The sequence below is a fragment of the Podarcis vaucheri genome, assembly GCF_965113315.1.
Source record: "Podarcis vaucheri genome assembly, chromosome: 4".
NCBI classification, from domain to species: domain Eukaryota; kingdom Metazoa; phylum Chordata; class Lepidosauria; order Squamata; family Lacertidae; genus Podarcis; species Podarcis vaucheri.
Genome location: NC_138762.1, coordinates 7,023,420 through 7,567,491, shown reverse-complemented (window position 1 = coordinate 7,567,491; position 544,072 = coordinate 7,023,420). Strand labels below are relative to the sequence as shown.

At 45.1% G+C, this 544,072-nt stretch overlaps 12 protein-coding genes and 7 long non-coding RNA genes across 21 annotated transcripts; 15 read left to right on the top strand and 4 right to left on the bottom strand.

Annotated features, from left to right (window-relative positions):
- Nucleotides 1-48,515: 48,515 nt before the first annotated feature.
- On the top strand, nucleotides 48,516-127,736 carry LOC309530569 (zinc finger and SCAN domain-containing protein 31-like). The gene is made up of 3 exons (XM_082219622.1): nucleotides 48,516-48,585; nucleotides 79,077-79,569; nucleotides 127,377-127,736. The coding sequence occupies exons 2-3, from the start codon at nucleotides 79,168-79,170 to the stop codon at nucleotides 127,599-127,601; spliced, it is 627 nt and encodes a 208-aa protein (XP_082075748.1). The 5' UTR covers nucleotides 48,516-48,585; nucleotides 79,077-79,167; the 3' UTR covers nucleotides 127,602-127,736.
- Nucleotides 64,776-66,313, top strand: LOC309531071. Its single transcript, XR_014219052.1, has 2 exons — nucleotides 64,776-64,830; nucleotides 64,884-66,313. It is a non-coding gene; the product is annotated as an uncharacterized lncRNA (long non-coding RNA).
- LOC309530694 lies at nucleotides 112,149-113,700 on the top strand. The gene is made up of 2 exons (XR_014218855.1): nucleotides 112,149-112,218; nucleotides 112,272-113,700. It is a non-coding gene; the product is annotated as an uncharacterized lncRNA (long non-coding RNA).
- Nucleotides 127,737-139,236: 11,500 nt separating the features above from the next.
- Nucleotides 139,237-144,109, top strand: LOC309530644. Its single transcript, XR_014218806.1, has 2 exons — nucleotides 139,237-141,461; nucleotides 141,839-144,109. It is a non-coding gene; the product is annotated as an uncharacterized lncRNA (long non-coding RNA).
- On the bottom strand, nucleotides 143,824-147,549 carry LOC309530666. The gene is made up of 2 exons (XR_014218827.1): nucleotides 147,031-147,549; nucleotides 143,824-145,421 (listed from the first exon to the last, which is right to left on the bottom strand). It is a non-coding gene; the product is annotated as an uncharacterized lncRNA (long non-coding RNA).
- Nucleotides 147,550-150,284: 2,735 nt separating this feature from the next.
- LOC309530310 (uncharacterized protein) lies at nucleotides 150,285-276,037 on the top strand. Its single transcript, XM_082219121.1, has 7 exons — nucleotides 150,285-150,343; nucleotides 167,320-167,539; nucleotides 189,736-190,008; nucleotides 212,195-212,276; nucleotides 263,722-263,804; nucleotides 265,361-265,487; nucleotides 270,048-276,037. Exons 2-7 carry the CDS (start codon nucleotides 167,411-167,413, stop codon nucleotides 272,120-272,122), a joined length of 2,769 nt encoding a protein of 922 aa, XP_082075247.1. The 5' UTR covers nucleotides 150,285-150,343; nucleotides 167,320-167,410; the 3' UTR covers nucleotides 272,123-276,037.
- LOC309530576 (uncharacterized protein) lies at nucleotides 153,872-154,962 on the top strand. The gene is made up of 2 exons (XM_082219642.1): nucleotides 153,872-154,442; nucleotides 154,611-154,962. Exons 1-2 carry the CDS (start codon nucleotides 154,043-154,045, stop codon nucleotides 154,808-154,810), a joined length of 600 nt encoding a protein of 199 aa, XP_082075768.1. The 5' UTR covers nucleotides 153,872-154,042; the 3' UTR covers nucleotides 154,811-154,962.
- Nucleotides 159,583-334,282, bottom strand: LOC309530663. Its single transcript, XR_014218824.1, has 2 exons — nucleotides 334,206-334,282; nucleotides 159,583-161,681 (listed from the first exon to the last, which is right to left on the bottom strand). It is a non-coding gene; the product is annotated as an uncharacterized lncRNA (long non-coding RNA).
- LOC309530456 (uncharacterized protein) lies at nucleotides 168,985-180,657 on the top strand. The gene is made up of 2 exons (XM_082219441.1): nucleotides 168,985-169,513; nucleotides 177,437-180,657. The coding sequence occupies exons 1-2, from the start codon at nucleotides 169,480-169,482 to the stop codon at nucleotides 178,693-178,695; spliced, it is 1,293 nt and encodes a 430-aa protein (XP_082075567.1). The 5' UTR covers nucleotides 168,985-169,479; the 3' UTR covers nucleotides 178,696-180,657.
- LOC309530376 (uncharacterized protein) lies at nucleotides 190,288-206,012 on the top strand. The gene is made up of 3 exons (XM_082219298.1): nucleotides 190,288-190,629; nucleotides 195,435-195,561; nucleotides 203,571-206,012. The coding sequence occupies exons 1-3, from the start codon at nucleotides 190,480-190,482 to the stop codon at nucleotides 205,331-205,333; spliced, it is 2,040 nt and encodes a 679-aa protein (XP_082075424.1). The 5' UTR covers nucleotides 190,288-190,479; the 3' UTR covers nucleotides 205,334-206,012.
- LOC309530359 (uncharacterized protein) lies at nucleotides 288,512-294,606 on the top strand. The gene is made up of 5 exons (XM_082219268.1): nucleotides 288,512-288,983; nucleotides 289,180-289,261; nucleotides 289,545-289,627; nucleotides 290,570-290,696; nucleotides 292,942-294,606. Exons 1-5 carry the CDS (start codon nucleotides 288,582-288,584, stop codon nucleotides 294,450-294,452), a joined length of 2,205 nt encoding a protein of 734 aa, XP_082075394.1. The 5' UTR covers nucleotides 288,512-288,581; the 3' UTR covers nucleotides 294,453-294,606.
- LOC309530331 (uncharacterized protein) lies at nucleotides 327,395-384,626 on the top strand. The gene is made up of 6 exons (XM_082219189.1): nucleotides 327,395-329,498; nucleotides 339,434-339,926; nucleotides 340,124-340,205; nucleotides 340,481-340,563; nucleotides 377,801-377,927; nucleotides 380,447-384,626. The coding sequence occupies exons 2-6, from the start codon at nucleotides 339,525-339,527 to the stop codon at nucleotides 382,207-382,209; spliced, it is 2,457 nt and encodes an 818-aa protein (XP_082075315.1). The 5' UTR covers nucleotides 327,395-329,498; nucleotides 339,434-339,524; the 3' UTR covers nucleotides 382,210-384,626.
- Nucleotides 370,436-372,851, top strand: LOC309531565 (zinc finger and SCAN domain-containing protein 31-like; the record flags this gene model as incomplete). The annotated part of the gene is made up of 4 exons (XM_082221156.1): nucleotides 370,436-370,654; nucleotides 371,877-372,369; nucleotides 372,565-372,640; nucleotides 372,823-372,851. The coding sequence occupies exons 2-4, from the start codon at nucleotides 371,968-371,970 to the stop codon at nucleotides 372,849-372,851; spliced, it is 507 nt and encodes a 168-aa protein (XP_082077282.1). The 5' UTR covers nucleotides 370,436-370,654; nucleotides 371,877-371,967.
- Nucleotides 384,627-399,574: 14,948 nt separating the features above from the next.
- On the top strand, nucleotides 399,575-440,591 carry LOC309530332 (uncharacterized protein). The gene is made up of 6 exons (XM_082219190.1): nucleotides 399,575-399,644; nucleotides 429,893-430,385; nucleotides 430,925-431,006; nucleotides 431,290-431,372; nucleotides 432,310-432,436; nucleotides 436,310-440,591. The coding sequence occupies exons 2-6, from the start codon at nucleotides 429,984-429,986 to the stop codon at nucleotides 438,070-438,072; spliced, it is 2,457 nt and encodes an 818-aa protein (XP_082075316.1). The 5' UTR covers nucleotides 399,575-399,644; nucleotides 429,893-429,983; the 3' UTR covers nucleotides 438,073-440,591.
- LOC309530620 lies at nucleotides 405,452-411,935 on the bottom strand. Its single transcript, XR_014218777.1, has 2 exons — nucleotides 411,314-411,935; nucleotides 405,452-405,863 (listed from the first exon to the last, which is right to left on the bottom strand). It is a non-coding gene; the product is annotated as an uncharacterized lncRNA (long non-coding RNA).
- A 2,183-nt stretch (nucleotides 440,592-442,774) lies between the features above and the next one.
- Nucleotides 442,775-469,175, top strand: LOC309530391 (uncharacterized protein). Its single transcript, XM_082219330.1, has 6 exons — nucleotides 442,775-442,847; nucleotides 462,194-462,686; nucleotides 462,883-462,964; nucleotides 463,253-463,335; nucleotides 464,903-465,029; nucleotides 467,862-469,175. The coding sequence occupies exons 2-6, from the start codon at nucleotides 462,285-462,287 to the stop codon at nucleotides 469,097-469,099; spliced, it is 1,932 nt and encodes a 643-aa protein (XP_082075456.1). The 5' UTR covers nucleotides 442,775-442,847; nucleotides 462,194-462,284; the 3' UTR covers nucleotides 469,100-469,175.
- Nucleotides 457,239-532,259, bottom strand: LOC309530615. 2 transcript variants are annotated; one of them, XR_014218772.1, is made up of 4 exons: nucleotides 530,015-532,259; nucleotides 528,092-528,534; nucleotides 527,553-527,670; nucleotides 457,239-457,279 (listed from the first exon to the last, which is right to left on the bottom strand). It is a non-coding gene; the product is annotated as an uncharacterized lncRNA (long non-coding RNA). The 2 variants fall into 2 exon arrangements; XR_014218773.1 differs by lacking the exon at nucleotides 457,239-457,279 and having other exon boundaries at nucleotides 527,351-527,670; nucleotides 530,015-532,257.
- Nucleotides 486,944-520,164, top strand: LOC309531564 (uncharacterized protein; the record flags this gene model as incomplete). The annotated part of the gene is made up of 6 exons (XM_082221155.1): nucleotides 486,944-487,018; nucleotides 488,223-488,715; nucleotides 488,912-488,993; nucleotides 489,278-489,360; nucleotides 494,090-494,216; nucleotides 518,483-520,164. The coding sequence occupies exons 2-6, from the start codon at nucleotides 488,314-488,316 to the stop codon at nucleotides 520,162-520,164; spliced, it is 2,376 nt and encodes a 791-aa protein (XP_082077281.1). The 5' UTR covers nucleotides 486,944-487,018; nucleotides 488,223-488,313.
- Nucleotides 506,431-541,207, top strand: LOC309530370 (uncharacterized protein). Of its 2 annotated transcripts, none has more exons than XM_082219289.1 (6): nucleotides 506,431-506,582; nucleotides 534,093-534,585; nucleotides 534,782-534,863; nucleotides 535,148-535,230; nucleotides 536,170-536,296; nucleotides 539,351-541,207. In XM_082219289.1, the coding sequence occupies exons 2-6, from the start codon at nucleotides 534,184-534,186 to the stop codon at nucleotides 540,775-540,777; spliced, it is 2,121 nt and encodes a 706-aa protein (XP_082075415.1). In that variant the 5' UTR covers nucleotides 506,431-506,582; nucleotides 534,093-534,183; the 3' UTR covers nucleotides 540,778-541,207. The 2 variants fall into 2 exon arrangements, with proteins under 2 accessions (XP_082075415.1, XP_082075414.1); XM_082219288.1 differs by lacking the exon at nucleotides 506,431-506,582 and adding an exon at nucleotides 532,829-532,920.
- Nucleotides 541,208-544,072: the final 2,865 nt, after the last annotated feature.

Genomic DNA, 544,072 nt, shown 5'->3' with positions numbered 1-544,072 from the left:
TTTGACCTCCTCACACCTCCCCTTTTTGTATTCCCATTTACATAATCAGGTCAGCAAATCCTTACCCTCTTTCATTTACCTTAACTCTATATCTTAACATTTTATAACTCTATGTTTTCATCCATTATCGATTCATTTTTGCATATTCTTATTAACTTTGTTGCTAATATGTTGGTATTAAAGGGTTAAGAAGCTCTAATTGAGACGCTCTAATCACTGAGCAGCTGGAGGTCGTTAGGCTTCCAGGAATGTGAGTTTGTATAAATAGTCAACTCACTCGTGTGTTTGCCCCCTTCCCCCTTCCCTTTTCTTTTGGGGCATGTTTGCTGAAATGTGTGATTCTTCACCAGGGTTTTTTGTTTTGTGTAAATAAACCTTTTATTTTGAGTTCCAAACCGCTTGCTCCAAGATTCCTTTATTGAAAAGATGCTGACTCTACAGCCCTTCTTGAGCCGCTATGCGAAAAGCTCTGCTGTAATGGGACATTGTCGCATCGGAAGCGCACTGGACATTTGATAAGCATTAAACTAATTAAAGTTTAATGGGACAAGTTATGGTTGTTTGTACGCCAAGAAGGAGATAAGGAGTGCAGTTAAGAGTGATTTATGCAAGGACTGGAGCGGAGACAGAAGCGGTTGCCGACAACGAAAGCCTTCAAAGCAGCTTGAGTCCTGCAACGTGCCTAGGAAAAGTTTTAAAGAGGCACTGCGCAGTTTGTACTCGCTGGAAGACGTCTTATTCCTCGAGGAGCCACCTCAGCAGCTGGGAGACTGTCTACAGGTCTGTGTGTATCGTTCCTAAGCCCCAGGGAGGATGGCAGAGTCCCAGGAAAGTTTTACTGTCCCCTTTACGCGACTCAATGGGAAAAATTGGCAAGATTGGAAGGCTAGAGTAAGGGTTTGGTTGCAAGCAAAAGAGTTGTGGAGTTGTACTGAAGCACCGCCTTTACAGGCAGCTGCAGACGCGTCTGAAGAAGACAAAGCAGCAGCGACAGCTTCTCAGAAACGCGACAGGAAAGCCCAAGGTCTACTAGTTTTGGCAGTGGGACCAGAGCAAATGCCTTATGTTTCTGAGTTAAAGAACACGCATGAGGTCTGGACGGTTCTGCAGCGGCTAAATTCCAGAAACACTGCGGGGGCCAAGATCCATGTTACAAGATGTTTGTTTGATTTACGTCTCCAACCGGGAGCGTGTGTGAAAGAACATATTGCCAAAATGGTGTCTGCCTTTAATCAACTAAGACAGCTGGGCATTCCTTTCTCTATGGAGCAGCAGTCATACATTTTGTTGTCTTCTCTTGATAAAAGCTATGAGACTCTAGCTTTAACTTTGGAAGCTATGCCTTCATCTGAATTAACCCTTGAATACATTTCTTCTCGACTTGCTGATGAACAGGATAAAAGGCAAAGAGAAAGAGATTTGTCTTCAAAGGGGAGTTATGCTGTGCCTAAGAGTGGGGATGCTGAGTTTGAGAACACAGTAAATGCTTTTGCAGCTAGACGCTGTTTTCGCTGTGGTTCCTCTTCCCATTTAATCAGGAATTGTACACGTGAACCTGGTCAAGACAGCACCAAGGCCGTTGCCCCTAGTTATCAGACAAGGAGTTCCAGGGGACGTCGAAGAAGAGGAGGAGGTCGTGGCTACTCCCACAGCACACAGCACATGGCTTCAGCAATGGCGTTGATGCAAGGGCGTGGCCAAGGCAGCAATCTACGCTGGTTGATCGACAGTGGTGCATCTCATCACCTGGTGGCACCATCTAGTGTCCGTTTGCAGAATTGCAGACATTTGCAAACCCTTAAAGTTGTGACAATGGCAGATTCAACTAAACGTTCCTTAGAGACTGTAGGCACAGTGTTTTTGAAGTGTTTGCAAACAGAAATTGATGCCTATGTGCTAAAGGGAATGAAGGGGTGTATTTTGTCTGTGTCAGAACTTGATAGAAATGGGTTTAAAACTGTGTTTGAAAATGGGGTTTGCACTATTTCAAAGAATAACGTATCTCTTTTGCAGGTGGAATGCAGAAATGGGTTATACTATTTTGAGACAAGTCCAGATGAAGTTGAACAGGTTCATGCTGGTTGTGTGAACGCACCTACCCATAATTCTTGTGTTCATTTATGGCATCGCCGTTTGGGACATATTAATTTTCAGTATGTTAAAAGACAACCTGAATTATCAGAAGGGTGCAAATTGAACAAATGTACTAAGTATTTGGATTGTACTGCATGCAAAAGGGCGAAGGTTCATAGATGCAGCTATCCCAGTTCAAATAGGAAATCTGACAAAGTATTCCAACTTGTGCATATGGACCTATGTGGCCCAATGCCTGTTGCTAGCATGGGAGGTTCGAGGTATGCACTGTGTCTTTCAGATGACAAAACAAAGGTTACATGGTTTTTTCCTCTCAAAACAAAAGCAGATACTGCAGAAACAGTTAAAAATTGGGTTCATGCAGTAGAACTTGAATTCGGTACTAGAGTACTTGCTTTTCAAACAGACAGAGGGTCAGAATTTACCGGGTCTGTGTTGCAGAATTTCCTTAAGAAAAAGGGAATTAAGCATCGTCTGTCTACACCTTATTCCCCCCAAGAAGGAGGCGTGGCCGAACGTAAAAACAGGGTTCTGCAAGAGTTGGCAAACTCTATGTTGTTTGATGCTAAACTTCCTCAAAGTTACTGGGCGGAAGCCTGGCAGACGGCTACTCATGTTCTGAACCAAGTATATAATTCGGTAATTGATACTATGCCATATTTTGCTTTATATGGGAAGAAGCCCAAAGTTAATTACTTTCGGGTGTTTGGATCTCAAGCCTATGTACTTATCCCAAAGGCGTTAAGGAAAAAGGGAAGTCCAAGGGCTAGGAAACTCATCTTTTGTGGGTACGAGCCACATGCCAAATCTTGGAGGTTCGTGAACCCAGATGGGGATACTACAAGAGTGGTCCTCAGTAGGAGCGCTGAATTTTGTGAGCAATCCGGATGGACTCACTTACATGCTAACCCTGACATTTTGAGAGATGATTGAGGCATTTATGCTGAGAAAGAAAGTCCAGAGGGTGATGAGCCAGAAGGGGATGGTGCACATGGTCCAGATGCAGATTCTGACCAGGCACAAGGTTCTTCTCCTAAGGTAGAAAAGCCAGAATCTAGGAGTGTTCCAACATCGCCAGTCGTTAGGCCTAGCAGACAGCAAAAGCGAAGCAGGTCGCCTGCAACACCAAGCCCAAGGGAGGTATCTAAACGGAGGTCTTTATCCCTAGAGGCACATCCAGACATAAAGTCTGAGACAGATTCTGACAGCCAACGGTTAGAGGGGGCACAAGAGGAGCAATTGCGCAGGTCAAAACGTGCCACAAAGGGCAAGCCGCCAGAGCGGTTTAAGGTGACAAGTGTATACGTAAATATGGCACAGTGTGAGCCAGATAGCTATGTAGAGGTACAACAGCTTCCGAGCTCAGAAGCCGCAAAGTGGCAGGAAGCAATGGAAAAAGAGATGGCTTCAATGAAGTCTCTCGGTGTGTTTACAAGTACAGAGCTTCCAAAAGGCCAACAAGCTGTAGGTTGTCGATGGGTATATCGTTTAAAGCCCACAACTACTGAGGAGTTGCAATATAAAGCCCGACTAGTTGCAAAAGGGTTTTCGCAGCGCAAAGGAGTTCACTATTCTCAAATTTATGCCCCTACTTCAAGATCGGAGTCATTAAGAATGCTTTTAGCCTCTTCAGCTAAGAAGGGAAATAAGCTGTTTCATTTTGATGTCAATGTGGCTTATTTAAATGCAGACTTACAGGAGGAAGTCTATATGACGCCACCACCAGGTTTTGAAGGAGACAAGCCAAACCAGGTCTGGCACCTACACAAATCCATTTATGGGTTGAAACAGTCTGCCCGTAATTGGAATTCCTGCTTAAACGATGCTCTAGAGAGCATGGGGTTCAGAAAGAGCGCAGCAGATGCGTGTCTTTATCTAAAAGGCTCGGGATGTGAACAAGAAGCAGTTTTGATATTTGTTGACGATTTATTATACAGTGGAAAGGACGATAAACTTGCACAACAATTTGCCACAAAGCTTGGAGAAAAGTTTCAGATAAAATCACTAGGCAATGTATCTGTTTATCTAGGAGTTAAAATCCAGCAAGATGAAGATGGGAACTATTGGCTCAGCCAAGAAGCTAAGATCCAGCAGTTGCTGGAAAGGTTTAAAATGGACAACTGTGCTGGTGTTAAAACCCCAATGGAGTTAAGTTACACAAAGGATGCTCAAACTGAGCAACAGGCAGAGTTCTGTAATCCCGGGGTTTACCAGTCAGCGATAGGCAGTCTACTCCACATTGCACAGTGGACTCGGCCCGATATAACATATGCTGTCAACATGCTGTGTAGACAAGCTGAAAAACCATCAATGCATGCTTGGCAAGGAGTAAAAAGAGTTTTAAGGTATCTCCAAACTACCAAAAGGTTTCGCTTAAAACTATCAGCAGAGGGCAGCACACAACTTGAATGTTGGGCTGACAGCAGTTGGGCAGATGCTGGACCAGATAGAAAATCAGTGTCAGGAATGGCGATAAAATTTGGAAATGCACTAATTGGTTGGAGATCAAGAAAACAATCACTTATAGCTTTAAGTTCAACTGAATCTGAGTTCAATGCATTATCAGATGTATGTAGAGAACTGGAATTTTATAAGCAACTGGTACAAGAATTGTTTGGAGAATGTTCCCTACCTATCAGAGTGTGGGAAGACAATCAACCTTGTATTAAACTAGCTAAATCAGGTCAATTCAAGGCACACACAAAACATTTGGATATCCATTATCAAAATGTATGCCAAAGTGTAAAACAAGGTTTAATTGAACTAAAGTATTGTCCAAGCCAAGAAAATCTCGCAGACGGTTTTACAAAAGCTTTGAGTCTGCAATCTCATAAATGTTTCTGTTCAGGTTTAAATTTGAATTAAGGTTGGTACAGCTCAGTGTTACGAGCGAGAGGGGGTGTTGGTATTAAAGGGTTAAGAAGCTCTAATCGAGACGCTCTAATCACTGAGCAGCTGGAGGTTGTTAGGCTTCCAGGAATGTGAATTTGTATAAATAGTCAACTCACTCGTGTGTTTGCCCCCTTCCCCCTTCCCTTTTCTTTTGGGGCGTGTTTGCTGAAATGTGTGATTCTTCACCAGGGTTTTTTGTTTTGTGTAAATAAACCTTTTATTTTGAGTTCCAAACCGCTTGCTCCAAGATTCCTTTATTGAAAAGATGCTGACTCTCCAGCCCTTCTTGAGCCGCTATGCAAAAAGCTCTGCTGTAATGGGACATTGTCGCATCGGAAGCGCACTGGACATTTGATAAGCATTAAACTAATTAAAGTTTAATGGGACATAATACCACTTATTTTCAATCCAACATCATTTTAACATTCATTAATTTTACAGTGTTTCTGCAGATAGTCTTTAAATTTCTTCCAATCTTCTTCCACCAACTCTTCTCCCAGGTCTCGGATTCTGCCAGTCATTTCTGCCAATTCCATGTAGTCCATCACCTTCATCTGCCATTCTTCCAGGGTGGGTAGATCTTGTGTCTTCCAGTAATAATAATAATAATAATAATAATAATAATAATAATAATAATTTATTATTTGTACCCCGCCCATCTGGCTGGGTTTCCCCAGCCACTCTGGGCGGCTTCCACAAAAACCAAAAAACACTAAAATATCATACATTAAAAGCTTCCCTGAATAGGGCCGCCTTAAGATGTCTTCTGAATGTCAGGTAGTTGTCCATCACCTTGACATCCGATGGGAGGGCATTCCACAGGGCGGGCGCCACCACCGAAAAGGCCCTCTGCCTGGTTCCCTGTAGCTTCGCTTCTCGCAATGAGGGAACCGCCAGAAGGCCCTCGGTGCTGGACCTCAGTGTCCGGGCAGAACGATGGGGGTGGAGGCGCTCCTTCAGGTATACTGGGCCGAAGCCGTTTAGGGCTTTAAAGGTCAACACCAGCACTTTGAATTGTGCTCGGAAACGTACTGGGAGCCAATGTAGGTCTTTCAAGACCGGTGTTATGTGGTCTCGGCGGCCGCCCCCAGTCACCAGTCTAGCTGCCGCATTCTGGATTAGCTGTAGTTTCCGAGTCACCTTCAAAGGTAGCCCCATGTAGAGCGCATTGCAGTAGTCCAAGCGGGAGATAACTAGAGCATGCACCACTCTGGCCAGACAGTCCGCGGGCTTTGCAATAAGTATTCTTGCTGCTGTTGTTGCGTACATAAAGTTCTGTCCTTCTTTGGCACCAATTGGCCGACTATGCCCAGGAGAAAGGCCTCTGGTTTCTTCAGGAAGGTATATTTAAAAACCTTTTTCATTTCATTATATATCTTCTCCCAGAAAGCCTTAATCTTTGGGCACGTCCACCAAAGGTGAAAGAATGTACCTTCATTTTCTTTACATTTCCAACATTTGTTATCGGGCAAATGATATATTTTTGCAAGCTTGACTGGTGTCATGTACCATCTATATATCATTTTCATAATATTCTCTCTTAAGGCATTACATGCCGTAAATTTCATACCGGTGGTCCACAACTGTTCCCAGTCAGCAAACATAATGTTATGTCCAATGTCCTGTGCCCATTTAATCACAGCAGATTTAACTGTTTCATCCTGCATATTCCATTTTAACAGCAAGTTATGCATTCTTGAAAGTATCTTAGTTTTGGGATCTAACAGTTCTGTTTCCAATTTTGGTTTTTCCACCTGGAAGCCAATTTTTTTATCCAAATTGTAGGCCTCTCTTATTTGATAATAATGTAGCCAGTCTCGCAGTTTATCTTTTAATTTCTCAAAACTCTGCAATTTCAATTTATCTCCATCTTGTTCCAAAATTTCCCAATATTTCGGCCAATTGGCCTCCATATTGAGCTTTTTCTGAGCCTTTGCTTCCATTGGTGACAACCACCTTGGGGTTTTAATTTCCAATAGGTCTTTATATCTTATCCAGACATTAAACAATGCTTTCCTGACAATATGGTTTTTAAATGCTTTATGTGCTTTAACCTTGTCGTACCACAAATATGCATGCCACCCAAAAACATTGTTGAAACCTTCTAAGTCCAAAATGTCTGTGTTCTCAAGAAGCAGCCAATCTTTCAACCAGCAGAATGCTGCTGATTCATAGTAAAGTTTAAGGTCTGGACTTCCGGTTTGACCCGCAGAAAGTGAGGAAGCACGGAAAACCTCGTCAGGGGTTTTCCTGCAGCACGGGCTTGGGGGAGCCGCCAGGCACAGCGCACCCCCAGAAATCTCAAGGGGGGGAACCCTTGAGGGATCAGCAACCCGGCAGCGGAGGTGCGGTTTCGTGGTTTTCTCGGGTTTCTTTCTTGGAAGAGCTTGAGGATGGCGAGACTGCAAACACAAGCGGAAGAGCACCGACCCTGTGTTGCAATGCCTGCAGCTTCCCCTAAGAAGCGTGACGGATCTCCAGAAAGATAAGAATAGAACCCTTGGTGAAGAGGAAGATTTATCCTTTAATACCTGGAAGTTTGGACCAAGTGGTTCTTGGATGCTTTAAGATTGAAAATAGGGACTTCATCCCGGTTGATGGGAAAATGGCGCAGGAAACAAAGTTGCAAGAAAGAGAAAGGAAGTAACTTAGCACCTATTTGAGTGAGTACAAAACAATTAAAGCCCACAGCTTTTCTTTTCTCGCTGTGGCAGATTAAAATGCAAAGTACAAAGTAACCTACAAAGAACTGAGTAGAGACTTTGAATACCCTGGGGCTAGAAAGTTAAAAGTTAAAGAGTAACTGCACTCAGTCATTTATGGTGATTAGCAGCCAGAAGGCTGTAAAAAGAGCTGTAAAAAGACTTGATAAGGCTTTAAGGGGACTGAAAAGGACGATTGTATGAAAACCTCACCCCCTTTCTTTTCGGTTGATTGCAAGAGTGTATTTTTAGAAGGGGCTGGTACAAGATACGTGGAGGAGCGGCAAGGGAGTAAGGAAGGAGATATCCAAGAAACATTCAAACTAAAACCAGCATTACTCCTCTACTTCCACCTCGGCATATTAAGCGAAGAAGTGACCATTCTTTCGTCTTCTCACGTATCAGCTGCTTTGTATTTGGAAACCTCATTTAACCCTCTCTAACTGAATAGAGCAACCGAGTAGATTAAAGGACATGGGGACTATTTAAATCATACTCGCTCTTTGTTCATGCTATTTTGCTATAGTTTGCTATATATTTTGCTATAGCTTGTTCCTCGGAGGATCTCTTCATAATTGCTGAAATGATAGAGACTGGTTCTGCAAGGGATATCCTGACGTAGATTGAGTCTGGAAGGAGAGAGAAGATTCTAGATTCTGTCCCCAGTGGAGAAGAGTGAATACTACATTAGCCTTTTGCTTTAAGCTTTAACACTTTGAATTCACCTTTCTTACCACAACTTAATAATTTCCCTCTTCTAAGTGTTTTTTGTTGTTGTTTGTTGTTGTTTTTTGAAGTTGGCAAAGGGGCATGGACTTTGGAGCCAAAGAAGGCCTTTGAACTTAACTAAGGAACTTTAATTGGGATGACTTTTAAATAATTTGATTTTTCTTATAAACTAAATTACGACTTTACCTCTTGGGGGCATAATCATTGTGGAAGCATTTAGTGGAATTGAGCTAGCAAGTAGCAGAAAACACCAGAACTGCTTAGAACTGTTTTGGATCGTACAGAACTACTTAACACTTATTCTTCTTCCACAGGAGCATTTGATAACCATGTCCTCTAGTTAAGAACATTACCCCCCCGTCCTCTGTTTCTCTTTCCTTCTTTCTCCTTTCATTTATGTATATTTGGAAATTCCAGTGACAGCAACCACTTTGTGGACCCATAGAAGAAATTTAGATACAGTTTATAGATATATGATGTTTACTAGTTAGAATTGATAAGTCTGGACCCAATTCTTGGGGACAAAGACCCTTTCTCAGGTTGAAATACTGGGGGACTGCATTGGAAGGTTGAAACACTGGGGAACTACATTGAAAGGTACAGGACCTAAAAGGAGTAGGAGGAAAAGACTGTGCGCCCTTTAAGGGAGAGAGTAGGGAACAAAATTGAGAATTTTGAGAAAATAACTTAAAATGTTGGGGGGAAATGGGAAAAAGGTAGCAGGGACCCTTGGGGAAAGGAAAGTATCCAGGCAGGAGGAAATCAAAGATTTAGATATCTTGTGGTTAAAGATAAAAGAGGAATTTAAACAAAGGGAAGAACACATGGAAAATAAGTTAGGAGAGGTACAGGAGAGGATAGATAAGAAAATAGAAGGGGCTGTAGGAGAGCTCTCAAGTAAAATTCAAGATTTGACAATGAGGTCAAAATCAATGGAAGAAACAAATAGGAAAACTCAAAAGGAACTGAGGGAACAAAAGAAAGAGACAGAAAAAAATAGAGGAAATAAGAGAATGGAACAATAGACAAGACCAACTGTCAGATAGTCTAGCCATGGTAGAATTGCGGCAGAAACAGCTTAATTTAAAATTTAAAGGAGTTCCCGAAGAGGCAAATGAAAATGTGAGAGGAAAAATGATTAGAGAACTCTCGAAATGGTTAGAAGTAGAAGAAGAGGAAGTGGCCGATAGGATAGATAAGGCATTCAGAATTAGAGGGAAAATGCAGCAAGCAAAATAAAAAAAACTGGCTGGTGACTGTTTAGTGGTCTTCAATTCAATTGAGATGAAAAATATGATTCTAAAATTGAGCTATAAAAAAAACTAATAATTGAAGGAAGACCTATTGTTATTTATAAAGAAATTCCAATCAGGCTTCTACGCAAAAGGGATGGATACAGACAAATAGCAAGTGTCTTGAGAAGGAATGCCATATCTTATAGATGGGAATTCCCAGAGGGGGTCACCTTCTATTACAAGGATAAGAGATTCAAACTGATGAGCACCCAAGAAGCTGATAAATTCCTGAGAAGATATGAGAAAGAACTTTGGAGGATAGAAGAAAGGGCAGAAGAGGGAGAGAGACTTACAGAGGAAAGGGAAAGGAAGAGAAGGAAAGAGAGGGGGAAGGAGGGGAGAGAGAGGGAAAGAAGAGGAGGAGGAAGTGGAAGAAGAAGAGGAGGAGGTAGCTTTGGGAGGAGAAGGAGAGGAAGAAAATGAGGAAGAAACTACAAAGAACAGGAAAATTAGATCATAAGTTGACTCATAAGTGCAACACGAAGAAAAAATAAACATATATGGTCATGATTCTTAAAGTCTTATCTTGCTATGTTAACGGTCTAAATGATAAATCTAAAAGGAATAAAATCTTCAAGGTCCTGACGAAAAAGAATGTTAATGTGATATGCTGTCAGGAAACACATGTGGCTAAAAAACACAAACATATCCTGATAAATAAGAAGTTGGGGGTGGAATTTATTAATTCAGATGTAGACAAAAAAAGAGGAGTGGTGATATTTGCAAAAGAAAAAGGGGAGCCCAAATTAATATGCAAAGTTGAGGAAGAGAGAATTGTGGGAATACAGATCAATCATCAGGGAGAAAAACTAAATGTGGTAAATGTTTATGCCCCAAATACGAATAAGGCAGAATTTTTTTAAAAACTAGAACAAATTTTATTGGATTTAGAGCCTCATAAACTGATCCTATTAGGTGATTTAAATGGTGTGCCAATACCAGAGTTAGACAGAAGTGCAAAAAAGAAAAAATTGAACCAAGGAAAATTACCAAAAACATTCAAAAATATTGAAGAAAATTTAGATTTGACAGACATCTGGAGACATAAAAACCCACTGACAAAACAATTTACATACTTTTCAGAGCCGCATCAGAGTTGGGGTAGAATAGATCAGATTTGGTTATCAAGGGAATTAGTAGCAAGAGTTGAAAAATGTGACATACACCCCAGAACTCTTTCTGATCACAACTCAATTTTCCTGGAAATTAATTCTGGAGTCCAGAGCGTGTATAGATGGAGAATGAACGAATATCTATTTGGAAATGAGGAAGTAATTGAGAAAGCAAAAAAAAACTTTAAAAGATTTTTTTGACTTAAACCTTAATAAAGAAACAAATATCGACATAGTATGGGACGCTAGTAAGGCGGTGCTAAGAGGTTTTCTAATCTCAACAAAATAGTTATAGAAAAAAGATAAGAGAACAAAAGAAAGATGAAATTCTGATCAAACTAAGAGAATGTGAGAAAAAATTAATAAACCCTAATGATGAGCAGATAATTCAAACATCCAAATTTCTACAATCACAATACTCAGTGCTAATTAATCAAGAAGTTGAATGGAGAATTAAATTAATGAGGCAAAAACTCTTTGAATCAGCAAATAAAACGGGGAAATTCCTGGCCTGGCAACTACGAAAAAGGAAAAAACAAAGTGTGATTAACAAGATAAAAGTTGAAGAAAGGTTTGTAGAAGATCCAAATGAAATAAAGAAAAATTTTCTAGCTTTTTTCGAAAAACTTTATCAGAAAGAAGAGGAAGACACAATAGAAATAGGAAAATATTTAGAAAATAGCAGAATAACAACTATAACGGAGGAAGAGAAAACACAATTGAATAATTGCATAACAGTAGAGGAAGTTCAGGAAGCAATAAAGAAAATGAAATTAGGGAAGGCCCAGATGGTCTATCGGCCAAATATTACAAAGTCCTCGAGGAAGACTTAGCCCCAGTACTATGCAAGGTAATGAATAATATTCTACAAGGAGGGAAGATCCCAGACTCCTGGAAGGATGCTCACATAACACTGATACCTAAAGCGGACTCAGACAAATTAAATGTAAAAAATTACAGACCGATATCACTTCTTAACAACGACTATAAAATTTTTGCTGAGATAACGGCGAATAGATTTAAAAGTTATCTAAAAAGGGCAATAAACACGGATCAAGCTGGATTCCTTCCCAATAGATATCTAAAAGACAATGTTAGGCATATAATAAACATCATTGAATATCTGGAAAAGAATGAAATCCCGGCAGCATTAATTTTCACCGATGCAGAAAAAGCATTTGATAACGTATCTTGGAGTTTCTTATTAAAGTGTATGGAGACTGCAGGAATTGAAGGTGCTTTTTTGGAAGGAATCAAAGCAATTTATTCAAAGCAAAGAGCTAAACTGATTATTAATAACAACCTATCTGACACATTCGAAATTTCCAAGGGCACGAGACAAGGCTGCCCTTTGTCACCACTCCTATTTATAATGATATTAGAAGTAATTGCAAACAAGATAAGAGATACATCAGAGATAAGAGGAATAAGAATTGGGGTAAAAGAATTTAAACTGAAAGCATACGCAGACGACCCGGTAATTTCAGTTGAGGATCCCATACAGAGCATGGACAAAGTTCTGACAATTCTAGAGGAATTTGGGAAAGTGGCGGGCTTTAAGTTAAATAGAAACAAAACTAAAATGATGGTTAAGAACATGGGAGAAGATCTAAGGAGACAGTTAGAACATCAATCGGGAATTAAAGAAGTAAAAAAGATAAAATATCTAGGAGTATGGCTGACGATGAAAAGTATAAACTTAATGGCTGATAACTACACTAATACCAGGAAGGTAATACAAAAGGAACTAGACATTTGGAACAGGATTAAACTCTCCTGGTCAGGCAGAATGGCTGCGATTAAGATGTGCATACTACCGAAACTCTTATTTTTATTCCAAAATGTCCCAGTGATTAGAGGAAGTGAAATATTTAAAAATTGGCAAAAAATCTTATCCAAATTTATATGGCAAGGTAAAAGACCAAGAATTAGATTTAAATTATTAACGGATAGAAAAGATAAAGGAGGTTTCTCGGTCCCAAATCTAAGACTGTATTATGAAGCCTCGTGCCTTTGTTGGCTCAAAGAATGGGTCACCTTAAAAATCACAGATCTGTTAGACCTAGAGGGCTTCGGTTTAAGATTTGGATGGCATGCTTATCTTTGGCAGAATAAGGAAAAGGTGCATAAAGGCTTCTCAAGCCACATCATCAGAGGAGCACTTTTAGAGGTGTGGGAAAAGAACAAAAGACTACTGGAAAAAAACACCCCCTGGTGGCTATCGCCTATCGATATATTAACTGTTAAAAAAATAAATATAGAAGGTAAGAGACTGACCTATGAAGATTTACTGGAAAGATCAGAAAGAGGATGGAAAATTAGACCCTATGAAGAGTTGAAGAGTAGACTGACAGGTTGGTTGCAGTACCACCAAATTAATGCACTATGGAAGGAAGACAGAAAGATTGGAATGAATGAGAAAAAATCTAAATTCCAGGTAGAAATAATAGAAAGTAAAACTAAACTGCTATCTAAAATGTATACTCAACTGTTAGATTGGGACACCAAGGATGAAGAGGTCAAAGAAGTTATGGTAAAGTGGGCCATAGATATTGGATATAATTTGGATTTTGAAAAATGGACGAAGTTGTGGACTAAAGGAATGAAATTTACAGCCTGTAAACCCTTAGAGAAAATATGGAAAAGATGATGTATCGTTGGTACATTACTCCCGTGAAACTACAAAAAATGTACAAGAACGGGGACAGTAGGTGTTGGAAATGTAAATCTAAAGAGGGAAGCTTCTATCACATGTGGTGGAAATGTGAAGAAGTTAAGAAATTTTGGGATTCCATTTATAATGAATTAAAGAAAATATTTAAATACACCTTTGTCAAAAAGCCCGAAGCTTTCCTTTTGGGAATGATAGGAGAGGAGATTAAAAAGGAGGACTATGTAATATTTCAATATGCAACTGTAGCTGCCAGGATTTTATTAGCACAAAACTGGAAAACCCCAAATATCCCGACCGTGAAGGATTGGCAAATCAAATTATTTGAGTATATGGAGTTGGCAAAAATGACGCAGAACATTAGACAGCAAAAAGGGAGAAAGTTTATTGATGAATGGTCTAGATTTATAACATATATAGAAACAAATTCTAGAGATATAAAAATCACAGTAGGTGTAATATAACTCTTGCGACGCGTAGATATTTTATAATGAAAAACTGCAGATTGAATTTAATATACATATAACCCAAAACCGAGATGGAGGGAAGTCAATTGTTAATTGTTTGTAATGTTTGTGTGTTGGTTGGTTTGGGGGTTGTGATTTGGTTGATGGTCTTGTTTGTTTTTGATGTGTGACTGTTACCTCATTCTTTCTTTTTATGTTGTTGTTTGTTTGTTTGTTTGTTTTTCCCCTGTCATCGTCTGGCAATGAAAAATGAATAATTTTTTTTTAAAAAAAGTAAAGTTTAAGGTCTGGCAGGGCAAATCCACCTCTTTCCTTTGCGTCAGTTAGTATTTTAAATTTTATTCTGGGCTTCTTGCCCTGCCAGACAAATCTAGAAATATCTTTCTGCCACTTCTTGAAACAGTCCATCCTGTCCAAGATTTGCAATGACTGAAACAAAAATAACATTTTTGGCAATACATTCATCTTTATAGCTGCAATTCGACCCAACAAGGAAAGCTTCAAATTTGACCATATTTCCAAATCTTTTTTCACTTCTGCCCAACATTTCTCATAGTTGTCTTTAAATAAATTTAAATCCATAGCAGTCATATTAACCCCCAGATATTTTACTTTCTTAACTAATGTTAAACCTGTCTCCTTCTGAAACCTCTCTTTCTCAATTGGTGTAAAATTTTTCTCAAGTACTTTAGTTTTTGACTTGTTCAACTTAAATCCTGCCACATGACCAAATTCTTGAATCAATTCTAATACTCTTTTCGTACTAGATTCTGGCTCCTGTAACGTCAAAACTAGTTCATCTGCAAAAGCTTTCAGTTTGTATTGTTTGGCTCCGACCTAAATACCTTTAATCAGACGGTCCCTTCTAATCATATTCAACAAAACCTCCAGGACCGAAATAAAAAGCAATGGGGAAATCGGGTAGCCTTGTCGTGTCCCTTTCTCTATCTTAAATTGCTCTGTCATCACATTGTTAACTATTAACTTAGCCTTTTGTTCTGAGTAAATTGCACTTATACCATTTTCAAACCCTTGGCCTACCCCCATTCCCTGAAGATTTTTCTTCATATAATTCCAAGAAATATTATCAAAGGCTTTTTCCGCATCTATAAAAATTAGAACTGCTTTGGTATTGATGTTCACTTGCAGCTTCTCCAAAATGTTAATTATATTCCTCGTATTGTCAGACAAATGTCTACCTGGGAGAAAGCCAGCTTGGTCTTTTTGTATCTCTTCAACTAATACCTTTTTTAATCTGTTAGCCAAAATATCAGCAAAAAATTTGTAATCCACATTAAGCAGGGATATGGGGCGCTAGTTCTTGAGTTGTGTCTTTTCAGACTCAGTTTTCGGTATAAGTGTGGTGTAAGCTTCCTTCCACGACTCTGGTGCCTTTTTCCCCTCCAAAATTTCATTACAGACCTCCTTTAGTGGCTGAATTAACCAATCGTTCAAAGATCTATAGTATTTGGAGGTTAAACCATCCGGCCCTGGAGATTTACCGAACTGCATATTCTGAATGGCACCTTCAACCTCCTGTTCTGTAATTTTGTGGTTCAACATTATCTTATTTTCTTGAGAGATTTTTTGTAATCCATTTATTCTTAAAAATTGGTCTAATTCAGTCTCTTTCTGTGGCCCTTGTGTATATAGTTGTTTAAAATATCTCTGGAAGCACTTTCTGATCTCCAGTGGATTCTGTGTGTTCTTTCCTTCCACATCCAAATTTGTGATAGTGTTTAGTTTTTGTCTTTTTTTCATCTGCCAAGCTAGCAGTTTCCCGCATTTATTAGCCGATTCAAATGTCTTTTGTCTCATCTGCTTAATTTTCCATTCTACTTCCTGATTTATCATTTTCATATATTGTACTTGATATAACTTTATTTCTCTCAGAATCTCTTGCGACTTTGGTTTCGCTCTTAATTTCTTCTCTCCTTTTTTTTTTCCAGGATTTTATCTTTTTTCTCATTTTGACTTCTCTTCTTTATTGCGTTCTGTTGAATCAGAAACCCTCTCATGACCGCTTGCTTGCATCCCAGATTACTCTTTTTTCAACTGTAGTATTTAAATTTATCTCAAAATAGTCTCTCAAGATTTTTTGGGCCTTCTTAGTAACCTCTTTATCTCTAAATAAGGTGCCATTCATCCTCCATCTGAAGGAACCGATTGGTGTTAGTTTCAACTCCATCTTCACCGCATTATGTTCGGAGCAAGTTTTTGGGCAAATTTCCACTTTTCGAGTCTTAGGTGCCAATCCTCTAGTTATCCATATTTGGTCAATTCTTGTCCATGTCATTTTGGCTTCAGAACATTCAGAAGAATGTTCCCTCTCTTCCAAGGGGGTTCTTAGTTCTCCAGATGTCAATCAAGTCCATATTGTCAGTCAATTCAAAAAACGTTTTTGGTAGTCTGCCATCTTTAGTTACAACCTGTCTCTGCGACTTGTCCATATTTGTAGATACCACTCCATTCATATCTCCCATCATAATAATGTTGTAGTCCATATAGTCTAACAGTGTCTCATGCAATTTCTTGAAGAATTCAGATTTCCCCTCATTTGGTGCATAAACTCCTACAATCAAAAATTTTCCTCCTTGTGATTGAATCTCAATGGCCACAAATCTTCCTTGTTCATCTTTAAAAACAAATTTCGGTGATAGGCTGTACTTTGGCATAAATAACAACTCTCTTTTTAACCTTGTCTGATGAGATAAACTCTTGGCCCAATCTTTTATTAATCAATACTTTCCTGTGTAGCCTTATCACATGTGTTTTCTGTAAACAAATTAAGTTCAATTGTTCCTTTTTCAATAAATGAAATATTTTCTTCCTCTTCTCCGGGGAATTAAATCCATGAATGTTCCAACTTAATAATTGCAGAGACATGGTGTGGTTATTCTATTCTCCTCCAACTGCTCCCAAAAGTTCTTCTTTTTCTGACGGTGGTATCACTTTTTTTTGTTTGTCCAATCCCAAAAATGGTGGTACTATGTCTAATGCTCCTGATCTTAAGGCTCTTAACTCTTCTAGAACTTCTTTTTGCAGGTCTTCTTCGTGGTCTCTCAAAAATCTTCCCTTGTCTTCCACTGATCTTATTTTGAACTTTTTCCCTTTAAAGGTAAAAGATAGTCCCTGGGGGAATTCCCACTTAAAAACAATTCCGTTTCTTCTCAGTAGGGCCACCAGATCTCCATAGTTGGTTCTAAGATCCAATAGATGTTTCGGAATATCCTTAAAAATCTCCACTCTCGATTCGTTAATTTCCAAATTCTTCTGGAAGTGCGCACTCAGTATTTTGTCTCTCTCTTCTTTCGTTTGAAGGGTAACCAAACAGTCTCTCACCCTGTTTTTTCTCCCTCCTCTTCCAAGTCTGAACGCACTTACTATCTTAAAGTCTTGCTCCACCTCCAAATTTCAAAATTTTCCAAATTCCTGCGTAAGGTAGTCACTTAAGTTATCTTTTTCAAGTTCCGGTACTGCCCTGATCCTCAGATTGGTCTGTTTCTCCCTCAGTTCAATCATAGACAGAAGTCACTGGTGATCCCCAATCTGTCTGCGCATCGGTTTTATTTCTTCCTCTACAGCCACTCCTTTTTCTTTTGCTTCCTCAGCTATTTTTCGATTAGACGCAGATTCTTCCAGCATTTTTTCAATAGATTCTGTATTGGAATTCACTTTCTGTCCCAGATTATTAATGCTGGCAGTATTCCGGTCTATTTTAGTTGATTGTTCAGTAACTTGTTTGCTTAGGCCTTCCAATTTTTCATAAATTTTATTTAACACAGAAGTAAAATCCCCTTCTGAAGCCATTCCTTTTGACCCAGCTTGTGCAAAGTCTCCCCCCTGTGTCAGGAGGGCCGGGAACAGATGATCTACGTTGCTGGGAAACTGCGCTGGGCTGCTGCAATCTAGCCTTGCCCGATCTTGTTGTCCTATCAGTCATCACACTTTTGTCTATGAGTCAAGGTTGATCCCATGGTCAATTCTTAACGTGGAAAATCCCCAGAGTCAAGAATGGAAAAATCCCCCAGCTGGGTCTATGTGGGTCAATAGTGGTCTATGCTTTACACTTAGCGAGAAGGTCAAATAATGAGTGAAACATGCAGTTTGTTTTGTTTCTGCCTTTTTTTGTGTGTTCCCAGGTGTCAAAGCTAGCTCTCGTCTGGTTTCACACCTCCATCATATTACAGCAGCAACAATCCCTGGTGAATCCCTGTAGGGCTTTCATATTGACCATGTCACCTTGTAGTGGCACAGGTTTGGACATTTCTTGAGAGAGATGTCTTTGCCTTGGCCTTTCTATGGGATTTTTATTATAATAGGCTCTGGTCTTCCACTCTACGGAAGTTGCTCAGTTGTTCCTATGGGACCAAAAAGCTAATTGCAGCCTGGATACACTTGCCCAATTCCAACGGAGTCCAATTAAAATTTATATAGCCCCATGGCTCGCCGATGTGGAGTTCCGGTCCCATTTGGTGGCGGCGGTCGGCCTGGGCCTTGTACACATCCTTGGCCTGGTGCAGTTGCTCCGTCAATAGTTGGTGCTGAGACTGGAGCTCCTGGAGCCAATCTGTCACCCTCGGGACTGCAGATGCTGGCAGCACGTCCGGGAACAAATGCGGATGGTAACCGTACATGGCCTGAAACAGGGTCTGCTCGGTGGAGGCGTTCACCGCGTTGTTGTAAGCGAATTCCTCCAATGCCAAGAGGTCGACCCAGTCTGGAGGTACTTCAGGTTCCGGTGGTCAGTTCTCACATCCACCAGGTGTCTTGCCCCCTCAAGATGATGGCCCCAGACCTCAAAGGCCACCTTGATGGCCAGTAGTTCCCGCTCCCACACGGTATAGTTACACTCTGCCAGAAGAAGCTGGCAGGAATAGTAGGCGCAGAGTAAAAGCAGTGCATCAGGACCGTGCTGCTGGGACAAGACGGCACCAAGAGCCGTACTGGAGGTGTCGGTCTCCACCACGAAGGGACGAGAGGGATTAGGATGCTGTAAAAGCGGCGCCCTCTGGAGACAGGCTTTCAACCCCTGAAACGCCACCTCTGCCTCCTTGTCCCAGGAGAATGGTGTCTTGGGGCACAGCAGTTGGGTCAGTGGGGTGGCGCGGTGAGCATAGTCCACAATGAAGGTTCAGTAATAGTTGGCGAACCCCAGGAACCGCTGTAGGTCCTTGCGCTTCCGGGGTGCCGCCCACTCCTGAACTGCTGCCACCTTCCCGGGATCCATCTGCACCCCATCAGGGGAGAGTTGGTGACCGAGGAAGTCCACCGACCCCTGGTGGAACTTTCACTTGCTGAGCTTAGCATATAGGCATTGCTCTCGCAAGCGCTGCAACATGGACCGGACATGACCCTCGTGGCAAGTTGGGTCGTGGGAGTAAATCAGAATGTCATCTATTTTTTTTTAAATGATATTTATTAAAAATTTTAAGATTAGAAAGAAACAAAGAAAACAAGAAGGAAAAGACAAGTAACATTTAAACAATACAAATGCATAAAAAATCAAAGTCAAAAACAAAACAAAACAAAACACATAATACATCAAAATAAAAAATAAAAAATAAACAAAAAATTAAAAAACAGATCCAATATTCACAAATCATTAACTGTCATTACCTTATTTCATCGACCTTCTCATACCTCCCTTTTTTGTATTCTAGTTATTAATCATCTCAGCAAATCCTTTCCATCTTTCATAATATTCTGTCATTAAATTACCGTATTTTTCGCTCTATAACACGCAGTTTTTTTCTCCTGAAAAGGAAGGGGAAATGTCTGTGCGTGTTATGGAGCGAATGTGTGGTCCCTGGAGCCGAAAAATCAGACAAAAATCAAATCGGGCTTCACGATTGCTGAAACGGAACAAAGAGCAGGGAAAGCCCCTCCCCTCCAGGCAAGCAGAGGAAGTGGTTGCTTTCCTGCCTTCTGCCTCAGGGTCTTACTGCCCACCCTCCTCTGTTTCCTTGCTGTGTTTGCTGAAAGGGAACAAAGAGCAGGGAAAGCCCCTCCCCTCCAGGCAAGCAGAGGAAGTGGTTGCTTTCCTGCCTTCTGCCTCAGGGTCTTACTGCCCACCCTCCTCTGTTTCCTTGCTGTGTTTGCTGAAAGGGAACAAAGAGCAGGGAAAGCCCCTCCCCTCCAGGCAAGCAGAGTGTCTGCTTTCCTCTCTGTGCTCCGGAGGGAACAATGTTTGTGAAGGGAGAGAGATGACAGGTTCAGCTTAAAATTCTGATTTGACTTCCTGCTTTTTGTTTCTGGGGACACACAGCATTCAAATATGCTTTCTTCAATTTAAAAGGATGAAATCCTTAAACAGTGTTTTGCCTGTAAATTCATGCGATCTGGAAGATTACAGTGTTGTGTACCTCTTAAGGGATGGCAAAGCTTAGGTTTCGCTGCTAAAGAGTTCTTAATGCAGTTAAAATGCTTTCTTCTGTCAAGGCAATTAAAATATATATATATCAGGCAGCCGGAAAACATGCAGATGGGAGGGAGAGGGAGAGAGAGAGAGAGCGCTGGCTGGCTTGTGTGGGTGGGTGGGTGGGGGAACTTTTGCCTTCCTTTCCTCACGTTATAGCCCTCTCCTGCATTCTTAGCCTTCTGTGTTTTTCCTTCCCTCCCCACTTAAAATGTGGTTACAAAGCATGGATCCACATGGATCCTCAGGATCTTTGCATTGGGTCACCCCAAATTCACCATCAGATCACATGTCTGTGGCCACAGCATGAAGCACAAAAATGATACGTCCACTGTTTCATTCAGAATATTTTTTCCCTTGTTTTCCTCCTCTAAAAACGATGTGCGTGTTATGGTCAGGTGCGTGTTATAGAGCGAAAAATACGGTACCTTAATCTATTTTAACCTTATCTTACCATAAAAAGCCCTAAAACATAAAACTTAAATCTTGTTTATACGAAATTCTCTTAACCATGACATATTCTTACATAATTCTTTTTAACATTTCTGCTAAAGCCAAATAATTTCATTCCAACATTTTTCTAATACTCTTTACTTTTACAAGATTTTCCTAAATAAATTGTTTAAAACTTTCTTCCAATCTTCATCCAACGTCTCTTCCTCCTGGTCTCGGGTTTTGTCAGTCCTTTCTATCCCGTCCATCTAGTCCATCAACCTGGTAACCTTATGTCCGAGGCCCTTAGATCTCTTCCATGTCCCATCCGCAGATCTTCTTCATATTTATACCTGTACTTTACTTTGTCTTCTGCTCCTTTCACTCGGGGAGACTCCAGCTTGACAATATTTTTGTCCCTTCTCGACAGATCAGCCCCTTTTCCATAGTCAACACTGAACTCCATGTGGTATTTAAAAGCATATTTCAAGGTCCCTTCAAAGTTAAGTGCCCTCACAACTCCGATCTCCTCCCAGCCCAAAGCCAGACTTGAAAGGTCAAAACATCCCTGCATAGGGGGATCTATCCAACCCCCCATCTCCAAGCCAAACAAAACTCTGTCTCTCCAAATCTGACTTTTTCCAGGTTCATTTGTCAAGTCCAACAACTCATGTTTCTGCTGGGCCACAGTTCCCTCCATCTCTGCCTCACGAGGTCCAGCAACAACCTCCTCCCTCATCTGATCTGTCAGAGCACACTCCTGGATTAATTCCTGAGTGGGTTCTATATAGGTACCCACTACCTGTCCAAAATTTCTGATCCCAACAGTCATCAAATCCATCTTCTTATGTAACTGTTCCAATAAAGCACTTGTCTTGCAAAAGGCAAGCACCAGAGCCTCCAAGTACATTCTTGTTCAAGGTCAGAGTCTGATTCCACGATCTTAATCTATTGCAGCTGCAAAGCTCCCCAGTTCGGATTTAATAACAGTTTCACAAGCTCGCTCTAGGGGAAAAAGCTTCTATTTGTATCCATCTCTCTCTTTCTTTTTTAAAAAAAGCAGATCTAACAACAAAGTTTCCTTTTTCAGATATTTTGTCAATATTTTGTTCCTTTTAGATGCGAAGGGGAACAGTGGAATCAATATGTTTCTCTTCCACTCATCCCCGGCTCAGATCCTAATCAAATTGTAGGCCCCCCGAAGGTGCAGCTTGGTGAACATCTGCGCCCCTTGCACCTGCTCCAGCAACTCTGCAATAAGGGGCAAGTCTGGGATGGTAATCTTATCTAGGGCCCGGTAATCATGGCAGGGACGAAGCTCCCCACACTTCTTAACGAAGAGTACTGGAGCGGCGGTGGGCGTGGTAGAGGGCCGAATGAACCCGCACTCCAGGTTCTTGCGACGGAAGTCCTGCAAGGCTTAGCGCTCTGGCTCCATAAGACAGTACAGGCGGCTCACAGGCAGGGTCACTCCGGGCTGGAGGTCTATGCCACAGTCAAAAACCAATGAGGCGGCAGCTGGTCTGCCCCCTGTTCCTCAAACACTTCTTGGTAGTCCAGGTAAACAGCGGGGAGTGTTGATGCAGCTTTCCCCATGGGGGCAGCCACTAGCATCTCAGACCGAGCATGGGGACACGGGTCTGGGAAGCGCACAGTCTGATTGACCCAGTCGATCTGAAGATTGTGAGACTCCAGCCAGTCCATCCCGAGCACCAGGGGAAACCGGGGCATGGTGGCAATGTCCAAGGTGCGCACCTCCCGGTGCTGCTGGTGACACAGGACCAAGGGCTGAGTCTCCTGAGTAACGGCCCCTGAGCACAGGAGCTGTCCGTCAATTGCCTCCACCTGTACCAGTTGTGGCTTGTCCTGGAGTGGCACCTGATGATGGGCGGCGAAGGCAGAGTCCATATAGGAGCAGGTTGCCCCTGAATCTACCAGAGCGTGGGTGAGAATCCAGGGCCCACCAGGGGGATATAGACACACCAGAACTATGAGGCGTTGTAATTCCAATGGTGAGGGCCCATCATGCGATGTTTGGGACCCCAGGTAGCCTGGGCCATCGGCTACTGGGGTTGGCCATTTTCCTGTGGCTGGCGTTTTCTCAGGACAAGATTGGGCATAGTGTCCACTCCCGCCACAGTAGAGACACAGGTTCCCCTCCAGACTCCGAGTCTTCTCCAAGGGAGAGAGGCGAGGCCGCGCTGCCCCAAGCTGCATTGGCTCCTCCAGTGACTTGGCTGTGGCCGTGGAACTGCTGGGAAGGACGGGAGCCGGGAGTGCTGGAGGCCCTGAGCCTGGCAACGGTCCTCCAACTGATCGTCTATCTGCAGGCTCCGTTGAATGAGGGTGTCCAGCGTGGCAGGGCGATCCATCATGGCCAGCTGGTCCAGTATCTCATCTGAAAGCCCCTCGAGATACTGGTCCTGAAGGGCGGAGTCATTCCAGGACAAGTCCTGTGCCAACAGCCAAAATTCTGTGGCGTGGGCGGCTTCACTCATAGCTCCAAACTCACTTCCCATCAGAGAATTCATATGGGGGAAAAACCCTATCAGTGCATGGAATGTGGAAAGAGCTTCAGTCAGAGCTCCTCTCTCACTTCCCATCAAAAAAATCATACAGGTGAGAAACCAGATCAGTGCTTTGAATGTGGAAAGAGCTTTAGTAAGAGCTCCTATCTCACTTACCATAAGAGAATTCACAAAGGGGAGAAACCCTATCAGTGTGTGGAATGTGGAAAGAGCTTCAGTCGCAGCCAGAGTCTCACTTCCCATCAAAGAATTCACAAAGGGGAGAAACCCTTTCAGTGTGCGGAATATGGAAAGAGCTTCACTGACAATTCCATCTTCCTTTACTTAACTTTCATTTGCTTATTTCCCGGACTTCCTCACCCCTCCCTTTCCTGTATACCAATTCAGTTTGTTATTTCAGCAAATCCTTCCCCACTTTATTCTAATCTTTCATTACATTACCTTACTCTATTTTCCTCATTATCTTATAAAAAACATTAACCTATATCTTATTTTTAGTAACTTCTCTTCACCATTATATTCTTTCCCAATCCCTTAAACTTTTATACCAAAGCCAAGCAATTTCATTTCAAACATCCTTCTAATATTCATCATTTATGTAAAACAGTCCTGGTAACAAAATGAAAAAGAAAAAATCATCATCCAGCATCCCTTCCTCCTGGTCCCGGGTTTGTCAGTCCATTTATCCCATTAAACTGGCACATTAACCTGGTAATCTTATATCCAAGGCTCTTAAATCTCTTCCATGTCCCTTCCATGATTTTTCTTCATATTTTCTTTTCACTCGTGTGATCTCCAATTTAATAGTGCTTTTGCCTCTTTTCAACCAATCAGTCCCTTTTCCACAGTCCAGACTGAGCTCCATGTAGTACTTAAAAGCATATTTCAAAATCCCTCCAAACTTTGCAAGCCCCATATCTCCAAACCTCTCACGGCCCATTACCAGACTCGGAAAGTCTATATATCCCTGCTCAGGGGGGTCAATCCAACCCCCCATTTCCAATCCAGTCCAAACTTCATCTTTCCGAGTCTGATTTTTTCGAGAATCAGTTGCCAAATCCAAAGACTCATATTCCTGCAGGGCCGTAACCTCCATCTCTGGCTCCATTTCTGACTCCCAAAGTTCAGCAGAATCCTCTTTTTTCATCTGTTCTGTCAAGACACACTCCTGGTTTGATTCCTGGGTAAGCTCCATACTTTTTTCTACTGCCTGTCCAAAATTTCCCACTGTCTGCTTAAGATTCCCAACCAAGTCAGTCATCAAATTCATTCCCTCGTGTAATTCTTCCAATAGAGCATTTGTTTTGTAAAAAGCGCATAACAACATTTCTGAATGCATTGTCCTCCAAGGTCACCAGTCAATTCCCATGGGTTGAACTATAGTGGTTGGAAAATCCCTAGAGTTAGTTACAGTTTCACCATCTCCCCCTGGGGGAAAACTTCTGTTGCAAATCCAACCCCAAATTTTTTCCTTTTAGATACTTTGTCAATCGTTATTTTTAAACTGCAAAAGGAAGCAGTGGAATCACAATGTTTCTCTTCTTTTAACTATCTGTCAAACAGCTTCTGTCCTGGTCAATGAGCTTCAAACGTCAGTCCTGACAACCCGCTCCCTGGGTCAGGACGGTGGAAAATTACTTTGTTTTAAACTTACTTCTGCAGGTTAAAACAGTCCCCCCCAAAAAGCTCCCCCTTCTCCTCCTGCTGCCGAAGGGGGGGTACTATTTTAGATGATGAAATCCACTCCTTTAATAGTGATTTTCAAGGCTCTAGTTTACTTTGTCTTTGCTTTGTTCAATCTACAAGGAAACGGAAGGCTGACTTCCTGTTTAGACCTTTCCGTTTCAGTACCAAATTGTAATAATTTTTTGAGTCCAATTCCTTTCTTTTCCCAGTTCCTTAAATTATAGTCCAATTTTCCAAGTTTAGGTACTCACGGTGGTTATTTTTAGAATCCAAATTGTCCCAAGAAGAAGGTAGCACTCTCCGGCAACGGCTATGCGGCTTCGCTCCACGGAAAGAGCGGTTGACTCTAAGCACCGCGCCACTTCCCCCTCTTCGCTTCGGAGCCTGTTAGTGGGTTCCTTTGTGGGTTGGGGGGGTCTAAGGGTGCCCGCCGAGTCCCATGGTCACAGGCTTCATCCGCCTGTGATTTTTAAGGGGTCCCCGCTTTGCCGTAGCAGAAAGGACCCATTTCGCGCGGAGCTAGTCCCTCCGATTCAGAGGGAGTCCGCCATTGCCGATGGCGCCACCCCGGAAGTCCCAGAAATACAGTCTCACTTCTCATAAAAGAATCCATACAAAGGTCAGAAAAACCATTATACAGCTTTTGGATCCTGGCAAATCCGCATCTTTATAACCAGGCCTTTAGCTGAATGACATCTACTGCCCTTTTAATATGTGGTTTTTTTGTGTTTTTATGTTTTGTTTTTATGTTGTAACATTCCTGAGACCTGTGGCTGTAGGGAATAGGTGCCAATTATTAAAGGCCTGGGGGTCTTTGCCCCCCCCACTAAAATATTTGAGGAGAACCTCCGGTTGGCCGCCTGATTTATGGCGGACGGGAGCTCTTTGGCCTGAAAGAGCCCCGGCGCTTTGAAGATTGGGGTGAATGTGAGAGTGTCGCGGAACCCCGAAAAATACCTCAGATTGAGCATTCTGAGAACCTGGTGTTCCGGCGGGTACCCTTAGCAACTCCCCTGCTCCACAGTAAGCGCTAGTAAGAGCTCTGAGAGCGAGCGGGATAAGCAGTTACCGCTGACCGAAGCCGTAACTTTAAAAAACTTGCTAAAAACTTTCAAGGAAATTTTCCAAGCCCCTCTTTCTGCAGGGTGGAGGGCGGAGAATTTTACTGAATTGGGACCCTGCATGAGATAGATTTGACAGAGAATAGACTCTTGCTTTCTGGAAGCGGACCTCCCAGTGAGGAAAGGCTAGACTCCATTATTATGTCACAAAGGGAGAGGATACTTTCAACTTTTGTTTTCCTCTTTGGGGATTACAAAGTAACTGCAGTTGTCTGAACTCACTGAAACATTGTACAGTGTATCTTTTACACTCCTGGAATTGGTTACAAGAGTTCAAATCAATTTTGGATGGTTTTCAAGAAGAGTAAAAAGAATAAGACTTTGAAAGGGGGGAGCTGCTAAGCTGCCTGTTGCTGTCTGTGTACTAAAAACCTGTGGACTGAGTCTAGGTGAGCGGACCTTGAAACTGTGGAATAGTTTTGGCTAATGGTGTAGGTAAGCCTGAGAAAAGCGAGCCTAAAGACAGAAGAGGCTCTAAAGCACTAACTTTTGAAGAGTCGGTGATGCAAATGTTGACTGAAATAAAACAGATGGAAGAGGAACCCAACAGAGCATACAGGAGCTTAAACAAGAATTTGTAGATTTGAAAAAAGAAATTCAAGAAGTCAAGGCAGAAGTTACAGGTCACAAGACAAGATTGTCGGAATTGGAAAGTCCCTGAGAGTTCCTGATATGGAGAGGACCCAACAGGAAGCACTTAATGCAATTGCTTTTTTGCCTGGAAGAATCTGGGACCAGAAAGAGGAGGAGACACAAGAAGGTTGGAAGAAATTTAAAGAATATTTAGCTAAATATTGTTATATATGGTAATGAGAAGTCACTTGGAAGTAACAAATAGGCTTAGGACTAAGATATGAACGTGTTGTAAAATATGAAGTTTTAGAATACTAATAAAAGAGACGAGGGTAGTAAATGTTGATATAGCAGAGTCCTTTTGCACAACGGAATGACGAACAGTACGTGCCACATGCTTTATGTTGCTTTATTTTCAGTTCATTGTAGAGAAATTACAAACATGCATCTTGCCTCTGCGGGAGCAGAGAAGCAACCGTCCTTCTCCTCGAACACCGAGAGAACAGAGAAAAACAGGAAACCAGTGTACGTCACATCCAGCTTCCCATTCCCGTGGGAAAACCCAACAGTGCTCTGACTGTGGAATGTAAACATTGTCTTGTGACAAGCACTTCGCTGCACAGTGAAGAGAGCAGAAACCAACATCCTCCCCCTTTCTGTGAACATCACTGGGCAGTGTGTTCGTACAATATCAGTACAAACCCAACTTCTGTACATAGGTACAGTGTTGATCCCTTGATACAATCTTGGACAATACATCAGCAGGAATTTCATTACCTGGCATATAGGACACCGTTACGAGTCCCTTCTGAATATGTTCCCTAGCATGTTGCACCTTCAATTGCAAGTGCTTCGTGCTTTGCTTACAACCTTCCGAATTCAGCAAAGCCAAACATGCTTTGTTGTCCTGGTAAACCTGGATTGGACATTTGACAGGAATTTTCATGTCTTTGCACAATTGTAACAACCATTCACAATCCTTAAGTGAATAAGACAGTGCATTCAGTTCAGCTTCACAAGTACTTAAGCTAATTGTTGTTTGCTTCTTGCATGACCAATCAAACAGACCCTGATTGTACATGTAGCAAACTCCAGACGTACTTTTCCTGTCTGTAGTGTCACTTCCAAAACTTGCATCTGCAAAAATCTCAAGACCACCAGACTTCTGATTGTTAAATCTCAGTCTGTAATGCATAGTGCCTTTCAAATAGCGTGCTATGCGTTTCAGAGCTTTCCAATCCTTAACAGTAGGATTGTTAACTTGTCTGCTTAGCAAATTACAGCTAACAGCAATGTCAGGTCTTGAACATCTGGCAATGAAGTTTAGCTTGCCTAGCACACTTCTGTACAGTGTAGTGTCAGAAAATGCTTCTTCAGTGTCTTCTACCTGATAACCTGTTGTCATCGGTGTGTCTACAGGGTTAGCATCCATCAGGTTCAGTTTGCTTAACACATCAGCAATTTTCCGTGACTGGTGTACTAGAATGTTACCACTTTGATCTCTCTCTATTTCCAGAGATAGGTAGTTGTTTACCTCACCAAGATCTTTCATGTCAAAGTGCTCTTTCAGTTGAGCTAGGGCATTATTGTACATTGTGACATCTTTCCAAAAGAATAAAATATCATCAACATAAAACAAACAATACAGCTTCTTTTGCCCCTCCTCTTTGACAAATATACATGGATCAGCTTTCCCTTGTTGAAAACCTCGAGAAAACAATGCTTCAGTGAGTTTTGTGTGCCAACACCGTGCACTTTGTTTGAGACCATAAAGGGACTTCTTCAGAGCACAAACAAATCCCTGTTTTACCTGTACGCCATCAGGTGGAAGCATATAAAGTGATTCACCTAGAGATCCGTACAAAAACGCTGTATTTACATCGTGGTGACTAATGTGTAGATTCTCCTCTGCAGCTAGCTTGAGCATAAGCCTTATGCTCTCATATCTCACAGTGGGTGAGTAGGTCTCGTGATAGTCTTCACCTGGTACCTGTGCAAAACCTCTGGCTACCAATCTGGCTTTGTGTCTGACTATCTTGCCATTTTGATCTGTCTTCGCTTTGAAGACCCATTTGCTTCCAAGCAGTTTCATTCCTGGAACTACTGGAACTAGTTCCCAAGTTTTGTTCCTTTCTAAGGAATCAAGCTCAGCCTTCATAGCATTTAACCATGGCTCAGCTTCCTTAGAATCCAAATCCTGGATTTCTTGGAAACTTGAAGGTTCAAATACCTTCTTGGAGCTTTTAACAGCTGCTACTGCTGTCTTAGCATATTCATCAGCAAATCTCTTTGGAGGTCTGCCTTTTGTGGCTCTTTGTGACCTGCGAATCAGCCTTTGGTCTTCAACACTTTCCTCTTCCTTCTTAGGAGAAAAGTGGCCTATTGTGAACAATGGTTCTTCCAATTCCTGATCAGAGCTTTCAGAGGGTCGCATAGAGGCTTTCGCACTCTTGAAATCCTCTGAAGTATCCGATTCAGTTTCAGCCTCAGAATCAGAACCTTCATCAGTGGGTGTGGGTTGTTGTTGCTTATCCTCAGTCTCATCACTGTCATCAGGATAACATTGGAAAATTCCCACGTTCTCCCCCCACTTGGCATTGTACTCAACACTTCTTGTGAGCCTAATTGTCTTAGAGTCAGTCATCATTATTCTGTAAGAACCTTTCTGATAACCTAGAAAGATACCATGCAATCCACGTTTGCCTAATTTGGAGCTTTGTGGTGAGTGAATCCACATGTCAGAACCAAAAATTCTCATGTGTTTGATGTATGGTTTCTTGCCAAACATCTTCTCATAGGGGGTACAACCAATCGCTGAAGATAACCTGCGATTGTAACTGTAAAGAAAACATGAGAGAGCTTCGGCCCAATAACTCTCTGGAAGATTTGCATCATGCAGCAAGGTTTTTAACCCTTGAAGCAATGTTTGATTTGCCCTTTCGCAAAGCCCATTCTGCCATGGCGAGCGAGGACTGGACAAATCGTGTTGAATTCCTTTCTCAGTCAGAAAAGCTTCAAACTGCTGAGAAGTGAATTCTCCCCCGTGATCTGTGAAAAGAGTTTTTATCTTCTTACCATGCACATTTTCTAACCAAGCACAGAATTCCTTGAACCTTGGAAAAGCCTCTGATTTCTGCTTGAGATTGTACACGTAAATATACCTGGAAAATGCATCAATGAGAACCATGAAGAACCTATTGCCACCTAAAGAGGGCGATAGTGGACCAACTAAATCAGCATGAACAACCTGGTATGGTTCTGTAGCTTGCCTACTAGACACCTTACCTTTCGCAGCCATTTTCACCTTGTTTGCTGCGCATGCCTTGCACTTCATGTGGTACCTGCAGGGTTTAATAGACATACCTTCAACCAAGGTAGGCATTTTTGATACTGCCTCAAAATGCAAATGACCAAATTTTCGGTGAAAATCGTGAATACATTCTGCATGCAAACTTTTGTTAGAACCTGCAATGCAACAAGTATCATTCTGCACAACATCATCATAATACAAAACAAACAAACGATCAACACACTCAGCATGCAATACATAATCGTCTTTCTTTGTGATGGTGCATTTCTTGTTCTTGAAGGAAACGTCAATGTTCCGTTCATTCAGCTGCATCACACTTAGAAGATTGTGTGTGGCATCTGGAACATACAGTACATCATGTATCTCTAAGTCCAAACTTTGAAGAACAACAGTTCCGTAGCCTTGACTGGGGATCGTGTGGTCATCCGCCTGGTGAATCGCACCTTCCTGCGGTGTAAAAGACACGAACAGTCGCTTATCGTTGCACATGTGGTGGGTAGTTGCTGAATCAACAACGAAGAAAGATCTAGACGTCTTCTGGACCTTTGCGACCTTTGGAGTGAAGCGTGAGACCATTGCCTTGTGCTGCGTTGTCCTGGAGACCGGACCTTTGCCTTTGCTTTGGCCTTTTCCACGCGATGAACTTCCGCTGCGCTGCTCTGTCTTGGCCCTGGGATATCTGCATTCCCTCTTCATATGGCCTAGACGTCCACACGAGTAGCATTTCTCTGCCTTCAAAGCTTTGGCGCCCTCTGGTGGTTCCACTGCACTCTGGGATGACGTCTGTGAAGACTCCCCCTTACCCATGCAGCTAGCACCCCGGCGATCTGCTTCATTCTGGATCACGGCAGTAACAAAGGCTACTGTGAGCTGAGCAGTTGGTTGAACAGCAATCTGAGTGGCAACGGACTCCCAACTTGGACCCAAAGAATGTAGTATCATGAAGGAATACACAGCCTCTGGAAAGTTGAGTCCTCTCTGTTGCAACTCATGTCTCAGATTTTGCATCTCCATCAGGTGTTTACGCACATCTCCACCTTCAGCAAGAGCCATATCATGCAGCTTGGCATAATAGTACATTGAGGAACCAGCTTCTGTCCTCAAGTGAGCCTCTCTTAAAGAGTGCCATTTTTCTCTGGCTGTGGTCTTTCCACGCAACAGACAGAGCTCTTCTGGGGATACTATCAACGTAAGAGTTCCCCGTGCTTTGGAATCCTTAGCATTCCAATCAGCTGTAATTGGAGCTGGGGGGTTGTCTGTAATAACATTAAACAGACCTTCTTTCCGCAGAACTGCCTCTGCATATAGCACCCACTCTGTGTAGTTATTCTTATTGAGCTTAGGAATCCCAAAAGCATCAACCAGCTTTGCGTTAGCCATTTCTGCTGCGTCACAGTCCTGCAGCTTCAGCCAAAAGCACTTGTAAAAGTACTTTCGTTTTCCCAGCCATCCAAGCCTGTGAGCTTGTGCCTTTAGAGCCTTTGCCTGTATCGCGGCAAAACGGCTTTAAAAGTTCAAAGTCCAGCCATAAAACCATAAACTAGGAGCTGGCAGGCTGCCCGGAGCATGAGCACATACCTTCATCAATCAAACTTGACGCGCAGAGGAGATAACGCGATCCGTTCCTCTGTACCTCTGCCGGCATTCCAACTCAGCTGCTGGAGTTTTCATTCTTTCAGTTTGATTGCGTCTTTCTGGGCCCGGAACCAAAATGTTGATATAGCAGAGTCCTTTTGCACAACGGAATGACGAACAGTACGTGCCACATGCTTTATGTTGCTTTATTTTCAGTTCATTGTAGAGAAATTACAAACATGCATCTTGCCTCTGCGGGAGCAGAGAAGCAACCGTCCTTCTCCTCGAACACCGAGAGAACAGAGAAAAACAGGAAACCAGTGTACGTCACATCCAGCTTCCCATTCCCGTGGGAAAACCCAACAGTGCTCTGACTGTGGAATGTAAACATTGTCTTGTGACAAGCACTTCGCTGCACAGTGAAGAGAGCAGAAACCAACAGTAAATAGGAGATAATTTTATCAGAAATATGATTTTGGAGAACTGTTACAAGGTGATACAATGAAATTCAGTTAGGGGGGACTCGATGAAGTCAGTTAACAATGTAAGGTAAATTGGGTTTTGAAAGTAATAATTGTTTCTATGTTTTTCTTTTGTATTCTAATGTGTTCTCTTTTGTTGTGTGTTGTGTTGTGTAATGTCATTTCTTCTTAGAAATTTGGAAAATCAATTAAAAAAATTTGGGGGGAAAAATTGAGGAGGCCACCCCCCAGGTTTTGTGTTTTGTTTTTTTTAAATGCAACCTTTTATTCTTCCACAACTTGCCATACAATTTCTCTTTCAATTTGCCCTCTTAAAAAATTAAAAAATAAACGCACAAAGGTCATTAGAAGAACAAAATACAAGAAAATACAAACGTGGACAGGTCCCATCTTTGCAGGACAAACACAAAAGTTGCTTTAAAGCAAGTTTCCCAAACTTGGGTCCCCAACAGCTCCCGGACTACAGTTCCCATCATCCCTCCTCATTTGTCCTGCTAGCTAGAGATGATGGGAGTTGTAGCCAAAAAACAGCTGGAGACCCAAGTTTGCTTTAAAGGAAAAGTAGGCTGGCCCTGTGACACCCTCAGTTGGCTAACTGGAATTTGTAGATTGCAAAACTGAAATTTGATCGGCACTTCACCCTCTAGGGAGCTTCTAGGTGCTTTCTGCACCACCTAGAGTACCCACAGAATTGTGGCTTCTACTGGGAACACACATAGGAGAACAAATGAAAGACAAACACAAGAGGCAGGAAAAAACCTGGAAAGGGCCATACCAAATGGACCTCCGGTGTGAAGAGGTCACTTTCCCCACTGCTGAACAATGCCACAGGTAGAGGAGATGGAATGCTAGAAGTGTCTCCGGGGCAAGGGGAGCTGCTGGGAAAGTGAACTACGGACTCAAAATATTACTTTTTTAAAAAAACGCTGCCATTATAGGCATTGCCATTCAAATGGCATGCATGCATCATGTGATTGATAGTGCAAGGCGGGCCTTACCTGGCCCCCCACCAATATTTTATTCGAGTCGGCACCACTGGGTCGAGTGGTTTCCCAATTAAAAAAATACATAAATCTCCTTCCTTTGCACATGTTCCAGCTTGTCAATATCCTCATTAATTCTTTTTAAAATTTATTTGCACTTCTTCTGAAAATTTTACAAAAGAAACATGCAGGATGAAAGCATGGCTTTCTCACAAACAAATCAAGCTAGAGAAATCTCTCCATTTTTATTCTTTTCTTTTTTTGGATGGAGTTACAAACTTTGTTGAACAAGGAACTGCTTTGGAGGTAGTGCATCTCAATTTCAGTAAGACTTTTGACAAAGTCCTCTGTGATATTTATGTGAGGAAGCTGGTAAAATGTGGGCTGAATGGGGTACCTGTTAGGTGGATTTGACTGACCGAACCCAAAGAGGACTCCTTCATGGTTCCTCCTCATCCTGGGGAAAAGTGACCAGAGGAGTGCTGCAGGGTTCTGTCCTGGGTCTGTTGTTGTTCAATGTCTTGATAAATGACATGGATGAAGGAACTGAGGGGATGCTCCTCACATTTGCAGACAACACCAAACGGATCATAATGGCATCCTCTCTCTTCTTCAGCAACAGACAGGGAGACAAAGAACAGTGCAAAAGCACAGCAGAGCAGAAGAGATAAGACTGACTTCCGTTCTTACACTTTCCAAGCCCAGGAAAGTAAACAGGGGCATGTGACATACTAGCCACATATCCAGCAATGGGAGGAGTGAATTGCTAACACACCACACATGATTTTAGGTGATAGAAGTAAAAAAGCCCTTTTTGCTTATGAGGTACCCAAGAGCCCATACAGAGTCCTTTTGTAGGTTCTCTATCGGTAGAAGAAAATAGCAGAGACCAACCAGAGAATATTGAGAAGCAAAGCAGCTAGTAAGCCTGATCTTTATTAACTGTTGTAAGAGGGTGCTCCCCCACACGCAGGAGAGAGGAGGAGGACCCCGAGCCGTGCGTGCAAGCCCTTATATAGACACTTTAAATTGCCCGCTCTGGAGTCCAAGACCTCCCCTAGAAACATCATACATACATCATAGAAGGGGTGTAGCCCAAGGACACCCCCCAGATACATCATTCCTACATCACAGAAAAGGCTGTCTACAACAGAAATCAGAGTGTGTTGTTTTTACCTTGTGTGCCAGGTCACTTGACTGGATTACCTGGGGAGCCTGGCCATTCTTTTGTAATGATAGTACTTAATTCCTGAGCCAGGTCACAGGCTCACCCTATTCACACCTTAAATGTGCTCTTATGGCAGGATTTGCAAGGACAGAGACAATGGGGTGGTTTCTGCATTTCCTTTGACCTTGTAGAGAAATATTGGAGGTGACTGAAAGAGTCAACATGACTTTAGGACTTTTCCTCTGCGTTTTGGACATGTGGTTTATATATTTCTATATGTGTTTGCTTGGTACAATGGGGTCACAAAGAGGTGGACACGACTAAACGACTAAACAACAACATATATATATATATATATATATATATATATATATATATATGCTTTCGTAGATTTTCACGGGTACAGGAATGCAGGTTTTGGTGTCTGAAGATGACGAGTGAGACCTCGTCGAAACGTCGCACAGACACCCCGACTCTTACACGGGAAGACACCCGAAGACACCAAAACCTGCATATATATATATATATATATATATGCTTTCGTAGATTTTCACGGGTACAGGAATGCAGGTTTTGGTGTCTTCGGGTGTCTTCCCGTGTAAGAGTCGGGGTGTCTGGGCGACGTTTCGACGAGGTCTCACTCGTCATCTTCAGGCTGGTGCTTTCGGCTTCTTGTTACTGGAACTCTTGTTACTGGTTCCAGTAACAAGAAGCCGAAAGCACCAGCCTGAAGATGACGAGTGAGACCTCGTCGAAACGTCGCCCAGACACCCCGACTCTTACACGGGAAGACACCCGAAGACACCAAAACCTGCATATATATATATATATATATATGCAGGTTTTGGTGTCTTCGGGTGTCTTCCCGTGTAAGAGTCGGGGTGTCTGTGCGACGTTTCGACGAGGTCTCACTCGTCATCTTCAGGCTGGTGCTTTCGGCTTCTTGTTACTGGAACAGAGCAGAGTCTGGTGTTTGAGTTCCTATAAATACTGTTGAGGGGTGTGGTGTATAGCCTCCAACGTTCTGTTTTCGGATTTCTAGTTTCTCGTAGGTTCTTGTCAGCTGGAAGGTTTCCTCCCCGTAGAGGTGAGATATTTGCTTTCGTAGATTTTCACGGGTATAGGAATGCAGGTTTTGGTGTCTTCGGGTGTCTTCCCGTGTAAGAGTCGGGGTGTCTGTGCGACGTTTCGACGAGGTCTCACTCGTCATCTTCAGGCTGGTGCTTTCGGCTTCTTGTTACTGGAACAGAGCAGAGTCTGGTGTTTGAGTTCCTATAAATACTGTTGAGGGGTGTGGTGTATATATATATGAATGAGACCTAAAAATTATTATAACAATTCCCCCCTTTTTAATGTTTAATGTACTGTTGTAAATAAAAATATGCCCTTTTCCCTTATGGGGTATCCAAGAGCCCATATAGAGTCCTTACATAGGTTCCCTATTGGTAGGAGAAAATAACAGAGGCCAACCAGAGAATATTGAGAAGCAAAGCAGCTAGTAAGCTTGATCTTTATTGATCTGTTGCAACAGGGTACTCCCCTCACACGCAGGAGAGGAAGAGGACCCAGAACGATGGCGTGCAAGGCCTTATAAAGACTTTTGAAATTCCCATTCCCTAGATCAAGACCACCCCCAGAAACATTATGCATACATCACAGAAGGGGTGTAACCTAAGACCACCCCTCAGACACATCACACCTACATCACAGAAATTTAAATGTTGTTTTTCTCTTCTCCTTGTTTATCTCCTGTCTAGCATGTTACTTGATTGGATTGCCTGGGGAGCCTGGCCATTCTTCTGTAGTGGTAAAATACTTATTTCCTGGGCCAGGTCACAGGCTCACACCTTATTCAAACAGAGATTAAGAAAGGATTTGTGAAGGAAGAGACAATGGGGAGGCTTTTCCATTTTTAACCTTGCAGAGAAAGGATTTGGTCAGTTTAGGAATCAAAATGGTTCCAGGTTGGTCTTCCTGTGTTGATCTATGTATGTACATGTCAGGGGTTCAGAAGCAGAGACGCAGAGAAGGGTGGAAACAGAGAGCGAGGGGGAGGAAGCCGAAGGGAGAATGAGTGATGATGACGACCCGAGATCTCCAAGCCTAAGCAGTGAGTCAGAGGACTCCCAAAAGGGAGCCCCAGTGAGCAGAGCAAGGGGGGGATCCGGGGGGACACCCCAGGAGGAAGGGAACAGAGGAGATTCAGAGAGCAGCAGCTGGAAGTCGGGACCCACGCTCAAGACTGAGAGCAGCAGGGAGGAAGGCAGCCAGGCATCGGGTTCCGGAGGCCGTCAGCAGGAGGGAGGGCACGAGTCAGGGGTGGTCACGCCCTCCTCAGAGAGCGAGGCAACGGTCAAGAGGAAAGTAGAGAGTTGGGCGCGCGCGCCAAGTTCAAATGCAGCGGAAGCTGGAGCAGTAAGCAGCCCGGAGAGTGAGCCAGGTCCCAAAGCCCGCCGAAAGGAAGCGGAAGGATCAGGGGGGTCAGCGTCAGAGGAGAGTAGAAGGGAGGAGTCCCAGGGGGGCAGAAGGACCCAGAGACGTAGGGAGAGGCGAAGGAGGTGGAGCAAGGCTAGGGTATTAAGCTGGTGTGCAAGAGGCGGGGACTCAGATGGGTCTTCGCCGACCTAGGGCAGAAGGTGTAGAGCTGCACGCTGCAGTTCGGAAATGAAACCTGTAACTCAATAAAGACTCTTTTAAAGTGGACGCTGTGTGGCGTGGTCCTATGTGAGCTGGGACCTGGTAGCAGCTCTGACAGTAAGACCCATCTCTTCAAAGCTTCAGAAACCTGAAACCTCGCAGCGGGAGCAGAAGCCGCTAGGGGAGGAAGAGGGGTGTCTGTAAGCAAGCTCACAAAGGTTAGCAAGATGACGGAAGAACAGAGGATCTCCGCGCTGCAAGAGGCAGTGACCCAGTTGTCCTCAGAGGTATTGGCTTCCAAGAAACGGGAGGAGGAGACTACAGCCGCCTACAGAGACCTACACGCCAGGTTTGAAATGCTTGTTAAGCAAGGGCAACCGGGACCCAGACCGGAGGGCGTGGGATTGGCACGGAGAGCAGGAGGGCTTGTGGCTCACTTCGATGGGACTTTGCAACAGTACCCTAATTTTAGAGCAGACGTAATGTGCGCACTGCAACTGCTGGCAAAAGACTTTAGAGATGAGGAAGAGAAGGTGGGGTTCATATTGTCCCATTTGCATGGGGATGCCAAAGCCTGGCTGCGCAATTTGTGGAGGGATAAAGATCCGGCGCTTCAGAATGCAGATGCCTTTATCAAAGCGATGGATGCGTGTTTTTTGTCTACTATTGATGTGGATCTTGCCAGACGGGAGATTCATGGACTAAAACAAGGGAGGGCGAGCGTCCGGCAGTATCACGCCCGATTTTTTGCGCTGGTCAGTGCTTTAGAATGGGATCGGGATTCGCCCCCTGTCAGAGACCTCTTCTGGGAGGGTCTAAGTTCTGCGGTTAAGGATGAAATTGCAAGGGGGGAGAGGCCCCGAAGCACGCAGGAGGTGGTCCAAAGGGCGCTGACTGTGGGGGTGAGGCTGGAAGAACGTCCATGGTGCAGAGATGAAGGACGTGGAGGGCGCGAAGCAGCGAGAAGTTTCTCTTTCGTTCCGAGGGAAGCAGCGCGTGCGCAATCCACACCTCCGCCAGGAGGGGGAGGGGAACCGATGGAGGTTGGGAGTGCAAGGGCTCAGTCAGCAGCCAGAGCCCTAGCACCGGCAGCAGTGAAAGCGAAGCCTCCTAGAGGGAACAGGAAGTGTTACATCTGCGAGGATCCAGGCCATTTGGCGAAGGAGTGTCCCCGGAGGCTCCACAAGCACACTGCAGCCTCAGCAATGGTGACTGCAGCAACGCAGCAAGGAGAACCACAGCAGGGAAACGACGATGTCTGGCTGGAGACGGAGGCACTGGGGCCCAGCCAGACGCATCTGTGAAGCAGTCCCCAGCGATATTGCAACCCACGGATCCCCTCCCACCCAAACCAGTAGTGCAGCTCACAGCATCTCTCCAGCTACCCGACGGCGTCACTATCGAAGTGCCGCTTTCTGTGGATTCTGGAAGCAACGCAGACTTTATAGCGCAGAGCTTTGTGGAGCAGCACGCTATACAGCTATTGCCTGCCACTCTGCCCCTGCAAGTCGTCACAGTGGATGGCAGAGAGTTGCTAGGGGGGCAGGTGGTGAAGCAGACGCCACCGATGGTGATGCGCCTTGGCAACCACAGGGAAGTCATCAGTTTTAATGTCACCCAACTGTCGGACACGCCCATTGTGTTGGGCATGAGTTGGCTGGACAGGCACAGTCCGACACTGGCTTGGTACCAGAGACAACTGATCTTCGGCTCCTCTTATTGCGCAGAACACTGCATCCTGCCCCGACGGGAGGGAGAGGAGGAGGAATCACAACTGCAGTTGGGAACGTTGCAAGCGGTCCCCCACAAATACGCGAGCTTTTTGGAGGTCTTCTGCGAGAAGGAGGCGGACAAGCTACCCCCTCACCGGCCATATGACTGCAAGATTGACCTCCTACCGGGGGCGACGCTGCCGAAGGGGCGGCTATACTCCATGTCTGAAGATGAAATGCAGGAACTCAAACAGTTCATCGAGCATAATCTGGAGCGTGGCTTCATCAGAGAGTCCAAGGCAGTGGGGGGCAGTCCCGTTTTCTTCGTGAAAAAGAAAGACACGCCCCAAAAAAGACTCGTTGTGGACTACCGCCTTTTGAACCAGATGACCAAACCGTCTGATTACCCCATGCCCAGGATTGACGACCTCCTCGCGACGGTGCGCAAGGGACGCGTGTTCACCAAGTTGGACCTGCGAGGGGCGTACAATCTCATCCGCATGCGGGAGGGCGATGAGTGGAAGACGGCCATGTTCACACCGCTGGGCACCTACGAATACAGAGTTATGCCCTTTGGATTACAAAATGGCTCTCACTGTTTTCAAGCTTTTATGCATCACGTGTTGGAGGGACTCCTCTACAAGACATGCGTCTGCTTCCTGGATGACATCCTGATTTTCTCTGACTCGCAGCAAGCTCACGACCGAGACGTGAGGGAGGTGCTCAGCAGGTTGCAACAACATAGACTGTACGCCAAGCTGGAGAAGTGCCAGTTCGACACGACGGAGGTGGATTTCCTGGGATACAAGTTGTCGGACAAGGGGATAGCCATGGACAGCACCAAGGTTCGTGCGGTATTGGATTGGAAGAGCCCGCGCAACCGGAAGGAGGTCCAGCGGTTTGTCGGCTTCGCCAACTTCTATCGCAAGTTTATCAAGGGGTTCGCGATGCAGACGGCAGCAATTACGGACACGCTCAGCTCCAAAAAAAAGAAATTCATCTGGACGGAGCAGGCGGAACAGTCCTTTCAAGCGCTCAAGCATCTCTTCGCATCGGAGAAGCAACTGCTGCATATCGACCCCAGTAAACCGTTGAGGGTAGAGACAGACGCGTCAGACAGAGCCGTGGGAGCTGTCCTGCTGCAGCGAGACCCGCAGGGGGTGTGGCGGCCGGGAGCGTTCTACTCCAGAAAGCTCAGCAAGTCGGAGCAGAACTACACCATCTGGGACAGGGAGTTGCTGGCCATTCATGCAGCTTTCAAGGCGTGGAGGCACTTCCTAATCGGCGCCAAGCACACGGTGCAGGTCTGCACGGACCACAAGAATCTGGAGCACTGGCGCACGGCTCAGTTCCTGAACCAGAGGCAGATACGTTGGGCGGAGTTCTTTGCTGACTTCAATTTCCGAATAGAGTACGTCCCAGGCGACACCAACATCATGGCGGATGCACTGTCCCGAAAACCGCAATACCTAGAAGAGGTGACGCCAGCGGCGGCCATGCACATCTTCGCACCGACGGCGTGGGCGTGTGCCTCAGCTACAGTAGACCTGGATGCGGTGCGACGTGCATTGCGGGACGACTCATTCGCGCAAGACAAGATGGCGGAACTGCTCAGAGGCACGGCTACCACGGACGAGTTCCAGGTGCGGGACGGCTTGCTCCTACGCAAAGGGGCTGTCTATGTACCAGGAGACGACCTTCGCGCCAAGGTACTGCAACAGTTGCACGACGCACCCACGGCCGGTCACTTTGGCACAGAGAAAACGATGGAATTAGTCGCGAGAGACTTCTGGTGGCCCAGGCTGAGAGGAGAGGTCGCGGACTACGTCGCGAGGTGCGACACCTGCCAGAGGGCCAAGCCGGTACACAGACCACCGGCGGGACTGTTAGAACCGCTGCAAACACCGTTTGAACCGTGGGAGAGGGTGGCCCTGGACTTTGTGACGGATTTACCCAGCTCGAGAGGCAAGACAGCTGTGCTAGTGGTGGTGGACTTGTTCACCAAGATGGCACATTTCATTCCGTGTGCGAAGGTGGCCACGGCGGAACAAACCGCCAAACTGTTCATAGATCACGTGTTCAAAGTGCATGGCCTGCCACGGTCTATCCTGTCCGACCGCGGACGCCAGTTCATCTCGTCTTTCTGGCAGAAGCTGATGGGTTTTCTAAATGTCAAGGTCAATCTGGCATCAGCAAGACACCCGCAGACCAACGGGCAAGCAGAGAGGGTCAATGCCATCATGCAGCAGTACCTGAGATGCTATGCCAATCAACAGCCTGCGACGTGGGTGGATTACCTGCCGCTAGCCGAATTCGCTTACAACAACACGAAGCACGTGTCCACAGGAGTGACGCCGTTCTTTGCCAACAATGGGAGGAATCCCAGAACCTTCCCGGGACTGGAGAGAGTGGGGGAAGGAGAACCACAGACGGCAGACGCGTTCGCGTCAGAGCTGCAGGCGGTCCACGATCAACTCAGACGGCAGCTGGAGCTAGCTAAGCACGCCTACAAGGTGCAAGCTGACAAGCACAGGCGGGTTGGCGAAGTGATCCAAGTGGGAGACTGGGTCTGGTTGGCAGCCCACGCAGTGCCGACCAGGTCACTTGCCAAGAAGAAGTTGGGGCACAAGCAGATCGGTCCGTACCAAGTCGAAGCGCAGATCAACCCGGTAGCCTTCCGACTGGCGCTGCCGGAGGGTTCCAGAATGCATCCGGTGTTCCACAGGTCGGTGCTCACTCCCTACAAGGCACCTCACAGGTTCCAGGAGCCAGGGACGGCGCCAAGTCCGCTCCGGGAACGGACGGAGACGCGGGAGGTGAAGCACCAGGACCACATCAACGAGGTCACGGAGATTTTGGACTCCAGATGGGGGGAAGAGGGAGTCGAATACCTCTTAGCCAGAGAGGGCACCCGGGCCAGCGCCAATAGCTGGGTACCAGACTACGCTTTGGAGGAACCCCTGCTCAAGGACGAGTTTCATGCCCTCTTCCCACACAAACCCATGCCAGCGAGCTTCTTCGACGACTGGTTGTTCACACCCACACTTTCTTCCAGCACGTTCCATGGATTCGACTCAGAAGGGGAACCCGCACGGAGCACCCGTTCCCCAGAAGGTTCACCGGCAGGTTCGGCATCAGGCAACTCGTATTGGTGGGACGATCGACCAGAGGAGCAATGGCGCAGGAAGTGGCTGGAGATGCCAGGTCGAGCGACCGACGCAGAGACTGACATGGACGTGTTCGGGGAGGACCTCGGGTTCGAGCACGGCGGTACAGAGATGGAAGAGCAACAAGTCAACGTCGACGACCGCGAGGGGGAAGACTCGGAGGTCTTCAGTTGGCGGCCACCCACGGGGAGCGACCTGTATCCAGCATTCCCTCCCATGATGATGGAGCACCCAGCACCCACACCTGACAGCGGGGAGGGGGGAAGGGGGGGCTTCGAGGGGGGGATGGATGTCAGGGGTTCAGAAGCAGAGACGCAGAGAAGGGTGGAAACAGAGAGCGAGGGGGAGGAAGCCGAAGGGAGAATGAGTGATGATGACGACCCGAGATCTCCAAGCCTAAGCAGTGAGTCAGAGGACTCCCAAAAGGGAGCCCCAGTGAGCAGAGCAAGGGGGGGATCCGGGGGGACACCCCAGGAGGAAGGGAACAGAGGAGATTCAGAGAGCAGCAGCTGGAAGTCGGGACCCACGCTCAAGACTGAGAGCAGCAGGGAGGAAGGCAGCCAGGCATCGGGTTCCGGAGGCCGTCAGCAGGAGGGAGGGCACGAGTCAGGGGTGGTCACGCCCTCCTCAGAGAGCGAGGCAACGGTCAAGAGGAAAGTAGAGAGTTGGGCGCGCGCGCCAAGTTCAAATGCAGCGGAAGCTGGAGCAGTAAGCAGCCCGGAGAGTGAGCCAGGTCCCAAAGCCCGCCGAAAGGAAGCGGAAGGATCAGGGGGGTCAGCGTCAGAGGAGAGTAGAAGGGAGGAGTCCCAGGGGGGCAGAAGGACCCAGAGACGTAGGGAGAGGCGAAGGAGGTGGAGCAAGGCTAGGGTATTAAGCTGGTGTGCAAGAGGCGGGGACTCAGATGGGTCTTCGCCGACCTAGGGCAGAAGGTGTAGAGCTGCACGCTGCAGTTCGGAAATGAAACCTGTAACTCAATAAAGACTCTTTTAAAGTGGACGCTGTGTGGCGTGGTCCTATGTGAGCTGGGACCTGGTAGCAGCTCTGACAGTACAGTTATGAACATTACTATATATCTAAGACCATAAAATTCCTATCACAGTACCCTGAAGCTTTTTCTTGGTGAAGTGAATTTCAAACCATTTAAAAATGGATAGAGAAGCTTGGCACAATGCAGAGTGCCAGGCAGAACAAGGAAATGTGGTCATAAATTGATCTAAATACTGGACAGTGCAATAGCCTGATCTATTAGAAAGCTTAAAATGCATGAGAATCCTCCATTGGGGTTTAGGCAATAATACACTATATATTGAACATAAAAACTATTATACACAAAAAATGGGTCCCCCCTTTGTGGAAATAACATACTGTCAGACACATGTTAGCATTCCTACATAATATCACACAACACCCAACATACTAATTACCATAAATATCAGTTGCCTATCTTGAGGCAATCGTGATCTTTTACATATCTTCTCAATCCTGGGGCACAGAGTCTTGAGGTTTAAAAGGTAAGAGCATGTGCTTGCAATTCAACTTTTTCCCCTTTGTCAGCCCCCTCCCTGTCAGTCTATATCCTTTGGAAAGAGATAGCTGTGGTCACTCTGGTGTCTTTTGTTGTTGCTGCAGGTAATAAATAGTCTTGTGGTCACGAGGAATTGGGCTGAGGGCTTTCCATCGTTGGGTCTGCGTTGACATCTGTAGAAGGGATATCCTGTAAGCGGGGGTGGGGGGTGGCAGGACTTTTGGGACTTAAAGAGACAGTTATAAAGGTAAGAGATAAAAGCCAAAAAGGAGAGAATCTCCTTCAGTTTTCTTGGGAAGCTGCAAACAATAAAAATCTTGGCGAGTTAAGCATTTTATTCATTATCAATATTATTATCCCATTTCTATATAATTACTACTGTTGTTATATGCTAAAATTGCAAAAAAATAAAAATAAAAGGAAAACAAAAGTAAAGAAGAAAGATTACCAGTTAAACAATTTTTTCCAGATAAAAAATAAATGGACTTGACAGAAGAACAGCATGTTTTTTTTATTAAAAAAATATTATTAAATAATACAAAGATATTATCAAAACCACACAGATTGTTACTGGACTGGAACCTTAAGGACTAGGAGGTGAAGGAGGTGGTGGTGAAATGGGCACACGATTGTGGCTATCCAATGAAGATGAAAAATGGGGGAAATTATGAAAAAAGACTTAAAATTCACCACATGCTATCTGATTTTTAGATGGTACCTGACCCCATCCAAATCAGTCAAAATAAATAAATATCAGCAATAAGTGTTGGAGATGCAGACAAAATGAGGGAACCTTATTCCACATGTGGTGGACATGTCCCCAAAGGGAAAATAAAATAAAATAAAATAAAATAAATGCTATTTATTTTAAAGAAAACCAAAGCTTTCCTATTTTATATTCTTACAATAAGCATACCAAATGAAAATAAAAGAGTGTTTCTTTTGATACGGACGGGGGGGGTGCCCCCCCTTTTTACAGTACAACGTCCGAGGCGATGACCTCGAGGGTGCCCACCATACACTCACCCTCAGCCCCCTCACCGTTACATAAGCACCACACTTTACCCAGACCTCTCTCTCTCTCTCCCTTCCACGAGCGAAATAAGCTCAAATATTCCCCTATCTTTTCCTATGCCTATCTGCGCTCCATACTTAAAACGAGTAGACCGGGTGTTCCTGCTTCTCCGCTGATTCCTATGGCCGCGCTTTGGCCAATCACAGCCATGCATTCGTCCTGCAGGAGCCAGCTCAGGGAGCTACTGCACGCCTCATTTCACCCCTGACAAGCTGTTGACGGCCCCCCACAGCGAGAACAATGGATCCGAAACCAGAGACCTCATAAAACTGTCAAAATCCTGTTACAATGTATCCATTCTTGCTAAAATGTATCCATTCTGTTTCCGCTTTTGACCTGAGTACGAAATAGGCTGGAAAGCATTGAAATCTTTGAAAATTAATATAAAATCAACCGTAACTCCGATTTCTTCACTTTTGGTGTCATTCGACTCAGCTCCCCCTGGACTCCATGATGCTACCCCTACTTCCATAATCCCCGAAGCGGCAGGTCACGTACACAGGAACTTCTTAATCCTGTCAGATAGTTTCCCAAACCCTTCCTCCGGGAAATACTAAGTGACAGACGATGCACATCTCTGGCCCATTGTCTTGCCACCACCGGTACTCAATAAATGTTTATCGATGTATATTTCTTGCTCTGCATATTCCCCCTCCCTCATCCGAAATGTTAATGAATGTAATCCCACCCCTCCTTAATCTATTCATGACGTGTGAAATATATTCATGATGTAATTCGCGAAACATGACCTTCCCATAATGTATTCATGACGTTTCCCGCACTGTATTCTGGGTTATGGAGGGAACTTTTAAAAGCTTATGTCGCCCCATTCTCGGGGTTCAATGCCATTTGAACCTGTTGCGCAATAAACTCGGATCTTCGTAGTTTGCTCCTGCATCCGGCTGAGCTCCCTTTTCCTCCGCAAGGACCCGCGGACTTTGTCCGACGAGCTGGGTGGCAGTGCATTCACGCATCCAGATTTTCCGTAACACTTTACACGACAACAGTGGCTAGGATGTTAATAGCAAAATTCTGGAAAATGAGTTAATATCAACCATAGATGAGTGGCAATTAAAGTTGTGCTAGTACCTTGAAATGGCCACAATGCCAGAACTTCCAAGAGACAGAGATCTACTCCCAGTAATAAAAATCCTGCCAGTGTTCTACCCATTGTCTTTGCCCAGAGTTCTTGAGCTTTTATCAGGGAGCAGTGACCAGAGTTGTGGATCGACCACTAGATCATTTAACAAATTAAAATTATAAAAACAATTGTGCTATAAAAGTACATACCATATATGAAGTGTGCAGATAATGGAACTTATAACACAGTGGTTTCTGCAGTGAACAACAAGTCTTACAATGTATATAGACAGGCGCAGCATTGATTTTAGTTACAGGTGACAGCAATCTGCAGCTGCAAGGTTTTCTTCTTTAAGTGACCCCTTTAAAACAACAAATGTAAAGCAAACTTGATCCATACACAGGTTTGTTAATTTGTTAAAATATGTTGAATTGTGACATTATGGTCATTTATATTACTTAGAATATGTACAAATGATGAAGCCCATGAGAGTGAAACAAGGCATTATTCCGAAAAATCTTGTCAAGACTGTGGAACTGTAATAGGCTCCAATTTGGACTTTATGAACGTATGTGGAACAGAAACTAGCAGACATTTGGTCTTTCGAATGAACTGATTTACTGGGGACTTCCGTCTATATTATTGCAATTTATGTGTTGTTTATGTGCAAGATAAACATTTGATATTGTGATGAGAATATATAGAAGAGTATTGTTCATGTGAATCCACAGACTGTTATGTTTTGTGTGTTTCTACATTCCAGGAACAGCATTCCTGACCCAGATTTCCACAGGAAGTCCCTAAGATTATTCCCCTTTCAAGCAGGATATGTGAACCTAGACCAACATGGTCCTCCTCCTCTGGCAGACGGACAACCCCCTCCCCAAAGCCCCTCCCTCCCCACTTCCCCATGGGGGTCTCCCACACCACCCATCACTCACCAGGATGGCTTTGGCCGTCTCCTGCGTGGAGCATTTCAGGGTTCGGAGCCCCCTGAGCTGAGCTGCCTGGCAGTTCTGAATCACCTCCGGCAGGTACAGCTGATCTTCCTCCAGCAGCTGAAAGGCAAAAGTCAGTTCCTCACGAAGGGAGGGCTTCTCCACCTCCGAGAGTGCAGAGTGGGGGGCAAGGAGGGCAGGTCTGAGTCCCTGCTCTGGTTCTCTCCAATACTCACCTCTGAGCAACAGAAGTGCAACCGCAGCACATCTGCAAAGAGAAGGACATGGGGACAGGTGAGTCCGTCCCTGAGCACCTGACAAGGCTATTCCAAGGGTTTTCTCCTGGATTCAAAGTCCTACTGCAGGGGAGGAGGGACACCCCAGGCCTTGGGGGCCAATCCTGGCCTCCTTCAACCAGAATGTGGCTCCCCAGGCCAGGGGTAAGCAAACTAAGGCCAGGGGGCCGAATGCGGCCCAATCGTCTTCTCAATCTCGCCTGCAGACAATTTGGGAATCAGCGTGTTTTTACATGAGTAGAATGTGTCCTTTTATTTAAAATGCCTCTCTGGCATTTGTGGGGCATAGGAATTTATTCATCCCCCCCCCCCATATAGTCTGGCCCCCTACATGGTCTGAGGGACGGTGGATCGGCCCATGGCTAAAAAGGTTGCTGACCCCTGCCCCAGGCTAACAAGGTGGTCAATATCCAGTTCCACTCCACCCTTTTAAAAATTAAATATCAAAACAGATCCCAGCTTTCAGAGCATGTAAACCACATGAGTGGAAAGACCGCTGCTCCACGCACAGAAATAGGACTATACTTCCTTCTTCCACATTTACAGTAAAAGTCTACGTAACGAAACAGAATAGATCCAAGTCTGCCTTCCTCCGGGAACCTCAACTTCGCTCTTCAAGCCAAAAGACAGCACTTCCCCATCCCCGGGCGAAACCCCTGGGCTTTCATTGGTAGAGCTGCCACCACGCCAGTGGCATTTACCTCAGTGCAGTGCAGGGACTGACTGAGTGGGCGGCGAGATGCTTTCAGCCTCGGACACTTGGCGGGTTCTGAAATGGCCGTGCAGGACACAGTTTGAGGACCCCTGGTCAACACTGACTGTGACATTCTGCATGCCAAACAGATGCTCTAGGGCTCCCCATATTTCACTAGCCTTTCAACGTTATGCTATTAGCAACCATGGAGATTCCACCTGCCTCTTTTGAAAGGAGAAAACTCACCTGATCAATTTAATTAACAACAACAACAACAACAACAACAACAACAACAACAACAACAACAACAACATATTTATACCACTCCGATCTGGCTGGGTTTCCCCAGCCACTCTGTGCAGCTTCCAACAAAATATTAAAATACAATAGTCCATCAAATATTAAAAGCTTCCCTAAACATAATAACAACCACCATCCATTTTCAGTCCATTGAATTAGCAATTAAGCATTTCTGGAAAGGGAAATAGCATACTTTTGTATATTAGCATAAAAAGCATGCATGAGAAAGCATTACTCATTTATGATGAGACTAGGATTTATTTCTTTTGAACCTCGCTCGATTCCTCCTTGGCAGCCAGTGCGATTGTTTCAGCAGGGCTAGAACTCAGGACCCGCTGCCTTGAGGGACATCTAAGAGCAGTTGGGCAGGGGAAAGGTCTCCCTTGGGGGGTGGTGGACTCTCCTTCCTTGGAGGTTTCTAAGCAGAGATCGGACGGCCATCTGCCATGGATGCTTTAGCGGAGATTCCTGCATTGCTGGGGGTTGGACTAGATGACCCTGGGATCCCCTCCTATCTCTCCACTCCTGAATTCTAGGAGGAGCTTCCTTGCCTCCTGCAAAGCCCTTTTCCCTGCAAGCTCTTCCTCTGGTTTCTGGCCAAGGGAGGGAGATGCTCAGAGTCCAGCCAAGAGCCTCACCCCCAAAAGGATATCTGGGCATTGGCATAGCCAGGGGGGGGAGCAGATGCCCCCCTAAACCCATAAAAAATAATAAGAACCTGAGGTTCTGCCAAGCGAGAGAGGGCTGAGCTGGAGGGAATTGGCTTGGCAAGGGTTAAAGGGAAGTGAGCTGCCTTCCTAGAGAGGCCAGGAAGCAAGGGGGGGCCAGGTCCTCCAGAGCCAAGGCCCCTCCCTCCCCAGTCCTTCCCTTGCTTTGGGGTCTCTCCTGCAAGGGCTGCCTCGCTGTCCCCTCCCGGGATCTGGTGAGTCTCCTCTCTCTCCCCCCAGAGGGTGCAGTGGGGAGACGGGGGGGGAGGGGTCCCAGGGCTGCAGCCGGGGAGGGTGCCTGGGGGGCCTGATCCGGGAGGGGCCAGGTCTGCCACGCTCTCCTTCCTGGAGATCAAAGGATCCCAAACTCACTTGGCCCTCCGCCCCCCCCCTTCAGAAAATATCTCCCTTTTTTAAACAAAGGAGTCCCTGGGACTTTAACTCTGTGTGACATCGCTCAGCCTCATTGCGCAACAGAGGAAACATGTGCAAATGGTTTTCCAAAGCTGGACGAGGAGGTGGACTAGCCCCCTCCCTCCCAAAAAAGAACACGTGGAGGAAGGGAGGAAAGGTGGGAGAGAAAGGGCAGGAACAAAGAGAGGGATCCCAGCCCCTAGTCTGGCTGCTGCATTGCGGACAAGTTTCCCAGTCGTCTCCCAGGGCAGCTCCCCACGGAGGCCACTGCAGCAATCCCCTCGCACCCAGAGCAGGGCATCCCAGGACCACATCCTATCTTGAAGGGAGAGGGAAGGGTTAATCCCAATAATATCTGGACCCAAGCTAACTGCTGCAGTTGTGGTTAAAACCGCAATTGCTTCAGCTATGTAGGCCAGAAGCTGCTTCCTGTTTCATGCTTCCTGCTTCAGTAATGCAAGAGAAGAACACACATAGAAGGGAGGGAGGGGAGCTTAGTTAGCCATATGCCATATAAGGTAATAAGTTGTAACCTTGCCAGCTGATTGGGGAGACGAATGTATGCTCTCAGGTATAAGAATGCTTGCTGAACACAGTATAGGGGCCGCCAGTCTTTGGAAGATATTCCACTGCGCAGATCTCAATAAAACACTTTTCTCCGAAGAAGTTGCTTCCCTGGTGCTTTTGTTCTCTCCTCGGTCCTGGGCAAGCGGCCAAATGGATCCCATGTAATTAAGGCTTCAATCTGTCCCAAAGGGATTGTTGATGGCAAAGCAGCCGGAAATGGGCGCTGCTACTCACCGAACCTGCAGGGACCTTGGCATCAATGGCTGTGTGTTTGTTAAGCTATCTATCAGAATAATAATAATAAAGTAATAATAAATTACCCGCCTAAATTTCAAGGGAGATGTTTTTGGCCCTGCCCACTTGGCCCTGAGGGGGTTGGTCAGATACATACCTGTCCCTCAGAGCAAATAAAAAGGGTCCCCACCCCAGGAGTCTGTTTGGAGAGCGGCAAAGAGTCCAAGTGCAAGAAAAGGAGACAGAAACAGGGGAGTGGGGGGGGGAGCAACTCCTGAGGACCCCTGGGTGAGGACCCCCACTAGAGCCAAGCACCCATTTTTCACAAGATACAAACGATTCCCTGGTCTGTTGGTTCTGACTTCATGCATTCATAGAATCATAGAATCATAGAGTTGGAAGAGACCACAAGGGCCATCGAGTCCAACCCCCTGCCAAGCAGGAAACACCATCAGATCACTCCTGACATATGGTTGTCAAGCCTCTGCTTAAAGACCTCCAAAGGAGACTCCACCACACTCCTTGGCAGCAAATTCCACTGTCGAACAGCTCTTACTGTCAGGAAGTTCTTCCTAATTTTTAGGTGGAATCTTCTTTCTTGTAGTTTGGATCCATTGCTCCGTGTCCGCTTCTCTGGAGCAGCAGAAAACAACCTTTCTCCCTCTATGTGACATCCTTTTATATATTTGAACATAGCTATCATATCACCCCTTAACCTCCTCTTCTCCAGGCTAAACATGTCCAGCTCCCTTAGCCATTCCTCATAAGGCATTGTTTCCAGGCCTTTGACCATTTTGGTTGCCCTCCTCTGGACACATTCCAGTTTGTCAGTGTCCTTCTTGAACTGTGGTGCCCAGAACTGGACACAGTACTCCAGGTGAGGTCTGACCAGAGCAGAATACAGTGGCACTATTACTTCCCTTGATCTAGATGCTATACTCCTATTGATGCAGCCCAGAATTGCATTGGCTTTTTTAGCTGCCGCGTCACACTGTTGGCTCATGTCAAGTTTGTGGTCAACCAAGACTCCTAGATCCTTTTCACATCTACTGCTCTCAAGCCAGGTGTCACCCATCTTGTATTTGTGCCTCTCATTTTTTTTTGCCCAAGTGCAATACTTTACATTTCTCCCTGTTAAAATTCATCTTGTTTGTTTTGGCCCGGTTCCCAGGGCAAGAAAATGAGACAGAAGCAGGGGAGTGGGGGTGGGGAGCAATTACTGAGGACCCCCGGGTGACGACCCCCACTAGAGCCAAGCATCCATTTTTCACAAGATACAAATGACTCCCTTGCCATTCGGTTCTGACTTCATGCATTGACTGGAAGGCAGCAGAAACCAGGTTGATTAATCTCCCAGAAATCCCTTCAGTTGCCTCCACATTTTGCATTGCTAGAAGGCTAGAGACGTATTTCTTCTCCTCTTCCTCTTTCTTTTCAAAAGATAGTTCATGGTCTGGGATGCAGTGCAGTCCAGCCCTGGTTCCCAGCAAGACTCATCTATGCTTGCTCAGGGAACCATATCCCCCCCTGTTCTACGAATTCTGTAACAGAACAATGTATTTGGTTCATAGGATTTCCTAGAGCTTCTCATTAAGACGGGCATAACTTGTCAGAAGACCAAAGGGTTCCTTCCGATCTCTCAGAGGCTTCCTGAGAGCACAAATGGATGAGCGAGGAAGAGGCCATGCCAGCCAAACTGGGAGCAGTGGGAGATTCTGGGAAAACCCAGTGCAGAAGATCCATGGTGAGGAGGACACCCTCCGCTCAGAGGTGCAGAGCCAGCAGTGGAGGCAGTTCTGCTGCCAGGAGGCCAAAGGACCCCAAGAGGTTTGCAGCCGACTCTACCACTTTTGCCACCAGTGGCTGAAGCCGGAAAGGCACACGAAAGCTGAGATGCTGGACCTGGTGATCTTGAAGCAGTTCCTGGCTGTCCTTCCCCCGGAGATGGAGAGCTGGGTGAGGGAGTGTGGAGCAGAGACCAGTTCCCAGGCGGTGGCCCTGGTCGAAGGTTTCCTCCTGAGTCAGGCAGAGGAGAGGAAGCAGGTGAGAGAGACTTTCCTCTGGATACTCCCAAGGGGCTCCAAACAGGACAAAGAACATCCCATAATGGTCTGCTGATGGCCCATCTGTTTTCTTGGAAAGCATCTATGGAATGAGATCTCACACCCTTCAAGTCTTTGTCATTCTCTTTCTAGTATTTCTCCCCATTCTCTGGTTTGAATCATTGTGTGTTTTTTCAGGGAAAGGATCTCTTTGCGGAAATGGACCTGGATTCCTGTGTGACAGAGAGGCCTCTGTTGGACACCAGAGAGAGGCCACTGGGTAAGGAGGAAGGTGGTTTTTCTCTCATTCCGTTGTTTTTCCAACTCATCTGGGGGTTCTTTTCATCTTGTTTTGGGGGGAGACAGTTGGGAACAAGGGTCCAGAGGAGGGGAGATGTATTTCTGCACAACAAACATATGAAATGGACACAAACGTCCAAATGCTCTCAGTAGGTAAGGCTTTCTCAAAGGCCCACCTGTAGTAAGAGATGCCCTGTTTCACCTGTGAGAGAAGCCGGCACTCCTGGCTTCCTGTTTACCTTTTATCTTTTGCAGGTGACAGAATGATGCCGGCAAGACCTCCTGATCCGTCTTTTCATGGGGACAGAAGGGAAGCAGCGGCTGTGGAACCAGATCAGGTCAGGGGAAGCTGCCTTGTGGGGACAGAGGCCGAGGGATGGAGCAATGTCATGGACTGGTTGGGCACATAAGAATGGTGGGAGGAAGAAGCTGGGGAACCAGGAAGGGAAGACGGCTCAGAGCCCAAGAAGTGGAGGTGGAGGAAGGATGGGCGGTCAGAGGGACAAGAGGGAGAAGCCTGGGAAGAGGAGGTGTCAGAAGCTGAAGGGGTTACAGGGCTTAGTGAGCTGGGAGACTCTGTGGAAGAATGCAGTGCAGAATCAGAGGCAGAAGAGGAAGGAGGCGAGTGGGAGAGGAAGGTCAAGAGGCAGAGGTGAGTCAGGAGAAGGAGGAGCCACAGGTGACTCCCTCTCCTTTTCCCAGAAGCCCCCCTCCCTGCTTGTCTCTCAGAGCCAGGAGACCCCGTGCATTGCAGGAATCTCTGCTAGATCATCCAAGACAGATGGCCATCCAACAGAGGCTTATTTTATTTCTAGATTGATCACTGAATGCTCAGATTGATTGGACAAATGAGGACAAATAGTGGCCTGGATTCACCTAACCAGCCCCATTGGCTGCAAAATGGGGCCTGCCCCCCATTCCTCCCGCTCTATGCCCCTATGAACCCCTTGAATTTGGCTCTAGGGCATTGGGAGGGAACTCCCCAGAACAGATGAGGAGGAGAGGAGAAAGTGGACCCTTCCATCAGGCAAACTGGAATTCTAGGCAGAATGACTTGGAAAACACAAGGTGGAGAACCACGTATTTGCACAAAGATGAATGCCCATAATTAAAACTTAGAATAAAATAAGCATCCATAAATAAAATCCGCAGCAAAGCAATCCTACTGAAACAACTCCCCTGTGTGAGTGTCTGAGGGCCCTGCTCCTGCCACTCACCGTCTGGCCCAGAGCGGGGCCTGACAGGCCTCATAAGGACGGTTGCTGCTGCTGCTCCTGCTGGCCAGGAGGACTTGGAGCGGCGCAATGTTCTTTTTAAAATGTTTTTAAAAAATTTTAAAATCTTTTTAAAAAATTTCTTTCCCCCCCTTTTGATTACTATTTTTGTGGGGGGTGGGATGGATGTTAAGACCAGAGCATGTCATTACAGAGGAGGCAGGTTTAGTCGTTGTTGGAGGACTATCCCTGCCTCTGGGTCTGGTCCTGACTGGACGGATACTAGAATCAGCAAGGGATACCCACATGACCTGAAGGTGCTGCTGTGCAATGCCAGGTCAATGATTCATAAAACCACTGCCATCCATGACTTGATCATGGATGGAGGACTTGACCTGGCATGTGTAACAGAGACTTAGTTGGATGAAGCAGATGGGCCTGTCCTTGCCGCTGCATGTCCACCAGGTTTCTCTTACGCACAGCAACCCAGGCCTTGTGGGCGGGGAGGGGGGGTTGCAGTGCCATGATCAGATCACTTCCTGGTGCAACTGGACTTCTCTGCGACCCTTCCCCTCTGCAGGGAGGTGGGACTGATTCGGATGGTCCGCCCCCGCCACTTAATGGATCCAAATGGTTTCCAGAGAGTGGTAGGGGATGCTTTATCCCATGTTGATGGCCTTTCAGCTGATTCCCTGGTGGCCCGCTGGAATGTGGAGTTAACCAGGGCTATTGACTGTTTGGCTCCGAAGCGCCCTCTCCGATTGCATGGAGCCCAGACAGCCCCGTGGTTTTCCACGGATCTGAGGGCAATGAAACAATCGCTGAGATGGCTAGAGCGCCGGTGGCGGATAGCTCATTCTGAAGCTGACCGGACACGGGTTAGAGCTCAATGCCGAGCCTACCAAGTGGCAGTAGCAACGACGAAGAAGACTTTCTTGGCCGCCTCTATTGCATCTGCAGAAACCACCAGCAGGAGACTTTTTCAGGTGGTTTGCAATTTAGCGGAACCACCTGCTACAACGGGGCCCAGTATGGGCCACATGATCTCCTGCAATGATTTTGCAAAGTTTTTTGCAGATAAAGTCGCTCAGATTCAGGAAGAGGTAGACTCCACCATGGGAGCAGGGCCGGGGCAGGAGAGTGCTAGTGTCTTGTCTAGTCAAGTTGCGTGGGATCAATTCCAATCTGTTACCTCTGAGGATGTGGACAGGCTGCTTGGACGAGTGAAACCAACCACCTGTCTCCTTGATCCTTGCCCATCGTGGCTTATAAAAGCTAGCCGGGAAGGGCTGGGAGATGGGCTTCGCGGGGTCGTGAATGCTTCTCTCTGTGAGGGAGCCTTCCCAGACCCGCTGAAAGAGGCGGTCATTAAACCGCTTATTAAAAAACCATCTTTAGATGCTGCCAATATGGCTAACTATCGCCCAGTCTCAAATCTTCCATTCTTGGGCAAGGTGATTGAGCGAGTGGTTTCTGAACAACCATAACATCCTTCTGGACCGTCTTGAGGGGCTGGGAGCTGGGGGCACTGTCATACAGTGGTTCCGCTCCTTCCTCCTGGGCCGTGTTCAGAAAGTGGTGGTGGGGGATGAGTGTTCAGACCCCTGGGCTCTCACTTGTGGGGTGCCTCAGGGTTCTGTCTTCTCCCCCATGCTTTTCAACATCTACATGCAGCCGCTGGGAGAGATCATCAGGGGGTTTGGCCTGGGTACTTATCAGTATGTGGATGATACCCAACTCTACCTCTCTTTCAAATCGGAACCAGTGAAGGCATTGACGGTCCTCTGTGAGTGTCTGGAGGCAGTTGGAGGATGGATGGCGGCTAACAGATTGAGGTTGAATCCTGACAAGACAGAAGTACTGTTTTGGGGGGACAAGGGGCGGGCAGGTGTGGGGGACTCCCTGGTCCTGAATGGGGTAACTGTGCCCCTGAAGGACCAGGTGCGCAGCCTGGGAGTCATTCTGGATTCGCAACTGTTCATGGAGGCACAGGTCAATTGTGTGTCCAGGGCAGCTGTCTACCAGCTCCACCTGGTACGCAGGCTAAGACCCTACCTGCCCGCGGACTGTCCTGCTAGAGTGGTGCATGCTCTGGTTATCTCTCGCTTGGACTACTGCAATGCACTCTATGTGGGCCTATCTTTGAAGGTGACCCGGAAACTACAACTAATCCAAAATGCGGCAGCTAGACTGGTGACTGGGAGCGACCATCGAGATGATATAACACCGGTCTTGAACAACCTACACTGGCTCCCAGTACGTTTCCGAGCACAATTCAAAGCGTTGGTGCTGACCTTTAAAGCCCTAAACGGCCTTGGTCCAATATACCTGAAGGAGCGTCTTCACCTCCATCATTCTGCCCAGACGCTGAGGTCCATCCAGCTCCGAGGGCCTTCTGGCGGTTCCCTCACTGCGAGAAGTGAGGTTACAGGAAACCAGGCAGAGGGCCTTCTTGGTAGTGGCACCCGCCCTGTGGAACGCCCTCCCACCAGATGTCAAAGAGAAAAATAACTACCAAACTTTTAGAAGACATCTAAAGGCAGCCCAGTTTAGGGAAGCTTTTAATGTTTAATAGATTATTGTATTCTGGTGTTTTGTTGGAAGCCGCCCAGAGTTCTGGCTGGGGAAACCCAGCCAAATGGGCGGGGTATAAATTATTATTATTATTATTATTATTATTATTATTATTATTATTATTAACAGGAAGGATACAACAGAGCATTGTCTCAGAGGAGGACATTTCCCTTTCTCTTTTAGGGTCTATTGTGCTTTGAAGATGTTGCTGTTCGTTTCACGGACAAGGAGTGGGCGTTGCTGGATCCTGACCAGAGAGCTCTGCATAAGGACGTCATGAAGGAGAATCGTGGGATCGTGGCCTCTCTTGGTAAGGCTCCCTGTGGGATCGTCATATCTGCCTGGAAATTCAAAAAATACCTCAATGTGACCAACCTCTTATATTTTCAAAGAGCTCAACAGCGCCCCCTATAACACCTGGGGACCTAACACCCTCACAATAAAGAGTAAATTACAGTTTTTTCTTTGAACAACCTTCCTCAAATTATTCCTTTTTCTACCAGGATTAGGCTTGACCAAAGAGACGACTGGCAGCGAAGCTCAGGTGCTGCCAGCCAGAGAAGAAGCAGGCCTAGGGAGAGGAGACTTAGCAGCGGAAGGCAGAGAGGAGGGGGAGATCAATTGTAATCTGAGCTCTGAACAAAGGGGAGAAGAAAAAGGGAGACAGAGTGACAGACAGTTGTGTGAGAGCTACAGGAGTGAGTCAGACGCTGGAATGCAGGAAGCATTCTCTGCCAAATTTAAAGATACTGGAAGAGAAGGTGGGGGCTTCCGTGCTGGGGAAGTGGGAGGAGCTCAGTCTGGGCAACTCCATCTTGTGGGGAGGACGATGAGTAGAGGAGCTCCGTCCAAGTTTGTTGTTTCAGCAATAAATCTGAAATTATTAACAGCCAGAGTCGTCTCACGTTTGTGGGAGACCAAGCCATAACAAGGACTGACATTGGAGATGGAGGGGATGCCATGACTGGGCCAAAGAAAATCCACCCCAGAGAAGAGCTAGGCTTATGGAATCTCAGGTAGTAGTAGCAGTGATGAGGATGAGGATGATACAGTGGTACCTTGGTTTACAAACTTAATTTTTTCCAGAACAGGTACCACTGTAGTAATAATAATATTTTTTTGTAATGGCTTGGCTCTCCCACAGAAGTGAGACACCGGCAGTAATTATCTCAAGTTTATTGCTCAAACACATAAATCACTCCGGAGCTCTTTCACTCCATGTCTGACTTCCAAGTTTGCAGTTGCCAAGTCTAAACTCCGCCCCTTCCTCTTCTTCCAGCAGGGGGAAAAACCCTTTCGCTTCCGCTCTTTCCCCTCCTCTCACTGACCTTTTCGCGCCTTCGAGTTCTTGGGCTAGCTATTCCTGGCCTCTCCCCTTCTGAGCTAAGATTGGTATTTTGTGGATCTTTGCTATCTGCTGCCTTCTCTCTGTTCTCTGAAGCTCTGCCACTCGGCTGTCCCTCCTCCCTCTCACATTCCGGCTCACATTCCAGTGTCCTTATCTCTCTTTGCCTGCTTTCATACATTCCAGCTTCTGTCAGCTCCGGAACAAAGCTGACATTTTTATTTCTACCCTGCCCATCTGACTGGGTTGCCCCAGCCACTCTGGGCGGCTTCCAACACATATATAATCATGAAACATCAATAATAATATTCTGATGCCATATAAAAAGAACATTAACTTAAAATGAGCAACTTATACTGGTGGCCAAAATTGTGGAAACCTTTTGTGGAAAGTGTGTTTCTGAGGTTTGATGGCTCATAACACCACTTTTTTTGTGGAGTAATGTCGTTGTTGTTTTTTAATCGCTTAGTTGTGTCCGACTCTTCGTGACCCCAGGGACCAGAGCACGCCAGGCACTCCTGTCTTCCACTGCCTCCCGCAGTTTAGTCAAACTCATGCTGGTAGCTTCGAGAACACTGTCCAACCATCTCGTCCTCTGTCATCCCCTTCTCCTTGTGCCCTCAATCTTTCCCAACATCAGGATCTTTTCCAGGGAGTCTTCTCTTCTCATGAGGTGGCCAAAGTATTGGAGCCTCATCTTCAGGATCTGTCCTTCCAGTGAGCACTCAGGGCTGATTTCCTTAAGATTGGATAGGTTTGATCTTCTTGCAGTCCATGGGACTCTCAAGAGTCTCCTCCAGCACCATAATTCAAAAGCATCAATTCTTCGGCGATCAACCTTCTTTATGGTCCAGCTTTCACTTCCATACATCACTACTGGGAAAACCATAGCTTTAACTATATGGACCTTTGTTGTCAAGGTGATGTCTCTACTTTTTAAGATGCTGTCTAGGTTTGTCATTGCTTTTGTCCCAAGAAGCAGGCATCTTTAAATTTCGTGACTGCTATCACCATCTGCAGTGATCATGGAGCCCAAGGAAGTAAAATCTCCCACTGCCTCCATTTCTTCCCCTTCTATTTGCCAGGAGGTGATGGGCCCAGTGGCCATGATCTTCATTTTTTTGATGTTGAGCTTCAGACCATATTTTGCGCTCTCCTCTTTCACCCTCATTAAAGGTTCTTTAATTCCTCCTCACTTTCTGCCATCAAGGTTGTGTCATCTGCATATCTGATATTTCTTCCGGCAATCTTAATTTTGGCTTGGGATTCATCCAGCCCAGCCTTTTGCATGATTAATTCTGCATATAAGTTAAATATGCAGGGAGACAATATACAGCCTTGCCGTACTCCTTTCCCAATTTTGAACCAGTCAGTTGTTCCATATCCAGTTCTAACTGTAGCTTCTTGTCCCACGTAGAGATTTCTCAGGAGACAGGTGAGGTGATCAGGCACTCCCATTTCTTTAAGAACTTGCCATAGTTTGCTGTGGTCGACACCGTCAAAGGCTTTTGCATAGTCAATGAAGCAGAAGTAGATGTCTTTCTGGAACTCTCTAGCTTTCTCCATAATCCAGCGCATGTTTGCAATTTGGTCTCTGGTTCCTCTGCCCCTTCTAAATCCAGCTTTGGGAGTTCTCGGTCCACATACTGCTTAAGCCTGCCTTGTAGGATTTTAAGCATAACCTTGCTAGCGTGTGAAATGAGTGCAATTGTGCGGTAGTTCTTTCTTTGGCACTGCCCTTCTTTGGGATTGGGATGTAGACTGATCTTCTCCAATCCTCTGGCCACTGCTGAGTTTTCCAAATTTGCTGGCATATTGAGTGTAGCACCTTAACAGCATCATCTTTTAAAATGTTAAATAGTTCAGCTGGAATACCATCACTTCCCATGGCCTTGTTATTAGCAGTGCTTTCTAAGGTTCATTTGACTTCACTCTCCAGGTCAGCAACCACACTACTTGGGGTATACGAGGCATCCATTTCTTTCTGGTATAGTTCCTCTGTGTATTCTTGCCACCTCTTCTTGATATCTTCTGCTTCTGATAGGTCCTTTCCACTTTTGTCTTTTATTACAGTAATCTTTGTACGAAATGTTCCTTTCATATCTCCAATTTTCTTGAACAGATCTCTGGTTTTTCCCATTCTATTGTTTTCCTCCATTTCTTTGCATTGCTCGTTTAAGAAGGCCTTCTTGTCTGTCCTTGCTATTGTTTGGAAATCTGCATTCAATTTCCTGTATCTTTCACTATCTCCCTCACATTTTGCTTGCCTTCTCTCCCCCGCTATTTGTAAGGCCTCATTGGACAGCCACTTTGCTTTCTTGCATTTCCTTTTCATTGGGATGGTTTTCGTTGCTGCCTCCTGTATAATGTTACGAGCCTCCATCCACAGTTCTTCAGGCACTCTGTCCACCAAATCTAAATCCTTAAACCTGTTCCTCACTTCCACTGTGTATTCATAAGGGATTTGACTTAGATTGTATCTTACCGGCCCAGTGGTTTTTCCTACTTTCTTCAGTTTAAGCTTGAATTTTGCTATAAGAAGCTGATGATCTGAGCCACAGTCAGCTCCAGGTCTTGTTTTTGCTGACTGTATAGAGCTTCTCCATCTTTGGCTGCAGAGAATATAATCAATCTGATTTCAATGCTGCCCATCTGGTGATGTCCATGTGTAGAGTCGTCTCTTGTGTTGTTGGAAAAGAGTGTTTGTGATGACCAGCTTGTTCTCTTGGCAGAACTCTATTAGCCTTTGCCCTGCGTTTTGAACTCCAAGGCCAAACTTCCCAGTTGTTCCTTTTATCTCTTGACTCCCTACTTTAGCATTCCAATCCCCTATAATGAGAAGAACATCCTTCTTTGGTGTCACTTCTATAAGGTGTTGTAAGTCTTCATAGAATTGGTCAATTTCAGTTTCTTCAGCACCAGTGGTTGGTGCATAAACTTGGATTACTGTGATGTTAAAAGGTCTGCCTTGGATTCGTATCGAGATCATTCTATCATTTTTGAGATTGCATCCCAGTACAGCTTTCACCACTCTTTTGTTGACTATGAGGGCCACTCCATTTCTTTTATGGGTTTCTTGCCCACAGTAGTAGATATGATGGTCATCCGAACTGAATTTGCCCATTCCCTTCCATTTTAGTTCACTGATGCCCAGGATGTCAATATTCTTGCCATCTCATTTTTGACCACATCCAAGTTCATGGTTCTTACATTCCAGGTTCCTATGCAATATTTTTCTTTACAGCATTGGACTTTCCTTTCGCTTCCAGGCATATCCGCAACTCAGCGTCCTTTCTGCTTTGGCCCAGCCGCTTCATCAGCTCTGAATCTACTTGTACTTGTCCTCCGCTCTTCCTCAGTAGCATGTTGGACACCTTCCGACCTGAGGGGCTCATCTTCCAGCGTCATAACTTTTATATGCCTGTTGTCTTTGTCCATGGAGTTTTCTTGGCAGGGATACTGGAGTGGCTTGCCGGTTCCTGCTCCAGGTGGATCATGTTTGGTCAAAACTCTCCACTATGACCTGTCTATCTTGGGTGGCCCTGCATGGCATAGCTCATAGCTTCTCTGAGTTATTTAAGCCCCTTCGCCACGGCAAGGCAGTGATCCATGAAGGGGTTTTAATTAATTAATTAATTAATTAAAATTAATTAATTAACATAATTAATTAATTAGCTTTAATTACGGCCTTACAATGCTTCCCATGAAGTTTTTAGTTCTGCAGCTGTGAGAATGTGAAACCAAGACTGAATTATTGCCTCTATTAATTGGGCTTCCGATAGGGTTAAAATCTGAGCTATTCCCAGGACATTCTGGCAGTGGAATAGAATTATCTTGAAAGCACCGCTTGCACAAAGCAGCAACATGACATGGAGCTGAATCTTGTTGAAATAGAAAAATAAATTTTATATATATATATATATATATATATATGCAGGTTTTGGTGTCTTCGGGTGTCTTCCCGTGTAAGAGTCGGGGTGTCTGGGCGACGTTTCGACGAGGTCTCACTCGTCATCTTCAGGCTGGAGCTTTCGGCTTCTTGTTACTGGAACAGAGCAGAATCTGGTGTTTGAGTTCCTATAAATACTGTTGAGGGGTGTGGTGTATAGCCTCCAACGTTCTGGGCAGAGAGGAAGTTCCTAGATTAGTGTGCCTTTTCTTCTTTTGTTCCTTAATTACTTGAGGGATATCTTGAGTGATTTCATGAGTGATATTATGAATACCACTGGGTGGGTCATTAAGTGTAGATTAGTGGTAAAGCTTTCGTGTCTTGACCTCTTGAGCTTGTGAAGAGTTTTTCTGAGAAGATGGCTGTGCTGCATTTAGTTGTGCTCTGGCTTGGCTTCGTGTATAGGGGCGAGCTGTAATTTTGTGCCTTGTGCCAGCCAGATCTGTGTAGGGATTGCAGGGGGGTGCAGCATCAGGAGGTGCCACTATAGTTTGGCTACTGGATGGAGTCTGTAATATGTCTGTGGAGAGCTTCAGTATCAGGGAAAATATCACCTGTGGAACGCTTCAGTTGGGGCTAAGGTATTTCCTTTATGTATTTGGGGGCATTTCCATTTCCATTAATGACGCAAATTCTGCCCACACCTTTTGCTGCCATACAACCCCAGATCATCACACTATCTGGGTGTTTCACTGTCGGTGTAATGCAAGTAGGATGTAAATGTTCTCTGATTCTTCTCCTCGCGTATTTCATGTCATCACTACCAAGCAAGGAGATTTGGGTCTCTTCCCTCCAAATAACACTGTCCCATTCTTCCACTGTCCACTTAACAAGGGTTTAGTCTTTCAAGCTTTGCTTGAGAGATAACAATGGCTTTTTCCTTAGAATTCTAACATTTCGACCAGTCCTTGCACTCAACTTCACATTACATTGCACCATGTCATCTTGTATACACCCAGATGATATTCTTCTGTCATGTAGAGACAGTCTCTCCATTCTTCGATCGTCACTTGCCTTTGTGCACCTTTTCCTGCCTTAACCAGTCTGATTTTTTAGTGACTGAGTCTCCTTATACCTCTTCAAAAATATAGAAAGGCCAGCTTTGGTTATGTTTTCCACAATCTTTCTTCTAATTTCTTCATAACTGTAGCCCTGTTCACTTAATAGTACTATTTTACCTCGCTTTCTGGGTGACCAATCAACTCTTTGTGCCATTTCTTTAATTTTATTATGTTGTTCAACCTGACTAAATGAAAGAAGACAGAAAACCAACCAACGTGTTAGCAATCACGTAACACACTGACAAAAGTCAACCTAAGCAAGTTGTGCTTCCTTTTTCTGGTTTTTTCGCTATAATTTTTGATAGAATACGGGTAATTAAACAAACTTTGTTGAATTGCATTCTTGATTAAATTAAATTATCTTTCCATTGATATATAATTTTATAATATTACTCCAAAAGAAGCAGAGTTTTGAGCCATCAAGCCTCTGAAATTTTTCTCCAAAGGCTTCTGCAATTTTGACCACTACTGTATATCAAACAAAGCAACATTCAACAACACATCAGAATATCATAATAAATATGTTGGTTAATGACAAACAACACAGGTAATGATCACACACCCAACTCCCTTTAGTTCTTCTCTGAGGCTCTAACCCTTTTTGTCTGCATTGCAGATTGTGATGAATCGGAAATCGAGAACAAAGGTGACCACGATAAAATCCCCAGAGAGGAGAAGCCACGTAAAAATTTAGAGTGTGGAGAAAGCTGCAGTCAGCGCTCCCATTCCACTTCCCATCAACAAAATCTCATTGGAAAGAAACCATATCAGTGTGTGGAATGTGGAAAGAGTTTCAGGAAGAGCTGCGATCTGACTTGCCATCAAAGAATTCATACAGGAGAGAAACCCTATCAGTGTGTGGAATGTGGAAAGAGCTTCAGTGACAGCCACAGTCTCACCTCCCATCAGAGAATTCATACAGGGGAGAAACCCTATCAGTGTGTGGAATGTGGGAAATGGTTCAGTCAGAGCTCCCATCTCATTGCCCATCAAAGAATTCATACAGGGGAGAAACCCTATCAGTGTGTGGAATGTGGAAAGAGCTTCAGGAAGAGCTGCGATCTCACTTGCCATCAAAGAATTCATACAGGGGAGAAACCCTATCAGTGTGTGGAATGTGGAAAGAGCTTCATGAAGAGCTCCCATCTCACTTCCCATCAAAAAATTCATACAGGTGAGAAACCTTATCAGTGTGTAGAATGTGGAAAGAGCTTCAGGATGAACTACCATCTCACTTCCCATCAAAGAATTCATACAGGGGAGAAACCCTATCAGTGTGTGGAATGTGGAAAGAGCTTCAGGAGGAAGTACATTCTCACTTCCCATCAAAGAATTCATACAGGGGAGAAACCCTATGAATGTGTGGAATGTGGAAAGAGCTTCAGGAAGAAGTACATTCTCACTTCCCATCAAAGAATTCATACAGGGGAGAAACCCTATCAGTGCATGGAATGTGGAAAGAGCTTTAGTCAGAGTTCCTCTCTCACTTCTCATCACATAATTCATACAGGGGAGAAACCCTATCAGTGTGTAGAATGTGGAAAGAGCTTCAGTCACAGCTCCAGTCTCACTTCCCATCAAAGAATTCATACAGGGGAGAAACCCTATCAGTGTGTGGAATGTGGAAAGAGCTTCAGTCAAAGCTCCAAACTCACTTCCCATAAAAGAATCCATTCAAAGGTCGGAAAAACCATTTTACAGCTTTAGGAGCTAAGAAATCCGCACCTTTATTACCTTGTGTTTGGCTGATTGACATCTAATGCCTTTTGAACATGTGGTGTTTTGTGTTTTTATGTTGTAACCATCCTGAGACCTGTGGGTGTAGGAATATGCGCCAATATTTAAAGACCTAGGCGTCTCCCCCCCATTAAATTTTTAATTTGGCCTGTGGCGTTTGCCCTCCTAGGTGTATGGCATCATACTGGGTCATAAGGAAAGGGTTAACTAAGTGTAAAATGATTAACCAATAGGAACCCAAGGGGAGGAGTTAGAGTTGTTAAGAAGTGAGTCTGGAGTTAGAGAAGGGAGAGGGAGGATAAGTCTGTGGGTTGGGCTAGTCTGATATGAGAAAGGGAGAGAATCCTATTGGGAGATGATCTATAATGAAATAAAAAAATGTTTTAAGATAACCTTTGTTAAAAGATCAGAAGCATTTTTATTAGGTACTTTAGGGAAGAATTTACCAAAAGATAAGGAAATTCCCTTCATGTATGTGACAACAGAATTTTACTAACTCAAAATGAAAAGGCAATGAAAAAGCAGCGAAAGAACACTGGCAAGAAAAGTTGATGGAATACACTGAAATGGTGAAGCTAACTCAGAGACTTAAAGAGAAGGACAATAATGACTTTAAAAAAGATTGTGAACCTTTTAAGATGTATATACAGAAACAATGCATAGAAATGAACTCACTGGCAGGATTTGAGTGATACACTTACAATGGACAAATACAGACAGAAAATGCAATTATGAAGTCTGTGGGTTGGGCTGGTTTGATGCGAGAGAGTGAGAGAATCTGTTAAGAGGGGTCAGTTAAACAGCTGGGATAATCAGTTAGAAGGTATTAGGAAGGTATAGGCCGGTAATGAAACTAAGGTTAAGAAACTGACAAGAAAAATTATCTGAAACCGGGACTTCCGGGTTGGACCCATCGTTTAATGGCGGATTCCCTCCGAGCTCCTGAGGGAATCGGCTCTGCAGAGACCGGGTCTTACCACTGCGGCGACGCGGGGACCCTTAAAATCACAGGTGTAGAAGCCTGTGAGCGTAGTGACTCGGCGGGCACCATTTGCGCCCCCCAATCCGCGAAGGAGCCTTTTTAAAGGCTTCGGAACGGGGACGGGCTGCGGCGCGGTGCTGAGAGTACTCCTTCATCTGCGGAGTGAAGCCGTGAGCCATTATCGGAGAGCGCTGACATTTTCCTTGGAACATTCGGACTTTAAAACAGCAACCCGTGAGTAATACGGAAATTGGAATCTTAAAGAAAAATTTTGCAGGTCAGGAACGAGCGGGGAAGGGTTAAAAAGGAAGTCCACCCCCCCTTTGTAAACAATTTAAAGCAAAGGACCTGCTAGCTAAGGTCGAGAGAATCTTTTTTCTTTTTTCTTTTAGTAAAAGACTTTAATTTCACGGTTTTGACATTATAAGAAATTTTGCTGGAGGATTAAAAGATTAATTTTGGGAGCTGAAGTTTCACCCCCCCCCCCTGACCTGGGAATATCCCACGAGAGAGCCTGTTGATGAAAGACTGGAAAGTTTGACAGCTGTCAAGTTGGCTGTCGAGACGGTAAATGAGAACCTAGTTTCTGTTGCTTCTGTTGGTTAATTTGTAATAATTTGTTGAATAAGGAAGGGCTGATACAAAATAACCTGACTTTTGGACTTGAGCTGAAAGGAATACTAAGGAACTAAAATCCCCCTAGAGGGGTTTAGTGACATTATAGGAATGGCTGGAGGAAGGAAAATTCAGGCTGAATTGGACAGAGCATTTGTTCTCTTGGGAAAGTTACGAGGCCAATCTGATGTTTTGGCTATGAAATGTTACAGCTCTGGATTCAGCAGTAAAGAACATTGTTGAACCTGATAAGGACTTGAAACAAGGAGCCTATCCAATTGAACAAATAGAGAAAACGGAGAGCTTTGACAATATGGAGCAGGTAACAGATGTTGTCCCTGAAGAAAAGGAAGGAGGAGCTGAAACTGTGCAGAAGTTAAAGGAGAGCAACATTTTGAAGCCTGACATGATGACAAAAAAGGAAAATAAAAATCTGATGTGGAGAGCCTGGCCTGAATTGGAGGTGGAAGTTGGAGCCTGGGGGACATTTGGACCTGAAAGGAGTATAAAACAAGATTTGAAGTACCCCATAAGCTTTATCACTAAAAATGGAGGTCTGGATGGTAGAAATATGGATCCTGTTGGGCCGGAGTTTCTTAGAGATTTGGATCCTGTTGGACTGGAGCTTCTTCGAGACTTGGAGTTTAACATAAAAGACTATCAAAAAGACCGGCAGAGAGGAACTGAGAGAGAACTGAGAGCCTCGGACGTGAGATCTCCAGGCTAAACAGTATATTGAGACTGATGGATTTTTGTTGAGGACTGAAACCGGGAAAAGGGTGGGTGGAGTCTGGGAATCCAAAGGGTATATAAATATAGTTTGTTTTGTTTTTATTTTGCTTTGTTATTGGTATGGAAATTGGGAAAGACGTGGAAGGGAAATTTTGGTCGACTTTAGGAAATACGTTTTGTTTAAGAAAAAATAATGAGGTATAAATATTGTAGGTGTAAATTTGGTTAAGTTAAAATTGATCTTTTTTTAAATGGCTAAAATTAAAGGAAAATAAGGTTTGTAAATATAAATTGAGGAAATGGAAGAAAGAAGAAAAATAAAATAACAATATGTTAGAATAAATTAAATTAAGTTAAAATGGAGAAGTAAATTAAGGATTTGCTGAGGCAATAATTTAAATTGGAATACTAGAAGGGGAGGTGTGAGGAGGTCTGAGAAACAAGTTAAAAGAAAATAAGTATTTGAACTTTCAGGTGTTTTTGTTTTTATTTTTAAGTTTTGTATTTTTGTATTTTTTCTTTTTGTTTGTTTATCTTTGTCTTTGTTGTTATATGTGTTGTTCTTTTTTGAAAATGCTAATAAATATTCATTAAAAAAAAGAAAAATTATCTGAAACCATAAACTTGTTAATGCTTATAAAATAAACTTGTTTATTTGGTTTAATGTTAACAACTGTCTAGATGCAGTGTGTACCTGGGAGAAACGGGTTGGTGGCAGCGGGGAAGCGATCCAGTGGTGGCACAGGGATCAATAGACTGTCAAACGTCCGGGGACCCTGTGTGAACGCCACAAAAGTGTTGGCAGTGGTGGGATAACATCACTACGCCTGTGAGATCCATTCAATACCCTGTGGTGGGATATTTAGATTGTTGCGCCTAGTCACCAAAAAAGCGACAGCAGCAGTGGGATCCAAATCAATATGTTTGAGGCGGGATCAGATAGATACGCCTGTGTTGGGGAAAACAATACACTTGGAGGGGGAAGGGTAAATCTGTGAAGTGATTACCTAGCCTGAGTGTGTAGTTGTAAAATACCCAAGGTAAGCCACAAAGCCAAAATAACAAGGAAAAAGAGAGCTCAAAATCTGTTCTGGCAGAGGGTTTAGGCTCGTGGTCAGAGGAAGTAAGCTTGAAGGGTTAGAGAGAAAACCCATAGCAGAACTTTGGGACCAGAGTCTTGAGAGAAGCCTAGCCAGAGGGAACGGTACTGAGAGGAAATTTCTCTTATTTTGTTAATTTACTGACAATTCTCACTCACACATTATGCTGCCCAAAAAGATAAGAAACCCTGTGAGGGAAACAACCTATGAAAGTTCTGAAGGAGAGGAGAATGGAAATCCTCAGAGGGGAGAGCAGTGTTTAGAAAATGTAACTAACATTCAACCTGAGGCAGGAGGTCCAAAATTCTCTGAAGACTTTGTAAAGTGGAAGTTAGAACAAGAATATAAATTGGAATTAGAAAAGATTAGATCTGTACCAGAAATAGAAAGAATTAAAGCTGAAAGTGAGAGCTAAAGAATTAGGGCTTAGCAGGAGAGCGAAAGAATGAGAGCTGAGCAGGAGAGGGAAAGTGAGAGTGAAAGAATGCAATTTCAGCTGGAGATGAGGAAACTGGAATTAGCAGCTATGGAAAATCAAAATAATAGTAATAACACCATTAGTCAAACTCAAGTGAAGGTAAATTTAAAGCGTTTTCCTGTGTTTAAGGAAAAAGATAGCCCTGAGGCTTTTATTATATCATTTGAAAGAGTTTGTCAAGATTTTCAAGTGAAAGATGAAGATAAGATGAAGATACTTAGAGCCAAAATAAGTGATGCATTAGCTGAAATCTATGCCCAAATGACTGAGGACCAATCCAAAAATGTTGATATGTTTAAGCAACTAATATATACCAGGTTTGGGATTACCCTAGAACAACTGAGAAATAAATTTAGAAGTGTGACTAAAGTGAGGGAGGAGACATACACTCAGTTTGGGGCTAAAATCTCAAACTACCTCACAAAATGCTTAGAACAGGAGAGGGCAGACTCCGTTCCAAAAATCAGAGAAGTGTTTGCTCTGGAACAATTTTATGAAATGATAAACGGCCAATTAAAATATCTTATAAAGGAAAGACACCCTCAATCACTTCAAGAAGCCGCTAACTTAGCTGACCGAATAAATGAAATAAGGGACCATAGGTTTGATGAACCAAGTTTTGGCGGGAAAGAAGAAGAAGAAGAAGAGTTTGGATTTGATATCCCGCCTTTCACTCCCTTTAAGGAGTCTCAAAGCGGCTAACGTTCTCCTTTCCCTTCCTCCCCCACAACAAACACTCTGGGAGGTGAGTGGGGCTGAGAGACTTCAGAGAAGTGTGACTGGCCCAAGGTCACCCAGCAGCTGCATGTGGAGGAGCGGAGACGCGAACCCGGTTCACCAGATTACGAGTCCACCGCTCTTAACCACTACACTACACTGGTGTGGGGGACTACCAGAAATAGATTCCAACAGGCAAAGGGAAACCCATCTTCAGAGACAGACAAGGGAAATAGGCCATTGTCAAAAGGGCGAAATGACAAGGCCCAAGCAAACACCCGTCTCACTGAGGAGAAAGAGTGGAAAACAAATTATACAAATCCCAAAGAACCGAAATGCTGGGGATGTGGAAAATTTGGCCACAAAAATTTTAATTGTAGAGCTGGAGGGGGAACGTCTGTCAATATTAGCCCTCCAAAAAAAAAACATATTGTATCAAAGCAGCTGAGGAGAGCCAAGCTAGTCAGGATAGGCCGAAGCCTGCTGAAGTGGTGGAGGCTAAAGTGGTACATTGCTATGCCATTAAACAAGACAACCTTTTTTTGAAAAACGCTGGGGAAATTATTTGGATTGAAGGGAGGAGATTTCTAGGGTTAAAAGATACAGGCTCGCAAGTCACTATTGTCCACTGAGAGATAATCTGTCCCATCAAAATAATTCCAGGGAAAGTTATGCGATTAAAAGGAATTTCAAATCAGCCTGAGGTATTACCCGTTGCAGAGATCCATGTTAAGTTCCAAGATTGGTCAGGACAGTGGCAGGTTGCTATTTCTGAGGAGATTCCCACTGCTGTGCTGATCGGATGAGATCTCTTAGAGCATGAACAGAGTTCTTTTGTAGTTACTCACTCCAAGGGGGGTCAACAGTCACCTGATGCTGAGGGGAATGCTACTGTTGTCAAAGGAGACAGAGCTGAGGAACAGATCTCTGAGGGGAGAAATGAAGCCCTGCTGGTTCCTTTTACAAAAAACAAAAAACCTAGGTTTGCCCAAGAACAGAAAGAGGATGCTGATTTAATTAATTGTTTTGAGGCAGCCCAAACAAAACAGAAAACCTGGTACGACAAAAAGGCCAGAGTAAGAACTTTTGAACCCAAGAGTGAAGTGTTGCTACTGAGACCAACCATAGGAAATAAAATGCAACTAGCATGGAAGGAACCATACAAAATTGTGTCCAAAATGAGTGATGTAAATTCCATAATCCAACAAGGGGAAGAAGGGCGTCAGGTGGTTCGTGTGAACATGTTAAAGCCTTATCTTAGACCAGAAGGCTGGACAGTGTATGCAATACGTGAAGTTCCAGACGAAGCCGATAGAACATGCTGGGAAGGGAGAGGGGAGCAATTGTGCAATCTACAGGAAATTAAGATAGCTCCTACATTAACCCTTAATCAGCAGGTGGAGGTTAAACAGATCCTGCAAGATTATAAGGAAATTTTCAGTAATACTCCAGGTAGAGCTAAGGGAGTTGTACATCATATCAACACCGGGGATGCCGAGCCCATTGCTGTAACCTCCTATAGGATAACAGGAGAATATAGATATAGGACATAACATTATGTTTGCTGACTGGGAACGGTTGTGGACCACTGGTATGAAATTTACGGCATGTAATGCCTTAAGAGAGAATATTATGAAAATGATATACAGGTGGTACATGACTCCAGTCAAGCTTGCAAAAATCTATCATTTGCCCGATAACAAGTGTTGGAAATGTAAGGAAAACGAAGGTACATTCTTTCACCTTTGGTGGACGTGCCCAAGGATTAAGGCTTTCTGGGACATGATATATAATGAAATGAAAAAGGTATTTAAATATACCTTTCTGAAGAAACCAGAGGCCTTTCTCCTGGGCATAGTCGGCCAATTGGTGCCAAAGAGGGATAGAATTTTTTTTATGTATGCGACAACAGCAGCAAGAATACTTATTGTGAAGTATTGGAAGACACAAGATTTACCCACCCTGGAAGCGTGGCAGATGAAGGTGGTGGACTATATGGAATTGGCAGAAATGACTGGCAGAATCCGAGACCTGGGAGAAGAGTTGGTGGAAGAATATTGGAAGAAATTTAAAGACTACCTGCAGAAATACTGTAAAATTAATGAATGTTAAATTGATGTTGGATTGAAAATAAGTGGTATTAGCAACAAAGTTAAAACGAATATGCAAAAAACTGGAGTGATAATGGATGAAAATATTTAGTTATAATGTGTTAAGATATAGGGTTAAGATAAACGAAAGAGGCTAAGGATTTGCTGAACTGATTATGTAAACGGGAATACAAAAAGGGGAGGCGAGAGGAGGTCAAGGAAAGTGGCAAATGACCCAAAAGATATAAAAAGTGGATTTGTTTTTTAACTTTTTTTCCCTTTCACTTATGTGTTTTTATTTTTTTTTGCTCTATGTATTATTGTATTTTTCTTTTTTGTATTTTTTTCTTTGTTCTTATATGTTCTCCTTTTTTATTCTGTAAACTTTTGTTTATTTTTTGTAAAACCTTAATAAATATCTTAAAAAAAACAAAAACAAAGTGTTGTTAGACAAACCTGAGGGATCTATCAGATTTTGCCTGGATTATAGGAAGCTGAACCATGTCACTAAAGCAGATGCATATCCAATGCCACATTTAGATGACCTGATCGAAGCTATAGGCCAGTGTCATTACATCACCTGCCTATACTTAACAAAGGGATACTATCAAGTAAAAATGGACCCTAGGAACCAGGAGAAAACTGTGTTTAGAAGTCGCTTAGGGCAGTTTGAGTTTAAAGAATGTGCCAGCCACTTTTCAGCGACTGGTGGACAAAATCCTGAACGGATTACGAGGGTTCACAGTTGCTTATTTAGACGATATTGCTGTGTACAGTCCAACTTGGGATAAACACAAAGAGCACTTGGGGATAGTGCTAGAGCGAATTAAAGAGGCGTACTTAACCATCAAAGCTAGCAAATGCCAGATAGGGGGCTCGATTATTTAATACCTGGTACACATGTTGGGAGGAGGAGTGATGAAATCTTTAGAGACAAAGGTAGAAGCCATTTCAAAATGGCCTACCCCTACCTCCAAGAAGAAAGTCAGAGCTTTCCTAGGACTAGCCGGTTATGATCGAAAATTTATTCCAAAATTTAGTGAGTTAGCAGCGCCTTTATCTGACCTAACTCAGAAGAAGGAGCCAGATAAGGTTAAATGGACAGCAGCGTGTCAGCAGGCCTTTGATGTCTTAAAAAGCGCCTTGACGTCAGGACCAGTCCTTGTTGCTCCTAATTATGATCGTGAGTTCACCGTCTTCACTGATGCGTCCAATGCCAGGATCGGGGCCGCTTTTTTGTTTTATATATAGATTTTTATTGGTTTTACAAAATTTTTAACACCATACAAACATATAAAAAGACATACAAACACGTATAATTTCATAGCCTTACTTTCATAAACCTTTAGAGATTTAGCAAAGATTTATCATTTGCCTGACAACAAGTGTTGGAAATGTAAAGAATCTGAAGGTACCTTTTATCACCTTTGGTGGACGTGCCCGAAGATTAAGGCCTTCTGGGAAATGATATATAATGAAATGAAAAAGGTACTTAAATGTACTTTCCCTAAGAAACCAGAGGCCTTTCTCTTGGGCATTGTCGGCCAATTGGTGTTAAAGAGAGATAGAAATTTTTTTATGTATGCTACTACAGCAGCAAGAATTCTCATCGCAAAGTATTGGAAGACACAAGAGCTACCCACTCTGGAAGAATGGCAGATGAAAGTGATGGACTATATGACACTGGCTGAGATGACTGGCAGAATACACGACCAGGGGAAGGAGACGACGGAAGAAGACTGGAAGAAATTTAAAATCTATCTTAAGGACCATTATAAATTTGATGAATGTTAAAATGTCAAGGCTTTGAGAATGAAAGGGTTACAGCAATATAAGAATAGATTGAAGGAAAGATTAATAAGACATACTTTCGACAGAATCATTAGAAGTTGCTGAAAAATTTTGGACATTGGGATGCAGAAAGGGGAGGTATGGGGGAGTCCTACCGCTTTTTTGTACTCCATTCTATTGCTGCTGGTTGCTGCTTATCCGAACCTGATACCAGTAGCCATGTGTACAAACAAAGTAGAAGGCTGCAAGTAGGAGCGCTTTCACACAGCTAATGGCGAATCCCCTGCAATCCAAGTCCTCCTCACTTGCTCAAATCTATTCTGCCTCAAAACAAGGAGCGGAAGGAAAAGGCGGCAAACTGTTAAATGGAAAAAAACCCAGGCACAGGGCAAATACCTTAAGTATACCTTTAAAGCAACAGTGCTCTTTCCCTCCCTCCTCCCCACTCAGCTCGCCGAAAAGATCCTTCCCCACCCACCCCACGCGTGTTCCTTGTCCCTTGAGTGCTTTTCCTTCCCTCCCCACTTAAAACGTGGTTACAAAGCACGGATCCACATGGATCCTCAGGATTTTTGCACTGGGTCACCCCAAATTCACCATCAGATCACATGTCTGTGGCCACAGCATGAACCACAAAAATCATACATCCACTGTTTCGTTTAGAATATTTTCTTCTTCTTTTCCTCCTCTAAAAACTACGTGCGTTGTTGTTGTTGTTTTTATTTCAAACTCTTCCAGTTATTAAAGGTTTAAAACAATGTAAAGAATGGCAGAGAACCCTGATGAAATTCATCTGGCAGGGGAAAAGACCAAGGATTAAAATGAAAATATTAACGGATAAAAAGGAAAGAGGAGGTTTTGCTCTCCCAGATTTGAGCCTATATTACGAAGCAGCGTGCCTACTTTGGCTAAAAGATTGGATAAAATTGGAGAACAGAGATCTATTGGATTTAGAAGGTTTCAATAATTGGTACGGGTGGCACGCATATCTCTGGTATGAGAAGGTGAAAGTCAACAGGGCTTTCTTAAATCATATTTTCAGGGGACCAATATATCAGGTCTGTTGTTAGCCGCCCTGAGCCCGCCTTCGGCTGGGGAGGGCGGGATATAAATAAAATTTATTATTATTATTATTATTATTATTATTATTATTATTATTATTATTATAAGAACCTTCTTGAAAGAAAAACACCATGGTGGATTTCACCGGTAGAGGTCTTAACAATAAAAAAAACCAACATGGAAGGGAAGACAGCCACTTATGAAGACTTGGTAAGAAAATCAGAACAAGGGCTTAAACTTAAACCTTACGAGGAAATAAAGGATCAATTCACCAGTTGGCTACAATATCACCAGGTGAATGATATGTTAAAACAAGATAAAAGAAAAATGGGCTTTGAGGACAAGAAATCAAGATTTAATATAGAAATAATAGAAGGTAAAACCAAAACATTGTCTAAATTATATGACATATTACTGGAATGGCACACAAAAGACGAGGAAGTCAAAGAGGCAATGATTAAATGGGCAATTGACTTCGGCTATAACATTGAGTTTGAAAAGTGGCTGGAATTGTGGAATAGAGATATTAAATTTACGGCCTGTACGAGTTTGAGAGAAAATGTTTGGAAAATGCTCTATAGATGGTATCTTACACCGGCAAAATTGGCTAAAATCTATAGATTAGAAAATAAGACATGCTGGAAATGTGGTGAAGTGGAGGGAGACCTCTATCATATGTGGTGGCTATGCAACAAGGTGAAGGTTTTTTGGGAAGCAATTTATAATGAACTTAAAAAAGTTTTTAAATATACTTTTCCCAAAAGACCTGAGGCCTTTTTGCTGGGAATTATGGGTAAGGAAATAAAAAATGAAGATAAAAAAATATTTCTCTATGCCACCACAGCTGCAAGAATTATGCTGGCACAAAACTGGAAAACAGAAACTTTACCTAACGTAAGTGACTGGCAGGTCAAAATGATTAACTATGCCGAGCTAGATAGATTAACAGGCAGAATACGAGACCAAGATGACCAGAAATTTCAGAAAAATTGGAGTAAATTTTGGAAATATATTGGAACGGATATATAGGAGGAACTGGCGGTATTAGAATAACTTTATCAGCGAATAATTATAAACTTTAAAAACTAACTAAGCAATCAGGGATTTATTTGATACTTACCAAAAGGGTGAAGGGAAGTCAAAGGCTAAGTAGAGCTTAATGTTTATATTATTTTTCTGTATGATTATACGCTTACTTTTTGTATAGCATGAAAATAGGATCAATAATTTATGTTAAAATGTTTATTTTTGTATTTGTTTTTTCTTTTTCTTTTACAAATTCTGAATAAAAATTTACTTGCACAAAAACTACGTGCATCTTATGGTCAGGCGCGTGTTATAGAGCGAAAAATACGGTAGGTTAAGTTATCCCTCCTGAGTCAATCTTCTTAAGGGGGGAGGTATGTGGCGTTAGCCCTCCTAGAAAGAGGCCTTGTTCTGGCTCCAGCAAACGTCAGACTGTCAGTTCTTCTCAACTTCTCAAAATTAAGGGGAAATGTGTGTGCGTCCTATGGAGCGAATGCAGGCTCCTTGGCTTCAGCGATAGCAACCCGAAGCCTCTGAAGCCTGCGCTCCAGAGGCTTGGAGTTGCTTTCGCTGAAGCCACGAGAGTCTGGTCTTTGAGGCTGGCGGTGGGGAAAAGCAGCGCCAACACTGGTAGCGTAATAATAATAATAATAATAATAATAATAATAATAATAATAATAATTTATTTGTACCCCGTCCATCTGGCTGGGTTCCCCCAGCCACTCTGGGCGGCTTCCACGACCAAAAATACACTAAAAATACACTAAAATGACACACATTAAAAACTTCGCTGAACAAGGCTGCCTTAAGATGTCTGAATCTCAGGTAGTTGTTTATCGCTTTGACATCTGATGGGAGGGCGTTCCGCAGGGCGGGCACCATTACCGAGAAGGCCCTCTGCCTGGTTCCCTATAGCTTTGCTTCTCGCAATGGGGGAACCGCCAGAAGGCCCTCAGCACTGGACCTCCATGTCCAGACAGAACGATGGGGGTGGAGACGTTCCTTCAGGTATACAGGACCGAGGCCGTTTAGTGCTTTCAAGGTCAGCACCAACACCAACACCAACACTTTGAATTGTGCTCGGAAACGTACTGGGAGCCAATGTAGGTCTTTCAAGACTGGTGTTATACCTGAGTGCAGCGCAGGGACTGACTGAGCGGGTGGCGAGATGCTTTCAGCCTCGGACACTTGGCGGGTACTGAAATGGCCGTGCAGGCCAGATTCACGACCCTGGAGGGCTGGATTTGGCCCACGGGACATAGTTTGAGGACCCCTGGCCTACACTGACTGACGGAAGCTCCCCAGAGTTTCAGGCAGGGATTTCGTCCAGCCCTTGCAGGAGATGTCAGGGGTTGACCCTGGGACATTCTGCATGCCAAGCAGATGCTCTAGGGCTCCCCATATTTCCCTAGCCTTTCAATGTTATGCTATTAGCAACAGTGGAGATTCCACCTGCCTCTTTCGAAAGGAGAAAACTCACCTGATCAATTAATAACAATAACAATAACAATAATATATTTATACCCACCCACCTGGCTGGCTTCCCCAGCCACTCTGGGCGGCTTCCAACAAAATATTAAAATACAATAATCCATCAAATATTAAAAGCTTCCCTAAACATAAAAATAACAACAATCCATTTTCAATCCATTGAATTAGCAATTAAGCATATCTGGAAAGGGAAATGGCATACTTTTGTATATTAGCATAAAAAGCATGCATAAGAAAATATTACTCATTTATGATGAGAATAGGATTAATTTATTTTGAAATTCACTGGGTTCCTCCTTGGCAGCCAGTGCGATTGTTTCAGCAGGGCTAGAACTCAAGACCCGCTGCCTTGAAGGACATCTAAGTCAAGTTTTATTGCGGCCAAAGCCAGTGACACTAAACACCACAAGATCAGACAACAAGAAATCAGCAACAACCTCAGAAAAGAAAAAAGGTTACACAAGGGAACTTTGCAGTGTGCCATTCAACAGAAGAGATTTACGCTTCCTAATTACTAAAGTGCAAAATTTAGCCACCTCATATGATATTGAGCTTGAGGAATCTTCCAGGAGGTATTTTCAAAGAATTTCAGGGGAGGATTCCAAATAATATTGAAGGGGTATAAATTTTGATAGAAGCGGTAAAATAAGTTGAACTCGTTCTTCACTATAAAATTCGCAAGATAGAAGAATGCGTGTGACAGATTCTACCTTATTAGACATACAAGGGCAGAGACGCGCATGCATTGGAACCCGCGTGAATTTGCCGTACAGCACTGCTGAGGGCATTGTCTCAAAGCGGGCTCTAGAGAAAGCCCATCTATAGGCTTCGTTAGTGATGTTAGTTAAGTAAGGGGCAGCTGCAAAATTAGGCCAAGCTTTTAAACATCTATACGTCTCTGGGAGTAGGGCGCCTTCTTGTTGTAATTCGATATCATAAAGTCTCCGAGTGATAATAGCTTTTGCCTTGTTCAGAGTTCCAATAAAAAAGATTTTCAGGGTTTAGACCAATTTGTTTGATCTTGTTAGTTATTTCCATAAGCCAAGGAGGATAGGGAACTGCGGCCAGGAAGCAAGGTAATAGTCCCTTAGGATTGTAATGGATTTTCAGCGATCTGGCTGCGACATCTGCCACCCCATTGATCGCCAGGGTTGATTCGGCTGATCTGGCTGGCTAGGCGGGTGTCCCCTTCCTCCCTCACCGCTCCATGTGCGTCCCTCCCGAAGCTGCGCGCTCGGTGGAAGAGGATGACCATCCCAGATAGAAGGAGTGTACCGTTCTTCGGTCAAGGGTATACGATAGCTGCGCTCCCCTGCTAGAACCTCCAAACAAGCTCAAGGTCCATTTGTAGGAGAACGTAGGGTAGTCAAGCTTGAGGGACATCTAAGAGCAGTTGGGCAGGGGAAAGGTCTCCCTTGGGAGGTGGTGGACTCTCCTTCCTTGGAGGTTTCTAAGCACAGATCGGACGGCCATCTGCCATGGATGCTTTAGCGGAGATTCCTGCATTGCTGGGGGTTGGACTAGATGACCCTGGGATCCCCTCCTCTCTCTCCACTCCTGAATTCTAGGAGGAGCTTCCTTGCCTCCTGCAAAGCCCTTTTCCCTGCAAGCTCTTCCTCTGGCTTCCGCCCAAGGGAGGGAGATGCTCAGAGTCCAGCCAAGAGCCTCACCCCCAAAAGGATATCTGGGCATGGGCGGAGCCAGGGGGGGGCAGATGCCCCCCTAAACCCATAAAAAATAATAGAAATCTGAGGTTCTGCCAAGCAAGAGAGGGCTGAGCTGGAGGGACTCGGCTTGGCAAGGGTTAAAGGGAAGTGAGCTGCCTTCCTAGAGAGGACAGGAAGCAAGAGGGGGGCCAGGTCCTCCAGAGCCAAGGCCCCTCCCTCCCCAGTCCTTCCCTTGCTTTGGGGTCTCTCCTGCAAGGGCTGCCTCGCTCTCCCCTCCCGGGATCTGGTGAGTCTCCTCTCTCTCCCCCCAGAGGGTGCAGTGGGGAGACGGGGGGGGGGTCCCAGGGCTGGGGCAGGGGAGGGTGCCTGGGGGGGGGGCCTGATCCGGGAGGGGCCAGGTCTGCCACGCTCTCCTTCCTGGAGATCAGAGGATCCCAAACTCACTTGGCCCTCCGCCCCCCCCCCCCCCGTCTGAAAATATCTCCCTTCTTTAAACAAAGGAGTCCCTGGGACTTTTAACTCTGTGTGACGTCGCTCAGCCTCGTTGCACGACAGAGGAAACATGTGCTAATGGTTTTCCAAAGCTGGACGAGGAGGTGGACAAGCCCCTCCCCCCCCCAAAAGGAAAACCCCACGTGGAGGAAGGAAGGAAGGGAAGGTGGGAGAGAAAGGCCAGGAACAAAAAGAGGGATCCCAGCCCCTAGTCTGGCTGCTGCATTGCGGACCAGTTTCCCAGTCGTCTCCCAGGGCAGCTCCCCAGGGAGGCCACTGCAGCAATCCCCTCGCACCCAGAGCAGGGCATCCCAGGACCACATCCTCTCTGTCCCAAAGGGATTGTTGCTGGCAAAGCAGCCGGAAATGGGCGCTGCTATTCACCGAGCCTCAAGGGACCTTGGCATCAATGGCTGTGTGTGTGTTAAGCTATCTAACAGAATAATAATAGGAAGAGGAATAATAATATTAAAATTAAAAATTACCCACCTAAATTTCAAAGGAGATGTCTTTGGCTTTGCCCACTTGGCTCTCAGGGGGTTGGTCGGATACATACCTGGCCCTCAGAGCAAAGAAAAAGGGACCCCACCCCAGGAGTCTGTCTGGAGAGTGGCAGAGAGTCCAAGTGCAAGAAAAGGAGACAGAAGCAGGAGAGGGGGGGGGAGCAACTCCTGAGGACCCCCGGGTGTGGACCCCCGCTAGAGCCAAGCATCCGTTTTCACAAAATACAAATGACTCCCTTGTCAGTCGGTTCTGACTTCATGCATTGACTGGAAGGCTGCAGAAACCAGGTTGATTAATCTCCCAGAAATCCCTTTAGTTGCCTCCACATTTTGCGTGGCTAGAAGGCTAGAGATTTATTTCTCCTCCTCTTCCTCCTCTTTCTTTTCAAAAAGATAGCTCATGGTCTGGGATGCGGTGCAGTCCAGCCCTGGTTCCCAGCAAGACTCATCCATGCTTGCTCAGGGAACCATTTCCCCTCCCCACACACAAATTCTGTAACAGAACAATGTATTTGCTTCGTAGGATTTGCTACGGCTTCTCATTTAGAAGGGCAGAACTTGGCAGAAGACCAAAGGGTTCCTTCCGATCTTTCAGAGGCTTCCTGAGAGCACAGATGGATGAGCAAGATTCAGCTGGCCCTGAAGCAGGAAGAGGCCATGCCAGTCAAACTGGGAGCAGTGGGGGATTCTGGGAAAACCCAGTGCAGAAGATCCTGGGTGAGGAGGACACCCTCCGCTCAGAGGTGCAGAGCCAGCAGTTGAGGCAGTTCTGCTTCCAGGAGGCCAAAGGACCCCGAGAGGTTTGCAGTCGACTCTACAACTTTTGCCACCAGTGGCTGAAGCCAGAAAGGCACACCAAAGCTGAGATGCTGGACCTGGTGATCTTGGAGCAGTTCCTGGCTATCCTTCCTCTGGAGATGGAGAGCTGGGTGAGGGAATGCGGAGCGGAGACCAGTTCCCAGGCGGTGGCCCTGGCCGAAGGTTTCCTCCTGAGTCAGGCAGAGGAGAGAAAGCAGGTGAGAGAGACTTTCCTCTGGATACTCCCAAGGGGCTCCAAACAGGACAGAGAACATCCCATAATGGTCTGCTGCTGTCCCATCTGTTTTCTAGGAAAGCATCTATGGAATGAGACCTCACACCCTTCAACTTTTTGCCATTCTCTTTCTAATATTTCTCACCTTTCTGTGTTTTTAATCCGTGTTTCTTTTTCAGGGAAAGGATCTCTTTGCAGAAATGGACCTGGATTCATGTGAGGCAGAGAGGCCTCCGTTGGACACCAGAGAGAGGCCACTGGGTAAGAAGGAAGGTGGTTTTCTCCATTTGGTCTCATTCTGTTGGTTTTCCAACTCATCTGAGGGTTCTTTTCATCTTGTTTTGGGGGGAGACAGTTGGGAACAAGGGTCCAGAGGAGGGGAGATGTATTTCTGCACAACAAACATATGAAATGGGCACAAACGTCCAAATGCTCTCAGCAGGTAAGGATTTTTCAAAGCCCCATCTGCAGTTAGAGATGCCCTGTTTCACCTGTGAGAGAAGCAGACACTCCTGGCGTCCTGTTTACCTTTTGTCTCTTGCAGGTGACAGAATGATGCCGGCAAGACCTCCTGATCTTTCTTTTCATGGGGACAGAAGGGAAGCAGCAACTGTGGAACCAGATCAGGTCAGGGGAAGCTGCCTTGTGGGGACAGAGGCTGAGGGATGGAGCAATGTCATGTACTGGTTGGGGACAGATGAATGGTGGGAGGAAGCAGCCGGGGAACCAGGAGGGGAAGATGGCTGAGAGCCCAAGAAGTGGAGGTAGAAGAAGGATGGATGGTTAGAGGGGGGAAAGGGAGAAGGCTGGGGAGAGGAGGTGTCAGAAGCTGAAAGGCTATCAGGGCTTAGTGAGCTGGAAAACTCTGTGGCAGAATGCAGTGCAGAATCAGAGGCAGAAGAGGAAGGAGGCACGTGGGAGAGGAAGGTTGGGAGGCAGAGGTGAGTGAGGAGGAGGAGGAGCCACATGTGGCTCCCTCTCCTTTTGCCAGAAGCCACCCTCCCTGCTTGTCTCTCAGAGCCAGGAGACCCCGTTTATTGCAGAAATCTCTGCTAGATCATCCAAGACAGATGGCCATCCTAAACAGGCTTATTATATTTCTAGATTGATCATTGAATGCTAAAATCGGTTTCTACGTAGTGAACAAATCAGAACGAATAGTGGCCTGGATTCACCTAACCAGCCCCATCGGCTGCAAAATGGGACCTGCCCCCCATTTCTCCCCCTCTCCATGCCTCCATGAATCCCTTGAATTTGGCTCTAGGGCATTGGGAGGGAACTCCCCAGAACAGCTCAGGAGGAGAGGGAAAAGTCAATCCTTCCATTGGGGAAACTGGAATGCTTGCGTAGGCAGAGTGACTTGAAAAACAGAATGTGGAGTACCACCTATTGCTGAAAGACAAATACCCATTATTAAAACTTAAAATAAGCATCCATATTTAAAATGTGCAGCAAAGCAATCCTATTGAAACAACATCGCAATGTACAGGAAGGAAACAACAGAGAATTGTGTAGCAGATCATATTTCTGCTGTCTCAGAGGGGGACATATCCCTTTTTTATTTAGGGTCCAGTGTGCTTTGAAGATGTTGCTGTTCGTTTCACGGACGAGGAGTGGGCGTTGCTGGATCCTGACCAGAGAGCTCTGCATAAGGACGTCATGGAGGAGAATCGTGGGATCGTGGCCTCTCTTGGTAAGGCTCCCTGTGGGATCGTCATATCTGCCTGGAAATTCAAAAAATACCTCTATGGGACCAATCTCATCTATTTTTACAGAGCCCAACAGCTCCCCCTATAACACCTGGGAACCTAACACCCCCACCTCCAGTTTTTCCTTTGAACAACCTTCCTGAAATTATTCCTTTTTCTACCAGGATTGGGCTGGTCTGAACTTCCCAGGCCATCTTCAATGTCAGCTTCAGAATTGTTAGGAAAGCTAAGTAGCTTCAAGTTTTTGCTTTTGCTCCTTTTAGTCTTGGGTTGACCAAAGAGACGACTGGCAGCGAAGCTCAGGTTGTGCCAGCCAGAGAAGAAGCAGGCCTAGGGAGAGGAGAGTTAGCAGCGGAAGGCAGAGAGGAGGGGGAGAGGAACTGTCATCTGAGCTCTGAACAAAGGGGAGAAGAAAAACAGAGACAGTGACAGACAGCTGTGTGAGAGCTACAGGAGTGAGTCAGACGCTGGAATGCAGGAAGCATTCTCTGCCAAATTTAAAGATACTGGAAGAGAAGGTGGGGGCTTCCGTGCTGGGGAAGGGGGAGGAGCTCAGTCTGGGCAACTCCATCTTGTGGGGAGGACGATGAGTAGAGGAGCTCCGTCCAAGTTTGTTGTTTTAGCAATAAATCTGAAATAATTAACAGCCAGAGTCGTCTCACGTTTGTGGGAGAGACCAAGCCATAACAAGGACTGACATTGGAGATGGAGGGGATGTCATGACTGGGCCAAACAAAATTCATTCCAGAGAAGAGCTAAGCTTATTGAATCTCAGGTAGCAGTAGCAGTGATGAGGATGAGGATGATACAGTGGTACCTCGGTTTACAAACTTATTTTTTTCCAGAATAGGTACCACTGTAGTAGTAATAATAATTTTTTGTAATGGCTTGGCTTTCCCACAGAAGCGAGACACCGGCAGTAATTATCTCGGGTTTATTGTTCAAACACATAAATCACTCCGGAGCTCTTTCACTCCATGTCTGACTTCCAAGTTTGCAGTTGCCAAGTCTAAACTCTGCCCCTTCCTCTTCTTCCAAGAGGGGGAAAAACCCTTTCGCTTCCCCTCTTTCCCCCTCCTCTCACTGAACTTTTTGCGCCTTCGAGTTTTTGGGCTAGCTATTCCTGGCCTCTCCCCTTCTGTCTCTGAGCTAAGATTGGTATTTTGTGGATCTTTGCTATCTGCTGCCTGCTCTCTGTTCTCTGAAGCTCTGCCACTCGGCTGCCCCTCCTCCCTCTCACATTCCAGCTCACATTCCAGTGTCCTTATCTCTCTTTGCCTGCTTTCATACATTCCAGCCTCTGTCAGCTCCGGAACAAAGCTGACATTTTTATTTCTACCCTGCCCATTTGACTGGATTGCCCCAGCCACTCTGGGCGGCTTCCAACACATACCGTATTTTTCTTTTTTTATATATAATTTTTTTATATAATTTTTTTTATTGGTTTTGCAAGAATTTTTTATAGACAAAAACAAACAAACATGTATAATTTCATATCCTTTTTTTCATAAACCTTACTTCGTCGACTCCCCCAAACCTCCCCTTTCTACATCCCAATTCCCAAAATTATTTCAGCAAATCCTAACACTTAATTTTATCAGATTTACCCTTATTCTTTTCTTTTACTTAATCTTTTACAATTGTAAACCCCCTTTCCCCCCCTAAAACCTCAACATTGTAGCTTTCATTCATTTTACAATGTTTCTTAAGATAAATTTTAAATTTCTTCCAGTCTTCTTCCGCCATCTCTTTCCCCTGATCACGGATTCTGCCAGTCATTTCGGCCAGTCCCATATAGTCTATCACCTTCATTCGCCATTCTTCCAGAGTGGGTAGATCTTGAGTCTTCCATGCTTTGCAATGAGTACTCTTGCTGCTGTTGTTGCATACATAAAAAAGTTCTGTCCTTCTTCGGCACCAATTGGCCAACGATGCCCAGGAGAAAGGCCTCTGGTTTCTTAGAGAAAGTACATTTAAGCACCTTTTTCATTTCATTATATATCATCTCCCAGAAAGCCTTAATCTTCCGGCACGTCCACCAAAGGTGATAAAAGGTACCTTCAGTTTCTTTGCATTTCCAACACTTATTATCAGGCAAATGGTATATTTTTGCTAGCTTGACTAGGGTCATGTACCACCTGTAAATCATTTTCATAATATTCTCTCTTAAGGCATTACATGCCGTAAATTTTATACCGGTGGTCCACAACTGTTCCCAGTCTGCAAACATAATGTTATGACCAATGTCCTGTGCCCACTTAATCATAGCTGACTTGACTGTTTCATCTTGTGTATTCCATTTCAGCAGCAAGTTGTACATTCTAGACAAATTCTTAGCATTGGGCTCTAGCAATTCTGTTTCTAATTTTGATTTCCCCACCTGGAAGCCAATTTTCCTGTCTTGTTTATAAACCTCCATTATTTGGTAATAATGGAGCCAATCTCGTACTTTGGTCTTCAATTTCTCATGACTCTGTAGTTTCAATTTATCACCCTCTTGTTCCACACATACCGTATTTTTCGCCCTATAGGACGCAATTTTCCCCCTCCAAAAATGAAGGGGAAATGTGTGTGCGTCCTATGGGGCAAATGCAGGCTTTCCCGGGCTTCCTGCAGCTCTGCGCCACCTTCCCGATCCCGGCGCGAAGCCACGCAGGGCTCCAGAGGGTGGCACGGAGCTGCCTGCGCTCCAGGGCTTCTTGCAGCTCCGCGCCACCCTCCGGATCCCAGCGCGAAGCCACGCAGGGCTCTGGAGGGTGGCGTGGAGCTGCCTGCGCTCCAGGGCTTCCTGCAGCTCCGCGCCACCACCCGGATCCTGGCGCGAAGCCGTGCGGGGCTCCGGAGGGTGGCGCGGAGCTGCCTGCGCTCCAGGGCTTCTTGCAGCTCCACGCCACCCTCTGGATCCCAGCGCGAAGCCACGCGGGGCTCCGGAGGGTAGCGCAGAGCTGCCTGCATTCCGAAGCCTGGTGCGCGCTGAAGAGCGCACCTGGGCTTCGCGCACCTCTCCGCAAGCCTGGGGAGACCGGTGCGGCTCCCCAGGCTTGCAGATAGCAGGCTGTTCTGGGGGCTGGGATCGGGGAAGCTCGGGTTTCCCCCGCGCCTGCCCCGTGCCTGGGGAGGGGAATTTTTTTTTTCTTTATTCCCCCCCCCCAAAATTAGGTGCGTCCTATGGGGCGGTGCGTCCTATGGGGCGAAAAATACGGTATATAAACATGAAACATGAATAATGATATTCTGATGCCATATAAAAAGAACATTAACTTTAAAATGAACAACTTATACTGGTGGCCAAAATTGTGGAAACCTTTTGTGAAAAGTGTATTTCTGAGGTTTGATGGCTCATAACACCACTTTTGTGTGGACTAATACCATAAAATTATATATCAATGGAAAGATAATTTAATGAAGAATGCAATGTAATGACTTTTATGAAGGAGTATTTATTGGAACAGTAGCCACAAAGAAAAAATGTGAAAATTTTGGTAACCATTGGTAACCTTTAGCTTTAATTACAGCCTTACAACGCTTTCCCATGAAGTGAACCAAATTTTTAGTTCTGTACCTGTAAGAATGTGAAACCAAGATTGAATTATTGCCTCTGTTAATTGGGCTTTATTGCTGGATTGCTTCTAACAAAGAATTTTCTTTAGTTGGCTCCATAGATTTCTGATTGGGTTAATGTTTGGGCTATTCCCAAGCCATTCCGGCAGTGGAATAGGATTATCTTGAAAGCACCTTTTTCACACAGCAGCAACAGGACATGGATCTGAGTCCTGTTGAAATAGAAAATAAATATATAAGTAGGAGGGGGCCGCTAGGGGTGCCTTGGAAGATGGCGGATATTAACATCTATCCAGCTCGCACGAGGTAATTAGAGGCTGATTATGGGGAGTAAATCAGTCTCCCTCATCTCTCCAGGGGGGAGAGATGCAGTTTTCACCCGCTGTTGCCATAAATCACCCCCGAGTTCGGAAGAAGGAGGGGGTGAGGCACTGGGTGCACAACCCTCGGCGGGCCTCGGAACTCCTCCGAAGCTACTTTCAGGAGCGAAACTAGTTGCGTTACTTAAAAGGAAAAAAATTGGTGAAAGATAATGCACAGGCTTCAAGAGAGGCAGGAGGTTTTTATTTGCTAACAATTTTACCACTGAAATGAAGAAGACTGAGACGGAAGATTACGTCAAAGAACTACAGACATGCTGGTATGTGGATTGGAGTGCAACGGAACTAAAGGGGGGTTGAAATGACTTTTTATCTTTTTTTGCTCTATGTGATTAACTAATAACCCTCCCTCTTAAAATATCCATCACAGCAACTAATTGGCAAATGGGACTAAAAAGGAACTGTGTGGGAATAATATGAATTTAAAGGTTTTACTCTGTAAAGGATTTGGAAAGAAGGGCTCTCTTTGTGACGCAGTTAGAATGGAGATTTGATATGAGACCTGTGTTGCAGGAGGTTTGGTCTTGGGGAGGGCGAGCCGAAGATTTATTACTTTCGATGAGATTGTGAACTGGAAGGGGCAGCCCTCCTGGAAAAAGACTAATTTACGATGCAACAGGTCAGAAAAGTTAAAGAGCGAGCTTTTGGACTGTATTTCATCAGAACAAGAAGATGGCGATTGCTTGCTCCAGCGGAAATGCCTGGATTATTGGGATTTATGAAAGAGCAGTACAAAGCCCACACAGAAAAACAAACAAGACTGTTTCTTTCAACCCACTTGCGGAGCAATTCGGAGGTGAATGAAAAGGAAAATGAGTAACGACAAGGATTGAGAAGAAGGGACTGGAAATATCATTCTTAATATGAAAGCAGCAGAAAATATTCGAGGATTGGACTCCTGCCGATCAAGAAGCATGGGTACGCCTCACAATAATAATAATAATAATAATAAATTTTATTTATATCCCGCCCTCCCCAGCCGAAGCCGGGCTCAGGGCGGCTAACAACACTAAAAAAGTGCAACATTATAAAAACATCATAAGAATTAATTAAAATCAAAATTAATGGCAACCATAAACTAAAATATTGTAAAGATTGCTGAAGGAGGGAGTCAGGCTGTGCCCCAACCAAAGGCCTGGTGGAACAGCTCTGTCTTGCAGGCCCTGCGGAAAGATGTCAAGTCCTGCAGGGCCCTTGTCTCTTGTGACAGAGCGTTCCACCAGTTTGGAGCCGCAGCCGAAAAAGCCCTGGCTCTAGTTGAGGCCAGCCTAACCTCTCTGTGGCCTGGGACCTTCAAGATGTTTTTATTTGAGGACCGTAAGTTCCTCTGTGGGGCATACCAGGAGAGGCGGTCCCGTAGATACGAGGGTCCTAGGCCGTATAGGGCTTTAAAGGTTAAAACCAGCACCTTAAACCTGATCCTGTACTCCACCGGGAGCCAGTGCAGCTGGTATAGCACCGGATGAATGTGATCCCGCAGCGAAGACCCCGTAAGGAGTCTCGCTGCGGCATTCTGCACCCGCTGGAGTTTCTGGGTCAGTCTCAAGGGCAGCCCCACGTAGAGCGAGTTACAATAATCCAGTCTGGATGTGACCGTCGCGTGGATCACAGTGGCTAGGTCAGGGCGAGAGAGGTAAGGGGCCAACTGCTTAGCTTGGCGGAGATGAAAAAATGCCGCCTTTGTTATAGCTGCAATCTGCGCCTCCATGGAGAGGGAGGTATCGAAGATTACACCCAAACTCTTAACGGACGGTGCTGGCACTAATTGCACCCCCGCAAGAGATGGGAGTTGCCCCCTCAATCCCGTATCGTCCCGTCCCAGCCAGAGGACCTCTGTCTTCAAAGGATTTAACTTCAACCGGCTCCCACGTAACCATCCAGCCACAGCTTCCAAGCATCTGATCAGTGTGTCTGGGGCCGAGTCAGGATGGCCATCCATCAACAGATAGAGTTGGGTGTCATCAGCATACTGATGGCAGCCCAGCCCAAAACTCCGGACAAGCTGGGCGAGGGGGCGCATAAAGATGTTAAAAAGCATCGGGGAGAGAATCGCACCCTGAGGCACTCCACACACACAAAGAAGGGCTCTCTTTGTGACGCAGTTAGAATGGAGATTTGATATGAGACCTGTGTTGCAGGAGGTTTGGTCTTGGGGAGGGCGAGCCGAAGATTTATTACTTTCGATGAGATTGTGAACTGGAAGGGGCAGACCTCCTGGAAAAAGACTAATTTACGATGCAACAGGTCGAGAAAGTTAAAGAGCGAGCTTTTGGACTGTATTTCATCAGAACAAGAAGATGTGATTGCTTGCTCGAGCGGAAATGCCTGGATTATTGGGATTTACGAAAGAGCAGTACAAAGCTCACACAGAAAAAAAAACAAGACTGTTTCTTTCAACCCACTTGCGGAGCAATTCGGAGGTGAATGAAAAGGAAAATGAGTAACGACAAAGATTGAGAAGAAGGGACTGGAAATATCATTCTTAATATGAAAGCAGCAGAAAATATTCGAGGATTGGACTCCTGCCGATCAAGAAGCATGGGTACGCCTCACAAAAATTTATAATTTGGAAAATAATTGGATTACATGATATGTATTGTTATAATTTGGACTAATTGGTTTGATGTGTTTAATTCGGTAATATGAAACTTAATAAAAATTATTTTTTTAAAAAAAGAAAGTAAATATATATAAATGCTTCAGTATCTGAGTAAAGATCACCTGCGGAAGGCTTCAGTTTGGGCTAAAGTATTTCATTTTTTATTTGGGGGCATTTCCATTCCCATTAATAACGAAAATTCTGCCCACACCTTTTGCTGCCATACAACCCCAGATCATCACACCTATCTGGGTGTTTCACGGTCGGTGTAATGCAAGTAGGATGTAAATCATCTCTGATTCTTCCCCTTGTGTATTTCATGCCATCACTACCAAGCAAGGAGATTTGGGTCACATCCCTCCAAAAACATTGTCCCATTGTTCCGCTGTCCAGTTAACATGGGTTTAATCTTTTCAACCTTTGCTTGAGATATTTTATTTAGTCGTTTAGTCATGTACGACTCTTCGGGACCCCGTGGACCAGAGCACGCCAGGTCCTACTGTCTTCCACTGCCTCCCGCAGTTTGGTCAAACTCATGCTTGAGAGATAACAATGGCTTTTTCCTTAGAATTCTAACATTTCGAGCAGTCCTTGCACTCAACTTCACATTACATCTCGCCATGTCATCTTGTATACACCAAAATGATTTTCTTCTGTCATGTAGGGACAGTCTCTCTATTCTTTGATGGTCACTTGCCTTTGTGCACCTTTTCCTGCCTTTACCAGTCTGATTTTATAGTTGCTGAGACTCCTTATACCTCTTCAATAATATCGAAATGCCAGCTTTGGTTAGGTTTTCCCCAATCTTCCATCTAATTTCTTCATAACTGTAGCCCTGTTCACTTAATACTATAATTTTACATCACTTCTGGGTGACCAGTCAACTCTTTGTGCCATTTCTATAATTTTATTATGTTTTACAACCTCACTAAATGAAAGAACAAAAAAAAAAAAAAAACCCAACCAACTTGACAGCAATCACATAACACACTGACAAAAGTCAACCTAAGCAAGTTTTGCTTTTTCTGGTTATTTGGCTGTAACGTTTGATAGAATATGGCTAATTGAACAACCTTTGTTGAATTGCAGTCTTCATTAAATTATCTTTCCATTGATATTTTATGAAATTACTCCAAACGAAATGGTGTTATAAGCCATCAAAACTCTGAAATACACTTTTTTCCAAAAGTCTTCCCCAATTTTGACCACTGCTGTATATTAAACAAACCAATATTCAACAACTCAGAACATAATAATAAATATGATGGTTAATGACAAACAACACGGGGTAATGAACACAAGCCCAACTTCTTTCAGTTCTTCTCCATTTGTTCCTGAGGCTCTAATCCCTTTTTGTCTCCATTGCAGATTGTAATGAATCGAAAATTGAGAACAAAGGTGACCAAGATAAAATCCCGAGAGAGGAGAAGCCACGTAAATATTTAGAGTGTGGAGAAAGCTGCAATCAGAGCTCCCATTCCACTTCCCATCATCAAAATCTCATTGGAAAGAAACTCTATCAGTGCATGGAATGTGGAAAAAGCTTCAGTCAGAGCTCCGATCTCACTAAGCATCAGAGAATTCATACAGGAGAGAAACCCTATCAGTGGTTTTGGGTGGAAGCGTGGAAATCTACATCGTTCACTCTGAACCGTTCTTACAGTTCTGTAGTAGGGGACATGCCCTATTTTCTGCTGCACAGCAAGAAGCCCAAGGTGCATTTCTTCTTTATGTTTGGATGTGAGGCTTGGGTCCTTGTGCCAAACACAGAAAGGGTGGCCCTAGGTCCCAGAGAATGATCCTTTGTGGGTATGAGCCAGGGCCCAAGTGGTGGAGATTTGCCTATCCAGAAGGCAATCAGTCTAGAGCATAAGCCAAGAGCATAAGGTCAAGCCAAGAGCATAAGGTCAAACAGATTCCTCACTGGCCTTGCAGACAACTTCATTGTCCAGAAAGTGGGAGAAGCAACAAGAGGAACAGCCATTTTAGATCTGGTCCTAACCAATGTTGATGACCTGGTTAGTGGGGTAGAAATGGAAGGATCATTAGGCGCGAGTGAACATGCTCTTCTGAAGTTTACTATGGAACTGCTCCAAGATCACCAGGTCCAGCATCTCAGCTTTGGTGTGCCTTTCTGGCTTCAGCCACTGGTGGCAAAAGTGGTAGAGTCGGCTGCAAACCTCTCGGGGTCCTTACTATGCAGCGGAAAGGAGCAGTCAAGCATACTAGGACTCAGTTTCTTGACTTTAAGAAAGCCGACTTCATAAAACTTAGGGAAGTGCTGGGTGAGATCCCATGGACAGTAATACTAAAAGGAAAGGGAGTTCATGATGGCTGGGAGTTTGTTAAGAGGGAGATAGTAAAAGCACAATGTCAGGCAATACCAATGAGACGGAAACATGGAAGGTGCTTAAAGAAGCCAGGGTGGCTATCTAAAGAACTTTTAACTGAGTTAAGATTAAAAAAGAATATGTACAAAAAATGGAAAAGGGGGGAAACCACCAAAGAGGAATTCAAACAAATAGCCAGCACATGTAGACACAAAGTCAGAAAAGCTAAAGCACAGAATGAACTCAGGCTGGCTAGAGAGGTTAAAAGCAACAAAAAAGGCTTTTATGGGTATGTTCGTAGCAAAAGGAAGAACAAAGAAACAGTGGGGTCAGTCAGAGGAGAAGACGGTGAAACGCAAACAGGGGACACAGAAAGGGCTGAACTCCTCAATGCCTTCTTTGCCTCAGTCTTCTCCGATAAAGAAAACAATGCCCGACCTGAAGAATTTGGAGCAAATGATTCAGCAAAGGAAACACAGCCCAGAATAACTAAGGAGATAGTACAAGAATACTTGGCAAGTTTAAATGTATTCAAGTCTCCAGGGCCAGACGAACTGCATCCAAGAGTATTAAAAGAACTGGCAGATGTGATCTCAGAACCACTGGCAGTCATCTTTGAGAATTCCTGGAGAACAGGCGAAGTCCCGGCAGACTGGAGGAGGGCAAATGTTGTCCCTATTTTCAAAAAGGGGAAAAGAGAGGACCCAAATAATTATCGCCCAGTCAGTCTGACATCAATACCAGGGAAGATTCTGGAGCAGATCATTAAGCAAACAGTCTGTGAGCACCTAGAAAGGAATGCTGTGATCACCAATAGTCAGCATGGGTTTCTGAAAAATAAGTCATGTCAGACTAACCTGATCTCGTTTTTTGACAGAATTACAAGCCTGGTAGATGAAGGGAACGCAGTGGATGTAGCCTACCTTGATTTCAGCAAGGCATTTGACAAGGTGCCCCATGATATTCTTGTAAAGAAGCTGGTCAAATGCGGTCTTGACTATGCTACCACTCAGTGGATTTGTGACTGGCTGACTGACCGAACCCAAAGGGAGCTCATCAATGGTTCCTCTTCATCCTGGAGAAGAGTGACTAGTGGGGTGCCACAGGGTTCTGTCTTGGGCCCGGTCTTATTCAACATCTTTATCAACGACTTGGATGATGGACTCAAGGGCATCCTGATCAAATTTGCAGATGACACCAAACTGGGAGGGGTGGCTAACACCCCAGAGGACAGGAACACACTTCAAAACGACCTTGACAGATTAGAGAACTGGGCCAAAACAAACAAGATGAATTTTAACAGGGAGAAATGTAAAGTATTGCACTTGGGCAAAAAAAATGAGAGGCACAAAAACAAGATGGGGGACACCTGGCTTGAGAGCAGTACATGTGAAAAGGATCTAGGAGTCTTGGTTGACCATAAACTTGACATGAGCCAACAGTGTGACGCGGCAGCTAAAAAAGCCAATGCAATTCTGGGCTGCATCAATAGGAGTATAGCATCTAGATCAAGGGAAGTAATAGTGCCACTGTATTCTGCTCTGGTCAGACCTCACCTAGAGTACTGTGTCCAGTTCTGGGCACCACAATTCAAGAAGGACACTGACAAACTGGAACGTGTCCAGAGGAGGGCAACCAAAATGGTCAAAGGCCTGGAAACGATGCCTTATGAGGAACGGCTAAGGGAGCTGGACATGTTTAGCCTGGAGAAGAGGAGGTTAAGGGGTGATATGATAGCCATGTTCAAATATATAAAAGGATGTCACATAGAGGAGGGAGAAAGGTTGTTTTCTGCTGCTCCAGAGAAGCGGACACGGAGCAATGGATCCAAACTACAAGAAAGAAGATTCCACCTAAACATTAGGAAGAACTTCCTGACAGTAAGAGCTGTTCGACAGTGGAATTTGCTGCCAAGGAGTGTGGTGGAGTCTCCTACTTTGGAGGTCTTTAAGCAGAGGCTTGACAACCATATGTCAGGAGTGCTCTGATGGTGTTTCCAGCTTGGCAGGGGGTTGAACTCGATGGCCCTTGTGGTCTCTTCCAACTCTATGATTCTAGGATTCTAGTCAGCAGGAGTTCTGAGTTCTGTGAGCAGAGTGGGTGGCAATGCATACTTGGGAATCCAGACATTCTTTCAGGGAGTCTGGTCTGCTTGTCTGCTGATGAAGGAAAGGTAGAAACTGATCCTGCTGCTGAGGCTCAGAGTCCCAACCCAGAGCAGGAACAGGAAAGGGTATCTCCTAAAGCTGTTAAGCTAGAGCCAAAGAGTGCTCCTCCTCACCCACAAGTCCAGTTGAGAAATCCAGAAGGCGCAGTAAGTCAGAGGGGGAGTTATCTGAGAGCAAGGACACACTAGTTGGCCCTAGTGGGTCAGAGGGGGTACCTGAGGTTGTGCTGAGGTGTTCAGCTCACACTACTAAAGGAATACCACCTGAAAGGTTTGAGGTCACTAGCGTGTGGATTGGTGTGGCTCAGTGTGAACCAGAGAGTTTTGAGGAAGTTCAGAAGTTGCCTGAAGAGGAAGCCAGGAAGTGGCAAGAGGCAATGCAGAAGGAAATGAACTCAGTGGAGTCTCTAGGTATGCTCTCCATCACGACGCTGCCAGCAGGCAAGCAGGCCGTGAGCAGCCGCCGGGTTTACCGTCTTAAACCCACAGCAACTGGAGAACCGCAGTACAAGGCTAGGCTGGTAGCCAGAGGGTTTACACAGTGGAACAGCTGCTTTACACTGAGGTGTATGCTCCTACTCCCAGAAGTGAAAGTCTGTGCATGCTCTTAGCCATTGCTGCACAGAGAGGTCATCAGGTGCATCACTTTGATGTGGATGTAGCCTATTATACACAAAAATTGGGTCCCCCCTTTGTGGAAATAACATACTGTCAGACACAGCATTCCTACATAATAACACACAACATACTAATTAAATAATCAGTTGCATATCTTGAGGGAATCATGATCTTTTACATATCTTTTCAATCCTGGGGCACAGAGTCTTGAGGTTTAAAAGGTGAGAGAATGTGCTTGCAATTCAACTTTCCCCCCTTTGTCAGCCCCCTCCCTGTCAGTCTATATCCTTTGGAAAGAGATAGCTGTGGCCACTCTGGTATCTTTTGTTGTTGCTGCTGCAGGTAATAAATAGTCTTGTGGTCACGAGGAATTGGGCTGAGGGTTTTCCATCGTTGGGTCTGGGTTGACATCTGTAGAAGGGATATCCTGTAAGAGGGAGGGTGGGGCAGGACTTTTGGGACTTAAAGACACAGTTATAAAGGGAAGAGGTAAAAGCCAAAAAGGGGAGAATCTCCTTGAGTTTTCTTGGGAAGCAGAAAACAATAAAAATATTGGCGAGTTAAGCATTTTATTCATTTCAATATTATTATCACATTTCCATATAATTACGACTGTTATTATATGATAAAAAAATAAAAAAATAAAAGGAAAACAAAAGTAAAAAAGATAACCAGCTAAACAATTTTTTCCAGATAAAAAATAAATGGACTTGACAGAACAACAGCAGATTTTTTTAAAAAAAATATGATTAAATAATACAAAGATATTATCAAAACCACACAGATTGTTACTGGACTGGAACCTTAAGGACTAGGAGGTGAAGGCGGTGATGGTGAAATGGGCACACGATTGTGGCTATCCAATGAAGATGAAAAATGAGGGAAATTATGGGAAAAGACTTAAAATTCACCACATGCTATCTGATTTTTAGATGGTACCTGACCCCATCCTAATCAGTCAAAATAAATAAATATCAGCAATAAGTGTTGGAGATGCAGACAAAATGAGGGAACCTTATTCCACAAGTGGTGGACATGTCCCCAAAGGGAAAATAAAATAAAGCAAAATAAAATAAAATAAATGCTATTTATTTTAAAGAAAACCAAAGCTTTCCTATTTGATATTCTAACAATAAGCATACCAAATGAAAATAAAAGAGTGTTTCTTTACACAACAACAGCGGCTAGGATGTTAATAGCAAAATACTGGAAAATGAGTTAATATCAACAAAAGATGAGTGGCAATTAAAGTTGTGCCTGTACCTTGAAATGGTCACAATGCCAGAACTTCCAAGAGACTGAGATCTACTCCCAGTAATAAAATCCTGCCAGTGTTCTACCCATTGTCTTTGCCCAGAGTTCTTGAGCTTTTATCAGGCAGCAGTGACCAGAGTTGTGGATCGACCACTAGATCCTTTAACAAATTAAAATTAAATAAACAATCATGCTTTAAAAGTACATACCATATATGAAGTATCAAGATAATAGAACTTTTAACACAGTGGTTTCTTCAGAGAACAACAAGTCTTGCAATGTATATAGACAGGCGCAGCATTGATTTTAGCTACAGGTGACAGCAATGAGCAGCTGTAAGGTTTTCTTCTTTAAGTGACCCCTTTAAAACAACAAATGTAAAACAAACTTTATCCATACACAGGTTTGTTCATTTGTTAAAATATGTTGAATTACGACATTATATTCATTTATATTACTTAGAATATGTACAACGGATGAAGCCCATAAGAGCGAAACAAAGGCATTATTCCGGAAGTCCTGGTCAACACTGTGGAACTGCAATAGGCTCCAATTTGGACTTTATGAACGTATGTGGAACAGAAACTAGCAGACATTTGGTCTTTTGAATGAACTGATTTATTGGGACTTCCGTCTATATTATTGCAATTTATGTGTTGTTTATGTGCAAGATAAACATTTGATATTGTGATGAGAATATATAGAAGAGTATTGTTTATGTGAATCCACAGCCGGTTACGTCTTGTGTGTTTGTCAATTCCGGGAACAGCATTCCTGACCCAGATTTCCACAGGAAGTCCCTCAGATGATTCCCCTTTCAAACAGGATACGTAAACCTAGGCCAGTAGGGTCCTCCTCTCTGTCAGACGGAGAACCCCTCCCCAAAGCCCCTTCCTCCCCCACTTCCCCATGGGGGTCCCCCACACCTCCCACCACTAACCAGCATGGCTTTGGCCGCCTCCTGCTTGGAGCACATCAAGGTTCGGAGCCCCCTGAGCTGAGCTGCCTGGCAGTTGTGAATCACCTCCGGCAGGTACAGCTGATCTTCCTCCAGCAGCTGAAAGACAAAAGTCAGTTCCTCACAAAGGGAGGGCTTCTCCACCTCCGAGAGTGCAGAGTGGGGGGCAAGGAGGGCAGGTCTGAGTCCCTGCTCTGGTTCTCTCCAATACTCACCTCTGAGCAACAGATGTGCAACCGCAGCACATCTGCAAAGAGAAGGACATGGGGACAGGTGAATCCGTCCCTGAGCACCTGACAAGGCTATTCCAAGAGTTTCCTCCTGGATTCCAAGCCCTACTGCAGGGGAGGAGGGACTCCCCAAGCCTTGGGGGTTAAATCCTGACCTCCTTCAACCAGAATGTGGCTCCCCAGGCCAGGGGTAGGCAAACTAAGGCCTGGGGGCTGGATGCGACCCAATCGTCTTCTCAATCCGGCCCGCGGACTATTTGGGAATCAGCGTGTTTTTGCATGAGTAGAATGTGCCCTTTTATTTAAAATGCCTCTCTGGGTTATTTGTGGGGCATAGGAAATCGTTCAGCCCCCCAAAAAATATAGTCTGGCCCCCTACATGTTCTGAGGGACAGTGGACCGGCCCATGGCTGAAACAGGTTGCTGACCCCTGCCCCAGGCTAACAAGATGGTCAATATCCAGTTCCACTCCACCCTTTAAAAATTTAAATCTCAAAACAGATCCCAACTTTCAGAGCATGTAAACCGCATGAGTGGAAAGACCGCTGCTCCACGCACAGAAATAGGACTATACTGTACTTCCTTCTCCCACCTTTAAAATAAACATCTAGGTAATGAAACCGACCCATGTCTGCCTTCCTCCACCAACCTGCACTTCACTCTTCGAGCCAAAAGACAACACTTCCCCGTTCCCAGGTGAAAACACCTGGCCTTTCATTGGTAGAGCCGCCACCCCACCTGTGGTGTTAACCTCAGTGTGACGCAAGGACTGAGTGGATGGTGAGATGCTTTCAGCCTCGGACACTTGGTGGGTTCTGAAATGACCGTGCAGGCCAGATTCACGACCCTGACGGGCTGGATTCAGGCCACAGGACATAGTTTGAGGACCCCTGGCCTACACTGACTGGCAGCTCCCCAGAGTTTCAGGCAGGGATTTTGTCCAGCCCTTGCAGGAGATGTCAGGGGTTGACCCTGGGACATTCTGCATGCCAAGCAGATGCTCTAGGGCTCCCCATATTTCCCTGCACTTTCAACGTTATGCTATTAGCAACCGTGGAGATTCCACCTGCCTCTTTTGAAAGGAGAACACTCACCTGGTCAATAGTAGTAGTAGTAGTAATAATAATAATAATAATAATAATAATAATTTATACCCAACCCATCTGCCTGGGTTTCCCAGCCACTCTGGGAAGCTTCCAAAAAAATATTAAAATACAATAGTCCATCAAATATTAAAAGCTTCCTAAACATAATAACAACAACCATCCATTTTCAGTTCATTGAATTAGCAATTAAGCATTTATGGAAAGGGAAATAGCATCTTTTTGATGCGTGCACAAGCATGCATAAGAAAGTATTACTCATTTCTGATGAGAATAGGATTTATTTCTTTTGAACCTCGCTGGGTTCCTCCTTGGCAGCCAGTGTGATTGTTTCAGCAGGGCTAGAACTCAGGACCCGCTGCCTTGAGGGACACCTAAGAGCAGTTGGGCAGGGAAAGGTCTCCCTTGGGAGGTGGTGGACTCTCCTTCCTTGGAGGTTTCTAAGCAGAGATCGGACGGCCATCTGCCATGGATGCTTTAGCGGAGATTCCTGCATTGCTGGGGGTTGGACTAGATGACCCTGGGATCCCCTCCTATCTCTCCACTCCTGAATTCTAGGAGGAGCTTCCTTGCCTCCTGCAAAGCCCTTTTCCCTGCAAGCTCTTCCTCTGGTTTTTGCCCAAGGTAGGGAGATGCTCAGAGTCCAGCCAAGAGCCTCACCCCCAAAAGGATATCTGGGCATGGGCGTAGCCAGGGGGGGGCAGCTGCCCCCTAAATCCATAAAAAATAATAGAAATCTGAGGTTCTGCCAAGCGAGAGAGGGCTGAGCTGGAGGGACTCGGCTTGGCAAGGGTTAAAGGGAAGTGAGCTGCCTTCCTAGAGAGGCCAGGAAGCAAGAGGGGGGGCCAGGTCCTCCAGAGCCAAGGCCCCTCCCTCCCCAGTCCTTCCCTTGCTTTGGGGTCTCTCCTGCAAGGGCTGCCTCGCTGTCCCCTCCCGGGATCTGGTGAGTCTCCTCTCTCTCCCCCCCCCCAGGGGGTGCAGTGGGGAGACGGGGGGGGGTCCCAGGGCTGGGGCAGGGGAGGGGGCCTGGGGGGGGCCTGATCCGGGAGGGGCCAGGTCTGCCACGCTCTCCTTCCTGGAGATCAGAGGATCCCAAACTCACTTGGCCCTCCGCCCCCCCCCCCGTCTGAAAATACCTCCCTTCTTTAAAGAAAGGAGTCCCTGGGACTTTGTGTGACGTCGCTCAGCCTCGTTGCACGACAGAGGAAACAGGTGCAAGTGGTTTTCCAAAGCTGGACGAGGAGGTGGACTAAACCCCCCCCCCCAAAAAAAAAAAAGAAAACCCCACGTGGAGGAAGGAAGGAAGGAAAGGTGGGAGAGAAAGGCCAGGAACAAAGAGAGGGATCCCAGCCCCTAGTCTGGCTGCTGCATTGCAGACCAGTTTCCCCAGTCGTCTCCCAGGGCAGCTCCCCAGGGAGGCCACTGCAGCAATCCCCTCGCACCCAGAGCAGGGCATCCCAGGACCACATCCTCTCTGTCCCAAAGAGATTGTTGATGGCAAAGGAGCCGGAAATGGGCGTCGCTACTCACGGAGCCCCCAAGGACCCTGGCATCAATGGCTGTGTGTGTGTTAAGCTATCTAACATAATAATAATAATAATAATAATAATAATAATAATAATAATAATAATAATAATAGCAACCCACCTAAATATCAAGGGGGTAACCCCTCACGGGTTGATCAGATACATACCTGGCCCTCAGAGCAAAGAAAAAGGGACCCCACCCCAGGAGTCTGTCTGGAGAGCGGCAGAGAGTCCAAGTGCAAGAAAAGGAGACAGAATCAGGGAGTGGGGGTGGGGGTGGGGAGCAACTCCTGAGGACCCCCAGGTGAGAACCCCCGCTAGAGCCAAGCATCCATTTTTCACAAGATACAAACGATTCTCTTGTCTGTTGGTTCTGACTTCATGCATTGACAGGAAGGCTGCAGAAACCAGGTTGATTAATCTCCCAGAAATCCCTTCAGTTACCTCCACATTTTGCATTGCTAGAAGGCGAAAGACTTATTTCTTCTCCTCTTCCTCCTCTTTCTTTTCAAAAAGATAGCTCACGGTCTGGGGTGCGGTGCAATCCTGCCCTGGTTCCCAGCAAGACTCATCATGCTTGCTCAGGGAACCATTCCCCCCCCCCCCCGTTCTACGAATTCTGTAACAGAACAATGTATTTGGTTCATAGGATTTCCTAGAGCTTTTAATTACGACAGGCAGAACTTGGCAGAAGACCAAAGGGTTCCTTCCGATCTCTCCGAGGCTTCCTGAGAGCACAGATGGATGAGCGAGACTCAGCTGGCCCTGGAACAGGAAGAGGCCATGCCAACCAAACTGGGAGCAGTGGGGGATTCTGGGAAAACCCAGTGCAGAAGATCCTGGGTGAGGAGGACACTCTATGCTCAGAGGTGCAGAGCCAGCAGTTGAGGCAGTTCTGCTGCCAGGAGGCCAAAGGACCCCGAGAGGTTTGCAGCCGACTCTACCACTTTTGCCACCAGTGGCTGAAGCCAGAAAGGCACACCAAAGCTGAGATGCTGGACCTGGTGATCTTGGAGCAGTTCCTGGCTGTCCTTCCCCCGGAGATGGAGAGCTGGGTGAGGGAATGCGGAGCGGAGACCAGTTCCCAGGCGGTGGCCCTGGCTGAAGGTTTCCTCCTGAGTCAGGCAGAGGAGAGAAAGCAGGTGAGAGAGACTTTCCTCTGGATACTCCCAAGGGGCTCCAAACAGGACAGGGAACATCCCATAATGGTCTGCTGCTGTCTCATCTGTTTTCTTGGAAAGCATCTATGGAATAAGACCTCACACCCTTCAAGTCTTTGTCATTCTCTTTCTAATATTTCTCACCATTCTCTGTTTTGAATCCTTGTTTATTTTCAGGGAAAGGATCTCTTTGCAGAAATGGACTTGGATTCCTGTGAGGCAGAGAGGCCTCCGTCGGACACCAGAGAGAGGCCACTGGGTAAGGAGGAAGGTGGTTTTTCTCTGTCTGGTCTCATTCTGTTGGTTTTCCAACTCATCTGGGGGTTCTTTTCATCTTGTTTTGGGGGGAGACACTTGGGAAGAAGGGTCCAGAAGAAGGGAGATGTATTTCTGCACAACTAACATATGAAATGTGCACAAACGTCCAAATGCTCTCAGCAGTTAAGGCTTTCTCAAAAGCCTATCTGTAGTTAAGAGATGCCCTGTTTCACCTGTGAGAGAAGCCGGCACTCCTGGCGTCCTGTTTACCTTTTATCTCTTGCAGGTGACAGAATGATCCCAGGAAGACTTCCTGATCCATCTTTTCATGGGGGCAGAAGGGAAGCAGCGGCTGTGGAACCAGATAAGGTCAGGGGAAGTCAAAGTCAAAGGGGGAAGAGAGATGAGCCTGGGAAGAGGAGGTGTCAGAAGCTGAAGGGGTTACAGGGCTTAGTGAGCCGGGAGACTCTGTGGCAGAATGCAGTGCAGAATCAGAGGCAGAAGAGGAAGGAGGCGAGTGGGAGAGGAAGGTCGAGAGGCAGAGGTGAGTCAGGAGAAGGAGGAGCCACCGGTGGCTCCCTCTCCTTTTGCCAGAAGCCCCCCTCCCTGCTTGTCTCTCAGAGCCAGGAGACCCCCTGCAATGCAGAAATCTTTGCTAGGTCATCCAAGACAGATGGCCATCCAAAAGAGGCTTATTTGATTTCTAAATAGATCACTGAATGCTCAGATTGGTTTCTAAGCAGTGGACAAATGAGAACAAATAGTGGCCTGGATTCACCTAACCAGCCCCATCGGCTGCAAAATGGGACTTGCCCCCCATTCCTCCCCCTCTCCATGCCCCCATGAACCCCTAGAATTTGGCTCTAGGGCATTAGGAGGGAACTCCCCAGAACAGCTCACAAGGAGAGGAGAAAGTGGACCCTTCCATCAGGCAAACTGGAATGCTTGTGTAGGCAGAATGACCTGGAAAACACAAAGTGGAGTACAACCTATTTGCACAAAGACGAATTCCCATAATTAAAACTTAGAATAAAATAAGCATCCATAAATAAAATGTGCAGCAAAGCAATCCTATTGAAACAACTCCCCTGCGTGAGTGCCTGAGGGCCCTGCTCCTGCCACTCACCACCTGGCCCAGGGCGGGACCTGAAGCCTCATAAGGACGGTTGCTGCTGCTGCTGCTGCTGGCCAGGAGGACTCGGAGCAGTGCAATGTTCTTTTTAAAATGTTTTTTAAAATTTTCTTTTTTACTTTTTGATTGCTTTTTTGTGGGGGGGGGGGTGGATGTTAAGACCAGAGCATGTCATTACAGAGGAGGCAGGTTTAGTCGTTGTTGGAGGTCTGGTCCTGACTGGACGGATACTAGAATCAGCAAGGGATACCCACATGACCTGAAGGTGCTGCTGTGCAATGCCAGGTCAATGATTCATAAAACCACTGCCATCCATGACTTGATCATGGATGGAGGACTTGACCTGGCATGTGTAACAGAGACTTAGTTGGATGAAGCAGATGGGCCTGTCCTTGCCGCTGCATGTCCACCAGGTTTCACTTACGCTCAGCAACCCAGGCCTTGTGGGCGGGGAGGGGGGGTTGCAGTGCCATGGTCACATCACTTCCTGGTGCAACTGGACTTCTCCGCGACCCTTCCCCTCTGCAGGGAGGTGGGACTGATTCGGATGGTCCGCCCCCGCCACTTAATGGATCCAAATGGTTTCCAGAGAGTGGTAGGGGATGCTTTATCCCATGTTGATGGCCTTTCAGCTGATTCCCTGGTGGCCCGCTGGAATGTGGAGTTAACCAGGGCTATTGACTGTTTGGCTCCGAAGCGCCCTCTCCGATTGCATGGAGCCCAGACAGCCCCGTGGTTTTCCACGGATCTGAGGGCAATGAAACAATCGCTGAGATGGCTAGAGCGCCGGTGGCGGATAGCTCATTCTGAAGCTGACCGGACACGGGTTAGAGCTCAATGCCGAGCCTACCAAGTGGCAGTAGCAACGACGAAGAAGACTTTCTTGGCCGCCTCTATTGCATCTGCAGAAACCACCAGCAGGAGACTTTTTCAGGTGGTTTGCAATTTAGCGGAACCACCTGCTACAACGGGGCCCAGTATGGGCCACATGATCTCCTGCAATGATTTTGCAAAGTTTTTTGCAGATAAAGTCGCTCAGATTCAGGAAGAGGTAGACTCCACCATGGGAGCAGGGCCGGGGCAGGAGAGTGCTAGTGTCTTGTCTAGTCAAGTTGCGTGGGATCAATTCCAATCTGTTACCTCTGAGGATGTGGACAGGCTGCTTGGACGAGTGAAACCAACCACCTGTCTCCTTGATCCTTGCCCATCGTGGCTTATAAAAGCTAGCCGGGAAGGGCTGGGAGATGGGCTTCGCGGGGTCGTGAATGCTTCTCTCTGTGAGGGAGCCTTCCCAGACCCGCTGAAAGAGGCGGTCATTAAACCGCTTATTAAAAAACCATCTTTAGATGCTGCCAATATGGCTAACTATCGCCCAGTCTCAAATCTTCCATTCTTGGGCAAGGTGATTGAGCGAGTGGTTTCTGAACAACCATAACATCCTTCTGGACCGTCTTGAGGGGCTGGGAGCTGGGGGCACTGTCATACAGTGGTTCCGCTCCTTCCTCCTGGGCCGTGTTCAGAAAGTGGTGGTGGGGGATGAGTGTTCAGACCCCTGGGCTCTCACTTGTGGGGTGCCTCAGGGTTCTGTCTTCTCCCCCATGCTTTTCAACATCTACATGCAGCCGCTGGGAGAGATCATCAGGGGGTTTGGCCTGGGTACTTATCAGTATGTGGATGATACCCAACTCTACCTCTCTTTCAAATCGGAACCAGTGAAGGCATTGACGGTCCTCTGTGAGTGTCTGGAGGCAGTTGGAGGATGGATGGCGGCTAACAGATTGAGGTTGAATCCTGACAAGACAGAAGTACTGTTTTGGGGGGACAAGGGGCGGGCAGGTGTGGGGGACTCCCTGGTCCTGAATGGGGTAACTGTGCCCCTGAAGGACCAGGTGCGCAGCCTGGGAGTCATTCTGGATTCGCAACTGTTCATGGAGGCACAGGTCAATTGTGTGTCCAGGGCAGCTGTCTACCAGCTCCACCTGGTACGCAGGCTAAGACCCTACCTGCCCGCGGACTGTCCTGCTAGAGTGGTGCATGCTCTGGTTATCTCTCGCTTGGACTACTGCAATGCACTCTATGTGGGCCTATCTTTGAAGGTGACCCGGAAACTACAACTAATCCAAAATGCGGCAGCTAGACTGGTGACTGGGAGCGACCATCGAGATGATATAACACCGGTCTTGAACAACCTACACTGGCTCCCAGTACGTTTCCGAGCACAATTCAAAGCGTTGGTGCTGACCTTTAAAGCCCTAAACGGCCTTGGTCCAATATACCTGAAGGAGCGTCTTCACCTCCATCATTCTGCCCAGACGCTGAGGTCCATCCAGCTCCGAGGGCCTTCTGGCGGTTCCCTCACTGCGAGAAGTGAGGTTACAGGAAACCAGGCAGAGGGCCTTCTTGGTAGTGGCACCCGCCCTGTGGAACGCCCTCCCACCAGATGTCAAAGAGAAAAATAACTACCAAACTTTTAGAAGACATCTAAAGGCAGCCCAGTTTAGGGAAGCTTTTAATGTTTAATAGATTATTGTATTCTGGTGTTTTGTTGGAAGCCGCCCAGAGTTCTGGCTGGGGAAACCCAGCCAAATGGGCGGGGTATAAATTATTATTATTATTATTATTATTATTATTATTATTATTATTATTATTATTAACAGGAAGGATACAACAGAGCATTGTCTCAGAGGAGGACATTTCCCTTTCTCTTTTAGGGTCTATTGTGCTTTGAAGATGTTGCTGTTCGTTTCACGGACAAGGAGTGGGCGTTGCTGGATCCTGACCAGAGAGCTCTGCATAAGGACGTCATGAAGGAGAATCGTGGGATCGTGGCCTCTCTTGGTAAGGCTCCCTGTGGGATCGTCATATCTGCCTGGAAATTCAAAAAATACCTCAATGTGACCAACCTCTTATATTTTCAAAGAGCTCAACAGCGCCCCCTATAACACCTGGGGACCTAACACCCTCACAATAAAGAGTAAATTACAGTTTTTTCTTTGAACAACCTTCCTCAAATTATTCCTTTTTCTACCAGGATTAGGCTTGACCAAAGAGACGACTGGCAGCGAAGCTCAGGTGCTGCCAGCCAGAGAAGAAGCAGGCCTAGGGAGAGGAGACTTAGCAGCGGAAGGCAGAGAGGAGGGGGAGATCAATTGTAATCTGAGCTCTGAACAAAGGGGAGAAGAAAAAGGGAGACAGAGTGACAGACAGTTGTGTGAGAGCTACAGGAGTGAGTCAGACGCTGGAATGCAGGAAGCATTCTCTGCCAAATTTAAAGATACTGGAAGAGAAGGTGGGGGCTTCCGTGCTGGGGAAGTGGGAGGAGCTCAGTCTGGGCAACTCCATCTTGTGGGGAGGACGATGAGTAGAGGAGCTCCGTCCAAGTTTGTTGTTTCAGCAATAAATCTGAAATTATTAACAGCCAGAGTCGTCTCACGTTTGTGGGAGACCAAGCCATAACAAGGACTGACATTGGAGATGGAGGGGATGCCATGACTGGGCCAAAGAAAATCCACCCCAGAGAAGAGCTAGGCTTATGGAATCTCAGGTAGTAGTAGCAGTGATGAGGATGAGGATGATACAGTGGTACCTTGGTTTACAAACTTAATTTTTTCCAGAACAGGTACCACTGTAGTAATAATAATATTTTTTTGTAATGGCTTGGCTCTCCCACAGAAGTGAGACACCGGCAGTAATTATCTCAAGTTTATTGCTCAAACACATAAATCACTCCGGAGCTCTTTCACTCCATGTCTGACTTCCAAGTTTGCAGTTGCCAAGTCTAAACTCCGCCCCTTCCTCTTCTTCCAGCAGGGGGAAAAACCCTTTCGCTTCCGCTCTTTCCCCTCCTCTCACTGACCTTTTCGCGCCTTCGAGTTCTTGGGCTAGCTATTCCTGGCCTCTCCCCTTCTGAGCTAAGATTGGTATTTTGTGGATCTTTGCTATCTGCTGCCTTCTCTCTGTTCTCTGAAGCTCTGCCACTCGGCTGTCCCTCCTCCCTCTCACATTCCGGCTCACATTCCAGTGTCCTTATCTCTCTTTGCCTGCTTTCATACATTCCAGCTTCTGTCAGCTCCGGAACAAAGCTGACATTTTTATTTCTACCCTGCCCATCTGACTGGGTTGCCCCAGCCACTCTGGGCGGCTTCCAACACATATATAATCATGAAACATCAATAATAATATTCTGATGCCATATAAAAAGAACATTAACTTAAAATGAGCAACTTATACTGGTGGCCAAAATTGTGGAAACCTTTTGTGGAAAGTGTGTTTCTGAGGTTTGATGGCTCATAACACCACTTTTTTTGTGGAGTAATGTCGTTGTTGTTTTTTAATCGCTTAGTTGTGTCCGACTCTTCGTGACCCCAGGGACCAGAGCACGCCAGGCACTCCTGTCTTCCACTGCCTCCCGCAGTTTAGTCAAACTCATGCTGGTAGCTTCGAGAACACTGTCCAACCATCTCGTCCTCTGTCATCCCCTTCTCCTTGTGCCCTCAATCTTTCCCAACATCAGGATCTTTTCCAGGGAGTCTTCTCTTCTCATGAGGTGGCCAAAGTATTGGAGCCTCATCTTCAGGATCTGTCCTTCCAGTGAGCACTCAGGGCTGATTTCCTTAAGATTGGATAGGTTTGATCTTCTTGCAGTCCATGGGACTCTCAAGAGTCTCCTCCAGCACCATAATTCAAAAGCATCAATTCTTCGGCGATCAACCTTCTTTATGGTCCAGCTTTCACTTCCATACATCACTACTGGGAAAACCATAGCTTTAACTATATGGACCTTTGTTGTCAAGGTGATGTCTCTACTTTTTAAGATGCTGTCTAGGTTTGTCATTGCTTTTGTCCCAAGAAGCAGGCATCTTTAAATTTCGTGACTGCTATCACCATCTGCAGTGATCATGGAGCCCAAGGAAGTAAAATCTCCCACTGCCTCCATTTCTTCCCCTTCTATTTGCCAGGAGGTGATGGGCCCAGTGGCCATGATCTTCATTTTTTTGATGTTGAGCTTCAGACCATATTTTGCGCTCTCCTCTTTCACCCTCATTAAAGGTTCTTTAATTCCTCCTCACTTTCTGCCATCAAGGTTGTGTCATCTGCATATCTGATATTTCTTCCGGCAATCTTAATTTTGGCTTGGGATTCATCCAGCCCAGCCTTTTGCATGATTAATTCTGCATATAAGTTAAATATGCAGGGAGACAATATACAGCCTTGCCGTACTCCTTTCCCAATTTTGAACCAGTCAGTTGTTCCATATCCAGTTCTAACTGTAGCTTCTTGTCCCACGTAGAGATTTCTCAGGAGACAGGTGAGGTGATCAGGCACTCCCATTTCTTTAAGAACTTGCCATAGTTTGCTGTGGTCGACACCGTCAAAGGCTTTTGCATAGTCAATGAAGCAGAAGTAGATGTCTTTCTGGAACTCTCTAGCTTTCTCCATAATCCAGCGCATGTTTGCAATTTGGTCTCTGGTTCCTCTGCCCCTTCTAAATCCAGCTTTGGGAGTTCTCGGTCCACATACTGCTTAAGCCTGCCTTGTAGGATTTTAAGCATAACCTTGCTAGCGTGTGAAATGAGTGCAATTGTGCGGTAGTTCTTTCTTTGGCACTGCCCTTCTTTGGGATTGGGATGTAGACTGATCTTCTCCAATCCTCTGGCCACTGCTGAGTTTTCCAAATTTGCTGGCATATTGAGTGTAGCACCTTAACAGCATCATCTTTTAAAATGTTAAATAGTTCAGCTGGAATACCATCACTTCCCATGGCCTTGTTATTAGCAGTGCTTTCTAAGGTTCATTTGACTTCACTCTCCAGGTCAGCAACCACACTACTTGGGGTATACGAGGCATCCATTTCTTTCTGGTATAGTTCCTCTGTGTATTCTTGCCACCTCTTCTTGATATCTTCTGCTTCTGATAGGTCCTTTCCACTTTTGTCTTTTATTACAGTAATCTTTGTACGAAATGTTCCTTTCATATCTCCAATTTTCTTGAACAGATCTCTGGTTTTTCCCATTCTATTGTTTTCCTCCATTTCTTTGCATTGCTCGTTTAAGAAGGCCTTCTTGTCTGTCCTTGCTATTGTTTGGAAATCTGCATTCAATTTCCTGTATCTTTCACTATCTCCCTCACATTTTGCTTGCCTTCTCTCCCCCGCTATTTGTAAGGCCTCATTGGACAGCCACTTTGCTTTCTTGCATTTCCTTTTCATTGGGATGGTTTTCGTTGCTGCCTCCTGTATAATGTTACGAGCCTCCATCCACAGTTCTTCAGGCACTCTGTCCACCAAATCTAAATCCTTAAACCTGTTCCTCACTTCCACTGTGTATTCATAAGGGATTTGACTTAGATTGTATCTTACCGGCCCAGTGGTTTTTCCTACTTTCTTCAGTTTAAGCTTGAATTTTGCTATAAGAAGCTGATGATCTGAGCCACAGTCAGCTCCAGGTCTTGTTTTTGCTGACTGTATAGAGCTTCTCCATCTTTGGCTGCAGAGAATATAATCAATCTGATTTCAATGCTGCCCATCTGGTGATGTCCATGTGTAGAGTCGTCTCTTGTGTTGTTGGAAAAGAGTGTTTGTGATGACCAGCTTGTTCTCTTGGCAGAACTCTATTAGCCTTTGCCCTGCGTTTTGAACTCCAAGGCCAAACTTCCCAGTTGTTCCTTTTATCTCTTGACTCCCTACTTTAGCATTCCAATCCCCTATAATGAGAAGAACATCCTTCTTTGGTGTCACTTCTATAAGGTGTTGTAAGTCTTCATAGAATTGGTCAATTTCAGTTTCTTCAGCACCAGTGGTTGGTGCATAAACTTGGATTACTGTGATGTTAAAAGGTCTGCCTTGGATTCGTATCGAGATCATTCTATCATTTTTGAGATTGCATCCCAGTACAGCTTTCACCACTCTTTTGTTGACTATGAGGGCCACTCCATTTCTTTTATGGGTTTCTTGCCCACAGTAGTAGATATGATGGTCATCCGAACTGAATTTGCCCATTCCCTTCCATTTTAGTTCACTGATGCCCAGGATGTCAATATTCTTGCCATCTCATTTTTGACCACATCCAAGTTCATGGTTCTTACATTCCAGGTTCCTATGCAATATTTTTCTTTACAGCATTGGACTTTCCTTTCGCTTCCAGGCATATCCGCAACTCAGCGTCCTTTCTGCTTTGGCCCAGCCGCTTCATCAGCTCTGAATCTACTTGTACTTGTCCTCCGCTCTTCCTCAGTAGCATGTTGGACACCTTCCGACCTGAGGGGCTCATCTTCCAGCGTCATAACTTTTATATGCCTGTTGTCTTTGTCCATGGAGTTTTCTTGGCAGGGATACTGGAGTGGCTTGCCGGTTCCTGCTCCAGGTGGATCATGTTTGGTCAAAACTCTCCACTATGACCTGTCTATCTTGGGTGGCCCTGCATGGCATAGCTCATAGCTTCTCTGAGTTATTTAAGCCCCTTCGCCACGGCAAGGCAGTGATCCATGAAGGGGTTTTAATTAATTAATTAATTAATTAAAATTAATTAATTAACATAATTAATTAATTAGCTTTAATTACGGCCTTACAATGCTTCCCATGAAGTTTTTAGTTCTGCAGCTGTGAGAATGTGAAACCAAGACTGAATTATTGCCTCTATTAATTGGGCTTCCGATAGGGTTAAAATCTGAGCTATTCCCAGGACATTCTGGCAGTGGAATAGAATTATCTTGAAAGCACCGCTTGCACAAAGCAGCAACATGACATGGAGCTGAATCTTGTTGAAATAGAAAAATAAATTATATATATATATATATATATATATATATATATGCAGGTTTTGGTGTCTTCGGGTGTCTTCCCGTGTAAGAGTCGGGGTGTCTGGGCGACGTTTCGACGAGGTCTCACTCGTCATCTTCAGGCTGGAGCTTTCGGCTTCTTGTTACTGGAACAGAGCAGAATCTGGTGTTTGAGTTCCTATAAATACTGTTGAGGGGTGTGGTGTATAGCCTCCAACGTTCTGGGCAGAGAGGAAGTTCCTAGATTAGTGTGCCTTTTCTTCTTTTGTTCCTTAATTACTTGAGGGATATCTTGAGTGATTTCATGAGTGATATTATGAATACCACTGGGTGGGTCATTAAGTGTAGATTAGTGGTAAAGCTTTCGTGTCTTGACCTCTTGAGCTTGTGAAGAGTTTTTCTGAGAAGATGGCTGTGCTGCATTTAGTTGTGCTCTGGCTTGGCTTCGTGTATAGGGGCGAGCTGTAATTTTGTGCCTTGTGCCAGCCAGATCTGTGTAGGGATTGCAGGGGGGTGCAGCATCAGGAGGTGCCACTATAGTTTGGCTACTGGATGGAGTCTGTAATATGTCTGTGGAGAGCTTCAGTATCAGGGAAAATATCACCTGTGGAACGCTTCAGTTGGGGCTAAGGTATTTCCTTTATGTATTTGGGGGCATTTCCATTTCCATTAATGACGCAAATTCTGCCCACACCTTTTGCTGCCATACAACCCCAGATCATCACACTATCTGGGTGTTTCACTGTCGGTGTAATGCAAGTAGGATGTAAATGTTCTCTGATTCTTCTCCTCGCGTATTTCATGTCATCACTACCAAGCAAGGAGATTTGGGTCTCTTCCCTCCAAATAACACTGTCCCATTCTTCCACTGTCCACTTAACAAGGGTTTAGTCTTTCAAGCTTTGCTTGAGAGATAACAATGGCTTTTTCCTTAGAATTCTAACATTTCGACCAGTCCTTGCACTCAACTTCACATTACATTGCACCATGTCATCTTGTATACACCCAGATGATATTCTTCTGTCATGTAGAGACAGTCTCTCCATTCTTCGATCGTCACTTGCCTTTGTGCACCTTTTCCTGCCTTAACCAGTCTGATTTTTTAGTGACTGAGTCTCCTTATACCTCTTCAAAAATATAGAAAGGCCAGCTTTGGTTATGTTTTCCACAATCTTTCTTCTAATTTCTTCATAACTGTAGCCCTGTTCACTTAATAGTACTATTTTACCTCGCTTTCTGGGTGACCAATCAACTCTTTGTGCCATTTCTTTAATTTTATTATGTTGTTCAACCTGACTAAATGAAAGAAGACAGAAAACCAACCAACGTGTTAGCAATCACGTAACACACTGACAAAAGTCAACCTAAGCAAGTTGTGCTTCCTTTTTCTGGTTTTTTCGCTATAATTTTTGATAGAATACGGGTAATTAAACAAACTTTGTTGAATTGCATTCTTGATTAAATTAAATTATCTTTCCATTGATATATAATTTTATAATATTACTCCAAAAGAAGCAGAGTTTTGAGCCATCAAGCCTCTGAAATTTTTCTCCAAAGGCTTCTGCAATTTTGACCACTACTGTATATCAAACAAAGCAACATTCAACAACACATCAGAATATCATAATAAATATGTTGGTTAATGACAAACAACACAGGTAATGATCACACACCCAACTCCCTTTAGTTCTTCTCTGAGGCTCTAACCCTTTTTGTCTGCATTGCAGATTGTGATGTATCGGAAATCGAGAACAAAGGTGACCACGATAAAATCCCCAGAGAGGAGAAGCCACGTAAAAATTTAGAGTGTGGAGAAAGCTGCAGTCAGCGCTCCCATTCCACTTCCCATCAACAAAATCTCATTGGAAAGAAACCATATCAGTGTGTGGAATGTGGAAAGAGTTTCAGGAAGAGCTGCGATCTGACTTGCCATCAAAGAATTCATACAGGAGAGAAACCCTATCAGTGTGTGGAATGTGGAAAGAGCTTCAGTGACAGCCACAGTCTCACCTCCCATCAGAGAATTCATACAGGGGAGAAACCCTATCAGTGTGTGGAATGTGGGAAATGGTTCAGTCAGAGCTCCCATCTCATTGCCCATCAAAGAATTCATACAGGGGAGAAACCCTATCAGTGTGTGGAATGTGGAAAGAGCTTCAGGAAGAGCTGCGATCTCACTTGCCATCAAAGAATTCATACAGGGGAGAAACCCTATCAGTGTGTGGAATGTGGAAAGAGCTTCATGAAGAGCTCCCATCTCACTTCCCATCAAAAAATTCATACAGGTGAGAAACCTTATCAGTGTGTAGAATGTGGAAAGAGCTTCAGGATGAACTACCATCTCACTTCCCATCAAAGAATTCATACAGGGGAGAAACCCTATCAGTGTGTGGAATGTGGAAAGAGCTTCAGGAGGAAGTACATTCTCACTTCCCATCAAAGAATTCATACAGGGGAGAAACCCTATGAATGTGTGGAATGTGGAAAGAGCTTCAGGAAGAAGTACATTCTCACTTCCCATCAAAGAATTCATACAGGGGAGAAACCCTATCAGTGCATGGAATGTGGAAAGAGCTTTAGTCAGAGTTCCTCTCTCACTTCTCATCACATAATTCATACAGGGGAGAAACCCTATCAGTGTGTAGAATGTGGAAAGAGCTTCAGTCACAGCTCCAGTCTCACTTCCCATCAAAGAATTCATACAGGGGAGAAACCCTATCAGTGTGTGGAATGTGGAAAGAGCTTCAGTCAAAGCTCCAAACTCACTTCCCATAAAAGAATCCATTCAAAGGTCGGAAAAACCATTTTACAGCTTTAGGAGCTAAGAAATCCGCACCTTTATTACCTTGTGTTTGGCTGATTGACATCTAATGCCTTTTGAACATGTGGTGTTTTGTGTTTTTATGTTGTAACCATCCTGAGACCTGTGGGTGTAGGAATATGCGCCAATATTTAAAGACCTAGGCGTCTCCCCCCCATTAAATTTTTAATTTGGCCTGTGGCGTTTGCCCTCCTAGGTGTATGGCATCATACTGGGTCATAAGGAAAGGGTTAACTAAGTGTAAAATGATTAACCAATAGGAACCCAAGGGGAGGAGTTAGAGTTGTTAAGAAGTGAGTCTGGAGTTAGAGAAGGGAGAGGGAGGATAAGTCTGTGGGTTGGGCTAGTCTGATATGAGAAAGGGAGAGAATCCTATTGGGAGATGATCTATAATGAAATAAAAAAATGTTTTAAGATAACCTTTGTTAAAAGATCAGAAGCATTTTTATTAGGTACTTTAGGGAAGAATTTACCAAAAGATAAGGAAATTCCCTTCATCTATGTGACAACAGAATTTTACTAACTCAAAATGAAAAGGCAATGAAAAAGCAGCGAAAGAACACTGGCAAGAAAAGTTGATGGAATACACTGAAATGGTGAAGCTAACTCAGAGACTTAAAGAGAAGGACAATAATGACTTTAAAAAAGATTGTGAACCTTTTAAGATGTATATACAGAAACAATGCATAGAAATGAACTCACTGGCAGGATTTGAGTGATACACTTACAATGGACAAATACAGACAGAAAATGCAATTATGAAGTCTGTGGGTTGGGCTGGTTTGATGCGAGAGAGTGAGAGAATCTGTTAAGAGGGGTCAGTTAAACAGCTGGGATAATCAGTTAGAAGGTATTAGGAAGGTATAGGCCGGTAATGAAACTAAGGTTAAGAAACTGACAAGAAAAATTATCTGAAACCGGGACTTCCGGGTTGGACCCATCGTTTAATGGCGGATTCCCTCCGAGCTCCTGAGGGAATCGGCTCTGCAGAGACCGGGTCTTACCACTGCGGCGACGCGGGGACCCTTAAAATCACAGGTGTAGAAGCCTGTGAGCGTAGTGACTCGGCGGGCACCATTTGCGCCCCCCAATCCGCGAAGGAGCCTTTTTAAAGGCTTCGGAACGGGGACGGGCTGCGGCGCGGTGCTGAGAGTACTCCTTCATCTGCGGAGTGAAGCCGTGAGCCATTATCGGAGAGCGCTGACATTTTCCTTGGAACATTCGGACTTTAAAACAGCAACCCGTGAGTAATACGGAAATTGGAATCTTAAAGAAAAATTTTGCAGGTCAGGAACGAGCGGGGAAGGGTTAAAAAGGAAGTCCACCCCCCCTTTGTAAACAATTTAAAGCAAAGGACCTGCTAGCTAAGGTCGAGAGAATCTTTTTTCTTTTTTCTTTTAGTAAAAGACTTTAATTTCACGGTTTTGACATTATAAGAAATTTTGCTGGAGGATTAAAAGATTAATTTTGGGAGCTGAAGTTTCACCCCCCCCCCTGACCTGGGAATATCCCACGAGAGAGCCTGTTGATGAAAGACTGGAAAGTTTGACAGCTGTCAAGTTGGCTGTCGAGACGGTAAATGAGAACCTAGTTTCTGTTGCTTCTGTTGGTTAATTTGTAATAATTTGTTGAATAAGGAAGGGCTGATACAAAATAACCTGACTTTTGGACTTGAGCTGAAAGGAATACTAAGGAACTAAAATCCCCCTAGAGGGGTTTAGTGACATTATAGGAATGGCTGGAGGAAGGAAAATTCAGGCTGAATTGGACAGAGCATTTGTTCTCTTGGGAAAGTTACGAGGCCAATCTGATGTTTTGGCTATGAAATGTTACAGCTCTGGATTCAGCAGTAAAGAACATTGTTGAACCTGATAAGGACTTGAAACAAGGAGCCTATCCAATTGAACAAATAGAGAAAACGGAGAGCTTTGACAATATGGAGCAGGTAACAGATGTTGTCCCTGAAGAAAAGGAAGGAGGAGCTGAAACTGTGCAGAAGTTAAAGGAGAGCAACATTTTGAAGCCTGACATGATGACAAAAAAGGAAAATAAAAATCTGATGTGGAGAGCCTGGCCTGAATTGGAGGTGGAAGTTGGAGCCTGGGGGACATTTGGACCTGAAAGGAGTATAAAACAAGATTTGAAGTACCCCATAAGCTTTATCACTAAAAATGGAGGTCTGGATGGTAGAAATATGGATCCTGTTGGGCCGGAGTTTCTTAGAGATTTGGATCCTGTTGGACTGGAGCTTCTTCGAGACTTGGAGTTTAACATAAAAGACTATCAAAAAGACCGGCAGAGAGGAACTGAGAGAGAACTGAGAGCCTCGGACGTGAGATCTCCAGGCTAAACAGTATATTGAGACTGATGGATTTTTGTTGAGGACTGAAACCGGGAAAAGGGTGGGTGGAGTCTGGGAATCCAAAGGGTATATAAATATAGTTTGTTTTGTTTTTATTTTGCTTTGTTATTGGTATGGAAATTGGGAAAGACGTGGAAGGGAAATTTTGGTCGACTTTAGGAAATACGTTTTGTTTAAGAAAAAATAATGAGGTATAAATATTGTAGGTGTAAATTTGGTTAAGTTAAAATTGATCTTTTTTTAAATGGCTAAAATTAAAGGAAAATAAGGTTTGTAAATATAAATTGAGGAAATGGAAGAAAGAAGAAAAATAAAATAACAATATGTTAGAATAAATTAAATTAAGTTAAAATGGAGAAGTAAATTAAGGATTTGCTGAGGCAATAATTTAAATTGGAATACTAGAAGGGGAGGTGTGAGGAGGTCTGAGAAACAAGTTAAAAGAAAATAAGTATTTGAACTTTCAGGTGTTTTTAATTGTTTTTATTTTTAAGTTTTGTATTTTTGTATTTTTTCTTTTTGTTTGTTTATCTTTGTCTTTGTTGTTATATGTGTTGTTCTTTTTTGAAAATGCTAATAAATATTCATTAAAAAAAAGAAAAATTATCTGAAACCATAAACTTGTTAATGCTTATAAAATAAACTTGTTTATTTGGTTTAATGTTAACAACTGTCTAGATGCAGTGTGTACCTGGGAGAAACGGGTTGGTGGCAGCGGGGAAGCGATCCAGTGGTGGCACAGGGATCAATAGACTGTCAAACGTCCGGGGACCCTGTGTGAACGCCACAAAAGTGTTGGCAGTGGTGGGATAACATCACTACGCCTGTGAGATCCATTCAATACCCTGTGGTGGGATATTTAGATTGTTGCGCCTAGTCACCAAAAAAGCGACAGCAGCAGTGGGATCCAAATCAATATGTTTGAGGCGGGATCAGATAGATACGCCTGTGTTGGGGAAAACAATACACTTGGAGGGGGAAGGGTAAATCTGTGAAGTGATTACCTAGCCTGAGTGTGTAGTTGTAAAATACCCAAGGTAAGCCACAAAGCCAAAATAACAAGGAAAAAGAGAGCTCAAAATCTGTTCTGGCAGAGGGTTTAGGCTCGTGGTCAGAGGAAGTAAGCTTGAAGGGTTAGAGAGAAAACCCATAGCAGAACTTTGGGACCAGAGTCTTGAGAGAAGCCTAGCCAGAGGGAACGGTACTGAGAGGAAATTTCTCTTATTTTGTTAATTTACTGACAATTCTCACTCACACATTATGCTGCCCAAAAAGATAAGAAACCCTGTGAGGGAAACAACCTATGAAAGTTCTGAAGGAGAGGAGAATGGAAATCCTCAGAGGGGAGAGCAGTGTTTAGAAAATGTAACTAACATTCAACCTGAGGCAGGAGGTCCAAAATTCTCTGAAGACTTTGTAAAGTGGAAGTTAGAACAAGAATATAAATTGGAATTAGAAAAGATTAGATCTGTACCAGAAATAGAAAGAATTAAAGCTGAAAGTGAGAGCTAAAGAATTAGGGCTTAGCAGGAGAGCGAAAGAATGAGAGCTGAGCAGGAGAGGGAAAGTGAGAGTGAAAGAATGCAATTTCAGCTGGAGATGAGGAAACTGGAATTAGCAGCTATGGAAAATCAAAATAATAGTAATAACACCATTAGTCAAACTCAAGTGAAGGTAAATTTAAAGCGTTTTCCTGTGTTTAAGGAAAAAGATAGCCCTGAGGCTTTTATTATATCATTTGAAAGAGTTTGTCAAGATTTTCAAGTGAAAGATGAAGATAAGATGAAGATACTTAGAGCCAAAATAAGTGATGCATTAGCTGAAATCTATGCCCAAATGACTGAGGACCAATCCAAAAATGTTGATATGTTTAAGCAACTAATATATACCAGGTTTGGGATTACCCTAGAACAACTGAGAAATAAATTTAGAAGTGTGACTAAAGTGAGGGAGGAGACATACACTCAGTTTGGGGCTAAAATCTCAAACTACCTCACAAAATGCTTAGAACAGGAGAGGGCAGACTCCGTTCCAAAAATCAGAGAAGTGTTTGCTCTGGAACAATTTTATGAAATGATAAACGGCCAATTAAAATATCTTATAAAGGAAAGACACCCTCAATCACTTCAAGAAGCCGCTAACTTAGCTGACCGAATAAATGAAATAAGGGACCATAGGTTTGATGAACCAAGTTTTGGCGGGAAAGAAGAAGAAGAAGAAGAGTTTGGATTTGATATCCCGCCTTTCACTCCCTTTAAGGAGTCTCAAAGCGGCTAACGTTCTCCTTTCCCTTCCTCCCCCACAACAAACACTCTGGGAGGTGAGTGGGGCTGAGAGACTTCAGAGAAGTGTGACTGGCCCAAGGTCACCCAGCAGCTGCATGTGGAGGAGCGGAGACGCGAACCCGGTTCACCAGATTACGAGTCCACCGCTCTTAACCACTACACTACACTGGTGTGGGGGACTACCAGAAATAGATTCCAACAGGCAAAGGGAAACCCATCTTCAGAGACAGACAAGGGAAATAGGCCATTGTCAAAAGGGCGAAATGACAAGGCCCAAGCAAACACCCGTCTCACTGAGGAGAAAGAGTGGAAAACAAATTATACAAATCCCAAAGAACCGAAATGCTGGGGATGTGGAAAATTTGGCCACAAAAATTTTAATTGTAGAGCTGGAGGGGGAACGTCTGTCAATATTAGCCCTCCAAAAAAAAAACATATTGTATCAAAGCAGCTGAGGAGAGCCAAGCTAGTCAGGATAGGCCGAAGCCTGCTGAAGTGGTGGAGGCTAAAGTGGTACATTGCTATGCCATTAAACAAGACAACCTTTTTTTGAAAAACGCTGGGGAAATTATTTGGATTGAAGGGAGGAGATTTCTAGGGTTAAAAGATACAGGCTCGCAAGTCACTATTGTCCACTGAGAGATAATCTGTCCCATCAAAATAATTCCAGGGAAAGTTATGCGATTAAAAGGAATTTCAAATCAGCCTGAGGTATTACCCGTTGCAGAGATCCATGTTAAGTTCCAAGATTGGTCAGGACAGTGGCAGGTTGCTATTTCTGAGGAGATTCCCACTGCTGTGCTGATCGGATGAGATCTCTTAGAGCATGAACAGAGTTCTTTTGTAGTTACTCACTCCAAGGGGGGTCAACAGTCACCTGATGCTGAGGGGAATGCTACTGTTGTCAAAGGAGACAGAGCTGAGGAACAGATCTCTGAGGGGAGAAATGAAGCCCTGCTGGTTCCTTTTACAAAAAACAAAAAACCTAGGTTTGCCCAAGAACAGAAAGAGGATGCTGATTTAATTAATTGTTTTGAGGCAGCCCAAACAAAACAGAAAACCTGGTACGACAAAAAGGCCAGAGTAAGAACTTTTGAACCCAAGAGTGAAGTGTTGCTACTGAGACCAACCATAGGAAATAAAATGCAACTAGCATGGAAGGAACCATACAAAATTGTGTCCAAAATGAGTGATGTAAATTCCATAATCCAACAAGGGGAAGAAGGGCGTCAGGTGGTTCGTGTGAACATGTTAAAGCCTTATCTTAAACCAGAAGGCTGGACAGTGTATGCAATACGTGAAGTTCCAGACGAAGCCGATAGAACATGCTGGGAAGGGAGAGGGGAGCAATTGTGCAATCTACAGGAAATTAAGATAGCTCCTACATTAACCCTTAATCAGCAGGTGGAGGTTAAACAGATCCTGCAAGATTATAAGGAAATTTTCAGTAATACTCCAGGTAGAGCTAAGGGAGTTGTACATCATATCAACACCGGGGATGCCGAGCCCATTGCTGTAACCTCCTATAGGATAACAGGAGAATATAGATATAGGACATAACATTATGTTTGCTGACTGGGAACGGTTGTGGACCACTGGTATGAAATTTACGGCATGTAATGCCTTAAGAGAGAATATTATGAAAATGATATACAGGTGGTACATGACTCCAGTCAAGCTTGCAAAAATCTATCATTTGCCCGATAACAAGTGTTGGAAATGTAAGGAAAACGAAGGTACATTCTTTCACCTTTGGTGGACGTGCCCAAGGATTAAGGCTTTCTGGGACATGATATATAATGAAATGAAAAAGGTATTTAAATATACCTTTCTGAAGAAACCAGAGGCCTTTCTCCTGGGCATAGTCGGCCAATTGGTGCCAAAGAGGGATAGAATTTTTTTTATGTATGCGACAACAGCAGCAAGAATACTTATTGTGAAGTATTGGAAGACACAAGATTTACCCACCCTGGAAGCGTGGCAGATGAAGGTGGTGGACTATATGGAATTGGCAGAAATGACTGGCAGAATCCGAGACCTGGGAGAAGAGTTGGTGGAAGAATATTGGAAGAAATTTAAAGACTACCTGCAGAAATACTGTAAAATTAATGAATGTTAAATTGATGTTGGATTGAAAATAAGTGGTATTAGCAACAAAGTTAAAACGAATATGCAAAAAACTGGAGTGATAATGGATGAAAATATTTAGTTATAATGTGTTAAGATATAGGGTTAAGATAAACGAAAGAGGCTAAGGATTTGCTGAACTGATTATGTAAACGGGAATACAAAAAGGGGAGGCGAGAGGAGGTCAAGGAAAGTGGCAAATGACCCAAAAGATATAAAAAGTGGATTTGTTTTTTAACTTTTTTTCCCTTTCACTTATGTGTTTTTATTTATTTTTTGCTCTATGTATTATTGTATTTTTCTTTTTTGTATTTTTTTCTTTGTTCTTATATGTTCTCCTTTTTTATTCTGTAAACTTTTGTTTATTTTTTGTAAAACCTTAATAAATATCTTTAAAAAAACAAAAACAAAGTGTTGTTAGACAAACCTGAGGGATCTATCAGATTTTGCCTGGATTATAGGAAGCTGAACCATGTCACTAAAGCAGATGCATATCCAATGCCACATTTAGATGACCTGATCGAAGCTATAGGCCAGTGTCATTACATCACCTGCCTATACTTAACAAAGGGATACTATCAAGTAAAAATGGACCCTAGGAACCAGGAGAAAACTGTGTTTAGAAGTCGCTTAGGGCAGTTTGAGTTTAAAGAATGTGCCAGCCACTTTTCAGCGACTGGTGGACAAAATCCTGAACGGATTACGAGGGTTCACAGTTGCTTATTTAGACGATATTGCTGTGTACAGTCCAACTTGGGATAAACACAAAGAGCACTTGGGGATAGTGCTAGAGCGAATTAAAGAGGCGTACTTAACCATCAAAGCTAGCAAATGCCAGATAGGGGGCTCGATTATTTAATACCTGGTACACATGTTGGGAGGAGGAGTGATGAAATCTTTAGAGACAAAGGTAGAAGCCATTTCAAAATGGCCTACCCCTACCTCCAAGAAGAAAGTCAGAGCTTTCCTAGGACTAGCCGGTTATGATCGAAAATTTATTCCAAAATTTAGTGAGTTAGCAGCGCCTTTATCTGACCTAACTCAGAAGAAGGAGCCAGATAAGGTTAAATGGACAGCAGCGTGTCAGCAGGCCTTTGATGTCTTAAAAAGCGCCTTGACGTCAGGACCAGTCCTTGTTGCTCCTAATTATGATCGTGAGTTCACCGTCTTCACTGATGCGTCCAATGCCAGGATTGGGGCCGCTTTTTTGTTTTATATATAGATTTTTATTGGTTTTACAAAATTTTTAACACCATACAAACATATAAAAAGACATACAAACACGTATAATTTCATAGCCTTACTTTCATAAACCTTTAGAGATTTAGCAAAGATTTATCATTTGCCTGACAACAAGTGTTGGAAATGTAAAGAATCTGAAGGTACCTTTTATCACCTTTGGTGGACGTGCCCGAAGATTAAGGCCTTCTGGGAAATGATATATAATGAAATGAAAAAGGTACTTAAATGTACTTTCCCTAAGAAACCAGAGGCCTTTCTCTTGGGCATTGTCGGCCAATTGGTGTTAAAGAGAGATAGAAATTATTTTATGTATGCTACTACAGCAGCAAGAATTCTCATCGCAAAGTATTGGAAGACACAAGAGCTACCCACTCTGGAAGAATGGCAGATGAAAGTGATGGACTATATGACACTGGCTGAGATGACTGGCAGAATACACGACCAGGGGAAGGAGACGACGGAAGAAGACTGGAAGAAATTTAAAATCTATCTTAAGGACCATTATAAATTTGATGAATGTTAAAATGTCAAGGCTTTGAGAATGAAAGGGTTACAGCAATATAAGAATAGATTGAAGGAAAGATTAATAAGACATACTTTCGACAGAATCATTAGAAGTTGCTGAAAAATTTTGGACATTGGGATGCAGAAAGGGGAGGTATGGGGGAGTCCTACCGCTTTTTTGTACTCCATTCTATTGCTGCTGGTTGCTGCTTATCCGAACCTGATACCAGTAGCCATGTGTACAAACAAAGTAGAAGGCTGCAAGTAGGAGCGCTTTCACACAGCTAATGGCGAATCCCCTGCAATCCAAGTCCTCCTCACTTGCTCAAATCTATTCTGCCTCAAAACAAGGAGCGGAAGGAAAAGGCGGCAAACTGTTAAATGGAAAAAAACCCAGGCACAGGGCAAATACCTTAAGTATACCTTTAAAGCAACAGTGCTCTTTCCCTCCCTCCTCCCCACTCAGCTCGCCGAAAAGATCCTTCCCCACCCACCCCACGCGTGTTCCTTGTCCCTTGAGTGCTTTTCCTTCCCTCCCCACTTAAAACGTGGTTACAAAGCACGGATCCACATGGATCCTCAGGATTTTTGCACTGGGTCACCCCAAATTCACCATCAGATCACATGTCTGTGGCCACAGCATGAACCACAAAAATCATACATCCACTGTTTCGTTTAGAATATTTTCTTCTTCTTTTCCTCCTCTAAAAACTACGTGCGTTGTTGTTGTTGTTGTTTTTATTTCAAACTCTTCCAGTTATTAAAGGTTTAAAACAATGTAAAGAATGGCAGAGAACCCTGATGAAATTCATCTGGCAGGGGAAAAGACCAAGGATTAAAATGAAAATATTAACAGATAAAAAGGAAAGAGGAGGTTTTGCTCTCCCAGATTTGAGCCTATATTACAAAGCAGCGTGCCTACTTTGGCTAAAAGATTGGATAAAATTGGAGAACAGAGATCTATTGGATTTAGAAGGTTTCAATAATTGGTACGGGTGGCACGCATATCTCTGGTATGAGAAGGTGAAAGTCAACAGGGCTTTCTTAAATCATATTTTCAGGGGACCAATATATCAGGTCTGTTGTTAGCCGCCCTGAGCCCGCCTTCGGCTGGGGAGGGCGGGATATAAATAAAATTTATTATTATTATTATTATTATTATTATTATTAGAACCTTCTTGAAAGAAAAACACCATGGTGGATTTCACCGGTAGAGGTCTTAACAATAAAAAAAACCAACATGGAAGGGAAGACAGCCACTTATGAAGACTTGGTAAGAAAATCAGAACAAGGGCTTAAACTTAAACCTTACGAGGAAATAAAGGATCAATTCACCAGTTGGCTACAATATCACCAGGTGAATGATATGTTAAAACAAGATAAAAGAAAAATGGGCTTTGAGGACAAGAAATCAAGATTTAATATAGAAATAATAGAAGGTAAAACCAAAACGTCTAAATTATATGACATATTACTGGAATGGCACACAAAAGACGAGGAAGTCAAAGAGGCAATGATTAAATGGGCAATTGACTTCGGCTATAACATTGAGTTTGAAAAGTGGCTGGAATTGTGGAATAGAGATATTAAATTTACGGCCTGTACGAGTTTGAGAGAAAATGTTTGGAAAATGCTCTATAGATGGTATCTTACACCGGCAAAATTGGCTAAAATCTATAGATTAGAAAATAAGACATGCTGGAAATGTGGTGAAGTGGAGGGAGACCTCTATCATATGTGGTGGCTATGCAACAAGGTGAAGGTTTTTTGGGAAGCAATTTATAATGAACTTAAAAAAGTTTTTAAATATACTTTTCCCAAAAGACCTGAGGCCTTTTTGCTGGGAATTATGGGTAAGGAAATAAAAAATGAAGATAAAAAAATATTTCTCTATGCCACCACAGCTGCAAGAATTATGCTGGCACAAAACTGGAAAACAGAAACTTTACCTAACGTAAGTGACTGGCAGGTCAAAATGATTAACTATGCCGAGCTAGATAGATTAACAGGCAGAATACGAGACCAAGATGACCAGAAATTTCAGAAAAATTGGAGTAAATTTTGGAAATATATTGGAACGGATATATAGGAGGAACTGGCGGTATTAGAATAACTTTATCAGCGAATAATTATAAACTTTAAAAACTAACTAAGCAATCAGGGATTTATTTGATACTTACCAAAAGGGTGAAGGGAAGTCAAAGGCTAAGTAGAGCTTAATGTTTATATTATTTTTCTGTATGATTATACGCTTACTTTTTGTATAGCATGAAAATAGGATCAATAATTTATGTTAAAATGTTTATTTTTGTATTTGTTTTTTCTTTTTCTTTTACAAATTCTGAATAAAAATTTACTTGCACAAAAACTACGTGCGTCTTATGGTCAGGCGCGTGTTATAGAGCGAAAAATACGGTAGGTTAAGTTATCCCTCCTGAGTCAATCTTCTTAAGGGGGGAGGTATGTGGCGTTAGCCCTCCTAGAAAGAGGCCTTGTTCTGGCTCCAGCAAACGTCAGACTGTCAGTTCTTCTCAACTTCTCAAAATTAAGGGGAAATGTGTGTGCGTCCTATGGAGCGAATGCAGGCTCCTTGGCTTCAGCGATAGCAACCCGAAGCCTCTGAAGCCTGCGCTCCAGAGGCTTGGAGTTGCTTTCGCTGAAGCCACGAGAGTCTGGTCTTTGAGGCTGGCGGTGGGGAAAAGCAGCGCCAACACTGGTAGCGTAATAATAATAATAATAATAATAATAATAATAATAATAATAATAATAATTTATTTGTACCCCGTCCATCTGGCTGGGTTCCCCCAGCCACTCTGGGCGGCTTCCACGACCAAAAATACACTAAAAATACACTAAAATGACACACATTAAAAACTTCGCTGAACAAGGCTGCCTTAAGATGTCTGAATCTCAGGTAGTTGTTTATCGCTTTGACATCTGATGGGAGGGCGTTCCGCAGGGCGGGCACCATTACCGAGAAGGCCCTCTGCCTGGTTCCCTATAGCTTTGCTTCTCGCAATGGGGGAACCGCCAGAAGGCCCTCAGCACTGGACCTCCATGTCCAGACAGAACGATGGGGGTGGAGACGTTCCTTCAGGTATACAGGACCGAGGCCGTTTAGTGCTTTCAAGGTCAGCACCAACACCAACACCAACACTTTGAATTGTGCTCGGAAACGTACTGGGAGCCAATGTAGGTCTTTCAAGACTGGTGTTATACCTGAGTGCAGCGCAGGGACTGACTGAGCGGGTGGCGAGATGCTTTCAGCCTCGGACACTTGGCGGGTACTGAAATGGCCGTGCAGGCCAGATTCACGACCCTGGAGGGCTGGATTTGGCCCACGGGACATAGTTTGAGGACCCCTGGCCTACACTGACTGGCGGAAGCTCCCCAGAGTTTCAGGCAGGGATTTCGTCCAGCCCTTGCAGGAGATGTCAGGGGTTGACCCTGGGACATTCTGCATGCCAAGCAGATGCTCTAGGGCTCCCCATATTTCCCTAGCCTTTCAATGTTATGCTATTAACAACAGTGGACATTCCACCTGCCTCTTTCTAAAGGAGAACACTCTCCTAATCAAATAATAATAATAATAATAAATAAATAAATAAATAAATAAATAAATAATATATTTATACCCCGCCCATCTGGCTGGGTTTCCCCAGCCACTCTGGGCGGCTTCCAACAAAATATTAAAATACAATAATCCATCAAATATTAAAAGCTTCCCTAAACATAAAAATAACAACAATCCATTTTCAATCCATTGAATTAGCAATTAAGCATATCTGGAAAGGGAAATGGCATACTTTTGTATATTAGCATAAAAAGCATGCATAAGAAAATATTACTCATTTATGATGAGAATAGGATTAATTTATTTTGAAATTCACTGGGTTCCTCCTTGGCAGCCAGTGCGATTGTTTCAGCAGGGCTAGAACTCAAGACCCGCTGCCTTGAGGGACATCTAAGTCAAGTTTTATTGCGGCCAAAGCCAGTGACACTAAACACCACAAGATCAGACAACAAGAAATCAGCAACAACCTCAGAAAAGAAAAAAGGTTACACAAGGGAACTTTGCAGTGTGCCATTCAACAGAAGAGATTTACGCTTCCTAATTACTAAAGTGCAAAATTTAGCCACCTCATATGATATTGAGCTTGAGGAATCTTCCAGGAGGTATTTTCAAAGAATTTCAGGGGAGGATTCCAAATAATATTGAAGGGGTATAAATTTTGATAGAAGCGGTAAAATAAGTTGAACTCGTTCTTCACTATAAAATTCGCAAGATAGAAGAATGCGTGTGACAGATTCTACCTTATTAGACATACAAGGGCAGAGACGCGCATGCATTGGAACCCGCGTGAATTTGCCGTACAGCACTGCTGAGGGCATTGTCTCAAAGCGGGCTCTAGAGAAAGCCCATCTATAGGCTTCGTTAGTGATGTTAGTTAAGTAAGGGGCAGCTGCAAAATTAGGCCAAGCTTTTAAACATCTATACGTCTCTGGGAGTAGGGCGCCTTCTTGTTGTAATTCGATATCATAAAGTCTCCGAGTGATAATAGCTTTTGCCTTGTTCAGAGTTCCAATAAAAAGATTTTCAGGGTTTAGACCAATTTGTTTGATCTTGTTAGTTATTTCCATAAGCCAAGGAGGATAGGGAACTGCGGCCAGGAAGCAAGGTAATAGTCCCTTAGGATTGTAATGGATTTTCAGCGATCTGGCTGCGACATCTGCCACCCCATTGATCGCCAGGGTTGATTCGGCTGATCTGGCTGGCTAGGTGGGTGTCCCCTTCCTCCCTCACCGCTCCATGTGCGTCCCTCCCGAAGCTGCGCGCTCGGTGGAAGAGGATGACCATCCCAGATAGAAGGAGTGTACCGTTCTTCGGTCAAGGGTATACGATAGCTGCGCTCCCCTGCTAGAACCTCCAAACAAGCTCAAGGTCCATTTGTAGGAGAACGTAGGGTAGTCAAGCTTGAGGGACACCTAAGAGCAGTTGGGCAGGGGAAAGGTCTCCCTTGGGAGGTGGTGGACTCTCCTTCCTTGGAGGTTTCTAAGCAGAGATTGGACGGCCATCTGCCATGGATGCTTTAGCGGAGATTCCTGCCTTGCTGGGGGCTGGACTAGATGACCCTGGGATCCCCTCCTATCTCTCCACTCCTGAATTCTAGGAGGAGCTTCCTTGCCTCCTGCAAAGCCCTTTTCCCTGCAAGCTCTCCCTCTGGTTTCTGGCCAAGGGAGGGAGATGCTCAGAGTCCAGCCAAGAGCCTCACCCCCAAAAGGATATCTGGGCATTGGCGTAGCCAGGGGGGGGCAGATGCCCCCCTAAACCCATAAAAAATAATAGAAATCTGAGGTTCTGCCAAGCAAGAGAGGGCTGAGCTGGAGGGACTCGGCTTGGCAAGGGTTAAAGGGAAGTGAGCTGCCTTCCTAGAGAGGCCAGGAAGCAAGAGGGGGGCCAGGTCCTCCAGAGCCAAGGCCCCTCCCTCCCCAGTCCTTCCCTTGCTTTGGGGTCTCTCCTGCAAGGGCTGCCTCGCTGTCCCCTCCCGGGATCTGGTGAGTCTCCTCTCTCTCCCCCCCCCCAGAGGGTGCAGTGGGGAGACGGGGGGGGGGGTCCCAGGGCTGGGGCAGGGAAGGGGGCCTGGGGGGCCTGATCCGGGAGGGGCCAGGTCTGCCACGCTCTCCTTCCTGGAGATCAGAGGATCCCAAACTCACTTGGCCCTCCGCCCCCCCCCTTCAGAAAAGATCTCCCTTCTTTAAAGAAAGGAGTCCCTGGGACTTTAACTCTGTGTGACGTCGCTCAGCCTCATTGCACGACAGAGGAAACGTGCAAATGGTTTTCCAAAGCTGGACGAGGAGGTGGACAAGCCCCCACCCCCCCAAAAGGAAAACCCCACGTGGAGGAAGGAAGGAAGGAAGGAAAGGTGGGAGAGAAACGCCAGGAACAAAGAGAGGGATCCGAGCCCCTAGTCTGGCTGCTGCATTGCAAACCAATTTCCCCAGTCGTCTCCCAGGGCAGCTCCCCACGGAGGCCACTGCAGCAATCCCCTCGCACCCAGAGCAGGGCATCCCAGGACCACATCCTCTCTGTCCCAAAGGGATTGTTGATGGCAAAGCAGCCGGAAATGGGCGCTGCTACTTCCTGACAGTAAGAGCTGTTCGACAGTGGAATTTGCTGCCCAGGAGTGTGGTGGAGTCTCCTACTTTGGAGGTCTTTAAGCAGAGGCTTGACAAACATACGTCAGGAGTGCTCTGATGGTGTTTCCTGCTTGGCAGGGGGTTGGACTTGATGGCCCTTGTGGTCTCTTCCAACTCTATGATTCTATGATTCTACTCACTGAGCCCCCAGGAACCTTGGCATGAATGGCTGTGTGTGTGTGCCAAGCTATCTAACAGAATAATAATAGGAATAATAATAATAATAATAATAATAATAATAATAATAATAAATTACCCGGCTAAATTTCAAGGGAGGTGTCTTTGGCCCTGCTCACTTGGCCCTCAGGGGGTTGACCAGATACATACCTGGCCCTCAGAGCAAAGAAAAAGGGACCCCACCCCAGGAGTCTGTCTGGAGAGCGGCAGAGAGTCCAAGTGCAAGAAAAGGAGACAGAAGCAGGGGAGTGGGGGTGGGGAGCAACTCCTGAGGACCCCCGGGTGAGGACCCCCACTAGAGCCAAGCATCCATGTTTCACAAGGTACAAATGACTCCCTTGTCAGTCGGTTCTGACTTCATGCATTGACTGGAAGGCTGCAGAAACCAGGTTGATTAATCTCCCAGAAATCCCTTCAGTTGCCTCCACATTTTGCGTGGCTAGAAGGCTAGAGACTTATTTCTTCTCCTCTTCCTCCTCTTTCTTTTCAAAAAGATAGCTCACGGTCTGGGATGCGGTGCAGTCCAGCCCTGGTTCCCAGCAAGACTCATCCATGCTTGCTCAGGGAACCATTTCCCCTCCCCACACACAAATTCTGTAACAGAACAATGTATTTGCTTCGTAGGATTTGCTACGGCTTCTCATTTAGAAGGGCAGGAATTGGCAGAAGACCAAAGGGTTCCTTCCGATCTTTCAGAGGCTTCCTGAGAGCACAGATGGATGAGCGAGACTCAGTTCTCCCCGAAGCAGGAAGAGGCCATGCCAGCCAAACTGGGAGCAGTGGGGGATTTGGGGAAAACCCAGTGCAGAAGATCCTGGGTGAGGAGGACACTCTATGCTCAGAGGTGCAGAGCCAGCAGTTGAGACAGTTCTGCTGCCAGGAGGCCAAAGGACCCCGAGAGGTTTGCAGTCGACTCTACCACTTTTGCCACCAGTGGCTGAAGCCGGAAAGGAACACGAAAGCTGAGATACTGGACCTGGTGATCTTGGAGCAGTTCCTGGCTGTCCTTCCTCTGGAGATGGAGAGCTGGGTGAGGGAATGCAGAGCAGAGACCAGTTCCCAGGCGGTAGCCCTGGCTGAAGGTGTCCTACTGAGTCAGGCAGAGGAGAGAAAGCAGGTGAGAGAGACTTTCCTCTGGATATTCCCAAGGGGCTCCAAACAGGACAGAGAACATCCCATAATGATCTGCTGATGACCCATCCATTTTCTAGGAAAACATCTATGGAATGAGATCTCACACCCTTCAACTTTTTGCCATTCTCTTTCTAATATTTCTCACCTTTCTGTGTTTTTAATCCTTGTTTCTTTCTCAGGGAAAGGATCTCTTTGCAAAAATGGACCTGGATTCCTGTGAGGCAGAGAGGCCTCCGTTGGACACCAGAGAGAGGCCACTGGATAAGGAGGAAGGTGGTTTTTCTCTGTCTGGTCTCATTCTGTTGGTTTTCCAACTCATCTGGGGGTTCTTTTCATCTTGTTTTGTGAGGAGACAGTTGGGAAGAAGGGTCCAGAGGAGGGGAGATGTATTTCTGCACAACTAACATATGAAATGGGCACAAACGTCCAAATGCTCTCAGTAGGTAAGGCTTTCTCAAAGGCCCATCTGTAGTAAGAGATGCCCTGTTTCACCTGTGAGAGAAGCAGGCACTCCAGGCGTCCTGATCACCTTTTTTCTCTTGCAGGTGACAGAATGATGCTGGCAAGACTTCCTGATCCATCTTTTCATGGGGGCAGAAGGGAACAAGCAGTTGAGGAACCAGATCAGGTCAGGGGTAGCTGCCTTGTGGGGACAGAGGCTGAGGGATGGAGCAATGTCATGCACTGGTTGGGCACGGAGGAATGGTGGGAGGAAGCAGCCGGGGAACCAGGAAGGGAAGATGGCTCAGAGCCGAAGGAGTGGAGGTAGAAGAAGGATGGGCGGTTAGAGGGGGGAAAGGGAGAAGCCTGGGAAGAGGAGGTGTCAGAAGCTGAAGGGGTTAGAGGGCTTAGTGAGCTGGAAGACTCTGTGCCATAATGCAGTGCAGAATCAGAGGCAGAAGAGGAAGGAGGCGAGTGGGAGAGGAAGGTCGAGAGGCAGAGGTGAGTCAGGATAAGGATGCCAGAAGCCACCCTCCCTGCTTGTCTCTCAGAGCCAGGAGACCCTGTTTATTGCAGAAATCTCTGCTAGATCATCCAAGACAGATGGCCATCCAAAACAGGCCTATTTTATTTCTAGATTGATCATTGAATGCTAAAATTGGTTTCTACGTAGTGAACAACTCAGAACAAATAGTGGCCTGGATTCACCTAACTAGCCGCATCGGCTGCAAAATGGGACCTGCCCCCCATTTCTCCCCCTCTCCATGCCTCCATGAATCCCTTGAATTTGGCTCTAGGGCTTTAGTTTTAGAAGTCCTGGCGAACAAAATAAGGTTAAAGTCAGAGATAAAAGGGATTAAATTAGGATTTAAAGAGTATAAGTTAAAAGCGTACGCGGACGATCTGATGTTATCCCTAGAAGAACCACAAGAAAGCATGGGTAAAGCATTGGAGATAATGGAGGAGTACGGTAAACTTTCGGGCTTCAAGCTGAATAAAACCAAAACAAAAATGCTGACGAAGAACCTGAGAAATGATGCGCAAGAAAAATTAGAATCCCAATATGGAATTAAGGCAACCAAAAAAATAAAATATTTAGGAATCTGGCTTACACCCAAAAATATAAATTTAATTGAAGACAATTATACAGCAACATGGAACAAAGTGAAAAAAGATCTGGATGTCTGGAACAGGGTGAACCTCTCGTGGCTGGGCAGGATGGAAGCAATAAAAATGAACATACTCCCTAAGATGCTGTTCCTATTTCAAAATATACCAGTTATCAGAGGACCCAAGCTATTTAAGGATTGGCAGAAAACTCTTTCAAGATTCATATGGCAGGGAAGAAGGCCAAGGATTAGATTCAAATCACTTACAGACCGAAAGGAGAGAGGAGGACTGGCAGTACCAAATTTAAAATTATACTATGAAGCGGCCTGCCTTTGTTGGGTCAAAGACTGGATAACTCTAGAGAACACGGACTTACTAGACCTGGAAGGGGCGGATGGCAGGTTCAGCTGGCATGCCTACCTTTGGCCAAATAAAGAAAAAGTACATAAAAGGTTCTCGAGTCATATTATCAGAGGCCCATTGTATGAAGTTTGGGAAAAAAAGAAGAAACTGTTAGAACAGAGAACACCTTGGTGGTTATCCCCAACAGACATCTTATCAATCAAAAAAGTAAACCTGGAAGAGCGAAAATTGACATATGAAGACCTACTGGTAAGATCCCAAGATAACTGGAGGTTAAGACCATATGAAGAACTAAAGGAGAGGCTGTCAGGCTGGCTACAGTACCATCAGATAAATGCAAAATGGTCAGAGGATAAGAAAATTGGAATGAATGAAAAGAAGTCCAAATTTCAGATTGAAATAATTGAAGGCAAATCCAAAATATTATCTAAGATGTACAACATATTATTGGAATGGGAAACGAAAGACGAAGAAATTAAAGAAGTTACGGTCAAGTGGGCAAGAGATTTGGGGCATAGTATAGAATATGAAAAATGGTCAAAACTCTGGAATGAGGGAATAAAGTTCACGGCAAGCGCTGCAATTAGAGAAAACCTAGAAAAGATGATACATCGATGGTACTTAACACCAGAAAAACTAGGTAGAATGTATAAAACTGTAAATAAGTCCTGTTGGAAATGTAAAACTAAAGAAGGCAATTTTATACATATGTGGTGGACATGCGAGGAAATAAAAAGATTTTGGGATCAGATATATACAGAGTTAAAAAAGATACTTAGATATACATTTCCCAAAAACCCAGAGGCCTTCTTATTAGGGATGGTCGGGACAGAAATTCAAGAAAAAGATAAAACTTTATTCCAATACTCAACAGCAGCGGCCAGAATTTTGATCGCTCAAAATTGGAAAGGTACAAACCTCCCAACGGTGAGAGAGTGGCAGTTAAAACTATATGACTTTATTGAGTTGGCAAGAATGACACAAAGAATCAGAAATCAAAAAAATACAAAGTTAAAAGAAGATTGGAATAAATTCATGGTTTATTTTGAAAGTAATTTTAAAAACGTACCAACTACAGAGGGTTTGTTATAAAACTCCCGATGTATAAACTAGAAACAAACACCAGCGGTAAAAATGAAATTGTTAAAAGCAAAACCCGAATTCAGTAGGGAAGGAAGTCGATGTTTTATGTTTTATGTTTTTTTTTTTATGTAACTTTTTTGAATGTATTTGTCTCTTTTTGCGTGTATGCTTTTCTTTTTTCTTTTTTCCTTTTTATTCTCTCTTTTTACATTTCTTTTTTCTTTTCTTTGTGTATAAAAGAAATTCAATAAAAAGTATTTAAAAAAAAAAAAAAGAATTTGGCTCTAGGGCATTGGGAGGGAACTCCCCAGAACAGCTCAGGAGGAGAGGGAAAAGTCGATCCTTCCATTGGGGAAACTGGAATGCTTGCCTAGGCAGAATGACTTGAAAAACAGAATGTGGAGTACCACCTATTGCACAAAGACAAATACCCATTATTAAAACTTAAAATTAGCATCCATATTTAAAATGTGCAGCAAAGCAATCCTATTGAAACAACATCGCAATGTACAGGAAGGAAACAACAGAGAATTGTGTAGCAGTTCGTATTTCTGCTGTCTCAGAGGAGGACATATCCCTTTTTCATTTAGGGTCCAGTGTGCTTTGAAGATGTCGCTGTTCATTTCACGGACGAGGAGTGGGCGTTGCTGGATCCTGACCAGAGAGCTCTGCATAAGGATGTCATGGAGGAGAATTGTGGGATCCTGGCCTCTCTTGGTAAGGCTCCCTCTAGTATCGTCATATCTGCCTGGAAATTCAAAAAATACCTCTATGGGACCAGCCTCATCTATTTTTACAGAGCTCAACAGTGTCCCCATAACACCTGGGAACCTAACACCCCCACCCCCAGTTTTTCCTTTGAACAACCTTCCTGAAATTATTCCTTTTTCTACCAGGATTGGGCTGGTCTGAACTTCCCAGGCCATCTTCAATGTCAACTTCAGAATTGTTAGGAAAGATAAGTAGCTTCAGGTTTTTGTTTTTGCTCCTTTTAGTCTTGGGTTGACGAAAGAGCCGACTGGCAGCGAAGCTCAGGTGCTGCCAGCCAGAGAAGAAGCAGGCCTAGGGAGAGGAGACTTAGCAGCGGAAGGCAGAGAGGAGGGGGAGATCAATTGTAATCTGAGCTCTGAACAAAGGGGAGAAGAAAAAGAGAGACAGAGTGACAGACAGCTGTGTGAGAGCTACAGGAGTGAGTCAGACGCTGGAATGCAGGAAGCATTCTCTGCCAAATCTCTTAGGATCTGAAAAGTGGTCGAGATGCTCTAAAGATATTGGAAGAGAAGGTGGGGGCTTCCGTGCTGGGGAAGGGGGAGGAGCTCAGTCTGGGCAACTCCATCTTGTGGGGAGGACGAAGAGTAGAGGAGCTCCGTCCAAGTTTGTTGTTTTAGCAATAAATCTGAAATTATTAACAGCCAGAGTCGTCTCACGTTTGTGGGAGAGACCAAGCCATAACAAGGACTGACATTGGAGATGGAGGGGATGCCATGACTGGGCCAAACAAAATCCATCCCAGAGAAGAGCTAGGCTTATGGAATCTCTTTTTTAAAAAATATAAATTTTTATTGGTTTTACAAAATTTTTAGAACAATACAAACATATAAAAAGACATACAAACACGTATAGTTTCATAACTTTTTTTCATAAACCTTGTTTCTCAGACTCCCCCATACCTCCCCTTTCTGCATCCCAATGTCCAAAGTTTTCCAGCAACTTCCAAGTAGTTCTGTCAAACATATGTCTTCTTAATCTTTCCTTCAATCTAATCTTATATCGCTGTAACCCTTTCTTTCTCAAAACCTCGACATTCTAACATTCATCAAGTTTATAATAGTCCTTAAGATAGATTTTAAATTTCTTCCATTCTTCTTCTGCCGTCTCCTTCCCCTGATCGCGGATTCTGCCAGTCATCTCAGCCAATGTCATATAGTCCATCACCTTCATCTGCCATTCTTCCAGAGTGGGTAGATCTTGGGTCTTCCAATACTTTGCGATGAGTATTCTTGCTGCTGTTGTTGCATACATAAAAAAGTTCTGTCCTTCTTTAACACCAACTGGCCGACAATGCCCAGGAGAAAGGCCTCTGGTTTCTTCAGGAAGGTATATTTAAATACTTTTTTCATTTCATTATATATCATTTCCCAGAAAGCCTTAATCTTCGGGCACGTCCACCAGAGGTGATAAAAAGTACCCTCGGTTTCTTTACACTTCCAACAGTTATTATCAGGCAAATGATAAATTTTTGCTAGCTTGACTGGGGTCATGTACCACCTGTAAATCATTTTCATAATATTCTCCTTTAAGGCATTACATGCCGTAAATTTTATACCGATGTTCCACAACCATTCCCAGTCAGCAAACATAATGTTATGACCAATGTCCTGTGCCCACTTAATCATAGCCGATTTAACTGTTTCATCTTGTGTATTCCATTTCAGCAGCAAATTATACATTCTTGACAAATTCTTGGTATTGGGTTCTAACAATTCAGTTTCTAATTTTGATTTCTCCACCTGGAAGCCAATTTTCCTATCTTAGGCTTATGGAATCTCAGGTAGCAGTAGCAGTGATGAGGATGAGGATGATACAGTGGTACCCGCGTTTACAAAATTAAGCTTTTCCAGAACAGGTACCACTGTAGTAATAATAATAATTTCTTGTAATGGCTTGGCTCTCCCACAGAAGCGAGAGACCGGCAGTAATTATCTCGGGTTTATTGCTCAAACACATAAATCACTCCGGAGCTCTTTTACTCCATGTCTGACTTCCAAGTTTGCAGTTGCCAAGTCCAAACTCCGCCCCTTCCTCTTCTTCCAAGAGGGGGAAAAACCCTTTCGCTTCCCCTCTTTCCCCCTCCTCTCACTGACCTTTTCGCGCCTTCGAGTTTTTGGGCTAGCTATTCCTGGCCTCTCCCCTTCTGTCTCTGAGCTAAGATTGGTATTTTGTGGATCTTTGCTATCTGCTGCCTGCTCTCTGTTCTCTGAAGCTCTGCCACTCGGCTGCCCCTCCTCCCTCTCACATTCCGGCTCACATTCCAGTGTCCTTATCTCTCTTTGCCTGCTTTCATACATTCCAGCCTCTGTCAGCTCCGGAACAAAGCTGACATTTTTATTTCTACCCTGCCCATCTGACTGGATTGCCCCAGCCACTCTGGGCGGCTTCCAACACATATATAAACATTAAACAGAAATAATAATATTCTGATGCCATATAAAAAGAACATTAACTTTAAAATGAACAACTTATACTGGTGGCCAAAATTGTGGAAACCTTTTGTGAAAAGTGTATTTCTGAGGTTTGATGGCTCATAACACCACTTTTGTGTGGAATAATACCATAAAATTATATATCAATGGAAAGATAATTTAATGAAGAATGTAATGTAATGACTTTTATGAAGGAGTATTTATTGGAACAGCAGTCATAAAGAAAAAACGTGAAACTTTTGGTAACCATTGGTAACCTTTAGCTTTAATTACAGCCTTACAACGCTTTCCCATGAAGTGAACCAAATTTTTAGTTCTGCACCTGTAAGAATGTGAAACCAAGATTGAATTATTGCCTCTGTTAATTGGGCTTTATTGCTGGGTTGCCTCTGATTAACAAGTTTCTTTAGTCGGCTCCATAGATTTCTGATTGGGTTAATGTTTGGGCTATTCCCCAGCCATTCCGGCAGTGGAATAGGATTATCTTGAAAGCACCCTTTTCACACAGCAGCAACAGGACATGGAGCTGAGTCCTGTTGAAATAGAAAATAAATATATAAGTAGGAGGGGGCGCTAGGGGCGCCTTGGAAGATGGCAGATATTAACATCTATCCAGCTCGCACGAGGTAATTAGAGGCTGATTATGGGGAGTAAATCAGTCTCCCTCATCTCTCCAGGGGGGAGAGATGCAGTTTTCACCCGCTGTTGCCATAAATCACCCCCGAGTTCGGAAGAAGGAGGGGGTGAGGCACTGGGTGCACAACCCTCGGCGGGCCTCGGAACTCCTCCGAAGCTACTTCCAGGAGCGAAACTAGTTGCGTTACTTAAAAGGAAAAAAATTGGTGAAAGATAACGCACAGGCTTCAAGAGAGGCAGGAGGTTTTTATTTGCTAACAATTTTACCACTGAAATGAAGAAGACTGAGACGGAAGATTACGTCAAAGAACTACAGACATGCTGGTATGTGGATTGGAGTGCAACGGAACTAAAGGGGGGGTGAAATGACTTTTTATCTTTTTTTGCTCTATGTGATTAACTAATAACCCTCCCTCTTAGAATATCCATCACAGCAACTAATTGGCAAATGGGACTAAAAAGGAACTGTGTGGGAATAATATGAATTTAAAGGTTTTACTCTGTAAAGGGTTTGGAAAGAAGGGCTCTCTTTGTGACGCAGTTAGAATGGAGATTTGATATGAGACCTGTGTTGCAGGAGGTTTGGTCTTGGGGAGGGCGAGCCGAAGATTTATTACTTTCGATGAGATTGTGAACTGGAAGGGGCAGACCTCCTGGAAAAAGACTAATTTACGATGCAACAGGTCGGAAAAGTTAAAGAGCGAGCTTTTGGACTGTATTTCATCAGAACAAGAAGATGCGATTGCTTGCTCGAGCGGAAGTGCCTGGATTATTGGGATTTACGAGAGAGCAGTACAAAGCCCACACAGAAATACAAACAAGACTGTTTCTTTCAAGCCACTTGCGGAGCAATTTGGAGGTGAATGAAAAGAAAAATGAGTAACGACAAGGATTGAGAAGAAGGGACTGGAAATATCATTCTTAATATGAAAGCAGCAGAAAATATTCGAGGATTGGACTCCTGCCGATCAAGAAGCATGGGTACTCCCCACAAAAATTTATAATTTGGAAAATAATTGGATTACATGATATGCATTGTTATAATTTGGACTAATTGGTTTGATGTGTTTAATTTGGTAATATGAAACTTAATAAAAGATCACCTGCGGAAGGCTTCAGTTTGGGCTAAAGTATTTCATTTTTTATTTGGGGGCATTTCCATTCCCTTTAATGATGAAAATTCTGCCCACACCTTTTGCTGCCATACAACCTCAGATCATCTCACTATCTGGGTGTTTCACGGTTGGTGTAATGCAAGTAGCATGTAAATCATCTCTGATTCTTCCCCTTGTGTATTTCATGGCATCACTACCAAGCAAGGAGATTTGGGTCACATCCCTCCAAAAACATTGTCCCATTGTTCCGCGTCCAATTAACATGGGTTTAATCTTTTCAACCTTTGCGGGGGGCCACTAGGGGGCGCATAGGAAGATGGCCGACAATAACATCTCTCCGACGCACAGGAGGTAATTTGGAGGCTATGTTGGGAGTAATTAGGCTCCCTACACACTCAAGACGGTGAGTGGGGCCGTTTGCCTGCTGTGCCCGATATCACCCCCGACTTTTTGAGGGGGATGGGGGCATTAGGCACAAAAACCCTCCTGTGGGATCTCGGCACTCCTGGACGCTGTCTCTGACCTGTGCCACTAGCTGCAAGAACTTCAAAAGAAACAATTTGGCACGAAGGAATGCACATGCTTCAGGAAATGAGGAGGAGTGAAGACTGCAACAGAAGAGGTCTCTGGAAAAATAAGATTTAAATTATGAGAAGACACATCAAGATACGGTATGGCAAAGGACTGATGGGGGAGGGGGGAAATGTTTTATTTTCCTACTTATGTGATTAAACCCAAGAATCCCCTCCCTTCAAGAGGCAAAAGCCAGAAATGAGGCTTTAAGGACTTAAGCTGTGAATCTAAGGCTGTGTGGAGATAAACTTTCGAACCAAAGCATGTTTCTAGAAGACTGTGGAATGTATAAGAGCTTTGTTCTGACGCAGTCAAAAATCCCGTCGCCATTTTGGGAAGCTCTGTTGGAGGACTAAGTCCGGGAGGAGGAAGAGTGAAAGAGAGCGTTCTTACATCGTGGGAGAAACTCCTCAAAGAGGTCTTAAGAGCGACAGAGCTATAATTTACGAGGGAAAAAGTGATCTTATCTCCGAAGGTGACGATTTATGGGAACCATCTGGAATTGAGGATTGACGACGGGAAATCCACACAGGAGTATTATCGGAGTTTATTGGCTTAAGGAGACCATCAGAAGAGACCATAAAGGACAAAGAGAAAATATATGATTAAGAAGTGATATGGAAACAGCAAGATAAGATTGGAAAGAACTATGAATATGTGTTTGGACTGTTTGAACATCTATTTGGACTGATTTGGACATTAATGCAGAAGTAAGGATTAGATCAGAATCCTTCCTCGGATCTGGAAGTATGGGACCCCCCAACAAAATTTAAAAATTTGGCGCTGTAATTTGGAATTTATGTGATGTGGTTTGATTTGATGTGATTGGCCGGTTAATAAAATTTATTTTTTAAAAAAATCTTTTCAACCTTTGCTTGAGAGATTTTCTTTAGTCGTTTAGTCGTGTATGACTCTTTGTGACCCCATGGACCAGAGCACACCAGGTCCTATTGTCTTCCACTGCCTCCCGCAATTTGGTTAAACTCATGCTTGAGAGATAACAATGGCTTTTTCCTTAGAATTCTAACATTTCGAGCAGTCCTTGCACTCAACTTCACATTACATCTCGCCATGTCATCTTGTATACACCAAAATGATTTTCTTCTGTCATGTAGGGACAGTCTCTCTATTCTTCGATCGTCACTTGCCTTTGTGCACCTTTTCCTGCCTTTACCAGTCTGATTTTATAGTTGCTGAGTCTCCTTATACCTCTTCAATAATATCGAAATGCCAGCTTTGGTTAAGTTTTCCCCAATCTTTCATCTAATTTCTTCATAACTGTAGCCCTGTTCACTTAATACTACAATTTTACATTGCTTTCTGGGTGACCAGTCAACTCTTTGTGCCATTTCTATAATTTTATTATGTTTTACAACCTCACTAAATGAAAGAACAAAAAAACAAAACCAACTTGACAGCAATCACATAACACACTGACAAAAGTCAACCTAAGCAAGTTGTGCTTCCTTTTTCTGGTTATTTGACTATAACATTTGATAGAATATGGGTAATTGAACAACCTTTGTTGAATTGCAGTCTTGATTAAATTATCTTTCCATTGATATATTATTTTATGATATTACTCCAAATGAAGTGGCGTTATAAGCCATCAAAACTCTGAAATACACTTTTTTCCAAAAGTCTTCCACAATTTTGACCACTACTGTATATCAAACAAACCAACATTCAACAACTCATCAGAACATAATAATAAATATGATGGTTAATGACAAACAACACAGGTAATGAACACAAGCCCAACTTCCTTCAGTTCTCCATTTGTTCCTGAGGCTCTAATCCCTTTTTGTCTCCATTGCAGATTGTGATGAATCGAAAATTGGGAACAAAGGTGACCACGATAAAATCCCCAGAGAGGAGAAGCCGCGTAAAAATTTAGAGTGTGGAGAAAGCTGCAATCAGAGCTCCAATTCCACTTCCCATCAACAAAATCTCATTGGAAATAAACTCTATCAGCGCATGGAATGTGGAAAGACCTTCAGCCAGAGCTCCTCTCTCACTTCCCATCAAATAATTCACACAGGGGAGAAACTCTATCAGTGTGTGGAATGTGGAAAGAGCTTTAGTAGGATCTCCCATCTCACTTCCCATCAAAGAATTCATACAGGGGAAAAACCCTATCAGTGTGTGGAATGTGGAAAGAGCTTCATTGAAAGCTCCTCTCTCACTTCACATCGAAGAATTCATACAGGGGAGAAACCATATCAGTGTGTGGAATGTGGAAAGAGCTTCAGTAAGAAGGGCAATCTTACTTCCCATCAAAGAATTCATACAGGGGAGAAACCCTATCAGTGTGTGGAATGTGGAAAGAGCTTCAGGAGGAAGGACATTCTCACATTTCATCAAAGAATTCATACAGGTGAGAAACCCTATCAGTGTGTAGAATGTGGAAAGAGCTTCAGGAAGAGCGGCGATCTCACTTGCCATCAAAGAATTCATACAGGGGAGAAACCCTATCAGTGTTTGGAATGTGGAAAGAGCTTCAGTCAGAGCTCCCATCTCACTTCCCATCAAATAATTCATACAGGGGAGAAACGCTATCAGTGCATGGAATGTGGAAAGAGCTTTAGTCACAGCCAGAGTCTCACTTCCCATCACACAGTTCATACAGGGGAGAAACCCTATCAGTGTGTGGAATGTGGAGAGAGCTTCAGGAAGAAGGACCAACTCACTTGCCATCAAAGAATTCATACAGGGGAGAAACCCTATCAGTGTGTGGAATGTGGAAAAAGCTTCAGTCACAGCTCCAGTCTCACTTCCCATAAGCAAATTCATACAGGGGAGAAACCCTATCAGTGTGTAGAATGTTGAAAAAGCTTCAGTCACAGCCATAGTCTCACTTCCCATCAAAGAGTTCATACAGGGGAGAAACCTTATCACTGTGTAGAATGTGGAAAGAGCTTCAGTCAGAGCTCCCATCTCACTTGCCATCAAATAATGCATACAGGGGAGAAACCCTATCAGTGTGTGGAATGTGGAAAGAGCTTCAGGAAGAAGGACCAACTCACTTCCCATAAAAGAATCCATACAAAAGTCGGGAAAACCATTATACAGCTTTAGGAGCCAAGAAATCCGCACCTTTATTACCTGGCATTTGGCTGATTGACATCTAATGCCTTTTTAACATCTGGTGTTTTGTGTTTGTATGTTGTAACCATCCTGAGACCTGTAGGTGTAGGAATAGGCACCAATGCTTAAAGACCTAGGCGTCTCCCCCCCCATAAAATATTTAAGGCGGTCTGTGGGGTTTGCCCTCCTAGGCGTGTGACATCATACTGGGTCATAAGGAAATGGTTAACTAAGTGTAAAATGATTAACCAATAGGAACCCAAGGGGAGGACTTAGAGTTGTTAGGAAGTGAGTCTGGAGTTAGAGAAGGGAGAGGGAGGATAAGTCTGTGGGTTGGGCTAGTCTGATATGAGAGAGGGAGAGAATCTGTGAAGAGGAGTCAGTTAAACAGCTGGGATAATCAGTTAGAAGGTATTAGGAACACCCTATCAGTGTGTCGAATGTGGAAAGAGCTTCAGGAAGAGCTCCGATCTCACTTCACATCGAAGAATTCATACAGGGGAGAAACCCTATCAGTGTGTGGAATGCGGAAAGGGCTTCAGTCAGATCTCCGGTCTCACTTACCATCAAAGAATTCATACAGGGGAGAAACCCTATCTGTGTGTGGAATGCGGAAAGAGCTTCCGTCAGATCACCAATCTCACTTACCATCAAAGAATTCATACAGGGGAGAAACCCTATCTGTGTGTGGAATGTGGAAAGAGCTTCCCTGAAAGCTCCTCTCTCACTTCCCATCGAAGAATTCATACAGGGGAGAAACCCTATCAGTGTGTGGAATGTGGAAAAAGCTTCAGTCAGAGGGCCAATCTTACTTCCCATCAAAGAATCCATACAAAGGTTAGAAAAACCATTGTACAGATTTAGGAGCCAGGCAAATCCACACTTTTTTAACCAGGCTTTTAGCTGATTGACATTTAATGCCCTTTTAAAATGTGGTGTTTTGTGTTTTTATTTTGTTTTTTTATGTTGTAACCATCCTGAGACCTGTGGGTGTAGGGAATAGCTGCCAACTTTCTGCACCACCTAGAGTACCCACAGAATTGTGGCTTCTACTGGCAACACACATAGGAGAACAAATGAAAGACAAACACAATAAGCAGGCAAAAACCTGGAAAGGGCCATACCAAATGGACATCCGGTGTGAAGAGGTCACTTTCCCCACTGCTGAACAATGCCACAGGTAGAGGAGATGGAATGCTAGAAGTGTTCTCCCGGGCAAGGGGAGCTGCTGGGAAATTGAACTACGAGCTCAAAATATTACTTTTTACAAAGTTGCTGCCATTATAGGCATTGCAGGCAGAAAGCTGGAGGGTGAGCTGGCCCAGGCTGTGCTGCACCCAAGAGTGGGGGTGAAGTGAAGGGAGAAGTGAAGAGACTGAAAGCTTTTTTCTTCCCGATGCGTTTCCGGTGCAGCTCTGAATTCCACCTGGTCCGGAATTGTCCAGTGGAGCCACAGGATGTTTTCTGTGGCAACCAGATAACAGGAGCTGCCAAGCGTGGGAAGCCTCAAAAGGTCTCAAGGAAACTGGCAGAGACATGTCGTCACAGTATCATTTGGCTGCTGCTATGGCAACAGTGAAAAACTGCGACCAGGGCCACGTGCTGAGCTGGGTGATTGACAGTGGGGCCAGTCACCACCTCATGCCATTGCTATCTAGTGGTTTTTTGTGGAACTGCAAGGCTGTGAAAACTGGAAGAAGTGTAACTCTTGCAGATGGTTCCAAGCGCTATGTCTGGCTCTGTTTATTGTTCTTTTTTACAGGCAGAGATTGAGGCCTATGTCGTTCCAGAAATGCAGTTCTGTTTGCTTTCTCTCTTGTCCATGTTGGGTTCAAAGTGTGTTTTGAAAATAATGTTTATTCCATTTCCAGAGGTGGGCGACAACTGGTCAGTGTTGAGTGCAAAGACAGGCTGTTTGTGTTAGAATCGCCTATTGCACGTAAAGGTCTCACTGAGGATGCACAAGCACAGTGTGGTAACCTTCCCATTCATGATGGGTGCCATCATGGCGTTTGGCACCGGAGAATGTCACATATCAACTGGGGGTACGTAAAGAAGGTCCCAGGGTGCACTGAGGGGTGCAAGATGAAGGCATGTGACAAGTACCTGGAATGCAGGGTGCCTTCAAGAAAGCCAAGGTTCAGACGTGCTCTTATCCTAGGTCTGACAGAGTAACCACAAAACCTTTTGAGCTAGTCTTTGCAGCCCTTTGCCAGTTGCCAGTCTGGGCGGGGCCAAATTTGTGCTATCTCTGGTGGATGATTATTCCAGAAATGGGTGGATTTTCTCTCTGAAGCACGAGAGGCTGCTGCTTTGGTGGACTGGATAACGGCAGTGAGAACTACTGTTCTTACTGCGGGTCAAGGGCTTTCAATCAGATCGCGGTGGAGAGTTCACCAGGTCTGTGTTGCAGAACTTCTTCTGCCAGAAAGGCATACACCACAGGTTGACTGTAGCAAATTCTCCTCAGGAGAATGGAGTTGCAGAATGCAGGTAGAGAACGCTGCAGGAGGCAACCGAAGACATGCTCTTTGACACAGGGTTGCCCCAGCGGTTTTGGGTGGAAGCGTGGAAATCCACATCGTTCACTCTGAACCGTTCTTACAGTTCTGTAGTAGGGGACACGCCCTATTTTCTGCTGCACAGCAAGAAGGTGGGCATGTTTAGCCTGGAGAAGAGGAGGTTAAGGGGTGATATGATAGGCATGTTCAAATATATAAAAGGATGTCACATAGAGGAGGGAGAAAGGTTTTTTTCTGCTGCTCCAGAGAAGCGGACATGGAGCAATGGATTCAAACTGCAGGAAAGAAGATTCCAGCTAAACATTAGGAAGAACTTCCTGACAGTAAGAGCTGTTCGACAGTGGAATTTGCTGCCAAGGTGGAGTCTCCTTCTTTGGAGGTCTTTAAGCAGAGGCTTGACAACCATATGTCAGGAGTGCTCTGATGGTGTTTCCTGCTTGGCAGGGGGTTGGACTCGATGGCCCTTGTGGTCTCTTCCAACTCTATGATTCTATGATTCTATTCTAAGCCCAAGGTGCATTTCTTCTGTGTGTTTGGATGTGAGGCTTGGGTCCTTGTGCCAAACACAGAAAGGGTGGCCCTAGGTCCCAGAGAATGATCCTTTGTGGGTATGAGCCAGGGACCAAGTGGTGGAGATTTGCCTATCCAGAAGGCAATCAGTCTATGATTCTAGTCAGCAGGAGTGCTGAGTTCTGTGAGCAGAGTGGGTGGAAATGCATACATGGGAATCCAGGCATTCTTTCAGAGAGTCTGCTTGACTCTGCTGATGAAGGAAAGGTAGAAACTGATCCTGCTGCTGAGGCTCAGAGTCCCAACCCAGAGCAGGAACAGGAAAGGGCATCTCCTAAAGCTGTTAAGCTAGAGCCAAAGAGTGCTCCTCCTCACCCACAAGTCCAGTTGAGAAATCCAGAATGCGCAGTAAGTCAGAGGGAGAGCAAGGACACACTAGTTGGCCCCAGTGGGTCAGAGGGCGTACCTTAGGTTGTGCTGAGGTGTTCAGCTCACACTACTAAAGGAAAACCACCTGAAAGGTTTGAGGTCACTAATGTGTGGATTGGTGTGGCTCAGTGTGAACCAGAGAGTATTGAGGAAGTTCAGAAGTTGCATGAAGAGGAAGCCAGGAAGTGGCAAGAGGCAATGCAGAAGGAAATGAACTCAATGGAGTCTCTAGGTGTGTTCTCCATCACGACGCTGCCAGCAGGCAAGCAGGCCGTGAGCAGCAGCCGGGTTTACCGTCTTAAACCCACAGCAACTGGAGAACCGCAGTACAAGGCTAGGCTGGTAGCCAGAGGGTTTACGCAGTGGAACTGCTGCCTTACACTGAGGTGTATGCTCCTACTTCCAGAAGTAAAAGTCTGTGCATGCTCTTAGCCATTGCTGCACAGAGAGGTCATCAGGTGCATCACTTTGATGTGGATGTAGCCTATTTGAACTCAGACCTCCAGGAGGATCTGTACATGCATCCTCCTCCAGGGCTTGAGAGCAATAGGCCAGATGCAGTGTGGAAGCTTCATAAGTCCATTTACGGTCTGAAGCAATCGGTCAGGAGAGTCACAAGAGGTGGTCTTGATTTTTGTGGATGATACAATCTATGTGGCAAAGACAGGGAAAGAGGTTCAAGGGTTTGCCACAGAGCTTGGAAAACATTTCCAACTCAAAAACCTAGATCCAGTGAAAGTTTACCTAGGCGTCCAGATAGATAGGTCCCAGGACGGAAGCTTCTTGCTCAGTCAGAAAGGCCAGATTGAGCAGTTGCTTGAGAAGTTCAGAATGTCTGAATGTGCAGGGGTCAGTACACCCATGGAGACAAGCTACGTGAAAGACAGTCAGCTAGGGGAATGTGCCGAGTTCGAAAACACAGAGATCTTTCAGTCAGCTCTGGGTAGTTTGCTGTATCTCTCCCAGTGGAGCAGACCAGACATACGCTAGCATTTGCTACCAATCTGCTCAGCAGGGAAGCTACAAGGCCAAGTGTGAGTGCCTGGAATGGTATCAAGAGGATGCTGGGTTACCTGCAGGATACCAAAGATTTCTGTCTCAAACTGTTGGCTAAGGGTGAAACCAAGCTTACATTCTGGACTGATAGCGACTGGGCGAATCTGGAAGACAGGAAGTCTGTGCCTGGGATGGGAATAAAGTTTGGGGACACTCTAGTTGGGTGGAAGTCCCAAAAGCAGAGTCTCATTGCACTTTCCTCTACTGAAGCTGAATTCAGTGCATTGTCAGAGCTTTGCAGAGAACTAGAGTTTTACACGTGTTTGGTCCAAGAAATCTGCGGGGATTGTTGTTTGCCCGTCACTGTTTGGGAGGATAATCAACCCTGTCTGAAGTTGGCAGAGTCTGGGCAGTTTAAGGCCAGAACCAAACATTTGGACATACGTTTCCAAAATGTGTGTCGGAATGTCCAGTCAGGTTTAGTGATGCTGAAGTACTGTCCAAGTCAGCAGAATCTGGCAGATGGGTTTACTAAACCTTTGAGTTTCCAGAGGCACAGTGAATTCTGTGCAGGGTTGTTTTGGGGGTAAGTGTTGATGCTTACAAGCCCCAGCAGTGCAGGACAAGAGGAGGTGTGAGGAGAATCAGAGCTTACAGGGTTAAAACAGCTCAGAGTCTTGTGTTGTGCCCACTGAGGGGTGGAGATCCCTACATCCGGGATCTGTTATTTGTCTTTCTGCTTTCGTTTTCTGACCAAGATGAAAGGAGTAGCGATATCTGCCGCTCCCAGAACGGATGATTTATTTTTGCTTCTGTACATAAATAAAGCTGCTTAGATTAGAAAGTGGCTGTGTATAGGTGCTGTTTTCTGCATGCTTACACACACAAGCACAAAGCTGTGTTTCTCTGCTACAAGTCCAGGAAGCTGAGTCGCAGCGTAAGAGTATCGGACTCCACAGGCTCTGGATTGCAGAGCCTAACCCCACAGTTCCTAAGGGACCAAAAAGATAATTGCAGCCTGGATACACTTGCCCAATTCAAACTGATTCCAATTAGAATTTATATAGCCCCATGGTTCTCAACTCTTTTTTTTTTTTGAGTATTTTTTATTAGGAATTTCAACAGCAATTTATAAAAAACACATCATCCTCATTCCCCCCATTTCCCCTCCCCCCAGAAAGAAAACCTCCCTTCCCACATTATATTATGACCTATATCTTGTGCCCATTTAATCATGACTGATTTCACCTCTTCATCTTTTGTTTCCCATTCTAGCAGAATACTATATGCACCTTTCAGCAACTTCCCTTTCCCTTCTACGACTTCCTTTTGAAATCTAGATGTTGTGTAGCAAAATCATTTCTTATTGTCTTCTTGTAACCAACTCTGAAAATATTCTTTTATTTCTTCATAATCTCTTCGTTTCCATTTTCCTTCTTGATCCTTTAACAAGTCAGCATAGGTAAGCCACTTTCCTTTCTTTCCAAGTGGTTTGAGCAGTAAAGCTTCATGTGGTGAAAGCCACCAAGGGGGTTGCTGTTCTAACAAATCTTTATATTTCTCCCATACACTCATTAGTGATTTCAAAATTATATGGTTATAAAAACTTTTATGTACCTTCCCTTTCCCATGCCATAAATATGCATGCCAGCCAAATCTATTGTCATGTCCTTCCAATTCTAATGCTTCTTGCTTTTCCAACTTCACCCAGTCCCTAATCCATATCAAGCATGCAGCTTCATAATATAATTTAAAGTCTGGGAGGACAAAACCGACTCTGTCTTTTATGTCTGTGAAAAACCATTCTAAAAAAGGCAGTTGTTCAAATTAGTCATTTTAACTCTATAAGGGACCATTCCTGTTAAGTCAAAGCATATACACCTTCATGTATCTGCTGTTTAATGGCTCCTGAAGTTTTGTCTTGGTGAAGTGAATTTGAAACCATTTAAAAATGGATAGAGAAGGTTGGCACACTGCAGAGTGCCAGGTGGAACAAGGAAATGTGGTCATAAATTGATCTAATCTCAATACTGGACTCCGCAATAGTCTGATCTATTAGAAAGCTTAAGATGCATGAGAATCCTCCATTGGGGTGTAGGCAATAAGACACTATACATTGAACATAAAAACAGTTATACACAAAAACTGAATCCCCCCTTTGTAGAAATAACATGCTGTCAGACACAGCATTCCTACATAATAACACACAACATACTAATGAAATCTCAGTTGCATATCTTGAGGCAATCGTGATCTTTTACATATCTTTTCAATCCTGGGGCACCGAGTCTTGAGGTTTAAGAGGTAAGAGAATGTGCTTGCAGTTCAACTTTTTCCCCTTTGTCAGCCCCCTCCCTGTCAGTCTATATCCTTTGGAAAGAGATAGCTGTGGCCACTCTGGTGTCTTTTGTTGTTGTTGCTGCAGGTAATAAATAGTCTTGTGGTCACGAGGAATTGGGTTGAGGGCTTTCCATCGTTAGGTCTGCGTTGACATCTGTAGAAGGGATATCCTGTAAGTGGGAGGGTGGGGCAGGACTTTTGGGACGTAAAGACACAGTTATAAAGGTAAGAGGTAAAAGCCAAAAAGGAGAGAATCTCCTTGAGTTTTCTTGGGAAGCCGCAAACAATAAAAATATTGGCGAGTTAAGCATTTTATTCATTTCAATATTATTATCACATTTCCATATAATTACGACTGTTATTATATGCTAAAAATACAAAAAAAGAAATTTATAAAAGGAAAACAAAAGTAAAAAAGATAGATTACCAGCTAAACAATTTTTTCCAGACAAAAAATAAATGGACTTGACAGAACAACAGCGGGTTGTTGTTTTTTAATAATATTATTAAATAATACAAAGATATCAAAACCACACAGATTGTTACTGGACTGGAACCTTAAGGACTAGGAGGTGAAGGAGGTGATGGTGAAATGGGCACACAATTGTGGCTATCCAATGAAGATGAAAAATGGGGGAAATTATGAAAAAAAACTTGAAATTCACCACATGCTATCTGATTTTTAGATGGTACCTGACCCCATCCAAATCAGTCAAAATAAATATCAGCAATAAATGTTGGAGATGCAGACAAAATGAGGGAACCTTATTCCACATGTGGTGGACATGTCCCCAAAGGGAAAATAAAATAAATGCTATTTATTTTAAAGAAAACCAAAGCTTTCCTATTTTATATTCTTACAATAAGCATACCAAATGAAAATAAAAGAGTGTTTCTTTACACGACAACAGCGGCTAGGATGTTAATAGCAAAATACTGGAAAATGAGTTAATATCAACCATAGATGAGTGGCAATTAAAGTTGTGCTAGTACCTTGAACTAGCCACAATGCCAGAACTTCCAAGAGACTGAGATCTACTCCCAGTAATGAAAATCCTGCCAGTGATCTACCCATTGTCTTTGCCCAGAGTTCTTGAGCTTTTCTCAGGGAGCAGTGACCAGAGTTGTGGATCGACCGCTAGATCATTTAACAATTTAAAATTATATAAACAATTGTGCTATAAAAGTACATACCATATATATGAAGTATCAAGATAATGGAACTTATAACACAGTGGTTTCTGCAGTGAACAACAAGTCTTACAATGTATATAGACAGGCGCAGCATTGATTTTAGTTACAGGTGACAGCAGTGAGCAGTTGTAAGGTTTTCTTCTTTAAGTGACCCCTTTAAAACAACAAATGTAAAGCAAACTTGATCCATACACAGGTTTGTTAATTTGTTAAAATATGTTGAATTGTGACATTATGGTCATTTATATTACTTAGAATATGTACAACGAATGAAGCCCATGAGAGCGAAACAAGGCATTATTCCGGAAATCCTTGTCAACACTGTGGAACTGTAATAGGCTCCAATTTGGACTTTATGAACGTATGTGGAACAGAAACTAGCAGACATTTGGTCTTTTGAATGAACTGATTTATTGGGACTTCCGTCTATATTATTGCACTTTATGTGTTGTTTATGTGCAAGATAAACCTTTGATATTGTGATAAGAATGTATAGAAGAGTATTGTTTATGTGAATGCACAGCCGGTTACGTCTTGTGTGTTTGTCCATTCCGGGAACAGCATTCCTGACCCAGATTTTCACAGGAAGTCCCTCAGATGATTCCCCTTTCAAGCGGGATACTTGAACCTAGGCCAGTAGGGTCCTCCTCTCTGTCAGACGGACAACCCCTTCTCCAAAGCCCCTCCCTCCCCACTTCCCCATGGGGGTCCCCCACACCACCCATCACTCACCAGGATGGCTTTGGCCGCCTCCTGCTTGGAGCACATCAAGGTTCGGAGCCCCCTGAGCTGAGCTGCCTGGCAGTTCTGAATCACCTCCAGCTGATCTTCCTCCAGCAGCTGAAAGGCAAAAGTCAGTTCCTCACGAAGGGAGGGCTTCTCCACAGCCCTGTTCAGGGAAGTTTTTAACGTGTGATATTTTACTGTATTTTTGGTTTTTATGGAAGCCGCCCAGAGTGGCTGGGGAGGCCCAGCCAGATGGGCGGGGTATAAATAATAAATTATTATTATTATTATTATTATTATTATCCGAGAGTGCAGAGTGGGGGGCAAGGAGGGCAGGTCTGAGTCCCTGCTCTGGTTCTCTCCAATACTCACCTCTGGGGGAGGGATGTGCAACCGCAGCACATCTGCAAAGAGAAGGACATGGGGACAGGTGAGTCCGTCCCTGAGCACCTGGAAAGGCTATTCCAAGAGTTTTCTCCTGGATTCAAAGTCCTACTGCAGGGGAGGAGGGACATCCCAGGCCTTGGGGGCAAATCCTGGCCTGCTCAAACAGAATGTGGCTCCCCAGGCCAGGGGTAGGCAAATTAAGGCCTGGGGGCCGGATCCGGGAATCAGTGTGTTTTTAGATGAGTAGAATGTGTCCTTTTATTTAAAATGCCTCTCTGGGTTATTTGTGGGGCATAGGAATTCGTTCATCCCCCCCAAAAAAATATAGTCTGGCCCCCTACATGGTCTGAGGGACGGTGGACTGCCCACGGCTGAAAAAGGTTGCTGACCCCTGCCCCAGGCTAAGAAGGTGGCCAATATCCGGTTCCATTCCGCCCTTTAAAAATTTAAATATCAAAACAGATCCCAGCATTCAGAGCATGTAAACCGCATGAGTGGAAAGACCGCTGCTCCATGCACAAAAATCGGACTATATTTCCTTCTCCCACCTTTAAAGTAAACCTTTACGTAATGAAACCGAATTGATCCAAGTCTGCCTTCCTCCACCAACCTCAACTTTGCTCTTCAAGCCAAAAGACAACACTTCCCCGTCCCCGGGCGAAACCCCCTGGCCTTCCATTGGTAGAGCCGCCACCACCATGCCTGTGGCATTTACCTCAGTGCAGTGCGGGGACTGACTGAGCGGGCGGCAAAATGCTTTCAGCCTTGGACACTTGGCGGGTTCTGAAATGGCCGTGCAGGACATAGTTTGAGGACCCCTGGTCTACACTGACTGGGACATTCTGCATGCCAAGCAGATGCTCCAGGACTCCCCATATTGAAGGATTAATCTTCATATTAACTACACATAGTGAGTTTCTGCAAAATTTACTTCTGCAAATTGTGGTTAAGCAGCCAGCTAGACCCACAGTTGCAAGCTAAATTTGACCAGACAGGATGGGGCCATTTCCTGCCTTGCGCTTCCTGCTTTAGTAACGCAAGAAGAAGAATAGACATGTACAATGGGCTGCTTAGCTAGCAAAAAAGGACACGTGTACGAAGGAGAGGGGAGGGACTGCTAAGCAAGCAGAAAAGGCACACGTACAGGGGTAAGACGAGGGACTGCTTAGCAAGCAATATAGATATGCCCTAAAAGGGAATAAATGAAAACTTGCCAGCTGATTGGGGAAGTTTTGGGGGAGGTCTTGAATGCTTTCAGGTATAAGAAAGTTTGCTGATGTGTATTACTTTGCAGCCAGATTTCAGGAGTTATTCTGCTGGCTGTCTCTGTGCACAGAATAAACCCTTTTCTCCAAAGAAGAAACTTTCCTGGTGTTATTTTACTCTTTCTTTGGTCCTGGGGACGCGGGCAAAACGATTCCCTGGCGAAATAAGGCTTTAATATTTCACTAGCCTTTCAACGCTATGCTATTAGCACCCATGGAGAACACTCAACTGAGCAATTTCAATAATAATAATAATAATGATAATATATTTATACCCCACCCATCTGGCTGGATTTCCCCAGCCACTCTAGGCAGCTTCCAACAAAATGTCAAAATACAATAGTCCATCCAATATTAAAAGCTTCCAAAAACATAATAAGAGCAACCATCCATTTTCAGTCCATTGAATTAGCAATTAAGCATTTCTGGAAAGGAAAATGGCATACTTCTTTTATTAGCATAAAAAGCATGCATGAGAAAGTATTACTCATTTATGATGAGAATAGGATTTATTTCTTTTGAACCTCGCTGGGTTCCTCCTTGGCAGCCAGTGCGATTGTTTCAGCAGGGCTAGAACTCAGGACCCGCTGCCTTGAGGGACATCTAAGAGCAGTTGGGCAGGGGAAAGGTCTCCCTTGGGAGGTGGTGGACTCTCCTTCCTTGGAGGTTTCTAAGCAGAGATCGGACGGCCATCTGCCATGGATGCTTTAGCGGAGATTCCTGCCTTGCTGGGGGTTGGACTAGATGACCCTGGGATGCCCTCCTATCTCTCCACTCCTGAATTCTAGGAGGAGCTTCCTTGCCTCCTGCAAAGCCCTTTTCCCTGCAAGCTCTCCCTCTGGTTTCTGGCCAAGGGAGGGAGATGCTCAGAGTCCACCCAAGAGCCTCACCCCCAAAAGGATATCTGGGCATTGGCGTAGCCAGGGAGGCAGATGCCCCCCTAAATGCATAAAAGATAATAAGAACCTGAGGTTCTGCCAAGCGAGAGAGGGCTGAGCTGGAGGGACTCGGCTTGGCAAGGGTTAAAGGGAAGTGAGCTGCCTTCCTAGAGAGGCCGGGAAGCAAGAGGGGGCCAGGTCCTCCAGAGCCAAGGCCCCTCCCCAGTCCTTCCCTTGCTTTGGGGTCTCTCCTGCAAGGGCTGCCTCGCTGTCCCCTCCCGGGATCTGGTGAGTCTCCTCTCTCTCCCCCCCCCAGAGGGTGCAGTGGGGAGACGGGGGGGGGGTCCCAGGGCTGGGGCAGGGGAGGGGGCCTGGGGGGCCTGATCCGGGAGGGGCCAGGTCTGCCACACTCTCCTTCCTGGAGATCAGAGGATCCCAAACTCACCTGGCCCTCCGCCCCCCCCTTTCAGAAAAGATCTCCCTTCTTTAAACAAAGGAGTCCCTGGGACTTCAACTCTGTGTGACATCGCTCAGCCTCATTGCACGACAGAGGAAACATGTGCAAATGGTTTTCCAAAGCTGGACGAGGAGGTGGACATGCCCCCACCCCCCCAAAAAAGGAAAACCCCACGTGGAGGGAGGGAGGAAGGAAGGAAGGAAGGAAGGAAGGAAGGAAGGAAGGAAGGAAGGAAGGAAGGAAGGGAAAGTGGGAGAGAAAGGCCAGGAACAAAGAGAGGGATCCGAGCCTCTAGTCTGGCTGCTGCATTGCGGACCAGTTTCCCCAGTCGTCTCCCAGGGCAGCTCCCCACGGAGGCCACTGCAGCAATCCCCTCGCACCCAGAGCAGGGCATCCCAGGACCACATCCTCTCTGTCCCAAAGGGATTGTTGATGGCAAAGCAGCCAGAAATGGGCGCCGCTACTCACCAAGCCTCCAGGGACTTTGGCATCAATGGCTGTGTGGGTGTTAAGCTATCTAGCAGAATAATAATAATAATAATAGTAACAATAATAATAATAAATTACCCAGCTAAATATCAAGGTAGATGTCTTTGGCTTTGCCCACTTGGCTCTCAGGGGGTTGGTCAGATACATATTGGGATTTACGAGAGAGCAGTACAAAGCCCACACAGAAATACAAACAAGACTGTTTCTTTCAAGCCACTTGCGGAGCAATTTGGAGGTGAATGAAAAGAAAAATGAGTAACGACAAGGATTGAGAAGAAGGGACTGGAAATATCATTCTTAATATGAAAGCAGCAGAAAATATTCGAGGATTGGACTCCTGCCGATCAAGAAGCATGGGTACTCCCCACAAAAATTTATAATTTGGAAAATAATTGGATTACATGATATGCATTGTTATAATTTGGACTAATTGGTTTGATGTGTTTAATTTGGTAATATGAAACTTAATAAAAGATCACCTGCGGAAGGCTTCAGTTTGGGCTAAAGTATTTCATTTTTTATTTGGGGGCATTTCCATTCCCTTTAATGATGAAAATTCTGCCCACACCTTTTGCTGCCATACAACCTCAGATCATCACACTATCTGGGTGTTTCACGGTTGGTGTAATGCAAGTAGCATGTAAATCATCTCTGATTCTTCCCCTTGTGTATTTCATGGCATCACTACCAAGCAAGGAGATTTGGGTCACATCCCTCCAAAAACATTGTCCCATTGTTCCGCGTCCAATTAACATGGGTTTAATCTTTTCAACCTTTGCGGAGGGCCACTAGGGGGCGCATAGGAAGATGGCCGACAATAACATCTCTCCGACGCACAGGAGGTAATTTGGAGGCTATGTTGGGAGTAATTAGGCTCCCTACACACTCAAGACGGTGAGTGGGGCCGTTTGCCTGCTGTGCCCGATATCACCCCCGACTTTTTGAGGGGGATGGGGGCATTAGGCACAAAAACCCTCCTGTGGGATCTCGGCACTCCTGGACGCTGTCTCTGACCTGTGCCACTAGCTGCAAGAACTTCAAAAGAAACAATTTGGCACGAAGGAATGCACATGCTTCAGGAAATGAGGAGGAGTGAAGACTGCAACAGAAGAGGTCTCTGGAAAAATAAGATTTAAATTATGAGAAGACACATCAAGATACGGTATGGCAAAGGACTGATGGGGGAGGGGGGAAATGTTTTATTTTCCTACTTATGTGATTAAACCCAAGAATCCCCTCCCTTCAAGAGGCAAAAGCCAGAAATGAGGCTTTAAGGACTTAAGCTGTGAATCTAAGGCTGTGTGGAGATAAACTTTCGAACCAAAGCATGTTTCTAGAAGACTGTGGAATGTATAAGAGCTTTGTTCTGACGCAGTCAAAAATCCCGTCGCCATTTTGGGAAGCTCTGTTGGAGGACTAAGTCCGGGAGGAGGAAGAGTGAAAGAGAGCGTTCTTACATCGTGGGAGAAACTCCTCAAAGAGGTCTTAAGAGCGACAGAGCTATAATTTACGAGGGAAAAAGTGATCTTATCTCCGAAGGTGACGATTTATGGGAACCATCTGGAATTGAGGATTGACGACGGGAAATCCACACAGGAGTATTATCGGAGTTTATTGGCTTAAGGAGACCATCAGAAGAGACCATAAAGGACAAAGAGAAAATATATGATTAAGAAGTGATATGGAAACAGCAAGATAAGATTGGAAAGAACTATGAATATGTGTTTGGACTGTTTGAACATCTATTTGGACTGATTTGGACATTAATGCAGAAGTAAGGATTAGATCAGAATCCTTCCTCGGATCTGGAAGTATGGGACCCCCCAACAAAATTTAAAAATTTGGCGCTGTAATTTGGAATTTATGTGATGTGGTTTGATTTGATGTGATTGGCCGGTTAATAAAATTTATTTTTTAAAAAAATCTTTTCAACCTTTGCTTGAGAGATTTTCTTTAGTCGTTTAGTCGTGTATGACTCTTTGTGACCCCATGGACCAGAGCACACCAGGTCCTATTGTCTTCCACTGCCTCCCGCAATTTGGTTAAACTCATGCTTGAGAGATAACAATGGCTTTTTCCTTAGAATTCTAACATTTCGAGCAGTCCTTGCACTCAACTTCACATTACATCTCGCCATGTCATCTTGTATACACCAAAATGATTTTCTTCTGTCATGTAGGGACAGTCTCTCTATTCTTCGATCGTCACTTGCCTTTGTGCACCTTTTCCTGCCTTTACCAGTCTGATTTTATAGTTGCTGAGTCTCCTTATACCTCTTCAATAATATCGAAATGCCAGCTTTGGTTAAGTTTTCCCCAATCTTTCATCTAATTTCTTCATAACTGTAGCCCTGTTCACTTAATACTACAATTTTACATTGCTTTCTGGGTGACCAGTCAACTCTTTGTGCCATTTCTATAATTTTATTATGTTTTACAACCTCACTAAATGAAAGAACAAAAAAACAAAACCAACTTGACAGCAATCACATAACACACTGACAAAAGTCAACCTAAGCAAGTTGTGCTTCCTTTTTCTGGTTATTTGACTATAACATTTGATAGAATATGGGTAATTGAACAACCTTTGTTGAATTGCAGTCTTGATTAAATTATCTTTCCATTGATATATTATTTTATGATATTACTCCAAATGAAGTGGCGTTATAAGCCATCAAAACTCTGAAATACACTTTTTTCCAAAAGTCTTCCACAATTTTGACCACTACTGTATATCAAACAAACCAACATTCAACAACTCATCAGAACATAATAATAAATATGATGGTTAATGACAAACAACACAGGTAATGAACACAAGCCCAACTTCCTTCAGTTCTCCATTTGTTCCTGAGGCTCTAATCCCTTTTTGTCTCCATTGCAGATTGTGATGAATCGAAAATTGGGAACAAAGGTGACCACGATAAAATCCCCAGAGAGGAGAAGCCGCGTAAAAATTTAGAGTGTGGAGAAAGCTGCAATCAGAGCTCCAATTCCACTTCCCATCAACAAAATCTCATTGGAAATAAACTCTATCAGCGCATGGAATGTGGAAAGACCTTCAGCCAGAGCTCCTCTCTCACTTCCCATCAAATAATTCACACAGGGGAGAAACTCTATCAGTGTGTGGAATGTGGAAAGAGCTTTAGTAGGATCTCCCATCTCACTTCCCATCAAAGAATTCATACAGGGGAAAAACCCTATCAGTGTGTGGAATGTGGAAAGAGCTTCATTGAAAGCTCCTCTCTCACTTCACATCGAAGAATTCATACAGGGGAGAAACCATATCAGTGTGTGGAATGTGGAAAGAGCTTCAGTAAGAAGGGCAATCTTACTTCCCATCAAAGAATTCATACAGGGGAGAAACCCTATCAGTGTGTGGAATGTGGAAAGAGCTTCAGGAGGAAGGACATTCTCACATTTCATCAAAGAATTCATACAGGTGAGAAACCCTATCAGTGTGTAGAATGTGGAAAGAGCTTCAGTCAGAGCTCCCATCTCACTTCCCATCAAATAATTCATACAGGGGAGAAACGCTATCAGTGCATGGAATGTGGAAAGAGCTTTAGTCACAGCCAGAGTCTCACTTCCCATCACACAGTTCATACAGGGGAGAAACCCTATCAGTGTGTGGAATGTGGAGAGAGCTTCAGGAAGAAGGACCAACTCACTTGCCATCAAAGAATTCATACAGGGGAGAAACCCTATCAGTGTGTGGAATGTGGAAAAAGCTTCAGTCACAGCTCCAGTCTCACTTCCCATAAGCAAATTCATACAGGGGAGAAACCCTATCAGTGTGTAGAATGTTGAAAAAGCTTCAGTCACAGCCATAGTCTCACTTCCCATCAAAGAGTTCATACAGGGGAGAAACCTTATCACTGTGTAGAATGTGGAAAGAGCTTCAGTCAGAGCTCCCATCTCACTTGCCATCAAATAATGCATACAGGGGAGAAACCCTATCAGTGTGTGGAATGTGGAAAGAGCTTCAGGAAGAAGGACCAACTCACTTCCCATAAAAGAATCCATACAAAAGTCGGGAAAACCATTATACAGCTTTAGGAGCCAAGAAATCCGCACCTTTATTACCTGGCATTTGGCTGATTGACATCTAATGCCTTTTTAACATCTGGTGTTTTGTGTTTGTATGTTGTAACCATCCTGAGACCTGTAGGTGTAGGAATAGGCACCAATGCTTAAAGACCTAGGCGTCTCCCCCCCCATAAAATATTTAAGGCGGTCTGTGGGGTTTGCCCTCCTAGGCGTGTGACATCATACTGGGTCATAAGGAAATGGTTAACTAAGTGTAAAATGATTAACCAATAGGAACCCAAGGGGAGGACTTAGAGTTGTTAGGAAGTGAGTCTGGAGTTAGAGAAGGGAGAGGGAGGATAAGTCTGTGGGTTGGGCTAGTCTGATATGAGAGAGGGAGAGAATCTGTGAAGAGGAGTCAGTTAAACAGCTGGGATAATCAGTTAGAAGGTATTAGGAACACCCTATCAGTGTGTCGAATGTGGAAAGAGCTTCAGGAAGAGCTCCGATCTCACTTCACATCGAAGAATTCATACAGGGGAGAAACCCTATCAGTGTGTGGAATGCGGAAAGGGCTTCAGTCAGATCTCCGGTCTCACTTACCATCAAAGAACTCATACAGGGGAGAAACCCTATCTGTGTGTGGAATGCGGAAAGAGCTTCCGTCAGATCACCAATCTCACTTACCATCAAAGAATTCATACAGGGGAGAAACCCTATCTGTGTGTGGAATGTGGAAAGAGCTTCCCTGAAAGCTCCTCTCTCACTTCCCATCGAAGAATTCATACAGGGGAGAAACCCTATCAGTGTGTGGAATGTGGAAAAAGCTTCAGTCAGAGGGCCAATCTTACTTCCCATCAAAGAATCCATACAAAGGTTAGAAAAACCATTGTACAGATTTAGGAGCCAGGCAAATCCACACTTTTTTAACCAGGCTTTTAGCTGATTGACATTTAATGCCCTTTTAAAATGTGGTGTTTTGTGTTTTTATTTTGTTTTTTTATGTTGTAACCATCCTGAGACCTGTGGGTGTAGGGAATAGCTGCCAACTTTCTGCACCACCTAGAGTACCCACAGAATTGTGGCTTCTACTGGCAACACACATAGGAGAACAAATGAAAGACAAACACAATAAGCAGGCAAAAACCTGGAAAGGGCCATACCAAATGGACATCCGGTGTGAAGAGGTCACTTTCCCCACTGCTGAACAATGCCACAGGTAGAGGAGATGGAATGCTAGAAGTGTTCTCCCGGGCAAGGGGAGCTGCTGGGAAATTGAACTACGAGCTCAAAATATTACTTTTTACAAAGTTGCTGCCATTATAGGCATTGCAGGCAGAAAGCTGGAGGGTGAGCTGGCCCAGGCTGTGCTGCACCCAAGAGTGGGGGTGAAGTGAAGGGAGAAGTGAAGAGACTGAAAGCTTTTTTCTTCCCGATGCGTTTCCGGTGCAGCTCTGAATTCCACCTGGTCCGGAATTGTCCAGTGGAGCCACAGGATGTTTTCTGTGGCAACCAGATAACAGGAGCTGCCAAGCGTGGGAAGCCTCAAAAGGTCTCAAGGAAACTGGCAGAGACATGTCGTCACAGTATCATTTGGCTGCTGCTATGGCAACAGTGAAAAACTGCGACCAGGGCCACGTGCTGAGCTGGGTGATTGACAGTGGGGCCAGTCACCACCTCATGCCATTGCTATCTAGTGGTTTTTTGTGGAACTGCAAGGCTGTGAAAACTGGAAGAAGTGTAACTCTTGCAGATGGTTCCAAGCGCTATGTCTGGCTCTGTTTATTGTTCTTTTTTACAGGCAGAGATTGAGGCCTATGTCGTTCCAGAAATGCAGTTCTGTTTGCTTTCTCTCTTGTCCATGTTGGGTTCAAAGTGTGTTTTGAAAATAATGTTTATTCCATTTCCAGAGGTGGGCAACAACTGGTCAGTGTTGAGTGCAAAGACAGGCTGTTTGTGTTAGAATCGCCTATTGCACGTAAAGGTCTCACTGAGGATGCACAAGCACAGTGTGGTAACCTTCCCATTCATGATGGGTGCCATCATGGCGTTTGGCACCGGAGAATGTCACATATCAACTGGGGGTACGTAAAGAAGGTCCCAGGGTGCACTGAGGGGTGTAAGATGAAGGCATGTGACAAGTACCTGGAATGCAGGGTGCCTTCAAGAAAGCCAAGGTTCAGACGTGCTCTTATCCTAGGTCTGACAGAGTAACCACAAAACCTTTTGAGCTAGTCTTTGCAGCCCTTTGCCAGTTGCCAGTCTGGGCGGGGCCAAATTTGTGCTATCTCTGGTGGATGATTATTCCAGAAATGGGTGGATTTTCTCTCTGAAGCACGAGAGGCTGCTGCTTTGGTGGACTGGATAACGGCAGTGAGAACTACTGTTCTTACTGCGGGTCAAGGGCTTTCAATCAGATCGCGGTGGAGAGTTCACCAGGTCTGTGTTGCAGAACTTCTTCTGCCAGAAAGGCATACACCACAGGTTGACTGTAGCAAATTCTCCTCAGGAGAATGGAGTTGCAGAATGCAGGTAGAGAACGCTGCAGGAGGCAACCGAAGACATGCTCTTTGACACAGGGTTGCCCCAGCGGTTTTGGGTGGAAGCGTGGAAATCCACATCGTTCACTCTGAACCGTTCTTACAGTTCTGTAGTAGGGGACACGCCCTATTTTCTGCTGCACAGCAAGAAGGTGGGCATGTTTAGCCTGGAGAAGAGGAGGTTAAGGGGTGATATGAAAGGCATGTTCAAATATATAAAAGGATGTCACATAGAGGAGGGAGAAAGGTTTTTTTCTGCTGCTCCAGAGAAGCGGACATGGAGCAATGGATTCAAACTGCAGGAAAGAAGATTCCAGCTAAACATTAGGAAGAACTTCCTGACAGTAAGAGCTGTTCGACAGTGGAATTTGCTGCCAAGGTGGAGTCTCCTTCTTTGGAGGTCTTTAAGCAGAGGCTTGACAACCATATGTCAGGAGTGCTCTGATGGTGTTTCCTGCTTGGCAGGGGGTTGGACTCGATGGCCCTTGTGGTCTCTTCCAACTCTATGATTCTATGATTCTATTCTAAGCCCAAGGTGCATTTCTTCTGTGTGTTTGGATGTGAGGCTTGGGTCCTTGTGCCAAACACAGAAAGGGTGGCCCTAGGTCCCAGAGAATGATCCTTTGTGGGTATGAGCCAGGGACCAAGTGGTGGAGATTTGCCTATCCAGAAGGCAATCAGTCTATGATTCTAGTCAGCAGGAGTGCTGAGTTCTGTGAGCAGAGTGGGTGGAAATGCATACATGGGAATCCAGGCATTCTTTCAGAGAGTCTGCTTGACTCTGCTGATGAAGGAAAGGTAGAAACTGATCCTGCTGCTGAGGCTCAGAGTCCCAACCCAGAGCAGGAACAGGAAAGGGCATCTCCTAAAGCTGTTAAGCTAGAGCCAAAGAGTGCTCCTCCTCACCCACAAGTCCAGTTGAGAAATCCAGAATGCGCAGTAAGTCAGAGGGAGAGCAAGGACACACTAGTTGGCCCCAGTGGGTCAGAGGGCGTACCTTAGGTTGTGCTGAGGTGTTCAGCTCACACTACTAAAGGAAAACCACCTGAAAGGTTTGAGGTCACTAATGTGTGGATTGGTGTGGCTCAGTGTGAACCAGAGAGTATTGAGGAAGTTCAGAAGTTGCATGAAGAGGAAGCCAGGAAGTGGCAAGAGGCAATGCAGAAGGAAATGAACTCAATGGAGTCTCTAGGTGTGTTCTCCATCACGACGCTGCCAGCAGGCAAGCAGGCCGTGAGCAGCAGCCGGGTTTACCGTCTTAAACCCACAGCAACTGGAGAACCGCAGTACAAGGCTAGGCTGGTAGCCAGAGGGTTTACGCAGTGGAACTGCTGCCTTACACTGAGGTGTATGCTCCTACTTCCAGAAGTAAAAGTCTGTGCATGCTCTTAGCCATTGCTGCACAGAGAGGTCATCAGGTGCATCACTTTGATGTGGATGTAGCCTATTTGAACTCAGACCTCCAGGAGGATCTGTACATGCATCCTCCTCCAGGGCTTGAGAGCAATAGGCCAGATGCAGTGTGGAAGCTTCATAAGTCCATTTACGGTCTGAAGCAATCGGTCAGGAGAGTCACAAGAGGTGGTCTTGATTTTTGTGGATGATACAATCTATGTGGCAAAGACAGGGAAAGAGGTTCAAGGGTTTGCCACAGAGCTTGGAAAACATTTCCAACTCAAAAACCTAGATCCAGTGAAAGTTTACCTAGGCGTCCAGATAGATAGGTCCCAGGACGGAAGCTTCTTGCTCAGTCAGAAAGGCCAGATTGAGCAGTTGCTTGAGAAGTTCAGAATGTCTGAATGTGCAGGGGTCAGTACACCCATGGAGACAAGCTACGTGAAAGACAGTCAGCTAGGGGAATGTGCCGAGTTCGAAAACACAGAGATCTTTCAGTCAGCTCTGGGTAGTTTGCTGTATCTCTCCCAGTGGAGCAGACCAGACATACGCTAGCATTTGCTACCAATCTGCTCAGCAGGGAAGCTACAAGGCCAAGTGTGAGTGCCTGGAATGGTATCAAGAGGATGCTGGGTTACCTGCAGGATACCAAAGATTTCTGTCTCAAACTGTTGGCTAAGGGTGAAACCAAGCTTACATTCTGGACTGATAGCGACTGGGCGAATCTGGAAGACAGGAAGTCTGTGCCTGGGATGGGAATAAAGTTTGGGGACACTCTAGTTGGGTGGAAGTCCCAAAAGCAGAGTCTCATTGCACTTTCCTCTACTGAAGCTGAATTCAGTGCATTGTCAGAGCTTTGCAGAGAACTAGAGTTTTACACGTGTTTGGTCCAAGAAATCTGCGGGGATTGTTGTTTGCCCGTCACTGTTTGGGAGGATAATCAACCCTGTCTGAAGTTGGCAGAGTCTGGGCAGTTTAAGGCCAGAACCAAACATTTGGACATACGTTTCCAAAATGTGTGTCGGAATGTCCAGTCAGGTTTAGTGATGCTGAAGTACTGTCCAAGTCAGCAGAATCTGGCAGATGGGTTTACTAAACCTTTGAGTTTCCAGAGGCACAGTGAATTCTGTGCAGGGTTGTTTTGGGGGTAAGTGTTGATGCTTACAAGCTCCAGCAGTGCAGGACAAGAGGAGGTGTGAGGAGAATCAGAGCTTACAGGGTTAAAACAGCTCAGAGTCTTGTGTTGTGCCCACTGAGGGGTGGAGATCCCTACATCCGGGATCTGTTATTTGTCTTTCTGCTTTCGTTTTCTGACCAAGATGAAAGGAGTAGCGATATCTGCCGCTCCCAGAACGGATGATTTATTTTTGCTTCTGTACATAAATAAAGCTGCTTAGATTAGAAAGTGGCTGTGTATAGGTGCTGTTTTCTGCATGCTTACACACACAAGCACAAAGCTGTGTTTCTCTGCTACAAGTCCAGGAAGCTGAGTCGCAGCGTAAGAGTATCGGACTCCACAGGCTCTGGATTGCAGAGCCTAACCCCACAGTTCCTAAGGGACCAAAAAGATAATTGCAGCCTGGATACACTTGCCCAATTCAAACTGATTCCAATTAGAATTTATATAGCCCCATGGTTCTCAACTCTTTTTTTTTTTTGAGTATTTTTTATTAGGAATTTCAACAGCAATTTATAAAAAACACATCATCCTCATTCCCCCCATTTCCCCTCCCCCCAGAAAGAAAACCTCCCTTCCCACATTATATTATGACCTATATCTTGTGCCCATTTAATCATGACTGATTTCACCTCTTCATCTTTTGTTTCCCATTCTAGCAGAATACTATATGCACCTTTCAGCAACTTCCCTTTCCCTTCTACGACTTCCTTTTGAAATCTAGATGTTGTGTAGCAAAATCATTTCTTATTGTCTTCTTGTAACCAACTCTGAAAATATTCTTTTATTTCTTCATAATCTCTTCGTTTCCATTTTCCTTCTTGATCCTTTAACAAGTCAGCATAGGTAAGCCACTTTCCTTTCTTTCCAAGTGGTTTGAGCAGTAAAGCTTCATGTGGTGAAAGCCACCAAGGGGGTTGCTGTTCTAACAAATCTTTATATTTCTCCCATACACTCATTAGTGATTTCAAAATTATATGGTTATAAAAACTTTTATGTACCTTCCCTTTCCCATGCCATAAATATGCATGCCAGCCAAATCTATTGTCATGTCCTTCCAATTCTAATGCTTCTTGCTTTTCCAACTTCACCCAGTCCCTAATCCATATCAAGCATGCAGCTTCATAATATAATTTAAAGTCTGGGAGGACAAAACCGACTCTGTCTTTTATGTCTGTGAAAAACCATTCTAAAAAAGGCAGTTGTTCAAATTAGTCATTTTAACTCTATAAGGGACCATTCCTGTTAAGTCAAAGCATATACACCTTCATGTATCTGCTGTTTAATGGCTCCTGAAGTTTTGTCTTGGTGAAGTGAATTTGAAACCATTTAAAAATGGATAGAGAAGGTTGGCACACTGCAGAGTGCCAGGTGGAACAAGGAAATGTGGTCATAAATTGATCTAATCTCAATACTGGACTCCGCAATAGTCTGATCTATTAGAAAGCTTAAGATGCATGAGAATCCTCCATTGGGGTGTAGGCAATAAGACACTATACATTGAACATAAAAACAGTTATACACAAAAACTGAATCCCCCCTTTGTAGAAATAACATGCTGTCAGACACAGCATTCCTACATAATAACACACAACATACTAATGAAATCTCAGTTGCATATCTTGAGGCAATCGTGATCTTTTACATATCTTTTCAATCCTGGGGCACCGAGTCTTGAGGTTTAAGAGGTAAGAGAATGTGCTTGCAGTTCAACTTTTTCCCCTTTGTCAGCCCCCTCCCTGTCAGTCTATATCCTTTGGAAAGAGATAGCTGTGGCCACTCTGGTGTCTTTTGTTGTTGTTGCTGCAGGTAATAAATAGTCTTGTGGTCACGAGGAATTGGGTTGAGGGCTTTCCATCGTTAGGTCTGCGTTGACATCTGTAGAAGGGATATCCTGTAAGTGGGAGGGTGGGGCAGGACTTTTGGGACGTAAAGACACAGTTATAAAGGTAAGAGGTAAAAGCCAAAAAGGAGAGAATCTCCTTGAGTTTTCTTGGGAAGCCGCAAACAATAAAAATATTGGCGAGTTAAGCATTTTATTCATTTCAATATTATTATCACATTTCCATATAATTACGACTGTTATTATATGCTAAAAATACAAAAAAAGAAATTTATAAAAGGAAAACAAAAGTAAAAAAGATAGATTACCAGCTAAACAATTTTTTCCAGACAAAAAATAAATGGACTTGACAGAACAACAGCGGGTTGTTGTTTTTTAATAATATTATTAAATAATACAAAGATATCAAAACCACACAGATTGTTACTGGACTGGAACCTTAAGGACTAGGGGGTGAAGGAGGTGATGGTGAAATGGGCACACAATTGTGGCTATCCAATGAAGATGAAAAATGGGGGAAATTATGAAAAAAAACTTGAAATTCACCACATGCTATCTGATTTTTAGATGGTACCTGACCCCATCCAAATCAGTCAAAATAAATATCAGCAATAAATGTTGGAGATGCAGACAAAATGAGGGAACCTTATTCCACATGTGGTGGACATGTCCCCAAAGGGAAAATAAAATAAATGCTATTTATTTTAAAGAAAACCAAAGCTTTCCTATTTTATATTCTTACAATAAGCATACCAAATGAAAATAAAAGAGTGTTTCTTTACACGACAACAGCGGCTAGGATGTTAATAGCAAAATACTGGAAAATGAGTTAATATCAACCATAGATGAGTGGCAATTAAAGTTGTGCTAGTACCTTGAACTAGCCACAATGCCAGAACTTCCAAGAGACTGAGATCTACTCCCAGTAATGAAAATCCTGCCAGTGATCTACCCATTGTCTTTGCCCAGAGTTCTTGAGCTTTTCTCAGGGAGCAGTGACCAGAGTTGTGGATCGACCGCTAGATCATTTAACAATTTAAAATTATATAAACAATTGTGCTATAAAAGTACATACCATATATATGAAGTATCCAGATAATGGAACTTATAACACAGTGGTTTCTGCAGTGAACAACAAGTCTTACAATGTATATAGACAGGCGCAGCATTGATTTTAGTTACAGGTGACAGCAGTGAGCAGTTGTAAGGTTTTCTTCTTTAAGTGACCCCTTTAAAACAACAAATGTAAAGCAAACTTGATCCATACACAGGTTTGTTAATTTGTTAAAATATGTTGAATTGTGACATTATGGTCATTTATATTACTTAGAATATGTACAACGAATGAAGCCCATGAGAGCGAAACAAGGCATTATTCCGGAAATCCTTGTCAACACTGTGGAACTGTAATAGGCTCCAATTTGGACTTTATGAACGTATGTGGAACAGAAACTAGCAGACATTTGGTCTTTTGAATGAACTGATTTATTGGGACTTCCGTCTATATTATTGCACTTTATGTGTTGTTTATGTGCAAGATAAACCTTTGATATTGTGATAAGAATGTATAGAAGAGTATTGTTTATGTGAATGCACAGCCGGTTACGTCTTGTGTGTTTGTCCATTCCGGGAACAGCATTCCTGACCCAGATTTTCACAGGAAGTCCCTCAGATGATTCCCCTTTCAAGCGGGATACTTGAACCTAGGCCAGTAGGGTCCTCCTCTCTGTCAGACGGACAACCCCTTCTCCAAAGCCCCTCCCTCCCCACTTCCCCATGGGGGTCCCCCACACCACCCATCACTCACCAGGATGGCTTTGGCCGCCTCCTGCTTGGAGCACATCAAGGTTCGGAGCCCCCTGAGCTGAGCTGCCTGGCAGTTCTGAATCACCTCCAGCTGATCTTCCTCCAGCAGCTGAAAGGCAAAAGTCAGTTCCTCACGAAGGGAGGGCTTCTCCACAGCCCTGTTCAGGGAAGTTTTTAACGTGTGATATTTTACTGTATTTTTGGTTTTTATGGAAGCCGCCCAGAGTGGCTGGGGAGGCCCAGCCAGATGGGCGGGGTATAAATAATAAATTATTATTATTATTATTATTATTATTATTATTATCCGAGAGTGCAGAGTGGGGGGCAAGGAGGGCAGGTCTGAGTCCCTGCTCTGGTTCTCTCCAATACTCACCTCTGGGGGAGGGATGTGCAACCGCAGCACATCTGCAAAGAGAAGGACATGGGGACAGGTGAGTCCGTCCCTGAGCACCTGGAAAGGCTATTCCAAGAGTTTTCTCCTGGATTCAAAGTCCTACTGCAGGGGAGGAGGGACATCCCAGGCCTTGGGGGCAAATCCTGGCCTGCTCAAACAGAATGTGGCTCCCCAGGCCAGGGGTAGGCAAATTAAGGCCTGGGGGCCGGATCCGGGAATCAGTGTGTTTTTAGATGAGTAGAATGTGTCCTTTTATTTAAAATGCCTCTCTGGGTTATTTGTGGGGCATAGGAATTCGTTCATCCCCCCAAAAAAAATATAGTCTGGCCCCCTACATGGTCTGAGGGACGGTGGACTGCCCACGGCTGAAAAAGGTTGCTGACCCCTGCCCCAGGCTAAGAAGGTGGCCAATATCTGGTTCCATTTCACCCTTTAAAAATTTAAATATCAAAACAGATCCCAGCATTCAGAGCATGTAAACCGCATGAGTGGAAAGACCGCTGCTCCATGCACAAAAATCGGACTATATTTCCTTCTCCCACCTTTAAAGTAAACCTTTACGTAATGAAACCGAATTGATCCAAGTCTGCCTTCCTCCACCAACCTCAACTTTGCTCTTCAAGCCAAAAGACAACACTTCCCCGTCCCCGGGCGAAACCCCCTGGCCTTCCATTGGTAGAGCCGCCACCACGCCTGTGGCATTTACGTCAGTGCAGTGCAGGGACTGACTGAGTGGGCGGCAAAATGCTTTCAGCCTTGGACACTTGGCAGGTTCTGAAATGGCCATCCAAGCAAGATTCATGACCCTGATGGGCTGGATTAGGCCCACGGGACATGGTTTGAGGACCCCTGGTCTACACTGACTGGGACATTCTGCATGCCAAGCAGATGCTCTAGGGCTCCCCATACTTCACTAACCTTTCAATGTTATGCTATTAGCAACCGTGGAGAACACTCAACTGAGCAATTTCAATAATAATAATAATGATAATATATTTATACCCCACCCATCTGGCTGGATTTCCCCAGCCACTCTAGGCAGCTTCCAACAAAATGTCAAAATACAATAGTCCATCCAATATTAAAAGCTTCCAAAAACATAATAAGAGCAACCATCCATTTTCAGTCCATTGAATTAGCAATTGAGCATTTCTGGAAAGGAAAATGGCATACTTCTTTTATTAGCATAAAAAGCATGCATGAGAAAGTATTACTCATTTATGATGAGACTAGGATTTATTTCTTTTGAACCTCGCTGGGTTCCTCCTTGGCAGCCAGTGCAATGGTTTCAGCAGGGCTAGAACTCAGGACCCGCTGCCTTGAGGGACATCTAAGAGTAGTTGGGCAGGGGAAAGGTCTCCCTTGGGGGGTGGGGGACTCTCCTTCCTTGGAGGTTTCTCAGCAGAGATCGGAGGGCCATCTGCCATGGATGCTTTAGCGGAGATTCCTGCATTGCTGGGGGTTGGACTAGATGACCCTGGGATCCCCTCCTATCTCTCGACTCCTGAATTCTAGGAGAAGCTTCCTTGCCTCCTGCAAAGCCCTTTTCCCTGCAAGCTCTTCCTCTGGTTTCTGGCCAAGGGAGGGAGATGCTCAGAGTCCAGCCAAGAACCTCACCCCCAAAAGGATATCTGGGCATGGGCCTAGCCAGGGGGGGGCAGCTGCCCCCCTAAATGCATAAAAGATAATAAGAACCTGAGGTTCTGCCAAGCGAGAGAGGGCTCAGCTGGAGGGACTCGGCTTGGCAAGGGTTAAAGGGAAGTGAGCTGCCTTCCTAGAGAGGCCAGGAAGCAAGAGGGGGGCCCGGTCCTCCAGAGCCAAGGCCCCTCCCTCCCCCGTCCTCCCCCCCTTGCTTTGGGGTCTCTCCTGCAAGGGCTGCATCGCTCTCCCCTCCCGGGATCTGGTGAGTCTCCTCTCTCTCCCCCCCCCAGAGGGTGCAGTGGGGAGACGGGGGGGGGGTCCCAGGGCTGGGGCAGGGGAGGGGGCCTGGGGGGGGCCTGATCCGGGAGGGACCAGGTCTGCCACGCTCTCCTTCCTGGAGATCAGAGGATCCCAAACTCCCTTGGCCCTCCGCCCCCCCCCCCCTTTCAGAAAAGATCTCCCTTCTTGAAACAAAGGAGTCCCTGGGACTTTGACTCTGTGTGACGTCGCTCAGCCTCATTGCACGACAGAGGAAACAGGTGCAAGTGGTTTTCCAAAGCTGGACGAGGAGGTGGACTAAACCCCCCCCCCCAAAAAAAGAAAACCCCACGTGGAGGAAGGAAGGAAGGAAAGGTGGGAGAGAAAGGCCAGGAACAAAGAGAGGGATCCCAGCCCCTAGTCTGGCTGCTGCATTGCAAACCAATTTCCCCAGTCGTCTCCCAGGGCAGCTCCCCACGGAGGCCACTGCAGCAATCCCCTCGCACCCAGAGCATGGCATCCCAGGACCACATCCTCTCTGTGCCAAAGGGATTGTTGATGGCAAAGCAGCCGGAAATGGGCGCTGCTACTCACCAAGCCTCCAGGGACTTTGGCATCAATGGCTGTGTGTGTGTTAAGCTATCTAACAGAATAATAATAGGAAGAGGAATAATAATATTAAAATTTAAAATTACCCACCTAAATTTCAAAGGAGATGTCTTTGGCTTTGCCCACTTAGCTCTCAGGGGATAGATCAGATACATACCTGGCCCTCAGAGCAAAGAAAAAGGGACCCCAACCCAGGAATCTGTCTGGAGAGTGGCAGAGAGTCCAAGTACAAGAAAAGGAGACAGAAGCAGGAGAGTGGGGGGGAGCAACTCCTGAGGACCCCCGGGTGTGGACCCCCACTAGAGCCAAGCATCCGTTTTCACAAAATACAAATGACTCCCTTGTCAGTCGGTTCTGACTTCATGTATTGACTGGAAGGCTGCAGAAACCAGGTTGATTAATCTCCCAGAAATCCCTTTAGTTGCCTCCACATTTTGCGTGGCTAGAAGGCTAGAGATTTATTTCTCCTCCTCTTCCTCCTCTTTCTTTTCAAAAAGATAGCTCATGGTCTGGGATGTGGTGCAGTCCAGCCCTGGTTCCCAGCAAGACTCATCCATGCTTGCTCAGGGAACCATTCCCCCTCCCCACACACAAATTCTGTAACAGAACAATGTATTTGCTTCGTAGGATTTGCTACGGCTTCTCATTTAGAAGGGCAGAACTTGGCAGAAGACCAAAGGGTTCCTTCCGATCTTTCAGAGGCTTCCTGAGAGCACAGATGGATGAGCAAGATTCAGCTGGCCCTGAAGCAGGAAGAGGCCATGCCACTCAAACTGGGAGCAGTGGGGGATTCTGGGAAAACCCAGTGCAGAAGATCCTGGGTGAGGAGGACACCCTCCGCTCAGAGGTGCAGAGCCAGCAGTTCTGCTTCCAGGAGGCCAAAGGACCCCGAGAGGTTTGCAGTCGACTCTACCACCTGGACCATCAGTGGCTGAAGCCAGAAAGGCACACGAAAGCTGAGATGCTGGACCTGGTGATCTTGGAGCAGTTCCTGGCTATCCTTCCTCTGGAGATGGAGAGTTGGGTGAGGGAATGCGGAGCGGAGACCAGTTCCCAGGCGGTGGCCCTGGCCGAAGGTTTCCTCCTGAGTCAGGCAGAGGAGAGAAAGCAGGTGAGAGAGACTTTCCTCTGGATACTCCCAAGGGGCTCCAAACAGGACAGAGAACATCCCATAATGGTCTGCTGCTGTCCCATCTGTTTTCTAGGAAAGCATCTATGGAATGAGACCTCACACCCTTCAACTTTTTGCCATTCTCTTTCTAATATTTCTCACCTTTCTGTGTTTTTAATCCGTGTTTCTTTTTCAGGGAAAGGATCTCTTTGCAGAAATGGACCTGGATTCATGTGAGGCAGAGAGGCCTCCGTTGGACACCAGAGAGAGGCCACTGGGTAAGAAGGAAGGTGGTTTTCTCCATTTGGTCTCATTCTGTTGGTTTTCCAACTCATCTGAGGGTTCTTTTCATCTTGTTTTGGGGGGAGACAGTTGGGAACAAGGGTCCAGAGGAGGGGAGATGTATTTCTGCACAACAAACATATGAAATGGGCACAAACGTCCAAATGCTCTCAGCAGGTAAGGATTTTTCAAAGCCCCATCTGCAGTTAGAGATGCCCTGTTTCACCTGTGAGAGAAGCAGACACTCCTGGCGTCCTGTTTACCTTTTGTCTCTTGCAGGTGACAGAATGATGCCGGCAAGACCTCCTGATCTTTCTTTTCATGGGGACAGAAGGGAAGCAGCAACTGTGGAACCAGATCAGGTCAGGGGAAGCTGCCTTGTGGGGACAGAGGCTGAGGGATGGAGCAATGTCATGTACTGGTTGGGGACAGATGAATGGTGGGAGGAAGCAGCCGGGGAACCAGGAGGGGAAGATGGCTGAGAGCCCAAGAAGTGGAGGTAGAAGAAGGATGGGTGGTTAGAGGGGGGAAAGGGAGAAGGCTGGGGAGAGGAGGTGTCAGAAGCTGAAAGGCTATCAGGGCTTAGTGAGCTGGAAAACTCTGTGGCAGAATGCAGTGCAGAATCAGAGGCAGAAGAGGAAGGAGGCACGTGGGAGAGGAAGGTTGGGAGGCAGAGGTGAGTGAGGAGGAGGAGGAGCCACATGTGGCTCCCTCTCCTTTTGCCAGAAGCCACCCTCCCTGCTTGTCTCTCAGAGCCAGGAGACCCCGTTTATTGCAGAAATCTCTGCTAGATCATCCAAGACAGATGGCCATCCTAAACAGGCTTATTATATTTCTAGATTGATCATTGAATGCTAAAATCGGTTTCTACGTAGTGAACAAATCAGAACGAATAGTGGCCTGGATTCACCTAACCAGCCCCATCGGCTGCAAAATGGGACCTGCCCCCCATTTCTCCCCCTCTCCATGCCTCCATGAATCCCTTGAATTTGGCTCTAGGGCATTGGGAGGGAACTCCCCAGAACAGCTCAGGAGGAGAGGGAAAAGTCAATCCTTCCATTGGGGAAACTGGAATGCTTGCGTAGGCAGAGTGACTTGAAAAACAGAATGTGGAGTACCACCTATTGCTGAAAGACAAATACCCATTATTAAAACTTAAAATAAGCATCCATATTTAAAATGTGCAGCAAAGCAATCCTATTGAAACAACATCGCAATGTACAGGAAGGAAACAACAGAGAATTGTGTAGCAGATCATATTTCTGCTGTCTCAGAGGGGGACATATCCCTTTTTTATTTAGGGTCCAGTGTGCTTTGAAGATGTTGCTGTTCGTTTCACGGACGAGGAGTGGGCGTTGCTGGATCCTGACCAGAGAGCTCTGCATAAGGACGTCATGGAGGAGAATCGTGGGATCGTGGCCTCTCTTGGTAAGGCTCCCTGTGGGATCGTCATATCTGCCTGGAAATTCAAAAAATACCTCTATGGGACCAATCTCATCTATTTTTACAGAGCCCAACAGCTCCCCCTATAACACCTGGGAACCTAACACCCCCACCTCCAGTTTTTCCTTTGAACAACCTTCCTGAAATTATTCCTTTTTCTACCAGGATTGGGCTGGTCTGAACTTCCCAGGCCATCTTCAATGTCAGCTTCAGAATTGTTAGGAAAGCTAAGTAGCTTCAAGTTTTTGCTTTTGCTCCTTTTAGTCTTGGGTTGACCAAAGAGACGACTGGCAGCGAAGCTCAGGTTGTGCCAGCCAGAGAAGAAGCAGGCCTAGGGAGAGGAGAGTTAGCAGCGGAAGGCAGAGAGGAGGGGGAGAGGAACTGTCATCTGAGCTCTGAACAAAGGGGAGAAGAAAAACAGAGACAGTGACAGACAGCTGTGTGAGAGCTACAGGAGTGAGTCAGACGCTGGAATGCAGGAAGCATTCTCTGCCAAATTTAAAGATACTGGAAGAGAAGGTGGGGGCTTCCGTGCTGGGGAAGGGGGAGGAGCTCAGTCTGGGCAACTCCATCTTGTGGGGAGGACGATGAGTAGAGGAGCTCCGTCCAAGTTTGTTGTTTTAGCAATAAATCTGAAATAATTAACAGCCAGAGTCGTCTCACGTTTGTGGGAGAGACCAAGCCATAACAAGGACTGACATTGGAGATGGAGGGGATGTCATGACTGGGCCAAACAAAATTCATTCCAGAGAAGAGCTAGGCTTATTGAATCTCAGGTAGCAGTAGCAGTGATGAGGATGAGGATGATACAGTGGTACCTCGGTTTACAAACTTATTTTTTTCCAGAATAGGTACCACTGTAGTAGTAATAATAATTTTTTGTAATGGCTTGGCTTTCCCACAGAAGCGAGACACCGGCAGTAATTATCTCGGGTTTATTGTTCAAACACATAAATCACTCCGGAGCTCTTTCACTCCATGTCTGACTTCCAAGTTTGCAGTTGCCAAGTCTAAACTCTGCCCCTTCCTCTTCTTCCAAGAGGGGGAAAAACCCTTTCGCTTCCCCTCTTTCCCCCTCCTCTCACTGAACTTTTTGCGCCTTCGAGTTTTTGGGCTAGCTATTCCTGGCCTCTCCCCTTCTGTCTCTGAGCTAAGATTGGTATTTTGTGGATCTTTGCTATCTGCTGCCTGCTCTCTGTTCTCTGAAGCTCTGCCACTCGGCTGCCCCTCCTCCCTCTCACATTCCAGCTCACATTCCAGTGTCCTTATCTCTCTTTGCCTGCTTTCATACATTCCAGCCTCTGTCAGCTCCGGAACAAAGCTGACATTTTTATTTCTACCCTGCCCATCTGACTGGATTGCCCCAGCCACTCTGGGCGGCTTCCAACACATACCGTATTTTTCTTTTTTTATATATAATTTTTTTATATAATTTTTTTTATTGGTTTTACAAGAATTTTTTATAGACAAAAACAAACAAACATGTATAATTTCATATCCTTTTTTTCATAAACCTTACTTCGTCGACTCCCCCAAACCTCCCCTTTCTACATCCCAATTCCCAAAATTATTTCAGCAAATCCTAACACTTAATTTTATCAGATTTACCCTTATTCTTTTCTTTTACTTAATCTTTTACAATTGTAAACCCCCTTTCCCCCCCTAAAACCTCAACATTGTAGCTTTCATTCATTTTACAATGTTTCTTAAGATAAATTTTAAATTTCTTCCAGTCTTCTTCCGCCATCTCTTTCCCCTGATCACGGATTCTGCCAGTCATTTCGGCCAGTCCCATATAGTCTATCACCTTCATTCGCCATTCTTCCAGAGTGGGTAGATCTTGAGTCTTCCATGCTTTGCAATGAGTACTCTTGCTGCTGTTGTTGCATACATAAAAAAGTTCTGTCCTTCTTCGGCACCAATTGGCCAACGATGCCCAGGAGAAAGGCCTCTGGTTTCTTAGAGAAAGTACATTTAAGCACCTTTTTCATTTCATTATATATCATCTCCCAGAAAGCCTTAATCTTCGGGCACGTCCACCAAAGGTGATAAAAGGTACCTTCAGTTTCTTTGCATTTCCAACACTTATTATCAGGCAAATGGTATATTTTTGCTAGCTTGACTAGGGTCATGTACCACCTGTAAATCATTTTCATAATATTCTCTCTTAAGGCATTACATGCCGTAAATTTTATACCGGTGGTCCACAACTGTTCCCAGTCTGCAAACATAATGTTATGACCAATGTCCTGTGCCCACTTAATCATAGCTGACTTGACTGTTTCATCTTGTGTATTCCATTTCAGCAGCAAGTTGTACATTCTAGACAAATTCTTAGCATTGGGCTCTAGCAATTCTGTTTCTAATTTTGATTTCCCCACCTGGAAGCCAATTTTCCTGTCTTGTTTATAAACCTCCATTATTTGGTAATAATGGAGCCAATCTCGTACTTTGGTCTTCAATTTCTCATGACTCTGTAGTTTCAATTTATCACCCTCTTGTTCCACACATACCGTATTTTTCGCCCTATAGGACGCAATTTTCCCCCTCCAAAAATGAAGGGGAAATGTGTGTGTGTCCTATGGGGCAAATGCAGGCTTTCCCGGGCTTCCTGCAGCTCTGCGCCACCTTCCCGATCCCGGCGCGAAGCCACGCAGGGCTCCAGAGGGTGGCACGGAGCTGCCTGCGCTCCAGGGCTTCTTGCAGCTCCGCGCCACCCTCCGGATCCCAGCGCGAAGCCACGCGGGGCTCTGGAGGGTGGCGTGGAGCTGCCTGCGCTCCAGGGCTTCCTGCAGCTCCGCGCCACCACCCGGATCCTGGCGCGAAGCCGTGCGGGGCTCCGGAGGGTGGCGCGGAGCTGCCTGCGCTCCAGGGCTTCTTGCAGCTCCACGCCACCCTCTGGATCCCAGCGCGAAGCCACGCGGGGCTCCGGAGGGTAGCGCAGAGCTGCCTGCATTCCGAAGCCTGGTGCGCGCTGAAGAGCGCACCTGGGCTTCGCGCACCTCTCCGCAAGCCTGGGGAGACCGGTGCGGCTCCCCAGGCTTGCAGATAGCAGGCTGTTCTGGGGGCTGGGATCGGGGAAGCTCGGGTTTCCCCCGCGCCTGCCCCGTGCCTGGGGAGGGGAATTTTTTTTTCTTTATTCCCCCCCCCAAAATTAGGTGCGTCCTATGGGGCGGTGCGTCCTATGGGGCGAAAAATACGGTATATAAACATGAAACATGAATAATGATATTCTGATGCCATATAAAAAGAACATTAACTTTAAAATGAACAACTTATACTGGTGGCCAAAATTGTGGAAACCTTTTGTGAAAAGTGTATTTCTGAGGTTTGATGGCTCATAACACCACTTTTGTGTGGACTAATACCATAAAATTATATATCAATGGAAAGATAATTTAATGAAGAATGCAATGTAATGACTTTTATGAAGGAGTATTTATTGGAACAGTAGCCACAAAGAAAAAATGTGAAAATTTTGGTAACCATTGGTAACCTTTAGCTTTAATTACAGCCTTACAACGCTTTCCCATGAAGTGAACCAAATTTTTAGTTCTGTACCTGTAAGAATGTGAAACCAAGATTGAATTATTGCCTCTGTTAATTGGGCTTTATTGCTGGATTGCTTCTAACAAAGAATTTTCTTTAGTTGGCTCCATAGATTTCTGATTGGGTTAATGTTTGGGCTATTCCCAAGCCATTCCGGCAGTGGAATAGGATTATCTTGAAAGCACCTTTTTCACACAGCAGCAACAGGACATGGATCTGAGTCCTGTTGAAATAGAAAATAAATATATAAGTAGGAGGGGGCCGCTAGGGGTGCCTTGGAAGATGGCGGATATTAACATCTATCCAGCTCGCACGAGGTAATTAGAGGCTGATTATGGGGAGTAAATCAGTCTCCCTCATCTCTCCAGGGGGGAGAGATGCAGTTTTCACCCGCTGTTGCCATAAATCACCCCCGAGTTCGGAAGAAGGAGGGGGTGAGGCACTGGGTGCACAACCCTCGGCGGGCCTCGGAACTCCTCCGAAGCTACTTTCAGGAGCGAAACTAGTTGCGTTACTTAAAAGGAAAAAAATTGGTGAAAGATAATGCACAGGCTTCAAGAGAGGCAGGAGGTTTTTATTTGCTAACAATTTTACCACTGAAATGAAGAAGACTGAGACGGAAGATTACGTCAAAGAACTACAGACATGCTGGTATGTGGATTGGAGTGCAACGGAACTAAAGGGGGGTTGAAATGACTTTTTATCTTTTTTTGCTCTATGTGATTAACTAATAACCCTCCCTCTTAAAATATCCATCACAGCAACTAATTGGCAAATGGGACTAAAAAGGAACTGTGTGGGAATAATATGAATTTAAAGGTTTTACTCTGTAAAGGATTTGGAAAGAAGGGCTCTCTTTGTGACGCAGTTAGAATGGAGATTTGATATGAGACCTGTGTTGCAGGAGGTTTGGTCTTGGGGAGGGCGAGCCGAAGATTTATTACTTTCGATGAGATTGTGAACTGGAAGGGGCAGCCCTCCTGGAAAAAGACTAATTTACGATGCAACAGGTCGGAAAAGTTAAAGAGCGAGCTTTTGGACTGTATTTCATCAGAACAAGAAGATGGCGATTGCTTGCTCCAGCGGAAATGCCTGGATTATTGGGATTTATGAAAGAGCAGTACAAAGCCCACACAGAAAAACAAACAAGACTGTTTCTTTCAACCCACTTGCGGAGCAATTCGGAGGTGAATGAAAAGGAAAATGAGTAACGACAAGGATTGAGAAGAAGGGACTGGAAATATCATTCTTAATATGAAAGCAGCAGAAAATATTCGAGGATTGGACTCCTGCCGATCAAGAAGCATGGGTACGCCTCACAATAATAATAATAATAATAATAAATTTTATTTATATCCCGCCCTCCCCAGCCGAAGCCGGGCTCAGGGCGGCTAACAACACTAAAAAAGTGCAACATTATAAAAACATCATAAGAATTAATTAAAATCAAAATTAATGGCAACCATAAACTAAAATATTGTAAAGATTGCTGAAGGAGGGAGTCAGGCTGTGCCCCAACCAAAGGCCTGGTGGAACAGCTCTGTCTTGCAGGCCCTGCGGAAAGATGTCAAGTCCTGCAGGGCCCTTGTCTCTTGTGACAGAGCGTTCCACCAGGTTGGAGCCGCAGCCGAAAAAGCCCTGGCTCTAGTTGAGGCCAGCCTAACCTCTCTGTGGCCTGGGACCTTCAAGATGTTTTTATTTGAGGACCGTAAGTTCCTCTGTGGGGCATACCAGGAGAGGCGGTCCCGTAGATACGAGGGTCCTAGGCCGTATAGGGCTTTAAAGGTTAAAACCAGCACCTTAAACCTGATCCTGTACTCCACCGGGAGCCAGTGCAGCTGGTATAGCACCGGATGAATGTGATCCCGCAGCGAAGACCCCGTAAGGAGTCTCGCTGCGGCATTCTGCACCCGCTGGAGTTTCTGGGTCAGTCTCAAGGGCAGCCCCACGTAGAGCGAGTTACAATAATCCAGTCTGGAGGTGACCGTCGCGTGGATCACAGTGGCTAGGTCAGGGCGAGAGAGGTAAGGGGCCAACTGCTTAGCTTGGCGGAGATGAAAAAATGCCGCCTTTGTTATAGCTGCAATCTGCGCCTCCATGGAGAGGGAGGTATCGAAGATTACACCCAAACTCTTAACGGACGGTGCTGGCACTAATTGCACCCCCGCAAGAGATGGGAGTTGCCCCCTCAATCCCGTATCGTCCCGTCCCAGCCAGAGGACCTCTGTCTTCAAAGGATTTAACTTCAACCGGCTCCCACGTAACCATCCAGCCACAGCTTCCAAGCATCTGATCAGTGTGTCTGGGGCCGAGTCAGGATGGCCATCCATCAACAGATAGAGTTGGGTGTCATCAGCATACTGATGGCAGCCCAGCCCAAAACTCCGGACAAGCTGGGCGAGGGGGCGCATAAAGATGTTAAAAAGCATCGGGGAGAGAATCGCACCCTGAGGCACTCCACACACACAAAGAAGGGCTCTCTTTGTGACGCAGTTAGAATGGAGATTTGATATGAGACCTGTGTTGCAGGAGGTTTGGTCTTGGGGAGGGCGAGCCGAAGATTTATTACTTTCGATGAGATTGTGAACTGGAAGGGGCAGACCTCCTGGAAAAAGACTAATTTACGATGCAACAGGTCGGAAAAGTTAAAGAGCGAGCTTTTGGACTGTATTTCATCAGAACAAGAAGATGCGATTGCTTGCTCGAGCGGAAATGCCTGGATTATTGGGATTTACGAAAGAGCAGTACAAAGCTCACACAGAAAAACAAACAAGACTGTTTCTTTCAACCCACTTGCGGAGCAATTCGGAGGTGAATGAAAAGGAAAATGAGTAACGACAAAGATTGAGAAGAAGGGACTGGAAATATCATTCTTAATATGAAAGCAGCAGAAAATATTCGAGGATTGGACTCCTGCCGATCAAGAAGCATGGGTACGCCTCACAAAAATTTATAATTTGGAAAATAATTGGATTACATGATATGTATTGTTATAATTTGGACTAATTGGTTTGATGTGTTTAATTCGGTAATATGAAACTTAATAAAAATTATTTTTTTAAAAAAAGAAAGTAAATATATATAAATGCTTCAGTATCTGAGTAAAGATCACCTGCGGAAGGCTTCAGTTTGGGCTAAAGTATTTCATTTTTTATTTGGGGGCATTTCCATTCCCATTAATAACGAAAATTCTGCCCACACCTTTTGCTGCCATACAACCCCAGATCATCACACCTATCTGGGTGTTTCACGGTCGGTGTAATGCAAGTAGGATGTAAATCATCTCTGATTCTTCCCCTTGTGTATTTCATGCCATCACTACCAAGCAAGGAGATTTGGGTCACATCCCTCCAAAAACATTGTCCCATTGTTCCGCTGTCCAGTTAACATGGGTTTAATCTTTTCAACCTTTGCTTGAGATATTTTATTTAGTCGTTTAGTCATGTACGACTCTTCGGGACCCCGTGGACCAGAGCACGCCAGGTCCTACTGTCTTCCACTGCCTCCCGCAGTTTGGTCAAACTCATGCTTGAGAGATAACAATGGCTTTTTCCTTAGAATTCTAACATTTCGAGCAGTCCTTGCACTCAACTTCACATTACATCTCGCCATGTCATCTTGTATACACCAAAATGATTTTCTTCTGTCATGTAGGGACAGTCTCTCTATTCTTTGATGGTCACTTGCCTTTGTGCACCTTTTCCTGCCTTTACCAGTCTGATTTTATAGTTGCTGAGACTCCTTATACCTCTTCAATAATATCGAAATGCCAGCTTTGGTTAGGTTTTCCCCAATCTTCCATCTAATTTCTTCATAACTGTAGCCCTGTTCACTTAATACTATAATTTTACATCACTTCTGGGTGACCAGTCAACTCTTTGTGCCATTTCTATAATTTTATTATGTTTTACAACCTCACTAAATGAAAGAACAAAAAAAAAAAAAAAAACCCAACCAACTTGACAGCAATCACATAACACACTGACAAAAGTCAACCTAAGCAAGTTTTGCTTTTTCTGGTTATTTGGCTGTAACGTTTGATAGAATATGGCTAATTGAACAACCTTTGTTGAATTGCAGTCTTCATTAAATTATCTTTCCATTGATATTTTATGAAATTACTCCAAACGAAATGGTGTTATAAGCCATCAAAACTCTGAAATACACTTTTTTCCAAAAGTCTTCCCCAATTTTGACCACTGCTGTATATTAAACAAACCAATATTCAACAACTCAGAACATAATAATAAATATGATGGTTAATGACAAACAACACGGGGTAATGAACACAAGCCCAACTTCTTTCAGTTCTTCTCCATTTGTTCCTGAGGCTCTAATCCCTTTTTGTCTCCATTGCAGATTGTAATGAATCGAAAATTGAGAACAAAGGTGACCAAGATAAAATCCCGAGAGAGGAGAAGCCACGTAAATATTTAGAGTGTGGAGAAAGCTGCAATCAGAGCTCCCATTCCACTTCCCATCATCAAAATCTCATTGGAAAGAAACTCTATCAGTGCATGGAATGTGGAAAAAGCTTCAGTCAGAGCTCCGATCTCACTAAGCATCAGAGAATTCATACAGGAGAGAAACCCTATCAGTGTGTGGAATGTGGAAAGAGCTTCAGTCACAGCTCCAATCTCACTTCCCATAAAAGAATTCATACAGGGGGAAAACCCTATCCGTGTGTGGAATGTGGAAAGAGCTTCAGTCAGAACTCCCATCTCACTTCCCATCAAAGAATTCATACAGGGGAGAAACCCTATCAGTGTGTGGAATGTGGAAAGAGCTTCACTGATAGCACCTCTCTCACTTATCATCGAAGAATTCATACAGGGGAGAAACCCTATCAGTGTGTGGAATGTGGAAAGAGCTTCATTCAGAGCTCCTCTCTCACTTCCCACCACAGAATTCATACAGGGGAAAAACCCTATCAGTGTGTGGAATGTGGAAAGAGCTTCAGGAAGAGCTCCGATCTCACTTCACATCGAAGAATTCATACAGGGGAGAAACCCTATCAGTGTGTGGAATGTGGAAAGAGCTTCAGTCACAGCCACAGTCTCACTTCCCATCAAAGAATTCATACAGGGGAGAAACCCTATCCGTGTGTGGAATGCGGAAAGAGCTTCACTGATAGCACCTCTCTCACTTGTCATCGAAGAATTCATACAGGGGAAAAACCCTATCAGTGTGTGGTATGTGGAAAGAGCTTCAGGAAGAGCTCCGATCTCACTTCACATCGAAGAATTCATACAGGGGAGAAACCCTATCAGTGTGTGGAATGTGGAAGAAGCTTCACTCAGAACTCCAAACTCACTTCCCATCAAATAATTCATACAGGGGAGAAACCCTATCCGTGTGTGGAATGCGGAAAGAGCTTCACTCATAGCTCCTCTCTCACTTCTCATCAAAGAATTCATACAGGGGAGAAACCATATCAGTGTGTGGAATGTGGAAAGAGCTTCAGTCACAGCCACAATCTCACTTCACATCAAAGAATTCATACAGGGGAGAAACCATATCAGTGTTTGGAATGTGGAAGGAGCTTCAGTCAGAGGGCCAATCTCACTTCCCATCAAAGAATCCATACAAAGGTTGGAAAAACCATTATACAGATTTAGGAGCCAGGCAAATCCACACTTTTTAAACCAAGCCTTCCCTTTGGCTGATTGACATTTAATGCCCTTTTAAAATGTGGTGTTTTGTGTTTTTAATTTGTTTTTTATGTTGTAACCATCCTGAGACCTGTGGGTGTAGGGAATAGCTGCCAACTTTCTGCACCACCTAGAGTACCCACAGAATTGTGGCTTCTACTGGCAACACACATAGGAGAACAAATGAAAGACAAATACAATGAGCAGGCAAAAACCTGGAAAGGGCCATACCAAATGGACATCCGGTGTGAAGAGGTCACTTTTCCCACTGCTGAATAATGCCACAGGTAGAGGAGATGGAATGCTAGAAGTGTTCTCTGGGGCAAGGGGAGCTGCTGGGAAATTGAACTACGGGCTCAAAATATTACTTTTTTAAAAAGTCACTGCCATTATAGGCATTACAGGCAGAAAGCTGGAGGGTGAGCAGGCCCAGGCTGTGCTGCACCCAAGATTGGGGGTGAAGGGAGAAGGGAGAAGTGAAGAAACTGAAAGCTTTTACTTTCCGACGGTTCCGGTGCAGCTCTGTATTCCACCTGGTTCGGAATTGTCCAGTGGAGCCACAGGATGTCTCCAAGGCCGTTTTCTGTGGCAACCAGATAACAGGAGCTGCCAAGCGTGGGAAGCCTCAAAAGGTCTCAAGGAAACTGGCAGAGACATGTCGTCACAGTATCATTTGGCTGCTGCTATGGCAACAGTGAAAAACTACGACCAGGGCCACGTGCTGAGCTGGGTGATTGACAGTGGGGCCAGTCACCACCTCATGCCATCGCTATCTAGTGGTTTTTTGTGGAACTGCAAGGCTGTGAAAACTGGAAGAAGTGTAACTCTTGCAGATGGTTCCAAGCGCTATGTCTGGCTCTGTTTATTGTTCTTTTTTACAGGCGGAGATTGAGGCCTATGTCATTCCAGAGATGCAGTGCTGTTTGTTTTCTGTTTCCTCTCTTGTCCATGTTGGGTTCAAAGTGTGTTTTGAAAATAATGTGTGTTCCATTTCCAGAGGTGGGCGACAACTGGTCAGTGTTGAGTGCAAAGACAGGCTGTTTGTGCTAGAAACGCCTATTGCACGTAAAGGTCTCACTGAGGATGCACAAGCACAGTGTGGTAACCTTCCCATTCATGATGGGTGCCATGGTGGCATTTGGCACCGGAGAATGTCACATGTCAACTGGGGGTACGTGAAGAAGGTCCCAGGGTGCACTGAGGGGTGCAAGATGAAGGCATGTGACAAATACCTGGAATGAAGGGTGCCTTCAAGAAAGCCTAGGTTCAGGCGTGCTCTTATCCTAGGTCTGAAAGGGTAACCACAAAACCTTTTGAGCTAGTCCATGCCGACCTTTGGGGCCCTATGCCAGGTGCCGGTCTGGGTGGGGCCAAATTTGTGCTATCTCTGGTGGATGATTATTCCAGAAATGGGTGGATTTTCTCTCTGAAGCACAAGGGAGAGGCCGCTGCTTTGGTGAAAGACTGGATAACGGCAGTAGAACTACAGTTCTCACTGCGGGTCAAGAGCTTTCAATCAGATCGCGGTGGAGAGTTCACCAGGTCTGCGTTGCAGAACTTCTTCTGCCAGAAAGGCATACGCCACAGGTTGACTGTAGCAAATTCTCCTCAGGAGAATGGAGTTGCAGAATGCAGGTAGAGAATGGTGCAGGAGGCAACCGAAGCCATGCTCTTTGACACAGGGTTGCTCCAGCGGTTTTGGGTGGAAGCGTGGAAATCTACATCGTTCACTCTGAACCGTTCTTACAGTTCTGTAGTAGGGGACATGCCCTATTTTCTGCTGCACAGCAAGAAGCCCAAGGTGCATTTCTTCTTTATGTTTGGATGTGAGGCTTGGGTCCTTGTGCCAAACACAGAAAGGGTGGCCCTAGGTCCCAGAGAATGATCCTTTGTGGGTATGAGCCAGGGCCCAAGTGGTGGAGATTTGCCTATCCAGAAGGCAATCAGTCTAGAGCATAAGCCAAGAGCATAAGGTCAAGCCAAGAGCATAAGGTCAAACAGATTCCTCACTGGCCTTGCAGACAACTTCATTGTCCAGAAAGTGGGAGAAGCAACAAGAGGAACAGCCATTTTAGATCTGGTCCTAACCAATGTTGATGACCTGTTTAGTGGGGTAGAAATGGAAGGATCATTAGGCGCGAGTGAACATGCTCTTCTGAAGTTTACTATGCAGCGGAAAGGAGCAGTCAAGCATACTAGGACTCAGTTTCTTGACTTTAAGAAAGCCGACTTCATAAAACTTAGGGAAGTGCTGGGTGAGATCCCATGGACAGTAATACTAAAAGGAAAGGGAGTTCATGATGGCTGGGAGTTTGTTAAGAGGGAGATAGTAAAAGCACAATGTCAGGCAATACCAATGAGACGGAAACATGGAAGGTGCTTAAAGAAGCCAGGGTGGCTATCTAAAGAACTTTTAACTGAGTTAAGATTAAAAAAGAATATGTACAAAAAATGGAAAAGGGGGGAAACCACCAAAGAGGAATTCAAACAAATAGCCAGCACATGTAGACACAAAGTCAGAAAAGCTAAAGCACAGAATGAACTCAGGCTGGCTAGAGAGGTTAAAAGCAACAAAAAAGGCTTTTATGGGTATGTTCGTAGCAAAAGGAAGAACAAAGAAACAGTGGGGTCAGTCAGAGGAGAAGACGGTGAAACGCAAACAGGGGACACAGAAAGGGCTGAACTCCTCAATGCCTTCTTTGCCTCAGTCTTCTCCGATAAAGAAAACAATGCCCAACCTGAAGAATTTGGAGCAAATGATTCAGCAAAGGAAACACAGCCCAGAATAACTAAGGAGATAGTACAAGAATACTTGGCAAGTTTAAATGTATTCAAGTCTCCAGGGCCAGACGAACTGCATCCAAGAGTATTAAAAGAACTGGCAGATGTGATCTCAGAACCACTGGCAGTCATCTTTGAGAATTCCTGGAGAACAGGCGAAGTCCCGGCAGACTGGAGGAGGGCAAATGTTGTCCCTATTTTCAAAAAGGGGAAAAGAGAGGACCCAAATAATTATCGCCCAGTCAGTCTGACATCAATACCAGGGAAGATTCTGGAGCAGATCATTAAGCAAACAGTCTGTGAGCACCTAGAAAGGAATGCTGTGATCACCAATAGTCAGCATGGGTTTCTGAAAAATAAGTCATGTCAGACTAACCTGATCTCGTTTTTTGACAGAATTACAAGCCTGGTAGATGAAGGGAACGCAGTGGATGTAGCCTACCTTGATTTCAGCAAGGCATTTGACAAGGTGCCCCATGATATTCTTGTAAAGAAGCTGGTCAAATGCGGTCTTGACTATGCTACCACTCAGTGGATTTGTGACTGGCTGACTGACCGAACCCAAAGGGAGCTCATCAATGGTTCCTCTTCATCCTGGAGAAGAGTGACTAGTGGGGTGCCACAGGGTTCTGTCTTGGGCCCGGTCTTATTCAACATCTTTATCAACGACTTGGATGATGGACTCAAGGGCATCCTGATCAAATTTGCAGATGACACCAAACTGGGAGGGGTGGCTAACACCCCAGAGGACAGGAACACACTTCAAAACGACCTTGACAGATTAGAGAACTGGGCCAAAACAAACAAGATGAATTTTAACAGGGAGAAATGTAAAGTATTGCACTTGGGCAAAAAAAATGAGAGGCACAAAAACAAGATGGGGGACACCTGGCTTGAGAGCAGTACATGTGAAAAGGATCTAGGAGTCTTGGTTGACCATAAACTTGACATGAGCCAACAGTGTGACGCGGCAGCTAAAAAAGCCAATGCAATTCTGGGCTGCATCAATAGGAGTATAGCATCTAGATCAAGGGAAGTAATAGTGCCACTGTATTCTGCTCTGGTCAGACCTCACCTAGAGTACTGTGTCCAGTTCTGGGCACCACAATTCAAGAAGGACACTGACAAACTGGAACGTGTCCAGAGGAGGGCAACCAAAATGGTCAAAGGCCTGGAAATGATGCCTTATGAGGAACGGCTAAGGGAGCTGGACATGTTTAGCCTGGAGAAGAGGAGGTTAAGGGGTGATATGATAGCCATGTTCAAATATATAAAAGGATGTGACATAGAGGAGGGAGAAAGGTTGTTTTCTGCTGCTCCAGAGAAGCGGACACGGAGCAATGGATCCAAACTACAAGAAAGAAGATTCCACCTAAACATTAGGAAGAACTTCCTGACAGTAAGAGCTGTTCGACAGTGGAATTTGCTGCCAAGGAGTGTGGTGGAGTCTCCTACTTTGGAGGTCTTTAAGCAGAGGCTTGACAACCATATGTCAGGAGTGCTCTGATGGTGTTTCCAGCTTGGCAGGGGGTTGAACTCGATGGCCCTTGTGGTCTCTTCCAACTCTATGATTCTAGGATTCTAGTCAGCAGGAGTTCTGTGAGCAGAGTGGGTGGCAATGCATACTTGGGAATCCAGACATTCTTTCAGGGAGTCTGGTCTGCTTGTCTGCTGATGAAGGAAAGGTAGAAACTGATCCTGCTGCTGAGGCTCAGAGTCCCAACCCAGAGCAGGAACAGGAAAGGGTATCTCCTAAAGCTGTTAAGCTAGAGCCAAAGAGTGCTCCTCCTCACCCACAAGTCCAGTTGAGAAATCCAGAAGGCGCAGTAAGTCAGAGGGGGAGTTATCTGAGAGCAAGGACACACTAGTTGGCCCTAGTGGGTCAGAGGGGGTACCTGAGGTTGTGCTGAGGTGTTCAGCTCACACTACTAAAGGAATACCACCTGAAAGGTTTGAGGTCACTAGCGTGTGGATTGGTGTGGCTCAGTGTGAACCAGAGAGTTTTGAGGAAGTTCAGAAGTTGCCTGAAGAGGAAGCCAGGAAGTGGCAAGAGGCAATGCAGAAGGAAATGAACTCAGTGGAGTCTCTAGGTATGCTCTCCATCACGACGCTGCCAGCAGGCAAGCAGGCCGTGAGCAGCCGCCGGGTTTACCGTCTTAAACCCACAGCAACTGGAGAACCGCAGTACAAGGCTAGGCTGGTAGCCAGAGGGTTTACACAGTGGAACAGCTGCTTTACACTGAGGTGTATGCTCCTACTCCCAGAAGTGAAAGTCTGTGCATGCTCTTAGCCATTGCTGCACAGAGAGGTCATCAGGTGCATCACTTTGATGTGGATGTAGCCTATTATACACAAAAATTGGGTCCCCCCTTTGTGGAAATAACATACTGTCAGACACAGCATTCCTACATAATAACACACAACATACTAATTAAATAATCAGTTGCATATCTTGAGGGAATCATGATCTTTTACATATCTTTTCAATCCTGGGGCACAGAGTCTTGAGGTTTAAAAGGTGAGAGAATGTGCTTGCAATTCAACTTTCCCCCCTTTGTCAGCCCCCTCCCTGTCAGTCTATATCCTTTGGAAAGAGATAGCTGTGGCCACTCTGGTATCTTTTGTTGTTGCTGCTGCAGGTAATAAATAGTCTTGTGGTCACGAGGAATTGGGCTGAGGGTTTTCCATCGTTGGGTCTGGGTTGACATCTGTAGAAGGGATATCCTGTAAGAGGGAGGGTGGGGCAGGACTTTTGGGACTTAAAGACACAGTTATAAAGGGAAGAGGTAAAAGCCAAAAAGGGGAGAATCTCCTTGAGTTTTCTTGGGAAGCAGAAAACAATAAAAATATTGGCGAGTTAAGCATTTTATTCATTTCAATATTATTATCACATTTCCATATAATTACGACTGTTATTATATGATAAAAAAATAAAAAAATAAAAGGAAAACAAAAGTAAAAAAGATAACCAGCTAAACAATTTTTTCCAGATAAAAAATAAATGGACTTGACAGAACAACAGCAGATTTTTTTTAAAAAAAATATGATTAAATAATACAAAGATATTATCAAAACCACACAGATTGTTACTGGACTGGAACCTTAAGGACTAGGAGGTGAAGGCGGTGATGGTGAAATGGGCACACGATTGTGGCTATCCAATGAAGATGAAAAATGAGGGAAATTATGGGAAAAGACTTAAAATTCACCACATGCTATCTGATTTTTAGATGGTACCTGACCCCATCCTAATCAGTCAAAATAAATAAATATCAGCAATAAGTGTTGGAGATGCAGACAAAATGAGGGAACCTTATTCCACAAGTGGTGGACATGTCCCCAAAGGGAAAATAAAATAAAGCAAAATAAAATAAAATAAATGCTATTTATTTTAAAGAAAACCAAAGCTTTCCTATTTGATATTCTAACAATAAGCATACCAAATGAAAATAAAAGAGTGTTTCTTTACACAACAACAGCGGCTAGGATGTTAATAGCAAAATACTGGAAAATGAGTTAATATCAACAAAAGATGAGTGGCAATTAAAGTTGTGCCTGTACCTTGAAATGGTCACAATGCCAGAACTTCCAAGAGACTGAGATCTACTCCCAGTAATAAAATCCTGCCAGTGTTCTACCCATTGTCTTTGCCCAGAGTTCTTGAGCTTTTATCAGGCAGCAGTGACCAGAGTTGTGGATCGACCACTAGATCCTTTAACAAATTAAAATTAAATAAACAATCATGCTTTAAAAGTACATACCATATATGAAGTATCAAGATAATAGAACTTTTAACACAGTGGTTTCTTCAGAGAACAACAAGTCTTGCAATGTATATAGACAGGCGCAGCATTGATTTTAGCTACAGGTGACAGCAATGAGCAGCTGTAAGGTTTTCTTCTTTAAGTGACCCCTTTAAAACAACAAATGTAAAACAAACTTTATCCATACACAGGTTTGTTCATTTGTTAAAATATGTTGAATTACGACATTATATTCATTTATATTACTTAGAATATGTACAACGGATGAAGCCCATAAGAGCGAAACAAAGGCATTATTCCGGAAGTCCTGGTCAACACTGTGGAACTGCAATAGGCTCCAATTTGGACTTTATGAACGTATGTGGAACAGAAACTAGCAGACATTTGGTCTTTTGAATGAACTGATTTATTGGGACTTCCGTCTATATTATTGCAATTTATGTGTTGTTTATGTGCAAGATAAACATTTGATATTGTGATGAGAATATATAGAAGAGTATTGTTTATGTGAATCCACAGCCGGTTACGTCTTGTGTGTTTGTCCATTCCGGGAACAGCATTCCTGACCCAGATTTCCACAGGAAGTCCCTCAGATGATTCCCCTTTCAAACAGGATATGTGAACCTAGGCCAGTAGGGTCCTCCTCTCCGGCAGACGGAGAACCCCTCCCCCAAAGCCCCTCCCTCCCCCACTTCCCCATAGGGGTCCCCCACACCTCCCACCACTCACCAGGATGGCTTTGGCCGCCTCCTGCTTGGAGCACATCAAGGTTCGGAGCCCCCTGAGCTGAGCTGCCTGGCAGTTCTGCATCACCTCCGGCAGGTACAGCTGATCTTCCTCCAGCAGCTGAAAGGCAAAAGTCAGTTCCTCACGAAGGGAGGGCTTCTCCACCTCCGAGAGTGCAGAGTGGGGGGCAAGGAGGGCAGGTCTGAGTCCCTGCTCTGGTTCTCTCCAATACTCACCTCTGGGGGAGGGATGTGCAACCGCAGCACATCTGCAAAGAGAAGGACATGGGGACAGGTGAGTCCGTCTCTGAGCTCCTGGCAAGGCTATTCCAAGGGTTTTCTCCTGGATTCCAAGTCGTGTGCAGGGGAGGAGGGACTCCCCAGGCCTTGGGGGTTAAATCCTGACCTCCTTCAACCAGATGTGGCTCCCCAGGCCAGGGGTAGGCAAACTAAGGCCTGGGGGCTGGATGCGGCCCAATCGTCTTCTCAATCCGGCCCGCGGACTATTTGGGAATCAGCGTGTTTTTACATGAGTAGAATGTGCCCTTTTATTTAAAATGCCTCTCTGGGTTATTTGTGGGGCATAGGAAATCGTTCAGCCCCCCAAAAAATATAGTCTGGCCCCCTACATGTTCTGAGGGACAGTGGACCGGCCCATGGCTGAAACAGGTTGCTGACCCCTGCCCCAGGGTAACAAGATGGTCAATATCCAGTTCCACTCCACCCTTTTAAAATTTAAATCTCAAAACAGATCCCAACTTTCAGAGCATGTAAACCGCATGAGTGGAAAGACCGCTGCTCCACGCACAGAAATAGGACTATACTGTACTTCCTTCTCCCACCTTTAAAATAAACATCTAGGTAATGAAACCGACCCATGTCTGCCTTCCTCCACCAACCTGCACTTCACTCTTCGAGCCAAAAGACAACACTTCCCCGTTCCCAGGTGAAAACACCTGGCCTTTCATTGGTAGAGCCGCCACCCCACCTGTGGTGTTAACCTCAGTGTGACGCAAGGACTGAGTGGATGGTGAGATGCTTTCAGCCTCGGACACTTGGTGGGTTCTGAAATGACCGTGCAGGCCAGATTCACGACCCTGACGGGCTGGATTCAGGCCACAGGACATAGTTTGAGGACCCCTGGCCTACACTGACTGGCAGCTCCCCAGAGTTTCAGGCAGGGATTTTGTCCAGCCCTTGCAGGAGATGTCAGGGGTTGACCCTGGGACATTCTGCATGCCAAGCAGATGCTCTAGGGCTCCCCATATTTCCCTGCACTTTCAACGTTATGCTATTAGCAACCGTGGAGATTCCACCTGCCTCTTTTGAAAGGAGAACACTCACCTGGTCAATAGTAGTAGTAGTAGTAGTAGTAGTAATAATAATAATAATAATAATAATAATAATAATAATAATAATAATTTATACCCAACCCATCTGCCTGGGTTTCCCAGCCACTCTGGGAAGCTTCCAAAAAAATATTAAAATACAATAGTCCATCAAATATTAAAAGCTTCCTAAACATAATAACAACAACCATCCATTTTCAGTTCATTGAATTAGCAATTAAGCATTTATGGAAAGGGAAATAGCATCTTTTTGATGCGTGCACAAGCATGCATAAGAAAGTATTACTCATTTCTGATGAGAATAGGATTTATTTCTTTTGAACCTCGCTGGGTTCCTCCTTGGCAGCCAGTGCGATTGTTTCAGCAGGGCTAGAACTCAGGACCCGCTGCCTTGAGGGACACCTAAGAGCAGTTGGGCAGGGGAAAGGTCTCCCTTGGGAGGTGGTGGACTCTCCTTCCTTGGAGGTTTCTAAGCAGAGATCGGACGGCCATCTGCCATGGATGCTTTAGCTGAGATTCCTGCATTGCTGGGGGTTGGACTAGATGACCCTGGGATCCCCTCCTCTCTCTCCACTCCTGAATTCCAGGAGGAGCTTCCTTGCCTCCTGCAAAGCCCTTTTCCCTGCAAGCTCTTCCTCTGGTTTCTGGCCAAGGGAGGGAGATGCTCAGAGTCCAGCCAAGAGCCTCACCCCCAAAAGGATATCTGGGCATTGGCGTAGCCAGTGTGGCAGCTGCCCCCCCTTAATCCATAAAAAATAATAAGAATCTGAGGTTCTGCCAAGCGAGAGAGGGCTGAGCTGGAGGGACTCGGCTTGGCAAGGGTTAAAGGGAAGTGAGCTGCCTTCCTAGAGAGGCCAGGAAGCAAGAGGGGGCCAGGTCCTCCAGAGCCAAGGCCCCTCCCTCCCCAGTCCTTCCCTTGCTTTGGGGTCTCTCCTGCCAGGGCTGCCTCGCTGTCCCCTCCCGGGATCTGGTGAGTCTCCTCTCTCTCTCTCTCCCCAGAGGGTGCAGTGGGGAGACGGGGGGGGGGTCCCAGGGCTGGGGCAGGGGAGGGTGCCTGGGGGGCCTGATCCGGGAGGGGCCAGGTCTGCCACGCTCTCCTTCCTGGAGATCAGAGGATCCCAAACTCACTTGGCCCTCCGCCCCCCCCTTCAGAAAAGATCTCCCTTCTTTAAACAAAGGAGTCCCTGGGACTTTAACTCTGTGTGACATCGCTCAGCCTCATTGCACAACAGAGGAAACATGTGCAAATGGTTTGGAGGAGGAGGTGGACTAGCCCCCCCCAAGAAAACCCACGAGGAGGGAGGAAGGAAAGGTGGGGGAGAAAGGCCAGGAACAAAGAGAGGGATCCCAGCCCCTAGTCTGGCTGCTGCATTGCAGACCAGTTTCCCCAGTCGTCTCCCAGGGCTGCTCCCCACGGAGGCCACTGCAGCAATCCCCTCGCACCCAGAGCAGGGCATCCCAGGACCACGTCCTCTCTGTCCCAAAGGGATTGTTGATGGCAAAGCAGCCGGAAATGGGCGCTGCTACTCACGGAGCCTCCAAGGACCCTGGTATCAATGGCTGTGTGGGTGTTAAGCTATCTAGCAGAATAATAATAATAATAGTAACAATAATAATAAATTACCCAGCTAAATATCAAGGTAGATGTCTTTGGCCTGCTCACTTGGCCCTCAGGGGGTTGATCAGATACATACCTGGCCCTCAGAGCAAAGAAAAAGGGACCCCACCCCAGGAGTCTGTCTGGAGAGCGGCAGAGAGTCCAAGTGCAAGAAAAGGAGACAGAAGCAGGGGGCTGAGCTTGGGGAGGAACTCCTCAGGACCCCTGGGTGGGGACCCCATTAGAGGAAAGCATCCATTTTCACAAAATACAAACGATTTGCTTGTCAGTCGGTTCTGACTTCATGTATTGACTGGAAGGCAGCAAAAACCAGGTTGATTAATCTCCCAGAAATCCCTTCTGTTGCCTCCACATTTTGCATTGCTAGAAGGCGAGAGACTTATTTCTTCTCCTCTTCCTCCTCTTTCTTTTCAAAAAGATAGCTCACGGTCTGGGATGCGGTGCAGTCCAGCCCTGGTTCCCAGCAAGACTCATCCATGCTTGCTCAGGGAACCATTCCCCTCCCCCCCCCGTTCTACAAATTCTGTAACAGAACAATGTATTTGCTTTGTAGGATTTCCTTGAGCTTTTCATTAGGACAGACAGAACTTGACAATAGACCAAACAGTTCCTTCCGATCTCTCAGAGGCCTCCTGAGAGCACAGATGGATGAGCAAGACTCAGCTGGCCCCGAAGCAGGAAGAGGCCATGCCAGCCAAACTTGGAGCAGTGGGGGATTCTGGGAAAACCCAATGCAGAAGATCCATGGTGAGGACACCCTCCGCTCAGAGGTGCAGAGCCAGCAGTTGAGGCAGTTCTGCTGCCAGGAGGCCAAAGGACCCCGAGAGGTTTGCAGCCGACTCTACCACCTTGACCATCAGTGGCTGAAGCCGGAAAGGCACACCAAAGCTGAGATGCTGGACCTGGTGATCTTGGAGCAGTTCCTGGCTGTCCTTCCCCCGGAGATGGAGAGCTGGGTGAGGGAATGCGGAGTGGAGACCAGTTCCCAGGCGGTGGCCCTGGCCGAAGGTTTCCTCCTGAGTCAGGCAGAGGAGAGAAAGCAGGTGAGAGAGACTTTCCTCAGGATACTCCCAAGGGGCTCCAAACAGGACAGAGAACATCCCATAATGGTCTGCTGCTGTCTCATCTGTTTTCTTGGAAAGCATCTATGGAATGAGATCTCACACCTTTCAAGTCTTTGTCATTCTGTTTCTAACATTTCTCACCATTCTCTGTTTTGAATCCTTGTTTCTTTTTCAGGGAAAGGATCTCTTTGCAGAAATGGACTTGGATTCCTGTGAGGCAGAGAGGCCACTGGGTAAGGAGGAAGGTGGTTTTTCTCTGTCTGGTCTCATTCCGTTTGTTTTCCAACTCATGTGGGGGTTCTTTTCATCTTGTTTTGGGGGGAGACAGTTGGGAACAAGGGTCCAGAGGAGGGGAGATGTATTTCTGCACAACTAACATATGAAATGGGCACAAACGTCCAAATGCTCTCAGTAGGTAAGGATTTCTCAAAGGCCCATCTGTAGTTAGAGATGCCCTGTTTCACCTGTGAGAGAAGCCGGCACTCCTGGCGTCCTGCTTACCTTTTGTCTCTTGCAGGTGACAGAGTGATCCCAGGAAGACTTCCTAATCCATCTTTTCATGGGGGCAGAAGGGAAGCAGCGGCTGTGGAACCAGATAAGGTCAGGGGAAGTCAAAGGAAGTCAAAGTCAAAGGGGGAAGAGAGATAAGCCTGGGAAGAGGAGGTGTCAGAAGCTGAAGGGGTTACAGGGGTTAGTGAGCTGGGAGACACTGTGGCAGAATGCAGTGCAGAATCACAGGCAGAAGAGGAAGGAGGCAAGTGGGAGAGGAAGGTCGAGAGGCAGAGGTGAGTCAGGAGAAGGAGGAGCCACAGGTGGCTCCCTCTCCTTTTGCCAGAAGCCACCCTCCCTGCTTGTCTCTCAGAGCCAGGAGACCCCCTGCAATGCAGGAATCTCTGCTAGATTATCCAAGACAGATGACCATCCAAAACAGGCTTATTTGATTTCTAGATTGATCACTGAATGCTCAGATTGGTTTCTAAGCAGTGGACAAATGAGAACAAATAGTGGCCTGGATTCACCTAACCAGCCCCATTGGCTGCAAAATGGGATTTGCCCCCCATTCCTCCCGCTCTATGCCCCCATGAACCCCTAGAATTTGGCTCTAGGGCATTGGGAGGGAACTCCCCAGAACAGCTCACAAGGAGAGGAGAAAGTGGACCCTTTCATCAGGCAAACTGGAATGCTTGCGTAGGCAGAATGACTTCGAAAACATAAAGTGGAGTACCACCTATCTGCACAAAGACGAATTCCCATAATTAAAACTTAGAATAAAATAAGCATCCATAAAAAAAATGTGCAGCAAAGCAATCCTATTGAAACAACTCCCCTGCGTGAGTGCCCGAGGGCCCTGCTTCTGCCACTCACCACCTGGCCCAGGGCGGGACCTGAAGCCTCATAAGGACGGTTGCTGCTGCTGCTGCTGGCCAGGGGGACTGGGAGCAGTGCAATGTTCTTTTTAAAATGTTTTTTAAAAGTTTCTTTTTTCCTTTTTGATAACCTTTTTTTGTGTGGGGGGGTGGATGTTAAGACCAGAGCATGTCATTACAGAGGAGGCAGGTTTAGTCGTTGTTGGAGGTCTGGTCCTGACTGGACGGATACTAGAATCAGCAAGGGATACCCACATGACCTGAAGGTGCTGCTGTGCAATGCCAGGTCAATGATTCATAAAACCACTGCCATCCATGACTTGATCATGGATGAAGGACTTGACCTGGCATGTGTAACAGAGACTTAGTTGGATGAAGCAGATGGGCCTGTCCTTGCCGCTGCATGTCCACCAGGTTTCACTTACACACAGCAGCCCAGGCCTTGTGGGCGGGGAGGGGGGGGGTTGCAGTGCCATGGTCAGATCACTTCCTGGTGCAACTGGACTTCTCCGCGACCCTTCCCCTCTGCAGGGAGGTGGGACCGATTCGGAGGGTCCGCCCCCGCCACTTAATGGATCCAAATGGTTTCCAGAGAGTGGTAGGGGATGCTTTCTCCCATGTTGATGGCCTTTTAGCTGATTCCCTGGTGGCCTGCTGGAATGTGGAGTTAACCAGGGGTATTGACTGTTTGGCTCCCAAGCGCCCTCTCCGATTGCATGGAGCCCAGACAGCCCCGTGGTTTTCCACGGATCTGAGGGAACAATCGCTGAGTTGGCTAGAGCTCTGGTGGCAGATAACTCATTCTGAAGCTGACCAGACACGGGTTAGGGTTCAATGTCAAGCCTACCAAGTGGCGGTAGCAACGGCGAAGAAGACTTTCTTCGCCGCCTCAATTGCATCTGTGGAAAACAGCAGCAGGAGACTTTTTCAGGTGGTTTGCAATTTAGCGGAACCACTTGCTACATTGGGGCCCAGTATGGGCCACATGATCTCCTGCAATGATTTTGCAAAGTTTTTTTTGCAGATAAAGTCGCTCAGATTCAGGAAGAGGTAGACTCCACCGTGGGAGCAGGGCCGGGGCGGGAGAGTGCTAGAGTCCTGTCTAGTCAAATTGCGTGGGATCAATTCCAATCTGTTACCTCCAAGGATGTGGACAGGCTGCTTGGACGAGTGAAACCAACCACCTGTCTCCTTGATCCTTGCCCATTGTGGCTTATAAAAGCTAGCCGGGAAGGGCTGGGCGATGGGCTTCGCGGGGTCGTGAATGCTTCTCTCTGTGAGGGAGCCTTCCCAGACCCGCTGAAAGAGGCGGTCATTAAACCGCTTCTTAAAAAACCATCTTTAGATGCTGCCAATATGGCTATCGCCCAGTCTCAAATCTTCCATTCTTGGTCAAGGTGATTGAGCGAGTGGTTGCTGAACAACTCCAGGCATGCCTGGAAGAAGCGGACCATTTGGATCCCTTCCAGTCGGGATTCAGGCCTCACCATGGGACTGAAACTGCCTTGGTCGCACTGGTCGATAATTTCTGGTGGACTAGGGACCAAGGTGAGAGCTGTTTCCTAGTTCTGCTGGATCTCTCAGCGGCGTTTGATACCATCAACCATAACATCCTTCTGGACCATCTTGAGGGGTTGGGAGCTGGGGGCACTGTCATACAGTGGTTCCGCTCCTTCCTCCTGGGCCGTGTTCAGAAAGTGGTGGTGGGGATGAGTGTTCAGACCCCTGGGCTCTCACTTGTGGGGTGCCTCAGGGTCCTGTCCTCTCCCCCATGCTTTTCAACATCTACATGCAGCCACTGGGAGAGATCATCAGGGGGTTTGGGCTGAGTGCTCATCAGTATGTGGATGATACCCAACTCTACCTCTCTTTCAAATCGGAACCAGTGAATAATAATAATAATTATTATTATTATTATTATTATGATTTATACCCGCCCATCTGGCTGGGCCTCCCCAGCCACTCTGGGCGGCTTCCATAGAAACCAAAAATACAGTAAAATATCACACATTAAAAACGTCCCTGAACAGGGCTGCCTTAAGATGTCTTCTGAATGTCAGGTAGTTGTTTATTGCTTTGACATCTGCTGGAAGGGCGTTCCACAGGGCGGGCGCCACTACCGAGAAGGCCCTCTGCCTGATTCCCTGTAGCTTTGCAGCGAAGGTCCTCTGTGAGTGTCTAGAGGCAGTTGGAGGATGGATGGCGGTTAACAGATTGAGGTTGAATACTGACAAGACAGAAGTACTGTTTTGGGGGGACAAGAGGCGGGCAGGTGTGGGGGACTCCCTGGTCCTGAATGGGTTAACTGTGCCCCGGAAGGACCAGGTGCGCAGCCTAGGAGTCATTCTGGACTCGCAGCTGTTCATGGAGGCACAGGTCAATTGTGTGTCCAGGGCAGCTGTTTATTAGCTCCATCTGTTACGCAAGCTGAGACCCTACCTGCCAGCAGACTGTCTCACCAGAGTGGTGCATGCTCTGGTTATCTCTCGCTTGGAGTACTGCAATGCGCTCTATGTGGGCCTATCTTTTTGTTTGTTTTTTTAAATGATATTTATTATAAGTTTAAAAATTGCAGAAAAAAGAAGAAAACCACAAAAATTACAGTACATAAAAAAGTAAAACATAAAAACCAATAAAACAATACAGCAAAAAAGAACAATAACATTAAAACACACATCCAATATTCCATATCTTTATCTTTCATTTGCTTGTTTCATCGACCTCCTCACACCTCCCTTTCTGTATTCTAGTTTAATTAATTGTTTCAGCAAATTTTTTCCATCTTTCTCAATTTTGTTGAATAATTTATCTTAACGGTCTAAACCTATTAATTAACTCAGCAAATCCTTTCCATCTTTGACTATATTCTGTCATTCAGTTTACCTTAATTTATTTTAACCTTATCTTGCCATAAAATACCTTAAAACTTAATACTTATTTATACATAACTCATTATATCGTTTCTACTAAAGCCAAATAGTTTCATTCCAACATTTTTCCTAACACTTATTGATTTTACACTAATTCTCAAAATAAATTTTTAAGAACTTTCTTCCAATCTTCATCTCTTCTTCCTGGTCTCGGGTTGTGTCAGTCCTTACTGTCCGTTCCATCTAGTCCATCAACCTGGTGATCTTATGTCCGAGGCTTTTAAGTCTTTTCCATGTCCCTTCTGCAGATCTTCTTCTTGTTTATACCTGCACTTTACCTTGTATTTTGTTGATCTTTTTCTTAATTTCTTTCCTTTCTCATTGAGGAGTAGGTCTCGGGGAGACTCCAACCCAAGAATATCTCCGTCTCCCCTCCATAGATCAGCCCATTCTCAACAGTCAACACTGTAGTCCAGAAAGTATTTAAAAGCATGTTTCAAAATCCCTCCACAACTCCAGACCCCCCCTGGCCCTATGTGGGCCTATCTTTGAAGGTGACCCGGAAACTACAACTAATCCAAAATGCGGCAGCTAGACTGATGACTGGGAGTGGCCGAGACCACATAACACTGGTCCTGAAAGACCTGCATTGGCTCCCAGTATGTTTCCGAGCACAATTCAAAGTGTTGGTGCTGACCTTTAGAGCCCTAAATGGCCTTGGTCCAGTATACCTGAAGGAGCGTCTCCACCTCCATCGTTCTGCCCAGACACTGAGGTCCAGTGCCAAGGGCCTTCTGGCGGTTCCCTCGCTGCAAGAAGCCAAGTTACAGGGAACCAGGCAGAGGGCCTTCTTGGTAGTGGCACGCGCCCTGTGGAATGCCCTCCCACCAGATGCCAAAGAGAAAAATAACTACCAAACTTTTAGAAGACATCTAAAGGCAGCCCAGTTTAGGGAATCTTTTAATGTTGAATAGATTATTGTATTTTAATGTTTTGTTGGAAGCCGCCCAGAGTTCTGGCTGGGGAAACCCAGCCAGATGGGCGGGGTATAAATAAATAAATTCTTATTCTTATTCTTATTCTTATTAACAGGAAAGAAACAATATAGCATTGTGTAGCAGATCAATTTCTGCTGTCTCAGAGGAGGACATTTCCCTTTTTCTTTTAGGGTCCAGTGTGCTTTGAAGATGTTGCTGTTCGTTTCACGGACAAGGAGTGGGTGTTGCTGGATCCTGACCAGAGAGCTCTGCTTAAGGACGTCATGGAGGAGAATTGTGGGATATTGGCCTCTCTTGGTAAGGCTCCCTGTGGGATCGTCATATCTGCCTGGAAATTCAAAAAATACCTCTATGGACCAACCTCATACATTTTCACAGAGCTCAACAGCGCCCCCTATAACACCTGGGAACCTAACACCCCCACAAGAAAGAGTAAATTACAGTTTTTTCTTTGAACAATCTTCCTCAAATTATTCCTTTTACTACCACAATTGGGCTGGTCTCAACTTCCCAGGCCATCTTCAATGTCAGCTTCAGAATTGTTAGGAAAGCTAAGTAACTTCAGGTTTGTGTTATTGCTCCTGTCAGTCTTGGGTTGACCAAAGAGACGACTGGCAGCGAAGCTCAGGTGCTGCCAGCCAGAGAAGAAGCAGGCCTAGGGAGAGGAGAGTTAGCAGCGGAAGGCAGAGAGGAGGGGGAGAGCAATTGTCATCTGAGCTCTGAACAAAGGGGAGAAGAAAAAGAGAGACAGAGTGACAGACAGCTGTGTGAGAGCTACAGGAGTGAGTCAGACGCTGGAATGCAGGAAGGTCTCAGAGGTCTGAAAACTGGTCGAGACAGGCAAAAGATACTGGAAGAGAAGGTGGGGGCTTCCATGCTGGGGAAGCGGGAGGAGCTCAGTCCGGGCAACTCCATCTTGTGGGGAGGACGATGAATAGAGGAGCCCCGTCCAAGTTTGTTGTTTCAGCAATAAATCTGAAATTATTAACAGCCAGAGTCGTCTCAGGACCAAGCCATAATAAGGACTGACATTGGAGATGGAGGGGATGCCATGACTGGGCCAAACAAAATCCATCCCAGAGAAGAGCTAGGCTTATGGAATCTCAGGTAGTAGTAGTAGCAGTGATGAGGATGAGGATGATACAGTGGTACCTCGGTTTACAAACTAAATTTTTCATGCCATCACTACCAAGCAAGGAGATTTGGCTCTCATCCCTCCAAATAACACTGTCCCATTGTTCCACTGTCCAGTTAACAAGGGTTTAGTCATGGCGTGGTGTAGTGGTTAAGAGCCGTAGACTCATAATCTGGTGAACCGGGTTCGCGTCTCCACTCCTCCACATACAGCTGCTGGGTGACCTTGGGCCAGTCACACTTCTTTGAAGTCTCTCAGCCCCACTCACCTCACAGAGTGTTTGTTGTGGGGGAGGAAGGGAAAGGAGATTGTTAGCCGCTTTGAGACTCCTGAAGGGGAGTGAAAGGTGGGATATTGTAGTGGTTGGGAGTTACTCGTGCGTAATCCTGCCCCGTTTGAGCATCGGATTGCCTGGTTAAACCCTCCGGACTGCACAGCCGATCTCAGCATGGCTGCCCTTAGTCACTCGTAGAATCTCTCTGTGGGCGTTTCTTAAAGCGCTGCCAACATAAGAGTTGTTTGACGCCTAAGCGTCTCAGCCTCTCACTGCGCGGGAGTCTCCTGCGCAGGGTGGGCGTGGGCAGCGGGGTGCTTGGGCTCTCCTCGCTAACTTCCAATGAAGAGTCCTGGAGCTCTGCACCTCCCTGTCCCGTTGTTCTCCTGGATCCCTGGTGTTACACTCATTCTCTTCCCCTCTTTCCCAGCTGAGTCTCCCCCTAGCGCTGGGACCTTCTCCTGCAGAATCAGAGACCCTCTCCTTCTCCCGTGCCTCTGATGTCAGTTCCCTGACAGATATCAAATCCAAACTCTCCTCCTCCTCCTTCTCCTCCTCCTTCTATCTTTTCAAGCTTTGCTTGAGAGATAGCAATGGCTTTTTCGTTAGAACTCTAACATTTAGACCAGTCCTTGCACTCAACTTCACATTACATTGTGCCATGTCATCTTGTATACACCTAGATAATATTCTTCTGTCATGTAGGGAAAGTCTCTCCATTCTTCGATCGTCACTTGCCTTTGTGCACCTTTTCCTGCCTTTACCGGTCTGATTTTGTAGTCACTGAGTCTCCTTATACCTCTTCCAAAATATTGAAATGCCAGCTTTGGTTAAGTTTTCCCCAATCTTCTAATTTCTTCATAACTGTAGCCCTGTTCAGGTAATAGTACAATTTTACATCGCTTTCTGGGTGACCAGTCAACTCTTTGTGCCATTTCTATAATTTTATTATGTTTTTCAACCTCACTAAATGAAAGAAGACAGAAAACCAACCAACTTGTTAGCAATCACGTAACACACTGACATAAGTCAACCTAAGCAAGTTGTGCTTCCTTTTTCTGGTTATTTGGCTATAATGTTTCATAGAATATGGATAATTAAACAAACTTTGTTGAATTGCATTCTTGATTAAATTATCCTTCCATTGATATATAATTTTATAATATTACTCCAAAAGAAGCAGAGTTTTGAACCATCAAACCTCTGACATACACTTTTCTCCAAAAGGCTTCCACAATTTTGACCACTATTGTATATCAAACAAAGTAACATTCAAAAACACATCAGAATCTCATAATAAATATGTTGGTTAATGACAAACAACACAGGTAATGAACACCCCCCAGCTCCCTTCAGTTCTTCTCCATTTGTTCATGAGTGTCTGTCAGGGGATGATTAGCTGCTTGTGCTTAAAATTGTGCCCCTTCAGAGTTTGTGCGGCCCCACAAACCTCTGTGTGTGACAGAGCTCCTCAGACATGTCTGCTCTAGTCACTAGTAGAGTCTGACAGTGGCTGCCTGCGGAAGCGCTTCCAGCAAAGAAGTTCCTTAACGGAAACACGTCTCCTGGACTCACGACGTGGCAGCTTCCGGCGAAGCATGGGTCTCCCTGCAGTTGCTTCTGACACCTCCCCGCTATTTTCGCTGGATGTGTCTCTCACCCCTTTCTCTCCCCTGCTGTTTCCTGCCTGGGCTGCTGACTCTCTCCCAGTCTCTGGGAGCCCTACCAACTCCCTTTCCTCTGATGTCAGTTCCCTGACATCCACCTCCCCTCCAGGGCCCCCTTCCCCCCCGCCCCTACTCTCTCCTCTGGGCGGTGAGGAGCTGAAACCCCGAAAAGAATCCTCTTCATCTTCAGACGTCTCGAACATTTCCCTCCATCGGTCTTCGTTCCGACTCGCTGAATCCTCCTCCACCTCGGAATCAGAGAACCCCTCCAACTCTTCTTCTTCGTCGGTGGTGGCGAAGTATTCCCTCCGGAACCTCGCCACTGGCTGGGGTTTACGAGGGAATCTCTGATGAAAAGTTTCTATCAAAACCTCGTCATCTACATCCTCTGCCCTGACCCAGGTGTTTTCCGACTCCGGCTCCCCTTCCCACATTACCAAATACTCTACTTGCTCTCCCTTCCACCTGGAATCGAGAATCTCCGCTACATGGTAGCTGTGTTCTTTTTCCTCCATAGCTGGTCCCCTATTGACCCTCCCCTCTCTGTCCCCTTTATACGGTGACAGCAACGACCTGTGGAACACTGGGTGCAACTTCATGTGGTTCGGTAACCGGAGTCTGAAAGCCACTGGGTTGACCTGCTGCGTGACTTCAAATGGGCCCAGCCTTTTGGGTCTTAACTTCTTACAACCTCCTTTGAATGGTAACCCTTGGGTGGACAGCCACACCTGGTCCCCCACCCTAATGCTTTCCCCTTCCCTTCTGGTTTTGTCTGCCTGCCTCTTATATTCCTCCTTCGCCCTGTTTAAATTAAGTTGGAGCTGGCGATGGATCGCTTCCATTTCTTCAACGAACTGTTCTGCGGCTGGAACGCTCCAGTTCTCCCCTTCCCCCCCTGGGAAGGCTCGGGGATGACACCCGTGATTAGCCAAAAAGGGGCTCATCCCCGTGGACACGTTCTCTGCATTGTTGTAGGCAAATTCTGCCAACGCCAGCTTCTCCACCCAATCATTCTCTCTGTCATTCACATAACACCTCAAATATTGCTGGAGGACACCATTAGCTCTTTCCGCCTGCCCGTTGGTTTCTGGATGACGGGCAGTTGAGAAATTCACCTCTACATGCAATAAGCTCATGAGCTTCCTCCAGAACCTGGAAGTAAATTGTTTCCCTCGGTCAGAAACCACCCTCAAGGGGGCGCCATGCAGCCTAAACACATTTTCCACAAACAATTTAGCGGTTTCTTCCGCTGTGACCGCATGTGAGCAGGCTATAAAGTGGGCCATCTTGGTTAACAGGTCTACCACAACCATGATGGCTGTTTTCCCTTTGGACCTGGGCAGATCAGTCATGAAATCTATTGCCACTGCCTCCCATGGCCTTTCCGGCGTGGGTAGTGGTTCTAATAAACCTGCCGGTGCCCGCCTCTCCCCCTTGGCTCGTTGGCATTGGTCACACCCTCTCACATACTCCCGCACATCTTCCCTGACCTTGGGCCACCAGAATTCCCTGGTAACCAGCCACATGGTTTTGTGTTGCCCAAAATGCCCTGCTGTGGGGCTATCGTGCAGTTGCTTGAGTACCTTTTCCCTCAATTCCCCTTCAGGTATGTATAACGCTCCCTTGTAGTACAACGCCCCGTTTCTCTCCTCAAAACCCCCGGGTTTGTCTCCCTCCCTCCTGAGACCCCTGAGTTTGTCCTGGGCGTATTCATCCTGCACCGTTCCCTCTACCAGTTCCCTTTGCCCCACCAATGCCGCCCCACACACCCAGCGGTTCTCGGGAATGACATGGGTCTCTTCGGGTGCACCCTCTCCCTCCAAATATTCAGGTTTGCGTGAGAGAGCGTCCGCCCTAACGTTCTCTGGGCCTGGCACGTAACAAATCTCAAAGTTAAATTTGGAGAACTCCTGGGCCCATCTCAACTGCCGTTGGTTGAGCACTCGCGCAGTTCTCCAATACTCTAGATTCTTATGGTCCGTGCACACTTGCACCTTCTGTTGTGCACCAATTAGCAGGTGCCTCCATCTCCGGAAGGCCTCATGAATCGCAAGAAGTTCCCGGTCGTACACCGTGTAGTTCCTCTCAGATTTGTTCAGCTTTCGCGAAAAGAAGGCACACGGTCGCCACTCTGACCCCTCCTTCCCCGGCTGCAGAAGAAGCACCGCCCCTATGGCTCTGTCAGAAGCGTCTGTTTCGACCCTCAGCTTTTTTTGTAAATCCACATGTAGAAGTTGTTCATCAGAGGCGAAGGCCCTTTTCAGTTCCTCAAACGCTCGCTCCGCCTCCCCCGTCCAAACAAACTTCTTTTTACTGCTGAGACAGTCCGTGATGGGCGCCGTCAGGTGGGCGAAGTTTCGGATGAACTTACGATAAAAGTTTCCAAACCCTAGGAACCTCTGCACCTCCTTCTTGGTCTTGGGTGTTTTCCATTCCAGCACCGCTTGAACCTTGCCGGGGTCCATGGCCAACCCCTTGTCTGACAAGCGGTACCCCAGGAATTCCACCTCCTTGGTATGAAACTGACACTTCTCCAGTTTCACCCACAGCCTGTTGGCTTGCAGCCTGCTCAACACTTCTCTGACGTCTCTCACATGTTGCTCCTCATTCTCCGAATACACCAACACGTCATCTAAGAAGGCCACGCAATTCTTGTAGAGCAAAGGCCCCAGTACGTGGTTCATGAAGGCTTGAAAACACGCGGAGCCTGTTTGTAATCCAAAAGGCATAACGAGGTATTCAAATGCCCCCAAAGGGGTGAACATGGTGGTCTTCCATTCATCCCCTTTCCTTATACGTATCAGGTTGTACGCCCCCCTTAGGTCCAGCTTTGTAAAAATCTTTCCTTTCCGCACCCTGGTCAAAATATCATCAATCCTGGGCATAGGAAAAGCCGCCGGCTCTGTCACTGCATTTAACCGCCTAAAATCACATACAAGTCTCGGCTTGTCCGTGTTTTTTTTATCCACAAAAAACACTGGGCTACCCCCCGCTGCCTTGGACTCTCTGATGAAGCCTCTCTTCAGGTTCTTGTCAATGAACGCTCGCAACTCCTGCATTTCCCTGTCTGACATGGCATACAACTTGCCTACAGGAAGCTGTGCTCCAGGGAGTAAATTGATCTGGCAATCAAAGGGCCTATGCGGGGGTAGTTGGTCAGCTTCCTTCTCGCTGAACACGTCGCTGAGATCAGCATACTGTGGTGGCACCTTCCCCTTCCCCATCACTTCAGTCCCTGCCAGGGTGGCTTGGGCCCCTGCTGACCCCTTTTCCCCCCTGCAGTGTTCTAAGCAATGTGCTGAACCGAAGGAAACCACTCTTTGATGCCAGCCCACCAGCGGATCATGTAGGGCTAGCCAGCTCATTCCCAAAATAATGGGAGCGCCTCCCAAGGTGGCCACATTAAACGCTATCAGTTCTGTGTGCCTTGCCACCCTCATTATCATTGGGACGGTCTGCAAGCTAACTCCTCCTCCCAACAGTTCCCTGCCATCGATCGTGGTCACCTGCAGGGGGTTGCTTAAAGGGATAGTCTGTATCTGATGTTCAGCAGCAAACTCCTTGCTCATAAAATTGCAGGAGCTGCCTGAGTCCAACAGCGCCTTTATTTTTAGGGGGTGTCCATTTTGCAGCTCTAGCGACACTTCAATTACTAGAGCAGGTCGAGGAGCTTCTGGCACGGGCACTTTTACTGCTCTTTGGCCTGGCTGCAGTGCCCTGACGGTGGCAACCAGGCGTTGGCTTTTACCTGCTCCGTTTCTCCCTGCTCTCCCCCCTCAACTGCTCCCACCATCCCTTGCCATTCCTTCCTCTGGGGGCAGACTCTGGCAAAGTGGCCTGGCTGTTGGCAGAGATAGCATTTCCGGGCTCCCTTTCCCTCCTTCTTCGCCCCCTCACTGGGCTTTGAAACTGCGCGCGCGCGGGCTGTTCCGATTTCCATCGGCTCTGCCGGCGGGAAAGCTGTCTCAGGAATGTCTGGAATGCGTAACTCCTTCCAACGTTCCCCTCTCCCTTCCCGCCTCTCCAAGGCTCTTGCCTCCTGGCGCGCTCCAATGGTCAGCGCAGATTTGGTCAGCTGATCCATAGACACCGCCCTGGGGCTCCTGGACAGCTCGTCTTTCACAGCCAAAGAAAGACCTTCTTCAAATAGCATCTGAATGGGTGCTGCCGATAAATCCCACCCCAATCTGTGAATCAGCATGGTAAATTCAGTCCAGTACTCACGGACAGATCTGCTTCCCTGCTTGCAAGCCATTAGCTGTCTGCGCACCACCCCTTCCTCAATATCGCTGGAAAACATGATATCCATTGCACGAAAGAACTTCATAGTGTCCTTTAGGATATCGTTGTGCGTTGCCATCAGGGGTCGAACCCAGTCCCGCGCCCCCTTCTCAAGATGCCCAATTACGAAAGCAACTCGCGATTCCTCATCAGGGAACTCATCAAACTGCACATTCAGGGCATATTGCATCTCGGTCCTAAAGGCATGGTAATCCTTGGGGTCCCCCCCAAACTTCTGCACCAATCCTGGTACCTTTCTGGGGAACTGAGTGGTTCTCCCCTTTTTGTCAGCATCCTGAGCCCTTCTCTCCTCGAGCCTCGCCGTCTGCAGCGCAAGTTGGACCTCCAACGCTCGGTATCTTTCTTCCAAGCTTGGACCAGCTCCAACCCCTGCCTCTCCGGTTCCGGCTGGGTTGCTCATGATGCTTTCTCCTGCACAGGCAGCGTACAGAGACTGTCAGACTGCTGTCAGGGGATGATTAGCTGCTTGTGCTTAAAATTGTGCCCCTTCAGAGTTTGTGCGGCCCCACAAACCTCTGTGTGTGACAGAGCTCCTCAGACATGTCTGCTCTAGTCACTAGTAGAGTCTGACAGTGGCTGCCTGCGGAAGCGCTTCCAGCAAAGAAGTTCCTTAACGGAAACGCGTCTCCTGGACTCACGACGTGGCAGCTTCCGGCGAAGCATGGGTCTCCCTGCAGTTGCTTCTGACACCTCCCCGCTATTTTCGCTGGATGTGTCTCTCACCCCTTTCTCTCCCCTGCTGTTTCCTGCCTGGGCTGCTGCGTCTCTCTCAGCATTACTGAGATCCTCCTCCAGAGACCCCTCGCTCCCCCTACTGGTCCCTGCTTTGGCTGCTGACTCTCTCCCAGTCTCTGGGAGCCCTACCAACTCCCTTTCCTCTGATGTCAGTTCCCTGACAGTGTCTAACTGCTTTTTGCCTCCATTGCAGATTCTGATGAATCGGAAATCGAGAACAAAGGTGACCAAGATAAAATCCCCAGAGAGGAGAAGCCACGTAAAAATTTAGAGTGTGGAGAAAGCTGCAGTCAGAGCTCCAATTCCACTTCCCATCAACAAAATCTCATTGGAAAGAAACCATATCAGTGTGTGGAATGTGGAAAGAGCTTCAGTAAGAAGGACAGTCTTACTTCCCATCAAAGAATTCATACAGGGGAGAAACCCTATCAGTGTGTGGAATGTGGAAAGAGCTTCAGTCACAGCTTCAGACTCACTTCCCATAAGCGAATTCATACAGGGGAGAAACCCTATCAGTGTGTGGAATGTGGAAAAAGCTTCAGTCACAGCTCCAGTCTCACTTCCCATAAGCGAATTCATACAGGGGAGAAACCCTATCAGTGTGTAGAATGTGGAAAGAGCTTCAGTCAGAGCTCCCATCTCACTTGCCATCAAATAATTCATACAGGGGAGAAACGCTATCAGTGCATGGAATGTGGAAAGAGCTTTAGTCACAGCCAGAGTCTCACTTCCCATCACACAGTTCATACAGGGGAGAAACCCTATGAATGTGTGGAATGTGGAAAGAGCTTCAGTCAGAGCTCCCATCTCACTTCCCATCAAATAGTTCATACAGGGGAGAAACCCTATCAGTGTGTGGAATGTGGAAAGAGCTTCAGGAAGAAGGACCAACTCACTTCCCATAAAAGAATCCATACAGGGGAGAAACCCTATCAGTGCATGGAATGTGGAAAGAGGTTTAGTCACAGGGATAGTCTCACTTCTCATCAAAGAATTCATACAGGGGAGAAACCCTATGAATGTGTGGAATGTGGAAAGAGCTTCAGGAAGAGCTCCCATCTCACTTCCCATCAAAGAGTTCATACAGGGGAGAAACCCTATGAATGTGTGGAATGTGGAAAGAGCTTCAGTCAGAGCTCCTATCTCACTTGCCATCAAAGAATTCATACAGGGGAGAAACGCTATCAGTGCATGGAATGTGGAAAGAGCTTTAGTCACATCCAGAGTCTCACTTCCCATCACACAGTTCATACAGGGGAGAAACCCTATGAATGTGTGGAATGTGGAAAGAGCTTCAGTCAGAGCTCCCATTTCACTTCCCATCAAAGAGTTCATACAGGGGAGAAACCCTATCAGTGTGTGGAATGTAGAAAGAGCTTCAGGAAGAAGGACCAACTCACTTCCCATAAAAGAATCCATACAGGGGAGAAACCCTATCAGTGCATGGAATGTGGAAAGAGGTTTAGTCACAGGGATAGTCTCACTTCTCATCAAAGAATTCATACAGGGGAGAAACCCTATCAGTGCATGGAATGTGGAAAGAGCTTTAGTCACAGCCAGAGTCTCACTTCCCATCACACAGTTCATACAGGGGAGAAACCCTATGAATGTGTGGAATGTGGAAAGAGCTTCAGGAAGAGCTCCTATCTCACTTCCCATCAAAGAGTTCATACAGGGGAGAAACCCTATCAGTGTGTGGAATGTGGAAAGAGCTTCAGTCAGAGCTCCCATTTCACTTCCCATCAAAGAGTTCATACAGGGGAGAAACCCTATCAGTGTGTGGAATGTGGAAAGAGCTTTAGGAAGAAGGACCAACTCACTTGCCATCAAAGAATTCATACAGGGGAGAAACCCTATCAGTGTGTGGAATGTGGAAAGAGCTTCAGGAAGAAGGACCAACTCACTTCCCATAAAAGAATCCATACAAAAGTCGGGAAAACCATTATACAGCTTTAGGAGCCAAGAAATCCGCACCTTTATTACCTGGCGTTTGGCTGATTGACATCTAATGCCTTTTTAACATGTGGTGTTTTGTGTTTGTATGCTGTAACCATCCTGAGACCTGTAGGTGTAGGAATAGGCACCAATGCTTAAAGACCTAGGCGTCTCCCCCCCCTAAAATATTTAAGGAGGCCTGTGGGGTTTGCCCTCCTAGGCGTGTGACATCATACTGGGTCATAAGGAAAGGGTTAACTAAGTGTAAAATGATTAACCAATAGGAACCCAAGGGGAGGACTTAGAGTTGTTAGGAAGTGAGTCTGGAGTTAGAGAAGGGAGAGGGAGGATAAGTCTGTGGGTTGGGCTAGTCTGATATGAGAGAGTGAGAGAATTTGTTAAGAGGAGTCAGTTAAACAGCTGGGATAATCAGTTAGAAGGTATTAGGAAGGTATAGGCCGCTGGGGAAACTAAGGTTAAGAAACTGACAAGGAAAATTATCTGAAACCATAAACTTGTTAATGCTTATAAGATAAACTTGTTTATTTGGTTTAATGTTAACAACTGTCTGGACTCAGTGTGTACCCGAGAGAAATGGGTTGGTGGCAGCGGGGAAGCGATCACAGTGGTGGCACAGGGATCAATAGGCCGTCAAATGTCTGGGGACCCTGTGTGGTCGCCCCAAGGCCACCTCCCTGGTTATTTTGGTTTTTCCCCAAACACAACCTTTTATTCTTCTGCAACTTGCCATACAATTTCTCTTTCAATTTGCTCTCTTAAAAAATAAAAAAAGTAAACGCACAAAGGTCACGAAGAAAACAAAATACAAAAAAATACAAAAGTGGACAGGTCCCATCTTTCCGGGCAAAACGCAAAAGTTTCTTTAAAAGAGGCTTTCCCAAACATGGGTCCCCAGCATCTCCCGGACTACAGCTCCCATCATCCCTCCCTATTGGTCCTGCTAGCTAGGGATGATGGGAGCCGTAGTCCAAAACCAGCTGGAGACCCAAGTTTGCTTTAAAGGGAAAGTAGGATGGCCCTGTGACACCCTCTGCTGGACAAAAGCACTGCCCCAGAATCTGAACCACCCCCAGTACTGCTACTTGGAATTTAAAGAGCCCGAAACTGAAGTTTGATTGGCACTTCAACCTCTAGGGAGCTTCTAGGCGCTTTCTGCACCACCTAGAGTACCCACAGAATTGTGGCGTCTACTGGCAACACACATAGAAGAACAAATGAAAGACTAACACAAGGGGCAGGAAAAAACCTGGAAAGGGCCATACCAAATGGACATCCGGTGTGAAGAGGTCACTTTCCCCACTGCTGAACAATGCCACAGGTAGAGGAGATGGAATGCTAGAAGTGTCTCCGGGGCAAGGGGAGCTGCTGGGAAATTGAACTACGGGCTCAAAATATTACTGTTTTAAAAGGCAGCTTCCTGGCAGCTCTGCATCACCTGGAGAAAGAGGCCTTGTTCTTGCTCCAGCAAAAGTCAGGCTGTCAGTTCCTCACAACTGAGAGTCCCGGCAGCGGGGAGCAGGTCTTTGGGATCCTCTCCCTCATAGCTGTCAACTTTTCCCTTTTCATGCGAGGAATCCTGTTCGGAATAAGGGAACTTCCCTTTAAAAAGGGAAACGTTGACAGCTATTCTCTCCCTACTCTTGTTTCCTCCAATATTCACCATTACTGGATGACAAAAGCCTGTGGCACATCTTCAGGAAGAGAAAAACAAGTAATAAATGAAATAAGAAGCAAAATAAGAAACTGAGAAAATAAGAATCCACTGTTTGCCTCGCCTTGTCCTGAGTTAATTGCCACCAACTGCTCTCTCCTCCACTCGCCTCACTACTAACCCAAGTCTGTGGTCCTTGTCACCATGGCAACCCCCCCTCACCTGGACCTGGTCCCACCTGGCTCCACCTATTGGGAGATGATCTATAATGAAATGAAAAAATGTTTTAAGATAACCTTTGTTAAAAGATCAGAAGCATTTTTATTAGGTATTTTAGGGAAGGATTTACCAAAAGATAAGGAAAATCCCTTCATGTATGTGACAACAGCGGCCGGAATTTTACTAGCTCAAAATGGAAAGGCAATGAAAAACCAGCGAAAGAACACTGGCAAGAAAAGTTGGTGGAATAGGCTGAAATGGTGAAGCTAACTCAGAGACTTAAAGAGAAGGACAATAATGACTTTTAAAAGGATTGGGAACCTTTTAAGATGTATATACAGAAACAATGCATAGAAATGAACTCAGTGGCAGAATTTGAGTGATACACTTACAATGGACAAATACAAACAGAAAATGCAATTATGAGGTAAAAATGAGAAGGAAGAGACAAATGTTATAACCTTCATTTTAATATATAAGGAGTACAAATTTATAAGCAAAAGAAACAGAGGTGTTATAAACCAGGAAGGGAAGTTGGGGGAATTCGCATGGCGGGGGGGGGTGTTAATTGAAATTGTAAAATGAAATTTGAATGTTTGATTATGTTCAAATTTCTTTAATTAAGTTATATTTTTTTTTAAAGAAAGAAAGAAAAGCAATGGCTCCTCTTATTTAAGGGCCCCACATACCTCATGGGACACCAGAGCAGATTCCCTTGTTGCTTTTTTGAGTCAACCAGCAATGGGGGTTGCATTTCCTTATTTCCAGGAGGGCTGTTGCTAAAGCACATGACATGCTCTTCACACTTAGTTATCTATTAGGAACACAGGCACAAATTATTGTGTGTGTGTTTGTATTTGCAAACTACCCCAGTCTGAGCGGTGAGATTCCAGGGGTCCCAGGCGCTTTCCCATCTTCGGTTTCCTTGGAACGAAAGTCAGCGGAGACTGTGGCGTCTTTACAATATCTAGTTTTATTTACTCACATACACAACCTGAGTGTAGGACGGAGGGGCTCACAGCATCAACACCCATCTTGCTTCTCTATTAGTCGCAGCTTTGGATCCGGCACAGAGCAAGCTGGTTTCGGGGTTTCCCATAACTCTCTCTGGGCCTTGCTTTCCTACCTAGCAGCCAGGTGAGACGGGAGGGGGGAGGACAGCCCCCCCATAAGCTGCAGCTCTTGCAACCCGGCTCCTTCTTTGGGGATGCTGAGGAGGACACTCTATGGCCAGCGAAGGCCCTTGTCTTGCCAAGAAACTTGTCTGTGGGAATCGTGCATCCATAATGTTATGGAAAGGGTGAATGTCTTCTAGAATTCTCTGGTGTCACCAGAAGAGTAAGCCATTCTTTTCAGTTAGGTCTGTTCTCAACTGCAGAGGATGAGTAGCCTTGGGAGCCTCTTGGGGAGATGGAAGTGATGAAAGGACTGAATCCACGAGGGAGAGCTACTTGCTCTGAGATGGGGGAACCTTCGGGCAAAGACCAGCAGAGAAGGGATGCTGTTGGCTGCTGGTTTCTGTTCCTCCCCACTTTCCCAAAGGCCGTCCTGCGGGAGGAAAGATGCCTCAGAGTTAGGGGCCAGTCTCGGCCAAAGCGGCCCCCACTGCCCTCACCACGGAGTCCCTGGCACTCCTGGACCATGAGGGTTGCAGATTTTGGTCTTGGACCAAATTGGGGGCCAAACTGTCAGTATTTCATTCTCCCATTGCTAGTGTAACATGATATCCAGGTTTACACCTGTACTGTCGGTGTAAGAATGGAAGTCAGTCTGTAAATCACTTCCATCCTTTGTTCTGGAGACGGCTGTGGAAGACAGCTCACGCCATGTTTCTTTGTTATTTTCCGCTGTAAATAAAGCTTGATGTCACATACCAACACAGTCTGCAGCACATCTGCAAAGAGAAGGACAGGGGGACAGGTGAGTCCCTGAGCACCTGGCAAAGCTATTCCAAGAGTTTTCTCCTGGATTCCAAGTCCTATTACAGGGGAGGGACACCCCAGGCGTTGGGGGCTAATCCTGGCCTCCTTCAACCAGAATGTGGTTCCACACGCTAACGAAATGCTATTAGTAACATTACGCTATTAGCAGCCATGGAGATTCCACCTGCCTCTTTTGAAAGGAGAACACTCACCTGATCAATTTAAATAATAATAATAATAATAATAATAATAATAATAATACATTTATACCCACCCACCTGGTTGGCTTCCCCAGCCACTCTGGGCGACTTACAACAAAATATTAAAATACAATAGTCCATCAAATATTAAAAGCTTCTCTAAACATAATAACAACAACCATCCATTTTCAGTCCTTTGAATCAGCAATTAAGCATTTCTGGAAAAGGGAATGGCATACTTTTGTATATTAGTATAAAAAGCATGCATAAGAAAGTATTATTCATTTATGATGAGAATAGGATTTATTTCTTTTGAACTTCGCTTGGTTCCTCCTTGGCAGCCAGTGCGATTGTTTCAGCAGGGCTAGAACTCAGGACCCGCTGCCTTGAGGGACACCTAAGAGCAGTTGGGCAGGGAAAGGTCTCCCTTGGGAGGTGGTGGACTCTCCTTCCTTGGAGGTTTCTAAGCAGAGATCGGACGGCCATCTGCCATGGATGCTTTAGCTGAGATTCCTGCATTGCTGGGGGTTGGACTAGATGACCCTGGGATCCCCTCCTCTCTCTCCACTCCTGAATTCTAGGAGGAGCTTCCTTGCCTCCTGCAAAGCCCTTTTCCCTGCAAGCTCTTCCTCTGGTTTCTGGCCAAGGGAGGGAGATGCTCAGAGTCCAGCCAAGAGCCTCACCCCCCAAAGGATATCTGGGCATTGGCGTAGCCAGGGGGGCAGCTGCCCCCCTTAATCCATAAAAAATAATAAGAACCTGAGGTTCTGCCAAGCGAGAGAGGGCTGAGCTGGAGGGACTCGGCTTGGCAAGGGTTAAAGGGAAGTGAGCTGCCTTCCTAGAGAGTCCAGGAAGCGAAGGGGGGCCAGGTCCTCCAGAGCCAAGGCCCCTCCCTCCCCAGTCCTTCCCTTGCTTTGGGGTCTCTCCTGCAAGGGCTGCATCGCTCTCCCCTCCTGGGATCTGGTGAGTCTCCTCTCTCCCCCCCCCCAGGGGGTGCAGTGGGGAGACGGGGGGGGGTCCCAGGGCTGGGGCAGGGAAGGGGGCCTGGGGGGCCTGATCCGGGAGGGGCCAGGTCTGCCACGCTCTCCTTCCTGGAGATCAGAGGATCCCAAACTCACTTGGCCCTCCGCCCCCCCCCCTTTCAGAAAATACCTCCCTTCTTTAAACAAAGGAGTCCCTGGGACTTTAACTCTGTGTGACGTCGCTCAGCCTCATTGCACGACAGAGGAAACAGGTGCAAATGGTTTTCCAAAGCTGGACGAGGAGGCGGACTAGCCGCCCCCCCAAAAGAAAACCCCACGTGGAGGAAGGAAGGAAGGAAAGGTGGGAGAGAAAGGCCAGGAACAAAGAGAGGGATCCCAGCTCATATTCTGGCTGCTGCATTGCAGACCAGATTCCCCAGTCGTCTCCAAGGGCAGCTCCCCACGGAGGCCACTGCAGCAATCCATTGGCACCCAGAGCAGGGCATCCCAGGACCACATCCTCTCTGTCCCAAAGGGATTGTTGATGGCAAAGCAGCCGGAAATGGGCGCTGCTACTCACTGAGCCTCCTGGGACCTTGGCATGAATGGCTGTGTGTGTGTTAAGCTATCTAGCAGAATAATAATAATAATAGTAACAATAATAATAAATTACCCAGCTAAATATCAAGGTAGATGTCTTTTGCCTGCTCACTTGGCCCTCAGGGGGTTGATCAGATACATACCTGGCCCTCAGAGCAAAGAAAAAGGGACCCCACCCCAGGAGTCTGTCTGGAGAGCGGCAGAGAGTACAAGTGCAAGAAAAGGAGACAGAAGCAGTGGAGTGAGGGGGGAGCAACTCCTGAGGACCCCCGGGTGTGGACCCCCACTAGAGCCAAGCATCCATTTTTCACAAGATACAAACAATTCTCTTGTCAGTCGGTTCTGACTTCATGTATTGACTGGAAGGCTGCAGAAACCAGGTTGATTAATCTCCCATAAATCCCTTCAGTTGCCTCCACATTTTGCGTGGCTAGAAGGCTAGAGATTTATTTCTCCTCCTCTTCCTCCTCTTTCTTTTCAAAAAGATAGCTCATGGTATGGGATGCGGTGCAGTCCAGCCCTGGTTCCCAGCAAAACTCATCCATGCTTCCTCAGGGAACCATTCCCCCTCCCCACACACAAATTCTGTAACAGAACAATGTATTTGCTTTGTAGGATTTGCTACAGCTTCTCATTTAGAAGGGCAGAAATTGGCAAAAGACCGAAGGGTTCCTTCCAATCTTTCAGAGGCTTCCTGGGCGCACAAATGGATGAGCGAGACTCAGTTCTCCCCGAAGCAGGAAGAGGCCATGCCAGTCAAACTGGGAGCAGTGGGGGATTCTGGGAAAACCCAGTGCAGAAGATCCTGGGTGAGGAGGACACCCTCCGCTCAGAGGTGCAGAGCCAGCAGTTGAGGCAGTTCTTCTGCTTCCAGGAGGCCAAAGGACCCCGAGAGGTTTGCAGCCGACTCTACCACTTTTGCCACCAGTGGCTGAAGCCGGAAAGGCACACGAAAGCTGAGATGCTGGACCTGGTGATCTTGGAGCAGTTCCTGGCTGTCCTTCCTCTGGAGATGGAGAGTTGGGTGAGGGAATGCGGAGCGGAGACCAGTTCCCAGGCGGTGGCCCTGGCCGAAGGTTTCCTCCTGAGTCAGGCAGAGGAGAGAAAGCAGGTGAGAGAGACTTCCCTCTGGATACTCCCAAGGGGCTCCAAACAGGACAGAGAACATCCCATAATGATCTGCTGATGACCCATCCATTTTCTAGGAAAGCATCTATGGAATGAGACCTCACACCCGTCAACTTTTTGCCATTCTCTTTCTAATATTTCTCACCTTTCTGTGTTTTTAATCCGTGTTTCTTTTTCAGGGAAAGGATCTCTTTGCAGAAATGGACCTGGATTCCTGTGAGGCAGAGAGGCCTCCGTTGGACACCAGAGAGAGGCCACTGGGTAAGAAGGAAGGTGGTTTTCTCCATTTGGTCTCATTCTGTTGGTTTTCCAACTCATCTGAGGGTTCTTTTCATCTTGTTTTGGGGGGAGACAGTTGGGAACAAGGGTCCAGAGGAGGGGAGATGTATTTCTGCACAACAAACATATGAAATGGGCACAAACGTCCAAATGCTCTCAGCAGGTAAGGATTTCTCAAAGCCCCATCTGCAGTTAGAGATGCCCTGTTTCACCTGTGAGAGAAGCAGACACTCCTGGCGTCCTGTTTACCTTTTGTCTCTTGCAGGTGACAGAATGATGCCGGCAAGACCTCCTGATCTGTCTTTTCATGGGGACAGAAGGGAAGCAGCAACTGTGGAACCAGATCAGGTCAGGGGAAGCTGCCTTGTGGGGACAGAGGCTGAGGGATGGAGCAATGTCATGTACTGGTTGGGGACAGAGGAATGGTGGGAGGAAGCAGCCGGGGAACCAGGAGGGGAAGACGGCTGAGAGCCCAAGAAGTGGAGGTAGAAGAAGGATGGGTGGTTAGAGGGGGGAAAGGGAGAAGGCTGGGGAGAGGAGGTGTCAGAAGCTGAAGGGGAAACAGGGCTTAGTGAGCTGGGAGACTCTGTGGCAGAATGCAGTGCAGAATCAGAGGCAGAAGAGGAAGGAGGCGAGTGGGAGAGGAAGCTTGGGAGGCAGAGGTGAGTGAGGAGGAGGAGGAGCCACATGTGGCTCCCTCTCCTTTTGCCAGAAGCCACCCTCCCTGCTTGTCTCTCAGAGCCAGGAGACCCCGTTTATTGCAGAAATCTCTGCTAGATCATCCAAGACAGATGGCCATCCAAAACAGGCTTATTATATTTCTAGATTGATCATTGAATGCTAAAATCGGTTTCTACGTAGTGTACAAATCAGAACGAATAGTGGCCTGGATTCACCTAACCAGCCCCATCGGCTGCAAAATGGGACCTGCCCCCCATTTCTCCCCCTCTCCATGCCTCCATGAATCCCTTGAATTTGGCTCTAGGGCATTGGGAGGGAACTCCCCAGAACAGCTCAGGAGGAGAGGGAAAAGTCAATCCTTCCATTGGGGAAACTGGAATGCTTGCGTAGGCAGAGTGACTTGAAAAACAGAATGTGGAGTACCACCTATTGCTGAAAGACAAATACCCATTATTAAAACTTAAAATAAGCATCCATATTTAAAATGTGCAGCAAAGCAATCCTATTGAAACAACATCGCAATGTACAGGAAGGAAACAACAGAGAATTGTGTAGCAGATCATATTTCTGCTGTCTCAGAGGGGGACATATCCCTTTTTCTTTTAGGGTCCAGTGTGCTTTGAAGATGTTGCTGTTCGTTTCACGGACGAGGAGTGGGCGTTGCTGGATCCTGAGCAGAGAGCTCTGCATAAGGACGTCATGGAGGAGAATCGTGGGATCGTGGCCTCTCTTGGTAAGGCTCCCTGTGGGCTCGTCATATCTGCCTGGAAATTCAAAAAATACCTCTATGGGACCAATCTCATCTATTTTTACAGAGCCCAACAGCTCCCCCTATAACACCTGGGAACCTAACACCCCCACCCCCAGTTTTTCCTTTGAACAACCTTCCTGAAATTATTCCTTTTTCTACCAGGATTGGGCTGGTCTCAACTTCCCAGGCCATCTTCAATGTCAGCTTCAGAATTGTTAGGAATTGTTAGGAAAGATAAGTAGCTTCAGGTTTTTGTTTTTGCTCCTTTTAGTCTTGGGTTGACCAAAGAGCCGACTGGCAGCGAAGCTCAGGTGCTGCCAGCCAGAGAAGAAGCAGGCCTAGGGAGAGGAGAGTTAGCAGCGGAAGGCAGAGAGGAGGGGGAGAGCAACTGTCATCTGAGCTCTGAACAAAGGGGAGAAGAAAAACAGAGACAGAGTGACAGACAGCTGTGTGAGAGCTACAGGAGTGAGTCAGACGCTGGAATGCAGGAAGGTCTCAGAGGTCTGAAAACTGATCGAGACAGGCAAAAGATACTGGAAGAGAAGGTGGGGGCTTCCGTGCTGGGGAAGGGGGAGGAGCTCAGTCTGGGCAACTCCATCTTGTGGGGAGGACGATGAGTAGAGGAGCTCCGTCCAAGTTTGTTGTTTTAGCAATAAATCTGAAATAATTAACAGCCAGAGTCGTCTCACGTTTGTGGGAGAGACCAAGCCATAACAAGGACTGACATTGGAGATGGAGGGGATGTCATGACTGGGCCAAACAAAATTCATTCCAGAGAAGAGCTAGGCCTATTGAATCTCAGGTAGCAGTAGCAGTGATGAGGATGAGGATGATACAGTGGTACCTCGGTTTACAAACTTATTTTTTTCCAGAATAGGTACCACTGTAGTAGTAATAATAATTTTTTGTAATGGCTTGGCTTTCCCACAGAAGCGAGACACCGGCAGTAATTATCTCGGGTTTATTGTTCAAACACATAAATCACTCCGGAGCTCTTTCACTCCATGTCTGACTTCCAAGTTTGCAGTTGCCAAGTCTAAACTCTGCCCCTTCCTCTTCTTCCAAGAGGGGGAAAAACCCTTTCGCTTCCCCTCTTTCCCCCTCCTCTCACTGACCTTTTTGCACCTTCGAGTTTTTGGGCTAGCTATTCCTGGCCTCTCCCCTTCTGTCTCTGAGCTAAGATTGGTATTTTGTGGATCTGCTGCCTGCTCTCTGTTCTCTGAAGCTCTGCCACTCGGCTGCCCCTCCTCCCTCTCACATTCCGGCTCACATTCCAGTCTCCTTATCTCTCTTTGCCTGCTTTCATACATTCCAGCCTCTGTCAGCTCCGGAACAAAGCTGACATTTTTATTTCTACCCTGCCCATCTGACTGGATTGCCCCAGCCACTCTGGGCGGCTTCCAACACATACCGTATTTATATATATATATATATATAAATTTTTTATATAATTTTTTTTATTGGTTTTACAAGAATTTTTTATAGACAAAAACAAACAAACATGTATAATTTCATATCCTTTTTTTCATAAACCTTACTTCGTCGACTCCCCCAAACCTCCCCTTTCTACATCCCAATTCCCAAAATTATTTCAGCAAATCCTAACACTTAATTTTATCAGATTTACCCTTATTCTTTTCTTTTACTTAATCTTTTACAATTGTAAACCCCCTTTCCCCCCCTAAAACCTCAACATTGTAGCTTTCATTCATTTTACAATGTTTCTTAAGATAAATTTTAAATTTCTTCCAGTCTTCTTCCGCCATCTCTTTCCCCTGATCACGGATTCTGCCAGTCATTTCGGCCAGTCCCATATAGTCTATCACCTTCATTCGCCATTCTTCCAGAGTGGGTAGATCTTGAGTCTTCCATGCTTTGCAATGAGTACTCTTGCTGCTGTTGTTGCATACATAAAAAAGTTCTGTCCTTCTTCGGCACCAATTGGCCAACGATGCCCAGGAGAAAGGCCTCTGGTTTCTTAGAGAAAGTACATTTAAGCACCTTTTTCATTTCATTATATATCATCTCCCAGAAAGCCTTAATCTTCGGGCACGTCCACCAAAGGTGATAAAAGGTACCTTCAGTTTCTTTGCATTTCCAACACTTATTATCAGGCAAATGGTATATTTTTGCTAGCTTGACTAGGGTCATGTACCACCTGTAAATCATTTTCATAATATTCTCTCTTAAGGCATTACATGCCGTAAATTTTATACCGGTGGTCCACAACTGTTCCCAGTCTGCAAACATAATGTTATGACCAATGTCCTGTGCCCACTTAATCATAGCTGACTTGACTGTTTCATCTTGTGTATTCCATTTCAGCAGCAAGTTGTACATTCTAGACAAATTCTTAGCATTGGGCTCTAGCAATTCTGTTTCTAATTTTGATTTCCCCACCTGGAAGCCAATTTTCCTGTCTTGTTTATAAACCTCCATTATTTGGTAATAATGGAGCCAATCTCGTACTTTGGTCTTCAATTTCTCATGACTCTGTAGTTTCAATTTATCACCCTCTTGTTCCACACATACCGTATTTTTCGCCCTATAGGACGCAATTTTCCCCCTCCAAAAATGAAGGGGAAATGTGTGTGTGTCCTATGGGGCAAATGCAGGCTTTCCCGGGCTTCCTGCAGCTCTGCGCCACCTTCCCGATCCCGGCGCGAAGCCACGCAGGGCTCCAGAGGGTGGCACGGAGCTGCCTGCGCTCCAGGGCTTCTTGCAGCTCCGCGCCACCCTCCGGATCCCAGCGCGAAGCCACGCGGGGCTCCGGAGGGTAGCGCAGAGCTGCCTGCATTCCGAAGCCTGGTGCGCGCTGAAGAGCGCCCCTGGGCTTCGCGCACCTCTCCGCAAGCCTGGGGAGACCGGTGCGGCTCCCCAGGCTTGCAGATAGCAGGCTGTTCTGGGGGCTGGGATCGGGGAAGCTCGGGTTTCCCCCGCGCCTGCCCCGTGCCTGGGGAGGGGAATTTTTTTTTCTTTATTCCCCCCCCCCAAAAATTAGGTGCGTCCTATGGGGCGGTACGTCCTATGGGGCGAAAAATACGGTATATAAACATGAAACATGAATAATGATATTCTGATGCCATATAAAAAGAACATTAACTTTAAAATGAACAACTTATACTGGTGGCCAAAATTGTGGAAACCTTTTGTGAAAAGTGTATTTCTGAGGTTTGATGGCTCATAACACCACTTTTGTGTGGACTAATACCATAAAATTATATATCAATGGAAAGATAATTTAATGAAGAATGCAATGTAATGTGAAAATTTTGGTAACCATTGGTAACCTTTAGCTTTAATTACAGCCTTACAACGCTTTCCCATGAAGTGAACCAAATTTTTAGTTCTGTACCTGTAAGAATGTGAAACCAAGATTGAATTATTGCCTCTGTTAATTGGGCTTTATTGCTGGATTGCTTCTAACAAAGAATTTTCTTTAGTTGGCTCCATAGATTTCTGATTGGGTTAATGTTTGGGCTATTCCCAAGCCATTCCGGCAGTGGAATAGGATTATCTTGAAAGCACCTTTTTCACACAGCAGCAACAGGACATGGATCTGAGTCCTGTTGAAATAGAAAATAAATATATAAGTAGGAGGGGGCCGCTAGGGGTGCCTTGGAAGATGGCGGATATTAACATCTATCCAGCTCGCACGAGGAAATTAGAGGCTGATTATGGGGAGTAAATCAGTCTCCCTCATCTCTCCAGGGGGGAGAGATGCAGTTTTCACCTGCTGTTGCCATAAATCACCCCCGAGTTCGGAAGAAGGAGGGGGTGAGGCACTGGGTGCACAACCCTCGGCGGGCCTCGGAACTCCTCCGAAGCTACTTTCAGGAGCGAAACTAGTTGCGTTACTTAAAAGGAAAAAAATTGGTGAAAGATAACGCACAGGCTTCAAGAGAGGCAGGAGGTTTTTATTTGCTAACAATTTTACCACTGAAATGAAGAAGACTGAGACGGAAGATTACGTCAAAGAACTACAGACATGCTGGTATGTGGATTGGAGTGCAACGGAACTAAAGGGGGGGTGAAATGACTTTTTATCTTTTTTTGCTCTATGTGATTAACTAATAACCCTCCCTCTTAGAATATCCATCACAGCAACTAATTGGCAAATGGGACTAAAAAGGAACTGTGTGGGAATAATATGAATTTAAAGGTTTTACTCTGTAAAGGATTTGGAAAGAAGGGCTCTCTTTGTGACGCAGTTAGAATGGAGATTTGATATGAGACCTGTGTTGCAGGAGGTTTGGTCTTGGGGAGGGCGAGCCGAAGATTTATTACTTTCGATGAGATTGTGAACTGGAAGGGGCAGACCTCCTGGAAAAAGACTAATTTACGATGCAACAGGTCGGAAAAGTTAAAGAGCGAGCTTTTGGACTGTATTTCATCAGAACAAGAAGATGCGATTGCTTGCTCGAGCGGAAATGCCTGGATTATTGGGATTTACGAAAGAGCAGTACAAAGCTCACACAGAAAAACAAACAAGACTGTTTCTTTCAACCCACTTGCGGAGCAATTCGGAGGTGAATGAAAAGGAAAATGAGTAACGACAAGGATTGAGAAGAAGGGACTGGAAATATCATTCTTAATATGAAAGCAGCAGAAAATATTCGAGGATTGGACTCCTGCCGATCAAGAAGCATGGGTACGCCTCACAAAAATTTATAATTTGGAAAATAATTGGATTACATGATATGTATTGTTATAATTTGGACTAATTGGTTTGATGTGTTTAATTCGGTAATATGAAACTTAATAAAAATTATTTTTTTAAAAAAAGAAAGTAAATATATATAAATGCTTCAGTATCTGAGTAAAGATCACCTGCGGAAGGCTTCAGTTTGGGCTAAAGTATTTCATTTTTTATTTGGGGGCATTTCCATTCCCATTAATAACGAAAATTCTGCCCACACCTTTTGCTGCCATACAACCCCAGATCATCACACCTATCTGGGTGTTTCACGGTCGGTATAATGCAAGTAGGATGTAAATCTTCCCTGATTCTTCCCCTTGTGTATTTCATGCCATCACTACCAAGCAAGGAGATTTGGGTCACATCCCTCCAAAAACATTGTCCCATTGTTCCGCTGTCCAGTTAACATGGGTTTAATCTTTTCAACCTTTGCTTGAGATATTTTATTTAGTCGTTTAGTCATGTACGACTCTTCGGGACCCCATGGACCAGAGCACGCCAGGTCCTACTGTCTTCCACTGCCTCCCGCAGTTTGGTCAAACTCATGCTTGAGAGATAACAATGGCTTTTTCCTTAGAATTCTAACATTTCGAGCAGTCCTTGCACTCAACTTCACATTACATCTCGCCATGTCATCTTGTATACACCAAAATGATTTTCTTCTGTCATGTAGGGACAGTCTCTCTATTCTTTGATGGTCACTTGCCTTTGTGCACCTTTTCCTGCCTTTACCAGTCTGATTTTATAGTTGCTGAGACTCCTTATACCTCTTCAATAATATCGAAATGCCAGCTTTGGTTAAGTTTTCCCCAATCTTCCATCTAATTTCTTCATAACTGTAGCCCTGTTCACTTAATACTATAATTTTACATCACTTCTGGGTGACCAGTCAACTCTTTGTGCCATTTCTATAATTTTATTATGTTTTACAACCTCACTAAATGAAAGAACAACAAAAAAAAAAAACCCAACCAACTTGACAGCAATCACATAACACACTGACAAAAGTCAACCTAAGCAAGTTTTGCTTTTTCTGGTTATTTGGCTGTAACGTTTGATAGAATATGGCTAATTGAACAACCTTTGTTGAATTGCAGTCTTCATTAAATTATCTTTCCATTGATATTTTATGAAATTACTCCAAACGAAATGGTGTTATAAGCCATCAAAACTCTGAAATACACTTTTTTCCAAAAGTCTTCCCCAATTTTGACCACTGCTGTATATTAAACAAACCAATATTCAACAACTCAGAACATAATAATAAATATGATGGTTAATGACAAACAACACGGGGTAATGAACACAAGCCCAACTTCTTTCAGTTCTTCTCCATTTGTTCCTGAGGCTCTAATCCCTTTTTGTCTCCATTGCAGATTGTAATGAATCGAAAATTGAGAACAAAGGTGACCAAGATAAAATCCCGAGAGAGGAGAAGCCACGTAAATATTTAGAGTGTGGAGAAAGCTGCAATCAGAGCTCCCATTCCACTTCCCATCATCAAAATCTCATTGGAAAGAAACTCTATCAGTGCATGGAATGTGGAAAAAGCTTCAGTCGCAGCTCCAATCTCACTTCCCATAAAAGAATTCATACAGGGGAAAAACCCTATCCGTGTGTGGAATGTGGAAAGAGCTTCAGTCAGAACTCCCATCTCACTTCCCATCAAAGAATTCATACAGGGGAGAAACCCTATCAGTGTGTGGAATGTGGAAAGAGCTTCACTGATAGCACCTCTCTCACTTATCATCGAAGAATTCATACAGGGGAGAAACCCTATCAGTGTGTGGAATGTGGAAAGAGCTTCAGGAAGAGCTCCGATCTCACTTCACATCGAAGAATTCATACAGGGGAGAAACCCTATCAGTGTGTGGAATGTGGAACGAGCTTCACTCAGAACTCCAAACTCACTTCCCATCAAATAATTCATACAGGGGAGAAACCCTATCCGTGTGTGGAATGCGGAAAGAGCTTCACTCATAGCTCCTCTCTCACTTCTCATCAAAGAATTCATACAGGGGAGAAACCCTATCAGTGTGTGGAATGTGGAACAAGCTTCAGTCAGATCTCCAATCTCATTTACCATCAAAGAATTCATACAGGGGAGAAACCCTATCAGTGTGTGGAATGCGGAAAGAGCTTCACTCAGATCTCCAATCTCACTTCCCATCAAAGAATTCATACAGGGGAGAAACCATATCAGTGTGTGGAATGTGGAAAGAGCTTCAGTCACAGCCACAATCTCACTTCACATCAAAGAATTCATACAGGGGAGAAACCATATCAGTGTGTGGAATGTGGAAGGAGCTTCAGTCAGAGGGCCAATCTCACTTCCCATCAAAGAATCCATACAAAGGTTGGAAAAACCATTATACAGATTTAGGAGCCAGGCAAATCCACACTTTTTAAACCAAGCCTTCCCTTTGGCTGATTGACATTTAATGCCCTTTTAAAATGTGGTGTTTTGTGTTTTTAATTTGTTTTTTATGTTGTAACCATCCTGAGACCTGTGGGTGTAGGGAATAGCTGCCAACTCTCTGCACCACCTAGAGTACCCACAGAATTGTGGCTTCTACTGGCAACACACATAGGAGAACAAATGAAAGACAAATACAATGAGCAGGCAAAAACCTGGAAAGGGCCATACCAAATGGACATCCGGTGTGAAGAGGTCACTTTTCCCACTGCTGAATAATGCCACAGGTAGAGGAGATGGAATGCTAGAAGTGTTCTCTGGGGCAAGGGGAGCTGCTGGGAAATTGAACTACGGGCTCAAAATATTACTTTTTTAAAAAGTCACTGCCATTATAGGCATTACAGGCAGAAAGCTGGAGGGTGAGCAGGCCCAGGCTGTGCTGCACCCAAGAGTGGGGGTGAAGGGAGAAGGGAGAAGTGAAGAAACTGAAAGCTTTTACTTTCCGACGGTTCCGGTGCAGCTCTGTATTCCACCTGGTTCGGAATTGTCCAGTGGAGCCACAGGATGTCTCCAAGGCCATTTTCTGTGGCAACCAGATAACAGGAGCTGCCAAGCGTGGGAAGCCTCAAAAGGTCTCAAGGAAACTGGCAGAGACATGTCGTCACAGTATCATTTGGCTGCTGCTATGGCAACAGTGAAAAACTGCGACCAGGGCCACGTGCTGAGCTGGGTGATTGACAGTGGGGCCAGTCACCACCTCATGCCATCGCTATCTAGTGGTTTTTTGTGGAACTGCAAGGCTGTGAAAACTGGAAGAAGTGTAACTCTTGCAGATGGTTCCAAGCGCTATGTCTGGCTCTGTTTATTGTTCTTTTTTACAGGCGGAGATTGAGGCTTATGTCATTCCAGAGATGCAGTGCTGTTTGTTTTCTGTTTCCTCTCTTGTCCATGTTGGGTTCAAAGTGTGTTTTGAAAATAATGTGTGTTCCATTTCCAGAGGTGGGCGACAACTGGTCAGTGTTGAGTGCAAAGACTGGCTGTTTGTGCTAGAAACGCCTATTGCACGTAAAGGTCTCACTGAGGATGCACAAGCACAGTGTGGTAACCTTCCCATTCATGATGGGTGCCATGGTGGCATTTGGCACCGGAGAATGTCACATGTCAACTGGGGGTACGTGAAGAAGGTCCCAGGGTGCACTGAGGGGTGCAAGATGAAGGCATGTGACAAATACCTGGAATGAAGGGTGCCTTCAAGAAAGCCTAGGTTCAGGCGTGCTCTTATCCTAGGTCTGAAAGGGTAACCACAAAACCTTTTGAGCTAGTCCATGCCGACCTTTGGGGCCCTATGCCAGGTGCCGGTCTGGGTGGGGCCAAATTTGTGCTATCTCTGGTGGATGATTATTCCAGAAATGGGTGGATTTTCTCTCTGAAGCACAAGGGAGAGGCCGCTGCTTTGGTGAAAGACTGGATAACGGCAGTAGAACTACAGTTCTCACTGCGGGTCAAGAGCTTTCAATCAGATCGCGGTGGAGAGTTCACCAGGTCTGCGTTGCAGAACTTCTTCTGCCAGAAAGGCATACGCCACAGGTTGACTGTAGCAAATTCTCCTCAGGAGAATGGAGTTGCAGAATGCAGGTAGAGAATGGTGCAGGAGGCAACCGAAGCCATGCTCTTTGACACAGGGTTGCTCCAGCGGTTTTGGGTGGAAGCGTGGAAATCTACATCGTTCACTCTGAACCGTTCTTACAGTTCTGTAGTAGGGGACATGCCCTATTTTCTGCTGCACAGCAAGAAGCCCAAGGTGCATTTCTTCTTTATGTTTGGATGTGAGGCTTGGGTCCTTGTGCCAAACACAGAAAGGGTGGCCCTAGGTCCCAGAGAATGATCCTTTGTGGGTATGAGCCAGGGCCCAAGTGGTGGAGATTTGCCTATCCAGAAGGCAATCAGTCTAGAGCATAAGCCAAGAGCATAAGGTCAAGCCAAGAGCATAAGGTCAAACAGATTCCTCACTGGCCTTGCAGACAACTTCATTGTCCAGAAAGTGGGAGAAGCAACAAGAGGAACAGCCATTTTAGATCTGGTCCTAACCAATGTTGATGACCTGGTTAGTGGGGTAGAAATGGAAGGATCATTAGGCGCGAGTGAACATGCTCTTCTGAAGTTTACTATGCAGCGGAAAGGAGCAGTCAAGCATACTAGGACTCAGTTTCTTGACTTTAAGAAAGCCGACTTCATAAAACTTAGGGAAGTGCTGGGTGAGATCCCATGGACAGTAATACTAAAAGGAAAGGGAGTTCATGATGGCTGGGAGTTTGTTAAGAGGGAGATAGTAAAAGCACAACGTCAGGCAATACCAATGAGACGGAAACATGGAAGGTGCTTAAAGAAGCCAGGGTGGCTATCTAAAGAACTTTTAACTGAGTTAAGATTAAAAAGGAATATGTACAAAAAATGGGAAAGGGGGGAAACCACCAAAGAGGAATTCAAACAAATAGCCAGCACATGTAGACACAAAGTCAGAAAAGCTAAAGCACAGAATGAACTCAGGCTGGCTAGAGAGGTTAAAAGCAACAAAAAAGGCTTTTATGGGTATGTTCGTAGCAAAAGGAAGAACAAAGAAACAGTGGGGTCAGTCAGAGGAGAAGACGGTGAAACGCAAACAGGGGACACAGAAAGGGCTGAACTCCTCAATGCCTTCTTTGCCTCAGTCTTCTCCGATAAAGAAAACAATGCCCGACCTGAAGAATTTGGAGCAAATGATTCAGCAAAGGAAACACAGCCCAGAATAACTAAGGAGATAGTACAAGAATACTTGGCAAGTTTAGATGTATTCAAGTCTCCAGGGCCAGACGAACTGCATCCAAGAGTATTAAAAGAACTGGCAGATGTGATCTCAGAACCACTGGCAGTCATCTTTGAGAATTCCTGGAGAACAGGCGAAGTCCCGGCAGACTGGAGGAGGGCAAATGTTGTCCCTATTTTCAAAAAGGGGAAAAGAGAGGACCCAAATAATTATCGCCCAGTCAGTCTGACATCAATAGCAGGGAAGATTCTGGAGCAGATCATTAAGCAAACAGTCTGTGAGCACCTAGAAAGGAATGCTGTGATCACCAATAGTCAGCATGGGTTTCTGAAAAATAAGTCATGTCAGACTAACCTGATCTCGTTTTTTGACAGAATTACAAGCCTGGTAGATGAAGGGAACGCTGTGGATGTAGCCTACCTTGATTTCAGCAAGGCATTTGACAAGGTGCCCCATGATATTCTTGTAAAGAAGCTGGTCAAATGCGGTCTTGACTATGCTACCACTCAGTGGATTTGTGACTGGCTGACTGACCGAACCCAAAGGGAGCTCATCAATGGTTCCTCTTCATCCTGGAGAAGAGTGACTAGTGGGGTGCCACAGGGTTCTGTCTTGGGCCCAGTCTTATTCAACATCTTTATCAACGACTTGGATGATGGACTCAAGGGCATCCTGATCAAATTTGCAGATGACACCAAACTGGGAGGGGTGGCTAACACCCCAGAGGACAGGAACACACTTCAAAACGACCTTGACAGATTAGAGAACTGGGCCAAAACAAACAAGATGAATTTTAACAGGGAGAAATGTAAAGTATTGCACTTGGGCAAAAAAAATGAGAGGCACAAATACAAGATGGGGGACACCTGGCTTGAGAGCAGTACATGTGAAAAGGATCTAGGAGTCTTGGTTGACCATAAACTTGACATGAGCCAACAGTGTGACGCGGCAGCTAAAAAAGCCAATGCAAGTCTGGGCTGCATCAATAGGAGTATAGCATCTAGATCAAGGGAAGTAATAGTGCCACTGTATTCTGCTCTGGTCAGACCTCACCTAGAGTACTGTGTCTAGTTCTGGGCACCACAATTCAAGAAGGACACTGACAAACTGGAACGTGTCCAGAGGAGGGCAACCAAAATGGTCAAAGGCCTGGAAACGATGCCTTATGAGGAACGGCTAAGGGAGCTGGACATGTTTAGCCTGGAGAAGAGGAGGTTAAGGGGTGATATGATAGCCATGTTCAAATATATAAAAGGATGTCACATAGAGGAGGGAGAAAGGTTGTTTTCTGCTGCTCCAGAGAAGCGGACACGGAGCAATGGATCCAAACTACAAGAAAGAAGATTCCACCTAAACATTAGGAAGAACTTCCTGACAGTAAGAGCTGTTCGACAGTGGAATTTGCTGCCAAGGAGTGTGGTGGAGTCTCCTACTTTGGAGGTCTTTAAGCAGAGGCTTGACAACCATATGTCAGGAGTGCTCTGATGGTGTTTCCTGCTTGGCAGGGGGTTGAACTCGATGGCCCTTGTGGTCTCTTCCAACTCTATGATTCTAGGATTCTAGTCAGCAGGAGTTCTGAGTTCTGTGAGCAGAGTGGGTGGCAATGCATACTTGGGAATCCAGACATTCTTTCAGGGAGTCTGGTCTGCTTGTCTGCTGATGAAGGAAAGGTAGAAACTGATCCTGCTGCTGAGGCTCAGAGTCCCAACCCAGAGCAGGAACAGGAAAGGGCATCTCCTAAAGCTGTTAAGCTAGAGCCAAAGAGTGCTCCTCCTCACCCACAAGTCCAGTTGAGAAATCCAGAAGGCGCAGTAAGTCAGAGGGGGAGTTATCTGAGAGCAAGGACACACTAGTTGGCCCTAGTGGGTCAGAGGGGGTACCTGAGGTTGTGCTGAGGTGTTCAGCTCACACTACTAAAGGAATACCACCTGAAAGGTTTGAGGTCACTAGCGTGTGGATTGGTGTGGCTCAGTGTGAACCAGAGAGTTTTGAGGAAGTTCAGAAGTTGCCTGAAGAGGAAGCCAGGAAGTGGCAAGAGGCAATGCAGAAGGAAATGAACTCAGTGGAGTCTCTAGGTATGTTCTCCATCACGACGCTGCCAGCAGGCAAGCAGGCCGTGAGCAGCCGCCGGGTTTACCGTCTTAAACCCACAGCAACTGGAGAACCGCAGTACAAGGCTAGGCTGGTAGCCAGAGGGTTTACACAGTGGAACAGCTGCTTTACACTGAGGTGTATGCTCCTACTCCCAGAAGTGAACGTCTGTGCATGCTCTTAGCCATTGCTGCACAGAGAGGTCATCAGGTGCATCACTTTGATGTGGATGTAGCCTATTATACACAAAAATTGGGTCCCCCATTTGTGGAAATAACATACTGTCAGACACAGCATTCCTACATAATAACACACAACATACTAATTAAATAATCAGTTGCATATCTTGAGGGAATCATGATCTTTTACATATCTTTTCAATCCTGGGGCACAGAGTCTTGAGGTTTAAAAGGTGAGAGAATGTGCTTGCAATTCAACTTTCCCCCCTTTGTCAGCCCCCTCCCTGTCAGTCTATATCCTTTGGAAAGAGATAGCTGTGGCCACTCTGGTATCTTTTGTTGTTGCTGCTGCAGGTAATAAATAGTCTTGTGGTCACGAGGAATTGGGCTGAGGGTTTTCCATCGTTGGGTCTGGGTTGACATCTGTAGAAGGGATATCCTGTAAGAGGGAGGGTGGGGCAGGACTTTTGGGACTTAAAGACACAGTTATAAAGGGAAGAGGTAAAAGCCAAAAAGGGGAGAATCTCCTTGAGTTTTCTTGGGAAGCAGAAAACAATAAAAATATTGGCGAGTTAAGCATTTTATTCATTTCAATATTATTATCACATTTCCATATAATCACGACTGTTATTATATGCTAAAAAAATAAAAAAATAAAAGGAAAACAAAAGTAAAAAAGATAACCAGCTAAACAATTTTTTCCAGATAAAAAATAAATGGACTTGACAGAACAACAGCAGATTTTTTTTAAAAAAAATATGATTAAATAATACAAAGATATTATCAAAACCACACAGATTGTTACTGGACTGGAACCTTAAGGACTAGGAGGTGAAGGCGGTGATGGTGAAATGGGCACACGATTGTGGCTATCCAATGAAGATGAAAAATGAGGGAAATTATGGGAAAAGACTTAAAATTCACCACATGCTATCTGATTTTTAGATGGTACCTGACCCCATCCTAATCAGTCAAAATAAATAAATATCAGCAATAAGTGTTGGAGATGCAGACAAAATGAGGGAACCTTATTCCACAAGTGGTGGACATGTCCCCAAAGGGAAAATAAAATAAAGCAAAATAAAATAAAATAAATGCTATTTATTTTAAAGAAAACCAAAGCTTTCCTATTTGATATTCTAACAATAAGCATACCAAATGAAAATAAAAGAGTGTTTCTTTACACAACAACAGCGGCTAGGATGTTAATAGCAAAATACTGGAAAATGAGTTAATATCAACAAAAGATGAGTGGCAATTAAAGTTGTGCCTGTACCTTGAACTAGCCACAATGCCAGAACTTCCAAGAGACTGAGATCTACTCCCAGTAATAAAAATCCTGCCAGTGATCTACCCATTGTCTTTGCCCAGAGTTCTTGAGCTTTTATCAGGCAGCAGTGACCAGAGTTGTGGATCGACCACTAGATCCTTTAACAAATTAAAATTAAATAAACAATCATGCTTTAAAAGTACATACCATATATGAAGTATCAAGATAATAGAACTTTTAACACAGTGGTTTCTTCAGAGAACAACAAGTCTTGCAATGTATATAGACAGGCGCAGCATTGATTTTAGCTACAGGTGACAGCAATGAGCAGCTGTAAGGTTTTCTTCTTTAAGTGACCCCTTTAAAACAACAAATGTAAAACAAACTTTATCCATACACAGGTTTGTTCATTTGTTAAAATATGTTGAATTACGACATTATATTCATTTATATTACTTAGAATATGTACAACGGATGAAGCCCATAAGAGCGAAACAAAGGCATTATTCCGGAAGTCCTTGTCAACACTGTGGAACTGCAATAGGCTCCAATTTGGACTTTATGAACGTATGTGGAACAGAAACTAGCAGACATTTGGTCTTTTGAATGAACTGATTTATTGGGACTTCCGTCTATATTATTGCAATTTATGTGTTGTTTATGTGCAAGATAAACATTTGATATTGTGATGAGAATATATAGAAGAGTATTGTTTATGTGAATCCACAGCCGGTTACGTCTTGTGTGTTTGTCAATTCCGGGAACAGCATTCCTGACCCAGATTTCCACAGGAAGTCCCTCAGATGATTCCCCTTTCAAACAGGATATGTGAACCTAGGCCAGTAGGGTCCTCCTCTCCGGCAGACGGAGAACCCCTCCCCCAAAGCCCCTCCCTCCCCCACTTCCCCACGGGGGTCCCCCACACCTCCCACCACTCACCAGGATGGCTTTGGCCGCCTCCTGCTTGGAGCACATCAAGGTTCGGAGCCCCCTGAGCTGAGCTGCCTGGCAGTTCTGAATCACCTCCAGCTGATCTTCCTCCAGCAGCTGAAAGGCAAAAGTCAGTCCCTTCTCCACTTCCGAGAGTGCAGAGTGGGGGGCAAGGAGGGCAGGTCTGAGTCCCTGCTCTGGTTCTCTCCAATACTCACCTCTGGGGGAGGGATGTGCAACCGCAGCACATCTGCAAAGAGAAGGACATGGGGACAGGTGAGTCCGTCTCTGAGCTCCTGGCAAGGCTATTCTAAGAGTTTCCTCCTGGATTCCAAGTCGTGCTGCAGGGGAGGAGGGACTCCCCAGGCCTTGGGGGTTAAATCCTGACCTCCTTCAACCAGATGTGGCTCCCCAGGCCAGGGGTAGGCAAACTAAGGCCTGGGGGCTGGATGCGGCCCAATCGTCTTCTCAATCCGGCCCGCGGACTATTTGGGAATCAGCGTGTTTTTGCATGAGTAGAATGTGCCCTTTTATTTAAAATGCCTCTCTGGGTTATTTGTGGGGCATAGGAAATCGTTCAGCCCCCCCAAAAATATAGTCTGGCCCCCTACATGTTCTGAGGGACAGTGGACCGGCCCATGGCTGAAACAGGTTGCTGACCCCTGCCCCAGGCTAACAAGATGGTCAATATCCAGTTCCACTCCACCCTTTTAAAATTTAAATCTCAAAACAGATCCCAACTTTCAGAGCATGTAAACCGCATGAGTGGAAAGACCGCTGCTCCACGCACAGAAATAGGACTATACTGTACTTCCTTCTCCCACCTTTAAAATAAACATCTAGGTAATGAAACCGACCCATGTCTGCCTTCCTCCACCAACCTGCACTTCACTCTTCGAGCCAAAAGACAACACTTCCCCGTTCCCAGGTGAAAACACCTGGCCTTTCATTGGTAGAGCCGCCACCCCACCTGTGGTGTTAACCTCAGTGTGACGCAAGGACTGAGTGGATGGTGAGATGCTTTCAGCCTCGGACACTTGGTGGGTTCTGAAATGACCGTGCAGGCCAGATTCACGACCCTGACGGGCTGGATTCAGGCCACAGGACATAGTTTGAGGACCCCTGGCCTACACTGACTGGCAGCTCCCCAGAGTTTCAGGCAGGGATTTTGTCCAGCCCTTGCAGCAGATGTCAGGGGTTGACCCTGGGACATTCTGCATGCCAAGCAGATGCTCTAGGGCTCCCCATATTTCCCTGCACTTTCAACGTTATGCTATTAGCAACCGTGGAGATTCCACCTGCCTCTTTTGAAAGGAGAACACTCACCTGGTCAATAGTAGTAGTAGTAGTAGTAGTAGTAATAATAATAATAATAATAATAATAATAATAATAATAATAATAATTTATACCCAACCCATCTGCCTGGGTTTCCCAGCCACTCTGGGAAGCTTCCAAAAAAATATTAAAATACAATAGTCCATCAAATATTAAAAGCTTCCTAAACATAATAACAACAACCATCCATTTTCAGTTCATTGAATTAGCAATTAAGCATTTATGGAAAGGGAAATAGCATCTTTTTGATGCGTGCACAAGCATGCATAAGAAAGTATTACTCATTTCTGATGAGAATAGGATTTATTTCTTTTGAACCTCGCTGGGTTCCTCCTTGGCAGCCAGTGCGATTGTTTCAGCAGGGCTAGAACTCAGGACCCGCTGCCTTGAGGGACACCTAAGAGCAGTTGGGCAGGGAAAGGTCTCCCTTGGGAGGTGGTGGACTCTCCTTCCTTGGAGGTTTCTAAGCAGAGATCGGACGGCCATCTGCCATGGATGCTTTAGCTGAGATTCCTGCATTGCTGGGGGTTGGATTAGATGACCCTGGGATCCCCTCCTATCTCTCCACTCCTGAAATCCAGGAGGAGCTTCCTTGCCTCCTGCAAAGCCCTTTTCCCTGCAAGCTCTTCCTCTGGTTTCTGGCCAAGGGAGGGAGATGCTCAGAGTCCAGCCAAGAACCTCACCCCCAAAAGGATATCTGGGCATTGGCGTAGCCAGGGTGGCAGATGCCCCCCCTTAATCCATAAAAAATAAGAAGAATCTGAGGTTCTGCCAAGCGAGAGAGGGCTGAGCTGGAGGGACTCGGCTTGGCAAGGGTTAAAGGGAAGTGAGCTGCCTTCCTAGAGAGGCCAGGAAGCAAGAGGGGGCAGGTCCTCCAGAGCCAAGGCCCCTCCCTCCCCAGTCCTTCCCTTGCTTTGGGGTCTCTCCTGCAAGGGCTGCCTCGCTGTCCCCTCCTGGGATCTGGTGAGTCTCCTCTCTCTTCCCCCAGAGGGTGCAGTGGGGAGACGGGGGGGGGTGTCTCAGGGCTGCAGCAGGGGAGGGGGCCTGGGGGGGGGCCTGATCCGGGAGGGGCCAGGTCTGCCACGCTCTCCTTCCTGGAGATCAGAGGATCCCAAACTCACTTGGCCCTCCGCCCCCCCCCCCTTTCTGAAAAGATCTCCCTTCTTTAAAGAAAGGAGTCCCTGGGACTTTAACTCTGTGTGACGTCGCTCAGCCTCATTGCGCAACAGAGGAAACAGGTGCAAGTGGTTTTCCAAAGCTGGACGAGGAGGTGGACTAAACCCCCCCCCAAAAAAAAAGAAAACCCCACGTGGAGGAAGGAAGGAAGGAAAGGTGGGAGAGAAAGGCCAGGAACAAAGAGAGGGATCCCAGCCCCTAGTCTGGCTGCTGCATTGCAGACCAGTTTCCCCAGTCGTCTCCAAGGGCAGCTCCCCACGGAGGCCACTGCAGCAATCCCCTCGCACCCAGAGCAGGGCATCCCAGGACCACATCCTCTCTGTCCCAAAGGGATTGTTGCTGGCAAAGGAGCCAGAAATGGGCGTCGCTACTCACGGAGCCCCCAAGGACCCTGGCATCAATGGCTGTGTGTGTGTTAAGCTATCTAACATAATAATAATAATAATAATAATAATAATAATAATAATAATAACAGCAACCCACCTAAATATCAAGGGGGTAACCCCTCACGGGTTGATCAGATACATACCTGGCCCTCAGAGCAAAGAAAAAGGGACCCCACCCCAGGAGTCTCTCTGGAGAGCGGCAGAGAGTCCAAGTGCAAGAAAAGGAGACAGAAGCAGGGGAGGGGGGGTGGGGGAGGAACTCCTGAGGACCCCCGGGTGTGGACCCCCGCTAGAGCCAAGCATCCATTTTTCACAAGATACAAACGATTCTCTTGTCTGTTGGTTCTGACTTCATGCATTGACTGGAAGGCAGCAGAAACCAGGTTGATTAATCTCCCAGAAATCCCTTCAGTTACCTCCACATTTTGCATTGCTAGAAGGCGAAAGACTTATTTCTTCTCCTCTTCCTCCTCTTTCTTTTCAAAAAGATAGCTCACGGTCTGGGGTGCGGTGCAATCCTGCCCTGGTTCCCAGCAAGACTCATCATGCTTGCTCAGGGAACCATTCCCCCCCCCCCCCCGTTCTACGAATTCTGTAACAGAACAATGTATTTGGTTCATAGGATTTCCTAGAGCTTCTCATTACGACAGGCAGAACTTGGCAGAAGACCAAAGGGTTCCTTCCGATCTCTCCGAGGCTTCCTGAGAGCACAGATGGATGAGCGAGACTCAGCTGGCCCTGGAACAGGAAGAGGCCATGCCAACCAAACTGGGAGCAGTGGGGGATTCTGGGAAAACCCAGTGCAGAAGATCCATGGTGAGGACACCCTCCGCTCAGAGGTGCAGAGCCAGCAGTTGAGGCAGTTCTGCTGCCAGGAGGCCAAAGGACCCCGAGAGGCTTGCAGCCGACTCTACCACTTTTGCCACCAGTGGCTGAAGCCAGAAAGGCACACGAAAGCTGAGATGCTGGACCTGGTGATCTTGGAGCAGTTCCTGGCTGTCCTTCCCCTGGAGATGGAGAGCTGGGTGAGGGAATGCGGAGCGGAGACCAGTTCCCAGGCGGTGGCCCTGGCTGAAGGTTTCCTCCTGAGTCAGGCAGAGGAGAGAAAGCAGGTGAGAGAGACTTTCCTCTGGATACTCCCAAGGGGCTCCAAACAGGACAGGGAACATCCCATAATGGTCTGCTGCTGTCTCATCTGTTTTCTTGGAAAGCATCTATGGAATAAGACCTCACACCCTTCAAGTCTTTGTCATTCTCTTTCTAATATTTCTCACCATTCTCTGTTTTGAATCCTTGTTTATTTTCAGGGAAAGGATCTCTTTGCAGAAATGGACTTGGATTCCTGTGAGGCAGAGAGGCCTCCGTCGGACACCAGAGAGAGGCCACTGGGTAAGGAGGAAGGTGGTTTTTCTCTGTCTGGTCTCATTCTGTTGGTTTTCCAACTCATCTGGGGGTTCTTTTCATCTTGTTTTGGGGGGAGACACTTGGGAAGAAGGGTCCAGAAGAAGGGAGATGTATTTCTGCACAACTAACATATGAAATGTGCACAAACGTCCAAATGCTCTCAGCAGTTAAGGCTTTCTCAAAAGCCTATCTGTAGTTAAGAGATGCCCTGTTTCACCTGTGAGAAGCCGGCACTCCTGGCGTCCTGTTTACCTTTTATCTCTTGCAGGTGACAGAATGATCCCAGGAAGACTTCCTGATCCATCTTTTCATGGGGGCAGAAGGGAAGCAGCGGCTGTGGAACCAGATAAGGTCAGGGGAAGTCAAAGTCAAAGGGGGAAGAGAGATGAGCCTGGGAAGAGGAGGTGTCAGAAGCTGAAGGGGTTACAGGGCTTAGTGAGCCGGGAGACTCTGTGGCAGAATGCAGTGCAGAATCAGAGGCAGAAGAGGAAGGAGGCGAGTGGGAGAGGAAGGTCGAGAGGCAGAGGTGAGTCAGGAGAAGGAGGAGCCACCGGTGGCTCCCTCTCCTTTTGCCAGAAGCCCCCCTCCCTGCTTGTCTCTCAGAGCCAGGAGACCCCCTGCAATGCAGAAATCTTTGCTAGGTCATCCAAGACAGATGGCCATCCAAAAGAGGCTTATTTGATTTCTAAATAGATCACTGAATGCTCAGATTGGTTTCTAAGCAGTGGACAAATGAGAACAAATAGTGGCCTGGATTCACCTAACCAGCCCCATCGGCTGCAAATTGGGACTTGCCCCCCATTCCTCCCCCTCTCCATGCCCCCATGAACCCCTAGAATTTGGCTCTAGGGCATTAGGAGGGAACTCCCCAGAACAGCTCACAAGGAGAGGAGAAAGTGGACCCTTCCATCAGGCAAACTGGAATGCTTGTGTAGGCAGAATGACCTGGAAAACACAAAGTGGAGTACAACCTATTTGCACAAAGACGAATTCCCATAATTAAAACTTAGAATAAAATAAGCATCCATAAATAAAATGTGCAGCAAAGCAATCCTATTGAAACAACTCCCCTGCGTGAGTGCCTGAGGGCCCTGCTCCTGCCACTCACCACCTGGCCCAGGGCGGGACCTGAAGCCTCATAAGGACGGTTGCTGCTGCTGCTGCTGCTGGCCAGGAGGACTCGGAGCAGTGCAATGTTCTTTTTAAAATGTTTTTTAAAATTTTCTTTTTTACTTTTTGATTGCTTTTTTGTGGGGGGGGGGTGGATGTTAAGACCAGAGCATGTCATTACAGAGGAGGCAGGTTTAGTCGTTGTTGGAGGTCTGGTCCTGACTGGACGGATACTAGAATCAGCAAGGGATACCCACATGACCTGAAGGTGCTGCTGTGCAATGCCAGGTCAATGATTCATAAAACCACTGCCATCCATGACTTGATCATGGATGGAGGACTTGACCTGGCATGCGTAACAGAGATTTAGCTGGATGAAGCAGATGGGCCTGCCCTTGCCGCTGCATGTCCACCAGGTTTCACTTACACACAGCAGCCCAGGCCTTGTGGGCGGGGAGGGGGGGGTTGCAGTGCCATGGTCAGATCACTTCCTGGTGCAACTGGACTTCTCTGCGACCCTTCCCCTCTGCAGGGAGGTGGGACCGATTCGGAGGGTCCGCCCCCGCCACTTAATGGATCCAAATGGTTTCCAGAGAGTGGTAGGGGATGCTTTATCCCATGTTGATGGCCTTTCAGCTGATTCCCTGGTGGCCCGCTGGAATGTGGAGTTAACCAGGGGTATTGACTGTTTGGCTCCCAAGCGCCCTCTCCGATTGCATGGAGCCCAGACAGCCCCGTGGTTTTCCACGGATCTGAGGGAACAATCGCTGAGTTGGCTAGAGCTCTGGTGGCAGATAACTCATTCTGAAGCTGACCAGACACGGGTTAGGGTTCAATGTCAAGCCTACCAAGTGGCGGTAGCAACGGCGAAGAAGACATTCTTCGCCGCCTCAATTGCATCTGTGGAAAACAGCAGCAGGAGACTTTTTCAGGTGGTTTGCAATTTAGCGGAACCACTTGCTACATTGGGGCCCAGTATGGGCCACATGATCTCCTGCAATGATTTTGCAAAGTTTTTTTTGCAGATAAAGTCGCTCAGATTCAGGAAGAGGTAGACTCCACCGTGGGAGCAGGGCCGGGGCGGGAGAGTGCTAGAGTCCTGTCTAGTCAAATTGCGTGGGATCAATTCCAATCTGTTACCTCCAAGGATGTGGACAGGCTGCTTGGACGAGTGAAACCAACCACCTGTCTCCTTGATCCTTGCCCATTGTGGCTTATAAAAGCTAGCCGGGAAGGGCTGCGCGATGGGCTTCGCGGGGTCGTGAATGCTTCTCTCTGTGAGGGAGCCTTCCCAGACCCGCTGAAAGAGGCGGTCATTAAACCGCTTCTTAAAAAACCATCTTTAGATGCTGCCAGTATGGCTATCGCCCAGTCTCAAATCTTCCATTCTTGGTCAAGGTGATTGAGCGAGTGGTTGCTGAACAACTCCAGGCATGCCTGGAAGAAGCGGACCATTTGGATCCCTTCCAGTCAGGATTCAGGCCTCACCATGGGACTGAAACTGCCTTGGTCGCACTGGTCGATAATTTCTGGTGGACTAGGGACCAAGGTGAGAGCTGTTTCCTAGTTCTGCTGGATCTCTCAGCGGCGTTTGATACCATCAACCATAACATCCTTCTGGACCATCTTGAGGGGTTGGGAGCTGGGGGCACTGTCATACAGTGGTTCCGCTCCTTCCTCCTGGGCCGTGTTCAGAAAGTGGTGGTGGGGATGAGTGTTCAGACCCCTGGGCTCTCACTTGTGGGGTGCCTCAGGGTCCTGTCCTCTCCCCCATGCTTTTCAACATCTACATGCAGCCACTGGGAGAGATCATCAGGGGGTTTGGGCTGAGTGCTCATCAGTATGTGGATGATACCCAACTCTACCTCTCTTTCAAATCGGAACCAGTGAATAATAATAATAATAATTATTATTATTATTATTATTATGATTTATGATTTATACCCGCCCATCTGGCTGGGCCTCCCCAGCCACTCTGGGCGGCTTCCATAGAAACCAAAAATACAGTAAAATATCACACATTAAAAACTTCCCTGAACAGGGCTGCCTTAAGATGTCTTCTGAATGTCAGGTAGTTGTTTATTGCTTTGACATCTGCTGGAAGGGCGTTCCACAGGGCGGGCGCCACTACCGAGAAGGCCCTCTGCCTGATTCCCTGTAGCTTTGCAGCGAAGGTCCTCTGTGAGTGTCTGGAGGCAGTTGGAGGATGGATGGCGGTTAACAGATTGAGGTTGAATACTGACAAGACAGAAGTACTGTTTTGGGGGGACAAGAGGCGGGCAGGTGTGGGGGACTCCCTGGTCCTGAATGGGTTAACTGTGCCCCGGAAGGACCAGGTGCGCAGCCTAGGAGTCATTCTGGACTCGCAGCTGTTCATGGAGGCACAGGTCAATTGTGTGTCCAGGGCAGCTGTTTATTAGCTCCATCTGTTACGCAAGCTGAGACCCTACCTGCCAGCAGACTGTCTCACCAGAGTGGTGCATGCTCTAGTTATCTCTCGCTTGGAGTACTGCAATGCGCTCTATGTGGGCCTATCTTTTTTGTTTGTTTTTTTAAATGATATTTATTATAAGTTTAAAAATTGCAGAAAAAAGAAGAAAACCACAAAAATTACAGTACATAAAAAAGTAAAACATAAAAACCAATAAAACAATACAGCAAAAAAGAACAATAACATTAAAACACACATCCAATATTCCATATCTTTATCTTTCATTTGCTTGTTTCATCGACCTCCTCACACCTCCCTTTCTGTATTCTAGTTTAATTAATTGTTTCAGCAAATTTTTTCCATCTTTCTCAATTTTGTTGAATAATTTATCTTAACGGTCTAAACGTATTAATTAACTCAGCAAATCCTTTCCATCTTTGACTATATTCTGTCATTCAGTTTACCTTAATTTATTTTAACCTTATCTTACCATAAAATACCTTAAAACTTAATACTTATTTATACATAACTCATTATATCGTTTCTACTAAAGCCAAATAGTTTCATTCCAACATTTTTCCTAACACTTATTGATTTTACACTAATTCTCAAAATAAATTTTTAAGAACTTTCTTCCAATCTTCATCTCTTCTTCCTGGTCTCGGGTTGTGTCAGTCCTTACTGTCCGTTCCATCTAGTCCATCAACCTGGTGATCTTATGTCCGAGGCTTTTAAGTCTTTTCCATGTCCCTTCTGCAGATCTTCTTCTTGTTTATACCTGCACTTTACCTTGTCTTTTGTTGATCTTTTTCTTAATTTCTTTCCTTTCTCATTGAGGAGTAGGTCTCGGGGAGACTCCAAGCCAAGAATATCTCCGTCTCCCCTCCATAGATCAGCCCATTCTCCACAGTCAACACTGTAGTCCAGAAAGTATTTAAAAGCATGTTTCAAAATCCCTCCACAACTCCAGACCCTCCCTGGCCCTATGTGGGCCTATCTTTGAAGGTGACCCGGAAACTACAACTAATCCAAAATGCGGCAGCTAGACTGATGACTGGGAGTGGCCGAGACCACATAACACTGAAAGACCTGTATTGGCTCCCAGTATGTTTCCGAGCACAATTCAAAGTGTTGGTGCTGACCTTTAGAGCCCTAAATGGCCTTGGTCCAGTATACCTGAAGGAGCGTCTCCACCCCCATCGTTCTGCCCAGACACTGAAGTCCAGTGCCAAGGGCCTTCTGGCGGTTCCCTCGCTGCAAGAAGCCAAGTTACAGGGAACCAGGCAGAGGGCCTTCTCGGTAGTGGCACGCGCCCTGTGGAATGCCCTCCCACCAGATGTCAAAGAGAAAAATAACTACCAAACTTTTAGAAGACATCTAAAGGCAGCCCAGTTTAGGGAATCTTTTAATGTTGAATAGATTATTGTATTTTAGTGTTTTGTTGGAAGCCGCCCAGAGTTCTGGCTGGGGAAACCCAGCCAGATGGGCAGGGTATAAATAAATTAATTCTTATTCTTATTCTTATTAACAGGAAAGAAACAATATAGCATTGTGTAGCAGATCAATTTCTGCTGTCTCAGAGGAGGACATTTCCCTTTTTCATTTAGGGTCCAGTGTGCTTCGAAGATGTTGCTGTTCGTTTCACGGACAAGGAGTGGGTGTTGCTGGATCCTGACCAGAGAGCTCTGCATAAGGACGTCATGGAGGAGAATTGTGGGATATTGGCCTCTCTTGGTAAGGCTCCCTGTGGGATCATCATATCTGCCTGGAAATTCAAAAAATACCTCTATGGACCAACCTCATACATTTTCACAGACCTCAACAGAACCCCCTATAACACCTGGGAACCTAACACCCCCACAAGAAAGAGTAAATTACAGTTTTTTCTTTGAACAATCTTCCTCAAATTATTCCTTTTACTACCACAATTGGGCTGGTCTCAACTTCCCAGGCCATCTTCAATGTCAGCTTCAGAATTGTTAGAAAAGCTAAGTAGCTTCAGGTTTTTGTTTTCGCTCCTGTCAGTCTTGGTTTGACCAAAGAGACGACTGGCAGTGAAGCTCAGGTGCTGCCAGCCAGAGAAGAAGCAGGCCTAGGGAGAGGAGACTTAGCAGCGGAAGGCAGAGAGGAGGGGGAGAGCAACTGTCATCTGAGTTCTGAACAAGGGGGAGAAGAAAAAGAGAGGCAGAGTGACAGACAGCTGTGTGAGAGCTACAGGAGTGAGTCAGACGCTGGAATGCAGGAAGGTCTCAGAGGTCTGAAAACTGGTCGAGACAGGCAAAAGATACTGGAAGAGAAGGTGGGGGCTTCCATGCTGGGGAAGGGGGAGGAGCTCAGTCCGGGCAACTCCATCTTGTGGGGAGGACGATGAGTAGAGGAGCTCCGTCCAAGTTTGTTGTTTCAGCAATAAATCTGAAATTATTAACAGCCAGAGTCGTCTCACGTTTGTGGGAGACCAAGCCATAACAAGGACTGACATTGGAGATGGAGGGGATGCCATGACTGGGCCAAACAAAATCCATCCCAGAGAAGAGCTAGGCTTATGGAATCTCAGGTAGCAGTGATGAGGATGAGGATGATACAGTGGTACCTCGGTTTACAAACTAAATTTTTTCCAGAACAGGTAGCACTGTAGTAGTAATAATAATTTTTTGTAATGGCTTGGCTCTCCCACAGAAGCGAGACACTGCCAGTAATTATCTCGGGTTTATTGCTCAAACACATAAATCACTCCGGAGCTCCTTCACTCCATGTCTGACTTCCAGTTTGCAGTTGCCAAGTCTAAACTCCGCCCCTTCCTCTTCTTCCAAGAGGGGGAAAAACCCTTTCGCTTCTGCTCTTTCCCCCTCCTCTCACTGACCTTTTCGCGCCTTCGAGTTTTTGGGCTAGCTATTCCTGGCCTCTGCCCTTCTGTCTCTGAGCTAAGATTGGTATTTTGTGGATCTTTGCTATCTGCTGCCTGCTCTCTGTTCTCTGAAGCTCTGCCACTCGGCTGCCCCTCCTCCCTCTCACATTCCGGCTCACATTCCAGTCTCCTTATCTCTCTTTGCCTGCTTTCATACATTCCAGCCTCTTTCAGCTCTGGAACAAAGCTGACATTTTTATTTCTACCCTGCCCATCTGACTGGATTGCCCCAGCCACTCTGGGCAGCTTCCAACACATATATAAACATGAAACATGAATAATAATATTCTGATCCCATATAAAAAGAACATTAACTTAAAATGAGCAACTTATACTGGTGGCCAAAATTGTGGAAACCTTTTGTGAAAAGTGTATTTCTGAGGTTTGATGGCTCATAACACCACTTTTGTGTGGACTAATACCATAAAATTATATATCAATGGAAAGATAATTTAATGAAGAATGCAATGTAATGACTTTTATGAAGGAGTATTTATTGGAACAGCAGTCATAAAGAAAAAACGTGAAACCTTTGGTAACCATTGGTAACCTTTAGCTTTAATTACGGCCTCACAACGCCTTCCCATGAAGTGAACCAAATTTTTAGTTCTGCCCCTGTAAGAATGTGAAACCAAGACTGAATTATTGCCTCTGTTAATTGGGCTTTATTGCTGGATTGCTTCTAACAAAGAATTTTCTTTAGTTGGCTCCATAGATTTCTGATTGGGTTAATGTTTGGGCTATTCCCAGGCCCTTACGGCAGTGGAATAGGATTATCTTGAAAGCACCATTTGCACACAGCAGCAACATGACATGGAGCTGAATCTTGTTGAAATAGAAAAATAAATAAATAAATATGCTTCAGTATCTCTGAAAGATCACCTGCGGAACACTTCAGTTTGGGCTAAAGTATTTCATTTATGTATTCTGGGGCATTTGTTGTTGTTGTTTAGTCGTTTAGTCGTGTCCGACTCTTCGTGACCCCATGGAACAGAGCATTTACATTCCCATTAATGACACAAATTCTGCCCACACCTTTTGCTGCCATACAACCCAAAATCATCACACTATCTGGGTGTTTCACGGTTGGTGTAATGCAAATAGGATGTAAATCTTCTCTGATTCTTCTCCTCGCGTATTTCATGCCATCACTACCAAGCAAGGAGATTTGGCTCTCATCCCTCCAAATAACACTGTCCCATTGTTCCACTGTCCAGTTAACAAGGGTTTAGTCATGGCGTGGTGTAGTGGTTAAGAGCCGTAGACTCGTAATCTGGTGAACCGGGTTCACGTCTCCACTCCTCCACATGCAGCTGCTGAGTCACCTTGGGCCAGTCACACTTCTTTGAAGTCTCTCAGCCCCACTCACCTCACAGAGTGTTCGTTGTGGGGGAGGAAGGGAAAGGAGATTGTTAGCTGCTTTGAGACTCCTGAAGGGGAGTGAAAGGTGGGATATTGTAGTGGTTGGGAGTTACTCGTGCGTAATCCTGCCCCGTTTGAGCATCGGATTGCCTGGTTAAACCCTCCGGACTGCACAGCCCATCTCAGCGTGGCTGCCCATAGTCACTCGTAGAATCTGTCTGTGGGCGTTTCTTAAAGCGCTGCCAACATAAGAGTTGTTTGACGCCTAAGCGTCTCCGCCTCTCACTGCGCGGGAGTCTCCTGCGCAGGGTGGGCGTGGGCAGCGGGGTGCTTGGGCTCTCCTCACTAACTTCCAACGAAGAGTCCTGGAGCCCCTGCACCTCCCTGTCCCGTTGCTCTCCTGGATCCCTGGTGTTACACTCATTCTCTTCCCCTCTTTCCCAGCTGAGTCTCCCCCTAGCGCTGGGACCTTCTCCTGCAGAATCAGAGACCCTCTCCTTCTCCCGTGCCTCTGATGTCACTTCCCTGAAAGATATCAAATCCAAACTCTCCTCCTCCTCCTCCTTCTCCTTCTATCTTTTCAAGCTTTGCTTGAGAGATAGCAATGGCTTTTTCGTTAGAACTCTAACATTTAGACCAGTCCTTGCACTCAACTTCACATTACATTGCGCCATGTCATCTTGTATACACCTAGATAATATTCTTCGGTCATGTAGGGAAAGTCTCTCCATTCTTCGATCGTCACTTGCCTTTGTGCACCTTTTCCTGCCTTTACCGGTCTGATTTTGTAGTCACTGAGTCTCCTTATACCTCTTCCAAAATATAGAAATGCCAGCTTTGGTTAAGTTTTCCCCAATCTTCTAATTTCTTCATAACTGTAGCTCTGTTCAGGTAATAGTACAATTTTACATCGCTTTCTGGGTGACCAGTCAACTCTTTGTGCCATTTCTATAATTTTATTATGTTTTTCAACCTCACTAAATGAAAGAAGACAGAAAACCAACCAACTTGTTAGCAATCACGTAACACACTGACATAAGTCAACCTAAGCAAGTGGTGCTTCCTTTTTCTGGTTATTTGGCTATAATGTTTCATAGAATATGGATAATTAAGCAAACTTTGTTGAATTGCATTCTTGGTTAAATTATCCTTCCATTGATATATAATTTTATAATATTACTCAAAAAGAAGCAGAGTTTTGAGCCATCAAACCTCTGACATACACTTTTCTCCAAAAGGCTTCCACAATTTTGACCACTACCGTATATCAAACAAAGTAACATTCAAAAACACATCAGAATCTCATAATAAATATGTTGGTTAATGACAAACAACTCAGGTAATGAAACCCCCCCCAGCTCCCTTCAGTTCTTCTCCATTTGTTCATGAGTGTCTAACCGCTTTTTGTCTCCATTGCAGATTCTGATGAATCGGAAATCGAGAACAAGAGTGACCACGATAAAATCCCTAGAGAGGAGAAGCCACGTAAAAATTTAGAGTGTGGAGAAAGCTGCAGTCAGAGCTCCCATTCCACTTCCCATCAACAAAATCTCATTGGAAAGAAACCATATCAGTGTGTGGAATGTGGAAAGAGCTTCAGTAAGAAGGGCAGTCTTACTTCCCATCAAAGAATTCATACAGGGGAGAAACCCTATCAGTGTGTGGAATGTGGAAAGAGCTTCAGTCACAGCTTCAGTCTCACTTCCCATAAGCGAATTCATACAGGGGAGAAACCCTATCAGTGTGTGGAATGTGGAAAGAGCTTCAGTCACAGTTTCAGTCTCACTTCCCATAAGCGAAATCATACAGGGGAGAAACCCTATCAGTGTGTAGAATGTGGAAAGAGCTTCAGGAAGAGCGGCCATCTCACTTGCCATCAAAAAATTCATACAGGGGAGAAACCCTATCAGTGTATGGAATGTGGAAAGAGCTTCAGGAAGAAGGCCCAACTCACTTGCCATCAAAGAATTCATACAGGGGAGAAACCCTATCAGTGTGTGGAATGTGGAAAAAGCTTCAGTCACAGATCCAGTCTCACGTCCCATCAAAGAGTTCATACAGGGGAGAAACCTTATCACTGTGTAGAATGTGGAAAGAGCTTCAGTCAGAGCTCCCATCTCACTTGCCATCAAATAATGCATACAGGGGATAAACCCTATCAGTGTGTGGAATGTGGAAAGAGCTTCAGGAAGAAGGACCAACTCACTTCCCATAAAAGAATCCATACAAAAGTCAGGAAAACCATTATACAGCTTTAGGAGCCAAGAAATCCGCACCTTTATTACCTGGCGTTTGGCTGATTGACATCTAATGCCTTTTTAACATCTGGTGTTTTGTGTTTGTATGTTGTAACCATCCTGAGACCTGTAGGTGTAGGAATAGGCACCAATGCTTAAAGACCTAGGCGTCTCCCCCCCCCCCATAAAATATTTAAGGCGGCCTGTGGGGTTTGCCCTCCTAGGCGTGTGACATCATACTGGGTCATAAGGAAAGGGTTAACTAAGTGTAAAATGATTAACCAATAGGAACCCAAGGGGAGGACTTAGAGTTGTTAGGAAGTGAGTCTGGAGTTAGAGAAGGGAGAGGGAGGATAAGTCTGTGGGTTGGGCTAGTCTGATATGAGAGAGGGAGAGAATCTGTGAAGAGGAGTCAGTTAAACAGCTGGGATAATCAGTTAGAAGGTATTAGGAAGGTATAGGCCAGTAAAGAAACTAAGGTTAATTATCTGAAACCATAAACTTGTTAATGCTTATAAGATAAACTTGTTTATTTGGTTTAATGTTAACAAGTGTCTGGACTCAGTGTGTACCCAAGAGAAATGGGTTGGTGGCAGTGGGGAAGCGATCACAGTGGTGGCACAGGGATCAATAGACTGTCAAATGTCTGGGGACCCTGTGTGGTCGCCACAAGGCCACCTCCCAGGTTATTTTGGTTTTTTTCCAAACGCAACCTTTTATTCTTCTGCAACTTGCCATACAATTTCTCTTTCAATTTGCCCTCTTAAAAAATAAAAAAAGTAAACGCACAAAGGTCACGAAGAAAACAAAATACAAGAAAATACAAACGTGGACAGGTCCCATCTTTCCGGGCAAAACGCAAAAGTTTCTTTAAAAGAGGCTTTCCCAAACTTGGGTCCCCAGTAGCTCTCGGACTACAGCTCCCATCATCCCTCCCTATTGGTCCTGCTAGCTAGGGATGATGGGAGCCGTAGTCCAAAACCAGCTGGAGACCCCAGTTTGCTTTAAAGGGAAAGTAGGCTGGCCCTGTGACACCCTCTGCTGGACAAAAGCACTGCCCCAGAATCTGAACCACCCCCAGTACTGCTAAATGGAATTTATAGAGCGCAAAACTGAAGTTTGATCGGCACTTCAACCTCTTGGGAGTTTCCAGGTGCTTTCTGCGCCACCTAGAGTACCCACAGAATTGTGGCTTCTACTGGCAACACACAGAGGACAACAAATGAAATAAATAAAAAAATAAATAAGTAATAAATGAAATAAGAAGCGAAATAAGAAACTGAGAAAATAAGAATCCACTGTTTGCCTCGCCTTGTCCTCCGTCAACTGCCACCAACTGCTCTCTCCTCCACTCGCCTCACTACTAACCCAAGTCTGTGGTCCTTGTCACCATGGCAACCCCCCCTCACCTGGACCTGGGCCCACCTATTGGGAGATGATCTATAATGAAATGAAAAAAAAGGTTTAAGATAACCTTTGTTAAAAGATCAGAAGCGTTTTTATTAGGAATTTTAGGGAAGAATTTACCAAAAGATAAGGAAATTCCCTTCATGTATGTGACAACAGAATTTTACTAGCTCAAAATGAAAAGGCAATGAAAAAGCAGCGAAAGAACACTGGCAAGAAAAGTTGATGGAATACACTGAAATGGTGAAGCTAACTCAGAGACTTAAAGAGAAGGACAATAATGACTTTAAAAAAGATTGTGAACCTTTTAAGATGTATATACAGAAACAATGCATAGAAATGAACTCAGTGGCAGAATTTGAGTGATACACTTACAATGGACAAATACAAACAGAAAATGCAATTATGAGGTAAAAATGAGAAGAAGAGACAAATGTTATAACCTTCATTTTAATATATAAGGAATACAAATTTATAAGCAAAAGAAACAGAGGTGTTATAAACCAGGAAGGGAAGTTGGGGGAATTCGCATGGCGGGGGAGGGGTGTTAATTGAAATTGTAAAATGAAATTTGAATGTTTGATTATGTTAAAATTTCTTTAATTAAGTTATATTTTTTTAAAAAAAAGAAAGAAAGAAAAGCAATGGCTCCTCTTACTTAAGGGCCCCACAGACCTCATGGGACACCAGAGCAGATTCCCTTGTTGCTTTTTTGAGTCAACCAGCAATGGGGGTTGCATTTCCTTATTTCCAGGAGAGCTATTGCTAAAGCACATGACATGCTCTTCACACTTAGTTATCTATTAGGAACACAGGCACAAATTATTGTGTGTGTGTTTGTATTTGCAAACTACCCCAGTCTGAGCGGTGAGATTCCAGGGGTCCCAGGCGCTTTCCCATCTTCGGTTTCCTTGGAACGAAAGTCAGCGGAGACTGTGGCGTCTTTACAATATCTAGTTTTATTTACTCACATACACAACCTGAGTGTAGGACGGAGGGGCTCACAGCATCAACACCCATCTTGCTTCTCTATTAGTCGCAGCTTTGGATCCGGCACAGAGCAAGCTGGTTTCGGGGTTTCCCATAACTCTCTCTGGGCCTTGCTTTCCTACCTAGCAGCCAGGTGAGACGGGAGGGGGGAGGACAGCCCCCCCATTAGCTGCAGCTCTTGCAACCCAGCTCCTTCGTTGGGAATGCTGAGGAGGACACTCTATGGCCAGCGAAGGCCCTTTTCTTGCCAAGAAACTTGTCTGTGGGAATCGTGCATCCATAATGTTATGGAAAGGGTGAATGTCTTCTAGAATTCTCTGGTGTCACCAGAAGAGTAAGCCATTCTTTTCAGTTAGGTCTGTTCTCAACTGCAGAGGATGAGTAGCCTTGGGAGCCTCTTGGGGAGATGGAAGTGATGAAAGGACTGAATCCATGAGGGAGAGCTACGTGCTCTGAGATGGGGGAACCTTCGGGCAAAGACCAGCAGAGAAGGGATGCTGTTGGCTGCTGGTTTCTGTTCCTCCCCACTTTCCCAAAGGCCGTCCTGCGGGAGGAAAGATGCCTCAGAGTTAGGGGCCAGTCTCGGCCAAAGCGGCCCCCACTGCCCTCACCACGGAGTCCCTGGCACTCCTGGACCATGAGGGTTGCAGATTTTGGTCTTAGACCAAATTGGGGGCCAAACTGTCAGTATTTCATTCTCCCATTGCTAGTGTACCATGATATCCAGGTTTACACCTGTACTGTCGGTGTAAGAATGGAAGTCAGTCTGTAAATCACTTCCATCCTTTGTTCTGGAGACGGCTGTGGAAGACAGCTCACGCCATGTTTCTTTGTTATTTTCCGCTGTAAATAAAGCTTGATGTCACATACCAACACAGTCTGCAGCACATCTGCAAAGAGAAGGACAGGGGGACAGGTGAGTCCCTGAGCACCTGGCAAAGCTATTCCAAGAGTTTTCTCCTGGATTCCAAGTCCTATTACAGGGGAGGGACACCCCAGGCGTTGGGGGCTAATCCTGGCCTCCTTCAACCAGAATGTGGTTCCCCACGCTAACGAAATGCTATTAGTAACATTACGCTATTAGCAGCCATGGAGATTCCACCTGCCTCTTTTGAAAGGAGAACACTAACCTGATCAATTTAAATAATAATAATAATAATAATAATAATAATAATAATAATAATAATAATAATAATAATAATTTATACCCAACCCATCTGCCTGGGTTTCGCCTGCCACTCTGGGCAACTTCCAACAAAATATTAAAATACAATAGTCCATCAAATATTAAAAGCTTCTCTAAACATAATAACAACAACCATCCATTTTCAGTCCTTTGAATCAGCAATTAAGCATTTCTGGAAAAGGGAATGGCATACTTTTGTATATTAGTATAAAAAGCATGCATAGGAAATTATTATTCATTTATGATGAGAATAGGATTTATTTCTTTTGAACCTCGCTGGGTTCCTCCTTGGCAGCCAGTGCGATTGTTTCAGCAGGGCTAGAACTCAGGACCCGCTGCCTTGAGGGACACCTAAGAGCAGTTGGGCAGGGGAAAGGTCTCCCTTGGGAGGTGGTGGACTCTCCTTCCTTGGAGGTTTCTCAGCAGAGATCGCACGGCCATCTGCCATGGATGCTTTAGCAGAGATTCCTCCATTGCTGGGGGTTGGACTAGATGACCCTGGGATCCCCTCCTATCTCTCCACTCCTGAATTCTAGGAGGAGCTTCCTTGCCTCCTGCAAAGCCCTTTTCCCTGCAAGCTCTTCCTCTGGTTTCTGGACAAGGGAGGGAGATGCTCAGAGTCCAGCCAAGAGCCTCACCCCCCAAAGGATATCTGGGCATGGGCGTAGCCAGGGGGGCAGCTGCCCCCTAAATCCATAAAAAATAATAGAAATCTGAGGTTCTGCCAAGCGAGAGAGGGCTGAGGTGGAGGGACTCGGCTTGGCAAGGGTTAAAGGGAAGTGAGCTGCCTTCCTAGAGAGGCCAGGAAGCAAGAGGGGGCCCGGTCCTCCAGAGCCAAGGCCCCTCCCTCCCCAGTCCTTCCCTTGCTTTGGGGTCTCTCCTGCAAGGGCTGCCTCGCTCTCCCCTCCCGGGATCTGGTGAGTCTCCTCTCTCTCTCCCCAGGGGGTGCAGTGGGGAGACGGGGGGGGGGTCCCAGGGCTGCAGCAGGGGAGGGGGCCTGGGGGGCCTGATCCGGGAGGGGCCAGGTCTGCCACGCTCTCCTTCCTGGAGATCACAGGATCCCAAACTCACTTGGCCCTCCGCCCCCCCCTTTCAGAAAAGATCTCCCTTCTTTAAACAAAGGAGTCCCTGGGACTTTAACTCTGTGTGACATCGCTCAGCCTCATTGCGCAACAGAGGAAACATGTGCAAATGGTTTGGAGGAGGAGGTGGACTAGCCCCCCCCAAAGAAAACCCACGAGGAGGGAGGAAGGAAAGGTGGGAGAGAAAGGCCAGGAACAAAGAGAGGGATCCCAGCCCCTAGTCTGGCTGCTGCATTGCAGACCAGTTTCCCCAGTCGTCTCCCAGGGCAGCTCCCCACGGAGGCCACTGCAGCAATCCCCTCGCACCCAGAGCAGGGCATCCCAGGACCACATCCTCTCTGTCCCAAAGGGATTGTTGATGGCAAAGGGAAAAAGGTAAAAGGCGGATCTACACGGATCCTCTTGAATTCATATGATTTTTTCATCCAAATTAAATAAAACCACCATGATATTGTAGACCATGTCTTACTCTGTAGAAAGCATCAAAAAAATCACGCATCCACTGTTTCGGGGGGGCGCAGGGGCGCAAAAACATGGTTAAAAAACACGGATCCTCATGGATCCTCATGATTTTTCCACTAGATCAGCCCAAAGTCACCATCAGATCAAAGATCATGGCCATGGGCACAGCATCCACCACAAAAATCACGGATCCACGGCTTCCTGGCGAAACCGTGGCCCAAAAACGTGGTTTTCAAGAACGGATCTTCATGGATCCACACGCTTTCTGCATCGGGCCAACCCAAACTCACCATCAAATCACATATCATAGTAAGGGGCACAGCCTACACCACAAAAAACTCGGATCCACACCTGCCTGGCCACGTCCTGGCCCAAAAACGTGGTTCCAAAGCACGGATCCTCATGAATCCTCATGTTTTTTGCACTAGATCAGCCCAAAGTCACCATCAGATCAAACATCATGTCCAGGGGCACAGCATCCACCACAAAAATCACAGATCCACGACTTCCTGGCGAAACCGTGGCCCAAAAACGTGGTTCCGAAGCACGGATCCTCATGGATCCTCACGCTTTTTGCATTGGGCCAACCCAAACTCACCGTCAAATCACACATCATAGCCAGGGGCAGAGCCTGCACCACAGAAAACTCGGATCCACGGCTTCCTCGCCACTCCATGGCCCAAAAACGTGGTTTTGAAGCACGGATCCTCATGGATCCTCACGCTTTTTGCACTAGATCAGCCCAAACTCACCGTCAAATCACACATCATTCACAGGGGCACAGCCTGCACCACAAAAAACTCGGATCCACAGCTTCCTGGCCACTCCATGGCCCAAAAACGTGGTTCCGAAGCACGGATCCTCATGGATCCTCACACTTTTTGCATTGGGCCACCCCAAACTCACCGTCAAATCACACATCATTCCCAGGGGCACAGCCTGCACCACAAAAAACTCAGATCCACGGCTTCCTGGCCACTCCAAGGCCCCAAAACGTGGTTTTGAAGCACGGATCCTCATGGATCCTCACGCTTTTTGCATTGGGCCAACCCATACTCACAGTCAAATAACACATCATGTCCAGGGGCACAGCCTGCACCACAGAAAACTCGGATCCACGGCTTCCTCGCCACTCCAAGGCCCAAAAATGTGGTTCCGAAGCACGGATCCTCATGGATCCTCACACTTTTTGCATTGGGCAACCCCAAACTCACCGTCAAATCACACATCATTCCCAGGGGCACAGCCTGCACCACAAAAAACTCAGATCCACGGCTTCCTGGCCACTCCAAGGCCCAAAAACGTGGTTTTGAAGCACGGATCCTCATGGATCCTCACGCTTTTTGCATTGGGCCACCCCAAACTCACCATCAAATCACACATCATGTCCAGGGGCACAGCCTGCACCACAAAAAACTCGGATCCACAGCTTCCTGGCCACCCCATGGCCCAAAACGTGGTTCCGAAGCACGGATCCTCATGGATCCTCACTCTTTTTGCATTGGGCCACCCCAAACTCACCGTCAAATCACACATCATTCCCAGGGGCACAGCCTGCACCACAAAAAACTCAGATCCACGGCTTCCTGGCCACTCCAAGGCCCAAAAACGTGGTTTTGAAGCACGGATCCTCATGGATCCTCACACTTTTTGCATTGGGCAACCCCAAACTCACCGTCAAATCACACATCATTCCCAGGGGCACAGCCTGCACCACAAAAAACTCAGATCGACGGCTTCCTGGCCACTCCGAGGCCCAAAAACGTGGTTTTGAAGCACGGATCCTCATGGATCCTCACGCTTTTTGCATTGGGCCAACCCATACTCACAGTCAAATAACACATCATGTCCAGGGGCACAGCCTGCACCACAGAAAACTCGGATCCACGGCTTCCTCGCCACTCCAAGGCCCAAAAATGTGGTTCCGAAGCACGGATCCTCATGGATCCTCACACTTTTTGCATTGGGCAACCCCAAACTCACCGTCAAATCACACATCATTCCCAGGGGCACAGCCTGCACCACAAAAAACTCAGATCCACGGCTTCCTGGCCACTCCAAGGCCCAAAAACGTGGTTTTGAAGCACGGATCCTCATGGATCCTCACGCTTTTTGCACTAGATCAGCCCAAAGTCTACATCAGATCAAACTTCATGGCCAGGGGCACAGCATCCATCACAAAAATCACGGATCCACGGCTTCCTGGCCATACCGTGGCCCAAAAACTTGGTTCCGAGCCACGGATCCTCATGGATCTTAACGCTTTTTTCATTGGGCCAACCCAAACTCACCGTCAAATCACACATCATAGCCAGGGGCACAGCCTGCACCACAGAAAACTCGGATCCACGGCTTCCTGGCCACTCTAAGGCCCAAAAACGTGGTTTTGAAGCACGGATCCTCATGGATCCTCACGCTTTTTGCACTAGATCAGCCCAAATTCACCGTCAAATCACACATCATGGCCAGGGGCACAGCCTGCACCACAAAAACCGAGATCCACGCCTTCCTGGCAACACCATGGCCCGAAAACGTGGTTTTGAAGCACGGATCCTCATGGATCCTCATGCTTTTTGCATTGGGCCAACCCAAACTCACAGTCAAATCACACATCATGGCCAGGGGCACAACCTGCACCACAAAAAACTCGGATCCACGGCTTCCTGGCCACTCTAAGGCCCAAAAACGTGGTTTTGAAGCACGGATCCTCATGGATCCTCACGCTTTTTGCATTGGGCCAACCCAAACTCACCGTCCAATCACACATCATGTCCAGGGGCACTGCCTGCACCACAAAAAACTCGGATGCACGGCTTCCTGGCCACTCCATGGCCCAAAAACGTGGTTTTGAAGCACGGATCCTCATGGATCATCACGCTTTTTGCATTGCGCCAACCCATACTCACAGTCAAATAACACATCATGTCCAGGGGCAGAGCCTGCACCACAGAAAACTCGGATCCACGGCTTCCTCGCCACTCCAAGGCCCAAAAACGTGGTTTTGAAGCACGGATCCTCATGGATCCTCACGCTTTTTGCATTGCGCCAACCCATACTCACAGTCAAATAACACATCATGTCCAGGGGCAGAGCCTGCACCACAGAAAACTCGGATCCACGGCTTCCTCGCCACTCCAAGGCCCAAAAACGTGGTTTTGAAGCACGGATCCTCATGGATCCTCACGCTTTTTGCACTAGATCAGCCCAAACTCACCATCAAATGACACATCATTCACAGGGGCACAGCCTGCACCACAAAAAACTCGGATCCATGGCTTCCTGGCGACACCGTAGCCCAAAAATGTAGTTTTGAAGCACGGATCCTCGTGGATCCTCACACTTATTGCACTGGGCTACCCCTAAATCACTGTCAAATCACACTTCATGCCATGGGACACAGCTTGCACCACAAAAAACTCGGATCCACGGGTTCCTGGCCATACTGTGGCCCAAAAACGTGGTTTCAAAGCATGGATCCTTATGGATCCTCATGCATTTTCCATTGGCCAACCCAAACTCACCTTCAAATCACACATCATGGCCATGGGCACAGCCTGCACCACAAAAAACACGGATCCACAGCTTCCTGGCCACTCCATGGCTCAAAAACGTGGTTTTGAAGCACGGATCCTCATGGATCATCACACTTTTTGCATTCGGGAACCCCAAATTCACCCTTTATTCAAATATCTTGTACATAACCACAGATCTGACCACAAACATCATGGATCTACTGCCAGATGCTACCCTGGATATATTGGCCAATTTTTAGGTGGGTGTGCTGGGATGGAGGAAACTGAGTCGGCTGAATCTCTATCCTTTAAGGATGGGCGTCCAATGGCTGGGCCAGAATAATTTCAGTTTGGTTTGCCAGCTCCCAGCTCTTCATGCGGCGCAATAGTCACCTGTAGCCGCTATCAGGAGTCCCGGTGTGGTCCTGGATGCTTCTGTCTCTATGGAGGCATTGGTCACAAATGTAGCCAAACTGGAATTTTTGAATCTATGTTAGGTTAGGAGATCGGTACCGTACCTGTCCCTTTCCAGCCTAGCCATGGTGAACCATGCAGTAGTCACCTGCAGACTAGACTACTTTAACTTGCTGTACACCTGAGCCGGGGAGTGCAGGGTATAATTGTGATAGAGAGAGAGAGAGTGAGAGAGATAGATATGCAGGGCTACCCTTGAGACTGCTCCAGAAACTCCAAATGGTCTAATATGCAGATGCATGAGTTCTTACTTGGACTTCGTGGAGAGCCCACATTCAGTTGGTTGTTCATAAGCTGGATTGGCTCCAGGCGGAGTATCGAATCAGGTTCAATGTTTTGGTGCTAATCTTTAAAGCCCTAAACAGTCTGTGACCTTTCTTATCTGTGGGAATTATCTTCCAATATACCCCCCATGAGTGTGACGCTCATCTAACAGCAACCTACTGGTGGTCCCTGGCCCAAAACATATCCAGCTGTCCTCAACCAGAGCCAGAGCCTTTTTGGTGGAACGCTTTGTCTAATGAGAACCAGGGCTCAGTGCAATCTATCTCAGTTCTCTCACTTGTCATGGTGAGTGGGCTTGCACATTCCTATGACCCTTGTGAGCGAAGCCGTTGGGAATCCCGTACTCCCAGCAAGGTCAAAGAAAATTAAATATGCTCAGAGTCCTGTAGTGATTTCATGCTCTTTATTGCAGCTTGTAAAACAGTGATTGAATTTCCCCCCAAACCTCAGGCTTTTATATACATTATTTACACAATGAGTCCCGTCTGACTAGCTGATTCTGCTTCCCTCCTGGAGCCTGGTTGGTCTTTTCCTGCAAGCCAATCAGTTCTTGCATTCTAGGATCCTACTTGCCTATTGTTCTAGGATCCAAGCTTAGTACATAACAGGGAAGGAGTTAGACAAAGAATGATCCAAGAAGTCCTCAATGGCAGAACAGGTGGGTGATAACAAGCAGTGTGTTACAACGGCTCTGAAGGCGGATGAAGGCTGCAGCAGATAGGATCCACCAGTTTGTCATGACTACTCATGCCATCAGAACAGAGCCCTACTGCGAAGACTGTGCGTTGGTCAGCGTGCACTAATCTACACACATAAAACAAATTCACGCACAGGCGTCTTCCAAAAACCAAACCCAACCCCCCCAAACCCTCCCCCCATGGCCATCACTAAATGGCTACTGTGGCAGGAATGTGAAGCCCCTAGTCATGAACCGACACATGGGCGGTCAGTCGTTCTGACTCAAGGAATGAGGCCGTTGAGCATCTCAGCAGCTGTATCCATGACTGAGCAGCCCTTTTTAGGATCCACTATGCTCACCCCGAAAAGGGGAAGGGGCTGGAAACGGTGCCCTAAACATAGTATGCCTCCCTTTTTCCCTGACTGGATTACCACGCCCAGGTGGAATCTCTTTTCCCATAGTTTGAATCCATTATTCTGCATCCTAGTCTCTAGAACAGCAGAAAACAAGCTTGCTCCCTCTTCAACATGACATCCCTTCAAATATTTAAACATGGCTATCATGTCACTCCTTAATCTTCTCTTCTCTAGATTAAACAAATCCAGCTCCCTAAGTCTCTCTTCATAGGGCTTGGATTCCAGACCTTTTACATTTTGGTCACCCTCCTCTGGACATGCTCCAACTTGACAATATCCCTCTTCAACTGGACACAGTATTTCAGGTGTGGTCTGACCAACCAGAATAGTGTGGTGGCATTCCTTCGCTTGATCTAGACACTATACTCCTATTGATGCAGCCCAGAATTGCATTGGCATTCTTAGCTGCCACATCACACTGTTGACTCATATTCAGCTTGTGGTCGACTAAGACTCCCAGATCCCTTTCACAGGTACTGTTGTCAAGCCAAGTGTCCCCCACCTGTGCGTTTCATTTTTTCTATCCAGGTGTAGTACCTTACATTTCTCCCTATTGAACTCCATATTGTTGGTTTTGGCCCAGCTCTCTAGGCTATTCAGGTCATTTTGAATTCTGACCCTGTCCTCTGGTGTATTAGCAACCCCTCCCAGTTTGCAGTCATTTGCAAATTTGATTAGCACGCCCTCTATTCCATCATCCAAATCATTTATAAAAATATTGAATAGCACCAGGCCCAGGACAGAACCTTGTGGAACCCCAGTAGTCATTTTTTTCCAGGATGAAGGTGAGCCACTGATGAGCACTCTTTGGGTTCAGCCCATCAACCAATTACAAATCCACCTAACAGTAGCTTTGTCTAGCCCACATTTTACTAGTTGTTTTGCAAAAATATCATGGGGGACCTTTTCAAAGGCCTTACTGAAGTCAAGGTAAGCTGGTACAAGGGAAAGCAGGATTGTAATTACTGTAAAAATTACTGATTACTTTGGATCAGCAGTCTCAACCTAACCCGCTATGTGGGGAGAGCCACGTGTTCCTTTGGAAGGCAAGTGGAATACAGTGTGATATACTGACAGCTGTTTTAAAAGATGTAACTGTAACTTAAAATCCAGTATCAGGAAAAAAAAACAAAAATAGATGGTCCCTGTGTGGATAGTCATGTTTGCATGATGGGGCCACCTCCAGTGACCATGTGGCCTGATATAAGAGGGTTCTAAAATCAGTCCTGAAAGTAGACTGATTGAGAATGATGCACGCATAGCTTTTGCTCTGCCATTAACAAGGTGAGCTGAAGCAAATTCTTGCCTCCCTTTGGGCTTAGCAATATTTCCTACAGCATTCTTGTTGAAGGGCATTGGAGAGTTAGGTGAGGGTCACTTTTCTGTTTTTCCATCAAGCCCCCAGACAAGAATGCTACAGCATCAGCCCCAAACACTCAGTCTCATAACAAAAAATACTCAACGGAGTTAGGGCTGAGGGTAGGGGAAGTACAAGTATGATCTTTCCAGTCCTCTAGAAGCTGACCTGTCAGGGAACTGCCATCGGAGGAACAGGTGGTGGAGGGGCTCACGGAGGCTGGGAGAGACTCAGCAGCTGAAGCAGGAACCAGCAGGGGGAGAGGTGAGTCTCTGGTGGAAGGGCTCACGGAGGCTGGGAGAGACTCAGCAGCTGAAGCAGGAACCAGCAGGGGGAGAGGTGGGTCTATGAGGGAAAGCGAGCAAGAGGGAGGGCTCAGGGACACGTCCAGCGAGAACAGTGGGGAGGTTTCTGAACCTCCCATAGGGAGACCCACTCCTCGCCGGAAACTGTCACGCCGCGAGTCCAGAAGACGTGTTTCTGTTAAGGAGCTTTTATGCTGGAAGCGATTCCGAAAGCAACCACTGTCGGAATCTGCCAGTGACTAAAGGAGCCATGTCTGAGGGGCTCCGTCACAGACAGAGGTTTGTGGACTTGAACAAACTCTGAGGGACTACGATTTTACGCACAAGCAGCTCATCATCCCATCACATGACCCTTTTGGTCATTTTGGTCATGGAGCCAAATATCTGTTTCCAAGTTTAAAGAGTCTAAACAAGTAAAGAACAAGCTTGCCCTTTACATGCAAAAGCCCTGAATTTCAGTCCATTGGGCAATGATAGGCTGGGAGGAGGGAGGTAAGGACTAGCACCTTCTCTGCCCTCCACCTCCAACAGCTACACCTGAAAGTTTCATGATGGGGTTCGATTTGAGAAGCTGAATGTTTATAAAGGCACTTAGCCAATTTCTGCCACGGAAATTCTGAACAGAAACACTCTGCAGGTTCAGCCCCCAAAAGAAACTGCTCTATGGTCTCTGTGTTGGGAAATGGGAAAAGATCTTGCTCATCACCAACCTTCCCTCCACAAATCAGTATGACTATGAGGCCGAACTGAACAGCTTGCTCCAGAGTTTTAAGAGATACGTTTCTGTGGTGTGGTAGTTAAGAGCGGTGGACTCCAATCTGGTGAGCTGGGTTCGCTTCCCCGCTCCTCCACATGCAGCTGCTGGGTGACCTTGGGCCAGTCACACTTCTCTCTGAACTCTCTCAGCCCCCCCTACCTCACAAGGTGTCTGTTGTGGGGGTGGAAGGGAAAGGAGATTTTTAGCCACTTTGAGACTCCTTCAAGTAGAGAAAAGCAGGATATAAAAACTAACTCCATAAATAAGAATTCTATGGAAAAGGACCATCCCTGCCATGATGATGAAAACTATATGTTTGGATTTTGCTGTATTATACCAACCTGTAGAATATGACAGTTCGCAGTTTCAAAATCTATTTGGCCACAGTGGATTGACAGTCTGGACACACAAAAACCTCTGGAAGATCTTTTGAATCAATGCCTATGCGAAAGCAGTGGTACCAGTCCTTGCAGTTTCCTTCACAGTAAGCCATAGTTAGGTCACCACTGGGCCTCCTGCACCCTTCCTTCAAGAAACATAGTGACCAGCAGCCTTCAAACAAGGCTATCTGAGCAACAGGTTAGTGTATCCTTCCATCCCTCTGGGCATGATCGAGACACAGTAATGTAACTCTCGTTCAAGATTTGTCTCTTCTTGGGAGGAACAGCATCAATTTCCACTTGAAAATATTTGTCTTGTCCTTCAAAATAGGTTTTCCCACAGTACTGTATTATTTCTTTTGCAATCCAGGGTCTAATGGCAGCCATATCCTTTTGTATGAACTGTAATTGGGCAGCAGAAGCAATCAGATGGGCAATGGTACATGTGAAAGGACCGTAGTCACTGGAATTATGATACCTTGCCTGGGTATATCAGTTGGTGCAAAAAATGATCAGCCGCAAAACTATAGGGATATTTTGAATCCATCTTATACAAACATGCTAAGAAGGATGTTATTGCATCAATCACAGAGTGGTTCAATCCATGTTTGGAATCTAGATAGAGCATGGTCTTCCTTTTAAAAATGATTACTATCAGTTTCCAGTGGACTTCTCTGTCATTTACTGGAATAATCAAAACACCTTTCTTTAGCACTCCAAATCTCAAATAGTTCTTCAGAGCTTGCACTGGCAATCTTTGACATATCTGCATGAAGTGGCAAGTACGGTAAGTGGGAAAATTGTTCCATTGTGACCTAGCTCTTTCGCCATGATCACCCTGGAGGCAAGAAAGGCATCTATTATGCTCCTTCAGGTATATTGCATCGAGGCCGTTTAGGGCTTTAAAGGTCAGCACCAACACTTTGAATTGTGCTCAGAAATGTACTGGGAGCCAATGTAAGTCTTTCAGGACATATGTTATATGGTCTTGGTGGCCACTCCCAGGCACCGGACTAGCTGCTGCGTTCTGGATTAGTTGTAGTTTCTGGGTCACCTTCAAAGGTAGCCCCAAGTAGAGCACATTGCAGTAGTCCAAGCGGGAGATAACCAGAGCATGCACCACTCTGGTGAGACAGTCCGCAGGCAGGGAGGGTCTCATCCTGCGTACCAGATGGAGCTGGTAGACAGCTGCCCTGGATACAGAATTGACCTGTGCGTCCATGGACAGCTGTGAGTCCAAAATGACTCCCAGGCTGTGCACCTGGTCCTTCAGGGGCACAGTTACCCCATTCTGGACCAGGGAGTCCTTCACACCAGCCCACCCCCTGTCCCCCAAGAACATAACTTCATTATTGGATTCTCCTCCAGCTTCATTGAAGGGGCGCTGCGCAGAGAGGAAACATTGTGCAGTGCCTCTCAAGCGAAGCAAAGCCTGGAGAGCAAGAGGGATCAGTGTGCACCGACCCCTCTCGTTCTCCAGGCTTCAGGCGGCTTACCACAAGCCTTCGGAGATCAGCAGGAACTTGCGCTGTGCTCCAAAGGCTTCAGGCGGCTATCCCTGAAGCCTGGACAGCGAGAGGGGTCGGTGCGCACCAACCCCTCTCGCTCTCCAGGCTTCAGCGAAAGCAACGCGTAGCCTCCAGAGCGAGGCAGGAGCACTCCCTCTGCGCTTCGGAGGCTTCGTGTTGCTATCGCTGAAGCCAAGGAGCCTGCATTCACTCCATAGGACACACACACATTTCCCCTTAATTTTTGGAGGGTAAAAAGTGTGTCCTATAGAGCGAAAAATACGGTAGTCATATATTCTCCTATCGGCTCTAATAATAATATTGCAGTGGTGACATTAACAGTGCAGGTAAGGGGATTTTTGTGATTTTTGTAGAGCAACTCATGATTTTTGTGGTGCAGGCTGTGCCCATGGCTATGATGTGTGATATGACAGTGAGTTTGGGTTGGCCCAATGCAAAAAGCATGAGGATCCATGAGGATCCGTGCTTCAAAACCACGTTTTTTGGGCCTTGGAGTGGCCAGGAAGCCGTGGATCTGAGTTTTTTGTGGTGCAGGCTGTGCCCCTGGGAATGATGTGTGATTTGACGGTGAGTTTGGGGTGGCCCAATGCAAAAAGTGTGAGGATCCATGAGGATCCGTGCTTCAAAACCACGTTTTTGGGCCATGGAGAGGCCAGATAACTGTGGATCCGAGTTTTTTGTGGTGCAGGCTGTGCCCCTGGGAATGATGTGTGATTTGACGGTGAGTTTGGGTTGGCCCAATGCAAAAAGTGTGAGGATCCACGAGGATCCGTGTTTCATAACCACGTTTTTGGGCCATGGCATTGCCAGGAAGCAGTGGATCCGAGTTTTTTGTGGTGCAGGCTGTGCCCCTGGACACGATGTGTGATTTGACGGTGAGTTTGGGCTGATCTAGTGCAAAAAGCGTGAGGATCCATGAGGATCCGTGCTTCAAAACCACGTTTTCAGGCCATGGATTTTCCAGGAAGTCGTGGATCCGAGTTTTTTGTGGTGCAGGCTGTGCTCCTGGCTATGATGTGTGATTTGACAGTGAGTTTGGGGTGGCCCAATGCAAAAAGCGTGAAGATCCATGAGGATCCGTGGTTCGGAACCACGTTTTTCGGCAATGGTATGGCCAGGAAGCCATGGATCTGTGATTTTTGTGCTGGATGCTGTGCCCATGGCCATGATGTTAGATCTGACGGTGACTTGGGGCTGGTCTTGTGCAAAAATCATGAGGATCCATGAGGATCCGTGCTTCAAAAGCACGTTTTCGGGCCATGGATTTGCCAGGAAGTCGTGGATCCGTGATTTTTGTGGTGGATGCTGTGCCCCTGGCCATGATATGTGATTTGACAGTGAATTTGGGTTGGCCCTATAAAAAACGCTTGAGGATCCATGAGGATCCGTGCTTCAAAACCACCTTTTTGGGCCACGGAGTGGTCAGGTAGCCGTGGATCCGTGATTTTTGTGGTGGATGCTGTGCCCCTGGCCATGATGTTTGATCTAATGGTGACTTTGGGCTGATCTAGTGCAAAAATAATGAGGATCCATGAGGATCCATGCTTCAAAACCACGTTTTTAGTCCATGGTGTTGCCATATAACCGTGGATCCGATTTTTTTGTTGTGTAGGCTGTGCCCATGGCTATGATATGTGATTTGCCATTGAGTTTTGGTTGGCCCAATGAAAAAAGCGTTAGGATCCGTGAGGATCCGACCTTCAAAACCAAGTTTTTGGTCCATGGCGTTGCCAGATAACCGTGGATCCTAGTCTTTTGTGGTGCAGGCTGTGCCCCTGGACATGATGTGTGATATGATGGTGAGTTTAGGGTGGCCCAATGCAAAAAGTGTTAGGATCCATGAGGATCCGTCCTTCAAAACCACATTTTTGGTCCATGGTGTTGCCAGGAAGTTGTGGGTCTGTGATTTTTGTGGTGCAGGCTGTGCTCCTGGCTATGATGTGTGATTTGACTGTGAGTTTGGGGTGGCCCAATGCAAAAAGCGTGAGGATCCATGAGGATCCGTGCTTCGGAACCATGTTTTTGGGCCATGGAGTGGCCAGGAATCCGTGGATCTGAGATTTTTGTGTTGCATGCTGTGCCCCTGGGAATGATGTGTGATTTGACAGTGACTTTGGACTGATCTAGTGCAAAAATCATGAGGATTCATGAGGATCCGTGCTTCGGAACCACGTTTTTGGGCCAGGGCGTGGCCAGGCAGGCGTGGATCCGAGTTTTTTGTGGTGTAGGCTGTGCCCCTGGCTATGATGTGTGATTTGGCGGTGAGTTTGGGTTGGCCCAATGCAAAAAGTGTGAGGATCCATGAGGATCCGTTCTTGAAAACCACGTTTTTGAGCCATGGTGTGGCCAGGAAGCCATGGATCCGTGATTTCTGTGGTGGATGTCGTGCCCCTGGACATGATGTGTAATTTGAAAGTGAGTTTGGGCTGATCTAGTTCAAAAATCATGAGGATTCATGAGGATCCGTGTTTTTTAACCATGTTTTTGCGCCACTGCGGCACCACGAAATCGTGGATGCGTGATTTTTTTGGTTCTGCCTAGTCTAAGATGTGGTCTACAGTATCATGATGTTTTTATTTTGTTTCAATATAAAAATCATATGAATTCATGAGGATCCGTGCCTCGGATCCATGTTTTTATGGTGCTGCAGCGCGGCAAAGTGTTGGATCCACGTTTTTTATAGTCCAGATTGTAGGCGTGCCTTCTAGGTGTGATTTGACACTGCATTTGTTGGAATTATTTTTAAAAAAGTGGAGGATCCATGAGGATCCGTGTAGATCCGCCTTTTATGCAGACCCATGGCAAAGGAGCCGGAAATGGGCGCTGCTACTCACGGAGCCTCCAAGGACCCTGGAATCAATGGCTGTGTGGGTGTTAAGCTATCTAGCAGAATAATAATAATAATAGTAACAATAATAATAAATTACCCAGCTAAATATCAAGGTAGATGTCTTTGGCCTGCTCACTTGGCCCTCAGGGGGTTGATCAGATACATACCTGGCCCGCAGAACAAAGAAAAAGGGACCCCACCCCAGGAGTCTGTCTGGAGAGCGGCAGAGAGTCCAAGTGCAAGAAAAGGAGACAGAAGCAGGGAGTGGGGGTGGGGGTGGGGAGCAACTCCTGAGGACCCCCAGGTGAGAACCCCTACTAGAGCCAAGCACCCATTTTTCACAAGATACAAATGATTTGCTTGTCAGTCAGTTCTGACTTCATGCATTGACTGGAAGGCAGCAGAAACCAGGTTGATTAATCTCCCAGAAATCCCTTCAGTTGCCTCCACATTTTGCATTGCTAGAAGGCTAGAGACTTACTTCTCCTCTTCCTACTCTTTCTTTTCAAAAAGATAGCTCACGGTCTGGGATGCGGTGCAGTCCAGCCCTGGTTCCCACCAAGACTCATCCATGCTTGCTCAGGGAACCATATCCCCCCCTGTTCTACGAATTCTGTAACAGAACAATGTATTTGCTTTGTAGGATTTCCTTGAGCTTCTCATTAAGACGGGCAGAACTTGTCAGGAGACCAAAGGGTTCCTTCCGATCTCTCAGAGGCTTCCTGAGAGCACAGATGGATGAGCGAGACTCAGCTGGCCCCGAAGCAGGAAGAGGCCATGCCAGCCAAACTGGGAGCAGTGGGGGATTCTGGGAAAAGCCAGTGCAGTGCAGAAGATCCTGGGTGTGGTGGAGCCAGCAGTTGAGGCAGTTCTGCTACCAGGAGGCCAAAGGACCCCGAGAGGTTTGCAGCCGTCTCTACCACTTTTGCCACCAGTGGCTGAAGCCAGAAAGGCACACGAAAGCTGAGATGCTGGACCTGGTGATCTTGGAGCAGTTCCTGGCTGTCCTTCCCCCGGAGATGGAGAGCTGGGTGAGGGAATGCGGAGCGGAGACCAGTTCCCAGGCGGTGGCCCTGGCCGAAGGTTTCCTCCTGAGTCAGGCAGAGGAGAGAAAGCAGGTGAGAGAGACTTTCCTCTGGATACTCCCAAGGGGCTCCAAACAGGACAGAGAACATCCCATAATGATCTGCTGATGTCCCATTTGTTTTCTTGGAAAGCATCTATGGAATGATGCTTCAAGTCTTTGCCATTCTCTGTCTAATATTTCTCACCATTCTCTGTTTTGAATCCTTGTTTCTTTTTCAGGGAAAAGAACTCTTTGCAGAAATGGACCTGGATTCCTGTGAGGCAGAGAGGCCTCCGTTGGACACCAGAGAGAGGCCACTGGGTAAGGAGGAAGGTGGTTTTTCTCTGTCTGGTCCCATTCTGTTGGTTTTCCAACTCATCTGTGAGTTGTTATCATCTTGTTTTGTGGGGAGACAGTTGGGAAGAAGGGTCCAGAGGAGGGGTGATGTATTTCTGCACCACAAACATATGAAATGGGCACAAACGTCCAAATGCTCTCAGCAGATAAGGCTTTCTCAAAGGCCCATCTGTAGTAAGAGATGCCCTGTTTCACCTGTGAGAGAAGCAGGCACTCCAGGCGTCCTGATCACCGCTTTTCTCTTTTTTTATATAAATTTTTTTATTGATTTTACAAAATTTTTATAAACAATACAAACAAATAAAAAGACAAACAAACATGTATAATTTCATAACCTTTTTTTTCATAAACCTCACTTCTCGGACTCCCCCAAACCTCCCCTTTCTACATCCCAATTTCCAAAATTATTTCAGCAAATCCTAAACTTAATTTTATCAAATATATTCCTTCTTATTCTTTTCATTAACTTAATCTTTTGTCGCTGTAATCTCCTTTTCTTTCTCAAAACCTCGACATTTTAGCATTCATCAATTTTGTAATAATTCTTAAGATAGATTTTAAATTTCTTCCAATCTTCTTCCGCCGTCTCTTTCCCCTGTTCACGAATTCTGCCAGTCATTTCGGCCAATGTCACCTTCATCTGCCATTCTTCCAGGGTGGGTAGATCTTTGTCTTCCAATACTTTGCGATGAGTATTCTTGCTGCTTGACTGGGGTCATGTACCACCTATAAATCATTTTCATAATATTTTCCTTTAAGGCATTACATGCCGTAAATTTTATACCGGTGGTCCATAACCATTCCCAGTCCGCAAACATAATATTATGACCAATGTCCTGTGCCCACTTAATCATAGCTGATTTAACTGTTTCATCTTGTGTATTTCATTTTAGCAACAAGTTATACATTCTTGACAAATTCTTAGTATTGGGTTCTAACAGTTCAGTTTCTAATTTTGATTTCTCCACCTGGAAGCCAACTTTCCTGTCTTGTATAAACCTCCATTATTTGATAATAATGGAGCCAATCTCGTACTTTGGTTTTCAATTTCTCATGACTCTGTAACTTCAATTTATCTCCCTCTTGTTCCAAAATTTCCCAATACTTTGGCCATTCGGCTTCCATATTAAGTTTCTTCAAAGCTTTAGCTTCCAAAGGCGATAACCATCTAGGGGTCTTATTTTCCAACAAGTCTTTATATCTAATCCAAACATTGTATAACGCTTTTCTGACAATGTGATTTTTAAAGGCCCTGTGCACCTTAACTTTGTCATACCATAAATATGCATGCCAACCAAATGCATTATTAAAACCTTCTAAATCCAAGATATCTGTATTCTCGAGGAGCATCCACTCTTTCATCCAGCAAAACGCTGCTGATTCATAGTACAGTTTTAAGTCCGGCAGGGCAAATCCCCCTCTTTCCTTTGCATCCGTTAATATTTTAAATTTTATTCTGGGTTTTTTGCCCTGCCAGACAAATTTCGAAATATCTTTCTGCCACCTCTTGAAACAGTCAATCTTGTCAAGAATTTGCAATGTTTGAAACAAAAATAACATTCTAGGCAATACATTCATCTTAATAGCTGCAATTCGGCCTAACATTGAAAGTTTCAAATTTGACCATATTTCTAGATCTTTTTTAACTTCTGACCAACATTTCTCATAGTTATCTTTAAACAGATTCAAATTCTTAGATGTCATATGAACCCCTAGATACTTCACCTTCTTAACCACCGTCAAACCTGTTTCATTCTGGAACTTCTCCCTTTCCGTGACTGTTAATTTTTTTTCCAAAACCTTAGTCTTTTGTTCGTTCAGTTTAAATCCGGCCACTTGACCAAATTCCTGAATTAACTCTAGAACCCTTATTGTACTAGTGTCTGGCTCTTGTAAAGTAAGTACTAAGTCATCTGCGAAGGCCCTTAACTTATAATGTTTAGCTCCGACCTGTACTCCTTTAACCTGCTGGTCCTCTCTAATCATGTTTAGCAACACCTCCAGAACTGAAATAAAGAGTAATGGGGAGATTGGGCACCCCTGTCGTGTCCCTTTTTCTATTTTAAATTCTTCAGTTATCACATTATTTACAATCAACTTAGCCTTTTGTTCAGAGTGTATGGCACCCATACCATTCTCAAATCCTTGGCCTACCCCCATCCCTGATCACCGTTTTTCTCTTGCAGGTGACAGAATGATGCCGGCAAGACTTCCTGATCCGTCTTTTCATGGGGGCAGAAGTGAAGCAGCGGCTGTGGAACCAGATCAGGTCAGGGGAAGCTGCCTTGTGGGGACAGAGGCCGAGGGATGGAGCAATGTCATGCACTGGTTGGGGACAGAGGAATGGTGGGAGGAAGCAGCCGGGGAACCAGGAAGGGAAGACGGCTCAGAGCCAAAGGAGTGGAGGTAGAAGAAGGATGAGCGGTCAGAGGGAGAAGAGGGAGAAGCCTGGGAAGAGGAGGTGTCAGAAGCTGAAGTGGAAACAGAGCTTAGTGTGCTGGGAGACTCTGTGGCAGAATGCAGTGCAGAATCGGAGGCAGAAGAGGAAGGAGGCGAGTGGGAGAGGAAGGTCGGGAGGCAGAAGTGAGTCAGGATAAGGAAGAGCCACCGGTGGATCCCTCTCCGTTTTCCCGAAGCCACCCTCCCTGCTTGTCTCTCAGAGCCAGGAGACCCCCTGCAATGCAGAAATCTCTGCAAGATCATGCTAGAGACAGATGGCCATTCAAAACAGTCTTATTTTATTTCTTGACTTCGGTTACCAGACGCCCCCTTTTCCCAGGGACAGTCCTCAGATTTGTCAATAATTCTGCGGACAAATACCATCCCTGGAATGTCCCCAGATTTCACCTAATGTCCCCGGGAAATGCAGCAGTGGCAGACTCAGCAGCCCAGAGCTGCCTGAGACATCCCTGCCCCCTCCTGCTTGCACGCACGCAAGCAGCAGTTGGGATGAGGCTGCTCCGAAAGGCAGTGTAAAGCCTCGCTTTGCAGCTAAGGGATTTACGCTCCCTCCTGCTAGCATGCAAGTAGGAATGGAATTGGGGCTGCTCTGATGAGAAAGGAGGCATCGCGCTGCCTGAGCCTTGCCGCTGCTCTTTGCCCTCCTTCTTCGCCTTCCATGCCTGGCCCACCGCGCTGCGCTTCCCCATCACCACCACCGATGAACCAACAACTCAGGGGCTACCCAGGCTCATGGAGAGAGGAGATAGAAGCCTTGGAGGAAGGGGAAATGTGGCGGTTGAGGTCAAGGTGTTGGCCGCCCCTCGCTACATCATCAACGTCCCACACATGAAGTAATATTTATTTATTTATTTATTTATTTATTTATTTATTTATACTTAGTGTCCCCGGATTCATTGAAAAAAAATTGGTAACCTTATACAAGATTGATCAATGAATGCTAAAATTGGTTTCTAAGGGGTGGACAAATGTGAACAAATAGTGGCCTGGATTCACCTAACCAGCCCCATCCACTACAAAGTGGGGCCTGCCCCCCATTGCTCTCCCCTCCATGCCCCCATGAACCCCTTGAATTTGGCTCTAGGGCATTGGGAGGGAACTCCCGAGAACAGCTCATGAGGAAAGGAGAAAGTGGATCTTTCCATCTTATGACTTGGAAAACACAATGTGGAGAACCACGTATTTGCACAAAGACGAATACCCAGAATTAAAATCCAGAATAAAGTAAGCATCCATATTTAAAATGTGCAGCAAAGCAACCCTATTGAAACAACACCGCTATTAACAGGAATGAAACAACAGAGCATTGTGTAGTAGATCAAATTTCTGCTGTCTCAGAGGAGGACATTTCCCTTTTTCTTTTAGGGTCCAGTGTGCTTTGAAGATGTCGCTGTTCGCTTCACGGACGAGGAGTGGGCGTTGCTGGATCCTGACCAGAGAGCTCTGCATAAGGACGTCATGGAGGAGAATCGTGGGATCGTGGCCTCTCTCGGTAAGGCTCCCTGTGGAATCGTCATATCTGCCTGGAAATTCAAAAAATACCTCTATGGGACCAACCTCATATATTTTTACAGAGCTCAACAGCGCCCCCTATAACACCTGGGAACCTAACACCCCCACAAGAAAGAGTAAATTACAGTTTTTCCTTTGAACAATCTTTCTCAAATTATTCCTTTTTCTACCAGGATTGGGCTGGTCTGAACTCCCCAGGCCATATTAAATGTCAGCTTCAGAATTGTTAGGAAAGATAAGTAGCTTCAGGTTTTCTGGTTTTGTTTTTGCTCCTGTCAGTCTTGGGTTGACCAAAGAGACGACTGACATTGGAGATGGAGGGGATGCCATGACTGGGCCAAACAAAATTCATCCCAGAGAAGAAGTGGGCTTATGGAATCTCAGGTAGTAGTAGCAGTGATGAGGATGATGATGATGATAGTAATAGTAATACAGTGGTACCTCGGTTTACAAACTTAATCTTTTCCGGAACAGGACTGTTCTTATATCGAGGTACCACTGTGGTAATAATAGTAATTTTTTTTCCCTATCCTGCCCATCTGGCTGGGTTGCCCCAGCCACTCTGAGCGGCTTCCAACACATATATAATCATGAAACATAAATAATAATAATCTGATCCCATATAAAAAGAACATTAACTTTAAAATTAACAACTTATACTAGTGGCCAAAATTGTGGAAATCGTTTGTGAAAAATTTCTGAGGTTTGATCTCTCATAACACCACTTTTGTGTGGAGTAATACCATAAAATTAAAGAGCAATGGAAAGATAATTTAATGAAAAATGAGAAATAATTGCTGAGGGAGCTTCACCCAAAGGGAAAATTGTAACCAACAGTATTTCATCTTACTTATGGTACCAACATTTTCCCCGGCTATATACAGCTCCAAACATTGCTAAACCGAGCCAGTTTCCTCCTCTTAAAAACGATCTATTAATGGGCTGGGATCCTGTTACTGAATCAGAATGCTTACAGCTAATTAAAACACTCAAGAATGGCAAAGCTCCCGGTGAGGATATGATTCCTCCTGAGGTGCTTAAACTATATGCCCAGTGGTGGGCTGCAATTTTGGCCCAACTTTTTACGGTAATAAATGATACATGCAAAATCCCAGAAAACTGGAAACTGAGCCTGGTAGCCCCCATCTATAAGAAGGGAGACCCCCAAGACCCCTCAAACTATCGCCCCATAAGTCTCCTGGACATTGTGTATAAACTTTATACTCGTTACCTGCTAACTAAACTGGTTGACTGGGCTGACCACTCAAACTTGCTTAATCCGGAACAGGCAGGGTTTAGAAAGGGCCATAGTACAACAGGCCATTGTTTGGTACTACAGACAATGATAGGTAAGTATACAAAGGTACATAAGAGCAAACTTTTTGTGGCTTTTGTAGATCTCACATCCGCTTTTGATTCAATCTGTAGGGACAAATTATGGCAAAAACTATATGAAACAGATATTGATAGACGACTTCTCAAAATACTTAGAAAGTTACATTCAGACACCACAGTTAAAATCAGAACTGGGATGTCAGGCAACTATACTGACCCACTGCCACTGGGGAAAGGGGTTAAACAGGGCTGTTTGTTAGCGCCGTTCCTCTTTAATTTCTATATAAACAACACTGTTCAACATATGGCAAAGTATAAGTCATCAGCTCCTGCCCTGGAAGGCAAACACCTGAATATATTGCTATATGCGGATGACATGGCTGTCATGGCACTCACTCGAAGGGGCCTACACAGCATGCTGGAGGGGCTCGCAGCTTATTGTTCCCAAAACTCTCTAAAGATAAATTATGACAAAACAAAAATTGTGGTATTTACTAGAGCTCGCCACACATTTAGATGGTCTTTAGATGAACACAAAATTGAACAGTGTCTTTTTTTTAAATATCTTGGTATCACTTTCCAAGCTACATCTAGCTGGCTTGCCCACTTCAAGACTGTAGCCCTTCTAACACGTAGGACAATCGGTGCTCTGCTCAGCTTTTTTTATTCGAGGGGAGGGCAACTGGTGATCCCGGCACTAAAAGCTTTTGTTGGAAAAGTGATTCCCCAGATGTCATATGGAGTAGAACTCTGGGGATGGAATCAGAAGCTGTTAGAACGGCTTGAAATCTTCCAAAATTTTTATCTCAGAAGAATTCTAGGCCTCCCTCAGAGTACTCCGGCAGCTCTCCTAAGAGTGGAAGTAGGATTACCTTCTGTGTCTGCCAGGGCCCACTTAAGATTCCTGCGTTTTTTCACCAACCTCACAGATGCCCCGAACACCTTATTGGCTAAACAAGCCTTTGTATCATTACAAAATAATACTACTTGGCGTAAAAACCTACTAGATATCCTATCCAGATACAATCTACCTGAGTTTAATACTCTCAAATTGTGGAGCCCTGATAAAGTTCGGGAATGGATCTTTGAAAAAGACGCCTTTTTGGACTCCACAAAGATAAAAAACTCTGGGTTTTCCTACTGGCTTCCCCGAGTAAAAGCAGTCAAAATCTGTGCCAACTACTTGGCGGAGATCACTGATCCCACCCTTCGGAGAGCTTTCACTATGGCACGGTTTCAAACATTGCCAACTGCATATCTGACCGGTAGATTCACAAAAACCCCAGTAGAACATCGTTTATGTCCTTGCCTTATGAAAACTAAAGAGGATCTTACACATTACCTCCTCTATTGCCCCATCTACTCGGGCTTTAGAGACGCATTGCTGCAAATTATACCCAACTCTATAACTAATCCTGAAGATAGAGTAAAATTCTTGTTAGTTGATGCAAACCCACGTATTACCCATGTGGTAGCGGTTTTTGTGATGAAGGCCATGAAAGTCAGGGAAAGATTTATGGATGACAATGTAAAGACCCCTTCATCGTCTGTCTAACTTGTTGCTTGTTTTCCCTCTCTTTATATTTTGTGGGATGAAGGTTTTGTTGGCATAGTATCTAATGAATTTTAATATTTTAAACTATTGTTGTGTTGATGTTTGTGTACAGGCATGGTCCTCACAATAAACGAATTTGTTGTTGAAAAATGTAATGCAATGACTTTTATGAAGGAGTATTTATTAGAATAGCATTCATAAAGAAAATACGTGAAACCTTTGGTAACCATTGGTAACCTTTAGCGTTCATTACGGCCTTACAACGCCTTCCCATGAAGTTTTTAGTTCTGCAGCTGTAAGAATGTGAAACCAAGACTGAATTATTGCCTCTGTTAATTTGGCTTTATTGCTGGGTTGCCTTTGATTAACAAGTTTCTTTAGTCAGCTCCATAGATTTCCAATTGGGTTAATGTTTGGGCTATTCCCAGGCCATTCCAGCAGTGAAATGGGATTATCTTGAAAGCACCTTTTGCACAAAGCAGCAAAATGACATGGAACTCAATCCTGTTGAAATAGAAAACAAACAAACAAACAAACATAAATGCTTCAGTATTTGGGTAAGAATCACCTGCGGAATGCTTCAGTTTGGGCTAAAGTATTTCATTTATGTATTTTGGGGCATTTATATTCCCCAAATGACGCAAATTCTGCCCACACCTTTTGCTGCCATCCAACCCCAGATCATCACACCTATCTGGGTGTTTTACAGTCAGTGTAATGCAAGTAGGATGTAAATCTTCTCTGATTTTTCTCCTTGCGTATTTCATGCCGTCACTACCAAGCAAGGAGAGTTGGGTCTCAATGCTCCAAATAACACTGTCCCATTGTTCTGCTGTCCACTTAACAAGGGTTTAATATTTTCAATCTTTGCTTGAGAGATAACAATGGCTTTTTCCTTAGACCAGTCCTTGCACTCAACTTCACAGTACATTGCGCCATGTCATCTAGTATACAGCCAGATGATATTCTTCTGTCATGTAAGGACAGTCTCTCCATTCTTCAATCGTTATCTGCCTTTGTGCACCTTTTCCTGCCTTTACCAGTCTGATTTTGTAGTGATTGAGTCTCCTTATACCTCTTCAAAAGTATAGAAAGGCCAGCTTTGGTTGTTTTTCCCAATCTTTCATCTAATTTCTTCATAACTCACTTAATAGTACAATTTTACATCTCTTTCTGGGTGACCAATCAGCGTTTTGTGCCATTTCTATAATTTTATTATGTTTTACAAATTAAGCAAATTGTGCTTCCTTTTTCTGGTTATTTGGCTATAACATTTGATAGAATACAGATAATTAAATGAACGTTGTTGATTTGCATTCTTGATTAAATTATCTTCCTATTGATATATAATTTTATGATATTACTCCCAAAGAAGTAGTTTTTGAGCCATCAAACCTCTGAAATACCCCTTTTTCCATAATTCTTCCATAATTTTGACCACTACTGTATATCAAACAAACCAACATTCAACAACACATCAGAATCTCATATGCCAATCTCATTAACCAATATGTTGGTCATATGCCAGAATCTCATTAACCAATATGTTGGTTAATGACAAACAACACATGTAATGAACACACACCCAACTTCCTTCAGTTCTTCTCCATTTGTTCCTGAGGCTCTAACCCCTTTTTGTCTCCATTGCAGATTGTGATGAAACAGAAATCGAGAACAAAGGTGACCATGATAAAATCCCCAGAGAGAAGCCACGTAAAAATTTGGAGTGTGGAGAAAGCTGCAGTCAGAGCTCCCATTCCACTTCCCATCACCAAAATCTCATTGGAAAGAAACTCTATCAGTGTGTGGAATGTGGAAAGAGCTTCAGTCACAGCTCCTCTCTCACTTGCCATCAAAGAATTCATACAGGGGAAAAACCCTATCACTGCATGGAATGTGGAAAGAGCTTCAGTCAGAACTCCCATCTCACTTCCCATCAAAGAATTCATACAGGGGAAAAACCCTATCAGTGTGTGGATTGTGGAAAGAGCTTCAGTCGAAGCTCCTCTCTCACTTCCCATCAAAGAATTCATACAGGAGAGAAACCCTATCAGTGTGTGGAATGTGGAAAGAGCTTCACTGACAGCTCCTCTCTCACTTCCCATCAAAGAATTCATACAGGGGAGAAACCCTATCAGTGTGTGGAATGTGGAAAGAGCTTCACTCATAGCTCCTCTCTCGCTTCCCATCAAAGATTTCATACAGGAGAGAAACTCTTTCAGTGCATGGAATGTGGAAAGAGCTTCAGTCGGAGCTCCTCTCTCACTTCCCATCAAAGAATTCATACAGGAGAGAAACCCTATCAGTGTGTGGAATGTGGAAAGAGCTTCACTGACAGCTCCTCTCTCACTTCCCATCAAAGAATTCATACAGGGGAGAAACCCTATCAGTGTGTGGAATGTGGAAAGAGCTTCACTCATAGCTCCTCTCTCGCTTCCCATCAAAGATTTCATACAGGAGAGAAACCCTATCAGTGTGTGGAATGTGGAAATAGCTTCACTGACAGCTCCTCTCTCACTTCCCATCAAAGAATTCATACAGGGGAGAAACACTATCAGTGTGTGGAATGTGGAAAGAGCTTCAGTCACAGACACAATCTCACTTCCCATCAAAGAATTCATACAGGGGAAAAACCCTATCAGTGTGTGGAATGTGGAAAGAGCTTCACTGACAGCTCCTCTCTCACTTCCCATCAAAGAATTCATACAGGGGAGAAACCCTATCAGTGTGTGGAATGTGGAAAGAGCTTCAGTTGGAGCTCCTCTCTCGCTTCCCATCAAAGAGTTCATACAGGAGAGAAACCCTATCAGTGTGTGGAATGTGGAAAGAGCTTCAGTCGGAGCTTCTCTCTCACTTCCCATCAAAGAATTCATACAGGAGAGAAACCCTATCAGTGTGTGGAATGTGGAAAGAGCTTCACTGACAGCTCCTCTCTCACTTCCCATCAAAGAATTCATACAGGGGAGAAACGCTATCAGTGTGTGGAATGTGGAAAGAGCTTCACTCATAGCTCCTCTCTCGCTTCCCATCAAAGATTTCATACAGGAGAGAAACCCTATCAGTGTGTGGAATGTGGAAAGAGCTTCACTGACAGCTCCTCTCTCACTTCCCATCAAAGAATTCATACAGGGGAGAAACCCTATCAGTGTGTGGAATGTGGAAAGAGCTTCAGTCACAGCCACCATCTCACTTCCCATCAAAGAATTCATACAGGGGAAAAACCCTATCAGTGTGTGGAATGTGGAAAGAGCTTCACTGACAGCTCCTCTCTCACTTCCCATCAAAGAATTCATACAGGGGAGAAACCCTATCAGTGTGTGGAATGTGGAAAGAGCTTCAGTTGGAGCTCCTCTCTCGCTTCCCATCAAAGAGTTCATACAGGAGAGAAACCCTATCAGTGTGTGGAATGTGGAAAGAGCTTCAGTCGGAGCTCCTCTCTCACTTCCCATCAAAGAATTCATACAGGGGAGAAACTCTTTCAGTGCATGGAATGTGGAAAGAGCTTCCGTCGGAGCTCCTCTCTCGCCCCCCATCAAAGAATTCATACAGGAGAGAAACCCTATCAGTGCTTTGAATGTGGAAAGAGCTTCAGTCAGAGCTCCCATTTCACTTCACATCAAAGAATTCATACAGGGGAGAAACCCTATCAGTGCTTTGAATGTGGAAAGAGCTTCAGTCAGAGCTCCCATTTCACTTCATATCAAAGAATTCATACAAAGGTTTGAAAAACCATTATACAGATTTAGGAGCCAGGCAAATCCACACTTTTTAAACCAGGCCTTTGGCTGATTGACAATGCCCTTTTAAAATGTGGTGTTTTGTTATTTTATTTTGTTTTTTAAATGTAACCATCCTGAAACCTGTGGATATAGGGAATAGCTGCCAATTCTTAAAGGGCTGGGGCTCTTGGCCCCCAATAAAATATTTGAGGAGGCCACCCCCAGGTTTTAGTTTTGTTTCCCCCCAAACGTACCCTTTTATTCTTCCGCTGCTTGCCATACAATTTCTCTTTCAATTTGCCCCCTTATAAAATAAAAAATGCAGAAAGGTCATGAGGAAAACAAAATATAAGCAAATACAAACTTGGACAGGTCCCATCTTTGTGGGCAAGACAGAAAAGCTGCTTTGAAGCAAGGTTTCCCAAACTTGGGTCCCCAGGAGCTCCCGGACTACAGTTCCCATCATCCCTCCCAATTGGTCCTGCTAGCTAGGGATGATGGGAGTTGTAGTCCAAAAACAGCTGGAGCCCCAATACGGTTACAAGCCTAGAGGTTGAAGGAAAGAACATTTATAACCCAAATGAGATTAGAAATTGCTTCCAGAGTTATTTCAAAAACTATATTCACAAGGGCCAGAGAATGAAGGGGATATAGATGAGTTTCTTAAGAAATATGGATTACAAAAAATTTCACAGCAAAGTAAAATAGATCTAAATCAGAAAATAACTGAGCAAGAGATAGAAGGTGCCATTCAAAACATGCAACTGGGAAAATCTCCAGGACCAGATGGGTTGACTTCCAGATACTATAAAGCTTTGAAGGAGTGGTTGCTACAACATCTGAAGGAAGTCTGCAACAAAATTTTAGAGGGGAAAAGGGCGCCAGAATCGTGGAAATAAGCTTACATTACACTCATACCGAAAACAGAGACTGAAAAGACTCAGCTCAAGAACTACCGCCCTATATCATTACTCAATGTGGATTACAAAATTTTTGCAGACATTTTGGCAGAAAGATTGAAAAAAGTATTGGTGGAAGAGATTCATAAGGACCAAGCAGGCTTTCTTCCAGGAAGACATTTGTCAGACAATGTGAGGAATATAATAGATATTTTGGAAAAACTAGAAGTGAATATTAACACTAAAGCAGTACTGATATTTGTGGATGTGGAGAAAGCCTTTGATAATATTTCTTGGAGTTTTATGAAGAAGAATCTACATGGGATGGGGGTAGGCCAAAGATTTGAGAATGGTATGGGTGCAATATACTCTGAACAAAAGGCTAAGCTAATTGTAAATAATGTGGTTACGGAAGAATTTAAAATAGAAAAAGGGACACGACAGGGGTGCCCAATTTCCCCATTACTTTTTATATCAGTCCTGGAGGTTTTGCTAAATATGATTAGAAGGGACCAGTTGCTTAAAGGGGTACAGGTCGGAGCTAAACAGTATAAATTGAGGGCCTTCGCAGATGACTTGGTACTTACTTTACAAGAGCCAGATACTAGTACGAAAAGGGTTTTAGAGTTAATTCAAGCATTTGGTCAAGTTGCAGGATTTAAGTTGAACAAACAAAAAACTAAAGTATTGGAGAAAAACTTAACAGTTACTGAGAGGGAGCGGTTTCAGAATGAAACAGGATTAATTGTGACAAAGAAGGTGAAATACCTGGGGATTAATATGACATCTAAGAATGTGAACTTATTTAAAGATAATTATGAGAAATGCTGGACAGAAGTAAAAAAAGATCTAGAAATATGGTCAAATTTGAAGCTTTCCCTGTTAGGCCGAATTGCTGTTATTTAAGATGAATGTTTTGCCTAGAATGCTGTTTTTATTCCAAACATTGCAAATTGTGGACAAGATGGACTGTTTCAAGAAGTGGCAGAAAGATATTTCAAAGTTTGTCTGGCAGGGCAAAAAACCCAGAATAAAATTTAAGATTTTAACTGACGCAAAGGAAAGAGGGGGATTTGCCCTGCCGGACTTAAAACTGTACTATGAATCAGCAGCTTTTTGCTGGTTGAAAGATTGGCTACTTCTTGAGAATACAGACATTTTAGACTTGGAAGGGTTTAATAATGTTTTCAGATGGCATGCATATATATGGTATGACAAGCTGAAAGCTCATAAAGTTTTTAAAAATCACATTGTTAGGAAAGCAATTTATAATGTTTGGATTAGATATAAAGATCTGTTGGAAAATAAAACCCCATGGTGGTTGTCGCCAATGGAGGCTAAAGCTGCGAAAAAGCTTAACATGGAGGCCGAATGGCCAAAATATTGGGAAATTCTGGAACAAGAGGGTGAGAAACTGAAATTACAGAGTTATGAGAAATTGAAGTCTAAAGTACGAGATTGACTCCATTATTATCAAATAATGGAGGTGTATAAACAGGACAGGAAAATTGGCTTCCAGGTGGAGAAATCAAAACTAGAAACAGAACTGTTAGAACCCAATACTAAGAATTTGTCAAGAATGTATAACTTGTTGCTGAAATGGAATACACAAGATGAAACTGTTAAATCAGCCATGATTAAGTGGGCACAAGACATTGGTCATAATATTATGTTTGCTGACTGGGAACAGTTGTGGACCACCGGTATAAAATTCACGGCATGTAATGCCTTAAGAGAGAATATTATGAAAATGATTTATAGGTGGTACATGACCCCAGTCAAGCTTGCAAAAATCTATCATTTGCCCGATAATAAATGTTGGAAATGTAAGGAAACTGAAGGTACCTTTTTTCACCTTTGGTGGACGTGCCCGAAGATTAAGGCTTTCTGGGAAATGATATATAATGAAATGAAAAAGGTACTTAAATGTACTTTTCCCAAGAAACCAGAAGCCTTTCTCTTGGGCATTGTCGGCCAATTGGTGTTAAAGAAAGATAGGATTTTTTTAATGTATGCTACTACAGCAGCAAGAATTCTCATCGCAAAGTATTGGAAGACACAGGATCTACCCACTCTGGAAGAATGGCAGATGAAGGTGATAGACTATATGGGACTGGCCGAAATGACTGGCAGAATCCGAGACCAAGGGAAAGAGACGGTGGAAGAAGATTGGAAGAAATTCAAAATTTATCTTAAGAAATATTGTAAAATCAATGAGTGTTAAAATGTTGAAGTTATAGAAAAAAGGGGATTACAGCTGCAAAAGATCAAGTAAAAGAGAGGAACAAGGGAAAATTAGATAAACTTAAGGGGAGGATTTGCTGAAATAAATTTGGAAATAGGGATGCAGAAAGGGGAGGTATGGGGAAGTCGGTGAAGTAGGGTTTAAGAAAAAAGGGATTTGAAATTATACTTGTGTGTTTATGTGTTTGTTTGTATTGTGTATTGTTTGTGTTTATATAAATGTTGAAAAACCAATAAAAATTTTATAAAAACAAAAACAACTGGAGCCCCAAGTTTGCTTTAAAGGGAAAGTAGGCTGGCCGGGTGACACCCTCTGCTGGACAAAAGCACTGCCCCAGAATCTGAACCACCCCCGGTAGTGCTAAATGGAATGAATAGATTGCAAAACAGAAGTTTGATCGGCACCTCAACCTATAGGGAGCTTCCAGGTGCTTTCTATACCACCCACAGAATTGTGGCTTCTACTGGCAACACACACAGGAGAACAAATGAAAGACAAACACAATGAGAGGGCAAAAACCTGGAAAGGGCCATACCAAATGGACATCCGGTGTGAAGAAGTCACTTTCCCCACTGCTGAACAATGCCACAGGTAGAGGAGATGGAATGCTAGAAGTGTTCTCCGGGGCAAGGGGAGCTTCTGGGAAATTGAACTACGGGCTCAAAGTATTACTTTTTTTAAAAGTCACTGCCATTATAGGCATTACAGGTAGAAAGCTGGAGGTCGAGCAGGCCCAGGCTGTGCTGCGCCCAAGAGTGGGGGAGAAGGGAGAAGTGAAGAAACAGGGAAAGCTTTTCTTTTCTTTTTTATAAAATATTTATTAGGAGTTTTTGAGCAGTATAACACCAAACACATAAAACACCATCACCAACATAAAACAAACAAAAAAGAAAAAAGCAAGAAATTAACATACAATAGATAAAATACAACATAATTAATTTCCAAAAAAACCATATTTTCATAACCTTCTTTCGGGACTTCCTCACATCTCCCTTATCTGTGTTCCCAGTTATTAAGTTAAGGCAGCAATACTTCACCTTCTTTCAACTCTTACTTTATAATTTTCAAATATTATGTCTCCAATTTTAATTTTTACTTTCACATACTTTAGTGTTTAGGTTTGACATAATATTATATAAAGTTTCATCCTTTTTCTTATAGATCACTTATTTTCCTACTTTTCCCAACTAGTTTACTGGTGCCAGGTTAATTTTCTATCCTGCATCATCTTAGCATTCATACAATTTACAATGTTTTTGTAAATAGTCCTTAAACTTTTTCCAGTCCTCTTCCACCGTCTCTTCTCCCAGGTCCCGGATTCTGCCAGTCATTTCTGCCAATTCCATGTAGTCCATCAGTTGCGTCTGCCATTCTTCCAGAGTGGGCAAATCTTGGATCTTCCAATATTTTGCGATGAGTATTCTTGCTGCTGTTGTTGCATACATAAAGAAAGTTCGGTCCTTCTTTAACACCCTCTGGCCGACAATACCCAAAAGGAAGGCCTCTGGTTTCTTAGGAAAAGTATACCTAAATACCTTTTTTAACTCATTATAGATCATTTCCCAGAAGGCCTTAACCCTTGGGCATGTCCACCAGAGGTGAAAGAATGTTCCTTCAGTTTCCTTACATTTCCAACATTTATTGTTTGGCAAATGGTAAACTTTTGCAAACTTGACTGGGGTCATGTACCACCTGTATATCCTTTTCATAATGTTTTCTCTCAAGGCATTACATGCCGTGAACCTCACACCGGTGGTCCATAACCTTTCCCAGTCAGCAAACATAATGTTGTAGCCAATGTCCTGTGCCCATTTTATCATAGCTGATTTAACCGTTTCATCCTGAGTGTTCCATTTTAACAGCAAGTTATACATTTTTGAAAGTACCTTAGTTTTTGGTTCTAACAATTCTGTTTCTAGTTTCGATTTTTCCACCTGGAAACCTGTTTTTTTGTCCATATTAAAAGTCTCCCTGATCTGAGCATAATGTAACCAATTTCGCACTTTGTCCTTTAGTTTCTCAAAACTCTGCAATCTCCAGATATCTCCATCTTTTTCTAATATTTACCAATATTTTGGCCATTTGGCCTCCATATTGAGTCTTTTCTGAGCCTTAGCTTCCATTGGTGACAGCCACCTTGGGGTCATATTTTCTAGTAAGTCTTTGTATTTTGTCCAGACATTAAACACTGCTTTCCTGACAATATGGTTCTTGAAAGCTCTATGAACTTTTACCTTTTCATACCACAAATATGCATGCCATCTGTCAGGGAACTGCCATCAGAGGCACGGGAGAAGGAGAGGGTCTCTGATTCTGCAGGGGAAGGTCCAAGCGCTAGAGGGAGACTCAGCCGGGAGGAAGGGGAAGAGAATGAGTGTGACACCAGGGATCCAGGAGAGCAACGGGACAGGGAGGTGCAGGGGCTCCAGGACTCTTCGTTGGAAGTTAGCGAGGAGAGCCCAAGCACCCCGCTGCCCACGCCCACCCTGCGCAGGAGACTCCCGCGCAGTGAGAGGCGGAAACGATTGGGCATCAAACAACTCTTATGTTGGCAACGCTTTAAGAAACGCCCACAGACAGATTCTACAAGTGACTAAGGGCAGCCACGCTAATATGGGCTGCGTAGTCCAGAGGGTTTAACCAGGCAATCTGATGCTCAAACGGAGCAGGATTACGCACGAGTAACTCCCAACCACTACAGCAATCTGTCCCTGAAAGTCGCTCATGCGCAACAAGCAGAAGGGGGCATCATGAGTAAGACCGGAGGAGCAGGAGCCACGGGAGGGCCGGCTGGAGGCCAATCGCTGGAGGAGAGAAACCGCGATTTGGAAGAGCACATAGCCATCCTGACGGCGAGGCTGGACGAATGACGGTCGCTGATGCTCAGGGGAAACCCACCCCCATAGCGAGGAAGGTACCGGGACTGGTGCACAAGTTTGGGGGAAAGCCTCAAGAGTATGGGGCGTTTAGAACAGAAATAGAATATGCCTTGAAGCTGCAGAAAAATGATTTTGAAAATGACGCAGCCAAAGTTGCTTATATTGTGGGGCACTTGCAGGACGGGGCGAGAGAGTGGATTCGACCGCTTATGGCGACGCAGAATGACGCCATGGAGGATCTATCGAAATTCTTTCAGGCGATGGACGCTATGTTCAGTAGCGATGTGCAACAGAGTGTGACCAAACGGGAACTGCTAAGCTGTAAGCAGGGAGAAGGGTCAGTTAGAGACTATTGGTCACGTTTTGCCATGATTGTTCATCGTTTGGGGTGGCAGCTGTACTCGGAACCCATACAAATGCTATTTGAGGAGGGGTTGTCACCAAAGGTAAAAAATGAGCTTTCGCGCGCACCCCGCCCACAGTCTATGGACCAGCTGACCAAGGCAGCCCTTGCGATTGGAGTAAGACAGGAAGCGTGGGCTCAAGAGAGGCGGGAAGGGAGAGAGCAGCGTTGTCATGACTACCGCATTCCTAGAATTCCTAGGCAGCCTTCCCCGCCGGCGGAGCCAATGGAAATAGGCGGTGCGCGCGCCCAGGAAGTTCAAACGCCAGCGAGAGTCGCAAAAAGGAGGGAAAGGATGTAAAAACGACCAAGAAATGTTTCCTTTGCCAAAGACCAGGACATTTTGCCAGAGTCTGCCCACAAAGAAAGGCCTGGCAAGGAATGGTGGGGGCCGTGGGGGGTGAGGAGGAGGAACCCCAGACTCCGGAGCAGGGAAACGGAAACGCTTGGCTGCCAATCAGCGGGCACAGCAGCCAAGCCAACAACCAATGAATGTGCCCAAACCAGATTCTCCAAGAGCAGCAATTGCCATTGAGGTGGTGCTTGAACTCCCAAATGGGCACCCAGTGAAGGTGCAAGGTATGCAGGACTCAGGAAGCTCATGCAATTTATTTAGCAGGGACTTTGCCTTAGAGCATCAGCTTCACCTGCTACCACTGGATGCACCTCTGCAAGTCACCACCATTGATGGGAGGGAACTGATTGGGGGGGGGAAGTTACCCACCAGACCCCACCGATGAGAATGAGAGTGTCTAGGCACTCAGAGACCATCGCCTTCCACGTTGCCTCATTAGCGGGTCCCCCAATAATATTAGGGATGAGCTGGTTAGTGCAACATGATCCAGTGGTGGCGTGGCATCAGAGGACTGTCAGCTTTGGGTCTGACTACTGCCTGCAGCACTGCCTAGGAGGGGAAACGCCAAGGATGAGCGTAGCCAGAGTGGCAAGCACTGCAGTGGAGGGGAAAGGGAAGGTGCCACCGCAATATGCTGATCTGAAGGTTTTTAGTGAAAAGGAGGCAGATAGACTGCCACCCCACAGGCCGTTCGATTGCCAGATCAATTTGCTCCCTGGGGCGCAGCTGCCGGTGGGTAAGCTGTATGCCATGTCAGACAGAGAGATGAAGGAGTTACGGGACTTGTATCGACAAGAACCTAAAGAGCGGGTTTATAAGAGAGTCAAAGGCAGTGGGGGGCAGTCCAGTATTTTTTGTGGACAAAAAGGACACTGATAAACCGAGGCTGGTCGTAGACTTTAGGGGGGTAAATTTGGTGTCAGAACCTGTGACTTTCCCGATGCCCAGAATTGATGACATTCTGACGAGAGTGAGGAAGGGAAAGATTTTCACCAAGCTAGATCTGAGGGGGGCTTACAACTTAATCCGGATGAGAGAGGGGGATGAATGGAAGACCACCATGTTCACACCCCTGGGGGCTTTTGAATATCTCGTTATGCCCTTCGGATTACAGTCAGGCTCCGCCTGTTTTCAAGCGTTCATGCACCACGTGTTGGGGTCTCTGCTTTACAAGAACTGTGTAGCATTCCTGGACGACGTCTTGATTTATTCAGAAAATGAGGAGCAACATGTGAGAGATGTCAGGGAAGTGATACAACGTTTGCAGAAACACCAGCTGTGGGTCAAGCTAGAGAAATGTCAGTTTCATGCCCGAGAGGTGGAGTTCCTGGGGTACAAGTTATCTGACAAAGGCTTAGCGATGGACCCAAGCAAGGTGCAAGCAGTATTGGAGTGGAAGACCCCAAAGACACGAAAGGATGTGCAGAGGTTCCTAGGTTTTGGCAATTTCTACTGGAAGTTCATCAAGAACTTCGCACACTTGACAACCCCAATCACGGACTGTCTCAGTAGTAAAAGAAAGTTTGTGTGGACGGAGGAAGCCCAGCAATCCTTTGAAAGATTGAAGAAGGCATTCACGTCGGAGGAACAATTACTACTTGTGGATTTGGAGAAACCAATGAGGGTAGAGACGGACGCGTCAGACCAAGCCATCGGGCCGGTTCTGTTGCAGCCCGGACTGAACCAGCAAGAATGGAAACCGTGCGCCTTTTTCTCGAGGAAGCTGAGCAAGTCGGAACAAAACTACACCGTGTACGACCGAGAACTGCTAGCAATTTACGCCGCCTTTCGTCGGTGGCGCCATCTGCTGATAGGGGCGCAGCATAAGATCCAGGTCTGCACAGATCACAAGAACTTGGAATATTGGCGGACAGCATGGGTGCTCAACCAGAGACAGATTCGCTGGGCGCAGGAGTTTTCCAAGTTCTCCTTCAAAATCCAGTATGTGCCCGGCGAGCAAAATGTGAGAGCAGATGCTCTCTCGCGGAAACCAGAGTACTTCGAAGGAGAGGGGCCGCCGGAGACCCGTCATGTCATACCTGAGGACCGATGGGTGTGTGGGGGTACTCTAGTGGGCACGAGAGAACTGGCAGGACTTACTAGGGACGATGAATTCGCCCGGACCAAAATCAGGGAACTCCAAGAGGGGAGGGGAGCACCAGAGGGGTTTGAAGAGAAGGAAGGGGTGTTGTACTACAGGGGGGCGATGTACGTACCAGGGGAGGCTCTAAGAAGAAGGGTACTCAAACAACTACATGACAACCCCACACCGGGGCATTTTGGGCAACACAAAACCATGATGCTGGTGACCCGACAATTTTGGTGGCCACGGGTGAGGGAGGATGTACGCAAATATGTAAGAGGGTGTGACCGCTGCCAGAGGGCCAAAGGGGAACGCACGATGCCAGCCGGTTTGCTGGAACCCTTACCCACGCCAAACAAACCCTGGGAGGTGGTGTCAATTGATTTCATGACGGATTTGCCCAAATTGAGGGGAAAAACAGCAGTGATGGTAGTAGTCGACTTGCTAACCAAAATGTGCCACTTTATCGCCTGCTCCCATGCGGTGACGGCGGAAGAAACGGCACGGTTGTTTGTAGAACACATTTTCAGGCTGCATGGTGCCCCCTTGAGGGTTTTATCTGACCACGGAAAACAATTTACTTCCCGGTTCTGGAGGAAGCTCATGAGCCTACTGCAAGTCGAAGTCAGCTTCTCGACAGCGAGACACCCAGAAACCAATGGGCAGGCGGAAAGGGCAAACAGTGTACTCCAGCAATACTTACGCTGCTACGTTAGCGAAAGGCAGAATGATTGGGTAGAGAAACTAGCGCTAGCAGAATTTGCGTACAATAATGCTGAACATGTGTCCACCGGTATGAGCCACTTCTTGTCCAATTTGGGTGTCATCCCAGGGCATTCCTGGGCAATGAGGAACAGAGCTGGAGTGTGCCTGCAGTTGAACAGTTTGTGGAAGAAATGGAAGCGTTACATCAACAGCTCAAGATGAACCTAGAAAGGGCAAAGGCCAGTTACAAGAAGCAAGCAGATAAACACCGGAGGGAAGGGGAAACCATTAGGGTGGGGGATCGTGTGTGGTTGCCCACTCAAGGGTTACCCTTTAAGGGAGGGTGCAAGAAGTTGCAGCCCAGAAGACTGGGTCCGTTTGAAGTTATACAACAGATAAACCCAGTGGCGTTCAAGCTCAGGTTGCCCAACAACATGAAAATACATCCCGTATTCCACAGGTCCTTGCTCTCACCACACAGAGAGGGGCGGGAATTCGAGGGGCGGGAGGTAGAAGTCTTGCCACAACCACAGGTAGAAGAGAGGGAACACCAGAGCTCGGCCGCAGAGATAGTGGATTCAAGGTGGCGAGGGCGGCAGGTGCAGTACTTGGTGGCGTGGGAAGGAGAGCCCTGGTCGGAAAACACGTGGGTGCCAGCAGAGGCAGTTGACAACGAGCATATGGTGGAAGTGTTCCACCGACGGTTCCCAGATAAACCCAAGCCCTTAGGGCGATTCTGGGAAGAACAGTTCGGCACCACAGAGGAGGAAGAGAGTTTCGAAGGATTTTCAGAATCCGAAGAAGAATCGGATTGGGAGAGTCATTCCTTGGGTGGGAACCTTAGCAGGTGGGAAGAGGTGTTCACACCCACAGATGAGGAGGACAGCTCCTTCAGGGGTTTCCTTGGCTCGCCGACCAGAGAAGAGGCTGCAATAGAGCCCCCTGGTCGGAGGGGGAGTGAAGGGGGCCCTGGGAGGGAGGTGGATGTCAGGGAACTGCCATCAGAGGCACGGGAGAAGGAGAGGGGAAGGTCTGATTCTGCAGGGGAAGGTCCAAGCGCTAGAGGGAGACTCAGCCGGGAGGAAGGGGAAGAGAATGAGTGTGACACCAGGGATCCAGGAGAGCAACGGGACAGGGAGGTGCAGGGGCTCCAGGACTCTTCGTTGGAAGTTAGCGAGGAGAGCCCAAGCACCCCGCTGCCCACGCCCACCCTGCGCAGGAGACTCCCGCGCAGTGAGAGGCGGAAACGATTGGGCGTCAAACAACTCTTATGTTGGCAACGCTTTAAGAAATGCCCACAGACAGATTCTACAAGTGACTAAGGGCAGCCACGCTAATATGGGCTGCGTAGTCTGGAGGGTTTAACCAGGCAATCCGATGCTCAAACGGAGCAGGATTACGCACGAGTAACTCCCAACCACTACACCATCCAAAAGCGTTATTAAACCCTTCCAAATCCAAAATATCAGTGTTCTCCAGAAGCAGCCAATCTTTCAACAAGCAGAAAGCTGGTGATTCATAATACAACCTTAAGTCTGGCAGGGCAAACCCCCCTCTTTCCTTAGCATCAGTTAGTATTTTAAATTTTATTCTGGGCTTTTTGCCCTGCCAGACAAATTTGAAAATATCTCTCTGCCACCTCCTGAAACACTCCACCTTGTCCACAATCTGTAGGGTCTGAAACAGAAACATTTTTGGCCATACATTCATTTTTATCGCAGCAATTCAGCCCAACAAGGAAAGTTTCAATCTTGACCAACTTTCTAAATCTTTTTAAATTTCTGACCAGCACTTTTCATAGTTGTCCTTAAATAGGTTCAAAATTTTGGCTGTCATATTTACCCCTAGGTATTTTACCTTTTTAACCACGTTTAGGTCTGTCTCTTTCTGAAACCTTTCTGACTCTAAAGTTGTCAAGTTTTTTTCCAAAACCTTGGTTTTTTGCTTATTTAGTTTAAATCCCGCCACCCGACCAAACTCTTGAATCAGTTCTAACGCCCTTTTCGTACTAGATTCTGGCTCCTGTAATGTCAAAACCAAGTCATCTGCGAAAGCTTTAAGTTTATACTGTTTGGCTCTGACCTGTATTCCTTCCACCAACCGGTCCCTTCTGATCATGTTCAAGAGCACCTCCAGGACTGAAATAAATAACAATGGGGAAATAGGGCAACCTTGTCGTGTTCCTTTCTCAATCTTAAACTCTTCTGTCACCACATTGTTAACTATCAATTTAGCTTTTTGTTCTGAATAAATTGCTTCTATACCCTTTTCCAACCCCCGTCCCACTCCCATCCCTTCAAAGTTTTTCTTCATAAACTTCCATGAGATGTTGTCAAAGGCCTTCTCCGCATCTATAAAAATCAGTACTGCTTTTGTATTAATGTTCGTTTGCAAAAGTTCCAAAATATCAATAATGTTCCTCGTGTTATCAGATAAATGTCTACCTGGGAGAAAACCTGCCTGATCTTTATGAATCACATCGTTTAACACTCTTTTTAATCTGTTTGCTAAAATGTCTGCAAAAATTTTGTAATAATGATAATAATAATAATAATAATAATAATAATAATAATAATAATAATAATAATTTATTATTTGTACCCCGCCCATCTGGCTGGGTTTCCCCAGCCACTCTGGGCGGCTTCCACAGAAACAAAAAAACACTAAAATATCATACATTAAAAGCTTCCCTGAATAGGGCCGCCTTAAGATGTCTTCTGAATGTCAGGTAGTTGTCCATCACCTTGACATCCGATGGGAGGGCATTCCACAGGGCGGGCGCCACCACCGAAAAGGCCCTCTGCCTGGTTCCCTGTAGCTTTGCTTCTCGCAATGAGGGAACCGCCAGAAGGCCCTCAGCGCTGGACCTCAGTGTCCGGGCAGAACACATTTAAAAGAGAGATGGGACGGTAGTTCTTGAGTTGTGTCTTTTCAGTTTCTGATTTGGGTATCAATGTGATGAAAGCTTCTTTCCACGATTCCGGTGCTTTCTTCCCCTCCATAATTTCATTGCAAACCTCCATTAATGGTTGAATCAAATAATCTTTCAATATCTTGTAATACTTGGAGGTAAGCCCATCTGACCCTGGAGATTTACCCAATTGCATGTTCTGAATGGCACCTTCAATTTCTTAATGTGTTATTTTATAGTTCAATATTGTCCTATTTTCTTGGGATAGTTTTGGTAGTCCATTACTTCTTAAAAATTGGTCTATCTCAGTTTCTTTTTGCGGCCCTTGGGTGTAAAGTTGTTTAAAATATCTCTGGAAACACTTTCTAATCTCCACAGGGTTCTGGATGTTTCTCCCTTCAATTTCAAGATGAGTAACCGTGTTCAGTTTTTGTCTCTTTTTCAACTGCCATGCTAGCAGTTTTCCACATTTGTTTGGCGAATCAAATGTTCCTTGTTTCATTAACTTAATTTTCCACTCAACTTCCTGATTTATCAATTTAGAATATTGTGCTTGATAAAGTTTAATTTCTCTCAAAATCTCCTGTGATTTTGGTTTCGATCTTAACTTTTTCTCACATTCCTTTATTTTCTCCAGAATCTTATCTTTTTTCTCATTCTGCACTCTTTTCTTTATTGTATTCTGTTGTATCAGAAACCCCCTCATGACCGCTTTACTTGCGTCCCAGATTACTCTTTTTTCCACTGTAGTGTTCAAATTTATTTCAAAATAGTCCTTCAAAGTCTTTTGGGCCTTCTTAATAGTCTCCTGATTTCTTAATAAGGTGTCATTCATTTTCCATCTAAAGGAGCCGGTTGGGATTAATCTCATTTCCATCTTTACTACATTATGGTTGGAGCAGGTTTTTGGGCAGATTTCCACCTTTCTAGTCTTAGGTGCCAGTCCTCTAGTTATCCATATTTGGTCGATTCTTGTCCATGTCAGTTGGGCTTCAGAAAAGAATGTCCCTTCTCTTCCCAGGGGGTTCTTTGTCCTCCAAATGTCAATCAAGTCCATATTGTCAGTTAATTCAAAAAAAGTTTTTGGTAGTCTGCCCTCCTTTGACACGCTTTGACTTTGCGCTTTGTCCATGTTTGTGGATACCACCCCATTCATATCTCCCATCATAATGATGTTACTATAGTCCAGGTAGTCCAGCATTGTCTCGTGCAGCTTCTTGTAAAATTCCGATTTCCCCTCATTCGGAGCATAAATTCCCAATATCAAAAACTTTCCCCCTTGTGTTTGTATTTCAATTGCCAAAATTCTTCCCTGCTCATCTTTAAAAAGAAATTTTGGTGACAGGCTCTCCTTTGCATATATCACCACTCCTCTCTTCTTCACTCGGTCCGATGAGATAAATTCTTGGCCTAGTCTCTTGTTAATTAGCACTTTTCTGTGGAGCCTGGTCACATGTGTTTCCTGCAGGCAGATAATGTCCAATTGCTCTTTCTTTAGTAGATGAAATATCCTTCTCCTTTTTCCCGGGGAGTTACAGTCATTAATATTCCAGCTTAAGAGCTGCAGAGACATCCTGGACCAATCTGTTATTCCTTAGGTGGTGGTGTCTCTTTCTCCTGTTCTTCAGGCCCCAAAGGTGTAGGTACAGGCAGTGGCCCAGACCCTGGGGTTCCTCCAATCCCTTTCTGAAGGTCTTTTCCGTAGTCGCTCAAAAACTTTTCTTTGTCCTCGGCTGTTTTGATTTTCACCTTCTTCCCTCTAAATGTAAAAGATAATCCTTGAGGGAATCCTTGAGGGAAACCGTGGAGATTCCACCTGCCTCTTTCATTCATATAATAATAATAATAATAATAACATATTATTTATACCCCGCCCATCTGGCTGGGTTTCCCCAGCCATTCTGGGCGTCTTCCAACAAAATATTAAAATACAATAGTCCATCAAATATTAAAAGCTTCCCTAAACATAAAAATAACAACAATCCATTTTCAGTCCATTAAATTAGGAATTAAGCATTTCTGGAAAGGGAAATGGCATACTTCTTTTATTAGTATAAAATCATGCATAAGAAAGTATTACTCATTTACTCATTTAATTTATTACTCATTAATAGTCATTTTGCCAGGGGAAAGGTCTCCCTTGGGAGGTGGGGGACTCTCCTTCCTTGGAGGTTTCTGAGCAGAGATCGGAGGGCCATCTGCCATGGATGCTTTAGCGGAGATTCCTGCCTTGCTGGGGGTTGGACTAGATGACTCTGGGATCCCCTCCTATCTCTCCACTCCTGAATTCTAGGAGGAGCTTCCTTGCCTCCTGCAAAGCCCTTTTCCCTGCAAGCTCTTCCTCTGGTTTCTGGCCAAGGGAGGGAGATGCTCAGAGTCCAGCCAAGAGCCTCACCCCCAAAAGGATATCTGGGCATTGGCGTAGCCAGGGGGGCAGCTGCCCCCTTAATCCATAAAAAATAATAGAAATCTGAGGTTCTGCCAAGCGAGAGAGGGCTGAGCCGGAGGGACTCGGCTTGGCAAGGGTTAAAGGGAAGTGAGCTGCCTTCCTAGAGAGGCCAGGAAGCAAGAGGGGGGCCAGGTCCTCCAGAGCCAAGGCCCCTCCCTCCCCAGTCCTTCCCTTGCTTTGGGGTCTCTCCTGCAAGGGCTGCCTCGCTCTCCCCTCCCGGGATCTGGTGAGTCTCCTCTCTCTTCCCCCCCCAGGGTGCAGTGGGGAGACGGGGGGGGGGTCCCAGGGCTGGGGCAGGGGAGGGGGCCTGGGGGGGGCCTGATCCGGGAGGGGCCAGGTCGGCCACGCTCTCCTTCCTGGAGATCAGAGGATCCCAAAATCACTTGGCCCTCCGCCCCCCCCCCCTTTCTGAAAAGATCTCCCTTCTTTAAACAAAGGAGTCCCTGGGACTTTAACTCTGTGTGACATCGCTCAGCCTCATTGCACGACAGAGGAAACATGTGCTAATGGTTTTCCAAAGCTGGACGAGGAGGTGGACTAGCCCCCCTCCAAAAAAAAAACACCCCACAGGGAGGGTTGAAGTTAAGGTGGGAGAGAAAGCCCAGGGATAAATAGAGGGATCCCAGCCCATAGTCTGGCTGCTGCATTGCAGACCAGTTTCCCCAGTCGTCTCCCAGGGCAGCTCCCCACGGAGGCCACTGCAGCAATCCCCTCGCACCCAGAGCAGGGCATCCCAGGACCACGTCCTCTCTGTCCCAAAGGGATTGTTGCTGGCAAAGCAGCCGGAAATGGGCGCTGCTACTCACTGAGCCTCCAGGGACCTTGGCATCAATGGCTGTGTGGGTGTTAAGCTATCTAACAGAATAATAATAGGAATAGGAATAATAATATTAAAATAAAAAATTACCCACCTAAATTTCAAAGGAGATGTCTTTGGCTTTGCCCACTTGGCTCTCAGGGGGTTGGTCAGATACATACCTGGCCCTCAGAGCAAAGGGGACCCCACCCCAGGAGTCTGTCTGGAGAGTGGCAGAGAGTCCAAGTGCAAGAAAAGGAGACAGAAGCAGGGGAGTGAGGGGGGGAGCAACTCCTGAGGACCCCCGGGTGAGGACCCCCACTAGAGCCAAGCATCCGTTTTCACAATATACAAATGACTCCCTTGTCAGTCGGTTCTGACTTCATGCATTGACTGGGAGGCAGCAGAAACCAGAGTGATTAATCTCCCAAAAATCCATTAAGTTGCCTCCACATTTTGCATTGCTAGAAGGCTAGAGACTTATTTCTTCTCCTCTTCCTGCTCTTTCTTCTCAAAAAGATACCTCACGGACTGGGATGCACTGAAGTCCAGCCCTGGTTCCCAGCAAGACTCATCCATGCTTGCTCAGGGAACCATTCCCCCTCCCCACACACAAATTCTGTAACAGAACAATGTATTTGCTTTGTAGGATTTGCTGCAGCTTCTCATTTAGAAAGGCAGGAATTGGCAGAAGACCAAAGGGTTCCTTCCGATCTCTCAGAGGCTTCCTGAGAGCACAGATGGATGAGCAAGACTCGGCTTGCCCCGAAGCAGGAAGAGGCCATGCCAGCCAAACTGGGAGCAGTGGGGGATTCTGGGAAAACCCTGTGCAGAAGATCCTGGGTGAGGAGGACACCCTCCGCTCAGAGGTGCAGAGCCAGCAGTTGAGGCAGTTCTGCTTCCAGGAGGCCAAAGGACCCCGAGAGGTTTGCAGCCGACTCTACCACTTTTGCCACCAGTGGCTGAAGCCAGAAAGGCACACGAAAGCTGAGATGCTGGACCTGGTGATCTTGGAGCAGTTCCTGGCTGTCCTTCCTCTGGAGATGGAGAGCTGGGTGAGGGAATGCGGAGTGGAGACCAGTTCCCAGGCAGTGGCCCTGGCCGAAGGTTTCCTCCTGAGTCAGGCAGAGGAGAGAAAGCAGGTGAGAGAGACTTTCCTCTGGATACTCCCAAGGGGCTCCAAACAGGACAGAGAACACCCCATAATGATCTGCTGATGACCCATCCATTTTCTAGGAAAGCATCTATGGAATGAGACCTCACACCCTTCAACTTTTTGCCATTCTCTTTCTAATATTTCTCACCTTTCTGTGTTTTTAATCCGTGTTTCTTTTTCAGGGAAAGGATCTCTTTGCAGAAATGGACCTGGATTCCTGTGAGGCAGAGAGGCCTCCGCTGGACACCAGAGAGAGGCCACTGGGTAAGAAGGAAGGTGGTTTTCTCCATTTGGTCTCATTCTGTTGGTTTTCCAACTCATCTGAGGGTTCTTTTCATCTTGTTTTGGTGGGAGACAGTTGGGAACAAGGGTCCAGAGGAGGGGAGATGTATTTCTGCACAACAAACATATGAAATGGGCACAAACGTCCAAATGCTCTCAGCAGGTAAGGATTTATCAAAGCCCCATCTGCAGTTAGAGATGCCCTGTTTCACCTGTGAGAGAAGCAGACACTCCTGGCGTCCTGTTTACCTTTTGTCTCTTGCAGGTGACAGAATGATGCCGGCAAGACCTCCTGATATGTCTTTTCATGGGGGCAGAAGGGAAGCAGCGGCTGTGGAACCAGATCAGGTCAGGGGAAGCTGCCTTGTGGGGACAGAGGCTGAGGGATGGAGCAATGTCATGTACTGGTTGGGGACAGAGGAATGGTGGGAGGAAGCAGCCGGGGAACCAGGAGGGGAAGACGGCTGAGAGCCCAAGAAGTGGAGGTAGAAGAAGGATGGGTGGTTAGAGGGGGGAAAGGGAGAAGGCTGGGGAGAGGAGGTGTCAGAAGCTGAAGGGGTTACAGGCCTTAGTGAGCTGGGAGACTCTGTGGCAGAATGCAGTGCAGAATCAGAGGCAGAAGAGGAAGGAGGCGAGTGGGAGAGGAAGGTCGAGAGGCAGAGGTGAGTCAGGGTAAGGAAGAGCCACCGGTGGCTCCCTCTCCTTTTGCCAGAAGCCACCCTCCCTGCTTGTCTCTCAGAGCCAGGAGACCCCCTGCAATGCAGGAATCTCTGCTAGATCATCCAAGACAGATGGACATCCAAAATAGGCTTATTTTATTTCCAGATTGATCACTGAATGCTAAAATTGGTTTCTACGTAGTGAACAACTCAGAACAAATAGTGGCCTGGATTCACCTAACCAGCCCCATCGGCTGCAAAATGGGACCTGCCCCCCATTTCTCCCCCTCTCCATGCCTCCATGAATCCCTTGAATTTGGCTCTAGGGCATTGGGTGGGAACTCCCCAGAACAGCTCACGAGGAGAAGAGAATGTGGATCCTTCCATTGGGGAAACGGGAATGCTTGCCTAGGCAGAATGACTTGAATAACACAAGGTGGAGTGCCACCTATTTGAACAAAGACGAATACCCATAATTAAAATGCAGAATAAAATAAGCATCCATAAATAAAATGTGCAGCAAAGCAATCCTATTGAAACAACAGTGCAATTTACAGGAAGGAAACAACAGAGCATTGTGTAGCAGATCATATTTCTGTCTCAGAGGAGGACATTTTCCTTTTTCTTTTAGGGTCCAGTGTGCTTTGAAGATGTCGCTGTTCGTTTCACGGACGAGGAGTGGGCGTTGCTGGATCCTGACCAGAGAGCTCTGCATAAGGACGTCATGGAGGAGAATTGTGGGATCGTGGCCTCTCTTGGTAAGGCTCCCTGTGGGATCGTCATATCTGCCTGGAAATTCAAAAAATACCTCTATGGACCAACCTCATATATTTTCACAGAGCTCAACAGCGCCCCCTGTAACACCTGGGAACCTAACACCCCCACAATAAAGAGTAAATTACAGTGTGTGTTTTTTAGCAATCTTCCTCAAATTATTCCTTTTTCTACCACGATTGGGCTGGTCTCAACTACCCAGGCCATCTTAAATGTCAGCTTCAGAATTGTTAGGAAAGATAAGTAGCTTCAGGTTTTCTGCTTTTGTTTTTGCTGCTGTCAGTCTTGGGTTGACCAAAGAGACGACTGACATTGGAGATGCAGGGGATGCCATGACTGGGCCAAACAAAATTCATCCCAGAGAAGAACTGGGCTTATGGAATCTCAGGTAGTAGTAGCAGTGATGATGATGATGATGATGATGATGATACAGTGGTACCTCGGTTTACAAACTTTCCGGAACAGGACTATTCTTAAATCAAGGTACCACTGTAGTAATAATAATAATTTATATTTATACCCTGCCCATCTGGCTGGGTTGCCCCAGCCACTCTGGGCAGCTTCCAACACACATATAAACATGAAACATAAATAATAATAATCTGATTCCATATAAAAGAACATTAACTTTAAAATGAACAACTTCTCCTAGTGGCCGAAATTGTGGAAACCTGTGAAAAGTGTATTTCTGAGGTTTGATGGCTCCTGACACCACTTTTGTATGGAGTAATACCATAAAATTATATAGCAATGGAAAGATAATTTAATGAAGAATCTAATGCGATGAATTTTATGAAGGAGTATTTATTAGAATAGCAGTCATAAAGAAAAAAACGTGTAACCATTGGTAACCTTTAGCTTTCATTACGGCCTTACAACGCCTTCCCATGAAGTGAACCAAGTCTTTAGTTCTGCAGCTGTAATAATGTGAAACCAAGACTGAATTATTGCCTATGTTAATTGGGCTTTATTGCTGGGTTGCCTCTTATTAACAAGTTTCTTTAGTCGGCTCCAAAGATTTCTGATTGGGTTAAAGTGTGGGCTATTCCCAGGCCATTCCGGCAGTGAAATATCATTATCTTGAATGCTCCTTTTGCACACAGCACCAACACGACATGGAGCTGAATCCTGTTGAAAATATAAAAATGCTTCGGTATCTGGGAAATGATCACCTGGGCTCACATATTTCGTTTATGCATTTTCCCGCTTTTATATTCCCGTTAATGACGCAAATTCTGCCCACACCTTTTGCTGCGATACAATCCCAGACCATCACACTGTTTGGGTGTTTCACGGTCAGTGTAATGCAAATAGGATGTAAATGTTATCTGATTCTTCTCCTCGGGTATTTCATGCCATCACTACCAAGCAAGGAGATTTGGGTCTCATCGCTCCAAATAACACTGCCCCATTGTTCCACTGTCCAGTTAACATGGGTTTCATCTTTTCAACCTTTGCTTGAGAGATAACAATGGCGTTTTCTTAGAATTCTAATTTAGACCAGTCCTTGCACTCAACTTCCCATTATATGTCATCTTGTATACACCCAGATGATTTTCTTCTGTCATGTAGGGACAGTCTCTCCATTCTTCGATCGTCACTTTTGTAGTGACTGAGTCTCCTTATACCTATATAGAAAGGCCAACTTTGGTTACGTTTTCCCCAATCTCTCTTCTAATTTCTTCATAACTGTAGCCTTGCTCACTTAATAGTACAATCTTACATCACTTTCTGGGGACCACTCAACTCCTTGTGCCATTTCTATAATTTTATTATGTCTTACACCCTCACTAAATGAAAGAACACAAAAAACCAACCAACTTGATAGCAATCACATAACACACTGACAAAAGTCAACCAAAGCAAGTTGTGCTTCCTTTTTCTGGTTATTTGGCTATAACGTTTGATAGAATACGGGTAATTGAACAAACTTTCTTGGATTGCATTCTTGATTGCATTCTTGATCAAATTATCTTTCCATTGATATATAATTTTATGACATTATTCCAAATGAAGTGGTGTTGTAAGCCATAAAAACTCTGAAATACACTTTTTTTCCAAAAGTCTTTCACAATTTTGATCACTGCTTTATATAAAAAAAGCAACATTCAACAACTCATCCGAATCTCATATTAAACAAACAACACAGGTAATGAACACACACGCAACTCCCTTCAGTTCTTCTCCATTTGTTCCTGAGGCTCAAATCCCTTTTTGTCCCCAATGCAGATTGTGATGAATTGGAAATCGAGAACAAAGGTGACCACGAAAAAATCCCCAGAGAGGAGAAGCCACACAAAAAATTGGAGTATGGAGAAAGCTGCAGTCAGAGCTCCAATTCCACTTCCCATCAACAAAATCTCATTGAAAAGAAACTCTATCAGTGCATGGGATGTGGTAAGAGCTTCACTCATAGCTCCTCTCTCACTTCCCATCGAAGAATTCATACAGGGGAGAAACCCTATCAGTGTGTGGAATGTGGAACAAGCTTCAGTCAGAGCTCCCATCTCACTTCCCATCGAAGAATTCATACAGGAGAGAAACCCTATCAGTGTGTGGAATGTGGAAAAAGCTTCACTGATAGCTACTCTCTCACTTCCCATCAAAGGATTCATACAGGGGAGAAACCCTATCAGTGTGTGGAATGTGGAAAGAGCTTCAGGAACAGCTCCAATCTCACTTCCCATCAAAGAATTCATACAGGGGAGAAACCGTATCAGTGTGTGGAATGTGGAAAGAGCTTCAGTCATAGTACCCATCTCACTTCCCATCAAAGAATTCATACAGGGGAGAAACCCTATCAGTGTGTGGAATGTGGAAAGAGCTTCACTGATAGCTACTCTCTCACTTCCCATCAAAGGATTCATACAGGGGAGAAACCCTATCAGTGTGTGGAATGTGGAAAGAGCTTCAGGAACAGCTCCAATCTCACTTTCCATCGAAGAATTCATACAGGGGAGAAACCCTATCAGTGTGTGGAATGTGGAACAAGCTTCAGTCAGAGCTCCCATCTCACTTCCCATCGAAGAATTCATACAGGAGAGAAACCCTATCAGTGTGTGGAATGTGGAAAGAGCTTCACTGATAGCTACTCTCTCACTTCCCATCAAAGAATTCATACAGGGGAGAAACCCTATCAGTGCTTTGAATGTGGAAAGCGCTTCAGACGGAGCTCCTCTCTCAATTCCCATCAAATAATTCATACAGGGGAGAAACCTTATCGGTGTGTGGAATGTGGAAAGAGCTTCAGTCATAGTACCCATCTCACTTCCCATCAAAGAATTCATACAGGGGAGAAACCCTATCAGTGTGTGGAATGTGGAAAGAGCTTCACTGATAGCTACTCTCTCACTTCCCATCAAAGGATTCATACAGGGGAGAAACCCTATCAGTGTGTGGAATGTGGAAAGAGCTTCAGGAACAGCTCCAATCTCACTTCCCATCAAAGAATTCATACAGGGGAGAAACCGTATCAGTGTGTGGAATGTGGAAAGAGCTTCAGTCATAGTACCCATCTCACTTCCCATCAAAGAATTCATACAGGGGAGAAACCCTATCAGTGTATGGAATGTGGAAAGAGCTTCAATCAGAGCTCCCATCTCACTTCCCATCAAAGAATTCATACAGGGGAGAAACCTTATCGGTGTGTGGAATGTGGAAAGAGCTTCACTGTTAGCTCTAAACTCACTTCCCACCAAAGAATCCATACAAAGGTCGGAAAAACCATTATACAGCTTTAGGAGCCAGGCAAATCTGCACCTTTTTAACCAGGCCTTTTTCTTATTGACATCTAATGCTATTTTAACACGTGATGTTTTGGGTTTTTATGTTGTGTTTTTATGTTCTAAGCATTCTGAAACTTGTGGGTGTAGGGAATACAGCCACTCTTAAATTCCTAGGGGTCTTTGCCCCCCATAAAATACATGTGTTTGCTTGGTACATTTATATGCCTTCGTGTAAATCTTAAGAGACTTGCATGTCAGGCCTCTTAAGGCTATTTGCAAGTGTAGCAGTGCACATAGCTGGACATAGGATATCACATAAAAAATAACATGTTGCATTTTGTACTACATTACTTGTGGCATACTTGCAGTTTGGGAGAAACATTCTCTTTTCTTTTTTAAAGAAAAAAAATATTAAAGTTTTAAAGCATGAATACAAAAACACATGGAAAAGGAAAATACATAAAAAAACAAAAAATACATGAAAAGAAAAAAAATAAAAATAAAAAATACAACATACAAAAGACAAAGAAAAAATAAGAAAAAGTTAAAAACAAATCCGTTTTTCATAACTTTAAACTCCTTTGCTTGTTTCTTTGACCTCCTCACACCTCCCCTTTTTGTATTCCCATTTACATAATCAGGTCAGCAAATCCTTACCCTCTTTCATTTACCTTAACTCTATATCTTAACATTTTATAACTCTATGTTTTCATCCATTATCGATTCATTTTTGCATATTCTTATTAACTTTGTTGCTAATATGTTGGTATTAAAGGGTTAAGAAGCTCTAATTGAGACGCTCTAATCACTGAGCAGCTGGAGGTCGTTAGGCTTCCAGGAATGTGAGTTTGTATAAATAGTCAACTCACTCGTGTGTTTGCCCCCTTCCCCCTTCCCTTTTCTTTTGGGGCATGTTTGCTGAAATGTGTGATTCTTCACCAGGGTTTTTTGTTTTGTGTAAATAAACCTTTTATTTTGAGTTCCAAACCGCTTGCTCCAAGATTCCTTTATTGAAAAGATGCTGACTCTACAGCCCTTCTTGAGCCGCTATGCGAAAAGCTCTGCTGTAATGGGACATTGTCGCATCGGAAGCGCACTGGACATTTGATAAGCATTAAACTAATTAAAGTTTAATGGGACAAGTTATGGTTGTTTGTACGCCAAGAAGGAGATAAGGAGTGCAGTTAAGAGTGATTTATGCAAGGACTGGAGCGGAGACAGAAGCGGTTGCCGACAACGAAAGCCTTCAAAGCAGCTTGAGTCCTGCAACGTGCCTAGGAAAAGTTTTAAAGAGGCACTGCGCAGTTTGTACTCGCTGGAAGACGTCTTATTCCTCGAGGAGCCACCTCAGCAGCTGGGAGACTGTCTACAGGTCTGTGTGTATCGTTCCTAAGCCCCAGGGAGGATGGCAGAGTCCCAGGAAAGTTTTACTGTCCCCTTTACGCGACTCAATGGGAAAAATTGGCAAGATTGGAAGGCTAGAGTAAGGGTTTGGTTGCAAGCAAAAGAGTTGTGGAGTTGTACTGAAGCACCGCCTTTACAGGCAGCTGCAGACGCGTCTGAAGAAGACAAAGCAGCAGCGACAGCTTCTCAGAAACGCGACAGGAAAGCCCAAGGTCTACTAGTTTTGGCAGTGGGACCAGAGCAAATGCCTTATGTTTCTGAGTTAAAGAACACGCATGAGGTCTGGACGGTTCTGCAGCGGCTAAATTCCAGAAACACTGCGGGGGCCAAGATCCATGCTACAAGATGTTTGTTTGATTTACGTCTCCAACCGGGAGCGTGTGTGAAAGAACATATTGCCAAAATGGTGTCTGCCTTTAATCAACTAAGACAGCTGGGCATTCCTTTCTCTATGGAGCAGCAGTCATACATTTTGTTGTCTTCTCTTGATAAAAGCTATGAGACTCTAGCTTTAACTTTGGAAGCTATGCCTTCATCTGAATTAACCCTTGAATACATTTCTTCTCGACTTGCTGATGAACAGGATAAAAGGCAAAGAGAAAGAGATTTGTCTTCAAAGGGGAGTTATGCTGTGCCTAAGAGTGGGGATGCTGAGTTTGAGAACACAGTAAATGCTTTTGCAGCTAGACGCTGTTTTCGCTGTGGTTCCTCTTCCCATTTAATCAGGAATTGTACACGTGAACCTGGTCAAGACAGCACCAAGGCCGTTGCCCCTAGTTATCAGACAAGGAGTTCCAGGGGACGTCGAAGAAGAGGAGGAGGTCGTGGCTACTCCCACAGCACACAGCACATGGCTTCAGCAATGGCGTTGATGCAAGGGCGTGGCCAAGGCAGCAATCTACGCTGGTTGATCGACAGTGGTGCATCTCATCACCTGGTGGCACCATCTAGTGTCCGTTTGCAGAATTGCAGACATTTGCAAACCCTTAAAGTTGTGACAATGGCAGATTCAACTAAACGTTCCTTAGAGACTGTAGGCACAGTGTTTTTGAAGTGTTTGCAAACAGAAATTGATGCCTATGTGCTAAAGGGAATGAAGGGGTGTATTTTGTCTGTGTCAGAACTTGATAGAAATGGGTTTAAAACTGTGTTTGAAAATGGGGTTTGCACTATTTCAAAGAATAACGTATCTCTTTTGCAGGTGGAATGCAGAAATGGGTTATACTATTTTGAGACAAGTCCAGATGAAGTTGAACAGGTTCATGCTGGTTGTGTGAACGCACCTACCCATAATTCTTGTGTTCATTTATGGCATCGCCGTTTGGGACATATTAATTTTCAGTATGTTAAAAGACAACCTGAATTATCAGAAGGGTGCAAATTGAACAAATGTACTAAGTATTTGGATTGTACTGCATGCAAAAGGGCGAAGGTTCATAGATGCAGCTATCCCAGTTCAAATAGGAAATCTGACAAAGTATTCCAACTTGTGCATATGGACCTATGTGGCCCAATGCCTGTTGCTAGCATGGGAGGTTCGAGGTATGCACTGTGTCTTTCAGATGACAAAACAAAGGTTACATGGTTTTTTCCTCTCAAAACAAAAGCAGATACTGCAGAAACAGTTAAAAATTGGGTTCATGCAGTAGAACTTGAATTCGGTACTAGAGTACTTGCTTTTCAAACAGACAGAGGGTCAGAATTTACCGGGTCTGTGTTGCAGAATTTCCTTAAGAAAAAGGGAATTAAGCATCGTCTGTCTACACCTTATTCCCCCCAAGAAGGAGGCGTGGCCGAACGTAAAAACAGGGTTCTGCAAGAGTTGGCAAACTCTATGTTGTTTGATGCTAAACTTCCTCAAAGTTACTGGGCGGAAGCCTGGCAGACGGCTACTCATGTTCTGAACCAAGTATATAATTCGGTAATTGATACTACGCCATATTTTGCTTTATATGGGAAGAAGCCCAAAGTTAATTACTTTCGGGTGTTTGGATCTCAAGCCTATGTACTTATCCCAAAGGCGTTAAGGAAAAAGGGAAGTCCAAGGGCTAGGAAACTCATCTTTTGTGGGTACGAACCACATGCCAAATCTTGGAGGTTCGTGAACCCAGATGGGGATACTACAAGAGTGGTCCTCAGTAGGAGCGCTGAATTTTGTGAGCAATCCGGATGGACTCACTTACATGCTAACCCTGACATTTTGAGAGATGATTTAGGCATTTATGCTGAGAAAGAAAGTCCAGAGGGTGATGAGCCAGAAGGGGATGGTGCACATGGTCCAGATGCAGATTCTGACCAGGCACAAGGTTCTTCTCCTAAGGTAGAAAAGCCAGAATCTAGGAGTGTTCCAACATCGCCAGTCGTTAGGCCTAGCAGACAGCAAAAGCGAAGCAGGTCGCCTGCAACACCAAGCCCAAGGGAGGTATCTAAACGGAGGTCTTTATCCCTAGAGGCACATCCAGACATAAAGTCTGAGACAGATTCTGACAGCCAACGGTTAGAGGGGGCACAAGAGGAGCAATTGCGCAGGTCAAAACGTGCCACAAAGGGCAAGCCGCCAGAGCGGTTTAAGGTGACAAGTGTATACGTAAATATGGCACAGTGTGAGCCAGATAGCTATGTAGAGGTACAACAGCTTCCGAGCTCAGAAGCCGCAAAGTGGCAGGAAGCAATGGAAAAAGAGATGGCTTCAATGAAGTCTCTCGGTGTGTTTACAAGTACAGAGCTTCCAAAAGGCCAACAAGCTGTAGGTTGTCGATGGGTATATCGTTTAAAGCCCACAACTACTGAGGAGTTGCAATATAAAGCCCGACTAGTTGCAAAAGGGTTTTCGCAGCGCAAAGGAGTTCACTATTCTCAAATTTATGCCCCTACTTCAAGATCGGAGTCATTAAGAATGCTTTTAGCCTCTTCAGCTAAGAAGGGAAATAAGCTGTTTCATTTTGATGTCAATGTGGCTTATTTAAATGCAGACTTACAGGAGGAAGTCTATATGACGCCACCACCAGGTTTTGAAGGAGACAAGCCAAACCAGGTCTGGCACCTACACAAATCCATTTATGGGTTGAAACAGTCTGCCCGTAATTGGAATTCCTGCTTAAACGATGCTCTAGAGAGCACGGGGTTCAGAAAGAGCGCAGCAGATGCGTGTCTTTATCTAAAAGGCTCGGGATGTGAACAAGAAGCAGTTTTGATATTTGTTGACGATTTATTATACAGTGGAAAGGACGATAAACTTGCACAACAATTTGCCACAAAGCTTGGAGAAAAGTTTCAGATAAAATCACTAGGCAATGTATCTGTTTATCTAGGAGTTAAAATCCAGCAAGATGAAGATGGGAACTATTGGCTCAGCCAAGAAGCTAAGATCCAGCAGTTGCTGGAAAGGTTTAAAATGGACAACTGTGCTGGTGTTAAAACCCCAATGGAGTTAAGTTACACAAAGGATGCTCAAACTGAGCAACAGGCAGAGTTCTGTAATCCCGGGGTTTACCAGTCAGCGATAGGCAGTCTACTCCACATTGCACAGTGGACTCGGCCCGATATAACATATGCTGTCAACATGCTGTGTAGACAAGCTGAAAAACCATCAATGCATGCTTGGCAAGGAGTAAAAAGAGTTTTAAGGTATCTCCAAACTACCAAAAGGTTTCGCTTAAAACTATCAGCAGAGGGCAGCACACAACTTGAATGTTGGGCTGACAGCAGTTGGGCAGATGCTGGACCAGATAGAAAATCAGTGTCAGGAATGGCGATAAAATTTGGAAATGCACTAATTGGTTGGAGATCAAGAAAACAATCACTTATAGCTTTAAGTTCAACTGAATCTGAGTTCAATGCATTATCAGATGTATGTAGAGAACTGGAATTTTATAAGCAACTGGTACAAGAATTGTTTGGAGAATGTTCCCTACCTATCAGAGTGTGGGAAGACAATCAACCTTGTATTAAACTAGCTAAATCAGGTCAATTCAAGGCACACACAAAACATTTGGATATCCATTATCAAAATGTATGCCAAAGTGTAAAACAAGGTTTAATTGAACTAAAGTATTGTCCAAGCCAAGAAAATCTCGCAGACGGTTTTACAAAAGCTTTGAGTCTGCAATCTCATAAATGTTTCTGTTCAGGTTTAAATTTGAATTAAGGTTGGTACAGCTCAGTGTTACGAGCGAGAGGGGGTGTTGGTATTAAAGGGTTAAGAAGCTCTAATCGAGACGCTCTAATCACTGAGCAGCTGGAGGTTGTTAGGCTTCCAGGAATGTGAATTTGTATAAATAGTCAACTCACTCGTGTGTTTGCCCCCTTCCCCCTTCCCTTTTCTTTTGGGGCGTGTTTGCTGAAATGTGTGATTCTTCACCAGGGTTTTTTGTTTTGTGTAAATAAACCTTTTATTTTGAGTTCCAAACCGCTTGCTCCAAGATTCCTTTATTGAAAAGATGCTGACTCTCCAGCCCTTCTTGAGCCGCTATGCAAAAAGCTCTGCTGTAATGGGACATTGTCGCATCGGAAGCGCACTGGACATTTGATAAGCATTAAACTAATTAAAGTTTAATGGGACATAATACCACTTATTTTCAATCCAACATCATTTTAACATTCATTAATTTTACAGTGTTTCTGCAGATAGTCTTTAAATTTCTTCCAATCTTCTTCCACCAACTCTTCTCCCAGGTCTCGGATTCTGCCAGTCATTTCTGCCAATTCCATGTAGTCCATCACCTTCATCTGCCATTCTTCCAGGGTGGGTAGATCTTGTGTCTTCCAGTAATAATAATAATAATAATAATAATAATAATAATAATAATAATTTATTTGTACCCCGCCCATCTGGCTGGGTTTCCCCAGCCACTCTGGGCGGCTTCCACAAAAACCAAAAAACACTAAAATATCATACATTAAAAGCTTCCCTGAATAGGGCCGCCTTAAGATGTCTTCTGAATGTCAGGTAGTTGTCCATCACCTTGACATCCGATGGGAGGGCATTCCACAGGGCGGGCGCCACCACCGAAAAGGCCCTCTGCCTGGTTCCCTGTAGCTTCGCTTCTCGCAATGAGGGAACCGCCAGAAGGCCCTCGGTGCTGGACCTCAGTGTCCGGGCAGAACGATGGGGGTGGAGGCGCTCCTTCAGGTATACTGGGCCGAAGCCGTTTAGGGCTTTAAAGGTCAACACCAGCACTTTGAATTGTGCTCGGAAACGTACTGGGAGCCAATGTAGGTCTTTCAAGACCGGTGTTATGTGGTCTTGGCGGCCGCCCCCAGTCACCAGTCTAGCTGCCGCATTCTGGATTAGCTGTAGTTTCCGAGTCACCTTCAAAGGTAGCCCCATGTAGAGCGCATTGCAGTAGTCCAAGCGGGAGATAACTAGAGCATGCACCACTCTGGCCAGACAGTCCGCGGGCTTTGCAATAAGTATTCTTGCTGCTGTTGTTGCGTACATAAAGTTCTGTCCTTCTTTGGCACCAATTGGCCGACTATGCCCAGGAGAAAGGCCTCTGGTTTCTTCAGGAAGGTATATTTAAAAACCTTTTTCATTTCATTATATATCTTCTCCCAGAAAGCCTTAATCTTTGGGCACGTCCACCAAAGGTGAAAGAATGTACCTTCATTTTCTTTACATTTCCAACATTTGTTATCGGGCAAATGATATATTTTTGCAAGCTTGACTGGTGTCATGTACCATCTATATATCATTTTCATAATATTCTCTCTTAAGGCATTACATGCCGTAAATTTCATACCGGTGGTCCACAACTGTTCCCAGTCAGCAAACATAATGTTATGTCCAATGTCCTGTGCCCATTTAATCACAGCAGATTTAACTGTTTCATCCTGCATATTCCATTTTAACAGCAAGTTATGCATTCTTGAAAGTATCTTAGTTTTGGGATCTAACAGTTCTGTTTCCAATTTTGGTTTTTCCACCTGGAAGCCAATTTTTTTATCCAAATTGTAGGCCTCTCTTATTTGATAATAATGTAGCCAGTCTCGCAGTTTATCTTTTAATTTCTCAAAACTCTGCAATTTCAATTTATCTCCATCTTGTTCCAAAATTTCCCAATATTTCGGCCAATTGGCCTCCATATTGAGCTTTTTCTGAGCCTTTGCTTCCATTGGTGACAACCACCTTGGGGTTTTAATTTCCAATAGGTCTTTATATCTTATCCAGACATTAAACAATGCTTTCCTGACAATATGGTTTTTAAATGCTTTATGTGCTTTAACCTTGTCGTACCACAAATATGCATGCCACCCAAAAACATTGTTGAAACCTTCTAAGTCCAAAATGTCTGTGTTCTCAAGAAGCAGCCAATCTTTCAACCAGCAGAATGCTGCTGATTCATAGTAAAGTTTAAGGTCTGGACTTCCGGTTTGACCCGCAGAAAGTGAGGAAGCACGGAAAACCTCGTCAGGGGTTTTCCTGCAGCACAGGGGCTTGGGGGAGCCGCCAGGCACAGCGCACCCCCAGAAATCTCAAGGGGGGGAACCCTTGAGGGATCAGCAACCCGGCAGCGGAGGTGCGGTTTCGTGGTTTTCTCGGGTTTCTTTCTTGGAAGAGCTTGAGGATGGCGAGACTGCAAACACAAGCGGAAGAGCACCGACCCTGTGTTGCAATGCCTGCAGCTTCCCCTAAGAAGCGTGACGGATCTCCAGAAAGATAAGAATAGAACCCTTGGTGAAGAGGAAGATTTATCCTTTAATACCTGGAAGTTTGGACCAAGTGGTTCTTGGATGCTTTAAGATTGAAAATAGGGACTTCATCCCGGTTGATGGGAAAATGGCGCAGGAAACAAAGTTGCAAGAAAGAGAAAGGAAGTAACTTAGCACCTATTTGAGTGAGTACAAAACAATTAAAGCCCACAGCTTTTCTTTTCTCGCTGTGGCAGATTAAAATGCAAAGTACAAAGTAACCTACAAAGAACTGAGTAGAGACTTTGAATACCCTGGGGCTAGAAAGTTAAAAGTTAAAGAGTAACTGCACTCAGTCATTTATGGTGATTAGCAGCCAGAAGGCTGTAAAAAGAGCTGTAAAAAGACTTGATAAGGCTTTAAGGGGACTGAAAAGGACGATTGTATGAAAACCTCACCCCCTTTCTTTTCGGTTGATTGCAAGAGTGTATTTTTAGAAGGGGCTGGTACAAGATACGTGGAGGAGCGGCAAGGGAGTAAGGAAGGAGATATCCAAGAAACATTCAAACTAAAACCAGCATTACTCCTCTACTTCCACCTCGGCATATTAAGCGAAGAAGTGGCCATTCTTTCGTCTTCTCACGTATCAGCTGCTTTGTATTTGGAAACCTCATTTAACCCTCTCTAACTGAATAGAGCAACCGAGTAGATTAAAGGACATGGGGACTATTTAAATCATACTCGCTCTTTGTTCATGCTATTTTGCTATAGTTTGCTATATATTTTGCTATAGCTTGTTCCTCGGAGGATCTCTTCATAATTGCTGAAATGATAGAGACTGGTTCTGCAAGGGATATCCTGACGTAGATTGAGTCTGGAAGGAGAGAGAAGATTCTAGATTCTGTCCCCAGTGGAGAAGAGTGAATACTACATTAGCCTTTTGCTTTAAGCTTTAACACTTTGAATTCACCTTTCTTACCACAACTTAATAATTTCCCTCTTCTAAGTGTTTTTTGTTGCTGTTGTGGTTGGTTTTGTTGTTGTTGTTGTTTGTTGTTGTTTTTTGAAGTTGGCAAAGGGGCATGGACTTTGGAGCCAAAGAAGGCCTTTGAACTTAACTAAGGAACTTTAATTGGGATGACTTTTAAATAATTTGATTTTTCTTATAAACTAAATTACGACTTTACCTCTTGGGGGCATAATCATTGTGGAAGCATTTAGTGGAATTGAGCTAGCAAGTAGCAGAAAACACCAGAACTGCTTAGAACTGTTTTGGATCGTACAGAACTACTTAACACTTATTCTTCTTCCACAGGAGCATTTGATAACCATGTCCTCTAGTTAAGAACATTACCCCCCCGTCCTCTGTTTCTCTTTCCTTCTTTCTCCTTTCATTTATGTATATTTGGAAATTCCAGTGACAGCAACCACTTTGTGGACCCATAGAAGAAATTTAGATACAGTTTATAGATATATGATGTTTACTAGTTAGAATTGATAAGTCTGGACCCAATTCTTGGGGACAAAGACCCTTTCTCAGGTTGAAATACTGGGGGACTGCATTGGAAGGTTGAAACACTGGGGAACTACATTGAAAGGTACAGGACCTAAAAGGAGTAGGAGGAAAAGACTGTGCGCCCTTTAAGGGAGAGAGTAGGGAACAAAATTGAGAATTTTGAGAAAATAACTTAAAATGTTGGGGGGAAATGGGAAAAAGGTAGCAGGGACCCTTGGGGAAAGGAAAGTATCCAGGCAGGAGGAAATCAAAGATTTAGATATCTTGTGGTTAAAGATAAAAGAGGAATTTAAACAAAGGGAAGAACACATGGAAAATAAGTTAGGAGAGGTACAGGAGAGGATAGATAAGAAAATAGAAGGGGCTGTAGGAGAGCTCTCAAGTAAAATTCAAGATTTGACAATGAGGTCAAAATCAATGGAAGAAACAAATAGGAAAACTCAAAAGGAACTGAGGGAACAAAAGAAAGAGACAGAAAAAAATAGAGGAAATAAGAGAATGGAACAATAGACAAGACCAACTGTCAGATAGTCTAGCCATGGTAGAATTGCGGCAGAAACAGCTTAATTTAAAATTTAAAGGAGTTCCCGAAGAGGCAAATGAAAATGTGAGAGGAAAAATGATTAGAGAACTCTCGAAATGGTTAGAAGTAGAAGAAGAGGAAGTGGCCGATAGGATAGATAAGGCATTCAGAATTAGAGGGAAAATGCAGCAAGCAAAATAAAAAAAACTGGCTGGTGACTGTTTAGTGGTCTTCAATTCAATTGAGATGAAAAATATGATTCTAAAATTGAGCTATAAAAAAAACTAATAATTGAAGGAAGACCTATTGTTATTTATAAAGAAATTCCAATCAGGCTTCTACGCAAAAGGGATGGATACAGACAAATAGCAAGTGTCTTGAGAAGGAATGCCATATCTTATAGATGGGAATTCCCAGAGGGGGTCACCTTCTATTACAAGGATAAGAGATTCAAACTGATGAGCACCCAAGAAGCTGATAAATTCCTGAGAAGATATGAGAAAGAACTTTGGAGGATAGAAGAAAGGGCAGAAGAGGGAGAGAGACTTACAGAGGAAAGGGAAAGGAAGAGAAGGAAAGAGAGGGGGAAGGAGGGGAGAGAGAGGGAAAGAAGAGGAGGAGGAAGTGGAAGAAGAAGAGGAGGAGGTAGCTTTGGGAGGAGAAGGAGAGGAAGAAAATGAGGAAGAAACTACAAAGAACAGGAAAATTAGATCATAAGTTGACTCATAAGTGCAACACGAAGAAAAAATAAACATATATGGTCATGATTCTTAAAGTCTTATCTTGCTATGTTAACGGTCTAAATGATAAATCTAAAAGGAATAAAATCTTCAAAGTCCTGACGAAAAAGAATGTTAATGTGATATGCTGTCAGGAAACACATGTGGCTAAAAAACACAAACATATCCTGATAAATAAGAAGTTGGGGGTGGAATTTATTAATTCAGATGTAGACAAAAAAAGAGGAGTGGTGATATTTGCAAAAGAAAAAGGGGAGCCCAAATTAATATGCAAAGTTGAGGAAGAGAGAATTGTGGGAATACAGATCAATCATCAGGGAGAAAAACTAAATGTGGTAAATGTTTATGCCCCAAATACGAATAAGGCAGAATTTTTTTAAAAACTAGAACAAATTTTATTGGATTTAGAGCCTCATAAACTGATCCTATTAGGTGATTTAAATGGTGTGCCAATACCAGAGTTAGACAGAAGTGCAAAAAAGAAAAAATTGAACCAAGGAAAATTACCAAAAACATTCAAAAATATTGAAGAAAATTTAGATTTGACAGACATCTGGAGACATAAAAACCCACTGACAAAACAATTTACATACTTTTCAGAGCCGCATCAGAGTTGGGGTAGAATAGATCAGATTTGGTTATCAAGGGAATTAGTAGCAAGAGTTGAAAAATGTGACATACACCCCAGAACTCTTTCTGATCACAACTCAATTTTCCTGGAAATTAATTCTGGAGTCCAGAGCGTGTATAGATGGAGAATGAACGAATATCTATTTGGAAATGAGGAAGTAATTGAGAAAGCAAAAAAAAACTTTAAAATATTTTTTTGACTTAAACCTTAATAAAGAAACAAATATCGACATAGTATGGGACGCTAGTAAGGCGGTGCTAAGAGGTTTTCTAATCTCAACAAAATAGTTATAGAAAAAAGATAAGAGAACAAAAGAAAGATGAAATTCTGATCAAACTAAGAGAATGTGAGAAAAAATTAATAAACCCTAATGATGAGCAGATAATTCAAACATCCAAATTTCTACAATCACAATACTCAGTGCTAATTAATCAAGAAGTTGAATGGAGAATTAAATTAATGAGGCAAAAACTCTTTGAATCAGCAAATAAAACGGGGAAATTCCTGGCCTGGCAACTACGAAAAAGGAAAAAACAAAGTGTGATTAACAAGATAAAAGTTGAAGAAAGGTTTGTAGAAGATCCAAATGAAATAAAGAAAAATTTTCTAGCTTTTTTCGAAAAACTTTATCAGAAAGAAGAGGAAGACACAATAGAAATAGGAAAATATTTAGAAAATAGCAGAATAACAACTATAACGGAGGAAGAGAAAACACAATTGAATAATTGCATAACAGTAGAGGAAGTTCAGGAAGCAATAAAGAAAATGAAATTAGGGAAGGCCCAGATGGTCTATCGGCCAAATATTACAAAGTCCTCGAGGAAGACTTAGCCCCAGTACTATGCAAGGTAATGAATAATATTCTACAAGGAGGGAAGATCCCAGACTCCTGGAAGGATGCTCACATAACACTGATACCTAAAGCGGACTCAGACAAATTAAATGTAAAAAATTACAGACCGATATCACTTCTTAACAACGACTATAAAATTTTTGCTGAGATAACGGCGAATAGATTTAAAAGTTATCTAAAAAGGGCAATAAACACGGATCAAGCTGGATTCCTTCCCAATAGATATCTAAAAGACAATGTTAGGCATATAATAAACATCATTGAATATCTGGAAAAGAATGAAATCCCGGCAGCATTAATTTTCACCGATGCAGAAAAAGCATTTGATAACGTATCTTGGAGTTTCTTATTAAAGTGTATGGAGACTGCAGGAATTGAAGGTGCTTTTTTGGAAGGAATCAAAGCAATTTATTCAAAGCAAAGAGCTAAACTGATTATTAATAACAACCTATCTGACACATTCGAAATTTCCAAGGGCACGAGACAAGGCTGCCCTTTGTCACCACTCCTATTTATAATGATATTAGAAGTAATTGCAAACAAGATAAGAGATACATCAGAGATAAGAGGAATAAGAATTGGGGTAAAAGAATTTAAACTGAAAGCATACGCAGACGACCCGGTAATTTCAGTTGAGGATCCCATACAGAGCATGGACAAAGTTCTGACAATTCTAGAGGAATTTGGGAAAGTGGCGGGCTTTAAGTTAAATAGAAACAAAACTAAAATGATGGTTAAGAACATGGGAGAAGATCTAAGGAGACAGTTAGAACATCAATCGGGAATTAAAGAAGTAAAAAAGATAAAATATCTAGGAGTATGGCTGACGATGAAAAGTATAAACTTAATGGCTGATAACTACACTAATACCAGGAAGGTAATACAAAAGGAACTAGACATTTGGAACAGGATTAAACTCTCCTGGTCAGGCAGAATGGCTGCGATTAAGATGTGCATACTACCGAAACTCTTATTTTTATTCCAAAATGTCCCAGTGATTAGAGGAAGTGAAATATTTAAAAATTGGCAAAAAATCTTATCCAAATTTATATGGCAAGGTAAAAGACCAAGAATTAGATTTAAATTATTAACGGATAGAAAAGATAAAGGAGGTTTCTCGGTCCCAAATCTAAGACTGTATTATGAAGCCTCGTGCCTTTGTTGGCTCAAAGAATGGGTCACCTTAAAAATCACAGATCTGTTAGACCTAGAGGGCTTCGGTTTAAGATTTGGATGGCATGCTTATCTTTGGCAGAATAAGGAAAAGGTGCATAAAGGCTTCTCAAGCCACATCATCAGAGGAGCACTTTTAGAGGTGTGGGAAAAGAACAAAAGACTACTGGAAAAAAACACCCCCTGGTGGCTATCGCCTATCGATATATTAACTGTTAAAAAAATAAATATAGAAGGTAAGAGACTGACCTATGAAGATTTACTGGAAAGATCAGAAAGAGGATGGAAAATTAGACCCTATGAAGAGTTGAAGAGTAGACTGACAGGTTGGTTGCAGTACCACCAAATTAATGCACTATGGAAGGAAGACAGAAAGATTGGAATGAATGAGAAAAAATCTAAATTCCAGGTAGAAATAATAGAAAGTAAAACTAAACTGCTATCTAAAATGTATACTCAACTGTTAGATTGGGACACCAAGGATGAAGAGGTCAAAGAAGTTATGGTAAAGTGGGCCATAGATATTGGATATAATTTGGATTTTGAAAAATGGACGAAGTTGTGGACTAAAGGAATGAAATTTACAGCCTGTAAACCCTTAGAGAAAATATGGAAAAGATGATGTATCGTTGGTACATTACTCCCGTGAAACTACAAAAAATGTACAAGAACGGGGACAGTAGGTGTTGGAAATGTAAATCTAAAGAGGGAAGCTTCTATCACATGTGGTGGAAATGTGAAGAAGTTAAGAAATTTTGGGATTCCATTTATAATGAATTAAAGAAAATATTTAAATACACCTTTGTCAAAAAGCCCGAAGCTTTCCTTTTGGGAATGATAGGAGAGGAGATTAAAAAGGAGGACTATGTAATATTTCAATATGCAACTGTAGCTGCCAGGATTTTATTAGCACAAAACTGGAAAACCCCAAATATCCCGACCGTGAAGGATTGGCAAATCAAATTATTTGAGTATATGGAGTTGGCAAAAATGACGCAGAACATTAGACAGCAAAAAGGGAGAACGTTTATTGATGAATGGTCTAGATTTATAACATATATAGAAACAAATTCTAGAGATATAAAAATCACAGTAGGTGTAATATAACTCTTGCGACGCGTAGATATTTTATAATGAAAAACTGCAGATTGAATTTAATATACATATAACCCAAAACCGAGATGGAGGGAAGTCAATTGTTAATTGTTTGTAATGTTTGTGTGTTGGTTGGTTTGGGGGTTGTGATTTGGTTGATGGTCTTGTTTGTTTTTGATGTGTGACTGTTACCTCATTCTTTCTTTTTATGTTGTTGTTTGTTTGTTTGTTTGTTTTTCCCCTGTCATCGTCTGGCAATGAAAAATGAATAATTTTTTTTTTAAAAAAAGTAAAGTTTAAGGTCTGGCAGGGCAAATCCACCTCTTTCCTTTGCGTCAGTTAGTATTTTAAATTTTATTCTGGGCTTCTTGCCCTGCCAGACAAATCTAGAAATATCTTTCTGCCACTTCTTGAAACAGTCCATCCTGTCCAAGATTTGCAATGACTGAAACAAAAATAACATTTTTGGCAATACATTCATCTTTATAGCTGCAATTCGACCCAACAAGGAAAGCTTCAAATTTGACCATATTTCCAAATCTTTTTTCACTTCTGCCCAACATTTCTCATAGTTGTCTTTAAATAAATTTAAATTCATAGCAGTCATATTAACCCCCAGATATTTTACTTTCTTAACTAATGTTAAACCTGTCTCCTTCTGAAACCTCTCTTTCTCAATTGGTGTAAAATTTTTCTCAAGTACTTTAGTTTTTGACTTGTTCAACTTAAATCCTGCCACATGACCAAATTCTTGAATCAATTCTAATACTCTTTTCGTACTAGATTCTGGCTCCTGTAACGTCAAAACTAGTTCATCTGCAAAAGCTTTCAGTTTGTATTGTTTGGCTCCGACCTAAATACCTTTAATCAGACGGTCCCTTCTAATCATATTCAACAAAACCTCCAGGACCGAAATAAAAAGCAATGGGGAAATCGGGTAGCCTTGTCGTGTCCCTTTCTCTATCTTAAATTGCTCTGTCATCACATTGTTAACTATTAACTTAGCCTTTTGTTCTGAGTAAATTGCACTTATACCATTTTCAAACCCTTGGCCTACCCCCATTCCCTGAAGATTTTTCTTCATATAATTCCAAGAAATATTATCAAAGGCTTTTTCCGCATCTATAAAAATTAGAACTGCTTTGGTATTGATGTTCACTTGCAGCTTCTCCAAAATGTTAATTATATTCCTCGTATTGTCAGACAAATGTCTACCTGGGAGAAAGCCAGCTTGGTCTTTTTGTATCTCTTCAACTAATACCTTTTTTAATCTGTTAGCCAAAATATCAGCAAAAAATTTGTAATCCACATTAAGCAGGGATATGGGGCGCTAGTTCTTGAGTTGTGTCTTTTCAGACTCAGTTTTCGGTATAAGTGTGGTGTAAGCTTCCTTCCACGACTCTGGTGCCTTTTTCCCCTCCAAAATTTCATTACAGACCTCCTTTAGTGGCTGAATTAACCAATCGTTCAAAGATCTATAGTATTTGGAGGTTAAACCATCCGGCCCTGGAGATTTACCCAACTGCATATTCTGAATGGCACCTTCAACCTCCTGTTCTGTAATTTTGTGGTTCAACATTATCTTATTTTCTTGAGAGATTTTTTGTAATCCATTTATTCTTAAAAATTGGTCTAATTCAGTCTCTTTCTGTGGCCCTTGTGTATATAGTTGTTTAAAATATCTCTGGAAGCACTTTCTGATCTCCAGTGGATTCTGTGTGTTCTTTCCTTCCACATCCAAATTTGTGATAGTGTTTAGTTTTTGTCTTTTTTTCATCTGCCAAGCTAGCAGTTTCCCGCATTTATTAGCCGATTCAAATGTCTTTTGTCTCATCTGCTTAATTTTCCATTCTACTTCCTGATTTATCATTTTCATATATTGTACTTGATATAACTTTATTTCTCTCAGAATCTCTTGCGACTTTGGTTTCGCTCTTAATTTCTTCTCTCCTTTTTTTTCCCCAGGATTTTATCTTTTTTCTCATTTTGACTTCTCTTCTTTATTGCGTTCTGTTGAATCAGAAACCCTCTCATGACCGCTTGCTTGCATCCCAGATTACTCTTTTTTCAACTGTAGTATTTAAATTTATCTCAAAATAGTCTCTCAAGATTTTTTGGGCCTTCTTAGTAACCTCTTTATCTCTAAATAAGGTGCCATTCATCCTCCATCTGAAGGAACCGATTGGTGTTAGTTTCAACTCCATCTTCACCGCATTATGTTCGGAGCAAGTTTTTGGGCAAATTTCCACTTTTCGAGTCTTAGGTGCCAATCCTCTAGTTATCCATATTTGGTCAATTCTTGTCCATGTCATTTTGGCTTCAGAACATTCAGAAGAATGTTCCCTCTCTTCCAAGGGGGTTCTTAGTTCTCCAGATGTCAATCAAGTCCATATTGTCAGTCAATTCAAAAAACGTTTTTGGTAGTCTGCCATCTTTAGTTACAACCTGTCTCTGCGACTTGTCCATATTTGTAGATACCACTCCATTCATATCTCCCATCATAATAATGTTGTAGTCCATATAGTCTAACAGTGTCTCATGCAATTTCTTGAAGAATTCAGATTTCCCCTCATTTGGTGCATAAACTCCTACAATCAAAAATTTTCCTCCTTGTGATTGAATCTCAATGGCCACAAATCTTCCTTGTTCATCTTTAAAAACAAATTTCGGTGATAGGCTGTACTTTGGCATAAATAACAACTCTCTTTTTAACCTTGTCTGATGAGATAAACTCTTGGCCCAATCTTTTATTAATCAATACTTTCCTGTGTAGCCTTATCACATGTGTTTTCTGTAAACAAATTAAGTTCAATTGTTCCTTTTTCAATAAATGAAATATTTTCTTCCTCTTCTCCGGGGAATTAAATCCATGAATGTTCCAACTTAATAATTGCAGAGACATGGTGTGGTTATTCTATTCTCCTCCAACTGCTCCCAAAAGTTCTTCTTTTTCTGACGGTGGTATCACTTTTTTTTGTTTGTCCAATCCCAAAAATGGTGGTACTATGTCTAATGCTCCTGATCTTAAGGCTCTTAACTCTTCTAGAACTTCTTTTTGCAGGTCTTCTTCGTGGTCTCTCAAAAATCTTCCCTTGTCTTCCACTGATCTTATTTTGAACTTTTTCCCTTTAAAGGTAAAAGATAGTCCCTGGGGGAATTCCCACTTAAAAACAATTCCGTTTCTTCTCAGTAGGGCCACCAGATCTCCATAGTTGGTTCTAAGATCCAATAGATGTTTCGGAATATCCTTAAAAATCTCCACTCTCGATTCGTTAATTTCCAAATTCTTCTGGAAGTGCGCACTCAGTATTTTGTCTCTCTCTTCTTTCGTTTGAAGGGTAACCAAACAGTCTCTCACCCTGTTTTTTCTCCCTCCTCTTCCAAGTCTGAACGCACTTACTATCTTAAAGTCTTGCTCCACCTCCAAATTTCAAAATTTTCCAAATTCCTGCGTAAGGTAGTCACTTAAGTTATCTTTTTCAAGTTCCGGTACTGCCCTGATCCTCAGATTGGTCTGTTTCTCCCTCAGTTCAATCATAGACAGAAGTCACTGGTGATCCCCAATCTGTCTGCGCATCGGTTTTATTTCTTCCTCTACAGCCACTCCTTTTTCTTTTGCTTCCTCAGCTATTTTTCGATTAGACGCAGATTCTTCCAGCATTTTTTCAATAGATTCTGTATTGGAATTCACTTTCTGTCCCAGATTATTAATGCTGGCAGTATTCCGGTCTATTTTAGTTGATTGTTCAGTAACTTGTTTGCTTAGGCCTTCCAATTTTTCATAAATTTTATTTAACACAGAAGTAAAATCCCCTTCTGAAGCCATTCCTTTTGACCCAGCTTGTGCAAAGTCTCCCCCCTGTGTCAGGAGGGCCGGGAACAGATGATCTACGTTGCTGGGAAACTGCGCTGGGCTGCTGCAATCTAGCCTTGCCCGATCTTGTTGTCCTATCAGTCATCACACTTTTGTCTATGAGTCAAGGTTGATCCCATGGTCAATTCTTAACGTGGAAAATCCCCAGAGTCAAGAATGGAAAAATCCCCCAGCTGGGTCTATGTGGGTCAATAGTGGTCTATGCTTTACACTTAGCGAGAAGGTCAAATAATGAGTGAAACATGCAGTTTGTTTTGTTTCTGCCTTTTTTTGTGTGTTCCCAGGTGTCAAAGCTAGCTCTCGTCTGGTTTCACACCTCCATCATATTACAGCAGCAACAATCCCTGGTGAATCCCTGTAGGGCTTTCATATTGACCATGTCACCTTGTAGTGGCACAGGTTTGGACATTTCTTGAGAGAGATGTCTTTGCCTTGGCCTTTCTATGGGATTTTTATTATAATAGGCTCTGGTCTTCCACTCTACGGAAGTTGCTCAGTTGTTCCTATGGGACCAAAAAGCTAATTGCAGCCTGGATACACTTGCCCAATTCCAACGGAGTCCAATTAAAATTTATATAGCCCCATGGCTCGCCGATGTGGAGTTCCGGTCCCATTTGGTGGCGGCGGTCGGCCTGGGCCTTGTACACATCCTTGGCCTGGTGCAGTTGCTCCGTCAATAGTTGGTGCTGAGACTGGAGCTCCTGGAGCCAATCTGTCACCCTCGGGACTGCAGATGCTGGCAGCACGTCCGGGAACAAATGCGGATGGTAACCGTACATGGCCTGAAACAGGGTCTGCTCGGTGGAGGCGTTCACCGCGTTGTTGTAAGCGAATTCCTCCAATGCCAAGAGGTCGACCCAGTCTGGAGGTACTTCAGGTTCCGGTGGTCAGTTCTCACATCCACCAGGTGTCTTGCCCCCTCAAGATGATGGCCCCAGACCTCAAAGGCCACCTTGATGGCCAGTAGTTCCCGCTCCCACACGGTATAGTTACACTCTGCCAGAAGAAGCTGGCAGGAATAGTAGGCGCAGAGTAAAAGCAGTGCATCAGGACCGTGCTGCTGGGACAAGACGGCACCAAGAGCCGTACTGGAGGTGTCGGTCTCCACCACGAAGGGACGAGAGGGATTAGGATGCTGTAAAAGCGGCGCCCTCTGGAGACAGGCTTTCAACCCCTGAAACGCCACCTCTGCCTCCTTGTCCCAGGAGAATGGTGTCTTGGGGCACAGCAGTTGGGTCAGTGGGGTGGCGCGGTGAGCATAGTCCACAATGAAGGTTCAGTAATAGTTGGCGAACCCCAGGAACCGCTGTAGGTCCTTGCGCTTCCGGGGTGCCGCCCACTCCTGAACTGCTGCCACCTTCCCGGGATCCATCTGCACCCCATCAGGGGAGAGTTGGTGACCGAGGAAGTCCACCGACCCCTGGTGGAACTTTCACTTGCTGAGCTTAGCATATAGGCATTGCTCTCGCAAGCGCTGCAACATGGACCGGACATGACCCTCGTGGCAAGTTGGGTCGTGGGAGTAAATCAGAATGTCATCTATTTTTTTTTAAATGATATTTATTAAAAATTTTAAGATTAGAAAGAAACAAAGAAAACAAGAAGGAAAAGACAAGTAACATTTAAACAATACAAATGCATAAAAAATCAAAGTCAAAAACAAAACAAAACAAAACACATAATACATCAAAATAAAAAATAAAAAATAAACAAAAAATTAAAAAACAGATCCAATATTCACCAATCATTAACTGTCATTACCTTATTTCATCGACCTTCTCATACCTCCCTTTTTTGTATTCTAGTTATTAATCATCTCAGCAAATCCTTTCCATCTTTCATAATATTCTGTCATTAAATTACCGTATTTTTCGCTCTATAACACGCAGATTTTTTCTCCTGAAAAGGAAGGGGAAATGTCTGTGCGTGTTATGGAGCGAATGTGTGGTCCCTGGAGCCGAAAAATCAGACAAAAATCAAATCGGGCTTCACGATTGCTGAAACGGAACAAAGAGCAGGGAAAGCCCCTCCCCTCCAGGCAAGCAGAGGAAGTGGTTGCTTTCCTGCCTTCTGCCTCAGGGTCTTACTGCCCACCCTCCTCTGTTTCCTTGCTGTGTTTGCTGAAAGGGAACAAAGAGCAGGGAAAGCCCCTCCCCTCCAGGCAAGCAGAGGAAGTGGTTGCTTTCCTGCCTTCTGCCTCAGGGTCTTACTGCCCACCCTCCTCTGTTTCCTTGCTGTGTTTGCTGAAAGGGAACAAAGAGCAGGGAAAGCCCCTCCCCTCCAGGCAAGCAGAGTGTCTGCTTTCCTCTCTGTGCTCCGGAGGGAACAATGTTTGTGAAGGGAGAGAGATGACAGGTTCAGCTTAAAATTCTGATTTGACTTCCTGCTTTTTGTTTCTGGGGACACACAGCATTCAAATATGCTTTCTTCAATTTAAAAGGATGAAATCCTTAAACAGTGTTTTGCCTGTAAATTCATGCGATCTGGAAGATTACAGTGTTGTGTACCTCTTAAGGGATGGCAAAGCTTAGGTTTCGCTGCTAAAGAGTTCTTAATGCAGTTAAAATGCTTTCTTCTGTCAAGGCAATTAAAATATATATATATCAGGCAGCCGGAAAACATGCAGATGGGAGGGAGAGGGAGAGAGAGAGAGAGCGCTGGCTGGCTTGTGTGGGTGGGTGGGTGGGGGAACTTTTGCCTTCCTTTCCTCACGTTATAGCCCTCTCCTGCATTCTTAGCCTTCTGTGTTTTTCCTTCCCTCCCCACTTAAAATGTGGTTACAAAGCATGGATCCACATGGATCCTCAGGATCTTTGCATTGGGTCACCCCAAATTCACCATCAGATCACATGTCTGTGGCCACAGCATGAAGCACAAAAATGATACGTCCACTGTTTCATTCAGAATATTTTTTCCCTTGTTTTCCTCCTCTAAAAACGATGTGCGTGTTATGGTCAGGTGCGTGTTATAGAGCGAAAAATACGGTACCTTAATCTATTTTAACCTTATCTTACCATAAAAAGCCCTAAAACATAAAACTTAAATCTTGTTTATACGAAATTCTCTTAACCATGACATATTCTTACATAATTCTTTTTAACATTTCTGCTAAAGCCAAATAATTTCATTCCAACATTTTTCTAATACTCTTTACTTTTACAAGATTTTCCTAAATAAATTGTTTAAAACTTTCTTCCAATCTTCATCCAACGTCTCTTCCTCCTGGTCTCGGGTTTTGTCAGTCCTTTCTATCCCGTCCATCTAGTCCATCAACCTGGTAACCTTATGTCCGAGGCCCTTAGATCTCTTCCATGTCCCATCCGCAGATCTTCTTCATATTTATACCTGTACTTTACTTTGTCTTCTGCTCCTTTCACTCGGGGAGACTCCAGCTTGACAATATTTTTGTCCCTTCTCGACAGATCAGCCCCTTTTCCATAGTCAACACTGAACTCCATGTGGTATTTAAAAGCATATTTCAAGGTCCCTTCAAAGTTAAGTGCCCTCACAACTCCGATCTCCTCCCAGCCCAAAGCCAGACTTGAAAGGTCAAAACATCCCTGCATAGGGGGATCTATCCAACCCCCCATCTCCAAGCCAAACAAAACTCTGTCTCTCCAAATCTGACTTTTTCCAGGTTCATTTGTCAAGTCCAACAACTCATGTTTCTGCTGGGCCACAGTTCCCTCCATCTCTGCCTCACGAGGTCCAGCAACAACCTCCTCCCTCATCTGATCTGTCAGAGCACACTCCTGGATTAATTCCTGAGTGGGTTCTATATAGGTACCCACTACCTGTCCAAAATTTCTGATCCCAACAGTCATCAAATCCATCTTCTTATGTAACTGTTCCAATAAAGCACTTGTCTTGCAAAAGGCAAGCACCAGAGCCTCCAAGTACATTCTTGTTCAAGGTCAGAGTCTGATTCCACGATCTTAATCTATTGCAGCTGCAAAGCTCCCCAGTTCGGATTTAATAACAGTTTCACAAGCTCGCTCTAGGGGAAAAAGCTTCTATTTGTATCCATCTCTCTCTTTCTTTTTTAAAAAAAGCAGATCTAACAACAAAGTTTCCTTTTTCAGATATTTTGTCAATATTTTGTTCCTTTTAGATGCGAAGGGGAACAGTGGAATCAATATGTTTCTCTTCCACTCATCCCCGGCTCAGATCCTAATCAAATTGTAGGCCCCCCGAAGGTGCAGCTTGGTGAACATCTGCGCCCCTTGCACCTGCTCCAGCAACTCTGCAATAAGGGGCAAGTCTGGGATGGTAATCTTATCTAGGGCCCGGTAATCATGGCAGGGACGAAGCTCCCCACACTTCTTAACGAAGAGTACTGGAGCGGCGGTGGGCGTGGTAGAGGGCCGAATGAACCCGCACTCCAGGTTCTTGCGACGGAAGTCCTGCAAGGCTTAGCGCTCTGGCTCCATAAGACAGTACAGGCGGCTCACAGGCAGGGTCACTCCGGGCTGGAGGTCTATGCCACAGTCAAAAACCAATGAGGCGGCAGCTGGTCTGCCCCCTGTTCCTCAAACACTTCTTGGTAGTCCAGGTAAACAGCGGGGAGTGTTGATGCAGCTTTCCCCATGGGGGCAGCCACTAGCATCTCAGACCGAGCATGGGGACACGGGTCTGGGAAGCGCACAGTCTGATTGACCCAGTCGATCTGAAGATTGTGAGACTCCAGCCAGTCCATCCCGAGCACCAGGGGAAACCGGGGCATGGTGGCAATGTCCAAGGTGCGCACCTCCCGGTGCTGCTGGTGACACAGGACCAAGGGCTGAGTCTCCTGAGTAACGGCCCCTGAGCACAGGAGCTGTCCGTCAATTGCCTCCACCTGTACCAGTTGTGGCTTGTCCTGGAGTGGCACCTGATGATGGGCGGCGAAGGCAGAGTCCATATAGGAGCAGGTTGCCCCTGAATCTACCAGAGCGTGGGTGAGAATCCAGGGCCCACCAGGGGGATATAGACACACCAGAACTATGAGGCGTTGTAATTCCAATGGTGAGGGCCCATCATGCGATGTTTGGGACCCCAGGTAGCCTGGGCCATCGGCTACTGGGGTTGGCCATTTTCCTGTGGCTGGCGTTTTCTCAGGACAAGATTGGGCATAGTGTCCACTCCCGCCACAGTAGAGACACAGGTTCCCCTCCAGACTCCGAGTCTTCTCCAAGGGAGAGAGGCGAGGCCGCGCTGCCCCAAGCTGCATTGGCTCCTCCAGTGACTTGGCTGTGGCCGTGGAACTGCTGGGAAGGACGGGAGCCGGGAGTGCTGGAGGCCCTGAGCCTGGCAACGGTCCTCCAACTGATCGTCTATCTGCAGGCTCCGTTGAATGAGGGTGTCCAGCGTGGCAGGGCGATCCATCATGGCCAGCTGGTCCAGTATCTCATCTGAAAGCCCCTCGAGATACTGGTCCTGAAGGGCGGAGTCATTCCAGGACAAGTCCTGTGCCAACAGCCAAAATTCTGTGGCGTGGGCGGCTTCACTCATAGCTCCAAACTCACTTCCCATCAGAGAATTCATATGGGGGGAAAACCCTATCAGTGCATGGAATGTGGAAAGAGCTTCAGTCAGAGCTCCTCTCTCACTTCCCATCAAAAAAATCATACAGGTGAGAAACCAGATCAGTGCTTTGAATGTGGAAAGAGCTTTAGTAAGAGCTCCTATCTCACTTACCATAAGAGAATTCACAAAGGGGAGAAACCCTATCAGTGTGTGGAATGTGGAAAGAGCTTCAGTCGCAGCCAGAGTCTCACTTCCCATCAAAGAATTCACAAAGGGGAGAAACCCTTTCAGTGTGCGGAATATGGAAAGAGCTTCACTGACAATTCCATCTTCCTTTACTTAACTTTCATTTGCTTATTTCCCGGACTTCCTCACCCCTCCCTTTCCTGTATACCAATTCAGTTTGTTATTTCAGCAAATCCTTCCCCACTTTATTCTAATCTTTCATTACATTACCTTACTCTATTTTCCTCATTATCTTATAAAAAACATTAACCTATATCTTATTTTTAGTAACTTCTCTTCACCATTATATTCTTTCCCAATCCCTTAAACTTTTATACCAAAGCCAAGCAATTTCATTTCAAACATCCTTCTAATATTCATCATTTATGTAAAACAGTCCTGGTAACAAAATGAAAAAGAAAAAATCATCATCCAGCATCCCTTCCTCCTGGTCCCGGGTTTGTCAGTCCATTTATCCCATTAAACTGGCACATTAACCTGGTAATCTTATATCCAAGGCTCTTAAATCTCTTCCATGTCCCTTCCATGATTTTTCTTCATATTTTCTTTTCACTCGTGTGATCTCCAATTTAATAGTGCTTTTGCCTCTTTTCAACCAATCAGTCCCTTTTCCACAGTCCAGACTGAGCTCCATGTAGTACTTAAAAGCATATTTCAAAATCCCTCCAAACTTTGCAAGCCCCATATCTCCAAACCTCTCACGGCCCATTACCAGACTCGGAAAGTCTATATATCCCTGCTCAGGGGGGTCAATCCAACCCCCCATTTCCAATCCAGTCCAAACTTCATCTTTCCGAGTCTGATTTTTTCGAGAATCAGTTGCCAAATCCAAAGACTCATATTCCTGCAGGGCCGTAACCTCCATCTCTGGCTCCATTTCTGACTCCCAAAGTTCAGCAGAATCCTCTTTTTTCATCTGTTCTGTCAAGACACACTCCTGGTTTGATTCCTGGGTAAGCTCCATACTTTTTTCTACTGCCTGTCCAAAATTTCCCACTGTCTGCTTAAGATTCCCAACCAAGTCAGTCATCAAATTCATTCCCTCGTGTAATTCTTCCAATAGAGCATTTGTTTTGTAAAAAGCGCATAACAACATTTCTGAATGCATTGTCCTCCAAGGTCACCAGTCAATTCCCATGGGTTGAACTATAGTGGTTGGAAAATCCCTAGAGTTAGTTACAGTTTCACCATCTCCCCCTGGGGGAAAACTTCTGTTGCAAATCCAACCCCAAATTTTTTCCTTTTAGATACTTTGTCAATCGTTATTTTTAAACTGCAAAAGGAAGCAGTGGAATCACAATGTTTCTCTTCTTTTAACTATCTGTCAAACAGCTTCTGTCCTGGTCAATGAGCTTCAAACGTCAGTCCTGACAACCCGCTCCCTGGGTCAGGACGGTGGAAAATTACTTTGTTTTAAACTTACTTCTGCAGGTTAAAACAGTCCCCCCCAAAAAGCTCCCCCTTCTCCTCCTGCTGCCGAAGGGGGGGTACTATTTTAGATGATGAAATCCACTCCTTTAATAGTGATTTTCAAGGCTCTAGTTTACTTTGTCTTTGCTTTGTTCAATCTACAAGGAAACGGAAGGCTGACTTCCTGTTTAGACCTTTCCGTTTCAGTACCAAATTGTAATAATTTTTTGAGTCCAATTCCTTTCTTTTCCCAGTTCCTTAAATTATAGTCCAATTTTCCAAGTTTAGGTACTCACGGTGGTTATTTTTAGAATCCAAATTGTCCCAAGAAGAAGGTAGCACTCTCCGGCAACGGCTATGCGGCTTCGCTCCACGGAAAGAGCGGTTGACTCTAAGCACCGCGCCACTTCCCCCTCTTCGCTTCGGAGCCTGTTAGTGGGTTCCTTTGTGGGTTGGGGGGGTCTAAGGGTGCCCGCCGAGTCCCATGGTCACAGGCTTCATCCGCCTGTGATTTTTAAGGGGTCCCCGCTTTGCCGTAGCAGAAAGGACCCATTTCGCGCGGAGCTAGTCCCTCCGATTCAGAGGGAGTCCGCCATTGCCGATGGCGCCACCCCGGAAGTCCCAGAAATACAGTCTCACTTCTCATAAAAGAATCCATACAAAGGTCAGAAAAACCATTATACAGCTTTTGGATCCTGGCAAATCCGCATCTTTATAACCAGGCCTTTAGCTGAATGACATCTACTGCCCTTTTAATATGTGGTTTTTTTGTGTTTTTATGTTTTGTTTTTATGTTGTAACATTCCTGAGACCTGTGGCTGTAGGGAATAGGTGCCAATTATTAAAGGCCTGGGGGTCTTTGCCCCCCCCACTAAAATATTTGAGGAGAACCTCCGGTTGGCCGCCTGATTTATGGCGGACGGGAGCTCTTTGGCCTGAAAGAGCCCCGGCGCTTTGAAGATTGGGGTGAATGTGAGAGTGTCGCGGAACCCCGAAAAATACCTCAGATTGAGCATTCTGAGAACCTGGTGTTCCGGCGGGTACCCTTAGCAACTCCCCTGCTCCACAGTAAGCGCTAGTAAGAGCTCTGAGAGCGAGCGGGATAAGCAGTTACCGCTGACCGAAGCCGTAACTTTAAAAAACTTGCTAAAAACTTTCAAGGAAATTTTCCAAGCCCCTCTTTCTGCAGGGTGGAGGGCGGAGAATTTTACTGAATTGGGACCCTGCATGAGATAGATTTGACAGAGAATAGACTCTTGCTTTCTGGAAGCGGACCTCCCAGTGAGGAAAGGCTAGACTCCATTATTATGTCACAAAGGGAGAGGATACTTTCAACTTTTGTTTTCCTCTTTGGGGATTACAAAGTAACTGCAGTTGTCTGAACTCACTGAAACATTGTACAGTGTATCTTTTACACTCCTGGAATTGGTTACAAGAGTTCAAATCAATTTTGGATGGTTTTCAAGAAGAGTAAAAAGAATAAGACTTTGAAAGGGGGGAGCTGCTAAGCTGCCTGTTGCTGTCTGTGTACTAAAAACCTGTGGACTGAGTCTAGGTGAGCGGACCTTGAAACTGTGGAATAGTTTTGGCTAATGGTGTAGGTAAGCCTGAGAAAAGCGAGCCTAAAGACAGAAGAGGCTCTAAAGCACTAACTTTTGAAGAGTCGGTGATGCAAATGTTGACTGAAATAAAACAGATGGAAGAGGAACCCAACAGAGCATACAGGAGCTTAAACAAGAATTTGTAGATTTGAAAAAAGAAATTCAAGAAGTCAAGGCAGAAGTTACAGGTCACAAGACAAGATTGTCGGAATTGGAAAGTCCCTGAGAGTTCCTGATATGGAGAGGACCCAACAGGAAGCACTTAATGCAATTGCTTTTTTGCCTGGAAGAATCTGGGACCAGAAAGAGGAGGAGACACAAGAAGGTTGGAAGAAATTTAAAGAATATTTAGCTAAATATTGTTATATATGGTAATGAGAAGTCACTTGGAAGTAACAAATAGGCTTAGGACTAAGATATGAACGTGTTGTAAAATATGAAGTTTTAGAATACTAATAAAAGAGACGAGGGTAGTAAATGTTGATATAGCAGAGTCCTTTTGCACAACGGAATGACGAACAGTACGTGCCACATGCTTTATGTTGCTTTATTTTCAGTTCATTGTAGAGAAATTACAAACATGCATCTTGCCTCTGCGGGAGCAGAGAAGCAACCGTCCTTCTCCTCGAACACCGAGAGAACAGAGAAAAACAGGAAACCAGTGTACGTCACATCCAGCTTCCCATTCCCGTGGGAAAACCCAACAGTGCTCTGACTGTGGAATGTAAACATTGTCTTGTGACAAGCACTTCGCTGCACAGTGAAGAGAGCAGAAACCAACATCCTCCCCCTTTCTGTGAACATCACTGGGCAGTGTGTTCGTACAATATCAGTACAAACCCAACTTCTGTACATAGGTACAGTGTTGATCCCTTGATACAATCTTGGACAATACATCAGCAGGAATTTCATTACCTGGCATATAGGACACCGTTACGAGTCCCTTCTGAATATGTTCCCTAGCATGTTGCACCTTCAATTGCAAGTGCTTCGTGCTTTGCTTACAACCTTCCGAATTCAGCAAAGCCAAACATGCTTTGTTGTCCTGGTAAACCTGGATTGGACATTTGACAGGAATTTTCATGTCTTTGCACAATTGTAACAACCATTCACAATCCTTAAGTGAATAAGACAGTGCATTCAGTTCAGCTTCACAAGTACTTAAGCTAATTGTTGTTTGCTTCTTGCATGACCAATCAAACAGACCCTGATTGTACATGTAGCAAACTCCAGACGTACTTTTCCTGTCTGTAGTGTCACTTCCAAAACTTGCATCTGCAAAAATCTCAAGACCACCAGACTTCTGATTGTTAAATCTCAGTCTGTAATGCATAGTGCCTTTCAAATAGCGTGCTATGCGTTTCAGAGCTTTCCAATCCTTAACAGTAGGATTGTTAACTTGTCTGCTTAGCAAATTACAGCTAACAGCAATGTCAGGTCTTGAACATCTGGCAATGAAGTTTAGCTTGCCTAGCACACTTCTGTACAGTGTAGTGTCAGAAAATGCTTCTTCAGTGTCTTCTACCTGATAACCTGTTGTCATCGGTGTGTCTACAGGGTTAGCATCCATCAGGTTCAGTTTGCTTAACACATCAGCAATTTTCCGTGACTGGTGTACTAGAATGTTACCACTTTGATCTCTCTCTATTTCCAGAGATAGGTAGTTGTTTACCTCACCAAGATCTTTCATGTCAAAGTGCTCTTTCAGTTGAGCTAGGGCATTATTGTACATTGTGACATCTTTCCAAAAGAATAAAATATCATCAACATAAAACAAACAATACAGCTTCTTTTGCCCCTCCTCTTTGACAAATATACATGGATCAGCTTTCCCTTGTTGAAAACCTCGAGAAAACAATGCTTCAGTGAGTTTTGTGTGCCAACACCGTGCACTTTGTTTGAGACCATAAAGGGACTTCTTCAGAGCACAAACAAATCCCTGTTTTACCTGTACGCCATCAGGTGGAAGCATATAAAGTGATTCACCTAGAGATCCGTACAAAAACGCTGTATTTACATCGTGGTGACTAATGTGTAGATTCTCCTCTGCAGCTAGCTTGAGCATAAGCCTTATGCTCTCATATCTCACAGTGGGTGAGTAGGTCTCGTGATAGTCTTCACCTGGTACCTGTGCAAAACCTCTGGCTACCAATCTGGCTTTGTGTCTGACTATCTTGCCATTTTGATCTGTCTTCGCTTTGAAGACCCATTTGCTTCCAAGCAGTTTCATTCCTGGAACTACTGGAACTAGTTCCCAAGTTTTGTTCCTTTCTAAGGAATCAAGCTCAGCCTTCATAGCATTTAACCATGGCTCAGCTTCCTTAGAATCCAAATCCTGGATTTCTTGGAAACTTGAAGGTTCAAATACCTTCTTGGAGCTTTTAACAGCTGCTACTGCTGTCTTAGCATATTCATCAGCAAATCTCTTTGGAGGTCTGCCTTTTGTGGCTCTTTGTGACCTGCGAATCAGCCTTTGGTCTTCAACACTTTCCTCTTCCTTCTTAGGAGAAAAGTGGCCTATTGTGAACAATGGTTCTTCCAATTCCTGATCAGAGCTTTCAGAGGGTCGCATAGAGGCTTTCGCACTCTTGAAATCCTCTGAAGTATCCGATTCAGTTTCAGCCTCAGAATCAGAACCTTCATCAGTGGGTGTGGGTTGTTGTTGCTTATCCTCAGTCTCATCACTGTCATCAGGATAACATTGGAAAATTCCCACGTTCTCCCCCCACTTGGCATTGTACTCAACACTTCTTGTGAGCCTAATTGTCTTAGAGTCAGTCATCATTATTCTGTAAGAACCTTTCTGATAACCTAGAAAGATACCATGCAATCCACGTTTGCCTAATTTGGAGCTTTGTGGTGAGTGAATCCACATGTCAGAACCAAAAATTCTCATGTGTTTGATGTATGGTTTCTTGCCAAACATCTTCTCATAGGGGGTACAACCAATCGCTGAAGATAACCTGCGATTGTAACTGTAAAGAAAACATGAGAGAGCTTCGGCCCAATAACTCTCTGGAAGATTTGCATCATGCAGCAAGGTTTTTAACCCTTGAAGCAATGTTTGATTTGCCCTTTCGCAAAGCCCATTCTGCCATGGCGAGCGAGGACTGGACAAATCGTGTTGAATTCCTTTCTCAGTCAGAAAAGCTTCAAACTGCTGAGAAGTGAATTCTCCCCCGTGATCTGTGAAAAGAGTTTTTATCTTCTTACCATGCACATTTTCTAACCAAGCACAGAATTCCTTGAACCTTGGAAAAGCCTCTGATTTCTGCTTGAGATTGTACACGTAAATATACCTGGAAAATGCATCAATGAGAACCATGAAGAACCTATTGCCACCTAAAGAGGGCGATAGTGGACCAACTAAATCAGCATGAACAACCTGGTATGGTTCTGTAGCTTGCCTACTAGACACCTTACCTTTCGCAGCCATTTTCACCTTGTTTGCTGCGCATGCCTTGCACTTCATGTGGTACCTGCAGGGTTTAATAGACATACCTTCAACCAAGGTAGGCATTTTTGATACTGCCTCAAAATGCAAATGACCAAATTTTCGGTGAAAATCGTGAATACATTCTGCATGCAAACTTTTGTTAGAACCTGCAATGCAACAAGTATCATTCTGCACAACATCATCATAATACAAAACAAACAAACGATCAACACACTCAGCATGCAATACATAATCGTCTTTCTTTGTGATGGTGCATTTCTTGTTCTTGAAGGAAACGTCAATGTTCCGTTCATTCAGCTGCATCACACTTAGAAGATTGTGTGTGGCATCTGGAACATACAGTACATCATGTATCTCTAAGTCCAAACTTTGAAGAACAACAGTTCCGTAGCCTTGACTGGGGATCGTGTGGTCATCCGCCTGGTGAATCGCACCTTCCTGCGGTGTAAAAGACACGAACAGTCGCTTATCGTTGCACATGTGGTGGGTAGTTGCTGAATCAACAACGAAGAAAGATCTAGACGTCTTCTGGACCTTTGCGACCTTTGGAGTGAAGCGTGAGACCATTGCCTTGTGCTGCGTTGTCCTGGAGACCGGACCTTTGCCTTTGCTTTGGCCTTTTCCACGCGATGAACTTCCGCTGCGCTGCTCTGTCTTGGCCCTGGGATATCTGCATTCCCTCTTCATATGGCCTAGACGTCCACACGAGTAGCATTTCTCTGCCTTCAAAGCTTTGGCGCCCTCTGGTGGTTCCACTGCACTCTGGGATGACGTCTGTGAAGACTCCCCCTTACCCATGCAGCTAGCACCCCGGCGATCTGCTTCATTCTGGATCACGGCAGTAACAAAGGCTACTGTGAGCTGAGCAGTTGGTTGAACAGCAATCTGAGTGGCAACGGACTCCCAACTTGGACCCAAAGAATGTAGTATCATGAAGGAATACACAGCCTCTGGAAAGTTGAGTCCTCTCTGTTGCAACTCATGTCTCAGATTTTGCATCTCCATCAGGTGTTTACGCACATCTCCACCTTCAGCAAGAGCCATATCATGCAGCTTGGCATAATAGTACATTGAGGAACCAGCTTCTGTCCTCAAGTGAGCCTCTCTTAAAGAGTGCCATTTTTCTCTGGCTGTGGTCTTTCCACGCAACAGACAGAGCTCTTCTGGGGATACTATCAACGTAAGAGTTCCCCGTGCTTTGGAATCCTTAGCATTCCAATCAGCTGTAATTGGAGCTGGGGGGTTGTCTGTAATAACATTAAACAGACCTTCTTTCCGCAGAACTGCCTCTGCATATAGCACCCACTCTGTGTAGTTATTCTTATTGAGCTTAGGAATCCCAAAAGCATCAACCAGCTTTGCGTTAGCCATTTCTGCTGCGTCACAGTCCTGCAGCTTCAGCCAAAAGCACTTGTAAAAGTACTTTCGTTTTCCCAGCCATCCAAGCCTGTGAGCTTGTGCCTTTAGAGCCTTTGCCTGTATCGCGGCAAAACGGCTTTAAAAGTTCAAAGTCCAGCCATAAAACCATAAACTAGGAGCTGGCAGGCTGCCCGGAGCATGAGCACATACCTTCATCAATCAAACTTGACGCGCAGAGGAGATAACGCGATCCGTTCCTCTGTACCTCTGCCGGCATTCCAACTCAGCTGCTGGAGTTTTCATTCTTTCAGTTTGATTGCGTCTTTCTGGGCCCGGAACCAAAATGTTGATATAGCAGAGTCCTTTTGCACAACGGAATGACGAACAGTACGTGCCACATGCTTTATGTTGCTTTATTTTCAGTTCATTGTAGAGAAATTACAAACATGCATCTTGCCTCTGCGGGAGCAGAGAAGCAACCGTCCTTCTCCTCGAACACCGAGAGAACAGAGAAAAACAGGAAACCAGTGTACGTCACATCCAGCTTCCCATTCCCGTGGGAAAACCCAACAGTGCTCTGACTGTGGAATGTAAACATTGTCTTGTGACAAGCACTTCGCTGCACAGTGAAGAGAGCAGAAACCAACAGTAAATAGGAGATAATTTTATCAGAAATATGATTTTGGAGAACTGTTACAAGGTGATACAATGAAATTCAGTTAGGGGGGACTCGATGAAGTCAGTTAACAATGTAAGGTAAATTGGGTTTTGAAAGTAATAATTGTTTCTATGTTTTTCTTTTGTATTCTAATGTGTTCTCTTTTGTTGTGTGTTGTGTTGTGTAATGTCATTTCTTCTTAGAAATTTGGAAAATCAATTAAAAAAATTTGGGGGGAAAAATTGAGGAGGCCACCCCCCAGGTTTTGTGTTTTGTTTTTTTTAAATGCAACCTTTTATTCTTCCACAACTTGCCATACAATTTCTCTTTCAATTTGCCCTCTTAAAAAATTAAAAAATAAACGCACAAAGGTCATTAGAAGAACAAAATACAAGAAAATACAAACGTGGACAGGTCCCATCTTTGCAGGACAAACACAAAAGTTGCTTTAAAGCAAGTTTCCCAAACTTGGGTCCCCAACAGCTCCCGGACTACAGTTCCCATCATCCCTCCTCATTTGTCCTGCTAGCTAGAGATGATGGGAGTTGTAGCCAAAAAACAGCTGGAGACCCAAGTTTGCTTTAAAGGAAAAGTAGGCTGGCCCTGTGACACCCTCAGTTGGCTAACTGGAATTTGTAGATTGCAAAACTGAAATTTGATCGGCACTTCACCCTCTAGGGAGCTTCTAGGTGCTTTCTGCACCACCTAGAGTACCCACAGAATTGTGGCTTCTACTGGGAACACACATAGGAGAACAAATGAAAGACAAACACAAGAGGCAGGAAAAAACCTGGAAAGGGCCATACCAAATGGACCTCCGGTGTGAAGAGGTCACTTTCCCCACTGCTGAACAATGCCACAGGTAGAGGAGATGGAATGCTAGAAGTGTCTCCGGGGCAAGGGGAGCTGCTGGGAAAGTGAACTACGGACTCAAAATATTACTTTTTTAAAAAAACGCTGCCATTATAGGCATTGCCATTCAAATGGCATGCATGCATCATGTGATTGATAGTGCAAGGCGGGCCTTACCTGGCCCCCCACCAATATTTTATTCGAGTCGGCACCACTGGGTCGAGTGGTTTCCCAATTAAAAAAATACATAAATCTCCTTCCTTTGCACATGTTCCAGCTTGTCAATATCCTCATTAATTCTTTTTAAAATTTATTTGCACTTCTTCTGAAAATTTTACAAAAGAAACATGCAGGATGAAAGCATGGCTTTCTCACAAACAAATCAAGCTAGAGAAATCTCTCCATTTTTATTCTTTTCTTTTTTTGGATGGAGTTACAAACTTTGTTGAACAAGGAACTGCTTTGGAGGTAGTGCATCTCAATTTCAGTAAGACTTTTGACAAAGTCCTCTGTGATATTTATGTGAGGAAGCTGGTAAAATGTGGGCTGAATGGGGTACCTGTTAGGTGGATTTGACTGACCGAACCCAAAGAGGACTCCTTCATGGTTCCTCCTCATCCTGGGGAAAAGTGACCAGAGGAGTGCTGCAGGGTTCTGTCCTGGGTCTGTTGTTGTTCAATGTCTTGATAAATGACATGGATGAAGGAACTGAGGGGATGCTCCTCACATTTGCAGACAACACCAAACGGATCATAATGGCATCCTCTCTCTTCTTCAGCAACAGACAGGGAGACAAAGAACAGTGCAAAAGCACAGCAGAGCAGAAGAGATAAGACTGACTTCCGTTCTTACACTTTCCAAGCCCAGGAAAGTAAACAGGGGCATGTGACATACTAGCCACATATCCAGCAATGGGAGGAGTGAATTGCTAACACACCACACATGATTTTAGGTGATAGAAGTAAAAAAGCCCTTTTTGCTTATGAGGTACCCAAGAGCCCATACAGAGTCCTTTTGTAGGTTCTCTATCGGTAGAAGAAAATAGCAGAGACCAACCAGAGAATATTGAGAAGCAAAGCAGCTAGTAAGCCTGATCTTTATTAACTGTTGTAAGAGGGTGCTCCCCCACACGCAGGAGAGAGGAGGAGGACCCCGAGCCGTGCGTGCAAGCCCTTATATAGACACTTTAAATTGCCCGCTCTGGAGTCCAAGACCTCCCCTAGAAACATCATACATACATCATAGAAGGGGTGTAGCCCAAGGACACCCCCCAGATACATCATTCCTACATCACAGAAAAGGCTGTCTACAACAGAAATCAGAGTGTGTTGTTTTTACCTTGTGTGCCAGGTCACTTGACTGGATTACCTGGGGAGCCTGGCCATTCTTTTGTAATGATAGTACTTAATTCCTGAGCCAGGTCACAGGCTCACCCTATTCACACCTTAAATGTGCTCTTATGGCAGGATTTGCAAGGACAGAGACAATGGGGTGGTTTCTGCATTTCCTTTGACCTTGTAGAGAAATATTGGAGGTGACTGAAAGAGTCAACATGACTTTAGGACTTTTCCTCTGCGTTTTGGACATGTGGTTTATATATTTCTATATGTGTTTGCTTGGTACAATGGGGTCACAAAGAGGTGGACACGACTAAACGACTAAACAACAACATATATATATATATATATATATATATATATATATATATATATGCTTTCGTAGATTTTCACGGGTACAGGAATGCAGGTTTTGGTGTCTTCGGGTGTCTTCCCGTGTAAGAGTCGGGGTGTCTGGGCGACGTTTCGACGAGGTCTCACTCGTCATCTTCAGGCTGGTGCTTTCGGCTTCTTGTTACTGGAACTCTTGTTACTGGTTCCAGTAACAAGAAGCCGAAAGCACCAGCCTGAAGATGACGAGTGAGACCTCGTCGAAACGTCGCCCAGACACCCCGACTCTTACACGGGAAGACACCCGAAGACACCAAAACCTGCATATATATATATATATATATATGCAGGTTTTGGTGTCTTCGGGTGTCTTCCCGTGTAAGAGTCGGGGTGTCTGTGCGACGTTTCGACGAGGTCTCACTCGTCATCTTCAGGCTGGTGCTTTCGGCTTCTTGTTACTGGAACAGAGCAGAGTCTGGTGTTTGAGTTCCTATAAATACTGTTGAGGGGTGTGGTGTATAGCCTCCAACGTTCTGTTTTCGGATTTCTAGTTTCTCGTAGGTTCTTGTCAGCTGGAAGGTTTCCTCCCCGTAGAGGTGAGATATTTGCTTTCGTAGATTTTCACGGGTATAGGAATGCAGGTTTTGGTGTCTTCGGGTGTCTTCCCGTGTAAGAGTCGGGGTGTCTGTGCGACGTTTCGACGAGGTCTCACTCGTCATCTTCAGGCTGGTGCTTTCGGCTTCTTGTTACTGGAACAGAGCAGAGTCTGGTGTTTGAGTTCCTATAAATACTGTTGAGGGGTGTGGTGTATATATATATGAATGAGACCTAAAAATTATTATAACAATTCCCCCCTTTTTAATGTTTAATGTACTGTTGTAAATAAAAATATGCCCTTTTCCCTTATGGGGTATCCAAGAGCCCATATAGAGTCCTTACATAGGTTCCCTATTGGTAGGAGAAAATAACAGAGGCCAACCAGAGAATATTGAGAAGCAAAGCAGCTAGTAAGCTTGATCTTTATTGATCTGTTGCAACAGGGTACTCCCCTCACACGCAGGAGAGGAAGAGGACCCAGAACGATGGCGTGCAAGGCCTTATAAAGACTTTTGAAATTCCCATTCCCTAGATCAAGACCACCCCCAGAAACATTATGCATACATCACAGAAGGGGTGTAACCTAAGACCACCCCTCAGACACATCACACCTACATCACAGAAATTTAAATGTTGTTTTTCTCTTCTCCTTGTTTATCTCCTGTCTAGCATGTTACTTGATTGGATTGCCTGGGGAGCCTGGCCATTCTTCTGTAGTGGTAAAATACTTATTTCCTGGGCCAGGTCACAGGCTCACACCTTATTCAAACAGAGATTAAGAAAGGATTTGTGAAGGAAGAGACAATGGGGAGGCTTTTCCATTTTTAACCTTGCAGAGAAAGGATTTGGTCAGTTTAGGAATCAAAATGGTTCCAGGTTGGTCTTCCTGTGTTGATCTATGTATGTACAGTTATGAACATTACTATATATCTAAGACCATAAAATTCCTATCACAGTACCCTGAAGCTTTTTCTTGGTGAAGTGAATTTCAAACCATTTAAAAATGGATAGAGAAGCTTGGCACAATGCAGAGTGCCAGGCAGAACAAGGAAATGTGGTCATAAATTGATCTAAATACTGGACAGTGCAATAGCCTGATCTATTAGAAAGCTTAAAATGCATGAGAATCCTCCATTGGGGTTTAGGCAATAATACACTATATATTGAACATAAAAACTATTATACACAAAAAATGGGTCCCCCCTTTGTGGAAATAACATACTGTCAGACACATGTTAGCATTCCTACATAATATCACACAACACCCAACATACTAATTACCATAAATATCAGTTGCCTATCTTGAGGCAATCGTGATCTTTTACATATCTTCTCAATCCTGGGGCACAGAGTCTTGAGGTTTAAAAGGTAAGAGCATGTGCTTGCAATTCAACTTTTTCCCCTTTGTCAGCCCCCTCCCTGTCAGTCTATATCCTTTGGAAAGAGATAGCTGTGGTCACTCTGGTGTCTTTTGTTGTTGCTGCAGGTAATAAATAGTCTTGTGGTCACGAGGAATTGGGCTGAGGGCTTTCCATCGTTGGGTCTGCGTTGACATCTGTAGAAGGGATATCCTGTAAGCGGGGGTGGGGGGTGGCAGGACTTTTGGGACTTAAAGAGACAGTTATAAAGGTAAGAGATAAAAGCCAAAAAGGAGAGAATCTCCTTCAGTTTTCTTGGGAAGCTGCAAACAATAAAAATCTTGGCGAGTTAAGCATTTTATTCATTATCAATATTATTATCCCATTTCTATATAATTACTACTGTTGTTATATGCTAAAATTGCAAAAAAATAAAAATAAAAGGAAAACAAAAGTAAAGAAGAAAGATTACCAGTTAAACAATTTTTTCCAGATAAAAAATAAATGGACTTGACAGAAGAACAGCATGTTTTTTTTATTAAAAAAATATTATTAAATAATACAAAGATATTATCAAAACCACACAGATTGTTACTGGACTGGAACCTTAAGGACTAGGAGGTGAAGGAGGTGGTGGTGAAATGGGCACACGATTGTGGCTATCCAATGAAGATGAAAAATGGGGGAAATTATGAAAAAAGACTTAAAATTCACCACATGCTATCTGATTTTTAGATGGTACCTGACCCCATCCAAATCAGTCAAAATAAATAAATATCAGCAATAAGTGTTGGAGATGCAGACAAAATGAGGGAACCTTATTCCACATGTGGTGGACATGTCCCCAAAGGGAAAATAAAATAAAATAAAATAAAATAAATGCTATTTATTTTAAAGAAAACCAAAGCTTTCCTATTTTATATTCTTACAATAAGCATACCAAATGAAAATAAAAGAGTGTTTCTTTTGATACGGACGGGGGGGGGTGCCCCCCCTTTTTACAGTACAACGTCCGAGGCGATGACCTCGAGGGTGCCCACCATACACTCACCCTCAGCCCCCTCACCGTTACATAAGCACCACACTTTACCCAGACCTCTCTCTCTCTCTCCCTTCCACGAGCGAAATAAGCTCAAATATTCCCCTATCTTTTCCTATGCCTATCTGCGCTCCATACTTAAAACGAGTAGACCGGGTGTTCCTGCTTCTCCGCTGATTCCTATGGCCGCGCTTTGGCCAATCACAGCCATGCATTCGTCCTGCAGGAGCCAGCTCAGGGAGCTACTGCACGCCTCATTTCACCCCTGACAAGCTGTTGACGGCCCCCCACAGCGAGAACAATGGATCCGAAACCAGAGACCTCATAAAACTGTCAAAATCCTGTTACAATGTATCCATTCTTGCTAAAATGTATCCATTCTGTTTCCGCTTTTGACCTGAGTACGAAATAGGCTGGAAAGCATTGAAATCTTTGAAAATTAATATAAAATCAACCGTAACTCCGATTTCTTCACTTTTGGTGTCATTCGACTCAGCTCCCCCTGGACTCCATGATGCTACCCCTACTTCCATAATCCCCGAAGCGGCAGGTCACGTACACAGGAACTTCTTAATCCTGTCAGATAGTTTCCCAAACCCTTCCTCCGGGAAATACTAAGTGACAGACGATGCACATCTCTGGCCCATTGTCTTGCCACCACCGGTACTCAATAAATGTTTATCGATGTATATTTCTTGCTCTGCATATTCCCCCTCCCTCATCCGAAATGTTAATGAATGTAATCCCACCCCTCCTTAATCTATTCATGACGTGTGAAATATATTCATGATGTAATTCGCGAAACATGACCTTCCCATAATGTATTCATGACGTTTCCCGCACTGTATTCTGGGTTATGGAGGGAACTTTTAAAAGCTTATGTCGCCCCATTCTCGGGGTTCAATGCCATTTGAACCTGTTGCGCAATAAACTCGGATCTTCGTAGTTTGCTCCTGCATCCGGCTGAGCTCCCTTTTCCTCCGCAAGGACCCGCGGACTTTGTCCGACGAGCTGGGTGGCAGTGCATTCACGCATCCAGATTTTCCGTAACACTTTACACGACAACAGTGGCTAGGATGTTAATAGCAAAATTCTGGAAAATGAGTTAATATCAACCATAGATGAGTGGCAATTAAAGTTGTGCTAGTACCTTGAAATGGCCACAATGCCAGAACTTCCAAGAGACAGAGATCTACTCCCAGTAATAAAAATCCTGCCAGTGTTCTACCCATTGTCTTTGCCCAGAGTTCTTGAGCTTTTATCAGGGAGCAGTGACCAGAGTTGTGGATCGACCACTAGATCATTTAACAAATTAAAATTATAAAAACAATTGTGCTATAAAAGTACATACCATATATGAAGTGTGCAGATAATGGAACTTATAACACAGTGGTTTCTGCAGTGAACAACAAGTCTTACAATGTATATAGACAGGCGCAGCATTGATTTTAGTTACAGGTGACAGCAATCTGCAGCTGCAAGGTTTTCTTCTTTAAGTGACCCCTTTAAAACAACAAATGTAAAGCAAACTTGATCCATACACAGGTTTGTTAATTTGTTAAAATATGTTGAATTGTGACATTATGGTCATTTATATTACTTAGAATATGTACAAATGATGAAGCCCATGAGAGTGAAACAAGGCATTATTCCGAAAAATCTTGTCAAGACTGTGGAACTGTAATAGGCTCCAATTTGGACTTTATGAACGTATGTGGAACAGAAACTAGCAGACATTTGGTCTTTCGAATGAACTGATTTACTGGGGACTTCCGTCTATATTATTGCAATTTATGTGTTGTTTATGTGCAAGATAAACATTTGATATTGTGATGAGAATATATAGAAGAGTATTGTTCATGTGAATCCACAGACTGTTATGTTTTGTGTGTTTCTACATTCCAGGAACAGCATTCCTGACCCAGATTTCCACAGGAAGTCCCTAAGATTATTCCCCTTTCAAGCAGGATATGTGAACCTAGACCAACATGGTCCTCCTCCTCTGGCAGACGGACAACCCCCTCCCCAAAGCCCCTCCCTCCCCACTTCCCCATGGGGGTCTCCCACACCACCCATCACTCACCAGGATGGCTTTGGCCGTCTCCTGCGTGGAGCATTTCAGGGTTCGGAGCCCCCTGAGCTGAGCTGCCTGGCAGTTCTGAATCACCTCCGGCAGGTACAGCTGATCTTCCTCCAGCAGCTGAAAGGCAAAAGTCAGTTCCTCACGAAGGGAGGGCTTCTCCACCTCCGAGAGTGCAGAGTGGGGGGCAAGGAGGGCAGGTCTGAGTCCCTGCTCTGGTTCTCTCCAATACTCACCTCTGAGCAACAGAAGTGCAACCGCAGCACATCTGCAAAGAGAAGGACATGGGGACAGGTGAGTCCGTCCCTGAGCACCTGACAAGGCTATTCCAAGGGTTTTCTCCTGGATTCAAAGTCCTACTGCAGGGGAGGAGGGACACCCCAGGCCTTGGGGGCCAATCCTGGCCTCCTTCAACCAGAATGTGGCTCCCCAGGCCAGGGGTAAGCAAACTAAGGCCAGGGGGCCGAATGCGGCCCAATCGTCTTCTCAATCTCGCCTGCAGACAATTTGGGAATCAGCGTGTTTTTACATGAGTAGAATGTGTCCTTTTATTTAAAATGCCTCTCTGGCATTTGTGGGGCATAGGAATTTATTCATCCCCCCCCCCATATAGTCTGGCCCCCTACATGGTCTGAGGGACGGTGGATCGGCCCATGGCTGAAAAAGGTTGCTGACCCCTGCCCCAGGCTAACAAGGTGGTCAATATCCAGTTCCACTCCACCCTTTTAAAAATTAAATATCAAAACAGATCCCAGCTTTCAGAGCATGTAAACCACATGAGTGGAAAGACCGCTGCTCCACGCACAGAAATAGGACTATACTTCCTTCTTCCACATTTACAGTAAAAGTCTACGTAACGAAACAGAATAGATCCAAGTCTGCCTTCCTCCGGGAACCTCAACTTCGCTCTTCAAGCCAAAAGACAGCACTTCCCCATCCCCGGGCGAAACCCCTGGGCTTTCATTGGTAGAGCTGCCACCACGCCAGTGGCATTTACCTCAGTGCAGTGCAGGGACTGACTGAGTGGGCGGCGAGATGCTTTCAGCCTCGGACACTTGGCGGGTTCTGAAATGGCCGTGCAGGACACAGTTTGAGGACCCCTGGTCAACACTGACTGTGACATTCTGCATGCCAAACAGATGCTCTAGGGCTCCCCATATTTCACTAGCCTTTCAACGTTATGCTATTAGCAACCATGGAGATTCCACCTGCCTCTTTTGAAAGGAGAAAACTCACCTGATCAATTTAATTAACAACAACAACAACAACAACAACAACAACAACAACAACATATTTATACCACTCCGATCTGGCTGGGTTTCCCCAGCCACTCTGTGCAGCTTCCAACAAAATATTAAAATACAATAGTCCATCAAATATTAAAAGCTTCCCTAAACATAATAACAACCACCATCCATTTTCAGTCCATTGAATTAGCAATTAAGCATTTCTGGAAAGGGAAATAGCATACTTTTGTATATTAGCATAAAAAGCATGCATGAGAAAGCATTACTCATTTATGATGAGACTAGGATTTATTTCTTTTGAACCTCGCTGGGTTCCTCCTTGGCAGCCAGTGCGATTGTTTCAGCAGGGCTAGAACTCAGGACCCGCTGCCTTGAGGGACATCTAAGAGCAGTTGGGCAGGGGAAAGGTCTCCCTTGGGAGGTGGGGGACTCTCCTTCCTTGGAGGTTTCTAAGCAGAGATCGGACGGCCATCTGCCATGGATGCTTTAGCGGAGATTCCTGCATTGCTGGGGGTTGGACTAGATGACCCTGGGATCCCCTCCTATCTCTCCACTCCTGAATTCTAGGAGGAGCTTCCTTGCCTCCTGCAAAGCCCCTTTCCCTGCAAGCTCTCCCTCTGGTTTCACCCCCAAAAGGATATCTGGGCATTGGCATAGCCAGGGGGGGGAGCAGCTGCCCCCCTAAACCCATAAATAATAATAAGAACCTGAGGTTCTGCCAAGCGAGAGAGGGCTGAGCTGGAGGGACTCGGCTTGGCAAGGGTTAAAGGGAAGTGAGCTGCCTTCCTAGAGAGGCCAGGAAGCAAGGGGGGGCCAGGTCCTCCAGAGCCAAGGCCCCTCCCTCCCCAGTCCTTCCCTTGCTTTGGGGTCTCTCCTGCCAGGGCTGCCTCGCTGTCCCCTCCCGGGATCTGGTGAGTCTCCTCTCTCTCCCCCCCCCAGGGGGTGCAGTGGGGAGACGGGGGGGGGGGTCCCAGGGCTGGGGCAGGGGAGGGTGCCTGGGGGGGGGCCTGATCCGGGAGCTCTCCTTCCTGGAGATCAGAGGATCCCAAACTCACTTGGCCCTCCGCCCCCCCCCCCTTTCAGAAAAAATCTCCCTTCTTTAAACAAAGGAGTCCCTGGGACTTTAACTCTGTGTGACGTCGCTCAGCCTCATTGCGCAACAGAGGAAACATGTGCAAATGGTTTTCCAAAGCTGGACGAGGAGGTGGACTAGCCCCCTCCCCCCCCCAAAAGGAAAACCCCACGTGGAGGAAGGAAGGAAGGAAGGGTGGGAGAGAAAGGGCAGGAACAAAGAGAGGGATCCCAGCCCCTAGTCTGGCTGCTGCATTGCGGACCAGTTTCCCAGTCGTCTCCCAGGGCAGCTCCCCACGGAGGCCACTGCAGCAATCCCCTCGCACCCAGAGCAGGGCATCCCAGGACCACATCCTATCTTGAAGGGAGAGGGAAGGGTTAATCCCAATAATATCTGGACCCAAGCTAACTGCTGCAGTTGTGGTTAAAACCGCAATTGCTTCAGCTATGTAGGCCAGAAGCTGCTTCCTGTTTCATGCTTCCTGCTTCAGTAATGCAAGAGAAGAACACACATAGAAGGGAGGGAGGGGAGCTTAGTTAGCCATATGCCATATAAGGTAATAAGTTGTAACCTTGCCAGCTGATTGGGGAGACGAATGTATGCTCTCAGGTATAAGAATGCTTGCTGAACACAGTATAGGGGCCGCCAGTCTTTGGAAGATATTCCACTGCGCAGATCTCAATAAAACACTTTTCTCCGAAGAAGTTGCTTCCCTGGTGCTTTTGTTCTCTCCTCGGTCCTGGGCAAGCGGCCAAATGGATCCCATGTAATTAAGGCTTCAATCTGTCCCAAAGGGATTGTTGATGGCAAAGCAGCCGGAAATGGGCGCTGCTACTCACCGAACCTGCAGGGACCTTGGCATCAATGGCTGTGTGTTTGTTAAGCTATCTATCAGAATAATAATAATAAAGTAATAATAAATTACCCGCCTAAATTTCAAGGGAGATGTTTTTGGCCCTGCCCACTTGGCCCTGAGGGGGTTGGTCAGATACATACCTGTCCCTCAGAGCAAATAAAAAGGGTCCCCACCCCAGGAGTCTGTTTGGAGAGCGGCAAAGAGTCCAAGTGCAAGAAAAGGAGACAGAAACAGGGGAGTGGGGGGGGAGCAACTCCTGAGGACCCCTGGGTGAGGACCCCCACTAGAGCCAAGCACCCATTTTTCACAAGATACAAACGATTCCCTAGTCTGTTGGTTCTGACTTCATGCATTCATAGAATCATAGAATCATAGAGTTGGAAGAGACCACAAGGGCCATCGAGTCCAACCCCCTGCCAAGCAGGAAACACCATCAGATCACTCCTGACATATGGTTGTCAAGCCTCTGCTTAAAGACCTCCAAAGGAGACTCCACCACACTCCTTGGCAGCAAATTCCACTGTCGAACAGCTCTTACTGTCAGGAAGTTCTTCCTAATTTTTAGGTGGAATCTTCTTTCTTGTAGTTTGGATCCATTGCTCCGTGTCCGCTTCTCTGGAGCAGCAGAAAACAACCTTTCTCCCTCTATGTGACATCCTTTTATATATTTGAACATAGCTATCATATCACCCCTTAACCTCCTCTTCTCCAGGCTAAACATGCCCAGCTCCCTTAGCCATTCCTCATAAGGCATTGTTTCCAGGCCTTTGACCATTTTGGTTGCCCTCCTCTGGACACATTCCAGTTTGTCAGTGTCCTTCTTGAACTGTGGTGCCCAGAACTGGACACAGTACTCCAGGTGAGGTCTGACCAGAGCAGAATACAGTGGCACTATTACTTCCCTTGATCTAGATGCTATACTCCTATTGATGCAGCCCAGAATTGCATTGGCTTTTTTAGCTGCCGCGTCACACTGTTGGCTCATGTCAAGTTTGTGGTCAACCAAGACTCCTAGATCCTTTTCACATGTACTGCTCTCAAGCCAGGTGTCACCCATCTTGTATTTGTGCCTCTCATTTTTTTTTGCCCAAGTGCAATACTTTACATTTCTCCCTGTTAAAATTCATCTTGTTTGTTTTGGCCCGGTTCCCAGGGCAAGAAAATGAGACAGAAGCAGGGGAGTGGGGGTGGGGAGCAATTACTGAGGACCCCCGGGTGACGACCCCCACTAGAGCCAAGCATCCATTTTTCACAAGATACAAATGACTCCCTTGCCATTCGGTTCTGACTTCATGCATTGACTGGAAGGCAGCAGAAACCAGGTTGATTAATCTCCCAGAAATCCCTTCAGTTGCCTCCACATTTTGCATTGCTAGAAGGCTAGAGACGTATTTCTTATCCTCTTCCTCTTTCTTTTCAAAAGATAGTTCATGGTCTGGGATGCAGTGCAGTCCAGCCCTGGTTCCCAGCAAGACTCATCTATGCTTGCTCAGGGAACCATATCCCCCCCTGTTCTACGAATTCTGTAACAGAACAATGTATTTGGTTCATAGGATTTCCTAGAGCTTTTCATTACGACAGACAGAACTTGTCAGAAGACCAAAGGGCTCCTTCCGATCTCTCAAAGGCTTCCTGAGAGCACAAATGGATGAGCAAGATTCAGCTGGCCCTGAGGCAGGAAGAGGCCATGGCAGCCAAACTGGGAGCAGTGGGAGATTCTGGGAAAACCCAGTGCAGAAGATCCATGGTGAGGAGGACACCCTCTGCTCAGAGGTGCAGAGCCAGCAGTTGAGGCAGTTCTGCTGCCAGGAGGCCAAAGGACCCCGAGAGGTTTGCAGCCGACTCTACCACCTGGACCATCAGTGGCTGAAGCCAGAAAGGCACACGAAAGCTGAGATGCTGGACCTGGTGATCTTGAAGCAGTTCCTGGCTGTCCTTCCCCCGGAGATGGAGAGCTGGGTGAGGGAGTGTGGAGCAGAGACCAGTTCCCAGGCGGTGGCCCTGGTCGAAGGTTTCCTCCTGAGTCAGGCAGAGGAGAGGAAGCAGGTGAGAGAGACTTTCCTCTGGATACTCCCAAGGGGCTCCAAACAGGACAAAGAACATCCCATAATGGTCTGCTGATGGCCCATCTGTTTTCTTGGAAAGCATCTATGGAATGAGATCTCACACCCTTCAAGTCTTTGTCATTCTCTTTCTAGTATTTCTCCCCATTCTCTGGTTTGAATCATTGTGTGTTTTTTCAGGGAAAGGATCTCTTTGCGGAAATGGACCTGGATTCCTGTGTGACAGAGAGGCCTCTGTTGGACACCAGAGAGAGGCCACTGGGTAAGGAGGAAGGTGGTTTTTCTCTCATTCCGTTGTTTTTCCAACTCATCTGGGGGTTCTTTTCATCTTGTTTTGGGGGGAGACAGTTGGGAACAAGGGTCCAGAGGAGGGGAGATGTATTTCTGCACAACAAACATATGAAATGGACACAAACGTCCAAATGCTCTCAGTAGGTAAGGCTTTCTCAAAGGCCCACCTGTAGTAAGAGATGCCCTGTTTCACCTGTGAGAGAAGCCGGCACTCCTGGCTTCCTGTTTACCTTTTATCTTTTGCAGGTGACAGAATGATGCCGGCAAGACCTCCTGATCCGTCTTTTCATGGGGACAGAAGGGAAGCAGCGGCTGTGGAACCAGATCAGGTCAGGGGAAGCTGCCTTGTGGGGACAGAGGCCGAGGGATGGAGCAATGTCATGGACTGGTTGGGCACATAAGAATGGTGGGAGGAAGAAGCTGGGGAACCAGGAAGGGAAGACGGCTCAGAGCCCAAGAAGTGGAGGTGGAGGAAGGATGGGCGGTCAGAGGGACAAGAGGGAGAAGCCTGGGAAGAGGAGGTGTCAGAAGCTGAAGGGGTTACAGGGCTTAGTGAGCTGGGAGACTCTGTGGAAGAATGCAGTGCAGAATCAGAGGCAGAAGAGGAAGGAGGCGAGTGGGAGAGGAAGGTCAAGAGGCAGAGGTGAGTCAGGAGAAGGAGGAGCCACAGGTGACTCCCTCTCCTTTTCCCAGAAGCCCCCCTCCCTGCTTGTCTCTCAGAGCCAGGAGACCCCGTGCATTGCAGGAATCTCTGCTAGATCATCCAAGACAGATGGCCATCCAACAGAGGCTTATTTTATTTCTAGATTGATCACTGAATGCTCAGATTGATTGGACAAATGAGGACAAATAGTGGCCTGGATTCACCTAACCAGCCCCATTGGCTGCAAAATGGGGCCTGCCCCCCATTCCTCCCGCTCTATGCCCCTATGAACCCCTTGAATTTGGCTCTAGGGCATTGGGAGGGAACTCCCCAGAACAGATGAGGAGGAGAGGAGAAAGTGGACCCTTCCATCAGGCAAACTGGAATTCTAGGCAGAATGACTTGGAAAACACAAGGTGGAGAACCACGTATTTGCACAAAGATGAATGCCCATAATTAAAACTTAGAATAAAATAAGCATCCATAAATAAAATCCGCAGCAAAGCAATCCTACTGAAACAACTCCCCTGTGTGAGTGTCTGAGGGCCCTGCTCCTGCCACTCACCGTCTGGCCCAGAGCGGGGCCTGACAGGCCTCATAAGGACGGTTGCTGCTGCTGCTCCTGCTGGCCAGGAGGACTTGGAGCGGCGCAATGTTCTTTTTAAAATGTTTTTAAAAAATTTTAAAATCTTTTTAAAAATTTTCTTTCCCCCCCTTTTGATTACTATTTTTGTGGGGGGTGGGATGGATGTTAAGACCAGAGCATGTCATTACAGAGGAGGCAGGTTTAGTCGTTGTTGGAGGACTATCCCTGCCTCTGGGTCTGGTCCTGACTGGACGGATACTAGAATCAGCAAGGGATACCCACATGACCTGAAGGTGCTGCTGTGCAATGCCAGGTCAATGATTCATAAAATCGCTGCCATCCATGACTTGATCATGGATGGAGGACATGACCTGGCATGTGTAACAGAGACTTAGTTGGATGAAGCAGATGGGCCTGTCCTTGCCGCTGCATGTCCACCAGGTTTCTCTTACGCACAGCAACCAAGGCCTTGTGGGCGGGGAGGGGGGGTTACAGTGCCATGATCAGATCACTTCCTGGTGCAACTGGACTTCTCTGCGACCCTTCCCCTCTGCAGGGAGGTGGGACTGATTCGGATGGTCCGCCCCCGCCACTTAATGGATCCAAATGGTTTCCAGAGAGTGGTAGGGGATGCTTTATCCCATGTTGATGGCCTTTCAGCTGATTCCCTGGTGGCCCGCTGGAATGTGGAGTTAACCAGGGCTATTGACTGTTTGGCTCCGAAGCGCCCTCTCCGATTGCATGGAGCCCAGACAGCCCCGTGGTTTTCCACGGATCTGAGGGCAATGAAACAATCGCTGAGATGGCTAGAGCGCCGGTGGCGGATAGCTCATTCTGAAGCTGACCGGACACGGGTTAGAGCTCAATGCCGAGCCTACCAAGTGGCAGTAGCAACGACGAAGAAGACTTTCTTGGCCGCCTCTATTGCATCTGCAGAAACCACCAGCAGGAGACTTTTTCAGGTGGTTTGCAATTTAGCGGAACCACCTGCTACAACGGGGCCCAGTATGGGCCACATGATCTCCTGCAATGATTTTGCAAAGTTTTTTGCAGATAAAGTCACTCAGATTCAGGAAGAGGTAGACTCCACCGTGGGAGCAGGGCCGGGGCAGGAGAGTGCTAGTGTCCTGTCTAGTCAAGTTGCGTAGGATCAATTCCAATCCGTTACCTCTGAGGATGTGGACAGGCTGCTTGGACGAGTGAAACCAACCACCTGTCTCCTTGATCCTTGCCCATCGTGGCTTATAAAAGCTAGCCGGGAAGGGCTGGGAGATGGGCTTCGCGGGGTCGTGAATGCTTCTCTCTGTGAGGGAGCCTTCCCAGACCCGCTGAAAGAGGCGGTCATTAAACCGCTTATTAAAAAACCATCTTTAGATGCTGCCAATATGGCTAACTATCGCCCAGTCTCAAATCTTCCATTCTTGGGCAAGGTGATTGAGCGAGTGGTTTCTGAACAACCATAACATCCTTCTGGACCGTCTTGAGGGGCTGGGAGCTGGGGGCACTGTCATACAGTGGTTCCGCTCCTTCCTCCTGGGCCGTGTTCAGAAAGTGGTGGTGGGGGATGAGTGTTCAGACCCCTGGGCTCTCACTTGTGGGGTGCCTCAGGGTTCTGTCTTCTCCCCCATGCTTTTCAACATCTACATGCAGCCGCTGGGAGAGATCATCAGGGGGTTTGGGCTGGGTACTTATCAGTATGTGGATGATACCCAACTCTACCTCTCTTTCAAATCGGAACCAGTGAAGGCATTGACGGTCCTCTGTGAGTGTCTGGAGGCAGTTGGAGGATGGATGGCGGCTAACAGATTGAGGTTGAATCCTGACAAGACAGAAGTACTGTTTTGGGGGGACAAGAGGCGGGCAGGTGTGGGGGACTCCCTGGTCCTGAATGGGGTAACTGTGCCCCTGACGGACCAGGTGCGCAGCCTGGGAGTCATTCTGGATTCGCAACTGTTCATGGAGGCACAGGTCAATTGTGTGTCCAGGGCAGCTGTCTACCAGCTCCACCTGGTACGCAGGCTAAGACCCTACCTGCCCGCGGACTGTCCTGCCAGAGTGGTGCATGCTCTGGTTATCTCTCGCTTGGACTACTGCAATGCACTCTATGTGGGCCTATCTTTGAAGGTGACCCGGAAACTACAACTAATCCAAAATGCGGCAGCTAGACTGGTGACTGGGAGCGACCATCGAGACGATATAACACCGGTCTTGAACAACCTACACTGGCTCCCAGTACGTTTCCGAGCACAATTCAAAGCGTTGGTGCTGACCTTTAAAGCCCTAAACGGCCTTGGTCCAATATACCTGAAGGAGCGTCTTCACCTCCATCATTCTGCCCAGACGCTGAGGTCCATCCAGCTCCGAGGGCCTTCTGGCGGTTCCCTCACTGCGAAAAGTGAGGTTACAGGAAACCAGGCAAAGGGCCTTCTTGGTAGTGGCACCCGCCCTGTGGAACGCCCTCCCACCAGATGTCAAAGAGAAAAATAACTACCAAACTTTTAGAAGACATCTAAAGGCAGCCCAGTTTAGGGAAGCTTTTAATGTTTAATAGATTATTGTATTCTGGTGTTTTGTTGGAAGCCGCCCAGAGTTCTGGCAGGGGAAACCCAGCCAAATGGGCGGGGTATAAATAAATAATAATAATAATAATAATAATAATAATAATAATAATAATAATTATTATTATTATTATTATTATTATAAACAGGAAGGATACAACAGAGCATTGTCTCAGAGGAGGACATTTCCCTTTCTCTTTTAGGGTCCATTGTGCTTTGAAGATGTTGCTGTTCGTTTCACGGACGAGGAGTGGGCGTTGCTGGATCCTGACCAGAGAGCTCTGCATAAGGACGTCATGGAGGAGAATCGTGGGATCGTGGCCTCTCTTGGTAAGGCTCCCTGTGGGATCGTCATATCAGCCTGGAAATTCAAAAAATACCTCAATGTGACCAACCTCTTATATTTTCAAAGAGCTCAACAGCGCCCCCTATAACACCTGGGGACCTAACACCCTCACAATAAAGAGTAAATTACAGTTTTTCCTTTGAACAACCTTCCTGAAATTATTCCTTTTTCTACCAGGATTAGGCTGGTCTGAACTTCCCAGGCCATCTTCAATGTCAGCTTCAGAATTGTTAGGAAAGCTAAGTAGTTTCAGGTTTTTGTTTTTGCTCCTGTCAGTCTTGGGTTGACCAAAGAGACGACTGACAGCGAAGCTCAGGTGCTGCCAGCCAGGGAAGAAGCAGGCCTAGGGAGAGGAGAGTTAGCAGCGGAAGGCAGAGAGGAGGGGGAGAGGAACTGTCATCTGAGCTCTGAACAAAGGGGAGAAGAAAAACAGAGACAGTGACAGACAGCTGTGTGAGAGCTACAGGAGTGAGTCAGACGCTGGAATGCAGGAAGCATTCTCTGCCAAATTTAAAGATACTGGAAGAGAAGGTGGGGGCTTCCGTGCTGGGGAAGTGGGAGGAGCTCAGTCTGGGCAACTCCATCTTGTGGGGAGGACGAAGAGTAGAGGAGCTCCGTCCAAGTTTGTTGTTTCAGCAATAAATCTGAAATTATTAACAGCCAGAGTCGCCTCACGTTTGTGGGAGACCAAGCCATAACAAGGACTGACATTGGAGATGGAGGGGATGCCATGACTGGGCCAAAGAAAATCCACCCCAGAGAAGAGCTAGGCTTATGGAATCTCAGGTAGTAGTAGCAGTGATGAGGATGAGGATGATACAGTGGTACCTTGGTTTACAAACTTAATTTTTTCCAGAACAGGTACCACTGTAGTAATAATAATATTTTTTTGTAATGGCTTGGCTCTCCCACAGAAGTGAGACACCGGCAGTAATTATCTCAAGTTTATTGCTCAAACACATAAATCACTCCGGAGCTCTTTCACTCCATGTCTGACTTCCAAGTTTGCAGTTGCCAAGTCTAAACTCCGCCCCTTCCTCTTCTTCCAGCAGGGGGAAAAACCCTTTCGCTTCCGCTCTTTCCCCTCCTCTCACTGACCTTTTCGCGCCTTCGAGTTCTTGGGCTAGCTATTCCTGGCCTCTCCCCTTCTGAGCTAAGATTGGTATTTTGTGGATCTTTGCTATCTGCTGCCTTCTCTCTGTTCTCTGAAGCTCTGCCACTCGGCTGTCCCTCCTCCCTCTCACATTCCGGCTCACATTCCAGTGTCCTTATCTCTCTTTGCCTGCTTTCATACATTCCAGCTTCTGTCAGCTCCGGAACAAAGCTGACATTTTTATTTCTTTTTTTTTTTAATATTTTTTATTGCTTTTTTCCCAGGTACAAGTGTATATTCAGATATATGTCAAAAGCGATTTTACAGAAAGAAAAGAAAGATTAAAGAGAAAGAAAAATTTCCAATTCTCCAATTCCAATTTCAAGAAAAAATCCATCGGACTTCCCCACATCCTCCGAACCCTGCTTTCTTTACAATAAAATAACAGCAAATTGTTACCTTGTTTCCTGCGTTTTTTGTATCTTCCCATGACCATATTTTCAGTTTAGATGAACCTACTATTTAAATCCTTTTAATATCATCCAAAATTTACACTAAACTTTAATACTCTCCTAGTTTTACCTTAATTCCATTCAAATGTTTTTACTGAAGCTAATTTATCCAAAGCTTAGCAAATTCTCAACATTCATATAACTTAAAATTTTTTTGTAAATAATCCTTAAATTTCCTCCAGTCCTCTTCTGTTGCTTCCTCTCCCCGATCTCGGATTCTGCCAGTCATCTCCGCCAGTTCCATGTAGTCCATCAGTTGTGTATGCCATTCTTCCAGCGTGGGTAAATCTTGTGTCTTCCAATATTTAGCAATAAGGATTCTTGCTGCTGTAGTTGCATATAAGAAAAAAGTTCTGTCCTTCTTTAGCACCTTCTGGCCGACAATACCCAGGAGGAAGGCCTCTGGTTTCTTGGGAAAGGTATACTTCAATACCTTTTTTAGCTCATTATAAATCATTTCCCAGAAAGCCTTCACTCTCGGGCAGGTCCACCAAAGGTGAAAAAATGTTCCTTCAGCCTCCCTGCACTTCCAACATTTGTTATCAGACAAATGGTATATCTTTGCAAGTTTAACTGGGGTCATGTACCACCTATATATCATTTTCATAATATTTTCCTTCAAAGCATTACATGCTGTGAATTTCAAACCGGTGGTCCATAACCTTTCCCAGTCTTCAAACATAATGTTGTACCCAATGTCCTGAGCCCATTTTATCATGGCTGATTTAACTAACTCATCTTGAGTGTTCCATTTAAGCAACAAGTTATACATTCTTGAAAGTACTTTTGTCTTTGGTTCAAGTAATTCAGTCTCTAGTTTCGATTTCTCCACCTGGAAGCCTATTTTTTTATCCTTTTTAAACACTTCTTGAATCTGGGCATAGTGTAACCAATCATGCACCTTGTTTTTTAATTTATCCAAGCTCTGCAATCTCCAATTGTCTCCACTTTTTTCTATAATCTCACAATATTTTGCCCAACCAGCCTCCATATTGGGTCTTTTTCGGGCCTTCGCCTCTACTGGTGAAAGCCACCTCGGAGTTTTATTTTCTAACAAGTCTTTGTATTTGGTCCAAACGATAAACAAAGCCTTCCTGACAATGTGGTTTTTAAATAACTTATGAATCTTTACCTTGTCATACCACAAATATGCATGCCATCCGAAAGCATTATTGAACCCTTCCAGATCTAGGACATCTGTGTTTTCCAATAAAAACCAATCTTTCATCCAGCAGAAAGATGCAGCTTCGTAATATAACCTTAAGTCCGGCAGGGCAAATCCCCCTCGTTCTTTCGCATCTGTTAAGATTTTAAATTTTATCCTGGGCTTTTTGCCCTGCCAGACAAACTTCGAAATGTTTTTCTGCCACTTTCCAAAGCATTCCACTCTGTCCACGATCTGTAGGGTTTGAAACAAAAATAACATCCTTGGCAATACATTCATCTTCACAGCTGCAATTCTTCCCAACAAGGAAAGTTTCAATCTTGACCAAGTTTCTAAGTCCCTTTTGATGTCAGACCAACATTTGTCATAGTTATCTTTAAATAAATTCAAGTTTTTACCAGACAAATTAACCCCCAGGTATTTAACTTTTTTTACCACAATTAATTCTGTCTCCCTCTGAAACTCATCAATTTCTGATGATGTCAAATTTTTTCCCAACACCTTAGTTTTATGTTTATTCAATTTAAAGCCAGCCACCCGACCAAACTCATTTATCAGTTCCAGAGCTCTTTTAGTACTGGGAACTGGTTCCCGCAATGTTAATACCAGATCATCTGCAAAAGCCTTTAATTTATACTGTTTTTCTCCGACCTGTATTCCCTCTACCAACTGGTCCTTCTTAATCAAGTTTAGCAACACCTCCAGGACCGATATAAACAACAGAGGGGATAAGGGGCACCCCTGTCGTGTCCCTTTTTCAATTTTGAACTCTTCTGTCACCACATTGTTCACTATCAGTTTTGCCTTTTGTTCTGAATAAATTGCTTCAATGCTATTTTGGAATGCCCGTCCCACTCCCATCCCTTCCAAATTTTTCTTCATAAACTTCCAAGAAATGTTGTCAAAGGCCTTCTCCGCATCTATAAAAATTAAGACTGCTTTCGTGTTCAATTTCTCCTGCAAAAATTCTAGAACATCAATGATGTTCCTAGTGTTGTCTGACAAATGTCTGCCTGGGAGAAAGCCTGCCTGGTCCTTGTGAATTACGTCGTTTAAAACCTTCTTGAACCTATTTGCCAAAATGTTAGCAAAAATTTTGTAATCCACATTTAGGAGTGAGATGGGACGGTAGTTCTTAAGTTGAGTCTTTTCAGATTCCAATTTTGGTATCAATGTGATGAAAGTTTCTTTCCATGATTCCGGTGCCCCCTTCCCCTCCATAATCTGATTGCAGATCTCCAATAACGGTTGAGTCAAGTAGTCCTTTAATGTCTTATAATACTTGGAGGTAAGTCCGTCCGGTCCCGGAGATTTGCCCAACTGCATGTTCTGAATGGCACTTTCAATTTCCTGTGTTGTTATTCTATGATTCAGGGTTGTTTGTTTTTCTTGGGATAATTTTTGTAATCCATTTAGTTTTATAAATTGGTTTATCTCCATCTCTTCCTGAGGCCCTTGTTTAAACAATTTTTTGAAATATCTCAGGAAACACTTTCTAATTTCCTCTGGTTTCTGAATACTTTCCCCTTCCACCTCCAGATTGGTGACGAAGTTCAATTTTTGTCTCTTCTTCAACTGCCATGCTAGCAGTTTCCCACATTTATTTGCTGATTCAAATGATTTTTGCCTCATTTGTTTAATTTTCCATTCTACTTCTTGATTTATCAATTTTGAATATTGAGCTTGATGGAATTTAATTTCTCTTAATACTTCTTTTGACTTTGGGTTAAGTCTCAGTCTCTTTTCACCATCTCTTATCTTCTCTAATATTTTATCTTTCTTCCCATTCCAGAGTTTTTTCTTTATCGAATTCTGTTGGATCAGAAACCCTCTCATGACCGCTTTACTCGCGTCCCAAACAGTTCTCTTGTCCACCGAGGTATTCAAATTTAATTCAAAATAGTCCTTCAATGTTTTTTGGGCCTTCTTCACTATCTCCTGATCTCTAAATAAAGTGTCATTCATTCTCCATCTGAAAGATCCAGTTGGCATAAGTCTCAGTTCCATTTTTAAAGCATTATGGTTGGAGCAGGTTTTAGGGCAGATTTCTGCTTTTTTTGCTTTAGGGGCCAGTCCTCTAGATATCCAAATTTGGTCGATTCTTGTCCAGGATAGATGAGTCTCAGAAAAGAATGTTCCCTCTTTACCTAGTGGGTTCTTTGTCCTCCAAATGTCGATCAAATCCATGTTGTCAGTCAGTTCAAAAAAGGTCTTAGGTAGCCTACCATCATTAGTCAGGTTTTGGTGTTGTGACTTGTCCATGTGAGTGGAGACCACCCCATTCATGTCTCCCATCACGATGATGTTGGTATAATCAATGTAATCCAGCATTGTCTCATGCAGCTTTTTATAGAATTCCGATTTCCCCTCGTTAGGAGCATATATTCCTACTATCAAAAATTTCTCTCCTTGTATTTGTATTTCAATTGCTAAAATTCTTCCTTGTTCATCTTTAAACAAAAATTTTGGTAATAAATTTTCTTTTGCATAAATCACTACTCCTCTTTTCTTAACCTTGTCCGATGAAATAAATTCTTGGCCTAGTCTTTTGTTGATTAGAACTCTCCTGTGAAGCCTGGTCACGTGTGTTTCTTGTAAACATATAATGTCCAATTGTTCTTTTTTCAATATATGAAAGATTTTTTTCCTTTTCTCAGGGGAATTTGCTCCATGAATATTCCAACTAAGTAGCTGTAGAGACATCCTGGATCAATCTATCAGTCCGTTAGGGATGAGTCTCCCTTTTCGTCCAAATTTGGAGGTGGAACAGGTGTTGAGCCAGGAGGAGGTGGTGGCCAAGCTCCCGCCACTCCTTTTCGAAGGTCTTCCCCGTGGTCGTTCAGGAATTTTTCCTGGTCTTCTTCACTCCGAATTTTAACCTTTTTCCCTTTGAAGTTAAAAGACAGTCCTTTGGGGAATTCCCACCTATAAGGAATTGCGTTGTTTCTCAACAATGCTGCAAGGTCTTTGAATGTAACTCTCAAGTCCAAAAGTTGTTTAGGTATATCTCTGTAGATTTCTGCTGTCTTGTCCTGAATCACCAGTGGATTTTTAAAATGAAGGCTGAGTATGTTGTCTCTTTCTTGCCTAGATCTCAAAATGATCAGGCAATCTCTTGGTTTGTCCTTCCTCGCCACTCTTCCCAATCTGAATGCGGTGACTATTTTAAAGTCCTTGTCTTCTGCTAAATTCCAGAATTTTGAAATTTCTGATGTCAGAAATCCAATCAAATCTTCTTTTTCAGATTCAGGTATATTTCTAAGCCTCAAATTGCTCTCCTTGTTTTTCAGTTCCTGCATGGACAGAAAGGCTTGCTGTTCATTAATCTGCCTGTTCAGTGGCCTTACTTCCCCTTTCACTTCCTCAATCTTTTTATTAGCCTGTTCCGCACTTAATTTCGCTTCTTGAGCCAATTTCCGATTTTCTTCTGTTGCAGATTTAATAACTCCAATCTCCTGTGTATTTTGGTTAGTTTGGTCTGTCAATTTACTTATAATACCTGTTACTTGTTCAATTCTGGCCGCCTGCTCATCGGCTTTCTTATTTAAGGCTGCCAGTTGCTCCAGTATTTCTTTAGAAACTGGATCCAATCCTCCTGAAGCCATATCCCCTGGAGCTGGCTGTTTAAATTCTTCCTCTTGCAGGCCTGTGACAATTGGAACAGAAGATCTACGTGGCTGCCCAATTAGAGTTGTTTGCAACAGTTCAGTCTGCTTTGCTTTTTTAGCAGCTCTTGTTTTTGCTGCGCCACTCATTCCACTGCTGTCCGTGCGTCAAGGTCAAATTGTAAATCCCATGGGAAAGCAATAGAAGACAAAACATCCAAGCTGAAGATTTTACAAAACAACCAGCAGTTCCCAGAGACTATACAATCCAAAGTCCTGTAGGGGGAGCTCCCCTAAGTTGGAAGTCAGAGAAGAAGGCAAAAAAAAAAAAAAGTTTTCCACCATTAAATTCCTCAAGAACAGTAACACACAAAAAGTAAAGGGAGAGAACCTTTCAGAGTCCCTTTAAACTGCAGTGCTGTCCAAGTCTAGTAATGGTTATTAACAATAGTGCATGCAACAGTTCCCTTTTGTATCCACCACTTTGCCCAAATGTAGCAGTTAACTTTATAAAAAGTTGCCACAGTCTGATGTAACTTTTGTATCCCAGCAGTCCGGTAGCAGGGAGCTCAATGCAAAAACCTTTGTAATCCACCAGAGAGAGGAGAAACCTCAGTCACAGATCAGTCCATATATAGAATAAATTTTAGCTTTTTAACAAGGTTCGAATTTGCAAAGTAAATTCCTTCTTCTTTTAAAGAGCACTCTCCCCACTTCAGATTTAAGAGTCTTTGCTTGAAACTTTTAACAGAGTCGGAAGACGGACTTCCTTTTATTTCTACCCTGCCCATCTGACTGGGTTGCCCCAGCCACTCTGGGCGGCTTCCAACACATATATAATCATGAAACATCAATAATAATATTCTGATGCCATATAAAAAGAACATTAACTTAAAATGAGCAACTTATACTGGTGGCCAAAATTGTGGAAACCTTTTGTGGAAAGTGTGTTTCTGAGGTTTGATGGCTCATAACACCACTTTTTTGTGGAGTAATGTCGTTGTTGTTTTTTAATCGCTTAGTTGTGTCCGACTCTTCGTGACCCCAGGGACCAGAGCACGCCAGGCACTCCTGTCTTCCACTGCCTCCCGCAGTTTAGTCAAACTCATGCTGGTAGCTTCGAGAACACTGTCCAACCATCTCGTCCTCTGTCATCCCCTTCTCCTTGTGCCCTCAATCTTTCCCAACATCAGGATCTTTTCCAGGGAGTCTTCTCTTCTCATGAGGTGGCCAAAGTATTGGAGCCTCATCTTCAGGATCTGTCCTTCCAGTGAGCACTCAGGGCTGATTTCCTTAAGATTGGATAGGTTTGATCTTCTTGCAGTCCATGGGACTCTCAAGAGTCTCCTCCAGCACCATAATTCAAAAGCATCAATTCTTCGGCGATCAACCTTCTTTATGGTCCAGCTTTCACTTCCATACATCACTACTGGGAAAACCATAGCTTTAACTATATGGACCTTTGTTGTCAAGGTGATGTCTCTACTTTTTAAGATGCTGTCTAGGTTTGTCATTGCTTTTGTCCCAAGAAGCAGGCATCTTTAAATTTCGTGACTGCTATCACCATCTGCAGTGATCATGGAGCCCAAGGAAGTAAAATCTCCCACTGCCTCCATTTCTTCCCCTTCTATTTGCCAGGAGGTGATGGGCCCAGTGGCCATGATCTTCATTTTTTTGATGTTGAGCTTCAGACCATATTTTGCGCTCTCCTCTTTCACCCTCATTAAAGGTTCTTTAATTCCTCCTCACTTTCTGCCATCAAGGTTGTGTCATCTGCATATCTGATATTTCTTCCGGCAATCTTAATTTTGGCTTGGGATTCATCCAGCCCAGCCTTTCGCATGATGAATTCTGCATATAAGTTAAATATGCAGGGAGACAATATACAGCCTTGCCGTACTCCTTTCCCAATTTTGAACCAGTCAGTTGTTCCATATCCAGTTCTAACTGTAGCTTCTTGTCCCACGTAGAGATTTCTCAGGAGACAGGTGAGGTGATCAGGCACTCCCATTTCTTTAAGAACTTGCCATAGTTTGCTGTGGTCGACACCGTCAAAGGCTTTTGCATAGTCAATGAAGCAGAAGTAGATGTCTTTCTGGAACTCTCTAGCTTTCTCCATAATCCAGCGCATGTTTGCAATTTGGTCTCTGGTTCCTCTGCCCCTTCTAAATCCAGCTTGCACTTCTGGGAGTTCTCGGTCCACATACTGCTTAAGCCTGCCTTGTAGGATTTTAAGCATAACCTTGCTAGCGTGTGAAATGAGTGCAATTGTGCGGTAGTTCTTTCTTTGGCACTGCCCTTCTTTGGGATTGGGATGTAGACTGATCTTCTCCAATCCTCTGGCCACTGCTGAGTTTTCCAAATTTGCTGGCATATTGAGTGTAGCACCTTAACAGCATCATCTTTTAAAATGTTAAATAGTTCAGCTGGAATATCATCACTTCCCATGGCCTTGTTATTAGCAGTGCTTTCTAAGGTTCATTTGACTTCACTCTCCAGGATGTCTGGCTCAAGGTCAGCAACCACACTACTTGGGGTATACGAGGCATCCATTTCTTTCTGGTATAGTTCCTCTGTGTATTCTTGCCACCTCTTCTTGATATCTTCTGCTTCTGATAGGTCCTTTCCACTTTTGTCTTTTATTACAGTAATCTTTGTACGAAATGTTCCTTTCATATCTCCAATTTTCTTGAACAGATTTCTGGTTTTTCCCATTCTATTGTTTTCCTCCATTTCTTTGCATTGCTCGTTTAAGAAGGCCTTCTTGTCTGTCCTTGCTATTGTTTGGAAATCTGCATTCAATTTCCTGTATCTTTCACTATCTCCCTCACATTTTGCTTGCCTTCTCTCCCCCGCTATTTGTAAGGCCTCATTGGACAGCCACTTTGCTTTCTTGCATTTCCTTTTCATTGGGATGGTTTTCGTTGCTGCCTCCTGTATAATGTTACGAGCCTCCATCCACAGTTCTTCAGGCACTCTGTCCACCAAATCTAAATCCTTAAACCTGTTCCTCACTTCCACTGTGTATTCATAAGGGATTTGACTTAGATTGTATCTTACCGGCCCAGTGGTTTTTCCTACTTTCTTCAGTTTAAGCTTGAATTTTGCTATAAGAAGCTGATGATCTGAGCCACAGTCAGCTCCAGGTCTTGTTTTTGCTGACTGTATAGAGCTTCTCCATCTTTGGCTGCAGAGAATATAATCAATCTGATTTCAATGCTGCCCATCTGGTGATGTCCATGTGTAGAGTCGTCTCTTGTGTTGTTGGAAAAGAGTGTTTGTGATGACCAGCTTGTTCTCTTGGCAGAACTCTATTAGCCTTTGCCCTGCGTTTTGAACTCCAAGGCCAAACTTCCCAGTTGTTCCTTTTATCTCTTGACTCCCTACTTTAGCATTCCAATCCCCTATAATGAGAAGAACATCCTTCTTTGGTGTCACTTCTATAAGGTGTTGTAAGTCTTCATAGAATTGGTCAATTTCAGTTTCTTCAGCACCAGTGGTTGGTGCATAAACTTGGATTACTGTGATGTTAAAAGGTCTATATATATGCGCTTCAGTATCAGGGAAAATATCACCTGTGGAACGCTTCAGTTGGGGCTAAGGTATTTCCTTTATGTATTTGGGGGCATTTCCATTTCCATTAATGACGCAAATTCTGCCCACACCTTTTGCTGCCATACAACCCCAGATCACCACACTATCTGGGTGTTTCACTGTCGGTGTAATGCAAGTAGGATGTAAATGTTCTCTGATTCTTCTCCTCGCGTATTTCATGTCATCACTACCAAGCAAGGAGATTTGGGTCTCTTCCCTCCAAATAACACTGTCCCATTCTTCCACTGTCCACTTAACAAGGGTTTAGTCTTTCAAGCTTTGCTTGAGAGATAACAATGGCTTTTTCCTTAGAATTCTAACATTTCGACCAGTCCTTGCACTCAACTTCACATTACATTGCACCATGTCATCTTGTATACACCCAGATGATATTCTTCTGTCATGTAGAGACAGTCTCTCCATTCTTCGATCGTCACTTGCCTTTGTGCACCTTTTCCTGCCTTAACCAGTCTGATTTTTTAGTGACTGAGTCTCCTTATACCTCTTCAAAAATATAGAAAGGCCAGCTTTGGTTATGTTTTCCACAATCTTTCTTCTAATTTCTTCATAACTGTAGCCCTGTTCACTTAATAGTACTATTTTACCTCGCTTTCTGGGTGACCAATCAACTCTTTGTGCCATTTCTTTAATTTTATTATGTTGTTCAACCTGACTAAATAAAAGAAGACAGAAAACCAACCAACGTGTTAGCAATCACGTAACACACTGACAAAAGTCAACCTAAGCAAGTTGTGCTTCCTTTTTCTGGTTTTTTCGCTATAATTTTTGATAGAATACGGGTAATTAAACAAACTTTGTTGAATTGCATTCTTGATTAAATTAAATTATCTTTCCATTGATATATAATTTTATAATATTACTCCAAAAGAAGCAGAGTTTTGAGCCATCAAGCCTCTGAAATTTTTCTCCAAAGGCTTCTGCAATTTTGACCACTACTGTATATCAAACAAAGCAACATTCAACAACACATCAGAATATCATAATAAATATGTTGGTTAATGACAAACAACACAGGTAATGAACACACACCCAACTCCCTTTAGTTCTTCTCTGAGGCTCTAACCCTTTTTGTCTGCATTGCAGATTGTGATGAATCGGAAATCGAGAACAAAGGTGACCACGATAAAATCCCCAGAGAGGAGAAGCCACGTAAAAATTTAGAGTGTGGAGAAAGCTGCAGTCAGAGCTCCCATTCCACTTCCCATCAACAAAATCTCATTGGAAAGAAACCATATCAGTGTGTGGAATGTGGAAAGAGTTTCAGGAAGAGCTGCGATCTGACTTGCCATCAAAGAATTCATACAGGAGAGAAACCCTATCAGTGTGTGGAATGTGGAAAGAGCTTCAGTGACAGCCACAGTCTCACCTCCCATCAGAGAATTCATACAGGGGAGAAACCCTATCAGTGTGTGGAATGTGGGAAATGGTTCAGTCAGAGCTCCCATCTCATTGCCCATCAAAGAATTCATACAGGGGAGAAACCCTATCAGTGTGTGGAATGTGGAAAGAGCTTCAGGAAGAGCTGCGATCTCACTTGCCATCAAAGAATTCATACAGGGGAGAAACCCTATCAGTGTGTGGAATGTGGAAAGAGCTTCATGAAGAGCTCCCATCTCACTTCCCATCAAAAAATTCATACAGGTGAGAAACCTTATCAGTGTGTAGAATGTGGAAAGAGCTTCAGGATGAACTACCATCTCACTTCCCATCAAAGAATTCATACAGGGGAGAAACCCTATCAGTGTGTGAAATGTGGAAAGAGCTTCAGGAGGAAGTACATTCTCACTTCCCATCAAAGAATTCATACAGGGGAGAAACCCTATGAATGTGTGGAATGTGGAAAGAGCTTCAGGAAGAAGTACATTCTCACTTCCCATCAAAGAATTCATACAGGGGAGAAACCCTATCAGTGCATGGAATGTGGAAAGAGCTTTAGTCAGAGCTCCAAACTTACATCCCATCAAAGAATTCATACAGGGGAGAAACCCTATCAGTGCATGGAATGTGGAAAGAGCTTTAGTCAGAGCTCCTCTCTCACTTCTCATCACATAATTCATACAGGGGAGAAACCCTATCAGTGTGTAGAATGTGGAAAGAGCTTCAGTCACAGCTCCAGTCTCACTTCCCATCAAAGAATTCATACAGGGGAGAAACCCTATCAGTGTGTGGAATGTGGAAAGAGCTTCAGTCAAAGCTCCAAACTCACTTCCCATAAAAGAATCCATTCAAAGGTCGGAAAAACCATTTTACAGCTTTAGGAGCTAAGAAATCCGCACCTTTATTACCTTGTGTTTGGCTGATTGACATCTAATGCCTTTTGAACATGTGGTGTTTTGTGTTTTTATGTTGTAACCATCCTGAGACCTGTGGGTGTAGGAATATGCGCCAATATTTAAAGACCTAGGCGTCTCCCCCCCATTAAATTTTTAATTTGGCCTGTGGCGTTTGCCCTCCTAGGTGTATGGCATCATACTGGGTCATAAGGAAAGGGTTAACTAAGTGTAAAATGATTAACCAATAGGAACCCAAGGGGAGGAGTTAGAGTTGTTAAGAAGTGAGTCTGGAGTTAGAGAAGGGAGAGGGAGGATAAGTCTGTGGGTTGGGCTAGTCTGATATGAGAAAGGGAGAGAATCCTATTGGGAGATGATCTATAATGAAATAAAAAAATGTTTTAAGATAACCTTTGTTAAAAGATCAGAAGCATTTTTATTAGGTACTTTAGGGAAGAATTTACCAAAAGATAAGGAAATTCCCTTCATGTATGTGACAACAGAATTTTACTAACTCAAAATGAAAAGGCAATGAAAAAGCAGCGAAAGAACACTGGCAAGAAAAGTTGATGGAATACACTGAAATGGTGAAGCTAACTCAGAGACTTAAAGAGAAGGACAATAATGACTTTAAAAAAGATTGTGAACCTTTTAAGATGTATATACAGAAACAATGCATAGAAATGAACTCACTGGCAGGATTTGAGTGATACACTTACAATGGACAAATACAAACAGAAAATGCAATTATGAAGTCTGTGGGTTGGGCTGGTTTGATGCGAGAGAGTGAGAGAATCTGTTAAGAAGAGTCAGTTAAACAGCTGGGATAATCAGTTAGAAGGTATTAGGAAGGTATAGGCCGGTAATGAAACTAAGGTTAAGAAACTGACAAGAAAAATTATCTGAAACCGGGACTTCCGGGTTGGACCCATCGTTTAATGGCGGATTCCCTCCGAGCTCCGGAGGGAATCGGCTCTGCAGAGACCGGGTCTTACCACTGCGGCGACGCGGGGACCCTTAAAATCACAGGTGTAGAAGCCTGTGAGCGTAGTGACTCGGCGGGCACCATTTGCGCCCCCCAATCCGCGAAGGAGCCTTTTTAAAGGCTTCGGAACGGGGACGGGGTGCGGCGCGGTGCTGAGAGTACTTCATCTGCGGAGTGAAGCCGTGAGCCATTATCGGAGAGCGCTGACTTTTTCCTTGGAACATTCGGACTTTAAAACAGCAACCCGTGAGTAATACGGAAATTGGAATTTTAAAGAAAAATTTTGCAGGTCAGGAACGAGCGGGGAAGGGTTAAAAAGGAAGTCCACCCCCCCTTTGTAAACAATTTAAAGCAAAGGACCTGCTAGCTAAGGTCGAGAGAATCTTTTTTCTTTTTTCTTTTAGTAAAAGACTTTAATTTCACGGTTTTGACATTATAAGAATTTTTGCTGGAGGATTAAAAGATTAATTTTGGGAGCTGAAGTTTCACCCCCCCCCTGACCTGGGAATATCCCACGAGAGAGCCTGTTGATGAAAGACTGGAAAGTTTGACAGCTGTCAAGTTGGCTGTCGAGACGGAAAATGAGAACCTAGTTTCTGTTGCTTCTGTTGGTTAATTTGTAATAATTTGTTGAATAAGGAAGGGCTGATACAAAATAACCTGACTTTTGGACTTGAGCTGAAAGGAATACTAAGGAACTAAAATCCCCCTAGAGGGGTTTAGTGACATTATAGGAATGGCTGGAGGAAGGAAAATTCAGGCTGAATTGGACAGAGCATTTGTTCTCTTGGGAAAGTTACGAGGCCAATCTGATGTTTTGGCTATGAAATGTTACAGCTCTGGATTCAGCAGTAAAGAACATTGTTGAACCTGATAAGGACTTGAAACAAGGAGCCTATCCAATTGAACAAATAGAGAAAATGGAGAGCTTTGACAATATGGAGCAGGTAACAGATGTTGTCCCTGAAGAAAAGGAAGGAGGAGCTGAAACTGTGCAGAAGTTAAAGGAGAGCAACATTTTGAAGCCTGACATGATGACAAAAAAGGAAAATAAAAATCTGATGTGGAGAGCCTGGCCTGAATTGGAGGTGGAAGTTGGAGCCTGGGGGACATTTGGACCTGAAAGGAGTATAAAACAAGATTTGAAGTACCCCATAAGCTTTATCACTAAAAATGGAGGTCTGGATGGTAGAAATATGGATCCTGTTGGGCCGGAGTTTCTTAGAGATTTGGATCCTGTTGGACTGGAGCTTCTTCGAGACTTGGAGTTTAACATAAAAGACTATCAAAAAGACCGGCAGAGAGGAACTGAGAGAGAACTGAGAGCCTCGGACGTGAGATCTCCAGGCTAAACAGTATATTGAGACTGATGGATTTTTGTTGAGGACTGAAACCGGGAAAAGGGTGGGTGGAGTCTGGGAATCCAAAGGGTATATAAATATAGTTTGTTTTGTTTTTATTTTGCTTTGTTTTTGTTATGGAAATTGGGAAAGACGTGGAAGGGAAATTTTGGTCGACTTTAGGAAATACGTTTTGTTTAAGAAAAAATAATGAGGTATAAATATTGTAGGTGTAAATTTGGTTAAGTTAAAATTGATCTTTTTTTAAATGGCTAAAATTAAAGGAAAATAAGGTTTGTAAATATAAATTGAGGAAATGGAAGAAAGAAGAAAAATAAAATAACAATATGTTAGAATAAATTAAATTAAGTTAAAATGGAGAAGTAAATTAAGGATTTGCTGAGGCAATAATTTAAATTGGAATACTAGAAGGGGAGGTGTGAGGAGGTCTGAGAAACAAGTTAAAAGAAAATAAGTATTTGAACTTTCAGGTGTTTTTAATTGTTTTTATTTTTAAGTTTTGTATTTTTGTATTTTTTCTTTATGTTTGTTTATCTTTGTCTTTGTTGTTATATGTGTTGTTCTTTTTTGAAAATGCTAATAAATATTCATTAAAAAAAAGAAAAATTATCTGAAACCATAAACTTGTTAATGCTTATAAAATAAACTTGTTTATTTGGTTTAATGTTAACAACTGTCTAGATGCAGTGTGTACCTGGGAGAAACGGGTTGGTGGCAGCGGGGAAGCAATCCAGTGGTGGCACAGGGATCAATAGACTGTCAAACGTCCGGGGACCCTGTGTGAACGCCACAAAAGTGTTGGCAGTGGTGGGATAACATCACTACGCCTGTGAGATCCATTCAATACCCTGTGGTGGGATATTTAGATTGCTGCGCCTAGTCACCAAAAAAGCGACAGCAGCAGTGGGATCCAAATCAATATGTTTGAGGCGGGATCAGATAGATACGCCTGTGTTGGGGAAAACAATACACTTGGAGGGGGAAGGGTAAATCTGTGAAGTGATTACCTAGCCTGAGTGTGTAGTTGTAAAATACCCAAGGTAAGCCACAAAGCCAAAATAACAAGGAAAAAGAGAGCTCAAAATCTGTTCTGGCAGAGGGTTTAGGCTCGTGGTCAGAGGAAGTAAGCTTGAAGGGTTAGAGAGAAAACCCATAGCAGAACTTTGGGACCAGAGTCTTGAGAGAAGCCTAGCCAGAGGGAACGGTACTGAGAGGAAATTTCTCTTATTTTGTTAATTTACTGACAATTCTCACTCACACATTATGCCGCCCAAAAAGATAAGAAACCCTGTGAGGGAAACAACTTATGAAAGTTCTGAAGGAGAGGAGAATGGAAATCCTCAGAGGGGAGAGCAGTGTTTAGAAAATGTAACTAACATTCAGCCTGAGGCAGGAGGTCCAAAATTCTCTGAAGACTTTGTAAAGTGGAAGTTAGAACAAGAATATAAATTGGAATTAGAAAAGATTAGATCTGTACCAGAAATAGAAAGAATTAAAGCTGAAAGTGAGAGCTAAAGAATTAGGGCTTAGCAGGAGAGCGAAAGAATGAGAGCTGAGCAGGAGAGGGAAAGTGAGAGTGAAAGAATGCAATTTCAGCTGGAGATGAGGAAACTGGAATTAGCAGCTATGGAAAATCAAAATAATAGTAATAACACCATTAGTCAAACTCAAGTGAAGGTAAATTTAAAGCGTTTTCCTGTGTTTAAGGAAAAAGATACCCCTGAGGCTTTTATTATATCATTTGAAAGAGTTTGTCAAGATTTTCAAGTGAAAGATGAAGATAAGATGAAGATACTTAGAGCCAAAATAAGTGATGCATTAGCTGAAATCTATGCCCAAATGACTGAGGACCAATCCAAAAATGTTGATATGTTTAAGCAACTAATATATACCAGGTTTGGGATTACCCTAGAACAACTGAGAAATAAATTTAGAAGTGTGACTAAAGTGAGGGAGGAGACATACGCTCAGTTTGGGGCTAAAATCTCAAACTACCTCACAAAATGCTTAGAACAGGAGAGGGCAGACTCCGTTCCAAAAATCAGAGAAGTGTTTGCTCTGGAACAATTTTATGAAATGATAAACGGCCAATTAAAATATCTTATAAAGGAAAGACACCCTCAATCACTTCAAGAAGCCGCTAACTTAGCTGACCGAATAAATGAAATAAGGGACCATAGGTTTGATGAACCAAGTTTTGGCGGGAAAGAAGAAGAAGAAGAAGAGTTTGGATTTGATATCCCGCCTTTCACTCCCCTTAAGGAGTCTCAAAGCGGCTCACAATCTCCTTTCCCTTCCTCCCCCACAACAAACACTCTGTGAGGTTCGTGGGGCTGAGAGACTTCAGAGAAGTGTGACTGGCCCAAGGTCACCCAGCAGCTGCAGGTGGAGGAGCGGAGACGCGAACCCGGTTCCCCAGATTACGAGTCCACCGCTCTTAACCACTACACCGCACTGGTGTGGGGGACTACCAGAAATAGATTCCAACAGGCAAAGGGAAACCCATCTTCAGAGACAGACAAGGGAAATAGGCCATTGTCAAAAGGGCGAAATGACAAGGCCCAAGCAAACACCCGTCTCACTGAGGAGAAAGAGTGGAAAACAAATTATACAAATCCCAAAGAACCGAAATGCTGGGGATGTGGAAAATTTGGCCACAAAAATTTTAATTGTAGAGCTGGAGGGGGAACGTCTGTCAATATTAGCCCTCCAAAAAAAAAACATATTGTATCAAAGCAGCTGAGGAGAGCCAAGCTAGTCAGGATAGGCCGAAGCCTGCTGAAGTGGTGGAGGCTAAAGTGGTACATTGCTATGCCATTAAACAAGACAACCTTTTTTTGAAAAACGCTGGGGAAATTATTTGGATTGAAGGGAGGAGATTTCTAGGGTTAAAAGATACAGGCTCGCAAGTCACTATTGTCCACTGAGAGATAATCTGTCCCATCAAAATAATTCCAGGGAAAGTTATGCGATTAAAAGGAATTTCAAATCAGCCTGAGGTATTACCCGTTGCAGAGATCCATGTTAAGTTCCAAGATTGGTCAGGACAGTGGCAGGTTGCTATTTCTGAGGAGATTCCCACTGCTGTGCTGATCGGATGAGATCTCTTAGAGCATGAACAGAGTTCTTTTGTAGTTACTCCAAGGGGGGTCAACAGTCACCTGATGCTGAGGGGAATGCTACTGTTGTCAAAGGAGACAGAGCTGAGGAACAGATCTCTGAGGGGAGAAATGAAGCCCTGCTGGTTCCTTTTACAAAAAACAAAAAACCTAGGTTTGCCCAAGAACAGAAAGAGGATGCTGATTTAATTAATTGTTTTGAGGCAGCCCAAACAAAACAGAAAACCTGGTACGACAAAAAGGCCAGAGTAAGAACTTTTGAACCCAAGAGTGAAGTGTTGCTACTGAGACCAACCATAGGAAATAAAATGCAACTAGCATGGAAGGAACCATACAAAATTGTGTCCAAAATGAGTGATGTAAATTCCATAATCCAACAAGGGGAAGAAGGGCGTCAGGTGGTTCGTGTGAACATGTTAAAGCCTTATCTTAGACCAGAAGGCTGGACAGTGTATGCAATACGTGAAGTTCCAGACGAAGCCGATAGAACATGCTGGGAAGGGAGAGGGGAGCAATTGTGCAATCTACAGGAAATTAAGATAGCTCCCTTAATCAGCAGGTGGAGGTTAAACAGATCCTGCAAGATTATAAGGAAATTTTCAGTAATACTCCAGGTAGAGCTAAGGGAGTTGTACATCATATCAACACCGGGGATGCCGAGCCCATTGCTGTAACCTCCTATAGGATAACAGGAGAATATAGATATAGGACATAACATTATGTTTGCTGACTGGGAACGGTTGTGGACCACTGGTATGAAATTTACGGCATGTAATGCCTTAAGAGAGAATATTATGAAAATGATATACAGGTGGTACATGACTCCAGTCAAGCTTGCAAAAATCTATCATTTGCCCGATAACAAGTGTTGGAAATGTAAGGAAAACGAAGGTACATTCTTTCACCTTTGGTGGACGTGCCCAAGGATTAAGGCTTTCTGGGACATGATATATAATGAAATGAAAAAGGTATTTAAATATACCTTTCTGAAGAAACCAGAGGCCTTTCTCCTGGGCATAGTCGGCCAATTGGTGCCAAAGAGGGATATAATTTTTTTTATGTATGCGACAACAGCAGCAAGAATACTTATTGTGAAGTATTGGAAGACACAAGATTTACCCACCCTGGAAGCGTGGCAGATGAAGGTGGTGGACTACATGGAATTGGCAGAAATGACTGGCAGAATCCGAGACCTGGGAGAAGAGTTGGTGGAAGAATATTGGAAGAAATTTAAAGACTACCTGCAGAAATACTGTAAAATTAATGAATGTTAAATTGATGTCGGATTGAAAATAAGTGGTATTAGCAACAAAGTTAAAACGAATATGCAAAAAACTGGAGTGATAATGGATGAAAATATTTAGTTATAATGTGTTAAGATATAGGGTTAAGATAAACGAAAGAGGCTAAGGATTTGCTGAACTGATTATGTAAACGGGAATACAAAAAGGGGAGGCGAGAGGAGGTCAAGGAAAGTGGCAAATGACCCAAAAGATATAAAAAGTGGATTTGTTTTTTAACTTTTTTTTCCTTTCACTTATGTGTTTTTATTTTTTTCTCTCTATGTATTATTGTAGTTTTCTTTTTTGTATTTTTTTCTTTGTTCTTATATGTTTTCCTTTTTTATTCTGTAAACTTTTTATTTTTTGTAAAACCTTAATAAATATCTTTAAAAAAACAAAAACAAAGTGTTGTTAGACAAACCTGAGGGATCTATCAGATTTTGCCTGGATTATAGGAAGCTGAACCATGTCACTAAAGCAGATGCATATCCAATGCCACATTTAGATGACCTGATCGAAGCTATAGGCCAGTGTCATTACATCACCTGCCTATACTTAACAAAGGGATACTATCAAGTAAAAATGGACCCTAGGAACCAGGAGAAAACTGTGTTTAGAAGTCGCTTAGGGCAGTTTGAGTTTAAAGAATGTGCCAGCCACTTTTCAGCGACTGGTGGACAAAATCCTGAACGGATTACGAGGGTTCACAGTTGCTTATTTAGACGATATTGCTGTGTACAGTCCAACTTGGGATAAACACAAAGAGCACTTGGGGATAGTGCTAGAGCGAATTAAAGAGGCGTACTTAACCATCAAAGCTAGCAAATGCCAGATAGGGGGCTCGATTATTTAATACCTGGTACACATGTTGGGAGGAGGAGTGATGAAATCTTTAGAGACAAAGGTAGAAGCCATTTCAAAATGGCCTACCCCTACCTCCAAGAAGAAAGTCAGAGCTTTCCTAGGACTAGCTGGTTATGATCGAAAATTTATTCCAAAATTTAGTGAGTTAGCAGCGCCTTTATCTGACCTAACTCGGAAGAAGGAGCCAGATAAGGTTAAATGGACAGCAGCGTGTCAGCAGGCCTTTGATGTCTTAAAAAGCGCCTTGACGTCAGGACCAGTCCTTGTTGCTCCTAATTATGATCGTGAGTTCACCGTCTTCACTGATGCGTCCAATGCCAGGATCGGGGCCGCTTTTTTGTTTTATATATAGATTTTTATTGGTTTTACAAAATTTTTAACACCATACAAACATATAAAAAGACATACAAACACGTATAATTTCATAGCCTTACTTTCATAAACCTTTAGAGATTTAGCAAAGATTTATCATTTGCCTGACAACAAGTGTTGGAAATGTAAAGAATCTGAAGGTACCTTTTATCACCTTTGGTGGACGTGCCCGAAGATTAAGGCCTTCTGGGAAATGATATATAATGAAATGAAAAAGGTACTTAAATGTACTTTCCCTAAGAAACCAGAGGCCTTTCTCTTGGGCATTGTCGGCCAATTGGTGTTAAAGAGAGATAGAAATTTTTTTATGTATGCTACTACAGCAGCAAGAATTCTCATCGCAAAGTATTGGAAGACACAAGAGCTACCCACTCTGGAAGAATGGCAGATGAAAGTGATGGACTATATGACACTGGCTGAGATGACTGGCAGAATACACGACCAGGGGAAGGAGACGACGGAAGAAGACTGGAAGAAATTTAAAATCTATCTTAAGGACCATTATAAATTTGATGAATGTTAAAATGTCAAGGCTTTGAGAATGAAAGGGTTACAGCGATATAAGAATAGATTGAAGGAAAGATTAATAAGACATACTTTCGACAGAATCATTAGAAGTTGCTGAAAAATTTTGGACATTGGGATGCAGAAAGGGGAGGTATGGGGGAGTCCTACCGCTTTTTTGTACTCCATTCTATTGCTGCTGGTTGCTGCTTATCCGAACCTGATACCAGTAGCCATGTGTACAAACAAAGTAGAAGGCTGCAAGTAGGAGCGCTTTCACACAGCTAATGGCGAATCCCCTGCAATCCAAGTCCTCCTCACTTGCTCAAATCTATTCTGCCTCAAAACAAGGAGCGGAAGGAAAAGGCGGCAAACTGTTAAATGGAAAAAACCCAGGCACAGGGCAAATACCTTAAGTATACCTTTAAAGCAACAGTGCTCTTTCCCTCCCTCCTCCCCACTCAGCTCGCCGAAAAGATCCTTCCCCACCCACCCCACGCGTGTTCCTTGTCCCTTGAGTGCTTTTCCTTCCCTCCCCACTTAAAACGTGGTTACAAAGCACGGATCCACATGGATCCTCAGGATTTTTGCACTGGGTCACCCCAAATTCACCATCAGATCACATGTCTGTGGCCACAGCATGAACCACAAAAATCATACATCCACTGTTTCGTTTAGAATATTTTCTTCTTCTTTTCCTCCTCTAAAAACTACGTGCGTTGTTGTTGTTGTTGTTTTTATTTCAAACTCTTCCAGTTATTAAAGGTTTAAAACAATGTAAAGAATGGCAGAGAACCCTGATGAAATTCATCTGGCAGGGGAAAAGACCAAGGATTAAAATGAAAATATTAACAGATAAAAAGGAAAGAGGAGGTTTTGCTCTCCCAGATTTGAGCCTATATTACAAAGCAGCGTGCCTACTTTGGCTAAAAGATTGGATAAAATTGGAGAACAGAGATCTATTGGATTTAGAAGGTTTCAATAATTGGTACGGGTGGCACGCATATCTCTGGTATGAGAAGGTGAAAGTCAACAGGGCTTTCTTAAATCATATTTTCAGGGGACCAATATATCAGGTCTGTTGTTAGCCGCCCTGAGCCCGCCTTCGGCTGGGGAGGGCGGGATATAAATAAAATTTATTATTATTATTATTATTATTATTATTATTATTATTATTATTATTATTATAAGAACCTTCTTGAAAGAAAAACACCATGGTGGATTTCACCGGTAGAGGTCTTAACAATAAAAAAAACCAACATGGAAGGGAAGACAGCCACTTATGAAGACTTGGTAAGAAAATCAGAACAAGGGCTTAAACTTAAACCTTACGAGGAAATAAAGGATCAATTCACCAGTTGGCTACAATATCACCAGGTGAATGATATGTTAAAACAAGATAAAAGAAAAATGGGCTTTGAGGACAAGAAATCAAGATTTAATATAGAAATAATAGAAGGTAAAACCAAAACATTGTCTAAATTATATGACATATTACTGGAATGGCACACAAAAGACGAGGAAGTCAAAGAGGCAATGATTAAATGGGCAATTGACTTCGGCTATAACATTGAGTTTGAAAAGTGGCTGGAATTGTGGAATAGAGATATTAAATTTACGGCCTGTACGAGTTTGAGAGAAAATGTTTGGAAAATGCTCTATAGATGGTATCTTACACCGGCAAAATTGGCTAAAATCTATAGATTAGAAAATAAGACATGCTGGAAATGTGGTGAAGTGGAGGGAGACCTCTATCATATGTGGTGGCTATGCAACAAGGTGAAGGTTTTTTGGGAAGCAATTTATAATGAACTTAAAAAAGTTTTTAAATATACTTTTCCCAAAAGACCTGAGGCCTTTTTGCTGGGAATTATGGGTAAGGAAATAAAAAATGAAGATAAAAAAATATTTCTCTATGCCACCACAGCTGCAAGAATTATGCTGGCACAAAACTGGAAAACAGAAACTTTACCTAACGTAAGTGACTGGCAGGTCAAAATGATTAACTATGCCGAGCTAGATAGATTAACAGGCAGAATACGAGACCAAGATGACCAGAAATTTCAGAAAAATTGGAGTAAATTTTGGAAATATATTGGAACGGATATATAGGAGGAACTGGCGGTATTAGAATAACTTTATCAGCGAATAATTATAAACTTTAAAAACTAACTAAGCAATCAGGGATTTATTTGATACTTACCAAAAGGGTGAAGGGAAGTCAAAGGCTAAGTAGAGCTTAATGTTTATATTATTTTTCTGTATGATTATACGCTTACTTTTTGTATAGCATGAAAATAGGATCAATAATTTATGTTAAAATGTTTATTTTTGTATTTGTTTTTTCTTTTTCTTTTACAAATTCTGAATAAAAATTTACTTGCACAAAAACTACGTGCATCTTATGGTCAGGCGCGTGTTATAGAGCGAAAAATACGGTAGGTTAAGTTATCCCTCCTGAGTCAATCTTCTTAAGGGGGGAGGTATGTGGCGTTAGCCCTCCTAGAAAGAGGCCTTGTTCTGGCTCCAGCAAACGTCAGACTGTCAGTTCTTCTCAACTTCTCAAAATTAAGGGGAAATGTGTGTGCGTCCTATGGAGCGAATGCAGGCTCCTTGGCTTCAGCGATAGCAACCCGAAGCCTCTGAAGCCTGCGCTCCAGAGGCTTGGAGTTGCTTTCGCTGAAGCCACGAGAGTCTGGTCTTTGAGGCTGGCGGTGGGGAAAAGCAGCGCCAACACTGGTAGCGTAATAATAATAATAATAATAATAATAATAATAATTTATTTGTACCCCGTCCATCTGGCTGGGTTCCCCCAGCCACTCTGGGCGGCTTCCACGACCAAAAATACACTAAAAATACACTAAAATGACACACATTAAAAACTTCGCTGAACAAGGCTGCCTTAAGATGTCTGAATCTCAGGTAGTTGTTTATCGCTTTGACATCTGATGGGAGGGCGTTCCGCAGGGCGGGCACCATTACCGAGAAGGCCCTCTGCCTGGTTCCCTATAGCTTTGCTTCTCGCAATGGGGGAACCGCCAGAAGGCCCTCAGCACTGGACCTCCATGTCCAGACAGAACGATGGGGGTGGAGACGTTCCTTCAGGTATACAGGACCGAGGCCGTTTAGTGCTTTCAAGGTCAGCACCAACACCAACACCAACACTTTGAATTGTGCTCGGAAACGTACTGGGAGCCAATGTAGGTCTTTCAAGACTGGTGTTATACCTGAGTGCAGCGCAGGGACTGACTGAGCGGGTGGCGAGATGTTTTCAGCCTCGGACACTTGGCGGGTACTGAAATGGCCGTGCAGGCCAGATTCACGACCCTGGAGGGCTGGATTTGGCCCACGGGACATAGTTTGAGGACCCCTGGCCTACACTGACTGACGGAAGCTCCCCAGAGTTTCAGGCAGGGATTTCGTCCAGCCCTTGCAGGAGATGTCAGGGGTTGACCCTGGGACATTCTGCATGCCAAGCAGATGCTCTAGGGCTCCCCATATTTCCCTAGCCTTTCAATGTTATGCTATTAGCAACAGTGGAGATTCCACCTGCCTCTTTCGAAAGGAGAAAACTCACCTGATCAATTAATAACAATAACAATAACAATAATATATTTATACCCACCCACCTGGCTGGCTTCCCCAGCCACTCTGGGCGGCTTCCAACAAAATATTAAAATACAATAATCCATCAAATATTAAAAGCTTCCCTAAACATAAAAATAACAACAATCCATTTTCAATCCATTGAATTAGCAATTAAGCATATCTGGAAAGGGAAATGGCATACTTTTGTATATTAGCATAAAAAGCATGCATAAGAAAATATTACTCATTTATGATGAGAATAGGATTAATTTATTTTGAAATTCACTGGGTTCCTCCTTGGCAGCCAGTGCGATTGTTTCAGCAGGGCTAGAACTCAAGACCCGCTGCCTTGAAGGACATCTAAGTCAAGTTTTATTGCGGCCAAAGCCAGTGACACTAAACACCACAAGATCAGACAACAAGAAATCAGCAACAACCTCAGAAAAGAAAAAAGGTTACACAAGGGAACTTTGCAGTGTGCCATTCAACAGAAGAGATTTACGCTTCCTAATTACTAAAGTGCAAAATTTAGCCACCTCATATGATATTGAGCTTGAGGAATCTTCCAGGAGGTATTTTCAAAGAATTTCAGGGGAGGATTCCAAATAATATTGAAGGGGTATAAATTTTGATAGAAGCGGTAAAATAAGTTGAACTCGTTCTTCACTATAAAATTCGCAAGATAGAAGAATGCGTGTGACAGATTCTACCTTATTAGACATACAAGGGCAGAGACGCGCATGCATTGGAACCCGCGTGAATTTGCCGTACAGCACTGCTGAGGGCATTGTCTCAAAGCGGGCTCTAGAGAAAGCCCATCTATAGGCTTCGTTAGTGATGTTAGTTAAGTAAGGGGCAGCTGCAAAATTAGGCCAAGCTTTTAAACATCTATACGTCTCTGGGAGTAGGGCGCCTTCTTGTTGTAATTCGATATCATAAAGTCTCCGAGTGATAATAGCTTTTGCCTTGTTCAGAGTTCCAATAAAAAAGATTTTCAGGGTTTAGACCAATTTGTTTGATCTTGTTAGTTATTTCCATAAGCCAAGGAGGATAGGGAACTGCGGCCAGGAAGCAAGGTAATAGTCCCTTAGGATTGTAATGGATTTTCAGCGATCTGGCTGCGACATCTGCCACCCCATTGATCGCCAGGGTTGATTCGGCTGATCTGGCTGGCTAGGCGGGTGTCCCCTTCCTCCCTCACCGCTCCATGTGCGTCCCTCCCGAAGCTGCGCGCTCGGTGGAAGAGGATGACCATCCCAGATAGAAGGAGTGTACCGTTCTTCGGTCAAGGGTATACGATAGCTGCGCTCCCCTGCTAGAACCTCCAAACAAGCTCAAGGTCCATTTGTAGGAGAACGTAGGGTAGTCAAGCTTGAGGGACATCTAAGAGCAGTTGGGCAGGGGAAAGGTCTCCCTTGGGAGGTGGTGGACTCTCCTTCCTTGGAGGTTTCTAAGCAGAGATCGGACGGCCATCTGCCATGGATGCTTTAGCGGAGATTCCTGCATTGCTGGGGGTTGGACTAGATGACCCTGGGATCCCCTCCTATCTCTCCACTCCTGAATTCTAGGAGGAGCTTCCTTGCCTCCTGCAAAGCCCTTTTCCCTGCAAGCTCTTCCTCTGGCTTCCGCCCAAGGGAGGGAGATGCTCAGAGTCCAGCCAAGAGCCTCACCCCCAAAAGGATATCTGGGCATGGGCGGAGCCAGGGGGGCAGCTGCCCCCCTAAATCCATTAAAAATAATAAGAATCTGAGGTTCTGCCAAGCGAGAGAGGGCTGAGCTGGAGGGACTCGGCTTGGCAAGGGTTAAAGGGAAGTGAGCTGCCTTCCTAGAGAGGACAGGAAGCAAGAGGGGGGCCAGGTCCTCCAGAGCCAAGGCCCCTCCCTCCCCAGTCCTTCCCTTGCTTTGGGGTCTCTCCTGCAAGGGCTGCCTCGCTCTCCCCTCCCGGGATCTGGTGAGTCTCCTCTCTCTCCCCCCAGAGGGTGCAGTGGGGAGACGGGGGGGGGTCCCAGGGCTGGGGCAGGGGAGGGGGCCTGGGGGGGGGGCCTGATCCGGGAGGGGCCAGGTCTGCCACGCTCTCCTTCCTGGAGATCAGAGGATCCCAAACTCACTTGGCCCTCCGCCCCCCCCCGTCTGAAAATATCTCCCTTCTTTAAACAAAGGAGTCCCTGGGACTTTAACTCTGTGTGACGTCGCTCAGCCTCGTTGCACGACAGAGGAAACATGTGCTAATGGTTTTCCAAAGCTGGACGAGGAGGTGGACAAGCCCCGCCCCCCCAAAAGGAAAACCCCACGTGGAGGAAGGAAGGAAGGGAAGGTGGGAGAGAAAGGCCAGGAACAAAAAGAGGGATCCCAGCCCCTAGTCTGGCTGCTGCATTGCGGACCAGTTTCCCAGTCGTCTCCCAGGGCAGCTCCCCAGGGAGGCCACTGCAGCAATCCCCTCGCACCCAGAGCAGGGCATCCCAGGACCACATCCTCTCTGTCCCAAAGGGATTGTTGCTGGCAAAGCAGCCGGAAATGGGCGCTGCTATTCACCGAGCCTCAAGGGACCTTGGCATCAATGGCTGTGTGTGTGTTAAGCTATCTAACAGAATAATAATAGGAAGAGGAATAATAATATTAAAATTAAAAATTACCCACCTAAATTTCAAAGGAGATGTCTTTGGCTTTGCCCACTTGGCTCTCAGGGGGTTGGTCGGATACATACCTGGCCCTCAGAGCAAAGAAAAAGGGACCCCACCCCAGGAGTCTGTCTGGAGAGTGGCAGAGAGTCCAAGTGCAAGAAAAGGAGACAGAAGCAGGAGAGGGGGGGGAGCAACTCCTGAGGACCCCCGGGTGTGGACCCCCGCTAGAGCCAAGCATCCGTTTTCACAAAATACAAATGACTCCCTTGTCAGTCGGTTCTGACTTCATGCATTGACTGGAAGGCTGCAGAAACCAGGTTGATTAATCTCCCAGAAATCCCTTTAGTTGCCTCCACATTTTGCGTGGCTAGAAGGCTAGAGATTTATTTCTCCTCCTCTTCCTCCTCTTTCTTTTCAAAAAGATAGCTCATGGTCTGGGATGCGGTGCAGTCCAGCCCTGGTTCCCAGCAAGACTCATCCATGCTTGCTCAGGGAACCATTTCCCCTCCCCACACACAAATTCTGTAACAGAACAATGTATTTGCTTCGTAGGATTTGCTACGGCTTCTCATTTAGAAGGGCAGAACTTGGCAGAAGACCAAAGGGTTCCTTCCGATCTTTCAGAGGCTTCCTGAGAGCACAGATGGATGAGCAAGATTCAGCTGGCCCTGAAGCAGGAAGAGGCCATGCCAGTCAAACTGGGAGCAGTGGGGGATTCTGGGAAAACCCAGTGCAGAAGATCCTGGGTGAGGAGGACACCCTCCGCTCAGAGGTGCAGAGCCAGCAGTTGAGGCAGTTCTGCTTCCAGGAGGCCAAAGGACCCCGAGAGGTTTGCAGTCGACTCTACCACCTGGACCATCAGTGGCTGAAGCCAGAAAGGCACACGAAAGCTGAGATGCTGGACCTGGTGATCTTGGAGCAGTTCCTGGCTATCCTTCCTCTGGAGATGGAGAGCTGGGTGAGGGAATGCGGAGCGGAGACCAGTTCCCAGGCGGTGGCCCTGGCCGAAGGTTTCCTCCTGAGTCAGGCAGAGGAGAGAAAGCAGGTGAGAGAGACTTTCCTCTGGATACTCCCAAGGGGCTCCAAACAGGACAGGGAACATCCCATAATGGTCTGCTGCTGTCTCATCTGTTTTCTTGGAAAGCATCTATGGAATAAGACCTCACACCCTTCAAGTCTTTGTCATTCTCTTTCTAATATTTCTCACCATTCTCTGTTTTGAATCCTTGTTTATTTTCAGGGAAAGGATCTCTTTGCAGAAATGGACTCCTGTGAGGCAGAGAGGCCTCCGTCGGACACCAGAGAGAGGCCACTGGGTAAGGAGGAAGGTGGTTTTTCTCTGTCTGGTCTCATTCTGTTGGTTTTCCAACTCATCTGGGGGTTCTTTTCATCTTGTTTTGGGGGGAGACACTTGGGAAGAAGGGTCCAGAAGAAGGGAGATGTATTTCTGCACAACTAACATATGAAATGTGCACAAACGTCCAAATGCTCTCAGCAGTTAAGGCTTTCTCAAAAGCCTATCTGTAGTTAAGAGATGCCCTGTTTCACCTGTGAGAGAAGCCGGCACTCCTGGCGTCCTGTTTACCTTTTATCTCTTGCAGGTGACAGAATGATCCCAGGAAGACTTCCTGATCCATCTTTTCATGGGGGCAGAAGGGAAGCAGCGGCTGTGGAACCAGATAAGGTCAGGGGAAGTCAAAGTCAAAGGGGGAAGAGAGATGAGCCTGGGAAGAGGAGGTGTCAGAAGCTGAAGGGGTTACAGGGCTTAGTGAGCCGGGAGACTCTGTGGCAGAATGCAGTGCAGAATCAGAGGCAGAAGAGGAAGGAGGCGAGTGGGAGAGGAAGGTCGAGAGGCAGAGGTGAGTCAGGAGAAGGAGGAGCCACCGGTGGCTCCCTCTCCTTTTGCCAGAAGCCCCCCTCCCTGCTTGTCTCTCAGAGCCAGGAGACCCCCTGCAATGCAGAAATCTTTGCTAGGTCATCCAAGACAGATGGCCATCCAAAAGAGGCTTATTTGATTTCTAAATAGATCACTGAATGCTCAGATTGGTTTCTAAGCAGTGGACAAATGAGAACAAATAGTGGCCTGGATTCACCTAACCAGCCCCATCGGCTGCAAAATGGGACTTGCCCCCCATTCCTCCCCCTCTCCATGCCCCCATGAACCCCTAGAATTTGGCTCTAGGGCATTAGGAGGGAACTCCCCAGAACAGCTCACAAGGAGAGGAGAAAGTGGACCCTTCCATCAGGCAAACTGGAATGCTTGTGTAGGCAGAATGACCTGGAAAACACAAAGTGGAGTACAACCTATTTGCACAAAGACGAATTCCCATAATTAAAACTTAGAATAAAATAAGCATCCATAAATAAAATGTGCAGCAAAGCAATCCTATTGAAACAACTCCCCTGCGTGAGTGCCTGAGGGCCCTGCTCCTGCCACTCACCACCTGGCCCAGGGCGGGACCTGAAGCCTCATAAGGACGGTTGCTGCTGCTGCTGCTGCTGGCCAGGAGGACTCGGAGCAGTGCAATGTTCTTTTTAAAATGTTTTTTAAAATTTTCTTTTTTACTTTTTGATTGCTTTTTTGTGGGGGGGGGTGGATGTTAAGACCAGAGCATGTCATTACAGAGGAGGCAGGTTTAGTCGTTGTTGGAGGTCTGGTCCTGACTGGACGGATACTAGAATCAGCAAGGGATACCCACATGACCTGAAGGTGCTGCTGTGCAATGCCAGGTCAATGATTCATAAAACCACTGCCATCCATGACTTGATCATGGATGGAGGACTTGACCTGGCATGCGTAACAGAGATTTAGCTGGATGAAGCAGATGGGCCTGTCCTTGCCGCTGCATGTCCACCAGGTTTCACTTACACACAGCAGCCCAGGCCTTGTGGGCGGGGAGGGGGGGGTTGCAGTGCCATGGTCAGATCACTTCCTGGTGCAACTGGACTTCTCCGCGACCCTTCCCCTCTGCAGGGAGGTGGGACCGATTCGGAGGGTCCGCCCCCGCCACTTAATGGATCCAAATGGTTTCCAGAGAGTGGTAGGGGATGCTTTCTCCCATGTTGATGGCCTTTTAGCTGATTCCCTGGTGGCCTGCTGGAATGTGGAGTTAACCAGGGGTATTGACTGTTTGGCTCCCAAGCGCCCTCTCCGATTGCATGGAGCCCAGACAGCCCCGTGGTTTTCCACGGATCTGAGGGAACAATCGCTGAGTTGGCTAGAGCTCTGCTGGCAGATAACTCATTCTGAAGCTGACCAGACACGGGTTAGGGTTCAATGTCAAGCCTACCAAGTGGCGGTAGCAACGGCGAAGAAGACTTTCTTCGCCGCCTCAATTGCATCTGTGGAAAACAGCAGCAGGAGACTTTTTCAGGTGGTTTGCAATTTAGCGGAACCACTTGCTACATTGGGGCCCAGTATGGGCCACATGATCTCCTGCAATGATTTTGCAAAGTTTTTTTTGCAGATAAAGTCGCTCAGATTCAGGAAGAGGTAGACTCCACCGTGGGAGCAGGGCCGGGGCGGGAGAGTGCTAGAGTCCTGTCTAGTCAAATTGCGTGGGATCAATTCCAATCTGTTACCTCCAAGGATGTGGACAGGCTGCTTGGACGAGTGAAACCAACCACCTGTCTCCTTGATCCTTGCCCATTGTGGCTTATAAAAGCTAGCCGGGAAGGGCTGGGCGATGGGCTTCGCGGGGTCGTGAATGCTTCTCTCTGTGAGGGAGCCTTCCTAGACCCGCTGAAAGAGGCGGTCATTAAACCGCTTCTTAAAAAACCATCTTTAGATGCTGCCAGTATGGCTATCGCCCAGTCTCAAATCTTCCATTCTTGGTCAAGGTGATTGAGCGAGTGGTTGCTGAACAACTCCAGGCATGCCTGGAAGAAGCGGACCATTTGGATCCCTTCCAGTCGGGATTCAGGCCTCACCATGGGACTGAAACTGCCTTGGTCGCACTGGTCGATAATTTCTGGTGGACTAGGGACCAAGGTGAGAGCTGTTTCCTAGTTCTGCTGGATCTCTCAGCGGCGTTTGATACCATCAACCATAACATCCTTCTGGACCATCTTGAGGGGTTGGGAGCTGGGGGCACTGTCATACAGTGGTTCCGCTCCTTCCTCCTGGGCCGTGTTCAGAAAGTGGTGGTGGGGATGAGTGTTCAGACCCCTGGGCTCTCACTTGTGGGGTGCCTCAGGGTCCTGTCCTCTCCCCCATGCTTTTCAACATCTACATGCAGCCACTGGGAGAGATCATCAGGGGGTTTGGGCTGAGTGCTCATCAGTATGTGGATGATACCCAACTCTACCTCTCTTTCAAATCGGAACCAGTGAATAATAATAATAATAATAATTATTATTATTATTATGATTTATACCCGCCCATCTGGCTGGGCCTCCCCAGCCACTCTGGGCGGCTTCCATAGAAACCAAAAATACAGTAAAATATCACACATTAAAAACTTCCCTGAACAGGGCTGCCTTAAGATGTCTTCTGAATGTCAGGTAGTTGTTTATTGCTTTGACATCTGCTGGAAGGGCGTTCCACAGGGCGGGCGCCACTACCGAGAAGGCCCTCTGCCTGATTCCCTGTAGCTTTGCAGCGAAGGTCCTCTGTGAGTGTCTGGAGGCAGTTGGAGGATGGATGGCGGTTAACAGATTGAGGTTGAATACTGACAAGACAGAAGTACTGTTTTGGGGGGACAAGAGGCGGGCAGGTGTGGGGGACTCCCTGGTCCTGAATGGGTTAACTGTGCCCCGGAAGGACCAGGTGCGCAGCCTAGGAGTCATTCTGGACTCGCAGCTGTTCATGGAGGCACAGGTCAATTGTGTGTCCAGGGCAGCTGTTTATTAGCTCCATCTGTTACGCAAGCTGAGACCCTACCTGCCAGCAGACTGTCTCACCAGAGTGGTGCATGCTCTGGTTATCTCTCGCTTGGAGTACTGCAATGCGCTCTATGTGGGCCTATCTTTTTTGTTTGTTTTTTTAAATGATATTTATTATAAGTTTAAAAATTGCAGAAAAAAGAAGAAAACCACAAAAATTACAGTACATAAAAAAGTAAAACATAAAAACCAATAAAACAATACAGCAAAAAAGAACAATAACATTAAAACACACATCCAATATTCCATATCTTTATCTTTCATTTGCTTGTTTCATCGACCTCCTCACACCTCCCTTTCTGTATTCTAGTTTAATTAATTGTTTCAGCAAATTTTTTCCATCTTTCTCAATTTTGTTGAATAATTTATCTTAACGGTCTAAACCTATTAATTAACTCAGCAAATCCTTTCCATCTTTGACTATATTCTGTCATTCAGTTTACCTTAATTTATTTTAACCTTATCTTACCATAAAATACCTTAAAACTTAATACTTATTTATACATAACTCATTATATCGTTTCTACTAAAGCCAAATAGTTTCATTCCAACATTTTTCCTAACACTTATTGATTTTACACTAATTCTCAAAATAAATTTTTAAGAACTTTCTTCCAATCTTCATCTCTTCTTCCTGGTCTCGGGTTGTGTCAGTCCTTACTGTCCGTTCCATCTAGTCCATCAACCTGGTGATCTTATGTCCGAGGCTTTTAAGTCTTTTCCATGTCCCTTCTGCAGATCTTCTTCTTGTTTATACCTGCACTTTACCTTGTCTTTTGTTGATCTTTTTCTTAATTTCTTTCCTTTCTCATTGAGGAGTAGGTCTCGGGGAGACTCCAACCCAAGAATATCTCCGTCTCCCCTCCATAGATCAGCCCATTCTCAACAGTCAACACTGTAGTCCAGAAAGTATTTAAAAGCATGTTTCAAAATCCCTCCACAACTCCAGACCCCCCCTGGCCCTATGTGGGCCTATCTTTGAAGGTGACCCGGAAACTACAACTAATCCAAAATGCGGCAGCTAGACTGATGACTGGGAGTGGCCGAGACCACATAACACTGGTCCTGAAAGACCTGCATTGGCTCCCAGTATGTTTCCGAGCACAATTCAAAGTGTTGGTGCTGACCTTTAGAGCCCTAAATGGCCTTGGTCCAGTATACCTGAAGGAGCGTCTCCACCTCCATCGTTCTGCCCAGACACTGAGGTCCAGTGCCAAGGGCCTTCTGGCGGTTCCCTCGCTGCAAGAAGCCAAGTTACAGGGAACCAGGCAGAGGGCCTTCTTGGTAGTGGCACGCGCCCTGTGGAATGCCCTCCCACCAGATGTCAAAGAGAAAAATAACTACCAAACTTTTAGAAGACATCTAAAGGCAGCCCAGTTTAGGGAATCTTTTAATGTTGAATAGATTATTGTATTTTAGTGTTTTGTTGGAAGCCGCCCAGAGTTCTGGCTGGGGAAACCCAGCCAGATGGGCGGGGTATAAATAAATTAATTCTTATTCTTATTCTTATTAACAGGAAAGAAACAATATAGCATTGTGTAGCAGATCAATTTCTGCTGTCTCAGAGGAGGACATTTCCCTTTTTCTTTTAGGGTCCAGTGTGCTTTGAAGATGTCGCTGTTCGTTTCACGGACAAGGAGTGGGCGTTGCTGGATCCTGACCAGAGAGCTCTGCATAAGGACGTCATGGAGGAGAATTGTGGGATATTGGCCTCTCTTGGTAAGGCTCCCTGTGGGATCATCATATCTGCCTGGAAATTCAAAAAATACCTCTATGGACCAACCTCATACATTTTCACAGAGCTCAACAGAACCCCCTATAACACCTGGGAACCTAACACCCCCACAAGAAAGAGTAAATTACAGTTTTTTCTTTGAACAATCTTCCTCAAATTATTCCTTTTACTACCACAATTGGGCTGGTCTCAACTTCCCAGGCCATCTTCAATGTCAGCTTCAGAATTGTTAGGAAAGCTAAGTAACTTCAGGTTTGTGTTATTGCTCCTGTCAGTCTTGGGTTGACCAAAGAGACGACTGGCAGCGAAGCTCAGGTGCTGCCAGCCAGAGAAGAAGCAGGCCTAGGGAGAGGAGAGTTAGCAGCGGAAGGCAGAGAGGAGGGGGAGAGCAACTGTCATCTGAGCTCTGAACAAAGGGGAGAAGAAAAAGAGAGACAGAGTGACAGACAGCTGTGTGAGAGCTACAGGAGTGAGTCAGACGCTGGAATGCAGGAAGGTCTCAGAGGTCTGAAAACTGGTTGAGACAGGCAAAAGATACTGGAAGAGAAGGTGGTGGCTTCCATGCTGGGGAAGGGGGAGGAGCTCAGTCCGGGCAACTCCATCTTGTGGGGAGGACGATGAATAGAGGAGCCCCGTCCAAGTTTGTTGTTTCAGCAATAAATCTGAAATTATTAACAGCCAGAGTCGTCTCAGGACCAAGCCATAATAAGGACTGACATTGGAGATGGAGGGGATGCCATGACTGGGCCAAACAAAATCCATCCCAGAGAAGAGCTAGGCTTATGGAATCTCAGGTAGTAGTAGTAGCAGTGATGAGGATGAGGATGATACAGTGGTACCTCGGTTTACAAACTAAATTTTTCATGCCATCACTACCAAGCAAGGAGATTTGGCTCTCATCCCTCCAAATAACACTGTCCCATTGTTCCACTGTCCAGTTAACAAGGGTTTAGTCATGGCGTGGTGTAGTGGTTAAGAGCCGTAGACTCATAATCTGGTGAACCGGGTTCGCGTCTCCACTCCTCCACATACAGCTGCTGGGTGACCTTGGGCCAGTCACACTTCTTTGAAGTCTCTCAGCCCCACTCACCTCACAGAGTGTTTGTTGTGGGGGAGGAAGGGAAAGGAGATTGTTAGCCGCTTTGAGACTCCTGAAGGGGAGTGAAAGGTGGGATATTGTAGTGGTTGGGAGTTACTCGTGCGTAATCCTGCCCCGTTTGAGCATCGGATTGCCTGGTTAAACCCTCCGGACTGCACAGCCCATCTCAGCGTGGCTGCCCTTAGTCACTCGTAGAATCTCTCTGTGGGCGTTTCTTAAAGCGCTGCCAACATAAGAGTTGTTTGACGCCTAAGCGTCTCCGCCTCTCACTGCGCGGGAGTCTCCTGCGCAGGGTGGGCGTGGGCAGCGGGGTGCTTGGGCTCTCCTCGCTAACTTCCAATGAAGAGTCCTGGAGCTCTGCACCTCCCTGTCCCGTTGTTCTCCTGGATCCCTGGTGTTACACTCATTCTCTTCCCCTCTTTCCCAGCTGAGTCTCCCCCTAGCGCTGGGACCTTCTCCTGCAGAATCAGAGACCCTCTCCTTCTCCCGTGCCTCTGATGTCAGTTCCCTGACAGATATCAAATCCAAACTCTCCTCCTCCTCCTTCTCCTCCTCCTTCTATCTTTTCAAGCTTTGCTTGAGAGATAGCAATGGCTTTTTCGTTAGAACTCTAACATTTAGACCAGTCCTTGCACTCAACTTCACATTACATTGTGCCATGTCATCTTGTATACACCTAGATAATATTCTTCTGTCATGTAGGGAAAGTCTCTCCATTCTTCGATCGTCACTTGCCTTTGTGCACCTTTTCCTGCCTTTACCGGTCTGATTTTGTAGTCACTGAGTCTCCTTATACCTCTTCCAAAATATAGAAATGCCAGCTTTGGTTAAGTTTTCCCCAATCTTCTAATTTCTTCATAACTGTAGCCCTGTTCAGGTAATAGTACAATTTTACATCGCTTTCTGGGTGACCAGTCAACTCTTTGTGCCATTTCTATAATTTTATTATGTTTTTCAACCTCACTAAATGAAAGAAGACAGAAAACCAACCAACTTGTTAGCAATCACGTAACACACTGACATAAGTCAACCTAAGCAAGTTGTGCTTCCTTTTTCTGGTTATTTGGCTATAATGTTTCGTAGAATATGGATAATTAAACAAACTTTGTTGAATTGCATTCTTGATTAAATTATCCTTCCATTGATATATAATTTTATAATATTACTCCAAAAGAAGCAGAGTTTTGAACCATCAAACCTCTGACATACACTTTTCTCCAAAAGGCTTCCACAATTTTGACCACTATTGTATATCAAACAAAGTAACATTCAAAAACACATCAGAATCTCATAATAAATATGTTGGTTAATGACAAACAACACAGGTAATGAACACCCCCCAGCTCCCTTCAGTTCTTCTCCATTTGTTCATGAGTGTCTAACTGCTTTTTGCCTCCATTGCAGATTCTGATGAATCGGAAATCGAGAACAAAGGTGACCAAGATAAAATCCCCAGAGAGGAGAAGCCACGTAAAAATTTAGAGTGTGGAGAAAGCTGCAGTCAGAGCTCCAATTCCACTTCCCATCAACAAAATCTCATTGGAAAGAAACCATATCAGTGTGTGGAATGTGGAAAGAGCTTCAGTAAGAAGGACAGTCTTACTTCCCATCAAAGAATTCATACAGGGGAGAAACCCTATCAGTGTGTGGAATGTGGAAAGAGCTTCAGTCACAGCTTCAGACTCACTTCCCATAAGCGAATTCATACAGGGGAGAAACCCTATCAGTGTGTGGAATGTGGAAAAAGCTTCAGTCACAGCTCCAGTCTCACTTCCCATAAGCGAATTCATACAGGGGAGAAACCCTATCAGTGTGTAGAATGTGGAAAGAGCTTCAGTCAGAGCTCCCATCTCACTTGCCATCAAATAATTCATACAGGGGAGAAACGCTATCAGTGCATGGAATGTGGAAAGAGCTTTAGTCACAGCCAGAGTCTCACTTCCCATCACACAGTTCATACAGGGGAGAAACCCTATGAATGTGTGGAATGTGGAAAGAGCTTCAGTCAGAGCTCCCATCTCACTTCCCATCAAATAGTTCATACAGGGGAGAAACCCTATCAGTGTGTGGAATGTGGAAAGAGCTTCAGGAAGAAGGACCAACTCACTTCCCATAAAAGAATCCATACAGGGGAGAAACCCTATCAGTGCATGGAATGTGGAAAGAGGTTTAGTCACAGGGATAGTCTCACTTCTCATCAAAGAATTCATACAGGGGAGAAACCCTATGAATGTGTGGAATGTGGAAAGAGCTTCAGGAAGAGCTCCCATCTCACTTCCCATCAAAGAGTTCATACAGGGGAGAAACCCTATGAATGTGTGGAATGTGGAAAGAGCTTCAGTCAGAGCTCCTATCTCACTTGCCATCAAAGAATTCATACAGGGGAGAAACGCTATCAGTGCATGGAATGTGGAAAGAGCTTTAGTCACATCCAGAGTCTCACTTCCCATCACACAGTTCATACAGGGGAGAAACCCTATGAATGTGTGGAATGTGGAAAGAGCTTCAGTCAGAGCTCCCATTTCACTTCCCATCAAAGAGTTCATACAGGGGAGAAACCCTATCAGTGTGTGGAATGTAGAAAGAGCTTCAGGAAGAAGGACCAACTCACTTCCCATAAAAGAATCCATACAGGGGAGAAACCCTATCAGTGCATGGAATGTGGAAAGAGGTTTAGTCACAGGGATAGTCTCACTTCTCATCAAAGAATTCATACAGGGGAGAAACGCTATCAGTGCATGGAATGTGGAAAGAGCTTTAGTCACATCCAGAGTCTCACTTCCCATCACACAGTTCATACAGGGGAGAAACCCTATGAATGTGTGGAATGTGGAAAGAGCTTCAGGAAGAGCTCCTATCTCACTTCCCATCAAAGAGTTCATACAGGGGAGAAACCCTATCAGTGTGTGGAATGTGGAAAGAGCTTCAGTCAGAGCTCCCATTTCACTTCCCATCAAAGAGTTCATACAGGGGAGAAACCCTATCAGTGTGTGGAATGTGGAAAGAGCTTCAGGAAGAAGGACCAACTCACTTGCCATCAAAGAATTCATACAGGGGAGAAACCCTATCAGTGTGTGGAATGTGGAAAGAGCTTCAGGAAGAAGGACCAACTCACTTCCCATAAAAGAATCCATACAAAAGTCGGGAAAACCATTATACAGCTTTAGGAGCCAAGAAATCCGCACCTTTATTACCTGGCGTTTGGCTGATTGACATCTAATGCCTTTTTAACATCTGGTGTTTTGTGTTTGTATGTTGTAACCATCCTGAGACCTGTAGGTGTAGGAATAGGCACCAATGCTTAAAGACCTAGGCGTCTCCCCCCCCCTAAAATATTTAAGGAGGCCTGTGGGGTTTGCCCTCCTAGGCGTGTGACATCATACTGGGTCATAAGGAAAGGGTTAACTAAGTGTAAAATGATTAACCAATAGGAACCCAAGGGGAGGACTTAGAGTTGTTAGGAAGTGAGTCTGGAGTTAGAGAAGGGAGAGGGAGGATAAGTCTGTGGGTTGGGCTAGTCTGATATGAGAGAGGGAGAGAATCTGTGAAGAGGAGTCAGTTAAACAGCTGGGATAATCAGTTAGAAGGTATTAGGAAGGTATAGGCCGCTGGGGAAACTAAGGTTAAGAAACTGACAAGGAAAATTATCTGAAACCATAAACTTGTTAATGCTTATAAGATAAACTTGTTTATTTGGTTTAATGTTAACAACTGTCTGGACTCAGTGTGTACCCGAGAGAAATGGGTTGGTGGCAGCGGGGAAGCGATCACAGTGGTGGCACAGGGATCAATAGACTGTCAAATGTCTGGGGACCCTGTGTGGTCGCCCCAAGGCCACCTCCCTGGTTATTTTGGTTTTTCCCCAAACACAACCTTTTATTCTTCTGCAACTTGCCATACAATTTCTCTTTCAATTTGCTCTCTTAAAAAATAAAAAAAGTAAACGCACAAAGGTCACGAAGAAAACAAAATACAAGAAAATACAAAAGTGGACAGGTCCCATCTTTCCGGGCAAAACGCAAAAGTTTCTTTAAAAGAGGCTTTCCCAAACATGGGTCCCCAGCATCTCCCGGACTACAGCTCCCATCATCCCTCCCTATTGGTCCTGCTAGCTAGGGATGATGGGAGCCGTAGTCCAAAACCAGCTGGAGACCCAAGTTTGCTTTAAAGGGAAAGTAGGATGGCCCTGTGACACCCTCTGCTGGACAAAAGCACTGCCCCAGAATCTGAACCACCCCCAGTACTGCTACTTGGAATTTAAAGAGCCCGAAACTGAAGTTTGATTGGCACTTCAACCTCTAGGGAGCTTCTAGGCGCTTTCTGCACCACCTAGAGTACCCACAGAATTGTGGCGTCTACTGGCAACACACATAGAAGAACAAATGAAAGACTAACACAAGGGGCAGGAAAAAACCTGGAAAGGGCCATACCAAATGGACATCCGGTGTGAAGATGTCACTTTCCCCACTGCTGAACAATGCCACAGGTAGAGGAGATGGAATGCTAGAAGTGTCTCCAGGGCAAGGGGAGCTGCTGGGAAATTGAACTACGGGCTCAAAATATTACTGTTTTAAAAGGCAGCTTCCTGGCAGCTCTGCATCACCTGGAGAAAGAGGCCTTGTTCTTGCTCCAGCAAAAGTCAGGCTGTAAGTTCCTCACAACTGAGAGTCCCGGCAGCGGGGAGCAGGTCTTTGGGATCCTCTCCCTCATAGCTGTCAACTTTTCCCTTTTCATGCGAGGAATCCTGTTCGGAATAAGGGAACTTCCATTAAAAAAGGGAAACGTTGACAGCTATTCTCTCCCTACTCTTGTTTCCTCCAATATTCACCATTACTGGATGACGAAAGCCTGTGGCACATCTTCAGGAAGAGAAAAACAAGTAATAAATGAAATAAGAAGCAAAATAAGAAACTGAGAAAATAAGAATCCACTGTTTGCCTCGCCTTGTCCTGAGTTAATTGCCACCAACTGCTCTCTCCTCCACTCGCCTCACTACTAACCCAAGTCTGTGGTCCTTGTCACCATGGCAACCCCCCCTCACCTGGACCTGGTCCCACCTGGCTCCACCTATTGGGAGATGATCTATAATGAAATGAAAAAATGTTTTAAGATAACCTTTGTTAAAAGATCAGAAGCATTTTTATTAGGTATTTTAGGGAAGGATTTACCAAAAGATAAGGAAAATCCCTTCATGTATGTGACAACAGCGGCCGGAATTTTACTAGCTCAAAATGGAAAGGCAATGAAAAACCAGCGAAAGAACACTGGCAAGAAAAGTTGGTGGAATAGGCTGAAATGGTGAAGCTAACTCAGAGACTTAAAGAGAAGGACAATAATGACTTTTAAAAGGATTGGGAACCTTTTAAGATGTATATACAGAAACAATGCATAGAAATGAACTCAGTGGCAGAATTTGAGTGATACACTTACAATGGACAAATACAAACAGAAAATGCAATTATGAGGTAAAAATGAGAAGGAAGAGACAAATGTTATAACCTTCATTTTAATATATAAGGAGTACAAATTTATAAGCAAAAGAAACAGAGGTGTTATAAACCAGGAAGGGAAGTTGGGGGAATTCGCATGGCGGGGGGGGGTGTTAATTGAAATTGTAAAATGAAATTTGAATGTTTGATTATGTTCAAATTTCTTTAATTAAGTTATTTTTTTTTAAAGAAAGAAAGAAAAGCAATGGCTCCTCTTATTTAAGGGCCCCACATACCTCATGGGACACCAGAGCAGATTCCCTTGTTGCTTTTTTGAGTCAACCAGCAATGGGGGTTGCATTTCCTTATTTCCAGGAGGGCTGTTGCTAAAGCACATGACATGCTCTTCACACTTAGTTATCTATTAGGAACACAGGCACAAATTATTGTGTGTGTGTTTGTATTTGCAAACTACCCCAGTCTGAGCGGTGAGATTCCAGGGGTCCCAGGCGCTTTCCCATCTTCGGTTTCCTTGGAACGAAAGTCAGCGGAGACTGTGGCGTCTTTACAATATCTAGTTTTATTTTATTTTTTATAATAATTTTTATTGCATTTTTTCCAAATTACAGAAAGAACAAAAGAATGAACAGAATAGAAAAAAAGAAAGGAAAAAAAAGAACAGAAAATCACGACCATTTCAGGAACTTATTTCAAATTTCCATTGGACTTCCCCACATCTCCCGCATAATGCATTCTTGATAATAAAGTTATCAGCAAATTATACCCTTATTTCATGTGTTCCTTTATATTTTCAGTTGCAATTTAAGTTTAAATCTCTTATTCTCCATTTACTCTAAAAATATAACATAATGTCGTTTTTACCCATTTAAACTTTGATTCTTTCATAAATGTTGTCCAATTTCATAGATAATTAAATTTCGTTGCTGGGGCTAACGTTCCAAATCATACGGCATCTTATGATTCATACAACTTATAATACTTTTGCAAATAGTCTTTAATTTTTTTCCAGTCCTCCTCCATTGCCTCTTCTCCCAGGTCTCGGATCCTTGCAGTCATCTCGGCTAGTTCCATGTAGTTCATCAATTGCGTCTGCCAATCCTCCAGTGTGGGCAAATCTTGGGTCTTCCAATGCTTGGCGATAAGAATTCTTGCTGCTGTTGTAGCATACATAAAAAAAGTTCTATCCTTTTTTAACACCTTCTGGCCGACAATGCCCAGAAGGAAGGCCTCTGGTTTCTTGGGAAAGGTGTACTTAAACACCTTTTTTAACTCGTTATAGATCATTTCCCAGAAGGCCTTCAATCTTGGACAAGTCCACCAGAGGTGAAAGAATGTCCCCTCAGCTTCCTTACATTTCCAACATTTATTATCGGACAAATGGTATATCTTAGCCAGTTTGACCGGGGTCATGTACCACCTGTATACCATTTTCATAATATTTTCTTTCAGAGCATTACATGCAGTAAATTTCATACCGGTGGTCCATAACCTCTCCCAATCTTCAGACATGATATTATAACCAATGTCCTGAGCCCATTTTATCATTGCTGATTTAACTATCTCATCCTGGGTGTTCCATTTAAGCAGCAAGTTGTACATTCTCGATAATAACTTGGTCTTTGGTTCTAGCAACTCTGTCTCAAGTTTCGATTTTTCCACCTGGAATCCTGTTTTTTTATCTAGCTTGAAAACCTCATTAATTTGGGCATAGTGTAGCCAATTTTGCACCTTATCCTTTAATTTTTCAAAGCTCTGCAACCTCCAATTACCTCCAATGTTTTCTATTATTTCCCAATATTTCGGCCAGTATGCCTCCATATTGGGTGTTTTCCGAGCTTTGGCCTCTATTGGTGAAATCCACCTCGGAGTTTTGCTTTCCAATAAGTCTTTATATTTTTTCCAGACCATATATATTGCTTTTCTGACAATATGGTTTTTAAACATTCCATGTGTTTTCCCCTTGTCATACCACAAATACGCATGCCAACCTAACGAATTATTGAAGCCTTCCAGATCTAGGACATCAGTGTTTTCCAATAAAATCCAATCTTTCATCCAGCAGAAGGCCGCAGCTTCATAATATAACCTTAAGTCTGGCAGGGCAAACCCCCCTCTCTCCTTTGCATCAGTTAGTATTTTAAACTTTATTCGGGGCTTTTTGCCCTGCCAGACAAACCTAGAAATATCCTTCTGCCACTTTCCAAAACATTCCACTCTGTCCACAACCTGCAAGGCTTGAAACAAAAACAACATCTTTGGCAAAACGTTCATTTTTATAGCTGCAATTCGGCCTAACAAGGATAGTTTCAATCTTGACCAAATTTCTAGATCTTTTTTAACTTCTGACCAACATTTCTCATAATTATCTTTAAATAGATTCAAATTCTTAGAAGACAGATTGACCCCCAGGTATTTCACTTTTTTAACAATGTTTAGTTCTGTTTCTTTCTGAAACCCCTCTGTTTCAGTAACTGTCAAGTTTTTCCCTAACACCTTAGTTTTTTGTTTGTTCAACTTAAAACCCGCCACCCGACCAAATTTCTGAATCAATTCCAAAACTCTTTTTGTACTAGGTTCTGGCTCCTGTAATGTTAAAACCAAGTCATCTGCAAATGCTTTCAGTTTATATTGTTTCGCTCCGACCCGTATTCCTTGTACCTGCCGATCCTCCCTTATCATATTCAGCAAAACCTCCAGAACTGAAATAAACAATAAAGGGGATAGGGGGCACCCCTGGCGTGTTCCTTTTTCAATATGAAGTTCTTCTGTCACCACATTGTTCACTATCAACTTAGCTTTTTGTTCTGAATAGATTGCTTCTATTCCATTCTCAAACCCCCTTCCCACTCCCATCCCTTCCAAGTTTTTCTTCATAAATTTCCAAGAAATGTTGTCAAAGGCCTTCTCCGCATCAATAAAAATTAACACTGCTTTGGTGTTAATATTTGTTTGTAAAAGTTCCAGAATATCGATAATGTTCCTGGTGTTATCAAACAAATGTCTACCTGGGAGAAAGCCTGCTTGGTCCTTATGGATTACTTCATTTAATACTTTTTTAAATCTATTGGCCAAAATATCCGCAAATATTTTGTAATCCACATTTAGGAGTGAGATGGGACGGTAGTTCTTAAGTTGAGTCTTTTCAGTTTCCACTTTAGGTATCAATGTGATGAATGCTTCTTTCCACGTATCTGGTGCCTTCCCTCCCCCCATAATCTGGTTGCAAACCTCCATTAATGGTTGTATCAAATAGTCTTTTAACATCCTGTAGTACTTGGAGGTGAGTCCATCAGGGCCTGGAGATTTGCCTAGTTGCATATTCTGAATGGCATCCTCGATTTCCTGTTGTGTTATTTTGCAGTTCAAGATTGATCTTTTCTCTTGAGATAGTTTTGGTAGGCCGTTGTCTTTCAAAAATTGTTCTATCTCAGTTGCTTCCTCGGGCCCTTGTGTATACAGTTTTTTAAAATATTTCTGGAAACACTTTCTAATTTCTCCCGGTTTCTGAATGTTTTTCCCTTCAACTTCTAAGTTGGTAACATAATTTAATTTTTGTCTCTTTTTATGGTCAGAGGTTAAAAAAGACTTTGAAATTTGGTCAAGACTGAAATTATCCTTGTTAGGCCGAATTGCAGTTATAAAAATGAACGTTTTGCCAAAAATGTTGTTTCTGTTTCAAGCCTTGCAGGTCGTGGACAGAGTGGAATGTTTTGGAAAGTGGCAGAGGGATATCTCTAGGTTCGTCTGGCAGGGCAAAAAGCCCCGAATAAAGTTTAAAATATTAACTGATGCAAAGGAGAGGGGGGGGTTTGCCCTGCCGGACTTAAGGTTATATTATGAAGCTGCGGCCTTCTGCTGGATGAAGGATTGGATCTTATTGGAAAACACTGATGTCCTAGATCTGGAAGGCTTTAACAATTCGTTAGGTTGGCATGCGTATTTGTGGTATGACAAGGGGAAAACATATGGAATGTTCAAAAACCATATTGTCAGGAAAGCAATATATATGGTCTGGAAAAAATACAAAGACTTATTGGAAAGTAAAACTCCGAGGTGGATTTCACCAATAGAGGCCAAAGCTCGGAAAACAGCCAATATGGAGGCACACTGGCCAAAATATTGGGAAATAATAGAAAACATTGGAGGTAATTGGAAGTTGCAGAGCTTTGAAAAACTAAAGGATAAGGTGCAAAATTGGCTACACTATGCCCAAATTAATGAGGTTTTTAAGCTAGATAAAAAGGTAGGATTCCAGGTGGAAAAATCGAAACTTGAGACAGAGTTGTTAGAACCAAAGACCAAGGTATTATCGAGAATGTACAACTTGCTGCTTAAATGGAACACTCAGGATGAGACAGTTAAGTCAGCCATGATAAAATGGGCTCAAGACATTGGTTACAATATTATGTCCGAAGACTGGGAAAGGTTATGGACCACCGGTATGAAATTTACGGCATGTAGTGCCTTGAAAGAAAACATTATGAAAATGGTATACCGGTGGTACATGACCCCAGTCAAACTTGCTAAGATATACCATTTGTCTGACAATAAATGTTGGAAATGTAAGGAGGCTGAAGGGACATTCTTTCACCTCTGGTGGACTTGTCCAAGATTGAAGGCCTTTTGGGAAATGATTTATAACGAGTTAAAAAAGGTGTTTAAGTACACCTTCCCCAAGAAACCAGAGGCCTTCCTTCTGGGCATTGTCGGCCAGAAGGTGTTAAAAAAGGATAGAACTTTTTTTATGTATGCTACAACAGCAGCAAGAATCCTTATTGCTAAGCACTGGAAGACCCAAGATTTGCCCACACTGGAGGACTGGCAGACGCAATTGATGAACTACATGGAACTGGCCGAGATGACTGCAAGGATCCGAGACATGGGAGAAGAGGCAATGGAGGAGGAATGGAAAAAATTTAAAGACTATTTGCAGAAGTATTATAAGTTGTATGAAACATAAGACGTCGTATGATTGGGAACGTTAGCCCCAGCAATGAAATTTTATTATCTATGAAACTGACAATATTCATGAAAGAATCAAAGTTTAAACGGGTAAAAAGGATATTATGTTATATTTTTAGAGTAATTGGAGAATAAGAGATTTAAACTTAAATTGCAACTGAAAATGTAAAGAAACACATGAAATAAGGGTATAATTTGCTGGCAAATTTCATTATCAAGAATGCACTCATGTGGGAGATGTGGGGAAGTCCAAAGGAAATTTGAAATAAGTTGTCGAAATGGTTGAGATTTTCTGTTTTTTCTTTCTTTTTGTCTTTAGCTCTGTCTTTTTTTTGTTCTCTATGTAATTTGGAAAAAATGTAATAAAAATTATTATTAAAAAAAAAAAAATATTACTGTTTTAAAAGGCAGCTTCCTGGCAGCTCTGCATCACCTGGAGAAAGAGGCCTTGTTCTTGCTCCAGCAAAAGTCAGGCTGTAAGTTCCTCACAACTGAGAGTCCCGGCAGCGGGGAGCAGGTCTTTGGGATCCTCTCCCTCATAGCTGTCAACTTTTCCCTTTTCATGCGAGGAATCCTGTTCGGAATAAGGGAACTTCCATTAAAAAAGGGAAACGTTGACAGCTATTCTCTCCCTACTCTTGTTTCCTCCAATATTCACCATTACTGGATGACGAAAGCCTGTGGCACATCTTCAGGAAGAGAAAAACAAGTAATAAATGAAATAAGAAGCAAAATAAGAAACTGAGAAAATAAGAATCCACTGTTTGCCTCGCCTTGTCCTGAGTTAATTGCCACCAACTGCTCTCTCCTCCACTCGCCTCACTACTAACCCAAGTCTGTGGTCCTTGTCACCATGGCAACCCCCCCTCACCTGGACCTGGTCCCACCTGGCTCCACCTATTGGGAGATGATCTATAATGAAATGAAAAAATGTTTTAAGATAACCTTTGTTAAAAGATCAGAAGCATTTTTATTAGGTATTTTAGGGAAGGATTTACCAAAAGATAAGGAAAATCCCTTCATGTATGTGACAACAGCGGCCGGAATTTTACTAGCTCAAAATGGAAAGGCAATGAAAAACCAGCGAAAGAACACTGGCAAGAAAAGTTGGTGGAATAGGCTGAAATGGTGAAGCTAACTCAGAGACTTAAAGAGAAGGACAATAATGACTTTTAAAAGGATTGGGAACCTTTTAAGATGTATATACAGAAACAATGCATAGAAATGAACTCAGTGGCAGAATTTGAGTGATACACTTACAATGGACAAATACAAACAGAAAATGCAATTATGAGGTAAAAATGAGAAGGAAGAGACAAATGTTATAACCTTCATTTTAATATATAAGGAGTACAAATTTATAAGCAAAAGAAACAGAGGTGTTATAAACCAGGAAGGGAAGTTGGGGGAATTCGCATGGCGGGGGGGGGGGGTGTTAATTGAAATTGTAAAATGAAATTTGAATGTTTGATTATGTTCAAATTTCTTTAATTAAGTTATTTTTTTTTAAAGAAAGAAAGAAAAGCAATGGCTCCTCTTATTTAAGGGCCCCACATACCTCATGGGACACCAGAGCAGATTCCCTTGTTGCTTTTTTGAGTCAACCAGCAATGGGGGTTGCATTTCCTTATTTCCAGGAGGGCTGTTGCTAAAGCACATGACATGCTCTTCACACTTAGTTATCTATTAGGAACACAGGCACAAATTATTGTGTGTGTGTTTGTATTTGCAAACTACCCCAGTCTGAGCGGTGAGATTCCAGGGGTCCCAGGCGCTTTCCCATCTTCGGTTTCCTTGGAACGAAAGTCAGCGGAGACTGTGGCGTCTTTACAATATCTAGTTTTATTTTATTTTTTATAATAATTTTTATTGCATTTTTTCCAAATTACAGAAAGAACAAAAGAATGAACAGAATAGAAAAAAAGAAAGGAAAAAAAAGAACAGAAAATCACGACCATTTCAGGAACTTATTTCAAATTTCCATTGGACTTCCCCACATCTCCCGCATAATGCATTCTTGATAATAAAGTTATCAGCAAATTATACCCTTATTTCATGTGTTCCTTTATATTTTCAGTTGCAATTTAAGTTTAAATCTCTTATTCTCCATTTACTCTAAAAATATAACATAATGTCGTTTTTACCCATTTAAACTTTGATTCTTTCATAAATGTTGTCCAATTTCATAGATAATTAAATTTCGTTGCTGGGGCTAACGTTCCAAATCATACGGCATCTTATGATTCATACAACTTATAATACTTTTGCAAATAGTCTTTAATTTTTTTCCAGTCCTCCTCCATTGCCTCTTCTCCCAGGTCTCGGATCCTTGCAGTCATCTCGGCTAGTTCCATGTAGTTCATCAATTGCGTCTGCCAATCCTCCAGTGTGGGCAAATCTTGGGTCTTCCAATGCTTGGCGATAAGAATTCTTGCTGCTGTTGTAGCATACATAAAAAAAGTTCTATCCTTTTTTAACACCTTCTGGCCGACAATGCCCAGAAGGAAGGCCTCTGGTTTCTTGGGAAAGGTGTACTTAAACACCTTTTTTAACTCGTTATAGATCATTTCCCAGAAGGCCTTCAATCTTGGACAAGTCCACCAGAGGTGAAAGAATGTCCCCTCAGCTTCCTTACATTTCCAACATTTATTATCGGACAAATGGTATATCTTAGCCAGTTTGACCGGGGTCATGTACCACCTGTATACCATTTTCATAATATTTTCTTTCAGAGCATTACATGCAGTAAATTTCATACCGGTGGTCCATAACCTCTCCCAATCTTCAGACATGATATTATAACCAATGTCCTGAGCCCATTTTATCATTGCTGATTTAACTATCTCATCCTGGGTGTTCCATTTAAGCAGCAAGTTGTACATTCTCGATAATAACTTGGTCTTTGGTTCTAGCAACTCTGTCTCAAGTTTCGATTTTTCCACCTGGAATCCTGTTTTTTTATCTAGCTTGAAAACCTCATTAATTTGGGCATAGTGTAGCCAATTTTGCACCTTATCCTTTAATTTTTCAAAGCTCTGCAACCTCCAATTACCTCCAATGTTTTCTATTATTTCCCAATATTTCGGCCAGTATGCCTCCATATTGGGTGTTTTCCGAGCTTTGGCCTCTATTGGTGAAATCCACCTCGGAGTTTTGCTTTCCAATAAGTCTTTATATTTTTTCCAGACCATATATATTGCTTTTCTGACAATATGGTTTTTAAACATTCCATGTGTTTTCCCCTTGTCATACCACAAATACGCATGCCAACCTAACGAATTATTGAAGCCTTCCAGATCTAGGACATCAGTGTTTTCCAATAAAATCCAATCTTTCATCCAGCAGAAGGCCGCAGCTTCATAATATAACCTTAAGTCTGGCAGGGCAAACCCCCCTCTCTCCTTTGCATCAGTTAGTATTTTAAACTTTATTCGGGGCTTTTTGCCCTGCCAGACAAACCTAGAAATATCCTTCTGCCACTTTCCAAAACATTCCACTCTGTCCACAACCTGCAAGGCTTGAAACAAAAACAACATCTTTGGCAAAACGTTCATTTTTATAGCTGCAATTCGGCCTAACAAGGATAGTTTCAATCTTGACCAAATTTCTAGATCTTTTTTAACTTCTGACCAACATTTCTCATAATTATCTTTAAATAGATTCAAATTCTTAGAAGACAGATTGACCCCCAGGTATTTCACTTTTTTAACAATGTTTAGTTCTGTTTCTTTCTGAAACCCCTCTGTTTCAGTAACTGTCAAGTTTTTCCCTAACACCTTAGTTTTTTGTTTGTTCAACTTAAAACCCGCCACCCGACCAAATTTCTGAATCAATTCCAAAACTCTTTTTGTACTAGGTTCTGGCTCCTGTAATGTTAAAACCAAGTCATCTGCAAATGCTTTCAGTTTATATTGTTTCGCTCCGACCCGTATTCCTTGTACCTGCCGATCCTCCCTTATCATATTCAGCAAAACCTCCAGAACTGAAATAAACAATAAAGGGGATAGGGGGCACCCCTGGCGTGTTCCTTTTTCAATATGAAGTTCTTCTGTCACCACATTGTTCACTATCAACTTAGCTTTTTGTTCTGAATAGATTGCTTCTATTCCATTCTCAAACCCCCTTCCCACTCCCATCCCTTCCAAGTTTTTCTTCATAAATTTCCAAGAAATGTTGTCAAAGGCCTTCTCCGCATCAATAAAAATTAACACTGCTTTGGTGTTAATATTTGTTTGTAAAAGTTCCAGAATATCGATAATGTTCCTGGTGTTATCAAACAAATGTCTACCTGGGAGAAAGCCTGCTTGGTCCTTATGGATTACTTCATTTAATACTTTTTTAAATCTATTGGCCAAAATATCCGCAAATATTTTGTAATCCACATTTAGGAGTGAGATGGGACGGTAGTTCTTAAGTTGAGTCTTTTCAGTTTCCACTTTAGGTATCAATGTGATGAATGCTTCTTTCCACGTATCTGGTGCCTTCCCTCCCCCCATAATCTGGTTGCAAACCTCCATTAATGGTTGTATCAAATAGTCTTTTAACATCCTGTAGTACTTGGAGGTGAGTCCATCAGGGCCTGGAGATTTGCCTAGTTGCATATTCTGAATGGCATCCTCGATTTCCTGTTGTGTTATTTTGCAGTTCAAGATTGATCTTTTCTCTTGAGATAGTTTTGGTAGGCCGTTGTCTTTCAAAAATTGTTCTATCTCAGTTGCTTCCTCGGGCCCTTGTGTATACAGTTTTTTAAAATATTTCTGGAAACACTTTCTAATTTCTCCCGGTTTCTGAATGTTTTTCCCTTCAACTTCTAAGTTGGTAACATAATTTAATTTTTGTCTCTTTTTCAACTGCCAAGCTAGCAGTTTCCCACATTTATTCGCAGATTCAAAAGATCTTTGTTTCATTTGTTTGATTTTCCATTCCACTTCTTGGTTAATCAATTTCGCATATTGTGACTGGTGGAATTTGATTTCTCTTAAAGTCTCTTTTGATTTTGGATTCAATCTTAATTTTTTCTCTCCATCTCTTATCTTCTCCAATATCTTGTCTTTTTTACCATTCCAAAGTTTTTTCTTGATCGTATTCTGTTGTATCAGGAACCCTCTCATGACAGCTTTGCTTGCGTCCCAGATTATTCTTTTTTCCACCGAGGTATTCGAGTTAATTTCAAAGTAGTCCTTTAAAGCTTTTTGGGCCTTCTTTACTATCTCTTGATCTCTTAACAGGTTGTCATTCATTTTCCATCTGAAGGAATCGGCAGTAGTAAATCTCATTTCCATTTTCAAAGTGTTATGGTCGGAGCAAGTCTTTGGGCAGATTTCTATTTTTGTAGTCTTAGGTGCCAGCCCTCTAGTTGCCCAGATTTGGTCGATTCTTGTCCATGACAGGTGGGCCTCAGAAAAGAAAGTTCCTTCTTTACCTAGGGGGTTTCTTGTCCTCCATAAATCAATTAGGTCCATATTGTCAGTTAGTTCGAAGAAAGTTTTTGGTAGTCTTCCATCTTTGGTCAGATTCTGATTCTGTGACTTATCCATAAAAGTAGAGACGACCCCATTCATATCTCCCATCATAATGATGTTGGAATAGTCCAGATAGTCCAGTAGTGTCTCATGCAGCTTCTTATAAAATTCTGATTTCCCCTCATTTGGTGCATAAATTCCTAATATCAAAACTTTCTCTCCTTGAGTCGATATTTCAATAGCCAGGATTCTTCCTTGTTCATCTTTGAACAGAAATTTTGGTGATAAATTCTCCTTGGCGTAGATCACCACGCCTCTCTTCTTAACTCTATCTGATGAGATAAATTCTTGGCCTAATCTTTTATTTATTAACACCTTCCTGTGTAACCTGGTCACATGGGTTTCTTGCAAGCAAATTATGTCCAAATTTTCTTTCTTTAGAATATGGAAGATCCTTTTGCGTTTTTCCGGGGAATTCGCGCCATTAATGTTCCAACTATACAGCTGCAGAGACATCCTGTATCAATCTGTTGTTACTCTTATTGGGCGTCTTCTTTTTTGTCCAAATCCGAAGGTGGTAACTCTTTTCCAGACTCTGGTGGTGGCCAAATAGCTGCCACTCCTTTCTGCAAGTCTTCTCCGTGGTCGTGTAAGAACTTCTGGCTGTCCTCTTTCGTTTTGATTTTTATCTTCTTTCCTTTGTATTTGAATGAGAGGCCTTGTGGAAACTCCCACCTGTATGGTATTCCGTTACCTCTCAAAAGTCCAACTAGGTCAGTGTAGTTAGATCTGAGATCCAGTAATTGTTTAGGAATATCCTTGTAGATTTGTGCTCTTCTGTCCTGGATCTCAAGTGCTTTGTTAAAATGTAGGTCAAGTAGCTTGTCTCTCTCCTGCTTAGTCCTTAAGATAATCAAACAGTCTCTAGGCCTGTCCCTCCCAGCAGCCCTTCCCAATCTGAATGCAGTTGTTATTTTAAAGTCTGTATCTTCGTTTATACCCCAGAATTTAGAAAATTCTGCTGTTAAGAAGCCAATCAAGTCCTCTTTCTCAATCTCTGGGATAGAGCGTAATCTCAAATTATTTTCCCTGTTTCGCAGTTCCACCAAAGACAGGTAGGCCTGCTGGTCAGTAATATGTTTATGGAGCGGCCTTACCTCTCCTTTCAGTTCCTCCACTTCTTTAGTTGCTGCCTCTGCTTTTTCGTTCGCAGCCTCGGCCAATTTTCGATTTTCAGATGCAGCGTCCTTTAGATTTCCAATATCTTGTGAATGCTTAGCCACCTGTTCAGAGAGTTTGGTAATTGAAGATGTGGCTAAGTCAATTTTTGCAGTTTGATCATCCACTTTTTTATTCAAAATTGCAAATTGTTGTAACATTTCCTCTAAAAGAATGTTAGATCCCCCAGCTGCCATATCTTCACTTGTTAACTGTTCAGCTTCTTCAGCTGGGGTTGTTGGTGATGGTACAGCCTGTAGAACAGCAGGGACTGAAGATCTGCGAGCCTGGGAAACCAAAGTTGTTTGTACCAATTTGCCTTTCCCTGCTTTCGACGCAGCTCTTGTTTTTACTCGGTCGCTCATTCCACACCTGTCTTTGGATTCAAGGTCAAACTGTCAAAAGTTCCATGGGAAAGACAGGCCTCAGAGTGAATAACCAAACCACAGAGAGACAAAACAAAGTTGGTTCTCAGGAAATTGTAAATCCCAAACTCCACTAGAGGGAGTATTGTTCAGTTCATGAAAGAAGAAACAAAGTTTCAGTCGCCATTAAAGTTCCTGCAGTTAAATAAATTAACCATAGTCTTTAGAGAAGACCTTTTCCCTCTGGCAGAGCCCTCTCAATATTGCCACAATAGTTTCTTAAAAGGTGCAAAATACAGTTGCTTAATTGTATCCACCAGTAATGCCTCTAAGTATCCGTTTCAGCTTTGTAAGTGTATCCGCAAAACAACCTTTTGCCCGCTGCAAGTCCGGGACTAGGGGTTTTCAAGTCTTTAAAGTTTTTAAAGGTCCAGCAGAGGAGAAAATCCCCAAACAGAGTAAACACAATAGCAAGAAAATAAAGGTGACTTGCCTTTCCCTTCAGTTTCCGACTTCTCCAGACGTATGCTGTCTCTCATTTGAAAACCCTTTTGTACTGCTTCCAGCTTGTCAGTTCCTTTGCCTTTGATCACTAAGCACCACCGGGAGACGGACTTCCTTTTTCTCGTCTCCCGCTTTCAGCCAAATTCATAAATTTGTAATCCAATCTCAAATGAATCTTACTCACGAGTAGTTGATTTGTAATCCAATGTAAAGGAAGAAAGGTCGGCGCTCATCCGTAACAGCCGCGCGGCTTCACTCCCGCAGAAAGAGCGATGAATCCACAGCACCGCTTCCCCTCCGCGCTTCCGGAGCCCCTTACGGGGTCCCTTCTTCGTTTTGGGGGTCGCTCTAGGTGCCCGCCAGATCCCACGGCCACGAGCTCACTCTGCTCGTGGTTTAACTTAATGGGTCGTCGCTTTGCCGTAGCGAACGACCCTTTTCTGCGGAGCCCCTCTTCGCTGCGCAAAGAGGACCGCCATTACTCGTTTCGCGCCGCCTCCGGAAGTTCTACAATATCTAGTTTTATTTACTCACATACACAACCTGAGTGTAGGACGGAGGGGCTCACAGCATCAACACCCATCTTGCTTCTCTATTAGTCGCAGCTTTGGATCCGGCACAGAGCAAGCTGGTTTCGGGGTTTCCCATAACTCTCTCTGGGCCTTGCTTTCCTACCTAGCAGCCAGGTGAGACGGGAGGGGGGAGGACAGCCCCCCCATTAGCTGCAGCTCTTGCAACCCAGCTCCTTCGTTGGGAATGCTGAGGAGGACACTCTATGGCCAGCGAAGGCCCTTTTCTTGCCAAGAAACTTGTCTGTGGGAATCGTGCATCCATAATGTTATGGAAAGGGTGAATGTCTTCTAGAATTCTCTGGTGTCACCAGAAGAGTAAGCCATTCTTTTCAGTTAGGTCTGTTCTCAACTGCAGAGGATGAGTAGCCTTGGGAGCCTCTTGGGGAGATGGAAGTGATGAAAGGACTGAATCCATGAGGGAGAGCTACGTGCTCTGAGATGGGGGAACCTTCGGGCAAAGACCAGCAGAGAAGGGATGCTGTTGGCTGCTGGTTTCTGTTCCTCCCCACTTTCCCAAAGGCCGTCCTGCGGGAGGAAAGATGCCTCAGAGTTAGGGGCCAGTCTCGGCCAAAGCGGCCCCCACTGCCCTCACCACGGAGTCCCTGGCACTCCTGGACCATGAGGGTTGCAGATTTTGGTCTTGGACCAAATTGGGGGCCAAACTGTCAGTATTTCATTCTCCCATTGCTAGTGTAACATGATATCCAGGTTTACACCTGTACTGTCGGTGTAAGAATGGAAGTCAGTCTGTAAATCACTTCTGTCCTTTGTTCTGGAGACGGCTGTGGAAGACAGCTCACGCCATGTTTCTTTGTTATTTTCCGCTGTAAATAAAGCTTGATGTCACATACCAACACAGTCTGCAGCACATCTGCAAAGAGAAGGACAGGGGGACAGGTGAGTCCCTGAGCACCTGGCAAAGCTATTCCAAGAGTTTTCTCCTGGATTCCAAGTCCTATTACAGGGGAGGGACACCCCAGGCGTTGGGGGCTAATCCTGGCCTCCTTCAACCAGAATGTGGTTCCCCACGCTAACGAAATGCTATTAGTAACATTACGCTATTAGCAGCCATGGAGATTCCACCTGCCTCTTTTGAAAGGAGAACACTAACCTGATCAATTTAAATAATAATAATAATAATAATAATAATAATAATAATAATAATACATTTATACCCACCCACCTGGTTGGCTTCCCCAGCCACTCTGGGCGACTTACAACAAAATATTAAAATACAATAGTCCATCAAATATTAAAAGCTTCTCTAAACATAATAACAACAACCATCCATTTTCAGTCCTTTGAATCAGCAATTAAGCATTTCTGGAAAAGGGAATGGCATACTTTTGTATATTAGTATAAAAAGCATGCATAAGAAAGTATTACTCATTTATGATGAGAATAGGATTTATTTATTTTGAACTTTGCTGGGTTCCTCCTTGGCAGCCAGTGCGATGGTTTCAGCAGGGCTAGAACTCAGGACTCGCTGCCTTGAGGGACATCTAAGGGCAGTTGGGCAGGGGAAAGGTCTCCCTTGGGAGGTGGGGGACTCTCCTTCCTTGGAGGTTTCTAAGCAGAGATCGGACGGCCATCTGCCATGGATGCTTTAGCTGAGATTCCTGCATTGCTGGGGGTTGGACTAGATGACCCTGGGATCCCCTCCTATCTCTCCACTCCTGAATTCCAGGAGGAGCTTCCTTGCCTCCTGCAAAGCCCTTTTCCCTGCAAGCTCTTCCTCTGGTTTCTGGCCAAGGGAGGGAGATGCTCAGAGTCCAGCCAAGAGCCTCACCCCCCAAAGGATATCTGGGCATTGGCGGAGCCAGGGGGGCAGCTGCCCCCCCTAAACCCATAAAAAATAATAAGAACCTGAGGTTCTGCCAAGCGGGAGAGGGCTGAGCTGGAAGGACTCGACATTGCAAGGGTTAAAGGGAACCGAGCTGCCTTCCTAGAGAGGCCAGGAAGCAAGGGGGGCCAGGTCCTCCAGAGCCAAGGCCCCTCCCTCCCCAGTCCTCCCCTTGCTTTGGGGTCTCTCCTGCAAGGGCTGCCTCGCTGTCCCCTCCCGGGATCTGGTGAGTCTCCTCTCTCCCCCCCCCCAGAGGGTGCAGTGGGGAGACGGGGGGGGGTCCCAGGGCTGGGGCAGGGGAGGGGGCCTGGGGGGGGCCTGATCCGGGAGGGGCCAGGTCGGCCACGCTCTCCTTCCTGGAGATCAGAGGATCCCAAACTCACTTGGCCCTCCGCCCCCCCCCTTTCAGAAAAAAATATCTCCCTTCTTTAAAGAAAGGAGTCCCTGGGACTTTAACTCTGTGTGACATCGCTCAGCCTCATTGCACGACAGAGGAAACATGTGCAAATGGTTTTCCAAAGCTGGACGAGGAGGCGGACTAGCCGCCCCCCCAAAAGAAAACCCCACGTGGAGGAAGGAAGGAAGGAAAGGTGGGAGAGAAAGGCCAGGAACAAAGAGAGGGATCCCAGCCCCTAGTCTGGCTGCTGCATTGCAGACCAGTTTCCCAGTCGTCTCCCAGGGCAGCTCCCCACGGAGGCCACTGCAGCAATCCCCTCGCACCCAGAGCATGGCATCCCAGGACCACATCCTCTCTGTCCCAAAGGGATTGTTGATGGCAAAGCAGCCGGAAATGGGCGCTGCTACTCACTGAGCCTCCTGGGACCTTGGCATGAATGGCTGTGTGTGTGTTAAGCTATCTAGCAGAATAATAATAGTAACAATAATAATAAATTACCCAGCTAAATATCAAGGTAGATGTCTTTTGCCTGCTCACTTGGCCCTCAGGGGGTTGATCAGATACATACCTGGCCCTCAGAGCAAAGAAAAAGGGACCCCACCCCAGAAGTCTGTCTGGAGAGCGGCAGAGAGTCCAAGTGTAAGAAAAGGAGACAGAAGCAGGGGAGTGGGGGTGGGGGAAGAACTCCTGAGGACCCCCACTAGAGCCAAGCATCCTTTTTTCACAAGATACAAACGATTTGCTTGTCAGTCGGTTCTGACTTCATGTATTGACTGGAAGGCTGCAGAAACCAGGTTGATTAATCTCCCAGAAATCCCTTCAGCTGCCTCCACATTTTGCGTGGCTAGAAGGCTAGAGACTTATTTCTTCTCCTCTTCCTCCTCTTTCTTTTCAAAAAGATAGCTCATGGTCTGGGATGTGGTGCAGTCCAGCCCTGGTTCCCAGCAAGACTCATCCATGCTTCCTCAGGGAACCATTCCCCCTCCCCACACACAAATTCTGTAACAGAACAATGTATTTGCTTTGTAGGATTTGCTACAGCTTCTCATTTAGAAGGGCAGAAATTGGCAGAAGACCAAAGGGTTCCTTCCGATCTTTCAGAGGCTTCCTGAGAGCACAGATGGATGAGCGAGACTCAGCTGGCCCTGGAACAGGAAGAGGCCATGCCAACCAAACTGGGAGCAGTGGGGGATTCTGGGAAAACCCGGTGCAGAAGATCCTGGGTGAGGAGGACACCCTCCGCTCAGAGGTGCAGAGCCAGCAGTTGAGGCAGTTCTGCTGCCAGGAGGCCAAAGGACCCCGAGAGGTTTGCAGCCGACTCTACCACTTTTGCCACCAGTGGCTGAAGCCAGAAAGGCACACGAAAGCTAAGATGCTGGACCTGGTGATCTTGGAGCAGTTCCTGGCTGTCCTTCCTCTGGAGATGGAGAGTTGGGTGAGGGAATGCGGAGCGGAGACCAGTTCCCAGGCGGTGGCCCTGGCCGAAGGTTTCCTCCTGAGTCAGGCAGAGGAGAGAAAGCAGGTGAGAGAGACTTTCGTCTGGATACTCCCAAGGGGCTCCAAACAGGACAGAGAACATCCCATAATGGTCTGCTGATGTCCCATTTGTTTTCTTGGAAAGCATCTATAGAATGAGATCTCACACCCTTCAAGTCTTTGCCATTCTCTGTCTAATATTTCTCACCATTCTCTGTTTTGAATCCTTGTTTCTTTTTCAGGGAAAAGATCTCTTTGCAGAAATGGACTTGGATTCCTGTGAGGCAGAGAGGCCTCCGTTGGACACCAGAGAGAGGCCACTGGGTAAGGAGGAAGGTGGTTTTTTCCCATTTGGTCTCATTCTGTTGGTTTTCCAACTCATCTGTGAGTTGTTATCATCTTGTTTTGTGGGGAGACAGTTGGGAACAAGGGTCCAGAGGAGGGGAGATTTATTTCTGCACCACAAACATATGAAATGGGCACAAATGTCCAAATGCTCTCAGTAGGTAAGTCTTTCTCAAAGGCCCATCTGTAGTAAGAGATGCCCTGTTTCACCTGTGAGAGAAGCAGGCACTCCAGGCGTCCTGATCACTGTTTTTCTCTTGCAGGTGACAGAATGATGCCGGCAAGACTTCCTGATCTGTCTTTTCATGGGGGCAGAAGGGAACCAGATCAGGTCAGGGTAAGCTGCCTTGTGGGGACAGAGGCCGAGGGATGGAGCAATGTCATGCACTGGTTTGGGACAGAGGAATGGTGGGAGGTAGCAGCCAGGGAACCAGGAAGGGAAGACGGCTCAGAGCCGAAGGAGTGGAGGTAGAAGAAGGATGGGTGGTCAGAGGGGGAAGAGGGAGAAGTCTGGGAAGAGGAGGTGTCAGAAGCTGAAGGGTTTACAGGGCTTAGTGAGCTGGGAGACTCTGTGGCAGAATGCAGTGCGGAACCAGAGGCAGAAGAGGAAGGAGGCGAGTGGGAGAGGAGGCAGAGGTGAGTCAGGAGAAGGAAGAGCCACCGGTGGATCCCTCTCCTTTTGCCAGAAGCCCCCCTCCCTGCTTGTCTCTCAGAGGCAGGAGACCCCCTGCAATGCAGGAATCTCTGCTAGATCATGCTAGAGACAGATGGCCATTCAAAACAGTCTTATTTTATTTATTGACTTCGGTTACCAGACGCCCCCTTTTCCCAGGGACAGTCCTCAGATTTGTCAATAATTCTGCGGACAAATACCATCCCTGGAATGTCCCCAGATTTCACCTAATGTCCCCGGGAAATGCAGCAGTGGCAGACTTCAGCAGCCCAGAGCTGCCTGAGACATCCCTGCCCCCTCCTGCTTGCACGCACGCAAGCAGCAGTTGGGATGAGGCTGCTCCGAAAGGCAGTGTAAAGCCTCGCTTTGCAGCTAAGGGATTTACGCTCCCTCCTGCTAGCATGCAAGTAGGAATGGAATTGGGGCTGCTCTGATGAGAAAGGAGGCATCGCGCTGCCTGAGCCTTGCCGCTGCTCTTTGCCCTCCTTCTTCGCCTTCCATGTCTGACCCACCGCGCAGCGCTTCCCCATCACCACCACCGATGAACCAACAACTCAGGGGCTACCCAGGCTCATGGAGAAAGGAGATAGAAGCCTTGGAGGAAGGGGAAACGTGGCGGTTGAGGTCAAGGTGTTGGCTGCCCCTCTGCCACCCCCATCGCTGCATCATCAACGTCCCACACATGTAGATTTATTTATTTATTTATTTATTTATACTTAGTGTCCCCGGATTCATTGAAAAAAAATTGGTAACCTTATACAAGATTGATCAATGAATGCTAAAATTGGTTTCTAAGGGGTGGACAAATGTGAACAAATAGTGGCCTGGATTCACCTAACCAGCCCCATCCACTACAAAATGGGGCCTGCCCCCCATTGCTCCCCCCTCCATGCCCCCATGAACCCCTTGAATTTGGCTCTAGGGCATTGGGAGGGAACTCCCCAGAACAGCTCAGGAGGAAAGGAGAAAGTGGATCTTTCCATCTTATGACTTGGAAAACACAATGTGGAGAACCACGTATTTGCACAAAGACGAATACCCAGAATTAAAATGCAGAAGAAAGTAAGCATCCATATTTAAAATGTGCAGCAAAGCAACCCTATTGAAACAACACTGCAATTAACAGGAATGAAACAACAGAGCATTGTGTAGTAGATCAAATTTCTGCTGTCTCAGAGGAGGACATTTCCTTTTTTCTTTTAGGGTCCAGTGTGCTTTGAACATGTTGCTGTTCGTTTCACGGACGAGGAGTGGGCGTTGCTGGATCCTGACCAGAGAGCTCTGCATAAGGACGTCATGGAGGAGAATCGTGGGATCGTGGCCTCTCTTGGTAAGGCTCCCTGTGGGATTGTCATATCTGCCTGGAAATTCAAAAAATACCTCAATGTGACCAACCTCATCTATTTTCACAGAGCTCAACAGCGCCCCCTATAACACCTGGGAACCTAACACCCCCACAATAAACAGTAAATTACAGTTTTCCCTTTGAACAATCTTTCTCAAATTATTCCTTTTTCTACCAGGATTGGGCTGGTCTGAACTTCCCAGGCCATCTTCAATGTCAGCTTCAGAATTGTTAGGAAAGATAAGTAGCTTTGCTCCTGTCAGTCTTGGGTTGACCAAAGAGACGACTGACATTGGAGATGGAGGGGATGCCATGACTGGGCCAAACAAAATTCATCCCAGAGAAGAACTGGGCTTATGGAATCTCAGGTAGTAGTAGCAGTGAGGATGAGGATGAGGATGATGAGGATGATAGTAATAGTAATACAGTGGTACCTCGGTTTACAAACTTAATCTTTTCCGGAACAGGACTGTTCTTATATCGAGGTACCACTGTGGTAATAATAGTATTTTTTTTCCCCTATCCTGCCCATCTGGCTGGGTTGCCCCAGCCACTCTGAGCGGCTTCCAACACATATATAATCATGAAACATAAATAATAATACTCTGATCCCATATAAAAAGAACATTAACTTTAAAATTAACAACTTATACTAGTGGCCAAAATTGTGGAAATCGTTTGTGAAATATGTATTTCTGAGGTTTGATGTCTCATAACACCACTTTTGTGTGGAGTAATACCATAAAATTAAAGAGCAATGGAAAGATAATTTAATGAAAAATGGGAAATAATTTAATGAAAAATGGGAAATAATTGCTGAGGGAGCTTCACCCAAAGGAAAAATTGTAACCAACAGTATTTCATCTAACTTATGGTACCAACATTTTCCCCGGCTATATACAGCTCCAAATATTGCTAAACCGAGCCAGTTTCCTCCTCTTAAAAACGATCTATTAATGGGCTGGGATCCTGTTACTGAATCAGAATGCTTACAGCTAATTAAAACACTCAAGAATGGCAAAGCTCCCGGTGAGGATATGATCCCTCCTGAGGTGCTTAAACTATATGCCCAGTGGTGGGCTGCTATTTTGGCCCAACTTTTTACGGTAATAAATGATACATGCAAAATCTCAGAAAACTGGAAACTGAGCCTGGTAGCCCCCACCTATAAGAAGGGAGACCCCCAAGACCCCTCAAACTATCGCCCCATAAGTCTCCTGGACATTGTGTATAAACTTTATACTCGTTACCTGCTAAATAAAGTGGTTGACTGGGCTCACCACTCTAACTTGCTTAATCCGGAACAGGCAGGGTTTAGAAAGGGCCATAGTACAACAGGCCATTGTTTGGTACTACAGACAATGATAGGTAAGTATACAAAGGTACATAAGAGCAAACTTTTTGTGGCTTTTGTAGATCTCACATCCGCTTTTGATTCAATCTGTAGGGACAAATTATGGCAAAAACTATATGAAACAGATATCGATAGACGACTTCTCAAAATACTTAGAGAGTTACATTCAGACACCACAGTTAAAATCAGAACTGGGATGTCAGGCAACTATACTGACCCACTGCCACTGGGGAAAGGGGTTAAACAGGGCTGTTTGTTAGCGCTGTTCCTCTTTAATTTCTATATAAACGACACTGTTCAACATATGGCAAAGTATAAGTCATCAAAACACCTGAATATATTGCTATATGCGGATGACATGGCTGTCATGGCACTCACTTGAAGGGGCCTACACAGCATGCTGGAGGGGCTCGCAGCTTATTGTTCCCAAAACTCTCTAAAGATAAATTATGACAAAACAAAAATTGTGGTATTTACTAGAGCTCGCCACACATTTAGATGGTCTTTAGATGAACACAAAATTGAACAGTGTCTTTTTTTTAAATATCTTGGTATCACTTTCCAAGCTACATCTAGCTGGCTTGCCCACTTCAAGACTGTAGCCCTTCTAACACGTAGGACAATCGGTGCTCTGCTCAGTTTTTTTTTATTCGAGGGGAGGGCAACTGGTGATCCCGGCACTAAAAGCTTTTGTTGGAAAAGTGATTCCCCAGATGTTATATGGAGTGGAACTCTGGGGATGGAATCAGAAGCTGTTAGAACGGCTTGAAATCTTCCAAAATTTTTATCTCAGAAGAATTCTAGGCCTCCCTCAGAGTACTCCGGCAGCTCTCCTAAGAGTGGAAGTAGGATTACCTTCTGTCAGGGAACTGCCATCGGAGGAACAGGTGGGGGAGGGGCTCAGGGAGGAAGGAAGAGACTCAACAGCTGAAGCAGGAACCAGCAGGGGGAGGAGTGGATCTCTGAGGGAATGCGAGCAGGTCGGAGGGCTCAGAGACGCTTCCAGCGAGAACATAGGGAGACCCACGCCTCGCCGGAAACTGTCACGCCGTGAGTCCAGAAGGCGGGTTTCCGTTAAGGAGCTCTTATGCTGGAGACGATTCCGAAAGCAACCACTGTCGGAATCTACGAGTGACTAGGGCAGACATGTTTGAGGAGCTCTGTCACACACAGAGGTTTGTGGAGTGGCACAAACTCTGAGGGAGCACGATTTTACGCACAAGCAGCTAATCATCCCATCACAGCATTCCGACAGTCTTTGTAAGCTGTTTGTGCAGGAGCAGGCATCATGAGCGACCCAGCCGGAACCGAAGGAGCAGGGGTTGGAGCTGGTCCAAGCTTGGAAGAAAGGTACCGAGCATTGGAAATCCAACTGGCACTGCAGACGGCGAGGCTTGAGGAGAGAAGGGCTCAGGATGCAGACAAGAAGGGGAGAGCCACCCAGTTCACCAGAAAGGTACCAGGATTGGTGCAGAAGTTTGGGGGGGACCCCAAGGACTACCATGCCTTTAGGACAGAGATGCAATATGCCCTTAATGTGCAGTTTGATGAGTTCCCTGATGAGGAATCGCGAGTTGCTTTCGTGATTGGGCATCTTGAGAGGGGGGCGAGGGACTGGGTTAGACCCCTGATGGCAACGCACAATGACGTCCTAAAGGACACTATGAAGTTCTTTCGTGCAATGGATATCATGTTTTCCAGCGATATTGAGGAGGGAGTGGTGCGCAGACAGCTAATGGCTTGCAAGCAGGGAAGCCGATCTGTCCGTGAGTACTGGACTGAGTTTACCATGCTGGTTCACAGATTGGGGTGGGACTTATCGGCGGCACCCATTCAGATGCTATTTGAAGAAGGTCTTTCTTCGGCTGTGAAAGACGAACTGTCCCGGAGCCCCAGGGCGGTGTCTATGGATCAGCTGACCAAATCTGCGCTGACCATAGGAGCGCGCCAGGAGGCAAGAGCCTTGGAGAGGCGGGAAGGTAAAGGGGAACGTTGGAAGGAGTTCTGCATTCCAGACATTCCTGAGCCAGCTTTCCCGCCGGCAGAGCCGATGGAAATCGGAACAGCGCGCGCGCGCGCAGTTTCAAAGCCCAGCGAAGGGGGTAGGAAGGAGGGAAAAGGCGCCCGGAAATGCTATCTCTGCCAACAGCCAGGTCACTTTGCCAGAGTCTGCCGCCAGAGGAAGGAATGGCAAGGAATGGTGGGAGCTGTTGAGGGAGGAGTGGAAGAGATATCGGAGCAAGTAAAAGCCAACGCCTGGTTGCCACAGTCGGGGCACAGCAGCCAGGCCAAAGAGTAGTGAAAGTGCCCACGCCAGAACCTCCCAAACCTGCCCTAGTGATAGAGGTGTCACTAGAGTTGCAAAACGGATACCCTCTGAAGATTAAGGCGCTGTTGGACTTAGGCAGCTCCTGCAATTTCATGAGCAAGGAGTTTGCAGCTGAACACCAGATACAGACGATCCCTTTAAGCAACCCCCTACAGGTGACCACGATCGATGGCAGGGAGCTGTTGGGAGGGGAAGTCAGCTTGCAGACCGTCCCAATGACAATGAAGGTGGCAAGGCACACGGAACTGATAGCGTTTAATGTGGCCACCTTGGGAGGGGCTCCCATTATTTTGGGGATGAGCTGGCTGGCGTTACATGATCCACTGGTGGGCTGGCATCAGAGAGTGGTTTCCTTTGGTTCTGCACATTGCTTAGAACACTGCAGGGAGGGAAAGGGTTCAGCAGGAGCCCAAGCTACCCTAGCAGGGACGGAAGTAACGGAGAAGGTGAAGGTACCACGACAATACGCAGATCTCAGCGATGTGTTCAGCGAAAGGGAAGCTGATCAACTACCCCTGCATAGACCCTTTGATTGTCAAATCAATTTACTGCCTGGGGCGCAGCTCCCCGCAGGCAAGTTGTATGCCATGTCAGACAGAGAAATGCAGGAGTTACGAGAATTCATTGACAAGAACCTGAAGAGGGGTTTCATCAGAGAGTCAAGGGCAGTGGGAGGTAGTCCCGTGTTTTTTGTGGATAAAAAAAACACGGACAAGCCGAGACTGGTGTGTGATTTCAGGGCCTTAAACGCAGTGTCAGAACCATTGGCCTTTCCCATGCCTAGAATAGATGACATTTTGAACAGGGTGCGGAAGGGAAAGATTTTTACCAAGCTGGACCTAAGGGGGGCGTACAACCTGATACGTATAAGGAAAGGGGATGAATGGAAAACCACCATGTTCACCCCTTTGGGGGCATTTGAATATCTCGTTATGCCATTTGGATTACAAGCAGGCTCAGCGTGCTTTCAATCGCTGATGAACCACGTACTAGGGCCTTTGCTTTACAAGAATTGTGGGGCCTTCCTGGATGACGTGTTGGTGTATTCTGAGAATGAGGAGCAGCATGTGAGAGACGTCAGAGAAGTGTTGCGCAGGCTGCTAGACAACCGGCTGTGGGTGAAACTGGAGAAGTGTCAGTTTCATACCAAGGAGGTGGAGTTCCTGGGGTACCGCCTGTCAGACAAGGGATTAGCTATGGATCCCGGCAAGGTCCAGGCAGTGCTGGAATGGAAAACTCCCAAAACAAAGAAGGATGTGCAGAGGTTCCTAGGGTTTGGGAACTTTTACCGTAAGTTCATCCGAAACTTTGCCCACCTGACGGCGCCCATAACGGACTGTCTCAGCAGTAAGAAGAAATTTGTTTGGACTGAGGAGGCGGAGCGAGCTTTTGAGGAGCTAAAAGAGGCCTTCGCCTCTGAAGAACAACTTCTGCATGTGGATTTACAAAAAAAGATGAGAGTCGAAACAGACGCATCAGACAGAGCCATTGGGGCGGTGCTTCTCCTGCAGCCAGGGGGGGAGGAGTCAGAGTGGAGACCGTGTGCGTTTTTTTCGCGAAAACTGAACAAATCCGAGAGGAACTACATGGTGTACGATCGAGAACTTCTTGCTATCCATGAGGCTTTTCGGAGATGGAGGCACCTGCTAATTGGCGCACAACATAAGGTGCAAGTGTGCACTGACCACAAGAACCTAGAGTATTGGAGAACGGCACGAGTGCTCAACCAACGGCAGTTGAGATGGGCCCAGGAGTTCTCCAGATTTAACTTTGAGATTTGTTATGTGCCAGGCCCAGAGAACGTTAGGGCGGACGCTCTCTCACGTAAACCTGAATATTTGGAGGGGGAGGGAGCACCCGAAGAGAGACATGTCATTCCAGAGGACCGCTGGGTGTGTGGGGCGGCATTGGTGGGGCAAAGAGAACTGGTAGAGGGAACGGAGAACGATGAATACGCACAGGACAAACTCAGGGGACTCAGGAGGGAGGGAGATAAACCCGGAGGTTTTGAGGAGAGAAACGGGGCGTTGTACTACAAGGGAGCGTTATATATACCTGAAGGAGAGTTGAGGGGGAAGGTACTCAAGCAGCTGCATGATAGCCCCACAGCGGGGCATTTTGGGCAACACAGAACCATGTGGCTGGTGACCAGGGAATTTTGGTGGCCTAAGGTCAGGGAAGACATGCGGGAGTATGTGAGGAGTTGTGACCAATGCCAGCGAGCCAAAGGGGAAAGGCGGGCGCCGGCAGGGTTATTAGAACCGCTACCCACACCAGAAAGACCATGGGAAGCAGTGGCTATAGATTTCATGACTGATCTGCCAAGGTCCAGGGGGAAAACAGCCATCATGGTTGTGGTAGACCTGTTAACCAAAATGGCACACTTTATAGCCTGCTCGCATGCGGTCACGGCAGAAGAAACCGCTAAATTGTTTGTAGAAAATGTGTTCAGGTTGCATGGCGCCCCCTTGAGGGTGGTTTCAGACCGGGGGAAACAATTTACTTCCAGGTTCTGGAGGAAGCTCATGAGCTTACTGCATGTAGAGGTAAATTTCTCGACTGCCCGGCATCCTGAAACCAATGGGCAGGCGGAAAGAGCCAATGGCATCCTCCAACAATATTTGAGGTGTTACGTCAATGACAGAGAGAATGATTGGGTGGAGAAGTTGGCATTGGCGGAATTTGCCTACAACAATGCGGAGAACGTGTCCACGGGGATGAGCCCCTTTTTGGCAAATTACGGGTGCCATCCCAGGGCTTTCCCAGGGGGGGAGGGGGAGAGATGGAGCGTTCCAGCTGCCGAACAGTTCGTAGAAGAAATGGAAGCTATCCATCGCCAGCTCCAACTTAACTTAGACAGGGACAAGGAGGAATATAAGAGGCAGGCAGACAAACACAGGAGAGAAGGTGAAACCATTAGGGTGGGGGACCAAGTGTGGCTGTCAACCCAAGGGTTACCCTTCAAAGGGGGTTGTAAGAAGTCAAGACCCAAAAGACTGGGTCCATTTGAAATCACACAACAGGTCAATCCAGTGGCTTTCAGACTCCGGTTACCGAACCACATGAAGCTGCACCCAGTTTTCCACAGGTCATTGCTGTCACTGTATAAAGGGGACAGAGAAGGGAGGGTCACTCGGGGACCAGCAATGGAGGAAAGGGAACAAAGCTACAATGTAGCGGAGATCCTCGATTCCAGGTGGAAGGGAGATCAAGTAGAGTATTTGGTAATGTGGGAAGGGGAACCGGAGTCGGAAAACACCTGGGTTAGGGCAGAGGGTGTCAATGGCGAAGTTTTAATAGAAACTTTTCATCAGAGGTTCCCACGTAAACCTCAGCCTGTAGCGAGGTTCTGGAGGGAATACTTTGCCACCACCGACGAAGAAGAGGAGTTGGAGGGGTTCACAGATTCCGAGGAGGAGGAGGATTCAGCGAGCCAGGACGGCGATCGATGGAGGGAATTGTTCGAGACGTCTGAAGATGATGAAGATTCTTTTCGGGGTTTTACCTCTTCACCTCCCAGAGGAGAGGAAATGGGAGGGGTGAGGGGGGCCCTGGAGGGGAGGTGGATGTCAGGGAACTGCCATCGGAGGAACAGGTGGGGGAGGGGCTCAGGGAGGAAGGAAGAGACTCAACAGCTGAAGCAGGAACCAGCAGGGGGAGGAGTGGATCTCTGAGGGAATGCGAGCAGGAGGAAGGGCTCAGAGACGCTTCCAGCGAGAACAGTGGGGAGGTATCTGAGGCTCCCATAGGGAGACCCACGCCTCGCCGGAAACTGTCACGCCGTGAGTCCAGAAGGCGGGTTTCCGTTAAGGAGCTCTTATGCTGGAGACGATTCCGAAAGCAACCACTGTCGGAATCTACGAGTGACTAGGGCAGACATGTTTGAGGAGCTCTGTCACACACAGAGGTTTGTGGAGTGGCACAAACTCTGAGGGAGCACGATTTTACGCACAAGCAGCTAATCATCCCATCACACCTTCTGTGTCTGCCAGGGCCCACTTAAGATTCCTGCGTTTTTTCACCAACCTCACAGATGCCCCGAACACCTTATTGGCTAAACAAGCCTTTGTATCATTACAAAATAATACTACTTGGCGTAAAAACTTACTAGATATCCTATCCAGATACAATCTACCTGAGTTTAATACTCTCAAATTGTGGAGCCCTGATAAAGTTCGGGAATGGATCTTTGAAAAAGACGCCTTTTTGGACTCCACAAAGATAAAAAACTCTGGGTTTCCCTACTGGCTTCCCCGAGTAAAAGCAGTCAAAATCTGTGCCAACTACTTGGCGGAGATCACTGATCCCACCCTTCGGAGAGCTTTCACTATGGCACGGTTTCAAACATTGCCAACTGCATATCTGACCGGTAGATTCACAAAAACTCCAGTAGAACATTGTTTATGTCCTTGCCTTATGAAAACTAAAGAGGATCTTACACATTACCTCCTCTATTGCCCCATCTACTCGGGCTTTAGAGACGCATTGCTGCAAATTATACCCAACTCTATAACTAATCCTGAAGATAGAGTAAAATTCTTGTTAGTTGATGCAAACCCACGTATTACCCATGTGGTAGCGGTTTTTGTGATGAAGGCCATGAAAGTCAGGGAAAGATTTATGGATGACAATGTAAAGACCCTTTCATCGTCTGTCTAACTTGTTGCTTGTTTTCCCTCTCTTTATATTTTGTGGGATGAAGGTTTTGTTGGCATAGTATCTAATGAATTTTAATATTTTAAACTATTGTTGTGTTGATGTTTGTGTACAGGCATGGTCCTCACAATAAACGAATTTGTTGTTGAAAAATGTAATGCAATGACTTTTATGAAGGAGTATTTATTAGAATAGCATTCATAAAGAAAATACGTGAAACCTTTGGTAACCATTGGTAACCTTTAGCGTTCATTACGGCCTTACAACGCCTTCCCATGAAGTTTTTAGTTCTGCAACTGTAAGAATGTGAAACCAAGACTGAATTATTGCCTCTGTTAATTTGGCTTTATTGCTGGGTTGCCTTTGATTAACAAGTTTCCTTAGTCAGCTCCATAGATTTCCAATTGGGTTAATGTTTGGGCTATTCCCAGGCCATTCCAGCAGTGAAATGGGATTATCTTGAAAGCACCTTTTGCACAAAGCAGCAAAATGACATGGAACTCAATACTGTTGAAATAGAAAACAAACAAACAAACAAACAAACAAATATAAATGCTTCAGTATTTGGGTAAGAATCACCTGCGGAATGCTTCAGTTTGGGCTAAAGTATTTCATTTATGTATTTTGGGGCATTTATATTCCCCAAATGACGCAAATTCTGCCCACACCTTTTGCTGCCATCCAACCCCAGATCATCACACCTATCTGGGTGTTTTACAGTCAGTGTAATGCAAGTAGGATGTAAATCTTCTCTGATTTTTCTCCTTGCGTATTTCATGCCGTCACTACCAAGCAAGGAGAGTTGGGTCTCAATGCTCCAAATAACACTGTCCCATTGTTCTGCTGTCCACTTAACAAGGGTTTAATATTTTCAATCTTTGCTTGAGAGATAACAATGGCTTTTTCCTTAGACCAGTCCTTGCACTCAACTTCACAGTACATTGCGCCATGTCATCTAGTATACAGCCAGATGATATTCTTCTGTCATGTAGGGACAGTCTCTCCATTCTTCGATCGTTATCTGCCTTTGTGCACCTTTTCCTGCCTTTACCAGTCTGATTTTGTAGTGATTGAGTCTCCTTATACCTCTTCAAAAGTATAGAAAGGCCAACTTTGGTTGTTTTTCCCAATCTTTCATCTAATTTCTTCATAACTCACTTAATAGTACAATTTTACATCTCTTTCTGGGTGACCAATCAGTGTTTTGTGCCATTTCTATAATTTTATTATGTTTTACAAATTAAGCAAATTGTGCTTCCTTTTTCTGGTTATTTGGCTATAACATTTGATAGAATACAGATAATTAAATGAACGTTGTTGATTTGCATTCTTGATTAAATTATCTTCCTATTGATATATAATTTTATGATATTACTCCCAAAGAAGTAGTGTTTGAGCCATCAAACCTCTGAAATACCCCTTTTTCCATAATTCTTCCATAATTTTGACCACTACTGTATATCAAACAAACCAACATTCAACAACACATCAGAATCTCATATGCCAATCTCATTAACCAATATGTTGGTCATATGCCAGAATCTCATTAACCAATATGTTGGTTAATGACAAACAACACATGTAATGAACACACACCCAACTTCCTTCAGTTCTTCTCCATTTGTTCCTGAGGCTCTAACCCCTTTTTGTCTCCATTGCAGATTGTGATGAAACGGAAATCGAGAACAAAGGTGACCATGATAAAATCCCCAGAGAGAAGCCACGTAAAAATTTGGAGTGTGGAGAAAGCTGCAGTCAGAGCTCCCATTCCACTTCCCATTACCAAAATCTCATTGGAAAGAAACTCTATCAGTGTGTGGAATGTGGAAAGAGCTTCAGTCACAGCTCCTCTCTCACTTGCCATCAAAGAATTCATACAGGGGAAAAACCCTATCAGTGTGTGGATTGTGGAAAGAGCTTCAGTCGGAGCTCCTCTCTCACTTCCCATCAAAGAATTCATACAGGAGAGAAACCCTATCAGTGTGTGGAATGTGGAAAGAGCTTCACTGACAGCTCCTCTCTCACTTCCCATCAAAGAATTCATACAGGGGAGAAACCCTATCAGTGTGTGGAATGTGGAAAGAGCTTCACTCATAGCTCCTCTCTCGCTTCCCATCAAAGAATTCATACAGGAGAGAAACCCTATCAGTGTGTGGAATGTGGAATGAGCTTCACCGACAGCTCCTCTCTCACTTCCCATCAAAGAATTCATACAGGGGAGAAACGCTATCAGTGTGTGGAATGTGGAAAGAGCTTCACTCATAGCTCCTCTCTCGCTTCCCATCAAAGATTTCATACAGGAGAGAAACCCTATCAGTGTGTGGAATGTGGAAAGAGCTTCACTGACAGCTCCTCTCTCACTTCCCATCAAAGAATTCATACAGGGGAGAAACCCTATCAGTGTGTGGAATGTGGAAAGAGCTTCAGTCGGAGCTCCTCTCTCGCTTCCCATCAAAGAGTTCATACAGGAGAGAAACCCTATCAGTGTGTGGAATGTGGAAAGAGCTTCAGTCGGAGCTCCTCTCTCACTTCCCATCAAAGAATTCATACAGGGGAGAAACTCTTTCAGTGCATGGAATGTGGAAAGAGCTTCAGTCAGAGCTCCTCTCTCAGTCGCCATCAAAGAATTCATACAGGAGAGAAACCATATCAGTGTGTGGAATGTGGAAAGAGCTTCCGTCGGAGCTCCTCTCTCACTTTCCATCAAAGAATTCATACAGGAGAGAAACCCTATCAGTGCTTTGAATGTGGAAAGAGCTTCAGTCAGAGCTCCTATTTCACTTCACATCAAAGAATCCATACAGGAGAGAAACCGTATCAGTGTGTGGAATGTGGAAAGAGCTTCCGTCGGAGCTCCTCTCTCGCCCCCCATCAAAGAATTCATACAGGAGAGAAACCCTATCAGTGCTTTGAATGTGGAAAGAGCTTCAGTCAGAGCTCCCATTTCACTTCACATCAAAGAATTCATACAGGGGAGAAACCCTATCAGTGCTTTGAATGTGGAAAGAGCTTCAGTCAGAGCTCCCATTTCACTTCACATCAAAGAATTCATACAAAGGTTTGAAAAACCATTATACAAATTTAGGAGCCAGGCAAATCCACACTTTTTAAACCAGGCCTTTGGCTGATTTACAATGCCCTTTTAAAATGTGGTGTTTTGTGATTTTATTTTGTTTTTTAAATGTTGTAACCATCCTGAGACCTGTGGGTATAGGGAATAGCTGCCAATTCTTAAAGGGCTGGGGCTCTTGGCCCCCAATAAAATATTTGAGGAGGCCACCCCCAGGTTTTAGTTTTGTTTCCCCCCAAACGTACCCTTTTATTCTTCCACTGCTTGCCATACAATTTCTCTTTCAATTTGCCCCCTTATAAAATAAAAAATGGAGAAAGGTCATGAGGAAAACAAAATATAAGCAAATACAAACTTGGACAGGTCCCATCTTTGTGGGCAAGACAGAACAGCTGCTTTGAAGCAAGGTTTCCCAAACTTGGGTCCCCAGGAGCTCCCGGACTACAGTTCCCATCATCCCTCCCCATTGGTCCTGCTAGCTAGGGATGATGGGAGTTGTAGTCCAAAAACAGCTGGAGCCCCAATATGGTTACAAGCCTAGAGGTTGAAGGAAAGAACATTTATAAGCCAAATGAGATTAGAAATTGCTTCTAGAGTTATTTCAAAAAATATATTCACAAGGGCCAGAGAATGAAGGGGATATAGATGAGTTTCTTAAGAAATATGGATTACAGAAAAATTCACAGCAAAGTAAAATAGATCTAAATCAGAAAATAACTGAGCAAGAGATAGAGGGTGCCATTCAAAACATGCAACTGGGAAAATCTCCAGGACCAGATGGGTTGACTTCCAGATACTATAAAGCTTTGAAGGAGTGGTTGCTACAACCTCTGAAGGAAGTCTGCAACGAAATTTTAGAGGTGAAAAGGGCGCCAGAATCGTGGAAAGAAGCTTACATTACACTCATACTGAAAACAGAGACTGAAAAGACTCAGCTCAAGAACTACTGCCCTATATCATTACTCAATGTGGATTACAAAATTTTTGCAGACATTTTGGCAAAAAGATTGAAAAAAGTATTGGTGGAAGAGATTCATAAGGACCATGCAGGCTTTCTTCCAGGAAGACATTTGTCAGACAATGTGAGGAATATAATAGATATTTTGGAAAAACTAGAAGTGAATATTAACACTAAAGCAGTACTGATATTTGTGGATGTGGAGAAAGCCTTTGATAATATTTCTTGGAGTTTTATGAAGAAGAATCTACATGGGATGGGGGAAGGCCAAAGATTTGAGAATGGTATGGGTGCAATATACTCTGAACAAAAGGCTAAGCTAATTGTAAATAATGTGGTTACGGAAGAATTTAAAATAGAAAAAGGGACACGACAGGGGTGCCCAATTTCCCCATTACTTCAAATCCTTTTTCTTAAACCCTACTTCACCGACTTCCCCATACCTCCCCTTTCTGCATCCCTATTTCCAAATTTATTTCAGCAAATCCTCCCCCTTAAGTTTATCTAATTTTCCCTTGTTCCTCTCTTTTACTTGATCTTTTGCAGCTGTAATCCCCTTTTTTCTATAACTTCAACATTTTAACACTCATTGATTTTACAATATTTCTTAAGATAAATTTTGAATTTCTTCCAACCTTCTTCCGCCGTCTCTTTCCCTTGGTCTCGGATTCTGCCAGTCATTTCGGCCAGTCCCATATAGTCTATCACCTTCATCTGCCATTCTTCCAGAGTGGGTAGATCCTGTTTCTTCCAATACTTTGCAATGAGAATTCTTGCTGCTGTAGTAGCATACATAAAAAAAATCCTATCTTTCTTTAACACCAATTGGCCAACAATGCCCAAGAGAAAGGCTTCTGGTTTCTTGGGGAAAGTATATTTAAGTACCTTTTTCATTTCATTATATATCATTTCCCAGAAAGCCTTAATCTTCGGGCACGTCCACCAAAGGTGAAAAAAGGTACCTTCAGTTTCCTTACATTTCCAACATTTATTATCGGGCAAATGATAGATTTTTGCAAGCTTGACTGGGGTCATGTACCACCTATAAATCATTTTCATAATATTCTCTCTTAAGGCATTACATGCCGTGAATTTTATACCGGTGGTCCACAACTGTTCCCAGTCAGCAAACATAATATTATGACCAATGTCTTGTGCCCACTTAATCATGGCTGATTTAACAGTTTCATCTTGTGTATTCCATTTCAGCAACAAGTTATACATTCTTGACAAATTCTTAGTATTGGGTTCTAACAGTTCTGTTTCTAGTTTTGATTTCTCCACCTGGAAGCTAATTTTCCTGTCCTGTTTATACACCTCCATTATTTGATAATAATGGAGTCAATCTCGTACTTTAGACTTCAATTTCTCATAACTCTGTAATTTCAGTTTCTCACCCTCTTGTTCCAGAATTTCCCAATATTTTGGCCATTTGGCCTCCATGTTAAGCTTTTTCGCAGCTTTAGCCTCCATTGGCGACAACCACCGTGGGGTTTTATTTTCCAACAGATCTTTATATCTAATCCAAACATTATAAATTGCTTTCCTAACAATGTGATTTTTAAAAACTTTATGAGCTTTCAGCTTGTCATACCATATATATGCATGCCATCTGAAAACATTATTAAACCCTTCCAAGTCTAAAATGTCTGTATTCTCAAGAAGTAGCCAATCTTTCAACCAGCAAAAAGCTGCTGATTCATAGTACAGTTTTAAGTCCAGCAGGGCAAATCCCCCTCTTTCCTTTGCATCAGTTAAAATCTTAAATTTTATTCTGGGTTTTTTGCCCTGCCAGACAAACTTCAAAATATCTTTCTGCCACTTCTTGAAACAGTCCATCTTGTCCACAATTTGCAATGTTTGGAATAAAAACAGCATTCTAGGCAAAACATTCATCTTAAATAACAGCAATTCGGCCTAACAGGGAAAGCTTCAAATTTGACCATATTTCTAGATCTTTTTTTACTTCTGTCCAGCATTTCTCATAATTATCTTTAAATAAGTTCACATTCTTAGATGTCATATTAATCCCCAGGTATTTCACCTTCTTTGTCACAATTAATCCTGTTTCATTCTGAAACCGCTCCCTCTCAGTAACTGTTAAGTTTTTCTCCAATACTTCTTTAACACCCTCTGGCCGACAATACCCAAAAGGAAGGCCTCTGGTTTCTTAGGAAAAGGATACCTAAATACCTTTTTTAACTCATTATAGATCATTTCCCAGAAGGCCTTAACCCTTGGGCATGTCCACCAGAGGTGAAAGAATGTTCCTTCAGTCTCCTTACATTTCCAACATTTATTGTTTGGCAAATGGTAAACTTTTGCAAACTTGACTGGGGTCATGTACCACCTATATATCCTTTTCATAATGTTTTCTCTCAAGGCATTACATGCCGTGAACCTCACACCGGTGGTCCATAACCTTTCCCAGTCAGCAAACATAATGTTGTAGCCAATGTCCTGTGCCCATTTTATCATAGCTGATTTAACCGTTTCATCCTGAGTGTTCCATTTTAACAGCAAGTTATACATTTTTGAAAGTACCTTAGTTTTTGGTTCTAACAATTCTGTTTCTAGTTTCGATTTTTCCACCTGGAAACCTGTTTTTTTGTTCATATTAAAAGTCTCCCTGATCTGAGCATAATGTAACCAATTTCGCACTTTGTCCTTTAGTTTCTCAAAACACTGCAATCTCCAGATATCTCCATCTTTTTCTAATATTTTCCAATATTTTGGTCATTTGGCCTCCATATTGAGTCTTTTCTGAGCCTTAGCTTCCATTGGTGACAGCCACCTTGGGGTCTTATTTTCTAGTAAGTCTTTGTATTTTGTCCAGACATTAAACACTGCTTTCCTGACAATATGGTTCTTGAAAGCTCTATGAACTTTTACCTTGTCATACCACAAATATGCATGCCATCTGTCAGGGAACTGCCATCAGAGGCATGGGAGAAGGAGAGGGTCTCTGATTCTGCAGGAGAAGGTCCCAGCGCTAGGGGGAGACTCAGCTGGGAAAGAGGGGAAGAGAATGAGTGTAACACCAGGGATCCAGGAGAGCAACGGGACAGGGAGGTGCAGGGGCTCCAGGACTCTTCGTTGGAAGTTAGTGAGGAGAGCCCAAGCACCCCGCTGCCCACGCCCACCCTGTGCAGGAGACTCCCGTGCAGTGAGAGGCGGAGACGATTGGGCGTCAAACCACTCTTATGTTGGCAACGCTTTAAGAAACTCCCACAGACAGATTCTACAAGTGACTAAGGGCAGCCACGCTAATATGGGCTGCGTAGTCCGGAGGGTTTAACCAGGCAATCCGATGCTCAAACGGAGCAGGATTACGCACGAGTAACTCCCAACCACTACAGCAATCTGTCTGTCCCTGAAAGTTGCTCGTGCGCAACAAGCAGAAGGGGGCATCATGAGTAAGACCGGAGGAGCAGGAGCCACAGGAGGGGCGGCTGGAGGCCAATCGCTGGAGGAGAGAAACCGCGATTTGGAAGAGCACATAGCCATCCTGACGGCAAGGCTGGACGAATGACGGTCGCTGGATGCTCAGGGGAAACCCACCCCCATAGCGAGGAAGGTACCGGGACTGGTGCACAAGTTTGGGGGAAAGCCTCAAGAGTATGGGGCGTTTAGAACAGAAATAGAATATGCCTTGAAGCTGCAGAAAAATGATTTTGAAAATGACGCAGCCAAAGTTGCTTATATTGTGGGGCACTTGCAGGATGGGGCGAGGGAGTGGATTCGACCGCTTATGGCGACGCAGAATGACGCCATGGAGGATCTATCGAAATTCTTTCAGGCGATGGACGCTAAGTTCAGTAGTGATGTGCAACAGAGTGTGACCAAACGGGAACTGCTAAGCTGTAAGCAGGGAGAAGGGTCAGTTAGAGACTATTGGTCACGTTTTGCCATGATTGTTCATCGTTTGGGGTGGCAGCTGGACTCGGAACCCATACAAATGCTATTTGAGGAGGGGTTGTCACCAACGGTCAAAGATGAGCTTTCGCGCGCTCCCCGCCCACAATCTATGGACCAGCTGACCAAGGCAGCCCTTGCGATTGGAGTAAGACAGGAAGCGCGGGCTCAAGAGAGGCGGGAAGGGAGAGAGCAGCGTTGTCATGACTACCGCATTCCTAGAATTCCTAGGCAGCCTTCCCCGCCGGCGGAGCCAATGGAAATAGGCGGTGCGCGCGCCCAGGAAGTTTCAAACGCCAGTGAGAGTTGCAAAAAGGAGGGAAAGGATGTAAAAACGACCAAGAAATGTTTCCTTTGCCAAAGACCAGGACATTTTGCCAGAGTCTGCCCACAAAGAAAGGCCTGGCAAGGAATGGTGGGGGCCGTGGGGGGCGAGGAGGAGGAACCCCAGACTCCGGAGCAGGGAAACGGAAACGCTTGGCTGCCAATCAGCGGGCACAGCAGCCGAGCCAACCAATGAATGTGCCCAAACCAGATTCTCCAAGAGCAGCAATTGCCATTGAGGTGGTGCTTGAACTCCCAAATGGGCACCCAGTGAAGGTGCAAGGTATGCTGGACTCAGGAAGCTCATGCAATTTCTTTAGCAGGGACTTTGCCTTAGAGCATCAGCTTCACCTGCTACCACTGGATGCACCTCTGCAAGTCACCACCATTGATGGGAGGGAACTGATTGGGGGGGAAGTTACCCACCAGACCCCACCGATGAGAATGAGAGTGTCTAGGCACTCAGAGACCATCGCCTTCCACGTTGCCTCATTAGCGGGTCCCCCAATAATATTAGGGATGAGCTGGTTAGCGCAACATGATCCAGTGGTGGCATGGCATTAGAGGACTGTCAGCTTTGGGTCTGACTACTGCCTGCAGCACTGCCTAGGAGGGGAAACGCCAAGGATGAGCGTAGCCAGAGTGGCAAGCACTGCAGTGGAGGGGAAAGGGAAGGTGCCACCGCAATATGCTGATCTGAAGGAGGTTTTTAGTGAAAAGGAGGCAGATAGACTGCCACCCCACAGGCCGTTCGATTGCCAGATCAATTTGCTCCCTGGGGCGCAGCTGCCGGTGGGTAAGCTGTATGCCATGTCAGACAGAGAGATGAAGGAGTTACGGGACTTGTATCGACAAGAACCTAAAGAGCGGGTTTATAAGAGAGTCAAAGGCAGTGGGGGGCAGTCCAGTATTTTTTGTGGACAAAAAGGACACTGATAAACCGAGGCTGGTCGTGGACTTTCGGGGGGTTAATTTGGTGTCAGAACCTGTGACTTTCCCGATGCCCAGAATTGATGACATTCTGACGAGAGTGAGGAAGGGAAAGATTTTCACCAAGCTAGATCTGAGGGGGGCTTACAACTTAATCCGGATGAGAGAGGGGGATGAATGGAAGACCACCATGTTCACACCCCTGGGGGCTTTTGAATATCTCGTTATGCCCTTCGGATTACAGTCAGGCTCCGCCTGTTTTCAAGCGTTCATGCGCCACGTGTTGGGGTCTTTGCTTTACAAGAACTGTGTAGCATTCCTGGACGACGTCTTGATTTATTCAGAAAATGAGGAGCAACATGTGAGAGATGTCAGGGAAGTGCTACAACGTTTGCAGAAACAGCAGCTGTGGGTCAAGCTAGAAAAAAGTCAGTTTCATGCCCGAGAGGTGGAGTTCCTGGGGTACAAGTTATCTGACAAAGGCTTAGCGATGGACCCAAGCAAGGTGCAAGCAGTATTGGAGTGGAAGACCCCAAAGACACGAAAGGATGTGCAGAGGTTCCTAGGTTTTGGCAATTTCTACTGGAAGTTCATCAAGAACTTCGCACACTTGACGACCCCAATCACGGACTGTCTCAGTAGTAAAAGAAAGTTTGTGTGGACGGAGGAAGCCCAGCAATCCTTTGAAAGATTGAAGAAGGCATTCGCGTCGGAGGAACAATTACTACATGTGGATTTGGAGAAACCAATGAGGGTAGAGACGGACGCGTCAGACCGAGCCATCGGGGTGGTTCTGTTGCAGTCCGGACTGAACCAGCAAGAATGGAAACCGTGCGCCTTTTTCTCGAGGAAGCTGAGCAAGTCGGAACAAAACTACACCGTGTACGACCGAGAACTGCTAGCAATTTACGCCGCCTTTCGTCGGTGGCGCCATCTGCTGATAGGGGCGCAGCATAAGATCCAGGTCTGCACAGATCACAAGAACTTGGAATATTGGCGGACAGCATGGGTGCTCAACCAGAGACAGATTCACTGGGTGCAGGAGTTTTCCAAGTTCTCCTTCGAAATCCAGTATGTGCCCAGCGAGCAAAACGTGAGAGCAGACGCTCTCTCGCGGAAACCAGAGTACTTCGAAGGAGAGGGGCCGCCGGAGACCCGTCACGTCATACCTGAGGACCGATGGGTGTGTGGGGGTACTCTAGTGGGCACGAGAGAACTGGCAGGACTTACTAGGGATGATGAATTCGCCCGGACCAAAATCAGGGAACTCCAAGAGGGGAGGGGAGCACCAGAGGGGTTTAAAGAGAAGGAAGGGGTGTTGTACTACAGGGGGCGATGTACGTACCGGGGGAGGCTCTAAGAAGAAGGGTACTCAAACAACTACATGACAACCCCCACAGCGGGGCATTTTGGGCAACACAAAACCATGATGCTGGTGACCCAACAATTTTGGTGGCCACGGGTGAGGGAGGATGTACGCGAATATGTAAGAGGGTGTGACCGCTGCCAGAGGGCCAAAGGGGAACGCACGATGCCAGCCAGTTTGCTGGAACCCTTACCCATGCCAAACAAACCCTGGGAGGTGGTGTCAATTGATTTCATGACGGATTTGCCCAAATCGAGGGGAAAAACAGCAGTGATGGTAGTAGTCGACTTGCTAACCAAAATGTGCCACTTTATCGCCTGCTCCCATGCGGTGACGGCGGAAGAAACGGCACGGTTGTTTGTAGAACACATTTTCAGGCTGCATGGCGCCCCCTTGAGGGTTCTATCTGACCGCGGAAAACAATTTACTTCCCGGTTCTGGAGGAAGCTCATGAGCCTACTGCAAGTCGAAGTCAGCTTCTCGACAGCGAGACACCCAGAAACCAATGGGCAGGCGGAAAGGGCAAACAGTGTACTCCAGCAATACTTACTATGCTACGTTAGCGAAAGGCAGAATGATTGGGTAGAGAAACTAGCGCTAGCAGAATTTGCGTACAATAATGCTGAACGTGTGTCCACCGGTATGAGCCCCTTCTTGGCCAATTATGGGTGTCATCCCAGGGCATTCCCGGGCAATGAGGAACAGAGCTGGAGTGTTCCTGCAGCTGAATAGTTTGTGGAAGAAATGGAAGCGTTACATCAACAGTTCAAGATGAACCTAGAAAGGGCAAAGGCCAGTTACAAGAAGCAAGCAGATAAACACCGGAGGGAAGGGGAAACCATTAGGGTGGGGGATCGCATGTGGTTGTCCACTCAAGGGTTACCCTTTAAGGGAGGGTGCAAGAAGTTGCAGCCCTGAAGACTGGGTCCGTTTGAAGTTATACAACAGATAAACCCAGTGGCGTTCAAGCTCAGGTTGCCCAACAACATGAAAATACATCCCGTATTCCACAGGTCCTTGCTCTCACCACACAGAGAGGGGCGGGAATTCGAGGGGCGGGAGGTAGAAGTCTTGCCACAACCACAGGTAGAAGAGAGGGAACACCAGAGCTCGGCCGCAGAGATAGTGGATTCAAGGTGGCGAGGGCGGCAGGTGCAGTACTTGGTGGCGTGGGAAGGAGAGCCCTGGTCGGAAAACACGTGGGTGCCAGCAGAGGCAGTTGACAACGAGCATATGGTGGAAGTGTTCCACCGACGGTTCCCAGATAAACCCAAGCCCTTAGGGCGATTCTGGGAAGAACAGTTCGGCACCACAGAGGAGGAAGAGAGTTTCGAAGGATTTTCAGAATCCGAAGAAGAATCGGATTGGGAGAGTCATTCCTTGGGTGGGAACCTTAGCAGGTGGGAAGAGGTGTTCACACCCACAGATGAGGAGGACAGCTCCTTCAGGGGTTTCCTTGGCTCGCCGACCAGAGAAGAGGCTGCAATAGAGCCCCCTGGTCGGAGGGGGAGTGAAGGGGGCCCTGGGAGGGAGGTGGATGTCAGGGAACTGCCATCAGAGGCACGGGAGAAGGAGAGGGGAAGGTCTGATTCTGCAGGGGAAGGTCCAAGCGCTAGAGGGAGACTCAGCCGGGAGGAAGGGGAAGAGAATGAGTGTGACACCAGGGATCCAGGAGAGCAACGGGACAGGGAGGTGCAGGGGCTCCAGGACTCTTCGTTGGAAGTTAGCGAGGAGAGCCCAAGCACCCCGCTGCCCACGCCCACCCTGCGCAGGAGACTCCCGCGCAGTGAGAGGCGGAAACGATTGGGCGTCAAACAACTCTTATGTTGGCAACGCTTTAAGAAACGCCCACAGACAGATTCTACAAGTGACTAAGGGCAGCCACGCTAATATGGGCTGCGTAGTCTGGAGGGTTTAACCAGGCAATCCGATGCTCAAACGGAGCAGGATTACGCACGAGTAACTCCCAACCACTACACCATCCAAAAGCGTTATTAAACCCTTCCAAATCCAAAATATCAGTGTTCTCCAGAAGCAGCCAATCTTTCAACAAGCAGAAAGCTGGTGATTCATAATACAACCTTAAGTCTGGCAGGGCAAACCCCCCTCTTTCCTTAGCATCAGTTAGTATTTTAAATTTTATTCTGGGCTTTTTGCCCTGCCAGACAAATTTGAAAATATCTCTCTGCCACCTCCTGAAACACTCCACCTTGTCCACAATCTGTAGGGTCTGAAACAGAAACATTTTTGGCCATACATTCATTTTTATCGCAGCAATTCAGCCCAACAAGGAAAGTTTCAATCTTGACCAACTTTCTAAATCTTTTTAAATTGCTGACCAGCACTTTTCATAGTTGTCCTTAAATAGGTTCAAAATTTTGGCTGTCATATTTACCCCTAGGTATTTTACCTTTTTAACCACGTTTAGGTCTGTCTCTTTCTGAAACCTTTCTGACTCTAAAGTTGTCAAGTTTTTTTCCAAAACCTTGGTTTTTTGCTTATTTAGTTTAAATCCCGCCACCCGACCAAACTCTTGAATCAGTTCTAACGCCCTTTTCGTACTAGATTCTGGCTCCTGTAATGTCAAAACCAAGTCATCTGCGAAAGCTTTAAGTTTATACTGTTTGGCTCTGACCTGTATTCCTTCCACCAACCGGTCCCTTCTGATCATGTTCAAGAGCACCTCCAGGACTGAAATAAATAACAATGGGGAAATAGGGCAACCTTGTCGTGTTCCTTTCTCAATCTTAAACTCTTCTGTCACCACATTGTTAACTATCAATTTAGCTTTTTGTTCTGAATAAATTGCTTCTATACCCTTTTCCAACCCCCGTCCCACTCCCATCCCTTCAAAGTTTTTCTTCATAAACTTCCATGAGATGTTGTCAAAGGCCTTCTCCGCATCTATAAAAATCAGTACTGCTTTTGTATTAATGTTCGTTTGCAAAAGTTCCAAAATATCAATAATGTTCCTCGTGTTATCAGATAAATGTCTACCTGGGAGAAAACCTGCCTGATCTTTATGAATCACATCGTTTAACACTCTTTTTAATCTGTTTGCTAAAATGTCTGCAAAAATTTTGTAATAATGATAATAATAATAATAATAATAATAATAATAATAATAATAATAATTTATTATTTGTACCCCGCCCATCTGGCTGGGTTTCCCCAGCCACTCTGGGCGGCTTCCACAGAAACCAAAAAACACTAAAATATCATACATTAAAAGCTTCCCTGAATAGGGCCGCCTTAAGATGTCTTCTGAATGTCAGGTAGTTGTCCATCACCTTGACATCCGATGGGAGGGCATTCCACAGGGCGGGCGCCACCACCGAAAAGGCCCTCTGCCTGGTTCCCTGTAGCTTTGCTTCTCGCAATGAGGGAACCGCCAGAAGGCCCTCAGCGCTGGACCTCAGTGTCCGGGCAGAACACATTTAAAAGAGAGATGGGACGGTAGTTCTTGAGTTGTGTCTTTTCAGTTTCTGATTTGGGTATCAATGTGATGAAAGCTTCTTTCCACGATTCCGGTGCTTTCTTCCCCTCCATAATTTCATTGCAAACCTCCATTAATGGTTGAATCAAATAATCTTTCAATATCTTGTAATACTTGGAGGTAAGCCCATCTGACCCTGGAGATTTACCCAATTGCATGTTCTGAATGGCACCTTCAATTTCTTAATGTGTTATTTTATAGTTCAATATTGTCCTATTTTCTTGGGATAGTTTTGGTAGTCCATTACTTCTTAAAAATTGGTCTATCTCAGTTTCTTTTTGCGGCCCTTGGGTGTAAAGTTGTTTAAAATATCTCTGGAAACACTTTCTAATCTCCACAGGGTTCTGGATGTTTCTCCCTTCAATTTCAAGATGAGTAACCGTGTTCAGTTTTTGTCTCTTTTTCAACTGCCATGCTAGCAGTTTTCCACATTTGTTTGGCGAATCAAATGTTCCTTGTTTCATTAACTTAATTTTCCACTCAACTTCCTGATTTATCAATTTAGAATATTGTGCTTGATAAAGTTTAATTTCTCTCAAAATCTCCTGTGATTTTGGTTTTGATCTTAACTTTTTCTCACATTCCTTTATTTTCTCCAGAATCTTATCTTTTTTCTCATTCTGCACTCTTTTCTTTATTGTATTCTGTTGTATCAGAAACCCCCTCATGACCGCTTTACTTGCGTCCCAGATTACTCTTTTTTCCACTGTAGTGTTCAAATTTATTTCAAAATAGTCCTTCAAAGTCTTTTGGGCCTTCTTAATAGTCTCCTGATTTCTTAATAAGGTGTCATTCATTTTCCATCTAAAGGAGCCGGTTGGGATTAATCTCATTTCCATCTTTACTACATTATGGTTGGAGCAGGTTTTTGGGCAGATTTCCACCTTTCTAGTCTTAGGTGCCAGTCCTCTAGTTATCCATATTTGGTCGATTCTTGTCCATGTCAGTTGGGCTTCAGAAAAGAATGTCCCTTCTCTTCCCAGGGGGTTCTTTGTCCTCCAAATGTCAATCAAGTCCATATTGTCAGTTAATTCAAAAAAAGTTTTTGGTAGTCTGCCCTCCTTTGACACGCTTTGACTTTGCGCTTTGTCCATGTTTGTGGATACCACCCCATTCATATCTCCCATCATAATGATGTTACTATAGTCCAGGTAGTCCAGCATTGTCTCGTGCAGCTTCTTGTAAAATTCCGATTTCCCCTCATTCGGAGCATAAATTCCCAATATCAAAAACTTTCCCCCTTGTGTTTGTATTTCAATTGCCAAAATTCTTCCCTGCTCATCTTTAAAAAGAAATTTTGGTGACAGGCTCTCCTTTGCATATATCACCACTCCTCTCTTCTTCACTCGGTCCGATGAGATAAATTCTTGGCCTAGTCTCTTGTTAATTAGCACTTTTCTGTGGAGCCTGGTCACGTGTTTCCTGCAGGCAGATAATGTCCAATTGCTCTTTCTTTAGTAGATGAAATATCCTTCTCCTTTTTCCCGGGGAGTTACAGTCATTAATATTCCAGCTTAAGAGCTGCAGAGACATCCTGGACCAATCTGTTATTCCTTAGGTGGTGGTGTCTCTTTCTCCTGTTCTTCAGGCCCCAAAGGTGTAGGTACAGGCAGTGGCCCAGACCCTGGGGTTCCTCCAATCCCTTTCTGAAGGTCTTTTCCGTAGTCGCTCAAAAACTTTTCTTTGTCCTCGGCTGTTTTGATTTTCACCTTCTTCCCTCTAAATGTAAAAGATAATCCTTGAGGGAATCCTTGAGGGAAACCGTGGAGATTCCACCTGCCTCTTTCATTCATATAATAATAATAATAATAACATATTATTTATACCCCGCCCATCTGGCTGGGTTTCCCCAGCCATTCTGGGCGTCTTCCAACAAAATATTAAAATACAATAGTCCATCAAATATTAAAAGCTTCCCTAAACATAAAAATAACAACAATCCATTTTCAGTCCATTAAATTAGGAATTAAGCATTTCTGGAAAGGGAAATGGCATACTTCTTTTATTAGTATAAAATCATGCATAAGAAAGTATTACTCATTTACTCATTTAATTTATTACTCATTAATAGTCATTTTGCCAGGGGAAAGGTCTCCCTTGGGAGGTGGTGGACTCTCCTTCCTTGGAGGTTTCTGAGCAGAGATCGGACGGCCATCTGCCATGGATGCTTTAGCTGAGATTCCTGCATTGCTGGGGGTTGGACTAGATGACCCTGGGATCCCCTCCTATCTCTCCACTCCTGAATTCTAGGCGGAGCTTCCTTGCCTCCTGCAAAGCCCTTTTCCCTGCAAGCTCTTCCTCTGGTTTCTGGACAAGGGAGGGAGATGCTCAGAGTCCAGCCAAGAGCCTCACCCCCAAAAGGATATCTGGGCATTGGCGGAGCCAGGGGGGCAGCTGCCCCCTAAATCCATAAAAAATAATAGAAATCTGAGGTTCTGCCAAGCGAGAGAGGGCTGAGCTGGAGGGACTCGGCTTGGCAAGGGTTAAAGGGAAGTGAGCTGCCTTCCTAGAGAGGCCAGGAAGCAAGAGGGGGGCCAGGTCCTCCAGAGCCAAGGCCCCTCCCTCCCCAGTCCTTCCCTTGCTTTGGGGTCTCTCCTGCAAGGGCTGCCTCGCTGTCCCCTCCTGGGATCTGGTGAGTCTCCTCTCTCTCTCCCCCCCCAGAGGGTGCAGTGGGGAGACGGGGGGGCAGGGCTGAAGCAGGGGAGGAGGCCTGGGGGGCCTGATCCGGGAGGGGCCAGGTCTGCCACGCTCTCCTTCCTGGAGATCAGAGGATCCCAAAATCACTTGGCCCTCCGCCCCCCCCTTCAGAAAATACCTCCCTTCTTTAAACAAAGGAGTCCCTGGGACTTTAACTCTGTGTGACATCGCTCAGCCTCATTGCACAACAGAGGAAACATGTGCTAATGGTTTTCCAAAGCTGGACGAGGAGGTGGACTAGCCCCCCTCCAAAAAAAAACACCCCACAGGGAGGGTTAAAGTTAAGGTGGGAGAGAAAGCCCAGGGATAAAGAGAGGGATCCCAGCCCATAGTCTGGCTGCTGCATTGCAGACCTGTTTCCCAGTCGTCTCCCAGGGCAGCTCCCCACGGAGGCCACTGCAGCAATCCCCTCGCACCCAGAGCAGGGCATCCCAGGACCACGTCCTCTCTGTCCCAAAGGGATTGTTGCTGGCAAAGCAGCCGGAAATGGGCGCTGCTACTCACTGAGCCTCCAGGGACCTTGGCATCAATGGCTGTGTGGGTGTTAAGCTATCTAACAGAATAATAATAGGAATAGGAATAATAATATTAAAATAAAAAATTACCCACCTAAATTTCAAAGGAGATGTCTTTGGCTTTGCCCACTTGGCTCTCAGGGGGTTGGTCAGATACATACCTGGCCCTCAGAGCAAAGGGGACCCCACCCCAGGAGTCTGTCTGGAGAGTGGCAGAGAGTCCAAGTGCAAGAAAAGGAGACAGAAGCAGGGGAGTGAGGGGGGGAGCAACTCCTGAGGACCCCCGGGTGAGGACCTCCACTAGAGCCAAGCATCCGTTTTCACAAAATACAAATGACTCCCTTGTCAGTCGGTTCTGACTTCATGCATTGACTGGGAGGCAGCAGAAACCAGAGTGATTAATCTCCCAAAAATCCATTAAGTTGCCTCCACATTTTGCATTGCTAGAAGGCTAGAGACTTATTTCTTCTCCTCTTCCTGCTCTTTCTTCTCAAAAAGATACCTCACGGACTGGGATGCACTGAAGTCCAGCCCTGGTTCCCAGCAAGACTCATCCATGCTTGCTCAGGGAACCATTCCCCCTCCCCACACACAAATTCTGTAACAGAACAATGTATTTGCTTTGTAGGATTTGCTGCAGCTTCTCATTTAGACGGACAGAACTTGGCAGAAGACCAAAGGGTTCCTTCCAATCTTTCAGAGGCTTCCTGAGAGCACAGATGGATGAGCGAGACTCAACTGGCCCCGAAGCAGGAAGAGGCCATGCCAGCCAAACTGGGAGCAGTGGGGGATTCTGGGAAAACCCAGTGCAGAAGATCCTGGGTGAGGAGGACACCCTCTGCTCAGAGGTGCAGAGCCAGCAGTTGAGGCAGTTCTGCTGCCAGGAGGCCAAAGGACCCCGAGAGGTTTGCAGACGACTCTACCACTTTTGCCACCAGTGGCTGAAGCCAGAAAGGCACACGAAAGCTAAGATGCTGGACCTGGTGATCTTGGAGCAGTTCCTGGCTGTCCTTCCTCTGGAGATGGAGAGTTGGGTGAGGGAATGCGGAGCGGAGACCAGTTCCCAGGCGGTGGCCCTGGCCGAAGGTTTCCTCCTGAGTCAGGCAGAGGAGAGAAAGCAGGTGAGAGAGACTTTCCTCTGGATCAGGGGTCTGCAACCTGAGGCTCCGGAGCCGCATGTGGCTCTTTTACATCTTTGCTGCGGCTCCGGGGTGGATACTAGCAAGGGGAGGAGGCACATTGTGCGCCCCGACACTCCTCACTGTGGCGGGCGCTGTACTGGCTGTGACGTCGCATGGGGGCGGTGTGTGCGTTAGTCACGCACCGTCCCGACGTCACTTTCCCGCCCGCTGTCAGATCGTGGCTCCAGAGATATATTTGTTTTAAATGTCGCAATGGTTTTGCAGCTCCCAGTTGTTGTTTTTTCTTCGGAAACGGGTCCAAGTGGCTCTTTTGGTCTTAAAGGTTGCAGACCCCTGCTCTGGATACTCCCAAGGGGCTCCAAACAGGATATAGAACATCCCATAATGATCTAATGATGACCCATCCATTTTCTAGGAAAGCATCTATGGAATGAGACCTCACACCCGTCAACTTTTTGCCATTCTCTTTCTAATATTTCTCACCTTTCTGTGTTTTTTAATCCGTGTTTCTTTTTCAGCGAAAGGATCTCTTTGCAGAAATGGACCTGGATTCCTGTGAGGCAGAGAGGCCTCCGTTGGACACCAGAGAGAGGCCACTGGGTAAGAAGGAAGGTGGTTTTCTCCATTTGGTCTCATTCTGTTGGTTTTCCAACTCATCTGAGGGTTCTTTTCATCTTGTTTTGGGGGCAGACAGTTGGGAACAAGGGTCCAGAGGAGGGGAGATGTATTTCTGCACAACAAACATATGAAATGGGCAGAAACGTCCAAATGCTCTCAGCAGGTAAGGATTTCTCAAAGCCCCATCTACAGTTAGAGATGCCCTGTTTCACCTGTGAGAGAAGCAGACACTCCTGGCGTCCTGTTTACCTTTTGTCTCTTGCAGGTGACAGAATGATGCCGGCAAGACCTCCTGATCTGTCTTTTCATGGGGACAGAAGGGAAGCAGCAACTGTGGAACCAGATCAGGTCAGGGGAAGCTGCTTTGTGGGGACAGAGGCTGAGGGATGGAGCAGTGTCATGGACCGGTTGGGCACAGAGGAATGGTGGGAGGATGCAGCTGGGGAACCAGGAAGGGAGGACGGCTGAGAGCCCAAGAAGTGGAGGTAGAAGAAGGACGCGTGGTTAGAGGGGGAAAGGGAGAAGACTGGGAAGAGGAGGTGTCAGAACCTGAAAGGCTATCAGGGCTTAGTGAGCTGGAAGACTCTGTGCCATAATGCAGTGCAGAATCAGAGGCAGAAGAGGAAGGAGGCAAGTGGGAGAGGAAGGTCAGGAGGCAGAGGTGAGTGAGGAGGAGGAGGAGCCACATGTGGCTCCCTCTCCTTTTGCCAGAAGCCACCCTCCCTTTTTGTCTCTCAGAGCCAGGAGACCCCATTTATTGCAGAAATCTCTGCTAGATCATCCAAGACAGATGGCCATCCAAAACAGGCTTATTATATTTCTAGATTGATCACTGAATGCTAAAATCGGTTTCTAAGCAGTGGACAAATGAGAACAAATAGTGGCCTGGATTCACCTAACCAGCCCCATCGGCTACAAAATGGGGCCTGCCCCCCATTGCTCCCCCCTCAATGCCCCCATGAACCCCTTGAATTTGGCTCTAGGGCATTGGGTGGGAACTCCCCAGAACAGCTCAGGAGGAGAGGGAAAAGTCAATCCTTCCATTGGGGAAACTGGAATGCTTGCGTAGGCAGAGTGACTTGAAAAACAGAATGTGGAGTACCACCTATTGCTGAAAGACAAATACCCATTATTAAAACTTAAAATAAGCATCCATATTTAAAATGTGCAGCAAAGCAATCGTATTGAAACAACATCGCAATGTACAGGAAGGAAACAACAAAGAATTGTGTAGCAGATCATATTTCTGCTGTCTCAGAGGAGGACATTTCCCTTTTTCTTTTAGGGTCCAGTGTGCTTTGAAGATCTCGCTGTTCGTTTCACGGACGAGGAGTGGGCGTTGCTGGATCCTGACCAGAGAGCTCTGCATAAGGACGTCATGGAGGAGAATTGTGGGATCGTGGCCTCTCTTGGTAAGGCTCCCTGTGGGATCGTCATATCTGCCTGGAAATTCAAAAAAATACCTCTATGGGACCAATCTCATCAATTTTTACAGAGCTCAACAGCGCCCCCTATAACACCTGGGAACCTAACACCCCCACCCCCAGTTTTTTCTTTGAACAATCTTCCTGAAATTATTCCTTTTTCTACCAGGATTGGGCTGGTCTGAACTTCCCAGGCCATCTTCATTGTCAGCTTCAGAATTGTTAGGAAAGATAAGTAGCTTCAGGTTTTTGTTTCTGCTCCTGTCAGTCTTGGGTTGACCAAATAGACGACTGGCAGCGAAGCTCAGGTGCTGCCAGCCAGAGAAGAAGCAGGCCTAGGGAGAGGAGAGTTAGCAGCGGAAGGCAGAGAGGAGGGGGAGAGGAACTGTCATCTGAGCTCTGAACAAAGGGGAGAAGAAAAAGAGAGACAGTGACAGACAGCTGTGTGGGAGCTACAGGAGTGAGTCAGACGCTGGAATGCAGGAAGCATTCTCTGCCAAATCTCGTAGGATCTGAAAAGTGGTCAAGATACTGGAAGAGAAGGTGGGGGCTTCCGTGCTGGGGAAGGGGGAGGAGCTCAGTCCGGGCAACTCCATCTTGTGGGGAGGACGATGAGTAGAGGAGCTCTGTCCAAGTTTGTTGTTTCAGCAATAAATCTGAAATTATTAACAGCCAGAGTCGTCTCAGGACCAAGCCATAACAAGGACTGACATTGGAGATGGAGGGGATGCCATGACTGGGCCAAACAAAATCCATCCCAGAGAAGAGCTAGGCTTATGGAATCACAGGTAGTAGTAGTAGCAGTGATGAGGATGAGGATGATACAGTGGTACCTCGGTTTACAAACTAAATTTTTTCCAGAACAGGTAGCACTGTAGTAGTAATAATTCTTTATAATGGCTTGGCTCTCCCACAGAAGCGAGACACTGGCAGTAATTATCTCAGGTTTATTGCTCAAACACATAAATCACTCCGGAGCTCTTTCACTCCATGTCTGACTTCAAGTTTGCAGTTGCCAAGTCTAAACTCCGCCCCTTCCTCTTCTTCCAAGAGGGGGAAAAACCCTTTCACTTCCCCTCTTTCCGCTCTTTCCCCCTCCTTTCACTGACCTTTTCGCGCCTTCGAGTTTTTGGGCTAGCTATTCCTGGCCTCTCCCCTTCTGTCTCTGAGCTAAGATTGGTATTTTGTGGATCTGCTGCCTGCTCTCTGTTCTCTGAAGCTCTGCCACTCGGCTGCCCCTCCTCCCTCTCACATTCCGGCTCACATTCCAGTGTCCTTATCTCTCTTTGCCTGCTTTCATACATTCCAGCCTCTGTCTGCTCCGGAACAAAGCTGACATTTTTATTTCTACCCTGCCCATCTGACTGGATTGCCCCAGCCACTCTGGGCAGCTTCCAACACATGTATAAACATGAAACATGAATAATAATATTCTGATGCCATATAAAAAGAACATTAACTTAAAATGAGCAACTTATACTGGTGGCCAAAATTGTGGGAACCTTTTGTGAAAAGTGTATTTCTGAGGTTTGATGGCTCATAACACCACTTTTGTGTGGACTAATACCATAAAATTATATATCAATGGAAAGATAATTTAATGAAGAATGCAATGTAATGACTTTTATGAAGGAGTATTTATTGGAACAGCAGTCATAAAGAAAAAACGTGAAACCTTTGGTAACCATTGGTAACCTTTAGCTTTAATTACGGCCTCACAACGCCTTCCCATGAAGTGAACCAAATTTTTAGTTCTGCCCCTGTAAGAATGTGAAACCAAGACTGAATTATTGCCTCTGTTAATTGGGCTTTATTGCTGGATTGCTTCTAACAAAGAATTTTCTTTAGTTGGCTCCATAGATTTCTGATTGGGTTAATGTCTGGGCTATTCCCAGGCCCTTACGGCAGTGGAATAGGATTATCTTGAAAGCACCATTTGCACACAGCAGCAACATGACATGGAGCTGAATCTTGTTGAAATAGAAAAATATATAAATAAATATGCTTCAGTATCTCTGAAAGATCACCTGCGGAACACTTCAGTTTGGGCTAAAGTATTTCATTTATGTATTCTGGGGCATTTACATTCCCATTAATGACACAAATTCTGCCCACACCTTTTGCTGCCATACAACCCCAAATCATCACACTATCTGGGTGTTTCACGGTCGGTGTAATGCAAATAGGATGTAAATCTTCTCTGATTCTTCTCCTCGCGTATTTCATGTCATCACTACCAAGCAAAGGAGATTTGGCTCTCATCCCTCCAAATAACACTGTCCCATTGTTCCACTGTCCAGTAAACAAGGGTTTAGTCATGGCGTGGTGTAGTGGTTAAGAGCCGTAGACTCGTAATCTGGTGAACCGGGTTCGCGTCTCCACTCCTCCACATGCAGCTGCTGAGTGACCTTGGGCCAGTCACACTTCTTTGAAGTCTCTCAGCCCCACTCACCTCACAGAGTGTTTGTTGTGGGGGAGGAAGGGAAAGGAGATTGTTAGCCGCTTTGAGACTCCTGAAGGGGAGTGAAAGGTGGGATATTGTAGAGGTTGGGAGTTACTCGTGCGTAATCCTGCCCCGTTTGAGCATCGGATTGCCTGGTTAAACCCTCCGGACTGCACAGCCCATCTCAGCGTGACTGCCCTTAGTCACTCGTAGAATCTGTCTGTGGGCGTTTCTTAAAGCGCTGCCAACATAAGAGTTGTTTGACGCCTAAGCGTCTCCGCCTCTCACTGTGCGGGAGTCTCCTGCGCAGGGTGGGCGTGGGCAGCGGGGTGCTTGGGCTCTCCTCACTAACTTCCAATGAAGAGTCCTGGAGCCCCTGCACCTCCCTGTCCCGTTGTTCTCCTGGATCCCTGGTGTTACACTCATTCTCTTCCCCTCTTTCCCAGCTGAGTCTCCCCCTAGCGCTGGGACCTTCTCCTGCAGAATCAGAGACCCTCTCCTTCTCCCGTGCCTCTGATGTCAGTTCCCTGACAGATATCAAATCCAAACTCTCCTCCTTCTCCTCCTCCTTCTATCTTTTCAAGCTTTGCTTGAGAGATAGCAATGGCTTTTTTGTAAGAACTCTAACATTTAGACCAGTCCTTGCACTCAACTTCACATTACATTGTGCCATGTCATCTTGTATACACCTAGATAATATTCTTCTGTCATGTAGGGAAAGTCTCTCCATTCTTCGATCGTCACTTGCCTTTGTGCACCTTTTCCTGCTTTTACCGGTCTGATTTTGTAGTCACTGAGTCTCCTTATACCTCTTCCAAAATATAGAAATGCCAGCTTTGGTTAAGTTTTCCCCAATCTTCTAATTTCTTCATAACTGTAGCCCTGTTCAGGTAATAGTACAATTTTACATCGCTTTCTGGGTGACCAGTCAACTCTTTGTGCCATTTCTATAATTTTATTATGTTTTTCAACCTCACTAAATGAAAGAAGACAGAAAACCAACCAACTTGTTAGCAATCACGTAACACACTGACATAAGTCAACCTAAGCAAGTTGTGCTTCCTTTTTCTGGTTATTTGGCTATAATGTTTCATAGAATATGGATAATTAAGCAAACTTTGTTGAATTGCATTCTTGATTAAATTATCCTCCCATTGATATATAATTTTATAATATTACTCCAAAAGAAGCAGAGTTTTGAGCCATCAAACCTCTGACATACACTTTTCTCCAAAAGGCTTCCGCAATTTTGACCACTATTGTATATCAAACAAAGTAACATTCAAAAACACATCAGAATCTCATAATAAATATGTTGGTTAATGACAAACAACACAGGTAATGAACACCCCCCCAGCTCCCTTCAGTTCTTCTCCATTTGTTCATGAGTGTCTAACTGCTTTTTGCCTCCATTGCAGATTCTGATGAATCGGAAATCGAGAACAAAGGTGACCAAGATAAAATCCCCAGAGAGGAGAAGCCACGTAAAAATTTAGAGTGTGGAGAAAGCTGCAGTCAGAGCTCCAATTCCACTTCCCATCAACAAAATCTCATTGGAAAGAAACCATATCAGTGTGTGGAATGTGGAAAGAGCTTCAGTAAGAAGGACAGTCTTACTTCCCATCAAAGAATTCATACAGGGGAGAAACCCTATCAGTGTGTGGAATGTGGAAAGAGCTTCAGTCACAGCTTCAGACTCACTTCCCATAAGCGAATTCATACAGGGGAGAAACCCTATCAGTGTGTGGAATGTGGAAAAAGCTTCAGTCACAGCTCCAGTCTCACTTCCCATAAGCGAATTCATACAGGGGAGAAACCCTATCAGTGTGTAGAATGTGGAAAGAGCTTCAGTCAGAGCTCCCATCTCACTTGCCATCAAATAATTCATACAGGGGAGAAACGCTATCAGTGCATGGAATGTGGAAAGAGCTTTAGTCACAGCCAGAGTCTCACTTCCCATCACACAGTTCATACAGGGGAGAAACCCTATGAATGTGTGGAATGTGGAAAGAGCTTCAGTCAGAGCTCCCATCTCACTTCCCATCAAATAGTTCATACAGGGGAGAAACCCTATCAGTGTGTGGAATGTGGAAAGAGCTTCAGGAAGAAGGACCAACTCACTTCCCATAAAAGAATCCATACAGGGGAGAAACCCTATCAGTGCATGGAATGTGGAAAGAGGTTTAGTCACAGGGATAGTCTCACTTCTCATCAAAGAATTCATACAGGGGAGAAACCCTATGAATGTGTGGAATGTGGAAAGAGCTTCAGGAAGAGCTCCCATCTCACTTCCCATCAAAGAGTTCATACAGGGGAGAAACCCTATGAATGTGTGGAATGTGGAAAGAGCTTCAGTCAGAGCTCCTATCTCACTTGCCATCAAAGAATTCATACAGGGGAGAAACGCTATCAGTGCATGGAATGTGGAAAGAGCTTTAGTCACATCCAGAGTCTCACTTCCCATCACACAGTTCATACAGGGGAGAAACCCTATGAATGTGTGGAATGTGGAAAGAGCTTCAGTCAGAGCTCCCATTTCACTTCCCATCAAAGAGTTCATACAGGGGAGAAGCCCTATCAGTGTGTGGAATGTGGAAAGAGCTTCAGGAAGAAGGACCAACTCACTTCCCATAAAAGAATCCATACAGGGGAGAAACCCTATCAGTGCATGGAATGTGGAAAGAGGTTTAGTCACAGGGATAGTCTCACTTCTCATCAAAGAATTCATACAGGGGAGAAACCCTATCAGTGCATGGAATGTGGAAAGAGCTTTAGTCACAGCCAGAGTCTCACTTCCCATCACACAGTTCATACAGGGGAGAAACCCTATGAATGTGTGGAATGTGGAAAGAGCTTCAGGAAGAGCTCCTATCTCACTTCCCATCAAAGAGTTCATACAGGGGAGAAACCCTATCAGTGTGTGGAATGTGGAAAGAGCTTCAGTCAGAGCTCCCATTTCACTTCCCATCAAAGAGTTCATACAGGGGAGAAACCCTATCAGTGTGTGGAATGTGGAAAGAGCTTCAGGAAGAAGGACCAACTCACTTGCCATCAAAGAATTCATACAGGGGAGAAACCCTATCAGTGTGTGGAATGTGGCAAGAGCTTCAGGAAGAAGGACCAACTCACTTCCCATAAAAGAATCCATACAAAAGTCGGGAAAACCATTATACAGCTTTAGGAGCCAAGAAATCCGCACCTTTATTACCTGGCGTTTGGCTGATTGACATTTAATGCCTTTTTAACATCTGGTGTTTTGTGTTTGTATGTTGTAACCATCCTGAGACCTGTAGGTGTAGGAATAGGCACCAATGCTTAAAGACCTAGGCATCTCCCCCCCCCATAAAATATTTGAGGAGGCCTGTGGGGTTTGCCCTCCTAGGCGTGTGACATCATACTGGGTCATAAGGAAAGGGTTAACTAAGTGTAAAATGATTAACCAATAGGAACCCAAGGGGAGGACTTAGAGTTGTTAGGAAGTGAGTCTGGAGTTAGAGAAGGGAGAGGGAGGATAAGTCTGTGGGTTGGGCTAGTCTGATATGAGAGAGTGAGAGAATCTGTTAAGAGGAGTCAGTTAAACAGCTGGGATAATCAGTTAGAAGGTATTAGGAAGGTATAGGCCGCTGGGGAAACTAAGGTTAAGAAACTGACAAGGAAAATTATCTGAAACCATAAACTTGTTAATGCTTATAAGATAAACTTGTTTATTTGGTTTAATGTTAACAACTGTCTGGACTCAGTGTGTACCCGAGAGAAATGGGTTGGTGGCAGCGGGGAAGCGATCACAGTGGTGGCACAGGGATCAATAGACTGTCAAACGTCTGGGGACCCTGTGTGGTCGCCACAAGGCCACCTCCCAGGTTATTTTGGTTTTTTCCCAAACAGAACCTTTTATTCTTCTGCAACTTGCCATACAATTTCTCTTTCAATTTGCCCTCTTAAAAAATAAAAAAAGTAAACGCACAAAGGTCACGAAGAAAACAAAATACAAGAAAATACAAACGTGGGCAGGTCCCATCTTTCCGGCCAAAACGCAAACGTTTCTTTAAAAGAGGCTTTCCCAAACTTGGGTCCCCAGCAGCTCCCGGACTACAGCTCCCATCATCCCTCCCTATTGGTCCTGCTAGCTAGGGATGATGGGAGCCGTAGTCCAAAACCAGCTGGAGACCCAAGTTTGCTTTAAAGGGAAAGTAGGCTGGCCCTGTGACACCCTCTGCTGGACAAAAGCACTGCCCCAGAATCTGAACCACCCCCAGTACTGCTACTTGGAATTTAAAGAGCCCGAAACTGAAGTTTGATCGGCACTTCAACCTCTTGGGAGCTTCTAGGCGCTTTCTGCACCACCTAGAGTACCCACAGAATTGTGGCTTCTACTGGCAACACACATAGAAGAACAAATGAAAGACTAACACAAGGGGCAGGAAAAAACCTGGAATGGGCCATACCAACTGGACATCCGGTGTGAAGAGGTCACTTTCCCCACTGCTGAACAATGCCACAGGTAGAGGAGATGGAATGCTAAAAGTGTCTCTGGGGCAAGGGGAGCTGCTGGGAAATTGAACTACGGGCTCAAAATATTACTGTTTTAAAAGGCAGCTTCCTGGCAGCTCTGCATCACCTGGAGCAAGAGGTCTTCTTCTGGCTCCAGCAAAAGTCAGGCTGTCAGTTCCTCTCAACTGAGAGTCCTGGCAGCGGGGAGCAGGTCTTTGGGATCCTCTCCCTCATAGCTGTCAACTTTTCCCTTTTCATGCGAGGAATCCTGTTCGGAATAAGGGAATTTACCTTCAAAAAAGGGAAACGTTGACAGCTATTCTCTCCCTACTCGTTTCCTCCAATATTCACCATTACTGGATGACGAAAGCCTGTGGCACATCTTCAGGAAGAGAAAAACAAGTAATAAATGAAATAAGAAGCAAAATAAGAAGCTGAGAAAATGAGAATCCACTGATTGCCTCGCCTTGTCCTCCGTCAACTGGCACCAACTGCTCTCTCCTCCACTCGCCTCACTACTAACCCAAAATGGCCGCCTGCAAGTCTGTGGTCCTTGTCACCATGGCAACCCCCTCCTCACCTGGACCTGGGTCCACATGGCTCCACCTATTGGGAGATGATCTATAATGAAATGAAAAAAATGTTTAAGATAATCTTTGTTAAAAGATCAGTAGGGTTTTTAGTAGGTATTTTAGGGCATGATTTACTAAAAAGATAAGAGAAATCCATTCATGTATGTGACAACAGCGGCCGGAATTTTACTAGCTCAAAATGGAAAGGCAATGAAAAACCAGAGAAAGAACACTGGCAAGAAAAGTTGATGGAATAGGCTGAAATGGTGAAGCTAACTCAGAGACTTAAAGAGAAGGACAATAATGACTTTTAAAAAGATTGTGAACCTTTTAAGATGTATATACAGAAACAATGCATAGAAATGAACTCACTGGCAGGATTTGAGTAATACAATTACAATGGACAAATACAAACAGAAAATGCAGTTATGAGGTAAAAATGAGAAGAAGAGACAAATGTTATAACCTTCATTTTAATATATAAGGAATACAAATTTATAAGCAAAAGAAACAGAGGTGTTATAAACTAAGAAGGGAAGTTGGGGGAAGTCGCATGGGGGCGGGGTGTTAATTGAAATTGTAAAATGAAATTTGAATGTTTGATTATGTTAAAATTTCTTTAATTCAGTTATTAAAAGTGGCTCCTCTTACTTAGGGGCCCCACAGACCTCATGGGACACAAGAGCAGATTCCTTTGTTGCTTTTTTGAGTCAACCAGCAATGGGGGTTGCATTTCCTTATTTACAGGAGGGCTGTTGCTAAAGCACATGACATGCTCGTCACACTTAGTTATCTATTAGGAACACACTTAGTTATCTATTAGGAACACAGGCACAAATTATTGTGTGTGTGTTTGTATTTGCAAACTACCCCAGTCGCTGAGCGGTGAGATTCCAGGGGTCCCAGGCGCTTTCCCATCTTTGGTTTCCTTGGAACGAAAGTCAGCAGAGACTGTGGCGTCTTTACGATATCTAGTCTTATTTACTCACATACACAACCAGAGTGTAGGATGGAGGGGCTCACAGCATCAACACCCGAACAGATCTTGCTTCTCTATTAGTCGCAGCTTTGGATCCAGCACAGAGCAAGCTGGTTTTGGGGTTTCCCACAACTCTCTCTGGGTCTTGCTTTCCTACCTAGCAGCCAGGTGAGACGGGAGGGGGGAGGACAGCCCCCCCATTAGCTGCAGCTCTTGCAACCCAGCTCCTTCGTTGGGGATGCTGAGCAGGACACTCTATGGCCAGCGAAGGCCCTTGTCTTGCCAAGAAACTTGTCTGTGGGAATTGTGCATCCATAATGCTATGGAAAGGGTAAATGTCTTCTAGAATTCTCTGGTGTCACCAGAAGAGAAAGCCGTTCTTTTCCGTTAGGTCTGTTATCAAATGCAGAGGATGAGTAGCCTTGGGAGCCTCTTGGGGAGATGGAAGTATTTAGAAAGGAGAACAGTCACCTAATCAAATTTAATAATAATAATAATAATAATAATAATAATAATAATAATAATAGTACCCCGCCCATCTGGCTGGGTTCCCCAGCCACTCTGGGCGGCTTACAACAAAATATTAAAATACAATAGTCCATCAAATATCAAAACCTTCCTTAAACATAAAAATAACAAAATAAAAAAATTCCTTCCAGTAGCACCTTAAAGACCAACTAAGTTAGTTCTTGGTATGAGCTTTCGTGTGCATGCACACTTCTTCAGATACCAGTGTGCATGCACACGAAAGCTCATACCAAGAACTAACTTAGCTGGTCTTTAAGGTGCTACTGGAAGGAATTTTTTTATTTTGACTATGGCAGACCATCACGGCTACCTATCTGTAACTCATAAAAATAACAACAATCCATTTTCAGCCCATTGAATTAGCAATTACCACATTTTTCGCCCTATAGGACGCACTTTTTCCCCTCCAAAAATGAAGGGGAAATCTGGGTGCGTCCTATGGGGTGAATGCAGGCTTTCGCTGAAGCTTGGAGAGCGAGAGGGGTCGGTGCGCATCCTGCTGTTCCTCGACCTGGTTCGGTTTCCCCGACCGGCTTTTGGGGGGGAATAAAGGGGGGGAATTTCCTTTATTTCCCCCCAAAAAACTAGGTGCGTCCTATGGGACAGAGCGTCCTATGGGATGAAAAATACGGTAAGCATTTCTGGAAAGGGAAATGGCATACTTTTGTATATTAGCATGAAAAGCATGCCTAGGAAAGTATTACTCATTTATGATGAGAATAGGATTTATTTCTTTTGAACTTCGCTTGGTTCCTCCTTGGCAGCCAGTGCGATTGTTCAAGCAGGGCTAGAACTCAGGACCCGCTGCCTTGAGGGACACCTAAGAGCAGTTGGGCAGGGGAAAGGTCTCCCTTGGGAGGTGGTGGACACTCCTTCCTTGGAGGTTTCTAAGCAGAGATCGGACGGCCATCTGCCATGGATGCTTTAGCGGAGATTCCTGCATTGCTGGGGGTTGGACTAGATGACCCTGGGATCCCCTCCTCTCTCTCCACTCCTGAATTCTAGGAGGAGCTTCCTTGCCTCCTGCAAAGCCCTTTTCCCTGCAAGCTCTTCCTCTGGTTTCTGGCCAAGGGAGGGAGATGCTCAGAGTCCAGCCAAGAGCCTCACCCCCAAAAGGATATCTGGGCATGGGCCTAGCCAGGGGGGCAGCTGCCCCCTTAATCCATAAAAAATAATAAGAATCTGAGGTTTTGCCAAGCGAGAGAGGGCTGAGCTGGAGGGACTCGGCTTGGCAAGGGTTAAAGGGAAGTGAGCTGCCTTCCTAGAGAGGCCAGGAAGCAAGAGGGGGCCAGGTCCTCCAGAGCCAAGGCCCCTCCCTCCCCAGTCCTTCCCTTGCTTTGGGGTCTCTCCTGCAAGGGCTGCCTCGCTGTCCCCTCCCGGGATCTGGTGAGTCTCCTCTCTCTCCCCCCCCCAGAGGGTGCAGTGGGGGGCTGCAGCAGGGGAGGATGCCTGGGGGGCCTGATCCGGGAGGGGCCAGGTCTGCCACGCTCTCCTTCCTGGAGATCAGAGGATCCCAAACTCACTTGGCCCTCCGCCCCCCCCCCTTCAGAAAAAATCTCCCTTCTTTAAACAAAGGAGTCCCTGGGACTTTAACTCTGTGTGACATCGCTCAGCCTCATTGCACAACAGAGGAAACATGTGCTAATGGTTTTCCAAAGCTGGACGAGGAGGTGGACAAGCCCCTCCCCCCCAAAAAAGAAAACCCCACGTGGAGGAAGGAAGGAAGGAAAGGTGGGAGAGAAAGGCCAGGAACAAAGAGAGGGATCCCAGGCCATAGTCTGGCTGCTGCATTGGAAACCAGTTTCCCAGTCGTCTCCCAGGGCAGCTCCCCAGGGAGGCCACTGCAGCAATCCCCTCGCACCCAGAGCATGGCATCCCAGGACCACATCCTCTCTGTCTCAAAGGGATTGTTGCTGGCAAAGCAGCCGGAAATGGGCGCTGGTATTCACCGAGCCTCCAGGGACCTTGTCATCAATGCCTGTGTGTGTGTTAAGCTATCTAACAGAATAATAATAATAATAATAAATTACCCGGCTAATTATCAAGGGAGATGTCTTTGGCCTGCTCGCTTGGCCCTCAGGGAGTTAATCAGATACATACCTGGCCCTCACAGCAAAAGAAAAAGGGACCCCACCCCAGGAATCTGTCTGGAGAGCGGCAGAGAGTCCAAGTGCAAGAAAAGGAGACAGAAGCAGGGGAGTGGGGGTGGGGGAGGAATTCCTGAGGACCCCCACTAGAGCCAAGCATCCATTTTTCACAAGATACAAACGATTCTCTTGTCAGTCAGTTCTGACTTCATGCATTGACAGGAAGGCTGCAGAAACCAGGTTGATTAATCTCCCAGAAATCCCTTCAGCTGCCTCCACATTTTGCATTGCTAGAAGGCGAGAGACTTATTTCTTCTCCTCTTCCTCCTCTTTCTTTTCAAAAAGATAGCTCATGGTCTGGGATGCGGTGCAATCCTGCCCTGGTTCCCAGCAAGACTTATCCATGCTTGCTCAAGGAACCATTCCCCATACCCCCGTCCTACAAATTCTGTAACAGAACAATGTATTTGCTTTGTAGGATTTGCTAGAGCTTCTCATTAAGACGGGCATAACTTGTCAGAAGACCAAAGGGTTCCTTCCGATCTCTCAGAGGCTTCCTGAGAGCACAAATGGAGGAGCAAGATTCAGCCGGCTCTGAAGCAGGAAGAGGCCATGCCAGCCAAACTGGGAGCAGTGGGGGATTCTGGGAAAACCCAGTGCAGAAGATCCTGGGTGAGGAGGACACCCTACGCTCAGAGGTGCAGAGCCAGCAGTTGAGGCAGTTCTGCTGCCAGGAGGCCAAAGGACCCCGAGAGGCTTGCAGACGACTCTGCCACCTTGACCATCAGTGGCTGAAGCCAGAAAGGCACACGAAAGCTGAGATGCTGGACCTGGTGATCTTGGAGCAGTTCCTGGCTGTCCTTCCTCTGGAGATGGAGAGTTGGGTGAGGGAATGCGGAGCGGAGACCAGTTCCCAGGCGGTGGCCCTGGCCGAAGGTTTCCTCCTGAGTCAGGCAGAGGAGAGAAAGCAGGTGAGAGAGACTTTCCTCTGGATACTCCCAAGGGGCTCCAAACAGGACAGAGAACATCCCATAATGGTCTACTGATGTCCCATCTGTTTTCTTGGAAAGCATCTATGGAATGAGATCTCACACCCTTCAAGTCTTTGCCATTCTCTTTCTAATATTTCTCACCATTCTCTGTTTTGAATCCTTCAGGAAAAAGATCTCTTTGCAGAAATGGACCTGGATTCCTGTGAGGCAGAGAGGCCTCCGTTGGACACCAGAGAGAGGCCACTGGGTAAGAAGGAAGGTGGTTTTCTCCATTTGGTCTCATTCTGTTGGTTTTCCAACTCATCTAAGGGTTCTTTTCATCTTGTTTTGGGGGCAGACAGTTGGGAACAAGGGTCCAGAGGAGGGGAGATGTATTTCTGCACAACAAACATATGAAATGGGCACAAATGTCCAAATGCTCTCAGCAGGTAAGGATTTCTCAAAGCCCCATCTGCAGTTAGAGATGCCCTGTTTCACCTGTGAGAGAAGCAGACACTCCTGGCGTCCTGTTTACCTTTTGTCTCTTGCAGGTGACAGAATGATGCCGGCAAGACCTCCTGATCTGTCTTTTCATGGGGACAGAAGGGAAGCAGCAACTGTGGAACCAGATCAGGTCAGGGGAAGCTGCCTTGTGGGGACAGAGGCCGAGGGATGGAGCAATGTCATGCACTGGTTGGGGACAGAGGAATGGTGGGAGGATGCACCTGGGGAACCAGGAAGGGAAGACGGCTCAGAGCCCAAGAAGTGGAGGTAGAAGAAGGATGGGTGGTCAGAGGGGGAAGAGGGAGAAGCCTGGGAAGAGGAGGTGTCAGAACCTGAAAGGCTATCAGGGCCTAGTGAGCTGGAAGACTCTGTGCCATAATGCAGTGCAGAATCAGAGGCAGAAGAGGAAGGAGGCACGTGGGAGAGAAAGGTCAGGAGGCAGAGGTGAGTGAGGAGGAGGAGGAGCCACCGGTGGATCCCTCTCCTTTTGCCAGAAGCCACCCTCCCTGCTTGTCTCTCAGAGCCAGGAGACCCCGTTTATTGCAGAAATCTCTGCTAGATCATCCAAGACAGATGGCCATCCAAAACAGGCTTATTATATTTCTAGATTGATCACTGAATGCTAAAATCGGTTTCTAAGCAGTGGACAAATGAGAACAAATAGTGGCCTGGATTCACCTAACCAGCCCCACCAGCTACAAAATGGGGCCTGCCCCCCTTTTCTCCCCCTCTCCATGCCTCCATGAATCCCTTGAATTTGGCTCTAGGGCATTGGGTGGGAACTCCCCAGAACAGCTCAGGAGGAGAGGGAAAAGTCAATCCTTCCATTGGGGAAACTGGAATGCTTGCGTAGGCAGAGTGACTTGAAAAACAGAATGTGGAGTACCACCTATTGCTGAAAGACAAATACCCATTATTAAAACTTAAAATAAGCATCCATATTTAAAATGTGCAGCAAAGGAATCCTATTGAAACAACATCGTAATGTACAGGAAGGAAACAACAGAGAATTGTGTAGCAGATCATATTTCTGCTGTCTCAGAGGGGGACATTTCCCTTTTTCTTTTAGGGTCCAGTGTGCTTTGAAGATGTCGCTGTTCATTTCACGGACGAGGAGTGGGCGTTGCTGGATCCTGACCAGAGAGCTCTGCATAAGGACGTCATGGAGGAGAATCGTGGGATCGTGGCCTCTCTTGGTAAGGCTCCCTGTGGGATCGTCATATCTGCCTGGAAATTCAAAAAATACCTCTATGGGACCAATCTCATCTATTTTTACAGCGCTCAACAGCGTCCCCATAACACCTGGGAACCTAACACCCCCACCCCCAGTTTTTCCTTTGAACAACCTTCCTGAAAGTATTCCTTTTTCTACCAGGATTGGGCTGGTCTGAACTTCCCAGGCCATCTTCAATGTCAGCTTCAGAATTGTTAGGAAAGCTAAGTAGCTTCAGGTTTTTGTTATTGCTCCTGTCAGTCTTGGGTTGACCAAAGAGACGACTGGCAGTGAAGCTCAGGTGCTGCCAGCCAGAGAAGAAGCAGGCCTAGAGAGAGGAGAGTTAGCAGCGGAAGGCAGAGAGGAGGGGGAGAGCAACTGTCATCTGAGCTCTGAACAAAGGGGAGAAGAAAAACAGAGACAGTGACAGACAGCTGTATGAGAGCTACAGGAGTGAGTCAGACGCTGGAATGCAGGAAGCATTCTCTGCCAAATTTAAAGATACTGGAAGAGAAGGTGGGGGCTTCCGTGCTGGGGAAGGGGGAGGAGCTCAGTCCGGGCAACTCCATCTTGTGGGGAGGACGATGAGTAGAGGAGCTCCGTCCAAGTTTGTTGTTTCAGCAATAAATCTGAAATTATTAACAGCCAGAGTCGTCTCACGTTTGTGGGAGAGACCAAGCCATAACAAGGACTGACATTGGAGATGGAGGGGATGCCATGACTGGGCCAAACATAATCCATCCCAGAGAAGAGCTAGGCTTATGGAATCTCAGGTAGCAGTAGCAGTGATGAGGATGAGGATGATACAGTGGTACCTCGGTTTACAAACTAAATTTTTTCCAGAACAGGTACCACTGTAGTAATAATAATAATTTTTTGTAATGGCTTTGCTCTCCCACAGAAGCGAGACACTGCCAGTAATTATCTCGGGTTTATTGCTCAAACACATAAATCACTCCGGAGCTCCTTCACTCCATGTCTGACTTCAAGTTTGCAGTTGCCAAGTCTAAACTCTGCCCCTTCCTCTTCTTCCAAGAGGGGGAAAAACCCTTTTGCTTCCCCTCTTTCCCCCTCCTCTCACTGACATTTTCGCGCCTTCTAGTTTTTGGGCTAGCCATTCCTGGCCTCTCCCCTTCTGTCTCTGAGCTAAGATTGGTATTTTGTGGATCTTTGCTATCTGCTGCCTGCTCTCTGTTCTCTGAAGCTCTGCCACTCGGCTGCCCCTACTCCGGCTCACATTCCGGCTCACATTCCAGTCTCCTTATCTCTCTTTGCCTGCTTTCATACATTCCAACCTCTGTCAGCTCCGGAACAAAGCTGACATTTTTATTTCTACCCTGCCCGTCTGGCTGGGTTGCCCCAGCCACTCTGGGCGGCTTCTAACACATATATAAACATGAAACAGAAATAATAATATTCTGATGCCATATAAAAAGAACATTAACTTAAAATGAACAACTTATACTGGTGGCCAAAATTGTGGAAACCTTTTGTGAAAAGTGTATTTCTGAGGTTTGATGGCTCATAACACCACTTTTGTGTGGAGTAATACCATAAAATTATATATCAATGGAAAGATAATTTAATGAAGAATGTAATGTAATGACTTTTATGAAGGAGTATTTATTGGAACAGCAGTCATAAAGAAAAAAACGTGAAACTTTTGGTAACCATTGGTAACCTTTAGCTTTAATTACAGCCTTACAACGCTTTGCTATGAAGTGAACCAAATTTTTAGTTCTGCCCCTGTAAGAATGTGAAACCAAGATTGAATTATTCCCTCTGTTAATTGGGCTTTATTGCTGGGTTGCCTCTGATTAACAAGTTTCTTTAGTCGGCTCCATAGATTTCTGATTGGGTTAATGTTTGGGCTATTCCCAAGCCATTCCGGCAGTGGAATAGGATTATCTTGAAAGCACCTTTTTCACACAGCAGCAACAGGACATGGAGCTGAGTCCTGTTGAAATAGAAAATAAATATATAAGTAGGAGGGGGCCGCTAGGGGCGCCTTGGAAGATGGCGGATATTAACATCTATCCAGCTCGCACGAGGTAATTAGAGGCTGATTATGGGGAGTAAATCAGTCTCCCTCATCTCTCCAGGGGGGAGAGATGCAGTTTTCACCCGCTGTTGCCATAAATCACCCCCGAGTTCGGAAGAAGGAGTGGGTGAGGCACTGGGTGCACAACCCTCGGCGGGCCTCGGAACTCCTCCGAAGCTACTTCCAGGAGCGAAACTAGTTGTGTTACTTAAAAGGGAAAAAATTGGTGAAAGATAACGCACAGGCTTCAAGAGAGGCAGGAGGTTTTTATCTGCTAACAATTTTACGACTGAAATGAAGAAGACTGAGACAGAAGATTACATCAAAGAACTACAAACATGCTGGTATGTGTGGATTGGAGTGCAACAGAACTAAAGGGGGGGAATGACTTTATATCTTTTTTTGCTCTATGTGATTAACTAATAACCCTCCCTCTTAGAATATCTATCACAGCAACTAATTGGCAAATGGGACTAAAAAGGAACTGTATGGGAATAATATGAATTTAAAGGTTTTACTCTGTAAAGGATTTGGAAAGAAGGGCTCTCTTTGTGACGCAGTTAGAATGGAGATTTGATACGAGACCTGTGTTGCAGGAGGTTTGGTCTTGGGGAGGTCAAGCCGAAGATTTATTAATTTTGATGAGATTGTGAACTGGAAGGGGCAGCCCTCCTGGAAAAAGACTAATTTACGATGCAACAGGTCGGGAAAGTTAAAGAGCGAGCTTTTGGACTGTATTTCATCGGAACAACAAGAAGGCGATTGCTTGCTCGAGCGGAAATGCCTGGATTATTGGGATTTATGAGAGAGCAGTACAAAGCCCACACAGAAATACAAACAAGACTGTTTCTTTCAACCCACTTGCGGAGCAATTTGGAGGTGAATGAAAAGGAAAATGAGTAACGACAAGAATTGAGAAGAAGGGACTGGAAATGTCATTCTTAATATGAAAGCAGCAGAAAATATTTGAGGATTGGACTCCTGCCAATCAGGAAGCATGGGTACCCCCCACAAAAATTTATAATTTGGAAAATAATTGGATTACATGATATGCATTGTTATAATTTGGACTAATTGGTTTGATGTGTTTAATTCGGTAATATGAAACTTAATAAAAGAACACCTGCGGAAGGCTTCAGTTTGGGCTAAAGTATTTCATTTTTTATTTGGGGGCATTTCCATTCCCTTTAATGATGAAAATTCTGCCCACACCTTTTGCTGCCATACAACCTCAGATCATCACACTATCTGGGTGTTTCACGGTTGGTGTAATGCAAGTAGCATGTAAATCTTCTCTGATTCTTCCCCTTGTGTATTTCACGGCATCACTACCAAGCAAGGAGATTTGGGTCACATCCCTCCAAAAACATTGTCCCATTGTTCCGCGTCCAATTAACATGGGTTTAATCTTTTCCACCTTTGCGGGGGGCCACTAGGGGGCGCATAGGAAGATGGCCGACAATAACATCTCTCCGACGCACAGGAGGTAATTTGGAGGCTATGTTGGGAGTAATTAGGCTCCCTACACACTCAAGACAGTGAGTGGGGTCGTTTGCCTGCTGTGCCCGATATCACCCCCGACTTTTTGAGGGGGATGGGGGCATTAGGCACAAAAACCCTCCTGTGGGATCTCGGCACTCCTGGACGCTGTCTCTGACCTGCGCCACTAGCTGCAAGAACTTCAAAAGAAACAATTTGGCACAAAGGAATGCACATGCTTCAGGAAATGAGGAGGAGTGAAGACTGCAACAGAAGAGGTCTCTGGAAAAAATAAGATTTAAATTATGAGAAGACACGTCAAGATACGGTATGGCAAAAGACTGATGGGGGAGGGGGGAAATGTTTTATTTTCCTACTTATGTGATTAAACCCAAGAATCCCCTCCCTTCAAGAGGCAAAAGCCAGAAATGAGGTTTTAAGGACTTAAGCTGTGAATCTAAGGCTGTGTGGAGATAAACTTTCGAACCAAAGCATGTTTCTAGAAGACTGTGGAATGTACCAGAGCTTTGTTCTGATGCAGTCAAAAATCCCGTCGCCATTTTGGGAAGCTCTGTTGGAGGACTAAGTCCGGGAGGAGGAAGAGTGAAAGAGAGCGTTCTTACAACATGGGAGAAACTCCTCAAAGAGGTCTTAAGAGCAACAGAGCTATAATTTATGAGGGAAAAAGTGATCTTATCGCCGAAGGTGACGATTTATGGGAACCGTCTGGAATTAAGGATTGACGACGGGAAATCCACACAGGAGTATTATCGGAGTTTATCGGCTTAAGGAGACCATCAGAAGAGACCATAAAGGACAAAGAGAAAATATATGATTAAGAAGTGATGTGGAAACAGCAAGATAAGATTGGAAAGAACTATGAATATGTGTTTGGACTGTTTGAACATCTATTTGGACTTATTTGGACTGATTTGGACATTAATGCAGAAGTAAGGATTAGATCAGAATCCTTCCTCGGATCTGGAAGTATGGGACCCCCCAACAAAATTAAAAAATTCGGCACTGTAATTTGGAATTTATGTGATGTGGTTTGATTTGATGTGATTGGCCGGTTAATAAAATTTATTTTTTTAAAAAAATCATTTCAACCTTTGCTTGAGAGATTTTCTTTAGTCGTTTAGTCGTGTATGACTCTTTGTGACCCCATGGACCAGAGCACACCAGGTCCTATTGTCTTCCACTGCCTCCTGCAGTTTGGTTAAACTCATGCTTGAGAGATAACAATGGCTTTTTCCTTAGAATTCTAACATTAAGAGCAGTCCTTGCACTCAAATTCACATTACATCTCGCCATGTCATCTTGTATACACCAAAATGATTTTCTTCTGTCATGTAGGGACAGTCTCTCTATTCTTCGATCGTCACTTGCCTTTGTGCACCTTTCCTGCCTTTACCAGTCTGATTTTATAGTTGCTGAGTCTCCTTATACCTCTTCAATAATATCGAAATGCCAGCTTTGGTTAAGTTTTCCCCAATCTTTCATCTAATTTCTTCATAACTGTAGCCCTGTTCACTTAATACTACAATTTTATATTGCATTCTGGGTGACCAGTCAACTCTTTGTGCCATTTCTATAATTTTATTATGTTTTACAACCTCACTAAATGACAGAACAAAAAAAAAAAACACAACCCCAAATTGACAGCAATCACATAACACACTGACAAAAGTCAACCTAAGCAAGTTGTGCTTCCTTTTTCTGGTTATTTGACTATAACATTTGATAGAATATGGGTAATTGAACAACCTTTGTTGAATTGCAGTCTTGATTAAATTATCTTTCCATTGATAGATTATTTTATGATATTACTCCAAATGAAGTGGTGTTATAAGCCATCAAAACTCTGAAATACACTTTTTTTCAAGTTTTGACCACTACTGTATATCAAACAAACCAACATTCAACAACTCATCAGAACATAATAATAAATATGATGGTTAATGACAAACAACACAGGTAATGAACAAACGCCCAACTTCCTTCAGTTCTTCGCCATTTGTTCATGAGTGTCTAACCGCTTTTTGTCTCCATTGCAGATTCTGATGAATCGGAAATTGAGAACAAAGGTGAGTGTGGAGAAAGCTGCAATCAGAGCTCCCATTCCACTTCCCATCACCAAAATCTCATTGGAAATAAACTCTATCAGCGCATGGAATGTGGAAAGACCTTCAGCCAGAGCTCTTCTCTCACTTCCCATCAAAGAATTCACACAGGGGAGAAACTCTATCAGTGTGTGGAATGTGGAAAGAGCTTCAGTTGGATCTCCCATCTCACTTCCCATCAAAGAATTCATACAGGGGAAAAACCCTATCAGTGTGTGGAATGTGGAAAGAGCTTCATTCAGAGCTCCTCTCTCACTTCACATCAAAGAATTCATACAGGGGAGAAACCCTATCAGTGTGTGGAATGTGGAAAGAGCTTCAGAAAGAGCTCTGATCTCACTTCACATCGAAGAATTCATACAGGGGAGAAACCCTATCCGTGTGTGGAATGCGGAAAGAGCTTCAGAATGAGCCACGATCTCACTTCCCATAAGAGAATTCATACAGGGCAGAAACCCTATCAGTGTGTGGAATGCGGAAAGAGCTTCAGTCAGATCTCCGGTCTCACTTACCATCAAAGAATTCATACAGGGGAGAAACCCTATCTGTGTGTGGAATGCGGAAAGAGCTTCCGTCAGATCACCAGTCTCACTTACCATCAAAGAATTCATACAGGGGAGAAACCCTATCTGTGTGTGGAATGTGGAAAGAGCTTCCCTGAAAGCTCCTCTCTCACTTCCCATCGAAGAATTCATACAGGGGAGAAACCCTATCAGTGTGTGGAATGCGGAAAGAGCTTCACTCAGAGCTCCTATCTCACTAAGCATCAGAGAATTCATACAGGCGAGAAACCCCATCAGTGTGTGGAATGTGGAAAGAGATTCACTCAGAGCTCCTATCTCACTAAGCATCAGAAAATTCATACAGGGGGGAAACCCTATCAGTGTGTGGAATGTGGAACGAGCTTCACTCAGAACTCCAAACTCACTTCCCATCAAAGAATTCATACAGGGGAGAAACCCTATCCGTGTGTGGAATGTGGAAAGAGCTTCAGTCACAGCCACAATCTCACTTCACATCAAAGAATTCATACAGGGGAGAAACCATATCAGTGTGTGGAATGTGGAAAAAGCTTCAGTCAGAGGGCCAATCTTACTTCCCATCAAAGAATCCATACAAAGGTTAGAAAAACCATTGTACAGATTTAGGAGCCAGGCAAATCCACACTTTTTTAACCAAGCCTTTGGCTGATTGACATTTAATGCCCTTTTAAAATGTGGTGTTTTGTGTTTTTATTTTGTTTTTTTATGTTGTAACCATCCTGAGACATGTGGGTGTAGGGAATAGCTGCCAACTTTCTGCACCACCTAGAGTACCCACAGAATTGTGGCTTCTACTGGCAACACACATAGGAGAACAAATGAAAGACTAACACAAGGGGCAGGAGAAAACCTGGAATGGGCCATACCAAATGGACATCCGGTATGAAGAGGTCACTTTCCCCACTGCTGAACAATGCCACAGGTAGAGGAGATGGAATGCTAGAAGTGTTCTCCCGGGCAAGGGGAGCTGCTGGGAAATTGAACTACGAGCTCAAAATATTACTTTTTAAAAAGGTTGCTGCCATTATAGGCATTGCAGGCAGAAAGCTGGAGGGTGAGCAGGCCCAGAGTGGGGGTGAAGGGAGAAGGGAGAAGTGAAGAGACTGAAAGCTTTTTCTTCCCGATGCGTTTCCGGTGCAGCTCTGAATTCCACCTGGTCCGGAATTGTCCAGTGGAGCCACAGGATGTTTTCTTTGGCAACCAGATAACAGGAGCTGCCATGTGTGGGAAGCCTCAAAAGGTATCAAGGAAACTGGCAGAGACATGTCGTCACAGTATCATTTGGCTGCTGCTATGGCAACAGTGAAAAACTGCGACCAGGGCCACGTGCTGAGCTGGGTGATTGACAGTGGGGCCAGTCACCACCTCATGCCATCGCTATCTAGTGGTTTTTTGTAGAACTGCAAGGCTGTGAAAACTGGAAGAAGTGTAACTCTTGCAGATGGTTCCAAGCGCTATGTCTGGCTCTGTTTATTGTTCTTTTTTACAGGCGGAGATTGAGGCCTATGTCGTTCCAGAGATGCAGTGCTGTTTGTTTTCTGTTTCCTCTCTTTCCATGTTGGGTTCAAAGTGTGTTTTGAAAATAATGTTTATTCCATTTCCAGAGGTGGACGACAACTGCTCAGTGTTGAGTGCAAAGACAGGCTGTGCTAGAAATGCCTATTGCAGGTAAAGGTCCCATTGAGGATGCACAAGCACAGTGTGGTAACCTTCCCATTCATGATGGGTGCCATCATGGCGTTTGGCACCGGAGAATGTCACATATCAACTGGGGGTACGTGAAGAAGGTCCCAGGGTGCACTGACGGGTGCAAGATGAAGGCATGTGACAAATACCTGGAATGAAGGGTGCCTTCAAGAAAGCCAAGGTTCAAATGTGCTCTTATCCTAGGTCTGACAGAGTAACCACAAAACCTTTTGAGCTAGTTCATGCAGACCTTTGGGGCCCTTTGCCAGTTGCCAGTCTGGGCGGGGCCAAATTTGTGCTATCTCTGGTGGATGATTATTCCAGAAATGGGTGGGTGGATTTTCTCTCTGAAGCACAAGTGAGAGGCCGCTGCTTTGGTGAAAGACTGGATAATGGCAGTGAGAACTACTGTTCTTACTGCGGGTCAAGAGCTTTCTATCAGATCGCGGTGGAGAGTTCACCAGGTCTGCGTTGCAGAACTTCTTCTGCCAGAAAGGCATACACCACAGGTTGACTGTTGCAAATTCTCCTCAGGAGAATGGAGTTGCAAAATGCAGGTAGAGAATGCTGCAGGAGGCAACCGAAGCCATGCTCTTTGACACAGGGTTGCTCCAGCAGTTTTGGGTGGAAGCGTGGAAATCTACATCGTTCACTCTGAACCGTTCTTACAGTTCTGTAGTAGGGGACACGCCCTATTTTCTGCTGCACAGCAAGAAGCCCAAGGTGCATTTCTTCTTTGTGTTTGGATGTGAGGCTTGGGTCCTTGTGCCAAACACAGAAAGAGTGGCCCTAGGTCCCAGAGAATGATCCTTTGTCGGTATGAGCCAGGGACCAAGTGGTGGAGATTTGCCTATCCAGAAGGCAATCAGTCTAGGATTCTAGTCAGCAGGAGTGCTGAGTTCTGTGAGCAGAGTGGGTGGCAATGCATACTTGGGAATCCAGATATTCTTTCAGAGAGTCTGCTTGACTGCTGATGAAGGAAAGGTAGAAACTGATCCTGCTGCTGAGGCTCAGAGTCCCAACCCAGAGCAGGAACAGGAAAGGGCATCTCCTAAAGCTGTTAAACTAGAGCCAAAGAGTGCTCCTCTTCACCCACAAGTCCAGTTGAGAAATCCAGAAGGCGCAGTAAGTCAGAGGGGGAGTTATCTGAGAGCAAGGACACACTAGTTGGCCCTAGTGGGTCAGAGGGGGTACCTGAGGTTGTGCTGAGGTGTTCAGCTCACACTACTAAAGGAATACCACCTGAAAGGTTTGAGGTCACTAGCGTGTGGATTGGTGTGGCTCAGTGTGAACCAGAGAGTTTTGAGGAAGTTCAGAAATTGCCTGAAGAGGAAGCCAGGAAGTGGCAAGAGGCAATGCAGAAGGAAATGAACTCAATGGAGTCTCTAGGTGTGTTCTCCATCACGACGCTGCCAGCAGGCAAGCAGGCCGTGAGCAGCCGCCGGGTTTACCGTCTTAAACCCACAGCAACTGGAGAACCGCAGTACAAGGCTAGGCTGGTAGCCAGAGGGTTTACACAGTGGAACAGCTGCTTTACACTGAGGTGTATGCTCCTACTTCCAGAAGTGAAAGTCTGTGCATGCTCTTAGCCATTGAATCATAGAATCATAGAGTTGGAAAAGACCACAAGGGCCATCGAGTCCAACCCCCTGCCAAGCAGGAAACACCATCAGAGCACTCCTGACATGTGGTTGTCAAGCCTCTGCTTAAAGACCTCCAAAGTAGGAGACTCCACCACACTCCTTGGCAGCAAATTCCACTGTTGAACAGCTCTTACTGTCAGGAAGTTCTTCCTAATGTTTAGGTGGAATCTTCTTTCTTGTAGTTTGGATCCATTGCTCCGTATCCGCTTCTCTGCTGCACAGAGAGGTCATCAGGTGCATCACTTTGATGTGGATGTAGCCTATTATACACAAAAATTGGGTCCCCCCTTTGTGGAAATAACATACTGTCAGACACAGCATTCCTACATAATAACACACCACATACTAATTAAATAATCAGTTGCATATCTTGAGGCAATCGTGATCTTTTACATATCTTTTCAATCCTGGGGCACAGAGTCTTGAGGTTTAAGAGGTGAGAGAATGTGCTTGCAATTCAACTTTCCCCCCTTTGTCAGCCCCCTCCCTGTCAGTCTATATCCTTTGGAAAGAGATAGCTGTGGCCACTCTGGTGTCATTTGTTGTTGCTGCTGCAGGTAATAAATAGTCTTGTGGTCACGAGGAATTGGCTTTCCATCGTTGGGTCTGGGTTGACATCTGTAGAAGGGATATCCTGTAAGAGGGAGGGTGGGGCAGGACTTTTGGGATGTAAAGACACAGTTATAAAGGGAAGAGGTAAAAGCCAAAAAGGAGAGAATCTCCTTGAGTTTTCTTGGGAAGCAGAAAACAATAAAAATATTGGCGAGTTAAGCATTTTATCCATTTCAATATTATTATCCCATTTCCATATAATTACGACTGTTATTATATGCTAAAAATAAAAAAATATATAAAAGGAAAACAAAAGTAAAAAAGATAGATTACCAGCTAAACAATTTTTTCCAGATAAAAAATAAATGGACTTGACAGAACAACAGTGGATTTTTTCAAAAAAAATATGATTAAATAATACAAAGATATTATCAAAACCACACAGATTGTTACTGGACTGGAACCTTAAGGACTAGGAGGTGAAGGAGGTGATGGTGAAATGGGCACACGATTGTGGCTATCCAATGAAGATGAAAAATGAGGGAAATTATGGGAAAAGACTTAAAATTCACCACATGCTATCTGATTTTTAGATGGTACCTGACCCCATCCAAATCAGTCAAAATAAATAAATATCAGCAATAAGTGTTGGAGAGGCAGACAAAATGAGGGAACCATATTCCACAAGTGGTGGACATGTCCCCAAAGGGAAAATAAAATAAAGTAAAATAAAATAAAATAAATGCTATTTATTTTAAAGAAACCAAAGCTTTCCTATTTGATATTCTAACAATAAGCATACCAAATGAAAATAAAAGTGTTTCTTTACACGACAACAGCAGCTAGGATGTTAATATCAAAATACTGGAAAATGAGTTAATATCAACAAAAGATGAGTGACAATTAAAGTTGTGCTTGTACCTTGAAATGTGCCAGAACTTCCAAGAGACTGAGATCTACTCCCAGTAATAAAAATCCTGCCAGTGATCTACCCATTGTCTTTGCCCAGAGTTCTTGAGGGAGCAGTGACCAGAGTTGTGGATCGACCGCTAGATCATTTAACAAATTAAAATTACATAAACAATCATGCTTTAAAAGTACATACCATATATGAAGTATCAAGATAATAGAACTTTTAACACAGTGGTTTCTTCAGAGAACAACAAGTCTTGCAATGTATATAGACAGGTGCAGCATTGATTTTGGCTACAGGTGACAGCAATGAGCAGCTGTAAGGTTTTCTTCTTTAAGTGACCCCTTTAAAACAACAAATGTAAAACAAACTTTATCCATACACAGGTTTGTTAATTTGTTAAAATATGTTGAATTACGACATTGTATTCATTTATATTACTTAGAATATGTACAACGGATGAAGCCCCTAAGAGCGAAACAAAGGCATTATTCCGGAAATCCTTGTCAAGACTGTGGAACTGTAATAGGCTCCAATTTGGACTTTATGAATGTATGTGGAACAGAAACTAGCAGACATTTGGTCTTTCGAATGAACTGATTTACTGGGGACTTCCGTCTATATTATTGCACTTTATGTGTTGTTTATGTGGAAGATAAACCTTTGATATTGTGATCAGAATATATAGAAGAGTATTGTTTATGTGAATCCACAGACTGTTATGTTTTGTGTGTTTCTACATTCCAGGAACAGCATTCCTGACCCAGATTTCCACAGGAAGTCCCTAAGATTATTCCCCTTTCAAGCAGGATATGTGAACCTAGACCAACATGGTCCTCCTCCTCTGGCAGACGGACAACCCCTTCCTCAAAGCCCCTCCCTCCCCACTTCCCCATGGGGGTCCCCCACACCATCCATCACTCACCAGGATGGCTTTGGCCATCTCCTGCTTGGAGCCGTTCTGGGTTCGGAGCCCCCTGAGCTGAGCTGCCTGGCAGTTCTGAATCACCTCCGGCAGGTACAGCTGATCTTCCTCCAGCAGCTGAAAGGCAAAAGTCAGTTCCTCACGAAGGGAGGGCTTCTCCACCTCCGAGAGTGCAGAGTGGGGGGCAAGGAGGGCAGGTCTGAGTCCCTGCTCTGGTTCTCTCCAATACTCACCTCTGAGCAACAGATGTGCAACCGCAGCACATCTGCAAAGAGAAGGACATGGGGACAGGTGAGTCCGTCTCTGAGCTCCTGGCAAGGCTATTCCAAGAGTTTCCTCCTGGATTCCAAGCCCTACTGCAGGGGAGGAGAGACATCTCAGGCCTTGGGGGCAAATCCTGGCCTCCTTCAACCAGAATGTGGCTCCCCAGGCCAGGGGTAGGCAAACTGGGGGCTGGATGTGGCCCAATCGTCTTCTCAATCCAGCCTGTGGACAGTTCAGGAATCAGTGTGTTTTTACATGAGTAGAATGTGTCCTTTTATTTAAAATGCCTCTCTGAGTTATTTGTGGGGCATAGGAATTCATTCGTCCCCCCCCCCATATAGTCTGGCCCCCTAAATAATAATAATAATAATAATAATTTATTATTTATACCCTGCACATCTGGCCGAGTTTCCCCAGCCACTCTGGGCCGCTCCCTGTCAAGTGTTAAAAGCAGGACAGCGTTAAATATTAAAAACTTGAACAGGGCTGCCTTCAGATGTCTTTTAAAGAGAAGATAGCTGCTTATTTCCTTCACATCTGAAGGGAGGGTGTTCCACAGGGCGGGAGCCACCACCGAGAAGGCCCTCTGCCTGGTTCCCTGTAACTTGGCTTCTCGCAATGAGGGAACCTCCAGAAGGCTCTCGGAGCTGGACCTCAGTGTCCAGGCTGGACGATGGGGATGGAGACGCTCCTTGGTCTGAGGGACGGTGGACCGGCCCACGGCTGAAAAAGGATGCTGACCCCTTCCCCAGGCTAACAAGATGGTCAATATCCAGTTCCTCTCCACCCTTTTAAAATTTAAATATCAAAACAGATCCCAACTTTCAGAGCATGTAAACCACAGGAGTGGAAAGACCGCTGTGCCACTCACAGAAATAGGACTATACTTCCTTCTCCCACCTTTAAAGTATACGTAAGGAACCTCAACTCCTCTCTTCAAGCCAAAAGACAACACTTTCCCGTCCCCGGGTAAAACCCCTGGGCTTTCATTGGTAGAGCCGCCACCACGCCAGTGGCGTTTACCTCAGCGAGACGCAAGGACTGACTGAGCGGGCGGCGAGATGCTTTCAGCCTTGGACACTTGGCGGGTTCTGAAATGGCCGTGCAGGCCAGGTTCATGACCCTGACAGGCTGGATTCGGCCCACGGGACATAGTTTGAGGACCCCTGGTCTACAATGACTGGGACATTCTGCATGCCAAGCAGATGCTCTAGGGCAGTGTTTTTCAACCTTTTTTGGGCAAAGGCACACTTGTTTCATGAAAAAAATCACGAGGCACACCACCACTGTGTGCGGAGAGGGAGATGTCAGAGCCCCGCTGCTCTCTATGGGGAATCGGATGACAGCGGACCGCCTGTCCGCTCCCATCCGATTTGATCCCCACCCAGGACGGATGGAAAATAGGGTGGACACAGTCCGGCGCCTGCCTAGTGGGCGAAAATTTGACATTTTTTTTTTAAAAAAAATCTTTTGAATTTTCCCCACGGCACACCAGGCAACATCTCGCGGCACACTAGTGTGCCGCGGAACAGTGGTTGAAAAACACTGCTCTAGGGCTCCCCATAGTTCACTAACCTTTAATTGTTATGCTATTAGCAACCGTGGAGATTCCACCTGCCTCTTTCGAAAGGAGAAAACTCACCTGATCAATAAATAATAATAATAATAATATATATATATACCCACCCACCTGGCTGGCTTCCCCAACCACTCTGGGCGGCTTCCAACAAAATATAAAAATACAATTGTCCATCAAATATTAAAAGCTTCCCTAGACATAAAAATAACAACAATCCATTTTCAGTCCATTGAATTAGCAATTAATCATTTCTGGAAAGGGAAATGGCATACTTTTGTATATTAGCATAAAAATCATGCATAAGAAAGTATTACTCATTTATGATGAGAATAGGATTTATTTATTTTGAACTTTGCTGAGTTCCTCCTTGGCAGCCAGTGCGATTGTTTCAGCAGGGCTAGAACTCAGGACCCGCTGCCTTGAGGGACATCTAAGAGCAGTTGGGCAGGGGAAAGGTCTCCCTTGGGAGGTGGTGGACACTCCTTCCTTGGAGGTTTCTAATCTGCGGCCATCTGCCATGGATGCTTTAGCTGAGATTCCTGCATTGCTGGGGGTTGGACTAGATGACCCTGGGATCCCCTCCTATCTCTCCACTCCTGAATTCTAGGAGGAGCTTCCTTGCCTCCTGCAAAGCCCTTTTCCCTGCAAGCTCTTCCTCTGGTTTCTGGACAAGGGAGGGAGATGCTCAGAGTCCAGCCAAGAGCCTCACCCCCAAAAGGATATCTGGGCATGGGCGGAGCCAGGGGGGCAGCTGCCCCCCTAAATCCATTAAAAATAATAAGAATCTGAGGTTCTGCCAAGCGAGAGAGGGCTGAGCTGGAGGGACTCGGCTTGGCAAGGGTTAAAGGGAAGTGAGCTGCCTTCCTAGAGAGGCCAGGAAGCAAGAGGGGGCCAGGTCCTCCAGAGCCAAGGCCCCTCCCTCCCCAGTCCTTCCCTTGCTTTGGGGTCTCTCCTGCAAGGGCTGCCTCGCTGTCCCCTCCTGGGATCTGGTGAGTCTCCTCTCTCTCTCCCCCCCCAGAGGGTGCAGTGGGGAGACGGGGGGGGGGTCCCAGGGCTGGGGCAGGGGAGGGGGCCTGGGGGGCCTGATCCGGGAGGGGCCAGGTCTGCCACGCTCTCCTTCCTGGAGATCAGAGGATCCCAAACTCACTTGGCCCTCCGCCCCCCCCCCCGTCTGAAAAGATCTCCCTTCTTTAAACAAAGGAGTCCCTGGGACTTTAACTCTGTGTGACATCGCTCAGCCTCATTGCACGACAGAGGAAACATGTGCAAATGGTTTTCCAAAGCTGGACGAGGAGGCGGACTAGCCGCCCCCCCAAAAGAAAACCCCACGTGGAGGAAGGAAGGAAGGAAAGGTGGGAGAGAGAGGCCAGGAATAAAGAGAGGGATCCCAGTCCATAGTCTGACTGCTGCATTGGGGACCAGTTTCCCCAGTCGTCTCCCAGGGCAGCTCCCCACGGAGGCCACTGCAGCAATCCCCTCGCACCCAGAGCAGGGCATCCCAGGACCACGTCCTCTCTGTCCCAAAGAGATTGTTGATGGCAAAGGAGCCGGAAATGGGCGCTGCTACTCACCAAGCCTTTGCATCAACGGCTGTGTGTGAGTTAAGCTATCTAACAGAATAATAATAATAATAATAATAATAATAATAATAAATAATTACCCGGCTAATTATCAAGGGAGATGTCTTTGGCCCTGCCCACTTGGCCCTCAGGGGGTTGATCAGATACATACCTGGCCCTCAGAGCAAAGAAAAAGGGACCCCACCCCAGGAGTCTGTCTGGAGAGCGGCAGAGAGTCCAAGTGCAAGAAAAGGAGACAGAAGCAGGGGAGTGGGGGTGGAGGTGGGGAGGAACTCCTGAGGACCCCTGGGTGAGGACCCTCACTAGAGCCAAGCATCCATTTTTCACAAGATACAAATGACTCCCTTTTCAGTCGGTTCTGACTTCATGCATTGACAGGAAGGCAGCAGAAACCAGGTTGATTAATCTTCCAGAAATCCCTTCAGTTGCCTCCACATTTTGCATTGCTAGAAGGCGAGAGACTTATTTCTTCTCCTCTTCCTCCTCTTTCTTTTCAAAAAGATAGCTCACGGTCTGGGATGCGGTGCAATCCTGCCCTGGTTCCCAGCAAGACTCATCCATGCTTGCTCAGGGAACCATTTCCCCCCCGTCCTACAAATTCTGTAACAGAACAATGTATTTTCTTTGTAGGATTTCCTTGAGCTTTTCATTACGACAGACAGAACTTGGCAGAAGACCAAAGGGTTCCTTCCGATCTCTCAAAGGCTTCCTGAGAGCACAGATGGATGAGCGAGACTCAGCTGGCCCCGAAGCAGGAAGAGGCCATGCCAGCCAAACTGGGAGCAGTGGGGGATTCTGGGAAAACCCAGTGCAGAAGATCCATGGTGAGGAGGACACCCTCCGCTCAGAGGGGCAGAGCCAGCAGTTGAGGCAGTTCTGCTGCCAGGAGGCCAAAGGACCCCGAGAGGTTTGCAGCCGACTCTACCACTTTTGCCACCAGTGGCTGAAGCCGGAAAGGCACACGAAAGCTGAGATGCTGGACCTGGTGATCTTGGAGCAGTTCCTGGCTGTCCTTCCCCCGGAGATGGAGAGCTGGGTGAGGGAATGCGGAGCGGAGACCAGTTCCCAGGCGGTGGCCCTGGCCGAAGGTTTCCTCCTGAGTCAGGCAGAGGAGAGAAAGCAGGTGAGAGAGATTTTCCTCTGCATACTCCGAAGAGGTTCCAAACAGGACAGAGAACATCCCATAATGGTCTGCTGATGTCCCATTTGTTTTCTTGGAAAGCATCTATGGAATGAGATCTCACACCCTTCAAGTCTTTGCCATTCTCTGTCTAATATTTCTCACCATTCTCTGTTTTGAATCCTTGTTTCTTTTTCAGGGAAAAGATCTCTTTGCAGAAATGGACCTGGATTCCTGTGAGGCAGAGAGGCCTCCGTTGGACACCAGAGAGAGGCCACTGGGTAAGGAGGAAGGTGGTTTTTCCCCATTTGGTCTCATTCTGTTGGTTTTCCAACTCATCTGAGGGTTCTTTTCATCTTGTTTTTTTGGGGGGGAGACAGTTGGGAAGAAGTGTCCAGAGGAGGGGAGATTTATTTCTGCACCACAAACATATGAAATGGGCACAAACGTCCAAATGCTCTCAGTAGGTAAGGCTTTCTCAAAGGCCCATCTGTAGTAAGAGATGCCCTGTTTCACCTGTGAGAGAAGCAGGCACTCCAGGCATCCTGATCACCTTTTTTCTCTTGCAGGTGACAGAATGATGCCGGCAAGACTTCCTGATCTGTCTTTTCATGGGGACAGAAGGGAAGCAGCAACTGTGGAACCAGATAAGGTCAGGCGAAGCTGCCTTGTGGGGACAGAGGCCAAGGGATGGAGCAATGTCATGCACTGGTTGGGGATAGGAATGGTGGGACGAAGCAGCTGGGGAACCAGGAAGGGAAGACGGCTCAGAGCCGAAGGAGTGGAGGTAGAAGAAGGATGAGCGGTCAGAGGGAGAAGAGGGAGAAGCCTGGGAAGAGGAGGTGTCAGAAGCTGAAGGGGTTACAGGGCTTTGTGAGCTGGGAAACTCTGTGGCAGAATGCAGTGCAGAATCAGAGGCAGAAGAGGAAGGAGGCGAGTGGGAGAGGAAGGTCGGGAGGCAGAGGTGAGTCAGGATAAGGAAGAGCCACCGGTGGATCCCTCTCCTTTTGCCAGAAGCCACCCTCCCTGCTTGTCTCTCAGAGCCAGGAGACCCCCTGCAATGCAGGAATCTCTGCTAGATCACGCTAGAGACAGATGGCAATTCAAAACAGTCTTATTTTATTTCTTGACTTCGGTTACCAGACGCCCCCTTTTCCCAGGGACAGTCCTCAGATTTGTTAATAATTCTACGGACAAATACTATCCCTGGAATGTCCCCAGATTTCACCTAATGTCCCCGGGAAATGCAGCAGTGGCAGACTCAGCAGCCCAGAGCTGCCTGAGACATCCCTGCCCCCTCCTGCTTGCACGCACGCAAGCAGCAGTTGGGATGAGGCTGCTCCGAAAGGCAGTGTAAAGCCTCGCTTTGCAGCTAAGGGATTTACGCTCCCTCCTGCTAGCATGCAAGTAGGAATGGAATTGGGGCTACTCCGATGAGAAGGGAGGCATCGCGCTGCCCGAGCCTTGCCGCTGCTCTTTGCCCTCCTTCTTCGCCTTCCATGCCTGACCCACCGCACAGCGCTTCCCCATCACCACCACCGAAGAACCAACAACTCAGGGGCTACCCAGGCTCATGGAGAAAGGAGATAGAAGCCTTGGAGGAAGGGGAAACGTGGCGGTTGAGGTCAAGGTGTTGGCTGCCCCTCTGCCACCCCCATCGCTGCATCATCAACGTCCCACACATGTAGATTTATTTATTTATTTATTTATTTATTTATTTATTTATTTATACTTCGTGTCCCCGGATTCATTGAAAAAAATTTGGTAACCTTATACAAGATTGATCAATGAATGCTAAAATTGGTTTCTAAGGGGTGGACAAATGTGAACAAATAGTGGCCTGGATTCACCTAACCAGCCCCATCCACTACAAAATGGGGCCTGCCCCCCATTGCTCCCCCCTCCATGCCCCCATGAACCCCTTGAATTTGGCTCTAGGGCATTGGGAGGTAACTCCCGAGAACAGCTCATGAGGAAAGGAGAAAGTGGATCTTTCCATCTTATGACTTGGAAAACACAATGTGGAGAACCACGTATTTGCACAAAGACGAATACCCAGAATTAAAATCTAGAATAAAGTAAGCATCCATATTTAAAATGTGCAGCAAAGCAACCCTATTGAAACAACACTGCAATTAACAGGAAGGACACAACAGGGCATTGTGTAGTAGATCAAATTTCTGCTGTCTCAGAGGAGGACATTTCCCTTTTTCTTTTAGGGTCCAGTGTGCTTTGAAGATGTTGCTGTTCGTTTCACGGACGAGGAGTGGGCGTTGCTGGATCCTGACCAGAGAGCTCTGCATAAGGACGTCATGGAGGAGAATCGTGGAATCGTGGCCTCTCTTGGTAAGGCTCCCTGTGGGATCGTCATATCAGCCTGGAAATTCAAAAAATACCTCAATGTGACCAACCTCATATATTTTCACAGAGCTCAACAGCGCCCCCTATAACACCTGGGAACCTAACACCCCCACAATAAACAGTAAATTACAGTTTTCCCTTTGAACAATCTTTCTCAAATTATTCCTTTTTCTACCAGGATTGGGCTGGTCTGAACTCCCCAGGCCATATTAAATGTCAGCTTCAGAATTGTTAGGAAAGATAAGTAGCTTCAGGTTTTCTGGTTTTGTTTTTGCTCCTGTCAGTCTTGGGTTGACCAAAGAGTCGACTGACATTGGAGATGGAGGGGATGCCATGACTGGGCCAAACAAAATTCATCCCAGAGAAGAACTGGGCTTATGGAATCTCAGGTAGTAGTAGCAGTGATGATGAGGATGAGGATGATGATAGTAATAGTAATACAGTGGTACCTCGGTTTACAAACTTAATCTTTTCCGGAACAGGACTGTTCTTATATCGAGGTACCACTGTGGTAATAATAGTATTATTTTTTTCCTATCCTGCCCATCTGGCTGGGTTGCCCCAGCCACTCTGAGCGGCTTCCAACACATATATAATCATGAAACATAAATAATAATAATCTGATCCCATATAAAAAGAACATTAACTTTAAAATTAACAACTTATACTAGTGGCCAAAATTGTGGAAATCGTTTGTGAAAAATGTATTTCTGAGGTTTGATGTCTCATAACGCCACTTTTGTGTGGAGTAATACCATAAAATTAAAGAGCAAAGATAATTTAATGAAAAATGTAATGCAATGACTTTTATGAAGGAGTATTTATTAGAACAGCAGTCATAAAGAAAATACGTGAAACCTTTGGTAACCATTGGTAACCTTTAGCGTTCATTACGGCCTTACAACGCCTTCCCATGAAGTTTTTAGTTCTGCAGCTGTAAGAATGTGAAACCAAGACTGAATTATTGCCTCTATTAATTTGGCTTTATTGCTGGGTTGCCTTTGATTAACAAGTTTCTTTAGTCAGCTCCATAGATTTCCAATTGGGTTAATGTTTGGGCTATTCCCAGGCCATTCCAGCAGTGAAATGGGATTACAGTGGTGCCTCGCAAGTCGAAATTAATTCGTTCTGCAAGTTTTTTCTTCTTGCGAGTTTTTCGTCTTGCGAAGCACGGTTTCCCATAGGAATGCATTGAAAATCAATCAATGCGTTCCTATGGAGACCATCCGGGGACAGAGGGGAAGCGCCGCGCTCCTTCCCCTCTGTCCCCGGACCTGTTTAAAGCAAGGGGCGGCGGAGAGAAGATTGCTTCTCCCCATTGCCTGCCCCGCAATCTCTGTCCCCGGACCTGTTTTAAAGCAAGGGAAGGGGCAGCGGGGAGCGCGCCTTCCCCTCTGTCCCCGCAGATTGCGGGGCTGGCAACGGGGAGAAGCGATCTTCTCCCCGCCGCCCCTTGCTTCAAAAGAGGTCCGGGGACAGTGGGGAAGACGCGCTGCACTTCCCTGCTATCCCCGGAGCTTGCGGGGCAAGGTTCGTTTTGCGAAGCAAGCCCATAGGGAAATGCATCTTGCGAAGCAGCTAAGAAAACGAAAAACTCCTTCGTCTAGCGAGTTTTTCGACTTCCGAGGCGTTCGTCCTGCGGGGTACCACTGTATCTTGAAAGCACCTTTTGCACAAAGCAGCAAAATGACATGGAACTCAATCCTGTTGAAATAGAAAACAAACAAACAAACAAACAAACAAACAAACAAATATAAATGCTTCAGTATCTGGGTAAGGATCACCTGCGGAATGCTTCAGTTTGGGCTAAAGTATTTCATTTATGTATTTTGGGGCATTTATATTCCCCAAATGACGCAAATTCTGCCCACACCTTTTGCTGCCATCCAACCCCAGATGATCACACCTATCTGGGTGTTTTACGGTCGGTGTAATGCAAGTAGGATGTAAATCTTCTCTGATTTTTCTCCTTACGTATTTCATGCCGTCACTACCAAGCAAGGAGATTTGGGTCTCAATGCTCCAAATAACACTGTCCCATTGTTCTGCTGTCCAGTTAACAAGGGTTTAATATTTTCAATCTTTGCTTGAGAGATAACAATGGCTTTTTCCTTAGACCAGTCCTTGCACTCAACTTCACAGTACATTGCACCATGTCATCTAGTATACAGCCAGATGATATTCTTCTGTCATGTAGAGACAGTCTCTCCATTTTTCGATCGTTATCTGCCTTTGTGCACCTTTTCCTGCCTTTACCAGTCTGATTTTGTAGTGATTGAGTTTCCTTATACCTCTTCAAAAGTATAGAAAGGCCATCTTTGGTTGTTTTTCCCAATCTTTCATCTAATTTCTTCATAACTCACTTAATAGTACATTTTTACATCTCTTTCTGGGTGACCAATCAGCGTTTTGTGCCATTTCTATAATTTTATTATGTTTTACAAATTAAGCAAATTGTGCTTCCTTTTTCTGGTTATTTGGCTATAACATTTGATAGAATACAGATAATTAAATGAACGTTGTTGATTTGCATTCTTGATTAAATTATCTTCCCATTGATATATAATTTTATGATATTACTCCCAAAGAAGTAGTGTTGGAGACATCAAACCTCTGAAATACCCCTTTTTCCATAATTCTTCCATAATTTTGACCACTACTGTGTATCAAACAAACCAACATTCATCAACACATCAGAATCTCATAATTAATATGTTGGTTAATGACAAACAACACAGGTAATGAACACACACCCAACTCCCTTCAGTTCTTCTCCATTTGTTCCTGAGGCTCTAATCCCTTTTGTTTCCATTGCAGATTGTGATGAATTGGAAATTGAGAACAAAGGTGACCACGACAAAATCCCCAGAGAGGAGAAGCCACGTAAAAATTTGGAGTGTGGAGAAAGCTGTAGTCAGAACTCCTGTTCCACTCCCCATCAACAAAATTTCATGGGAAAGAAACTATATCAGGGCATAGAATGTGGAAAGAGCTTCAGTCAGAGCTCCTCTCTCACTTCCCATCAAAGAACTCATACAGGGGAGAAACCCTATCAGTGCGTAGTATGCGGAAAGAGCTTCAATAATAAATCCAATCTCACTTCCCATCAGAGAATTCATACAGGAGAGAAACCATATAAGTGTGTGGAATGTGGAAAGAGCTTCAATCGGAGCTCCTCTCTCACTTCCCATCAAAGAATTCATACAGGGGAGAAACCCTATCAGTGTGTGGAATGTGGAAAGAGCTTCACTCATAGCTCCTCTCTCACTTCCCATCAAAGAATTCATAAAGGGGAAAAACCCTACCAGTGTGTGGAATGTGGAAAGAGCTTCACTGACAGCTCCTCTCTCACTTCCCATGAAAGAATTCATACAGGGGAGAAACGCTATCAGTGTGTGGAATGTGGAAAGAGCTTCACTCATAGCTCCTGTCTCGCTTCCCATCAAAGAGTTCATACAGGAGAGAAACCCTATCAGTGTGTGGAATGTGGAAAGAGCTTCAGTCGGAGCTCCTCTCTCACTTCCCATCAAAGAATTCATACAGGGGAGAAACTCTTTCAGTGCATGGAATGTGGAAAGAGCTTCAGTCAGAGCTCCTCTCTCAGTTTCCATCAAAGAATTCACACAAGGGAGAAACCATATCAGTGTGTGGAATGTGGAAAGAGCTTCAGTCAGAGGGCCAATCTCAATTCCCATCAACGAATTCATACAGGGGAGAAACCCTATCAGTGCTTTGAATGTGGAAAGAGCTTCAGTCAGAGCTTCTCTCTCACTTCCCATCAAAGAATCCATACAGGAGAGAAACCGTATCAGTGTGTGGAATGTGGAAAGAGCTTCCGTCGGAGCTCCTCTCTCACTCCCCATCAAAGAATTCATACAGGGGAGAAACCATATCAGTGCTTTGAATGTGGAAAGAGCTTCAGTCAGTGTTCCTCTCTCACTTTCCATCAAAGAATTCATACAGGGGAGAAACCCTATCAGTGTGTGGAATGTGGAAAGAGCTTCAGTCAGAGCTCCCATTTCACTTCACATCAAAGAATTCATACAAAGGTTTGAAAAACCATTATACAGATTTAGGAGCCAGGCAAATCCACACTTTTTAAACCAGGCCTTTGGCTGATTGACAATGCCCTTTTAACTTCCGGTTCCGGACGCGGACGGTGAGGGAAGCGCGGGAAGCCACGCTAAGGGCTTTCCGAGTAACTCGGAGAAATAGGGGTGTCGCAAAGGCACTGCGCCCCCTAAAAAAGCGAAAGCCCAGGGGGGGAACCCCTGGGGGAAGGTTTCCCGGCAGCGCGGGAGCGGCGTTTCCATCTCCGTGGGTCCCTCTCTGTGCGGAGAGGAGAGACAGGGCGGAGCCGCAGGCGCACAATTCGGGAAAACGCCGCCTCCGAGATACGATGCCTCAAGCTTCCACCGAACAAGGCGTCGGACCACCAAAGGCTTAAAAACGGACTCCCCATCATGACTGGACTTGGAGCAGTGCCGAAGATAAGGATTATAGATGGGTGAGTCCGGGCAGTTTTTGCTTTAGTGTATGGTCCCACCCGACGGAGAGCGAAAATGGCGCAGGTTTAAGAAATTACGGTCAGTAAGAAAACGGAGTAGATCATAACGGCCGAACTGTGTAGGCCCAGAAGGAGGAGGTCTTTTCTGTTTTTTCTTTTTTTCTTTTTACAAGACCAAACGAGCTAACCGAGCTTTTATTTACAGAACTATTTGGGTCTCCATTTATAGAAAGTTTAAAGACTGTTTGCCTGAGTTAGATGCACGTTGGTTTGAATTTTGTTGCGGTCCTATATTGGACTTATATCTGGACTTATATCTGGATTTTGATTTGGAGTTCTGGCTAAGATCTTCTGGCGGTCCCTTATTGGCAATTTAACAAGCTCACACAGGAGGAAAGTCTTACTGTAAAGATCCATAAGAGGACTGGAGGAGCATAGAGAGAGGAGAGGAAGAGACTAAAGGTATCGTGACTGCCCCCTGAAGATACCCACTGTTGAGAGCCCGTATTGACTCTCGATTAAGGATTTTTTCCTCCCCTGCCAAGGACATATGGGATTTTCGGAACTTATGTAAGACCGCTATGTGAACGGTGGGACTGACGGCATGGACAGATAATCACATGTATTAGAGGCACCTACGCGTATTATTTTTTAGTGACTTAGATTGATAGTTATTCCTGGCTACCCGGACATTTTTGTATATTTCCCCACCCAGCTATCTCCATTCCCCTCCCCCTGTCCCGCTCCTCCCCAGCTAAATTAGTGGTAGCCCTGATTCCTTATAATCACAGGGGTTTTCTTGCCCCCTCTGTCTGCCTCCCTTACTTAATCTGTAAAACATATAGAGCCATTTTGTGTGTCCCTTCCCTCCTACCCCCTGTCCCCCCCCTGTTCACTTTTTCCCTGACCGCACCTTTTTTGGTGCAATTAGATGGATTATTGGGGTAAGCTATACAGTGGATCAAGGAGAGTGTGAGCCCTTAAAGGGAGAGAATTACCCCTGAAGAGCTTAACCAATAATCAGGATTAAAATGTTGGGGAAGAATGGGAAAAGGGGAGGGGGGACCCCAGGTGAAAGGAAAGTTTCTAGGCAAGAAGAAATCAAAGATTTGGATTTTTTGTGGTTAAAAATCAAGGAGGAACTTAAGCAGAACGAAAATCATATAGAAAATAAATTAGAGGAAATGCAAGAGAGGATAGATAAAAGAATAGAGGGAGCTATAGGAGAGCTTGGGAAGAAAGTTCAAGAGTTAACAGTCAAAACGAAAACATTTGAGGAAACTAACAAAAGAATTCAAAAAGATGTGAGAGAACAGAAGAGGGAGACAGAGAAATTGAAGGAGGAGATGCGAGAGCTTAATAAATCACAGGAACAGATCTGGGACAATATAGCGATGACTGAAATGCGACAAAGACAAATGCACTTAAAATTTAGAGGTATAGAAGAAGAAGCGAGAGAGAACATTAAAGAAAAAATAACTTTGGAATTAGCAAACTGGTTAGAAGTAAAAGAAGAGGAGGTCGCATATACGATAGAAAACGCCTTTAGGATCAAAATGAGAACATACCAGAACAAACCTAGGAAACTCATCGGGGACTGTTTAGTAATATTTAACTCAATGGGAATGAGAAATCTGATACTTAAAACAAGCTACCATAAAAAATTAATAATAGGCGGTAGACCGATAATTGTCCTGAAAGAGATCCCGGTCAGATTATTACGCAAGAGGGAAGGATATAGACACATATTAGGGGTCTTAAGAAGGAACAATATCCAATTTAGATGGGAATTCCCTGAGGGAATCGCTTTCTTTTTTAAAGATAAGAGATTTAAACTGACTAGTTCCTTAGAAGTAGAAAAGTTCCTGAGAAGATATGAGAAGGAGCTTAGTAGAAAGGAGGATGGACTAACAGATAGAGGGGAAGCCGGAGGGGGGGAGGGAGGGGGGAGGGCGAGGCTGAGAAGAGGGGAGGGGGAGGGTGAAGGAAAGGAGGAAGAGGGGGAAGGCGTAGCGGAAGAGGAGGAAACAGAGGAAGAGGGAGAGACAAGGAATTGAAATCAGCTATAAACGTGACGCTTTACCCAAACTATGTCCTTAACCTTTTTAACTTGGAATGTTAACGGTCTAAATAAGAAATCAAAAAGAAATAAAATAGAGAAAGTTTTGAAAAATAAAAAATGTGACGTGATCTGCTGCCAAGAAACCCATGTGGCCAAAAAACACAAACATATACTGATTAACAAAAAGCTGGGAATGGAGTTTATAAACTCGGAGGTGAATAAAAAGAGAGGGTTGGTCATCTATGCCAAAGAGAAACTGGAACCCAAAATAATATGTAAAGATGAGGAGGGGAGAATTCTAGGGATCCAAATCACCCACCAAGGGGAAAGGCTTAATGTGGTGTCGGTCTATGCCCCCAATACAAACAAAACCGAGTTCTTTAAAAAATTAGAACAAACATTACTAGAGTTAGAAAACTATAAATTAATTTTATTAGGTGATTTGAATGGAGTCCCTGAACCCGAAATAGATAGAAATGAAAAGAGAAGGAAAGGGAAACAGGGGAAACTCCCCAAAACTTTTGATGATCTTCAAGAAAATCTAGACCTAATCGATGTCTGGAGACACAAAAACCCAACAGGAAAACAGTTCACACATTTCTCTGGAGTACACCAGAGCTGGGGTAGAATAGACCAGATCTGGGTCTCCAGAGACCTTTTGTTAAGAGCGCGGAGATGCATAATAGAGCCAAGAACGTTATCGGATCACAGCTCAATCCTTTTGGAAATAAAGAGTATCCCATCAGGTACATACAGATGGAGAATGAACGACTACCTAATGGAACAGGATGAGATTATTGGTAGGGCAAAGAACATCTTGAAGGAATACTTTGATCATAACTTGTACAAAGGAACTAAAATTAATGTGGTCTGGGATGCCAGTAAAGCAGTCCTTAGAGGTTTTCTGATTCAACAGAATAAATATAGGAAAAACCTGAGAGAGGCAAAGAAGGAAGAACTAATCAAACAATTAAAAGAAGTAGAGGATAAATTAACAACAAATCCCGACGATGAGAGCCTCAAACAAATTTGTAAATTACTACAAACTCAATACTCATCATTGCTGAACCAGGAAATAGAGTGGGGAATAAAATCGATGAAACAAAGGTATTTTGAATCAGCAAATAAAACCGGTAAGCTGCTAGCATGGTAATTGAGGAAGAAAAAAAAACAAAAGGTGATTAACAAAATTAAATTTGAAGACCAATTAATAGAGGACCCCACTGAGATCAAGGGAAAGTTCCTTCAATATTACGAAACCCTGTACAAGAAGAAAGAGGATGAGGATACAGTTGAGATAGGAAGGTATTTGGATAGGAACGAAGGGGTGCTGCTATCAGACGAAGAAAAGACAGTTCTAAATGAGCCGGTAACCATAGATGAGGTTAGAGATGCAATTAAGAAGATGAAACCCGGGAAGGCCCCTGGCCCAGATGGCCTTTCCCAAAAATATTACAGAACCTTAGACGAACTTCTAATTCCGGTACTCTGCGATGTAATTAACAACATCCTCCAAGGAGGGGAAATACCTGACTCGTGGGGAGAGGCGTATATCACATTAATACCCAAAGCAGATTCAGATACACTTAATATAAAAAACTACAGACCAATTTCTTTGCTTAACATGGATTACAAGATTTTCGCAGGAATAATGGCATATAGATTAAAGAAATATCTTAATAGAGCGATCCATAAAGACCAAGCCGGATTCCTGCCCGGTAGACAAACAAAAGATAATGTAAGACACGTAGTTAATATAATCGAATATCTGGACCTTAAAATTGATATTCCTGCCGCCTTAATCTTTATAGATGCCGAAAAGGCTTTCGATAATGTATCTTGGCAATTTCTCATTAAATGTATGGAAAGGGTAGGAATAAGAGGGCCATTCTTAGAAGGCATCAGAGCGATCTATTCAAACCAAAGGGCGAAACTTATCATCAATAGTAGTTTAACAGACTCATTCACGATTACAAAGGGTACAAGACAGGGATGCCCATTATCACCTTTGTTATTTATTATGGTCCTGGAAGTTATATTGAATAAGATTAGAGGAACACCAGAAATAAGAGGGATTAAGGTAGGCAAAAAAGAATATAAAGTCAAAGCTTATGCTGACGACCTAGTAATATCAATAGAAGAACCTCTAGAAACAATAAATACAATTATGGGACTAATGGAGGAATTTGGGAAGCTATCGGGGTTTAGATTAAATAAAACAAAAACAAAAATGTTGGTAAAGAACCTAGACGAACAATCAAAAAATAAAATCGAGGCGGAATCTGGGATAAAAATATCAAAAAAGGTTAAATATTTGGGTATTTGGGTCTCATCTAAAAATATAAATTTGGTGGAGGACAATTACAGCAGAATTTGGAAAGAATGTAAAAGAGATCTAGATAGCTGGAGCAGATTACACTTGTCGTGGGAGGGGAGAATGGCGGCCATTAAGATGAACATCCTCCCAAAAATGGTATTCTTATTTCAAAACATTCCAGTAATCAGGGGCACGACAATGTTCAAGGACTGGCAGAGGACCCTCTCTAGGTTTATCTGGCAGGGCAAAAGGGCCAGAATTAAATATAAATTGCTCACTGATAAAAGAGACAGAGGTGGGTTTGCGGTCCCGAATCTTCAATTATATTATGAGGCCGCGTGTTTATGCTGGGTCAAGGAATGGATAGTCTTGGACAACACCGACCTGTTGGACTTAGAGGGTTTTAATGCTAGGTTTGGGTGGCATGCTTACCTGTGGCAAGATAAGGGGAGAGTGCATAAAAGTTTTTCTAATCACATCATAAGAGGGGCATTGCTAGAGGTGTGGAATAGATGTAAGAATTTGGTAGAAAAAGAAACTCCATTGTGGCTCTCACCCGTCGACATTCTAGAAATCAAAAAATTAAATATGGAAGGTAAAAGGTGGACATATGCCGACTTTTTGATAAGATCGGAGAGAGGGTGGGAAATTAGACCCTATGATGAACTAAAAGACAAACTATCGGGGTGGTTGCATTTCCACCAAATTAACTCTTTATGGAACGAACATAAAAAAGCCGGTATGTGTAAGAACAAGTCCAAATTCCATTTGGAAATAATAGAAGGGAAGTCCAAACTCCTATCTAAAATGTATAACCAACTACTAGAGTGGGACACCAAGGATGAGGAAATTAAAGAGGTTATGATTAAATGGGCTATAGATCTAGGACACCCCTTAGACTATGAAAAATGGAAAAAACTATGGAACAAGGATATGAAATTTTCAGCATGTGTTGGTCTCCGAGAAAATATGGAAAAGATGATGTACCGTTGGTACATCACCCCAATAAAATTAGCCAAAATGTATAAAACCGGGGACAATACCTGCTGGAAATGCAAAAAGAAAGAGGGAAATTTCCTTCATATGTGGTGGGCCTGCGATGAGGTAAAGAAGTTTTGGGGTGCGGTTTACGATGAATTAAAAAAGATCCTAAAGTATACCTTCCCCAAAATACCCGAGGCGTTCCTTCTGGGAATGGTGGGGAACGAGATCAACAAGAACGACCAAACTCTATTCCAGTATGCGACAGCCGCCGCTAGGATACTGCTAGCGCAGAATTGGAAAAAACCCAATATCCCAACAATCAAGGACTGGCAAAATAAGCTAACTGAATACATCGATTTGGCAATAATGACCCAGAGGATTAGGCAACAGAAAAATACCAAATTTATTAACGATTGGAACAAATTTTTTTCATACATGGAGAAGATTTCAGGAAACGTCAAAATAACAGTAGGTATAATATAAAAACCGTGAGGTAGAGCATCCGGATTAACAAAAGATACTGCTGTATATAGTGTTGAGATAAAGGTCACGTCGTGGTGGTGGGAAGTTATGTAATATAAAAAATTGTATAGTGATTTTTGTACTGTTTTTTTTTTTTTTTTTGCTTGCTTGTTTGTTTTGCTTTTGTTAACAAGGTATATGTGTTTTTAAATGTTGGATTATAATAAAAAATTTTAAATCTTAAAAAAAAAAAAAAAAAAAAGACAATGCCCTTTTAAAATGTGGTGTTTTGTGTTTTTATTTTGTTTTTTAAATGTTGTAACCATCCTGAGACCTGTGGGTGTAGGGAATAGCTGCCAACTCTTAAAGGCCTGGGGCTCTTGGCCCCCCAATAAAATATTTGAGGAGGCCACCCCCAGGTTTTAGTTTTGTTTCCCCCCAAACGTACCCTTTTATTCTTCCGCTACTTGCCTTACAATTTCTCTTTCAATTTGCCCTCTTAAAAAATAAAAAATGCAGAAAGGTCATGAGGAAAACAAAATCTAAGCAAATACAAACTTGGACAGGTCCCATCTTTGTGGGCAAGACAGAAAAGACTTTTGAATCGGCAAACAAATGTGGGAAACTGCTATCTTGGCAGATGAAGAAAAGACAAAAACTTAATACCATTAGCAATTTGGAAGTGGAGGGAAAAAATATCCAGAATCCAGCGGAAATTAGAAAATGCTTCCAGAGGTACTTTAAACAATTATATACACAAGGGCCACAGAAAGAGTTTGATATAGACCAGTTCTTGAGAACAAATGGACTTCAAAAAATCTCACAAGAAAACAAGACAATGTTGAACTACAGAGTCACAGAACAGGAGGTAGAAGACGCCATTCAGAATATGCAGTTGGGGAAATCTCCAGGGCTGGACGGTTTAACCTCAAAATACTATAGAACTTTGAAGGATTGGCTAATTCAACCACTAAAGGAGGTTTGTAATGAAATTTTGGAGGGGAAGAAAGTGCCAGAGTCGTGGAAAGAAGCATTCATTACACTTATACCGAAAATTGAGTCTGAAAAGACACAACTTAAGAACAACCGACCCATATCTCTCTTAAATGTGGATTACAAATTTTTTGCTGACATTTTGGCCAAGAGGTTAAAAAAAGTCTTAAAGGAAGTGATACACAAGGATCAAGCTGGCTTTCTCCCAGGCAGACATTTGTCTGACAACATGAGGAATATAATTAACATATTGGAGAAGTTGCAAGAGGAAATCAACACAAAAGCAGTTTTAATTTTTGTGGATGCCAAGAAAGCCTTTGATAATACACCAGTGTGGTGTAGTGGTTAAGAGCGGTAGTCACGTAATCTGGGAAACCAGGTTCGCGTCTCCGCTCCTCCACATGCAGCTGCTGGGTGACCTTGGGCCAGTCACACTTCTGTGAAGTCTCTCAGCCCCACTCACCTCACAGAGTGTTTGTTGTGGGGGAGGAAGGGAAAGGAGAATGTTAGCCGCTTTGAGACTCCTGAAGGGGAGTGAAAGGCGGGATATCAAATCCAAACTCTTCTTCTTCTTCTTCTTCTTGGAGTTTTATGAAGAAAAACCTTCAGGGGGTTGGTCAAGGGTTCGAAAATGGTATAAGTGCAATTTATTCAGAGCAAAAGGCTAAATTAATAGTTAACAATGTGGCAACAGAGGAATTTAAGATAGAGAAAGGGACACAACAAGGCTGCCCAATTTCCCCTTTACTTTTTATCTCCGTCCTGGAGGTTCTGTTAAACATGATTAGGAGGGACCATCTGATTAAAGGTATAATGGTCTGAGCTAAACAATACAAACTCAAAGCTTTTGCATATGATTTAGTTTTGACATTACAGGAGCCAGAATCTAGTACCAAAAGAGTATTAGAACTGATCCAAGAGTTTGGTCAGGTGGCAGGATTTAAGTTGAATAAGCTAAAAACCAAAGTGCTTGAGAGAAACTTAACAATGAACGAAAGAGAGAGGTTTCAGAATGAGACAGTGGTCAAGAAGGTGAAATACCTGGGGATCAATATGACAGCTAAAAATGGGAACTTATTTAAGGACAATTATGAAAAGTGTTGGTCAGATGTTAAAAGGGATCTAGAAATATGGTCAAATTTGAAGCTTTCCTTGTTGGGTCGAATTGCAGTTATTAAGATGAATGTATTGCCAAGAATGTTATTTCTGTTTCAATCACAGATAGGTAGCCGTGTTGGTCTGCCATAGTCAAAATAAAACAATTCCTGGAAGGAATTTTTTTATTCTGTTTTAATCGTTACAGATAATAGACAAGATGGACTGTTTCAAGAAATGGCAGAGTGGCATTTCTAAATTCGTCTGGCAGGGCAGGAAACCCAGAATAAAGTTTAAAATATTAACTGATGCTAAAGAAAGAGGGGGATTTGCTCTGCCAGACCTTAAACTCTATTATGAATCAGCAGCTTTCTGCTGGTTGAAGGACTGGCTGCTTCTTGAGAACACAGACATTTTGGACCTAGAAGGTTTTAATAATGTTTTTGGATGGCATGCATACTTGTGGTACGACAAGGTTAAAGCACATAAGGCATTTAAAAATCATATTGTCAGGAAAGCACTGTTTAATGTCTGGACGCAATATAAAGACTTACTTGAATATAAAACACCGAGGTGGTCGTCACCGATGGAGGCAAAAGCTCAAAAAAAACCTCAATATAGAGGCCAGGTGGCCAAAATATTGGGAGATTTTGGAGCAAGAAGGAGACAAGTTGAAATTGCAGAGTTTTGAGAAATTAAAAGACAGAGTGCGAGATTGGCTTCATTATTATCAAATAAGAGAGGTTTACAATTTGGATAAAAAAATTGGCTTCCAGGTGGAAAAATCAAAGTTGGAAACAGAACTGTTAGATCCCAAAACTAAGATACTTTCAAGAATGTATAACTTGCTGTTAAAATGGAATACTCAAGATGAGACGGTTAAATCTGCTATGATTAAATGGGCACAGGACATTGGACATAATATTATGTTTGCTGACTGGGAACAGTTATGGACCACAGGTATTAAATTTACGGCATGTAATGCCTTAAGAGAGAATATTATGAAAATGGTATACAGGTGGTACATGACACCAGTCAAGCTTGCAAAAATCTACCATTTGCCTGATAATAAATGCTGGAAATGTAAAAAAACTGAAGGTACATTCTTTCACCTTTGGTGGACGTGCCCAAAGATTAAAGCGTTCTGGGAAATGATACATAGTGAATTGAAAAAGGTATTTAAATATACCTTCCTGAAGAAACCAGAGGCCTTTCTCCTGGGCATTGTCGGCCAGTTGGTGTTAAAGAAGGACAGAACTTTTTTATGTATGCAACAACAGCAGCAAGAATACTCATCGCAAAATATTGGAAGACACAAGATCTACCCACTCTGGAAGAATGGCAAATGAAGGTGATGGACTATATGGAACTGGCAGAAATGACTGGCAGAATCCGTGACCAGGGAGAAGAGTCGGTGGAAGAAGATTGGAAGAAATTTAAAGATTATTTGCAGAAACACTGCAAAATTAAGGAAAGTTAAAGTGATGCTGGATGGAAAATAAGTGGTATTGGTTAAAAGTTTTTTAAAGTGTATGCAAGTATAGATTGTTAATACTTAGAAATATATATTTACAATAGGTGATGATGCAGAGTTATGAAAAATGACAGAGGGTAAGGATTTGCTGAAAGGACTTTTTAAATGGGAATACAAAAGGGGAGGTGTGAGGGGGTCAAAGAACTAAGGTGATGAGATAAAGGAGATTGAAGGATGGAATTAATTTTAAACTTTAAATTTTTTATGCTTGTTTTTCTTTCTATTTATATCTAATCATTCCTTTTCTTTATGTCTCTTTTTTAAAATTGTTAGTTGTGTGAACTGTATTTTATAATTCTATGTGTGTTTCAAAAAATCTTAATAAATATTATAAAAAAGAGGGAAAAAAGGGAAAAAAAGAAAAGCTGCTTTGAAGCAAGGTTTCCCAAACTTGGTCCCCAGGAGCTCCCGGACTACAGTTCCCATCATCCCTCCCCATTGGTCCTGCTAGCTAGGGATGATGGGAGTTGTAGTCCAAAACCAGCTGGAGACCCAAGTTTGCTTTAAAGGGAAAGTAGGCTGGCCGTGTGACAGCCTCTGCTGGACAAAAGAACTGCCCCAGAATCTGAACCACCCCCAGTACTGCTAAATGGGATTTATAGATTGCAAAACAGAAGTTTGATTGGCACCTCAACCTATAGGGAACTTCCAGGTGTTTTCTATACCACCTAGAGTACCCACAGAATTGTGGCTTCTACTGGCAACACACACAGGAGAACAAATGAAAGACAAACACAATGAGAGGGCAAAAATCTGGAAAGGGCCATACCAAATGGACATCCGGTGTGAAGAAGTCACTTTCCCCACTGCTGAACAATGCCACAGGTAGAGGAGATGGAATGCTAGAAGTGTTCTCCGGGGCAAGGGGAGCTTCTGGGAAATTGAACTACGGGCTCAAAGTATTACTTTTTTAAAAAGTCACTGCCATTATAGGAATTACAGGTAGAAAGCTGGAGGTCGAGCAGGCCCAGGCTGTGCTGCGCCCAAGAGTGGGGGTGAAGGGAGAAGGGAGAAGTGAAGAAACAGGGAAAGCTTTTCCTTCCCGAAGTCTCCAGTGTGGCTCTGAATTTCACCTGGTCCAGAATTCTCCAGTGGAGCCACAGGATGTTTCCAAGGCCGTTTTCTGTGGCAACAAGATAACAAGGGAACTGGCAGAGACATGTCGTCACAGCATCATTTGGCTGCTGCTATGGCAACAGTGAAAAACTGTGACCAGGCCACGGGCTGAGCTGGGTGATTGACAGTGGGGCCAGTCACCACTTTATGCCATCGCTATCTGGTGGTTTTTTTGTGGAACTGCAAGGCTGTGAAAACTGGAAGAAGTGTAACTCTTGCAGATTGTTCCAAGCGCCAGCTAACTATGTCTGGCTCTGTTTATTGTTCTTTTTTGCAGGCGGAGATTGAGGCCTATGTCGTTCCAGAGATGCAGTGCTGTTTGCTTTCTGTTTCCTCTCTTGTCCATGATGGGCTCAAAGTGTGTTTTGAAAATAATGTGTGTTCCATTTCCAGAGGTGGGCGACAACTGGTCAGTGTTGAGTGCAAAGACAGGCTGTTTGTGCTAGAAACACGTATTGCAGGTAAATGTCCCACTGAGGATGCACAAGCACAGTGTGGTAACGTTCCCATCCATGATGGGTGCCATCATGGTGTTTGGCACCAGAAAATGTCACATGTCAAGTGTGGGTACGTGAAGAAGGTCCCAGGGTGCAAAGAGGGGTGTAAGATGAAAGCATGTGACATACCTGGAATGGAGTGTGGAGTTTGGTGCTTAATGGGTTAACCTCTGGTATGCCCTGTACCTGGGAGGGGCTTCTACAGGAAGCCAAGACAGAAGTCACGTCATCTCTTTGTTCTGTGAGTTTGGTTTCACTTTTCCTCCGAGAGCGAGAGGAGAAAGACGCAATGGGTTTTAGCTCCGATGGACTTGTAATGCTGTGCTTGCAAATAAAGCTTTTAGCTTAGAGAAGCTGTCTGGACTATATTCACTCCCCTTTTCTCACACACGGAAGACACTGCGTGTCTGCTATTTGTTTTTCTACCCGGGGTCATGCTTCTCAGAGTGTGCTCAAGAGGGAAGCATGGCTTGATGGAGAAAGCAATAAATCAGCAAATGCAGGGCCTTCAAGAAAGCCAAGGTTTAGACGTGCTCTTATCCTAGGTCTGACAGGGTAACCACAAAACCTTTTGAGCTAGTCCATGCAGACCTTTGGGGTCCTATGCCAGTTGCCAGTCTGGGTGGGGCCAAATTTGTGCTATCTCTGGTGGATGATTATTCCAGAAATGGGTGGCTTTTCTCTCTGAAGCACAAGGGAGAGGCCGCTGCTTTGGTGAAAGACTGGATAACGGCAGTAGAACTACAGTTCTCACTGCGGGTCAAGAGCTTTCAATCAGATCGCGGTGGAGAGTTCACCAGGTCTGCGTTGTAGAACTTCTTCTGCCAGAAAGGCATACGCCACAGGTTGACTAGCAAATTCTCCGCAGGAGAATGGAGTTGCAGAATGCAGGTAGAGAACGCTGCAGGAGGCAACCAAAGCCATGCTCTTTGACACAGGGTTGCCCCAGCAGTTTTGGGTGGAAGCGTGGAAATCTGCGTCCTTCACTCTGAAGCTTTCTTACAGTTCTGTAGTAGGGGACACGCCCTATTTTCTGCTGCATGGCAAGAAGCCCAAGGTGCATTTCTTCTTCTTTTTTCCCTACAATCCCTAACAATAATGCTTCAGGCTTTTTTACAAAGTTAATTGGAACATTTTCTTCAACTCATTGTATATCATTTCCCAGATTTTTTTTTATTTTATTACAATCCCACCACATATGGTAAAAAGTCCCTTCTTTTTCCCTACATTTCCAACATATATTTGAGCCGGTTTTATACATTCTTCCTATCTGCACTGGTGATATATACCATCTATACATCATTTTCATGTAATTTTCTTTCAGCAAAGAGCAGTCTTTAAATTTTAAATCAGTTTTCCACAATCTTCCCCAATCTTCAAACATTATATTATGACCTATATCTTGTGCCCATTTAATCATGACTGATTTCGCCTCTTCATCTTTTGTTTCCCATTCTAGCAGAATACTATATGCACCTTTCAGCAACTTCCCTTTCCCTTCTATGACTTCCTTTTGAAATCTAGATGTCGTGTAGCTAAATCCTTTCTTATTGTCTTCTTTGTATATTTCATGTAGTTGCCGATAGCGTAGCTAACTCTGAAAGTGGTCTTTTATTTCCTTGTAATCTCTTCGTTTCCATTTTCCTTCTTGATCCTTTAAAAAGTCAGCATATGTAAGCCACTTTCCTTTCTTTCCAAGCGTTTTGAGCAGTAAAACTTCATGTGTTGAAAGCCACTAAGGGGTCTTCTGTTCTAACATATCTTTATACAGTGGTACCTCGGGTTACATATGCTTCAGGTTACATACGCTTCAGGTTACACACTCCGCTAACCCAGAAATAGTGCTTCAGGTTAAGAACTTTGCTTCAGGATAAGAACAGAAATCGGGCCCCAGCGGCGCAGCAGCAGCAGGAGGCCCCATTAGCTAAAGTGGTGCTTCAGGTTAAGAACAGTTTCAGGTTAAGAACGGACCTCTGGAATGAATTAAGTACTTAACCTGGGGTACCACTGTATCTCTCCCATATGCTCATTAGTGATTTCCTAATTATATGGTTATAAAAACTTTTATGTACCTTCCCTTTCCCATGCCATAAATATGCGTGCCAGCCAAATCTATTGTCATGTGCTTCCAATTCTAATGCTTCTTGCTTTTCCAACTTCACCCAGTCCCTAATCCATACCAGGCATTCAGCTTCATAATATAATGAAAGGTCTGGGAGGGCAAAACCACCTCTGTCTTTTATGCCTGTAAGTATCTTGTGGTTTATCCTTGGCCTTTTGCCGCGCCCCACCCCCGATAAACGTGGAAATTTCTTTCTGCCATTTTTTTAAACATTCATCTTTCACAATTACTGGGACTGAATGAAAGAGGAATCGCATTTTTGGCAGAACATTCATTTTAACCACATAAATTGATCTAATCTAAATACTGGTCTACGCAATAGCCTGACGTATTAGAAAGCTTAAAATGCATGAGAATCCTCCATTGGGGTGTAGGCAATAAGACATTATACAATGAACATAAAAGCAATTATACACAAAAATTGCCCCCCCCCACCTTTGTGGAAATAACATACTGTCAGACACATGTTAGCATTCCTACATAATATCACACAATACACCACATACTAATTAAATAATCAGTTGCCTATCTTGAGGCAATCGTGATCTTTTACATATCTTCTCAATCCTGGGGCCCAGAGTCTTGAGGTTTAAAAGGTAAGAGAATGTGCTTGCAATTCAACTTTTTCCCCTTTGTCAGCCCCCTCCCTGTCAGTCTATATCCTTTGGAAAGAGATAGCTGTGGCCACTCTGGTGTCATCTTGTTGTTGTTGTTGCAGGTAATAAATAGTCTTGTGGTCACGAGGAATTGGGCTGAGAGTTTTCCATCGTTGGGTCTGGGTTGACATCTGTAGAAGGGATATCCTGTAAGAGGGAGGGTGGGGCAGGACTTTTGGGATGTAAAGACACGGTTATAAAGGTAAGAGGTAAAAGCCAAAAAGGGGAGAATCTCCTTGAGTTTTCTTGGGAAGCCGCAAAGAATAAAAATATTGGCGAGTTAAGCATTTTATTCATTATCAATATTATTATCCCATTTCTATATAATTACTACTGTTGTTATATGCTAAAATTGCAAAAAAATAAAAATATAAAAGGAAAACAAAAGTAAAAAAGAAAGATTACCAGTTAAACAATTTTTTCCAGATAAAAAATAAATGGACTTGACAGAACAACAGCGTGTTTTTTTTAATAAAAAAATATTATTAAATAATACAAAGATATTATCAAAACCACACAGATTGTTACTGGACTGGAACCTTAAGGACTAGGAGGTGAAGGAGGTGATGGTGAAATGGGCACACGATTGTGGCTATCCAATGAAGATGAAAAATGGGGGAAATTATGAAAAAAGACTTAAAATTCACCACATGCTATCTGATTTTTAGATGGTACCTGACCCCATCCAAATCAGTCAAAATAAATAAATATCAGCAATAAGTGTTGGAGATGCAGACAAAATGAGGGAACCTTATTCCACATGTGGTGGACATGTCCCCAAAGGGAAAATAAAATAAAATAAAATAATTTATTTTAAAGAAAACCAAAGCTTTCCTATTTGATATTCTTACAATAAGCATACCAAATGAAAATAAAAGAGTGTTTCTTTACACGACAACAGTGGCTAGGATATTAATAGCAAAATACTGGAAAATGAGTTAATATCAACCATAGATGAGTGGCAATTAAAGTTGTGCTAGTACCTTGAAATGGCCACAATGCCAGAACTTCCAAGAGACTGAGATCTACTCCCAGTAATGAAAATCCTGCCAGTGATCTACCCATTGTCTTTGCCCAGAGTTCTTGAGCTTTTATCAGGGAGCAGTGACCAGAGTTGTGGATCGACCGCTAGATCATTTAACAAATTAAAATTACATAAACAATTGTGCTATAACAGTACATACCATATATGAAGTATCAAGATAATAGAACTTTTTTTTTTTTAATAATTTTTATTGCATTTTTCCAAATTACAGAAAGAACAAAAGAATGAACAGAATAGAAAAAAAAGAAAGGAAAAAAAAAAGAACAGAAAATCACAACCATTTCAGGAACTTATTTCAAATTTCCATTGGACTTCCCCTCATCTCCCGCATAATGCATTCTTGATAATAAAGTTATCAGCAAATTATACCCTTATTTCGTGTGTTTCTTTATATTTTCAGTTGCAATTTAAGTTTAAATCTCTTATTCTCCATTTACTCTAAAAATATAACATAATGTCGTTTTTACCCATTTAAACTTTGATTCTTTCATAAATGTTGTCCAATTTCATAAATAATTAAATTTCGTTGCTGGGGCTAACGTTCCAAATCATACGGCATCTTATGATTCATACAACTTATAGTACTTTTGCAGATAGTTTTTAATTTTTTTCCAGTCCTCCTCCATTGCCTCTTCTCCCAGGTCTCGGATCCTTGCAGTCATCTCGGCTAGTTCCATGTAGTTCATCAATTGCGTCTGCCAATCCTCCAGTGTGGGCAAATCTTGGGTCTTCCAATGCTTGGCGATAAGAATTCTTGCTGCTGTTGTAGCATACATAAAAAAAGTTCTATCCTTTTTTAACACCTTCTGGCCGACAATGCCCAGAAGGAAGGCCTCTGGTTTCTTGGGAAAGGTGTACTTGAACAAAGATAATAGAACTTTTAACACAGTGGTTTCTTCCATGAACAACAAGTCTTACAATGTATATAGACAGGCGCAGCATTGATTTTAGCTACAGGTGACAGAAATCTGCAGCTGCAAGGTTTTCTTCTTTAAGTGACCCCTATAAAACAACAAATGTAAAGCAAACTTGATCCATACACAGGTTTGTTAATTTGTTAAAATATGTTGAATTGTGACATTATGGTCATTTATATTACTTAGAATATGTACAACGGATGAAGCCCATGAGAGCGAAACAAGGCATTATTCCGGAAATCCTTGTCAAAACTGTGGAATTGTACTAGGCTCCAATTTGGACTTTATGAACGTATGTGGAACAGAAACTAGCAGACATTTGGTCTTTATGAATGAACTGATTTATTGGGGACTTCCGTCTATATTATTGCAATTTATGTGTTGTATATGTGCAAGATAAACCTTTGATATTATGATCAGAATATATAGAATAGTATTGTTTAACGAAACCGAATTGATCCAAGTCTGCCTTCCTCCACCAACCTCAACTTCGCTCTTCAAGCCAAAAGACAGCACTTCCCCATCCCCGGGCGAAACCCCCTGGCCTTCCATTGGTAGAGCTGCCACAACGCCAGTGGCGTTTAACTCAGCGCAGCATGACGACTGACTCAGTGGGGGGTGAGATGCTTTCAGCCTCGGACACTTGGCGGGTTCTGAAATGGCCGTGCAGGACATAGTTTGAGGACCCCTGGCCTACACTGACTGGGACATTCTGCATGCCAAGCAGATGCTCTAGGGCTCTCCATATGTCACTAGCCTTTCAATGTTATGCTATTAGCAACCATGGAAATTCCACCTGCCTCTTTCATTCATATAATAATAATAATAATAATAATAATAATAATAACATATTATTTATACCCCGCCCATCTGGCTGAGTTTCCCCAGCCATTCTGGGCGTCTTCCAACAAAATATTAAAATACAATAGTCCATCAAATATTAAAAGCTTCCCTAAACATAAAAATAACAACAATCCATTTTCAGTCCATTAAATTAGGAATTAAGCATTTCTGGAAAGGGAAATGGCATACTTCTTTTATTAGTATAAAATCATGCATAAGAAAGTATTACTCATTTACTCATTTAATTTATTACTCATTAATAGTCATTTTGCCAGGGGAAAGGTCTCCCTTGGGAGGTGGGGGACTCTCCGTCCTTGGAGGTTTCTAAGCAGAGATCGGAGGGCCATCTGCCATGGATGCTTTAGCGGAGATTCCTGCATTGCTGGGGGTTGGACTAGATGACCCTGGGATCCCCTCCTATCTCTCCACTCCTGAATTCTAGGAGGAGCTTCCTTGCCTCCTGCAAAGCCCTTTTCCCTGCAAGCTCTTCCTCTGGTTTCTGGCCAAGGGAGGGAGATGCTCAGAGTCCAGCCAAGAGCCTCACCCCGAAAAGGATATCTGGGCATTGGCGTAGCCAGGGTGGCAGATGCCCCCTTAATCCATAAAAAATAATAAGAATCTGAGGTTCTGCCAAGCGAGAGAGGGCTGAGCTGGAGGGACTCGGCTTGGCAAGGGTTAAAGGGAACTGAGCTGCCTTCCTAGAGAGGCCAGGAAGCAAGAGGGGGGCCAGGTCCTCCAGAGCCAAGGCCCCTCCCTCCCCAGTCCTTCCCTTGCTTTGGGGTCTCTCCTGCAAGGGCTGCCTCGCTCTCCCCTCCCGGGATCTGGTGAGTCTCCTCTCTCTCCCCCCCCCGAGGGTGCAGTGGGGAGACGGGGGGGGGGGTCCCAGGGCTGGGGCAGGGAAGGGGGCCTGGGGGGCCTGATCCGGGAGGGGCCAGGTCTGCCACGCTCTCCTGCCTGGAGATCAGAGGATCCCAAACTCACTTGGCCCTCCGCCCCCCCCCCTTCAGAAAAAATCTCCCTTCTTTAAACAAAGGAGTCCCTGGGACTTTAACTCTGTGTGACATCGCTCAGCCTCATTGCACAACAGAGGAAACATGTGCTAATGGTTTTCCAAAACTGGAGGAGGAGGTGGACTAGCCCCCCCCCCAAAAGAAAACCCCACAGTGGAGGGAGGAAGGAAGGAAAGGTGGGAGAGGAAGGCCAGGAACAAAGAGAGGGATCCCAGCCCATATTCTGGCTGCTGCATTGCAAACCAGTTTCCCAGTCGTCTCCCAGGGCAGCTCCCCACGGAGGCCACTGCAGCAATCCCCTCGCACCCAGAGCATGGCATCCCAGGACCACATCCTCTCTGTCCCAAAGGGATTGTTGATGGCAAAGCAGCCGGAAATGGGCGCTGCTACTCACTGAGCCTCCAGGGACCTTGGCATGAATGGCTGTGTGTGTGTTAAGCTATCTAGCAGAATAATAATAATAATAGTAACAATAATAATAAATTACCCAGCTAAATATCAAGGTAGATGTCTTTTGCCTGCTCACTTGGCCCTCAGGGGGTTGATCAGATACATACCTGGCCCTCAGAGCAAAGAAAAAGGGACCCCACCCCAGGAGTCTGTCTGGAGAGCGGCAGAGAGTCCAAGTGTAAGAAAAGGAGACAGAAGCAGGGGAGTGGGGGTGGGGGAAGAACTCCTGAGGACCCCCACTAGAGCCAAGCATCCTTTTTTCACAAGATACAAACGATTTGCTTGTCAGTCGGTTCTGACTTCATGTATTGACTGGAAGGCTGCAGAAACCAGGTTGATTAATCTCCCAGAAATCCCTTCAGCTGCCTCCACATTTTGCATTGCTAGAAGGCGAGAGACTTATTTCTTCTCCTCTTCCTCCTCTTTCTTTTCAAAAAGATAGCTCATGGTCTGGGATGTGGTGCAGTCCAGCCCTGGTTCCCAGGAAGACTCATCCATGCTTCCTCAGGGAACCATTCCCCCTCCCCACACACAAATTCTGTAACAGAACAATGTATTTGCTTTGTAGGATTTGCTACAGCTTCTCATTTAGAAGGGCAGAACTTGGCAGAAGACCAAAGGGTTCCTTCCGATCTCTCAAAGGCTTCCTGAGAGCACAGATGGATGAGCGAGACTCAACTGGCCCCGAAGCAGGAAGAGGCCATGCCAGCCAAACTGGGAGCAGTGGGGGATTCTGGGAAAACCCAGTGCAGAAGATCCATGGTGAGGAGGACACCCTCCGCTCAGAGGTGCAGAGCCAGCAGTTGAGGCAGTTCTGCTGCCAGGAGGCCAAAGGACCCCGAGAGGTTTGCAGTCGACTTTGCCACCTTGACCATCAGTGGCTGAAGCCAGAAAGGCACACGAAAGCGGAGATACTGGACCTGGTGATCTTGGAGCAATTCCTGGCTGTCCTTCCTCTGGAGATGGAGAGTTGGGTGAGGGAATGCGGAGCGGAGACCAGTTCCCAGGCAGTGGCCCTGGCCGAAGGTTTTCTCCTGAGTCAGGCAGAGGAGAGGAAGCAGGTGAGAGAGACTTTCCTCTGGATACTCCCAAGGGGCTCCAAACAGGACAGAGAACATCCCATAATGATCTGCTGATGACCCATCCATTTTCTAGGAAAGCATCTATGGAATGAGACCTCACACCCGTCAACTTTTTGCCATTCTCTTTCTAATATTTCTCACCTTTCTGTGTTTTTAATCCTTGTTTCTTTTTCAGGGAAAGGATCTCTTTGCAGAAATGGACCTGGATTCCTGTGAGGTAGAGAGGCCTCCGTTGGACACCAGAGAGAGGCCACTGGGTAAGAAGGAAGGTGGTTTTTCTCTGTCTGGTCTCATTCTGTTGGTTTTCCAACTCATCTGAGGGTTCTTTTCATCTTGTTTTGGGGGGAGACAGTTGGGAACAAGGGTCCAGAGGAGGGGAGATGTATTTCTGCACAACAAACATATGAAATGGGCACAAACGTCCAAATGCTCTGAGCAGGTAAGGCTTTCTCAAAGCCCCATCTGCAGTTAGAGATGCCCTGTTTCACCTGTGAGAGAAGCAGACACTCCTGGCGTCCTGTTTACCTTTTGTCTCTTGCAGGTGACAGAATGATGCCGGCAAGACCTCCTGATCTGTCTTTTCATGGGGACAGAAGGGAAGCAGCAACTGTGGAACCAGATCAGGTCAGGGGAAGCTGCCTTGTGGGGACAGAGGCCGAGGGATGGAGCAATGTCATGCACTGGTTGGGGACAGAGGAATGGTGGGAGGATGCAACTGGGGAACCAGGAAGGGAAGACGGCTGAGAGCCGAAGAAGTGGAGGTAGAAGAAGGACGCGTGGTTAGAGGGGGGAAAGGGAGAAGGCTGGGAAGAGGAGGTAGAAGAAGCTGAAGGGGTTACAGGGCTTAGTGAGCTGGAAGACTCTGTGCCATAATGCAGTGCAGAATCAGAGGCAGAAGAGGAAGGAGGTGAGTGGGAGAGGAAGGTCAGGAGGCAGAGGTGAGTGAGTGAGGAGGAGGAGCCACATACTGATACTGATACTGATTGATTTATTACGGCCATTGGCCCATATCTAAAACAATACATCAAGATTTATCCATAAGCAAACAATTTAAACAGTTCCAAGTTAAAACACCCATATAAAACCAATTTTACTTCAATTAAGTAAACACTATATACAATAAGCTCCCTCTATGTCAACCGTAATTCAAATCCCTCGGGGATATGCGTCTTAGTTCTGGCACTTATTGATGGTTCTTAAGTTTGGCTAAGCTGTCAAGAGTCATACAGTGATCCATTTCTCCTCTTATGAAATAAGACATTAATCAGGTATCTAGCGACTGCAAGGGATCTACTTGAGTCTTCGTCGTTTAATAAATATATTATTTGGGCTTCCTGAGGTCTGTCAGCAATTCTCGATAAATATGGGGCCAGAAACTTAGACCGTGAAGCCAAATGTAACGGACAACAGAAGATTATATGATATAACGATTCTATGGATCCACTTTTACAGTCACAGAGGAATGAGATCTGTCCGTTGGAGAGTCTGTTACCCAACACATTTGATGGGAAAACATTGAATCTAGCCTTTATAAAGGCATACTTGTGCATCACCACAGATAAGGTAGTTAAATAAGATGGGAGTTTTGTTGGTGGTGTTAAGCCAAGGTTTATCGGCGAACAGGTGCCACCACCTGTCGCAATATTAAATTGTAAATCGATCTCCTCTAATCTGTGAGTTATAATTCTCTTGGCAGAAATTAAATCCAATTTTAGTAGTTCAGATGGGGATAGTCCTAAGGACACAAGTTTCCCATGTATTATTTTTGCCCAAGGGCTAGGGAAGTCATCTCTCCAGAGACACTGTATCAGGTGGAGATTTGGGAGTTTATGCCATAATGCCAACCAGTAACAGAGGATGCATTTCCATAGTGTGGTTTCTAGAGATGTCACATTTAGTTCGAGTCGTATAGCTGTATTGCCTACACACCTGGGTAGTTTTAGCAACCTTCTTAGCAGTTGGTTTTGGATTACCTCCAATTGGGTTAGATTAACAAAGGACCCCCATATTGGGATTGCATATGCTATTGTTGCAATCACCTTTGCCTTGAAAACTTTTAACACTGATGGAATATGGAAAGCCCCATCTGAAAAGAAAAAACGCAGTAGCCCAAATGAAAGGGCTTTAGCTCTATTTAATACATATGCAAGATGGACCTTCCAGCCCATGTTGTGTTGGAGAAGGACTCCCAAGTATTGAAATTTAAAAACTTGGTCTATGGCTTTCCCGTCTATTCTCCAATTATAGGTTTTTTGACTCTTGGTGAAAATTAGGACTTTGGACTTTGCATGATTGATTGTAAGAAAATTTGATTTGCAGTAAGCATCAAAATTTTTTAAGGCCCTCCTAAGGCCAACTCTTGAAAAAGATAGGATCACTGCGTCATCTGCGTAGAGTAGAAGGGGGCAACGATATTGGGCAAGACGGGGGGCGTGGATCGTCTCTTGAGAATCTTTAAGAGGCGCCCTCATATCGCTTATAAATAGATTAAAAAGGGTCGGAGCAAGGATACATCCTTGACGAACACCTCTATTGATGGTTACTGGATTTGAGAGGTCGCCTGCCGGAGTGATTCTTACCCTAGCGGCCGATCCCTCATGCAGTTTAGTTATTAGCCACAGAAGTCTTTTGTCTATTCCCCATCGTGCTAATTTTCCCCAAAGTAGTCCTCTGGGGATGCTGTCAAAAGCGGCCTTTAAATCAATAAAGGCCGCACAAAGTTGGCCTCTTTTTGGGGCGGAATATTTCCGGGCAAGGTGGTATAAAACTAAGACATGGTCGACCGCTGACTGATTCGATCTAAAACCAGCCTGTTCAGGCCCAATCAGGTTGTTCTCTTCGACCCACTTAGTAAGCTTAGTTAGCAAGAACCGTGCATATATTTTCCCAATTATGGACAATAAGCTGATATTCCTGTAATTTCCCGGATCATCTGTCGAGCCCTTTTTATGAATTGGAATAATAATCGCATCCTTCCATATTCTTGGAACCTTCCCACTGTTGTTTACGGCATCAAAAGTAACGGCCAGGATTTTCGCCCACCAGTCTGCGTGAAGTTTTATAGCTTCCGCTGGTACTAGGTCAGGACCGGGGGCTTTTCCAACTTTGAGATTAGAAATGAGACCGTGGATTTCTTCCGGGTCAGTGGGTGGCCAAAGAGGGAGCTGCTCATAGAATCCATCGATTGTATTAATATTAAGGTCTGGTAAGGCAAAATAGTTCCTTAGAAAGGATTCCCAGACTGGGGCAGGGATAACTGTTAGGGGGTATCTTTTAGATTTTTTGTTAACCAACAGCCAGAATTTTCGGGAATTACGGGTATTTGAGGCAGCTATAAGTGCATGCCAGCGGTTCAGTTGCCATTCCTGTTTGGCCTTTTTTTGCACATATTTGTAAGCTGATTTTGCCTGATAGTACTCCTTGGGGAGCATAGTCGCCCCTGAGGATTTGTAATCATTATAAATAGCACAAAGATGTTGTTTGGCTTGTTTGCAATTACGATTAAACCACAGTGCACCTGTCTTGGAGTGGGCCCGATTTGCCTGGTGGGTTGGGACAGTAAAGAATGACGTGAGGTCATTCAACAGATTGGCAAATAGATTGATAGTTTGGTCATGTTCATATGAGGTTATGTCAAGGGCTGAATAGGTTTGTATGATCTCCTGATGAAAAAATTCAGAATATTTTTGAGCCTGCGTTGCAGACCACTTTATACCCTTCACTCGTAATGTCGTATTAATACCCTCTACCAGGTTTTCAGTGTTAGTGTCTAATTGAGTTGGATGACTGTACTCGTCCCCGTGCCAGTCTAGGTCAAACGTAGCAGCAAGTGGGAGGTGGTCACTGAGCTGAATATTGTCAATCTTAAAAGAGAGAGCTTTCGGCATCAAATCACTCGAGGCTAAAAGGTAATCTAGTACACTATTTGATTTTATGCCTAGGTGAGTATACTCCCCCGGTATATCGGGAGGGCAGCAACCATTCAGGGGTGCTAGGTTTAAGCGAATAGCCATTTGGTAAAGAAGTACTCCAGCCTCGTTAACTTTAGAGTCTTTTGAGGTTCTCCTCAAGGCATGTATCAAATCATAATTTTCGAGGCATGGAGCTGACCACCATTTAGCTTTAGTTAGATCATCCCAATTTGCTGCTATGCGTGCGTTAAAGTCACCCCCAATTAAGCATTGGCTATTGGAATATTTAACTCGGCATGATACTAAATGATCTTCTAATATCTCCCATCTATCATGCAGTTCAAGGGACGAACCACCTGGTGGGAGGTAGACATTGGAGATTAGCAGTGATACTTTCCCCCCCGACATCAACCTGGATAAAGCATAGGGGGGAGCAGTCAGAACTAATGAAAATTTAAAATGCAGCATCAGTGAGATACCAATTACTAGACCACCTTTCGGCCGTCCTCCTTTCTGAGAGGGGCAAGCTGGAAGAGATAGAAGTTTGAATCCATTTATGACAATTTATGACAATTTCACCCTCCTCCCAAGTTTCCTGCAATAGAATGATATGAAACGAATTGATATACGACTGGAATTCTGGGTCACATTTTTTCCTACGCCAGCCGGCGATGTTCCAACAGAGGATCGATATTGGTGGTTTTTTGGGTTGTCCGGCTAACTGTCATTTAAATTCTTGTCACCCCATTGATCGCCAGGGTTGATTCGGCTGATCTGGCTGGCTAGGCTGGTGTCCCCTTCCTCCCTCACCGCTCCATGTGCGTCCCTCCCGAAGCTGCGCGCTCGGTGGAAGAGGACGACCATCCCAGATAGAAGGAGTGAGGAGGAGCCACATGTGGCTCCCTCTCCTTTTGCCAGAAGCCACCCTCCCTGCTTGTCTCTCAGAGCCAGGAGACCCCGTTTATTGCAGAAATCTCTGCTAGATCATCCAAGACAGATGGCCATCCAAAACAGGCTTATTATATTTCTAGATTGATCAATGAATGCTAAAATCGGTTTCTAAGCAGTGGACAAATGAGAACAAATAGTGGCCTGGATTCACCTAACCAGCCCCATCCGCTACAAAATGGGGCCTGCCCCCCATTGCTCCCCCCTCAATGCCCCCATGAACCCCTTGAATTTGGCTCTAGGGCATTGGGAGGGAACTCCCCAGAACAGCTCAGGAGGAGAGGGAAAAGTCAATCCTTCCATTGGGGAAACTGGAATGCTTGCGTAGGCAATACCCATTATTAAAACTTAAAATAAGCATCCATATTTAAAATGTGCAGCAAAGCAATCCTATTGAAACAACATCACAATGTACAGGAAGGAAACAACAGAGAATTGTGTAGCAGATCATATTTCTGCCGTCTCAGAGGGGGACATTTCCCTTTTTCTTTTAGGGTCCAGTGTGCTTTGAAGATGTCGCTGTTCATTTCACGGACGAGGAGTGGGCGTTGCTGGATCCTGACCAGAGAGCTCTGCATAAGGACGTCATGGAGGAGAATCGTGGGATCGTGGCCTCTCTTGGTAAGGCTCCCTGTGGGATCGTCATATCTGCCTGGAAATTCAAAAAATACCTCTATGGGACCAATCTCATCTATTTTTACAGAGCTCAACAGCGCCCCCTATAACACCTGGGAACCTAACACCCCCACCCCCAGTTTTTCCTTTGAACAACCTTCCTGAAAGTATTCCTTTTTCTACCAGGATTGGGCTGGTCTCAAATTCCCAGGCCATCTTCATTGTCAGCTTCAGAATTGTTAGGAAAGCTAAGTAGCTTCAGGTTTTCTGTTTTTGTTTTTGCTCCTGTCAGTCTTGGGTTGACCAAAGAGACGACTGGCAGCGAAGCTCAGGTGCTGCCAGCCAGAGAAGAAGCAGGCCTAGGGAGAGGAGAGTTGGCAGCGGAAGGCAGAGAGGAGAGGGAGAGCAACTGTCATCTGAGCTCTGAACAAAGGGGAGAAGAAAAAGAGAGACAGTGACAGCTGTGTGAGAGCTACAGGAGTGAGTCAGACGCTGGAATGCAGGAAGCATTCTCTGCCAAATCTCATAGGATCTGAAAAGTGGTCAAGATACTGGAAGAGAAGGTGGGGGCTTCCGTGCTGGGGAAGGGGGAGGAGCTCAGTCCGGGCAACTCCATCTTGTGGGGAGGACGATGAGTAGAGGAGCTCCGTCCAAGTTTGTTGTTTCAGCAATAAATCTGAAATTATTAACAGATAGAGTCGTCTCACGACCAAGCCATAACAAGGACTGACATTGGAGATGGAGGGGATGCCATGACTGGGCCAAACAAAATTCATTCCAGAGAAGAGCTAGGCTTATGGAATCTCAGGTAGCAGTAGCAGTGATGAGGATGAGGATGATACAGTGGTACCTCGGTTTACAAACTAAATTTTTTCCAGAACAGGTACCACTGTAGTAGTAATAATTTTTTGTAATGGCTTGGCTCTCCCACAGAAGCGAGACACTGGCAGTAAGTATCTCGGGTTTATTGCTCAAACACATAAATCACTCCGGAGCTCTTTCACTCTGTGTCTGACTTCAAGTTTGCAGTTGCCAAGTCTAAACTCCGCCCCTTCCTCTTCTTCCAAGAGGGGGGAAAACCCTTTCGCTTCTGCTCTTTCCCCCTCCTCTCACTGACCTTTCTGCGCCTTCGAGTTTTTGGGCTAGCTATTCCTGGCCTCTCCCCTTCTGTCTCTGAGCTAAGATTGGTATTTTGTGGATCTTTGCTATCTGCTGCCTGCTCTCTGTTCTCTGAAGCTCTGCCACTCGGCTGCCCCTCCTCCCCCTCACATTCCGGCTCACATTCCAGTCTCCTTATCTCTCTTTGCCTGCTTTCATACATTCCAGCCTCTGTCACCTCCGGAACAAAGCTGACATTTTTATTTCTACCCTGCCCATCTGACTGGATTGCCCCAGCCACTCTGGGCGGCTTCCAACACATACCGTATTTTTCGCCCTATAGGACGCAATTTTCCCCCTCCAAAAATGAAGGGGAAATGTGTGTGCGTCCTATGGGGCAAATGTAGGCTTTCTCGGGCTTCCTGCAGCTCTGCGCCACCTTCCCGATTCCAGCGCGAAGCCACGCGGGGCTCCAGAGGATGGCACGTAGCTGCCTGCGCTCCAGGGCTTCTTGCAGCTCCGCGCCACCCTCCGGATCCCAGCGTGAAGCCACGCGGGGCTCCGGAGGGTGGCGCGGAGCTGCCTGCGCTCCAGGGCTTCCTGCAGATAGCAGGCTGTTCTGGGGGCTGGGGAAGCTTGGGCTTCCCCCGCGCCTGCCCCGTGCTTGGGGAGGGGAATTTTTTTTTTCTTTATTCCCCCCCAAAAAAATTAGGTGCGTCCTATGGGGCGGTGCATCCTATGGGGCGAAAAATACGGTATATAAACATGAAACACGGATAATAATATTCTGATGCCATATAAAAAGAACATTAACTTAAAATGAACAACTTATACTGGTGGCCAAAATTGTGGAAACCTTTTGTGAAAAGCGTATTTCTGAGGTTTGATGGCTCATAACACCACTTTTGTGTGGACTAATACCATAAAATTATATCAATGGAAAGATAATTTAATGAACAATGTAATGTAATGACTTTTATGAAGGAGTATTTATTGGAACAGTTGTCACAAAAAAAAAATGTGAAAATTTTGGTAACCATTGGTAACCTTTAGCTTTAATTACAGCCTTACAACGCTTTCCCATGAAGTGAACCAAATTTTTAGTTCTGCACCTGTAAGAATGTGAAACCAAGATTGAATTATTGCCTCTGTTAATTGGGCTTTATTGCTGGATTGCTTCTAACAAAGAATTTTCTTTAGTCGGCTCCATAGATTTCTGATTGGGTTAATGTTTGGGCTATTCCCAAGCCATTCCGGCAGTGGAATAGGATTATCTTGAAAGCACCTTTTTCACACAGCAGCAACAGGACATGGAGCTGAGTCCTGTTGAAATAGAAAATAAATATATAAGTAGGAGGGGGCCGCTAGGGGTCCCTTGGAAGATGGCAGATATTAACATCTATCCAGCTCGCACGAGGCAAGTAGCATGTAAATCTTCTCTGATTCTTCCCCTTGTGTATTTCATGCCATCACTACCAAGCAAGGAGATTTGGGTCACATCCCTCCAAAAACATTGTCCCATTGTTCCGCTGTCCAGTTAACATGGGTTTAATCTTTTCAACCTTTGCTTGAGATATTTTATTTAGTCGTTTAGTCGTGTACGACTCTTCGTGACCCCATGGACCAGAGCACGCCAGGTCCTACTGTCTTCCACTGCCTCCCGCAGTTTGGTCAAACTCATGCTTGAGAGATAACAATGGCTTTTTCCTTAGAATTCTAACATTTCGAGCAGTCCTTGCACTCAACTTCACATTACATCTCGCCATGTCATCTTGTATACACCAAAATGATTTTCTTCTGTCATGTAGGGACAGTCTCTCTATTCTTCGATCGTCACTTGCCTTTGTGCACCTTTTCCTGCCTTTACCAGTCTGATTTTATAGTTGCTGAGACTCCTTATACCTCTTCAATAATATCGAAATGCCAGCTTTGGTTAAGTTTTCCCCAATCTTCCATCTAATTTCTTCATAACTGTAGCCCTGTTCACTTAATACTACAATTTTACATCACTTCTGGGTGACCAGTCAACTCTTTGTGCCATTTCTATAATTTTATTATGTTTTACAACCTCACTAAATGAAAGAACAAAAAAACCCCCAACCAACTTGACAGCAATCACATAACACACTGACAAAAGTCAACCTAAGCAAGTTTTGCTTTTTCTGGTTATTTGGCTATAACGTTTGATAGAATATGGCTAATTGAACAACCTTTGTTGAATTGCAGTCTTCATTAAATTATCTTTCCATTGATATTTTATGATATTACTCCAAACGAAATGGTGTTATAAGCCATCAAAACTCGGAAATACACTTTTTTCCAAAAGTCTTCCCCAATTTTGACCACTACTGTATATTAAACAAACCAACATTCAACAACTCAGAACATAATAATAAATATGATGGTTAATGACAAACAACACAGGTAATGAACACAAGCCCAACTTCTTTCAGTTCTTCTCCATTTGTTCCTGAGGCTCTAATCCCTTTTTGTCTCCATTGCAGATTGTAATGAATCGAAAATTGGGAACAAAAGTGACCACGATAAAATCCCGAGAGAGGAGAAGCCACGTAAAAATTTAGAGTGTGGAGAAAGCTGCAATCAGAGCTCCCATTCCACTTCCCATCAACAAAATCTCATTGGAAAGAAACTCTATCAGTGCATGGAATGTGGAAAAAGCTTCAGTCAGAGCTCCGATCTCACTAAGCATCAGAGAATTCATACAGGAGAGAAACCCTATCAGTGTGTGGAATGTGGAAAGAGCTTCAGTCACAGCTCCAATCTCACTTCCCATAAAAGAATTCATACAGGGGAGAAACCCTATCCATGTGTGGAATGTGGAAAGAGCTTCAGTCAGAACTCCCATCTCACTTCCCATCAAAGAATTCATACAGGGGAGAAACCCTATCAGTGTGTGGAATGTGGAAAGAGCTTCACTGATAGCACCTCTCTCACTTATCATCGAAGAATTCATACAGGGGAGAAACCCTATCAGTGTGTGGAATGTGGAAAGAGCTTCATTCAGAGCTCCTCTCTCACTTCCCACCACAGAATTCATACAGGGGAAAAACCCTATCAGTGTGTGGAATGTGGAAAGAGCTTCAGGAAGAGCTCCGATCTCACTTCACATCGAAGAATTCATACAGGGGAGAAACCCTATCAGTGTGTGGAATGTGGAAAGAGCTTCAGTCACAGCCACAGTCTCACTTCCCATCAAATAATTCATACAGGGGAGAAACCCTATCCGTGTGTGGAATGCGGAAAGAGCTTCAGTCACAGCCACAGTCTCACTTCCCATCAAAGAATTCATACAGGGGAGAAACCCTATCAGTGTGTGGAATGTGGAACAAGCTTCAGTCAGATCTCCAATCTCACTTACCATCAAAGAATTCATACAGGGGAGAAACCCTATCAGTGTGTGGAATGTGGAAAGAGCTTCCCTGAAAGATCCTCTCTCACTTCCCATCAAAGAATTCATACAGGGGAGAAACCCTATCAGTGTGTGGAATGCGGAAAGAGCTTCAGTCACAGCCACAGGCTCACTTCCCATCAAAGAATTCATACAGGTGAGAAACCCTATCAGTGTGTGGAATGTGGAAAGAGCTTCACTCAGAGCTCCAATCTCACTAAGCATCAGAGAATTCATACAGGGGAGAAACCCTATCATTGTGTGGAATGTGGAACGAGCTTCACTCAGAACTCCAAACTCACTTCCCATCAAAGAATTCATACAGGGGAGAAACCATATCAGTGTGTGGAATGTGGAAAGAGCTTCAGTCACAGCCACAATCTCACTTCCCATCAAAGAATTCATACAGGGGAGAAACCATATCAGTGTGTGGAATGTGGAAAAAGCTTCAGTCAGAGGGCCAATCTTACTTCCCATCAAAGAATCCATACAAAGGTTGGAAAAACCATTATACAGATTTAGGAGCCAGGCAAATCCACACTTTTTAAACCAAGCCTTCCCTTTGGTTGATTGACATTTAATGCCCTTTTAAAATGTGGTGTTTTGTGTTTTTAATTTGTTTTTTATGTTGTAACCATCCTGAGACCTGTGGGTGTAGGGAATAGCTGCCAACTTTCTGCACCACCTAGAGTACCCACAGAATTGTGGCTTCTACTGGCAACACACATAGGAGAACAAATGAAAGACAAATACAATGAGCAGGCAAAAACCTGGAAAGGGCCATACCAAATGGACATCCGGTGTGAAGAGGTCACTTTTCCCACTGCTGAATAATGCCACAGGTAGAGGAGATGGAATGCTAGAAGTGTTCTCTGGGGCAAGGGGAGCTGCTGGGAAATTGAACTACGGGCTCAAAATATTACTTTTTTAAAAAGTTGCTGCCATTATAGGCATTACAGGCAGAAAGCTGGTGGGTGAGCAGGCCCAGGCTGTGCTGCACCCAAGAGTGGGGGTGAAGGGAGAAGGGAGAAGTGAAGAAACTGAAAGCTTTTACTTTCCGATGGTTCCAGTGCGGCTCTGTATTCCACCTGGTTCGGAATTGTCCAGTGGAGCCACAGGATGTCTCCAAGGCCGTTTTCTGTGGCAACAAGATAACAGGAGCTGCCAAGCGTGGGAAGCCTCAAAAGGTCTCAAGGAAACTGGCAGAGACATGTCGTCACAGTATCCAAGCGCTATGTCTGGCTCTGTTTATTGTTCTTTTTTACAGGCGGAGATTGAGGCCTATGTCGTTCCAGAGATGCAGTGCTGTTTGTTTTCTGTTTCCTCTCTTGTCCATGTTGGGTTCAAAGTGTGTTTTGAAAATAATGTTTATTCCATTTCCAGAGGTGGACGACAACTGCTCAGTGTTGAGTGCCAAGACAGGCTGTTTGTGCTAGAAATGCCTATTGCAGGTAAAGGTCCCACTGAGGATGCACAAGCACAGTGTGGTAACCTTCCCATTCATGATGGTGGACATCATAGTGTTTGGCACCAGAGAATGTCACATATCAACTGGGGGTACGTGAAGAAGGTCCCAGGGTGCACTGACGGGTGCAAGATGAAGGCATGTGACAAATACCTGGAATGAAGGGTGCCTTCAAGAAAGCCAAGGTTCAAATGTGCTCTTATCCTAGGTCTGACAGAGTAACCACAAAACCTTTTGAGCTAGTTCATGCAGACCTTTGGGGCCCTTTGCCAGTTGCCAGTCTGGGCGGGGCCAAATTTGTGCTATCTCTGGTGGATGATTATTCCAGAAATGGGTGGGTGGATTTTCTCTCTGAAGCACAAGTGAGAGGCCGCTGCTTTGGTGAAAGACTGGATAATGGCAGTGAGAACTACTGTTCTTACTGCGGGTCAAGAGCTTTCTATCAGATCGCGGTGGAGAGTTCACCAGGTCTGCGTTGCAGAACTTCTTCTGCCAGAAAGGCATACACCACAGGTTGACTGTTGCAAATTCTCCTCAGGAGAATGGAGTTGCAAAATGCAGGTAGAGAATGCTGCAGGAGGCAACCGAAGCCATGCTCTTTGACACAGGGTTGCTCCAGCAGTTTTGGGTGGAAGCGTGGAAATCTACATCGTTCACTCTGAACCGTTCTTACAGTTCTGTAGTAGGGGACACGCCCTATTTTCTGCTGCACAGCAAGAAGCCCAAGGTGCATTTCTTCTTTGTGTTTGGATGTGATGCTTGGGTCCTTGTGCCAAACACAGAAAGGGTGGCCCTACGTCCCAGAGAATGATCCTTTGTGGGTATGAGCCAGGGACCAAGTGGTGGAGATTTGCCTATCCAGAAGGCAATCAGTCTAGGATTCTAGTCAGCAGGAGTGCTGAGTTCTGTGAGCAGAGTGGGTGGCAATGCTTACATGAGAATCCAGACATTCTTTCAGAGAGTCTGCTTGACTGCTGATGAAGGAAAGGTAGAAACTGATCCTGCTGCTGAGGCTCAGAGTCCCAACCCAGAGCAGGAACAGGAAAGGGCATCTCCTAAAGCTGTTAAGCTAGAGCCAAAGAGTGCTCCTCCTCACCCACAAGTCCAGTTGAGAAATCCAGAAGGCGCAGTAAGTCAGAGGGGGAGTTATCTGAGAGCAAGGACACACTAGTTGGCCCTAGTGGGTCAGAGGGGGTACCTGAGGTTGTGCTGAGGTGTTCAGCTCACACTACTAAAGGAATACCACCTGAAAGGTTTGAGGTCACTAGCGTGTGGATTGGTGTGGCTCAGTGTGAACCAGAGAGTTTTGAGGAAGTTCAGAAGTTGCCTGAAGAGGAAGCCAGGAAGTGGCAAGAGGCAATGCAGAAGGAAATGAACTCAATGGAGTCTCTAGGTGTGTTCTCCATCACGACGCTGCCAGCAGGCAAGCAGGCCGTGAGCAGCCGCCAGGTTTACCGTCTTAAACCCACAGCAACTGGAGAACCGCAGTACAAGGCTAGGCTGGTAGCCAGAAGGTTTACACAGTGGAACAGCTGCTTTACACTGAGGTGTATGCTCCTACTCCCAGAAGTGAAAGTCTGTGCATGCTCTTAGCCATTGCTGCACAGAGAGGTCATCAGGTGCATCACTTTGATGTGGATGTAGCCTATTATACACAAAAATTGGGTCCCCCCTTTGTGGAAATAACATACTGTCAGACACAGCATTCCTACATAATAACACACAACATACTAATTAAATAATCAGTTGCATATCTTGAGGCAATCATGATCTTTTACATATCTTTTCAATCCTGGGGCACAGAGTCTTGAGGTTTAAAAGGTGAGAGAATGTGCTTGCAATTCAACTTTCCCCCCTTTGTCAGCCCCCTCCCTGTCAGTCTATATCCTTTGGAAAGAGATAGCTGTGGCCACTCTGGTGTCTTTTGTTGTTGTTGTTGCTGCAGGTAATAAATAGTCTTGTGGTCATGAGGAATTGGGCTGAGGGTTTTCCATCGTTGGGTCTGGGTTGACATCTGTAGAAGGGATATCCTTTAAGCGGGGGTGGGGGGGCAGGACTTTTGGGATGTAAAGACACAGTTATAAAGGTAAGAGGTAAAAGCCAAAAAGGAGAGAATCTCCTTGAGTTTTCTTGGGAAGCAGAAAACAATAAAAATCTTGGCGAGTTAAGCATTTTATTCATTTCAGTATTATTATCACATTTCCATATAATTATGACTGTTATTATATGCTAAAAATATAAAAAAATAAAAATTACAAGGAAAACAAAAGTAAAAAAGATAACCAGCTAAACATTTTTTCCAGATAAAAAATAAATGGACTTGACAGAACAACAGCAGATTTTTTTAAAAAAATATGATTAAATAATACAAAGATATTATCAAAACCATACAGATTGTTACTGGACTGGAACCTTAAGGACTAGGAGGTGAAGGTGGTGATGGTGAAATGGGCACACGATTGTGGCTATCCAATGAAGATGAAAAATGAGGGAAATTATGGGGAAAGACTTAAAATTCACCACATGCTATCTGGTTTTTAGATGGTACCTGACCCCATCCAAGTCACTCAAAATAAATATCAGCAATAAGTGTTGGAGATGCAGACAAAATGAGGGAACCTTATTCCACAAGTGGTGGACATGTCCCCAAAGGTAAAGTAAAATAAAATAAAATAAATGCTATTTATTTTAAAGAAAACCAAAGCTTTCCTATTTGATATTCTAACAATAAGCATACCAAATGAAAATAAAAGAGTGTTTCTTTACACAACAACAGCGGCTAGGATGTTAATAGCAAAATACTGGAAAATGAGTTAATATCAACCATAGATGAGTGGCAATTAAAGTTGTACTAGTACCTTGAACTAGCCACAATGCCAGAACTTCCAAGAGACTGTGATCTACTCCCAGGAATGAAAATCCTGCCAGTGATCTACCCATTTTCTTTGCCCAGAGTTCTTGAGCTTTTCTCAGTGAGCAGTGACCAGAGTTGGGGATCGACCACTAGATCATTTAACAAATTAAAATTATAAAAACAATTGTGCTATAAAAGTACATACCATATATGAAGTATCCAGATAATGGAACTTATAACACAGTGGTTTCTGCAGTGAACAACAAGTCTTACAATGTATATAGACAGGCGCAGCATTGATTTTAGTTACAGGTGACAGCAATCTGCAGCTGCAAGGTTTTCTTCTTTAAGTGACCCCTTTAAAACAACAAATGTAAAGCAAACTTGATCCATACACAGGTTTGTTAATTTGTTAAAATATGTTGAATTGTGACATTATGGTCATTTATATTACTTAGAATATGTACAACGAATGAAGCCCATGAGAGCGAAACAAGGCATTATTCCGGAAATCCTTGTCAACACTGTGGAACTGTAATAGGCTCCAATTTGGACTTTATGAACGTATGTGGAACAGAAACTAGCAGACATTTGGTCTTTTGAATGAACTGATTTATTGGGACTTCCGTCTATATTATTGCAATTTATGTGTTGTTTATGTGCAAGATAAACCTTTGATATTGTGATGAGAATATATAGAAGAGTATTGTTTATGTGAATCCACAGACTGTTATGTTTTGTGTGTTTGTCCATTCCAGGAACAGCATTCCTGACCCAGATTTCCACAGGAAGTCCCTCAGATGATACCCCTTTCAAGCAGGATATGTGAACCTAGACCAACATGGTCCTCCTCCTCTGGCAGACGGACAACCCCTCCCCCAAAGCCCCTCCCTCCCCCACTTCCCCATAGGGGTCCCCCACACCATCCATCACTCACCAGGATGGCTTTGGCCGCCTCCTGCTTGGAGCACATCAAGGTTCGGAGCCCCCTGAGCTGAGCTGCCTGGCAGTTCTGAATCACCTCCAGCTGATCTTCCTCCAGCAGCTGAAAGACAAAAGTCAGTTCCTCACGAAGGGAGGGCTTCTCCACCTCCGAGAGTGCAGAGTGGGGGGCAAGGAGGGCAGGTCTGAGTCCCTGCTCTGGTTCTCTCCAATACTCACCTCTGGGGGAGGGATGTGCAACCGCAGCACATCTGCAAAGAGAAGGACATGGGGACAGGTGAGTCCGTCTCTGAGCTCCTGGCAAGGCTATTCTAAGAGTTTCCTCCTGGATTCCAAGTCGTGCTGCAGGGGAGGAGGGACTCCCCAGGCCTTGGGGGTTAAATCCTGACCTCCTTCAACCAGAATGTGGCTCCCCAGGCCAGGGGTAGGCAAACTAAGGCCTGGGGGCCAGATGTGGCCCAATCGTCTTCTCAATCCGGCCCGCGGACTATTCGGGAATCAGCGTGTTTTTACATGAGTAGAATGTGCCCTTTTATTTAAAATGCCTCTCTGGGTTATTTGTGGGGCATAGGAATTCGTTCATCCCCCCCAAAAAAATATAGTATGACCCCCTACATGTTCTGAGGGACAGTGGACTGGCCCATGGCTGAAACAGGTTGCTGACCCCTGCCCCAGGCTAACAAGATGGTCAATATCCAGTTCCACTCCACCCTTTTAAAATTTAAATCTCAAAACAGATCCCAACTTTCAGAGCATGTAAACCGCATGAGTGGAAAGACCGCTGCTCCACGCACAGAAATAGGACTATACTGTACTTCCTTCTCCCACCTTTAAAATAAACATCTAGGTAATGAAACCGACCCATGTCTGCCTTCCTCCACCAACCTGCACTTCACTCTTCGAGCCAAAAGACAACACTTCCCCGTTCCCAGGTGAAAACACCTGGCCTTTCATTGGTAGAGCCGCCACCCCACCTGTGGTGTTAACCTCAGTGTGACGCAAGGACTGAGTGGATGGTGAGATGCTTTCAGCCTCGGACACTTGGTGGGTTCTGAAATGACCGTGCAGGCCAGATTCACGACCCTGACGGGCTGGATTCGGCCCACGGGACATAGTTTGAGGACCCCTGGCCTACACTGACTGGCAGCTCCCCAGAGTTTCAGGCAGGGATTTTGTCCAGCCCTTGCAGGAGATGTCAGGGGTTGACCCTGGGACATTCTGCATGCCAAGCAGATCCTCTAGGGCTCCCCATATTTCACTAGTCTTTCAGCGCTATGCTATTAGCAACTGTGGAGATTCCACCTGCCTCTTTCAAAAGGAGAACACTCTCCTAATCTAATAATAATAATAATAATAATAATTTATACCCGACCCATCTGCTTGGGTTTCCCAGCCACTCTGGGAAGCTTCCAAAAAATATTAAAATACAATAGTCCATCAAATATTAAAAGCTTCCCTAAACATAATAACAACAACCATCCATTTTCAGTCCATTGAATTAGCAATTAAGCATTTCTGGAAAGGGAAATGGCATACTTTTGTATATTAGTATAAAAAGCATGCATAAGAAAGTATTACTCATTTATGATGAGAGTAGGATTTATTTCTTTTGAACCTCGCTTGGTTCCTCCTTGGCAGCCAGTGCAATGGTTTCAGCAGGGCTAGAACTCAGGACCCGCTGCCTTGAGGGACATCTAAGAGCAGTTGGGCAGGGGAAAGGTCTCCCTTGGGAGGTGGTGGACTCTCCTTCCTTGGAGGTTTCTAAGCAGAGATCGGACGGCCATCTGCCATGGATGCTTTAGCTGAGATTCCTGCATTGCTGGAGGTTGTAGTAATTATTATTATTATTATTATTATTATTATTATTTCTTATTTATACCCCACACATCTGGCTGGTGGCTTCCAATAAAACACTAAAATACAATAACCTATTAAGCATTAAAAGCTTCCCTAAACAGGGCTGCCTGTTTAGGGAACTAGACCCCTCTTGCTTCGGGTTGGACTAGATGACCCTGGGATCCCCTCCTATCTCTCCACTCCTGAATTCTAGGAGGAGCTTCCTTGCCTCCTGCAAAGCCCTTTTCCCTGCAAGCTCTTCCTCTGGTTTCTGGCCAAGGGAGGGAGATGCTCAGAGTCCAGCCAAGAGCCTCGCGCTCCAAAAGGATATCTGGGCATTGGCAGATGCCCCCCTAAATGCATAAAAAATAATAAGAATCTGAGGATCTGCCAAGCGAGAGAGGGCTGAGCTGGAGGGACTCGGCTTGGCAAGGGTTAAAGGGAACTGAGCTGCCTTCCTAGAGAGGCCAGGAAGCAAGAGGGGGGCCAGGTCCTCCAGAGCCAAGGCCCCTCCCTCCCCAGTCCTTTCCTGCAAGAAACGGGGGGGGGGGGGGTGTTGCTTTGGTGTCTCTCCTGCAAGGGCTGCATCGCACCCCCCTCCTGGGATCTGGTGAGTCCATAGCTGTCAACTTTCAGGTGTGAAAATAAGGGATCAGCAGCCTGATCCCGGGGACAGTCTACGGGATATCTAAGAATCCAGGATAGCAGCGGGAAACGGCGCTGGAATAAGGGAATTTCCCGCAAAAAAGGGAAGGTTGCCAGCTATGGGTTGAGTCTCCTCTCCCTCCCCCCAGAGGGGGCAGTGGGGAGACGGTGGGGGTCCCAGGGCTGCAGCAGGGGAGGGTGCCTGGGGGGCCGGATCTGCTCATGTGGGGGGGGGGACCCCAAGCCAGGGAGGGGCCAGGTCTGCAACGCTCTCCTTCCTGGAGATCAGAGGATCCCTGACTCCCACAAAATCTCCCTTTTTAAAACAAAGAAGTCCCTGGGACTTTAACTCTGTGTGACATCGCTCAGCCTCATTGCACAACAGATGAAACATCTGCAAATGGTTTTCCAAAGCTGGACGAGGAGGTGGACTAGCATCCACCCCCAAAAGAAAACCCCACGTGGAGGAAGGAAGGAAGGAAGGAAGGAAAGGTGGGAGAGAAAGGCCAGGAATAAAGAGAGGGATCCCAGGCCATAGTCTGGCTGCTGCATTGGAAACCAGTTTGTGTTAAGCTATCTAATAGAATAATAATAAATTAAAAAATCAAGGGAGATGTCTTTGGCCCCGCCCACTTGGCCCTCAGGGGGTTGGCCAGATACATTCCTGGCCCTCAGAAGTGAGAAAAAGAGACCTCACCCCAGGAATCTGTCTGGAGAGTGGCAGAGAGTGCAGAAAAGGAGACAGAAGCAGGGGAGTGGGGGGGGAGCAACTCCTGAGGACCCCCGGGTGAGGACCCCCACTAGAACCAAGCATCCATTTTTCACAAGATACAAATGACTCCCTTGCCATTCGGTTCTGACTTCATGTATTGACTGGAAGGCTGCAGAAATCAGGTTGATTAATCTCCCAGAAATCCCTTCAGTTGCCTCCACATTTTGCATTGCTAGAAGGCGAGAGACTTATTTATTCTCCTCTTCCTGCTCTTTCTTCTCAAAAAGATACTTCATGGACTGGGATGCGGTGCAGTCCAGCCCTGGTTCCCAGCACGACTCATCCATGCTTGCTCAGGGAAATATTTCTTTTCCTGTCCTGCAAATTCTGTAACAGAACAATGTATTTGCTTTGTAGGATTTGCTGCAGCTTCTCATTTAGAAGGGCAGAACTTGTCAGAAGACCAAAGGGTTCCTTCCGATCTCTCAGAGGCTTCCTGAGAGCACAAATGGAAGAGCAAGACTCAGCTGGCTCTGAAGCAGGAAGAGGCCATGCCAGCCAAACTGGGAGCAGTGGGGGATTCTGGGAAAACTCTGTGCAGAAGATCCATGGTGAGGAGGACACCCTCCGCTCAGAGGTGCAGAGCCAGCAGTTGAGGCAGTTCTGCTGCCAGGAGGCCAAAGGACCCCGAGAGGTTTGCAGCCGACTCTGCCACTTTTGCCACCAGTGGCTGAAGCCGGAAAGGCACACGAAAGCTGAGATGCTGGACCTGGTGATCTTGGAGCAGTTCCTGGCTGTCCTTCCCCTGGAGATGGAGAGCTGGGTGAGGGAATGCGGAGCGGAGACCAGTTCCCAGGCAGTGGCCCTGGCCGAAGGTTTCCTCCTGAGTCAGGCAGAGGAGAGAAAGCAGGTGAGAGAGACTTCCCTCTGGATACTCCCAAGGGGCTCCAAACAGGACAGAGAACATCCCATAATGGTCTGCTGCTGTCCCATCTGTTTTCTTGGAAAGCATCTATGGAATGAGATCTCACACCCTTCAAGTCTTTGCCATTCTCTGTCTAATATTTCTCACCATTCTCTATTTTCAATCCTTGTTTCTTTTTCAGGGAAAGGATCTCTTTGCTGAAATGGACCTGGATTCCTGTGAGGCAGAGAGGCCTCCGATGGACACCAGAGAGAGGCCACTGGGTAAGGAGGAAGGTGGTTTTCTCCATTTGGTCTCATTCTGTTGGTTTTCCAACTCATCTGGGGGTTCTTTTCATCTTGTTTTGTGAGGAGACAGTTGGGAAGAAGGGTCCATAGGAGGGGAGATGTATTTCTGCACAACTAACATATGAAATGGGCACAAACGTCCAAATGCTCTCAGTAGGTAAGGCTTTCTCAAAGGCCCATCTGTAGTAAGAGATGCCCTGTTTCACCTGTGAGAGAAGCAGGCACTCCTGGCATCCTGATCACTGTTTTTCTCTTGCAGGTGACAGAATGATGCCGGCAAGACTTCCTGATCTGTCTTTTCATGGGGGCAGAAGGGAACCAGATCAGGTCAGGGGAAGCTGCCTTGTGGGGACAGAGGCCGAGGGATGGAGCAGTGTCATGGACCGGTTGGGCACAGAGGAATGGTGGGAGGAAGCAGCTGGGAAACCAGGAAGGGAAGACGGCTGAGAGCCCAAGAAGTAGAGGTAGAAGAAGGATGAGCAGTCAGAGGGAGAAGAGGGAGAAGCCTGGGAAGAGGAGGTGTCAGAAGCTGAAGGGGAAACAGAGCTTAGTGAGCTGGGAGACACTGTGGCAGAATGCAGTGCAGAATCAGAGGCAGAAGAGGAAGAAGGCGAGTGGGAGAGGAAGGTCGAGAGGCAGAGGTGAGTCAGGAGAAGGAGGAGCCACCGGTGGCTCCCTCTCCTTTTGCCAGAAGCCACCCTCCCTGCTTGTCTCTCAGAGCCAGGAGACCCCCTGCAATGCAGGAATCTCTGCTAGATCATCCAAGACAGATGGCCATCCAAAATAGGCTTATTTGATTTCTAAATAGATCACTGAATGCTCAGATTGGTTTCTAAGCAGTGGACAAATCAGAACAAATAGTGGCCTGGATTCACCTAACCAGCCCCATTGGCTGCAAAATGGGTCCTGCCCCCCATTCCTCCCCCTCTCCATGCCCCCATGAACACCTGGATTTTGGCTCTAGGGCATTGGGAGGGAACTCCCCAGAACAGCTCAGGAGGAGAGGAGAAAGTGGACCCTTCCATCAGGCAAACTGGAATGCTTGTGTAGGCAGAATGACTTGGAAAACACAAGGTGGAGAACCACGTATTTGCACAAAGACGAATACCCATAATTAAAACTTAGAATAACATAAGCATCCAGAATTAAAATATGCAGCAAAGCAGTCCTGTTGAAACAACTTCCCTGCGTGAGTGCCTGAGGGCCCTGCTCCTGCCACTCACCACCTGGCCCAGGGCGGGGCCTGACAGGCCTCATAAGGACGGTTGCTGCTGCTGCTGCTGCTGCTGCTGCTGCTGCTGCTGGCGAGGAGGACGCAATGTTCTTTTAAAATTGTTTTTTAAATTTTCTTTTTTCCCTTTTGATTACTTTTTTTGTAGGGGGTGGCATGGATGTTTGGTTGGGTTCAGGAATTTGATTTTTTTATATAAGGGTTTTATTTTGTTCTTAAGGGGAGGGGTCAGGGCTGCCAGGTAGTGGGTCCCAGCCCACAAAATAGCTGGGGCATGTTCCAAGGGGGGGGGGTGCACTGGGATAACCGATCTCAGTGATCATGGGTAGGAGGAGGAGGTATGTCAAGACCAGACCATGTCATTACAGAGGAGGCTGTTTTAGTCGTTGTTGGAGGACTATCCCTGTCCCTGGGTCTGGTCCTGACTGGACGGATACTAGAATCAGCAAGGGATACCCACATGACCTGAAGGTGCTGCTGTGCAATGCCAGGTCAATGATTCATAAAACCACTCCCATCCATGACTTGATCATGGATGGAGGACTTAACCTGGCATGGGTAACAGAGACTTGGTTGGATGAAGCAGATGGGCCTTCTTCGATTGCATGGAGCCCACTCAGCCCCGTGGTTTTCCATGGATCTGAGGGCAATGAAACAATCGCTGAGATGGCTAGAGCGCCGGTGGCGGATAACTCATTCTGAAGCTGACCGGAAACGGGTTAGGGTTCAATGTCGAGCCTACTAAGTGGCGGTAGCGACAGCGAAGAAGACTTTCTGCATCTGCAGAAAACAGCAGCAGGAGACTTTTTCAGGTGGTTTGCAATTTAGCGGAACCACCTGCTACAACGGGGCCCAGTATGGGCCACATGATCTCCTGCAATGATTTTGCAAAGTTTTTTGCAGACAAAGTCGCTCAGATTCAGGAAGAGGTAGACTCCACCATGGAGCAGGGCCGGGGCGGGAGAGTGCTAGTGTCCTGTCTAGTCAAGTTGCGTGGGATCAATTCCAATCTGTTACCTCCGAGGATGTGGACAGGCTGCTTGGACGAGTGAAACCAACCACCTGTGTCCTTGATCCTTGCCCATCGTGGCTTATAAAGCTAGCCGGGAAGGGTTGGGCGATGGGCTTTGCGAGGTGGTGAATGCTTCTCTCTGTGAGGGAGCCTTCCCAGACCCTCTGAAAGAGGCAGTTATCAAACAGCTTATTTAAAAACCATCTTTAGATGCTGCCAATATGGCTACCTATCGCCTAGTCTCAAATCTTCCATTCTTGGGCAAGGTGATTGAGCGAGTGGTTGCTGAACAACCATAACATACTTCTGGACCGTCTTGAGGAGCTGGGGGCACTGTCATACAGTGGTTCTGCTCCTTCCTCCTGGGCCGTATTCAGAAAGTGGTGGTGGGGAATGAGTGTTCAGACCCCTGGGCTCTCACTTGTGGGGTGCCTCAGGGTTCTGTCCTCTCCCCCATGCTTTTCAACATCTACATGCAGCTGCCGGGAGAGATCATCAGGGGGTTTGGGCTGGGTGCTCATCAGTATGCGGATGATACCCAGCTCTACCTCTCTTTCAAACCAGTGAAGGAGGTGAAGGTCCTGTGTGAGTGTCTGGAGGCGGTTGGAGGATGGATGGCGGCTAACAGATTGAGACTGAATCCTGACAAGACAGAAGTACTATTTTTGGGGGACAGGAGGTGGGCAGGTGTGGGGGACTCCCTGGTCCTGAATGGGGTAAGTGTGCCCCTGAAGGACCAGGTGCGCAGCCTAGGAGTCATTCTGGACTTGTGCCTCCATGGAGGCACAGGTCAATTGTGTGTCCAGGGCAGCTGTTTATTAGCTCCATCTGTTACGCAGGCTGAGACCCTCCCTGCCCGCAGACTGTCTCACCAGAGTGGTGCACGCTCTGGTTATCTCTCGCTTGGACTACTGCAATGCGCTCTATGTGGGCCTACTTTTGAAGGTGACCCGGAAACTACAACTAATCCAAAATGCGGCAGCTAGACTGGTGACTGGGAGTGACCGTTGAGACGATATAACACCCGTCTTGAAAGACCTACACTGGCTCCCAGTACGTTTCTGAGCACAATTCAAAGTGTTAGTGCTGACCGTTAAAGCTGTAAACAGCCTCAAAGGTCCAGTAAATCTGAGGGCACATCTCCACCTCCATTGTTCTGACCAGACACTGAGGTCCAGTGCTGAGGGACTTCTGGTGGTTCCCTCGCTGCAGAAGCCAAGTTATAGGGAACCAGGCAGAGGGCCTTGTCGGTAGTGGCACCCGCCCTGTGGAACGACCTCCCACCAGATGTCAAAGAGAAAAATAACTACCAAACTTTTAGAAGACATCTAAAGGCAGCCCTGTTTAGGGAAGCTTTTAATGTTTAATAGATTATTGTATTTTAGTGTTTTGTTGGAAGCCGCCCACAAAGACAAATACCCATAATTAAAATGCAGAATAAAATAAGCACCCATAATTACCCAATGCAATTCTGGGCTGCATCAATAGGAGTATAGCATCTAGATCAAGGGAAGTAATAGTGCCACTGTATACTGCTCTGGTCAGACCTCACCTGGGGTACTGTGTCCAGTTCTGGGCACCACAATTCAAGAAGGACACTGACAAACTGGAACGTGTCCAGAGGAGGGCAACCAAAATGGTCAAAGGCCTGGTAATGATGCCTTATGAGGAACGGCTAAGGGAGCTGGGCATGTTTAGCCTGGAGAAGAGGAGGTTAAGGGGTGATATGATAGCTATGTTCAAATATATAAAAGGATGTCACATAGAGGAGGGAGAAAGGTTGTTTTCTGCTGCTCCAGAGAAGCAGACACGGAGCAATGGATCCAAACTACAAGAAAGAAGATTCCACCTAAACATTAGGAAGAACTTCCTGACAGTAAGAGCTGTTTGACAGTGGAATTTGCTGCCAAGGAGTGTGGTGGAGTCTCCTTCTTTGCAGGTCTTTAAGCAGAGGCTTGACAACCATATGTCAGGAGTGCTCTGATGGTGTTTCCTGCTTGGCAGGGGGTTGGACTCGATGGCCCTTGTGGTCTCTTCCAACTCTATGATTCTATGAATTAAAATGTGCAGCAAAGCAATCCTATTGAAACAAAACCGCAATTAACAGGAAGGAAACAACAGAGCATTGTGTAACACAGTGTTTCCCAACCTTTTTTGGGCAAAGGCACACTTGTTTCATGAAAAAAATCTCGAGGCACACCACCATTACAGCCCCATGACGTCAGCACGCAGCGTCACGCCGGAAGGGACATGAATTGCTAGCAAATTACATAATCACCTCCTTGAGGGCTGGCTCATCTTCTCCGAAGGCAGAACCCCATTAATTAACAGCACAGACTCACACCATAGCCAAGACGAGGGGGGAAAACCTCAGTCATGCACATGTGGGGGCTAAATGAGGACGAAGACCGGGCAGAGAGCAGGGTTCAAATCACCCCACCTGGCCAGGAAAATCCCTGGGTGCTCCCTTGGGCCACTCGCCTGACCCACCTCGCAGGGCTGTTGTTGCGAGGATAACACGGGGAGAACCACGTGCGCCCCCGGGAGCTCCTTGGAGGAGAAAGCGGGCGATGAATGCAATGCACGAAATATATGAGAGGCGACCAGGTTTTGCAGGTGAGGGGCCCTCGCCAGCCTCCGCTTCCAACACCCGGCGCAACGACGCCGAAGTTTCCCCCCCGGGCTCGGCTCAGGGGGGGAAAGCGCTGCTCCCCCCTGGCTCCCCTTCGCCCTCCCGGCTCTCTCTGCCGCCCACTGGGGACCCGCCTCACCTGCCAAGTCCGGAGCGCCGGTGGAAGTTGCATGCATGCATGCAGGGCGCCGCGTTGCCATTGCATTGCACTGCACTCCATGCAACGCCTGCACGCACGCATTGCCTTGCACGCACGCCAAGGGGTCTCCCCGTGGTCCGATGCGTCCCCTCCGGCGCGGATGCAGCATTGCAAAAATAAAAAAAACCCGACGCAGCCCTACCTGGTGGGCAGTCTCCGCCTCCGCCGCTCCGCCTCCGCAGGGATCCCCGGGCTCCATCCTGCCGCCCGATCTCCGCGGGGGCACAGGCAGGCTGCGTGGGGTCTGCGCGGAAGAGCCCCTGCCCGCCCGGCCGCCGCCGCTGCGCTCATTCCATGGCCGGGAGAAGAGCGCTTCAAACAAAACGCCCGGCCCGCCAGGCCACACTGGGAAACGTAGTTCGCGCACCCCGCGCGGGCGCGGAGCCCAAGGGCGAGGGGACTACGGATCCCGGCAGCCCCCGCGCTGGGGACGGAGGGGGAGAGGCCGGGTGCAGGGATGGAGGGACGGGTGGGCGAGCGAGTGAGTGGCAGCCGCCAAGCCTTGGCCGAGAGCCAGGAAGGGCCTCCCTGGAGGAGGAGGAGGAGGGAGGCGCAGAGCAGGAGGGAGGGAGGGAACCCCAGGGGTCATCTAGTGACGGCACCCGAATCGAAAATTTGACTAAAAAAAAAAAAATCTTTCGAATTTTTTAATTTTTTCCGTGGCACACCAGGCAACATCTCGCGGCAAACTAGTGTGCCGCGGAACAGTGGTTGGGAAACACTGGTGTAACAGATCATATTTCTGCTGTCTCAGAGGAGGACATTTCTTTTTTTCTTTTAGGGTCCAGTGTGCTTTGAAGATGTTGCTGTTCGTTTCACGGACGAGGAGTGGGCGTTGCTGGATCCTGACCAGAGAGCTCTGCATAAGGACGTCATGGAGGAGAATCATGGGATCGTGGCCTCTCTTGGTAAGGCTCCCTGTGGGATCATCCTATCTGCCTGGAAATTCAAAAAATACCTCTATGGGACCAACCTCATATATTTTTACAGAGCTCAACAGCGCCCCCTATAACACCTGGGAACCTAACACCCCCACAATAAACAGTAAATTACAGTTTTTTCTTTGAACAATCTTCCTCAAATTATTCCTTTTTCTACCAGGATTGTGCTGGTCTGAACTCCCCAGGCCATCTTCAATGTCAGCTTCAGAATTGTTAGGAAAGATAAGTAGCTTCCGGTTTTTGTTTTCGCTCCTGTCAGTCTTGGGTTGACCAAAGAGATTCATCCCAGAGAAGAGCTAGACTTATTGAATCTCAGGTAGTAGTAGCAGTGATGAGGATGAGGATGATGATAGTAATAGTAATACAGTGGTACCTCGGTTTACAAACTTAATCTTTTCCGGAACAGGACAGTTCTTAAATCGAGGTACCACTGTAGTAATAATAATAATAATAATAATAATAATAATTTTTATTTCTACCTCCCATCTGGCTGGGTTGCCCCAGCCACTCTGGGCGGCTTCCAACACATATATCATTATGAAACATAAATAATAATATTCTGATGCCATATAAAAAGAACGTTAACTTAAAATGGCCGAAATTGTGGAAACCTTTTGTGAAAAGTGTATTTCTGAGGTTTGATGGCTTCTAACACCACTTTTGTGTGGAGTAATACCATAAAATTATATAGCAATGGAAAGATAATGAAGAAGAAGAATAAATAATAATTATAAATTTTATTTATATCCCGCCCTCCCCAGCCGAAGCCGGGCTCAGGGCGGCTAACAACAATAAAAAAGTACAAAAGTACAGCATAAACAACACTCTAAAATCATTCATTATAAAATTAATTAATTCTAGCCACTGGCAACCATTGGGCCAGAGCTCTGCGAAGATTGCCAAGGGAGTCAGAATGTAATGCAATGACTTTTATGAAGGAGTATTTATTAGAACAGCAATCATAAAGAAAAAAACGTGAAACCTTTGGTAACCTTTAGCTTTCATTATGGCCTTACAATGCCTTCCCATGAAGTGAACCAAGTTTTTAGTTCTGCAGCTGTAAGAATGTCAAACCAAGACTGAATTATTGCCTCTGTTGATTGGGCTTTATTGCTGGGTTGCCTCTGATTAACAAGTTTCTTTCATCAGCTGATTTCCGATTGGATTAAAGTTTGGGCTATTCCCAGACCATTCCGGGAGTGGAATGGGATCATCTTGAAAGCACCGTTTGCACACAGCAGCAACAGGACATGGAGCTGAATCCTGTTGAAATAAATAAATAAATATGCTTCAGTATCTGGGAAAAGATCACCTGCGGAACGCTTCAGTTTGGGCTCAAGCATTTCATTTATGTATTTGGGGGGCGTTTAAAGTTAAAGGGACCCCTGACTGCTAAGTCCAGTGGCGAACGACTCTTGGGTTGTGGCACTCATCTCGCTTTATTGGCCAAGGGAGCCGGTGTACAGCTTCCAGGTCATGTGGTCAGCATGACCAATCCTCTTCTGGCGAACCAGAGCAGCGCACGGAAATGCCGTTTTAAACCAACCAACTTGTTAGCAATCAACCAACCAACTTGTTAGCAATCAGGTAACACACTGACAAAAGTCAACCTAAGCATGTTGTGCTTCCTTTTTCTGCTTATTTGGCGATAATGTTTGATAGAATAATTGAACAAACTTTCTTGGATTGCATTTTTGATTAAATTATCTTCCCACTGATAAATAACTTTATAATATTACTCTAAAAGAAGTGGGGTTATGAGCCATCAAACCTCTGAAATACACTTTTCCCCCAACAGTTTTGGCCACTGTTGTTGTTGTTTAATCGCTTAGTCGTGTCCAACTCTTCGTGACCCCAGGGACCAGAGCACGCCAGGCACTTCTGTCTTCCACTGCCTCCCGCAGTTTGCTCAAACTCATGCTCGTAGCTTCGAGAACACTGTCCAACCATCTCGTCCTCTGTCATCCCCTTCTCCTTGTGCCCTCCATCTTTCCCAACATCAGGGTCTTTTCCAGGGAGTCTTCTCTTCTCATGAGGTGGCCAAAGTATTGGAGCCTCAGCTTCAGGGTCTGTCCTTCCAGTGAGCACTCAGGGCTGATTTCCTTAAGATTGGATAGGTTTGATCTTCTTGCAGTCCATGGGACTCTCAAGAGTCTCCTCCAGCAACATAATTCAAAAGCATCCATTCTTCGGTGATAAGCCTTCTTTATGCTCCAGCTCTCACTTCCATACATCACTACTGGGAAAACCAGAGCTTTAACTATATGGACCTTTGTTGGCAAGGTGATGTCTCTGCTTTTAAAGATACTATCTAAGTTGGTCATTGCTTTTCTCTCAAAAAGCAAGTGTCTTTAAATTTCGTGACTGCTGTCACCATCTGCAGTGATCATGGAGCCCAAGGAAATAAAATCTCTCACTGCCTCCATTTCTTCCCCTTTTATTTGCCAGGAGGTGGCCATGATCTTCGTTTTTTTGATGTTGAGCTTCAGACCATATTTTGCACTCTCCTCTTTCACCCTCATTAAAAGGTTCTTTAATTCCTCCTCACTTTCTGCCCTCAAGGTTGTGTCATCTGCATATCTGATATTTCTTCCGGCAATCTTAATTTTGGCTTGGGATTCATCCAGCCCAGCCTTTCGCATGATGAATTCTGCATATAAGTTAAATGAGCAGGGAGACAGTATACAGCCTTGGCGTACTCCTTTCCCAATTTTGAACCAATCAGTTGTTCCATATCCAGTTCTAACTGTAGCTTCTTGTCAGGAGACAGATGAGATGATCAGGCACTCCCATTTCTTTAAGAACTTGCCATAGTTTGCTGTGGTCAACACAGTCAAAGGCTTTTGCATAGTCAATGAGGCAGAAGTAGATGTCTTTCTAGAACTCTCTAGCTTTCTCTATAATCCAGCGCATGTTTGCAATTTGGTCTCTGGTTCCTCTGCCCCTTCGAAATCCAGCTTGCACTTCTGGGAGTTCTCGGTCCACATACTGCTTAAGCCTGCCTTATAGAATTTTAAGCGTAACCTTGCTTATGTGATTTGAGTGCAATTGTGCGGTAGTTGGAGCATTCTTTGGCACTGCCCTTCTTTGGGATTGGGATGTAGACTGATCTTCTCCAATCTTCTGGCCACTGCTGAGTTTTCCAAACTTGCTGACATATTGAGTGTAGCACCTTAACAGTATCATGTTTTAAAAATTTAAATAGTTCAGCTGGAATACCATCACTTCCACTGGCCTTGTTATTAGCAGTGCTTTCTAAGGCCCATTTGACTTCACTCTCCAGGATGTCTGGCTCCAGGTCAGCAACCATACTACCTGGGGTGTATGAGACATCCATATCTTTCTGGTATAATTCCTCTGTGTATTCTTGCCACCTCTTCTTGATGTCTTCTGCTTCTGTTAGGTCCTTACCACTTTTGTCCTTTATTATGGTAATCTGTGTACAAAGTGTTCCTTTCATATCTCCAATTTTCTTGAACAGATCTCTGCTTTTTCCCATTCTATTGTTTTCCTCTATTTCTTTGCATAGCTTCTCTGAGTTATTCAAGTCCCTTCGCCACGGCAAGGCAGTGATCTATGAAGGGGATTTTGATCACTACTGTGTATCAAAGAAAGCAACATTCAACAATTCATCAGAATCCAATAATAAATATGTTGGTTAATGACAAACAACACAGGTAATGAACACATACCCAATTTGATGTGCAGTGTAAATTAATAATGCTGAGTTTTTAAGTGAACAAATAAGAGCTTTACTGAGTTAAAATAAACTTCTTCATAAAAACATGGTTCCAAACAGTTTGACTGAGATTACATACTGACTCTGCTCACAACTGAGGCGGATTGACTCTGAAATCTTACAGAGAACACAGAGAAAATGGCTGCCAAGTCACATGTCAGAGTGACTCAACAGTCAGCAGTTAGGCCTGAATGACTTTAGTAGACCCAAATGATTGTGCATTCCCAGCACTTCCCAGCCTGTTTCCTGCTTCTGCTCTCATGTGTCTTTGTCATACGACACAACGCCTTTCAGTTCTTCTCCATTTATTCCGGAGGCTCTAATCCCTTTTTGTCTCCATTGCAGATTCTGATGAATCGGAAATCGAGAACAAAGGTGACTGTGAAAAAATCCCCAGAGAGGAGAAGCCACGTAAAAATTTGGAGTGTGGAGAAAGCTGCAGTGAGAGCTCCCATTACACTTACCATCAACAAAGCCTTATTGGAAATAAACTCTATCAGTGCATGGAATGTGGAAAAAGCTTCAGTCACAGCCAGAATCTTGCTTCCCATCAAAGAATTCATACAGGGGAGAAACCCTATCATTGTGTGGAATGTGGAAAGAGCTTCACTCATAGCTCCTCCCTCACTTATCATCAAAGGATTCATACAGGGGAGAAACCTTATCAGTGTGTGGAATGTGGAAAGAGCTTCTGTCACAGCCACAGTCTCACTTCCCATCAAAGAATTCATACAAGGGAGAAACCTTATCAGTGTGTGGAATGTGGAAAGAGCTTCACTGATAGCTCCTCCCTCACCTCCCATCAAAGGATTCATACAGGGGAGAAACCCTATCAGTGTGTGGTATGTGGAAAGAGCTTCAGTCAGAGCTCCCATCTCACTTCCCATCAAAGAATTCATACAGGGGAGAAACCTTATCAGTGTGTGGAATGTGGAAAGAGCTTCACTGATAGCTCCTCTCTCAGTTCCCATCAAAGGATTCATACAGGGGAGAAACCTTATCAGTGCATGAAATGTGGAAAGAGCTTCAGTCACAGCCACAATCTCACTTCCCATCAAAGAATTCATACAGGGGAGAAACCCTATCAGTGTGTGGAATGTGGAAAGAGCTTCAATCAGAGCTCCGCTCTCACTTCCCATAAAAGAATTCATACAGGGGAGAAACCTTATCAGTGTGTGGAATGTGGAAAGAGCTTCAGTCACAGCCACCATCTCACTTCCCATCAAAGAATTCATACAGTGACCAAACCCTATCAGTGTGTGGAATGTGGAAAGAGCTTCAGTCAGAGCTCCCATCTCAGTTCCCATCAAAGAATTCATACAGTGGGAAAACCCTATCAGTGTGTGGAATGTGGAAAGAGCTTCACTGATAGCTCCTTTCTCACTTCCCATCAAAGAATTCATATAGGGGCAAAACCATATCAGTGTGTGGAATGTGGAAAGAGCTTCAGAAACAGCCGCAATCTCACTTCCCATCAAAGAATTCATACAGGGGAGAAGCCCTATCAGTGTGTAGAATGTGGAAAGAGCTTCATTCAGAGCTCCTCTCTCACTTCCCATCAAAGAATTCATAAAGGGGAGAAACCCTATCAGTGTGTGGAATGTGGAAAGAGCTTCACTGATAGCTCCTCTCTCACTTCCCATCAAAGAATTCATACAGGGGCAAAACCCTATCAGTGTGTGGAATGTGGAAAGAGCTTCCGTCAGAGCTCCCATCTCACTTCCCATCAAAGAATTCATACAGGGGAGAAACCCTATCAGTGTGTGGAATGTGGAAAGAGCTTCAGTCAGACTTTCTCTCTCACTTCCCATCAAAAAATTCATACAGGGTTGAAACCCTATCAGTGTGTGGAATGTGGAAAGAGCTTCACTCATACCTCCTCTCTCACGACCCATCAAAGGATTCATACAGGGGAGAAACCTTATCAGTGTGTGGAATGTGGAAAGAGCTTCAGTCAGAGCTCCCATCTCACTACCCATCAAAGAATTCACACAGGGGAGAAACCTTATCAGTGTGTGGAATGTTGAAGTTACAGATAGGTAGCCGTGTTGGTCTGCCATAGTCAAAATAAAAAAAATCCTTCCTGTAGCACCTTAAAGACCAACTAAGTTAGTTCTTGGTATAAGCTTTCGTGTGCATGCACACTTCTTCAGATGTACACTTCTTCAGATCAGGTATCTGATGGAATGTTGAAGGAGCTTCAGTAACAGCCGGAATCTCACTTCCCATCAAAGAATCCATACAAAGGTGGGGAAAACCATTATACAGCTTTAGAATCCAGGCTTTGGCTAATTGACGTGTATGAAGATCAAAGTATTATGGGCCTTAATTTATGATGAGTCAAAAAAAGTGTGTGGCATAACCTTTCTAAAAAGACCCGAGGGATTTCTGTTAAGTATTGTTGGCAGGGACATCCCGAATGCCTTTAGAGAGGTATTTTTATATGCAACGGCCACAGCTCGGACTGGCATAACAAGCTACAAGAATTTGCTGAAATGGTTCAGTTGACAAATAGCCTGAGAGGCACTACAAAAGAAAAAAATATTTAAAAATGGGATAGATATATGTTCAAAAATACAGTAAAGTTTCGCTATCTATGCTAGCATTCAATTGACGTTGGAAAAGACTGAGTTGAGAAATAAGACCAAGGGTACATATTGATATAGGAATGTATTAGAAAAAATGTAAAGAAATATACAATAATAAGAGTACATTCATTTGTGAAAAAGGAATATATAACGGGATAGACAGGAAGTCCAAAGTGTTGGTACATATATGATTTTGGAATAATTTTTTGTCCTTTGTGTTTTTTTCTTTTAGCATATAAACTTTGTATACATGTTGAAAATTGGATTATGATAAGCCTTTTAGGTAACGTTATAATGTTTACCGATGTACCATAGGAACATTAATAAATAATTTTAAAAAGTACATCTAATGCCCTTTTAACATGTGATGTTTTGTGTTTTTATGTGGTGTTTTTATGTTGTAACCATCCTGAGGCCTTTGGGTGTAGGGAATAGGCTACAACCCTTAAAGGCCTGGGGGTCTTTGACCCATCCCCCAATAAAATATTTGAGGATGCCACCCCCCAGTTTTGGGTGTGTTTTTTCCCCCAAACACAACCTTTTATCCTTCTCTTAAAAAATAAAAAAATAAACTCACAAAGGTCATGAGGATAACAAAATACAAGAAAATACAAACGTGGACAGGTCCCATCTTTCCGGGCAAAACGCAAAAGTTTCTTTAAAAGAGGCTTTCCCAAACTTGGGTCCCCAGCATCTCCCGGACTACAGCTCCCATCATCCCTCCCTATTGGTCCTGCTAGCTAGGGATGATGGGAGCCGTAGTCCAAAACCAGCTGGAGACCCAAGTTTGCTTTAAAGGGAAAGTAGGCTGGCCCTGTGACACCCTCTGCTGGACAAAAGCACTGCCCCAGAATCTGAACCACCCCCAGTACTGCTAATTGAAATTTATAGAGCACAAAACAGAAGTTTGATCGGCACTTCAACCTCTAGTGAGCTTCTAGGCACTTTCTGCGCCACCTAGAGTACCCACAGAATTGTGGCTTCTACTGGCAACACACACAGGAGAACAAATGAAAGACAAACACAAGGGGCAGGAAAAAACCTGGAATGGGCCATACCAAATGGAGATCCGGTGTGAAGAGGTCACTTTCCCCACTGCTGAACAATGCCACAGGTAGAGGAGATGGAATGCTAGAAGTGTCTCCGGGGCAAGGGGAGCTGCTGGGAAACTGAACTATGGGCACAAAGTATTACTTTTTAAAAAAGTTGCTGCCTTTATAGGCATTGCCATTCAAATGGCATGCATGCATCATGTGATTGATTGTGCAAGGCGGGCCTTGCCTGGCCCCCCACCAATATTTTATTCAAGTCGGCAGCACTGCGTCATGTGGTTTCCAAATTAGATAAAAGACATGAATCTCCTTCCTTTGCACATGTTCCAGCTTGTCAATATCCTCATTTATTCTTTTTAAAATTTATTTGCGTTCATCTGAAGATTTTACAATATAAATATACAGGATGAAAGTCCTCTGTGATGTTTATGTGAGGAAGCTGGTAAAATGTGGGCTGAATGAGGTAACTGTTAGGTGGATTTGACTGACGGAACCCAAAGAGGACTCCTTCATGGTTCCTCCTCATCCTGGGGAAAAGTGACAAGAAGGGTGCTGCAGGGTCTTGATAAATGGCATGGATGAAGGAACTGAGGGGATGCTCATCACATTTGCAGACGAGACCAAACAGATCATAATGGTGTCCTCTCTCTTCTTCAGCAACAGACAGGGAGACACAGAACAGTGCAAAAGCACAGCAGAGCAGAAGAGATAAGACTGACTTCCGTTCTTACACTTTCCAAGCCTAGGAAAGTAAACAGGTTCATGTTCAAAATGAACTTTCTTAAACACCCTTTTTATTAGGTATCCCAAACCAAGCGCTGCCAAAAGAAAAATGGATATTATTTATGTATGGTACAACAGCGGCCAGAATCTTGATTGCACAGTATTGGAAGACGGAAGAAATACCATCAAAGGAACAATGGCCAGAAAAACTGATGAACTCTGCAGAGTTGGCTAAGCTAACAGATAAACTATGAGAGAAGGACAAAAAGGACTTCAAAAGAGTCTGGGAACCATTTACAGTCTATTTGCAGAAACAACAAAATGGACTGGATTCACTAGCAGGGTTTGAATAAACGTTCACAACTTTATTTCAGTAACAGATGCTTTAGAGAAATGATTTGTGAAATTGTTTTTATATAAGAAAAGCAGGATACAACAAATAAAGCTAAATAACTCAGCAGAGGGGAAGTTGAGGGAAGTCCAGAGGAGGGGAGGGAAAACAATGGTAAATAAGATGATTGAGATCTGTATTTTTATTTGTTATAAAATTCAATAAATATTCATTTTATTTTTAAAAAAGAAAGTAAACAGAGACATGTGACATACTAGCCACTTATCCAGCAATGGGAAGAGTGAATTGCTGACACAACACACATGATTGCAGGTGTTACAGAAATGACATGGGGTGGCAAATCTTTAAAGTCGTCACAATGTGTTCAATTCTGGGCATCACCGAAGGAGAAGGGATGTGTCTGCAAGCATTGGAGAGTGAATTTTAAGTTATGGTGGGGTGGGTGGGGTGGGGTGATGGGCTGAAATTCAGCCAAGCTTTGCTCTTTGGTAGAAAAAGATGGAAGGATTGGTTTTAAGAGTTTGGAATAGAGTGTTAAGAAGTGGGAGGTGAAAGCGGTGATGTTTTGAAGCAGAGCTGGCGATATCAAGCATTTGAGTGATTATCTGGGGATTTTCATCACTTTGTTATTCAAATCGGACTTCAAATAGGCTAAAGTCCAGCCAAAGTTTAAAGCACATACAAATTCATAATTAGGTGGAATGTGCCTTGACCAAACTTTTATTACTGGCTTTTGGTGGGAAAGTTGAGTTGTTGGGTTGTCTGAATGTTGAAGTTCTGATCTATTTAAAGTTTCAGATCTATAAGCCTGCTTCCTAAGCAAAAAGAAACAGGAAAGCATACATATCAGAAATGTCTTAGGACATCAAACTGGGAAAGTGGATTTTAAACTAACTGAAAAGGTTTTATGCCCTTGGGAATTTGGCCTCTTAAATCTACCCCTTCGCCTTCCTTGAGTCCCTGGTAGGACAAGCCAATCCTGGCTTTATTCAAATGGTAATTTAGTCAGGTGATGCAACACTTCAAATGGTATAATAGATTGCTGAATCCTGAACCCTGTACATGTACAGTGGCTACGTTAGTTTAAAAAAAGAAGAAAAGAAAAGAAAAAGTAGGTTTAAACCAAGAGGTGACAAAGCTATGCTCTGCACATGAAACTTGATTCAAATTTCTTTTTGTAAAATTGGGAGCCAATAAGGGAACTGCAGTGAGAAGTACCCCTTTTGTGTGTTTGTGTAAAATGGTTGGTTGCCCCAAAGGTTGTTTTGTTGTTGTTTAGTCGTTTAGTCGTGTCCGACTCTTCGTGACCCCATGGACCAGAGCACGCCAGGCACTTCTGTCCTCCACTGCCTCCCGCAGTTTGATCAAACTCATGCTAGTAGCTTCAAGAACACCATCCAACCATCTCATTCTCTGTCGTCCCCTTCTCCTTGTGCCCTCCATCTTTCCCAACATCAGGGTCTTTTCCAGGGAGTCCTCTCTTCTCATGAGGTGGCCAAAGTATTGGAGCCTCAGCTTCACGATCTGTCCTTCCAGTGAGCACTCAGGGCTGATTTCCTTCAGAATGGAGAGGTTTGATCTTCTTGCAGTCCATGGGACTCTCAAGAGTCTCCTCCAGCACCATAATTCAAAAGCATCAATTCTTCGGCGATCAGCCTTCTTTATGGTCCAGCTCTCACTTCCATACATCACTACTGGGAAAACCATGGCTTTTACTATACGGACCTTTGTTGGCAAGGTGATGTCTCTGCTTTTTAAGATGTTGTCTAGGTTTGCCATCGCCTTTCTCCCAAGGAGCAGGCGTCTTTTAATTTCGTGACTGCTGTCACCATCTGCACTGATCATGGAGCCCAAGAAAGTAAAATCTCCCACTGCCTCCATTTCTTCCCCATCTATTTGCCAGGAGGTGATGGGCCCAGTGGCCATGATCTTCGTTTTTTTGATGTTGAGCTTCAGACCATATTTTGCGCTCTCCTCTTTCACCCTCATTAAAAGGTTCTTTAATTCCTCTTCACTTTCTGCCATCAAGGTTGTGTCATCTGCATATCTGAGGTTGTTGATATTTCTTCCGGCAATCTTAATTCCGGCTTGGGATTCATCCAGCCCAGCCTTTCGCATGATGAATTCTGCATATAAGTTAAATAAGCAGGGAGACAATATACAGCCTTGCCGTACTCCTTTCCCAATTTGGAACCAGTTTCTGGATTTGGATCCAGTTCTAACTGTAGCTTCTTGTCCCACATAGAGATTTCGCAGGAGACAGATGAGGTGATCAGGCACTCCCATTTCTTTAAGAACTTGCCATAGTTTGCTGTGGTCAACACAGTCAAAGGCTTTTGCATAGTCAATGAAGCAGAAGTAGATGTCTTTCTGGAACTCTCTGGCTTTCTCCATAATCCAGCGCATGTTTGCAATTTGGTCTCTGGTTCCTCTGCCTCTTCTAAATCCAGCTTGCACTTCTGGGAGTTCTCGGTCCACATACTGCTTGAGCCTTCCTTGTAGAATTTTAAGCATAACCTTGCTAGCATGTGAAATGAGTGAAATTGTGCAGTAGTTGGAGCATTCTTTGGCACTGCCCTTCTTTGGGATTGGGATGTAGACTGATCTTCTCCAATCCTCTGGCCACTGCTGAGTTTTCCAAACTTGCTGGCATATTGAGTGTAGCACCTTAACAGCATCATCTTTTAAAATTTTAAACAGTTCAGCTGGAATACCATCACTTCCACTGGCCTTGTTATTTGCAGTGCTTTCTAAGGCCCATTTGACTTCACTCTCCAGGATGTCTGGCTCAAGGTCAGCAACCACACTACCTGGGGTGTACGAGACATCCATATCTTTCTGGTATAATTCCTCTGTGTATTCTTGCCACCTCTTCTTGATGTCTTCTGCTTCAGTTAGATCTTTACCACTTTTGTCCTTTATTATGGTAATCTTTGTACGAAATGTTCCTTTCATATTTCCGATTTTCTTGAACAGATCTCTGGTTCTTCCCATTCTGTTGCTTTCCTCTATTTCTTTGCATTGCTCGTTTAAGAAGGCCTTCTTGTCTCTCCTTGCTGTTCTTTGGAAATCTGCATTCAATTTCCTGTATCTTTCACTATCTCCCTCGCATTTTGCTTGCCTTCTCTCCTCCGCTATTTGTAAGGCCTCGTTGGACAGCCACTTTGCTTTCTTGCATTTCTTTTTCATTGGGATGGTTTTAGTTGCTGCCTCCTGTATAATGTTGCGAGCCTCCATCCATAGTTCTTCAGGCACTCTGTCCAGCAAATCTAAATCCTTAAACCTGTTCCTCACTTCCACTGTGTATTCATAAGGGATTTGGTTTAGATTGTATCTTACCTGTCCAGTGGTTTTTCCTACTTTCTTCAGTTTAAGCTTGAATTTTGCTATAAGGAGCTGATGATCTGAGCCACAGTCAGCTCCAGGTCTTGTTTTTGCTGACTGTATAGAGCTTCTCCATCTTTGGCTGCAGAGAATATAATCAATCTGATTTCGATGTTGCCCATCTGGGGATGTCCATGTGTAGAGTCGTCTCTTGTGTTGTTGGAAAAGCGTGTTTGTGATGACCAGCTTGTTCTCTTGACAGAACTCTATTAGCCTTTGCCCTGCTTCGTTTTGATCTCCGAGGCCAAACTTGCCAGTTGTTCCTTTTATCTCTTGATTCCCTACTTTAGCATTCCAATCCCCTATAATGAGCAGAACATCCTTCTTTGGTGTCACTTCGATAAGGTTTTGTAAGTCTTCATAGAACTGGTCAATTTCAGTTTCTTCAGCACCAGTAGTTGGTGCATAAACTTGGATTACTGTGATGTTAAAAGGTCTGCCTTGGATTCGTATCGAGATCATTCTATCATTTTTGAGACTGCATCCTAGTACAGCTTTCGCCACTCTTTTGTTGACTATGAGGGCCACTCCATTTCTCTTACGGGTTTCTTGCCCACAGTAGTAGATATGGTAGTCATCCGAACTGAATTCGCCCATTCCCGTCCATTTTAGCTCACTGATGCCCAGGATGTCAATATTTATTCTTGCCATCTCATTTTTGACCACATCCAACTTACCCAGGTTCATGGTTCTTACATTCCAGGTTCCTATGCAATATTTTTCTTTACAGCATTGGACTTTCCTTTCGCTTCCATGCATATCCACAACTGAGCATCCTTTCGGCTTTGGCCCAGCCGCTTCATCAGCTCTGGATCTACTTGTACTTGTCCTCCGCTCTTCCCCAGTAGCATGTTGGACACCTTCCGACCTGAGGGGCTCATCTTCCAGTGTCATAACTTTTATATGCCTGTTGTCTTTGTCCATGGAGTTTTCTTGGCAGGGATACTGGAGTGGCTTGCCGATTCCTACTCCAGGTGGATCACGTTTGGTCAAAACTCTCCACTATGACCTGTTCATCTTGTGTGCCCTGCTCGGCGTAGTTCATAGCTTCTCTGAGTTCTTCAAGCCCCTTCGCCACGGCAAGGCAGTGATCCATGAAGGGGGCCCCAAAGGTTGCTAAGGTCCAAATCTAACATGCAAGATTCTTTCCACAGGTAAATTTCAGAGTTCTCCCACTCTGAATTGTCTCTGAGTAGTTGTTTTTTTAATGGATTTTTATGAATTTTATCAGGTTTTGTTTTGTGTGTATATACCTATGCATTATAGCAGGGACGTCCAACTTCCAAGAGACGTTACTAACTCCCAGTAATAAAAACCTGCCAGTCATCTACCCATTGTCTTTGCCCAGAGTTGTTGAGCTTTTCTCAGGGAGCAGTGACCAGAGTTGTGGATCCACCAGTAGATCGCGACTGACCTGTTGCACATGCCTCCATTCTAGGAACAGCATTCCTGACGCAGAATTTCACAGGAAGTCCCTAAGATGATTCCCCTTTCAGACAGGATACCTGAACGTAAGCCAGCAGGGTCCTCCTCTCCGGCGGCCCCAGAACGGCCTCCACTGTCTGGTGCTTGGACACCTGAAGGGCGTGGAGGCCTCTCAGGGCAGCTGCCTGGCAGCTCTGCATCACCTGGAGCAAGAGGTCTTCTTCTGGCTCCAGCAAAAGTCATGCTGTCAGTTCCTCGCAACTGAGAGTCCTGGCAGCGGGGAGCAGGTCTGAGGGATCCTCTCCCTTATAGCTGTCAACTTTTCCCTTTTCTTGCGAGGAATCCTATTCGGAATAAGGGAATTTCCCTTCAAAAAACGGGAAATGTTGACAGCTATGCTCTCCCTACTCTTGTTTCCTCCAATACTCACCATTGCTGGATGAAGAAAGCCTGTGGCACATCTTCAAGAAGAGAAAAACAAGTAATAAATGAAATAAGAAGCGAAATAAGAAACTGAGAAAATAAGAATCTACTGTTTGCCTCGCCTTGTCCTCCGTCAACTGGCACCAACTGCTCTCTCCTCCACTCGCCTCACTACTAACCCAAAATGGCCGCCTGCAAGTCTGTGGTCCTTGTCACCATGGCAACCCCCCCTCACCTGGACCTGGGCCCACCTGGCTCCACCTATTGGGAGATGATCTATAATGAAATGGAAAAAAAAACCTTTGTTAAAAGATCAGAAGCATTTTTATTAGGTATTTTAGGGCAGGATTTACCAAAAGATAAGGAAAATCTATTCCTGTATGTGACAACAGCGGCCAGAATTTTACTAGCTCAAAGATGGAAAAGTGATGAAATACCAGCGAAAGAACACTGGCAAGAAAAGTTGATAGAATACGCTGTAGAGTAATAAAGTAATAATAATAATAATAATTTATTATTTGTACCCCGCCCATCTGGCTGGGTTTCCCCAGCCACTCTGGGCGGCTTCCATAGAAACCAAAAAACACTAAAATATCATACATTAAAAACTTCCCTGAAGTTTGGTTTGAAGTTTGAAGTGTGGTGGTTAAAGAGTAAACCTCCTTGCGCTTCGTGCCTGAGGGAGGGACTCCTAAGGGAAGTCAGTCAGGATGTCACAGTCCTTTGTTCTGTGAGTCGGCTTTCGATTTCAGTTGGAGTGTGTCAGAGTTATGCTTTGAGACGGAGAAGATGTCTGAATCTTCCGATGGTGTAATTTACTGCTTGTAAATAAAGCTATTAGATTTGAAGAAGCCGTGCCCGGACTATTTTTCACTCCCTATTCTACTTCACGACAGCAACGCCGCTGCATCTCTGCTGTTCCTGCCTTAGGTGAGGTTTTCCCAGAAGATTGCACTGAGAGCAAAGCAGAGTTTTGTACGCAGGGGAAACGCACTGGACAGGCAGAAGTTCAAGAGGTTATGGGAGCCAACGTTTTGGTTGCTAAGTGATGAGAAGGGAGTGCAAGGCGACGCTGTGCCAGCTGGATCTCCTGATGCCTTCGGAGCCCGGTTTGGCAGAAGAGTGAGTAGTCCTATGTAGTCCTGGCAGGAGATCCAGCTGGCACAGCGTCTCCTTGCACTCCCTTCTCATCACTTAGCAACCAAAACGTTGTGAAAGCAGACTCACAGAACAAAGGACTCCAGTTACAGATGGGTAGCCGTGTTGGTCTGCCATAGTCAAAATAAAAAAATTCCTTCCTGTAGCACCTTAAAGACCAACTAAGTTAGTTCTTGGTATGAGCTTTCATGTGCATGCACACTTCTTCAGATACACTTCCAGTATTATACCAAGAACTAACTTAGTTGGTCTTTAAGGTGCTACAGGAAGGAATTTTTTTAGAACAAAGGACTGTGACATCCTGACTTCCCATAGGAGTCCCTCCCTCAAGCACGAAGCACGAGGAGGTTAACTCTTTAACCACCACACTCTACACCCCCTCTTGCTTCGCGTCTGAGGGGAAACACATACCCACTGTTATCCCAAACCCAGACCTTCGCAGAACTCTCCATGCCTCTGGAAGGTTAGTGGTTTCGTAAAACCATCGGCGAGGTTCCTAGCTGAGGGACAGTACTTCAGCGTAACTAACCCCTCCTGAACACTCTGACACTGGCAAGAAAAGTTGATGGAATAGGCTGAAATGGCGAAGCTAACTCAGAGACTTAAAGATAAGGACAATAATGACTTTTTAAAAGATTGGGAACCTTTTAAGATGTATATACAGAAACAATGCATAGAAATGAACTCACTGGCAGGATTTGAGTAATGGAAAAATACAAACAGAAAATACAATTATGAGGTAAAAATGAGAAGAAGAGACAAATGTTATAACCTTTGTTTTAATATATAAGGAATACAAAATTATAAGCAAAAGAAACAGAGGTGTTATAAACCAGGAAGGGAAGTTGGGGGAAGTCGCATGGCGGGGGGGGGGGTGTGTTAATCCAAATTGTAAAATGTAATTTGAATGTTTGATTATGTTAAAATTTCTTTAATTAAGTTATTTTTTAAAAAAAGAAAAGAAAGAAAAGCAATGGCTCCTCTTACTTAAGGGCCCCACAGACCTCATGGGACACCAGAGCAGATTCCCTTGTTGCTTTTTTGAGTCGACCAGCAATGGGGGTTGCATTTCCTTATTTCCAGGAGGGCTGTTGCTAAAGCACATGACATGCTCTTCACACTTAGTTATCTATTAGGAACACAGGCACAAATTATTGTGTGTGTGTTTGTATTTGCAAACTACCCCAGTCTGAGCGGTGAGATTCCAGGGGTCCCAGGCGCTTCCCCATCTTCGGTTTCCTTGGAACGAAAGTCAGCGGAGACTGTGGCGTCTTTATGATATCTAGTTTTATTTACTCACATACACAACCGGAGTGTAGGACGGAGGGGCTCACAGCATCAACACACAAACAGATCTTGATTCTCTATTAGTCGCAGCTTTGGCTCCGGCACAGAGCAAGCTGGTTTCGGGGTTTCCCACAACTCTCTCTGGGTCTTGCTTTCCTACCTAGCAGCCAGGTGAGATGGGAGGGGGGAGGACAGCCCCCCCCCATTAGCTGCAGCTCTTGCAACCCAGCTCCTTCGTTGGGGATGCTGAGGAGGACACTCTATGGCCAGCAAAGGCCCTTGTCGTGCCAAGAAACTTGTCTGTGGGAATCGTGCATCCATAATGCTATGGAAAGGGTGAATGTCTTCTAGAATTCTCTGGTGTCACCAGAAGAGGAAGCCGTTCTTTTCAGTTAGGTCTGTTATCAACTGCAGAGGATGAGTAGCTTGGACTTTGTTTTGCGTGAAAGGTGGTTGCTGCTTGTAGTTATTCAACTGCAGTGTTTCATCGGCTGGTGTCTTGAGCAGCAACCTCTGGAAACGAAGGGCTAAAAACTGGCGCTGCTCTCCAAAATTATCTGGTCCCTTTTAACTTCATATTTCAGCTGGTTGACTAAAATTCCTTATTCTGGCTGCTGGTCCCTTATTTTCAAGGCTGCTGGTCCCTTATTTTCAAATCTGTAAGTTGACAGCTATGGCTTGATGTCACATTTTAACACAGTTTGCAGCACATCTGCAAAGAGAGGGACATGGGGACAGGTGAGTCCGTCCCTGAGCACCTGGCAAGGCTATTCCAAGAGTTTCCTCCTGGATTCCAAGTCCTACTACAGGGGAGGGACACCCCAGGCCTTGGGGGCTAATCCTGGCCTCCTTCAACCAGAATGCGGCTCCCCAGGCTAAGGAGATGGTCAATATCCAGTTCCTCTCCACCCTTTTAAAATTTAAATATCAAAACAGATCCCAACTTTCAGAGCATGTAAATCACAAGAGTGGAAAGACTGCTGCGCCACTCACAGAAATAGGACTACACTTCCTTCTCCCACCTTTAAAGTATACGTAAGGAACCTCAACTTCACTCTTCAAGCCAAAAGACAACACTTCCGCGTCCCCGGGTAAAACCCCTGGCCTTTCATTGGTAGAACTGCCACCACACTTGTGGCATTTACCTCAGCGGAACGCAAGGACTGACTGAGCGGGCGGCGAGATGCTTTCAGCCTTGGACACTTGGCGGGTTCTGAAAAGGCTGTGCAGGCCAGATTCATGACCCTGACAGGCTGGATTCGGCCCACGGGACATAGTTTGAGGATCCCTGGTCTACATTGACTGGCAGCTTCTCCCCAGAGTTTCAGGCAGGGATTTTGTCCAGCCCTTGTAGGAGATGTCAGGGGTTGACTCTGGGACATTCTGCATGCCAAGCAGATGCTCTAGGGCTCCCCATAGTTCACTAGCCTTTCAATGTTATGCTATTAGCAACCATGGAGATTCCACCTGCCTCTTTCAAAAGGAGAACACTCAACTGATCTATTTCAACAACAACAACAACAACAAAAATAATATTTATACCCTGCCCATCTGGCTGGGTTCCCCAGCCACTCTGGGCGGCTTCCAACAAAATATTAAAATACAATAGTCCATCAAATATTAAAAGCTTCCCCAAACATAACAGCAACCATCCATTTTCAGTTCATTGAATTGGCAATTAAGCATTTCTGGAAAGGGAAATGGCATACTTTTGTATATTAGTATAAAAAGCATGCATAGGAAAGTATTACTCATTTATGATGAGAATAGGATTTATTTATTTTGAACCTCGCTGGGTTCCTCCTTGGCAGCCAGTGCGATTGTTTCCGCAGGGCTAGAACTCAGGACCCGCTGCCTTGAGGGACATCTAAGAGCAGTTGGGCAGGGGAAAGGTCTCCCTTGGGAGGTGGTGGACTCTCCTTCCTTGGAGGTTTCTAAGCAGAGATTGGACGGCCATCTGCCATGGATGCTTTAGCGGAGATTCCTGCATTGCTGGGGGTTGGACTAGATGACCCTGGGATCCCCTCCTATCTCTCCCCTCCTGAATTCTAGGAGGAGCTTCCTTGCCTCCTGCAAAGCCCTTTTCCCTGCAAGCTCTTCCTCTGGTTCCACCCCCAAAAGGATATCTGGGCATGGGCGTAGCCAGGGGGGCAGCTGCCCCCTAAATCCATAAAAAATAATAGAAATCTGAGGTTCTGCCAAGCAAGAGAGGGCTGAGCTGGAAGGACTCGACATTGCAAGGGTTAAAGGGAACCGAGCTGCCTTCCTAGAGAGGCCAGGAAGCAAGGGGGGGCCAGGTCCTCCAGAGCCAAGGCCCCTCCCTCCCCAGTCCTTCCCTTGCTTTGGGGTCTCTCCTGCAAGGGCTGCCTCGCTGTTCCCTCCTGGGATCTGGTGAGTCTCCTCTCTCTGTCCCCAGAGGGTGCAGTGGGGAGACGGGGGGGGGGTCCCAGGGCTGCAGCAGGGGAGGGGGCCTGGGGGGCCTGATCCGGGAGGGGCCAGGTCTGCCACGCTCTCCTTCCTGGAGATCACAGGATCCCAAACTCATTTAGCCCTCCCCCCCTTTCTGAAAAAAATCTCCCTTCTTTAAACAAAGGAGTCCCTGGGACTTTAACTCTGTGTGACATCGCTCAGCCTCATTGCACAACAGAGGAAACATGTGCAAATGGTTTTCCAAAGCTGGACGAGGAGGTGGACAAGCCCCGCCCCCCCAAAAGGAAAACCCCACGTGGAGGAAGGAAGGAAGGAAAGGTGGGAGAGAAAGGCCAGGAACAAAAAGAGGGATCCCAGCCCCTAGTCTGGCTGCTGCATTGCGGACCAGTTTCCCAGTCGTCTCCCAGGGCAGCTCCCCACGGAGGCCACTGCAGCAATCCCCTCGCACCCAGAGCAGGGCATCCCAGGACCACATCCTCTCTGTCCCAAAGGGATTGTTGATGGCAAAGCAGCCGGAAATGGGCGCTGCTATTCACCGAACCTGCAGGAACCTTGGCATCAATGGCTGTGTGTGTGTTAAGCTATCTAACAGAATAATAATAATAACAATAATAATAATAGTAACAATAATAATTAATTACCCGCCTAAATTTCTAGGGAGATGTCTTTGGCCCTGCCCACTTGGCCCTCAAGGGGTTGGCCAGATACATACCTGGCCCTCAGAGCAAAGAAAAAGGGACCCCGCCCCAGAAGTCTATTCTGAGACTGGCAGAGAGTCCAAGTGCAAGAAAAGGAGACAGAAGCAGCGCAGTGGGTGTAGGTGTGGGGGGCAACTCCTGAGGACCCCCACTAGAACCAAGCATCCATTTTTCACAAGATAGAAACGACTCGTTTGTCAGTAGGTTCCGCCGTCATCAATTGACTGGAAGGATGGAGAAACCAGGTTGATTAATCTCTCAGAAATCCCTTCAGTTGCCTCCAAATTTTGCATTGCTAGAAGGCTAGAGACTTATTTCTTCTCTTTCAAAAAGATAGCTCATGGTCTGGGATGTGGTGCAGTCATGCTTGCTCAGGGAACCATTCCCCCCCCTGTCCTACAAATTCTGTAACAGAACAATGTATTTGCTTTGTAGGATTTGCTAGAGCTTCTCATTTAGACAGGCAGAACTTGACAGAAGACCAAAGGGTTCCTTCCGATCTCTCAGAGGCTTCCTGAGAGCACAGATGGATGAGCAAGACTCGGCTGGCCCTGAAGCAGGAAGAGGCCATGCCAGCCAAACTGGGAGCAGTGGGGGATTCTGGGAAAACTCTGTGCAGAAGATCCATGGTGAGGAGGACACCCTCCGCTCAGAGGTGCAGAGCCAGCGGTTGAGGCAGTTCTGCTGCCAGGAGGCCAAAGGACCCCGAGAGGTTTGCAGCCGACTCTACCACCTTGACCATCAGTGGCTGAAGCCAGGAAGGCACACAAAAGCTGAGATGCTGGACCTGGTGATCTTGGAGCAGTTCTTGGCTGTCCTTCCCCTGGAGATGGAGAGCTGGGTGAGGGAATGCGGAGCGGAGACCAGTTCCCAGGCGGTGGCCCTGGCCGAAGGTTTCTTCCTGAGTCAGGCAGAGGAGAGAAAGCAGGTGAGAGAGACTTTCCTCTGGATACTCCCAAGGGGCTCCAAACAGGACAGAGAACATCCCATAATGGTCTGCTGATGGCCCATCCTATTTCTGGGAAAGCATCCATGGAATGAGATCCCGCACCCTTCAAGTCTTTGTCATTCTCTTTTAATATTTCTCCCCAATCTCTGGTTTGAATCATAGTGGTTTTTTTCAGGGAAAGGATCTCTTTGCAGAAATGGACCTGGATTCCTGTGAGGCAGAGAGGCCTCCGTTGGACACCAGAGAGAGGCCACTGGGTAAGGAGGAAGGTGGTTTTTCTCTGTCTGGTCTCATTCTGTTGGTTTTCCAACTCATCTGTGAGTTGTTTTCATCTTGTTTTGGGGGGAGATAGTTGGGAACAAGGGTCCAGAGGAGGGGAGATGTATTTCTGCACAACTAACATATGAAATGAGCACAAATGTCCAAATACTCTCAGTAGGTAAGGATTTCTCCAAAGCCCATCTGTAGTAAGAGATGCCCTGTTTCACCTGTGAGAGAAGCAGGCACTCCAGGCGTCCTGCTTACCTTTTGTCTCTTGCAGATGGCAGAATGATGCCGGCAAGACCTCCTGATCCGCCTTTTCATGGGGGCAGAAGGGAAGCAGCAGCTGTGGAACCAGATCAGGTCAGGGGAAGCTGCCTTGTGGCAACAGAGACCGAGGGATGGAGCAATGTCATGGACTGGTTGGGGACAGAGGAATGGTGGGAGGATGCACCTGGGGAACCAGGAAGGAAGATTGCTGAGATTGCTGAGAGCCCAAGAAGTGGAGGTAGAAGAAGGATGGGTGGTCAGAGGGGGAAGAGGGAGAAGCCTGGGAAGAGGAGGTGTCAGAAGCTGAAGGGGAAACAGAGCTTAGTGAGCTAGGAGACTCTGTGGCAGAATGCAGTGCAGAATCAGAGGCAGAAGAGGAAGGAAGTGAGTGAGAGAGGAAGGTCGAGAGGCTGTTTTGAGTCAGGAGAAGGAGGAGCCACCGGTGGCTCCCTCTCCTTTTGCCAGAAGCCACCCTCCCTGCTTGTCTCTCAGAGCCTGCAATGCAGGAATCTCTGCTAGATCATCCAAGACAGATGGCCATTCAAAATAGGTTTATTTTATTTTTAGATTGATCACTGAATGCTAAAATTGTTTTCTAAGCAGTGGACAAATGAGAACAAATAGTGGCCTGGATTCACCTAACCAGCCCCATCTGATGCAAAATGGGGCCTGCCCCCCATTCCTCCCCCTCTCCATGCCTCCATGAATCCCTTGAATTTGGCTCTAGGGCATTAGGAGGGAACTCCCCAGAAGAGCTCACGAGGAGAAGAGAATGTGGATCCTTCCATTGGGGAAACGGGAATGCTTGCCTAGGCAGAATGACTTGAATAACACAATGTGGAGTACCACCTATTTGAACAAAGACGAATACCCATAATTAAAATGCAGAATAAAATAATCATCCATAAATAAAATGTGCAGCAAAGCAATCCTATTGAAACAACACCGCAATTTACAGGAAGGAAACAACAGAGCATTGTGTAGCAGATCATATTTCTGTCTCAGAGGAGGACATTTCCCTTTTTCTTTTAGGGTCCAGTGTGCTTTGAAGATGTCGCTGTTCGTTTCACGGACGAGGAGTGGGCGTTGCTGGATCCTGACCAGAGAGCTCTGCATAAGGACGTCATGGAGGAGAATTGTGGGATATTGGCCTCTCTTGGTAAGGCTCCCTGTGGCATCGTCATATCTGCCTGGAAATTCAAAAAATACCTCTATGGGACCAACCTCATATATTCTCACAGAGCTCAACAGCGCCCCCTATAACACCTGGGAACCAAACACCCCCACAATAAAGAGTAACTTAGTTTTTTCTTTGAACAATCTTCCTCAAATTATTCCTTTTTCTACCACGATTGGGCTGGTCTCAACTGCCCAGGCCATCTTAAATGTCAGCTTCAGAATTGTTAGGAAAGATAAGTAGCTTCAGGTTTTTGTTTTTGTCAGTCTTGGGTTGACCAAAGAGCCGACTGGCAGCGAAGCTCAGGTGCTGCCAGCCAGAGAAGAAGCAGGCCTAGGGAGAGGAGAGTTAGCAGCGGAAGGCAGAGAGGAGGGGGAGAGGAACTGTCATCTGAGCTCTGAACAAAGGGGAGAAGAAAAACAGAGACAGAGTGACAGACAGCTGTGTGAGAGCTACAGGAGTGAGTCAGACGCTGGAATGCAGGAAGCATTCTCTGCCAAATTTAAAGATACTGGAAGAGAAGGTGGGGGCTTCCTTGCTGGGGAAGGGGGAGGAGCTCAGTCCGGGCAACTCCATCTTGTGGGGAAGACGATGAGTAGAGGAGCTCCGTCCAAGTTTGTTGTTTCAGCAATAAATCTGAAATAATTAACAGCCAGAGTCGTCTCACATTTGTGGGAGACCAAGCCATAACAAGGACTGACATTGGAGATGGAGGGGATGCCATGACTGGGCCAAACAAAATTCATTCCAGAGAAGAGCTAGACTTATTGAATCTCAGGAAAAGTAGCAGTGATGATGATGATGATGATGATGATGATGATACAGTGGTACCTCGGTTTACAAACTTTCCGGAACAGGACTATTCTTAAATCAAGGTACCACTGTAGTAATAATAATAATTTATATTTATACCCTGCCCATCTGGCTGGGTTGCCCCAGCCACTCTGGGCAGCTTCCAACACACATATAAACATGAAACATAAATAATAATAATCTGATTCCATATAAAAGAACATTAACTTTAAAATGAACAACTTCTCCTAGTGGCCGAAATTGTGGAAACCTGTGAAAAGTGTATTTCTGAGGTTTGATGGCTCCTAACACCACTTTTGTATGGAGTAATACCATAAAATTATATAGCAATGGAAAGATAATTTAATGAAGAATGTAATGCGATGACTTTTATGAATGAGTATTTATTAGAACAGCAGTCATAAAGAAAAAACGTGAAACCTTTGGTAACCATTGGTAACCTTTAGCTTTCATTATGGCCTCACAACGCCTTCCCATGAAGTGAACCAGGATTTTAGTTCTGCAGCTGTAAGAATGTGAAACCAAGACTGAATTATTGCCTATGTTAATTGGGCTTTATTGCTGGGTTGCCTCTTATTAACAGGTTTCTTTAGTCGGCTCCAAAGATTTCTGATTGGGTTAAAGTGTGGGCTATTCCCAGGCCATTCCGGCAGTAAAATATCATTATCTTGAATGCTCCTTTTGCACACAGCACCAACACGACATGGAGCTGAATCCTGTTGAAAATATATAAATGCTTCGGTATCTAGGAAAAGATCACCTGCGGAAAACTTCAGTTTGGGCTCACATATTTCGTTTATGCATTTTTCTGCATTTATATTCCCATTAATGATGCAAATTCTGCCCGCACCTTTTGCTGCGATACAACCCCAGATCATCACACTGTCTGGGTGTTTCACGGTCAGTGTAATGCAAATAGGATGTAAATGTTATCTGATTCTTCTCCTCGGGTATTTCATGCCATCACTACCAAGCAAGGAGATTTGGGTCTCATCGCTCCAAATAACACCGCCCCATTGTTCCACTGTCCAGTTAACATGGGTTTCATCTTTTCAACCTTTGCTTGAGAGATAACAATGGCTTTTTCTTAGAATTCTAATTTAGACCAGTCCTTGCACTCAACTTCCCATTACATTGCGCCATGTCATCTTGTATACACCCAGATGATTTTCTTCTGTCATGTAGGCACAGTCTCTCCACTCGTCCATCGTCACTTTTGTAGTGACTGAGTCTCCTTATACCTCTTCAAAAATATAGAAAGGCCAACTTTGGTTAAGTTTTCCCCAATCTCTCTTCTAATTTCTTCATAACTGTAGCCTTGCTCACTTAATAGTACAATCTTACATCACTTTCTGGGGACCACTCAACTCCTTGTGCCATTTCTATAAGTTTATTATGTCTTGGTAAAGGTAAAGGTACCCCTGCCCGAACGGGCCAGTCTTGACAGACTGTGGGGTTTGTGCGCCCATCTCACATCTATTGGCCGGGGGCCAGCGCTGTCCGGGGACACTTCCGGGTCACGTGGCCAGCGTGACATCGCTGCTCTGGCGAGCCAGAGCCGCACACGGAACGCCGTTTACCTTCCCGCTGGTAAGCGGTACCTATTTATCTACTTGCCCCCGGGGGTGCTTTCGAACTGCTAGGTGGGCAGGCGCTGGGACCGAGCAGCGGGAGCGCACCCCGCCGCGGGGATTCGAACCGCCGACCTTTCGATTGGCAAGCCCTAGGCGTTGAGGCTTTAGCCCACAGCGCCACCCGCGTCCCTTATTATGTCTTACACCCTCACTAAATGAAAGAACACAAAAAACCAACCAACTTGATAGCAATCACAAAACACACTGACAAAAGTCAACCAAAGCAAGTTGTGCTTCCTTTTTCTGGTTATTTGGCTATAACGTTTGATAGAATACGGGTAATTGAACAAACTTTCTTGGATTGCATTCTTGATTGCATTCTTGATCGAATTATCTTTCCATTGATATATAATTTTATGACATTACTCCAAATGAAGTGGTGTTATAAGCCATCAAAACTCTGAAATACACTTTTTTCCAAAAGTCTTTCACAATTTTGACCACTGCTTTATATAAACAAAGCAACATTCAACAACTCATCCGAATCTGATATTAAAGAAACAACACAGGTAATGAACACACACACAACTCCCTTCAGTTCTTCTCCATTTGTTCCTGAGGCTCTAATCCCTTTTTGTCTCCACTGCAGATTGTGATGAATTGGAAATTGAGAGCAAAGCTGACAATGAAAATATCCCCAGAGAGGAGAAGCCACACAAAAATTTGGATTATGTAGAAAGCTGCAGTCAGAGCTCCAATTCCACTTCCCATCAACAAAATCTCATTGAAAAGAAACTCTATCAATGCATGGGGTGTGGAAAGAGCTTCACTCATAGCTCCTCTCTCACTTCCCATCAAAGAATTCATACAGGAGAGAAACCCTATCAGTGTATGGAATGTGGAAAGAGCTTCACTCAGAGCTCCCATCTCACTAAGCATCAGAGAATTCATACAGGGGAGAAACCCTATCAGTGTGTGGAATGTGGAAAGAGCTTCACTCAGAGCTCCCATCTCACTAAGCATCAGAGAATTCATACAGGGGAGAAACCCTATCCGTGCGTAGAATGTGAAAAGAGCTTCACTCATAGCTGCTCTCCCACTTCCCATCAAAGAATTCATACAGGGGAGAAACCCTATCAGTGTGTGGAATGTGGAAAGAGCTTCAGTAATAGCTCCAATGTCACTTCCCATCAAAGAATTCATACAGGGGAGAAACCCTATCCGTGCGTAGAATGTGGAAAGAGCTTCACTCGTAGCTTCAATCTCACTTCCCATCAAAGAATTCATACAGGGGAGAAACCCTATCACTGTATGGAATGTGGAAAGAGCTTCACTGATAGCTCCACTCTCACTTCCCATCAAAGAATTCATACAGGGGAAAAACGCTATCAGTGTGTGGAATGTGGAAAGAGCTTCAGGAAGAGCTCCCATCTCACTTCTCATCAAAGAATTCATAAAGGGGAGAAACCCTATCAGTGTGTGGAATGTGGAAAGAGCTTCAGTCAGAGCTCCCATCTCACTTCCCATCGAAGAATTCATACAGGAGAGAAACCCTATCAGTGTGTGGAATGTGGAAAGAACTTCAATCGGAGCTCCCATCTCACTTCCCATCAAATAATTCATACAGGGGAGAAACCCTATCAGTGTGTGGAATGTGGAAAGAGCTTCACTCATAGCTCCCATCTCACTTACCATCAAAGAATTCATACAGGGGAGAAACCCTATCCGTGCGTAGAATGTGGAAAGAGCTTCACTCATAGCTCCTCTCTCACTTCTCATCAAAGAATTCATACAGGGGAGAAACCCTATCAGTGTGTGGAATGTGGAAAGAGCTTCAGTCAGAGCTCCCATCTTACTTCCCATCGAAGAATTCATACAGGAGAGAAACCCTATCAGTGTGTGGAATGTGGAAAGAGCTTCACTGATAGCTCCTCTCTCACTTCCCATCAAAGGATTCATACAGGGGAGAAACCCTATCAGTGTGTGGAATGTGGAAAGAGCTTCACATATAGCTCCTCTCTCACTTCCCACCAAAGAATCCATACAAAGGTCGGAAAAACCATTATACAGCTTTAGGAGCCAGGCAAATCCGCACCTTTTTAACCAGGCCTTTTTCTTATTGACGTCTAATACTATTTTAACACATGATGTTTTGTGTTTTTATGTTGTGTTTTTATGTTCGAAGCATTCTGAGACTTGTGGGTGTAGGGAATACAGCCACTCTTAAATTCCTAGGGGTCTTTGCCCCCCCATAAAATATATGTGTTTGCTTGGTACATTTATATGCCTTCGTGTAAATCTTAAGAGACTTGCATGTCAGGCCTCTTAAGGCTATTTGCAAGTGTAGCAGTGCACATACCTGGACATAGGATATCACATTAAAAAATAACATGTTGCATTTTGTACTAAATTACTTGTGGCATACTTGCAGTTTGGGAGAAACATTCTCCATAGTGGTCTATGCTTTACACTTAGCGAGAAGGTCAAATAATGAGTGAAAAATGCAGTTTGTTTTTTTTCTGCCTTTTTTGTGTGTTCCCAGGTGTCAAAGCTAGCTCTCCTCTGGACTCACACCTCCATCATATTACAGCAGCAACAATCCCTGGTGAATCCCTGTAGGGCTTTCATATTGACCATGTCACCTTGTAGTGGCACAGGTTTGGACATTTCTTGAGAGAGATGTCTTTGCCTTGGCCTTTCTATGGGATTTTTATTATAATAGCCTGTGGTCTTCCACTCTAGGGAAGTTGCTCAGTTGTTCCTAAGGGACCAAAAAGCTAATTGCAGCCTGGATACAATTGCCCAATTCCAACGGAGTCCAATTAGAATTTATATAGCCCCATGGCTCGCCAATGTGGAGTTCTGGTCCCACTTGGTGGCGGCGGTTGGCCTGGGCCTTGTACGCATCCTTGGCGTTGTGCAGTTGCTCCATCAGTAGTTGGTGCTGAGACTGGAGCTCCTGGAACCAATCTGTCAGCAGATGCTGGCAGCACGTCCGGGAACAAACGCGGATGGTAACTGTACATGGCCTGAAACAGGGTCTGCTCGGTGGAGGCGTTCACCATGTTGTTGTAAGCGAATTCCTCCAATGCCAAGTGGTCGACCCAGTCTGGAGGTACTCCAGGTTCCGGTGGTCGGTTCTCACATCCACCAGGTGTCTTGCCGCCTCAAGATGATTGCCCCAGACCTCAAAGGCCACCTTGATGACCAGTAGTTCCCGCTCCCACACGGTATAGTTACACTCTGCCAGAAGAAGCTGGCAGGAATAGTAGGCGCAGAGTAACAGCAGCACATCAGGACCGTGCTGCTGGGACAAGACGACACCGAGAGCCGTACTGGAGGCGTCGGTCTCCACCACGAAGGGACAAGAGGTATTAGGATGCTGTAAAAGCGGTGCCCTCTGGAGACAGGCTTTCAACCCCTGCAATGCCACCTCTGCCTCCTTGTCCCAGGAGAATGGTGTCTTGGGGCACAGCAGTCGGGTCAGCGGGATGGCGCGGTGAGCATAGTCCACAATGAAGGTCCAGTAATAGTTGGCAAACCCCAGGAACCGCTGTAGGTCCTTGCGCTTCTGGGGTGCCGCCCACTCCTGAACTGTTGCCACCTTCCCAGGATCCATCTGCACCCCATCAGGGGGAGAGTTGGGGACCGAGGAAGTCCACTGACCCCTGGTGGAACTTTCACTTGCTGAGCTTAGCATACAGGCATTGCTCTCGCAAGCGCTGCAACATGGACCGGACATGACCCTCGTGGCAAGTTGGGTCGTGAGAGTAAATCAGAACACTACCACGTACTTGTCTAGCAAGACCTGGAACACGTGGTTGATGTACCGTTGGAACACGGCAGGCGCATTGCACAACCCGAAAGGCATTACCAGGTATTCAAACTGCCCATAAAGGTAAAGGTAAAGGTACCCCTGCCCGAACGGGCCAGTCTTGACAGACTGTGGGGTTTGTGCGCCCATCTCACATCTATTGGCCGGGGGCCAGCGCTGTCCGGGGACACTTCCGGGTCACGTGGCCAGCGTGACATCGCTGCTCTGGCGAGCCAGAGCCGCACACGGAACGCCGTTTACCTTCCCGCTGGTAAGCGGTACCTATTTATCTACTTGCCCCCGGGGGTGCTTTCGAACTGCTAGGTGGGCAGGCGCTGGGACCGAGCAGCGGGAGCGCACCCCGCCGCGGGGATTCGAACCGCCGACCTTTCGATCGGCAAGCCCTAGGCGTTGAGGCTTTAGCCCACAGCGCCACCCGCGTCCCTCAAACTGCCCATACCGTGTCCCAAATGCTGTCTTCCACTCATCCCCGGCTCAGATCCGAATCAAATTGTAGGCCCCCCGAAGGTCCACTTGGTGAACATCTGCACCCCTTGCACCCATTCCAGCAACTCTGCAATAAAGGACAAGGGATACCGGTCTGGGATGGTAATCTTATTCAGGGCCCGGTAATCATGGCAGGGACGAAGCTCCCCACACTTCTTAATGAAGAGTACTGGAGCGGCAGTGGGCGTGGTAGAGGGCCGAATGAATTCGCACTCCAGGTTCTTGCGACGGAAGTCCTGCAAGGCTTAGCACTCTGGCTCCATAAGACAGTACAGGCAGCTCACAGGCAGGGTCACTCCAGGCTGGAGGTCTATGCCGCAGTCAAAAGACTAATAAGGCGGCAGCTGGTCTGCCCCCTGTTCCTCAAACACTTCTTGGTAGTCCTGGTAAACAGCAGGGAGCATTGACGCAGCTTCCCCCGTGGGGGCGGCCACTAGCATCTCAGACCGAGCATGGGGATACGGGTCTGGGAAGCGCACAGTCTGATTGACCCAGTCGATCTGAAGATTGTGAGACTCCAGCCAGTCCATCCCGAGCACCAAGGGAAACCAGGGCATGGTGGCAATGTCCAAGGTGCGCACCTCCTGGTGCTGCTGGTGACACAGGACCAAGGGCTGAGTCTCCTGAGTAACGGCCCTTGAGCGCAGGAGCCGTCCGTCAATTGCCTCCACCTGTACCGGTTCTGGCTTGTCCTGGAGTGGCACCTGATGATGGGCGGCGAAGGCAGAGTCCATATAGGAGCGGGTTGCCCCTGAATCTACCAGAGCGTGGGTGAGAATCCAGGGCCCACCAGGGGGATATAGACACACCAGAACTATGAGGTGTTGCAATTCCACCAGTGAGGGCCCATCATGTGATGTTTGGGACCCCAGGTAGCCTGGGCCATCGGCTACTGGGGTTGGCCATTTCCCTGTGGCGGGCGTTTTCTCAGGACAAGATTGGGCATAGTGTCCACTCCCGCCGCAGTAGAGACACAGGTTCCCCTCCAGACTCCGAGTCTTCTCCAAGGGAGAGAGGTGAGGCCGCGCTGCCCCAAGCTGCATTGGCTCC

Excerpts from the sequence above, each read along its gene's own strand:
- LOC309530391 (XM_082219330.1), top strand. The coding sequence starts at position 462,285 with ATGGATGAGCGAGACTCAGCTGGCCCCGAAGCAGGAAGAGGCCATGCC. Across the intron at positions 463,336-464,902 it reads CAACTGTGGAACCAGATAAG|GGTCCAGTGTGCTTTGAAGA; the intron begins GTCAGGCGAAGC and ends TTTTTCTTTTAG. Across the intron at positions 465,030-467,861 it reads TGGAATCGTGGCCTCTCTTG|ATTGTGATGAATTGGAAATT; the intron begins GTAAGGCTCCCT and ends TTTCCATTGCAG.
- LOC309530370 (XM_082219289.1), top strand. The coding sequence starts at position 534,184 with ATGGATGAGCAAGACTCGGCTGGCCCTGAAGCAGGAAGAGGCCATGCC. Across the intron at positions 534,586-534,781 it reads AGGCAGAGGAGAGAAAGCAG|GGAAAGGATCTCTTTGCAGA; the intron begins GTGAGAGAGACT and ends GGTTTTTTTCAG. Across the intron at positions 534,864-535,147 it reads CACCAGAGAGAGGCCACTGG|ATGGCAGAATGATGCCGGCA; the intron begins GTAAGGAGGAAG and ends TGTCTCTTGCAG.
- LOC309530331 (XM_082219189.1), top strand. The coding sequence starts at position 339,525 with ATGGATGAGCAAGATTCAGCTGGCCCTGAGGCAGGAAGAGGCCATGGC. Across the intron at positions 340,564-377,800 it reads CGGCTGTGGAACCAGATCAG|GGTCCAGTGTGCTTTGAAGA; the intron begins GTCAGGGGAAGC and ends TTTTTCTTTTAG. Across the intron at positions 377,928-380,446 it reads TGGGATATTGGCCTCTCTTG|ATTCTGATGAATCGGAAATC; the intron begins GTAAGGCTCCCT and ends CCTCCATTGCAG.
- LOC309530376 (XM_082219298.1), top strand. The coding sequence starts at position 190,480 with ATGCCCTGTTTCACCTGTGAGAGAAGCCGGCACTCCTGGCGTCCTGCT. Across the intron at positions 190,630-195,434 it reads CGGCTGTGGAACCAGATAAG|GGTCCAGTGTGCTTTGAAGA; the intron begins GTCAGGGGAAGT and ends TTTTTCTTTTAG. Across the intron at positions 195,562-203,570 it reads TGGGATATTGGCCTCTCTTG|ATTCTGATGAATCGGAAATC; the intron begins GTAAGGCTCCCT and ends CCTCCATTGCAG.
- LOC309530332 (XM_082219190.1), top strand. The coding sequence starts at position 429,984 with ATGGATGAGCGAGACTCAACTGGCCCCGAAGCAGGAAGAGGCCATGCC. Across the intron at positions 430,386-430,924 it reads AGGCAGAGGAGAGAAAGCAG|CGAAAGGATCTCTTTGCAGA; the intron begins GTGAGAGAGACT and ends TTTCTTTTTCAG. Across the intron at positions 431,373-432,309 it reads CAACTGTGGAACCAGATCAG|GGTCCAGTGTGCTTTGAAGA; the intron begins GTCAGGGGAAGC and ends TTTTTCTTTTAG.
- LOC309530576 (XM_082219642.1), top strand. The coding sequence starts at position 154,043 with ATGGAATGTGGAAAGACCTTCAGCCAGAGCTCCTCTCTCACTTCCCAT. Across the intron at positions 154,443-154,610 it reads TCATCAAAGAATTCATACAG|GGGAGAAACCCTATCAGTGT; the intron begins GTGAGAAACCCT and ends CAGTTCATACAG.
- LOC309530359 (XM_082219268.1), top strand. The coding sequence starts at position 288,582 with ATGGATGAGCAAGACTCGGCTTGCCCCGAAGCAGGAAGAGGCCATGCC. Across the intron at positions 288,984-289,179 it reads AGGCAGAGGAGAGAAAGCAG|GGAAAGGATCTCTTTGCAGA; the intron begins GTGAGAGAGACT and ends TTTCTTTTTCAG. Across the intron at positions 290,697-292,941 it reads TGGGATCGTGGCCTCTCTTG|ATTGTGATGAATTGGAAATC; the intron begins GTAAGGCTCCCT and ends TCCCCAATGCAG.
- LOC309530569 (XM_082219622.1), top strand. The coding sequence starts at position 79,168 with ATGGATGAGCAAGATTCAGCTGGCCCTGAAGCAGGAAGAGGCCATGCC. Across the intron at positions 79,570-127,376 it reads AGGCAGAGGAGAGAAAGCAG|GGAAAGGATCTCTTTGCAAA; the intron begins GTGAGAGAGACT and ends TTTCTTTCTCAG.
- LOC309530310 (XM_082219121.1), top strand. The coding sequence starts at position 167,411 with ATGGATGAGCAAGATTCAGCTGGCCCTGAAGCAGGAAGAGGCCATGCC. Across the intron at positions 167,540-189,735 it reads AGGACACCCTCCGCTCAGAG|GTGCAGAGCCAGCAGTTGAG; the intron begins GTGCAGAGCCAG and ends CTCCGCTCAGAG. Across the intron at positions 265,488-270,047 it reads TGGGATCGTGGCCTCTCTCG|ATTGTGATGAAACAGAAATC; the intron begins GTAAGGCTCCCT and ends TCTCCATTGCAG.
- LOC309530456 (XM_082219441.1), top strand. The coding sequence starts at position 169,480 with ATGGAGGAGAATCGTGGGATCGTGGCCTCTCTTG. Across the intron at positions 169,514-177,436 it reads TGGGATCGTGGCCTCTCTTG|ATTGTAATGAATCGAAAATT; the intron begins GTAAGGCTCCCT and ends TCTCCATTGCAG.